Source organism: Drosophila subpulchrella, chromosome 2L, assembly GCF_014743375.2.
Source record: "Drosophila subpulchrella strain 33 F10 #4 breed RU33 chromosome 2L, RU_Dsub_v1.1 Primary Assembly, whole genome shotgun sequence".
Taxonomy (NCBI): Eukaryota; Metazoa; Arthropoda; class Insecta; order Diptera; family Drosophilidae; genus Drosophila; species Drosophila subpulchrella.
The window spans coordinates 11,913,903-12,392,351 of NC_050610.1; the positions used below are offsets into that span (position 1 = coordinate 11,913,903).

Genomic DNA, 478,449 nt, shown 5'->3' on the forward strand with positions numbered 1-478,449 from the left:
TATTATAAGCTTTGTTAAATAAAATTCCCATACAAATATTGTTACAAAATAATAACAAAATGTAAATTTAATGTTATTTCTGAAAGCCCTTTAGATATTCTTTGGTTAACTTACAGATCCTCAAGTATTCGTTACTCTGAGAACAGTCCTAAACTATCAAATCCCTTTGTATTGGGGACGATTTGCTCGGCTAGAAGGGACATTACAACTCTAATGAATGACTGGGCCAGGACATAGCCGACTGATTTTTATGTAAGCACTCGCATTTGTATGGGACCTTGGCATTCCCAAGTGGAGGACCAGGGTTCCATTCCCCCTAGAACTATTTTACCCTTACCGGCTTACTGTTAACTTTGCAGATTTCCCCGGCTGGCTGCTGCATTTGCTCCAAATTGAATCCTGCGAGAATGCGCGAGACAAACATCTAAATTGTCAACGTAATGCGACAAAATATTGAAGTCAGCAGGTAAAGCCACCTGACACATCCTGGCCAGCGCCCCAAGTTCCAAGTTCTGGGCTCTGGATACCAAGTTCCACCCTATCCCCAGTGCGACTCAATCTTGTTGCAAGGGAATGGGTATGGAAGCGGGAATGGGAACGGGAACGGGAACTGCCAGGCACGAATTCAATTTCGCGTCCACAGATGCCATTCACCTTCGGCACGTACGGATATCAACGTCAACAAGTTACCAGTGGGCGGATGAAGGCGTTGGGTGGTGGGTGGTGTTTGGCGGGTGGTCTTCTATGGTGGCTGGTGCTCGGATGGGCGTCAGTTGAGGGCGTGGCAAACTAAAGTGGAAAACAGCAGTCAGACAATACAATTGCTTCCTTGACTGCATCTGAGAGGCGACGACTTCCCGAGACATCTTCGTTGTCCTGGCCAACGCTCCCAGTGCTCCTGACATTTTATACTGAATTATTTATTTAGTTTCTCCTCTTCTTTACCGCCTGCCCTCATTATTCTCCTTTGTCCCGTTGACTTTTCCATTTTTATCACCGCCGTGACGAGTCAACAAGGTTGAAATTTAAGCCGTATCGTTTCCCGGTCCTCGAGCATCCCCAGTAATTAAGTGCATATACCCTGAACTCCGAACTCCGACCTTCGTATCATCTTTGATTACCTCCGAGATTTTTGGTTGGACCCTGGGCTGGCCAAAATTAAATATGACTGGGAAATATTTTCAATTTGTGGACACGAGAAAAAAAGTTTTGTTCGTCAAGATGCCCTGGCTACAGACACACACACAGATACATTTTGTTACTTTTCCGGTTTACCCGTGGGAAATTTGCTAACGGAAAATAAAAGTTTCTGGTCAAGTGAGTGCAAAAGTTTTAAGTGACGCACTTTTTCACCCCACTCGCCGCCTTTTCCTTTGTGGTGCTGGAGTTTGGAGATTACTTTTGTCGTTCGAATTTGGCAGAGTGGAATTTTATTAGGCTTGACTTATGGGCCATGTGTACTACATTTATATGGACATGTGTCCCCAACAAATTTGAGCTGCTCTTGATTAAATTCTTTATCTGAGAGCTAGGAGTTGGAAAAGAACATTAAGCTGGGGAATGATTGCATGTGGGATTCGGTATTAGGCTCTAAATTGCTCAGGGGTCCAAGAAGGATTTCAAAATTAATACATACAATATATGAAGATTTATATATAATACTTTTTTATAAAATAATATAAGACTGGATCATAAATAAAGATTAGCAAGGTTCGAAAATATGAAAGTTTCTTATCATGAGTGATATGGTGAAGTAAGCCCCCTAATTGCCATCTCGTAAATACAAAGGAAAAGGCTATTCAATAGGGCAAGCTTGGATTTCTATTGCCTTTTCTAGTGATAAGCCCAAAGGCCATTCCAACTTAACCTGCATTTCCTTTCAAATTGAATCTGATTTTGAATGAATTTTTTCACATGGCCCGTAATGTGGGGCATATCCATCCAAGCTGAGAAAGATAGATCTTCGAGTGTTGTGGCCAAGTGGCAAGTCGACGAGACGATTCAGAGCCATAAACAAATTCGTAATTGCCTTGTAATGCCTTGTGTTGACAGGACTCGACAACTAGATAAGGTCCTGGGCTCAGCCAGATGAAAGAGAGACAGGAACACTGGGCAAGGAAAAGAGATGGAAGGCTGAAATTAGCATAAAACTTCAATTTCGCTTTCGCACACTGCGTCCAATGCAGACAGAAAACCATATTTTCCAACGTACCCACAAATCGCAATAGATTGCCAACTATAAAACAGAGGCCTGAATTATGGGATGGATAAAAACCCCACCCCCACACATGGCCCAATATGGAGTACTCCTGCATTAATTAGTAATTTATTCCAACTTTTAGAGCTTTTTGGCTTTGGGCCGCACACAATGGATTCTGTAAGTATGGACAACCAAGCCTCGTACGTGGAGTGTAAATGAACTTTTGTTCATTTGACTAATTTAATTTTGAAAGTTCTGTCCGTTCAAATTTTATGAATATTTAAAAACTTCCCTCCCACTATGCTGATAAATGATTCGTTGCCGGGGGCTGTGTGAGAAGACAAAGCCTCCTTCAAATTGGGAATTCATCAAAAAAGTTGAACAGTTCGTAAAGTGGATAAAATATTCATGCATGCAAGTTTCTATTAGTCCTAAAAGTTGGATTGGCTAATAATTCACTAAAAAGCAATTAGCATCCCCTCACCATCACCCCACCGAAAACTTAAATGGCAATTGCATAGGCGCTTAAGACAGAGTTGTGAGGTAGTTTATAAGATGTTGATAGATTTATGACACCTTGAAAGCTATGAGAAATGTTATAAACTTACATTCTTATGTATAAGATTTATTTTACAAATTTTTGTTTCAAAAATTGTATATTATCTGATTATATCTGAGAAATCCCTGCTTAGTTAAGATAATATTTTTCAGTTGATATATCTTCTGACTGATATTTTGCTCTAAGAGTCTCCTCCTCGATTTCCTTCACATGGTTTCCGACGGTCTGGCAAAGGTGGGTGAACAGCAGGCACTTTTTGCAAAAGACTTTTGACTGTATAAGATCCATTTCCGGCGAGAGTTCTGGGCCAAAAATATAATGATTCTTCCTGAAGGCCTTGGCCAACTTGGCTTCGGTTTCGTCCATCGGTTCCGTGGTAGGAATCCTTCGCGCATACATCGATTTCCAGATTGGATCGGGTTCCATTAGGATTGGCGGTTGATTGAACTACTTTTGGGGACTTTAATAGTTTACTAATAAAGATTATAAACGTTGGATAGTCGTCACTTCGATTTCAGTCTATGAGTTTAATTGACAAGTCATGTTGGCCTACTCAGTGATGGGAGGGGTTTGGTATTTAGCTAGTATCCTTTAAGAGTTTATAGGATAGTATCGTATTTCTCTAGGTGTTGGGAAAGGTTCGCTGTGTTGACAGCTGGATTATCTAAAGTTTTTCAAAATTAAATTTAAATTTTTATAAAACTAAAATTTGATAAGACATAAAACCATTTCCCCCATATATTAAGAGTATTTAACTAGCCTAGTTTTAATCCCTGCCCAAAACCGAGTAGCTCAACCAGCAAAAAGAGTACATTGAAGGTAGTGCTAATTCAGGCGGCTCATAAATATGTATAAGCGACTGTTACAGTTGTTATATGCTAATTTGGGCCAGAAGTGGCGGCACAGTTACATCTTGAGCATCTGCTGGTGCGGTAAATAATATTTACATGGCTCGGCATTTGCATAGCTAACGACAAAAACTGCTCCTCGAGCACCACTAGTACAACCAGCACTCATTCAGATCCCGATCCAGATCCCTGCCATATCCAGCATATCCGCAGAGTAACCCCGAGCAGTTCCAACACCAGTTTACACAAATTAATGCGAACTCGCACGTGTTAATTCAAGGATGTGCGGCTGTTTCATCCCATTCCCAGGCATTCGCCATGAATTTGCATATTAGAAAAAGTTTTCTGCTTGTGAAATGTCAGTTTAATATGCGTGAAGTAGTTTTGCTACCGCCTCCACATCCTAGCCCATCCTTTTCGCCCTGTAAAATGCGCTTAAGAAAAACGAAGATAAAACTTTGCGCAATCTAACTTTCTGCTCAGACCCTCCCCTTAAACCAGCTAAAACTCAACCCATCCTCAAATCGTGGGCGGCATAAATAATTAGGGTTATACACTTATAAGAGCTGCGACAAAGATGAAAAGGCTCTTAGTTTGTCTGCTTCCCAGAGAATGTGTGTTTCATAATTAAATCATTGAACATTTAAGTAGTTTTATTTAGGGCTGAAAACTTCTTTGACTCATTTGGGAAATGAAAATGTGAAACTTATGGTTTGTTAAAAGTAAAGCTTTTCTTAATTTAATTATTTTATGAAAGCGGTTTATTATCTTTAAGTGTTCGCCCAGAAACTCTTATTAATGAAAAATATATTTTGGGACCTCTTCTGCTTATCCTTATCCAGCACTAGGCCTCGAACTCCTCTCAGCAAACATGAACTGTATGAGAATGACAAGATAAGTAACCACCGCTGCAAACATCTAAATGGGATTATATAGGTAACTATATAACTTTTCAGTATAGTACTTATACTTACACTACTTAGCAGATGCAGATTGAGACTAAAGAAATCCTTGGCGGTGACCACAAAACGTTGATGTAGTGTTTGCAGAGAAAATTCGCTCACCAAATCATTATAACGCTTGCTGCCCTGGGGTTTAACCAACTTCGATATAAGACAACCGATTTGACGGCCCTGAAACGATAGTTATGATATTTGTATATTGAAAGAAAATATAAATTATTTATAAGTTCCTCACTAGGTTATAACTTTGTTGGCAGTGCCAGCAGGCAGCCGACATCTGCAGGGCCACATTGAAAATAAAACCCAAGTTGAGGAGAATGGCGTAGAAACTCTCCGGACTTGTTCTTAAATCCACAAAAAGCCAATATGAATTGCACACAAAGAGTGCAAAGTATACTATGATGATGATTAGAAGGCTGCCCCCGAAACATCCATTGATCCGATCGAAAAGGTTATGAAGCCCATTATAACTTCTTTTAAGGTCTCGAATTCGATGGGTCTGCTGGTCCAGGAACTCTGGCCTCTGCTTACATTGTGGCCAACGACTGGATAGTTCCCTGGCCAAAAGCTGAAGCTGCTGCTTGGTCTGACGAACCCTAATGTTCGCCTTCATGACTTCCAGGATAAAGGAGATAATCTGCATCTGCAGAGCCAGGAAACTGGGTAGCATTCTCAGGTGATAGAACCTGACTCTATTGGCATATCCGGGCGCATTTGAACACACCAAATACTCGACTCCAAAAATGGGCATTAGCATTGCCAGCGCAGTGAAGGCCATCCAGGGATCAGAGTCCTCAAACACAACCACCTCATCCGTCTGGTCTCGTTGGGCTCTGAGCCCCTCAAGGAATGTGATGACCACAATGAAAGCATGCGATACTGACTGAAAAATTGTGAGCATATGACGCAGTATGCAGTCCATATTGCAGTCAAGTGATTGGGCAACAATCACACTTTGCGTCCAAATGAATGTATACCAGGCTGACCAGCTCAGAAACCGCAACCACAAGATCAATCGAGACAGTCTACTGAATCTCAGGGAAAATGCCACCAAAATATGGTGGAATATCTTGAGAACCACTCGTGAGATTACTTGCACTCTTGTCGGGGGAAACATTGTAACTAAAAGGGAATTGTTTCGATGGAAATTCAGTTAATATACTTGTCAGAATGCCAATGCATCATTGTCACTGTTAATTAGCTATGATTTGCCTTACTCGTATATAGAGCAGTCTTGATTGATGGTCTGCTAATTTATATGGGTTGTAAGTAGTTGAGAATGGTGGTTTGTCTTAAATGAATATATATTAACTCTATGTTATCAAATACAGTGAACTTACATTTTCAGATCCAGAATCGCCGTGCCAAAATAAAGTGGCAATGGGAGTACCGAAGTCGATTCCGGTGGCTCCATTGAAGATCATGCCACGTACGTCCTGTGCATAGTACAGACCCATGAGCGTCCAGTAGGCATTGGTCACAAACTGAAAACTAGACAGCAAGTGCAGACCCAGCATTCCCCATCCATAGCAGTCGCTGAACATTTCGTAGCACTCGAAGATCCTCTCATAGGTGGACCGAAGGGTCTGAAGTTGACGACACTCGTGAACTCCGTAGGGCTGCCAGAGATCATTCCCCGAAGCCAAGGACAAAAGGGATCTTCGCAACTGAAGAGATCGCTGATTGAGATCCATAACATGCTGCACCAGTTGAACATAGCGAAATCGAAAGAGCCACATTAACGGCAAGGATATAATGAAAACGGGCGAAACCATTTCTTCATTATTAATAAAAAATCTTATGAGATCACAAGTAAACTGGACCCCTATTAGGGGCAGAAGATAAACCGCCTGGCGACGTTTGCCAAACATTCCCAGTCTTTGCAGCTGCAACTCCGACTGGAAACGCAGATCCTCCAGCTGACTGTGGGTCCTCTGCTTCAGGACACTCTCTAAGAGGAGAAAAAGTCCCATCACTGTATTTCCTAAAAACAGCGCAGTGCCTACAACATTTCCCACACTTTCGACTGCCATCGATGAAAAGCCAATGGCAACTTTCAGTAAATACACAAAATATGAAATCCAACATAAGCGTAAAACCAGAGATATGAAAAGCCATCGCGACTGGGTGTTCGGTGGCAAAGGTATTAAACACAGTAGCCACAATATTATATTAAGAAAACGACGTGTAAAACACTCCAAAGACTTCATGTTGGACTTGTAAATTGGAACTGATTGGACCTGGCTTTGGCGCACTCCATTTAACTATCAATCAGCTATTACATTTAAGTGAACCATGACTATGGAGTTTTCCTTTATTTGGCTAGGACTTGACACATACTTAGCAGAATGACATTTGTAAAGAAAATGGAGTGAAACCAATTTAAGAAGAAATTACATTTCACAAATTACAAGTTATGTAACATCAATAAACCCATGTCTATGATATATCTCAAACTCACTTTGCAGTCGATAAGTCTATCGATTTTTTATCGATAATTCAAAAAGAATCACATTTACGGATGGGAATCTAACTTTAATTAATACTTTTTTACGGGGCGAACATTTTGCCACTATATGACGAAGAGCCAGTGAAACTTTGAGCAGGAAAATCAGAACTAGCGACTTATCTGGATGAAAGAGGTTATCCCACACTATGCGATGCATCTGAAGAACTCTATTAATAACGGTTGTGAAGAGACTATTGTAGGATGATCTATGGGTTAATAAAACCAGCCGAAAGGTGAATATAGTGGACATGACCAACTGCGACATCCAAATCACCCAGTAGTAGATACTGTTCTCAGACAGTTTTTGGAAGTCTCCCTTAAGGAAAAAGTAGATTGCAGAGTATAGCCATCTTTATGTATATAGCGAGGAGTTTCCATTGCCAGCAGGTGTGATGTTTTCAAAGTTTTCCCTTTTTTCCAACATATAGAAAGGATCCCAACACAAAGAAACAGCAGATGCCGTAGATACATATCGCACCACCCTTAATAAGCCACATATAAATATGCCCTTTCTGGTGGTATCGACTGGTCGACATTCTCTGAACTGAATTGGGGAACCTATAAGCCGTAGGCTTAGATATCGCGCATTCGCAATGTTAGCCAGTGCCGTAATTGAGCTAATTAACACATTAATAAATGAATAAAGTCAATAGATTAATGTAAATGCAAATTAGTTAGATGCGTTTGTGAATATATTTCAATATAATCAGGGGATTAGGACTCGCGTGTATTTTCCATTTACTAAATTATAGCAAAAGTGGATGCATTTTTTTGTATATTCTCCGTTTATTTTGGTCACGTTCTAGGCAAAAAACCCATAATTGGCACTAACCAATTTCTTTTGTTCACAACGAATCGTTTTCTACGCACAATATGTGACATCGAAAAGTTGTTCCAATTTAATTTGACTTTGATCGCCAGCTGACGCAAATGTCGGGCATGATGACATGTCCCCCATCGTTATCCGGATATCTACGGATATAACCCCCACAGCGGGGTGCAAATAAGCAACATTAGGGGGCGAACATGTCTCATTTTGTTTATGGATTTACATCAGGACAAGCTGTGACCAAACGGCCAGCGAATGCCATGTTATTGTAATTTAAATGCTTGATTTTTATGAAAAACTTTATTAACAGATGAACAGTTTTTATCTGCGGATCGACACTTTGGTTTATTTGCGAAAGAGAAAACTTTTCCGCTTTTTATAACCGGAAAAACACTGGTTCGCTCCATAAAGATTAGTGATTCATATTTATAGATTTTTATTTTCTGGCTCTCCAAATCTAGTCTTTAAAATCGGAATACTTATGAGGGGGCGGAGTGGGGCAAAAGTTTTGTATCGTGTCCATAGATGGCAGTGATGGGCTTCTGTGTTTTATTGCCCAAGGAGTCGAGCAGTAGCCGAGAACTTCATAAATCACAGAAGTTTGTTTTTGGCCATGAAAAGGCTTACGGGGGTTTATCAAAATGAAAATTTATTGGCGCTTGGAATTTCAGATTTATGTTTTTCCACCCTCTGCCGATTCTAAGAAATACGCATTTCATTGACAAGGGGTTAGAATATTTCGAAAAGTATTCCCTAAATTATTCTAAATATTTTTTAAGGGCTTTGCCAACTTTAAGGCGGTTTTGTATTGAAAAAAATCAAAATTCCGTTTCATTTACGTAGGTAAACCAATCCTTAAAATTACAATATTTACGTGTATGAAGAGAAACTCCATACGCAGTTATTCGTTTGCAGTTTCATTTTTCAAAGCAAACACATTTGCGGACTGGGCAGCCGCAGCTTCTGGTCTCGGATTAATTTTCATTTAAATTCAAGTTGGTTAAATATGCAAAAAGTCCTTCGGTGCAGCACAGGACCTGTAAGAAATGTGTGTGTGTGTGTGCGGCTAGTTAACGAACCAGTTTGCCACTTTGAGTAGTTATTAAAATTGCAAAAGTCCATTTGCGACACCTTTTCGAGAGTAAAATCTTTGCGGTTAACCGCAGACATGGAACTGGAAATGGGAAATGGGCAGGAGTTCCGGTGACAGAAGTTCCCACTGTTATTAAATGCTTATGAGAGTTGAGGTCTTCCTTCATTCCAAATTCAATACGGTTTTCTCCGCTTATGCAGTTTATGTTCACTTATAAATGCGAAAACAGTTACTGTGTGGACTCCCGGGAAAGTTGTCTAATCTTCAAAGGCAGAAGCCGCAACCCTTTTTCGTTAGCCGGGCGAGTGGATAATTTTTAGCTTTGGCTTTCAAGCCAAAAGTCCCTGGGCAAGAATGCATAATTCATAATCTCCAGCCCGCTCATCTCCTTTCTTAAACTTTGATGGTTCAACTTTTTAATCGGATTCCCCGGATTCCCTGGCTCGATTGCCACCGCATCATCGTATCGTATCGGTAGTTTTCCCTCTATTTTCTCTGCTTTCTGGTTTTTCCGAGCATATTTTTGGCCAAAAAGCGCTCGGGGGCACAGAAGTTTGCCTACCTCAACAGAAAATAGATAAATTGCGTATTATTTTGCTCCTCCATCGCAATTTCTTTTTGTCCAATTTCGATAACCTCTGGCACATTAGAGTTTCTTATATGTGCATATGATAACTTTTGTCGAACCTTTTTGGTATGGGCATAAAAGGGAAATAAAGATGCCAGCCAATAGATATTGCAAGGTATGTTCAAATTTAATGAACAAACTTTTATTGAAGACTTTGAAACACATGAAAAAGTTCCTAATGAGGAGATGGTGTTAAATAGTATCTACCTACCTTAAACAAGAGAGAACGCTATAGTCGAGTACCTCGACTATCAGATACCCGTTACTCAGCTCAAGAGACCAAAGGGAAATGGAGCTATGCAAGCAGCAAAGCGAGATTTAAATGCGCCACCTACCGGCGAAAGACAGATTTAAGCCTTGTGGGCGTTAGGGTAGGCGTGGCAAATTTTTTTTTGGGTCAATCGATAGGTATTGACGAGACCGATACAGTTCAGTTAAAATTTTGTATCTAGCATGAAAATTGTGGGCGCCACAGGCTTGGGCGGTTTGTGGGCATTAGAGTGGGCGTGGCAAAGTTTTTTTTAGATCGATCGATAGGTATTGACGAGACCAATACATTTCAGTTAAAATTTTTATTCTAGCATCAAAACTGTAGGAGCCACAGTTTTGGGCGGTTTGTGGGCGTAAAAGTGGGCGTGGCACTCTACTTGCGCTGCGTAAGAAGCTCAGGAATCTGCACGCCTAATCTCAATAGCCTAGCTCTTATAGTTTCCAAGATCTCAGCGTTCATCCGGACGGACAGACAGACGGACAGACGGACAGACGGACAGACGGACATGGCTAGATCGACTCGGCTAGTGATCCTGATCAAGAATATATATACTTTATGGGGTCGGAAACGCTTCCTTCTGCCTGTTACATACTTTCCGACGAATCTAGTATACCCTTTTACTCTACGAGTAACGGGTATAAAAAGTGTGTTAGAATATATTTAAAAACTTGATATATCAATCTATAATGCATATATAATAAATATATTAAAAACCTTTAAGGAGAAGGTTAAATTAACTAATTTTTTAATTTATCAATTATAAATGTATAAGAATTTTAAAATATATTGATATTTTATAATATAGATCTCTTATATATTTCCTTTAGGTTCCCCTACATTCCCACCTTACATTCCACCTGTGGTAATTACGTAAATGCGAAATGTACGACTTCCCGTAATATTTCCAACTAAAAAGTTCTGGAGAAAAAAGAGGTCCTGAGTCCGGGCACTTGGGAAGGTGCTGTAGCACGTCGGAAACGTGTTCAAGGCGGCCACTTGTTCCGCATAATGTGACATTTTCCCGGGAAAGTTGCGGCAAGTGTGCGAAAATGTTTCGTTATTTATGTATGCGCCTGTTGCAACTCGCAGTTGCAACTTCTTCGGTCATTTGTTTCTTGTTTTTGTTTTGCGACTGTTTGTTGAAACTTTGGCCCCGGGCCTAGGCCCTCACCCTATATACACCATCCATATACCATCCGACTAGTGGTAGTGGTTGGCCGGAGTGGAGTGTCACTGGTTGTTCGGTGGTCGCTCAGCAGCTGGCGTTCGAATAAATCACGTATTTAAACAAGTTGCCCAACTTTGCTGGCGAGTGTAAACAGGGCACGTGCAGAACTTTGGTTTATGACAAATGTTCCCAGCATTTCGCAGGACAATACAAAGCGATTACTGGATACTGGCTATCTCGGAATCTCTATTCCGATTAAAAGTGGATTTGGCTCAAATATACAACGGTAGGAAAAAGTTATAATATCAAGAGAGTAATAGAATAGAATTTTGCAATAGTGTTATATTTTTAAAGATCCTAACATTTTTGGTTTTCTTTTTAGACATAAAGAACTGATTATATTTGTATTTCATGCTTCTTGTAACAAGATTATATAAACATTTAAAAATTATTTCAAGAGTAGAGCAGCAGTCCCTCTTTGTCCTCCTCCAATCTCTTTTCCCACAACAACTTATAGGACAGATCACCCACCAACTTTCCCTCCCTTTCTGCATCCGTGGGATAGCCATTCTTGAATCTAGCCAGAATGGGCAGAAATGTAGATATGGCCTCACGGGTCTCACTGTGCCCGTTGGAATGAAGGACCAATACAAATCCCGTTGGAAAAACTGCAAATCGCACAGCCTCTTTTTCGTCAGTGTAGGTGATAAAGGGTCGCTTGCTCCAATTGTAGGTCACCTCCTCCGCATGGAGGCGGCTCATCAGCTCCAAATCGAGTTTAAAGGGCATGCTAAAGGAGGCATTCACGATGCTCTTGCCAAAGTTCTTAATATCAGTCTTGTAGTCGAGATCCTGCAGGACTCTGATTATCTTGAACAGGGCAATCCTGGCGGAATCCGAGTTTAAGGCAGTGGCCACAATCTTGCCAGAAGCATGGATCTTAACCTGGGCACTGGGATGGGTTATCTTCACAGACACAGTTGGATGACTAGCCGGATCGTATCGGGAATCGGCCATCAGCAGGCACAGTTCGTACATATTGAACCGGCAATTGAGGTCCATTTGGCAGATGAAGGGTCTGTAGAGCAATTGCAGTTGCTTTTCCACTTCGGTCAGCTTGCTTACGTCCTCGAACACATTTTCAAAATCAATTTCAAAGTCGGGTCCCATTGGATCCCCTGTCTCTCGCACCTTATCCCAAGGTATATCGGTGGGACTGTTGTTGAAGTAGTTCTTAAAAGGATAGTTATTGGAATTGCTAGTCTCCACCTTCAGTCGCTTGAGTAGGAAGTCTTCCCTTACATCATTTAGGTTAAGTTCTTTAAATAGTTTATCTAGATTGGATTGTTTAGCATCAGGTATTTTCTTATCCCTTAGGCAGTCAGCTTTTGTCTCTTTACTGTAAATGGTAAATTAAGAAAAATGGATCTTTGGGAAAAAGGTTAAGGACCCACTCTTCCCCATCGTCCAGATGCTTTAGGTCCTTGAGTTTATTTATCATAGAGTCCATTTACACTTATTTGTTCTATGATTTTTTCAGAAATTTGTTACTCAGAGTAATGAAGGAGATAAATCATTCTGAAAGCAAAGGCAAAACTGAAACTGAATCTACAACTCGTTGAGGTTTCAAAAAACAATATATTTTTTTTAACGATTTTAATCCCAACAACTTATACATAATCCCGCCATCAAGGTGTTTTATTGCCACTTATTTATCAATCAGCGTATGCATAAATAACAACAGATGAAATATTCCTTCATTTATTTTTATAATTCGCAATTATGAATGCAAATGAATCACTCTGATTGGCCAAAGCAAAACGTTAATCCTGTCTTTCACTCGACTGAGTAATTGCCTTGGCCATCTGATGCCTTTACAAAGCCCGCATATCAGTTAGTCATAAAATCTAGAGGGTTACAGCCCATTATAGCCCATTTGTTGCTGTAAGCACATGACAAACCATAACAAATTACCAGCAACAAAAGAGCTGAATGGAATAAAAAAAATAAAAAGCCGGACATTTCAGTCAACTTATGCGCTTGTCAAGCTTATATTTACACCCAGTTGACCATATTTTATGTCGATTCCGGTTATGAAATTTACAGAGCTGTCAGAAAGAGTTCGGCGACATTTTAGTAAATATTGAAATTTAATCAAGCAAAGTGCAGTGCACACACGCGCGTGTGTATACTGAATGTGTATATGTATATGTGTGGCAGGACGACAAGGATATGAACACGTCCACCCCCAGACACCTGTCACCATCGTCGCCTGCACTACCTTCCAATTGCAGGATGATGGTCCTGCTCCTGGTTCTCTGGTTCTGGTTCTGCCAGGGTTGTGCATGTGGAGGTGGATGTGTGTTTGTCGAAGTCAACAATCAATTGAATCGATTTCATTTTACAAATTGCGTTGAATTTTGTGGTGCAGCCACCACCACCAGCTGCAATTGACGGCGAAGCCAACGGCAACAATAACGAGCCCTGGGTGGTTTTCTCTCTATATATCAGACGTAACCACCAGCCACCCAACCATCGAACCACCCATCCACCCATCGACTCATTCACATCCACCCACACACTTGTGGGCATGCAGATTGGGGACCACTGTCTTGTCAGAGTGATTTTGATGGTCAATTGCTACGCGCAACTGCTTTTAATTGGAAGAGAACGTTGTGATGGATAACCAAATAACCAAGGATATACAGGCCAAGATACTGGGCGAATGGGAGAATATCGATTGGCTTTTCTCTTTGAGCAGAAAACAGGCAAAAATAGCTACTAAGCTAACTTGATTTAAATTTCATTGGCCTCGACCAACCAATTTTGCCAATTCAGTTAATACACTCATCGAAATATATTTGGTCTTAAAATTAAATTATAAAAGATTATTCATAAAAGGTAAAAATTATTTTTTTTTAATTTTACAAATAAACACATGAAATGTAAAAAGAAATTGCTACGGATTTAAAGTCAGGAGTAAGTCGTCCCACTGAAAGAACATGATTAACTTTAGATATCAAAAAAGTTCTTGCATACTTTTAGGCACCTATAAAATGATTGTAAAATAAAATCGTTAGATTTTTTTATTAGAGAGCAAGAAAAGTGTCTAATTTCCACACAGTACTTTTTCCAGTTGTGGTATATTTGCGAGTGTACTTACCAGAAACCCGAAAACCCATTTGTCATACACGAAATTGCAATTTAGACCCTAGCCCACATAATGCCCGTGCTTAAATCGATTATAGACCATTACAGGCGACGCCTACGCAGTGCGCAATTAATATGCTTTTTGGATTTGCCATTGCCACGGCCATTGGCTCTGGGGTCTCGGTTTGGGGATTTGGAATAGGTATACGAATAGGAATACGAATAGGAATAGGAATGGAATTGAAAGTGGGGCCTAGGGACCGGGTACCGCGGCAGTGCATCTGCAATTTTGCGCTGCTGTAATTAAAAGTTGTGGCGCCAACTGTGGCCAGGAATAAGGGTTTACCCCGGCATTGGGGGCGGTACCAGAACCAGAACCCAAACCCGAACTCGAACCCCAACCACCTCGCCAGGCGGCGGTGCCCACTCATTCTAATTCAAATTGAAGTGGCGTTTTTGTGTTGTGCAAGTAATTAGAACATAAAGTGGAATCGAAGCGCCGGCCAAGCCAAATTACATTTGCCGGAGTCAGTCGGCGGTTTCAGACCCCAAAAGCCCACCCGATGGACAATCGGAGATAAGTGCAGGCAGGCATGAAATATAGCAAATAAAGCTCCCGGTGGTGCGGGTGGTTTTCGGGTGGTTTTTGGGTGGTTGGTGGTGCACTCGAATAAAATGTCGCCGGCACGCAATGTTTTCATTTAGCTAATAGTCATTAGGCAAGCGACGGGTAACAATTCGAATAATTACAATTCCTTTTCGTTTGGGAATTGAAAGGGGACCTGGGAACGGGCCATGTAATCATTTTGTGGTTCCTAATGATTCCATTTTTGCTGGAAAATTGATTAAAACAAGCAAGGTAGCTGATAATGAGCTTAAGCCTTTGGCTCACACGAATTAGAAATGGCCAAAGATCAGTTATATCGATTGTATTCAGGCCACCATTAAGTGTATTTCTTTCTATTATCAAGAACGACAACCGAAGAACTAGCAAAAATAATTTCTTATAATTTGTCGCAACAAAAACCCGTAATCCTAACCACGGATCTCTTTCCGTCTAAAAACTTTATCGTTTTCCGTTGGCTTGGGAAAGTCTTCAATCCGATTGACACATTAATAAATGTGTTGCCAATGCCACTGACAGTTTTTCCTCGATTCCATCCTTCGAAACAGAGTGTTAAGTGCATTGAAAACTTTTCTCACTCCCCCTTTAGTTTTTCTTTTCCCTCGTTTCTTTTTAGTATTTTTATGGACTCTTTTCTTTTTCCTGTGTGCACTGCGAGCCACGCATGGTCATCATGGGGGAGTCCCCGCAACTTAAATTGAATCCCCCACCCCTCTCGAGGGAACTTGGCAACTTTGCTGGCTGTCGTTTCTGCTGAAGGTGTTCATGCGTGCCAAGAAATCAATAGAAAAAGTTTGAAATTACAAAATTGGAAAGAAAACAAACAGTGGGACGAACGAGCAAAATAAACAAACAAATAGACGGAGTCGGGCGGAGCAATTGGGGGCAGATATCCTTCGAGGCGAAGGAGCAGGCCCAGGATGCCGGCAGGATGTTGGCTTTGGCCAGCCCCAAAGGCAAACAAATCCTCTGACTCTGACAAATGCTGAAAAGTTTAACTGCAACTTTTTATGCGCCGTTCCCCCTCATTTTTTTTGTACCACTGCAGTGCGTGGAAGTACCCAAGCGGAGGGATTATCAACATGGATGTACTTGCAATGGATGCAGGAATGGGACTTCATCACATGGACACATGCGAACTTTTTCGCCGAACAATGGTCGAGCGAAAATGTTGGCTTACAACTGTCGCAAAGGATCGACGAAAAGAGGTGACATAATATTTGAGAATATATATATTTGCAGTTCAGGATTTTCAAGCAGAGGTAGTCTTCTCGAAAAGCATTGTATAAAGTAATTTCATCACGATGTCGAGAATGTGAGAAGAAAAAGTTCTCAAATCAAGAGCATTCGATCATGATTGTTCTCTTTTTTAATCTTACATTGTTTTTTGTATAATTAAACACACTAAAATTGAAAAAATAGAAAATCAGTGATGCGTTAAGATACTAAAAATCCCGTCCTCTTTAATTTCGCGATGGCAATCCATTAGGATCGGAAAGGTCGAGCCTGGAGGCCCGCATTAATGTCACGATGGTCACTGCTGATGTCACATCTGTCTCCGGGCATCGCGAGCCTGGAATCCGGCATTCCCATAAATTATGCAATCGTTGGTGTTTAATGCCGGGACATTTTGTTGCAGAAACAGCATCCTCACCCAATTTCCCGCCGTTTTCAGCCATCAGGAGTCGTGATTTATGCCCGTCGAGTGCAACGAAATAAAATTGGTTGCATAAGAGGCGAATATTGACGCGATCGCTGGCCAAGTGGGTGATTTATAGGCCGTTTATCGGTGACTGCACGCTACTGTAATGCAAGTTGTAATTTTGGCAGTGGGCTTATCCAATGGCTGGATGCATCCCATGAGAATAGAAATTTTATGGGACATTTTCAGACAACCATCAATAAAGGAAACCTTGAAATCTGCAGTTTGGACCGTAAACATTATTACCAAAAAAAATTTAAAACAACTTGTTTAGCCCCCACTTTAATTTTTTACCGTGTTCTTCGAGGGTTTTTTAATGATATAACTGGGTGCTATAAACTGCGTGCCCAAAGCAAAGCTATTGGAACGAATGTTTCCGTAAAACATTTATCTTTATCGCTAATTTCCCCAAGGCATTTCTCTTGCATAACTAAAACCTCCAACCATTCGAGTGCGTGTAGGTTGGTGGCTTGCGTAAAAAGTTTCCTTTTTTATTCGGTAATCCTGCGGCGATGGTGGTTGGGAAAAAAAGGTAAAAAGGATTGGCACAGCTCCTAATTGCAACTTTGGTTGTCAATTGTCGGGATCCGTGATGCGTCTCCTGGTGGCGACAACAATACCCAAGATGAGGTGATATAGACACACAAGGGGAAGCGATGCTCCCAATCCGAAATTGCGTATACGCAACGTTGTCTGATATCTGTCACTCAAATGGCTTATTCACGGTTCAGTACGGCTATTCTTGGCTTAAGCGGTAGATATTCCGTTTTCATACCTCAAGTGGCAAAGTGGCTGCGGCTTACCTTTTCGTACCGAAAACGGCCTGGCCTTTGCCCCAACAACTTCCAGATAAAAATGCATAATTAAACAGCCGAGGAACGAAAACGCAGCTGATGTCGACCGTACCGTTCCGTTATGGCATAAATTCGCAGCCACCGCATCATAATGTCCGCAAATCCTGGACCTTTGCAATTTTAATAAGCACTCGAGAATGAAAAGGAGTCACCTGGCCCACGGCGGCCCGGTCTTTAAGGAATTTTAATGGGCTTTGGCCGTTCGTTGGAAGGATGTAGCCGCAGTTTACCCTTTGCATATTTAATGCCTGAATTTTAATGAAAATTAAATCGAAATGCTTGTCGCCGGGCCACCGACACCTGTGCCACCGTCGTCTACGCATCTGTGATTTATATTTAATCCTTTCGGGCCGCTCCTCTGGCTCTGCTGCTCCTCCTGATCCTTCCCCCGGCTGCATATGCCTCTGGTTTTGGCCCCAAACAAATGGCAAATGGCCGCGGGCGGCAAATAAAACATGGCCCACTGATTGATGACTTTGACTTTTGGCCATAATTTATCATAGATACCAGCCAGTCAGCCAGCGGGCCATTGTTTGGCTCTTGTCAATGCCAGCGAGAAAAACAGCAGATTCAGCAACTACACTGAAAGAATAAGGGAGTTTTATAAGAAGAAAAAAAAATGTTGTTATTTCAGTTTCATTTTATTTTTGCAATTCTTCTGTCCCAAACATTGGTCCTTCGAGCCGGATAGTTAATGTATTTTTACCCTTCTGAGACATTCTAAAATTTTAAAATTATAAAAACATATTATTAAAATCTGTCTTTTAAATAAAAAATGGACTACAAATCATAGAAAAGATTTCGAACAACTCGGGGGTCAGAGAGAAAATAGTTTTTACAGATTTTCAAACTTAAATTTTATTGTTTGCAATTCTTGTATTCCAAAATGGGTCCTTCGAGCCGGATAGTTAAAGTATGTTTATCCTTTTGAGACATTTCGAAATTATATATTTTATTTATAACTTTTCTTGTATATTAAAAATGGATAATGATCCTAATTTAAAATCAATCATAATACAACCTTTTAAGTAGATAACGATTTGCGTAAAACCCTGTAGAATTTCCTTAAGTGGACCCTGCAAAACATTGCTGGCGGCAACAGATGACGCTCGTTCTGTTGAAAAATGTGGAGAAAGTGTCATAAGCGAAGAGGGCTGAGCAGACAGCAGTCGAGCAACCGAGGCCGAAAAACTAATTGCAGCAAATAATAAAAACTAATAGGCTGTCGAAAAAGGCAACTAACCCAGGCCACGGCCCCCGAGGCCATGAGAAATGACGGCGAGGAAAACTGCAAGGATCATCATCATGAATCATCATCAGAGTCGTCACAGCAAATAGCAAACAGCGAGACAGTCGGATGGAGCGACTCCGAAGATGCGAGAAAGTTAATGTCCTGTCAGGAAGTCGCTGCCTCGTTGCGCCCTTAAACGTCACAAATTGCCGGTCGGAATGGTCGTGTGGGGGTGGTAAATATGGGAGTGACTCGGGGGTTACATGCACATTATCTCACTCCCTCTTCCCCCTCCCAAAAAGTTATTTCTCTACAAGGATGTGAATATATTTCACAGCTTCAGGTGGGAGAAAAAAAAGGTGAGACTGAGACAGGTGTCCTGAGACAGGCGCGTTCATTTGAGACGCTCACATGTCAAAAGTTTTCTGCAAAAAAAGTTCCCACTGCCACGGGTAAACTTGAAAGAAATAACAAGGGATAGCCGTAAAAATAACTGATTATATTTGGTTGCTTTTCAGCTCATGAGTTTTTATTAGTTTTCACATAAATCAATTAAATTTCAATCAGCGTTATGCATGACAAGATTGATAAATATTATTGAACTTTGTTTTTTGACCATTACATAAATTGCTAATTAATTTCTAATGGCATGCATTTTACGTGCTAAGCATGTTAAGAGCTGCAGCACAAAAAAAAATAAAACAAATATTTAAATTGGTTTTCGAAATGGATACACAAATATATAAAGAGGATTTGCTTTGTCATAGTTAATAAATAATGCAAAAATAGTATTTAAATATACAGAGGATACAAATAATAGGATAAAGGGTATAAAATCGCATTTTTGGGTAGCAAATCGATTTATAAAATCTTTATGTGATATTTTCAGAAAGTAAGATTCGGTTTTAAAGTCTTTCTCATCTCAAATCAGGTATCCTCGACCGCTGCCTTTTCCTTTGTCATTGTTGACTTTTCACGGTTCCGATCACTGCAAGTGGGCATGCCACTCAATTGGCGATACTTTGTCATGTGCGGCCAATTAGCAATGGTAACTGCCACGGCTGGCAGACAAACAAAACCCGCTGACTGGCATAGAAAACCAGGAAAATGCCGTCAGGACAGCTCGAAAAACCCTCCACTCAGAGACCTCAACTAAGCAACGAACAATGCAGTGCATTTTTGCAGCAATCTGTGCTCATTTTTATGAGTTCTGCTGACGACTCCCCATCCCCATTCCCATCCCCACTCCTCAAAATCCCAACCAACGACATCCTGACGGACTGCTGTTCAAATGGGAAATAGAGACATGTTGGCTTTTCTGCTTCCGATTCGCAACCGTCCACATTTTATATATGTGAAGTGTACACTCGGAGAAAACTCAGAATCATTTTTTGAATTCCATTTACTATGGTTAAAATTTTAAATTGATAAAATAAAAGAAGCTTCAAAGTATTTTACAAACTAACAGCTAAGTTAAGAAAGAAACATAAAATTTACAAAAATTGTATTTCTTAAAAGAATTTTAAGCAAGAAACGCTTGCAGCTCCGCTTGACCTCTGCCGCAACACGTACAGTATAAAACAGATGTCGGGACACACTCATTGATTATGTTCCCGGTGCAAATTTAAACACATATACGTAAAATCAAAGCTTCATTGTGATTTTGAGCCATATCATGCATTGAAAATCATAGGTAACATATAAAATGCGGCGAATTTTTATTTGAACCAATAATACCTATGACAGCCATACGATAATTTTCAAAATCGAAAAAGATTAAAAGATTATATCTTGCCAGTTGCGGATCCAGAATTTTTTTGGTGGTATAAGGTACATTTTTTGTGGCATTCTTTTTGAATACTACAGTTCATTTTACCCGAATCGGGAAACCAGTCGTATAAGTGTGTACTAAACCTATGATTTTAATTAACAAAGGCTTAGAATTTTAAAATAATCCCTATTAGGATTTATATTCTTTCCAATAACATTTTTTTCGAGTGAAACTTTTGTCGTTGTTGCGCAAACAAACACAGAGCCACCCACATCCAGACAGATGGCTCCCATGGAGAACAAGAGCTGGCCACATATGCTAATACACGGAGGCAGTCGACCATGGCATGTAGCAGCCACCCGGCTAACCCAACCTACCCTCTTCCCGGCCACTCAAATCCAAACCGGGCACGTCGACTAATCCCTGGCAAATTGTTCGAGCATCGCAGCGAAAGTTTGCCGAAAAACCATCGGCACAATTATTAGGCATTAGAGGATGTTGTAAAGTACGAACAAGCTTTTCAATGTTTCCCACTCTACCAACTCAGGCTGATCGACTCCTTGCTCAGGGATCCCGGATTGATGGCCTCCATCTTGCGCATTCCCTTGGCATCCACAACGTACACCTCGAAGTTTCGCTGGTTGATGATCAGGCGCCTCTGGATCTCCAGGACGCACTTCCTCATCAGGGAGTAGGCATCCGCTTGGCTGATCTTCGAGTGCCAGAACCTCTGCAGGATGCTGCCGCAGAACATGCTGCCCCATCCATGTCCTGCATGATTGATGGACTGCGCTGCACCATAGGTGTCGATGTAGTGGAGGTCAGGACCTTCGGCGGCATCGTATCCTGCCAGCAGCATGGCCACCTGGTACCTGGTATTAGTCCTGATGTAATCCGCCAGCGTCTTCCGGGTGAAATGGGCCGTTGCCTTGGCACTTAGGTGATAGCCGTTGGAAATCTTGTACAGGTGAATGTTCTTTGAGATGAAGTCCGTGAACTGAATCGAATCGCCGCCATCGCCAACCATGGCCATCATGTTGAAATCCGAGAGGCGGTGTATTTTCGACTGATCTAAAGGTAAAGTGGCTTTAATACACATATTCTGAACAATACATAGTTGAGAATACATAAAATCTATATAATATTTAGGAATGTTTATATAAAATATATTCTTATTATCTGTCTTATGACTGTCAATCAAAGGTTTAAACTTATTTACCATCCTTCATGAAGATTAGCGATTTGGCCTGCATTGTATCCGAGGCTAGCATCACAAAGTCAGTTCCCTTGATCCCCAAAATAGTCTCCATCGCCATGGTAACAATAAATTTGATTTAACTGATAGTTCTACTAATGTGTATTGAGACTTTTCGTGTTCACAGTTATTATGTAAGTGATTGTGAGTAAAAACATATGGCTACTGTTACTCCGAATTTTTAGAACATCTGGTAGTTGGATATTTTAAAACCTTCTATGCATTTTGTGTAATTAGCCACGGCTAAATAAATCATAGTCATAGGGAAGAAGGTCGATCGTTTGCTACAAGAATTAAAAATAACCAACAAATTATAAAAGAAAAGGTGTCCTTGTTCCCAAGTTTTGCCAATGGTGCCCCAAGATAATGATTTAATTTGCCAATTTAAAACTCGTGGCTAATTGAGCAACTGGCATAGTAAGGTGCTATAAAATAGCCAACCACATGTGAAAACTCAGTCAGAGAAAGGACAGGAACCAGACAGGATGAAACTCAGCAAGATCTTCGGGATTGACTATTTTCGGTACCAGTTGCTGGCCTGGCGAGTTTGCGGAGCCTTGCATTTCAGCGAGGGTAACTATTGCAGTTGGGCGACGGTTGCTTGCATCGTTATGTTCCTGCCAGGGCCCATGTTATTGGGGGAACTGTTTAGCCACGATGACCCCTTGGAAACTAACTACAAATTCTGCACGACCATCACAACAATGTCAAATTTCGTAAAGTTTTCTTTGTACGTGACACAACTAACCAAGCTGCTCAATGTTCAGAAACTCATTGTCCAGCTGGACGCCCGGGTTTCTGGAAAGGATCAGGTACTCCGGCGTGAAAACATGTTCAAGCACACACAGAGGATTTCTAAGCTGTTTCTGATCACATATGTCGTTCTGTCTATTTTCGCTGGGGTTCCTTTTATCCTTGAAAGAGAGCGGAGCTTGCCTTTTCGCATGTGGTTTCCCTTTGACTGGAAAAAATCAAACATTGCCTTTATTGGAGCTTTGACTTTCCAAGAGATCGCTATTTTCTTTCAACTTCTGCAGAATTACCCAGGTGACTCCTTTCCGCCCCTAGCATTGTTTGTGGTTTCCGAGCAATGTCAGTTGCTAATCCTAAGGATCTCCAAAATTGGATATGGGTCAAGGAATCTAAAGAAGAATGAACAGGATCTTGTCGACTGCATCAAGGACCAAAACACACTCTACAGGTATGTCTCTAGCAGTTTCTGTATACTTTTAATAATTATAATTATTTTCAGCTTACTGGAATTGATCCACACCATGATATCCTTACCCATGATGATACAGTTCTTAGTTATTGGCATTAATTCCGCAGTGACCTTGTTTGGCTTGGTATTCTATGTGGAGTCCTTATCAGATCGTATCTTCTATGTGTTCTTTCTGTTGGGCCTCACATTGCAGACTTTTCCCCTTTGTTATTATGGAACCAAAGTGCAGGAGAGCTTTGAGGATCTCCACTATGCAGTATTCTGCAGCAACTGGGTGGACCAGAGCGCCACCTATCGGGGATATATGCTGATCATCTCGGAGCGCACCAAGCGACAGCAGATCCTCCTCGCCGGCAACCTGGTGCCCATCCACTTGAGCACCTTTGTGGCCTGTTGCAAGGGAGCCTACTCCTATTTCACCCTGATGGCCGACCGAGATGGCCAGGGTTCTTTTTTATAAACGGGACCATCCAACTCAAATTTCATTTTAATATATAAAATAGTATCCCTGCACCAGAACAGACCAATAAACACTCACAATTTCAATGTTGATTAAAAGACGTATTAAACTTTAATTTTCTGAATAAGTTCAAACGCTCCTTTGAAGCTCCTTAGGCATAAATATGGATTTCGGTTGACAACAACTTAATTACTTACTTGGATAAAAGTGATCTTAATTTGGATAAAAGTGATCCACCGATATCAGTGTTTTGTATCCAAGGCGATCATTTATTCCAATCTGTTATTTCTGCGTGAAATTAGTGTATGAAAATTATGAAATCAATTGGCTACGGTTTTTTGGTTGTTCAACTTTTAAATTAAATAGTTCTGGATCTAAAATTATTCTTTTAATTCCCTACATTTCAGTAAATTACACATCACTACCATAGTTCGATTAATTATAATGTGCCTATATAAGCTATTTGTGGGTTATTCTTGCTTTAAAGAAGTTTGGGGCTTAAGTCCTCCGGTTTTGGGAGCCCTGGCCCTTTCGTTCGGCCATCAAGGTGAAAAAGGAGTAGGCTCCCTTGCAACAGGCCACAAAGGTGCTCAAGTGGATGGGCACCAGGTTGCCGGCGAGGAGGATCTGCTGTCGTTTGGTGCGCTCCGAGATGATCAGCATATATCCCCGATAGGTGGCGCTCTGGTCCACCCAGTTGCTGCAGAATACGGCGTAGTGAAGCCCCGCAAAGCTCTCCTGCAGAATGCTACCATAATAACAAAGTGGAAAAGTCTGCAATGTGAGGGCCAACAGAAAGCACACATAGAAGATGCGATCTGATAGGGTCTCCACATAGAATATCAGGCCAAACATGGTCACTGCGATATTAACGCCAATAACTATGAACTGCACCATCATGGGATAGGAAATCATAGTTTGAATCAATTCCAGTAAGCTAAGAAGAATAAAAAGATATTATACGAATTATAAAAGTATACAAAAACTGGCAGAGACAATACCTGTAGAGCGTGTTTTGGTCCTCGATGCAGTTGACAAGATCCTGTTCATTCTTCTTCAGATTATTTGAACCATATCCAATTTTGCTGATCCTTAGGATCAGCAAATGACATTGCTCGGAAACCGAAAACAATACAAGGGGCGGAAAGGAGTCCCCAGAAAAATTATGCAGGATTTGAACAAAAAGTCCAACCAGCTGGAAGACCAAAGCTCCGATATAGGCTACCAGCGAATTTTTCCAGTCAAATGGAAACCACATGAGCAGCGGCAAGCTGCGCTCGCTTTTAAAAAGAAAGGATCCCGAAGTGTTGACGAACACTATGCCATAGGTGACCAGGAAAATCCTAGTTAGTCTATGCAAATGCCTGGACATTATCCTATGCCTGCGAACTTGATCCTCCCCAGAAACCCGGGACTCCAACTGGTCGATAATCGTCCGAAGTTCAACCAACTTAGTTAGCTGCGATAGGTACATCAAAAACTTAAGAAGAGTGGAAAGCGATGTGATCGCCAGGGTGAAGTTGAAGATGTTATCCATCGGATCTTCAAAGCTGAATATAGCTTTCAAAAGCATGGGCGTCTGCAGGAACGTGAAAATATTCAGGCCCATCGCCCAACTCCAGTAATTTCCCTTACACAGATCAAGGGCACCACAAATTTGCCATACTCGCAACTGGTAACGAATATAGTCAATCCCAAGGATCTTTCTGAGTTCCATCCTGTCTGGTTTTTTTTCTTTGACTGACTGAGTTTTGGCAGGTGGCTGGCTATTTTATAGCACCTTACTTTGGCAGTTGCTCTGTTAGCCACGTGTTATTAATTGGCAAATTATATCATTATCTTGGGGTAGAAAGAAGGTCGAATGATATACTATAAACGGCATCACTGCCAAAACTTGGGAAAAAGGACACCTTTACCTTTATAATTTTTTGTAAAAAGTTTTCCACTCATAATTTTTTGTAGCAAGTGGTGCTAGAAATATATTTGACCTTTAAACCTATGATAAAGATTTAATTTTCCATTGCTAATTACACAAACTTTTTTATCTATTAAAATGATACTTGATACTTGGATGGTCCCGTTTACTTAAAAAAACCCCTGCCATCTCGGTCGGCCATCAGGGTGAAAAAGGAGTAGGCTCCCTTGCAACAGGCCACAAAGGTGCTCAAGTGGATGGGCACCAGGTTGCCGGCGAGGAGGATCTGCTGTCGCTTGGTTCGCTCCGAGAGGATCAGCATATATCCCCGATAGGTGGCGCTCTGGTCCACCCAGTTGCTGCAGAATACGGCGTAGTGGAGCTCCTCAAAGCTCTCCTGCACTTTGCTTCCATAGTAGCACAATGGATATGTCTGCAGTGTGATGGCCAACAGAAAGCACACGTAGAAAACGCGATCCGACAAGGTATTCACATAGAATATCAGTCCAAACAAGGTCACTGCGATATTAACGCCAATAACTAAGATCTGTATCATCATGGGTAAGGATATCATGGTGTGGATCAATTCCAGTAAGCTGAAAAGAATTATAAATATTACAAGTATACAGAAACTGCTAGAGACATACCTGTAGAGTGTGTTTTGGTCCTTGATGCAGTCGACAAGATCCTGTTCATTCTTCTTTAGATTCCTTGACCCATATCCAATTTTGGAGATCCTTAGGATTAGCAACTGACATTGCTCGGAAACCACAAACAATGCTAGGGGCGGAAAGGAGTCACCTGGGTAATTCTGCACAAGTTGAGAGAAAATTGCAATCTCTTGGAAAGTCACAGCTCCAATAAAGGCAATGCTTGAATTTTTCCAATCAAAGGGAAACCACATGGGAAAGGGCAAGCTGCGCTCTCTTTCGAAGATAAAAAGGACCCCAGCGCAAAAAGACAGAATAGCATATGTGATTAGAAACAGCTGAGAAATCCTCTGTATGTGGTTGGACATGTTTTCCCGCCGGAGTACCTGATCCTTCCCAGAAACCCGGGCGTCCAGCTGGGCAATGAGTTTCTGAATATCGAGCAGCTTGGTTAGTTGTGTCACGTACAAAGAAAACTTTACGAAATTGGACATGGTTGTGATGGTCGTGCAGAAGTTGTAGTTAGTTTCCAAGGGATCGTCGTGGCTAAACAGTACTCCCAATAACATGGGCCCCGGCAGGAACAAAATGATGCAGGCAACCGTCGCCCAACTGCAGTAGTTACCCTCGCTGAGATGCAGGGCTCCACAAATTCGCCAGGCTAGCAACTGGCACCGAAAGTAGTCAATCCCGATGATCTTGCTGAGTTGCATCCTGTCTGGCTCCTGTCCCTTTACTGACTGGGTCTTCACAGATGGTTAGCCATTTTATAGCACCTTACTATGCCAGCTGCACAATTAGCCACGAGTTATTAGTTGGCAAATTAAATCATTAACTTGGGGTAGAAAGAAGGTCGGATGTTATTCTATTAACGGCCCCACGTAATCGCCAAAACTTGGGAAAAAAGACACCTTTCTTACATATGTTTTTGTTGCCCACTTTTAATTTTATGAACCGTACATCCCTTTTGAGGGGAGTCCAAGTAGTGACGAAGGGCACTAATAGATATGAGAAAGCTGGGTAGACTCTGTGATAGTGACAGATTTTTTGATTGGCTTGTAAAGGAACCGTTTATTTTTTTATATATTTACATATTCCACTTATTTTTCGTCATATTTATGATTTATATAAACATATTTATGATTTTTAATTTAATGAATTTAAGATACGTTGGAAAATATGTTGTTAGATATTTCACCACCAGTGATTTGACAACTGGTTTTAATAAAATTATCATATATCTACAGTACCGTGCTACAAAATGTTTTCACATATTATTAAAACATTTAACTAACGAGTTAAGTTAAATAATACTCCACTTTTACAAATTTATCAGCTTATGCCTTTAAATATTCCATCATTTTAATTATCATTTTGCAATAAAAATATATAAATCAAAATTCTGATTATTAAATTATCATTAAATGCTTCATTCCCTTGTCGGGGGGTTTGCAATCACTCGGGCTCTGAAGGACTGCTGGTTTATGGAATCCAGCTTGGTAATGCCCTCTCGATTTATCATGAACACATCGAAGTTGCGCAAATTTATAACGAATCGTTTTTGGATCTCGAAGACACATTTTTCCATTATATTGTATGCGGCTCGTTTATCCAACTGCGGATTGTAGAACTCCTCGAAAATGGGAGTGCAAAAATTGATGCCGGAGCCGTGGCCACCGTAGCGGATGGGAACCGAGTTGCCGAAGCTGTCGATGTAGGTCAACTCTGGACCGCTGGTATGATCGAATCCGCCGACTAGCAGGGCAACCATGTACTTCACGTTGCTCCGGAGATAGGCGGACAAATTGGTCCGGATGAAGTGCACCGCCCCGCGAACTGTCAAGTCATAGCCATTGGTCACCTTGTAAAGGTCCAGGTTCCGGAGAATGAAGTCCGAGAACTGCAGGCAATCGCCACCGTCGCCCACAGCCGACATCATGGAAAAGTTTGTCAGGCGATGGATTTTCGATTTGTCTAAAAATATTTCAGTCGTATAATATATCTTAGGAAACAAGAGTCTTCTCACCTTCATCCAACCACATCACGGCCTTTGCTTTCATGGTATCTGAGGCCAGGATGACGAAGTCAACTCCTCTAATGCCCAAAATCGTCTCCATTTTATGTTTTGTTCGGTTATGTATATATTGGGGGCAACTTAATTTGTATGAGTACGTTTGAGTCTTATATCGTAAGCCTTCTTTGTAACTTTAACAAACATCACTAAGATTTTAAAATTACTTACATGTCTAAAAGTATGCAGCTCGAAGTTCCTGAAAAATGTATATTGTTGGATACTTTCAAGCACCTCTTGTGGCATCCTAAATCATTTGTCTTTCTATAAGATCAGGCCTTAACGTATTAAGATACATTTTATAGTAATACTCAACATTTGTAATTTAACCGAAAATGTAAGAAACACAGGTGGCCTAAACATAATAAATTACTTAATTACCGATAATTCACATATAGCATCTGTCGCTTCTCATTGCATTTCGAAATGTTCAGGGGTCGTAAGTGTCCTGCGTGTCCTGTCACCAAGCCCTCCCATCTCTCCCCCAACCAAACACCCAACCAATCTCGTCTGCGTCCATTTCCGGTTTGTGCCACCGTCGGGGGCACTTAAAAAGCACTTAGTTGTGTTTCATTGAAATAATTTTCAGCATTTCCGCACTTGAACACGATTTTCATTATCCCGCTAGCTGCATTTTACTATCCCCCATTGTCTGCACTTTTAATGTGATGGAAATTCGCGCCATTCTGAATAATTATCGCATCTATTTGTGAAATGGAAATATTTCCGCAATTAAAAACATATTTTCTAGCACCCTTCAAGTAATGACGACCGTTCCATCCTCATCCAGATTCCCGTTCTCGTTGGCACATCCTTTGTGTTTGCCATTTCAGGCATTTATCCTGCAATTAAATGCGGGAGCTGCAAACAGCGAAGGAAGCGAAAGTTAATGGCCTTCGGTGCGATAATAAAATGGGTCGCCAGGAGCCAGTGTTTACCTTCTTATCAGGATCTTTGTGGAACTCAGGCCTCTTTTCTTATCAAAAACAAACAGGGTTTTGACCAAAACATCAAAGCTTCAGTTGACACTGATTTAAGTATAGTTAGTTTAGATCCACATATTTAATATTTAAAAAAAACATCTTGTGACAAAAAACAATAAAATAAAATAATAGCAGGATATAATATACGGTTATTTATTCATTTTTCTATTTATTTATTTATACGTTAAGTTATTATGACTGAACAATTTTTAAAAACGTAATAATATATCTAACAAAAGAAAAATCCATCAACGCAATTTCCCCTCTGGCCAATTCAACTATTTTATGAATACGAAGTGATAATTAATTTAGGCAGATGTACATACATATTTGAAAAGAGTATCAAAAAAACCGAGCCAACTGACATAAACAAACAATCGATATGAATTAAATTTGCAGTTAAATTTGTGATGACTGTGGGAGCATGATTTTCGCGGCTGGTGAAAATGTCATTTACGGTGACGAGCCAGAGTTTAATCCGATTTGAGAGTGCCAAGGAGGACGATGAATTGATGCGGACATTAATGTTTTTCAATGTCGATATTTCGGGGGAAGTGTGCTGTGGTCCCCGAAACGAGATTACGGCGCCAAGGACCTCGGTCTGCAATGGAAAGCGTGAGTTGATTAACGACATTCGACAAATGTCCACTAACTCGAACATATACTCGGTCACAAACACACAGGACGAACTCCCGGCGGAGGATTGAGCAATCCAATTACGGAGAGTGCGATGTCATTTGGGGCACCAAATAATTTCTACGCTCCCGGACATGCTGATTTCGATCATGGGAATTATAAGCGACGTGCTCCTGGCCATCTAAGAGATAACTCTGCCTATTCCGACAGTCCCCGTCACTTTCATTATAGAATGATTAAACCAGGACGGGGTCATGTCGAAACCGGCTTAGTTTCCCCATCACCATCGGTCGATTCTGCGGGCTATTTTGAGAGCAACAGGAGCTACAAACACTTTCCACGCTTTGAAACGGAAAGGACATACGAACATTATTATCCAGATGAATCACATGAAGGCGAGATATTTGAGCCCAGCAGTCCAATGGCCTTTTCCTCTGATTATTCTGAAGAAGGGGAGGATCCAAGGAGTAACCGAAATAGATATGCTTACACCGAATATAGGTATGATCAGCCGTATGATTACTACTCTAACGCTCCTAAGTCAGTTCGAAGACACTGTCAATTGCCTCGCAAACGTCACGAAAGATATTACAGTTACCCTGAAGAACCACCACAAGATGATTACAATCAAGATTATAGAGAATACCTGCCACGTGAGTTCGGGTTGAGAACTAATAGACCGTACAGGGACAACGAGTATAGACAAGCTTCGGGGTCTATGCCACCAGAATACGCTTCAAATTACTATATTCATAATTACAAGGATCATAAAAAGGAAAATGATTATGACGGACCCTATGAACCAGAGAAAAATTACGAGTACTACGAAGATCATTCTGATGAAAACAGCCAAAATCAACATGAAGAATTTCATCGATACTTTGATGCAGATTATAACAAACAAAGACGTAAGAAACCACCTCCAATACCTTTTCCAAAACCCGAACCCAAGTACTACAAAGTCAAATCTTCGTCTTACAAGGATATTACAGACCCTTCGAACTATCCTACAAGAGATAACAAAACTGTAAGAGATTATAAACTGAAAGATAGGAAAGCTCCGCTTTACGAGGAACCAAAAGATAGCTATAAAAAATATAAAAGATATAAGCGACACTACCAGCCAGAAAAAATGCCAACTAGAAAAAGTTGCAATCATATTAGAGAAACTAGAGAAGCTCCAAAAAAATACGATAAAATTTCAAAAGATATTTTACGTCTTGCTCCGCCAAAAAAATATGAAAGACATAAAAACTGTCAAGACGATAGATTGTATATGGACAAGAAGTCTCACAGAAATTCTGAGTACAGGTACAAAATACATAATAAGGTGGATCAGGCTATCCCAAGCTCTTATAAAAAATACATTAGTGAAGAAGTTCCTCCTAGAAATTATCACAAGAAGGTCAGTGACGATATGAAAGGATCGCAAGAAAATGTAAGATCAGAACCTCCTAGATCATCCAGAGAATATGAAAGTCACAAAAACAGGAGACGTTGTAAGTCCTTACCGGACCCGAAGAAGTCAGTTGACTTTGTTCGTTTTATGGACTTAAACGACGGCTCGGAAATACCGCACAAAATTCATGAAAGCAACCAAACCCCATCGTCAATATTTTTCACCATAGAGATTCCCTATAAGAAAAAGGAACGGAGGTGTGCGTATTCCCAAAAAAGTGAATACATACCAAAAAGATCGGACTCGGGTTGTGAAACGTTTGCTAGTAACTTAAACTGTGCCCTAAAGTCATTTAAGCCGCAAACATCATTTTATGATGTTCGAAAAGATCGGAGGCGTAAATCAATAAAGCAAAAAATTTCAGGATTTTTTAAAAAGTCAAAAATTTGTTTGACGAGGTCAAACATTTTTAGAAACAAATCAAAAGTACTGAGGAACTGCCAGCCAGGGCTACGACGCCTTAACTATGCTCACATTGATGGCAGAAATAATGGAAGCCAAAGCCCTCATTATATATCAAACTCCCCAAAAACTAGTAGCCACTCTTTGGAGGTTCTAAATAAGACGGTTCCTAATCGCAGTCCTTCCACAGAAAAGGCATCCGAAAAATATTGTACAAGGATGGTACAGGGATGTCATTATCCCACGGTTTACAGGGCAAAAGGCAACCAGCAAGCTGAAAATGATGATAAAATGTACCATGAGTACTCCATGTACAACATTTTGAGTTTAAACAATCACCGTTCGAAGGTAAATAAAGATGAGTATGAGCACTGCGATAAAGGATTAACTAAACGAAACAGTCAATATTTCAGACCCAATGCTGATCTGCGTAAGAAGGATCCCAAGCAAATATACAATCGTGTGTCCAGCGGAAATTGCAGCCTTTTTAGTGGAGATAAATGTGAAGATCCATCCATAGAGACAAGTCAAATAAATATCTGCCTTGAGATAAGGGCTACAGACGTAAGTTTGACAGGCAGCCCGAGGATTATTTCATCCAAAGTCGTGACAGGCCATGGGTTATCCACTAAAAGCTATTCCCACATGAGCAGGGAGCAAGTCAAAGAAATCGTTTCAAAACCACCCAATCTTTCAGTATCGAGACAGAATAGTGGTAATTCAATATGTGTCAGCAATTCAAGCGCTACTCAAGAAAACCAGTTTAGTAATGGTTCCTCTACAACAAACAGTTCCAAAGGCAGTTCATCTAGAACTGAAAGATCTGAGGATTTTACCAACAGAAAATGTATTGAAGAGTGTTCCAAGCCTCCAACTGTGATCAGTGGTAGACCACTAGAAAACCTTTGCCCCCGCCATCCGATCAGCACCAAATGGAGCTTAACCCGCCAATCGAAGTCTTGTAACTCTCAAAAAGAATTATGCAACAGCTGGACCCCCGATAGACTAGAAAACAATTTTTCAAGACCTACCCGTCCTGGATTGTTCCAACCAAACACTATTGAAATGTGTTCCAAACCACCGACTTTAATTCAATGCGATATAAACAAGCGGTCGAGCTTGAAAGGTGTAAATAACAACTTCGAAAGGTCAGCCCCCAAGAAGGTAATCTTGAAAACAAATAGCTCTTATAGTTTGGTTAGTGGTTCCGGTAGAAGTACACAATCGGATTGCTCATGCGAAAAACCGTATATGCAGAATACCCATCAAAGTGAATGCCACAGATCCCAGAGTCACAATTTTCAATTTGATGAAAAAAGAAAAATTGTAGTCAGCCCGAGAAGAACTAATAGTTTGCCAAGCCAATGGCCCAAAACCATTACCCCAGTCCCGATCAAAAATTTTTTTCCAAACCCGCTTCAAACCCAGGAATCTGCACTCAAAGTCCCATGTAAAAGTTCCGAATCGACTATAAGTAAATGCTCAAGTTGTTCTGGGAATATCAAAACAGTCCCAAAAAACATGCAGTTGGTTTCCTATCCTGATCCCATTCCAACATGCTCATGTGAACCTCAGAGTGAATATGCCAGCAGTTTCACGGCTATACCAAGTCAGGATATTACAGAAACCAGTGTTTTGGGGCATTTTAGTTGCCCGAAGTTAACAGACAGCTGGGATAAGGATTCCTACACCCGGAGTAGCATTGTGGAGGAACTGAAACGGGAGCTATTGCAAAGCTTCAGAGCCGATCGGCAATTGGAGTCCCAAGTGCCTTTTCTTCGACCCACACCACACATTATGATATTTCCCTGCGTTCCCGAAGCCATGTGCCAGTCTAATTCCAACCTAAATCCAAATCTATTCCGTAGACCGGAATCTGTTGTCTACTGGACACCCGGTCCTAAGCCACAGAACCCTTTCTGATGAATGGTATTTACTTCGGTTGGACTTAAACTGGAATTCGCTTTTAGGGATCAGCAGTTTTTATAAAGTTTTATTAAAATATATAGTCAGAATAACAAAATAATAAATGGGTAGAACAAACATAAAAGCAATGATAACAAATCTACTTGAGTAATTTCAAACGTAACCCTCAGATCATCTAATAGCGGTAATTATTGGAACAGATATGGTTAAATTCCCGCTAGCTGTCAAAATTGCCGTGACTTTAGACTTATCCACATTTTGGGGCAATAATATTTCTTGTTTCATAACCAAATTTTTCTTGAAGGCTCGAAGATACACGATCTTATCCCTGAGTTGAATTGCAATGTTCTCCACTGGGAAATCTCTCATATCGAACTCCCAGGATACAAATTTTTCTTTTTCACAGCCGTTCTTTGCTGATGAGCAGTTATTATTTAGTTCTTTAGTTTTCCGTACTTTATTCAGAATTTTACAGCACTCGTAAACATCTCTTTCCAATTGATTTACTCTAAGCTCGTACTCGGAACGCATTAATTTAAACTCCTGGGATTTGCTTAGGACCCGATTTTTTGCAGACATCTTTTTTATTTATGTTATTTGTTTTCCTTTTGTTACGTCAAGTTAAAGAAGAGTTTGACAACGATTTCTCAGATTTAGAGAAGGCATTTTGTTTTTAATGTTTAACTTTAAATTGTGAATAATTATGGCATTAAAAAAACGCGCTAAGTGTAAACATTTTACAAAAAGAACTGTGAACGCGGTATTATTTCTCAGAGTAGTTAAAAAAATGAATATATAAATATAAAAGTATTTAACCTCTATTGTTCCTACATGCAATTTTATTTTCAGATATTATTTTCAATCCAATTATCAAATCCCGTATTTCTATTTATCTTAAACTTTTTTGCATGAATACCTCAAGTCTTGATTGCGTAATAGGACCAAATCGTAAGTAAATCTATCGATAACAGTAGCCGCTGCAACCCTGGGCGTGAGAAAAAGTTAAGAAATTAAGTTGTTCTTATTAGTTTGGAGAAAACCATGGAATTGGAGGCAAGAAGTCTGGGAGACTACGATCTGGGCAGGAAGATGGGCGCCGGATCGTTTGGCGACATTTTTAAGGCCACACACTTGAGGTCGGGCCTACGAGTGGCCCTCAAGCTGGAGCGCCGCGATGTCACCAATCCACAGTTGCTTTTCGAGTACAATCTGTATAAAACCCTGCACCTTGGAGTGGGAATCCCGCAGGTCTACCACTACCACACTACGAATCTGTACAACGTGATGGTGATGGAGCTACTGGGGTCCTCGCTGGAGGAGATGTTCAACCTATGCCAGCGTCGCTTCTCCCTGAAGACGGTACTCATGCTGGCTGTGCAGATGATGGAGCGCCTGGAGTTCTTGCACTCGCATCGTTACCTGCACCGCGACATCAAGCCGGAGAACTTCGTGATGGGACGCGGTGAGACCAGTCACCGTCTCTACCTCATCGACTTTGGCCTGGCCATCAAGTACTGGGACATGGTGGAGGACGAGCATGTGCAGCCCACGTCGGGCACCCGACTCACCGGTACCGCCCGCTACGCCTCCATAAACGCCCTGCGTGGAGGCGGGCAGTCACGGCGGGACGATATCGAGTCCATGGGCTATGTCCTCATGTACTTCCTCAGGGGAAGTCTGCCCTGGCAGGGACTCGTGGCCACCAGTAAGCAGCAGAAGTACGAGAAGATCACCGAGATGAAGTTGTCCACCAAAGCGGAGGATTTGTGCGAAGGCTACCCGGCTCAGTTCTACCACTTTGTCGCCTACAGCCGGGACTTGGCCTTCGACGAGGAGCCGTACTATGCGAACATTCGGTACTCCTTTATAAAACTGATGAACGAGAACAAGTTCATCAACGACATGATCTACGACTGGGACATCCTCAAGAAGAGTATCCTCGAAGCCGTCAATTTGAAGGAAAAGGACAAGGAGCCAGAATCCAAAGTAGAAGTCGAATAGGACTGAAAACCATGTACATACATATGTTGAATAAAAACGTCCGACTTTTCCAGTGGCCCGTCACAAATGCCAATTTAAAATACACAAGCTGCCAGCTACCAAAATGAGTCCAATTAACAAAACTGGGATTTGTGCAACGTTTGCATTCTGGGCAGATTCGAGTTGCTAGATTCTGGAGCAGCTGGCAGAAATGTCCGTCAGAACGGATGGCAGCAAAAGTCAATGGAAACTGCCAGGGGTGCTGCACAGATTCATTCAGAGAGGGAGTTAGCAGGAGGGCTGGGCAACTTTCGAACAAATGAAAACGTAGCAAATGACAGCATCCAATTTACGTTTGCAATTAAACTGACACCGAACAGACACTTGATTTAGTCGGAGGGAAGCCTTTCGATTCGGATTTCGACTTGGCTTGAAGCCACCCACAAGTCACTTGGTTCTGGGAAATGTCGATTTATGGACGTGTGGCTAGTCGCACTACACCGGCCAGCAGATTTATGAATATGGAAACACACCAAATGGCTCTTTTATTTGCCTATTTATGTGGCAGCAATCTTGACCAGCAGGTATCATCCTTCTAGCAGGGTGCGTCCTCCTCGGTTAAGATTATCACTGCCTTGTGGCACCTGAACAGGTCGGTGTAGTCGGCCATTCTCGGATAGTTCCTTTGATTTAGCTGAGCTCTGGGCTGATTTGGTTGTTAGTTCTTCGAAAAAATATTAGAGTTCTGACCTGATTTATAGATCAATGGTGGAAAGATGGGATGTGATATTAAAGATAAAATGGTACAAAATATATAAAAATGTATGAGGACAAGTTACCTTAACCAATATTTTTAAGTTGTTTATAAGGTTTTTAATATTTATATATGATATTATCTTAGTTCAACATATTTTTTGGCATTCCTGTTAGAAACTCTTATTTATGAACCATTTGCGTACTACTTATCTTCAACACTAGGTGTGAAGTTAGAGGTGTTAATGAGCCTTTGGAGTCGCAGCCATATATCAGCGGACTGGACAAAACGGTGGGACCCAACGCAAGGGAAATATTAATGCCGGCTCCTTATCAAAAATGGCAGCAATCAGCACGCTCGCTTAGCACCTCGTTGGACGAGTGTGGGAATCCCCCGGCCGAGCACTTTCCCCCACCATTAATCCTGCGAAAGTGTGGAGCACCAGAGGCGCTTCGTCTGTTTTTTGGGGAGCGGAGTGCGGACCGGGCTAAAAGCCCCATCAAGGCCAAGTGGCGTGTCAATCGGCCATTAACATGGGTCAGGGGTCACTCTCTCTCTGTGCTGCCGATAAATAAAAACAAACACCTAGATCGCCCATCACCCACCACCCATTCACTCCCCCAATTACGCACTCCAAAAAGCCAGGCCAAAGGATAAAGAAATATGCCGGTCCTAAATGAAGCCGAAACTGATTGAAGAACTCAAAGGAAAAGTGGTCGAAGTGGAAATCTTTGCCGCCAGATTTTCCCACACTCTTGGATGGCTTTTTTTTTGTACAGCGGCTGAAAGAAATTCTTTCATTAAAAAATTAAATGCGGCAACACTTGGGAATTTGTGGGAAAATTGCTCATTAAAAGTTTTCACCTGGAGAGGCGCTCAAGGCGAATCTCGACACTAATTTTCTTTTCATGTAATTATGTGCAGCAACTGAAGAAACAGCTCACAAAAAAAGTCCTTCTTTCGTATTTTCCCCGGCAATTGTTCGTCTGCTTGCATTTTTCCTGCAAGTTTTCCCGCTCGACAAGGAGAACTTGAGGTTGTTAATGCAAAGGACAAAACTTTTTGCGATGTGTGGCAGAGCCATGGCCTTGTTTCAGCTTTTCCTCTCAGAGGTCGGCTGCCTGGCATTCATCCACTCATCGCCACGAATATTAGTCTTCTTCATTTGGCATTCGCTTTGCACTTGCCAACTGGCAAATTGAATTGATTTTCGTTTGCATTCCCCGGTGGACTCCAGTCGCCATCGACTGCATCCGCATCAAAGCTTAATATTGCAAAAAATAATGCGAACAAATTGAACTTATAAATAAATCAAATCAAACTATCCTGTATTACGACAGAAGGATACGAAGTGGTTCCCAAGCGCATATTGCGTTCGAAATTGAGTTACATTTAAATATTTTCCCATTTGCCATGGCAAACGCTCTCTGAAATGCATGTGGAGGTCCAAAGTTTCCCAATCCAAGTACCAGCTGCTACGACTATTGAATTCAGAGTACTTTTATCCCCATCGTTTGGGGTTGATTGTTTCCCTGCGATGGCCAGGGACTAGAAATACGAAAATATGTGCAAGTGTATACTTTATAAATGTGTTTACTTTACTTGAGAAATTTATTTTATTCTAAATCAATGGGAATTCCATTTGATTTGGTACACGAAGTTGATTTCCTAGTAGTTTTACATAACAAACAAAATTGCCAATGTGGAAAGAGTTGTAAGTCCAACCATAATCCATCAAAGTATTAAAGGCAACCGAAATATAATTTTTCTCCATCATAGCAACCGACATATTTAAATAATTATGCACTTGAACTGTGTTGTATAGCATTTAATACCTAATCCCTCATCGAGTTTAGCCAAATGCTTAATTGCATCAACTTATATCAAATAATTCCAATTTCCTTTCCTGCGTCGAGTGCCCAACAGGGCGTATAATTGATTTGACTTCCGCGAATGCCTCCGAAAATGGCGCCACCAATAAATCTCGGACAACACAATCCACCGGCTTTGGTATTGTGAAGTTAAAATTATACGGATAAGATCAGGAATAAATTTGCATGAAACTGCATTTACATTCGCCGCAAAACGAAATCTTCAATGGCAGGTGGAAGAGTTTCGCAATCCGCAAAACAGGAGCACCTGAACCGAATGCTCGCGGTGATTAATTATCTACATGAAAGCGTGCAATTTACAGCTTACCTTGAGCTCGCCTTCCGATTTGTCCCGCCCCGCGTTGTTGTATTTATGGAGTGTTTAGTTGTCTGGGCCCGATTTGAGCCCGGATAAACAGGGAAAGCTACGGCGAAACTGATTTCCATAGCGCACTTTATCTAAATTAAAATCAAAAACTCTGCCCGGCCAGGGCTGTTCATTCAGCACGAATATTGAGCCTCGGACGGGAAGTTTGTCGGGGTATATATGTGGATATATATGGTGCACAAGGATGTGGGGATATGCTCCACTTAACCAAAGTTGTTTAGAGGTAGACAGCAATGGTGCAGTTTTGTTATTTAATTTTCACATATTTTATATGCTTTGATCAGGAAAGAAAGATTAAAGTATACATACGTAAAATAGTAATGCAATTCTGGAATTTGTATACCAAATCTTAGGATCAAAAACTAAAATCAACATTTTAAAAATTCAAACTATCATAACCAATATAATTGTCACGCATATATTAGTTCATAAAGTAAATTAGAACATAGTATATTAAGAACAGTATTCTTAGTATTCATCTTATATATCTTATATCTTATTCTAGGGTATTTGACAAGTTAATCTCAATGAAAACCCTTCAGATCCCTAAAAATTGTATTTTTATTTCACTGAAGTTTAATTAACAAGATGATCGAATCTGATATTTTTAATGGAATTTGCTTCGGGGCCCTGACATCAGGGGATGTCGAAACGCCACAAGCTGTCCCAACTTTGACCCCAACAGTGACTCCAGGGCAGCGGGAGATGATGTCACGATCTGGAGCAGCCCCACTAAACCCAACTGCCCCATCCCATCTATCCATTCCATTTCCATTCCCATCTCCATTTCGCTTCCCAGTTTGTCAATGTCACCGGGAGTCAGCGGCTGTGCGTTGTTGTCTGCAGGTAAATGGTGTGTATTTCAATTTAGCTGCGAATAAATTGCCAACAATAAAGCGGAGGAAAATGTGTAATTTGTTTGGGTCGTTTGTTCCCAGTGTCATATCTCCAGGAATGTATCTCTGCAAATGTTTCTGTTTCTGCGGCTGAGCGATGAGATTCTTATTTTAATTTTGATTATGTGCTTTCTTCTTTTCCGCCCACGCATTCCCAGCAGATTTGTATCTGTTGGCTACATTTACAAATTGCTAAACGCATTTGTATTAATCCACCCCCAGGGATTGGATTCGAAAATTGAGCTGTATGGTACAGATTCAAGCCTTAGTTTCTTATGGTTATGTATGTTTAGCTTTTAGTATCTAATGGATACAAGAATATCTCAACATCCAGTGAAATTGCTGACCTCTTAGAAAAGCATTAAGAAAACATATTTGAGGCAATCGATCGATTTGTTTTTATGCAAACATCAAGTAATTTTCTCACATGAAGTCACTTTACATGGCTTATTATACGAGTTTTACAATTTTGGTAGGTATAATAACCAACCTTTTGTGGCCCAAGCCTAATAAGATCATTTGCCGGAATGCATTATGAGGGAATTCCCAAAGGATTCCCCACTCCGCATATACCTATGTACCTTTCCACACACAGGTTAATGTCCTAGGCAAACTGGGGCTGAGGACATCATCGCCAGGATGGTGAGCCGTAAGTCTTAGGTCGGCTTTACAATGGCCAACTTGTGGGCCATTAGCAAAAATGAAAACAAGGCCATCAGCCGCACACAAACACACAAAGGTGAGGCTGCGAAACGCTTATTAAAACGACACTTTAGCCCTCTGACAGGATGTGACGACACATCCTGGGGGGCGCCCAAGCTAAGGGTAATTTAGATTGCGTCTGCCGACGGGGTCATAACAGACCCAGACCCAGTTGACATGGAGGTTAAACGGATTAGGCTGGGATATCGCTTTCAGCCAAGTGGCGGGGGTTATGCACCTGCCCCACAAGTTTAGGCCAAGTAATTGCCAAATATTGGGAATGAGCACAGTTAACCGTTCCCAGTTCCTCTTCCGTTTCCGCTTTCGTCACGAAATTGAATTATTAATGCTGTTGTCATTGGGATTGGGCGCGTTGAAAGAGCGCCGCGAAAAATGGAACTTGTTTGCCTGCGAACCACAATTAAGTTGTCAGTCCAAAGTCGGGGTCAAAAGCCTGGGCGTTGACTTTTGACTTTGATTGCTGGCGAAGGTGTGGTTAGGATGTCCCCACAGGATATTTGCCACCTGGGCGTTGGTTTAATGGAGGTGACACCACTTAAAAGCCTTTCTTGTTTAGTTTTCCCTGAGACCATTGAACTCTATTACCTTTTATTTTATTTTGTAATTTTTTTCCGATTTAATGTACTAAGTACAGTGTACTTTGAATAGATTGCGTTACTTCCATTGTCATTTTATTAAAAATGCAAATTCTGAGAGAGTCGAAGGGCTCTAGAAGGGCGCGATTACGCAGTTCAAGTGCCCGGGCCTTTGTTATGCATCCTTGTGTTGTTGTAGCCAGAATGAAGTGCCTCTGCTCCTTGGCTGATCCTTGATCCTTGCCAGTGCCTGTGGGCCTGGCGGGGCGACAAAGTTGTCTTCAAGTGGATCCTTGACTGGATGTTGCCAAACAGCATCCGCCTGCACAAAGGTGAACGTGCCAAGTGGCAGGGGCCTCAAAACAGGCTCCACTTCGGAATGGAATGGAACCGGCACCTGCACCGCCGGGCAAACAATGGGGAAATATGTGTGTGGTATGACCAGCCCCAGGACTCTGCCACCCCAAATCCCCTGGGGAGGGTACTCGGCTTGATTTTGTATGCTCTGCACTCGGCTGCGTCTTGGAAATGCGATGTGTTTGAACTCCATGCTCGGAATGGCCATTAACTGCATGTCGGGCCGCAAATGCGTAATGCGTTAATTTCTGGTCCCCGAAAATTTCAAGAACACCGAAAACTATTTTGGTGATTTCAGTAGATTAGTTTTTACTTTAGAGAAATTAAGATGGTAACTAGCAGTAGAATTACTAGCGTTTTAAAATCATTTTCAAATGGTCTCTTAGGTGTCTAAAAGTAGGCAACAATATATTTCAAGCTCAGAAGCGACAAATTTACTACATACTTTTAGGCATCTATAAAAACATTAAAGATATTTTAAATCTTTAAATATTTGAGCCCATCCCCCCCATTTTAAATTTCGATATTTTGTGATTCAGGCATTTCAAATCGTTTATAACAGTGCTCTTAAAACGCTTTGCCTTCAGAATGAAGTAAGTATAATAAAACCTTCTACTTAAAAATATAGTGTTGCATACTTTTAGACAACTTTACCAAACAATTTTTTAACACCATCTAAAAAGAGTTTACATTTTTCAAGTAATGTCAACAATTATGCTTCTGATGGATCTTCTCTTAATAAAAAATGGCATTTTTCCTCTTGACTGCAAAGTAGGTAATTGCATAACCTCAAAGAAACACATTAGTGGGCACTCGTGAAAGTGTTCCAAAGGAGCTGCCATGGTGCACATACTTGTACGTTTATGGTCGGGGACGAGGACCTTCCCGTCACCGAGGCAAACTAATTACGCGCCCCTTTAAGGAATTAAATGCATTTTGGCCCCGCCTTGCCGGCAATTTGAGTGCCAGTTGCCCCACTCGGCGGCTGGGTGAGCACATAATTGCCACTTGTCGCGGCTCCTCGAGAAACGCTTCTTTCGCCTCCTCGCCAAAAAGGAGAAATGCGAAAATAACAACTGCCTCATGATGGCAGCGCAGAAATCAAAAGAGTTGACTCGCAATTAAAATAAATTAAATATTTCAAACGTGAAATGAGCTCCGGTTCGCGAGTGCTGCCATTATACATTTAAGAATGCGAATTTTCTGAAGCATATTTTGCTTGATTGAAAGTCCGAGAATTTCTTGTTGTTTCATAAATATTTGTTCACTACAAAGTTAAATATTTCAAAGATTTGATTAAAAATTTTTTTAATGTTTTTAACTTAAGAATGCGAATTTTCTGAAGCATATTTTGCTTGATTGAAAGTCCGAGAATTTCTTGTTGTTTCGAAAATATTTGTTCACAACAAAGTTAAATATTTCAAAGATTTGATTAAAAATCTTTTTAATGTCGAATGTCTACTTTATTTTTATTGGAGGATATTTAGGGAACCTCGAGTTTGCTGAATTGCTGAAAAGCAACTTTGTAACACTTAAGTATCACCAGTAAGCATTATTTACTTCAAAATCACTTTAAAAATTACATTTTAAGTTCTTCTTACGTTATTAATAATTTTCTAGCCACTTCCAAATCAATCGCAGTCATATTAACACACCAACTCCTCAAAAACTTTTTGATAATAAGGCCCGAAGTATTATACAAAATGCGAAAATACTTTAAGCGCTTTTATTTTCCAAGTGCACTTGCAGATATCCCAAACACTCTTCATATATACCACTATGCCACTTATGTCGCCTCTTTGGCTTTTCACTTATCAATTGTGGCAGCTTTTCGAGCGGATTATTAAGAATTTATGCCGGGTAAATATGGAAAATACAGCGGCATATTGGAATCGAACACGTACGGGGACGTGAGTTCTGTCCGGACTCCGGAGGAACCTACAACTGCCAGAAGCAGGAATCCGTATGGATATGGAAATGGAAATAGTTTCCACGCATACTCGGCATGTACGAGTATGACACATGTTCTATGGCTTATTTTATTAATCACATTTTTGCCACATTTCGGGGCAGCATTAAATATTAAACGGCCGGGAAGCAAATGCGGATTATGCCCAGGCTGTGGATGTGGCTGTGGATTTGGCTCGGTTTAGTTTCAGCTAGCCGGCATGCACAATAAATTGTATTTAAAATGAAACAGTCGCCCGGCATCTTCAGTCATTCCGGACACGTGCGAATTCATTCAGGACGTGTGGCGTTGGCTCTGATCTCTGACATGGCAGGTCGGCATCCTGGAGGAGAACTGGAAATAGCAGGCAGGACAGGACTCGATGTTTGCCTTTTGACGTTTACAAATTACCCACAGCTGGCGAGCAAAATGCCAGGCCATTGTGTGAGTGTGCCCCTGATCCTGGTTGCTTCTGGGTGCTATATTAAACGTACATATGTCTCGGGGCCCCCAAAAACTCCACCTCTAGAACTGGGCCGAAAAACAAGTACTCTTACATGTGGCTCAGTTAGTTTATTTTTTGCATGAATTATTCATCCGGCTTTGTCTCATCAAATTGAGCGACCTCGTTAGTCTCTAAAATGTCAAAATTTCTACTGCCAAACATTTGTTGTTTCAATTATTTAAATGTAATTTTCAAATTGCACTTTTCAAATTGTGGGCGAGTGTGCGTGCGTGGGGAAAAGGAAACTTTTCCAGCAGGTAAGTGTATTGTATTTTATTTACAAACACCATTTGCATATGTCATGAGTTTAGAAATGGCATTTCATTCCCAATTCATATAGATTTGATAATGGAAAAGCTGTTCAAAAACCCAAATGATATAAGAGGTTATATTTGATTATAATAAACGTCTTTTTTAATTTTAATTGAGTTATCTGAGGCAATCATTAATAATATTATTATTTAAATATCTGTTTTTATGTTACGCAATATGAATTTCACATTTTACATTTTGTTCCTCATGTCGTATACGTTATATTAAAAATATCCCCCAAAATAACTACATCAATTCATGAGTTGGGCTGGATTTTAAGCAGAGATTCTACCCTCAGGCGCGGTCCTGGCGTTTATGCGAAAAGTTTAATCAACAAACTAAATCGCTTAGCAGCGCGAACTGTAACTAATTTACTTTGCGGGCTACAACCGTGTGAAAAAGTTGCGACCGTTTGCGCATCATAATGATAAAAGTTGAATGTCCCTGCAGCTGTACTTATACAGGTGAACATCGGTTGCGGAATATGGAATAAATAATTACCAACCGAGCTGCAATTGATTGTTGCAGCAGAACAGTCCCAAATTGTACACTCTTATAAAATATGACAAGAATAAGAAATGTAAAACCTTTAATAATTCTTTGATTTTTTTGTATAATTCAAAAACCACTAGAATTATCAAATCTCTGCTTAAGGTGTCTATAAGTATGCAACAATATATTTTGAATCCAAAGTATGACTACGTTATTGCGCTGCATATTTTTGGGAGTCTCTAGAAATCACTTCCTTGTATTCCTTATTGAGGTGTCTATAAGTATGCAACAATGTAGTGAAAAACCAAGGAATGTCTATGTTTTAAGTGCTGCATACTTTTAGGCATCCCTATAAATAATTTTCGATATCTTCAATTCAAGAACTTATAGTTCCAAAGAGCAGAAAAGACACTTTTTTACCCACCAGTGCTCATCTCGTATTCATCCAATCCCCAATCGAGGGCAGGGAAAGGCACATAAAAATGCGAGTGAAGAAGCTAGTGAAGTGGGCTCTTGAATGGCAACATTGAATACGCATACGCTCGAGGAGTTCGTATGTTAATTAAATAGAAAGCACCGACGAGCAGGCCCCGATGCATTGCACTCGAAAGTCGAGTCAACTCGACTCGAGGACCTTGGCTTCGTCCTGGCGAAACGAGGCCATTCATATCAATTTGTTTGGCCTACGCATTGAATTGCGGTTTGTGGATAAGCCCTCGCTGTTGGGAATTCCTAGCCATATGCCGCTGCCCCCGACTCCTCTTATTCCGGTTGTGATCTCTTTGGCAGCGTCAAGTGCTACTCAAAATTTACAGAATTCATTTATGCAAATGAAGTGCCTTTTATGACGCCGAGAGATGAGATGCGGCTGAGCACTGAGTACTGAGGACCACGATGATGATGATGATGATGTGAAATACCGGGCAAAGTCAGCGAGAAGGAGAATGGATTGGAATAGAGACAAGACAGGGCGAGTAATGAATGAAAATTGTGCAAATTATTCAGTTCCTTTGGCGCAACAATTAAACAATTTACGTACATTTTCAAGCGCTCCAGCATTTTGCCAACTAATTAAGCAAACTGCTGGCTTAAGTCGAACCAGTATAACACAGCAGGCGATGACAAATCCCTACGGTTTTGAAATCTTTTTTTAATTTTATTTCAGGTGTCTAAAAGTATCCAGTGGATATGTGATAGTCGTTTATCAAAATGAAGTAATTCTACTTTTGAATTTGAAATATATTATTGCATACTTTTAGACACCTAAAATGGCGATTGGGTTATTATAAAGCAAAGCTGCTAGTATAATCCACACTGAAAGAAATCGTAGAACATTGAATAAAATATTCGTTCTTCAGTAAAATTATAATAAAAAAATTAACATCCTTGAAAATTTAATCATAGGTGTCTGAAAGTATGCAATACAAAATTACAGCTGTCCTGAATAAATTCATTGAGTTTCCGAGCTTAAAATATATTGTTGCATACTTTCAGACACCTTAAATCAGTCTTTGCTTATTCGAAAACCGAGTATCCAGAATCATAATTGAGTGATATCTTGGGAGAACATCTTCAACTTGTCTGGCGTCTGTCAGCCGAAACAACTTATTCACCCATACATTGAGGGCTGTTTATCTAGCCCGTCTGGCTATTCACTTGGCAGGCCATAAAGAACGCCGGCCAAGTCAATCTGGGCCCATCAATAAAACAATCAATAGACGCTGACAGCTGCAAATCCCGCTGCCCGGGTGAATGGATAACTTTCGCCGGGGTGCCCATTCATAAATTGACACATTATCGAAATTTATGGCAACGGCGGCAGATACAAAGGCGTGATTCGTTGGCAGGATGCAGGCAAATATCAGTACGAAATTAATGATGCGACACATTGGAAAAACAAAGGTCCTTGCCACACAGGACAGAAAACAGAGCACAGACAGCAGAAGCAACAGTTGCAAACAAGCAAAATCGGTGCAAGGGAGGAGTTAATGGGGAAATGGAAAGTGAAAAGCGAAAAGGGGAAGCCACCCCCTGGGTTGCACAATGCCAAAAGAAGGGGGATATTTTGGGGGTGAGAAAGAAATGGAAAAGAAAACCCTCCCTCAGGGGGTTTGGTCCAACTACCACAAAGGGTAGGCAAACAATTATAAATAGAGATGACAAAAATTCAGCAGTTCCGGCATTACTTATAAAGTTAATTCTTTCGGGGAGCGGTGAAACAATAATTTATTTAATTAATTAAAATCCAATCCATTCTTTTGACCTGCTGCTTAAATTTATGAGACAGTATTTGGTCAAAAAGTACTATTAATCCTTTTTCACTACTTTTTTTATTTATTATGATTGATGGTAATGCATTTGCATATTAAATTAAGCATTAAATATGTTATTTTCTACTGTTGATTTGTAGCAAAGCAATTATATCTAAGTTTTTTTTTTAAGTATTAAATACACAATATTGAAAAGGTCATCTAGTCCTGTCCACTTTTAATGCGATATTACATACTCTTTCCATCTCTAGTTTCAAATTTAGAGGGTTGTGATTTCATGCCTGGGGCTCTCAGTGCTGACATTTTTATTAAATTCCAGTAGCGTGCCATCCACTCCTCCTCCAAGTTGGACATTAAGTTCACAAATTTTTTAATAAACCGGCACTCAGTTATGAAACACAATGGAACTCCGCCCCCAAAAAAAGGTTCTGTCCAGCTTATTTTCCAGAGTTCTAGAAGGGATTTAAGTGCAATACGCACCACCCCCAAATGGAAATTACTTGTTTTGCTTTGTTGTGGTCTCTAAGAACGGGGAGTGGATTGCTGTTTGATGTATTAATTCGGAGAGCTCTACGGATAAGGATGAGGTCGAGGGTTGGGTATAAATTTCAAGTTGCTGCAAATAATTGTGACGTGAGCAAACTCCGAAAGGCACTTGGCAGACAGATGACGCCGGAGTGCGAAATGCCACTTCAATTGTCAGAAGAATGGAGCTGGAGACTTGAGCTGGGGTCTGGAGTCGGAGTCGGAGTCGTCTACAAATGTTGTTCACCTTTTTACACGTAGAGAGCATCAACGTCAACAACTTTTTAACAAAGGCGACGAGTCCTGAAGAAGAAGTCGTTGCAAGGACATAGCTGGCAGGGGGGGGGGGATTTTCCAGAGGGGCTTTTCCGGGCTTTCCCGGCGGGGCCAACTCGGCGGCCAGACAATGGCTGAGCTGACTTATTCATGCTGCAAAGTTCGTAATGCTCGCAGAGACATAGACATCGCAAGGACTTCCGCAGAAATCATCCTGACACAACGCTGTTTGACATTTCGGCCTGAATTATTTATTCGCTGCACTTTCCCGCTGCATTTTTCCCTCGTAGTTTTTTTGCTCCCAACTTTTCCGGCTGCCCAGGGAATCGATGAGAAATGTAAACTTTTTCAGTTTAGTTTTTTGTCCCTTCTATATTCTATATATGTATTTCATTTTTTAAGGATACTCTTTTATTTAATCAACAACTCGTGTGACAATGGGCGAAAACCCAGTAAATCCCCATTGGCCGGTACGTGAAATCCCCGTAGCTGCCACATCCATATTATTCCGTGGATTTGTTGCATTTATGTGCATCAGAGTGGAGCACAGGTTTTGGAAACCGAAAACTGATTGGGGAATTGGGAAATTGGGGGCCACAGGGCGTGGAAGAGCTGCGAGCTCTTTATTTCTCTCGATTTCCTGCTGACAAGCGGAAATCCTTATGGCCCGGCACTTAAGCAAATAGCAAAGAGGAAAATCGAAAAGGTTTCTTTATGTATATTGAAATTCGTTTGGTTGTGTAGTTTAGAAATCCATTAGGTGCATTTTCAAACGATTTTAATCAGGCTTTTTGATGCACTTTTATTCGTTTGTATTATTTAGGATTAACAAAGGTTTGTCACAAGTTTTAAAAATTGTTTTTAGGCTTGTTCTGTAAGCCCTTAAATCGTTGTAATTAATAATTTAAATAAATACTGACTGTTAATGACAAAATAGATATGTAAATGAAATACATTTTTTTATATTTATTGATATTTGTTTGGTTGTGTGGTTTAGAAATCCATTAGATGAATTTTCAAACGATTTTAATGATGATTTACTAATAAATTTTGCTACAAAGTTTAAATATAATTTTGAGCTAGGTATTATAGTCCCTAAAAATAATATTAAATCACAAACAGTGGTGATTAGTGCCTTTTGCGCTTTGTAATCAATAATTAAATTAAATACTGACATTTAATGACAGAATAGATGTTAATTAGCTGCGATTGGAAGTCATTCGTGCGCATTTATTTATAATATACATATTTAAATGATAGCCTATCGAATTATGATTGATTCTTAATTAAGCAAATTATTGTTTAACCCAAAGCCGAACTGTTTTTCCCCCCGTTTTGCGGCGGTGTGGTTTTAATCCGGGATTCCCCGGCGATGTTTGTCTAATTAAACCAATGCTTTTGGGGGCCAAAGTGGGCGGCGCTAATTAATGGATCTCAGCAATGTGGCAAGTCGGCGGGGATATGCCTACATATATAGGCATTTTCGCGAGTATTTCGACTAATCAAACTAATTAGGAAATTATTTCCATTTGTGTGCGTGTGTGCTGCACAAGTATTTGCATGTTTTTAGCAATTCAGATTGGCATATGTACAGTGTACACTGAATACATAAGGCCGCCCGTCTTGTCTGTGTAAAAATAAATTATGTATGATGTTTGTTTGGGGGTACTGGTATTGGTGGTGAGTGCTACATGTATTGGCCCCCAGCCGACGACCTGCTCGATTCCATTGAATTCGTTTGTAATTAGGGATTAAATAAGATTACAACCATCAATATCAATTATTGGAGCACGCATGTATTAGCTGTTCATTAGAATTTATGTGCAAGAAAGAAATGGGGGAAAAAACAATGATACTGAAACAATACATTACATAAATTAATGTTGATTTAATGAATGGAATGCATATTCATTAGACCGTGCCAAAACCGCTTTGGGCTGCCGTGTATTTAGTTAATTGCAATTGAACTAAGTCGGTGTGACTTTCGGGTGTGCAAATCGCCATCATCGATTTTCTTTCTGCTTGTTTTCCCCTAAGGAGATTACGGAAACAAACGAAAGATTTTGATTTTGAAGGGTAAATATTAATAGTGTTTTGGCATTTGAGTCTGCAATCTTACTGCCATCTTCTTGTATTAATATCAGTTAACTCATCATTTTGTAAGCAAAGTTAATCCATATTTATTTAATAATATTTAATAATATCTGTAATACTGAAATTATTATTTCACTTAAGTCAGTAAATATAATATCTAACTACTATGTGTTGTGGGCCACAACTTGTGACACTTCAATACAGATATAATTTGCTCACATTAAAATTGAAACTAATAGTAGTTGAATATATTAGAACAATGAAATTTAATAAGAATTGTATTTCATTGTATTATGTTGTGACATTAATACCTGAAATTAAAGCTTATTAAGTGGATGGAAATGTTATTTTCTGGCTGAATACAATTTCCTTAATTAGATAACAATAACATGATCCATTTTGTACAGCTTAAATCTGATTTCATTTAGTATTATATATATTTCAAATTTTTTCATACAATATTTAATCAAAAACTTAGTAAAATTAAAGTTCATAATGAATTCCTTATACATTTTGAAGCTGTTTTTCGATTCCTGGCCTTTTTCTGGAATGGGAAAATTACTCCTCAACGTTTTCCTTGGCTACTCCCTTTATTTTTGGCAAGTGCATGGAACGACTTAGTCACTTTTTTGGTCGTACCGCCCTCCAACGCCCCCTCATCCCTTACGGCGTGACATTGAAATATTACAATAACATGTATGCATGTGTGTGCCCATCGATTTTTTGGGTGCCATAGGCAGAAATTTTCCCCGGCGCAAAAAGTCAAATTTTCTGTGAATGTTTTTGTCACAAATGACTTTGCCGTTTTAATTGATTGCTGGCAATAAACCGAACAGGCGCCCATTGTGGATGGGTTTTCCACCCCCCCCACCCATGAAAAGTTTAAATGGAAAGCGTCAACGTCATGCGTGTGTGTGTGTGTGTGTGGGTGGGTGGTGGAAATTGGTGGATCGCCCTTTTCCGTTTTTGGGCTTTGTGGAAAATTCGCCGTTTTATTCTTAGAAATTCAGCGCGACAATTTCAACTTTTATTTGCACAACATGCAGGATGGGGAGGAAGGCAACTGGCACCCTCCATAAAATTCTCAATTACATTTATGATTTCTTGCGCGCTTTTCCATTTCCCCATTTTCCCCATTTCCCATCGCCAAGATATGTACATACGTACATGATACTGTTTGCTTTCCTTTTCGCATTGTTTTGGTTTTTATTTTTATGCCGCTTTTATTGCATTATTTTCAGCGCGGGGGATTCGTCGTTCTATGCATGTGTTTATTCTGGAATGGAATGTCCTGGAGAAATGGTGAAATGTAGAAATGTAGAAATGGAAGTGGAGCCATTTTTCCGTTGGCCTCGGAACGTGACCGAAACGCAATTTGCCGAGCTTAGTTTAATTTGCTCGTATTAAGCCCGTCCAAATGGCCAGCAATAAAGAATTGTCCCGCTTCTCCGAGGCATCCCGCTTTTCCAGCAAGTTTTCAATAATACGCATACGACCCGTCGTCTGTTTGATTTTTAACGCCGGCCATCTATTGACATGGGCATGGTTGGGAAATTTGTTCTTTCGATTCGGTTCCTTGGCCTCCGGGTGCCCCTCTTAATCCCTTTAATGGACTATTAAGCGCTTTTACGGCCACAAGAGACCGCTCGACCTCCCCGACCTCCATTCCCTGCCCAGCCAGCACTCTCCAGCCGTCTTTTCCTGTCCTCTAGGCCTGCTTTATGGTCCTGCTCGAGTTTACGATAATCTCATCATTTGATGTTGCAGCACGTTCGTCAATGCCCATTTTATGCGCTACAATATTTGCATTGTACACGGAGAGAAAACTAAGGCCGTAACTTTTCAAAGAACTTGTATGAAAATAAACTGATCGTCTGACCAAAGCCTTAGGATCTTTCGAAAAATAGGCCTACAGATATCTTTTGGATTTAACTTTCATCGGTAGGATTAGTGGAATGTTATATGATTTTATATGATTAAATAAATATTATATTCAGATATTTTGGTGTTGGCTATCTATTTATATTCAACAATCACAATTATTTTATAGTACTGCTCGTATTATATCATTAATCTCTTCTGCATATTAACTGGTTGGTTTACTAGTTTAAAAATGGATCAACATTTAAAATTTGATAAATCTTTAAGATCTTTTGTTTCCAATATTGTAATATATTTCCAAAAGTATCTACAATGTTGCACAATATTTTTTTAGAGTGTGTGTTGGAATAGGAGATGTAAATTTGAGGGGTCCAAGAACCTCCCCCACTTCCAAAATCGCCCTTTTCTGTCCCAGGCATTCCGAGAACTTGTCAGCAGCGGTGTGTAATAAATTGATTGTGCCAGCAGGAGGCGATCCCTGGGATCCAATCCCAATCCCCATCCCCATCCTGCTTCCCCCACCGGACTAGACTCGTTTCTTTTTGAAATTGATACCATTAATGGTGGAACCGGGTTCAGGGCTGGATGAGGATGTGGATGTGGATGAGGATGTGGATGTGTGCCGCCCTGATTGACATGTGAATGGGGCAAGACGCAGCCACTTTCAGTTAGCCGCCCAATTAAGAGCGCTTTCTGCCTTTTGTGCCGGCAAACAAAGCCAAACACAAAGGCGGTGGCCAAGCCCCGGATACGGGCCAGTGGACATTGGATCCGGACGAGGACGAGGATGTCGACTTGGTGGCGTGGCATGGCATGTCAGTCACGCAGTTTTTTAGACGGTCTGGGGTTTCGAACCCCTCCGAAAAGCCCCTGTAAAACCCCGGCGAACACCAGAGACACAGTCTCGTCTCCTTTTTCCCTCGGGGGGCGTGGCATTTGGTGACTTTGTTGCGTGATTACCTTAATTGATGGGCATTTCCGGCGGACAAATGAAGCCACTCAATTAACACCTTTCACGAGAATAAAAGCCGCACGTCAGCTGCCCCGAAAACCCAATCTCCTCGCCACTGAGTACTAGTTTATTTATTCAGTAACATTTATTTAAATTAAGAACTTTGGCAAGTAGTCTTTCATATTTCAGTGCCGCATGGGCGAAATGTATGCCCAAGGAAATACAACCTCACTTTCTGGGGTAATTAAGAAGTTCGGTGCAAAGTTTTCCCCATTGGCAGGGACACTAAAAAGAATTTCAAATTACATGTGTAATTATTTTGGCCACCAGCGACGATGAGGACGTGCCTGTCAAAAATTCGTTCGCAGCGCATATTATAATGCCATTTGCAATTCTCTTTCATTTTCCTTTCTAATTTAACGAAATTAGCAAATAAAAAAGTTTTTCCGCAAAATTACACAAATGTAATTCGGCAGCCACGGAACTGCAGAGGGCCACCCAAAATGTCCGCCCATCCAGGCCATTCATCCCACACCAAATGGCGCAAGTCAAACTGGCAAAGCGGCCAAAAGAACCCGTAAAATGAGTCTGGAGCAAAAGTGGGCCATAATGACTAAAAGGAGGGGTCTAAGGGGGGTCGAGGGTACTGGGAACTGGGAACTGGGCACTGGGGTCAGGTCAGCGCTCATTTCGGGCGAAACTTTGTGAAATTGTATGATAATTTAAATATACAAACAAATTGTGTGGCGCTTTCAATAAAACTTTTACCATTTCTTGGGCCCTGGCCCCGCACCACGTGGCCCCTGCCTTTGGGCCTTTGGGCAATTCCCAGGCAGCTGAGTTATTAGCGCATTAAGTGCCAGAATTTGTGCCCTCCGCGGTGACAGTCATAGACTGAAATTGTTTTCTTAGCCTACAGGGAAAATAAAAGGTTAGTTTTCTAAAAATTATAAAAGATCTTAGTTTTTTCCAGTTTTTCTACATTCTCCAAGCTATATTATTTTGATGTCTTAATTAAAATTTTAGGTATACAATTGAAGTCTTAGATAAAATCTACACTTAAGTTATACAATAAAAATCGTATTATTTTCAAATGATCCTAATCCTGTTCCATTTAAGTTTTAGTTTAAGTTTATAATAGATATTTCCCAACAGAGTAAATTTTATTATTATTATATGAACAAAAATTAAATACTTTTTCCATAAGTATTGTCTTGAAATACTAAAAAATAATATTACAAGGTAAAAAAGGGAACATATAAAATGTAAAATTAACTTAATTTCTTAAAGATTTCTTTTAAACTTTTCATTTATATAAATATTGCACAAAAAATTTAAAAAAAATTCGGTCAGTGTGTCATTTCTATCCGCGACCGATCCGTCGTCTGCGCTCCCGTTCAAGTGGCTGTCAGGCGTCCTTGATTGATGGATCTGACAATTGCGGCAGCATCCGTGCAACAATAAGTCGACTGACACTCACACTCACTAATACATACTCACACACGCACACACACACCCACGCCCCCGTATCCGCATCCGCATCCGAATCGGTATCCGCATCCGAATCGGTATCCGCATCCGAATCGGTATCCGCATCCGAATCGGTATCCGCATCCGAATCGGTATCCGCATCCGCAGTCGGTAGGACTATCCGTGCCCATGTCAATTCCTCAATCTAGATGTACGCTGCAATTTTCGAGGCCTGTCAACTTCAAAAACAGAAATGCCACATTTGCATGACAGCTCAATTCGTGAAATATTCACCAAAACTCACTCGCACACACTCGAAAGAGAGATATGTCCATTTTGGGGGAGTGAGTTAGTCGAAAAAACAGGAGACTTGCTTTCGTTCTGCAACTGTTTGGATGTTAGGGTATTATGGTATAGGTTATGGCATATCGAGGATAATTTGTGATTGAGAATGTTAAGATATATTTGGTTCTACACTATTTTAGAAAGGTAATTTATATAAATCGAATCCTACATTGCAATATTGCAATGTATTGGGACCTTCAAGAGATCAGTAAAAACTGTAGCATACTTTTTTGGGCTCTGCAATCCTCTATAGATAACTCTAAAAATATAATCATCATCATCATCTAATATAGTTTAAAAATTTTAAATAATTATTTTATTTATTATTTTAATTCAAGGAAATGTCCCAATATATATAGCTTAACATATTCCCGTTTTTTTTTAATTATTGCTTAAACTTAACCCGTAATATTACCAAATACAGAGTATAACAAAGTCGGTCAGACTGCAGTGAGTGCAGTATGTTGATTTATTTAACATTCTGCAGGTGTGGTGGCCAAAAAAGTCGGCTGTCTTTCATCCAGCGAATGAATGAATGTGCGTCTGTGGGTGTTCGTGAATATGGCCGTTTGTAATAAATATTTGACGCAGAGACTTTTTATGGCCTTAACGGGAATGAAAACAACGTCAAGCCGCACTTAAAATGGCAAATGGAAATTCTCACCATTGGCAACCACAATTAATACACCGTAGAGCTTTCAATCCGGAGGCGGGACTCCGTGGTCCGTAGTCTGTAGTCCGTATTTCGTAGTGCCGGAGTCCGGAGTCCATCTGTCCATCTGGTCGGTGTCCAGGGGAGTGGCCATGGCCATGGCGGTGCGGTTACTGCGTCATCATCTCGGGACTCCAGTTGGCCAATGCAATCAAAAGCGATTCGCATCCGCAATATCAGCGATGACCTCAAAATCAACATGGCAGTCGGTCCAGCCGGCCAGCCGGCCAACCAATTTATTTGTTGACCCGTGGGCAATGCAGTCAATTTTTCCAACTGCCAGACAGCCGACTATGGAATACGGACTATGGACCACGGACTTTCGACTACGGAGGCCCAATCTGTCCTGTCCTGCTCGGTTGTTTGTCCGTCGTGCTCCATGGATATAAACCTTTGAGTCGCAATTTTTACGTTCGACTGCGGAAGACCACAAAATAATGACAGGAAATTATCTCGCAGCAGACGGGTTGGCCGGCATCCAAAACAATTTCACTCCGTTGTGATTCCCCTTCCTATTTTTTGGTTGACCCCGTGACATCTGCAGGCAGATATGGCAGCTGCATTCCAACTAATTCCGGACTTATCCGAGCAAATAAGGCTGGGCTATGCTACATTCCGTAATTGAAAAATGAAACACAATTCTCGAAACGAGCCGCGGGGCCAAAGTTTTGGCCAACAAGTTTTTACACCTGAAAGGTGAGGTTCAAGAAAATCGCCGAAAAGTTTTATAATATTGTTAACATGAAATGGGGAGTACCTACGGGAAAAATAAGGAAACACATACATTTTGTGCGGCAGAGTGGAAAAGTTTCGCCTTTGGTTTCTTGTTATAAGGTTTTCCGGCTGCTTTTTTTGCTGATATTTATTTTTTTCATTATCAGGCAATTTGCAAAGTGCGATTAAGTTTTTGATAAAGCCTAGACGACATCAAAGGAAAACTTTAAAAATAATTTTCAGGGTGGAGGTCAGCGAAAAGGTAGAAACAGTGGGAGAACTTAGAATATAAATCGTTTTCCTAAAGCCTGTACATTGGTATAGCAACATTTCCTCTGAAGCCTATTTAAGGCCCAAAATGTATTCAACTAATTGCAGAGTTTTGAAGTCAGGACTATCAATAAATGCAAACGGAGCCCTAAGTGCATTTAACACTTCAAAGTGAGTCATTAACGAAAGCGTTGGCAAATACTTGGATTGATTCGACCGCCTCCTCCGAGTAATGGACATAGGACATTTTGGACGGACAGTGGCGAGTGTGTTTGCTCAATAAACTGAACACACACATGTTGTAATTTCTAAATCCAGAATAAACATTTCGATGCGATGGAATGGAATGGGGATGGCAGGCCAAATCAAATGTGCAGCTGCTAATATGAAATGTACACAGACGGAAGAGTTAATCCTTATCGACAATTTGACATCAGCAGTTTTCGATGCTTTTGCTTTCAAATAACGGAAGCCATTAAGTTGTCACATGCAGGCGGCGACCCCAGTGGCCATAAAAAAATAAATACGTATACGCCGGGTTGGCTGGTTGGGGCTCTGGGGGTCAGGGGGTCAGCTCCAAAGCACCATGGTGGTGCATTTGGGAAAAGCAAGCCACAAGTGGTCATTCAGACAAATGGCCAAATGGCGGGGCTCATGAATAATTCAGATTTTAAATTGCATTTATGCAAATGCGGATGCTCGCAGATTTTCGCCACTGGCTGTCGCGCCAGTCCGGGAAAAAGAGGCCCGGAGTTGGAACCCGGGGATTCCGGGGTATCCAGTGGATCCTGGGGAACCCGGCAGCCCGGGGCCAATGCATTTGCAACTTAATGCGCCGAAAGCTGCGAGTTTTTGCGCTAATGCACAATTTGTATGCGTCAACACTTTCGTCAGCCCAAAAAGGGGTTTCATTTTTATCAAGGCAAATATCAAAGACCCTATTGATAAGAAAGACCAACCCCACCCCCCACAAAAAAACCGAAATGGAGGCCAAGTGATTCAGTGACCTGCAAGACATAAACCTTAGCCAACCTGCTCTCCTCTGGGCCACCTGTTCCCCGGGCCAACTCTTTGGCAATTTGTGTGCATCGCCGACTGCAGATGTTTTTCCTCCACTCAGTTCGAGGTCTCGCTCCAGAAACTTGCAGATTTATTGCCCAGAAACTTTTATTGCCTGCAAGAATATGTACGGGCCGAGATAAAGATGCAATCTGGAACTTGTTTGGCGAGTGAAACACTTTGCCATCTGCCATCCGAAAGTGTGTGGGGTAATTGGAGTCACTCAGTCGAGGAGGTGGCACTTTTCCAGGTCGCATTTGTCTGTCTGCCTTTCGGATTCCAAAGATTTAGGCTGCGATTTATTCGGAAATAGAAAACCAATTAATACGAGTCCAGTAACTCATAGGGATTTTTTGTACAAAATCCCCAAGTGGGTTCCTTACAACGCCCCAAGAAAAACTGAATACTCTCAAGGTGAATGATATATTGTATTCCTGGCGTCCCACAAATGCAAAGTGGATCCCAAACATATGGAGTATTTAATATGCAAAAAATAAATAGAATAATGTATTCACAAAAAGGTTGCCTTTTGCATTGAATATCAGTTTACCTTTGGCCAGGTCCTAAGATGCTAACCATTTGGGACACACTAATGGGACCTCTTCAGGCGAAATCAATCTAATGGAAATAATAGACCCTTCGACAGCGACAACAGTGGCCCAACTAAATGATGCTAATCGGATTTGAAAACGAGTAGCAGAGGGTATCGCTTTCCCCTTGAACGAGCTGCAAGAAAAGACGGACCTGGACAAAAGTGGGTTTTGGACAACAGCCGAAGGGCCAGTGATGCCAATCAAAAAGGGGCTTATAGCGAAAATAAATATTGATAAGCACTACTTAAATATTAAAGAAATGTTAGTAATTGAACAACCATCTCTCAAGCATTAGGGAATTATTAACAATATACATACTTCCAATAAAGAAACTGACTGAAGAGCTATAGGCCTAAGATAAACACATTGAGTTATAACATATTTGTCTGGAAAAAGAATGAGTTGGCATCACTGTTATCCAAGGCTAGGATAAGCAAGCCACAACCACATGAAAATGGGCAGCACTCTCGGCCGTTCGAAAATGCTGCCTTGTGGCTCGTCATCGAAGGGGAATAAATTCGAAGCGATGCGACTCGATTGGATATTCATTTATGCGCCTCAAAGATAAGCACTAAATAAATAAATCCCCCCTTTTCCCCGGCTGAGGGTGAGAAAATGTAAATAAATGACTGCAAAAATATGGCAAAAATCGAAGTCAAACGCCGCTGGGCGATTCGTATGGAAATTAAATGGCAGTCCTTCGAGTCCTTTTTCCCCAGAAATGACAGGACTGTAAATTGTTCATGGGCTGCCTTAAATTACAACTGTCAATCGAATTGGGGAAAGGATAACACCACCATGACCATCTAGGGTTGGGGATTTCGTGTTTACGCACATATGGTGACTGAAATCAAAACATCATGAAATTGTTTTTCCAACATCATTTGCTCGGGGAAATTTCCATTCTGCTGGCTACGTATTTCCGTGCGTTTACAGAAGGGATATGAACAACATCCGGCGAATTCGGGCCATAATTTCTAACAGCATTTTACTACTCATTGCATTTGACCAAACACAGGGAGCCCAACCGTCAGAAATCCCAGCCATCATACCATCATCCCAGCCACCCATGCTAAACCGACCGATTTGGTTATTACAAACTCATATCTTGTGCGGCTCGCAACCAAAGTGACCGCAGGACTAAAGGATGTGGGGTTCGGTTTTGCGAGGTCCAACCAATTTCGGGTCGCTGCTAAAAATTGTTCAAAATTTGCATTTTATATTAACGGAAACAGTTGTTGCCTTTGAGCACACAAGCTCCCCCATCTGGAACCCACATCCATCCACATCCATCCACTTCCGCTCTTGTCCGGCCTGTTACACAATTCTAAAGCAAATTTGACGCGTTTATGCATGTAAATTAAACAAATTTGATTTTAAATATCTTCTGGCAGAGGCAAGCCAACGTGCCAAACGAATGGGATCCAAACAGGCCTTATGGCCAGGGACTGGGACTGGGATTCTCTGACCAGCATCATAAATAAAACAAATTCCTGGCCTGGGAAATATGGATTTGGAAGAGCTCAAGTCACCGTATTTCATGCGGTTGCTGAACTTGAGGTCCATAATGTTGGGCATATTGAAATGCAAAACCCTCAAGAGAACAACCACTTGTTACGCTCCATTGGATGCGTCTAATCTGGACATCAGGTCATTGTGTTCGGGGATTAGGCAACCGGAGATGGGGCCTCTGATTGTGGATACGTATATCGAAGTTTGCGTATCGATTTCTGGCAGCTCAAAATGGGCTCATTAAAGGCTAGATGCATTCGAAGTTTAAGCCACTCAAGGTATATACCTATTTAAATTTTTACCTAAGATATACAATCAAATAAAATTGCTTATTATCCAATGAATAGATTTATTTTGCAGTTTAAGTCTCTCAAAGTATAAATTTACTTACATTTTTAACTATGTAAAATAATTTAAAACATACCCGCTTTCAATATAATTTCCATTCCTTATTATCCAATAAATAAATTCATTTAAAACAATTAAAACCGCAATCATTAGTTAAATTAACCAACAATGCACCATTGTTCTAAAACTAAATAAATACAAGAGAAAATTCTGACTGGCTTTTAAGCTAGAACTTTGGACAACAGCCTACATTTTAATATAATTTTGTTTATTATTCAACAAGCAAGTAAAGATAAGTTAAACCATCTTCCAATTTAAACTATGTCCAAACTAATTTCAATGGCGACATTTGGGTCGCTTAAACAATCATTGAATTTCAATAAAACACAGTTTTGGCCCAAAACTTTAGTAGTTAGCCTGGCCAAGTGAAACAAGAGCGAGTGACGAAAAGTTCGCACGTGTTGGAGCATCGAGCCAAGGGATTATGGGCTAAATGTCGCAGAAGCATCGGCATCATCGGGATCAGCACCTCGAACCACAGGACACCCGCCCACTGGGGTGCAGGGAAGGGGGGGCGTGGTCGGAGGTCCTGGCCAAATGCACGGCAAAATCAAAGGAACATTGCAGCAGCAAGTCAGAGAACATTGTTGGCCGGCACTTAAAAGTCCATTAATGGCATTAAGTGGACATTGTGCGGAGCTCTCCGAAGCACATTTGCTGCACAATGTTTGCAAATCGAACGAGGGACTAAGCTAGTTTCCACTCAGCCCAAACCAATCGATGCTTAAATATATTTTTACCCAGGTTTTTGGGTAGCAGATTTTCCCATTTAAGAGTCAAACCAAACATAATTTTGATGGGCGGCTCACGTTGTGCCGGGGATTTGCATGACAGGCAACACCAAAATCTGACAATAGCTGCGAAATTTCAATGGCTGGAAAAGTCCCCAGCTTGGCGTCCCCGTTCCCTGTCCCCGTTCCCGGGATTGGGTTTGGTTGTTCGATTTTGTGCCGTCGGCTTTGAATTCACGGCTCTGGCCGGGAATAAAACGCACGAATGCCCCGCCATCGCAGCCGCGCGGCGCAAAACAAAAATGACAATGGCAGGCAACAAATTTTTGCAATTCCCAACAGCACTTCAACTTCCGGCTGCCATTTTTTCCGGCCACGCCCCCCTTTCCCAACCGCCTACGCCTCTGGCCGCCCACAAGTTGACAAAAGTTGTGCAGCAGCCATTGAAAATGTGACTCCATTTGAGATTTGCCAGGCCAAAACAACAATTGCAATGGATTGAAGTTGGAAGTTATGGACTTTTTGATACCCACGTTTTTTGAGTTAGCTAGTCTAATAAAAAATACATTTACAAGAACTTTATAAATAACAAATAGATATAAAAAAGTGTATATATTTTTAAAATTTCTAGAAAATATTTAATGTAAAATATCATACATATCATGTGAATATATCATTTATCATACTTCAAGAAATACATACATTTTGAGTTGTTTTCTAAAGAGTAAATTATTATATAAATTATTATAAATTATATTATAAATTAATTAATTATGTTATGATAATTACTTTTTTAAGAATTCTTTTTATTATATATTACTAACTTCTTAATGTTAAGATATGTTAAATTGCAAGCTTATATATTTTATGATGGCTGAACAGCAAATGTTACATGTTTTATGCATTTTCATGTGCACAGGGGATGGGACTGCAATATTTGTAAAATTTATATTACCAAAAAAGAAAATGAAGGGGAGATATTGCATATGAATGGAATACTTTCATTCCACCCTGTAAAATCTAACACCCTCTCAGTGCTGTGCATAAAAAACCGAAATTTATTTTATGTTTGAAACATTTTAGATCCCGTGGAGTAATGGCCGTTGCACTTTTAAAGCGCCTGAAAACTGTTAGATACCTCCAACCTCCGCAGCCACATCCGCACTCGCATCCGCATCGAGATCCGCATGTAGTGCCGCAATCAACTTGCAATCGAATGCAATCTGATGTGCTGATGTGTGGAGTGCAGTGGGTGGGGTTTTCGGGCGATGGCATTGAGTGACTTGTTCCCTGGAAAGCAGCCCCTTTCCTTCTCCTTGAATGACATCCGCATTGCATTTGCATTTCGCAGAGCTCTCAATCAAATGTCTGGAACAAAGTGCTGTGCTGTTGGGAAAAGTTGTTCAGCTCTCCCAAGTACCAAGTGCCGAGTACCCAATACCAAGTGCCCAAGAACCGAGTTCTGGGACTCCACCACTCGAATCGAAGACTTGATGGAGTTGCAGAGCCCGAATGGCGGCGCCCTAGATGGACACAAATTGGAACCAGAGCACGTCCAGCGTTTGACCATCAATCAAATCTTGATAAGGAGCAAATTCAATTTTGACAAATCACAAATAGGCTTTTGTAAACTCAAATTAATGGCAATTGCAGGCGACTGCCTGACGTAATTAAACACACAGAACAGAGCACAAATGTGCATTTCGACAGTACAATGTGTGCTTGTATTTAAACAGGGCTACTACTTAATTACTTTGGGACAAGTCATTTGCTTAGGGCCATATAAATGTGGACTAGGGAGTTCCTAATTTACAATACGAATATTCTTTAGGTACATGTACTATAAAGCATAGAAAATTCTAACTGAAACCTTAATTTGTGCTCTCATGCTCAAATAAAATATAAATACATATTGCATTATGGTAAACCAAATAGAAGAGAAAAAAATCATTGCGGCTTAATGCAAGGGTCCACGGCCATAAAAATATATGACTATAAATGCAAGTGCAATATTTGCTGGCTGTGTAAATATTTACTGCAATTTTCTTTTGATTTATTTGAGTGGAACTAATTGTGGGCGTTGAACTGCAAAAAAACCGAAATAAATCATAAATTTGCCACAGACCGATAAAGATTTGCGATAAAAAACAAGAACATGCGTGGGTTATATGTACGTATTTACATTGGCATTGTCATATTGAACTTTCGCTTTGTGCGACTGACACTGAGTGGAAATTATTTAATTAAACTATCATCAGATAAATTGAAACAGACAACTCGACCACCTCCAACTGAATGGCAAACTGACTGACCGAAAAGCGAGAGCTTCGTGTCTATGAAAAATTAATTTCGGTATTTGTTCGCTGGCAAGGAAGATACATTTGCGTGTTTGCGGGCAATTTGTTTTGGGGAAAACAAAGAAAGCGGCACAAATTTAACACTTACCAAAGTCACAAGAAACTCTTGCCAACTCGGAGATCCGATCCGGAAAAATGGGGTGAGAGGTCAACTATAATGGTATGGCAAGAATTAGAAAAGATTGTGTTCCCCTTGGAAGATCCCAAACCTAATTAACACATGCTATCGCACTTCCCCACAAATCCTCGCCCCAAGCCAGCGAAAAACAGTGGAAAATTGCAATTTAAAAAATAATTATGAAAATGTCTGCTGCGAAAATTGCTGGCAGGCAGCGGCATCGGCAGCTCCAAAAGGCGCTAAATGTTAATGAACATTATAAAAACAATTGCGAGTAATTATAATTTGAATGATAATAGCGAAACTTCTTAATCCCCGCAACGGTAATTTTTATCACTACCCCCATGCCCTTTTCCCCCTCGTTTTCCCCATTTACAAAAGACTCGGAGACAAAAGCGGAAAACGTGAAAAATGCATATTAAAGGCTGCCGTTCCAAAAGGAAAACGCCGAGCTGCCGTTGTAATTACGTTTTCAAAGCGAAATGAAACCTCAACAAGAAGCGCGAAAGCCGATCTGAATCAAAGGGAAAAAGAGCTGCGGCGGGAAATCCGCATAAATAATTCGGCGGGGAAAATAAGAAGCTCGGGAATGTCGGACGCTGCGGAAATGGATTATACTTAAGCCATATTCAGCTCATGAACCGAAGAGTACCGATACGAGAACAATGGCAGAGGTAGAGGATGGCAAAGGTAAACAAAAGAGGTAAACCGAAATAATATAAGGCTAGAGAGAAAAGCTGAAAATTGGATCCGACTAAAAGAAACACCAAATAATAGGTTTGGAATATGGGGAGTTAGATAGTTTCAGGTATTTCTTCTGTCTTAAATTGGATAATCGAATCAGTTATATAACTACAAATAATGTTTGAAAAGGTATTGGGAGTAGTTGGTTTACTACTTGTTATGTTTGGGGTAAAGTAAAAAGTATAAAAAAACGTATTTTTCAAATATATTGTTGCCTACTTTTAGACATCTTTCTCTAAAAACCTTGATAGTACTTATTTTTTTAGCCTATGTAACAGTTTTTACCTATAAAGATAATTACGTACCCACAAAAAATATATAACAAATTAATAAAAGTAGTTGGTATTAAAACTTTTTGTGTTAGTGGTGCCTTGCCTAAAAGTATGTAGTGAAAACATATTTTCAAATATACAGTTGCCTACTTTTAGACACCTTATTAAGTGATATAACCACGGAGTTTTCTGTAAAACCCTTGATAGTATTTGGTAATACACGGTAAAGAGGACTTAAAGCATCGCGTACTCATAACAATGCAAATGAGTGTGCATGTATAACACTGGTTCTCACCATACCCTCAACTAGTCCTTCTGCTCCTCGAACTCATCTGTTTATGCGTGAAACTGTCGAAGCATCATGAAAATTAATTCTAATTTGCAACTCCGCCCGGAATAACCACACGCCCACAGCCGGACGTGGAGCTCATCAAGCCTTCGCCGCCAGAGACTTGCCCACTTTGCAGCTAATTATTCAGATGAAATAACTCAGGGGAAGGGAAAACTCAACGCAACGTTGAGGGAAAAAAATCGAGGCCAAAGAAATTCGCTGCGAAAAATCAAACAACGAAATTGCTACTTGCAATTTCTCGTCACGTTCAAAACTTAATTAGTACATCAGACCATCAACGCGGCCGAGATGCGGCTAAAAGCTGGCTGGAAGGAAGAAGGGCCGAAAGTGAAGTCCTGCGGAGGCTGGGGCTGTCATAAGGACGTCATGTTTCTTAATTAGTTCTTTGTTATCATAACTTCGGACTTCTGGGTGGCTGGACGCTTCATTAACACGGACATTCGAAGCCCTGACTTCATGAAGAATAATCGATCGTCTTGAAATGGATAAATTCGTCTTGGGGTTGTCTCATCTATATATTAACCCTATATAATTCAAAACTACTTTTCTTAAACTATATAGTTCTTGACAAATTCTTTTTACTGTGCAAAATAAAAGATTCTCAAATATTTCCATAAGTTTTTAAAATTAAATGCATTACTATCGATAGTTTTTATAATATTAATTATATTTCCTTGAGAGGTTTTTATTTTTCATAAAATGACAATTTAATTTGTATAAAAATAATTTATAATGTATTTGTTCTTTCAAGTTAGTTCTTCCTTTTTACTATTTTTTTTTCTCAATGTATTCCCTTCCGCTTGAATATGTAACCTGCATAAAGGATGATTTCCAGACCAACCAGTTCACCTTGAGCCCGCCCCCATCTGGGATCAGTTTCGATGCGGATTGTCAGCGGGGTGGGGGACCAGGTCCCGAGGAGGTGGTCCAGGAAATCCCTGCCCGGGGGCACACCGCTCCACTCTGCACATATTCCGGCTCTTGGCATGCCGCACACGTAGAAGATTTCCGCACGAATTCGCAAAGCAACTCTTGATCCCTTTGACTCAACCGGCGACATGTTTTCTTTGCTATTCTCTTTGATGTTTACAAATTACACCGAAAGTTGGCAAACAAATTTTCTTATTCACTTTTTCCCGAGTGCACACAATGAAATGGGCAAGCCAAACCGAAACGAAACTAAACTAAACTAAACCAACGGATTGGCACTGGGCCGGGGGGATTGGATTGTTGGATTGCCGGATTGCTAGATTTCTACATTTCTGGCTTGGGGTAAACGTTGAGAAATGCCGGGCGAATGTGCCAAGTGAAATTGCGACCAAGAGACAATATTGTGTAAATACATTTACATTGCATTCTTGAGCGTTGGCCAAATACGAAAACTTTACGAAATTGATTTACCAATTGGATTTGCAGGCTATTATAATAGAAAAACGAACCCCTCCAAAGAGTTTCTATTTCTTTCAATAAATGTTTTGGACTATAAAATATATGTGTATGTAATTAAGATTTATAAAGAATATCAATCAAGGTGTCACTGAAATCACTAGAGCTATAAAATCACTAATAAAAATACCTTTAAGTATGCAATAATATATTTTATTCCGAAAAATAACGTCTTCTTTTTTACTGCATACCTTTGGGCACCCCACCTATATCACTAATTTCAAAATACCAGTAATTTTTCTGGCACCTTGCAATGTTCCTAATCTTAAACACCAATAAAAGTCTTATTCAAAATGAAAACTACTATTAACAAACAACATATTTTGAACAAAATTCGGTACTACAGAGCACTTTCTTACAGTGTATTCAATGAATAACACTGTTTTCGATTGGCCAGCTCTGCTAGCAGGAAATACTCTGTCTTTGATGCCGGATAAAGGGTCCTTTGACGGGAAAAGCCGGCAACTAAAACAAAAACTTTTTAAATTTCTCCAATTATATTTTTACGCTATGGAAAGTTTGATGCCGAACTGGCTTCGTATGCTGATCTGCATCAGGCCAAAACAAGCAAACACACTCACACACAAACACTACTCACAAAGCGTAAACTTTCACTACGAGAATGTGTGAGTGCGAGTGGGTGTGTGTGTGTGTGAGGGGAAAGAGATTCCATTTGTGCAAACAACAACGATAAAAACATCTTGAGGTCTAAGGATGAGCCAACTTTTTTGTTCACTCATTCATAAGTTTTTAATTAAATTGCCGTCACATTTCTTTTTTTATTCCCCCTTTTTGTTTGGCCCAAACAGAGATCCTTTCTTTTAATGAAGCCGACGTTGATGTCTGATAGGGTGTGTGAAAGGGTTTCAAAGGGAGTTTAATATTTAATAGGGGAAAACTAGATGGCAGATATCCCAGCTGAAAGGTGATGCAAAATGAGTGGAAAAATTCAGTTTGCTTATGAGAAAAAAAGACTATATCAATCTGAGATTGTTTACCTGACATTTGAAAACAAAATCAAAATCCTTTTTGAATCGGTTCACCAATCTTAATTGCTTGCTTTCGCGACTTTGGCTGATGACTTAATGTTTTTGATAAGCGTTTCGTTTTGTTCAATTGAATGGGATTTTTTTTTGGGGCAGCGGAAAAGAGGAAAATAATTGCACGCGATGTTTACACGAAAGGTGAAAGAAATTTAAGTGAAGGGGCTGCAAGGACAAGGGCAACGCGAGCAATTAAAAGCAAGGCAGTTTAGCAATGAACATAAACGTAAATGTTTTTGGCACCCGCTCGTGAAGAAGGCGTTAATAGTATTTACACAGCTGTTAGGATAAGGCCCATTGACTGCTCATAAAATGAATTTGTTCCTATAGATAAACTGCTAAAATGGTAGCAGCGAGCAAAAAAATTAGGGTTCTTTGGAAAGTAAGTATATTTACTATTTAGTGTTTAGTTTTTTTATAAGACTTAAGTTCATAGTAATATAACATATATTATTTTTTGTTCAAGGTTTTCGAAAAACACACACATTTCGGAACAGAAGAATCTGTAGATTTTGACTGGCTAAGAAACCGTTTAAAAAGGAAATACATACTTATACAAAATTGAAAATAGCAGTGCTGCATGTCAGAGGAATCCAAATTGATGGGATTAATAGTATAGGTTTTCTTCTGTGCACTTAATCGCGTAATTGAACTGCCACATTTGTCCAACTGCGGCTCGAGTTGACAGCGGGAAACGCATTTGGCTTGGGAAAATGTGGAAAAAAAATGGTAAAGTGGGTGGAAAACCGCCTTACCACCAAGCAACTGCATAGTACAGTATACCAGTACGTAAACCAGCTGAATCCAATCCGTTTGGCTGACGGCTCAATTGTCAGTGCCATCAATCACGTGATTGACATTTGGGTTAGCATTTTGAGAACTTGCAGTTCGATGTTGTAACCCAGGCTGAAATGCTGCTGAAATGCCCCCAGTAAGCCGGAGATCCGCAAGAGGAACTAGACTGGAGAGAAATTAGCAGCATAACCGGATTTCAAATTTTCCAAATGCAAAGTATTTTCGAATTCCAGCTGAAATCCTTAGCCTGATCCTGAAAGCCCCCCCCCCCCTGCCTGCCGATAGCCATGGGCTATTTCCGTGGCCCAGACAATGGACAAAGGCGAAAAGCCAAAAGAAAAGGCGGCCAACAAAAGAGGGTAAGGGAACCATGGCAAAAACCGTATGGCCAAAATGGATAAGCTTCCAGTGCCCGAGCCATTTTCGCAACCGGTCCACCCCAATCCACATCCTTCCTGGTCCTTGCTTTTGTGCAAAAAAAAAAGAGGAGCACAGAACAGAACTCACAGAAAAGCAAAGAAAAGGACGAGGGAGCAAAAAGTTTTGGGGGGGCCAGCGAGGCGCATCCTCTGGGGGTGACTTAAATAAAATTTGTTGATTTTATTGAAAAGTGATGATGTGTCAAATTTTTTATCGCATTACCAGAGCGCGCGGCTCTTATTTTGCTTTTAACCTTGCCATTTGCATAAAATTCGCATTGAATAGACACATTAGCATTCTTAATGGCGTGACCGCTGGAAGTCATTTGGTATCCCCTCGCCATCACCATCACGCCCTCCAAATTTATCAATGCCGAACACGTTTGGGTTGCGAAAGGTCCTGGACTGGACCCGGAACCCTGAGAATCCCCTACCTTTAGATTTCCCAGCCCCTAAGCCAAGGAAAAACCCAAGCCCAGACCCCCGTTCAAACTGAAGCGCATTCACTGAAGTGACAAGTGAGCAATATGTCTGGATCGCTTGTTGGGTTGGCTTTCTATAGTATAAGTATAAGTATAGGGGGAATCTTTGGGGTCTTGCACTGATTTTTAATACAAATTGAACAGCGTGTCAAATGGCCCGACTTGAGTTCAGTTTTTTGCTTGTTTAGTTTCTGGGTTGGTTGAATGAATTATGTGCTAAAGAAATTTATAGTTCATTGGTGACGCTTGATTTGTCGGTTATCTGTTGACCAAAGGAAAAGTGATTTTTTTAGGGGAAATGGGTCTTAAGGGACTTCAAAAGAAAAGCTAGATAATATGTATATGATATTCTACAATTAATTATTTTTTAAAATAAGTATATATCCAGATTTGGAGTTAAGTTCCCCTATAACCAATTTTAGTTGCAACAAATGGGATGCCCCAAACGAGGAACTCCTGACACCATTTGGTACTCAATTTCTCCCTTGGCGGTCATCTGGCCAAGGCCTAAATGAGGAGAAATGCTTTTGCATTAGAGCGCATCTCGGCCATAAATAACATGACGTTTCATTAGCCTGGCGAAATGAAAAGCTATGATCGCCTAGCCAGCTGCCAGAGACAATCAAGGGAGTTATTCGGGCCAACTCCTAGTTACTAATGCCCCACTGGCACAGCAAAGGGAAATGGTTTAGGAAATTAAAAAATTATTCGGTAAAAAGAATAAATAAATAATGTAAAAGGATGTATGCAATGTATGTAAGATCTTGAAAAAATCGTTTAAATATAAAATCATATTATTATTTTTTAAAGAATAAATAAAACCAATAATGTGTTGAGTATGAAAGATCCTAAACAAAATTTCTTTAAAAATAATATAATATATTTTAATGATATTTTAAAGACGGTGGTATATTTCGGTGAATCTTTTCAGATTCTTTGTAAGTACTATGCACTAATTTCTTGAGGACAGCTGTATGCGTGTGAGTTTTCCGGGCAGCTGTCGGCACAGGTGTTTTAATCACGGTGAGCTGGGAGTCCCATCCCTTCGTCCTGCGTCCTGCGTCCTTCGTCCCTCCTCCCACTTCCCCCGCCGCAGAGCGTATAAATTTTCATTTCCATTTTCATGGCTCAACGCTGTAAGGAGGCCCAGGACCACGGTTTGCCATTTGCCATTTGCCTTTGTCGCTTTTTATTGCCTGCACTTCATTTGCTACGCAATTCGGACCCGAGGCGAGGCTCTTCTGCTTCTGCGGATCCCAAAAAAGTACTCATAAAGCCAGTTTGGGTTAGACGACCGCAGAAAGTTAATTAGAATTAATGCGCCGGGCTGGCCCAGAATCGCATTTAAGTGCAGCGGCAGCCGGGGCCCTGGGTTTCTCTATATTATATGTTTACATTTAAATGCCAATGGGTTTCCGGTGGAGAGCAGCGGATGGACGGATGGCAGGATGGCAGGATGGTGGGACGAACCCGGCGCCATTTGCCAAAATGGTGTGCAATAATCATTTCGGTGTGTGCAAACAGGCTCACGTAGTCGTCATCGTGACGCTCTGGAGGGCCAAATAAGAGCCAAGTAAGGGCGAAATATTAAAATCTAACATTCACAAAGTCACGAAGCGCCAGCGACACCAGCAGCAGCCACAACAGCAATAATAACACAACACCACACCACACCAGCCAACAAAAACAGGAGCCGGAGAACTGCCACAACAATGCTAAGCAAATAGACAAAGTAATGAAAAAAATTCTCTTACTTGAAAACGCCTCGGGAGGGTTCGAATATTCAATACCGCAAAATAAGGTTAGGAAAAAACAATCTCGGAATCTAAATAGATTTAATACAATAAAGAAATATATGACATTCTAATATAAAGATAATTATTATAGATTTTAATTTGGGCATAGGTTTTTATTTAGTTTCGACTACTCAATACCGTAAAAAAAAGGTTAAGTCTTGAAACCATTAATTTTTTAATGGGATTAACAATTATGTGGAATTGTAAGAAAATATATTATTTTATTTTTTAAGTTAGGCTTATTCTAAGATTGGTTAACAACATTTTTTCTTTGATAACGTTTTTTATCATATAGACTTTGTAAAAATGTCAAAAAACATTTCTTAAACAGCTTGAAGATTTTTTTAAAACGTGTATTTATTGTTAATCTTAAGATATAATATGTATAAAAATTAATGTATTAGGTATTAATTAGGTTTTAAAATATTAGAAAAATAGTTTTGTCATCTTAGAAAGATTTAGATTTTGTGTTTTTCTTTTATTTGATTTTTGTTTTCAGTGTTAATAATTTTGAAAAACTAAAATATTATAATAAAGTCAAATATTACATACACGTAATGCATTTTATAGTGCCCCAAAAACGTAAACCCGGGGTATACAGAAAAAGCAAACACAGAAAGTTTTACTTGCCGGATGGAAGACACAAAAAAAGCGAAAAAAGGAAAAAACTCATCAGCCGGAATGGAGGTCGCCACGGGTGCAGTAAACGTGGCTAATGAATGCTTTTGGCCCACTGATGGTAGCTCTGTGTTTAATTTAATAACACGCACACACTCCCACACTCACACACACACAGACACACACTGGGAAAAAGACAACACACGGACATATGTAGGACTCCCCCATATACACATGTCGGCGTCTGTTTGTGTGTTTGTATATTGAACAAATAAATTTGAAATGTTGACAACATTTTGCTGTTTGTTCATAAACGAGGCCATCGTCACCTGTGGGAGTGCACGTGCCATCCAGAACCGCACACACAGAACTAGCCAGGGATCCACCCGGAACCACCCGAAACCACCCATATATCCAGGAGGAACCACCACAATCGCATCCCAGAACCAGAAACAGCCGTGGGGCAATAAAACTTGACGCCACCGACAGCAGCAGCTACAGCACTTCGCCCCATGGGTCCTGCAGACGCATAAAAAAGTAAAACTTTCCTATTACTGCCACATGACCATATAGCCATATATATATATGGCATATACAATATACCCGGCTCTCCCCCAAAAACATTTCCCCCCCTCCCCATACGCACTTACATTTCAAACCCATAAAGTGCCATGTAAAATCCCAGAAACTTTCATTTGCAATTTGCTTAAAGTTTATGCAATAGATGCGCCACAATAAAAAGTTCACCAAGGTGTATGGAGCATAATAAAACTGGAGTCGCAAACGAAGCAAAAAAGTCTTTTACCCACCATCGATGTTTCTGTGGAAAAACTTCAATAAATATAAAATTTGAAAACAAAAAGTTCTTTGAGTTATGTAGCATACCATTTCCAAAGAACACATAATAATGTCTGCTGAAGGTGAGACTTTTTGTAGCACATTGACGATTATCGGTAAAAGTATTCTTTTCCTAGCAAAAAATAATTTAAAGTACTTTGCCGGTATAAATGGTTATTGAATTGTAAGTAGCCTTTTTCGATACCGATTTTAAAAGCGGATTTTCAGCCATAACAAAAAAACTCTTTCAGCTTATTCAACTGTAGAAAGCTTTATGATGAATACACCATAAAAATTGCCAGCTTCCAATCAATTTCAAAGTCATTTGTTACAAATTTTAAGTGCAGGCCCAGTGTTAATCAAAATTAAGTCCCATAAAAAGAACAACGACAAAAAACTTCTTATCGCCGCCCGCCATGTACACAGTTAAAAACCGGAAGTGCTTTCGCTGGGGAAAGTGGCTCAGAAGGCAGAATAATGCGGGGTGGTAAATCAGCAATGAGCAAGAAGGTAATGTGCCTTCATATTTCAACGTCACAACGGCATCGTCATCATTTTTCTGCGGCCAACGCAACGGCGATGACATCAACAGTTCTGCATAAATTTGCACCCGATAAAAATTTCAAATGTTTTCATCAAATCATTTTTGGTGAGCAGTAGAAGAAATCCCCCCGAACATTTTTTGGGAGGGGTGAGATGATATGGGGTCTGGAATTCTGGGATCTGGGGTCTAGTCGTCATCCATCATTAATGGAGCGCACGGGGGCTGAAGGAGTTGAAGGAACCGCTGCGAAAAATGTGGGGCTTGTAGGATTCGGGGGGTTTTTGGGATCTGGCAACGGTGTCTCGAGCTGAGAAACGTTGACGATGACATTATTTTTTAATGACTTTGACTTTCTGCAGCAATTGGTGTGCGTCTGGCACTCTGAATACTGGAATACCCGTACTCGCTCCGCTTTTGTTTCGTTTTATGAGCCTCATTGAAGACTGGGCGTTCGCTCGGATTTTATACTTGCTTTTTATTTTTATTGGTTCGCTTTAAATTTGCTCCTCCTTTGTTGTGCTCAGATTTTTTTCGTGAGTTATATCAAGAGAAATAGGGAATACTTAAGACGAAATTTGTATAATAAATACCACTTTTAAAATTACCAGTTATGAAACAAAAATATTTGTATTTGCGTAGAACATCATAAAATACTGGGTAACTTTTAAAGATTTAAATTTTTACCAAAGCCGAGTTTTAAAACGTTTGAATAAAATCCAAAATGTTTCAATATATTTTCCAAACAAAGAGTAAATTTTATAGAAAAATTGTATGAATCACACTGGGCCTCCACAATTCAATACCTTTTTTAATCCGCCACACTTTCTACAGTACCTATTTTTTGCCAACATTTTATTTAATATTTTTCATAAAAGATATATTTCACAAATGAAACTTTTTATCAAACACTTAAAACCAAAATGAAAAGGGGTATTTCGTGGCCAAGGCTTTCCATTGCAATTAAAGTGTATTGCGAAGCGCTTAAAAATGTCGGCCAATTTTTTGTTGTAAGTTTTTGTTGATTTCGCACCATGCCACGCCCCCATTGTTCGTGGCACGCCCACTTTCAGCCCAAAAGACAGGGGCTTTTTTGAGTCACAGGCCGAAACCGCCGACGGCTGACGGCTGCCAATATTCATATAATATTTTCACTGTGAAATATTTTCTGCTCATAAAAGAAAATTGACTGCGAAAATTGTTTTTACCGAGGCGGCTGCAGCTCAACTACCTCCTCCCGTTTCCAGTTTTCCAAGCTTCAGTTTTGCGGGTGTACATAGTACGTATATGTGAATGTGCTTTGTTTTCCTTTTTTGCGTGTGCATTTTTACTTTTTTATGCGTTATTTTGCATGCATCAGCGCGTTATTAAATTCCGCGCCCCACAAGCAGCCAAGGAGCATCCGGGTATCCTTCGTCCTCCCACTGGCGTCTCATTTAACCGCAAGCTCCTTGCCATAAAAGCCACAAAAAATAACACAAGAAAGATATACAACCCGCCCCACACCCATCAAATTCGGCACATTGTTCCGCCTTGAATACGCAATTGCTCTGTTTGCTCGCTCGTATAAATTCGCAGCACTTCGCGGATTTTTGCATCCGCATCCCGAATGCAAGACACGCACTTTCTCCAGCGCACGCTTATGAACTTCGATACTTGTCACCTGATACTGGGAGCATATATCCAAGATGGCTTATACGGATTCCTAGTGACTAATCCCCAATGAGAAAGGCTTAGAGGAGATGCCGTCATTAAAGCGAACTCTAAAGGGTTGCATGAAAAGTTCATACCGGGTATCCTATAAAATACTTTATAAAAACTTTATTATTCACTCTAAGGATTTGTGGGCACTAAGATCCCCAAAGTCGGTTGAGAATTTAATTTTATAAAAATCTCTGTGAATTTGTTTATTTTCTTTGGCATACCACCGTAAAATATGATATGCTTTTTATGCTCTGGCGAATATATCCCTTAAAATGATTTTTAAAAGAAAAACCTCTGTATAAAGGTTCCCCTTTACACCATTTACTTCCAATCTGTGAAGTTTTTATAAAATATCAATATCCGTAAATCATTGTTAAACATGATCTGTATTCATGTCCAACACTTTCTGGCTTGTAAATAGAAAAACATTTTCTGTGCCGCTTTTTTTATTGCGAAAGTTTTTCAGCCATTGTCGGTTATATCTTGTTACATTTTTATAATTATAGTAAAACAAAAAAAAAATATTAAAATATACAAGTGCATTGATAGAGTGAAAATATTAAACAGGAAGGATATTTTATACTTTTTGCAGACTTCTTTTCCACAATGTTTTATTTTTGTGAGCAGAAGCTTAACATTTTGTTGACCGTTATTTCAAAGCAGTATGTTAACATAAGCTAACATAAGCATGTCCTTCTGACTACAGTGGAATGTTAACAGTCACCCCCCTGGCACTGTTAACCGTTAGCACAGTTTTCCCCATGTCCTTCTGTTTGCAGAATGTTAGGGGGTGGCTCTATGTTGTTTACAGGCCTTTGTACAGCTGTTAATTGGGCTGAACAAAATAGGGCGGAAAATAGTTATTGATTTAAATAAACACGAAATCTAGATATATAAAAAAATACATTTCAATAGTTATACTAGAAATATTTATCCGTCCAAATCCTAGTCAAAACATATTGTTATAATGTATCTAGTTCTTGAATTTTGCAAAAATAAATTTGTAACAGATAAGTTCGTACGAATTCATCTCAAAGCAAACCTTCATTAAATTTACTCTCTCAAGCCAAATCCATCAGCTTGTTACAATTTAATTGCATTCAATTTCCATTCAAGCCGAGATCAGGTGATGGATGCTCACCTTTAAACCTGCTCGGCAAATTTGCAATAAATACCTGTTTCAGTGTACCTCGATAAACACATGCAATGCAATTCATCATTCAGCCAAACACACACGGGGATGATCTGGTGGGGGCACGAGGCGTTTTCCGGGGGGGTTTTACAGGGCGGCGGTGAGATGGGATATTGGAATCTTTTGAAAGGACGAGGCCGCCGCCAAAACGTCCCATTAACAGGAGCTCAATGCACAAAAAGTCAGATCCTATGGCTGATGGCTGGAGCCAAAAAGCGAATGTCAACACTATCAATCATCGCTTTGACAGTTTGAGTGCTTGTTTTAGTATTTGTGCTTTTGATTATGTGACTCACACACTTGCAAAGCCAACACACACACACCCACACACATGCCGGCGCATCAATTGATACACTTACAACAAATTGTTTGTAGTGGAACACGTGGGCGTGGCCCTGCGGACAGGATTGGATCGGATCGGTCGGGGAATATGGGATATATGTATATGGAGGCATAGGTGGGTCGGGGGCAGGACCACTTGATTGATGGAGCCACCGACCTAAGCCATTTTAAATGAACAAATTGAATGTGCGGCAGCACACATGCACAGCCACAGCAGAGGTCATTTCGATAGGAAATGGTGATTAATTTAATTAAAAAGTCTGCTTTTTCTAAAAAAACACAGAGAATTCAGACATTCTCATCTGAGTTAAAAAAGTTCTTTAAAATAGAAGGAAATTTTTAAAGTTGTTCATCTTTTCGTTATCCTTGAATAGAATTTGCGGTACTTACATTGTATATCTCAACAACTAAACTATTAGTCTGACCAGTAGTGTATACTTATTAAAAAGTAGTAAAATAAACTCAATTTAACTTTTCTCTTCTCACCATTTCGTGGCAATATTAAGAACATTGATACCAAAATGTACTTACACTACCTTTTAAGAACGAATGTTCTGAATTCAAGAACAATGTTCTTGGATATTTCTTTCTGTGAAAGAAATGTTAAAGTAAAAAATACTATACAAAATTTATTAACATTTTGGTTACTACCTTTCATTCGGTTCTTAAGAACGAATGTTCTCTATTTAAGAACAATGTACTTGAATATTTCTTGTGCAAAAGAATGCAGTGGAATTCATTAGACATCCAAGTTGAAAATATATTGTTATATACTTTTGGACACCTTTTAAAGTGATTTCAAAACAGTACTTCATTTAGTAATTTATTTTCATATTGGTTACAATGCTATTACTTTACCCCCCATTGTTAGTTTGTGTCTGCGGTTGCCTGCTGGTGATTATAGTAATTTAATTTCTTCGAACAACAAAACAAATGTGCAACAAAAAATCGGGAGCAAATGAAATCCAAAAACGGAATGAAACAGAACGGGGAATCCCCCGGGTCAACGGGCGCTGAATGGGTTGGGTCGAGCCCGGAACATGGTTAGTTGTCGTTGCTTTTGGTAAGCTTCTCGTTCCGCCCGCTGGCGCTGCTCCTCCATTTCCCGTCGCTTCGACTCCTGCGCCTTGGTGTTCTGGACATTGAAGAGGCGACGCTGCTGGACACGCGACTCGGCGGACAGGTTGAAGGGCTCGACTTTCACTTTCACCTGCGAGACTCCGGACGGACGATTTGAGGGCTTCAAGGGCTGTCGGCTGCTCTGCGGAATGGGCTTGGCCCTTAGGAACTGCTTTCTGTAGAGTTTCGACTCCTCTTCCCGCTCCTTTTGCAGCTGCTCCACCCTCAAACGGCGCTTTTCCTCCATTTCACGCGAATTCTTCAGTACATTGGGCGTCATGGGACAGGTGATGCGATGCACTACGACCTTGCTGGCCTGGCGTTCGTGGGCATGCCGAAAATCTGGCATAGGTTGACTGTGGAACTCACGCAGCTTGCGCTCCTGCTCCTTGCACTCGCGGATCAGCCGATCCTTGCGAGTGGAGTAGATGTCCTTGAAGCAATAGGCCTAAGGGTAAGGGAAAATCAGCAAACAAGCTGTGATATTACCATAAAAACAACTTTGAGAATATTCTAATACAACACCATTCGGGGTGCCACAAAATCACACCTTTCATACCTAAAAGTATGCAAAAATATTTATCTTAAATAAGAAAGCTTATAAAATATACTATTATTATTCATTGCATACTTTTAGACACCTTAAATGACTAAGTATAAATAGTTTGTAACCTAAAATTACCAAATGGCGTTTTTTAAACCTGCTTCGAAATTAAATTCTAATTAGTAACTTTATGTTTAAAGTACTAAGAACTATAAAATGATTGATCTACTGACTAGCATGCCATATTATCAAAAACCCTACCTTGGGAGCCGTTATTTGCGGAGGAAACATGGGCTTCTCACAGCTGATTTTGAGGTTCTTGAACATATTCTCGACCAAAACCTTTGAGTTCTGCTGGGCCTGGCTGAGAATCAGGCTGCCACGTCGCTGGATCTGCTCCACCTGCTCCCGATGATGTTGGAGATTGGGGAACTCCTCACTGGCGGTGTGAAAGATGTCCCCCTTGCTCGACATCTCGGATGTTTCGGATGCAAAGCCGTCCAGCTGCTGCACACCCAAATCGCCCCAGTTGTACTCCACTTTCGAATCCGACATTGTTATTATGTAGATACTAACTAATTCCGGGATGTGCTTAGTGCTCACGTTGATGGCAGTTAATGTGGAATGGCTGGAATTTCAGTTACATTCAATTATCAGCCTACTCTGAGACCGGGTTTCGGGTGGAAAATGTTTTGGACATTAGTGTAGATTTCATTTGGACGTGCTGGTATGAATAATTTAGAGTATTCCGACTGTCACTTTGTCTGAATGGGGGGGGGGCTGTCTGCAGCTTCCGCTGCCCAACTGGATGCACTTCCGAATGGAGGAGGTGGCACCCCATCTCTCCGTCGATCCTGTCACTTTCCTGTCCAACTGTCTGTCCCCGTCTGTCCAGGACGTCTATGTGGTGTCAATTTGATTGCAAAGGTAATTCAAATAATCTCATCATACACAATCTAGCTGTGTATCCTGCCCGGCTCCTCAACACCCCATCTGAATCACAGTCGTCCTCCCTTCACTTCATTTCAACGACAACTTCAAAGCGAGCACAGCAAATAAATCAAATTAAATTTAACTTTTTTTTTTTACTTTGCCTTGCTGTGTGTGGGAGAAATTTAATTTGCAGGAACTGATTTCGTTGGATTTCATTAAAAAGGTTCTCTATAATTAAATTGATTAAGAGATGGAATATAAAAGTGCGAAATGTAAACATATATTTTAATCCTGGCCCAGCTAATGATTGCGAAATACCAGCTTTTCTCATTCAACCAAACAGTTTGAATAAAGTTCGTTAATTGATTTCGTTTGATGGGATTCGCATAGTTTTATAGAGTCAGTGCAGGGAGAAATATGTAATTCAGTAATCCAAACTTTAGTGCAAACAATCAAATAAATAAATATTCGATATAAGCTTTGACAATTATAGAGAAAACAGAAAATACATTTAGTAAATATCCTATCATGCCATTAAAATCCCAGAGTAATTTGTGAAAAGTGTGGCATCTAATGATGCCATTAAGAGTTATTTTTCTTATTTATCAATAGGGTTTTCGCACTCTACCATGGAGAGCTGTAAAAGTTGGCTAATCTAGCACGCGTTTTGATTAACCACAACAAGTTGTTCAGAAGTTTGTGGCCAGACATGTGCCATAATCCACTCGAGTTGACTGGGAAGCTCCCCGCAAATCACCCATCCTGATTAGAACTATGTAAATACAAGTGTTTGTAGGATCTGAGGGGGTAGGATACACATACCCCCAGCACATACATATGCTGGTAACTTTTTAAAAGCCCCGTCAGATAGCCGACATTGCTTACAAAATAAAAGTTTGGCCTTATATCTCTGATAGACATTAGTAAGGCGAAAAGTTAACAAAGGGGCGAGCGAGTTAGGAGTGCTGGGGAAAACTTACCGACTGATAATCGTGCCTCAAAAACAGAAATGGAGAGAGAGTGAGAGAGCAAAAGTTATACCAAAAACTTGCCGCAAAACAAAAACTCACTCTTCCTATCTCGGCGATAATTGCTCCTTTAACTAGGGATTTTTTTTCGCCTGCCCCCATTTCAGCAAACCCACTTCTGATTAGTTTGTAAGTATAGGGTTTTTGGGGGCCCCAGGTCTTTGTGTATTATCTTTCAGTTCGCAATTAGTGGCTCATTTGAAAGAGATTTGCAGCAGCGACTTTTGCTGATTGGATTGGGTCCGGTTTCGAGGCGGGTCAAAGGTCCCGGAATGATTGAAATTTGAGACGGGGGGCGGGTTGGTTTGTGGGCCGGAACAATGCCATCCATGCGAACAGGTTCGCATCCGTGGAAAACATTAAACGCTACGACTTTTCCCGTTGCCCACATTCTTCTCGAATCATTTAACCCGAGCGCCATTTTCATAAAACGAAATTATTAAAATTGTTTATTCGGGTCTGTCGTGTGTGGCCATGTGTGTCGCTGCTCCTCTCGGATGCGCACATTCCGCCGCACAAAAACATTATTATTGAGCAGTTAACTATACAGGAAAGCAAGTTTAAATTAAATGGAAGAGTGCCCCTCGAAATTGAAACAGAAAATGGTTATGCGGCTCTTAAACATTCATTTCAGTAGATAAAATCCTTTTTCGCCTCAAAGGAGAATGGGCTGCAAATGTTTATTTATAAAAAAATGTACAGTATATCTAACTAAGGTTTTATATATATTTATTTTACACATTTTGAATTTTAGGATTTAATTTTTATTTTAATGTGAATACTTAAAGTTGTTCATATTTTTGTATATAATCATTTTTCCATTAAAAATCCTTCTAACTCCTATTTCTAGACTTTATAACTTTTATGTTTATTTCCCTTTTTGCAGGATATTTTTTGGCCAGTTTTTAATCACTGCGGTTTATGTATTTTTCACATTATTTAGGCCACAAATCTTTTTTGGGCACTTTCAATTGGAGCCGTTTCCCGCCACACGCCATTTTACATGTCGGACAAAATGAATTGCGAATTTATTTATCGATATGTTTACGCCAGGCGGCGATCCAACAAAATCAGACAAACGCAATCCAATTGCGGACTTGGAGCACTGAAATGAAATGTGTCAGGCCATCAATTAATGAATATATGCGACAGCGACCGTATTGTCAATCATAATTATTGATTGTCCATTACGAGCTTAATTTATGCACAGCAGACGGAAAGTGTTCGTGCTGAAAGGCGGTAAAGAATCGATTAAAATGTTTGTTGGGGACATCAATTCCGCCAGAAATAGAATAGAAATATTGCCATAAAGTGGCACTCCCCCGAAAAGCTGATTCGTGAGGTGTTGACATTAGAGTATCCGTTTCGGATATTTATGATATTGCTCTGCCTGGATTATTTATGCCGATTCATAGGTCATAGGGCGTTGGTCAGCAGAATGCAAATTTAATTTGTTAACCGTGTGTCAGTGGCGGGAGAAGAAGGAGAACTGGCCAACTTACCGGGCTCAAAGCCAAGGGCCAAACAATGCGCGCTTTCTTATCGCATGTCAGCAGCAGCGGACGGGAATCCCTTTCACAGAAGGTCCCACCCATGTCCTGCCATAACACTTAACACTGAACACAGAACACATATCCCTGCCCCGAAGTCCAGCCGAAGCCAAAACTGAAAACTGAAGCCTTACTTGACGCAACAGCAGACCAATAAACAAAAGCATTAAACCCATAAAACAGGGAACATGGCACTCTCGAGAATTAACACTACATTATTCACAATGCAATTTCGAAACAAGTGAAATGGTGCAGGGAAATGGGTGTTCGAACGGGAGTTACCTAGTATTTTTGTTTGTTTTAACCCTAAATGTTTTCTGGGTTATGGAAAAGGAAGTTTGCACTTATAATAAACAAAGATTTTATGGTTATAGCTGTACAAATATTTAGTTTATACCATACCAAATACCATTCATCTTGGTTTGAATAAATGTTAATGTATATAATAACATGTAGTAGATATAAACATATAAACAGAAGTATCATAAAATATTCCAATGCTTATCATTTTTTATCTATCGCTTAGGATATTTTTTAGTCATCCCCAAATCCGATATACCCCTTCAAAGTTCGAACCCCTGGGTGAATTTTATAAAAAATGTTTCAACTCGAAACGGCAACGAATGCGAATGCATATGGATGTGCTGGAATCGGGATGAGTGGAGCTATGGAGTGGGTTTAATGGGGGTATGTCTGTCTGAGGGGAGGAGGAGGGGAGGGGCTGGTGACCCACATGGATGCCATTGTGGCCGCGCCACTTGCCTCCGGGCGGTCTTCGCGCTCCGTAGGTGTCTCTCTGTGGGCCACGTGGGTCGGAACTGGGATTGGTCTGCACCTTTAGCGTTCGTTGCTTTTTTCATTTGTTAAAAAATGTGAAAAATTAAAAATATTGTACGCGTGCACACACAACAATGTGTGAGCGGGTCTATATGTACATTTGCCGGTCCCGGTTCTGCTCTGTGTTTTCCCGTGATACTCTGCCGTGTTCCCTTTTTATGCATATTTCCCACAACACATTTTGGAGCCGAGGCATTCGGTTTTAAATCATCCAAAAGGGGGGCCATGGGGGTATACGAGTAATATATATATAGTTAGTTCGCGGCTGAAGTCGGGCTTATCCCATCAGCAGCATCAGAGGTGCCCCCCCCCCCCCCCCCCCTTTCCGCCCTTGATTTATGTTCGGAGTTTGCGTTCATTTATCATTACAGTTGAAAGCATTGCCGCTTTGTTCCTGTTCTGTTTCTTCCTTTTTATATTTTATTTTTCATTTTTTTATTAATGCACAATATGCACAGCAGCCGTGAAAGAATAATACTTTTAATATGAGTTATTTTTTGTGTTTTGCAGGTGCCAAATGTGGTGCTTATCACAGCAATGCTTTTACCATTTACATTTTAAATAACACCAATCGATGGCTTGCCAGGGGAATAAAACAATTGTTTGACTGTGCAATCCACTCATGCCAAAATATAAAAAATAACTATTAAAAATAAAGAGCTTCCCCATTCAGGACTCAATTTAAGCTCTTCAAATATAGAAAGCTGCAGACAACTAAATTTAAGCGACTTAAAATATTTGCTTTGTGGCAAAATCAAGCAAAATGGAGCTGCAATTCGGATTTTACCATGACTACGCTTAGTATTATAAATAAAATATTTATCCTTTTTTAAATGCATAAAACTACAATCCAAGTTCAGTAATAAATTAAGGACTAAGAGTAGTCATGACAAAATCCGAATTGCAACTCCATTTTGCTTGATTTTAGCATGGCTACCATAAATCTAAAAAATAAAATACTTATCCATTTTTAAATGCATTTAAATTAAATCCAAGTTAAGTAATAGGTTAAAGTTCTACCAGACAATGTTAAAGGCAACCAAGAAAAAATATTTGTAAATCTGTAAAATGAAGAGAAAAACTCAACAATGGAAGCAAAATAATTGGTTGGCCAAATCCGTAACTACAAATGTGCTTTAAAAATCCTTTTGTAAAAACGGAATGAAAACGTTGTGCTCTCTTTTTGCAATGCCGCTTAATTAAACTCCTTTGCCAGCAGGAATTTTTAATTCCATAAAAACAAATACCAGTGTTCACCAGGAGACAATCGTAAAGGTACAGTGGGCCCTCAGCAAACCACCGAACATCATCAGCAGTCGGTTGTGTTTGCGCAGCGGTGAGTAAAAAATTCTAAAAACATAAACGGAAATTACCACAAAATAGAAACCGCAACCGAAGTCGGAGGCACCACCACCACCAACCAGCCACCCAGAAACCACATTTTTGGTGGCTCCTCCTGCCCCACACATCCACCATATTCCAGGACCCCATTTGGGGCTGCAGTGTTCTCGTCCTTGTTCTCGTCCTGGATGTTGTTGTTATGCCGCAATCTAGCAGGACAATCTTTTGATTAACATTCTTGGCTTTTTTTGGGGGGAAATTAGTTTTTATGTTTATTACCTGAACCATTTAGGGGGCGCTGACAATGCTCTCTCCCAGCAGAGAGCGTTATATTTGGGAACATGATGATGATGATGACAGGATGTGAAAGAAGCCAGAGAAAAGAAACGATCCTAATCAATACTTCTGGTTTTAGGTTTCTGGTTTCTGGCTTTTGGCCAGCGGCAGGCACTTAATTAATGCAAATGGTGGCCATTCGTTGATTTTAATTTAGATTGGCGACTTATTATGTAAATCGAAATACGGAATTGGGAATACGACAGCTCGGAAAGCTCGTCCTTGCGGCTTCGTCCAGACCTGCCATCGTCAATTAAGCAATTAAATTCGGTGTCCTGACCAAATGTTGGCTCGAAATTAATAAATGTCCTGGGCAAGCCCAAAAGGCAAACAGTTCATTGCAACCGAAAGCTGACGTTTTAATTAACTAATCATTCTGCTGAAAATATTTCCTGTCCATTTGGCCCGCTTACTTTTGTCCCCGGCTCGAGGATTTCGCCCGCTCACATAAATTGAATTTTGGTCCTTTCAGGTAATTTCGTTGTTCGGCGTTCGGTGTTCGGCGTTCGGCAGTGAATGTCCTTTCACATCCTTTCAGTATCACCTGCAGTTGGCAGGCAGCAAAGCCTGCTGGGCATTTTGACGGTGTTTTGTGTGCGAACGCAGACCGTAAATCAGTTGGCATTATTTGTCACATGCACAGAGCTTACAAACTGATAACGAATATTAATTTTGCACCTGGCCAAAGGTAAGCAAGAATGCGAAATGAAAACTGCTGCAAGCAAACTTATAATGTCTCCCTGCGCATAATTCATCCGGAACTCCCTCTGTCCGTTGCGATGATGATGATAAATTCGATGCCAAGTCCGGAGACTTAAGTCGGGCAGGTAATTAAATCAAAAGATGTCAACTGCTAATGGAAAACAAATATTTTCCATGGTCCATTGAAAACTCTATGGTTTTTCGCATTGTAAGTGTGGGGGGAAAAGTGTGGAAATTGCTAAGCAAACACCTGAAGTATTTAATATGCCATTTAAGCCCTTTCAAATTGCTAATGATTCGGAGTAAGCATCTATTATTCGAAAATGCACTGTGTTTGCCATCAATTTTTTAGAGGATTAATTTTCCAATTTTATGACAAACCAATTTAGAAATAAAGTCTATTTTTCGTGAAATATTCCAACCGCAAATGAAAGTGTTTTAACAATTTCGCACATTTCCAAATGTTTGCGGTTGGCCAGAAAAATGTTTTTTTTTGTTCCGAAAAGAAATAGTAATTTAAAATATTGTGTATTAATTAAGGTGTGGCAGCCAAGTTAGAGAGCTGCAGTTGGAAATCAAGTTTATTTCCAAGAATGTCTCGGCCGAAACTTGTTTGAAATTTGATGCCCGAGGCATCAGGCCATGCAATTGCCCAGAATAGCAATTAAATTTTCGCCACAAATTGCACAAATTGACATCGAAAATAAATTCCCTGCCAGGAGCAGCAGCAGGAGCAACAAAAGACTGCAACTTGAACATTTTTAACGACTCTGGAGGAAGTCGCTTCCAGCTGCCAGAGCTTCCTTTTCCCCTGCCCTCTTTTTCCATGGGTCCAGTGCATCATTCTGTGACCTCGTTGGAGCTTCCTAAAAACCCCCTTTTCCAACATTTCCACCCCGACTTGCGGAGTGCCAGTAGAAGTTAGTGCTACCTGAAGTTTTAGACCAAGTTGTCGGCAGGCGCTTCTCGTGTTGCCTAAACAGATTAAGCTCCAAACACATGTGCTCTGCAATTTTACGCGTTGCCACCACCGCATTTGCCACCTTGCCCCCTCCTTGGAGATCCTAGATCCTGGTTCCAGGACTCGGGATTCCGGTTCCCAAGAGCCGAGGGGCCCGGCATAACCGCCGCATTAATTCCTAGTGCCAGACACCTTTCTCGTTAGCGGTTTCCCCAACTTATTTAATTTCACAGAGCCTCGACCACGACGCCTCAACTTTGCTTGCCTTGAATTTTGCGTGCGCGGAAAATCCCCGAGTTGGAAAAGCGGATGTTGGTCGGCAAAGTTAAATAGCTTTCCCCTGTGTGTTGTGTATATATACATATATGTTCATTCAAATTCCGAACCCAAATTGTCAACATCTTGTTTTGCCTTATTTAATTATCGAATGCATCAGCAACAGTTGCCACTTTTCATGGGCGACATTTAGCCAAAAAACCTCTCACGTTCATCGCGACCTGCGACCCGCAGGCACCCGCTTTTCACATTTTTCCCAACCATTTTCCGTGTATAATTTATGGTCTGCAACGGATTTGCACGGGGCCTTAGTTGAGGCTAACGAATGCGCATACGTGCGCCCACGTAGCGGAAAAGATAAGGGGACAAACTATACATATACCTTCGTATATATATTCTGGATGGATGATATCGGACCTGGCTGCAGATGCAGATACCTCAAGTGGAGGCCAGGACTAACATGTTAACAAGGGCTTTTTCGGACGGCCCTAAACGTTGGAATTTAAGCTGGGGAAAACTTTACGGTTTTTGTATAACTCTGTGTTATTTGAATGGTAAAATACATGATGGGTGCAAAAATATTAAAGCTTTAATAAAGCGGATCAGAAGAACATTGGTATATAATACCAATTTAAAAATCAAGTTTTTTTTAAGCAACTGAATGTTAAGCAACATTATGTTAAATAGCAATCACTTTATAGGGATTATGCCTTTTAATAATAAAATGTTAATGATTAATAACTAAAAAAAACAAGTTTAACTGGAAGATCTTTTAAGATTATTATGCCAACTATTTTTTTTTATCGATATCAATCACATTTATGGCCCTATGACTTAATAGTACATTTTCTCTTTATCACTTAAATTCTTTTTTTAACCAAGCTAAAAGTCGTGAAAACCGATGATGTTGAAATTACTTTTTTCCAAATAATTACATAGCTTAATGAATTTAATCACATTACTGGAATGTCATTAAAATCGTAAATATTCATTACAGCATTAACATAATTGAATTGCATGGCAAATGCCTCAGGTCCAAAATGCCATCCACATGGTTGTTGATTTTTCAAATTCGATTTAGTGAGTCTTCTGGCATTTGTTGTAATAATTTTATACATTTCATGCAAAGCTGAGCTCGGATAGAGTTCAAATTCCATTGTCGGATCTGAGGGCTTATGGCACTTACTGCTCGGGGCATAATTAAACGCTGTGGAATTTCATTATAAAATTCGCAGACATTTGCCAGATGCCAGAGTCTCTTTTTGGGGGATGAGAAGGAAATCGACTAGAGGTGTACCACTTTACTTAAAGAAAATTGTAGTCCTACGAAAATTAAAAAATGTTAAATATATTTCAGAATAATTAAATTAGCATAATAGTGGCTAGAGAAAATCGATAGATATTAATGCCTATCGATACTTTCACGACAAGCGCCCATCTCTTATTTGAACTCCTTAAGGCCTTTCATTTGGGAGTGAAACAAATTCGCAGGGTTATTTCTTTTCGCCTTTCTCGAATATTTTCCTGAAGTTTATTTTATATTGAAACTTGCTCGTTAAGCGGTAATTTTCCCTGCAAAGTCAGTTCTGGGGGGCAACCCACTCATACACTGGGTTGTGGCCCTTCGACCGAGTTGATTTTTCACAATTTCCGGTCAAGCGAAAGCTGCCCGGCACCAAATGGCGGAAACGTAATTTGGCTCTTGGCCATTATTTTCGGCTCTGACCGCAAAGCCAAAGCGAACTCATCGTCCTTCGTACGGCGGACTCCATGGAGTCCATCGCCTCATCATAATCGAAGCCACGAAATTGAAGGACTGCGGCACAATGCGGTTTCCGCTGCCAGCTGATTGGCTTCCGTTTCCGCTAATTTTCGGAAAAGTTGGCTTCTGCTTTTCCCCATGTGCCTTTGTCTCTGGCCCAGTTGTTATAGTTTCTGGCCAAAGAGGCATTTAAGGATCCCCGAAACAGTTGATTAGGTTCAAAGCTCATTTCGTTGTTACAGTTGAGGGGGATTTTTAGGTGGATAGGCATATATGCTCATATATGAGCATTCGAATTGTGCTCTCTGCCAGTTGGAAATGAAGTCGCCAGCGAAATTACTAGAGGTTTGAAATTACCCCTAAAAGTATTCAGTAAATAAAGAACAACCGTCTTTCTGAATGGGTTTGTTGTTGCCTACTTTTAGACACCTACAATGACATTTAAAAGTGATTTTAAAACCCTAAAGCCGAATATCTGTCATTAAACATTTGTATTTCATTTAAAGGATATAAAGGCTTACGAATATTATTTTCCCAATCAAGATGGCCAAAAAGGATTATGCATATATCAGCTTAAATGTGATTTTTGCATTGAAATCAGCGACTGCAGATCCTAAGAGAAAATCCTGCTGCAAGTAAAGCAATTCCAAATCCTTTCCGCTCCATCTTCATATCTCTCGTTGGATTCTTTTATTGCCCTGCACATTCGCTGTGTCTAAGCACATCAAATATGTATTCGGAATGGAAATTTAAAACCATATTACTGGCAGAGTGGAGAGCGAGGATATATAAATATTTTATGGCGAAAATATTGCAGCTCGGATAGGGACAATGTATGCACAACTGACCCGAGTCCTCGAGTCCTCTCGTCCTGGCAAGGACACACAACTCGACTCGGACTCGGACTCGGACTAAAATCTAAACGCCTTTCGCTGCTCCTCGTCCTTTATCCCATCCCTTTTTTTTTTAAATTGTGTAACAAATTGTTCCCCGGGGACGAATTTGGATTAAGTAAAAAAAGGGTTTATTTACGATGCCATACATAACGGCCATCCGACTGCCTTGGCCCTTTTTTTATTACGTGCCCAATACTCAATTTGGCCATATTTAAATTCATCGTCTATTCCAGCCAGCCGGCGGCCATTTCGCATGCACAGGAAGAAGGCAGCTGCGATGGCAAGTTCCCAGGAGTAGTCGGCAGATCTATTGAGTGGTTATTTGAATTGAACTTTGAGGTTGAATTCGCTTCATTTTTATGTTATTTATTATGCCCAAAGTTTGCCCCAAGGCACACACATACGAGCTGAGTGTTGAAGTAAAATGAAATACAACCCAAAAAAAATTAAAATAAAAACCCTCGAAATGCTTAGGCCAATGTGGGCCGGGTTGTAAATTTTCAGCCATAGGTGGGTAAAACTTGTTTACACAATTTTCTGCCGCTGTCTCTGTTTTTCTTGTCCACCAGGCGCCGCTGGGTCGAAAAATGGAGAAATGGAGGGAGATGAGCAGAAATTTGCAAACAATTTAGTTGCGACGCGACCAGCTGGCATCTTGATAATATTTCGATTTATGCCCCCAAATCCTGTTTACTCCATCGAGATGGTTGAGAAACAGAGGCATGGGCAGAGGGGGATTTTTTCAAGCTGCAAACAAAAGTCGTAGCTCTATTTCAAAAGTCATCAATCATGGGCTTAAAAAATAAAACAGACTTTCCATTTTTATTAATTTTCTTGACACACTTTAAATATTTATATAATTGATGTTTTAAAAAATATTATATTGACTTTTATAGTTACTAAATTAATTAAATTAATGACTTAATGAAAAAATAATACTAAAATAAGATCCAGTGTCTGAAATGAACTTATCAAGGTGTTTAAAAGTATGCAATGAAATAAAAACGAAGGCTTTTAAAGTAGTTTCTTCAAAATTTCGGATGAAAAATATATTGCTGCATACTGCATTTTCAAAAGTGATTTTAAATCTTGTAACTTCTGTGTCATCTAGACTTTAGCTCCCTGAAATCTTTTTATTGAGAGATACATAGAGTCATCCTTGAGGACTATGTTATGCACTAATTTAGATTTTCTTTTCTTCTGGGTGGAACAAAAATTCTTTTTTTTCCTTGTCTCCGCACTGAAAACTTTACGGTTGAACTTTTTTGCGGTGGTCCACCCACCGCCCCCAAAACCAAACCCCAGGCCTGTCACACACGGTAAACTTCAAACTGTAACGAGACGGAACTGATGTCACCTGAGCTGGATGCCAAGGCTTTTGCGCTCAATTTGACAGACAGCAGTGGGTTTGGGATTGGGATTGGGTTTCGGGTGTGGATTTGGGTTTGGGTTTGGTGGCCGGGCTGCGGATGAGCTCGTTACCAAGTTCGAAGCCCAGACATCTGTCCAGGTTGTCCTGGTTGTCCTGGCAGTCCTGATTGTCCTGCCAGACCGGAAACGTTGACAGCCAAACGAATTTGATGGATACGAATGCAATCCACTAACCTACTTGTCCTCCATTGCAATCAGATACAGTTGAGATGTTGTTTTCGTTATTGAGCCGTAAACATAGTACTATTTTATATCGGTAAGCTTGATGAAGAAGTTTTTACAATGCTTTCGAAAAGCAAAAAAAAAAGGTGTATAATTTATTTGGAATCTCAACGTAAACAATCTTCGGGGAAGAACTGAAAAAAATATAATCCGAGCTTTAGCGATAGGAAAGCCCCAGTGTTTCTTTGTTTGCCGCTTTGTATAAAAGCATCTTAGCTCAGTTGTTGCCGATCGATTGCTCTGTAAAGTAGTCATGCAGCTCTCAAGTTTATTTATAATTTTAATCATTAATACATTAGCCTGTATAAATGCTGAAAAAGTGTGTGAAATATCAACGATTTGCGGCAACGCAGCGTCCATTCGATCACAAATGATTGCAGTGCGGTTAGTCTATTTCATTAACAAATAAACTGCTTATTAAATAAATAATATAATATAATTTTAGAGTCGAGCAAGAGCGACAAGGGGAGTTACTAGAAGGCTTAACTGAGAAAGTCGACAGCTGTGTGTCCAAAATTGGAGTGGAAACAAATTTGTACGGAAAAAGTTGCGCCGAACCCTCGGTGCTCACCCAGCACAGTGAAATAAATGTGATCGTGGTGCCCGAGTACAGTAAACACCCATTTGTAGTGGCCTGCGATCAGCTAAGTCAAGGTGGTGGTGTGACCATTTTCCTACGTCGCACAGACGGCAGTGAGGAGTTCTTCCGAGATTGGAACGACTATAAAAACGGTTTCGGGAAGCTAGAAAATGAATTCTTCTTGGGCCTTGATAAGCTGCACGCCGTAACTTCATCGCAGACCCAAGAACTCTTGGTGCTACTCGAAGACAATGAGGGAGAACGGCGATATCAGATGTACGATAACTTCAAAATCGGTTCAGAGCAGCACGGCTTTAATCTGGAATCATTGGGCAATACTTCGGGAAATGCCGGCGATGCTTTGGCCACCCATTTGGGCCAGAAGTTTACCACCAAAGATCGCGACAATGACAAACATGCCACAGCCAATTGTGCCACAACTTACAGCAGTGCTTGGTGGTACACCGCCTGTCATCACAGGTAAATATTTATTGTTAATATTTGTAAAATACTAAACCTATTGTTTAATATGCTTTTACTATTCTTAGCAATTTGGCTGGCAAATATGGCGATAACACCCATGGAAAGGGCATCAACTGGTATCAGTGGAAGGGGCATACCTATTCGTTAAAACGTGCGCAAATGATGATAAGGCCGAAGAGGCAGTGCAATTAAAATAAGTTAGGAAATATATATAGGGTGGCAATTTTTTTTGAAACACCGAAATGTCTAATAAAAAATGTTTGATTAACTTATACTGATACTGATTTATTTCTGTATAGACTGATAACCTGAATATTATAAAACAAATTTCTTGTTAGCTTTATCAAAGTAATTAGACTCAATGCCCCATAAATAACATTATCAAGACTTAAACATTTATTTCAATGCAAGGCAGATGAATGAAACCAAGATAAGAAAATATATTCTATATTATTTTTGCTAAGAATATGTATACTCGATTTACCTATAAACACGTGCTCGCTTTGAATGCAATGTTTACAATAAACCTTTGAAAATTAATTTTTTTGATATTGTTGCAGGTCAAATTTTAAAATCTTCTTCAAAATATATATCTGTTTTATTTTTATAAAAAGTCATGAGGACATACTCCTTTTTATATAAACTTTTTTTTAAGCTATGGATCTGAGCTTTTCGGAATTTCTTTCTCGCTTTCATAGTATTCTTATCCTATAGATTACCCCATTTTTCATTCATTCAAAATCTAGGGGCTGTCCGCGGGGGTTGATGATTAAGTAATTAGCGAAACGCAGGCAAACGAGGCCAATTAGCTGAAGAACGGAAATTAAGCACACATCACATTAGCCAGCGATGCGATCAAGAGTTGTTCGAGGGCTCGAAGGGCTCGAAACGCTCGAAACGTTGGCTGCATTTCTTTTGCCGCTTTTTGTGTGGCAATTAGCACGCCCCGCCGCACTCGCCATCGCATCTGGGGACCTTGGCAGCCGCATTTTCCCGCCGGAGCGGAGGCGAATGGAAAATCCGGACCCCGGCAAGGAGCTGCATAAAGCGCACATTGAAAATTAATTGCGCCCAGCCCAGTGTGTGTATATCCGTGTGGCAGGTACATATCCTACGTGCGTGAGCTGCAAACCGCACGTTCTAGAGGATGGGGATGGAGGGCCCAGGACCAAGAGCAGGGGCAGGGGCAGAACCCCACTGCGGTGGCCGCGTGGTTCGCCTTTTATGAAAAATTAATTTGCCCTTTGTACCGCAATAATATTCCCCTTGATCCCGGCAAATACCCCTCCACTGTGCTGGCAACCGGAGCGTATGATTAATTTTTTGTCCTGCTCTGAACGTGAAAGTGGTGCCTCCAAGATTTTTCGGTCTTTGCCGCGCTTAAGTGGTCCATACTCACATGCCAATTAAACTTGCTCGATTTTTGAGAAAATTATTATTTATATCACATTTATTCGTATATTCTGATGAATGTAAATCGTTTTATAGCCAAAACATTCTCAACATTTGCCTTTATTTATTTTATTTTCATGGAATAAATTGATATTCTAAATTCAAAATTTGATTAAAGTTAAAACATACGATTTTTAAAAATATTATATTATTATAGTAAAAAACAAGGAAGAACGCTATAGTCGAGTACCTCGACTAATAGATACCCGTTACTCAGCTAAAGGGACCAAAGGGAAATGGAGATATGCAAGCAGCAAAGCGAGATTAAAAAGCGCCACCTATCGGCGGTAGACAGATTTAAGCGTTATGGGCGTTAGAGTGGGCGTGGCAAAATTTTTTTTGGGTCAATCGATAGGTATTGACGAGACCAATACAGTTTAGTTAAAATTTTGTATCTAGCATGAAAATTGTGGGCGCCACAGCCTTGGGCGGTTTGTGGGCGTTAGAAAGGGCGTGGCATATTTTCGTAACAAACTTGCGCTGCGCACAAAGCTACGGAATCTAAATCTGTGATCCCAATTCTCTATCCATGATAGTTTCCGAGATATCCACGTTCATACTTACAATTTTTTGAAGTTTGTGGGCGTACAAGTGGGCGTGGCAATTTTTTTTTAATCAATCGATAGGTATTGATGAGATCAATACATTTCATTTAAAATTTTTATTCTAGCATCAAAACTGTAGGAGCCACAGTTTTGGGCGGTTTGTGGGCGTTAGAGTGGGCGTGGCACTCTACTGAAACAAACTTGCGCTGCGTAAGAAGCTCAGGAATCTGCACGCCAAATCTCAATAGCCTAGCTCTCATAGTTTCCGAGATCTCAGCGTTCATCCGGACAGACAGACGGACAGACGGACAGACGGACAGACGGACATGGCTAGATCGACTCGGCTAGTGATCCTGATCAAGAATATATATACTTTATGGGGTCGGAAACGCTTCCTTCTGCCTGTTACATACTTTCCGACGAATCTAGTATACCCTTTTACTCTACGAGTAACGGGTATAAAAAGGTTAATAACTATTATTATTACTATTATTATGGTTTTATTTAATAGGCTTATGGTTACTATTTAATGGTACAACTACCATAAACTGTTAAGTCGAGTGTATTTTGTTGTTAGGAGAGTAACTATTTCATTGGTCAAATTGACAATTTGATGGGTTGGGACCACTTGATTATTGGTCAATTTTACCTAAAAGTTTGTAGTGTGTACTGATAAACGTAGAGTAATTGTAGACTTTATTTGAGTTCCCAAATTCAGAGATACTGCTAAAATGTATATATTTCAGAAGTAAAGAATCATGTGCTGGGTGCCAAACTTATTTTATATCACATGCCATTTTAAAGGGGAATGGGAATTCTGCACTCGAACGTGTAATTCCATAAAACTTCTTGCTCTGTTTAGTTCTTGGCACAAGTGCAGCAGCTTGGGCAACACTTTTGCCAGCCAGATAGAAATAGAAATAGAAACGACTATTTTGCACCACAGCAAACAATGCATATTTCGCAGCACCACAACAACAGTCCCGATGACAACGACGGAACTAGTTCCCCAGTAAGTTCTTGCAAAACTTTTCACAATGTCGAGCGGTTTCTTTTCTTTTTTTTTTTAGAATTTTCCCATCTTTTTTTTAGGGCTTTCCCACATTAGAGCTGGGAAACCGCAGAAAATTATGCAACACAATATGAAATGCATTTGAAAGACAAGTGAATCTTGTCAAGTGGCAGGGCAGAGCGCCAGGGAGCTCCGGCGAGCACTTGAGTCGGTGCTTTAATCAAAAGTCAAATATTTCATGCCAGCCGCCGGACAGGCTCTGGCTTTGGCTCTGGCTATGGCTATGGCTCTGGCTCCGGCTCTGGAAAATCCCCCAGTCCACATGGCACACCCACATCCACATCCACATCCTCGCCCACAACCCATTCCCCGGCTGGCTGAGCGGAGCATCTGCTGTCGGGATGCAAATGCAGCCGCTGCTAACCCGCACAATAGACACCGCCGTCAACGCCTCGTCTTCCCTACACGCCAGAAACTTCCTCGCCTACACAGTTTTACTGCCACCACTTGGATAAAAAATACACCCGAAAAAAAAATGAGGAATTTCCTTCAGAAATATCAAAACATTTTTACAAATAAACGCAAACTTTTTCCGGATTTAGCTTTTGAGTGTTTTTCTCAATTTTGATGTGCACTACTACAAATACTTTCATTGTCGGTTTTAAAAAATGTGTATATAAGCAATTATTTTTAAATTTGTAATACTTTACTTTCGAAATAAAACAGAGTTACAAATAGAATTTTTTTTAAATATTTGTACCAATATTTAATTTCTTCAAAATATTTCATTGGAATAATAAACTGAAATCTTATTCAAAACAATTGCTGATGAGATTAAGGTGACTTACAGAAATATAACTCATTTTTCGCGAAAAATAGAGATTAGGTTTTTGAAAAAATTCAGTTTCTTGACGTTTTTATGTCGTAATTTACTCAAAACGAAGCACACAGCTTAAAGACCCACTGTTTAGAGCATCTAAAAACATAGGCTAACAATCCCCACCCTTTTTCCGAAAATTTACTTTTTGACCAATTTGAAAATTTTTTGTACATCACCTTTTTTTGAAAAAATTGGTCAAAAATTAAAGTTTCCAGGTTTGAGCGCCAATCGATTGGGAATTTAATTACGAGCTCAACGAGGTATGGCATTCCTTATTCCAACCTTATTTCTCAGAACTATTGCCAAAATACCTATTTTTAGGGTCAAAAAATACGGAGTAGGGTTTTTACCAAAAATCACGAACTTCTTTGCAGTTTCTTAATCGTAACTTTGTCAAAACGAGGCAGATAGCTAAAAGAGTAGCTAACAACCTAGGCTAACGATCCCCATCACTCTTGGAAAACTCATCTTTTGACCAATTTTTTCATTTTTACATCATGAGATTTTGCGAAAAATGACAAAAAATGTATGTTTCCAGGTTTTAATGCTAATCAATTGGCAATTAAATTACGAGCTCAACGAGGTATGGCATTCCTTACTCTGAGCTTATTTCGCACAATGTCGGCCAAAATACTTCTTCCTTTTTTGCCAATACGAATTAAGATTTAGTACAACAATTTTTCTATACATTTTTCAGTTGTAATTTAGTCAGCTTGTATAATAATAAAAAGAATTTTTCAAAAAACCTTAAAAATGTCTAAAAAATAAGAAATTGGAACTAATAATTTGTAATTATTATTATTAGGCTCTTAAAGCCTAGATGTCTAAAGAATGCTGTTAAGATCCAGTTGACTTACAAAGGAAACAATGCAAATAAACTTCGTCAAAGGCAAACAGTCTTGAAAGTTTTTAAATGTACCACTTGTTTTGTTAAATAAATAGGAAATTTTATTTTTTTAATACATATAGTGTAGCACATGTGCAATGAACAATGTACACATATGAATTAAATTCCTTAATTATTTTTTTAAACATGGGTTACAAATCCAAGCCACTTCTTTTCTCCGACTGCAGCTGTTCTAGGATCACAGTGTAACTCAGGGCTTGGGGGAAGCTCCCGAATGCCTGCGCACTTGCAGCCACTTCGGATGACTCCGGCTTGGCTCATGACTCCGGCTCCAGGACCTCGTCCGCCTCCTCGTCCTCGGCCTCGTCCTCGCCCACATCCCGTAACTCGGCGACCTTCTCCTCCCCCGGAGCTGGCTGCTTTCATGGAAATTACATTTTTGCATTGCCGTCGTCGTTGTCGCTGCTGCTACTCAAGTAAATGCAAATATTTCTCATTTCTCTTACGAAAATTGTCAAATGTATTCAAAAATGTGCGCCGCATGCGAAATCTTTCTGAATATGTATGCGTCCGTCTCTGTCCCTGTTCTTTATTTGGATTCCGATGCAAATCAGAGATGCAGGGATTTTAGCTCTTAAAATTACATGGCCAAATCATATAAAATTGGCTTTAGTTTCGATGGGATTTTTTTTTTTAAACAAAGTTGTCCATGCAAATATTTATGCAAACATGTGCAGCCGTTTCCTCAGTGATGTATAAAGCCTTAAAATACTTACTCCTTTTCATAATACCCTTGCCAATTTTATTAATTAATTTGGTTGGTTTTGCCTCCTGCATTTAAAAATCAAAATTGTGGTTGTTTGCTTTCTAGCTTCAGCCACTTTTAATTAAAATTGTAATTAAACTAATTGCTAGGAAACCAGAGCCGCAATAATAATTTTAGTCAATTAAGAGTATACAAAAACTGTTCAAATATATAAAGCCAATTAGTTGTATTAATATAGGCTTGGAAATTCAAGGCAATGAGGTGTAGTGCAAACATTACAGAAATTAAAATATGGTGCCCACCTTGCGGATACGCAATCTTCTTTTAAAAAGGTTTTCACGTCAAGTTACGACTTGGGGGTTAATTCAATGATTAAATTTAACGTCTTTTCCGAACCCTTTTTTTTGAGGGCCTTTAACTCCATTAAATCTGTTGTTAAAAGGGTTTTCTTGTACGTGTCTGCATAATTAAAGTCATTAAAATTTTAACTCCACTTTTACGCAACTTAATTGCAATCCTTGTTTAAAAACCTTTCAATCTGTAGACTTCATTCATTATATGAGGGCTTAGCTTTAAAATTGTACGATTTATTTTCAGCTCAATTTATGATTATTTCCACATCATTACGTTTCCTAATTGATTTTCCATTCATTTTCAGCTTGTCATTGCAACAAAAGCAAATGGTAAAAATATACACATTGCATAATTTGATGATATTTTCATTCAGTTTGTTTTTCATTTTCAGGGAAACATAAACAGACACGAATCCACCATAATGGCAACTTTGCCAGCTGTTTAAAAATGAATGCAAATGGGTATGTAATTAAATAAATTAATTAAGCGACCGACAAAGAGACAAAAGAGATACTTAATGCCAAAACAGAGTGGGTAATTCCCACTCCGGCGAGTGAATTAAAGTTATTAAAGTCATACGTACAATCAGGCGAGTGAATGCAGACATGTAAGTGTAAATGTTTATTTTCTCAGCTTAAATGGAATAAAAATTGTATCCTTTTAAGCCTGGAATCTTACATATAAAGAAACCTTACGTATGTAACTTGTTTATATATAATTACTTTAAATCTGTATAAATAGCATTTATTAATCAATTTAATACAAAAGGCATTTGGTACCATAAACTCCAACTGTCATAAATTTTTGTGTATGGTAGTAGTAAAAAGATATGAAGATGTAAGTGAAATAAAATAAAATTTGAACTTGTTTTGTACCGAAAACTTGCCAAAACCCAAAATGAAAATTGTTTTATTTATGATACTCGATTTTGCATTATTTATTACATACATTTTTGTTGTTCCAGCGATTTTTCTAAAAGTGTCGAACAACTACGAAATGCGGCAACCAAAACCATAAAATATTTGCCTTCAGCATTTTGCAGCATCCTTTGCCAACGGATTGATACACATTTTTCATCTTTTCGCACTACTAGCTGCAATAAATACAATTTCAAAACAAATTCTTTTGGGGATTTTTCCGTTACGCTGGTATAAATCTCAGCTTTGACTTACTCGGTTGAATGTGTCTATGAAATCAATTACTTAAAAGGTATGATTTCAAAGGGGGAATATTTATGCAAAATGTATTTATTCGTTATTGTGTTTTTATTTTCTGACCTGTTCAGATTTTTCTGTTTATTTATTTTCATTTAATTTACTTTGAACTCTTATACAAAAGCCAAGGAACCACTTACATTCCACACGACTGCAAAACTACATCATTTTGTAGCTTTACTCGGGTTGGCGCTTGAAAGCTGAGTTGTGGCTGCTGATTCGGTGGTGAGTTTTAAATCAAATGGCTGAATTCCAGTGGAGACTTTGTTAACTGACTGCTGGTTTCAAGCAAATTATATATTTAATTATACAATTATTATATTTAAAAAAATAGGTACTAAATTTTAAATTAAGTTATACAAAATTATATTATGTATTCAAAAAAAAAATTTAATTAAAGGGAATACATTTTTGTTATTACTGGTTCAAACTAAAGTTATACAATTTTTTTGTAATTTTAGTTAAAACATAAATAAAAAATTTGAACTTAAAAAAATGTTTTAATTTTTTTGTATATGTTCTGTGGGATATTCACACTCTACTCCTAAGGCTTTATAACATTTGCTTACCAAACAAATTGTGTATTTAATTACAAAATAAATACACTCAAAATATATAACAATATATAGTTTATACAGAAAACAATTTTAAATTAAAGGAAGTAATTTGTACTACTGGTTGGAATAAAAATTTGGAAAATTGTTGTCTAATTCTAGCTAAAATATTTATTTTTACAAATTTTTTAACAGGATTATGAGCTTATATTCTGTGGTACTTCACACATTTCTTTTTAGGCTCCATAACTTATTGCTTTCCATTTATCTTGTTAAGAATTCGATTAAGAAAATTTGTTATCACAATGTTAAAGTCTTAGCATATGGAAATACCTTCCAATTAAAAATGATATTTGAATGACAAGCCACACTGTATATTGAACGAGACATTTTCCTTCTTCGACTCCGTCTGTCAATCAATGTGAAGGAAAAAGAGACATTTTTATTTGGCCAATTCTAGACATGTACTCCCCAGTCGGGGTTTGGGATTCCAGTGGAGTTGTGTTGTCCCCGGTGGAAACAAGGACTCAACTCGAGCTCCGGCTAGGCCTCCTCCTTCATCCGTCACGGTCCTCCGATCAAATTGAATTGACATGTGTGACTCGGTTTGCATTTGGACAGAGTCTGGGTCTGAGTCAGAATTTCGCAAATGCCCGGACTGCGGACTTTGCCCCAAAAACCCAGCCCAAAAATGAGCAAATGCCGGATTTTGAATGAGTCATGTAACCCGGAGCTTTAACTTGCCATGTGAACGAACTCCGGCCGCAATAAATTTCAAATGGAACCGCATCGAATCGAATAGAATCTCTCGAAATTCTGGGACGTGGCCACTGCACTTAAGTTTATTTCCCTCTGCAGAGTCAACACAATCAAATCAAGTGAATGTGTATGGGACTCCCCGGAGATTGTAAGTTCGATTGGAGTGCGTTTATTTGCGGAGACTCCGCTGCAAAAGTCAATTGACTCAATAAATTATTTTTAAGGCAATCAGAGGTACTTCTATGTACTTCGGCGACAAAAATGCAATCGAAAAGTTTGGTATTTTATGTCTTTGGAGAATTTTGCCCAGGCATATTTGAGAGTGAGTTACAAAATTTATTTCATCTGACCCTCATGTCTTTGCATTTTCAAAGTTTGTGATGGCACAGAGTAAATTAAAGAAAAGTTCACATATGTGGAAAATTAATTTGATTTCAGAAATGGTAACCTTTTTTTCGTTTTTTGGATATTTTTTAGATTTAGGCTGTGAAAAACTAAACGTCGAATTGTATTTTTGGGGCTTGTTTTAAGAATGAATATGCTGCGCTTTCTTGAATCAAAAACAAATCATTCTTAAAACCCAAAATGAACATGAAACAAGCCTTGGGTTTGGTTTCTTTCTGAGTGTATACAAACTTATAGTAATAAAACTGCCTTTATAAATTTGAAATAAATATGCCTCTTTGCCAATAAATCAATTTGACCCCTGGTCAAGGCATCTCAAAGCCCAGACAATTGACGAGATTATTAATTTTTCATTAATCCAGAAGTGGACTTCAAGCTTAAACATTCAAGAGCAAGAAACTCTCAATTAGTGCAAACCAATGCTGTCCGTACAGATGTCATTTGCGGCTGCATTGGGCAATTTGAAATATTTTCAATTATATTTGGCCTGGCTGGCTTGTGGGCCGTATTGAATTGGATGTCCTGGCCGACGGCTGCTCACAAGTGAAATTAGCCAAATTATTGGGGTAAACAGGGGCCGAGCCGACAAGTCGTCTTGTTTGCGCTTAAAATTTAATTTCACGCACAATTGAGTTCATGCATAATTTGGGTCCGGGGTGATAAATTATTGCTATTATTGCACATGGCGGCGGGGGCTTAATGGAGGTGTTTCTGATTCGTGGAGCCACAAGCTGACCAACAGGCCACAATGCATTGCAGCAGGGAAGGATCTGGAGGAGCAGGAGTAGCAGGAGCAGCAGGAGCTGGAGCTGGAGCAGGGACATGGGCAGAATAATGACCCTGCCCCACGTCCTTGTTACTGCCAGGCTCGTTGGCTGCGTTCATTAATTCGCTGCCATAAAACCCGGCCAGGGGCATACTTTGCCTAGCCTGAATTTGCATACTTTTAGCACTTGGCGAAATCAGGTACACCCACAAAACAGAATTAACGTTTTTCCTGAAGATGCGGGAATTTATATTGATAATAAGGTAGTGACTTGCGTATCTATAAAAATTATAAGACTCTAAAAGGGGTTTGACCATTTTTTCATCAAAATATTCTTCATATTTTGAATTTTTCAATTAACTTTAACTTATAATTATTACGTAGACTTGATTAATGCTATTTTAAAACATGTTACCTTTTAGATCAAAAACAATGTTTCCCAAAATGGTCTTTAAAGGGATGGTATATATAACACGGCTGTACAATATGTGAATATTCCTTATTTTCTGATTTAATAAGAAGTGTAAGTAATGTACCCATTTTAAATATATAAGGAGAACGTTATATGGAGAATGTAATATTATTAAAATATGTAAAATCTTAAAAAAGGTCATTGAGGCCCATTGACACATGCTTGATTTTGAACTTACTGACAGGATTTATTTTAAAAACTGGGCAACCTATGAAAAAAGATTAAATATTTTAAAAAGATTCTATGAATTTATATATTTAATATTGTTTAGGATGCCATGACTTAAAAAAATCTTGTCTGCGGGTCAACCATGTATTAAGTGTCATAAGGCCTTAGAGCTTACCTAAATGATCTGCATCAGTGATGGATTCAAAGATTTATAATAAAAACTTATACATAACTGCAAGAAGATATGATTTATTTGTAATGACCAGCTTTATTTTTTCAGGTGCACGGGTAGGCAATGAAGTAACAGGAGGCACCTGTTACCGCGCCGCAAGACTCGAGGCAGCCGGGCTGGGATCCTGGCCAAAACGCCTACAACACATGTCTGCTCATAATTAATGTGTAAATTGTAAAGCTCCGCTCGCCCATTTCCCCATATCCTCGTCGCCTCGTATCCTCACAGCCCACATACCCGTTTCCTGGGTTCCTCCGCCATGGCCAACTATTCCATTGTGGCCATGTTGAACAGCGAGGGCAACCAGCGCGACAACAACCAGGGTAACCGGTACACCGGGACTTGGGCCTTCGTGGGGTGTTCTGTCCTGTCCTGTGCCTCCCAGCCCAGTTAATACAAAAACAGCAACGTCAATAAACAAGGCAGCCCACCTCCAAATCCACGCCCCCACACAAAATGCGTTATGACGCCGAACAATCTTAATTGCATTCATGTAGTCCAGGTTCTACGTTCACCTGGCGACCGGGGTCTAAAATCCGCATCCGCTACAAACAAAGCTCGCTCTGATTCACATCCACTTATTTATGGCTTTCGATTGTTGGATTTTGCCAAACAATAGTTGGGGTTCATTTCAGGCAGCTCTAAAGTAATTTCCATTGGGGATTACCCATTATAAGATTGCCGTTGGCTATCGCAAGCCCACATAGTATTTTATTTGCTGCGTCATACCTTTAAATATATTACTACTCCTTGTCATCTTCACTTTATCAAATAACTCACGTATTTATTAAAATCTATTTCAAGAAAGTTATTTTTTATTAAATAAAACCTCTTAGTTAAGTAAAAGCTGGTTTTCATTTTATAAGCAAGTCTATTATTTTTACATTCGTAATTGTACAGCATTATCAAGCTATATATAGATTCTCTTTAGGTACTTGCTTAAGTCTAGTCAAGTTCATATGTAGCTATTTTTGTATGTAGAGCATATATGGATCCACGGGGGTAACCCCACTCGGGTTAAAAAGTATATGTAATATATATTATATTTCAAATTTTTGATCCCCCCTTACAATCAAATTCTGGATCCGCCACTGATATAGAGTATAAAATCAACTAGTTCCTAAAATCTTTGGAAATCAATCTCTCAATTCTCAACACTGAGGATTTCATAAGTGCGATCGTGTCGATTTTTATATAAATTACAGTAACCATTAAGAGCGAGAAGAGCATCTATAGAACTTGGCAGTTCAAAAACCAAACGATGTTTTCCGCGCTTCAAAACTCTTACGCTAGATACGAGTTCCGGAAGATTGAGTTCCTCAACTAGTACCCTCTTTAAGCTTTGCAGAGGATCTTCCAATTTCTTGTAGCTGATGAAAATCATACAAGCATTGCCTGTCGAGTTATCGATGTGTAGATCGGCGCACTTCTCCGGACTTTTATTATTGCCATTGTAGTCCCTAGATTCGGATGATTGATCTTCAGTGACCTGATCCCAAATGCGAGGTTTATGATCTTCCTCCGAGGGAAATACAAAGTCACTTACATAGGTACGCGGCTTGGCATCTAATAATAAAAAAAGATTATAATTAATCAATTATTATTAAAAAATGTAAGACTCACAAGTAAAACAACTGCCAATCATTATGAGAGCGGCAATCCAAAACATTTCTAGTATTTGTAGTTCCCGCATTGCGGCAGTAACCTGTTTACGATCCGAGGTTCCAAGTTGTACTGATATTATAATATTGATCTCAATTGTTCAAAGCAGGCAGTTAAGAGACCTTAGAAGCTTAACACTCTCTATTTTTCAACTTCATTACCATGTACTGTCAGTTACTCACTTCTTTATAAAGGTGTCAATTGGGTTATTGACATTCTGCTGTCAGTTTCTAAAGAATTGTTAATTGGTTATGAGTAATTATGATTTTTTTCCCCTCATTCAGATTTTTTAGTGTTATGATGTCTTAATTTTGTAAAACTGTGCACTTGCCTGCATCTTAACTCAACCTTTTTACACTAAGCTTTAATGCAAACAACAAGATATGGGCCTGCAGATGAGCATATCTTGTATATCTCTCATTGTATATGGAATCTTTATTCTTTTTGGGGAGGGGGGAGGAATTGAATTGTCGTGTGCAGCAAAAGGACCTTTGTGACATGAGCAGGAGGTCCTGGGCTTTTGTAGCCATCGACTTGAAACCGTGCCAGCCATTAGTGAGATTAAAACTATGACTAAAGCCGAGAGGCTGAAGGCTGAATGTCGCATGGCAGGCTTTGGATTTGGAATGGGTCTGGGGAATGGGTCTGGGTTCGGCTTTGTTTCAGCTCGAACAATGGGCGTATCTCTCGCAGTGACGCAATGCGTACATTGTCCTTCGCAGGACATTTGCCGGGAAGGCGGAGGGGCAAAAAGAAGCCAGCGGGGGCTGGGGAATTGAAAAGATATACCGCTCAGTAATGCAAGCATCCATAACAAACCAGTTGACACAAATGCAGCCCATCCATAGCCATGGAAACTATTCGTTCTAATCCACAACCATTGTCCGCTTGGCAGCCATTCACAATTCATTCCCGATGGCTTGCAGCGCAATTTGTTTAATGCCGCATCGAATAAAGGCTCCTCCGAAAGCCGCAGATATCTGATCAGCCCTGTAATTGACAGCTGATTATGCAAATCATTCGAGGTGGACTCATTTGATGCCAGCAAACTGCAATTAATCATTCCCGCAGTCGTGGACAGACAGAATTTAAGATACCGATAGCCTGATTCTATGATTGAGCAAACCTTTAATCCACCATGGAGTTAAATCATTTTGGAAATGTTTACACTTATAGCTTAATGGTGTTTTTTAGAACTTTTTGGTATTCTTATATTTTGTAAATAGATAATGTGATACTAAATTAGTGCCTTATTGATCTGGAAATCTTCCACAGACTTCTTCTCAACCTCAGCACTTGTAATTAAATTGAATGCTGAACTCTTTCACTTCACAACCAAAAAACTTATTTGAACTCGAGGCTCTTGAAAGACGCCTTTATTGTGGTGACGCAAAATGCTCTTTCAGTAAATATGAACAAGTACTAAACTACAGCGCAGGTCATCCAAATAGAAACACCTATTTTATTACTGATAAATGACTTAAATTTTTTTAAAAGAAATTTAATTTTATACACATTTTTTTTGGGTTAAAATAAAAATAATTTAAGGTAAGTGTATATGATATTTTAATATCATATAAATTTAAACTAAGATACTACATTTTGCTTTAAACATATTAATCAGTTGTAGAGTTTCTTAGGGGTATTATTTATAAAAATTTGTAGACCCTTTTGTGATGAATGCAGCTGTAATCTCAAGCCTTCTGTAAAATTCTAGGTTCTCTTTGTTGTGGTTTCCTCCCGAGATTGTTACTTACGTTTTTTACTTACAGGTTTCCAGTTTGATTTTGCGCATAGTCAAGCCAAAAGATGCTTATGAGTTATGCGGGAATATTCAAGTTTTGGATGGCTGGAATACTTGGCAATTTGGCAGCCACTCCTGAGTGTGTACAAAACAATCAAATGGCCCTCATATCTCAAGTCGAACCGTCAAACTCAGCGGAGAGCTACAATAAATTCTAGAGCAATAAGGGCCAAGGAAGGGGATTGGTTAGCTTGAAGCCTCCTGCTGGGGAAAAACTGGAACATTGTGCATTGTTTGCCCGGCAATATGGTCACAGCAGTTATATTAAATTCCTACAAAGGCTTCTACTTCATCCCTCTGCCCTCGTCGTCGCTCCGTGGAAGAAAGGCAATAAAAATCATTTAACAAAGTCAAACAACAATAAAAATTAAACTTTGCCGTCAACACAAGAAAAGAACGAGGCAGCAGTCGAGCGTAAAAATACGCCAAAGTACACAGAAGCGGGGCAAAATTAAATAATAAATATATATATAGCGCATAGAATGCGGAATGTGAAATGGAAGATTTGAGCAGGCGAAACTTTTCGCAAATTAATTTTCAAATCTGTGCGCTCGGCTCATGTGTGTCGGTGTCATTGTGCCAGGACCCATGATTCAGGACTCGGGATCCAGGACATGGCGATTTATTATGTCATGCCTCGTCAGCCAGGCAGGAGGTTTGCAGAATTGGAGAACGGGAAGAGGACTTTAGGAGGGCATCATCATAAATCAATCCATTTGACGAGCAACACTCGGGGAATGTGGGGCTGGGTGAATTTAATTACACTTAAGCAGCAGGACGAGAAAGGATCCAATCGGAATCGTCACACATCCGATTTGACCCCTTCCTCTGGCTGACAAATAATTCCCTTCGATTCGGATCTAACCACCTCGATTTGATTCCTATCCCGAGTTGCAATGCAATATTGCTAAGTGCTCCTCGGCCTTTCCGTGACTTTACAAAAGGTACGGAAACGTTTGCCTTTGTCGTTAGACCGATATTGGTTTTGATTTGAAAGGCCTCGACCTGATGCCAGTGTATTTAGAATTTACAGAAGCCCGTTTGTCTGTGGTCTTACGAGATGACTTTCCTGCTGCTCTACTTTGAGGTCTCGAATTAATTAATATCGGAAAACCACTGCAATACAATTAAGGTTTGTACTTTGACAAGAGAAATCTATACCGATACATAGAGAAGAAATATAGGTTGGTATTAGCATACAACTTTAAGATGTGTCAAATTTGGTAAGCAAAATTGTAAAAATAAATAAAATATAGTCATTTCTGATAAGTATATCTTCAAATAAACTTACATATCCTTTAACAGTCGGATATAAATATTATTATAATATTTTGAATTTTACCTAAGCTAAGAAATTAATTGTGTATTCTCAGACACAAATATAAATAATTAAATTGCAAGATATATAGAGTTTATATCTTAACAAACCCTTAACGTTGTTGTTTTGCAGGTATGTATGTCTATTTTACTATTTGCATTATTAACCAATTTGTACAAAAAACCCCTTTCCAACAATGCAAATATTTCTTTTTCGTCCACTCCAACACCATTTTCACATATTTGCAATCATTTTAGCGTAATCGCCGAGCCAATCAAGCAGCTAGGAACTCATTCGGTAGAAATGAAAATGGAAATTACCAAGTCCCCAGTAAAGCCACATGAACTATGTATTCCAGCTTTCTGCACCTGCAGATGAAACATGTAAAATGCAAACGAGTTTTTTATCACGCGCACATTTTCGGGGGCGCACTTCGTGCAATTACATTTTTTGGGGAAGTGAATACTCCGCCAAAGGAAGCAGTCACTTTCTGGGAATGGGGATGATGACGTCGATGTGAAAGCCCTAAGTTTGTCATGCGAAAATCATACAAACTTGGTTTTCGTGTGCTCGCGAAAGTAATTGAGGCGGAAATCCCTAATTGGCACCTTCAACTCGGCGACGACGACGAAAAAGAAATCATCAGAATCAGGAGCATCGTCAGATGAAGGAGAAGCAAAAGCTGGAAACTTGCATCCCCAAGATGGAGTCGGGCGTTTCTGGGGGCGTGGAATTGGCGGCACACGTAGTCCCATGCAAATGGGAAAACTTTGCTCATCAGCGCACACAAATTGAGTGAAATTATCAGTTCAAGTGAAATTTACACTTGCTTGTTGTCGCCTGGCAGCGGCACTCTCACAAAAAGTTGTAGAATTTATTAAGAAGTCCCTGAATCAGTAGAGTTTTGAAATCCCCTGCAAAGATGCTTAAAAGTATGCAACAGATTCATCCCAAAAATATACTTCTTTAATCACTAGAGTTTTGAAAACTCTTTTTAATGTGCCTTAAAGTAGGCAACAATATACTATAAACTAATAAACTAAAATTTTAAGTCCCTAAAATAGTTTTAAATTTTTTTTTTGATCCTTGAAGGTAAGACTCTGGAAAAATTCTTGGTTGTACTAAATTTTCAAAACTGAATATTTCTAATTTAAATTTTAAAACAAACAGTTAAAAAATGTTTTTTCTCGAGTCATAAATTTTTAAAAACATTTTTAACAACTTTGTATTTAATATAGAAAGTTTTTAAAATTTCCTGCTTTCTAGCAATTTGTAGATTTTTTTCGAGTGTCTTGTGGTTTCCCTACAAGATGCCACAGCTGGAATATGCAAATGAAACGCTCCACTTTTCCCCCGGAGCCTTCTAATTCCGCTTAGCTGCAAATCCAATTAAACATACGGCGAGAACATTGCCAAAAAAAATAAGTTTAAGGAAACATGTGTGCGATACTTTCGCACTTTTCGACGGCATCTGGCAGCCGCGTTCCCAGGCAGATTAATGGCCAAAGAGTTGGGTGCCAAAAGCGGCGACATCTGCTAAATGGTAGCCACATCCTGCCAAGATCCGGGGAGAGACCGAAAGAGCAACCAAGTGGCTGCACACATGGCCCTCGTATTTCAGGCCACTTGATAGACTCTGTTATGGCCACATTTGATAGCCCTTTAATGGGTTAAATAACGTCAATGGGTAGCGCGACATAAAATGTAGGTGGTATTTCTAGTACCATATTACTATAACCGAAAATTATGGGAAAATATGCTTGAGAAAAAATTGAATCAATACAAAAGCTTAGGAATATGTTTTATTGTTTTAATTTTAATATTGACATAATGATTTATACATTTTTTATTACTTTATAATTATATATATAATTGCTACAGGAGCTACGTGTTGTTTTTTTAGGTACCTCTCTTATTATTTAGATAGATTTATTTTAATTTTCTTATATCAGATTTTTTAAACTTCCTTCCTTTTTATCAAGCTTTTCTATGTGTTAAATGAAAATATACCTTAAAAACTAATAATATTGGAAACCAAATAAAATAACCCTCTTGAAACCACATCAATCAGCAATTATATCGCAAATTCCTCAGCTACAGCTCCTCAATTTCAGCACAGGTCACAGCATGTGAAACATTCATGGTTCCGGGGATGGTAAAGGGCAAAATCAAAGTTCATTATTGCTGCAGTTGTGGCAAGAACACTCGGGGGTGGAAACCCCACCCACATTTAGGGCTCTCCATCCATCCGTCGTCTCCACATGGCGTATACGCAATATAAATACGTAATTGCATGAAACACCATGGAAAACGGGCAGAGCCATTGATCAACTGGCAGTCAGCTGAAAGATGAAAGCCGAAAACCGAAAACCGAAGGCATCGTGGCACAAAAGGAGCAGGAGGACCAGGACCAGGACCAGGACGAGAGAAGCTCATCAACTAAATGCAAAGTTCTTCCAGGCAGTCTGTAGAACAAGAATAATTGACGACGACACGACGCTGGATAATGAGGGGAATCCCCATCCCCATGCCCATTCCCATACCCATTCCCACTTCCATCTCCGTCCTGTACACACGCAGGATATGACAGGGAAATGCAGACGACTCCTTGCAGCACTATAATCCTGCGGAAACACTTGAAAATGATGGATGAAAATTATCGTTTTCTGCAACGCATGCAAATGCGCAAAATTACTTTCACATGATTAATGCTCCACCGGGGCCAAAGCTGTTCCAACTCCATCACCACCATCATCATCATCATCATCATCATCATCATCGCCGTCGTTCTATAATTAATCCAGAAAAAGGAGCGCCAAGATGAGCAAAAGAATAACCCGCAGACAATTGTTGAACTTCATTTGAAATTCATATTTTAAATATTCGTCAGTCAATTAGAGAGCCAAGGACTCTGACACGAAATTTGCATTCAGCCGTAAAATTATCAAATTAATATTCCGCCCCATGGAAGGGGGGGGGGCGTGGCCCATTTTGGGCCCCGTCTTTCGCAATAACTGTCATCTCAAAAACTTTTCTACCCCGCACATTTCGGCAAGTTGTCAGGCCGAAAGATATACGAAAGTTCCCCGGTCCAACAATGCCAATTTGATGGGAGAAATTTTGAAATATTTATACACACCGACCCAGCAGAGGTGTGCTGGCAAAGTTGCTGGCCAAATTTGTTAATTGGAAGCCAAAAGTTTATCTATGAAAATGCAAAAGAAGCCCACTTGCCACGCACCAAAATGTATAATAATGAAGCAAAAAATGAGATTAGTCTGTACCAAAGTTGAATGATTTTGCTTTTAGGGGAGGAGGTTTTAGGCATTTTGGTAACTACTTTTTAAGTTTATATAAAACGTGTTTTTAAGCAAGCAAATTAAATACTTCACTGTTTTTTCGATTGAATGCTTTCCTTACATCCATCTAGTCGATAACCGGGAATTAAAAATTGTATTAAATTTGCATTGTTATTTCTATTAAAAGAAAGCCAAGAGTTCAGGAATTGCAATATCGTTTTTTTTCTGAGTGTAATATTTACAATACTCTGACCCATTTGAGCCAGGCCACTATCGAATTTTAATGGATTAAAAATATCCCAGTGAATTAAGGTTATCAGTAAATAACTAACTAACTAATCAACAGCCTAGAAATTAATAGAATTCGTTATAATATTTAAAAGAAAAACCTTTACCGAAATACAAACAATGTATCCAATTTAGGATAACCCGTGCTGTCAATTTCTAGATGGAAAAGGTGCCAGTAGAATTCCTCACTTTTTCACCGAACGTCGAACAGGCAAGTCATTATAACTTTTTGTGTGGGACAACTAACTACCAAAATGGACAAGTTTTTGTGGTCAGAAAATTGTGAACCGTCAACTTCTAAGAAAGCCCATGTAAATCAGGCAGAAGAAAGAAGTGCACGGACTCAGGAGCAAATCGAACGTAAGCTTAAGCAGACTTTGGTATTTTTGGAAGAGACCTGTTGTTCTTGAGAGGTTCCGGTAAAGATTCCGTACAAGTTGCAGTTGCAGAAGCGATGCGTTCACACTCCGGAGCCGCTGGTGCTGCTGGCTCTGCGTGTTCTGAATGACCGCTGTCGCAAGCGTCCGATGGAAGGCGACTCCCTTGGCGACAGCCCCAAGGACTTACCAAAAAAGCCCAAGAAATCAATGAAGAACGAACCAGAATTGTTCCCAAATTCATTGGACTTTAAGAATTCAGGCATCATGGCGGCTGGCCAGGATCGAGGGCGCCCTCGTGAAGGAAATGAGAATGGGCTGGATAGCCAGCATGAATTTTTAAGGCATACAATACCTTCCAGGATATATTCTAGTTAAATGCATTGATGAGAACTCCAAGAAGTGGCTGGAGTATGAGGAGCCGAAGATCTCGGAGGTAATTTGTATCAAACTGACTACCTGTCCCAGGAATCTCATCCAGGAATCTCGTCCTTGGGACAGGTAGTCAGTTTGATACCAATTGCCTCCGAGTTCTTCGGCACCACATACTCCCGCCGCTTCTTGGAGTTCTCAGGAATCTTATCCTTGGGATTTTCTCATAGATGAGAAAATGGTCGAGCATAGGAAAACCAACATATGACATTAAAGGCAAAAATTAGGGGTGAACTAAAGGTAAACGGTGATTTCAATTTATAAATAGTAATTCACTAGTCTTTCATTTTTCCCTAGACAATTGATTCGGGACAGCATTTGAAACTTAACCATCAACATTATTTATACCAACATATCTTAAGGTAAACGATTATTTTCAATTTATAAAAACTAATTTACTTAACTTTATTTTTCCGTAGACACTTGATGCGGGACGGCATTTGAAACTTAACCATCAAAATAACATATACCAACATATCTCATGGTAAACGATTATTTCCAATATGTAAATAGTAATTTACTTATCTTTCTTTTTGCGCTAGACAACTGATGCGGGACAACATTTGAAACCTTACCATTTACAAACATTAAACAAACCCACATTACCAGAAGGATGCTTTACGAACACTGCAAAATCAGCAATAAAACATACATAACTCCAACATAAGTCTGTATTATGATTTTCATTAAGAACTCTAGGTTTTGGGTTTTATAAAGTCTACAATTTTACTTTATACTATTAAAAAATTACTTATTAATCTTAAATTTTTTTTCTTTTGATGGCAATAAACTAAACTTTATAATTCCCTTATAGTATTATGTCAAAAATTTCTGTTTTTGTAGATTATTGTTCCTCTTACACAATACAATCGATATTTAAATCGTTCATAGGCCATTAAATAAATACGCCAGCATTAAAAAAATATATTAGATAACTCTTAATAGCTTTCATTGTCAGTTTCATTTGAAAGGAAGCCAAGGGGAGTTGGCACGGAACAATGCGAATTGTTATCAAATAGGACAGATGATGCAAACGTGAGTGGGGGAATACTATACCATTCTGGTCCATTTGTGCCAGGCCACTATCGAATTTTGAATGTTTAGTGTACCGGGCGACAAGCATCCTCGAACATCGAAATAAAACGATAAAAACGACAGATGAGCACGGCATTTTCACCCACAATGCATAGCAGGCAATCGATGTGGTTGCTTCGGGTCTTCCAAATCATATAACAACCCAACCACGCCCCCAATCACTATGCAAATCTCAAGCACTTGAGGCCGGGCCCCAGAATGTCCCTTTTCTACTCATTTTGTTTAGGCACGTGGTCTGACCACTTGGCTGCTTTTAGGTTTTGATATCCTTTTAAGGATATTACACTTTCGTAAGTTTAAGTCCAAAAATAAAAAAATGTATTCTTTTTTTATTTGAAAATAGGGCAGTGATAGAAATTAAACAGATTTCAGTCAATTTTTACTGGTCTAGAAGGGTATTTTGCCTTTCACAAAACACACTCAAACAAAACTTATGGCTTGTTTATCGAAAAAAAAGTAAAATAACGCCCTCCAATAGATATTGCTAATTCGAATACGGCGAAAATAGGAACCTGAATTTAATAATTCTGCTATTAATACGATGAAAAGACCTTCGCAGTTAAGCTGTATAACTTGAAAAGTTTCTCCCCAATATTTGAATATTTGCTTTGGCGGGCTGCAAAAGCTCAACAGTGAATGGAAGTGGCAACACCAAAGCTCAATTTGACAAAACCAAGAGGCACCAAAGACAAAAAAAAAAGTTTTAAAAATAATTTAAAAAAAAATGTAATAACATAAACAAATGTTTACAACATTTATTAAAAACCCAATAAAATAAAAATATCAAATATTAACATTTTTACCTATGCATAAGGTGGCAACACGCCGAGCCCTAATTCTAATGATGGCCGATAATGGCATTTTTAGAGCAGTCCCCCCTAAATTATTTTTCAGCGATGTGGCAGCCCCATCAGTAATCAGTAAAAATTCGCTGTGCAACACTGGCATATTGCAAAAATATTTTAGGTACTCGCGTCAACCAGAAAAACCCGCAAAGAACGGCATTAATGTGCGCGGATTAATCGCCAACCTAGTGGAACGCGATCTTAGGAACCCCAGCACACATCCCCAAACACGATGGAGGCTCTAATTCCGGTCATAAACAAGCTGCAGGACGTCTTCAACACGGTGGGGTCCGACTCGATACAGCTGCCCCAAATTGTTGTTCTCGGCAGTCAGGTAAGCAAATTGCAAAAAATCAGCCAACCAAAAAAAATAAATCAGCCAATTCCACGAAAGGAGAACTCCCCAAAAACCGGAATATTACGCACTTATCTTAGTCCACAACTCTTTCCATTTTCAAGTGCCCGCAAAATTATATAACTAAAAGCGTCTGCCGGCATTTTGATTGTGTTTTTAATCGATCCGTAGCTTGGATGGACCTTACTGTTTTTATTTTTGCCTCATGGTTTATATAATTATTTTCGGCAATGTTTGCCGCCCCCATGGAAAATCAATACCCCGCTGTAATGTTCAAAAAAAGAAAAACAGCTGCTGATGTGACACATTCCTTCACAAACACATCGCAAACAATCGTACACACATCGCCTTTAGTTTTGTTTGTATATTTCGATCGCGGCTTCAATTGCACTTTGATTTGCGCTCTGGAAAGAATTCCGTATGACTAAATGTGCTCATAAGTCATTGATACCAAGTACAGGAGAACCTCCATAACTACCATATATAGTCGGTAAATCTAAAAATAATATTTAATATATTTGCTTGATAATTTTCGTAAACCTTATGTTTTATTAATCCTAAAGTATAGATTTTAGTTAAAAGGACTAATATTTAAAATGTCTCCCTTAAAAATTTAAAATGTTATTCATTAACAAACAGTTTATTAAAAAAAAAAAAAACAACGTACAGATTATACAAAGTTCGATATTCTATCAAAACAATTTTGGTTTTTTAAATAAATATGAAAATTATTTTAGAACAAAGTAAATTATAAATTCGATTTATAGAATTCCGCCTGTTACCAGATAACGTTAGCTAATCTCGGGGTTTCCAAGTGTTTCCTTGTTGCAAATGCTTTTGGAGCTCTTCTTATCAGGTCATCGATGTTTATCAGTCACAGATTTAACTCCAAATAATGCGGTTTCCTCACCACCCTTTGTTTCCAGAGCTCCGGCAAGAGTTCAGTGATCGAGAGCGTCGTGGGACGCTCATTTTTGCCCCGAGGAACTGGGATTGTGACCCGTCGTCCACTGATTCTGCAGCTGATATACAGTCCCCTCGACGATCGCGAGAATCGCTCGGCGGAAAATGGTGAGTTGAAATCCAAGGACCCCAAAGTAACACTTTTCTAATCAAAAACAATCTCTTTAGGAACCTCTAATGCCGAGGAATGGGGCCGTTTCCTGCACACCAAGAAGTGTTTCACGGACTTTGACGAGATCCGGAAGGAGATCGAGAACGAAACGGAGCGTGCGGCGGGCAGCAACAAGGGCATCTGTCCGGAGCCCATCAACCTGAAGATATTCTCGACGCACGTGGTCAACCTGACGCTGGTGGATCTGCCCGGCATCACCAAGGTTCCAGTGGGCGATCAGCCGGAGGACATTGAGGCGCAGATCAAAGACTTGGTGCTCAAGTACATTGAGAACCCCAACTCCATTATATTGGCTGTGACGGCCGCCAACACGGACATGGCCACCAGTGAGGCGCTGAAGCTGGCCAAGGACGTGGATCCCGATGGCCGACGCACCCTGGCCGTAGTCACAAAACTGGATCTCATGGACGCCGGCACCGATGCCATTGATATCCTCTGCGGCCGGGTCATACCCGTCAAGCTGGGCATTATCGGTGTGATGAATCGCTCGCAGAAGGACATCATGGACCAAAAGCACATCGACGAGCAGATGAAAGACGAGGCGGCCTTCTTGCAGCGCAAGTATCCCACTCTGGCTACCAGGAATGGCACTCCCTACTTGGCAAAGACCCTTAACCGGCTGCTGATGCACCACATCCGCGACTGCCTTCCCGATCTTAAGGTGAGTCTTAACTTTCGAGTATTCAACTAAAATCGGTGCAACATATATATAACTTCTCAAGTACCTTTCGAAGGAATCAAACTATTCCGGTTTTAAAAAATCAAATTTCAACATTTTACTAAAATTACTATATCTGTCTTTTAGTACTTAAAGCCTTAAAAATTGTTTCAATATGTAGATGAACTATTATTCAAAATTTTAAAATTCCTGGAACCTCCCTTGTCATTCTACTAAGATTGAGCAACCTGTTTTAATCGATCTTTATATTTTCTATGATAAAGCAAGAGAAGATTAAAAGCAGATAAGAGTACAGAGGCATCCTGAATTAAAAGAATTAACTTCCCATATATTTACAGACTCGTGTCAATATCATGGCCACGCAATTCCAATCGCTGCTGAACTCCTACGGCGAGGATGTTTCCGACAAGAGCCAGACTCTGCTGCAGATCATCACGAAGTTCGCCAGCGCCTACTGCTCCACTATCGAGGGCACGGCCCGAAACATCGAGACCACGGAGCTGTGCGGCGGTGCCAGGATCTGCTACATTTTCCACGAGACCTTCGGCCGCACCCTGGACTCCATTCACCCGCTGGCGGGTCTGAGCAAAATGGACATACTCACGGCTATTCGGAATGCAACGGGCCCGCGCCCAGCTCTATTCGTTCCGGAGGTCTCATTCGAGCTGCTGGTGAAGCGCCAGATCCGCCGACTGGAGGAACCCTCTCTGCGATGCGTGGAACTCATTCACGAGGAGATGCAGCGCATAGTTCAGCACTGCGGTAACGAAGTGCAGCAGGAAATGTTGCGGTAAGTGGTCTAGAGAATATTACATAATACAAGTTATTACATTTTCCCCCCACAGCTTCCCCAAACTTCACGAGAAGATTGTGGATGTGGTCACACAGCTGCTACGCCGCCGACTGCCGCACACCAACGTGATGGTGGAGAACATTGTGGCCATCGAACTGGCCTACATCAACACCAAGCATCCCGATTTCCACAAGGATGCCGCCCTGGTGCCCAGTCTGCTGAAATCGGACAGCGATCCCTACTCACAGATTAATCTGGGTCAGCGGCGGGGCAACACACCGCGCAACCACATGTCGCCACAGGTCTCGGCGCACAGTGCAGCCTCACAGCAGCAGCAGCAACAGCAGCACCCGAATAGCCAACAGCAGCAGTATAGTGAAGCTCATGAGCAGGTGCCAGCATAATCAGTATTCGTATATGCACATTATTTGACCTATTTTCGTTGCACGTTCTAGAACCATGTCGGCGAGAACTCGACGTCTTCAATGGCCAGCACTTGGTTGTCAAACATTTTACCACCGGCACCAACACGTCCGGACAGCCTTGAAAACTCGGCCAGCAATACGCCGGTACACAATAACATGGTGAGCCCAGTGAAGCCAGTCAATCTGCTGCCCGATGTGCCGGCCAACCACAATCCACGTCGCTTGACTGACAAGGAGCAAAAGGATTGCGATGTCATCGGTGGGTTATTAGTACTTATCCATATATTTTAAAGAGTAAACTCAACGTGCTTTGTTTTCCAGAACGCCTGATCAAATCGTATTTCTACATTGTGCGCAAATCCATACAAGACTCGGTACCAAAGGCCATCATGCATTTCTTGGTTAACTACGTTAAGGACAACTTGCAGAGCGAACTGGTCACCCATCTCTACAAATCGGATAGAGCTGAAACACTGCTGAACGAGTCTGATCACATTGCAGTGCGCCGAAAAGAGGCGGCAGATATGTTGAAGGTGAGCTCCACTTAACTTATAACTTAGGAAAGTTATTAAAACGAAATACCATTTCAGGCACTGACGCGGGCGAACCACATCATCAGCGAAATCCGCGAGACCCACATGTGGTAGGCTGGTCAGGGATTGGAGCAACCCGTTTCGACTTAATAATCCCCACATATAAGCAACATAAAAACCTATTTATTGAAGACGCGTTTAAGCAGAACGAACTCCTTCTTTGTTAAATGTTTCCCCTTCCCGAGCACTGAAATATCATCAAATTGCATGCGAGCCTCTACTTTTGGGCCTTTCATTTTAGCGTACTCCTGCATTTCGATTCGCCTGGCATTTGTCTATCATCGAGCCTCGCCGCTTTTTAAATTTATAAGAAGTTGTAGATGCCGTGATTGATTCGATTAGGTTATCCAAAGCACTTATTACACATTGAATAGTCAAATAAAGCAGAAAAGGTTGATTCAAACAAAGTGAATGTGTTTGGTATGGCATTTGCATTTCAATCGGACTGAAGAAAAGGGAATGCCAGCTACAAAGTTGACAGATTTCGGTAACGTCACCTGTATTGATTAGCTTGAAGTTCGATTAGATAAGCCGATATGTTACGAGCCTATAATTTTTTAGTTCAAGGAATTAAAAAGGTAGTCCCAGCAATTCGGCGTGATATTATTGAATATTGTAGTATGGGAATACAAAGTTTGGAATTTTAATTTATAACCCTATATCCTATAATCCTCTTTAACACCAACAAAATAAACACCAAGGTTTTTCAAAATTATGCTACATTAGGTGTGGTTTAGGCGAGCTAGAAGTGAATCCCTTTAAATGAAATCACTGCCACTCACCTTTCGTAATAAAAACTTTAATACTTGGATACCAGTTAAAATCTAATTTGGAAAACGTCATTTGTATTGCGGCAAAGAAACAGAAGAGGGTTTCAGCTGGGGCGTGGCATATCCCGAAGAAGATGAGGATGTGGTGTCCAGTGCTCCATTCCTGCGTTGATTAAATGCTCCGCGATGCGTGTGAATCTGTGTGTTGTGGGCAGGGGACAGTTAAGATGGTGACTCTATGACCGCCTTTGGCTATGGTAATCTCCTCTAGGCGCGATTTGTGTCGGACATGACCCTCACAATGCATCCCACTCCTCCCTTGGCGAGGGCCTTCTCGTGCCACTGCAGCAGGTGGCCACTGGATCCCTCCGACGGGATCTCGAATCCTCTGTATATGTACTTCATCAGCACGTCGATCAGGTCGTTCTGGTCGAGGGTATCGATGGCCTGGTCCATTTGCGTTGACTTGATGGACAGCAGCACCCGCAATGTGATGTTCAGGGCGTGGTCCTGCAAATTACCGGGGGGATTAGAAGGATTAGTGGTGGTGGGTCTAATTAAGAAGAGGCACCCACCTTCACATTCTGGTTCTTGCAACGCAGTGGAGCATTTTGCAGGGCACTCAGGAGCGCCTCCACGGATTTTCCCTGGGTCAGCAGCGTTGTGATCTCGTTCTCATCCGGGCCCGCTGCCGCGCTATCCACGCCATCATCCTCCCGGAAGTTATCCTCGTTGTACTGGTCCACATCGATCTTGCGGAACGCATTGCTGGACGTGTTTTTGGCCATGTTTTTGCTCGTTTCCTAGCACTTTTCTTCCCAAAAATATGAATCACAAAGCCGATTCCGGTAAACAGATGATTGGCAGTACCGTACCTCGAAAAATACTAGTGGCAGAATATACCAAAAAAATAAACAGGGAGTCCAACTTATGACAAAATTTCCTAGTTTTAAAATTAACTTACTTCTTCTCGTAAACAAACAAAATATATTTTAATTAATTTAGAATATAATTTATTATTTATTGAAATCTTTAATTTTTAATCTATTATTTGTATTTTGCTTGATGTAATAATAAATAATTGGGGTATTCTCCATTTCTGTATTCGATAGTGTGACCAGTTTGAAATATCCCAAACATACCGATTTCCACGAACGGGCTACATTTCTTGCTCTTTTGGCGTGCAGTGCTGCGTGGATGTTGTTGCAAAAATATTAGTTTTCTCGCAACAAATAACAAGATAATACAAAATGGTGCGTGCCTGGCTGAGGATATCACAGCTACCCTCGATCTGCAGGGCTTTCCATGAACTTTCAACGATTTGCGGGGTGTGAAAGTCGTGTGGAAACTCCGGGCTAAACATAACCTTAAAAGCGGTCGAAATTGTTGCTAATAATGTTAATAATTTATTCTTTCCTTTCCAGCGTCCGCTGATGCTCCAGGGCCACGAGCGTTCTATAACGCAAATCAAGTACAACCGCGAGGGTGACCTGCTCTTCTCCTGCTCCAAGGATCAGAAGCCCAATGTTTGGTACTCGCTGAACGGCGAGCGTTTGGGCACCTACGATGGTCACCAGGGTGCGGTTTGGTGCTTGGACGTCGACTGGGAGAGCCGCAAGCTCATCACCGGCGCCGGTGACATGACCACCAAGATCTGGGACGTCGAGTACGGCACCATCATCGCCTCCATTCCCACCAAGTCGTCGGTGCGCACCAGCCACTTCAGCTTCTCGGGCAACCAGGCCGCCTACTCCACGGATAAAGCGATGGGACAGAACTGCGAGCTGTTCCTGATCGATGTGCGCAACGCCGACTCGTCGCTGTCGGAGCAGGAGCCCACGCTCCGCATCCCGATGACCGAGTCCAAGATCACCTCGATGCTGTGGGGTCCTCTGGATGAGACCATCATCACAGGTTGGCTAACCCCTTGTAATCCATCATAACATCTAACTCCTGGTTACTTCCAGGTCACGACAACGGCAACATTGCCATCTGGGACATCCGCAAGGGCCAGAAGGTGGTCGACTCTGGATCGGACCACACTGCCGGCATCAACGACATGCAGCTGAGCAAGGATGGCACCATGTTTGTCACCGCCTCCAAGGACACCACCGCCAAGCTGTTCGACTCCGAGTCCCTCATGTGCCTGAAGGCCTACAAGACAGAGCGACCTGTAAACTCGGCTGCCATCAGCCCCATCCTGGATCACGTGGTGCTGGGCGGCGGTCAGGATGCCATGGAGGTGACCACCACGTCCACGAAGGCCGGCAAGTTCGACTCGCGCTTCTTCCACCTGATCTACGAGGAGGAGTTCGCCCGACTCAAGGGCCATTTCGGCCCCATCAACAGTTTGGCCTTCCATCCGGACGGCAAGAGTTACGCCTCGGGCGGAGAAGATGGTTTCGTGCGTGTCCAGACATTCGATAGTACATACTTTGAGAACATCTTTGAGTAGTGTGCACACCCAGTAGTCAGTAGGAGGATCAAAGCCGGTCGACTGTAACCTAACCCTTTCACCGGCGCCATGTTCGTTTGTTTAGGGAATTTTCAAATATACGCGAGGACGAAACGAAACGGATCGCATCGTTTATTTTATAACATTTAAGGGGCCAACATAGTTATATTCGAGTAATTGGTGTCTGCCTGGTGTAATCTAGAAAAAGGAACGCTTCTTTTGCTTGAGGACCACGGGCTGGCCCTGCATGGCAGCCCACTGGGCCGGAGTGGGCAGGCAGCCAGGCGGTGGAGGCGGTATGACCACGTTTCCGGTGGCATTTGTCCTCACCTCGGCGCGCGAGTCCAAGTGGAGGACCTGTGCAGCAGCAGCTCCTGCTGACGTGCTGGGTCCAGCAAATCCGTAGCCATTGCCATGGTGCATCCCGTAGTTGGGCTGCTGTCCGTTGAAGGGCATCTGCTGCTGCTGGTGGCTGATCATCCCGTAGTACTGGTTCTGGCTGGGCGGAGCAGCTCCTCCTTGTGGATATCCATAACCAGCCCCAGTGCCGCCATTCCGCTGGCTTTCTTCGTAGGTTGGCGGAGGAGCTCTCTGAAAAACGGTCGATTTTAGGGGGATTTTTCATTACTTATCAATTTAGATTTATACCATGGCCATGGCATCGCCGGCATTGCGATAATCGTATGCAGGAGCACTTCCGTCACTTGGTGGACCCGATTTTGATGGCTTCGACATGATGTATGTATTTATATTTATTTTCGTCGCACTTTGTTTACTTGCAGTTTCTCTGATTCAGGAACAGGGTTGCCAGGCGCCTTAAATCAGTGCTGCCTTTCACTTTTCCCGTCAGATCTAGCTTTTTTCACACATCATTTTAGAAAAAAGGAGTTTCGTAATTTGTATTATATAAACTGTTTAAAGTAAAGCATTTTTATAAACCATATTTATTAATTTAGTAATCTAAAATGTTATATATTTTACATTATATTCTACAGTTTATTTTAATAAATCAATGCCATCCTTAAAGAAACAATTTGAATGCTGACTAAAAAACTCATAAATGGGAATCCAAATAAAAAATCAATTTTCAAAAACATCACATCTTTACAGTCATTATTAAAATAACAAAATAATTGAAGAATAATTAAATTGTTTTATAATTTTATAAAATACACATTTTAACTACTTTATAACAGCTTCAAAATGTTCTTATCATACATATGCTGTAATTCAACTGTTTCAAAAATTTAAATAGGATTTACGTTTCTAAAATGACAACCGCTGAATACTCTTATAAAAAATGTATTTGAATTTTCCGAATACAGTCCAATAAAGATCTACTGGGCTAAAAGGGAAGCCCACTGCTGTGACCTGGCTTTTTCGTGGCGATCCGCACCGACATCGGGGACTCGCAGCTGGGCTGCTTGTACTGGCGCCGCTTGATCAGGTCCCTCTGAATGGAGCTGCCCAGCTTGCGAACCGGAACCGCCGTAATCCCGTCGAGCAAATTCTCGTGGGCGTGCTGCAGCGTGCTCTCGATGAGCTGCTCCACGCCGATGGCTCGAGGATCCACCATCGGCTCACGCTCCAGTACGTCCACGATCATGCGTAGCGTCTCGTCGGATTGGAACTCCTCCAAGGGCAGAACCTCGATGAGCTCCTTGAACATGTGTGCCACGATGAAGTGGGTGCGGTTAACAACATCGGCATCGCCCAGGTGGATATGGGCACACAGTGAGTCCTTGGCGTGGTCAAAGATTCCGGAAATGAGTTCCTCGGTGTTCACATCGGAGCGTTCGTAGTCGAAGACGGCCACCACCTCATTGAAGAGCTTGCGGAGCTCCTCCCCGCTGATGTGAATGAAGTACTTCTTGGGCACAATCGTCTGCAGGTGCTCCGTGATGCACTCGGCAATGCGATCCGTATAGCGACCCTTAAAGATGGTTATTAGTGAGATAAAATAACCATGTTTTAGGGAATTCTAGTAACCTGGAAACTATAGGCGGCTTGGCACAAATAGAGTGAAGATCGCAGGGCAAACTTGCGCACATTCTCCGGAGTGGTGCTCTTCCCAAAGAAGCGATTAAAGCTCTTCTGAACGATCGTCTGAACGCGATCCATGATAAACTCATCGGGCATGGGCGGCAGCATATAGGCATCCACATTGAGGATGGCCGGGCACACCATCACATCATCGTTTGGCAAAATTTCGTTGGTCACCTGCGGCTGCGCATTGGGATCCAGCTCAAACTCGTAATTTATCTGGAGAGGCTTGGACTTTAGCCTCAGCGCACAGATTTCCCGCTCCAGGCACTGTTAAAGATACAAATTTAGAGATTTGGGAGGAAACAATCTAGAGAGTACCCACTTCAATCTGCTCCATCAAGGACTTCTCAATGCCCCGTAACTTCTCGATGTCATAAGACAAATTCAGTACATTCGGATTGCTCCACTTGGCATAGTTGCGGTTCTGAATGTCCAACAGAGTGCGCAGGATGTTGTTCTCCTCACGGAGCACAGTCATTATGTTAACCTTTTCGGTATTGTTTTGGGTCTCCAGAACCAGTTCCTCCTCGCAGCGGGAGAGTTCTTTCTATAACAATAGGTTAGGATACTATATTCCCAATAAATAATATCATATTTATAAAAACTATGTACCTGCTTCTCCAACAGTTCCTTTTCGAGGGCCATCAGCTCATCTTCAGCGTTGGTCTCCAGCTCAAAGATGTAGCGTCTAAGCACCTCCTCCTCCAACTCATCCAGATTGACTATGATGCCGAATTTCTTCATCATCGCCTGACGGATCTCCTCCTCCAGTCGCGTTATCTCGAATCGCATGAACTTAATGTCTGTGTTCATCCGCCTCAAGTGGATAAAGTTGATGCGATGCCAGCGCTTGGTGGCCAAAGTCTCCTCACTCAATTGATCCGCCCGTCGGCGCAGATCCACCAGCATATCCGCATCAAAGAGAATGGCTTTGGACAGATCCCGGTAGTCGTCGCCCTCGTAAAAATGCTGCAGTTGGTCCATACGCAGGATGGCGCTGATGTTGACCTTGTTGACTTCCTGCTGGCGATTGCGCTGAAAGAGGAAATACATACATAAGTAACTAGAATATAAATCCTCTGTAGAACTACCAACCCGAAACTGCAACAAGGCATTCTTCTCACGCTGGTACACTTCCTCGTGATACTTCATCTTGATTTGCATCTCGGCGATCTCCTTGCGCTTGTTCTCCACATCCCGCTGAAGATCCCGCACATTTCGCTCCAGCTCGTGGCGATCGGAGCGCATGGCGAAAGCCAGGTCGTAGAGGGATCGATCCAGGCCGGTGGGACACGTTGCCTCGTCCAGTCGGATGGTGGTCATGTCCAGTGAGTCGAGACTCTTGTTGTCCGCCTGTTGGTCCTCGCTGGAGGACGAAGACGAGGAGGAGGAGGAAGACGACTCGTCATCCCCCCTGGCCACCTTTGGTGGACGCCACTTCTTCTTGAAGATGCGTCGCAGGAAGTCGAAGAACTTGTGACCCTTGACCGTGGTCGAGAAGAGTACCTGGACTGCTATGATCTGCTCACCCAGCTTGTCTATGTTTCGCCTCAGCTCGTCCAACTGCCTATTGGTGGTATTGATGACCACCTGCAGCTCGTTCCGGGTGCTCATCGCCGTCTTGGCGTTCAAGAGCAGCTGCGTCTCTATCTCCTCGCTGTCGCGCAAGATATACAACTCCTGGTTCAGACTGTTCATGTAGGCGTTCATAAACTCGGCGTCCAGTTTAACATGGAAGCGTCGCACTTGGAGCTTTTCTAGAGCCTTATCGAATTGCCGCACTTCTTCGTCCACTTCCGTATGGATCTCAGACTGCTCCAGAAGGAGCTGGCGAAGCCATCGATGGCGAGTCTCCATCATGTAGGGTGCCTCGCCGTCCTCATTTGTCTCAAAGTAGGCCGGATCACTGATGGGCGGCAGTTTCAGCAGCTCCTCGGTAAGCTCGGCATTGGGAAGGCTTTTCTCTAGCATCGAGATCTGTAGCATGTTGAAGGCGGCGTATTCGTGCAATTCCGGCACATCTAATCCGTGCATGCTGAAGAGGCTCAGACTGATCATCGACTTCATCGGCGAACGCATGGCGATCACCTGAGAAAATTACAATATTGAATTATTATGATACAAATATGATATGATTATGATATAGTTATAATAAGATTATATGGTTATGATATTATGATACTGATTATGATGATAACGGTATGATTATGAAAACATGAAATCACTAAGATATGATTTTGATCTATAACCAACCTCGTCCACAGAGCGCTCCAGGGTGAGGATGTCGTCGATCTCCCCACCACAGCCGGGCGTATAGTGCTCGATAAGATTTAGTTCTGGGTACTCTAGGTCCATATCCGTTTCCTGCATCGGTTCCAAGGGCCGGCGATCTGACTCGGGCAGGTAGCTATGGATCACTTCCAAACGCTTTCTTTTTGCATTGATGAACTGTTCCAGTTCACTTTTCCGCTCGCGCAGATCCAGCACCATCTGGTTGAAGGCGTCCACCATCCCAAAGTACTGTTCGCGGCACTCCACGACCTCTATGTACTTCTGGGTAAGTGTTTCCGTGGACTTGGGCTCATAGTCTGATCCGATCTTGAGTTTGAAGTCACCCAGGTTGCGCTTGGCCTCCTCGATTTGGGCATCGTCATCCGGATGGTTGCGATTGGGGTCTGGCTTCTGGCGCTCCAGCTTGTCCCAGTCAAAGATGCGTCGCACCTCAAAAAGCTGACGTTTCCGGTAGCGAACCAGGAGGCGCATCATCTTCCTGCTAAAGCGCGGTTCGATGCTCTTGGGATCCCTGCCGAAGAAGAATGATTCCGGCGGGGGCTCTCCAATGGATTCGTCTGATCTTTCGGCCACCACAAGGTCATGTAGTCTGTGATATATGCAGTCAGTCATTAGTGGGTTTCAAAAGCTTGTTTAATAAATATTTTATATAAGGTATGAAGGATTTGTTAAAGACTAGTGTTCTAGTGTTTTAAAATATGGGTGCAGGTGCTCCAACGTTTCAAGGAATATATTTCTTACACTTCCGGCTGTTCTGGAACCCGATCCTCTCTGTAAAGGCTGCTTGTTGGGGATTCAAGAGTTTTGTATTTCGTGTGAGTTTCGATTGTATCAAGACGGGATCCCTAAAATGCCCCACTTACCCCATATCGTGCTCCTGTTTCAAACGCTCTTCTATGTCCCTCTTAATCTGCTCATGCTCCTCTCCCAGAGCCTGGAGACGAAATGTGGACACGCCCGGAACCTTGGCACTGCAACCACAGATGCTAATACTATTGATTAACAGGACTACATTCACTCACCGCAAGGGATTGACGGTAAAGGGGATTTGGACCAGCTCCTTGAGGAAATGGTTGTACAACTTTGAGTGTCCCACCTGGGCAAATTCCAGGTCGTAAGCCAGATCCTCCCGAACATCGTCCAACTCAGCCTGCAGTTCATCCCTAATCTGTCGTGTAATACGATCGTCCAGCAGCAAATCCGTGTCCTTGGCCCGCAGACCCGGAGGTAGCTCCTCGTTGTGCTTGATAATGTCGAAGTAGACGTTCTGCAGCAGTCCAATCTTGTTTAGGACATCGCGGTCATGCGCCTCAGCCGCCTCCTGCTGGCGCCGCAGCTCCGCGTTGATCTTCTCCTGCTCCAGGGATGGTGCCTCGTCTTCGATGTCCTGAACATGGCTAACTCCCTCCGGCAGGGGCGGCAGCTTATCTCGCCGCTTGTTCCTAATCATCTTCGGGCCTCTCCACTGGTGAAGGAACATGTTGCCATCGTAGCCAACAGTGAGAATGTGCTCTCCATTGTAACTAGTGTCGATTTTGGGAATAACGCCCTTCAGTGAATCGTGCAACGGATATACGCGGTACTCAGAGAGGTCTGTAAAGTTGTCCGGATTGATGCGATTTATTCGAAGGCGTCCGTTGACGAGGCCAAAGATGATGAAGTCATCGCTGGAGAAGAGGAAGTAAAAAGCATATAAGAATTTTGGATAACACAAGACAAATTATTTATATACATAATTAGTTCCTAGCAGAAGCCGATACGAAAGTAGATATATGTGGTATAAACTTTACTATTTTGGAGACAGATAACTTACATAATGCAGTAGGAGTGAATCTCGATATCATCCCCCTCCGCTATGATGGTGGCCCGAGTGGGCTCCGGCGCATCGAACTCCAGCTCATAGATGTACCCAGCATCGTAGCCCGCCATGGACACCCAAATGGTATCCCTTACTGTGTAGCGCAGCCAGATGATAGGGTTGGGCACGGCCGGTATATGAAGCGGCTCCTCCTCCTCATCCGGTTCGGAATCGGCTAGTGCCGACTCCATATCGATCTGCAGGCCGGGATTGGCCTTCTTCAGCTTTTCGACCTCGTTCATCTTGCGCTCCCGCTTACGTTCCTTGCGCTTCTTAATGTTCTCCCGATGGATTTCCCGACGGATACGGCTTTTGATGGAAACGAATTTCGTACTGCGCATGCGCGACTTCTCAGTGATGTTGTAAGACAGATAGGTCTCTTCCGCGGTGACCTCGGTGCGGATATTGTATTCGTACAACTCGCCACTCTTGCAACCCACAAGGACTACAGTGGGCTCGGTATCGTGCCAGTAGAAGCAGTTTGGAATCGCTGCAAACTGCACGAACCCCAGGGGATGCAAGTCCACTAGCTGATTCGTATCCCGGCTCAATTTGTAGATGAAAATGCTCTTGTCGGCGCTGCCGGTAAGGAGCAACGTGCTGTCTCGGTTCACGGTTAGTCTGGTAATGGGAGATGTGTGCGCCTTGATGGCTCTCACTCGGGTCATGGTGGGCCTTTCCGGATTACTGAGGTCCAGATACATCTGCCGCAGGATACCGTCCTTGAAGACAGCCACTATTTCGGTCCCCTTCACCGAGATCTGGGTATCTAGCCAGATCACATCGACCCCCTCCGCCGGGAACTGCTTCTCCAGAATAAGGCGCTGCTCCTCGTATTGATAAACAAACAGCTTACCGCTCTCTGACATGCAAAGAAAGTGCGGCGAGACCGGGGACATCTGCGCGGTAAGTACCTTGCCACCAATGCAGGAATAAAGCTTCCTCGGTTTCTGTGGAACATCGTAGGTGTTGATGTCGCAGAACCATATCCCACCGTTTCCATCCTGGGCATAGTGAGTAAAGTCCGACTCGTCAAATGGATTGATCTTCTGCATGCAACGCAGTTCCACGTCGGCAATCTTGAACTCGTAGATCGGATCGATCTCCACAAACAAATCATCCTCGGGGGGATCGGCCAAGTCAACCGTTTCCCAGTACCAAACGCGCACATAGCCATCCATGCCAACGGTGGTCACCTCACCGTTCTTCATGGTGATCCTGGTTATGGGTTTCGTATGGCAGGGCTTGCGACCCTTCCGGCAGATCTCAAACTTAATCAGTCCCGCCTGCCAGAGCAGCATGTTGCCCCAGTCGCTGCCAGAGATCACATTCTCATCCGCCAGCATGTACATGGCATAGATATCACTGAAGTCCGTCTTGCCGAAGCGTCCCAAATCCCCCTTCAGCTTCAAGCCCGTAAAGGTATTGGCCATCTTCCAGAACTTGATGTGGCTAAGACCCGAAGAGCAAAGCAGGATGGGGTTGTGTTCCGAGAAATGGACGAACAGGATGTCGCTCTGGAAGGACTTGGCGCGAAGGACGACCTCTGCCTTCTCCCAGCGCCAGATGGTTATTATGAAATCCGGATAGCCCGCCTGCGAGGCGAACAACTCCCCTGTCTTGTTATAAGACCCCGCCGTAAAACAAGCCTTGGCGGCATTCAAAAGCTTCACACGGACCTCACACGAGGGATACTCATAGATGAACACCGTGGGGGAAGGCCCGTTCTCGCCCACCGTAAAGAGGCCAGTGTAATCTGGATGTTCGTTTTTCTGAAAGTCCACAACAAATATAACAATGTTCTAGGGATAACCGAAACCGAAACTCACCGTGATAAACCCCACTCCACAGCCGTACACCGTTTCCTGGAAAGAAATCTCCTGACGCGAAATGCTGAAGTAGTTGAGGAAGTTTCCCGAGGCAAAGACCAGGGTATCCGCATTCACCAGTACCATGTTGAACAGCTTCTTGCAGTCGTAGCCGAATGAGTGTCTAGAACAGGAAACATCTAGCTTGAGCAATTCTTAAAAAAGTTCATACTCACTCTACGCTGATTATATCGCGGGGGAAGGATATATCGTGCTCATCTCCCAGCTCCTCCTCTTCGCCCAGTACATCAGATTCCAGCTGCGAGGTGTCCATTATATCTATCTTACAGTTTTAGAAAACGTAGCTTATCAGTGTATTTATTTATTTGATTCAAGTAAAAAGGTTTGCTTGAGTTTTTGTTTGCCTGTTGCCAGGGCACTAAAAACCGGATGCCTGGGAAGATTTGTTGACCAGTGGATCATGCGCAGATTGCGGTTGTAATCCTATTGTTAATATTACATTATCTTCAATATTCTTAACTTTAATTTATTTCAAGTAATTCACTAAACAATGCAAGATTTAATTGCTTATACTAAATATCTAAATTCATAAAAGCCTCATCATCATCATCGTTTAAAAAGGCCGCGATATCCGATTCAGCACTGTTTTCTTTGGCTTTTTCGATGTTATTATTCTGTTCACTGGGAGCTTTGACTGGAGCTGGAGAAAGGTAATGTTTAATGCTTCCCCTTTCGGGATAAGAAGGGGCAGGTTTGGCAGGCGAGAAGAACTCCTCGATTTTGTGAGACTTCAAAATAAGAAAGTTAGCAACAGATTTAGTTAATCAAGTCTTCAATATCGATCTTACCGAAGTGGGTGCCGCTGTGTGCGTAGCCTTTTGAAGATTCTCAGCAAAGATGCCCACTTTACTGAGCACCTCCTGCTTGTTTTTCAGCATGGTCCAGATGATATCGTCTGCCGTGTTATGGGCCATCAAATAGCGACAAATCACATTTTTTGTTTGGCCAATTCGATGGGCGCGACTCTCAGCCTGAGCCAAGGTCTAAAAGGTATATACAAATAAAATCAAAAGGATTTCCAGGTTATTATATGACCCAACCCACACTAGGATTCCAGTCCAGCTCAGCAAACACGATAATCTCCGCTGCAGTTAGTGTGATTCCTGAATTACAGGCTTTAAGGGAGAGCAGGGCCACTTTGCAACTTTTTTTCTTCTGGAATGTGTCGACGAAATCCGACCTGAGATCACTACGCGTCTGTCCATCGATGCGTATGTACTGAACTTTCATCGCACAGAGACAGTCACTTATGGCATCCATCATGACTCGGTGATGGGCAAATATTATAAACTTCTTCTGCTCCTTAACCAAGGTTTTTAGATAGGCGCTATAAATTTCGATAATCAGTTATAATATGTAATGTATCATAATGAAAGCTAAAGTTACCAAACAGCCTTGGCTTTCACTTCTGCAGTGCGTGCATAGAAACGTAGTAGAATCTCCTCCATGGCCCTGCCTTTGCAAGTTTTTAGCTCTTTGTTAAAGGCATCTAAGGTTTCCTTGGTCTCATCGTTGGTCCAGACTAAGGCGGGATCCAGGACCACCGTTTCACTGCAGATGAATAAAGAAATTTTACGATAAACTGCTATAATTTTAAAAGGGTTTCCAAAACCCACCGATTTTTTTCTGCAAGTTGAGGTAACACCTCATTTTTCGTTCGTCTCAGCATATATTTGAGAGTAAGTATAACCTTGAGCTCCTCTAGATTTGATTGGCCGTTGGCATCCCAGCCAAATGTGGACTGTTTGCCATCGCAGTAACGAGTGGCTGTAAAAATGTTTAGTTTTAAAAACTTGAATAAAAGAAAGAACATGTTTTACATACTGAACTCCATAAAACTCATGAATTTGCCATCCACCAACTGGAGTTGGGTGAAGAGTTCCAAAGGGCGGGAGAGTGCTGGAGTTCCGGATAGCAGAACCACCCGCTTGGCTTGATCCGTGAGCCTCTTGGCCGTCACTGTGCACTTGGCCTTGCTGTTCTTCAGCGTGTGCGACTCGTCGAAGATGATGAAGCCGTATTTGCGCTGCAGCAGCTTGTCCTCGTGACGCTCCATCATGTTGTAGCTGGTGATGAGCACCTGGGCTTCGCCCACATATTGTTGATTGTTATTAAGCACCTGGATGTAGTGGATGGGCACCTTGGGCAGCAGTTCCACGATGTGTTTCGCCCAACTGTCTCTTGTAGAGGCTGTGGTGCAGATGAGTAATGGCCAATCATCCTTGAAATAGTCGGCCACAGCCAATGCCTGATAGGTTTTGCCCAGACCCATTTCATCACAGATCATAATGCGGCCCTTTTGGGCAATGGAAAAGCTTGAAATTGGAAAAAACATAGTTAGTTACTGGTAGAGGTTCATAGAGGTCAATTAAAAGCCTACCACACTCCGTCCTGCTGGAAGGGCAACAGCTTATCAGCCAGCTTGGGTTCTATGGAAGCCAAAACACTTCTTTCCGAAACTATTGGTGGCTGCCGGCAGAGATCCTGCACCTTCTTTGGAATGCCAGCCATGTGGACATGTGGCTTTAGATCCGCTGCATGGGTGTGCAGGGATTGGTAGTCCGAGAGGTCGAAACTCCAGATGCGGGTCTGGGCTTCGTAGGATCTAGTGGGCATGTTCTTGAACACGGCTACGAGCTTCTCATGATATCCCGAGGTTTGGGCGGCAAACCGTTGCGTGCTGATCATGTAGAGATTGCAGGTGACGGAGTTGCCGAGTAGCATAGCCACTGGTTTCTCCTTTTCCGGAGCAAGTGCGAGAGTCGGCTTGTTTCGTCCATTTTCTCCATTTGGCCGCTGGTAAGGATGTGCGGCTCCTCGGGACAATTCCCTCGAAGATGTCTGTTTGATTGCCTTCAGAGCGTTCAGGAAGGCGGAGCTCTTATTGTCACCGGACGTGGTTGTGGTCCTGCTGATCTTCTCCTGCACTGCAGGCGGAGATCGATAGAAATTCAATGGGGATTTAGCCTGGGGTTGATTGGGTTTCGGCTTTCCATTCGGCACTTGTTGCTGCGCCCTTGTTGGAGTAAGGGCTGACTTTCCGGCGGATGCACTGGCCAGCAGCTGGGACTTCTTGGCCTGCAGCTTGGTCAGCGCAATGCGCTTTTTCTCAGCTATTTCGAAAGAACTGCAGGACATGCTGCCCGCTGGTTGGTTTCTCTCTCACTGCGCCGGGTTGCTTCGTTTATTTGTTTGTTCAGTGATCTTCAGTTTTACGTTAGAAAAACGTAAGTGTCGGCAAAACGTAAGGCAACGTAAGTGTCAGTAAAAAAGGGAGATAGCCTCAGCGTAAGTGTCAGTAAAAAAGGGAGATGCAAGATGGGACAGATATTGACGAAATTTGGCGGAATAACCAAACAAAAACAAATGCATGGCTCAGTGTGACCAGGCGCGTCGATACTAAAAATTTACTGCGTAAAGCCTAGTAATCAGATCGGCTAAGAGTTTCACTAGTCGAAATCTTATTCTTTGTAGTGTGACCGAAGTTTTCGAAATTCACCCGCAATGCATGTAGCATGGTCTTACTGACAAGCAGCTGGGTTTGTTGCCAAACGGAAAACAAAACAATTGGAGAAATTTAAAGAGGAGTCTGCTGGTACACAAAGAAATTAAATTAAAAACAGATGGAATGTTCAACGAATGTTTTTATTTATGTAAATTAGTTGTTTAAAACATCCTTTTCGTCCCACGGATGCTTCGCCATCTTTCCCGCGCCACCGCAGTCCAGCTCCGAGTCCCAACAGGCATATTGTACCTTGAGGAAATGGGAGCCGGAATGGGAACAGGGTTGATCCGCTGATGCTGCAGGAAGTCGCCCAGCATCCTGACAGTGGCTGGACATGGCTTCTCCAACTGTTCCCTAGCGGGCGCCCTATTTTCCTCCTCCCTGTAGAAGGCAGCGCGTCCTCCAGCTCCGCTTAAGCTGCCAAGTAGCTGGTGGTTATGGTGTACGGAGTCCTAATGGAGAGGTCTTCGGAGATCATATTACTGGTGGTTCTGCTGAAAAGATACTTCTATTAGTAAAACGCAACCAAATTATTTTGGCTAGATCTTACTTTCTTTGCCAGGACACGCCCGGCAGGATGTCCATGTAGAGAGCGAAGTCAAACTCGGCATGTTCCTTCCCACTGGGATTCTCTAGTGGATCTCCTCCAGCACTTCAACTATTCTGCGGATTTGCCCCTGTTGTGGTATTGCTTCCTGTCGGTCAAATCCCACAACAATGGGCAACAGCTTGGATTAGGCGTCCTTTTTCATCTGCACTGACCTCCTTTAACCGTTTTTGGGGTTTTTCTTCCATTTAAAATTTTTAAATTCCCCACCGCTTCTGCACGAACACCGCTAAAGATTAAATTTCTTATTCTTTGGGCCGCGGCTAACGGCGTTCATCGAAAATTCACTCCCGAAATCTGGTATTTCCTTAGCTCATCTGAGTACCACGCTGAAAAACAGACCCGACGAAAACCTTTAGCCGCCTGTATGCCTCTCGCTCACTCCTATGGTTAGCTCGCGGTTTTCGTCGATGTGAGTACTAGGCTTAAATACTAAAATGTAAGATACTGGGCGCGTAATTTAAAATATTGTTTTAGTCCCTCAAAGCTTGTTTGAATTTAATAATTACATTCATACTTAAAAATATTGTAAGTTAGATGGTAGTAGATAAGACAAGGAAGAACGCTATAGTCGAGTACCTCGACTATCAGATACCCGTTACTCAGCTAATGGGACCTAAGGGAGATGAAGATATGCAAGCATCAAAGCGAGATTGTAATTCGCCACCTAACCGCTATCTCAATATATGGTTATGTGGGCGGCAGACAGATTTAAGCGTTATGGGCGTTAAAATGGTCGTGGCAAATCGATTGGTATTGACGAGAATAATACAACACAGCTAAAATTTGTATTCTAGCATCAAAACTGTAGGAGCCACAGTTTTGGGCGGTTTGTGAGCCTTAGAGTGGGCGTGGCACCCTGCTGACACAAACTTGCGCTGCGCAAGAAGCTCAGGAATCTGCATGCTAAGTCCCAATAGCCTAGCTCTTATAGTTTCCGAGATCTTAGCGATCATACGGACAGACGGACGACGGACATGGCTAGATAGACTCGGCTGGTAATATATATACTTTATACTTTATGGGGTCGGAAACGCTTTCTTCTGCCTGTTACATACTTTCCGACGAATCTAGTATACTTTGTTAGTTTCCTGTTTCCTAAATAAATATTGTTACCAACTATATTTCTTTCTCACTTAGTCCTTATAAGGAAAAGGATCTCACCTCCCACCGTAATAAAGTTTTTGACTATGTGCTTTTGTAATGATCTATTTATTTAAGAAGTTTAGTAAGAGATGCCAGTGTGGTCGCGGATCCAGTCCAGGTGGTAGGTGACGCGCTGGAATCCAGCGGGAGCACCCGACTGGCAGCCGCTGGCGGAGACGAAGTTGCTGACTCCCACCAGCTTGTTGCCGTCGTGTGTGACCAGGGGACCGCCGGAGTCTCCTCCGCAGATGGACTTGCCGTCGACGGTGCGGGTGCAGATGGTGTTGTCGCCGACGCTGCCGTAGGTCCAGTTGCACTCGTCGTTGTGGACAATCTGGATGTCGACGCACTGAAGCCAGTCGGGCAGTGGGCTGCCGTCGTAGGTGCCGCCCCATCCGCAGGCCACGGCCCACCACTCGTTGTAGTCGTTGTAGCGGTCGTTGTAGCTGGGCAGCTCCACCTTGTTCACCATGTGCCAGAAGTCCACGTGGGGGATGCGGATCAGGGCGATGTCGGCGTTGGAGTGCTTGATGAAGTCGCCGTTGCCGACGGTGTGGGTGTACTGGGCGTTGGTGCGCCAGGTGGCTCCGAAGTAGACGATCACGGAGGCGGCATCTCCGATGCAGTGCTCGGCGGTCAGGACCCAGGTGTTGCCGATGATCGAGCCACCGCACCACCAGCCTCCGCTGAATCCAAGACCCACGGTGTAGGGAGCCTTGCCCTCGGGGGCGGCGTAGCCGTTGGTGATACGGCCCTCCATCTTGGTGGCCTTGGGCAGGTCCTTCACGAAGACCTTCTCTTCGAAGGCGGCGGCCGAAGCCACGGCCAGAGCCAGAATAGCTAGAAACACCTTCATGTCGATGATGATACTGAATTCTGCTCCCGGGGTCTCAGCTTTTATACACAGTCCTATCTGGAGCTTAAAGTGGTTCGTAAATATCCCCTGAGAGGCCCATAAATGATGTCAGTGATAAGGAACCAAGACAGGAACCAATTTCCGTGGTCCCCTTAAGTTCCATAAATCCGTACTATCTAAGCATATAAAATCATTAATTATTGGAAATGCAGATTATAAGTTAAACGTTGAAAAAATTTACAAATCGTTCATATTTATGATGAGCGCATTTGATTATAATGCACCGAAATGGGCACGATTTTTGAAAAGTGACTGTCATTTTCGATTAGATTATTTATCAACCTAGACTTCAGAGTCTTTACTGAATATTGATGGGGGTCCAGTGTGAATCTGTAAATTAAACGTTTTATTTTCTTTAAGTGTTTCTATCATGTAAACAATCTTATTGATTTATAAACATACATCAATCTATCGAACTTAATTTTCTAATTCAAGTCGATTGATTAGGAATTAAACGGAAGTTTCCAATTCAAAGGAACATCAGTAATTTAGATCATTACAATGTATTAAAACATGGCTTTAGCGGTTTTTTGAATCAGAGATATATTTATAAGTTGCCATACAAATTATGTATTTGCGATTATACGAATGGTTTGAATTGATAAAATGTTTAATTGATAAGAATATGGAAAGTTAAATATATGTAGCGCACTCAGGTTTTTTAAGTTAATATTTTGTTTTGCCACACGCGCCAAAACTTAATCTTATCGATATGTTCTAAAAGTAAACAAATCCCTCAGATTGAATTGGAAAGCAAAACTAAGATATTTATGGATAGGGAGTGCGCCAGATAAGGACTAATAAGAAATGAAAGTGAAACGGAAATTTTAGAAAACATTTAATTTTTATCAATGGAAAAACAAAGATTAAAAATATTTTATTTAACAATTTTAAAAACCTTAAGCAAACCGAAGAATTGTGTTCTAAGTGTCTAGGACATTTGTATATTAAAACCAAAAATAAGTATAACTATTGTTTCTGGAAGATTTTCAACAAAACGACGCTAAGAACTTGATCCTCAGACCTAAAAACCATATATGTTTCTAGACATTATAATTTTAAATATTATATAAGCCACAGCCGGAAATATCAACGTTACCCCAGTTAGAATCCCGAACCCGTTTTCAAGGATTATCCCTTACAAATAAATAAAACAACCTCTGGTTAAATGCAAGACAGTTTATTTCAAAAACGAAACGAAGCTGCTTAGTAGGAGATGCCGGTGTGGTCGCGGATCCAGTCCAGGTAGCTGGTGACGCGGGTGAAGCCATCGGGCAGGCCAGAGGTGCATCCGTTGGCGGCCACGAAGAAGGTGACACCGACCAGCTTGCTGCCGTCGTGGAGGACCAGTGGGCCGCCGGAGTCGCCGGCGCAGGTCGACTTGCCGCCGGGGGTGGAGGTGCAGATGACGTTGTCGGTGTCGAATCTAGTATACCCTTTTACACTACGAGTAACGGGTATAATTATTATCCTTTTAATTAATACTTATTAATATTATATATTTTTAATATATTCATTTATATTGTACAAGTAAATTTAATTTAAAGTGTTAAACTGTTAATCAACGAAAACTTAGTTTCAGGAATACAACGATTAATCTTATTTTTAATGCAAACCTAAATTTAGTTTGAAACCAATTTTGTACTAAGCCTAAATTTGATCGCTTAAAGGAGAGATTGTAAAGGAGATAACTTTTAAGCTTTAAAATGGAAGTCCTTTTTAACTTAATCCCTGCAAACTTTAAAACAGTCCAATAAAGTTATGTTAAAAGAGGAAAAACAATTGATCTCTTGTTTTTCGGATACACATATATCAGACGTGTTAATTCATAGGCATTCTGGTAAAATTGAAAATTTTTAATAATATTTCAGTAACACTATTATATTTTATTAATAAAGATCTCATATGTATATCATTAGGCCGCCTTAAGAAAGGTTAGTCAATCTAGGCATTAAATTTTGCATTGGTATATCTGCAGAGGTATAAGTATGAACTTTGGCTAACCTGGTTTTTCCATGGGTCCCCCGGCTAGAAATTAAAATATAACTTATCTATATAGATGTTCCTAGGTGAGTTATCAATTAATTTTCATGGGTATCAGTGATGGACCCTTACAGATAGTATAATGCCGAGTGAGTGCTACTCCAGACAGCGATAAGGGGTGAAATAAAAGCAGTGGGAAGTCTGGAAGAAATCACAAGTGATCCTTTCACCATGAAAGTGTTCGTTGTTCTAGCTCTGGCTCTGGCCGCCGTCTCCGCCGAGGTTGTCCAGCAGGTCCACCCCAAGGATCTGCCCAAGGACACCAAGATCAATGGCCGCATTGTGAACGGATATCCGGCCACCGAGGGTAAGGCTCCCTACACGGTGGGTCTGGGCTTCAGCGGCAATGGCGGCTGGTGGTGCGGTGGCTCCATCATCGCCAACGACTGGGTGCTCACTGCTGCCCACTGCACCAACGACGCCAGTCAGGTGACCATCTACTACGGAGCCACCTGGCGCACAAACGCCCAGTTCACCCACACCGTCGGCAGCGGCAACTTCATCCAGAACCACAACTGGCCCAACGAGAACGGCAACGACATCGCCCTGATCCGCACCCCCCACGTGGACTTCTGGCACATGGTCAACAAGGTGGAGCTGCCCAGCTTCAACGACCGCTACAACATGTACGACAACTGGTGGGCCGTCGCCTGCGGATGGGGTCTGACCACCGCCGGCTCCCAGCCCGATTGGATGGAGTGCGTCGACCTGCAGATCATCAGCAACTCCGAGTGCTCCCGCACCTATGGCAACCAACCCGATGGCATCCTCTGCGTTTCCACCTCCGGCGGCAAGTCCACCTGCTCCGGCGACTCTGGTGGCCCCCTGGTCCTCCACGACGGCGGTCGTCTGGTGGGAGTCACTTCCTGGGTCGCTGGCAACGGATGCACCGCTGGCCTGCCCTCCGGATTCACCCGTGTCACCAACCAGCTGGATTGGATCCGCGACAACTCCGGCGTTGCTTACTACTAAGCTCGATTATTCCATTTTTAAATAAATGAAATGCAAAAAAAATGATTGGCCATTTTTATTGTTTGGTTTTCATCCAGTTCAATAGGTCTTTAATTGCTACCTACATTTAGTCAATGTTTTTAAAGATATGAACAACTTGCCTGAAAAATGGGGTTATCTAATTGAAGGTTTTAAGCATCAAGAAATATAAGTGAACTTTAACACAAATCAGTGATGGAAAAACAATATCTATGAAGATTTCTGTTATAAAGATTGTTCTATAAGGGCAAGGACTTATTAAATAAGATAAAATTAAATTGTAAGTAAAAAGAATTATACTTTAAACTGGACTCCACAAAAACAATATGATGAATACATAAATCTTCCCTTAAAAAAGTTCATCCTCGATTTTAGAATTTTTTCTATAAACTAACAAAATTATCGACTTGTAAATAAGGTATTTGGTAATTTAATGTAAATTTACTAATTTAAATAAAATGTTTCTAAAATTAAAATGAAAATCGCCCTTAACTCATAGTTTAAAAGATTATAAGCGTCTAATAAGTTTAATTTATGTACCTGCGCATAAATTCTATATAGTCTTCTAATGACATTATGTTATAAAAAGTTACAATCTATGCCGTTTAATATGTATAATAATAAATATTTATTTTGGGTAATACTTTAATGGTTAAGCAATCCTAAAATTGTATAATTCTTGTATCTGTGCATGAATTCTATATAGTCTCCTTATGACTTTTTGGTAGTCCCAACTAATGGCAGTCAGTTTTAAATAATAATAGATATATTTTTTATGTAATATTTTAATGGTGAAGCTATCCTACTAATTAATGATTTCGAATCTTTGCCAACATTTTTTTTACAATATGTGGATATTGTCTTAAGATATATAGAATCATTTTTAAAATGGCACATCTATACTTCACTTTTAATAAATATAGTTCGATAGAATGTTTAATTTTTAATTTTAAACTTGTTATACCTTTGATTGTCTAAACTTCCTGTGAATTATTGGCCTTACAAAGGACTTAATCTTTCTGCGCTTCTGTTCGATTGGGTCATTTATGAATGGACGCTTATCGGGACTTATCAAAAGATCAGCTCTGAGTAGCCGCACGTCCATGTCGATAAGGTAGCGCAATCTTTTAATGAATGAGTGGCAAGTGAAGGAGTGGACGAGAGTACCCTGTAATGATAGTACCGATTGTTGGAGGCGTGCGAAATTCAGTTGATAAGATTGCCCCGGCCGAAGTGGACTGAACTTTCGAGTGGCGAGGAAGATCTCCATCTCCACCGATATGACTATCTCTAGTGGAATTGGGGGGTATATAAATCACTGCCAGTCAGCCGGAGAATCCAGTTGTACTCGAGTTAACAACATGAAGCTGTTCCTAACTGTCCTGGCCGTGGCCATCGCCTCTGCTGCCGCCCTTCCCCAGAAGGCGCAGCCTGTGCCCCTGAAGGATGCCGTCCTGGGATCCGGATCCGGTTCCATTGAGGGCCGTATCACCAACGGCTATGCCGCCTCCGAAGGCAAGGTGCCCTACATCGTGGGTCTGGGCTTCAGCAGCGGCAGCGGTGGCTGGTGGTGCGGTGGCTCGATCATCGGCAACACCTGGGTGGTGACCGCCGCCCATTGCACCCACGGTGCCGACTCCGTCACCATCTACTACGGTGCCCTGTGGCGCCTCCAGGCCCAGTACACCCACACCGTGGGCAGCGGTAACTTCCGTCAGCACTCGAACTACAACACCAACAACCTGAACAACGACATCTCGCTGATCAACACCCCGCACGTGGACTTCTGGCATCTGGTCAACAAGGTGGAGCTGCCCAATGGCAACGAGCGGTACAACAACTTCGCCAACTGGTGGGCTGTGGCCTCCGGATGGGGCAGGCCTTGCGATAGCTGCGGCGTGTCCGACTACCTGAACTGCGTGGACTCCCAGATCATCGACCGCAGCGAGTGCTCCAGTGTCTACGGCACCGATGTGGTCACCGAAAACGTCATCTGCACCTCCACCCCCGGCGGCAAGTCGACCTGCGCCGGCGACTCCGGCGGCCCACTGGTCCTCCACGACGGCAGCAAGCTGGTCGGTGTCACCTCCTTCGTGGCAGCCAACGGTTGCACATCGGGCCTGCCCGATGGCTTCACCCGCGTCACCAGCTACCTGGATTGGATCCGCGACCACACCGGCATCTCCTACTAAGCAGCTTCGTTTCGTTTTTGAAATAAACTGTCTTGCATTTAACCAGAGGTTGTTTTATTTATTTGTAAGGGATAATCCTTGAAAAGGGGTTCGGGATCCTAACTGGGGTAACGTTGATAATTCCGGCTGTGGCTTATATAATATTTAAAATTATAATGTCAAAAAACATAAATGGTTTTTAGGTCTGAGGATCAAGTTCGTTTTGGCCGTCGTTTTGTTGAAAATTTTCCAGAAACAATAGTTATCCTTCTTTTTGGTTTTAATATACAAATGTCCTAGGCACTTAGAACACAATTCTTCGATTTGCTTAAGATTTTTAAAAATGTTTGCTTTTAAGATAAAAAATATTTTTTGTCTTTGTTGGTTCTGGCGCTTAATAAATCCTATCCAGTTATTGCATACTCCATTGATAAAAAATAAATGTTTTCTAAAATTTCCGTTTCACTTTCATTTCTTATTAGTCCTTATCTGACCCATTCTCTACCCATAAATATCTTAATTATACCCGTTACTCGTAGAGTAAAAGGGTATACTAGATTTGTCGGAAAGTATGTAACAGGCAGAAGGAAGCGTTTCCGACCCCATAAAGTATATATATTCTTGATCAGGATCACTAGCCGAGTCGATCTAGCCATGTCCGTCTGTCCGTCTGTCCGTCTGTCCGTCTGTCCGTCTGTCCGTCTGTCCGTCTGTCCGTATGAACGCTGAGATCTTGGAAACTATAAGAGCTACAATACTGGGATTAGGCATGCAGATTCCTGAGATTCCTGCGCAGCGCAAGTTTGTTTCAAAAGAGTGCCACGCCCACTCTAACGCCCACAAACCGCCCAAAACTGTGGCTCCTACAGTTTTGATGCTAGAACAAAAATTTTAACTGAAATGTATTGTTCTCATCAATACCTACCGACTGACCTAAAAAAAAGTTCGCCACGCCCACTTTAACGCCCACAAACCGCCCACAAACTTCAAAAAATCGTAAATATGAACGCGGATATCTCGGAAAATATCAAAGATAGAGAAACGAGATTTCAGATTTAGATTCCGTAGGCTTGAGCGCAGCGCAAGTTTATTACGCGAATATGCCACGCCCACTCCAACGCCCACAAACCGCCCAAGTCTGTGGCGCCCACAATTTTCATGGTAGATAAAAAATTTAAACTGAAATGTATTGGTCTCGTCAATACCTATCGATTGATTTAAAAAAAACTTTGCCACGCCCACTCTAACGCCCACAACGCTTAAATCTGTCTACCGCCGGTAGGTGGCGCATTTGCTGCTTGCATATCTTCATTTTCCTTTGGTCCCTTTAGCTGAGTAACGGGTATCTGATAGTCGAGGTACTCGACTATAGCGTTCTTCCTTGTTTTGCTTTCCATTGATTCTGAGGGATTGGTTTACTTTTGGAACCTATTTTCGATAAGATTAAGTTTTGGCGCGTGTGGCAAAACAAAATATTAACTTAAAAAACCTGATTGCGCTACATATATAAAACTTTCCCTATTCTTATCAATTAAACATTTTATCAATTCAAACCATTCGTATAATCTCAAAAACATAATTTGTATGGCAACTGATAAATATATCTCTGATTCAAAAAACCGCTCAGGCAATGTTTTAATACATTGTTATAATCTAAACAAGGAAGAACGCTATAGTCGAGTACCTCGACTATCAGATACCCGTTACTCAGCTAAAGGGACCAAAGGAAAATGGAGATATGCAAGCAGCAAATGCGAAACCTACCGGCGGTAGACAGATTTAAGCGTTGTGGGCATTAGAGTGGGCGTGGCAAAGTTTTTTTTAAATCAATCGATAGGTATTGACGAGACCAATACATTTAAGTTAAAATTTTTTATCTAGCACGAAAATTGTGGGCGCCACAGGCTTGGGCGGTTTGTGGGCGTTAGAGTGGGCGTGGCAAACTTTTTTTTAAATCAATCGATAGGTATTGACGAGACCAATACATTTAAGTTAAAATTTTTTATCTAGCACGAAAATTGTGGGCGCCACAGGCTTGGGCGGTTTGTGGGCGTTGGAGTGGGCGTGGCATATTCGCGTAATAAGCTTGCGCTGCGCTCAAGCCTACGGAATCTAAATCTGATATCTCGTTTCTCTATCTTTGATATTTTCCGAGATATCCGCGTTCATATTTACGATTTTTTGAAGTTTGTGGGCGGTTTGTGGGCGTTAAAGTTGGCGTGGCAAACTTTTTTTTAGGTCAGTCGGTAGGTATTGATGAGAACAATACATTCCAGTTAAAATTTTTGTTCTAGCATCAAAACTGTAGGAGCCACAGTTTTGGGCGGTTTGTGGGCGTTAGAGTGGGCGTGGCACTCTTTTGAAACAAACTTGCGCTGCGCAGGAATCTCAGGAATCTGCATGCCTAATCCCAGTATTGTAGCTCTTATAGTTTCCAAGATCTCAGCGTTCATACGGACAGACGGACAGACGGACAGACGGACAGACGGACATGGCTAGATCAACTCGGCTAGTGATCCTGATCAAGAATATATATACTTTATGGGGTCGGAAACGCTTCCTTCTGCCTGTTACATACTTTACGACGAATCAAGTATACCCTTTTACTCTACGAGTAACGGGTATAATTACTGATGTTCCTTTGAATTGGAAACTTCCGTTTAAATCCTAATCAATCGACTTGAATTAGAAAATTAAATATGTTTATAAATCAATATGATAGTTTCCATGATAGAAACACTAAAACAAAATAGAACGTTTAATTTAGAGATTCGCAGTGGACCCCCATCAATGTTCATTAAAGACTCTAAAGTCTAGGTTGATAAATAATCTAATCGAAAATGACAGTCACTTTTCAAAAACCGTGCCATTTCGGTGCATTATAATCAAATGCGCTCATCATAAATATGAAAGATTTGTAAATTTTTTCAACGTTTAACTTATAATCTGCATTTCCAATAATTAATGATTTTATATGCTTAGATAGTACGGATTTATGGAACTTAAGGGGACCACGGAAATTGGTTCCTGTCTTGGTTCCTTATCACTGACATCATTTATGGGCCTCTCAGGGGATATTTACGAACCACTTTAAGCTCCAGATAGGACTGTGTATAAAAGCTGAGACCCCGGGAGCAGAATTCAGTATCATCATCGACATGAAGGTGTTCCTAGCTATCCTGGCTCTGGCCGTGGCTTCGGCCGCCGCCTTCGAAGAGAAGGTCTTCGTGAAGGACCTGCCCAAGGCCACCAAGATGGAGGGCCGTATCACCAACGGCTACGCCGCCCCCGAGGGCAAGGCTCCCTACACCGTGGGTCTTGGATTCAGCGGAGGCTGGTGGTGCGGTGGCTCGATCATCGGCAACACCTGGGTCCTGACCGCCGAGCACTGCATCGGAGATGCCGCCTCCGTGATCGTCTACTTCGGAGCCACCTGGCGCACCAACGCCCAGTACACCCACACCGTCGGCAACGGCGACTTCATCAAGCACTCCAACGCCGACATCGCCCTGATCCGCATCCCCCACGTGGACTTCTGGCACATGGTGAACAAGGTGGAGCTGCCCAGCTACAACGACCGCTACAACGACTACAACGAGTGGTGGGCCGTGGCCTGCGGATGGGGCGGCACCTACGACGGCAGCCCACTGCCCGACTGGCTTCAGTGCGTCGACATCCAGATTGTCCACAACGACGAGTGCAACTGGACCTACGGCAGCGTCGGCGACAACACCATCTGCACCCGCACCGTCGACGGCAAGTCCATCTGCGGAGGAGACTCCGGCGGTCCCCTGGTCACACACGACGGCAACAAGCTGGTGGGAGTCAGCAACTTCGTCTCCTCCAACGGCTGCCAGTCGGGTGCTCCCGCTGGATTCCAGCGCGTCACCTACCACCTGGACTGGATCCGCGACCACACTGGCATCTCTTACTAAACTTCTTAAATAAATAGATCATTACAAAAGCACATCCTCAAAAATTGTATTACGATGGGAGGAGAGATCCTTTTCCTTACATGGACTAAGTGAGAAATAAATATAGTAGGTAACAATATTTATTTAGGAAACAGGAAACTAACAAAGTTATACTTATAGGCATAGATTTTAGTTAAAAGGAGTTTAGTTAGAAGGATTCGGTGTCGCCATACAGAGTCTATCCGTGTGAAACAGGATTTGTCGATAACAGCGGAAGTGAACAGGATTTTTTGTTTTTAAATATAAAACAAGACAATACGCTATAGGCGATGGCCTCGACTATTGTGCTGCTGATCAAAAATATATATACTTTATGGGGTCGGAAACGCTTTCATATTCCTGGTAGAAATTAGAACTTAGAATACCCTTTTACTCTACAAGTAACGGGTATAACTATATTTACTGTTTCAAAAATTAACACAGACACCAAACTACTAAATCTAATGCGAACGAATTTTTCCCAATGTTCTAACTACTGTAGAAGATTAGCTCAGAAACTGATTTTTGGAGTATGCAACAGACGAAAAATCTACCATTACCGATCCTCTAAAAGTATACCATCATTTTTACAAATAGTTATATAACTCGAATGGCAGTTGGTGGGAGAATTATAGAAGTTTTAACGATTCTTACTATATTTAACTGTTGATTCTAAAAGGTCAAGACCTTCTGTAAGATAATGAGGTTAAAAAAATTTAATATTTGACGATTTACTAATAATAATAATAATTTACCCGTTACTCGTAGAGTAAAAGGGTATACTAAATGCCGAAAAGTATGTAACAGGCAGAAGGAAGCGTTTCCGACCCCATAAAGTATACACTGGTCGGCATATGTATTTTGACAAAACAAAAGTTAAATACACTCATAATTTGAATTTACTTCTTGTAAACTTATGGCATCAATGAAATGGTAATTTAAATGCCGTTTGAATGATACAATACATTTCTTAACCCATTCAGTATTTATTGAAAAGGACGATTTGTCTAAATCAACTTTAAATTTTTTTTTTAAATCTCTTTTCTTCGACTTGCAATCTTAAATTTTTATACCCGTTACTCGTAGAGTAAAAGGGTATACTAGATTCGTCGGAAAGTATGTAACAGGCAGAAGGAAGCGTTTCCGACCCCATAAAGTATATATATTCTTGATCAGGATCACTAGCCGAGTCGATCTAGCCATGTCCGTCTGTCCGTCCGTCCGTCTGTCCGTCTGTCCGTCTGTCCGGATGAACGCTGAGATCTTGGAAACTATGAGAGCTAGGCTATTGAGATTTGGCGAGCCGATTCCTGAGCTTCTTACGCAGCGCAAGTTTGTTTCAGTAGAGTGCCACGCCCACTCTAACGCCCACAAACCGCCCAAAACTGTGGCTTCTACAGTTTTGATGCTAGAGTAAAAATTAAACTGAAATGTATTGTTCTCATCAATACCTATCGATTGGCCCAAAAAAAAGTTTGCACGCCCACTTTAACGCCCACAAACCGCCCACAAACTTCAAAAAATCGTAAATATGAACGCGGATATCTCGGAAACTATCAAAGATAGAGTATTGGGATTTCAGATTTAGATTCCGTAGCCTTGTACGCAGCGCAAGTTTGTTATGCGAATATGCCACGCCCACTCTAACGCCCACAAGCCGCCCAAGCCTGTGGCGCCCACAATTTTTATGCTAGATTAAAAATTTTAACTGAAATGTATTGGTCTCGTCAATGCCTATCGATTGATCCAAAAAAAATTTGCCACGCCTACCCTAACGCCCACAATGCTTAAATCTGTCTTCCGCCGGTAGGTGGCGCATTTAAATCTCGCTTTGCTGCTTGCATATCTCCATTGCCCTTTGGTCCCTTAAGCTGAGTAACGGGTATCTGATAGTCGAGGTACTCGACTATAGCGTTCTTCCTTGTTTGATGTAAAAAGTTTCTTCAAACAAAAATAATAGTAACTGTAAAAAGAATTTTTCAAAAATCATTTTTTTACCCCTGCAGAGGGTATATTGATTTCAGTCAGAAGTTTGCAACGCAGTGAAGGAGACGTTTCCGACCCCATAAAGTATATATATTCTTGATCAGCATGACTAGACGAGTCGATTTAGCCATGTCCGTCTGTCCGTCTGTCCGTCTGTCCGTCCATTTCTACGCAAACTAGTCTCTCAGTTTTAAAGCTATCGGGCTGAAACTTTCCCAAAAGTCTTATATCTTTTGCAGGTAGTATATAAGTCGGAACCAGGCGGATCGGACAACTATATCTTATAGCTCCCATAGGAATAATCGGAAAAAAGAATGTTCTTAAAATTATATCTTTGGTGTTTTTTAGCATATAACCTCCTAAGCTTGGAAATAACATTTTTTAATTAGTTTTGAATTTCGAATTTAATTTTATCAAAATCGGACGACTATATCATATAGCTGCCATAGGAACGATCGGAAAATTGGTGGAAAAATAGTATGAAATAAATTATAGCTTCGGTGTTTTTCAACATATAACCTCCAACGCTTGGAAATAACATTTTTTAATTAGTTCTGAATTTCGAATTTAATTTTATCAAAATCGGACGACTATATCATATAGCTGCCATAGGAACGATCGGAAAATTGGTAGGAAAATAATATGAAACAAATTATAGCTTCGGTGTTTTTTGACATATTATCTTATACTATTTGGAATATCATTTTAAATTTAATAATTATAGCTGCAAGGGTATATACGCTTCGGCTTGCCGAAGCTAACTTCCTTTCTTGTTTTGCTTATATTTTTTATGATTTTTTGAAAATGTTTAAAAACATGAATTTGAGATTTTTGAAAAATTCTTTTTGCAGTTACTATTATTTTTGTTTGAAGAAACTTTTTGCATCAAAAAATTTAAGTTTTCAAGTCGAGGAAAAAAGTTTAAAAAGTAGATGCTTACACAAATTGGTCTTTTTCAATAAGTACTGAATGGGTTAAGAAATGTATTGTATCATTCAAACGGCATTTAAATTACCTTTCCATTGATGCCAAAGTTTACAAGAAGTAGGTTCAAATTATGAGTATATTTAACTTTTGTTTTGTCAAAATACTTATGCCGACCACTGTATTGTATTAGTCTCGTCCATACCTATCGATTGACCCAAAAAAAAGTTTGCCACGCCCATGACGCATAAATCTGTCATATATTAAGATGCGGGTAGGTGGCGCATTTCAATCTCTCTTTGCTGCTTGCGTATCTCCATCTCCCTTTGGTCCCTTTAGCTGAGTAACGGGTATCTGATATTCGAGATACTCAATAGCGTTCTTCCTTGTTTATAATTCGAAATGACGATTAAGGTTGGTTTTAAATCCCGTGTTTCGTTTTCGACATCATATTTAATGAAATTATAATTCATTTTTAACTTCGTTTTATATAAGTAATATTTTTCTACCTTCGGACAAGATATTTTGTAAGATTTAAGTCCTACAAATTAAACTGAACGAAAAATATATGATACAAAAATTTGACAGATATCTTTTTATCTAGAACATATCCATTTTTAATTAAGATTTTTTTTTGTAAAAATTGGACGACTATATCATATAGCTAATTAGGAACTAATGGTTTGTTTATAAACAAATCTTACGCAAATGTAGGGTTTATACTGTTTCTGTAATATGCGTATGATTTTCTTTGTAGATATGGTTTTAGCTGAACGTGTATAGAAGGTTTGGATTGCCGAAGATAGTTTCCTTTCTTTATAATAACAATGTACGGCTAGCTTTTAAAAATTGTTCCAAATCAGAATAAAACTGAAAAGTGGGTTAAGTGGGTCTCATAGTCTAGACACTGAACTTTACAGTGTTTTAGTTGTTTTTTATTGATTAATTGCTCTTACTATAACGTTTAATCAAATAACGAGATAAAAAAGACTTGAGAGGGAAATATGAAGAGGATTCTATATTTCCCCCTGGCAACACTCAATTTTCGATTTCTTCTCAGTGAATATTAATGGGAATCTCCATCTACGTGGGGTTATCCTTATCATGACAGTTAGCAAAAAAGCTCAAAAATTGCTTATGTATGAACAATTTCCAAAACTGATGATGCTATATGCATTATGTATAAGTCTTTTTATTTTTTTTTGACAAACAGGTTATATGAAAAATTATCCACGTCGAGGAACCATTGTAAATTTTAAAATTATTAAAATTACGATTAGATAAAATATTATGAAAGTGCTGACAAACATAGTTATAAATAAAAAAAAAAATTGAAGAGAAGGTAAAAACCCAAAATATTTTGTGAACCACGAATGAGGTTTGTTATTTACAATCATTTTTAGCTGACCGAATTTATTAATTACCATGATTTCAAGTACAGTAAATCTAAATATAAGGTAGGTATTACCCCACACAAAGCCATATTGATTTAAAGTTCTTCCGCTAAAGAAAGCTGAATGAAGTGGCTTTCCGCTCTTATCGAAGACATCGTGTTTGGGAATTTCGAGGAATATTTACAAGCCCCTTCAAGTTGGAGGTACGGATAGATGGAACTGAGTTCTGTATAGCAGTATAAAAGACTGCCCCTTGGGAGCAGAAGCCAGTATCATCATCGACATGAAGGTGTTTCTAGCTATTCTGGCTCTAGCCGTGGCTTCGGCCGTCGCCTTCGAAGAGAAGGTCTTCGTGAAGGACCTGCCCAAGGCCACCAAGATGGAGGGCCGTATCACCAACGGCTACGCCGCCCCCGAGGGCAAGGCTCCCTACACCGTGGGTCTTGGCTTCAGCGGAGGCTGGTGGTGCGGTGGCTCGATCATCGGCAACACCTGGGTCCTGACCGCCGAGCACTGCATCGGAGATGCTGCCTCCGTGATCGTCTACTTCGGAGCCACCTGGCGCACCAACGCCCAGTACACCCACACCGTCGGAAACGGCGACTTCATCAAGCACTCCAACGCCGACATCGCCCTGATCCGCATCCCCCACGTGGACTTCTGGCACATGGTCAACAAGGTGGAGCTGCCCAGCTACAACGACCGCTACAACGATTACAACGAGTGGTGGGCCGTGGCCTGCGGTTGGGGCGGCACCTACGACGGCAGCCCCTTTCCCGACTGGCTGCAGTGCGTCGACATCCAGATCGTTCACAACGACGAGTGCAACTGGACCTACGGCAGCGTGGGCGACAACACCATCTGCACCCGCTCCGTCGACGGCAAGTCCATCTGCGGAGGAGACTCCGGCGGTCCCCTGGTCACACACGACGGCAACAAGCTGGTGGGAGTCAGCAACTTCGTCTCCACCAGCGGCTGCCAGTCGGGTGCTCCCGCTGGATTCCAGCGCGTCACCTACCACCTGGACTGGATCCGCGACCACACTGGCATCTCTTACTAAAGTTCTTAAATAAATCGATCATTTAAAAAGCATACTTTTATAAGACCATGTTACGATCATTTATTTTAAAATTGTAAAATGGTTTTCAAGATTAATGGAAGCAATCAGACCAGAAAAGCCTAACTAACGACAAACTCGGGGTCACCTAACCGTTAAAATGTAAATTTAAAAGCATTTCTACATAACTTCTACACACATGAAAAATACTAATAGAAATACCGTAGACGAGTAAAATACTAAGATAAGAAGGGCCACTCTACAAAACTAGGCGCTCTGTTTTGTGTGAATGGCGAAAGCACAGCTGATTGCTTGCTAGTAAACAACACAACTGCGTTCTCGCCGAGCACCTGAGGATTGCGTTGGAGTGCTCCGTTGGTGGGCAGATCACGTAACCGGAGGCGGCAGCATGTGCACTCTGCATCCCGAGGAGGAGGCCCACCTGGCGGCCATGGCCAGCGGTGGCCCCCCACCGCGAACACCCAGCCCAAGGCCACTTTTTAGCTCGACCACTCCGGCTCCGAAGTCTCTGTTCGATGTCTGCTGGGACGACGTGCTTATCCCCCAGGTGGCCGTTTACCTGTCGCTCAAGGATCTCTTCAACCTGCGCTGCTGCTCGCGTACCGCGCAACGCTTCGTGGAGGCAGCTTTGGAAAAAAGGCAGGAGCTCCATCTCTCCGGGAACAACACAAGCAATATTGATGTGGGCTTTCGAGTGCTCGCCCGGTGCTGCCGACGGCTGGAGGTGCTCCACCTGGCCTGCTGCCGATGGCTGACGGATGAGCTGCTGCTGCCTCTGCTGGCCAACAACAAGAAACGCCTGTGGGCCGTCAACCTGAACGAGTGCGTCAATATCACGGCCCTTTCGCTGCAGCCGATCATCGTGGAGTGCAAGGGTCTGCGCGTCCTAAAGCTGTCCAAGTGCCAGTGGCTCACCACTGGAGCCGTGGACGCTCTGACGCTGCACCAGAGCAAGCTGGTGGAGTTCGACATCTCGTACTGTGGCGCTATTGGAGAGCGCTGCCTGATTATCTTTTTCCGGAAGCTGAACAAGCTCACCGTTCTTTCGCTCGCAAATACGCCCAGTGTTACCGACCAAGTACTCATCCAGATTGGAAACTATTGCCGCGAGCTGGAGCACATCAACCTGATCGGCTGTCCAGCCATCTCCGACTATGGAGTGCAGTAAGTAAATCCTGACCCTATTGTCATGTTGTCTGTAATCCTGTGAGTGCCTTGTGTCTGTGTGTTTCTGGGGAAACCAATCTGCATCTGCATCCGCATCTGCGTATCTTTCAGCGCTTTGTCAGTGCACTGTCCGCGCCTCCGGACCTTGCTCATCCGCCGCTGTCCGCGGGTTACGGAGCGCTCCTTGGCGCCGCTTCGTCAGCGGCGTCTATTCATCGATAGGCCGCAACAGGACGTGGGACACAACGCGTACAACCTGAACGACTTCTATCCCAGCGACTTTCTTGTTTACTAGCCTCCACTTCGTTTTCCCTCTTCTTCCGCAGCGCCCTCACCCAGAGTTGCCCGCTGCTGCAGTCTTTAATGGTGCAGCGCTGCCCACTGGTCACTGAACGAGTGCTTGCCCCACTCCGTGGACGTGTGCACATCGATCGGCCCGGCATGGGCTACATGCCTAGCTTGCACCACCACCGCCTGTTCCTGCAGGTGTGAGATTAACCCCGATTCCGGACCAATAAACTCAATGTACCAAGGAGGCTTTCGAGGCTATCCAAAATGTTTTTGCTGTAAATACATGCCTCAGCATGGGACGCTTTAATTTACCTTTAAGCTTAATCTTACACATTGTTAACATTAATTTAGGCTGTACAATAAACATATTTACTTATTCATCTCTCCTCCAAAAGCTCGAGCTTTTTGCATTAAAATACAGGTAAAAAAGCGTGGCTAAAATGCGACCAATATAAATACAATAGTGTGCTTTAACATTCCCCATGGACTTTGTGCTTATTCCCATCATTGTGCCGGAATCAATGGCGAGTTAGAGGTAGTCGTTGTGGTGGCTTTCTCCTCGCCACCTTTCGTTAGCTGCAGTTGCTGCTTGGCGGCGGAGCTCAGACCTAGGTCTGCATCGCCGCGACCATCTTCAGATCGCCACTGCTCGTGCAGGTGCTGCAGGTGAGCGTAGGCGGCCATGGACATGTTTAGACTGGGATTCACGGCACTCAGACCGGGTTCACCGGTGAAGGCCAGACCGCAGAGGCCTAGGTAAGTGTGAAATGGATCTGGAGTGGCCTGCGGCCACTTGGCAAAGCCGCCAATCAGCTTATCCTGCGTGCTTAAGATGAATTCCCGGTTCTTGGCGTAGTCGGTTAGCTCGAAGCTGTCCAGTATGCAGAGCGAAGCACCAATCCAAAAGGAGTAACAAGTGTCCACTGGCTTATTTGGGCGTCCCTGGAATCCATCCATCTGCCGGAAGATAAGCCATCGCTTCATACGCTCCACCGTTGCGGCATCCAGACGATGTAACTGACCACTGAGATGCAGTGCGGCCAAGGCACAAAATGTGGTGCCGCCATGGGCCTCGCCCTCCAGCTCCTGGCTGAAACCGTAATCGTACCGCAGGCTCCGGGTGATGAACTGAAACATGGCCTCCTTGTTCACATCGCCCCAATAGTCCAGCATGTAGCAGATGGTGGCGGCGCAGTACACGAAACGCATATCATCCTCGCTGCCATCGATGCAGGCGCTGAAGCTGCCCTCCGCCTTCTGCACGGCAGCCACTCCGTCCACAATGCTCTTGCGATCCAGGCGGGATAGATCATCGCCCAGGGTGACCAGCACTGCGAGACTCGTATACGTCATGGCCAGGTGGCCCCACTGGTACTTCCGCATGCACTCCAAGATTTCGGCGTCCTCGCTTTTCGGCACCATGGCGCGGCAGCCCTGCAAAGAGCCCAATTAATTGATCTATCTATCTGAAAGTGGTTTTGCATGTTGCTAGCTTCGCTGATAAAGCGTGGCGCGATAAAACCAAGGTGGCGGTGGGGTGGGGTTTGTTTCTTGGTAATCGAGCTGCTGCGCAAATGGAGGTCTCCCCTACAATTATGCATATTTGAACAGTAGAGGTCGTAATAATAGTGAATTGGCTTTTACTGGGAAGCAGATGAGTTGACTTTGTAATTAATAAGTGAGGTAAAAATATTTTTCTGCAATATAATTTACATTGTGACTTTGAATCAGTTGTTTTTAAATTCAAAAAATCCCATGACATGAATAATTATATGTTTAGTCTTGATAATAGGGGTGGCTGACCTCTAATAAAATACATATATTTAAACATGAGTAATTAAACTGCACTTAATAATTCTTCTAAATTATAACTGGCATATGTGGTGCTATTAATTCAACAGCTATTGTATGTGCAAGCAGGTAGATTTATATGGTGTGATGGGGATTAAACGTGGCGCCGTAAATAGAGTTTAAATGGGTTCTTGATCCTAACATACGAATTTCTTCGTTATTTATGATGAAATGTTTTGAGTAATGTGCTTGCTTCCGAGTATAAACATCGTGAAAGGTTTTCAGAGAAGAAAATACGAGTGCTCCCATATCAACTGGCTGGATAAACAACAAATATGTGGGGATGCGACAAGGTCTGCCGCAGTGTCTGCTGCCTGGCCACGTATGGAGATAAGGAATTCGAATGCGAGTGGATGTGGGAGTGGAAGGCGGTTCTGTTTGGCTTGTCGACTCGCTGTTTGTTCACCTGACAGACGCGAATTTATGCTCACCATGAAGCCGCCGCAGTTCTTCTCGTTGTCGCGTGGCACCACCAATCCTCCGTAGATCCAGTCAATGATGTCCTGCCGCAATTGTGGGGGCACCAGGTGCAGGGAGTTCAGTACATCCAGACCGCAGACGGCGAAGAATACAATGGTGCTCCTGGGGGATAGAAGATATGTAAGGTAACCAGATGGAAAGGATAATGTGGGGATCCACCTACCTGGTGTTATCATGCGAGGCCATGCGAGCAGGCAGGAGATTGAGGAACCGCAGCAGGTTCTTGGCGTGCTTGGAGAGCAGCACAGGCTCCGGATCGGCGTGGTCTTCCATATCTATGTGGTGAGACATATTGCTTGTTATTCTAAGAACTTATGGCTGGGCAGGAACTGGGCTATCAGGGTGTGAGTGCCGCGATATGGAAGTGACTATGTGACTAAGCGCTGAGAGGCCCCTTTTCGGGTGGATGGATGGTGCTGCTCAGGACAGACGTCTCCGTACGCGACCGCGTCTTTCAATGGAGCTGCACCCGCACGTGCCCACATTTATATAGTCTAGCGTTTACCTTTTTGTTTATAATAAGCCGGTTTGCATTGCAATTTAGGGCCGAGCGATAAAAAACCCAAGAGCAGCACAAATAACAGCTGCTTCTTCTTTGCGGATTTGACAGTTACGACGAACGGAGTTTACACGATGGTCACTTGGCTGTTCGCGAATTTATTAATCAGTATGAATATTATTATTAAATAATATTAACGAAATATTAATCAGTTTCCTTTAATGTTGAGAGAACTTAAAAATACCATAAGTTTTGATAAAAATAATGTAGCACATTTTGATTGTTATTTTACTTTAACGTCAATATTTATTAATTGTACCATTTAATTAATAGCAACAGTAACGCCATCGTATTTTATTATCATTAGTTTAGTAGTAGATTTTAAGCTTAAGTCAAATAAATAAATAAATATGTTAGTTCATGTTGCTTACCACCGCATAAACAGTTAACACAAGTAATGTAGCTACGTTTCGCTGTGACTGGCTCTTCTTCAGGTGCAAACAGCTGATTGCAAGCCGCATTTAGTTTCTTATTTTTTGATAATTGTTGAATTAAGCTTACAAAATGCGTATAACACAATATTTGGCCAGCAAATTGAAGAACTTCTCCAATTTGCCCAAGGAATACATCGAACGCAGCAAAAAGCAGGTAACAGGAAAATGCCTTTTTCATTGAACTTTTACAACGCGGCTCACGTAACAGATACATGTACTTCATGAAAAATGTATCTGCATAAATAAACCTTAATTATTATTAATTTCAAACAGGTGTACTGGCAAACGCCAAAGGAAATTAACTATTTGCCCCGCACAGTGGAGCGCAAGCGATTCCGCTACACCACAAATCGCTCATGGACAGGACACTTCCGTCAACAGAATATGCCCGGATCAGTGCGTCGCCATGTGCTGGTGGAACCAATTGGTGAGGAGATGATATACAAGTATCTGTTTTATCTTTCTTAAACCATTTTAATTATCCTTCCAGAGGACTGGAGCTTCTTCCGCGGCGATCGCATCGAAGTGCTGGTGGGCAAGGACAAGGGAAAGCAGGGCATCGTCACCCAGGTGATCCCCGAGCGCAACTGGGTCATTGTGGAGGGACTCAACTGGCACTACCGCAAGGTGGGCGGCGAGAAGGAGTTCCCCGGCATCATAATCAAGTCCGAGGCACCACTGCATGTTACCAAGGACATCCGTCTGGTGGATCCCTCGGATCTGCAGGGCACAGACTTTGAGTGGCGCTTCACGGAGGAGGGAGAGAAAGTGCGCGTTTCCCTGCGATCGGGCCGAATCATACCCGTTCCGGAGACAAACAACCAGACGCACGATTACAAGACCCCCAATGCCTATATCGAAAGGGAGAAGGATACACCAGGTATGCCTTCACTGAATATCATTAATCTTCGAAGTTTAACCATCCTTGCCATCCATTTCAGGCGCTGTTGTGGGCGAGATCACCTTCCAGCCCAAGCTATCCACCTTCGAGATGGACATCATGGAGGAAATGGGCATTAAGGAAGAACGAACGCCAGCTAAGAGTTATTGGTACTAACGTTATGCCTACTGTTTATTAAAGTAATGTACAAAAAACCCAGAATAATGAGCAAATTAGTTCCTTGTCATTTTTGTACTGTGCCAAAGACCTCCTCCCGATGATCCCGTAGCGTCTTGGACAGCTTGCACACGGTATCCTCCGCTTTATCGAAGTCGGGGCGCAGAGTGTTGTTGAAGGTCTCGTAGAGCCAAGTGCAAGTCTTGGACATGTTCGATTCGTAGCTGGTGAAGACGCGACTGGTGTGCTCGTACCTTAAAAGGATTTGTCTGGCATTGGAGAAGTTTCTCGAGAATAATGATAAATTTACTTACCTCGCCTTGTTGGCTATGTCCGTGATTAGGTAGGTATTACAGTGCTTGACGGCTAGGACTTGCCGATGACTCATGTACTTCAGTTCCACGTGCGGCAGAGCCATGTGAGCCGCTTCCAGTGAAACCATGGATGCATGTAGCAGACTTCGGCAGTCTAAGGCCCACTGCAGCTTCTGTTTGGGATCTCTATAACAGAATTACATATCAACCTATGCTACATTGTTCACTGTTTGTTACTCACATCATCCTGCCAAGCTGTCGCCACTGCTTCAATGCCTGCGTGGAGGAATTGGCAGCTGCTCTAAGCAATAATCCGCAGATACGCCACTGCTCCAGGGCGCTTCCCAGCTTATCTCTTGTATCTCTGGCCGCCTCCAGCTGCTCATCTATTCTCTCCTCCAGCCGGGTCATGTACGTTCCCCCACTTATGTACGCTATAATCCCATCTTGCTTCACGTACAGCTCGTTCAACTCTGCATAGCTTTCAACGAGGGTCTTCAGACGAACCTTGGTGTGTTCCAGCAGCTCTCCGTAGAAACGAATGCTGAGCAAATACAAAGCGGACTCACTCAGGTTGGCAAAGAAGTCCTCGTGCATGGAAGCCTTGCGGGCATCGCCAATTACGCCCAGGTTGTAGGCGAGCTAAAAACGGAAGTTAATAATATACTAAAGGAAACTTCATCACACTTGTAAATGGTAGGTCATTTACCTGGGCCAAGTCCTTTGTGGGCGTGTTGGCCACAATTGGGTCGCCCTGCCGGCCCATCGTGTAACCTGGTAGGGGCAGGGCCTCCTCCGTTTCCTGTTCCCTCTCCCGCAAAGGAGCCACTCCCATGCCCTCGAGTCCCAGCATCGCCTCGTGCTTGCTCTGCAGATGCTCCACCCAAGCCTCGGCGGTGGCCATTCGCGGACCAGGACAGGTGCCCTCCAGCTTGCTGATCTGTTCGTCCAGGCGTACATACTGCTCGACAATATTCTGATGACGAAATGGAAGGGGGTATTGATTAAGAAAGGAGGTGAAGGGACTGGCACAACTACCATTACTCCGGCGGCGCCATTCTGGCGAGGTTGCATTTCCGAGCTGACCTCCGTGACGACAGGATTCGTCTGCGTATCCATGGAGGAGCCGCAGCCCATCGCTCAGGTTGTCTGTCCGAAGTGCTGCACGAAGTTCGCCCGCTCTGCCGGCGTTGACATCTTCCGCCTTGAACCTTTTCAGCTCGCCTGTCCAGCGCTGAATGAGCTTTCGTTGGGTCAGTCATGTCCACTTATGAGGGAAAACACAATAACAAAATTATTTTTTGCGCGCTAGCCAGTGAGCAGGGCCAAACTAAATCCACCCCCGACCCATTTTGGGGGTTGTGGGTTGGGGTAAGCGATATCCCCCTTTGTTACCACGTGTGTGTGTCCTTTAGAGTGGACTTTTCTTGCTCAAATTAAGCAAACGCCATGTATTTCAAAGGTATATAAAATATATTTTTAAATCACTTTTTATTCATATACAGAAATACATTTGGTTGGGCGTCTAAAATATGTTAATTATGATCTTCATTTTAAACATATGTACTATATGTAGAACTTTTTTATTTCCAAGGTCCACTCAAAGGGCCTTCTTTGTGTAAACAACTGGTTATTTGCCTTGCTAGCTGTTTTTGTTAGTATGTCCACTATACTTTGTTGGATTTCTGAATTGGCACACCGTATATTTGTATTAACAAGTTAGCAACAAAAAAAAACAAAAAGAGAAAGGCAGCCATTAACATCTGCTCATTGTGTAAGAAATGTGCAAGCTCACCTGAACGAAGGACGAACTTTAATAGTCCCCCTTGAAATTGGGTACTAATCGACCCGAAACATAATCCATCAGCTGGATAATAATCTAGATTTTGATAAATTACCAGCAAATTATGGGTTGACTGGGTCGATAAAGAGTAGTGGGCTTGAAATACCCTGTAAAATGTATTTATACCCGTTACTCGTAGAGTAAGAGGGTATACTAGATTCGTCGAAAAGTATGTAACAGGCAGAAGGAAGCGTTTCCGACCCCATAAAGTATATATATTCTTGATCAGGATCACTAGCCGAGTCGATCTAGCCATGTCCGTCTGTCCGTCTGTCTGTCCGTCCGGATGAACGCTGAGATCTTGGAAACTATAAGAGCTAGGCTATTGAGATTAGGCGTGCAGATTCCTGAGCTTCTTACGCAGCGCAAGTTTGTTTCAGCAGAGTGCCACGCCCACTCTAACGCCCACAAACCGCCCAAAACTGAGGCTCCTACAGTTTTCATGCTAGAATAAAAATTTTAACTGAAATGTATTGTTCTGATCAATACCTAACGATTGACCCAAAAAAAAGTTTGCCACGCCCACTTGAACGCCCACAAACCGCCCACAAACTTCAAAAAATCGTAAATATGAACGCAGATATCTCGGAAAATATCAAAGATGGAGAAATGGGATTTCAGATTTAGATTCCGTAGGCTTGAGCGCAGCGCAAGTTTGTCACGCGAATATGCCACGCCCACTCTAACGCCCACAAACCGCCCAAGCCTGTGGCGCCCACAATATTCATGCTAGATAAAAAATTTTAACTGAAATGTATTGGTCTTGTCAATACCTATCGATTGATCCAAAAAAAACTTTGCCACGCCCACTCTAACGCCCACAACGCTTAAATCTGTCTACCGCCGGTAGGTGGCGCATTTCAACCTCGCTTTGCTCCATATCTCCATTTTCCTTTGGTCCTTTTAGCTGAGTAACGGGTATCTGATAGTCGAGGTACTCGACTATAGCGTTCTTCCTTGTTTTTTATTGTTTATGTTATATATTATATATTTAAAATCAATGAACATGTAGTATGCTTAATAATTTCACTGTAATTTTTTAAGAGGAACATTTTGGGAGGTGCTTTAGAATTCAAATACAGTGGTCGGCATAAGTATTTTGACAAAATAAAAGTTAAGTATACTCATAACTTGAATTTACTTCTTGTAAACTATAGGCATCAATGGAAAGGTAATTTCAATGCCGTTTGAATGATACAATACATTTCTTTACCCATTCAGTACTTATTGAAAAGGACGAATTTGTGTAAATCAACTTTGAAATTAAAAAAAAAAACTTTTTTCCTCGTCTTGAAAACTTAAATTTTTTGATGCAAAAAGTTTCTTCAAACAAAAACAATAGTAACTGCAAAAAGAATTTTTCAAAAATCATTTTTCTTATATTTTTTATGAATTTTTGAAAATGCTTAAAAACAGGCATTTGAGCCATATTTTTGTCTTTTTCATACAAATTTTTTCCGACATTGTCACTTTCAAAAAATCATAAAAAATATAAGCAAAATGATATTTGAAAAATTCTTTTTGCAGTTACTATTATTTTTGTTTGAAGAAACTTTTTGCATCAAAAAATTTAAGTTTTCAAGACGAGGAAAAAAGTTTTTTTTTTAAATTTCAAAGTTGATTTACACAAATTCGTCCTTTTCAATAAGTACTGAATGGGTAAAGAAATGTATTGTATCATTCAAACGGCATTGAAATTACCTTTCCATTGATGCCTATAGTTTACAAGAAGTAAATTCAAGTTATGAGTATACTTAACTTTTATTTTGTCAAAATACTTATGCCGACCACTGTATATAAAATCGAAACATTTTCCACACCTCAATCTACTTGTGCTCATCACCGAACTAATATTTTATGCCAATTCAAAGTGGAATGAGTTCCGTAATCCCCATGACAATTGGTCGTTAAACCTGTCCCAATTGTGGGGTCCAACTTATATTGGCTCTTGAGCAATCGCTTAGAAAACAAATATAAAGTGCGACCGACCACATGTCGCATGAGCAATGGAGTGCAACCAAACGCGATGGCGCTAGAATATAATGGGTCAAATCATTGCGTTTAAATAAGTAATAACCTAGTCAAGTGTCGATAAAGGGGGAGGACTGCAATTTGAAAACTTGTTGATGGATGGCGCCCAAGCTTTTGTGGGTGTGCGAACGAGTCGAACAAAACAAGAGAATCTAGAAGACCATATAGGCGCCTGCGCCATTCTGGAACTCAAAAAAGAAGGGCTAAGCTTGTCCAATATTGTTGCAGGATCCGGTAGCAAAGGCACATTGACCCATTTTTATAGCAAAGGTGTCATACATTTCTGTCTGTACAAATATCCCACACGTCTTAATTCAGTTAATTTATATAAAAATGTAAATATTAAAATCTTGTTTAAATTATATTCATATTTGCATGTTTAAACACTTGGTAACAATGTTTGTATTGTTTACTTTTGGATATTTTAAGCTTACAGTTTCACTATGACTACACAGAAAGAACAAGTGTGACTATCAATTAAATGTCAATTCATACTTATATTTTTTCTAAATTGCCATGATTAAAATCAGATCTAACTAAGTAACATTTTTCTAAAAATATATTTTGGTTGCAGGTCCAAAAAACCCGTCTAGATACCTTTCTTAAGTTTTAAGCCTTAAACATTTAAACAAAACTTTTTTTTAATATTATACATTTTATTTAAATAAAAAAACAGTTTAACAATTTCGTACCTAAATTAAATTATTTTATATTTTTCTTGAAGATTTATGGACGCGGACACAAACACCTTCTGATGAGATCCTCCTGATACTTTACTCCCTTTAATAGGTTTTCGCATATGTTTTCACAGTCGTTGGATTCAGGAATCACTACTGGTGGTCTTGGCCAAGGCCAGGGCCACTGAGGAGATGGCTGGGGCAGCTGATTACCTGGCCTTGGTGGCTGCGGCCACTGAGGATTTGGACCTCCTGGGAACTGCGGCCACTGAGGATTCGGAAATCCTGGGAACTGCGGCCACTGAGGATTTGGAAGTCCTGGGAACTGCGGCCACTGCGGGATAACTGGGTTTGGCTGCCAGGGCCACGCGGGATTGGGGTAAGTTGGGTAAGGATACCACCAAGACCACGGCGGAATCTGACTGGGAGGTAGTGGCCGGCAAGGACAAGGACGACGCGTCGTGGTTAACGGACGAACTGTTGTGCTTGTTGTCGTGGGAATAGTGATCGCTGGTGTTGTAGTGGACAAGCTCTGGGTTGTTGGAGAAGGAGATGTTGTTGTCTCAGTGGAAGTGGATGGAGCAATTGTTGACGTTGATACTGGGCATCGTGGGGTGGAAGTCGCAGGACTACTTGTGGAAGTTGTTGTCGCAGTGGTAGTGGTTGGAGCACTTGTGGACGTTGTAACTGGGCATCTTGCGGTAGAAGTAGTTGGAGTACTTGTGGTAGATGTTGTCGCAGTGGTAGTGGTTGAAGCAATTGTGGAAGTTGTTACTGGGCATCTTTGGGTAGATGTAGTAGGAACACTTGTGGAAGTTGTAGTCGTAGTGGAAGTGGTTGGAGCAATTGTTGACGTCGATACTGGGCATCGTGGGGTGGAAGTAGTAGGAGTACTTGTGGAAGTTGTAGACGCAGTGGTAGTGGTCGGAGCACTTGTGGGCGTTGTAACAGGGCATCTTGGGGTAGAAGTAGTAGGAGTACTTGTGACAGTTGTTGTCGCAGTGGAAGTGGTTGGAGCACTTGTGGGCGTTGTAACTGGGCATCTTGGGGTAGAAGTAGTTGGAGTACTTGTGGTAGATGTTGTCGCAGTGGAAGTGGTTGAAGCAATTGTGGAAGTTGTTACTGGGCATCTTTGGGTAGATGTAGTAGGAACACTTGTGGAAGTTGTTGTTGTAGTGGAAGTGGTTGGAGCAATTGTTGACGTCGATACTGGGCATCGAGGGGTGGAAGTAGTAGGAGTACTTGTGGCAGTTGTTGTCGCAGTGGAAGTGGTTGGAGCACTTGTGGGCGTTGTAACTGGGCATCTTGGGGTAGAAGTAGTTGGAGTACTTGTGGTAGATGTTGTCGCAGTGGAAGTGGTTGAAGCAATTGTGGAAGTTGTTACTGGGCATCTTTGGGTAGATGTAGTAGGAACACTTGTGGAAGTTGTTGTCGTAGTGGAAGTGGTTGGAGCAATTGTTGACGTCGATACTGGGCATCGAGGGGTGGAAGTAGTAGGAGTACTTGTGGCAGTTGTTGTCGCAGTGGAAGTGGTTGGAGCACTTGTGGGCGTTGTAACTGGGCATCTTGGGGTAGAAGTAGTTGGAGTACTTGTGGTAGATGTTGTCGCAGTGGAAGTGGTTGAAGGAATTGTGGAAGTTGTTACTGGGCATCTTTGGGTAGATGTAGTAGGAGCACTTGTGGAAGTTGTTGTTGTAGTGGAAGTGGTTGGAGCAATTGTTGACGTCGATACTGGGCATCGAGGGGTGGAAGTAGTAGGAGTACTTGTGGCAGTTGTTGTCGCAGTGGAAGTGGTTGGAGCAATTGTTGACGTTGATACTGGGCATCGTGGGGTGGAAGTAGTAGGAGTACTTGTGGAAGATGTTGTCGCCGTGGAAGTGGTTGGAGGAATTGTGGAAGTTGTTACTGGGCATCTTGGGGTAGATGTAGTAGGAACACTTGTGGAAGTTGTTGTCGCAGTGGAAGTGGTTGGAGCAATTGTTGACGGAGAAACTGGGCATCGTGGGGTGGAAGTCGCAGGACTACTTGTGGAAGTTGTTGTCGCAGTGGAAGTGGTTGGAGCAATTGTTGACGTAGAAACTGGGCATCGTGGGGTGGAAGTCGCAGGACTATTTGTGGAAGTTGTTGTCGCAGTGGTAGTGGTTAGAGCAATTGTGGACGTTGTTATTGGGCATCTTGGTGTAGAAGTAGTTGGAACACTTGTCGAAGCTGTGGTCGCAGTGGAAGTGGTTGGAGGAATTGTGGAAGTTGGTACTGGGCATCTTGGGGTAGATGTAGTAGGAACACTTGTGGAAGTTGATGTCGCAGTGGAAGTGGTTGGAGCAATTGTTGACGTAGAAACTGGGCATCGTGGGGTGGAAGTCGCAGGACTACTTGTGGAAGCTGTTGTCGCAGTGGTAGTGGTTGGAGCAATTGTGGACGTTGTTATTGGGCATCTTGGTGTAGAAGTAGTTGGAACACTTGTCGAAGCTGTGGTCGCAGTGGAAGTGGTTGGAGGAATTGTGGAAGTTGGTACTGGGCATCCTGGGGTAGAAGTAGTAAGAGTACTTGTGGCAGTTGTTGTCGCAGTGGAAGTGGTTGGAGCAATTGTTGACGTTGATACTGGGCATCGTGGGGTGGAAGTAGTAGGAGTACTTGTGGAAGATGTTGTCGCCGTGGAAGTGGTTGGAGGAATTGTGGAAGTTGTTACTGGGCATCTTGGGGTAGATGTAGTAGGAACACTTGTGGAAGTTGTTGTCGCAGTGGAAGTGGTTGGAGCAATTGTTGACGTTGATACTGGGCATCGTGGGGTGGATGTAGTAGGAGTACTTGTGGAAGATGTTGTCGCCGTGGAAGTGGTTGGAGGAATTGTGGAAGTTGTTACTGGGCATCTTGGGGTAGATGTAGTAGGAACACTTGTGGAAGTTGTCGTAGTGGAAGTGGTTGAAGCAATTGTTGACGTCGATACTGGGCATCGTGGGGTGGAAGTCGCAGGACTATTTGTGGAAGTTGTTGTCGCAGTGGTAGTGGTTAGAGCACTTGTGGACGTTGTTATTGGGCATCTTGGTGTAGAAGTAGTTGGAACACTTGTCGAAGCTGTGGTCGCAGTGGAAGTGGTTGAAGGAATAGTGGAAGTTGTTACTGGGCATCTTGGGGTAGAAGTAGTGGGAGTACTTGTGGCAGTTGTTGTCGCAGTGGAAGTGGTTGGAGCACTTGTGGGCGTTGTAACTGGGCATCTTGGGGTAGAAGTAGTAGGAGAACTTGTCGAAGATGTTGCCGCAGTGGAAGTGGTTGAAGGAATTGTGGAAGTTGTTACTGGGCATCTTGGGGTAGATGTAGTAGGAACACTTGTGGAAGTTGTTGTCGTAGTGGAAGTGGTTGGAGCAATTGTTGTCGTCGATACTGGGCATCGTGGGGTGGAAGTAGTAGGAGTACTTGTGGAAACTGTAGACGCAGTGGTAGTGGTCGGAGCACTTGTGGACGTTGTTACTGGGCATCTTGGGGTAGAAATAGTTGGAGTACTTGTTGTAGATGTTGTCGCAGTGGAAGTGGTTGAAGGAATTGTTGAAGTTGTTACTGGGCATCTTGGGGTAGATGTAGTAGGAATACTTGTGGAAGTTGTTGTCGCAGTGAAAGTGGTTTGAGCAATTGTTGACGTAGATACTGGGCATCGTGGGGTGGTAGTCGCAGGACTACTTGTGGAAGATGTTGTCGCAGTGGAAGTGGTTGAAGGAATTGTGGAAGTTGTTACTGGGCATCTTGGGGTAGATGTAGTAGGAACACTTGTGGAAGATGTTGTCGTAGTGGAAGTGGTTGGAGCAATTGTTGACGTTGATACTGGGCATCGTGGGGTGGAAGTAGTAGGAGTACTTGTGGAAACTGTAGACGCAGTGGTAGTGGTCGGAGCACTTGTGGACGTTGTTACTGGGCATCTTGGGGTAGAAGTAGTAGACGTACTTTTGGAAGTTATTGTCGCAGTGGAAGTGGTTGGAGCACTTGTGGAAGTTGTTATTGGGCATCGTGGGGTGGAACTAATCGGAGCACTTGTCGAAGTTGTTGTCGCAGTGGAAGTGGTTGGAGCACTTGTGGATGTTGTTACTGGGCATCTTGGGGTAGAAGTAGGAGGAGCACTTGTGGAAGTAGTTGTCGGTATGGTAGAAGTGGTTGTCGACGTTGTTGTGGTTTCTCGCCGACATGTGCAGGGAGGAATTGGGGTAGAAGTAACCTCGGTAGAGGTTCTACTTGGTGTGGTAGTATCAGTACACAATGGGGTTGTAGTCTCGGTGGTAGGCACTGTGGTAGACAATGTGGTAGGCACTGTGGTAGGTACTGTGGTAGGCACTGTTGTAGGCACTGTGGTAGGCACTGTGGTAGGCACTGTGGTAGGCACTGTAGTAGCCAATGTGGATGTGTCAGTAGATGTGTCGGTGGATGTATCGGGACTACTTGCAGTAGTTTGATCGGAACAACCGCTCGTTACTGCAGGGCAAGTGCACGATGCACCCGTGGTCGTTGTAGGCTCATCTGTTGTGTCCGGAGTGGTAGTTGGTTCTGTTGTGGTCCTTTTGCTGGTCCGTCTGGTGGTTGGTCTAGTGGTTGGTCTAGTGGTGGTTCGCCTGCGGGTGGTTCGTTCGGTAGTGGTAGTGGTACGCTTGGTTCTTCTTGGCCTTTCGGTTGTGGTCGGATTTTCTCCACACTCACAGGGCTCCATTGGTTCGGGGTTCCAGATTGTATCACCTCCATCTCCGGGAATTATTTCCTCGACGGGACCATCTCCAAGGTCTCCCCAATCGAAATCTGCTTTAACCTCTACAAACTGTATGAGCAGAATGCCCACTGCAAATAAAAAGCGTTGATTAAACTTACAAAGCGAGTGCGTATACTATTTACCAGTTATGTAGATCAGGGCTATTTTCATAATTTTTCTCCCTGCAATACGAGGTGATAGTGTTTCAGAAGGAGCCCTGTGACCGACTTTTATAGGCTTGGATTGTCCCAAAATTTCGTTGACTTAAACCCTTGCATGTGTGCAAATATTTCGCTTGTGAATTTAACTTTTTATAAATAGGGCAAAAGTTGTGTAAATAATTTAACCTATATGTTTGGGCAAGCTTACTGAAACAGCCGTTTTGGGCACGTTTCTTGTGAATGCATTTATGTTTAATCAACCCACAGTTTACAGCAGTTTTAGACTCTAAATTTGGAGATTGACAATAAAATTGGCAACGAAGTTCATTGTTTCTCTAGTATGATTTTAAAATAGTTGAGTCTTACAAAAATGATGTCTAGGTTATATTTATAAAAAATGAAAAAAAAAAATGGGATAAACAAAAATAAAAATAATTTTAATCAGATGGAATTTGTTAAAATATCATATTTCGGCGGTACGTTTTCACACCTCCTGTATGTTTCACCAATTTTATTTAATGTAATTCCCCTTCTTTGGCAGCCCAAAAAGTATGCTAAGCAAAGAATATTTAAACAAATAAATAACTACATTTTTAATAAGACAAATAAAAATACGACTTCCTTCCAAGAGTGTCATACTTCAATACGTGATTACAAATTTATCAGCTGTCGCTAAGAATAGGAATATACTCGTATATAAATAAATTCAAGCACCGAGAGTGTGCAATTGAGTGCATCTAAAAGCGGGGGTGTTGAAAATTTATAGGTCAAGTAAATGCATTTGAATAAGTCATAATGTGGCAAAGTGTGGAAATTCGTGGGAGAGTCAAAAGCAAACTTGTTGATGGGAATCGTAGACCCCGAATGAGGCGAGCAAAACATGGGAATCCACAACAATATTTCGGCGCGTGCGCCATCCTGGAAATCGGCGTCTATAAGCCCTCGTAGAAACGAAGGTCGGGGGGCGTTAAGGGGGCCTTTTCACTTTCAATATTGAAAGCAGCGCAGGTGGCTGAATGGAAACCGAAACCCCGCAACTGCTTCGCATTCGACTCGGATTTATACTCGGTCGCTGAAGATTCCGTTCAGTCGCATTGTGCCTCGCGTGCGGCAAAGATGTCCGCTACTGTACCTCGCTGACGTCCAATATACCACATTACAATCTCTGGGAAAAGCTCCCACGTTCTGCCACCCGATTTCCCGTACTACCTGTTTTTGATTCCCAAGACTATGGGTCTCCGGAATACAATTAGAAATCTGCGACCGGAAAGTCCCGGCATCGAGCTGCAGCACAGGAGTCCCAGGAGCGGTTGCCAGCACAACCAGGTGGCCGCCGTCCAGGTCACCGAACAGTCGCTACAGGTATGGCGCGCACTGCCCGCCGAAATACGCCACGATCCCAGCATGGCCAGTTTTCAAATGGAGAACGAACGCATCCATGGTGAGTTGAAGGGTTTCCCAGAAATCGAAAGTTTTGGTTGGTAATATCGGAAACATAAAATCCTATTCTTCCTCAGTAAATCAATAACCTGTCAAACATCCAAACAAATGTCAGCCCTTTCCCATGGCCATAAGCAAGCTCATTAATTATTTGAATGTCACCCACTTGTAGGTTCCTCCGCAGGAGCCACTGACGACGAGGATGAGGACGAATATGATGAGGTGGACATAAAGAATGTCAATCGAATTCAGGACGAGCCAGGATCTAGTTATGCTGGCTCCGACTTCCTGGATATCAAGACCCGTCCGGGTGATGAGAATGCCACCGATGACGAGGCCACCACCCATTCCGACCATGAACCGACCAATGGACCGGGCAATGCCAAGTCCCAGGCCCGCCGGATCCATCACAAATCCAAGCGCTCCAAGGAGCAGCGACAACGGGACAAATTGTGGAAACGGGGTGGCCTGCTCCTCTTCTGGTTGCTGGCTGCCGTGGTGCTGATCTCGGTGGGTGAGAAGCATCTGCTGGAGAAGACCATCGATGTGCCGCAGGGCGAGCAGGGAAAGTGTGAGTTGTACTATCATCTTTTAATAATTATAAATATTTATATTTATTATATTCTTTGTTCATTAGATTTTAGGCTGAACCAAAAACCCACGGGTGACTTTCGTTTGAAGATCCATGGGGCTTTTAGGGAGCTCTCCACGCTGGATGCCCCTGAAAATGAGACTTTGAGCTTTGGATTTCTGACTGTGCAGCCGCAGGTGTTTACTTACATTGGCGAGAATCGCAGCAAGGTGTTCCAGGTGGTTATTACCCAATCTTAGTGGACTAAACAAAATTTAAAAATTATTATTATTTTAGGATGTTCTTCCAGCTTGGCGTCTGCCTCTGCTCTCCGAAGAGGAGTTAGTTCGTTCTCCGGCCTCGGCCAGTAATCGCACCTACCAGATGACCCAGGAACTCAATGATATCCTGGACGAGAAGGACAGCGAGTTCCGTTTACATATCCACAGCGATGTGGATACGGATTTGGCGATTATTCTCAACTACAATCCCTTGATAGTAAATGCCAGGACGGGCAGTATCCTAGCTGGTCTGATCCTGCTGATTTTCTATGCCCTGCTGGTTTGGGAACTGTTTGAGAGAACCTTTGTGGCCATGGTCTGTTCGATTCTTTCGGTGACCGCTCTAGCCTGTTTTAATGGTGGGTTATTACATCACCTCTAAATATTTATTAATCTTTACTGTGCCAGATCGCCCTAATATGGATGAGATTATCCAATGGATGGACATGGAGCTACTGACTCTACTCTTTTGCATGATGCTGCTTATTTTAATACTGACGGAAACTGGCGTTTTCGACTACTTAGCTGTATTTTGCTTTGAGATTTCGGGTGGCAAGATTTGGCCCATGATATATAGTCTGTGTTTGGTCACCTGTTTGGTCTCCAGTGTGCTGGACAATATGACAACTGTCCTACTTCTAACCCCAGTGGCCATCCGTTTGTGCGAGGTGATGCAGTTGGATCCCTTGCCCGCGGTAATGGGCATTATAGTTCATGCCAATATAGGAGGAGCCCTAACGCCCATTGGAGATCCTATCAGTATTATAGTCAGCACTAATCACTTCATTGTGGATAATGTAGGTGTGATATAGGATTTCTGAAAGAGTTCATACGAATTTTTTTCCCTTTCTAGGATGTAACCTTCCCCACCTTTGTTGCCCACACTTTCCCCGGTGTCGTGCTTGCTGTTATCCAAAGTTGTGTATATCTACGCCTTTTCTATCATAATATTGATGCACTGCGTCTTAATGAGCCCAAGGAGATGAGTGAACTTAGAAGGGAGATGAAGGTGTGGCAGAGGGCCTTAAATGCAGTGGGCTCCTGTTCCAAGGATGCCCAGTTGGTAAGGGGAACGCTTCAGGGTAAAGTCAAGCAGCTCAAGAGGACTCTAAGAAGATTGCAAAAGGGTGTGGGATCCTCGGAGGTCTATACGAACACATTGGATGAACTCAAACAGAAGGTAAGCGTATTTACAAAGTAATCAACTAAGGATTTTCTGTAGCAAGAGAACTTTCATTTTCAGTACCCCATCAAAAACAAGACGCTGCTCTTGCAATCCGCTGGAGCCTTGATCTTCGTTATAATCTGCTTCTTTATCCAATCCGTGCCACATTGGAGGACCCTGCCCCTCGGCTGGGTGGCTCTGCTTGGGATGATCCTGCTGCTGATCATCCTGAATCGCGATGACATGGAGCACCTGATGCACCGCATCGAATGGACTACACTACTCTTCTTTGCAGCCATGTTCGTGATGATGGAGTGCGTGGAGCGGCTGGGCATCTTCTCGTGCATCGGTGAGCTCACCGAGCATGTGATTCTTTCGGTGGGCAAGAATCATCGCCTGGCCATGGCCATCTTTATGATACTGTGGATGTCGGCGCTGGCATCCTCTATATTGGATAGTATTCCGGTGGCCGCCATGATGGTGAAGTTGGTCACCTCACTGGTGGCCAAGCCTTCGCTGGGTTTGCCACTCCAGCCACTGGTTTGGGCTCTCACCCTGGGCGCTTCGATGGGTGGGAATGGAACGCTCTATGGAGCATCGGCCAATGTCATTGCAGCCGGAATTGCCGAGCAACACGGCTATAAGCTCTCATTCACCCGGTACTTGAGGACTGTTTTTCCCATGATGCTGGGACAGATCACCCTGATGACTGTCTATCTACTCGTGGCCCACGTTATATTTGAGTGGCATTGAAACTCCCTCCGTATTAAATACCCCCAGTCCCTATTTAAAATAATATATTATTATATCTAATGGAAAATGTTTTTTCACCTCGAATCTATGTGTATTTTGTGTGAGTTTTACTGTAGACGTGGTCCTTTTACATTCGCCTCTTGATGTGTTTAATGTATTTTGGAATATATTATAGGAATCTCTATATCTAAGCGTTTATTTGTGATTCGAAAAAGTATAAAAATATACAATAAATTTGGAAGTACATATGCATTTTCGTTCGCCTCTATGAGCTTTGGCTGGACAGATGGAAATTAAAAACATTTTTGAGGCCCCTCAAGGCTGTATCTGTAATGTCGTGTAATATGCTCTATTTATAGATTTTATTATCTGAGGACAAAGTTAGGAAATGGTATCGTATTGTTTTGATTTGGGAGTTTATTAAAAATAAATTTTTTATGATTTCTGAAAATTAGTGTAAAAAATCAAGTATCACTCATATAATAAATTTCATAATTTTCGTAGTTTCATAAAATAATTTTATTGCAATTCTGGAATGGCTATAAACCTACCAGATGGTATTGGATTGTAAAAAAAACCCATATAATGCAATCTATAAATTTCATAATTTTCGTAATTAGCCTAAATGCACCTTGGGAAAACATAAACAGCGATAAATAATTCTTGAGACTGACCATTGCCAAGTTCAATGTTGGCCAGAATATCCGCATATGAAAGTGTTTGTAGGTGTAGCTACCTATATAAAATCCAGTATATGGTATATAGAAAGACAAACGCTGGTCAATAAATGAAAACAAGACAGAAAAGAATAGCAACAAGGGATTTTCTCTGGTGGTTGTTGCTGTTTATTTGCTCTGCTGCTGCTGCTGCTGCTGCGCTTTCCACGCTTTCCACAGCGCTCGTTCCAAAGGTAAATTGTATTTTAAGTTCTCAAACAAATGGCCACGAGGGAATGGAAACGGAGGAGGTGGTGACCCGATGTGGCAGCCATGTGGAGAGGAGACTGCCAGCAGTTTTATGGCAGCCGCGAGAGGGAAAGTCCGCCCCAACCGACCAACGACTGACTGAATTTTAATTAATTTGCGTCAAGGAATAAAGTGAAAATTGGAAATTGGCTTAGACTTAGTCTGCCTTCTGATCCCCGCCCCGAAGGCCAATGAAAAAGATGTGACACGTGTACGAAATTTCGCGAATATTGTGTGTGTGCGTGTGTTTTTTTTAAGGTGAACCAAAATGACATCGCCTTATGGATATAGCAAGCCCACCTTCATGATAACCGACCACACTCAGGATCCGTACCATCTGCAGCCAGGTGATGAAGACGATGACCTGGATGAGGATGAGGAGCGGCAATCGAAGCTGCAGGAGATCATCAGTTGGTTGCATTTGAATGCCAAGCATCGGAGCAAATGGTAAGTTCTGCCCATCAAGTATACGTCACGGGTGGCGCTTACTTCCATATAATGTATACGCCCCGTGGCGCCGCCCACTCGAAGTTTATGCTTTTTATTTGTTTGCTTCCGTTTTCTCATTAGCCTGACATTTAATTGTGGTCGTGGAGATGCTGGTGGACCCAAAACTTTTCCTTTTAATGTCTCTCTAAGCTCCTTAATAGCGGTCCATTGGTTGCCCTTTGTTTGTTTGTTTTTGGAAAGAAATCAATTTGCGTACATTTTATGGAATTTAAGACACTGAGAGCCGCAACAGATGGTCCCCATTGAGATTGATTACGATGTGTTTGATTTTTAGTTGGCTGAATAGACACAATAATAATGGTCAGACTAAATAATGAAAGCAAGCTATTCAGCAGAGTGATGAATGTGAATTCTTGTAACTGGGTACTTCATTTTTTCCACAAATTCGGATTGAAATTCCCTCCTAATTAAAATTTATCTTGTTTTTGTTTTGTCGGGTAATTTTCCTGCCAGACTTGTGGTTATAAAAAATGCCTGAGGCATTCTCAATAAGTTTCTTAATGTCATTCAGCTATTGTTGATCTGGACACAGGCTTTTAGACTTTGTGTGAATAATTCTAAGAATACTTGGCATTTACACATTTCCAGCTTAAGCCAATCTTTTGTTTTAGCATTTCACTTCTGGGAACTATCACTCGATATTGCTTGTTGATAATCAATAATGTAATACCTTGGACACGTGTGAATTAGCCAAAGTACAAAGAGACTGAGAAACTATTATTAATAAACAATGGAGAATAAATATAGACTTGCATTGCATTATATTATTTATAGTACTTGATTTCCGTTGGCAAATACGTGATTCAGCAGCCTCTGCAACTGTTTGTGATACTATTTTCTCTTTCTCATCTGGTTCATAATTAATGGCTCTATAAACAAGTGTCGTATTCAAATTAATGCACCCACTCCCACACACAAATAGCTAAGCGTTATCAGTGGAGTGGAAACCCAGTGTAACTAGAATTACAAACACTGTAGGTCCACAATTAAAAGTTCCGCCTTGTTAATTATCAATTTAAGGGAACACTTGAGATTGTAAATCACTGAGTTCTCTGGTTTATAACGCAGTTATACTCGGTTGCAATTGAGAGGGTGTGCATAAATATAAAGGGTGTTTGAGGAGCTATCAATGAATAAACAAAAAGATTATATGTTTGTAGTAGAACTAATAATAATTATGGTTTTAATATATATATGAGTATAAATATAATGTCTTTTAAACATTTTTCTCTACTACCTATAGTTTTTTGCGCACCCTGTAACCTTATGACATGTTCTTGACAAACAAAGCCGAAGCAAACCCAATTATATAAGCACTTGTTATTTACATAATTATTTTTTATTAACTCACACTGGGCATTCGCTGTCTCCAGTGAGTCTTGATAGAATCTAGAATCCATAAATTAATTTATGCATATAACTTGTAATTAATTTACATTTTTGCATTGGCTGACGGCATTTAATTACGTAAAATAAATTGATAGGAGCCTTCGGCAAATGACTATACATAGTTGATGGTAATTAAATTATATGGGAATGGGAATGGAAGTGGATATACAGAAAGGATTATAAGTGAAAAGTTGAAGGCTGCTTATTGTCCTCGGCAGTGACAGCTAAGCACTTTGATGTGGCTGGCCATTAACTTTGACTTTCCCACTCACATTAGAAAAGTGGTTCGGTAGACGGTCGGACATATAGAGAACCACGTGATCCCGACAGGAACATCAAACCCAAGTTTGGTGGTGCCATTGATGACATGACATGGCTGTAAGTCGGTCTGCGGTGGGCCACATGTGTGTAGTTTGCGGAAACTTGTCGTGGTTTCCGGTGGTGAGAGGAGGTGCCAATACCTATCCATGTACATGAGGGTTTTCCGCAAACTGTATTTTCCGTCAAACTGTAAATACTTTTCAGTTGCCAAGGGATGAGCTTAGGGGCTGCATATACATATATGTGTGTCTATGTACCTCCACTTCTTTGGGGGCCAACCTTTCCAGCACAATTGAGTGGAAATGAATTATGTATAAGTTGTTATTATAAGATGGGATTTACTTGATAATAGTTTAGCGATGTATGGAATTTTAAAGTGGCTTTGGCAGAGAATTATTAAATTGTAACATTTATATTAATGAATTTTTATCCTTAAAGATAATAAGTACCTAAGTAAAGGGAAAGTCGATATCTCCAATAAGCATGTGATACTAATTAACCCATATAATTTCATATCGACTGCACCCTTACCCCTTATTATTCAGATGGATAAGCCATAGAGACCTTGAGTTAAGACACTATTTTTATTGGAAATAGCACCGAGCTCAAAAAGCACACACCTTTTGCGTCTTCACTTTGAATATATGACCGTTCATCAGCATTATTATTATTATCATCGTTCTATTGAATGTGGGTGAGGAAAATGAAAATTGCGAAATAAAAGAACGTAAATATAAAGCTTTAAAGCCGCTCAAATGTCAAACTGTTCGTGACGAGAACTAGCATACACGAGTTCACTTTGTGCTCCTTGGAGTGGGTTTTTTTTGGTTTTATTCGCCGTTTCATTGTCAGTGGCATGGTTTTGGGTTTTGGTTTTGGATACTGGGATTGCGAACCGAAATCGAGAAAATTGAGATGGGGCTGAGCCCCATTAGAAGCTGTTTGCATGGCCCCCGTTTGATAAATTCGCCTTTTGTCTGCCCATACTGAAAATACAGATGATACTGAAATGTGGCACACACAAACGCATGCAAATCGGACTGCGCGTGGTCGTCTATATTCTCGGAATTGGAAGCTTCGCTGGGATTTATCATCTTTGGCCTATAAATAAACAAGCAGTCGGCCTTAAATTTGATAAAGCTGAGTTTTTTTTATCATTTTGCAGATTTTACTTTCGTTTTGAGGAAGTCTTAAAAGCTTTCGGCGAGATTCTAGACTTTGCATAACTATTTTTAGGTTTTATGACAAGTGTTTTTAATTTGTACTAATTGCTGGACCTGTTGTTTGTGCTGTGATTTCGGACGTGCCTGAGGAACAATAAATCCGGTGATTAATTTGATTATATTCTGATGTATCAATTATCAAGCTTAAGTTGGAGTAAACAGTTGATTAGATAGGGGGAATTAAAGATTAAATGAATCACAGACAATTTATCAAGTTAGGAAAATATTAGAGGAGTGTATTTTTGGTGTTTACAATAAGCATTGTAGATAATTGCATTATATAATTGCATTATAGAACTAGTAAAAATATTATATAATATAATATATAATTATAAATATAATCCTTAGGGGCTTTATTCAGATTTTATTTTAAATTTTAGGGTCTTTTGCAACATGCTACTAAAATATTTTTATACGATTCGTGAGAACTCAATAATAAAATGTAATTAAATAATAATACTTTAGAAGGCAAAACAAGCGTAATTATCATTGGAACCCCAAAGAAAGTGGCCTTGATCCTAAGTAAATAGACAAATATAATTGTTTTTAGCCGCCTTTCAGTCCAAGCGGCCTAAAAGCCCCAAGTTCAAGTTGTTGGCCACTGGAAAACGACCAATTCCAGCGGGGGCATTCAACAGCTATTGAAAGCTTGGGGTTCCATTCAATTGCCGGGGGTGCTTTCAATGCTTTCAATGCGCCATTCAACCGAAAACAGCTGCGACATCGGCGACGCACGAAGCGGCAACATCAGTATCGGTATCAGAGGCTATATAGCATCGGCGGCGGCATCGGATCGGAATCGGAATCGTCAGTAACCGGCTGAAATAACTAGGAACGCGGCACCGAGCCCGCAGATTTATTCAGTTTACAACTTTCGCTTGAAACGGACGTGCGACTTGGACCGGCAATCGCGTTCGAGTGGCTAACAATAGAGATACAAATAAATAATAATCAAATAGCTGAGTGCACAAATAACGCGTGCATATACAAAAGAAAAATTAAAATATATTTAAACCCAAAGTGAGCTTATAACTAAATTAGAATTTCTTACAAATAAAAAAGGAAAACCCCTAAAAGTTCAGGGTTGTGGCTGCGGCAGGTCGAGATGTACAAGAGATAAGAGCACACTTAATTATGGAAATTTTTCCATTGTTCCACGGGCAGTCGGCCCTATCCTGTTTCCAGTTTCTTATTACCTCAAGATAATTTTGCTCATTACGGGGGACCCAAAAAGAGCAATTTCTTAGCATTAAGCGTAGGTAATTAGTCTGCTTCTGCTTCGGACTTTCTGAATAATTGTCTAGCGTCTGGTGACTGCCATTCCTTTACACATATATATTAATTAAAGGGTTCCCCAGGATTCAACCACATTTTATATGTGGGAAATGCCCCATCTGGTATTTACCAAACCATGATTAAACATTCAAACTTTCGATGTCATGTGAACAGGTCCTTGATGAAAAAGAGGGCTATCAGTGGCCTGCAAATATTTCATAATTTATGGATGGCATTCAGAGTCGCACCTTTCCGTCCAACCCAATCAATAATTGACCACCGACAGGCCACGCAAATAAGTAATATATTTAGCTGGACAAATTGATTCATCAGCATAACATCATCGAAGGGTAAAATGAAAATGAAAACGGAAACGGAAACAGAAAGTAGTTCCAAAGAGCGCCTCCCCCAAAAAAGTAGGCAACACAAATGTTAGGACCCCAACGTGTCTAGCTTTTATGTTAGTTTTTAAAGCTTTGCAAACTTTTCTCGACACTCATTTTAAATATTCCTCCTAGTCGGGATATGAGTGAATGTGTACCGGCAAAACAAAAACCATCCGTCACTTTCCCCTGCCTAAAACAACATTTATGAGCTGGAGCCAAAAAAATGGCTTTTAAGGCAAACTCAAATACATTTTAAGTGATTGCTAGAGGCTTCTGAAAGTCCCAAACTTTTGGGGCGTTAAATTGCCAAAGGATGCGAAAAGTTTTACTGTCAACACATTGAAAAGTCTGTGCATTAAACCGTCGGGTTGAATTTACTTTCGAGTTCTGAGAGCATAATTATACTTGATTAAAAGCAATTAGTAATTAAGCAAATGTGAAACATGTGTAAATTCAGTGAAATTCCTTTTTTATGTTACGAGATATATCAGCCTGACCCGAATTTCCCAGAATATTTATTTATATTCCAACCCCAAACATAGACATAGATGGCTTATCCTCCTTGTTGACACACTTATGTGTCAGCAAACATTTTTTTTGCGAAATATATATAAATATTTCGCCCCCAAAACGCTGACATATCTTTGAACGCAATTTCCGCTTAACGCACAGGATATTTTCGGCACCATTTTATAGAAATGAGTCCTTGCCACGTGTGTGTTATTTGCATTTGACCTTTTTTACTAAGTCCCCCCGGATGGCCTGCCATAATTTGAAATGTGTTTTCGGACAGGCTTTTTAATTAGGGGGTCCTTCTAAATTGTTTAATGTATGAAAGCCTATGCCGACTAATTAGCAGCAACCACCATAATTAAATAGAACTTAATACCCAGATATAGTATATGGTAAACACATCGGAAATCAGCCGATGGAACGTGCTCCCTGGACCGCAGACGATGACGTACGTGATCATCCCTAGTCCCCTTTGGATTTTTGATGTTCCAACTGATTTGGCTGATAGATGAAACGAGGCCAAACGAATATTGATTCCCAATTAGGACGAATTCGATGGGGCCTGTCTATCACAGCGCCTATTTTCGTCACTCTGGACCCTAAATAATTAATCCCTGCCACGCGTGACGCAACCATGAACTTTTTATTTTCGGGGAAAACCAGCTGTTTATTTGTGTTTATCAATTTATTTACTAGCCAAGGGCCAACACGGCGTATGCGTGATTCGTTTATATGAAGCGGAGGCACAAAACCCTATACTACATCAAGATGTACAAGAGAAAGGCCTAAAGCCCATTAATAAAACACTTGTGATTTGCGATAATAATTAGTTCTAATAGATAAGGGTTAAATTCTAATCGAAACCCAAAGGCTTAAGTCAAAAACGCGTCTAGACGTCAGCGGCCTAATTAATTAAAAACGCTCTCAATTCGGTCAAAATTGCGCCCATTCGGGTTCACGCTGCGCCCAGCCCACCGCCCACTGCCACCCACCACCCACTGCCACCCACCAGCAACAACAACAACTATAAAAACCTCCACAACAACAACAAGAACAGCAGCAAGACGACGGACTCCGGCACAGTGGGTCAAACTGCCGCCTCAGCCACGATATCGCGGCGCCACAGTGGGAGTGGCAGTGGGCGTGAGAGTGGGCGTGGCAGGGTGCCCAGCATCCACAAGAAGCGCAAGAACATCTGGCCATTCAAGATGCGGGTGAAGGTGACCAAGCGCCTGTGGTTCCACCGACAGGCGTCCACCAAGAGCGACAGGTTCCCACAGCCAAAGTAAGTCCAAAGAGCAAAGTTCATTTAATAAAATATTACAGAAAACTTAAATAACTAGCTCTTTCAAAAATTTAAATAAATTAATATTACATATTGCCAGGAAAGTAATTAAAGAAAAACTTAAGATAATGCATACCCAAATACTTTACAATGCAACAGTGGCGGATCTAGAAATTTTTAAAGAAGATATCAACAAATACATAGTACATACTTAATACTTACCCAAAGGTGGGAGGATCTGTACAATAAATCCCTTTGATAAATTACCAGACTAAATAATGCTTTTTAATGAAGTAAATGAAGTTATTATTAAATCATTCATTATTTATTAGGGCTTTTAACGTTGCCAAAAGCAACAAAGTCACAGTAGCTACCTGTATATTATTTGTAAGCTTATCAAAGTAAGCCAAAGAGCAATGATAATAAATTATTTTCAATGGAAATACAGCCAGCAATATTCGAAATTAATTTAATCCTTTCAAAGGCAATAAATTTGTATTGAAGTCAAAAGCCAAAATAATAAACATTAAAAGGCTTATAGAGAGAAGCAACAGTTAAGCAGCTTATAATTGGAGCTAATATAATCAATTATTGAAATAATTAATTGAAACATTTTAAAGCTGCAAAACTTTGAAACAAATTTCATTCAATTAAAGTGAATAAAAATATATTTTTCAGATTATCTTCTTCCTTAAAATTAAAGAGTCAGCATATATTTTAGATATTTAAAAGCAGTTAAACACAAAATATTATCTGCTTGTAGTTGTAGTAAAATAATATTATTTCAAGATCATTACTTGAATTTTTCCCTGCTTAAAGCCTATTAAAGCAGGCATTTGTGGTATGGCTATGAGCTGGTGTGAGTCTAACACCCCCTTGTCTAAGTAGAAGTTATCCTTTGAACCTTTGCCATTACAAGATTGCGAGTCTCGGGCAAAGATGCCAAAGTTCATGAGGCGAAACCTGTTTTGCCTCACATCTGCTAATGCAGAATTCCCATACTCGTTGGTTTATATGTTTATATGGGCTTCTTATGTCTCGGCCAAGGGCACGTGCCTGAAACTCCCCAGGAGAGTGGGCCGGATGGCAGGATAGGAGGCTTTTCCGGTGCCCGTCTCGACCACAACATAAACATAAACATGTAATCGTGTACGAGTCTAATTTTCCCTTGAATGGCAGCAACATGTGTCGACCCAAAACGAGAAAAACAAAAAGAAATTAATGTCAGACATTTAATTTCCGCTTGCCCAAAAAACAAGGGACAAATGTGCAGAGTCTCGTTTCCGTTGCCATTAATGTTTCAATATGAAACACTTCATTGAATTGGGAAAATAAATTCGTGGGCATATTTCATAGAATCAGGTATAGGCATTCAGAAGAACCCATCAATCGGTCTGCCAAGTGAGGCGTGCTATTGGGTCCTCAAAAAGTGTCCTGGAAACGTGCCTGAAATTTGTCGATACTTCATTTTTGGAATGAGGTATACAAAAAGAAGGCCCAAGACAAATACTAATTAATTTGTTAGGCCAAATGACCGTTGGGAAAATCAACAAAGTCCAAAAACATACCGAAAACTGACTTCATTTTGCTGCTAAATTATTCCGCAATTAATTTTCAATTTGTTTGCCTTGTTATTTGTTTTTTGGGAGCTGCAGGATCTAAGCCAACTCTGCGTGTGCTTGATAAAAGCAACCGCTCATTGCTCATCCGCCCTGTGTTTTGGCGGGTGTTTTTTAAGTAAGCCATAAACACCGCCACCCCTTCTTAAATGTGGGTCAGCCAAAAGTAAAAATTCTTTCGCGTAACGCCAACTGCGACGACGACGACCTCGTCCAGCCAGCCAAGGTCAAATTCCGGCCCAGTCTCAGTCCTCAGATTCTGCATTGTTCTAAGCTCATTCAAAATGTGATTATGAACCCGGCCAGGATGTGTGCTTCTGAGATGTGACGACAGCGAGGGCCATAAACATGGCACATGAATAATTAAAACATTTAATGCCTAAATTGGGTTAGGGCACTGAAGTTGACATTTGCCATGAACGACAAAGAAAAGGTCGGAGGGGGTAAAAATAAAAAACCAGAGACTACATGCCAAAGTACTTTAAAATAATTAAATTGTACACACCATTTAAAGCTTTGTAAAGAATAAATTATAAGATATCAATCAGACATGACCTCACAACACTATACAATTCCCATAAATAACCACTTCCCTAGAAAAGATTAAATAAAATATGCCATAACTGCAGTTTGATTTACTCAATTATCATAGAGTAAGCGCTAAGTATGTGGAAATTAAAAATGCAAATGAATACAAGCTGGAAGTTTTGCTATGCCAACAATTTGCATACGACACTTGGCTGCAAGCTGAATGTTTCCCTAGGAAACCCACTCCCTCCCCCACTTTTTCCAGCCCTAGAAACACCCAAACACCCACTATTTAACCCTGTCCTTGGCGAAATGGCCATTCTCAGTCACAGTTCGATTTATGGAGGCGTCGTCGAAACGTGTGACTATGAGCCCATTAGGAACGTGTGCCATTCGCCACTCTGCCAAGCAGTTGTACTCCTCCAAGGGCCTCCAACCACGTCGCCAACTGACGCTTTTTCAATTAATTAACTCACATTTTTCGCTGCGGAAAAATACTCGCACGGCCGGCGAAAGATTTAACTTGCTAATCGAGGCCTGCCACCCTCCTCTCCTTGATTTAAAAATAAGACTTTAAGTCGCTCACATGCGAATCGCAAAAAGCCAAACGAAATACGACAAAAAAAATGCCGAGTGCAGAGCGGTTTCATGCTTTCAATTTTCTGGAAATTAATGAAGCGTGTCGCATTGAAAGCGCCACATGAATGACATGCCCACTGGCGAAAAGGGAAAGGGAGGGGTTTCACTGAGCGAAAAGTTGACCAACTCAGAATCTCTGTATATAGTTATAGAAAGGATTAAATAAATTTAGCTCCGATTAAAAAAAACTCTATTTAAATCAGTTGAAAAAATAAAATCAAGCCAGCACATATAGAAATATCTTTGAATTTAAACTAGAATAAGTTTACGAGCTCTTTATATAGATTTATACTAAGACTTAGTTAAATCTATCCCATATTGAAATTTAACTATATTTTAATTAGTTGAAATAATAATATCGAGTTAACACATTTAACATATACTGTGTTTATGCTATGCCTATTTCATGAAATCAATTCATGAATTGAGCAAATTTGTGTGTGCATAAACACCGTTTCATGAATACGATAATACACGAAAGTTGACTATGAATTCAGTCCGAAGTTACGAAATGCTGAGGCACATACTGTGTTTATGCTATGAATTTCATGCATTCTCCAATGCATGAAATTATAATAGCCCCTGTTTATACAACACAGACAAACTCATGAAATGATATTAGTAAAGCTGTCAAATTTTTCGAATTTGATATAGAGCTCTATAGAGTAGTAGGCTGTGAAGTAGGCTGTGCCTCAGCATTTCGTAAGTTGGGACTGAATTCATAGTCAACTTTCGTGTGTTATCGAATTCATGAAACGGTGTTTATGCACACACGAATTTGCTCATTTCATGAATTGATTTCATGAAATAGGCATAGCATAAACACAGTAACAGCCTACTTAACAGCCTACTACTTTAAAGAGCTCTATATCAAATTCAAATAATTTGACAGCTTTACTAATATGATTTCATGAATTTGTCTGCGTTGTATAAACAGGGGCTTTTTTAATTTCATGAGTTGGAGAATGCATGAAATTCATAGCATAAACATAGTAATAGAAGTATCTATGGACTTACTCATTTAAAGCATGGTAAGATAGTACGTCAAAATGTTTAATTATAAAAAGTCTTTATATTCTTTTTAAATCAGTTGAAAAAATTAAATCAAGCTAGCACATATGATATAGAAATTGAAACTAGAATAAGTTTACGAACTCTTTATATAATTTATACTAAACTTAGTTATTGAAACTTAACTATATTTTAATTGGTTGAAATAATAATATCGAGCTATCACACATAACATAAAAGTATCTAAGGACTTACTTATTTAAAACATGGTATGCTAGTAGGACAAAATGTTAAATTTTAAAAAGTCTCTATTGCATAATAATGGCCAAGATAAATAGGGTTTTTTTTAATGTTATTTTATTTATTTTGTAGATTTAGTAGAAATTGTAATATAAATATTTTTACCTGTGCATATATAATTCGAGTATGAAGTGGAAAGCTAAAATGGGAAGGACCGACAGAATGACCGACTGGATGAAATTACGTTTTTTTCGGGTCTTTAATTTCGTTATCAACCCAGTCGCACAATGACCTATATATAGACCCATCTCTCTCGATGCTCGGCTCCACATAAGTGTGTGTGAGTACCCGTATCTGTGTGAGTGCGGCTTACTTAAGCAAGTTTGAGTTGATTTAATATATATCCCAACATAAGAGGAAAGCCGTTTGATGAGCGCGTGTTCATTTAATTTATCAAACGGAAGAAGTGCGTGTTCTTTCAATTGCTTCGCCACTCACCCGCCTGAAATTTAATATTCTACCGAAATATTTACAAATCGACAAGCTATTTTTATGAACCTTTATCTTTATCTTATCTTTGCTCAATTTGTTTGAGCAAAATTAGTTTAAAAAGATTTTTTTATTTAGTTTTTGTTACTTGGTCAAAGTTTGAACTGTCAGATTTTTTCTGTATTTGCTAATCATAATTGCAGTGAATTGACAAGTGAATGAATAAATTGGTAAGAAGTAATTGCCTTGTCATTTACATGGAAACCATAAGCTTATTCAGCTTGAAATTAACAGCAATTAACAAAGTACAGTGGAATAAAAACAGCAATCAAATAAAAAGCACTACAATAAAATCTATTTCTAAGTCATTATTAATTTTAGTCGTAATATATAAATATATTTTTGGCAAAAACACGACTCTAAACTCTGTCTTACTCCCGGTAAATAAGTTATTAATGGGCTAATTTCCTTAACTTACTGGCCACAAAATAAATGTATTTTTAGTGTAGAGGTAGCCCTGCCACCTGTCAAACGTATAGCGAATTAATCCAATTGTGGGATTGAATAGCACTCTCTGAAAAACAAAATCCAATCGGGCCCAGACGGGGCGTGCCCCATCGGCTATTAGCTTTTTTTGCGTTGGAAGTGCGCACATTGCGCTAAACGCTTCAGTTTTCCTTCGATTTATGCTTCTTTTTCGATTCGATTTCAAGGCCAGGGGCTCTGTTAACCTGAAACCACCGAGTTGGCACTCTCGTTTCAATTAAATTGCATTTCACTCGGCCACGGCAAACACTTGTGGCAGCTTGGTCAACACGGGTGCGATATAAAGTGGTTATGGTATGGTATAGTGCGCTCTATTCTTCATGCTTGGAGACCTTTTTCATTAGCCCCAGCTGCCAAATGGCTATCATTAGTTGGCTGGCGGTGTCAGATTGCAATTGTGGCCCTGGACTGGCTTGATTTTCTAATCTATAGAGGGAAAAGTATTACATTACCCCTGTCGCATTATGCAAACTTGGCAAGCCGAGCACACCTGTGACGTCAGTGAGTCAGCAGCAGCAGCAGCAGCAAGTGGATTCTGTTGAGTTGGCCAAAAAAAAAAGTACCTTAAGCTTAAAATACTTTCTGCTTATTCGACAGATACTTTTCGTTTCGTGTGATATGCGTCTGCCAAAAGTTTTGACAGGCGCCATCTCCCTCGGGTGCCTTTCAATTACTGGGATATACATTTTGCAAAAACGAATACGCTTTGAATTTTGCATCACGTGGGGGCGTACGGATTTGGCTCAATTTCACAAAATTCGCCCACGAAATTTGCATGCGAATTGAAGGCACCCTTGAACTCCAAGGCCTCGCGAAGCACCCGCTGAATACGCCTTCAATTTAGGCGGTCTACGGGTATTTCATAATTCGCAGAGCAGCTCCAGCTCCTTAACAGAATAATTGAACCTCGAGCAGCTGATTCCCCGCCAAATTGCAGAATAAACCTATAGTATACTATACAGTGTATGTACTGCAAACGACTCGGGTTCATAGCTCATCTCGTGTCATAAAATCGTTTAAAACGAGCGGAACAAATTGATGAAAATTGTATCGGGTTGCGGCTTAAAATAGAATTTATAATTGGAACTAAGTATATGAAGTGAGATTAAAGTGCCATATTTTCGGACTTATATTCTATATTTGTATAGTTTATAAATTGAATTTAATGTAAGAAAGATTACAAACCCGTATTTATATTAAATGTGTAGTATATTAAATTCATGTTGCCCTATAATAGGAATACATTTGTTGTATTAAATTTAACCCAAATGTAAGGAACCATTTTTATTTAAGATGCTTATGGAACATTGATATGATCATCTTAAGAAAGTACGTATCTTAAGCCTGGCTAAGGAATACTGCTTATCAGAAGATAAAGATCATGATCATCTGTGATAACTAATTAAAATGGGAACTAAAAAGGATTTCCATATGGTTTTAGTATACCAAGGTTCTTAACTCCCGAATAAACTATGCGTAGCGCAAAGCAAGATCAAAAGCATCGCAGAACAACTGTCAAATGTGATAAATCAAGTGTAATTGAAAGAAGTGCAAATAAGCCAACGCCAACAGCAATAACAACAATGACGGAAGAGAGCGGAAAAGTAAACACTGAGCGATAGAGAGGGTTCTCAGCGAGGCCGAAAATGAAGAACCCCCGCAGTGGGTGGCAGGGGTGAAGAGCCTATGCTCGGGTTAGGCTGCACACAAAAATTGCACTCAAAAAAAATCCAACAATAATAGCATCATTAAAATCATTAAATCATACATTTAGGAATGCATTTTTTATTAATTCTTAAAATTTTGCTTTTCTGATACTGCTTATTTTTGTCTTTAGATATTAAACGGTTGTAATCGAACTCGGGACCGTTGTGCTGGTGTTGAAAGTTAACATTTTGCTCTTTCTGATACTGCTTATTTGTGTCCTTAGATATTTAAGGGCTGTAATCGAACTCAGGACCTTTGTGCTGGAGTTTAAAGTTGACATTTTGCTCTTTCTGATACTGCTTATTCATGTCTTTAGATATTTATCGGCTGTAATCGAACTCGGGATCTTTGTGCTGGAGCTTAAAGTTGACATTTTGCTCTTTCTGATACTGCCTTTTTTTGTCTTTAGATATTTAACGGCTGTAATCGAACTCAGGGCCTTTGTGCAGGAGTTTAAAGTTTTACTTACTAAGCCAAGCAATTCAAGTAAACTTGATGAATATATTTTTTTTTAGTTCCCACCCATTTTTAGAAAATAATTTCTGAGAATTACATTTTAATTATTTAATTGATGAAAATTTTTTTATATTTATTTTTAAATATTTATGATTTTAAATTCTTTTGTTCTTTTTTCAAAAGAAACTATTTCTTGAATTAAATTTTTATTGTGAAACTGGTTAATTGAGGGGTCCATTTTTTGGAGTGTCGGAAAGATGGATCGGTCGAGTTAGCTGTTGGGTTTTGAGTGCACTTGCAGTGGCCGCAGAGAAAGCATAAATGCGAATAATGAGCAAAGCGCGGCCAGCGAGAGATAACTGATGATGATGATGGAAAGCGAATGTGAATATCAGGAAATTTTATTTTATTTGAGCTCTTCTTGTTTACCTTCTTTTTTGCCGCGCTGCTTCGCGGCTGCGACTGCGACGCCGCTGCGACTGCGACTGCATTAAAACCTACAAAATAGGGTAAAAAACTGGGGACGACAGTTAGTAACGCTTGAGCTTTCGACCGCATATATACGCCCGATCCGAGTCACGATCGGCGGCAACAAATAAAGCACCGAAAAGGGCACGCGACCATAAAGAGCGCAGTTCAGCAGTCACTCGAGCTGCAACAAGTGGTCAAGGCAACGCGATCCCGCTATTTAATTAAAGATCGGCTCTCTGCCTCGATTTTTCCCCATTATCCCAGCGTCGAAAAAAATATGCGATTAACAAAGGAAATTTCATATTTTCCCCGGCTTTTATATTAAAGCACTTCGCGAGTGCAATTTACGTAATAGAACGCTTTTTTTCGCGGATATACCTGTCGAGTGTCGAATTTCCCGAAACCCCTGAACTTTTTCTTTCGTTTCCCGTCTAAGTATGGCCTACAACTACAACAACAGCTCCGAGGACAACGCATACGAGGATGAGTATGTGTCCCGAGGGGGGATTAAAATGAATTGTGTTCTAGCCCTTAAGGAGCCTGTCATCGGTTTTGATGTGCTCACCTCCCTGCAGATAAAGAAATTTGCCATAAAAATACATCAAATTTGAATTCAAAATATTTAATATCCAATTTTTCGTTTTCTTAATAATAGAATTCGCTTGAATAGATACAGAATTACATTTTTCCGGATAATGTAGGCTCTTTCCCTTGCCAAGTGACTTAAAAATATTTGTTATACGTTTTCTATCTATGTATAATATAAAAGGAAAACCGACAAATTGTCGGGAACTTCAGTCGAGCGGAAAACTCATTTGGCTCCTGCTAATGATAGGAGGTCTATCCTATATACAGGATACCCGTGTTTGTGGGTGTCTCTTGGCTAAAAGTGAATCAATCTTTGACACGGACACTTGTCTTCACTTCAGCGGATGAAAGCCGTGACATAAAGTAGCTGTTCAGAGTATTAAGAGCCATCAACAAAATCATTTAATCATTGCGTTGAGGAGACGCCAATCTGCTTGAGGCCCTGCTCTTTGAGCTGGGTGAAAATTAATTTCGTGCTCTGAGAAAATTTCCACAAACATTACTTTATTAAACCTGAGAGCCCTTTTGGGGGGCTAAATGAGTTTCAAATCTGTTTGATTCCAGCTGTAAGCAACAAATTTTTTTAATAATCCATACCTCAAGTAATAATATATTACACAGCAGGTAAAAAGGGGTGCTTTTATAACATGGCATTGCATCCTAACAACTTAAACAGTGAAATATAACATTAGTAATTAGCAAAAACAACTGGTTAAGAACAGTTTTCAATTAGGGTTCCTAGAAATCCCTTCTTTGGCACACCCATCCACACATGCTTTCAGTTCACCTCATCACATGAGGCAATCAAAGATCTCATGACTTATGAACGAGCTGCGAAAACCAGAGCTGTCTAAGCTGAGTAACGCAATTGAGGCAAGTTCAAGCTGAAATGTCTGTTTTGCTATACTATATGGCTGCTATATAAAGTCGTATGTATATACTTATGTATGATAGTATGGGCTCGGTGCAGAAAATCAGTGTCAGCATTACTTTGGCGGTCTTGTCTTTGTTTCTGATTTTGTTTCTGTTTATGACATGACTACATCGCGTCCGTCCATCGCGAAAGCTAATTGAAATTTAAGTAAATATAATTTATGACTTATTTCGAGCACTTTTCATCGTTCTAACGCAGGCCTAAGTAAATTTAGTCAAGCCGACTGAATTAAGATTTGTGTGCCCACTTGAATCAAGTGCACAAATTGCATTTATTTAGCCCGCACACGTGATGCGATTCCCAATGCACTCCCACTGTATTTACGGAGAAACCTTCTCCAAATCGACTTGCCGGTCCTCAGCTGCTTGGATCCCAGTAATTATGGCAAAGAGTCATTAAACTCGCATTTCAAATGGAAATGGAACTCAGGCTGAAAACAATATTTTATTGCCAGTGGAAATAGACATCTTTCTTTGGTCTGATGGGTTTTCCTCTGATAACGACCTTAAAGCGCTTCTGACTTATAAAGCTTGTCGGATTGCCTGGCATTGCGCTTTAATTTAGCTCGGGTTCTGCGAGATTCTTTGACAAATCTAAAAATCTGTATTGAAGATAGCTTGACTTTGAACTCGGTCAGTTTGTGTGGAAATTAGAATAAGAATTGCTATCATTTTTAGTTATCTTGTGGACTATGTGACGTGCGGAACGTTGCTTTTGGGTGCCCCATTATAATATTTTTAGTAATAAAAACTAAATGACTTTAGAATGAATCATACATTCAGAAGTAGAAGCTTTGATATAAACATAAGAACATTCTTTATACCATAACTATCTCATCTCATAAGTCGTTGTCTTATCAATTGCTCTTCCCATTGAATGTAAAAGATTGAATAATCTTCTTAGCAAATGGGTTTTTCAAATCTTCTTAAACTCATTTGTGTCAACCAACTCGCCAAATAAATTTACTCAAATCTGATTTTATTGCAAGTTTCCTAAAAACCCTTTTACATTTGTTGTCAGTCACAATCCTGGCTAAGAAGATTTTCATTCACTTTCCTAACCACAAGTGAATTTCCACTTCATGTAGCACAAGCTGAGACCCTCGTGAAACCCCTTTTTGGGGTAAACAACTTCGATTTAAAGTCTTTATAAGAGTCAAATCAAATAAATACAAATTGTGGCACGCACGAGCTGAGGAAACAAAATCGTATAGGAGGAGAAAAATCAATATGGATGTGCTAAAGAATTTATTGAATGTTTTTTTGGGCAAGGCGGCGGAATGAGCCACGCCCCCTATACTGTTCCCTATACCTGAACAAACAAATTCCAAAACACAAGTCGTGGTAATCTTATTAAATCTTTATTCTCTGCTTATTTCTTCTCTCTTTTTCGGTGGTGCGTTTCATTGGTCCCTCATGGGTAACAAAAATCCTGCTCCTTCGCATCCTGCTCCTGGTTCTTCTGTATTTTCTGGTCCACATCCACATCCACACATGCAGCGAAGTAACAGAAGGTGCCTTACAAGTCTGGCGAACTCTGCCGGAGCGCATTCGTCAGGATCCCAGTCTAGCGTCCTTTCGCCAGGAGCACGAACGTCTACATGGCGGTAAGTTTGGTCTGGGCATCCTCATCCTGGCCCCCCGGATCACATAATTTCCCGTTTTTTATGCCTGGCTGTTGCTACCTTTTTATTGCCGTAATTATTGCTGAATTTTTTATTGCCATTTGCGTTGGCGTTGCCATTGACATTGGAAATTGTCCGGTCTTTTTTTGTTTTCCCTGATTTGCATACCAAAAACTTAAGTCCAAGCATATCTTCAATTGTTTTGATAGACCCACTATTCGGGGCTTAGAAAATTATGATAATGCCAGGGTTACAGTCTTTTTCCGGCATATGATGTCACTGCTCAAGTGGACATTATCCATGTTAGGTTCCTCAAATTAGAGGGCTCAGGGAAAGAAGATTGTTTTCTTCAAATAATCTACTACATTATTTTGCGCTTTTGGGTTATATTTCGTACCAAATTATACAGTAAATTTCCTTTTCATTTAAATAATTTTTGAGTAATGACAAGATAATTTCATAACATCAAAAATGGGAGTATTTACGTTATAACAGAAGGCAATCCCACATCAAAGCCTAAAGTAGTTCGTAATCCCAGGGGCTGAATTAGCTGTCCGGAACCTTCGAGTTCCTAATGCGTCCTTTTCCGCATCCTTGTCTCCAGCCATCAGTCAGTTGGCCAATGTGTCCCCCAGCTCTCTCATGGCCATTTATGGGTATTTATAGCCTCGACTGGGCCAATAAAATAATGCCATCACGTGGCAGGTGATGGCTGGGCCAAGTTAAGTTAATTCCCGACCAAAGTCGCCACAGTTGCCCGCCAGTTGTCCTTCCGCGTGGAGTGAATGAGTAAATTTTCGCACAAATATTTGCCAGTTCCAAGGCAGGGTTAGGTCATCCGAAACCAGAAAGGTCATCATTGAAAAACTATTTTTAATTAAATCCATACAGATGTGGATCCCTTGCAAGCGGAGGAGTCGGAGGTTCGGGTGCAGAATGGACACCACGAGGAGACGGCCCTGGCCAACCAGGCCTTCACACAGATCGGGATAAATGTGACGAACGAGGCGGGTCAGGTGCGAGTGCTCGACGGCAGGTTCGTAGTTCTGTGACCCTCGATTGTCAGTTACGTAATTAGTGCAACCAGTTTTCTGTGATTCCCCGTGCCCATTTGCAGGGACCTGGAGAACAACAATGACGATCAACATGACGAGGCCGAACCGCATGCCAAAAGTTTGGTGGGTATACCTATTAGTAACTACACAGAGAAACAAATCGATAAGATATGATGATAATTTTTATGATATTTAGTATCATTTCTATCTAAATACGAGGCGTATCACTTCGATATGTTCGCTATCTTGCTTTTTACTCTCTTTTTTCATTTCGGAGAGTTTTGAATGTTGCTGTCTCGTTCTTACAGAGAGTATTTTTAGACGCTTTCTCGCTCTTTTTTCTCTTTTTCGATTTGAGAGAATTTTCAAAGAGAGAAAACTTATATATAATACATTTATTATCGAATGTATAATATCCCTATATGGTAACTTTTCTTTGTATTAATATATTCATATAAATCGTATAATTTTATCTTCCAGATCCGAAAGTATCTCATCTGGTTCAAAATAGCCATTTTATTGGTGGTCTGGTGCGTCTTCACCGCCTTCCTAATGTCCAACAACGAGCATGTGGACCAGCTGAGCCTCATAAGTGTTCCTAGGAATAGCTCTCCAAGAGGTGAGTAAAACTCAGAGGTTATAAAAGGTCTTAGAAAACTAATAGGTACACCTCCTATCCCCCAGTATTTCCCATCACCACTTCCAGTCTGCAAAGGATCGGCTTGGGCCTACGAGGACCTTTCCGGCTGCAGGAGAACGAGCTGGCCATCAACGAGAGTGTTCCACTGCCCCTGCTCCAGGTGATGGTGATGCGCAGCTATTACGATGGAGATGGCATGGAGATCTACATCGAGAATGCCAGCCAAGTGTGGCAACTGGACGTGGTATACCCCGATCTGATCGATGCCACCAAGGATACGAAGAAGAAGCGCACCTTCGAGCTGAGTCCCATAGATCCCTTGTGGTTGGCCCAGGCTAATCGCACGGAGCTGAGCTTTGAGTTCACCAGCAGCATCGAGGGGGAACTACCGCTCCAGTTGAATGTGGATGAGTCCCCTATCTATAAGAGAGATGGTGTGATCTATGCAGCTGTGGTCCTCTGTGGTCTATATGTTATGATCATCTGGGAGATTGTGAATCGAACATTTGCTGCCATCATTGCGTCCACCCTATCAGTTGGAATACTGGCTGCACTGAACTCACGACCCTCGATGGCCACCATCATGGGTTGGATCGATGTGGAGACGCTGCTGCTGCTCTTCGGAATGATGATCCTGGTGGCCATTCTCTCGGAGACCGGCGTCTTTGACTATCTGGCTGTGTATGCCTACAAGATAACCAACGGACACGTCTGGCCATTGATCAACTGCCTGTGCCTGTTCACAGCAGTCCTATCGTCCTTCCTGGACAATGTGACCACTGTATTACTGATGACCCCGGTGACGATACGACTCTGCGAGGTCATGTGCCTCAATCCGGTGCCCATACTCATGTGCATGGTCATCTACTCGAACATCGGCGGTGCACTGACTCCCGTGGGGGATCCGCCCAATGTCATCATTGCCTCGAATAGCTACATATCCAAGAATGTAAGATATCTTTGGGGCTTATTATTATAGTAGGGATTCCGTATTACAATATCTTATTTCCCCAGGGCGTCAACTTCGCTGTCTTCACTCTGCACATGTTGCCCGGAGTTCTTCTGGTGATGGTGCAGACCTATATCCAGTTGCGCTTCAAATTCCGCAACATCAGTGATCTGCAGTTCAAGGACTCGCCGGAAGTGGAGGAACTGCGTCACGAGATCCACGTGTGGAAGCGAGCGGCAGCCAGTCTGTCTGCCTACTCAAAGGATGAGGAACTGGTGCGACAGACACTGATGAAAAAGGTCAACCGATTGAAGAGAAGCCTTAAGAAGCGCATGACGGCGGTCATAGAACCAGCACCCAATTACCAGCAAACTTTGGCCAATCTTCAAGCAAAGGTAGGGGGTTTCTACAACCAGAAAACTTTAGAACGAAAAAATTCGAAATCATATAGTTTACCTGCTATAAGAGATATAAGAGAGCGATTTAAGGCGATTTTTGAAGGCGTCCCCTCACTTTTTTGAGAGTAAAAGTTCTTGAAATCAAGACGAAAATGCTCTTGATTGTGTTGAGAATGAATCGAGCTTGGCTCACTTTTGAGTTCAAAGACCTTTTTTTTTCTTTTTCTGATTCAAATTTTTTTATTTTATATTTTTTCAGTACCCCATTCGCAACAAGCCGTTGCTGATCAAGTGCTCCGCTGCCTTGCTCTTTGTGATCAGTTTGTTCTTTTTGCACTCGGTTCCGGAACTGCAAAGGTTATCTTTGGGCTGGACCGCCCTGTTGGGTGCCATATTCCTGATAATTCTGGCGGATATCGAGGACATGGAGGCCATACTGGCTCGTGTGGAATGGTCGACGTTGCTCTTCTTCGCAGCTCTGTTCATCCTCATGGAGGCTCTGACGGAACTGGGTCTGATTGAGTGGATCGGCAACATGACGGAGGGCATTATCCTGGGAGTGGGCGAGGACCGGCGACTGATGGTGGCCATTTTGATAATACTTTGGGTGAGTTTTTAACGGATTTTCATTTTAATTTTATTATATAAATACTATATTATTTTTCTTAAGGTTTCTGCTGTGGCCTCGGCTTTTGTGGACAACATCCCGCTGACTACGATGATGGTAAAGATTACCATATCCTTGGCGCAGAACAGCACCTTGAATCTGCCGCTGCAGCCTTTGGTTTGGGCCCTGGCCCTGGGAGCCTGTTTAGGAGGTGGGTTGAGATGGTATATTGTAAAATATTTCAGATAATATAGGGATTTCTCTTTCCCAGGCAATGGCACTCTGATTGGAGCCTCGGCCAATGTGGTTTGTGCGGGAGTGGCCGAGCAGCATGGCTACAAGTTCACCTTCCTGCAGTTCTTCAAGTAGGTTTTGGAAGGTCCTCCGTAAAAAGGATTACCCATTAATTTAGTATGTTTTCTTGATCCCCCACAGAGTTGGCTTTCCCATCATGATCGGCAGCATTATAGTCACCACGGGCTATCTGCTCGTTTCGCACTCGCTGTTCGCGTGGCATTGATGAAGGGCCCCCATCTAGGAGTTGACTGTGTCGATTCGCAACAAGGCGCACTTTACCTCGTTACCTAACGGACAGAAACTGTTCCAGATGCCACACTCATCCGGTTTTCGAACCCATCAGAACAGCACCAAGCTGGAGAGGAATCAGCATCTTATGCGCTGGCCATAAGTGTTGGTTCTGAATGCCAACCAAAAAACCCACACAGAAAAACAGAAACGAAGAATATTACATAAAAATACATTTATTTTTACACATCGTTGTTAGTGTAGTGTGTAGTATGGATAACAAAACAAAGAACAACAATTAAGAGAATTAAAATAAATATAAATTAATTATTTACAATTAATAATGTCGCTGAACTGTGAAACAATTGTTAAATGTTAAATGTATGAATACGAATTAAATAAAAACGAAACAAATAAAATATTTATTAAATTTTTTATCAGGGGAGAAAACAGAAAATTTTATTTCAGGTTTATATTATAAATATTAAAAACAAGAAAGGAAGTTAGCTTCGGCAAGCCGAAGCTTATATACCCTTGCAGCTATAATTATTAAATTTAAAAACACAAAAAATGATATTCCCAATAGTATAAGATAATATGTCAAAAAACACCGAAGCTATAATTTGTTTCATATTATTTTCCTACCAATTTTCCGATCGTTCCTATGGCAGCTATATGATATAGTCGTCCGATTTTGATAAAATGAAATTCGAAATTCAGAACTAATTAAAAAATGTTATTTCCAAGCGTAGGAGGTTATATGTTAAAAAACACCGAAGCTATAATTTGTTTCATATTATTTTCCTACCAATTTTCCGATCGTTCCTATGGCAGCTATATGACATAGTCGTCCGATTTTGATAAAATTTAATTCGAAATTCAGAACTTATTAAAAAATGTTATTTCCAAGCGTTGGAGGTTATATGTTGAAAAACACCGAAGCTATAATTTTTTTCATATTATTTTTCCACAAATTTTCCGATCGTTCCTATGGCAGCTATATGATATAGTTGTCCGATTTCGATAAAATTTAATTCAAAATTCAAAATTATTTAAAAATTGTTATTTCCAAGCTTAGGAGTTTATATGCTAAAAAACACCAAAGATATAATTTTTTTTCATTTTTTTGTCCGATTATTCCTATGGGAGCTATAAGATATAGTTGTCCGATCCGGCTGGTTCCGACTTATATACTACCTGCAAAAGATATAAGACTTTTGGGAAAGTTTCAGCCCGATAGCTTTAAAACTGAGAGACTAGTTTGCGTAGAAACGGACGGACAGACGGACAGACGGACAGACGGACAGACGGACATGGCTAGATCGACTGGTCTAGTCATGCTGATCAAGAATATATATACTTTATGGGGTCGGAAACGTCTCCTTCACTGCGTTGCAAACTTCTGACTGAAATCAATATACCCTCTGCAAGGGTATAAAAATGTCGTGCCTTTTGGTTTAAAATTTAAGACACAAGTCAGCTTTATATGTTCTTGTCAAAAGTATTTATTGGCTGGATTTTATGCTTGCCTTATAAAAACGTAATAAATTCTCAATGTGTAGGAGGCAAATGTGTTTTAGCTAATGAGGCCAATGCTTTAAAGTGAATTCATAAATTTAACTACCTACATATATCTCAATGAAATTAAATTTTTTTTAAATGCCAAAAAGAATGCAACAAGATGTGTAATAACAGTAAAATATACTTTAAGCCAGCCCAGAAGCTTGCAATATTTAAATAAATATTATTAAATAAATATTATTTTTCAAAAAAACTATTACTTAATGTCTGCCAGTATGGAATACTCTTTAACTAAGCAAAGAAAAATACATCCCCTACTAATAACTCACGCTTATGAGCCATTCATTTAACGCTTGAAGACTTTTTGTTCATGTGTCAATACCATTTCCACTTTTCTTAGTTGACTTTTATGAATTTTTGCAGACTTACAATTGCAAAGCAAACAATTGAAAGAGAGGCGAGGGCCCAGACATTTCATTACTATGGCAATTATGCAGACGCAGTTTTCCAAACTATTTGCACTTCATGCATTGACCGCTTCAGCTTGTTTATTTTTCGAGAGGGCATAAGTTTTCGGCACTCTGAGAAAACGTTTTAAATGTTTGAGAATCATTTGATTTTATATTTAAGATTTACATGAAATATAAAAACCAAAATTGTATTATTAGATTTATTATTTCACTAACAATACTATTATTTTCATAAAATAATAAGTCTGAAATGATCTATATTTTCTATACTACGTAAATAATATTGTAAAATAAATCTGAAATGATCTATTTTTTCCGGTGCATCTATTTGTGTGGCAGGTAACGCCTATTACATAAATATTTCTTATTTTCTTAGCATGTCTGCATGTGTGTTGGATTTTATGCCTGGACAATTATACCAAATGTACGTACATAAAGTAACAACGTGCGTCTTAGTTAATTAGACTGTTGGTCGTTAAAGGGGCGTGTATATGTCAACCCGACCTGCGTTATGCAAAATATTCATAAGATATGGAATTCATATTATGGATGGGCAAACGATCGTCGGGGTTCACTGGGCACCATATTGAAGGTTTTTTCTCGCTATGCAAATAGGCATAGGCAGTTACTTAAGGTAATTAGGGGGTGCAATGAACCTGACAATTGGGTGAAAAATAAACATAGAGTTCAAACCTAAACAGTTAAATTCAAAATATTAAATCCATAAAGTATAACATATGTAAATTCGATATTATTAAGAGTGATACTCGATTTTGGATAATAATCCATAACGTTTCAATTGAAGTGTTTCACTTCAGATCTCTTCAACACTATCTCCACAGTAGGCGTTAACAAAGTGAATGAAATCCGCCCATGTACCATTACCATCTCAAGTAAATTCGGTTTTTTCATCTTTTTTTATGAAAAGCAAAGAAAAACAAAACGAGGCTGTGTCGCCCTGAAGCAACCTTTCACAATGCCGCAAAAATGTGCCAAAAAAAAAGAAATTACAAAAAAGCCAAACCCCAGAAGGCAAGACCCGGGTCCAAAGCAAAGTGCGCCAATTTGAAACAGAGATGACGTTAATGGAGCAGATGCCAACAGCCGGTCTCAGTTTCAGACTCAGTTTATTTTTCAAGCCTGGCTCAGTGGAAAGAGAGTAAGCAGCTACCGACCAAAGTTACGTGATTTACTGTACAGAGAAAAAAATTATGGAAAACAAATTTGTATCTTGTATAACCGAAGGTTTATTAGATGTAATACAATTTTTAAATAATTTTTATAAGTATTACTTTAATTAAATAAAAATACCTTTTAACATCAATCTTCAATAAAATCGTATGCTTAATAAAAAATTCAAAGAGACAGATACATTCCTTATAAATTAAAAGAAAAATGTTCCTTACAGCGTAGGATGTAACAAAATTCTTAAATATTTTTTAAGCCCATTTCTTTAATTACAAAAATTATTTTATATATCAATCTGTGCTAAAATTATATACTATACAAAATATTTGAAGAGACAGATAAATCTAGGTTGTTTGAAAATTCATTTAATGAAATAATAAATGTTCATTCTAAAATCACTGAATTTTGATAACCCCTTTAATAAATTCTTAATGGCTTTTAATACATTTTTCAAAAATTAAATGTCAGCTTAAACCAAGCTAGGGAATAGTTTTATTTGAATGTGCCCCTATACACAGTAAAGGCTTTAAAACAAAGTGTTTCTACAAACTTTACGCCAAGAAAATTTGCTAAAATTTGTTAAAAAGTTGGTTTAATTTTTTCCAGTGCATTTTTCAGCTTTCCGCAGAGAGCGAGACTGCGGCTGAATTTTAGCGCGTGTTGCACGGTCGAAAACACTCTCGATTTCAGCTCAGTTGCCTTGCAGACGCGGATCGGACAAGTTGTCGATTGAAAAACGGTGGGCACTCGCAGAGGATCTATTCGAATCCTATCGTATCGAATCGAACCGAAAAAATACGTTAGTTTAATTAGGCCATTCGTATGTGCGTAGTGTTGGTTGAATTGTCTTTGCCCTCAAGCCCAAATTACACTGCCGAAAATAGCAACAGACACTTTTTGAGACCACTAACTTTCATTTTTATGCGATCCGAAATTTCTGCGCGATGTTTGCCCAGTTTATTAACATCAATTTAGGAAGTTAGCGTGTAAATGAAATTTACAGCAGTAAAAAAACCGAAAGAAGCCAGAAATCAATCAAAGCCAAAATGAGACAAGGCCAAACTGTAAAGGAAAAACAAATATAAATAATAGACACCGAAATAAAAACCCAAACCAAATGAAGACAAGGCGAGCTACGTAGTTACCTTTAACAACCAAAAAACAAAAAACAGCAACAATACGAAGCTCATTGAACAAAAGTGAGAGTGATTTCCAAACCGCAGTGTTGCTGGATTTTTTTGTATTTACGCTTTTATTTAAGCCAGACCCAAAACACATTGGTATAGGTAGTCGTGTGTGTTTGCATATCGCATCGGAATCGAAATCGCGTAAACAAAAGCGGCTAACGAAAAACTTGGCAACCAAATATTTCAAATATTTATCCAAATGACGCACCTGCTTTCGGGCAACTGACCAACCTCAAGTCGCAATCGGGTTTTCGGAGTCTGTTGCGCAAACGCCTTAAAGTGGTTTAAAAAAAAATGTTGAAAAATTCTGCAAAAAATTGTAATCATATCTGGTATGGCATGAAGTAATCGACTGTGTAATTGCAGTTTCTGCGGCTCCACATAAATGCTGACGACTGGCCATGTCTTGGCCAAAACAATGGGGCTACGCTAGCCTCTGGCTGCCTTTGCTGATCGGCCTGCTGTACAGTAAGTTAATGCCTCCGAAATCGGTGGAATCTATATCGAGATCGGTTGCTTTACAACCGGTCCAACGACTTTAACCGATTCCGGCGACAGTCTCTCATGATCTCGAGTGGCTCTAAACCCAAACTCCACGACAAACGGCGGACTTTGGCCAAGTTAAGCACCCTGAGCTCTCCGACGAGCTCCAACTTGTTGCCGGTCTTTGTGTCAAGGTCGCCGGATCGCCGCAAATGTTGTTTGGCCTGTGGATCGTCTATGGGTCTCAATGTGATTTGTTTTTGGGTTTACTTTTATGGCGGTGTGGTTTAGAGTCACCTAATGGTTCTTGGAACAAATCGCTTGGGGATTAAAGTACAGGCCGTACAAGTCATTGAGCCTTTCTATTTTTTTACTACTAGATCATAAATCAAATATAACCCTGAGTCTTGATTGGATAGTTCTTAGGAAAAGATTACGACCCAACAACTAGCATAATTATTTTTTATAACATTTCATTCTTTTCATTCTGTTTCATTTATATTATTAATACAAATTACTAAACTATAATGAGATATTTTCTTGGTATATAAATAGATTTATATTTTTTGATTGGGCTGATCTTGATTTCTATTTTATTGCTTAAATATAAAAAAAATTATGTTATGTTATGAATTCCTTAATTACATATTCAAATATCATACTTTTGATATTATCAATATAAATTGTAGTATCTCCAGCTTTTCAAACGACCTTCAAAGTGAAACGAACCTGAAAGCCGTTAAAACCTTAAGCATACTTACGCATTGTTAGCCATCTGTAAATACGAAAACCGTAAACCATAAAACATCTTATATAACCCGCCCCGGATTTAACAGGCCTAAAATTTACATAAGTGCTGGGGATCGGCCGGCAGATGAGAGAGAGATAAAATCATTGGGCACACCAAGTTAATTAAATCTTGTATACTTTCAGCACAAAATGCATCAGCTTTCATTGTGCCAAGGGAACTACCGTCCATATTATCCATAGTTTACTCCAATATACCACCGATTAAAAAGGGTAAGATGTTATTGATTTACATTCCGAAGTTTGAACCATTATTTAAATGAGCTTGTTTCAGGAACTGATTCCCGTTTGGGCTTTGGTTTTCGCCTGGGCGAGCATGCGGACTTCCAAGTGATGGTGGAACTAGGTCCCCAGAAGGAGACTCGACCCATTGGCGATCCCAATCAGAATGATCAATCGTTCAATAAGCGCCAGGTGAGCCAAGGCGATCAGAAGGCCCTGGCACGTCTACTTTACCGCCAGCAGGTGAAAGAGGAAGCCCAGAGATTGATGACCTCCACGGAGAGAAATGGGGCCAGCTGGCTGGAGACCTGGTCGAATGGCATGAAACCGCAAAAGCCCAAAGGCCAAAAGGACCAGGCTAAAAGGCCGGTGGTGAAAGAAAGTTCCCAAGATCCCTCGAATGCCATGCAGCAGCTGCAGTTGCTCTACAAAATGGCCACCAGTTCCAGCACCACCAGTAGCACCACCACCACCGAGATTCCTCCTGTCTTCCAAGGAGGATCCCTCAATCTAGGTGGTCCCAGTGGCTTTAAGCTGCCACCACCTGCTCTCAGCCAGGATACAAACACGCTGAGCAATCCTGATCCCCCCAAGAGCCCAAGTGAGATCACCAAGGAGCTTATGAATGTCAGTCTGGAGACGGACACTTAGGTTGTGTACTTATCTAGTTACTAGTTAATGATCAGTGATCACTAATATACCTGTGCATATGGGTGCTTAGCAAATCTGTGTGTAGTATCGCTTAGCTATGTTTCTGTAAATAAACTTTAAACTTAACTTAAGTTAGCGAAATGATTGAGCTGCCTAAAAGTAGGCAATAAGAAATTGACAAAAGTAAATATCAAATTAAGATCATGTAAAATAAAACGTGTAGAATCGTTTAAATGTAAAATTATGTTGATGAATAAAACATGGTTAAAATTTAAGGTAAGAAAACTGGTAATATTGCATTTGCAAAAAAAAAATGTATTAAGTGGGTATATTTTGGGTTTCCAGAGTTGCTTAGGGTTTTTAGTAATATTTTGCTTAAGACCTTATGACATTTGCTTGAGTTCCAACTAACCAGCTTAGTTTTTTCTCAAAGGCATGACAACCCATAGGATATCTGTAATGACTTCCTATAAATAAATCCACTAAGTTAGTCTCATAGGCCCATATTTGCTTTTTGGGGACTTACGACTTTCGGTTTCAAAATGAAGATCAAGAAATATGTTCTTTCTGAGTTACGCTTTATTATGAACTTAGAAAATGTTTAAATTAATTACATAAATAATCAAGTATAGTACAAAGTTACGGTCTTTAATCAACTTAGCTACACTATCGGCATATCCGTAAGTATTTTCACTACTTGCATAAGTATTTTGTTCATCTAAGCTAGACAATAGTTAGGGCTACATTATAAATTAAACGAAACATATAGGGCACAGCAGCTGATCGACAGTTAGGATCGATCGACCTTAGGATAGGCTCCATCCACCAGCCAGCTGTGCGCTCTGTGGACATACAGAATACTATAAATCATTTAGGCTACATATATGCATACAGTTACAGGTGTACGCTTACATCTAGAAGTAAATATTACTTATGAATATAGTCAATTTCCATTTAGCAGACGGGTGCATCGGTGTACAGTGTTTTTTTTTGGGTTTTTTATATGATGGGTATGAGATGTTTGTGTGTGACCTTTTGTGCGAAGAAACTGTGTATGTATAAAAATAATGTCTTTCATATTATGTTTTTCTCCGTGTTGAGTGTCCGGTGTTTCTGTTCTGTCCCATTTTTTAAGTGATCAAGCGGTTGGCAAATGAAAACCACATAATCTCAAAGGTGCAGTAGCAACTACTATAACTTGTGCGGATGATCGATACTCTTTTCTCGATATCTCGAACTCTTGGCTTTCATTCCCTTCCCCTCAACTGGAACAGTAGAAGCACCGACTGAGGCTCACTGGCAAAACGAATTCACTTTCCGTACTTTAGGGGAACACCCTCCTCCTGGGTGACATCGCTGATCTTAACGCGCTCTGGGGGGTTGTTCCAGGACTGAAGTTTACCGGTGCCGAAAATGGCGAACACAATGGGTCCCGAGATATAGGTGGCAGCCAGAATCCAGAACACAATTTGCCACGAATGGAAGGATTCCTGTATTTAATAAAATTTATTTAATTATTAATTTATCTAATCTAAATATAAATTAAACTCACATCTTTGTAGGTGAGGGCTCCCACCATCCACGTAGAAAGGAATCCTCCGAAGGAAGACAGTGTGTTGGCCAGTCCAAAGATGGTTCCACTGAAGTTGGGTGCAATATCCAAGCCATTGCCGAGATATCCAGCGGTGACAGCACCATGGGCAAATAAGGCCAACGAGAAGATCGTCACGGACCAGGTGGCATCGTAGCCCAAGAACACCTGCACTATCATCAGCAGACCCGGAATAACCAAAGCTGTAAATAAGGAATACGTATATATAATAATAGTTTCATTAGGAAAAATAAATACAAAATGAATATTATCAGGAAAATCTATTTCGGTTGAACTTGTATTTTTGTAAACAATTTATTTATAGACTGGATAAAATGAATCTCTATTCCAAGAAGATATATGAAAGAAAACAAAACAATAAAAATTATTATTCTTGGGAAATCTCCCGACCTGTTCCCTATATAAATAACTATTTTTTCTCTAACCAATTCTCAATCTCAAAACGGAAATCTAGATTTATCTCCTAGGACAATATCAAGACTAATTGTATCTATATTTCAAGAACTCTTCTTCTTGAAACTCGATAACCTTTTTGTCTTGACTTCAGGAACGTTTCTTTTGAATAAGTGGGAGAAAAATTTCTCAAACTAAGAAAGTCTGATCTTTACTTATATTTGGTTTCAATAATTCTGGGTGTACATACCAAAAGTAGTGAACAGTTTCCTAGTAGCCGTCGTGCTCAAAGTACCCCTCTTGCGCAGGTAATCGGCAAGATAGGATGAGGCCACAGCCATTACGTATTTGCCCAGATAGGGAAGCGAAGAGAACAAGCCGTTCTGCAGGAGATGAAAAACTGTTAGTAGAGGTAAATCACCAGATATATCTTAGTTATGCAACCCACCTGCTTGATGTCAAAGTGCAGAATCTTGGACATGAAAGTGGGCAGTTGGTTGACCACCGTGAAGAAACCAAAGACGGCCAATCCATGGCAGATGATGATGGCCCAGACGGCGGGTGAGCAGAGCAGCTGGCCCCAGGGCACGTGGCTCGGACGCTTCTTGGAGGTGGTGGTGCCAATGGCCTCCTCAATCTCCCGCCTCTCTTCGGCAGAAATCCGGGGATGGGTGGCCGGGGTCTCGTAGACAAAGGTGAACCAGGCCAGGGACCACAACAGACCCACGGCTCCTGTCAGGTAGAAGACACTGGCCCAGCCGGCCACGGAGATCAGGAAGCCACAGATGGGCATGGTAATCGCAGCGCCAAGGGAAGAAGCTGTCGGATAAATAATAAATGCAGGTTAATATTGGGAAACCAGGGGAAATAACCAAGTCTTCAGTACTTTAAAGTTGATAAGATCATTTCAAAATGATTTATTATTAATCTTACAAACATTTAACTAATATCTTTTAAAGCCAATCTAAATAAATTCTACAATAAAATAAATATTTTAGTATAGTCAAGAAAAATATTTGGTACATTAAAAGTATAATTAAGAGATTTCAAAATAAAGTTACATAGAAATGTTCTGTATTTATTTAAAAGTGTATAGAATGATATTAACTTTACAAGATGAACCTCTCAAACTTTTTCCTAATATTTTCTAAAGTCAGTTTAAGGAAAACCTCCTAGAAAGATTCTTAAAGCTCTATTTAGACCCTCACTTACCCATCATATTAGACATGAACTTGGAGCGCTCCATGGGCGGAATCCAGACGGCGGCCACGGGGTGAATGGCTGGCCAGGAGGCGCCCAGCATGAAGCCGAGCACCACTCGCACCACGATGAGCACCACATAGTTGATGTGCGCCGCCAGCGGGGTGATGAGGGTGAGCAGACTGGCCCATAGCATGGAATGTCCAAAGACGCGGCGTCCACCGATCAGCTCGGCCAGACGACCACCAGGCAGTTCGGTGAGGATGTAGCCCCAGAAGAAGCAGCCCAGGACGAAGTTGGTCTGGTAGGTGTCCCACGAGAAGCGCTCCTCGTACACATCCACCCCGTCCGGAGATAGGGAACTACTGTTCCCAGACGTACTGTTCCCCGTTAAAGATGTGGCATTTCCCGCCAGGGTGGCATTTCCCGCTGGTGAGGTGACATTTGGTCGGACCATGTCCACAATGGCAATGGTGAGGTTCACTCGCAGGGCGTAGTTCAGCATGAAGCCGAGCATGGTCAGCAGGTTCAGCACTTGGCGACATGATAGGAAGTCTGGGGGGGAGAAAAGAACGGAGCTCGATTAATAATAGAATCCAATGCAAGACCGAACATTGATACTAGCAAAAAAGCGAAAAAGCCCAAGCTCCGTCGTCTGGGTCACCGAAAGGTTAGGCACTTAAAATTCAGCTCTGGAATATTCCCAGAAAGCGAAAGTCAGGCCATCAACGACTACAAAATAAAGCCCACCCAAAGACAGACACAATTTCTGATAACAAAACTTTACTTTATGTGAATTGAATGTTGTTTTATATCACAAAAGATTCATAAAAATATTTATAAGACTTAGAAATTTCAGGAAATATAATATAACGAAAATATATTATATAGCCAAGCCAGTTTTTAAACAATAGAAACCCAGGAGAAATAGTTTAAATTTGTATGTTATTAAAGAGATAATACTAAATTCTAGAAAAGTATAATAAAGAAAATAAGTTATGTGGCATTCGAATAATTACTTAGAAGACCACGAAAACCTCTTGTATTATAGTAAGAAATTCTAGGAAAGTATATTTAAAGAAAATAAGTTATGTGCTTCCTTGACTGAAACGTTTTCAGGACCATTTAGATAAAGGTTCGATTCAAATAGTAATATAATCGAACAACAATTAGGAAGGTTCTATAAGTCTATAAAAAGCTTACACGCGCTTCGTTTACACCGGTGTAAAGTGAATTGTTATCAACTCACCATATCCCGCCCACTATATTATCTGATGTAATCTGTTGTTTTCATTACACGATGCAGCCCAGATAAACGCATTAATTACCCATATTAATGAGCCAATAAAATCGCAATGATAAAACTTAACTGTCGTTGTCAGGTGACCTCAATAGCATACAGAATGGGCCATGAATTTGATTTGAGGATCGCCTGGCAGTGGGTGCAGCTTGAAAGTTAAGGAGAACCGAACCAGGCATTTATTTTTCATGTTTTGGAGTCGAAGATACACTTTCAAAGATCATTAAGTGGTGACCATAATCAACTCGGACTTCGCCTGTCATCTTTTTGGGTGGTTATTAAGTGGCAAAGTGCATTGTTCGAGGTTCGGGTTGAATTTCTCGCAAATCACATAAATAAATTTCGAGTGCCGTTGAACTCCATTGAACCCCTTTTTTTTTTGATTTGGGGAAATGTTCGCAAGTCTCGGTGTAAATGTATATAAACCGATTATTGATGCCGGTCGGCGGGCGGAGTGTTAAACTCGCTCCAAACGACTTTCCCATCAAAATAATGTTCGCTATCAGCTGCGGGGAAGCGACTATCGGGCCGGTCTATCAGTCTATCGGCTGTCTGGCCGGGACACGCCCACCCCGCTGATTATGGCCCCAATATCATGTTAATGTCATGCGAAAAAAATAACGCCACTCGATTTGTCTAGACATCGGCGAGCATCATCAAACGAGCGGCGCACAACAATAAACCGAGACACTCAACTTGTATTCAAATTAGCACTCGAAAATAACCGAAACTGAACCATCAAAAAAGCGTTAAAAAATAAAAATATCTAGTCGTGTTCGCTATAAATTCTCGATCCCATATAACCAGAAAAACGTGCCCGAAATACACGAAAAAGAAATAAACTCGAAATATATATCGGCAAGGTTTCGTCTTCAACCAGTTTCTCTTTTCAAATCGGAAAGGTTCGAATCGCATAGGATCGAATGGGATCAGAGCTATACCAAAATCCCGAAAGATATTGCGAATACGTCAATGGGAAAGTTTAAATCATTAGCAGGCTGGAATTTGTTAATCGAATTAATGTTAAAAAAGCGAGTGTCGCAAATTATATCGATAAGGATTGATTTATACAACTTCTACTTCCACTAAGGAAATAAATTATAATAAATGATTGTCATAAACTGGCTAGGCTTTTAATTTATACACCACTAAATTTTTTTTCTTATCTTAAACAGCAGCTAATAATAGATCGCAACTCAGTCTAGTTTCTATAAACTATTTTGTTTTTTTAGGAAACCGCTCAGTCACAGTTAAACTCTATTTTTAACCAAGAACAGGGCTCTACTTTACTACAATAAATTAATTAATCCAGTTATTCAACTTTATCAACTTAAATTCTCAGAAGGCATTAATTTTTGATGATAATTAAATGGAATAGAATTGGTATATGAGCTCTAATTTACCTAAATTAACTCATCAAGGGTTTTCTAACAGAGCTTACTCATCGAGTTGAAATTTGGAGTCTGTGACTCCTTCCGAGAATCTTAATGGTTGAAACTTGTTTGCCTCCGAGCAGAAGAGTTCTTCATTAATTATTGCTCTTTATTTGTTTTTTAAGGGGCCTTTTGTATACTATTTCTGTTTTTAAATTTTTTTGGCAATAAATTAACTGAAGGCCAAGCTTGATGTTTACAACCGAAAAAAAGAGGAGGACAGGCAAAAAACCGGCTAAAAAAGCTCAAAATTATTTGGGTTTCTCACTGCCGGGTCAACTGGATTTTGACAAACTCTTCTTAGAATTTCGGTTGTCTCGTGCATAAACGTATTTGATTTTGGTTTCTGTGTGATTTCGGTTACCCCTTCTTTTTTTCGCACTGATCTTTAGCCTTTATTGGCTTTCGTTGATGCTCTACTTGAGTCGAAACAAGTTCCCCAATCCGCCACTAACATAAAAAAACCATCAAAGAAAGGCAAAAACTTAAAAATAGCCGGCATACAAATAAAACGAAATGAATACTGGCAAACGTGATACTTAAATTACTGTTTTTATGATTGGAGCAACAAGTGAATCTGAGTTCGTTTTGCATTTGGGTTCATTGATTTCTCGGGAAAATTTATTGGGTTTACTCATTAAGTGGCACTTGAAGGGAAGATGAGTTCTTTTGCTTTTAAATAATATAATTTCGAAAGACGCATATCCGGCACTTTTGGATTGACGCAAAAGCAATTTCGAAAATCTCTTGTTTTCGCATAGTTCTAAGTCTCTTATGTTATTTTATCTATTATTTATTCCGTTTGCCTTTTCACTTTGGGATCTATTTATAGTGCCTCTCTATCGTTTCTATCGAATGCGGGCAGTGGGTACACACCCTCCGATGATATGGTCTCGGTTCTCTCTGCCGGTTCCTGACCTTCAAATTGGGATGGGGCTACAGGGTGGTGAAAGTTAACCGCCGATATCGTCATCAGCCTCGACCGACTGATTTATTTTCTCCTCGAATGGGTGTGAATTTGTTTCGAAATATAAGAGAGCGTGTGATCCGCTGGCGAAATTTCTTGCGGAATATCCTCAAAAACTGCGTGGGTGTTTTGGTCTGGCCAAAAATTTTCCATCATCTACGACTGACGTTCCTGTTATAATTCGTCTAAAAGACGGGCGAAGAAAAGCCCGCATCGACGTCACATTAATGCGCACTATTCTGTCAAGGTGCCAAATCATTTTTGTGTTTTTATTTTTTTTAGTCATGGGATCGTAGGGGCCGCAACGTGGCGTATGAGTTATGGCGAAGGCGCGCCAAACACGAGCCCACTTTTCAGATTCGATTGTAGCTATTACTCCCACACACACACACCCCCGATTCCGATTCCATATCACAACTGCTCTATGTGCGAACATATGTAGAGCACATATTACTTACAAGGGGAAATGCGAAAAAACTACTGTGTTGACCAGATAAATCGATTGTATGGGATCGTTCCACGTGATCACTTTTACAGTGATTGTCAGGACTGTTTTGTTCTCGATTTTTGTGTCAAGCGGAGTATCTTGCGAAACGATCACTAAGACCTTCAGCTGAATATACGGAAATTAATGCCACTAAGGCCATTTTTCGTATTCTGTCCATTTATAAATGTGATCGATTTTTTTGCACTGCGTATAAGGAAAAAGTCATAAGACTTTTTGTTGAAACTTTGTGAAATTTCTTAGAAAATAATATAAACATTTATGTGTCTTAAAGAAGATGGGTTTTGTTTCTAAGGTGTTGTATTTTATTTAAGACTCCTTTTACCTATGATTTTTTTAAGGTAATAGGATAGTAAGACAATTTTATTTAAAAAACATCAACATCATATAATATCGTTTTGTATATTTTATAAAGTGGTTCTATTGTATTCATTTCAAAACCCCGAAACACACTGTTCTCGTGGAAATACATCCACCATGTAGATATAGTATCTATATCTGTCGGTTGGATGACATTGCCGCTTCGCCTTCTAGTGGCAATTATTGGCTTTGTTATGCTGGCCAACTGCATTTCCGTTTCTAACTGATTTACGGAACTGGCCTCGTTCGCATCGAGTAAATTGTAATGCCAATAGCAAAATAGCAATGGCAGTGTCTCTCATGCCGACGACTTTGTTTATTTTTCGTGGAACTGGTTCTACTTCAACAATAAGCAATAAGCTAATGCTAATTAATTGCTGAATTATTGTGGCAATTGCTGTTTGTCAAAGGCATACACAGCCGCACTTATCACTTTTGTTGGACGATTGCATTGTGATTTATTGGTCTTATTAACGGCCATCTCCCGAGGGTCTTTCCCATCATTATTGTCCTAGATTTTGTTCCTTTCATTCTGTTTGGAAATCTTCCATGGAAATTTACAATTGGGGCCTGCACTTGTGGCGCTTGCCGTTCAAAGTGCAATCAGTCTTAAGTACGAGGAACTTGTATAGATTTACAACACAATCCAGACTGATAAGTCTATGGAATGGCATGGTATGGAATGTCTGGCAATTGTTTGATGGCTTTACAGCCGCACAAAGCAGGAAATCCAGAACTTTTATTGACTTAGGTGGGATCCAAAGTGCTGCATTCGGCCATAAAGTTGCCAAAGTAAACGTCATAAGAACCCCTTATCTGATTGCCAGTATCGGAACCACTTTAATCCAGCATAAGGTATGCCACTACAGCTGGTCAGCCATATATGTAACTTCAAGTTGTCATTTCCTCCGGCCATATCTCAACCATACACGTGCCGGCTAATGAAGAGCTACAGGTTGTAAACAAGTTGTCAGTTGGGTTCTCAGTCGCCATATGCATATGTATAGGTACATTTATAGCTGGCATTAAAAAATATACGCAAAAGGGGGCTCGTCGCCAAGCTTTCAGTAGCTTTAGAAAATATTATTTTGGAGCCATTAAAATTATCAAATTCTATTTCGCATATAGTTGAAAACTACTTTCTGAACTTTGTCGCTTGAGACCATAAAAACTGCGACACGCTTTGCCTTGGCAATAGACTTATGGTTATATATAGACGACAGATTAATTTAAAAATATTATTTCCGAAGACAACGCTCTTAAGTGCGATTTCAGAACCATCAATGGAGGCTTGCCTCACCATTTTCGATTATCGCTCAGACAACTGGATGATTAAAAGGTTCCTGGGGTCAAAGCCAGAATTTTCTACTGTCTGCGCTCGCTGGATTTGATTAATGTAGAAACTCATAATTGTCGGAGTACTAGAAATTTCTGGTTTTCAATTAAATAACAAAAACCACTATCAGGAAAGTGTGCCACGCGCAGCGGAAGTACTATGTAAAGCCTAAAATTATAAACAAATTCAGTTCTCATGCAACCAAAAAACTCTGAAAATTCCAAGAAATCAATTTAAAAATGTTGTTTTTACCCAAAAACTGGACTTAATTAATGCATATTAAGCACACGGGGTAGAACAATTGGGGAGTTCTTTCAATGGAGGGCCAATTATAACAGTCATCAATAAGCTGGAGGGTCTAGTAAACACATCGACATGAGGTGGCAAAAGTTTAATAACAATTTATCGTAAGCAAAATGATCCGAGCACATGTTCATTATTCATTACTTGTGGCGGGGCTTAGCTGTTTGATTAATTCCAGACGACGACCCGAAGTCTGTTGCCAAGGGTGAATAGCCGCCGGATTCAAATGTGGATTCAAACGAAAACTGGAATCACATTGCGAAGCGGTTCCTTAGGGGAATTTCACCAATGCAAAATTTTGATAAGCCGACCAAATTGTTTTTAAGGCAAGTTCTATTGTTTGCCAGTGGTTTCTAAGCTGAATAAAAATTTAATGATTTAAAAGCTTTTTCACTGGGCTAGCTGATTTCATTAAATGAAACATATATGTGTTTATAGTGATTTAGCTAACAAGACAATTTAAGTATTAAATATTCATTGTAAAATATCGGCGGAAGTAGTCCATCCCATTATATCCATTTATATATTTATCATTATTATCCAATTATATACTTTATTATACTTTTTCATTAATCATAATGCCTATGTATTTATAGCGACATAGCTTTGAGTTAAATATTACAAATGTTAATCAACTATTCAAATAAACATTTATCATGATTTAAAATGTACTTATTATTGAACCTTTAAGGCAAGTGCGTTTTTTTAATTTTACCTTTTTTATTGCACATGTAAGCACCTTGAATTTTTAAATAATACGCAATGTCAGTAAACAATGAAAACCTATAAAAATCGGCAATGAATCACACCTGCTTTGTATTATTATTGATGACTAGCTAAGGACAATATGTAGGCGTGGGTGAGAATTACACGAGTCTATAATAAACAATAATACCTTAATCGCTTTAATCGATAGGTATTCAATACTATTTTTAGTGTTAGATAATCTTGTAAGTGTCTGAAGGAAAAACGACTTCAATTAGCACATTCAAAGTTAGTCACAACTCCCCCTAATTAGAGGTTATAAGCTAGGGTAGTCGAAAATGCGGGTTTTGGATCATGAGACGTAGCTTATGATATGATATTTTCGTGCTAATTGGACGCTTTGACTTTTGGTTAGATCTCGAAGCTTATCTATCATTCATGTTTGCTCACGGGGTCGGCGAAATGTGCACTCGAGCATGCGATCACAGGCCCTCCTCCTCAACCTCCACCCAAAAATCCACCTCCCTGCTGTCTGTCTGATTGTCTGGCTCTGAAGTGCTAAACAGCTCCAAAAGTACGAATTAAATAGTAAACAGTCGGCTGACCGTCGCCGATGGGCTATTAAAAATTCGCCACAAAAACCACAATAACAACAACACCACGTCGTTCAATTAATTGCGAAATGTACTCAGATATTTAGTCCATGAACTAAACTTTCCATGCGGAATTCGAATTGTTTGACAGTTCAGATGGGGGTGGGGGGATAGACCAACTAACGTGTTTAGTTAGCGTGACTGTGCTAATTTGTTTGCATAGTTTAATGCGTGGTATTCCTAGGAAATGTCATAACAATGGCGTCATGAGGTCGCCCAACTACGCAGTCCAGCTGCCACAGGGCGTGGGCGACCATATCTATATCGATGACATCGAACTCGAGGAGTGTCGGTCCAAGGATGGATGGTATGGGACCTCCCGATGTCCATGATCGAGGAGTTGGCAAGTGTGTCGAGGGTGTTACGATTAAATATTTATTACATTCTGATTGACACAAACAGGTCAGGCTATCATTGCAAAAAATTAACACTTCAGAATGGGTTCGGCTTATCTCTTACTATTTATTTTCAGGATATTAACTATATTTTTTATGAAAGCGATTGACAAAAGTGGGTCAAGTTTAGGTTATCTTTCAAAATAGCTTCGATATGTGGCAAAAAAACCGTTAATATATTAGTATTTTAAACTTTTTAAATAAATTCTATAGAAAACAGCTATTAAAAATGTACAACAAATGCAAGGAAGAACATGAACAAAGGACCAGCGGACCAGAGGAACCGGAAAATCAATCAGCATTCAATTCAATCACAGAGGCCCAATTGATTTGTAACCTCAATACAACTTGTCTCGTTGACACCAATCAAACTGGATCGAGGAGGAGTCAAATCGATTTGTTTATTTTAACCGAGTTTCAATTCAATTGGCCGTCAGGCATAGGCATTTTTTTTTCAATTTACAAGCCGAGTGACCGTGGCGCGCCCCATTTTTAGTGGCGTCATGCGGTTTCTGGCCCTGTTATCGTTGCGCGTCTAGAAGCGCAAAAAAGGGGCTCGGCTGCGGGTTTACTGTTCTGGTACTTTCGACTGGATTACCAGCAGGTTCGAATTTATATTTTGTGGGTTAAACATAAAACGTAAAACTCCATCTGTCTCACATAAATATCAAATTATAAATATTATAATAAAACTTAAAACTGTATTGAACTTTAGTTTTTGTAATATTCAATAGACAAACTTTAAAAATGTTATTTAATAATAATGCAATTTTAATTTTTTAATTTTAAAAAACTAATTCGGAAATAGTTAAAAACTTCTGGCACTTCTCGCTATAAGTCGCTTCCTTTGGGTGGGAACTTAAGAACCGACTAGGGACTTTTCGGGGGTGATATCATATCATATCATTTTATCTACTTACTTCGCACTCTGTGCATTCCTCCTTTCTCCGTGTTGGACATGACGCCTCTCTGTGCCGCTCTGCAAATGGAAATGTACCAGAAGTTAGCAAAGGTCTTTAAATTAGAAACGAAATATCGCAAGGCGATACGATAAACATCTAAAGAAAACGTTATTAATAGTCTGCAAAGTTAATGAAACTTTTTCCGGAGTAACCCACCAATGGGTCTATTTCTTTTTGAATTTCTCACTATCTAATCTTATCGGTGGTGGTGTCTCGTGTTCGTACCTGAACGTGCCCACGAAAGGTAGGTATTTTCACCAGAGGAGGGCAATGTGGTGTCTGTCCCATGACTCAAGGCAATTATATCACCCAGTACCGCTTTGGCTCATTCATAACTATATCGGATTGTAACTCCCCCCTCCCTTCCCGGAATTCGCTCCTGGCCCGCTTATCGGGACGCCCCTTATCGTCCCTGTCTGCGTCTTCAAATGCCGCCGCCCAGAAATCAGAAATTCTAAATATAATGAGACGCGGACACTTGAGTGGCGTCCAAAAAAAAGACGCTAGCGTGGCTACTTTCACGTCAAATGGACTTAAATAGTATTCCTAAGATAATTAAATTTCCACAAGTCAGGAGTGTTGGTTTATTCTAGTGATTCACAAGTTAAATAGATTTTACTTTTAAGTATTTGGGGTAGCAAGCACGCCGGAAAGGATATCAGTTTGAAATAAACTTCAAGATCACTTTAAGTTTAGAGCAATAGATTAATTTATTTTACGTTTATATCTAGTTCGTTTTTGTAAGTTTTTAGTATTTTGTTAAAGAATGAAAAATCCTGGTGCTTTTATTAAAAATAAATAGAAATCACAGCATTATATAAGAACCACTAGAAATTTGTTTCAAATAATATAATCTTTTATAAGTACTTTTTCTACTGATATATTTGTTTACAGTTTAGGTTCCTTAAAAGGTTCCCCTGCAATGGCCTGTGGCTATCTTTCATTTGTTCAGTTCTACTGGCGCCGCGATAATTTATTGAAACGGTTGTGGAAATGGAATTGGAAGTGGAAATTCGTCAGCTATATGTGATTTGTTGCATGCTAATTATCGCCAGACACGTGCATGTGGCGCAAACAGGGTCTTAAGTCGGCTATTCAGCCCCTAGCAACATGTTAGACTTAGTCCAAACAATTAACTGTGAGTTTATATAGCGTTTGGTCAATTTGTGGTTCAAATATTTGCTCGCGTCCTGGCAACAACAACACAAAAGGAGACCTATACCCGCATGTAAGGATATATATATCCCAAATTATTGTCCTTGTGCCTGAGACATGTTGCCATGTTATTAACCCAATGAAAAGCGGCATCTGTCAGTTGGTATTTTGTGTGGGCAATGACTATATACGACTTCTATATGGTCACATGTTAGTACGTCATCTTCCGACAGCCCGTATAAATGGCAAAAACACTAGAAACGGCCACAACGCGCAACTTTTCTTGCAGGAGGTCAGCCTCATCAAGTATAAGCAATTACTCATTAAACAATATATTAGTCATAAGGAAAACTAGCCGTCAATGTTTATGTTTATGGGAGAAGTAATTTCCAAGCGCACTTTTGTTTACAATACACAATGGGTTTTTAATAACGTAAATCAACGATTAACATTTACATCACGTATAATTTAAGTGCTGAAACACGTAAAAATTAGATATTAAATCACTATTACATTTTTGTCAATATTGCTATAAAAAGCTATGTATTATGTGGCATATTTAATTTTTTTTGCGCCTTGAAAACAAATACATTTTTTTCTTTATCAGCCAGAACAGTTTTGAGGCTCTCGTATAACGATCTACATTAATTGAATCGCAGTATTAAGTTAATCACTAACATTAAATCACTATTAATATTAAATCACTATTTAAATGTTGTTAATATTGCTCTAACTAGCCCTAGATGAATTAGAACATATATTATTTTTCTCTTTTGTGTTGTTTCTTAGCCAGAACTTTTTTGAGGTTCTCGAATAACTATCTACTTTAGTTGAGCCGCAGCATTAAATCACAATTTAATTTATTCTTAAGCCGCCAGACTTATACGACTTATTATAATTATAACAAATATACTCCATCTTAGATCTAATTAAACGCCATTTGGCTATAAATAATTGTAATTATATCGCACTCGAAACGGATTGTTGGCAATATTTGCATTAGGAACTGAAACCCACCTTGCACTCGACGATAACTGCGGCGACAACTAACAAATGTTAGTTGCTTATGGCAAATTATATAATTTGCTCAGCACAAACCGATTAGCAAACAGTATTTGTATGATTGAGTTTACCCCGATTTGCATAAAACAACACACCCAGACGAAAACGGAAACCGCGTCAAGACCGCAAAGAAACCGCACGTGTGAGGTTTATTATTATCTTTTTTCCCCCGTTCTTTTTTTTTAATATATCAAAATAGTTTTCAGAGTTTTGAAGATCGGAAAACAAAGGGTCTAAAACACACGCTCCGGAAAAAGAACAGTTTTTTAGTTTAGACAGTGGGGGGGGACGGACAGCTGTTGATTATTTTTGAAACTAGAAAAACGAAGAGTTTTCTGGCGCAAGCGCAGGCAATTCTAGAATTCGAGCGGATTTCGAAATCGAAAATGAGGCGGTTTTGCTGTGTGTTCACTTCACTCGGAGCGTTGGAACTGAACTGAAAATGCGGCCGTTCGTCGGCGGCTTTTTCTTTCCTCCGGCCAAAGCGGTTCGCCGGCAGCGACGTCGGCGCCTCGGTCGCTGCCGCTGCCTCGGCCGCCGCTTCTGCCGCCGCTGACGCAAGTCGTTGTTGTTCGTGGGATGCAAAAATTCAAATTCTTGCGCCGCTTATTTTATTTTATTTTATTTTTATGCTCTACCTTATTTCTCGTCTTGTTTTCCGTTCCTCCTTTCTTTCTCTTTCCCCTACTTTCTCGACGCCTGTCAGTTCGATTGCCCAGCTGCCATTATCTTTATCCAGATGCGATCGAGCCAAATCGGAGCGGATAGGTAGGATAGTTAGCCACGCTACTCTATCAGTACAACACCATTTTAAAGGCGAAAAACTGCTGCCAAAGCAATGATTCTACAAAGTGAGTCTTAAGTCTTTTTAGTCTTCATCGACGGAAGCTATGTATTTGTTTTGACAGATATTTTGTTGATTAATAGCTTATGGGCGAGTGATTTGTTTGTTTCTAAAACAGCTGACATGTTAATAACAACAGAACGTTCTATATAGTACAGATATGACTGAGTGATGAAATAGATTTGCCGAAGCACACATTACTTTGTTTTTCGAATTTAAATAGGGCGGAGCTTTGGCAGTGTTACGAACATACCCACTTAATTGAACCCATAATATGGAAATATCTGAAACACACGTATATACATTGTAATAAAAGTATTTCTCTCTTGATTTTTGTATTTCTTTAAAATATGTTATACGAAATTGTTAGTTTAATACGCAGATAAATGTTTGTATTATTTCTTTTTTTATTTATCAGTCTTTCAGTCTTACACAGATCTTAATAATTGGAAACCCATTCAAATGAAATCCAAAGTATCATCTATATTAATTTGTATAGTTTCGTTAGGATCAACGATCCGAAATACAGACCATATAAAATAAAGGTTAATTAAGGGATTTAAAAGTACATCTTTATAACAGAAAAGCCATTCAAATGAAATCCAAAGTATCAGCTATATTAATTTGTATAGTATCGTTAGGATCAACGATCCGAAATACAGTCCATATAAAATAAAGGTTAATTTAAGGTTTTAAAGGTAGATCTTAATAATTGAAAGGCCATTCAAATGAAATCCAAAGTATCAGACATATTTATTTGTATAGTTTCGTTAGGATCAGCGATCCGAAATACAGCCCATATAAAATAAATACATTTATAGTATCCAGATGATCCGAATCAAATGGAGAAGCGGGTCCAGCGCTCCACGAGACTGGGACGCGGTGAGGCCCGGTAGCGCTCGTCGAAGATGGGGCAGAACTTCTCCGGGAAGCGCTGCTGCAGGCACCGGATGACGGTGCCCGTGAGGTAGTAGCGCGGTGGCCAGCGGCACTCGCAGGGCGGGATGCATACGGGGCACTGGGCCTGCATGGAGTTCCACTTGCTCATGGTGGTGGCCAGCAGGGGAGCCAGGCACTCCATTCGCCATGGCAGCCGGAGATCCCGTTCTGTCCAGTCGCAATCGCAGGGCGGGATGCAAGTCATGCACATGAGCTCCTCGAGTTCCATTTCCGGTGGCGACTGCTCCGGCTTCACCACCTCCGTATCGCACTTGTACATCTTGGCCCGCGGAACCATTCCGATTAGCTCCTTGTACTTGCGCTCCTGCTCCCTGCGCAACCACAGATATAGCAGATCCCAGTGATCTAAGTTGCGGGCCCTCTCCCGGAGGATCTGCATCCTTCGATAGAGATCCGACCTCCGCACCTCATCGTAGTTAACTCCAGTCTGCGTGTGGAACATCAAGTACAGCTCGTTGGGCTTCTCATCCGGCAGTGAAATACTGGAGGAGAACTTGGTCAGCTCGAAGTGGAACAGCATCCGAATAGCATAGGTTATATGCCGGATGTGATCGAAGTCCTTGATGTTCATGGCACACAGAGCAGTGGCGTCCAGCAGGAGCAGCTTTCGTCCCGTGATCATATTCACACGAAAGGTGTTCTGAAAGATACAGTGGACATGAATCGATTTCATAAAAAAAACTTCTTAAATATTACCCACCATATACTGAGGATAACCATATCCATTAATCCAACGCCTGATATCCATATCATCCCACTCGAAGATCGATGGTATTGGCAGCTTATCCACCACAATGGAACACAGCTCTACGAGAGAATCGGGAGATGTTCTGAACTGTATGGGTACGTCGTCCTTATCGTATTTGGGGCAACCCTTGAGGAAATCGTTCCGTCGAAACTTTGTGGGCGGCATCTCCGAACGGACCTTGACCTTCGTTTTCACCTTCTGGTGAAGGAACTTGGTGTCCGCTATTCCGTATAGATAAGGCATCTTGCATAAATTTGGTTCACAATCTTCGATCCTTTTTACTTGATAGTGTATTAAAATTGGACAACAAAAAAATAAGGAAAATATAGTGATTACTGGGTTTTTATTTTGATGATCTACCCATTTGTATATTATATGATCTTGCCTAACTTGAGCTCTATATACCTATTTTTAGCCAATTACGATTGCCAATTCCTGGGTTTTTCGAGCTGGCAATGCCGCGTTTGAAGGGCTTCGTATTACCATTTTGCTACCACGTTTTGTGTGTGACTTTCGTAAACAAGTCGACAGAATCTGGAGAAATCTGAACACAGCCAGAACCAGGTAGAGATGTACATATGTAGGTACCACCGATATCGGAACCCCTGTGGAAACATCTGTCCGTCAATCAGCACATGCCAAAAGTGAGTTATTACCCAGGTAGGGGCAATAGATCGATTGTTTCGGATAATGTTGTATCGGGATTGGGTTGTCCCGGCTCCTAACGGTCCTCTCTATCCCTCGTATCTGGCCATGTGGTAGTGTTGGTTGTCAAAACATGGTCAAGGGTAAACGCCTCCAGTTTACATACTCGTACATTCGTATACCCGACAGCGCATATGTTTGCGGTTTATTAATGAGTACCGCGAATATATATACATATGTATATGATTATATACTGAAATCGCTTTGGGGCGCATGGGTCGCTGACTCATCGCCGATCCGTTCCGATCGTCTCACGTGACGGACATTTTGGAGGTGATTTTTATGGAAACACGTTTTCGGCCATTTCGGACATTTGTTGTATTGTAACCGCTGCTCGTTCGGCAATCAAGCAAAAGCCTAATAAACCTCATCAGGTTCATTTTGGCGAACGCTTACCTTCATTAGCATGTGGCTGTCAATTTTTATTATTATTTTTGCAACAGTTTTGCGGCTTAAATTTTGATGACAATTCGAAAGGTTTTTTTTTGGAAACATCAATTAAGTCTGTTTGCGTATATGATTATCACAAGATTTCGTTTTATATTTTGCCCTAGAATAACGAAAATGGCATCGAAATGGGCGGGGGCGTAGTTGGCGACGAAGTGGGCGTGGCAGTGTGTCGGGTTTATAATTTACTTGGATCGTAGTGTCGTCCCTGGGGAAAGAAATTGGTCATTATATACTCGGCTAACCAATTAAAGGGGGGCAACCATACAGTAAATACTCCGAAGCGAGAAAAATCTTTAAATATTTAATAGTATTTACGAAACAAATTATTATTAGTTCCTAGAAACAATATAAGGGTTATTAGCTACTGAAGATTTAAGTTAAAATGTTTAATTTATTCGAACTGTGTGGGTGCATTTCCAAAGGTTTAACGACCCTATAAAAAAGAATCGTAAGACACTAAAATAAATTGTTACAAACTTTCGTTAGGCTACCATATATTAGCTGATTTTATGGTAGATTACAATAAACCAAAGTACTTCAAATTTTTGTACTCATTTGTCTACTGTACTTGAGAATACTGAACTCTAAGATATGAGACCACAAAAGATTTCACTTTCGCTTGAGAAGAGACGGGGCGTGCAGATGCGCCACCATGAAAAATGAAAATGATATGACCATGTAAGGGCAGCTACTGCCAACTACGATCGGCCGATGTAATGGTGGCAACAATAAATTAAGGTTCTATTTTTGTAGCTAACTTGAATTACATGCCCGCGTTCCACGGCAAACTGAAGCCGGTTGGCAGCGACTAGTTAACAAGTTAGACCTAAAATAGAAGATGCCGCTGTCCAAGTGTCCGAGTGTCCACAAGTCGACCATCGGAAGAGAAGAGGAGACGCCAGACTTGGCTTGACCAACTTGCAGACGTACACTAGGAAAAATGCTTTATAAATAGTGTTTTTATCTGAAAAAAATTCTTAATTTCGTTTGGAAATTTAAATTTTTTAAATCAATAATTAAGTAAGGTATATAACAATTTATTTAAGCTCTGTTAAGTTAGTAATATTGTATGTATTCTTAATAATGATTTGTGAATAACAAGGTTGATCCTTTAATAGTTATAATAAAATATTTCATTCATTAAAACCAAGAGGACAGTAATTATTGCTCTATAAATAATGAAAATAATATAAAGAAATAAGTTTCCTAATAAATATTAATCCAAGGTTGTCAAAAATAAATAATCCGTTAAAATAAATATTGTCTTTAAAAGAGTCTACGTTAATCACGTATGTAGAACTATTATGTTCGACCACCTCAAATGTAAACTTCTAAAAATTTAAAAAATTGTTTTTCAAATCTTAAAGATTTCTCTAAAAAAAGAAAGTATTCTTCCTTTTTATATTTTCAACCGTTTGTTCTTCAAAAGTATTTTTGGCGATCTACAAAAAATACATTTACTTTAATTTCAAAAAAATCCTTAATAGTTTCGAAAACCAAACTTTTCTCGGGGTGTAGTTCCAACATGAAAATTAATAATGCAAATAAATTGTTAACTTTAAACGCGCAAATTCCAGTCTGCGCACATCCCGTGTGTGCGAAAGTGTGTGCATGTTGGCGGGGAGGGTGGGGGGAGTAGGGTGTGCGGAGTGGGGAGTGGGGCGTGGGGATGGTCTGGCGGCAGCGACCACTTGAGGTCAGTTCGATCACGATCGCGTCGGCAGAGGCAGAGGCAGCGACTGAGGCAGAGGCAGCGACGTTGGCAGCGGCAGCGCAGCAGCCCCAAGATCACGACGAGCCTCCTTCGAAGTTTTCGGTCTCTGCCTCTTCCTCTTCGCACTGTCAAGTGGCGCGTGTGTGTGAGTGAGGGGATACACTGGGAGAAAATATCTAGAAAACAGGCTTGTATCCATAGGACAAGGCGCTATTTCAGGGAGTACCTTGTACTAAAATTGGTATGAAAATAGTATTTTAAACTTAAAGTCATATATGTACATATGTATATAAAAGATTTGTGGCTTTCGAAATTTTGAAAATGTATAATACCAATCAATCAATTATAATTGTTAAACCATTTCCACATAACTTCAATCGGTTTAAAAATAGGTAAAACATAGATGGATCGAAGGATTAAAGTTTTCTTTTAATCATACTATCGTTTAAAATGGAATACCAAAAAGTCGGTCTTGTCCTTAAAGTTTCAAACATGTTTTGAAAATGGTCTAACAAAATTTTGAAACTTTTAAAAATTGTATTAAGCTCCAATAATATTTAATACAATTTTTGAAAAAACAAAAATAAACCTAGTCGATTCATTTACAATAGATTTTTTCTCTGTGAGCCTAATTAATTTCATGCCTAGGTCAGCCCACTTTTTCACCCAAGAAGTGGGGACTGGACACTGATGTTCGGAATTCGAGCTGGAGCGCCTGATTACATGCCTGGCACATTTTAATTGATGATCCAAACGCAATGTCTGAGTTTATAGCTTTGTTTGGTATTTTTTCTCTCTCTTTCGCTTGCCTTTTTTGCACACTTCTTTTTGCCTGTCTTTATGATTATTGCTTTGACTTGTTATTCGCGATTTTTTATTTGTCCCGCAATGAAAGCTGGTTTCAAGTGCTCCACCAGTTTCGAAATACCCCTGAAATTCGTATAATTTCTAAGAAATCTCACAAGAGATATGAAACTTGACAGATCATTCGTGACTAATAACCTTTTTTTAGCAATATAACATCATTTTCAAATACTTTCAGATCTTCACAAAGGCTCCCGTATTTTTCTAAAATAATATTCCAGTTCTTGCTTTGACTTCTTATTCGCGATTTTTTATTTGTCCCACAATGAAAGCTGGTTTCAAGTGCTCCTCCAGTTTCGAAATACCCCTGAAATTCGTATAATTTCTAAGAAATCTCATAAGAGATAAGAAACTTAACAGATCATTCGTGACTAATAACCTTTTTTTTTTAGCAATATAACATCATTTTCAAATACTTTCAGATCTTCACAAAGGCTCCCGTATTTTTCTAAAAAAATTTTCCAGTTCTTACCAGTTTTTATTATTTCTTCAAAAATGGGTCTGAAAGAAATGAACCTAATATTTTTCCTAAGAAAAGATAGGCACTTGTTTCAGTTACATTGCTCATAAAAACAAACTTTCTATGAATTCGCAGAACCTTATCAATGAAGACCTAACCTGTCAATACAGATTTGTGTGGAAATATTTATAATTGCATTCTAATCGTCTATTTTTGCAGTGTGACTGCAAGAATATACCCATTTTTCAATTCCAAATGCGTATGACACATTTATTTCACAACAAAATTTTGGTTTTATTGGGGATAAGAAATAATCATACTAACGTATGTACAGATGGGTGTATATTCTTTTGTAGGCTTGTATATTTTTTACAATTCTGTGTCGGATGCTCCAACTCGTGTTTTTCGTGCGTCTATTTTCAACTTCTATCCCCACGCCACTTTGTTCGTCTTCGGAACCTCCTCTTCGCTTCCTTGCGTCACCATCGGTCGAAGTCGGGCCCCCCTTATAGCGTCTATGTGTGGGTCCCCAGTCTTACATATACCCGCTCTCATCGGCAGGCACAACATATATGTAAGTATAATTTCATGCATATAGCCACTCGTATCACAATTTCATGAGTCGCTAATAGAAGATGCTTTTTCAGATCTGCTGTTGCCAACGTCAAATGTGCTGCGTTCAATCAGAAATCAAAAATAAATAATATTTTCCATTTGCAAGCGCCGCAAATAAACAACAAGTATGCTGATGCTTGCAAAGAAAGTTCAATTTTGATTGACTGCTACACAACAAGATCCAAAGCGAATCACTTCAATTGAACTCAAATTGCAGATGAAGGTGACGGAAACGGAAATGCAGTGCCAACGGTTTTCGCTTTCGATAGCGATAACTTCTTATATCTTTTAAAATGCAACCATGTCTATTGATCCCAAAATTTTTTCTCAAAATTGAATTGATTAAATAAGTTTATAAAAAGACGAAAAGTAATCTATTACAGAAAGCTAAAATAGATTTCAGTTGTGAACACAATTTTCCCGATTTTGTAATAGGCTGGCTATTATTTCATCAAATCAGAGCAACTATAAAGTGGAATATATATTGTTAATAAATTCCCGTATTGATAAGGAAGGGTGATCCGAAACAGACTTTGAATCGCAAGCTCTACTGAACCTAGCACAAGCTATACCAAAATAATATACATATACGCACCGAACTGCCCGCAACTGGATTCTGACGTCACACTTGAACTGCTATATCCCCCAAAGTCCAACCTGCTAACGCATCCAGACTATACAGATCTAGTGCATATAGCTCCGACAAATCAACAATCCAGCGACGTGTGCACTGAGCATGGAAAGTCTGTACGTAATCATCTGATCGGGGATTCGATTGAAACGACAAATCTCCCAATTAATGGGGAAAACTGCGCACCAAATGAGTTCAATTGCCGGGTTAGCTGATTCGGAAGATGGGCGTGGCGCGTGTGGCCAGTGAGGCCTGACATTTGCATTAATCTTAATTGATTAATAACAATTCAAGATCAAGTCTATTAGCGGAAATATCCGTAGCAAGTAGAGTGCAACAAATGCAAAGTGGAGCGGGCGAAAAAAAAGAGATCTCTTACGGAAGACTCATTTTATAGATTTTGAAGGTTATTAAAGACGCCTTAGCATTTAACATTTGTCTTGTTCACCATGAAGATTAAGAGTATACATCATTATTGGCGGAAAACTAAACAACTTTATTCTTGTTACGAGGGAACTTTTATAGTCAAGAGCCTTGACTATCATCATAGTTTTTCCTTTGGAATTTTACAAATTCAAATAGAATCGCTGTGGCCAAAACCGTTAATATCAATTATAAACTAAACTAAAAAAAGGGGATAGACTTTTAAAGTTTCAATGCTTGGCAGTTTTGTTAACTTTTTCCTTGTCGTCATTATCGTTCTCGTTGCCATCGCTTTCCTGATCCTTATCCGTGTCGGTTTCATCATCGTTATTAGCCTGCGTTTGCTTGAGAGCCTTTTGGGACTCGCGATCCTTCTGAGACTTCTCCCAGGCCAGCTCAAAGGGGTACTCTAGGGGCTTCAGTTCGTCGGGGCACTCCTCCTGATTCGGAGCTGTTGCCTGGTTGATGGAAGCTCCACGCGTGTGGATCTGCTCCAACTGGGCGGCATTGTGGACCTCTGCGTTGAGACCTGTAATAAACTCAAATAGCTGCTCCTTGGTGTAGATGTTGGGCAGGCCGCGTCGTTCAAAGAAGTTCACGATGTTGCCGCAATCCCTCATCAAAAACTCCAAGGCGCTGGGATGCTTTGGCTCGACACTCTGGGCCACGTCTATAAACCAGCACTTGCCCTCGAACCAGAGTATGTTATATTCGCTCATATCGGCATGCACCAACTTTGCCTCGTTAAACAACTTGTGCATGGCGGCCACAATCTCCTCGTACGCACAACTTAGCTCCGCGGCACTCAGTCGAGCATCCTTCAACTTAGGGGCCGCATTATGATTGTCGCCTATGAACCGCATGACCAAAACGTGCTTTTTCAACACTACCACATCGGGAACGTTTAGTCCAATGGCCTGCATCCTCATCAGGTTATGCATCTCCTTCTCCGCCCACATGTTGATGATCACCCGATGGTTTTGCTTGCTAAAGCGATCCTTGAACCTATAGTCGTCCTTGATGTACCGATCGCGCTGCTTGAACTCGTTGAGCGTGGTCTTAAAGATCTTAATGGCACACTCCCGGGGCAACAGATGGGGTGGTACTAGCACACCACTCTGGTGGCCATGCTCATTGCTGCCTGTATAATTCGAATCAGAGTTGGCGTGCAAGATAACCGCCTCTTTGCCAGTGGAGATGATGCCGTTGATCTGCTCGAGCACTTGGTTGTTGATCAGCTTATACAGCAGCAGACGTGTGCCGGCATCCAAGCCCATCTCGGCGGTGGCCACTTTTTCATGTTTGTCAGAGCGACCACGTCGCGAGTGGGCCCTCAGTTGGTTGAACACCTAGAAGGTACATTTAGGTCTAGGTAACTCTGGGTAAATGGTTCTCTCTCTCACCTTGTTGGATAGCTTCATGTCGAAGCCGGCGGCATCGCCTGTGGGAAACTCCGGCGGAAAGGACATCACCCGCTGCGCATTGCGCACTGCGCACAGCTGCGGATCGTGCTTAGTGATCATCTCACCCTCCTTGTTAACTTTAAAACCACACCGTGGAATAGACTCCAGCTGTCGTTCGTTGTCCTCGAACCGATCCCAGTCGTGCTTCAGTTGCTCCAGCTCATCTTCCTCGTAATCCTCGTCGGCAGTGTCGTGCAAGAACTCTGCGTCGCCGTCGCGCAGGAACTTATTGAGGGTAACAGTGACCTTGGACTGCTTATTCTGCTGTCGCTCGATGCGACGCAGCTCCTCGTTGTACTCATGATCGAACTGGGACTGCAACAGCTGGGCAATAACTGCATCGCTGTCCTCCGGCAGCTCTATGTCCGCCGGTGGGATTCCGTCCTCGTTGAGAAGCGCCGAGTAATCCTCCCACTCCTCGTTATCGCTTTGGTTCCTCAGCGAACTGCCCGCCACATTCGAGTAACTGGCGGCAGGCGGGGATGAGGCTTCCGCGCCCCAAATGGATCCCATCTGTTGCTCTGGCTTGTTCACCCTCTCCGTGTGGCGCTGCACCTCCTTGTCGTGCAACTTGTGGGCATATTGCTCCGACATAATATCCGCCAGGTTGACCTGCTGCACTGGCTCGCTGCTCTTGACCCATGGTGACGACATTCTGCGCAATTGGATGGGAAATCAATATACATCGAAATTTGGACTGTGATTCGACAAACCTTTTGGCACTTGGGTTGACAAGATCGAAATCTATATCGGTGGTAATTGTGGCAGTTTGCGAGCCAATAAACAAACAAACCTCTGTCAAAATCCCGACCAGCAGTGGATTGCAGGTGGATTTGATGTGTCCCCGTTGGCGGACAGTTGATTCTTAAGGCGCAATCGAGGCGCAATTTACCAGGAAGGCAGTTGCAACTGTGTTGCAATTGTATTTCCTTGTTATTTCACCAAGAAATTCCTTTTTCCTGTGGTTGTGAAATTATTATTTCGTTAGAGGGACAATGTGCCGGCCACCGCCAAAAATACCAAAACGCCTCTAAAAAGTGGCCAGATAAGGCAGGCATTTCCGACGTTACGGCAGCTGGCCATACTAATGAGCCGCAAACAAGTTTTTACTTTAAATTCTTTGATTTTTCACTGTACAATTATTTATCTTCTGTACTGAAACAAATATAATTAGCTGAAAATGCGCGAAACCAAAGAAATTAATTTAAAATCTAAAATATGGCAGGGCTGCCAGATGCGGCATCAATCGGCGCTGCCACTTCAGGGCTGCCACATGCAAACTTTTAGAGCGGCGTTGCCATCCATCGTTTCGATGCCAGTACTCGATACTTTTTGTTGTAGTTGTACATTTTTCGCCAAAAATAATAATAAAAGTGAAAAATTTTTTTTGTTAATATACGTTTTTTTGTTGTACAAAGGAGAAAATGTTATTAAACTGATTGGCCGCCCCAGCGTTTTCGTGACCCCCGCTCCAAAAAGAAGAACAACAATAAACGGCCGCCAGCAACAACAAGGTGCAGTTAAATATTGAGTGCGCTGGTAAGAAAGATGGAAACAAAACGAGAGACCGAAAAAGCAATCAAAATAGAATTCCGAATTTAGAATATGACAGACAGAGAAAAAAAAAAATTTTCAATTCGAACGCATTGCCGCTGCTGCTGCTTGTGCTGCTTCTTCTTCTTGTTCTTGTCGTCTTCTTCCTCTTCTTCTTCCACAGCCGCTGTGGGGGGACATTGGGGGTCAAATGCAGAAGATCGGGGCGAAGATTTCGTGAATTTGTGATTTCCGATTTCGTTCTTGCTAAATTGCGATTGCCACCGAGACTCGAAGTCACCCACACCCGCACACCCGCACACACACACACACACACACCGCTTTTGGCCGCCTGTAATTATTAATTTTCATTACTCCTGCAGCGCCTCTCGCCTTCTTTAACCGCCAATTGCTCCTGCTCCTGCCCACTAACTCAAAAAAAGCAACATAAACAAGCAGCGAGGAAGTGAAATGATAAAGTCCACCACGAATCCACAGGAACAGCGTCTGCCACGCCCCGAGGATCAGCCGCCACCGCCGCCGCCCCCCTCCTCCTCCACCACCACCACCAGCAGCAGCACCGCCGCCCCTGCCACGCCCACACACCAAGTGGCAACCGTGATAGCCAACATGGACACCCTGAAGACCGCCTTTCTGCCCAATCTCAGCATGGACCCCAATGTGCACGTGTCGGCGCACTATTGTCCCATGTGCCATCAGCAGTTCGAGCGGGCCCAGCACGTCGCGGAACACATGCAGCTGTGCCACGGTATCACGCTGAATGCCCAGGGTGCCATCGCCACGCTGGAGGCACAGCATCCGCAGGCACAGGCACCACCACAGCACCACAAGCCCAGCCATCCCTGCTTCAATTGTGATGAGAAGTTTGGCAATGCCGTCGATCTGGACGAACACCAGAGGCTGGCCCATCAGACCTCCGCCTTCCTGGCCCGCTGCCTCATGTGCAGCATCTATGGCATCCACACGGCCACCCAGCAGCCCAACGAGTACAAGTGCACGCAGTGCGGAACCATTTGCACCACAGCCATGTTGGCCGCCGGGCAGCAGGGCTTCATGGAGCAGCAGGAGGCGGCGGTGACGCCCGACGACCAGCTGCCGGCGATGGCGCCACGTGATATGAGACTGACGCCCGAGGAGCAGCACCACCAGCAGCAGCAACTGCAGGCGGAGCACCACCACCAACAGCAGCAACAACAGCAGCAGCAGCAGGAACTGCTGGAGCAGCAACAACGAGAGATGCAGGAGCAGGCGCAACAGCAGCAGGTGCACCATCACCAACAGGATCAGGATCTCTCTGGCGATCAGGTGGCGTTGAAGGTGCCACCCCTCACCGTCAAGCTGAACAAGAACGCCAATGGCGGGGCCATTGTGGCCCATCCCCAGGTCATCATCAAGGAGGAGCCACTCAGCCTGAGCGACAGTGGCGATGTAGTGAACTCCGTGCCCGTGTATGCCATACAAGCGAATCCCGGTGTTCCCGCCACGGCCAGTTCCGGTGTGCTCGTCGGCACGCAAACGGTAGCCGCCGATCTGGCGCACAAGATCCGGCACAAATGCCCGGACTGCCCGAAGACCTTCAAGACGCCCGGCACGCTGGCCATGCACCGCAAGATCCACACAGGCGAAGCAGAGTAAATCCATTTTATATGCATCCTACTGACTGGGTACCCCGGCAATGTTAGCTTTTTATTTAGGGTTTTAAAAGATCTTATAAGGATATCCAATAGTTTATTGATTTAGGATAATCTACAAAGATATGTAGTCAATTTTTCAAGGATCTATTAATGTAAATTCAAGTAAGGAGTCTGTCCGATCATACTAAGCCAGGTTTCCTGGAAAGAAATGTGTTTTTTAGAGATATCAAATAACAAACATTCTTTTAAAGTAGATTTTTTAAAATTTAATGAAAATCTCAGTGATACAATGATAAACCAGTGATAAATCCAATCTTAAAAAGTTATAAGGCCCTCTTATTATTCCAAGAACTAACTTCTATTCGACATTAATGTTAAACTTAACTCTTAAAGATTATTAGTTATGTGGTTTTATAGCCCGACAGTTACAAAATCATTGGTGGAGTACCCGGTATTCATTCTAAGGCCTCTTCTGCTCCAGCTCAAAGGGAACCATCGACTATTTTTGGGTCTCCCTTTGGTGCTGTGGCGGGAAGATCGCCAAGCTAACCCTAATAATCTTACCACTTGTATATATATTATTTTTGTTTTCCTTCGGGGCCAGCTGGGCGCATGGGCGCGCCCTCGAAGCTTTTGGGACGAGGCCCATGCGTTCGTGTGTCGTTTGTTTTGCAACTTATTTTTATATCGAGTGTTACTAATAATATAATTCGAATTTCTTTCTTTTCTCCCGCGCCCGCTCTCTCTCTCTCTATCTTTCTCTCTTCTCCGTTTCTGCGCGTTATTTTGTGAATATGAATATGAATATAATTCTTAACTCTCGAATCTCCAATCGCAACTCCGACAGCGCCACGCCCAAAGAACGCCCCTACACGTGCTCCTACTGCGGCAAGTCCTTCACTCAATCGAATACACTAAAACAGCACACTCGCATACATACAGGTGAGAAACCATTTAGATGTGGCTATTGTGGCAGGGCGTTCACTGTTAAGGATTACCTGAACAAACATTTAACGACTCACACGGGTGAGAAGCAATATTTTTCAAATCAATTCAGTCAGTCAATCAGCTCTCAACTCAATCAACTCAACCAATCAATCAATCGACTCTTCAACCAATCAATCGATCAGATTATTATCACCTCCGGGTGATGATGAGCAAAAAAAGCAATACTCAAAAAAGAGAAACCTCTGTATGCAAGTCCATTTCCATTTGCCATACACAAACTCGCTCTCAATCTCTATCAGTCAATCTCAATCTATCAGTATCAATCCAATATCAATCTCTCACCTCTGCCAGCGCCGCTGCCGAAGCTCGATCACCTGACACGAGCCGCCGCAGCGCCTGCGCAGAAAAGCACGCTGAGAAAGACGGCGAAAATTGGCAAACCCAATAGCCTTGATCAGGATCTTGCTAGGGAGTCACTTGATAACACTAAGTTCTTGAAATTATAACTTGAAATAGGCAGAAATTCTTAAATACTTTGGTTGTAATTGGTACAGGGGCTACATGATGAAAAACCTTTAAAGTTCATTGTATTGTTATAATTTTCATGTTTAGAAGAGGTTCTTTTTAAGTATCCTGATTAAAAAAACATAATTTGAGAAATTTTAAAATTATATTTTAATAATTAAAATGAAAAAACTTACTAATACCCAATGAGTGATAATAAACCGGCATTATTACAAACAAATAAAAAATAATTAGTTTCGATTACAGCTGAAACTATAAAAAGATTTGCATTAAGATTGCCTCTTAAAAAAATGTTTATTTTAGATTATAATCAACAGACTAGCTTACAGTTTTAGTTTCTAATAACGCAATTGTTTGATTTCCAGCAAGTGACACTCAGGGCCTTGAATTTTTGCCATCTTCTCCGATTAGCAACAAATAACGAATCGTATGAGTCACTGTTTACATGCCCTCACAGAAATGAATACGAAAACCGCAACTATGATTTAGCAAGCTTTCTGTGAGGGTAGCAAAGCAATATGATAATCCAAATCCGTATCGCCCGCCGCCTCATCTCATTACGTAATAATATGTCTCGAATGCATTTTAACAAAACACCAACCAAATATATTTATACACACACATTTAATAATATAATCTTATATATAGTTTGATTACGTGCAAGACCTTATTTGATATGCATACATACATATCTACTGTATCCACACATCAACCACTCAATCAATCAATCAGTTCAAACCAAATCAAATCAATCAAACCTTTGGTACTGCACGCACCAAGCAAACTGGCGTTGTGCTAGCGACGAGTGCTAACCGAGTATCCCAACTTTCTTCGTCTCGCCAATCCTGTTGGCTGTTTTGCAGGAGAGAAGCCGTTCCATTGCGGGTACTGCGAGAAGTCCTTCAGCGTGAAGGACTACCTCACCAAGCACATACGGACGCACACCGGCGAGAAGCCGTACACCTGTCCGTACTGTGACAAGCGCTTCACGCAGCGCAGCGCCCTCACGGTGCACACGACCAAGCTGCATCCGCTCTAGGGCAGGCCAGGCGGTGGCCGCCAGATACTCGTTCCCGCCCCAGCCGCTCCTCCTCCTGCTCCTTCGGATGCCCCGCCATCGCACTTGTCGTTGTCGTCGTCGTCGTCCGCCGACTCGGATTCGGATCCAAAGAAGCCATCTACCACAGCGGCCGCGGCATCGGCATAGAGGGCATTGAGTTCTAGAGGAAACGGAAGCGGAAACGAGATGAGCAACCCAAAATGAAAGACCTTTTCAAAGACGAGACACACTCACTCACACACAGGGGAGTTAACTGAAGCGGATGCAACGCAACCAACGACTGGCAAATCTCTTCACAGTGCTGCTAGATTAAATTACTAAATTAGATACTTTCATTTCGGTTAACAAAGAAGGAGAAACAAAGTTGTACTAAATTAGCGTACAGTTCGTAGAATGTTTAAGTTATTGCAATCGATTTTTGATTTTTATTATTATTTGGTTATGTAGATGTTTTGCAATTTTATTTTTATACACCCCTATGTATATCGTATATAATATTTTGTTATTCTATGAGATTTTATATGGTGACTCCTTAGCGCACACTCACTTACGCGCGGCGCTATACACACAACACGACACACCACAAACACACATACACATTTATTATTTATAAAGAGAGAAAATATTTTTTACTCATATACTTTGTGGCAATATTATTATTACGACTTCCTAAAATTGTTTGTAAATGTTATCGAAAACAGCAAAACAAAGAATGGTAAACTCATGTCTACGCGCAAAACTTAAATTATTTCTTAAATTATAAATTTATTATATTCGAACTCAAAACAACACAAAATTATTTATTCTACATGCAAACCCTTTTCAAAATTTCAACTCATAGAGGAAATGGTGAAGAACCCATACGAAATTTAGTCATTTCTCAATTATCTGCACTCGAGCAGGATCTCGTTTGTTTTGGCTTTAAAAATTTATTTACTTTTAATTACTAAATGATTTAATCATTTTAGCTTGTTTTTATTGAAGAATGTTAACCATTGTTTTATTTTTAAAATTATTTAAGTTGAAAGCGCTGCTTTTGCTTGTTAAACTAAACTTAACAGTGAGATTGTATAAACAAAAAAGCATAACTAGAAATTAATTTTACAAAATTTGCATTTTTTAACGCAAGACAAAAAGTATTTAAGGCAAATCGAAATGAGAAATCTACGCTAAACGCAACACAGCTTTATGCGCCAAACTAGAAGATTAAACAAATTTAACATAACGATCTACATAATTGATACTTTTGATAAAAAAAAAACTAAAGTTGTTTTTGTAATATATATAAATATGGATTCAACATTTTTACGACAACTTAAAAGCGTTTTTTAAAACAGCAAATGGAAACATGCAAGAGTTGCACGTACTAAACCAACTAAAACTAAAACTGTAGCAAAACCAAAACCATGTACATTTTTATAACATAGTGTTATATAATTATAAAGTATACAAATATATAAACCTGTATCTAATATTAATGCATAATACACTCAAACAAATTGTCTACCTAATGGCACATAGCACAGCAACAAACGATGCGCAGCGCATGTAAAACCAAAATAAATTCTAAGTACTAAACTATTGTAATTCTTTAAGTTTTAAATAAACCGAGATGAGTTGACGATCAAAAGCAAACAGCAACAGCTAAATCTAAGCTTAACTAACCGCAAATTAACTCTGCTGTAAGTGACTACCAATGATTGAATGGCGTCATCACGAAACTAATCATGTTGAATACGATACGTACTAAATACCGACTAACTATTAGATCTTAGCCACGAATCCAAAAACGAAGCCAGACAACAGACACACAAACACGAACGTCAGCAAGTGAGTAAATAGAAATTAAATTGTAATTAAAATTTATTATTAAATATATAAATAGATATTACGACTATAAATGTATGTACTTGCAATCTAAATTTACGTGACAAAAACTAGCAAATATTCGAGCAATATTTCAATTTAAAATATATGAAAAGGAACTATATATACAAAATAAAGTCCAACCATGTAGAAAGATTATATATGAAAACGGAAGAGGGTCTTTTGGATGTGATTTTGTAGTGAAAAGGCCTCCCAGGAATAACGCAATTAAATAAGAACTCGTGTTTTGGTTATATGTTCTAAATTCTTCTTTTAATATTTTCTTGTTTTAAGTGCAACTTGTCCGTTATACGTCAAAATCAAAAGGGAAGAGAATCATGCAAGAGGAGATCTCAAATCGCTTTTAGTGTTACCAGCTTGCGGTTGGTCAAGAACTTGTTGCCTCTGAAATTATCAAATTGGTATTTTTTCATAGCTTCGTATTGGTAAATAATTAAGCCAGTTTATAAAATTAAATCGTAATAATGCTGGACATAGGATAGGTAAAGTTGGGCTCGCTGATTAAAAACTGTGTACTTACAATTTATTGTACGGTATCTTTTTAAAGGTCTACCTTTATTGTACGATTATTTTATTATTATTTATCTCCAGTTCTTATAAACAGGTGTCAGTCATGAAAATTATCAGATTTTAAATGCGACTGAAGAGGACTTAGACTCGCGTAAGGATCCCAACCTACACATACCAAAAAGTAAACGACTTGTTTGATCATTTAGTTTAGTTTATTTAGTTTTTGTTTTTCCTTTTAATTACAATGAACGAATATTATGAACACTATCACACTTTCAAAATGTATTCCGTTTCTTTTCAAATCGTTTTTTGTAGTTTCCTTTGCGCTGAGCCACTAATTTAGTTTGCCTCTCGGTTTTCTTTTATTGTAATGCTGATTACACTCATATATATGTATATATATTTATAAATAATTTAAGTTAGATATATGTTTATGTATATCCCATAAATATTTTTTTACACACACTTTTGATCAAACGCAACCAAAAGTTGGTTTTTTTTATTTTAATTATCATTTTGGGTTTTTCTTTTTTTTTTGTTTTAAATGCTCAATTTGTTGCATGCATGCTGTAAGTTTACCTAATTTAACCATTTGCCATGTTTTACTTGCTATATATTTGTTATAGTGTATATAGATATACTTTTTATAACCCTTATAAATGCCCATGTAACTGTACTATAGGTTTTCTATGGACTTGTTTTCCCCCATTTTTTTTTATAACGATCGCCTCCAAAATTTATTGCGTACATTTGAAATGTTTTCACTTTGTGTTTTTCAATACTCTAACACGAACTTTTTGTTTTGAGAATAACGAATTAAAGATGCTCTGGATACGGATCTGAACATTTTCGGAGGAAATCTATTAGTGTAATAATACTTGATAAAGAATTTGTTGGGCTAATGTCGTAAAAAAAATGTACTTAAGCCTCTATTAAGCATTGTCCTATGATTTTCACTCTCGATCGGGAACTCTGTGTCTTGAAAATGTAACAATTTGCTTTTCTCTCTGCACTTCGTCTCCGTACAGTGTGTATTTACAAAAAGTTTACCCCGTTCGGTTTTTGGATGGGAATGAGTGGGAATTACACGTATACAATATATAATACAAATTTATTTTAGTTGGTAAGATTAGTAAGACGTAAAACGTTCGATAGTAATGAGGGAATTACTAGTTTTAATGCCTATAAGCTCAAATTTACAACTGATTATTCACTGTTTTAAAAATGATTTTCGCTGTGTTTCCACTCATTCAATATCTCTAGTTATTGTAGAGATTTTGTAGATAGTGTTTGGATGGTTCGAAAACAATGGACAAATAAATTGAGTGTTAGTAACTATTGAGGAACTTAGTGGTAAACGAAAAACACGAGTATTAGGAATAGGACTATATTTCTTAACGTGTGTGGCTTTTGTTTTTACAGTTTTATCGTTACCTACACAGGTGGGCTCTGTTTTAACGCTCTACCGTTCGTACATTTTTGATCTATCAGTGATCCCTATCATCGAAATCAATCGAACTCAAGACTGAGAGAAAATCAACAAAGTAAAACCGTCTAAAAATTTATCAAAATTTTATAAAACTTGACTGCTTTCAAGGTTTTTCACTTTTCGTCTCATTAAAAATAAAGTAATGTTTGTTATTGTTTGTATTTTTTGTGTGTTGCCTCTTCTTTTTCATTTTCTTGCTGGTTTTTCTTTCATTGCGAAATTAAAGTAATTCTTTTATTGTTTGTATTGTTGCGCTATATAATAACTATTTCTCACATACATGTACATATTATCTACATATACCAACATGTATCGTACCGTTAAATACTTATATACAAATATCTTTGATCGCTGGAATATCGGCTAGCTTATCCTTAGAGATCCTGCAAATGGGTCTTTCCAGTTGGAGTTCCAGTTCCTGTTTCTTACTTTGAGTGCGAGACAACGGAGTGGGAGACCATCGAGTGGGAGAGCATTGAGTGGGATACGCCCGATATTTCCGCATAGGTGTCCGTGGGTCCTTCGGCACTGCAAACTGAGTCCTCGGGCGTTCGGGAAGGTTCCGCCTCGGTGATCTCAATGTCCTGATGATGCTTGTTGCTGCGGTGTTTGGCACTTAGAGCCTGCGGATTAAGCATATATTAGATTGGAATTTTATCAACTGGCTAACTGTAGTTTTTCGTAGTATCGTGTGCAATCTGTTTTTTTTTGATTAGACATGAAGTGCTTTCTATGGACGGACACATGCACACACGCAGACACACAAATTGGTTTCGGGTTTATCGGGGGACTTGGGGTCTAAGTTTATAGACAAACGTGCGAGAAGTTCTTTTTATTATTTCTTTTAGGGGATTATCTTACAATCACAACATAAATTATTTTTTATGGGGTTAGGTTTTTGGTTTATGCTAGGCCGACAGTTCTTACCTTATCCTTGCTGCCCTTTTTCTACATTGAACATTGGTGGTTAATGTTTTGTTTGGTTTGGTTGTGGTGGGATTCGAATATATTGTACATAGTCATGACAAGAACAATGATATTTATAGATGTATTAATATTAGTGGCAAACAATACTAAGAGTTCACATTGGAGGATCAAGAGAAATAGAGAGACGGAGACGGATAGAGAGACTGAGGAGAGAAAGATCTAGGGAGCTTGGGAGAGGCAGCAAAAGGTTTTGGTTTGAAGAGTTACAGCAATATCGATCTGGGTCGCTGAGTCCTACAGCCCGGTCCCCCATTTGGGCCTCTGCGATGTCATGTACAGTGAGCACTATGGCTGGTGGACTACACTGCGGATGTGGTGACCCCGACTCACCTGCAGGGAGAAGCGGCGGTGACCCGCCTTGCGTCCGCCGCGTCGCTTGCTGATGTGCGGATTATCCTGCCTGAGAGTCTTGTTCTTCATAATCTCCAGTTGCGTGTACAGTCTGCAATTGTCAAAATAAAGTTGTAGGCTCTATATATGAATGTTTGGAAAACCCCTGCAGATCCTCCAAATTAACATGATCACTAATTATAAGGGCTTTCGAAGGTTTTTGTAAATGTAATGCAACATCTAAGAATTTCTTAATACATTATTATTAATACATTATTACATTACCAAGTTTCTTAGTATGATAATGAACTTGATTCTTGTATACTATAAGCATTTGTTAAATTCATTTTACATTCTTTAATTATCATCTTACATGTTTATTTCTATGAAAACTTTATGATTAATAGGGGTATGCATTTTTCATTGTGATCCAGTTCGAAATAAAGGCACTTTATAGGAAATTCTAGATACACGTAATCTCTGCAAGGGTATACAAGCTATAAGGATTTATTTTTTACCTTTTGAGTTCGGCTCGTATGTCCTCGGGACTCATTTCGGATATGGTCAGCTCCCCGATGTCCGGATCGCCCAGACAGAGCCCGGCATATCCTCCGCCCAGCCGCTGGCCGGCGTCGTGTGACGTACCCTTGAAAGCATCCACAGGTAAACGTATTGATAGATCATACGCTAGCGAACGAACCTGCAAGCTATGAAGATGCAACAAACACCGCAAACCACACTCAGGAAGTCAAACGAAAAATGTAGAACGGAAACGGAAATGGAAATGGAAACGGAACTCAAGGTAAGAGAGAGCAAAGAACCGAATAGAATAGATCTGTGCTGGAGAGTATATATTTAATGTGTATATAGTATATAGTATGTCTGTAGTTTGTGGCTGGTGGGTGCTTATTGGTCGTGATTGTATCTGTTGTGGTGCTGGAAATGAAAAACAAAACAAAATAAATCAAAAAAGAAACTCAAAAGTACAGAAAGATGGACGTTAGCTATAAGAGGACTACTTAGACAGAGAATTTCAGTTAAAGATTATTCGGTTGAGCGACACAAAGACAGAGAAAGTTACAGTGAGGTAGAATTTTGGAAACACTAGTTTGGAATTTTTTCTGGTATGCATATTGGGAATTTTTGATAGGAAACCGATTTTTGTCATTAGTTTGTAGTTTGATGTGTTGTGTTGGAAAAGTCATGCAAAAATCAACGCTAAACATGCAAATAAAATAGCGTGCTAGTTAATCCAAGTTGAAGTGCAATACAATCAAGCAGAAATAATAAGAGCTAAAAACAGTAGAACATTCTTAGATAAAACGAGACACACTTGCAGCAACTTCATAGCTTGACTAAAGTTTCAATTCAATGTTAGCTTAATACTAAAATTATGTTAATTTTCTCGATGAAACCAGAACAGGAACTAAAGATAAACATAACCAAATGAAATAATCAATTGTTTTAGCAAAAGCAACAAAGCTTTTCGGTTGGGTTTCCCCATTTTTCTGTTTTTTTTTTATAATTTTGTGTTGGCTAGTTACTAACAAAAATCGTTTCCTCAACCAATGTCTATACCAAATGCGGATTTCGATGACAATAATGATGACCACGTCCGCGACAGACAGCACAAAGTGAACGGGATGGAATACTCTAAGCATATATATATATATTTGATGTCCAACTAGGACGCAACAGTTCCTAATTAAATCTCAATGTGTTCAACACAAAAGCGTACTCAAACCAAGGAAACCAAGGGAAAATAAGTAAATTAAAATGCTTCGAACTCGTATCGGTTACCTGCTTGTGCTGATACCACAACTTTGGCACAAATATCAGACCCAAGGCGAAGCTGTTCGTCAGTTGGGAGCGGATGAACAGGGCCAGCAAAATGGCGCTGGGACTCATTTCCGGCAGGTAGACAAAGCGCAGAAAGTAGAAGCTCGACGAGACCAGGAACTCCAGCGTCAGGGCGGTCACCAGAAATTGCCGTTCCTAAAGGGGGTCGAAAGGAAATAGCTGCTTAATTCTGTTGACCCATCTAGAGTTCCTTACACAATGTCTCTTAAATGTAGTTAATTATTTGAGACTACATTGAATATATTATTATTTTTCTTCCATCAAAGTCTCTTAAGATAAATACAAACTCTCAATTAAATCCAAATAATATCTTTAAAAATATATTTAATATCATCCAACTGATCAGGTCGATCTGATTATTAAGACTTTAAAATAAACCTTAGTATTTTCTTAGCAAAGAAAAATTAAGAATATAAAATAAAAATAAAAATAATTGTTGAATACATATATATATATTTTTTTTAACCTTTTAAACTATTTATGTAAACAAAAATATTTAACAAAACTGTATTTTTATAAAAACTGAATTTTACTTCCCTCGGCAAGTATAAAAAATACATTTTTCAAAATTGTTTAATCAATTTGATTATAAAGTCTTTATATTAAGTCTCAGCAGCTTTAAAGAAATACTATTGTAGTAAATTTATCAATGATAAAAATAATGATTTTAAAATGTTATAAATATAAATAAATTATGAAAATAAAATAAATTTTTCTAAATCGTTCAATCAATTTGATTATAAAGTCTTCATATTAAGTCTTAGCAGCTTTAAGAAGAGACTATTGTAGTAAATTTATCAATGATAAAAATAATGTTTTTAAAATGTTATGAAAAATATTTATAACATGAAACCCAATTATTCTGAGTCCTTAAGGGAACAGAACTCCATCTTACCCGGAACTGGGTGTTGGCATTCCGGCTGGCGATGGACAGGTGCAGTCCGAAGCACAGGATGAGCATCTCGCTGGTCTGCGTGACCAGCTCCCACTTGAGCGGATGGCAGGTGTTCGTGTCCGCCTCCCGGAGGCTCTCCAGCTGGGCGCTTTCCAGGAGGTCCAGCGACGAGGCCGTGAAGGCGGCCATGTAGCAGATGACAGCGAAGACCATGGTGCCCAGATACTTGAGCAGGTCCACGTCCCTCAGCACCCAGCGATGCGCCTTTCGAGTGCGGAAGTCCACCAGGTGGCGATACAGCTTCAGGATGATGGCGCCGTAGCAGGTGATGAAGCCCAGTTCCCGGAGCCACGGCTCCAGAAGGCAGCGCTCGGTGGAGGCGGGAAAGAAATGGACGGCAACCTAAAAGGGAATATGTTAGTAAAGAAAAGGGGTTATACTTCCTGAAGGACCACTCACAGATGCATAAAGTAAAACAATGCCCAGCAGTATCGTCTCCAGCACAGTCCACATGCCCGAGGCAATGGCCTGAAAGTATTAAAACATTATTTAACAAAGAAATATAAATTAAGAAACATCCTTTATTAGTTTTAGCAAACTAAAATATAATGTCTTCCTAATTGTTTAGAGCCATAGGGATTAGTAATAATGTTTTACGCTTTATAATAATAATATAATATGATATGATATAAATCTTTCTCATTGTTCAGAACGATCAGAATAAAGGGTACTATAATTTATATCTATGTGTAATAAGTTGTCTTAAGATTTGTTTAAAAACCCTTTAAAAACGGTTGATTTGTAGATTAAAACCATGTTATTTCTTTCATTGTAAGAAAAATAATATAGTTAATTCAGTGATACTTAATTGGCTTCAAACTTGTTTTATGAAATCCAATTAAAATTGAACCTTAATTATGTTATGTATAAAACCATAGCTTGGTTAACGTTAGGTTTAACTATTTTTAATCAGTCAAGAAACAATTATGGATTGAAAATTGACTTCTAGTGATATCCCATTAAAAAAAACCCTTTTAGGGATTAGTATACCTTGCACTTTCTCTGCCGGAAGACAATAACGCCGAGGACGACGCAGCAGAGGATGCAGGCACCCAGGACGATGGCCACCAGGAGGCGCAGGCAGGCGTCCACGTTGAGCACCTCCTCCTCCTGGAAGGTGAGGCAGACCCCGTTGTTATCGCAGTTGGAGCATCCACCGGGACACGGGATGCACGAGTAGTTGTCGTAGCCCTCGGACAGCTCCACCCGATCCCCTCGGAATCCCTGGAGAGTGGAGTTGGGCAGGTAGTAGGACTCCCGGCACAGGCAGGTGTACACATCCCTGGTGGCGGCGGGTTTGTTCTCGGTGAGCAGGCAGAAAGTCGTGTTCCGATCGCAGCTATAAGGATTTCATGATATTTACTGAGTTCAGATAGAGTTTCTTATATAATTTACCCATGACGACGACCGAAAACTTCCTCCAAGCCATCGTTGCACACATCCTCGTCGGCGGCAATAAAAGCAGCCGCCACAACTCTGAAAATATTAACAATAAATTACCAGTTCCAACATATGGTTTTATATATCGATTCGCGACTCACTTGATCCTGTGCTCGCTAAAGGATATGCGAAATGGCCAAAGCCAGCGACGCGTCAACAGGTTGCAGTCGCGGAAGGGAGCCCCCCATTCCTGGGTGCCGTCCGTGCTGTTCCAGGCCGCACTGTAGAAACAAACAAATAGCACAATTATGGGCAACTTTCCAAAATAATACGGCTTATGCATATGAGTACTGTGTGTATAAGTGGTCCATTTAAATTAAGCGATGGATATCTTTTAAGTAAGCTAAAAAGCTTATTGAATTAAACTGTCTGTTAAATTTTAGGAGCTTTAAATAATCTCTCTGCTTTTGTGTAGATGTTTAATGGGGATATCTTTTAGAGTAATTAATTAGTAGTGTAAATAAATTATTTAATTGCTCTTTTGGCTATAGATGACATAAAATTAGGCTTTAAAAGCCCATTAAAGTTTATTGTACATGTACAATGTATTCATTTTGAGAGGGCCTTTTAATAATTGTAATACCATTATGTAAAGAGTTATATGTATATTACATAAGGCATTTACATTGTGCATTTTAAAAGTAACTTTATTTTATAATGTAGGTGCATACTCTTAAGGGCCTACTCCGGGAATACTCCATAAGAACTAATGGCTTTTTCAATACAAAAAACTCACCCCAACTCCCGCCAGTAGGAACCCAAGTACGCCTTATTGTGCACCTGATCCGGTGGTATCTGCAAAAGGCAAACCCGATTAAGTTGGACCCATTATCCCTGATTAGCGAGTGCATACCGTAACGTTATCCCTGAATTTAACGACCACCGTGTGAATGCTGGGCGCTGCGATGGCGAAGGCCAGGAGATTGTCGTCCTCGTTGAGGGCGTAGCTGGCGATTCCATTCGCCCGGCGACTCACCTCCGCACGTGTCGCCTCATCGATGGTAATCGGAGTGTTGGCATTTGGGAATTTACTCGATAAAAATTCAATAAACTGGCGTGCGGCATCCTCGGCGATGTCTGTGTAGTCGTAAAACTGCAAAATTCATAAAACCAGATCACAATTAATTTCTGGGACATTATAAGTATATTTAAATGGATATCATAGCTTCCAGTCATACAGTATGCATTTATTGGTAGGCTATCAAATTTTAAACAATAAAATCAACAATTTGAACCATAATATTTAAAGGAAAACACAAGTACACCACCCAGATATTAAGACTTTATTTTTAGAAACTTGGAGTTAATGTCGAATTGGTCTTAGAACAAATTTCTTAATTTAGTAAATTTACTTAATTCGAAAAAAAATCGACTTTGGGAGTAGATACTATTTTTTATTTATAGGAAACATTGCAATTTAATCGCTTTGTATAATTCAGTGCGAATATTTTTTTTAAGTACAGAAAAAATGGGTATATCAACACATCACCAATAAATTATTACTCCACCATTCCAAATTTATTGCCATTAAAATATTCCAAACAATACTGCTTAAATAAGTAATTTAAACGAGAAAGCCAGCCTGCCGAAAACGTGGGATTTGTAAGTTAAAATGCGAAATTCCGAAAAATTGCGTATACGCATCGGTTGCCCAGTGATTTAAGTGACCAGGCGGCCATCTAGATGGACACTTCCCTTGACTTGGGACCATTAATTATTCACCTGGCGCACAGGACACGTTTCACACCGACACCTTTTCTGGACAAGGAGTACGAAAAGTTTTGTTGCGACTGGGAAATAATAGGATTTAATGCCCTCCCCGGGCTATAGATCTGTACAGAAATGTTTTTAATCCAAGTTTGTACAGCTCTTAGCCGACCAAATGTTTGTACATAATTTACACGCTACAAGAAGCTCTCGAGATCTACGCACAAAAGCTGAATGGGCTGTTGGAGGGGTATTTTCGATGACATCATTATGGCTTGGGGAAACAAAAGTAACCACAGGAACATGTGGTTGTCTACGGGTGAGTCATGTAGTTGGGCCGCCACCTTTTGGCTTTTAAAACAAATATTTCCCATTAGCAGGGCTCTCGGTGATGAGCGACCACATTGCGTATACGCTACCGAAGCCCCCAAATAAATTGCCAACAAGCGACGGCAATATACCAATGTTTCTGGATGTTCTCCAGTGTGTATATGTTTTTGCTTTCATATATATATTTTGTTTTTTCATACATGTATGCAAATCTACCGCCCAAATGAACATATCGAGGTAAAAGCCATCAGTGTATGGTACCCGGAGAAATGGCATGCGAGGGGTTCCTGATAAAGCTATGATGGAGTGCTCTAAACACTCGTATACATGCCGTGTGACTATAATCATAAACCTTTTGGTAAAAGAGTATGATTAAATGTGGGTATATATGTAAGGTAGTTTAGCATCTAACCTTATAAGAATTTTTTTATTACATTTTTTTTTTAATCTTTATATGCAATAAACCCCAGTTACTGAACAGAATTTTATTATTATTAATTTATTATACCCGCTACTCGTAGAGTAAATGGCTAAACTAGTTTCGTCGGAAAGTATTTAACAGGTAGAAGGGAGTGTTTCCGATCTGATTAGGTACAAACCATGTCCATCTGTCTCTCCATCCGTATAAGCGCTGAGATCTCGGTCTCAGTCTCAATGACTGTTTAATATTTATTTACACTTTTACAACTTTTGATTTGAGTGCTATAGATTTAGTTAACATTTCATTTAAGTAGTTTTTGGACGGATCATCATTGTTGCACGTCTAAGAAATTTTGAAGGTTTACCTAATGAATTCCAGTTCATGCCTCTTCCATATTGCCCTGCTAGATTGCTAAAATAATACGATTCGGTGTTAAAATACAAAAATATTGAAGTTATGCCTTATTACACTTAAGGATAAAAAATGGTGATAAATAGTACAATAGTTACAATTAATGATTTATGATGTTTAGGTAATTATGTAATTTCGACATTAATTAAGATGAGATCAATAAAATCCATTGACTTTTTATTTTTTGTTACCTCTTATGACACGACATGTACCACCAACCGCCAAAAAAACTTTGCGCACAATTCGCACTGGCTATGTCGTTATCGCGATCTTTAGTGGAAAACTTCATGCCCAAGTGGATGGTAAGTGAGTCGCCTGCGTCTCCAGAAGGAGTTCCCACACTTTCCAAGCTATAATCACTGCTCTCTGATCCAATTCTAAAGTTGCTGTACATTTCATATTCCTGCTTCCTTTCCCAATTTTCCATAACAACCAGGAGTTCCTGCTGCTGATAATTGGTCATGGCGTGCAGTTTGTCCAAGCCCAGGAAGTATTCATTGCTCAAATTTCCAAATCCATGCTTGTAATCAATCCAATCGCGGTAAAAATCCTCACTTCCATCCGTTCGGCGCAAAATAATGGTCCAACCTCCTCCCATTCTGAACTGATCGCAGGCCACTTCAAAGGGGTTATCACTGTACTCCGGCACAAGTATCGTGCGAATGGAACTGTTTTGTGTGCCCCTCGAAGCTTCATAACAGCTGGAGGGCAACGGATTGACTTTGTTTAGAAAAGTTTCAATTTTTCTGCCCAAGTCTTCCAAAAGATTTCCTAGGCGCATTTGCTCCATACTGTTGGTTTCAAAAGATTAGACTATATATATGGTAAAAAATCTTCGGTAAAATACATACCGTATAGGATACAGTTGTGAATCAATCGATTCAACATTGTTACAAACCGAGATTAGACTACACTCTTGTCTTGAAGCTTGGCTGGCCGACGCTTTTAAAATTAACAGCGTAAATATAATTCGCAGTAGCATCGTTCACGGAATTTTATAAAGACTAAGCAAATCTTTTTTAAATCTGACTATTTCTAGGCTTAAGAAATTGGTCTGATGTTTTGTCTGTTATTCTTATCACAAAAATACTGAATAACGTGTACTTATTTTTTTATTGTTTAGGTGATAAGACTGCTTCTATTGATGGCTTTGTTTAAATATAAACAAAAAATTGTACGATAAGGGTAAGGTCAGGTCAGATCCGTACAGTATATATTTGCAGAGATAATCGGTCTTGCTCCAATTTTCACTTTCCAAGATTTGCACGTACTCTAATTTCCCTCTGTCGTTAATCTGTTAGGTTCCAAGATTTGTCACAAAAACTTTCCGCCAAGCATTCGGATGGCAAATTTTAATTAATTGTATAAAAATACTTCGCGATATTTTATATTCACACAAAAATATTGTATGTGAAAAATTTAAAAATTCGAATAGTTACTTAACTGTTAAGTATAGTTCCGCGTATTTTCTTTTGTTACTATTTAACAGTAAAACTACCATAAAATTTTGAGTTGTGTGTATTTTGTTGTTGGGAGAGTAACTATTTTGTTGGTTAAATTAAAAGTATCATGAATCACCAACTATCAATTATTCACTCGGAAGTAAATTCGTTATCATTGTCGGATTTCCCTTTAACAATATATCCCTTACAGTAATTGTTTTTAATAATTTGTATTTTTATTTAATTATATTCAATATTATCTTTAAGTTAATTAATTGCTCTTAACTGCATGGCCATCATTTCATTTATTTTAAATATTTATTTTGTTTATCATAATTAAAAGTATTAAATACTTGAGAAGAATTAAATATTAAGAGAATATTTATTTAAATTAGGTAAAATGACTTTCTATATTATTTCAATAAAATTTAGTACAAGTCCTTTAAAATCCTTTACAAAATGGCTGCCAACACACACATACCCTGTCAGCTTACGCCCTTTTTTAGGGTATAAATGTATGTGGAAAACACTTGTAAATAGCGGCAGCAGCCACAAAACACACACCGAGTGTGTGTGCAATAAAACATGCATACTTATGCAAACACGGTGTGTGCGTGTGTGTGTGTGTGTGTGTGTGTTAGCAACTATGCCAAGAGTCTGGCCCAAACACACACATACAGAGTCCTGAATCCTGGCTGCCAAATGAAATCAGTAAAGCGCGTTTTACTGGCTTTTTAATGTCCATTTCCCGCCCTTTTTTCCCGCATTTCCATCTGCATTTTCCGGCATCGGCATGTACAAAATTCCTACTTATGACCATAAAAATATTTACATGGCGCAACTGTATGCTTCCTCATTGTCATTTGCATGTTTTTCCTTTTATTTTCTATGCTCGGCGCTTAATGAATAAAATATGTCAGACAGTGTTTTCCTTTTCCTTGGGGGTTTTCCTTCTGTCTTTTGGCTCAACTGCTGTTGACACTTTGAAAATCCAAGGGGCACACACACCCACGCCCGGTCGATTACCGGCAGGCTTCACTGTACTCCTGCATTCATTACATTATTCAGGAAGACAAGGCGAATGACATAAGCTGCTTGCCACGGAAGTTGGCAGTTGCCTTTCTGTTTGAACGTGTGTGCCACTGCTTTATTTATCGGATTAACATAAATGATTCTGCCGAGTGGCAATGGATTTTAAATTTATGTCTGTGTAAATAATAAAAGCCGAGCTTTACTGTTAACTAAATTCGTTGACAAGGTAATTGGTTGCGGCGAGAACAGGTAAAGTGGCAATTATAACAAACGAACTACTATTAATTGGTGAGATTTTAAGGCTTAAGCTAATTGCTTTTCTCCTCTTTTAATTATTATAATAATAGGCATGTTATTGAATTGCCAAACGGTTTTTTCAGATTTATTTCTGAGTCTCAGCCATTTTGATTTATATAAAAAAGTGACTAAGCTTCCTTAAAATCGTTTCAGTTCTAAAACAAAATTTAGAAACCCGTGTTAAAATTAAGAAAAATAAAATGTATATTCTAACTAGTTCTGTCCTAGAATTAAATAAGTGCTTTATTCTAGCTTGTTTAAAGTTGGCTGGTAAATACATTCTACATTTAATGATTTCACCCTTTTTGTGAGCTTCTAAAACAAGTAATTTAGGATGTTGAGATATAATAATCAGAACTTTAAATATGAATAATATTTTAAGTCTTCTTTTGCCTTGTGCCCTTAAAGTAAGAAATATTATTTCATTCTTCAAAGCTTTCCTTTTTTATATATTTGTACTTTTTTTTTAGAGTTTTTAAGACAGTAAATATTCCAAATATTTTAAAAGACCAGACTTTAAATATGAATGAAATGTACAGGAGTCTTAAAAATGTAGCCTTAAAGTACCTAAAAGTAGGCAACATTTTTCTTTAAAGCAGCAATATGCGTGCCAGTGAAATAAAATATATAAAACAATTATTAATAACTTTGCAGCTTCAACTTTGTTAGCAAAGCAGCACGCACATGAAGATAAAAATGCTAAGTGAAAGCGATGGGGGCGAGTGAAAAGGACAGGGAGACACACTCCAGCTGGAAGCGAGACAAGAGCAGCCGCCGGCGACAGCAGCAACATGGCAGCAGCAACAGCAGCAACAGCAACAGCAACAGCAGCAACATGAGCAGCAGGAGCGGCAACAGGAGCAACAATAATCCTTGACAGGCATTCGACAAGGCGCTCGCATTTGACCGCAGGGCACAGGAGCGAGACAGGACCACTGGGTGCGAGGGGGACGGACAATGGCCAGGATAATGCCCAAGTTGGCAGCTGTCAGCCAATGTTGTCGTTGCTGTTGCTCCTGTGCTGTGGGCACCACATTTATTTATTATTATTTTATCTGACCACGCTCGAGATTCAAATCGCTACGTGGATGCTACACAACATTTTTGTATTTTCATTTTCTTTTTATACCCTTGCAGAGGGTTTAATAATAAAGGTTTCCGACCCCATAAAGTATATATATTCTTGATCAGCATGACTAGACGAGTCGATTAGGCCATGTCCGTCTGTCCGTCTGTCCGTCCGTTTCTACGCAAACTAGTCTCTCAGTATTAAAGCTATCGTGCTGAAACTTTCCCAAAAGTCTTATATCTTTTGCAGGTAGTATATAAGTCGGAACCAGCCGGATCGGACAACTATATCTTATAACTCCCATAGGAATAATCGGAAAAAAAATTTAAAAATATTATATCTTTGGTGTATTTTAACATATAACCTTCTAAGCTAGGAAATAAAATTTTGTAATTAGTTTTGAATTTCGAATTAAATTTTGTCAACTTCGGACGACTATATCATAGAGCTGCTATAGGAACGATCGAAAAATTGGTGAAAAAATAATAAGAAACAAATTATGGCTTCGGTGATTTTTAACATATAACCACCTTATAACCACACTTATAATAAGTTCTGAATTTCGAATTTAATTTTATCAATATCGGTCGACTATATCATATAGCTGCCATAGGAAGGATCGAAAAATTGGTGAAAAAATAATAAGAAACAAATTATAGCTTCGGTGTTTTTTGACATATTATCTTATACTATTGGGAATATCTTTTTTTGTATTTTTAAATTTAATAATTATAACTGCAAGGGTATACAAACTTCGGCATGCCGAAGTTAACTTCCTTTCTTGTTATTATTATTTTTATAGCCTGCCCTCATCTCATTGTTTGTCTTCTAATTACACAAAGGTCCCGATTGCGTCAGAGGATACTTAGTTCTTGGTAATCGATTCGTGCACGTCATGTATTGGACTCTGTTTACACCGCCGACTCATTGAATATTTATACTCGATTCGCTTAGCGGACTAAAAATAGCATCCCAAGGAAACTGACGGGCAGACGGAGAAAAGCGGCAGACAATCCCGTGCTGAAAAGGACTGGCTTAAAGTCCTTGGCTGCAATTGTCATGCAAATTCAATTAAAATATTCTGATGCGAACACGCTAAGAAATAATATTATGTTATTTAAATATTTCCAGTTTTCAACGAGTGTGAGGATTTTGAGATCTAGTCTTAGACAGAGAAAAGCTGGATGTGTTTTGTGCTAGAAAACTGGACTGACTTATCTTTTTTTTTTAGAATTAAGAACACTACAAAGAGTGTTTTAAGAATTTATTTAACCTTAAGTTACCTAGCTTATACTCGTTCTCTAAGTTCGGTTGTTAAAATTTACTTTAAAAACTTTTTAGATTATTGTGTTATAAAAATATTACCAACAATAACCTTACTAAAATCTATAAATCGATCAATAAAATCGATCAATTAAAAGTTATATAAAGTTAGACTTTCAAAGAGATAAAAATATATTTATACCCGTTACTCGTAAAGTAAAAGGGTATATTAGATTCGTCGGAAAGTATGTAACAGGCAGAAGGAAGCGTTTCCGACCCCATAAAGTATATATATTCTTGATCAGGATCACTAGCCGAGTCGATTTAGCCATGTCCGTCTGTCCGTCTGTCCGTCTGTCCGTATGAACGCTGAGATCTCGGAAACTATAAGAGCTACAATACTGAGATTAGGCATGCAGATTCCTGAGATTCCTGCGCAGCGCAAGTTTGTTTCAGAAGAGTGCCACGCCCACTCTAACGCCCACAAACCGCCCAAAACTGTGGCTCCTACAGTTTTGATGCTAGAACAAAAATTTTAACTGAAATGTATTGTTCTTATCAATACCTACCGATTGACCTAAAAAAAATTTTCCACGCCCACTTTTACGCCTACAAACCGCCCACAAACTTCAAAAAATCGTAAATATGAACGCGGATATCTCGGAAAATATCAAAGATAGAGGAACGGGATTTCAGATTTAGATTCCGTAGGCTTGAGCGCAGCGTAAGTTTGTTACGCGAATATGCCACGCCCACTTTAACGCCCACAAACCGCCCAAATCTGTGACGCCCACAATTTTTATGCTAGATAAAAAATTTTAACTGAAATGTATTGGTCTCGTCAATACCTATAGATTGATTTAAAAAAAAGTTTGCCACGCCCACTCTAACGCCCACAAACCGCCCAAGCGTGTGGCGCCCACAATTTTCGTGCTAGATAAAAAATTTTAACTGAAATGTATTGGTCTCGTCAATACCTATCGATTGATTTAAAAAAACTTTGCCACGCCCACTCCAACGCCCACAATGCTTAAATCTGTCTACCGCCGGTAGGTGGCGCATTTGCTGCTTGCATATCTCCACTTTCCTTTGGTCCCTTTAGCTGAGTAACGGGTATCTGATAGTCGAGGTACTCGACTATAGCGTTCTTCCTTGTTTTTAAATTGAAATTCTACTAAAGATGATTGTTTTTTCTCAGTGCCTCAGGGTGCGTCGGTGTATGTTCTACTCACTTCATTAGCATCTCTTAATTAACTTGTACAAGAGTCAGCTTTATAAAGCAAGGGAGCTAGGAAGAGGGCCTCACACACATGAAATGCTGTCAAGACAGGCCGCAACTCTTTCCAAAATCCCGCGGTTTCTGTGTAACACACCGCCCCTTACCAGAATGAAACAAGGGAGAACGCTATAGTCGAGTACCTCGACTATCAGATACCCGTTACTCAGCTTAAGCGACCAAAGGGAAATGGAGATATGCAAGCAGCAAAGCGAGGTTTAAATGCGCCACCTACCGGCGGAAGACAGATTTAAGCGTTGTGTGCGTTAGGGTAGGCGTGACAAATTCATTGTTCAATAGAATAAGTTAGCCGCGCACTTTGCTCTCTCTGAGCGCCGGCAGTGCTTTTCTCTTTGCCGCTAGGTTCGGCCGGCAACTATTTACATACACACACATACACGCGTAAAAACATTTCGCACTGTCTGGCTCTGACGTCATAGCTTTTTTTCTTGGGAGGTTTGTAGGCGTTAGAGTGGGCGTAGAAAAATTTTTTTTGGGTCAATCGATAGGTATGGACAAGACTAATACATTTCAGTTAAAATTTTCTATCTAACATCAAAACTGTAGGAGCCACAGTTTTGGGCGGTTTGTGGGCGTTAGAGTGGGCGTGGCACTCTACTGAAACAAACTTGCGCTGCGTAAGAAGCTCAGGAATCTGCTCGCCAAATCTCAATAGCCTAGCTCTCATAGTTTCCGAGATCTCAGCGTTCATCCGGACAGACGGACAGACGGACAGACGGACAGACGGACAGACGGACAGACGGACAGACGGACAGACGGACATGGCTAGATCGACTCGGCTAGTGATCCTGATCAAGAATATATATACTTTATGGGGTCGGAAACGCTTCCTTCTGCCTGTTACATACTTTCCGACGAATCTAGTATACCCTTTTACTCTACGAGTAACGGGTATAAAAAGGGAAAACTTTCCTCCCACATCCACATGCGTCAGACATGTCGTATGCGTAATATTTTTACGACAATCAACAAGGTGGGGGGAGGTGAAAAAACGGGAATGGAGCTCACAGATTTGCGCAGAGATTTGTGTCAGCAGGAAAGAAGAGGATACCGAAAATGGTGTAACACCCAGAACACATTATATGGGTTGCTATCTCAGCAATTTTATTGATTATTCGCCAATAGCGAATCGCCGCGTTGGCAATTTTGTAAATTGTCGTTAATTGTCTCTACCTTGGATCGATGCAATGTGCAGGCTGCACTCGTTCTCACAGAATGTCCGTCAAAAGTTATGAAGGCAACCGGAAGGTGAATGTGAATGTGAATCCCCCTCCTTGCATTTCCTGCATTCCTCGCATTCCTCGCATTCCTTGCCATCCTTGCAATTTCTTTGATTGCTTCAAAAGTTGAGACACTAAATTGTACGCTTGCTTATTGCTACTGCTGCTTCTTGTCGGAATTGCTTTTGATCTAAGTAGTTCTCGTGACTAAGTGCAAAAAGCTGAAACTTTCACCCATCCTCTGCTGTGCAGCAAATTATTAGGTGGCATTCTGTAGTAGCAGTTTTAAAGTTTAACAAAATGTATACACTTTTCGAACTAGAAGCGGTCTCAATTGAAGAAGTTCTGTTTAATCTTGAGATATTCTTAATTTTGCCTTTGGAGTGTGGAGAAAAACTTAACAATATGGCTTAATAAATGAGGCTTATGTTGATTAACAGGCCTTGGCATATTGGTTTTATTTTTAAAAGGTTTTAAAAGTAGATGTTATCTTTATTTGATGATTTATTTCTAAGGATTTGGTTTTGTTATTATTTTTCAGGTATGTCAATTGTTTTACTAAGCTAAAAATGATAAATTCTAGATTTACAGACTTATAAATCTTGTTATGTCTTGTAAGAACGATCCCAAAATGTGTAGAGAAATCTTTCTAATATCTATGTTTATATGCGGGAACACTTGCAAATATTTTTTATTAAAAAAAGTTTGTTTATTGCTTTTTTGAGTAGAAAATAAGGTCATTAATATTAATAAACCTTCCCAAAAAAATAATAAATTGTGCAAAATTCAAGGTGAATATTTAATAATATTAAATTATAAAAATAATACACAAATTATATTTATTTATCAATAAAAATTAAATTTTTTTAGTTGCCATAAAAAAATGGTAAATACTATTAAATATAAATTTGTTAAAAATGTTTTCCTTAAAAAATATAAATTATAAAATATACAATAATGTCAGTAGGATTCCTCTAATAAATTATATGACATAAATGTTAATATAGTCGCTTTAAAAATATCAATTTTAAAAGGACACAAAATCCATAGATACTTTTGCCAGTAGATATCCATATATCCATAAGATAATAAAAAGCCATGCTGTACGACCAACTTACCGGCTCATCTGGCAGCATTTCCAGGACTCTTGGCTCGCATTTCTCCTCCGTTTTTTTGCCGCTGGCCGTCGCCGTCGTCGATGTTGCTGTTGCTGTTGCAGGTGCATGTGCAACTGGCGATGTTGCTGCTGCTGCCGCTGCAGTTGCTGGCGTTGTGGGCGTGGCACTGCGCTTACGCAATCGAAAGCGCTCCGCCCGACTGAGGACGGACACGCTGCTGGCGGTGGGCGTTAGCTCGTCAAAGTCAAGGCTGTTGGCATCGCGATGCAGGTGGAACTGGTGATTGTCCTGGTGCTCGTGCCCCGGGGAAATGTTGTTGGAAAAGCTGCGCTTGTAGTAGGCCAAAAGAGCATCGCGCCTGCTCTCGCGGGAAAAGGGGATGGCACCTGGGTGGGTGGGGTTGGCCCTAGCCGTAACGGCAACTGTGGCAAGGCCGACTATCAAAAGCACCAGCAGCGAATAGAGTGTGTTTAATTGTGTGCCTCTGCTGGGTCTCCTAATGTTTTTACTCTTGATGTTGCAAGTGCCGCTGCTGCTGCTGCTGCTGTTGATGTTGCAACTTGATGATGTTGCTGTTGCACTATTTGTTCGTTGGTCTTGTTGCTGCTTTGTCAGGTGGTCTCGATCTCGATCTCTGTGGCTGCTGCTGCAATTGCTTTGCTGAGTGCTCTGTACTTGAGTATTCGTTTGATTTTGGTGGCATTTCTTTTGATAGTAGTTGCTGCTGTTGCATTTACTTTGCTGCATTTGCTGCATTGAACTCGGAGCGGTTTCTTGTTGTTGTTGTTTTTTTGACTTTGTTGCTATGCACAGTTCCATATCACCGATGTGTGGTTGTTGTTCTTTTTTTGGTTTTTCCTCTTGTTGTGGGGCAAAAAGTGGTTTTTGGTATTGTTATGGTAGAAAAAGTTCCTCGTGGGAGTGGCAGCTTCGACAGGTGTAAACCAAAATTGTGGCACAGTGGCGTGCTCATCTGCAAAAATTAGAAAAGTTTTGGCTTTTGTTTAGTTGCGGCTTAGCAAGAAAATAATTAAAAGTTTTTAAGCACATATACGTAACGTGGTTGCGTTATAAAATATCACATAAAAATGCAGCATAGACCTCTATATTTCTGGGGTCTCTAGACATAGATTTAAAGCATCGGTCGTCATGGAAAACAAATATATTTTGTAGTTTATTTGTGTCAGTAGTTTACTGTTCTACGCTGTAAGTGTCCCGGCAGAGGCTAGGAAAATCTATTATGCGATGCTCCCAATTAAAAGTCAAGTTGTTTTAAAAGAATTATAAGCTTTTGTTAAATGAATATATCAGCACGATAGTAATAAAAACTTATTATTTATACAATACTTCAATTTCATATTTACCCGCCATTACAAAGTAAACACAATCAAATTGACTGTAAACGATTGCAATGACCGAATCGATTACTATTCAAATATTTGCGGTTAAATAATTTTTAAGTGGCCCCTGAATGTTATATTAATTTCGACTGCATGCGCTAAACCAATTTATTCCGATTGCCACTGCATCAATTAAAAGGCCCACAACTAAACTCTCGAATTAAAATCAGTAGCCCGAAAGTAAATTCCATACCGACATTTCCACAACCCCTCTGCCAAAATGACAGTTTTTATTGCAGCGCCAATTGGAATTTAATTGAGAATCCAGCACAAACAGCCGGTGATGACGTCCGCTAAATGTGGAAGACCAAAATGTAGATAATCGAGTCGTCTATAAAATAGACTATGGAGTACTCTTTACGGAAAATAAAATATATGAATTTGTTATAGTAATTAAAATGTTAAATACTTATAAATATATAAACCCCTTACTGAAATAAAAACTCCAAGAAAAATATCACAAATAAACTGAAAAATATAAGATAGGTAATATTTTCTATTCCTAATCATGGGAAAAATATACTATTCAAATTGCTGCCTTCACTTACCAATTATAATATATTTAAACTGCTACTGACTTAAAATCTGATTAAAAACTAATAAGTTAATTGATTTAAATGGTTCTGTAAAATTATTACAATCTACAGATTCTAGTAAAATTGGATTTGAATTACCGGATTGATATAGTTGCAGCTTATTTTAAATGTATAAGTATAAATTAAAAACCAATTATTTTCTGATTAACTGGCCATTAAACTAATTAGTCAATTTCTAATGCAATTAAAATTTATTCCCTATACAAAAATTGAATGAAAATAAATTAGTTTTGTAAACATAATTCCAATAATATTCAGTTGCAGCCAATTTTAAAGTAATTTATATTCCTCATTTATGGTAAAACTAAAACAGAGTTATGGTTTATAGGGCCATCCCTCGCTGCAGGATAAAGCGGCAATTAAATCGTTTTAAATTGCTTAGCTCAGACAAACTTGTGTGCAATTTTGTTCCACATTCCGAGGGGCACTCCCACGCCCCCGCCCACTTTTTTTTATCCACACCCCTGAAACCAGTGCAAAAAAGAATTTGCTTAGCAAGTTACGAGTTCCCAAGGGAATGGGCGTGGCATTTGCTGCACTCAAGTGTCGCCCGGCGGTATGCTATAGTTTTTTCCCCTTGTTAAGCTCCCCCTGCTGTTGCAATTTGCAATTCTGATTTATGAGTTTGCCAGGGGTGGGGGAAAAAGAGGGGATTTAGAGTGCGGCATTAGCCCATCAATGCGATGACAGGCCGCAAATTGGCCAAACGATTTGGAGGACGGCTACTGCCATGTGCTGGAAGGCAAACAGGTGTAAAAACAATTTCCGCTAATTGAAATTAATTTTCATGGCTATGGCTGCAACTGCACGGCGGAGGATGTAGGATGTAGGTCTCTATTTTTTTTGGAGGGTTCGGATTTGTGCGGGGCACTTGGGGAAGGTGAAAGTCGGGAATAGTTGGCACATGCGCCATAAACAAGTTGTGATTACGTGATTTGGCCAGATGCCAGCAGCCAAGGGAAGGAAAAAAGTTGTCTCCCATGTCCATTTAAGGTGGGATTCCTTTCCTTAATTTACAATTCTCCAAGGATTCTAGTGGGCGAAAATATTTCAAAAAATCTCAGCGATAGTAAGCCAAGAAATTTATACAAGACACACGTTTCGGAAACTCTTTTTAATTACTTTCTCTATGATTATAACAGAAATTTGTTTGTCAATATTTTATAATAGATCAATGTTATTAGAAGAATTAAAAGAGTACTTCATTTTTAAATTTCAAAAAAATTCTTGTTAGTTCGAATGGTGTTAAAAGTTTTTGAATTGAAATTAAAGCATGGTAATAATCCATATGTAATTACAAAATATGTACTAAAAGGGCAAGTAAAATGTCAAGTACCCAAGCATTTGTAATATTAGGGCATTTTATTTTTAGACCTACATTTTTTTTTATTAAGATCTTTTGATACTAAAAAAAAATAGGTAAGTCTTTTTACAAGAATCTATACTATTTAACAGTATCAAAACTATTAATAACTTTTAAGAATTACTGAAACAAATGGATGAAACCAATGAAAAACCCTCATATATCTTATAGAAAATACAATATTTCGTTGTATTTATTACTTTTAGTGTGGATGGGTACTAAATTCGTGTGCTGCCAAGTTTATTTTTCCGTTTCGCCCTGCTTTTGCTGCCTGTTTTCTGCCTGGCTGAATTCACCTGGCCTCACCTTGACACCCGCTCAACTGCAGCTAATGCGGCAAGGATGCGAGAATGTATCTCTGTCTCCACAGCCATCCGTATCTGAATCTCTATCTATATCTGAATCTGTCTGCGTCTGTGTGGGCCATTCTGTTTTTCAATTAACCAGATTTCGGGTGTACTTACTGGCGTGTTGTGTTCATGTTTGTGCCCCACCGACTGTCACCTGCTAGTTGCATGTTTGTAGTTTGCAGTTAGCAGTTTGCATTTACAACCCAATTGGCCACCTTGTTGGCCAACTGTCTTGACTTTGCTTTTGGGACTGCACCTTAATCAAAAATCACAAAACACAAATCACAAATCACTAACCATTGGCAGACATTTCAATCCCTAAATGGATTTGTTGAGGTTGCTGTCAGCCTCTTTATTTGTCTCCATTTGGCAACTTTGGTATGCAAATTTTATGGGCAAACAACAGAATGATATTTTGTCATATTCCCAGCTGTTGAATATTTATATTTTCTGGCAATTATTTTATTTCTGTGTGTGCAGAGCAATCAAAACCATATTTTGTGTTGAAACTGCCTTTGTAATTTGTGGAAAAACATGGGAAAAGCGGAATACGATGGCACTCTAAAAAGGATTGGAATTTATTAACAACTGTTGTGATGTATATGAATGTTGCAGTAGGTGGTTTAAATAATAAAGTTGGTTGAATTTCCAAGGATTTATTGAGTCCACAAATTCTGGTGTGGAATACATGTATTTTAAAATAAATAAATTTGGATACATATTTTATGCATCCAGGATCTAAAACTGGTTAAGGGAACTATTTAGTTTAAAGGATTAAGATTCAATTTCTCAATGCCATGTCAACTTTAGCTATTGAGTTTTATTGCTATATCATAGAAAATGGTTAGAAAATGTTAGCTCTTAGTTTAACAATAATTGTTAGCTTTCGATAAATAAATAAATAAATTTAACTGTAAGCTCTTAACTAGAGGATAGTTTCTGGTTAAATTGTTAAGCTTTGCCTATTCTTTTTTATATGTTTGTCAGAAAGTGCTTTTCCCTGAATTTGTCTTTCCTAAAATTAACATCACAATGAGAAAACGAATTTGTTATCCGAAAAATTTAACTTCATGTTAACTTTTTCCGATAGATCACAAGGTTACCTTAACATGACATTGAGAAATCGTTCCGTAGAATGTTTAAAAATTGTTGTTTCTTCGAACAAATTAACTTTCTGATATCTTTGTCTGAATGATCACAAACAGTAAGCTTAACATGACATTGAAAAATAGGTCCTAAGAATGCTAAAACATGTTTAGGCAAGGGAACTTCCCTTTTTTTACTGTAAGTAATTTATATTACTTTATAAAGTTCCAATTTATGCCATGAATTAGTTCAAAGTGGGCCAAAAATAAAGAAATTAAATCATTTTGGGGATTATGTTGTAAAACAAGACTCATAATAGGGAACCATGTGAGGATGAAATACATAAAATCCCGAGGCGTGTCTCAGGATGTAATGTCCTTTGGGCCATGGCAACATAATGAGCTAAAAATAGCAAAGACCTTAGCAGACGGGGAGCAAGCGAGACAGAGAGTGCTGTGGAAGGGAGACAGAAGACAGAAGACGAGAGACAAGCGAGACAAGGACGCTTTTCATTAGACAAATGTTATTTCGCACACACGCACAGAATGGGGCACAAAGCTGGGGCGTAAAACAACCAAACAATGCAACAAAGCCGCACAGCACACACACACACACACCCGCACACACACACACCCGCACACACACACACTAGTACACAAAATGGTTAACAATTAAACAATGAGAGAGCAACAAGCACAGCAATTGCAGAAGGAGCACCATGGCATTATAATAAGGAGTGCCGCTGACAGGCTCGAGGACAAATTGTTCGCCGGTCTCGAACTCTCAAACTCTTGCACCCGCAGCATTCCATTGTCAAAGTCCCGCTTTGCTTAAGTCAACGCAAGCAGCATAGAACATTCACCAAACAGCTCCCAAACGCCCCCTACTTCGCCGAATCCACTAACCCAGCAAAACCCCCAAAAAGCCAACAAATCAGACAGCATCGCTTGAAATCGCCTCCCTCGTGCCTATGTGGAAACATTTTCAGCTAAAAGCTTCGAGTGCCGGTCCCAAAACACTTTTCCAATTAGGCTTTTCTAGATAAATTCAGCCATTTATACATATAGATACAACATATAAATACAGTGGACTCTAGCAATTCTTATTTCAAAGATCTATTAGAATAGAAAAGAAACTAATGATATAAGTAAGACAAATAAATGATTTCTATAGAAATCTATTATAATAACAAATTAGCTAATGATATATGAAAGACAAATAAATTATTATAATAAACATTTCTGTTTATATTATAATATTAACTATTTAAATACATTACAAAAAAAAATTTAAAAATATATAGAGATTTTAACAATAATTTTATTAAAATTGTAGTGGGTCCACCTTAATAATACCTACCTATTAAAAATTATTTATTGTAAAGTATTTTCTGTCCTAACCACTAAATTCTTATACCTGAATAAATTACCAGTTAGTAAATAAAAAAGATTAACAAAAGTAGGGGAATTTCGCCAAACCTTTTCAGATCATTAAAAAACACTCTATTTTAAAATCACCAAAAAGGATACACATGCAAATTGTAATTTCCCAGACAACACTGTATAATGAGAAAGGAATAAAAAAAGTACAAAGAAGATACAGCACTGTAATGGCTGTGCTATTTTTTGGCAAAGGGGGCGGAGTGGGCGTGGGGTGCCTGCAAAACCCTTACAAGGACGCGGACATTGTTGTACAACAATCATTTTAATCACTTTTCAGGGTCTGGTGCCGCACTTTGTTGTTCTTTGGCTCTTTTGCCGCATGGCCCATTTCTTTTTTTGTGTTTACATGCACAATTTACTCAAGTGCTAGTGTTTATATCATTAAAAGCACGACCTTAGAATCTCGTTTTTGAATAGATGGTTGGATCGCTATCTAGCAATTTTATTGCTTTTTTGTTAAGATACAAATATAATGGTAAGAAAAGGAAAAAAGGCATAATTCCAAGGTCATTTTACTTTTTTAGTTCACTTTAATTAAATACTTAGGAATAGAAAGTATCAATTCCTTAAAAATACAGCTTTTAAAATATTAAGGCAAACAGAGCTTCCCTACCAAAACTTTAAATATATGTTATTATATTATATGGTATTTATTATATTATATTATTTGTATGAATCTGAAAAACTTTCATTTTACAAAATATATTTATAAGTGATTTTAATACCCTAATGAATTCTGTGTCACCCCCTCGATAAAGAAATTCCTCCTAAGACCTCCCCCAAAAGTATGCCACATAAAGCAAGGATCCAGCCGATTTGCTCATCTGTCTAATAATAAATAATGCCCAAAATTAGTAAATATAACCATATGGAGGATGCGCATACATTTTTCAAATTACGATTATTCATCATTCATTCCCTGGGCTTTTGGGGCTGTGCGTGGGCAGACTTATAGTATGGCATATGTATATATTTATAAGCATATATACAAATACAAGGATATGTATTATGCCTCCGTAGACAAGCGGCTCTTTGGCCGTAATCTACTTGGCCTACTTGGGCTAAGTGCGCTTTTAGATAAAGTCGCTACCGAGTCGGCTTGGCACGCACAAGCGGAAAAGGAAAAAGGGGGGCGGTTGGCTGGTGGGCGGGGCTAAGGTTCACTTCAAAATGTCGAAGGACCAAGACCAACTGTGTATGTGTGGGTGCGCCTAATGTTATGCTACGGCATAATTTGTTGCTTGAAGTGAAAAATTGTCAAGCACACTCAACGTTTATATACAGCAACAAAATTGAACTTTTCGAGGTCATAGCTTTTTATTAGCTTTGTTGTTGGCCTTAAGGAAAAGACTGGGTGATAAGAGGAAAATGGGGGATACGAATTAAAGGGCTTTTTCGATTTTAGATGAGTCTATTAGTTCATTCATTATATTATTACTTTTTTTTGGTTAATTAGATTAGGTAACAATAGAAAACTATTTTTATATTTTTTAGAAAGATCTGCAAATTATGAAACTGATTTTTATTTTATTTAAGATGCGTATTCCTTCATTCACCTATTTCTTTTTGTGGGATTAAACTAATAAAGGTAAGCGGTGTTAAATAAAATAATTACCTTGGAACTTTATCTATTATTAATCATTCTCATTTATATTTCCTAGCATATTTTAATAATCTCCACTGTACATAGGCTATAGAAGTGCTCCAATTTGGTCACATCAAATCCATAGTCGGCTTACATTTCCCTGTTTATTTCGCTTGGAAGAGCGTGAAAATGTGTCGCCTCGATTGCTGTTTCGATTGCTATTTACAAACAACGCCTTTTCCATTTTCGCTTTTCACACAAAAGTTCAAATTTCACTTGATTTTATTTCGATTCATTCTATTTGTGCAGCCTGTTTTCGCCCTGTCCCCCAGTCCCCCTAGTATTCCGTATCCGTCCCTCATCCTGTTCCATTTTCCCGGGCGGATCGGAGCTGTGTACAACATGCATCCAATATGTGTATCTAAAGTGCAGTCAAGCGGCAACAGAACATGGAAAACGAGTGGCAGGGGGGGCTGTCAGGGGGGTTGCCGGAAAAGTACGGGAAAATTCCCATTCTCAGCTGATGTCATTTGAGGCTGAGCCGTTGCCCATGGCAATGTCAAGTGGGCGCTGTGGCTGTGCATGTGGATGGCTCGACTTAAAGGCCACATTTAATTGCATAAGAAATTGCAGTTCATAAATATCTTGTGCAGAGGCGGTCTCCTAAATAAGACCTAAAGACCATTATTAGGCAGGACAATGGGGCCCAGATGATCCAATGATATCAATGACAATGCAGCCAGATTACCGAGGTGAATGGGTAAACAAGTTTGCCTGGCCTCAAGTGTTGGCCAAGCGTTTACGTTTTGTTTGAGTAGATTAAATTTATAGATTGTTCAACAAAGAGTAAGAGAGATAGTTCTGGTTAAGTGGGATAATAGTTTGATAACATTGTTGGCAGAAAGCAAAGGATAGGCTAAGGATGGATGGCTTGTTTATATATGTTACATATATATATGTTACATAGTTTCTTGAATATTAAATATATATTAAATTTTAGAAGGGCAAAGCTTATTAAATATAATACTTACATAATTTTATTTAAATAGTGTAGCAGCCAAATTTCTTTTAAGCCCTTTCAAGCTTTTAATTTTTCCCCTTGACCTATCCCAATGTTTTCACCTAGTATCTACCATTCCTTTTATTTTACGCTACTAAAAATGCAAGGCACTGCCCTACTCTAATTGCAATTTCTTCTTTAACCAACATTTTCTTTTCGGTCTGTAACCTTAACATCCATTACAATCTGCCAGATCCAAATTAAATCCATGCAATACCAACACATAAATTACAATCTCTGGCTAATTAGTTCTTTGCCCCAGCCAGACAGCCAAAGATTCCTTCGAGTTCTGCCAAACTTTTCTCCACCCTTCTAATCTCTTTTTCCCCGGCTTTTGTTTTAAGAAATCCACTTCCATGCCATTCTTAACATGCAACAGGCATGCCATTCCGCTCTCCATTCTTCCTGCTCCCTGACCCCAAATCCTGGGATGAATCCGATGGGGGCCAAGACAATAAAGTGGGTCCAAACAAAGCAACAGCGACGTGGCACCACATAAAAAGCGCCATAAAAAAAAAACAGCGGAATAAGGCGGAGAGACTACAGCACATAAAACCGAACAATTGCCAAAAATCAAATGTGACAACTTTTACCAAAATTAAAATCAGCAAAAGTGAAGCCAAAACAGTCGGTTGTTGGCCCAAAAGAGAGAAAGATAACAGGACATAAAGGAGGAAGGACATGGTATGTGGGTGGTGATGGTGGCGTACCAGGGATAGGGATGTGGTCTATAAAGTGGGAGGAGCGATGGCTCCGGTCCGAATCATTGATGCCAAACGGAAATGTGCGCACTTTCAAGAAGTGCACTAAAAATGGCGACGAGCACTTCCGTTGATGGTTCGTCGGGCCCTAGATGGGCACTGTTCTGCTCCCCAGCACACTGACTTTGAATTGGAATCTCACTTGGTCTCGGACTAGCTGGGGAAAAAGTCCCGGACAACTTCGTGGCGTCAATAAAAAGTGTCTGTAAACAAGGCATCTAATATCGATGGTTGAGTTGGGTGTCCTATGAAAGGTAAAGCTCTACCTTACTCACACAGCGAAAACTTTGTCTTTAACTATCAGCGGTGTTCAAAAACAACTTTACATATTTTATGTCTCTACACTTAGGGTGTAAAATGTGGCAAAAATACAGTTTAACTCTAGCTACAACTAAGTTCTTAATAAAAGAATTTTAATAATCTTAAATAAAGATGTATAAAATTGGTTACTTCATTTTTTCAATAGGATAGGAATAGTTTTTCAAATGTCTGTAGATGTTTTCTATGTTAAAAAAAATTCTAAAAAAATTAGTCATATATATTCACATAAATTCTACTTAAAAAAAAATTTGAAATATTTTATAAAATTTGTTATTTCTAAAGAGAGAATTAAAAATTTTATTTAATAATACTAATGATAATGTTAATTTAGTTTTAAAAATTATTACTAAAAATATTCAAGTTAGCTAAATAAAATTCGAATTAGAAATTGAAGATAACGGTACTAAAATATAAACATATATTTAAAGTTGTTTAATTTTTTCTATGGGCTAGGTCTTTGATTTTAAAAATATTGAAGTAAAATATATATGGAACTTAATTAAATTAAATTATTGATTTAAAGAACAACTACAACTGCTAAGAAATTCCAAGTATTTTAGATTTGACACATACATGCTCCTATTACTTTAAGAAAAGGCTTCTGAAAAACCTATTTTTTGAACCACTGTGAAATGGAAACTGAGACAGCGATTGACTGGCCTCTAGACTAGTGCCTCCTTCTGTTTTTCAGACACAAACCAAATAAAAGGAGAGTAAAAAATAGAGAAAAAGCTGAATGGGGAAAACAAATGTTCCCATGAATGTTGAATGATGGCTGCAAGCCAGGGCAGACGGAAAATCAGGAACGCAGCACGGCCACTAAAGAGGGATCGGAATTGCAGGCCACGTCCGAGTTTGAGTCCGTGTTTTCGCCCCAGAACTCGGGGATGGTGGGGAAATCCGAGTGCTATGGGGTATGTAAACAAGTGGCGTTTCACAAGTAATTCGAAATTGCATTTAAAGCGACTTAAACGCTTGACATCGGACAGCCCAAGGAGCCAGCTTCATTAGCCCGTCTTGTGCGCACAACATGGCGTATAATTAATATGGTACTACAGAACAGTAATGAACAACGCCTTGGCTTCATCGCATCCTTCCTGGACTTTCGGGGCGGCGGCTAATTGCATAACAGCCGAGCTTCGGAACCGGAACATTACGACCGGGTTCACTTGAGCAGAAACGAAGCGTTTGGCCTGGAAACAGGCAATAAAATTTGGTCAAAACGCCATGGCCAAGGCATACAGATAAGCGTCAAGCAGTTCACACATTTTCCTACCAATAGGAATAGGAATACTACCAGGAGCCACCACCCTTCGTTTTCCCGCCGCTGGAAATGCGCTCAAGCGTGAATATTAAACGTTTGCTTAGAAATGCGAGGCAACTGCCTACGAGTAATATTGCCCAATTTCATCCCCCGAAAACTTTTTTGTCCAGGCGACATGGTCCCACTGTTTGGCCAAACTTTTCTCCTGGCCCAAAGTTCGGGCCAAAGGCAAAAGTTTGCCAGCCGAAATGGAAATGGAAATGAATATAGAGCGCAGATATGTAAATAGTCGTGCATGTGCAAACGGGAAGTTGAAGATAGCTTCGGTTTGGTTGGGCAACCAGCTGGAAGATCGCTGCCCAGCAATTATACCAATTCGAGATTGGGGTTAAATTTAACTATATATAGAGAGTATATATCCGAAACCCCATAAATATGGAAAAAACATAACAGTTGATTCACAAGTTGTACTTTAGAAATTGATTTCTAAGACCTCATTTGTTGTCTGAATTTTCTATTTTTCTAATATGGTTAACATATCATATAATAAACATAGGTAAGAAACTTTAGTTTCCCGATACAATTTATAATGTGCAACAACCTTTTTTTGTTAAATAAATAATGTGTTAATGGCTGATTTAAAACAAACCACTTTCATTTCAATTATAAAACTATATTTTTTAGGTATTATGATTCATTTATCTTAAGAAAAACGTATATTTACATACTGATTTTCATATTATTGGTAAATAGATAAATAAATAATGAACTAAATAAATAAATAATATAATATATAAGAAAAAATCAAATATTTATCATCATATTCCTTGTTTTTCTAAATAAAAACTTGTTGATACATGATTTAAAATAAGTCCCATTAAAGTGTTGGCTGCTTCTGTTTATTTTCCATTTAAACAAACACACCCCATTAGTCATTTTAAAGATTAAAATCAAAGTCAACAATTAAATTACCAAGTAGAATTTTGCATAACAAATTGAATTGTAGTAGGCTTCTATTTAGTTTACTGAAGCTTAATTCAGATTAAATGAATTGCATACGAGAGGATATAAAATATAAGTCTTCATGCGCTTGTTTGGTTTTATTAGACAATTGCTGAACTGTAATACAATCTTGTATTTTCCGGATCTTCCTATCTATCCTTCCAGAAACCCAACGCCAAGGACAACTCTGCAGGGTGGTTATTCCGGTACATACATACATCTTTATATATACAAAATCCTCGCATATCCCTGCACACATTTGACTGCCCAAAATTGCTTTGCTTTGATATGAAAAGGTGAGCTTGGCAGTTCGCTGCCCTGGCAAACCGGTTTTGATCTTTGCAGCGTAATAATTCCCCTTTCGAAAGCCGTGCTAATCACAGAGCGTGTCCTTGAAAAGGACCTCGCCCCTTTTTCACCAGAAAAACAATATTAAGTCCTGTGATGGCTCTTTAAATCGTAAATTGAGCTGCCAACGGAATGCAGGACCGTTTTGTGCATTAATATGCAAAGCACGCGGCACGTCATTAGTGGAGGCTTGTGACGAAAGGGGGTGTTTCTGTGGCCAGGACTTTGGCCAGGATGTGGATGTGGATGTGGATGCGGCTGTGGGTGTTGGTGAGTCAACATAATGAATTATGCCACGCCTAACGAGTACACAGCAGCCAGCACGGCCCGGCACAGAAATCCAATAAAAATTCAATAAATTCCCCACAATACCAGGCACACAGCTGCGGTTAGCAAACTAGCTACCAAATGGGAAAATACATCGATTTAAAATGAATTAATGGAACTGGATTTAATATAATTTATACGCTACAACAGATTATTACTTAATAATTTTCTTTCCTTATACGTTATGATGTGTTGAGACTAATGTCTTCAAGGAAAACTTTATATGATTTTTAAAATTTCAAAAAATATGTAGCACATTAGAACATACAGAGAGAAAATTCTGACGTTCTCATCTGAGTTGAAAATGTTGTTAAAAATAGAACGACATTTTTAAGATGAAAATGTTTTAATTTTGCTCGAATCAAGTTGAATTGGCGGTATTTAAGTACAAACAAACAAATAGTTCAGTCCTTAGTGTATACTTAACAAAAAGTTGTTGAATAAACTCAATATAACTTTTCTCTTCTCACCATTTCGAGAACGAATGTTCTCAATTCATGAACAATGTTCTTAGATAGTTTTCTCTGTGTATAACTTCCACACCCAATATCTATAAAAAAAACCCTCCCTCTTAGGCTTTGAAGTTATAACCATGATATCTTGTAAAAAAACTCAATACCATCAGCACAACAGATGCCATGGAACTTTTAAAAATCATAAAATTAAGATACTGTAATTTTTATAAAAATATTTGGAATCCAGATTTACCCACTTTAATCGAATCAAACCCAATTTCCACTTAGGATATTACAAAATGTCTATAATTTGTACCGCACCTGTATGTCCTGTGTAAGACTACGATAAGGAGAAAAAGTATGAAAGATGGGGTTGGGCTGAGAGGTGTGTGGTTGCGTTGAGGAATTGCACGTGGAGCTCTGTGGGAAATAGTCCTGGCCTATTCCCTCACATGTGCTGACAAACAAAGCCGCCATAAGTCCGAGTGGAAAGAAAATACAAAAAAATACACATAATTTACTTTTCAATTTTCTTTGCATTGTGGGAGGCGATGAAGGATTGGAACCGGGAGTGCGAGTGGGCGTGGCAGGGTTTATGTGATGGTGACTGCGTGAGCGGCGCCTATAAATAGACAGTGGGAATGGCAAATGCCAACAGCGACAACCGGAAGTCGCAGGATCCGATGATATATGGTCTGGAGTTATGCGAGTGTGGGCAAAAAAGTGGGGGCTACATAAGAAAGCAACTACTGAAGTGGCCAACAAATTGAAAACAAACAAAATAAAATAAATGGCCAACCTTTTGGGCTCCCATTGAAATATTGCTCGCATTAAAATATGTTGTGTCTGACATAAATTCATGTTAAATTGTGGCCATATGAATGTCCTACTGGACGTATACTTATTTTTTTTAAGAATTAACCCGACATATATAAGAAAATATTTAATTGTTTTGATGATATACTGAGTATTTATAATAATATTTGTACCAAGTTTGTTAGTACTCTATCAATATTATTATTTAGATGCCCGTTAGCAAACAAAGTACTTAGCTTTGAACACTTTGATGCCTTGATGGATATTTAATGCGAAATAAAGGACACCCAGTACACTATCATAGACCCAAACTATTAAGATTATATCTTCATCCCCAAGCCATAAAGACCTTCTATCTTTTCCTTTTCGCTTTGACCGCTCAATATTAAATTTCATAAAAATTGTGCGTGCCTATTTCCGTACCCAACTTGTCCTCGGCCTCCTTCTCGTCTTTATTCTCGTTTACGTCCACGTCCCTCCATCTGCTGCTCGTAATTAATTTACGACAAAAATAGGGTTAATATCGCCCAGGACACTGGGATATATAGAGAAGCGATGGCCCGAGATGGCCCGACCTCCCGGTTCCATATCGAAGATTTCCCGCTCCTGTCAACACAGTCATCAACTGTCTGTCGCTCAAATTGCTGTCACTGCCGAGGACATGGACGCGGACGCGGACGCGGATGGGGTTGTGGATGTGGATGTGGATGAGGATGTGGATGTGGATGTGAAAGTGGAAGCGGGCAAGGATGCGGATGCGACGGCAAAGCGGTGGATGCGGTCGCGGACCTTTTTTCCCTCCTTTTGCGAGATGCCTTCAGGCAAATGATGCCTATTTGATCGGGGCCAAAGGATAAACAAAACGAGCGAACAACGCATCGCAGCAAAAAAAAAGAGAAATGTTACGTTTGATATTTAAAATACCCAGCATATAAGTCACATTTTTTACAGGACAGTTTTTATAATGATACTTAGTTAGATAAGACAAACTTTCTGCAGTATATTCCTGAAGATTTAAAGACCCAAAACTTTCCTAAGCTTTTAAACAAACTTACCATAATTGAAACTACATTTTTGATTCCATAATATATCTAAGCCGAAGGCTATTTTCACAAATATTTAATTATTTTCTAACGTTAAGATGTATTATTAATTTTTACATTATTAATAATCCTTGTATTATAACAAATTATTTCGGTTTCCGCTAGCAATCGTTAAATGCTTCAAAAAAATGTTAAAACCCAAAATCTTTAAAGCTCTAAAATAAAGAACCACTAGTTTAGTATACCCCAAAAATGCTACGAGTACTAGTACTGGGTACAAAAAAGAGACTCGAAATAAAATGAGAAAACGTTAAAGAAAAAGGAAGCTCAAAGGCAAATGGTCGCCCCATTCCGGGAGTCCAGATCCTAAGTCAGTAAGACAGCGACGACATACTAACCTAAAGTTATAGGGCCCGGGTCAGCAGTTGCCAGTTACGCCTTTTCCATGGTTAACCAATTCACTTTTGTCGCTCGCGTTTTTTTTTCTTTTCGGCTGGTTGTATTTTATATTTATTTTATGCCGCTTTCTATGTAAATTTTTATGAGCGCGCGCATCAAACAAAATTAATTCGAAAAATTGTTGTTGATTTTGTATCGCTTGTAGCTGGGTTATTTCGATGGTTGCAGTTGATTTTACGCGGGCTTTACGAAGAGGGTTTTTGGCTGGTAAATTAGATTATGTGCCGCACTCTTTTGATATTTTCATTTGTTGATTTTCAGTATTGATTTTGCTTTTGGCTTTCATCAGATGGCGAGTAGTTGTCAAGTTGAATCAGGAAAACTGTATTGAAATTAAAAAAATAATAATAGCACTTAGCACTTATCATAATGAAAAATCCCACCATATTTTATCTGTTCACTCAGAATTATTTATACACACAATGATGGCTTATAAGTAAACCACAAATATCCTGATTTGGTTTGAAAACACTCTGTGCTGACATAAATAAAAAGTAAGCTGCACGTTCCAGGGGTTAAGTCATGCAATCAATATCTAGATATTTTTTACTGCTGGTCCGCTGCTGAAAGTATGCAATCAAAAGTTTAAGGACTGCAATTTCTCTGAGAGTTTTGCGGAAACTTTTTATAACAACAATCAGAATCGGCAGAAGAAAAATAAAAGAGTTGATCAAGTTTGGCTCTGAGCTAATATTTCTGGTGTTGAAGAATTTATAATAATGGTGAAATACCATAATGTGATGAAGTTACAGAGTTATTGTTTTTATTCAGTTTAAACTTTTCGAAGCCCAAACTATTTTGTTTCTAAATTGCCTGTAAGGATGCAGAAATACTAACTCTGATTGTTTTATCTTTCCTGTTTACCATATTATTATATATGAAATACATATTATTAGCTGATTCAATACATGGTATTCTTGTGAAACATCTCTAGGTTTCATTAATTATTTCAATGTTTAAGGATTTTTTTTTTGATACAATACATGGTATTCTTGTGAAACATCTCTAAGCTGATACAATACATGGCATTCTTGTGAAACAGCTCTAAGTTTCATTAATTATTTCAATGTTTAAGGATTTTTTTTGTAAATTTATATATTTTGCAAAGTTTTATAGTCTTTTATTAATTAAAATAAACTTCTTCCTAGCCATTGTATTACTTTTTTATGATACAATATTATGTAGTTTTTATCTTCCTCCAACTTTCTTAAAACAGTTCTTTCTTGCCAATTTTTTTACGTTGCCAATTATGAAATTTGGCCAATTTCGCTGCACTCCGAAAAAGTTGATTAAAGCCCAAGTAGAAAAGGCCGAAAGAAGAGCCATAAAAAGTCCAAGGCGCTGAAACTTTTTCCGAGTTAAATAGAATCCATGGCTTGCACCTACTGCTGCTCCTGCTCCTTTTTTTTTATTCCTTCTTTCTGCTACACGCGCTGCTTTCAAAATAACTCTAGGATACACAAAAAGACATCCTGTGGCCTCGAATGTGTGTGTGTGTGTGTGTTTGTCTGTGCTTGTGGGAAAGGTGAAACTTTGGAACTCCTTGTTGTTGATAATTCAGGACTACGAATTTGGCTCGAAAGGCGAACGGCAAATTAACGAGGAATCGAAAACGAGGCGAATACGAAACGGGAATGCACGAGATGTGCGTATAAAAATAAATATATATTTTGCTCATAAATTAAACGATTTGCACAGTAAAAGCGGGTAGACCAACACGGGCGCAAAACTAACTCAGCGGCGTCTCGCATACACAGGCATATGTATATCCTGCCAGGATTTCGTCCTGTTTGTGTGTGTGTGTGTGTATTAATGCCGCCGCAGAGCTAAGCGCGCAAAAACCGACAGATACACGAGCATTTAACACCCAAAAAATGCGTGGCGCATGTTGAAAAGCTGCTCCTTTCGAGCCAGTTGAATACAAAAAAGGACTGCCCGTTACGCCAGTAATTTTCTTTTTTATACTCGTTTTTTCTTTGATTTCACCACCACGCTTTTTTTTTCCACATTTTTCACATACTTTTCGGTTTAAGCAATTATTTTTTTCAATTTCTTTTCGGCAGGCACTGGTTCAACTTGGTTTTCCCGTGGCAGCGCCCACAATCGAAGCGTGTGCGTTCGCGTTTGTGTCCTGTACTCAATTGTATCTCCGAGTATTCCGCCAGCACCTTCACATCATAATCCTTGCCGATGCGAGTGCGCGCGCTAAGTTGTTGATTCCGCAAAAGCTCGCTCTTTAAGAGTCCTTTGGTCCTCAAAATAGTGATGGGAAAAATAAAGTTGGGTGTCTGATATATCATGACTGGTTTCAGTCCGTGCTTAAAGGATGCCTTGGGCTAGTGGAGACTCAAACCATTCTTCAGGACCCTAAGTCTTTTTAGGGAGATCCTTGATTATTTTTCACTACTTTTAAGTGTAATATGCTTTGGACTTACCCTTAGACTACTTTACACAATGGTATATAATTGCTTTGATTAATTCAATTTAGTTCCTTGCAAATCAAACTATTAATATCCAAAATAATAAAAAAAACTGTCTCTAAAGTTTTAGAATTTACTTAGAGCTTTAAATTACAAATGTACATGCGTAATTATGGTATACAAGGATCAGTTAAACAGACGCCGTCACAACTGCAGCAGCACAACAACTTTGTCGTGAATTGGTTGGCAGAAGAGCAATATAAAAATAGTCATATATCTCACAATTCCCTAGAAATGCTCGGTACAGCTTAGAATGTGGCATGGTTACGTATGAAGTACACATCATACTCCTTCTCGATCCACTTGATCAGCTTGTCCACGTACTTGATCACGGTGGCCTTGTCCACCACCGGTTCGAAAACGGCGTACAGCTCGTAGGTGCCGGTGGCCCAGGCCAACACCACCTCGCGCTCCTTCACCTCGTAGATGAGCTTCAGCGGTCTTGAACTATTGTGGATGCGGTGCAGCAGGTCGCAGTAGATGGCCTCCAGTCGCTCCAGCTCCTCCGCTGACTTGTACGGATGCCTAAGCATGGGACACAGCAGTTGGGCCGTACTTTTCGGCTTGTACAAAAAGTGCCGCAGTTCGGGGATTCCCACGACCTGTTGGTATAATTTCGCATTGAACGGCTGATCCAGCTCTTCGTTGATGGCCTCTAAGCAATGGTTTTTCCTCAGCTTTTCTGTAATCTTGGCCTTAGCCTCGGCCAGCGTGAAGAAGGCATCTCTATCGACGGATAGCAGAAGCAAACACGCCTGACAATCATCCGCCAGGTAGGAAACATGCGCATGCAAGTACCCATTCATATCGAACTTGGGCAGGCAGATGGGCGACCAGTTCTCCGAGCTCTTAAACGACTCGGAGCACTCTACCAGGTTGAAGATCAGTCGCAGATCAGCGGGATGAATGGAGTACTTCTTCATGCGCACCAGAGCTATCAGCTTGTTGTTGGCTATCAGCACGGCAAACACCAGATTCTTGATCTTCGAGCAGTTGCTCTGGATGGCGCTGGTGATTTGCGTGCGTATCGTTGTGGACAGTGGGAAGACGCGTATTGAGTTGGTCAAAAACGTGAAGATGTTGTTGGACACTGCAAAATGAAAGAACAGGTCATAAAGATCCACATCTGGTTGTTTTCATCCTTACTCTTGGCACTACTGCTATCGTTCGCTAGAAGATTGTAGAACAATCGCTCGCTGCCGGAGAGCAGCCTCCTCAGATCAAAGTTTTTGCGCCTCTCGAAGATCTTAGTCATGTGTGAGTACGTCAATATCGACAGTATTTGATTGTAGACATCTCTGAGGAAGAATATGGAAACCGCATTAGTTGTAATTATTATCAACAGCTAGAAAAATGACTCACCCCAGTTGGAGTTGTAGCTGCTGGACACTCATGTTGCTCCTGGTGGCGGCCACCAAGATGAGCGAGCTGCGCTGCATGAAGGCGAACTTAATTCCGGCTGCATGAATGGAAGTAATGGCATCCTGGCCCATCTGGACGAAGCTCACCAGCGCCTGTATGACACCGAAAAGCGTGGCCAGCTTATCCTCGTTGCCGTGCAGCGAGAATATGGGTTTTCCCGCCTCGCTGAGTATGAAGATGTGCTTCTTTTGGCCCTGCCACAGACTGTCATTCTGGTAGTCGTACTCCTCCTCCAGTCCGCCAATGGAATCCTCTGTTTTGGCACTGGTCGAGGTGCTTATGGCCAGTGACTCCTCGGAGGCAGCCAGGCCTTTGTTCTGCTGTCCAGGCTCCGGACTCAGGGCACTGGTGTCACGTGGGCTGGACAGGCCATCCCTCAGCTCGGAGATAATACTATGGTTCTGCTGCTCCGCCTCCTGGTCGGGATCCGCCTCCTGATAGAGACTCGGCGACTCCGGCTCCCCCTCTGCATCCAGGTACTCGCACGTGGAGTTCGTGTCCGATCTGATAGACGTCTGCTCTACTTCCATATCGATTTTGCGGCTATTTCAGTCGTTGGAACATTGCAATTTGCCAATATTTCGCAAAAAGTACCAGTTTACAACGAAAGTTCCAGCTGGCTGTGGAGGGTTTTGCAGCACTGGAGATGAACAGATGATGAAATAGTAGGGTGTTCCTAAAAACTATATTTTAATCAGGCAAATAATTTTATTTTTTTTTAATTAACCTTTTGCGTTTAGGTATAAGTATTAGTGCTCATGTTTTATAAACATCTCCCAATTCGTTTTAGGACTTAATTTAAATTTCCAAACTTCAAATTTTAAAAAGTTTTTAAAACCGCCTGCATTTAAACATTTAAAACACCGCTAACCAACACTGCCCAACAGCTGGTCACAAAAATCAAAGAGAAGAAGAAGAACATAGGTTATGAAAACACGAGCCGCTCCAAAATGTTGAGAAAATCACTTACTAACCGTAAGTAATCAATAAAAATTGTAAAGAAAAGGATTCATAATTGCCTCCCCTTGACAGTGCCCCGTTTTGGCCAGATGTGCGGTCTGCCGCGACGCCTGCAGAGCACACAACCGGAGCAAGCGGCGGAAACGGAGCCGGAGGACATCGCCCTGGTGGAGCAGCGTATACTGAAGCATCCGGACTACTTCCAGGTGCACAACCTCTTCACCGTGCGCGACCTCTTCAACGCCCGCGTGCACTATGGCCACAAGGAGGGCTCCCTGGACGACCGGATGCGTCCATACTTGTTCGGCAGTCGACTGGGCCACCTGATCTTCGATCTGGACAAGACGGCGTCGCACCTGCGTGATGCCCTCAATTTTGCCGCCCACATTGCCTTCCGCGATGGCATCATCCTGTTCTTCAATCGCAACGCCATGAACTCTCATCTTGTGGAGCAAAAGGCCCAGGAGGCCGGGGAGTTTTCGCACACTCGCTTCTGGCGCGGCGGCATCTTCACCAATGCCAATGTGCAATTTGATGCGGTCACACGGCTGCCTGATCTCTGCATCTTCCTGAACACACAGAACAATGTGATGTCCCAGCACACGGCAGTGCGTGATGCCGCCAAGATGGCCATTCCCACGATCGGCATTGTGGACAGCAACTGCAATCCCAATTTGATCACCTACCCGGTGCCCGGCAACGATGACTCCCCGGCAGCGGTGGAGCTGTACTGTAACCTCTTCAAGGAGGCCATTCTGCGGGGCAAGCGGGAGCGACGCCAAATCCTTGGCCTTCCGCCCCTGGACGAAACCCAGCCGCGACGCAGTCGCAAGCAAAAGAAATAGTTTTAAGAGTGTCAAGTTGATGTTGTTACATTTATCTGAATACAAATACCGATGTACGTCGACCCACAATGAAGAGCAGACTGCTGACCTTGGATTGCAGATGTGTCAATTCGTTGCAGGTGCCTTGCAATTGAAGAATCGTTAAAACCCACGCCTTGGGTTAATATCTGGTAGCAGTTCTAGGGCGGCAGCAGAGATCCGCCCTTTACGAAGTTGTTGCTGTAGTGGCTGTAGTACGAGGGATTGGAATTGGAGCCCGTATTACTGACAGGGGTAGGCGGCCAGTAGTTGTTCGCCTGCGGAGGATTATCTGGCGGTGGCGGCGGAGGTGGCGCCAAAGTTCCAAGGGTGGAGAGATCGGCGCCGCCCTTAATGGCACGCCCGGGGCCAAAGAACTTATCCATCTGAACCTTCTTGAATTCATGCAACGAAGCATAGCCAGTGGTCGGTTGCTTATCCTTGGGCACCTCCCATGAGCCAATGTTGGGCGACTTGCGCACAAACACCTGACCCTTTTCGTTCTTGTTATCCTGCTGTACCCAGCGCTCTGCATGCTTCACCGTAAGCATCGCTTTGTGGGCGCCAATGTACTCCTCGGCCTTCATCAGTCGCTCCAGCTGCTGCTCGTCCAGCTGGTCACGCGGCAGCTTCCCCAAACGCTGAACAGTTCGCTTCCAGTTGTGAAACTCGCGATTCTTGAACGGCTTCATGGCCATGCGGTACTCCTTCCACTGACGCTGGCGCTCCTCCTTTGTACCCGTCGGAATATCATCCAGTGGCGGAGGTGCCTCCGGCTTCTGTATCCACTGGCCATTGATCTGGACAAAGGTGCCGGCGCGCTTGGGCTTCTTGGAAGGTTGAGCCTCTCCGTTCGACTGCGATTTGTTGCCATCGCTTGGCGGCGGTGGCGGAGGCATTAGCTTGGAATCTTTGGCATTGTTGCCCCGATTATTAGAGCTGAACTTCTTCTTGTTCTGATTCTGATTGTTGCGATCGTTGCCCTGTGCACGCTCCTTGGGCACCAGATTCCACAGGCTGGGGCACTTGGGCATGGGCGGTTGTATGGGCGGTGGTCGGTGCTGTGGCGACATCATGTCCTCCCAAAACGGAGGCGGCTGCAGCGGTCGCTGGTTTTGATTTCGTCGTGGACCGGGGCCACCACCAGGTCCTCCGAAGCCCATGGGTCCATTGGGTCCCATATTTCCCATGGGGCCATTGGGACCCATATTACCCATTGGACCATTGGGTCCCATATTTCCCATGGGTCCACACGGTCCACCAGGGCCCATTGGACCCATCGGGGGACCAGCTGGACCAAAGTTGCCTCCCGGACCCGGTCCGAAGTTGCCACCGAAGCCCATGTTCATCAGCTGCATCGGAAGTGGAGGGGGTCTGCTCAGTGGCGGATAGTTGTTCCTGTCCTGGAAGTTGTTCGGTCCTCCGCCTCCTTGGTAGTTGCCATTGTTATTGGGTCCCCACTGTTTACGTCCATTGTTGTTGTTGTTATTATTATTGTTATTATAATTGTTATTTGGACCATAATTGTTGGAATTGCGCTGGGGTGGTTCGGCTCTCGTGTCCGGTCTCAGCGCCTCCTTGCACTTTTTCCAATCTGCAAACGACATTTGCAGCGGCTTCGTGGGCGTTTCATCCTTGCCGGATTCTTCGCTGATCTCCGCAGAGTCCGCTGGTGCCGCCTCCACGGCCTCGTTTTCAGACATTTTTCAGCAGTGGCCTTAAATTGGGGAAAATATTGTGATAATCACAATTTTCCACAAATTCGTTCTACTCAGCTAGAGATGACAAAATAAATGCATTATTTCCGATTGACTGGGATATCGATTTTTTGTATAGTTAATTTGGGGAGTTTTCCCTCAGATATTTTGTGGTTTTCAAATTTATATTTAAGTGTATTTAATAAATTAACAATATAATAAAGTAAGTTTTGTGGTTTAATAATATAAAATACTTAATAAAAATTAATTTGGTAGTTTTAAAATGAAATACAGTTTTTGAAATGCAGTTTACTATATATTTTACTTGAATAAAAATATATATTCTCTATCTTATGTTTAAATATGTGATATAAATAAATAAATTTAACAATTTAATAATATGTATGGATGAAAAATAATAAGGAGCGTTCACTACAAGCTGAGTTCCTGCAAACGTGGTTGATAGGCTTTTAAAAAGTCTGCACACCGAAAAATAATTAAGAAAAAGAAGAGTGTACCAACTGTTCCTTTCTTCTTTTTTTGCCACACAATTCGTTATTATTTCATAAAAGTCGTTGCTGCAGATGTGTCTTTGTCTGAACAGTTTATTGCTTTACCGATAGCGATAGTGATAAACGTGTTCGACCAGGTGGCAACGCCTCGCGTTGAATGGCTTTTTGTGGCACGCTGGCAACATCATATTTTCATTCGCAGTCGAGTCGCAGAGATTTTGGTTTTGGTAAGCTTTTGCATTTTAATTGGAATTTCGGTGGAAAATACACCAAATAAACAAGCGTTCCGAGTGGAGGGCCCAACTAACTATATCTCAAAAGAGAGCTCAGCGCGAAAAGTGTAAGATCTTAAAAGCGAGTGGAAAGTCGGTCGCCAGCGAAACGCGCAGTTTGCTCAATTTAACGAAATGCTCGCCGTGCCTTCAAAATATTACTCAATTTCGCGGAGTTTTCAAGCCCAAAGGAGATTTAATTTATTAATAATTAAACGCCGTCGCCGAATTTAACTTTAATCGACTTGCATTTTTGTTCAACGCCCAACGGGAGCCAGCTGCGCTGCCTGCGTCGACGTCGGCAGAGGCCATTCTTGTTGTTGCTATTCTCGACATATGATTCAATAGAACGATCGCCTCTCTCTTTCTCTCGTCCCCCCCCTCTCCCTCCCTCCCACGGATAATTTCAGTTTTTTGTAATATTTCTGTTGCCTGTTTTTGTTGTTGCTGTTGCTGCTGCAGCGACTGTAAGTGATATTAAAAATATAAAAAAAATGTGTTCGCATGGAGCGAAAGTCGAACTAAAAACAACACAAATGGCCATACGTTTGTTGTTCTCATTTATGCAAACAATTTTCATTAATTATTTACATATTTCGCTTTTGGAACTTCGCACCACCGAAACGATTGAGTCAGCAATGGGTTAATTGGCCACTAAACTATAGATAAATCCAGGTGTTATCAGCTAAAGCCGCTTATCACACGCGCGAATCATCGTTAAGGCCAAAGATATACGAGAGCTGTGCGTCGCAATTCTCAAGATTCAGAAAGAAATGAGGCTATATCCATATCCTCAAGAACTAAAAGTCTTGGTTTTCAAAGCTTTCCTCAGAACTATCCAATTACTATCTTTAATTAAGCTGAACTAATTAGTTTTCTTTGGTTTATTCTCTGTAACTCGATGTTTGGTTTCTTACAAACTTTTCCTATGTTTAGTTCTCATTTTCATCGAATTCAATAGAATTTTACCAATCTAAACATAGAAAATTTAAGTTTTTACTATGTTGATTACCCTATATTAGTACGAATTGTTTACATAAATTATAATCAGAGTCTTTTGAATTTTTATATAGTTAAGAGTGGATCCCCAATTTCAACATTTTCAATAAAAATAAGAAGTAAAATGAATTTAATGCCCTTAGCCAACTACATTTTATTCTTTCAACAATATCGCCTGTTTGACATTTTCCACTTGTCATTTTTGCATAGGCTTTTTGGTTGAAGTATCTATAATTCAATTAAAATAAATTATCATTAACCTAAGAATCTTCAATTTAAATAACCCACTAAAATAATCTCCTTGTTCCTTTCAGGGGGAGGTGCGGAAAAAAGCTTCTACGATTTCTTTTTCACCAATTCTTCAGCAAACATTCAAACGAACGAACAAATAACCAGACCTTTTAGCTGAGCTCAGCGAAATCGGACGACAGGCAGGACAACATATAGACTTCATTGAGACACTATCGAATCCAACGAATACCGAAAATGGCCCACACACACCTGGGACGCGCCGTGAAAAACATTGAGGCGCCACGCCCACTGAAGACACAGTCGCGATCGTCGTTAAAGAACAGCTATCTGGTGATCGAGGAGCTCATCCAGTTGATAGACAACGTCGCCGTGGGCCTGCAGTCGTGCAACACCACGCCGGACTCGATCACGCTGCTGCTGCACAACCTGCGGGTGCACGGACCGCAGCTGGAGGCGGTGTCCAAGGACACACTGGATCGGGCCTTTGTCGTTTTCCGCAACGCTTCGCAGGACGAACGGCTGAACATAACGACGCGCCTCAAGCTGCTCGAGCTGATCGAGCTGCGCGCCAAGAGCTGGGACAATGACGACACAATCGCGTACTACAAGTCCAAGCAGCAGATCTCCAACGTGGAGGTGAGTCTGCCAAAGAAAGTCTTAAAATAACGTGTTAATTGCCTGATTTTAGAAAATTAACAAATAATTCTCATGTAATTAACACATTTTCTTCATATAATCTATCTTAATTGATTGTTGCGTGTTAAAAAATGGATTCTAATGACCAATCCTCTCTTCCAGCTGCCCACGGAATATCAGTACGATGCTGGCGTTCAGTCAGGCGCCTTCAGCACCTCCCCCACATTCGGCCTCAGCGGCGGTGTTGGCGGTGTCAATGTTGGAGCCGCAGCCGCCGCTGCAGCCGTCTTCAATGCGGCCTCTGCAGCCGCAGCCGCCCAAGCAGCGGCCATTGCGGCCGTGGGCTCACCCAACCAGCAGCACATGCTGCTGCCGCCCGGTGAGGTCATCCGTAACTCGGGCAAGTTCCCTAAACCGACCAAGATTCCCGGCAAGACGTATTGCAAGGATGAGGTCGTGATTCGCAACGCCGACTCCGGCAAAGGTGAGTTTTCCCCGGCCATCAAGTGTCCCGGAACACACTGATCTTTGAATATGAATTTCAAATAATGTATTCCCAAAAATCCCGTGGCCACAAAGTCATGGGCATCAAGGGGCGACGCGTGCACATGATCGAGGAACTTAGCGAAACCATAATATCGTTTCAAAGAGGTAACCCCCAGAAGGCTGGTTTTAATTATCCTCATTGCACCCGCATTTCATTTGGCACGCTTTTTGCACTCAATTATTGGCTGGTGGCTTGTACCAAAATTTCGCATGAGTCCATTTTATGATACCACTTAAACATATCGTTTACTACCATCAGTTATATTTTGTATACCATTTTATTTCCATGTTATAAATATTTATTACCAATTTTATTATTTCATTTTAATGTGTGTTACCTGGTGTTCGTGACATAATTTATTAATGCAATTTCTTTATTAGTCAACCCGGGCGCCAAGGAGCGTTTGGTACAGATTACTGGTCCAGCCGAGGAGAAAATTAAGTGAGTAATGTAAATGTATTTAAAAACATTTTATAAATGGGACAGCCTTGCTTTTTTTTTATCACAATACATAAATTAATATTTAATGTTTATTTAATATTTAATTGACAATTGCTTTTTTTGTTCATATGCTAGTTTCTGCTCTATCCTTACTTTAAATATTACCAAGCACGTATAACCTTTTCTGGCGTCCTTGTTAGTAATAAAGTTTTGTGGTATTTTTCAAGGATTATTATTATTGATATCTCAAGGAACTATTATTGCTGTATTTAACTGTGTGCTAAAGTTGCCATCTTAATAAAAATACTATCATAACACTAAGTTTAACCGTAAAAATCGTCAACGAATGGCAGTCCCAAACTCAGATTTCGACATATTCTTAGACGCGCTTATTCAAATATGATTTCTTTATACGACAGCTACGCCAAACAATTGATGGAGGACACTATCCGTCGCAACGCCTCGCCGGTCCGCCTGGAACCCGCTCCCGGCGCCGGAGGATCGTGCTCCTCGCTGAACTCGTCCAACTCGGACGACGCCATCGTGCAGCCGCGCACTCCAAGCGGAAGCAGTCTGGCCAACCGGCTGAGCTTCAACTCCGCCCAGAATTTCATGACCGCCACCGCTGCTGCACAGCAGATCTCGCAGCAGGTGCACCACCAAACGCACCACCAGCAACAGCAGCAGCAGCAGCAAGTTGCCGCAGTAGCAGCCGCAGCAGCAGCGGCGGCACATGCTCAGGCGACAGCCGCTGCCGGTAAAGTCTTGCGTCCCAATCAGCAGCTCCTTATGCACTCATATTCCACAAACGATGCTTCCGTAGGTGAATACAAGTTCACGGTCAACGTGGGCCAGCATCTGATCAAGATCACCGGCGACTGCTGCGAACTAGTGCGCGTAAGTGGAGTCATAATCATTTCCTTTGATCCCCTTATTAATATAATATAATCCTTACCAGGTGGCCAAGCTCGTCCTCGATGACTATTTCAGCAGCTCGGAGTTTCTGGCCTCCATTGAGGCTGGCGCCGCTTTCGACGGCACTTCTCTGGTGAGCCCTGTGACAACGCCATCGACTCCGCTACCCGGAGGCGGGCCACCGCAATTTTTGCTGCCTGGCACGGACAGCGGCATTGGACTGAACTACGCCGCCTCCTCGGCCACCAACAATAATGGCGAGGGCGACGACGAGGTGTTTACAGAGCCCACCAATGGTGGATCCTCGACTAACAATCAGAATGGCTTGGCCAGATCGCGTCGCAGCCACTTTTCGCGCAAGGAGTCCACGCCGGAGTCCAAGGGAGTTCGCGAGAAGTTGGATGTGGACGAACTGGCAGGCCTTAATCCTTTGAAAAGCAATGCATGTAAGATTGAATCCTTTAGTTCAGGGCTTTAAGTTTTATTTAACGAAGTACTATATATCTGATATGAATATTACCTTACTACAGCTCGCGTCTCTTACGATATTGAGCACTTGATCTACTACTCGAAGAGTCCACACGCCTGGGCCTTGCCCACCGACTGGCAAAAGATGCAGGAAACAACGCCCTCGATTCTGCGCAACAAGGTAAATCCGCCACTCGATGTCTCCGTCGACTGTATCGCTCACTCTTCGAACTCCCCCGACTTCATCAACACCACCATTGCACCTAACCCATCAGTAATAACAATTTCGACTGCGCCTACAGCTATAAATACAATAACCTCCACCCCAAACACCAACATCACAAGCACCACCGTTGGAGGAGCTGCTGTCGAGACGGCAGCAGCAGACAATCCCATAACCATCACTAACAAGCAATCAAAAGGGATCATCGTCGATCGCGAGACCCGTCGCCTTCCCAAGCCATCGGCCATGTCCGATCGAAACCTGTATAATAAGCAATTGCAAATCATAACCAACACGGTGGGTGGATCGCTTGCTCCACAGGGAAAGAATCGCCAGTCTAACTATCAAGCATCCCAGGTGAAGGCCATTTTCCAACGCTACTGCGAGGACGATGAATTCTCCATGGCCTTGTGCGAGCAAGAATCAAACAATAATCGTGTTTTCTTCTAATTTCGAATAATTTTTTTAAATCCCCCGATTACGTAGCCGGAATACGTATCGATCATGATTGAATCTCAGCCACAGATAGGCAATGCTTTTCATTTCGAGTCATCACAAAGCAGTATTCTTGCTCCTATAATTTCATATTACTAACCATTAACAAGCGTAAAGCATGAAGAATATGATAATGATTCGAATGAACACCATTTTTATTATCATCCAGTCATATACTTAAAGACATACCAACGAAACCAAACCAATTACAAAGTGAAACTATTCGCTAGTCTTAGACGTAACGATACATCTAATGCATTAAACTGAAAAGAAAAATGTAACTATAGGGAGAATCTGTGTTTTGGCTGTGAAACAGATTAAGTCTTCGCTAGAGATAAACTGAAAACGCGGTTCGAACCGTCTAACCATTAACAAACATTCTCGAATTCACCAAAACATTTGCAAAGCTGTAATTAATGTTTTAATAAGACTTATAACAAGTGTAACAAATCTAGATTTAAGCGTTTTATCCCCCAAACACACACATATTCAATACGATTTATAAAAAAAAATCTAATAAACATAAGGGCTTTCAAAGTCCGTAACAAAGCTTGGCTGGGTTTAACTGACACATCGCATACAGTGCATTGTAAATGTGTATTACCATTGAACTGCTAACTCATCCAAAGCACGCTCACCAAAAAGCACCCCAAAATGGCTAACTTAGGCATTAAATGTTCCAAATGTACATACATATGTTTGTCCAAGGTAAGCTCGGCCCTGTTATTGAGAAACCTAGTTCTTTTGAAAGTCATTATAAAGCTATTTCTTTTTTGACAACAGGACCTGCAGGATGAGAGCCAGCGCTTCGATGCCGAGAAGTATCTGGCCAGCATTAAGACTGCCGCCAAGCGAGACATTGTGGCCGCCGACGAGGTCGAGACCCTGGATGAATAACCCCGCCCATGGAGCGGTCCAAACTGACAATATAGATAATACGCATATGCTATATAAATGTCCGGGGTGACAGACAGAGCTAGACTATCGTTCAATGCTTTTGGCCCTAGCCTCATCTAACAAACGCAAAAACAAAACGACCAAAAAAAAAATATTCAAAAAATCAAGCAACTCATTGCTAAACTAACCTTAGAAATTACCAACGAAAAAATCAACAACTTTCATAATAACTAGAAAATTCAACGAAGCTCTTAGTTAAGTTCAAGCGAAACGGGAATCGGACTTCCCAATATTTACTAATTTACAAAATGCAGCTAACTGAAAAGGCTCGAAAAAGGCCTTAACTTTAATGGCCCACATTAAATGGAATGCATTTTTAGTAACTCAATAGAGAATGACACATTTTTAGTTTCAAATTCGTTTCTCATCCCTTTCCAACTTTGTTTCTCTCCCAACCAAATAATTCTCAAAACGAAAAAAAGAAATGTATTAATTCATCTATGTGTTTATTATTATTTTATAATTCTTTTGTGACTTGCTCTGAATATCATTTTTTAAGATTTGAAATTGTATTTTGTTTTCTCTAGTCTATGCATCATAGAAATTTTTATATTATTTTTGTTAAATTCATGTGGAAAATGTAAAACAAAACGATAACCACACCAAAATTCTTTGAATTTCTGTTTATGCTTTAGTTAATTTATTTTATTTATTTTGTACAAATACAATATATTCTTCAAAAAGATATTTGCAAGGAAAATAAAATGGAATCAAGATCGAACGCAGCATCTTTAACATCTACCAACTTTAACCCAGACACATTGGTTTCGTTATTTAATTTGGTGAATGTACATTTACATAAATTTATTCAACATATACAACAAAAAAGTATAAATATAACAATAGTTTACGGTTTGATATGTATCATAGAATATTGGCTAGGAGTTAGAACGATCGAACGACCACGACGATTGTGCGGTTAAAAGAATGTGCTCCGTGTTGCATAGTCAATTTTAGATAGAGGGATGGCATTAACATCACATTTGGTTATTGGTTAGTAACAGATAATCGATCTATTGCACTCGGTTGCCCAACAAAGGCCGCCTGTTCACGAATGGGCACTGCATCGCGCTTTTGGCATGTACACAAAGCAAATACATTTAGAAAGAGAATGTTAATTAGTCAGAGGCGGATGTGGAGGTGTGTCATCATAGGGGATTAGAACACAACATCAAGACATCAATAGCATGCTCAACTCGACTCAATATTCACGTACATCGAGGTGTGATATGTGGCCCGCTGGGCAGGTGACATGTTCAGGTTGCCCTGATGCTTACGGTTGTAGGCCCAAATCGCACAGGTGGCCAGCAGGGAGACTATAAAAATATAATCGGGTTAATTATAATGTTTATAAGATTGTAGTTTAGCCTTACTCAGCAGGAAGAACATGAAGAATATCTGCAGCCAGAAGTGACTGCCACCGCTGCTGTCCACAATAATGCCCGCTGCAATGGTGACCACCGCCAGTCCCAGATTCTGCACCGACTGACAGCTGAAAAGGTAACCATTAAGGACTTAAATCTATCCCAACATCGATCAGCAAATAAACTTACAAGCCATATGCCGTGCCCAGTTGATATTCGGGCACAATCAACGAAACCAGAGGCCACAGACTAGCCGCCAACATGGAATAGGACAAACCCATGATGCTCATCCCGATGTACGGATCCCAGTGGGTGAAGGTCAGCAGGAAGTGGGCCAGCAGCGTGGAGATGGTGGCACAAAACACCCAAGTCACATTCCTTCCAACCTTGTCGATTACGAAGCCAAACAGGGGCGATGCTATGGCGGAGATCAGGTAGACAATCGAGTTGACCGTGTTCGCCTCATCCGGGGTCATGTGGAAGTTGCTGACAAAGAAGGCCTGGCCCAAGGCGACAAAGGGAAAGATGGCCACATAATAGGCCACACAGACCACCGACACCATCCAAAAGTCCAGCTTAAAGGTGACGATGTCGCTGAGCTTGGCAATCTCCCCACCAGGATTATTATTACGCTTAAGAATCCTTTCCGCACGCTTGTCCATCCAACCTAAAAGGAGATATAATATTAAATTCTTATACAAATGATATCCTATAGATTAACATAATGATATTATAATAAGTTCTTAAAAAGGATATTGCAAAATGATATACTATATATTAATATAATGATATTATATTAAATTCTTATAAAGGATCTTGTAAAAAGATATCCTACCCAGAATCAAGGTGCAGATCAACGACATCACACACGTGGAAGAAGCCAGGAACAGGGCCACTCCCAGACCCTTGTATCCAGAGTACGATTTCGATACGTAGCCATATAGAGGTTGCATTATCCAAAAGTTGACGGTGCTGCCGAAGCGAGCCACCGACAATTGCAGTCCGAAGACCATGTTCAGCTCCTTGCCCTTGAACCACAGCACCGCGTAGCTGTTTTGGGCCACAGCCAGCGACTCAGCCCCGATGCCGAACACAAAGCGTCCCACGATCATCAACCAGAAGTGACCCAGCACTCCGCCGGTGGCGAAGATCAGCTGGCCAACGAGCACGATCAGCATGTAGATAATGGTGCCCAGACGGATTCCGAACACCCGGTCGATAAGGAAGCCGCCCACAAAGCAGAGCACGATGTTTGGCCACGAGTAGATGGAGTAGATCAGCGTGAACTCAGTGGAGCTGAGGTCGAGTTCCTTCTGGAATACGTCCTGCAGGGCACCGGGGTTATCGTAGCAAAAATAGGAACCTGTAAAAGAGATGAAAAGATTATATATTAAGCTTTTTGCTATTTATTTCGGATAAATATCTATTTGAAATTATATTTCGAAAACATATATTTCCGAGTCGATTTTCAGGACAGACACTCGGAAATATTTATCAAAAACCGATATTATTTAAAAATAGATGTATTTAATGGCAATATCTAAATAATAGTATTCATCATAGCCCAATATTATTCAATATTAGGTTCATTTAATTTTAACACTTAAATCAAAATAGATGGTTTTATTTAGATCAAAACAGTTCGAAAACAAGGTTTCCGAGCCGATTTCCAGGACAGACATATATCATATATCAAAAATCAATATTATATAATATCAGATTTATTTAATGGCAATATTTAAATAATAATATTCACCATAGCCCGATATTATTAAATAGTACGTTCATTTAACCTTATTACTTAAATCAAAATACATGGTTTTGTTTAGTTCAAAACAGTTCGAAAAGCCAATTCCAGGACAGACACTCGGAAATATTTATCAAAAACCGATATTATTTAAGATTAGATTCATTTAATTGCAATATTTAAATAATAATATTCATCATTATTATTAAATATTTGGTTCATTTAATTTTAAAACTTAAATAAAAATAGTTGGTTTTATTTAATTCAAACAATTTTTGATGAAATCTTTATAGAACCAAATAGTACATATGATATTTCCAGTTTTTCATAACTTAAGAAGATGAATTAATATTTCCCTACAGTAATATTACTTAAATACACTTATAAAGTATTCAATTTTTAAAAATGTATCAAAAACCGATATTATTTAAGATTAGATTCATTTAATGGCAATATTTAAATAATAACATTCATCATAGCCCGATATTATTAAATATAAGGTTCATTTCATTTTAAAACTTAAATCAAAATTTTTTTAAAAATTGTTGTCGAAATATTTGTTGAACCAGTAGCTACATATGGCATTTCTTATTTTTTATAAGTAAGGAAGTGGAACTTTTACGTATTTCCCTAAAGTAATAATACATTTTAAAATACTCATAAATGTATACAATTTTAAAAAATGTAGACTAGCAATTTAAATTTAATTGTTACTACAGTTTTAGACATTTAAATTACGAAATTTCTTTAAGTTAGGATCTTGACTATCCCATGGTTCTGAATAGGGTATATATTGACATCGACTTACCAAAACCCAGGAGGCACATGAAGAGCAGGGCCAGGAATCGGTGCGGCGTGCTCGAGGGATCGCAGCACCCTGCATCCTTCTGGGGACCAGCCAGCTCCGTGTCCCGGGTACTGCGTCGTCGCACCACCGGATGCACCTCATCATCGCCGCTGCTGGAACTGCTGCTGTTCGAGGTGTCCACGATGGGTTTGCGCTCCTCGCGTGACATTATTTCCACTTTCTGTCGCCCGGAATGATGGAGGAATGACAGGAAATTTGAGTTGTGCGATGGTAATTGCTTTTTGTGACTCCTCCTGTTGGAATTCCTGCTCGGGCGTCGGTGGGCGGTGGGCGGAGGGGGTGGGGCCGGGCTGTGGCCCTACTGTTGTTGCTTATCACTAGACCACACCATTATTTCTTGTTGTTTTTGCTTTTGTTGCCGCTGGCTCAGTATATGTGCAGTATTGATTATTCCCACACAGAGATGATGGAATAATGGAATGGCTGGATGGGGGGATGTTACGGTTAATCTGCAATGAAAAGCCAAGATTGAAAATTGCATTTCACGCAGTTTATTTTCCAGGCAGACACACACATCCACACACGCACACAAGCGTATGGAAAATGTCACGGGTGGGTGCCTGTGCATTTGTATGTGTTTGCTGGGTAAACACGACAGATCTTGTCGCCCGTTTGTTGACTAACGGTAAAATGGGTAATCAATTAAGCGCTTGCATGCGCATAACATTCGGTTGACACCTGATTTAAGGTTTTCCTTTACGTTATTTGCGTATTGAAAACGTCTTAATCCCACATATTTCGATACATACACAAATGTCAATAAACATGCATATGTAATTTCCGTATATCAACAAAAAAAGGGGGATTATAAACCAAATCCTCTGTTATCGAACTCAAAGAACAAAGTCACACACTAATTAATCACTAGTCCACGGTCTTATTTTGCATTATTTACGTTTTATATTTTTAAATTGCGATTGTGGCGGGCTTATGAGTCGACCAAAAACTTTACTCATTACTTCTTGAATTCTATTTTGATAATCAAAAATGTATTGTGATTAGCAAGACGAATTATGCCTACTATATATTCAACAAGTTGAGGACTTACGGTTTATTTCTGTCCCCTGTCAGGAGAAGAATGTTCGTTATACCTGATTTCCTTACCTGTAGCTGTAGGGATGGGACTGCCACATCGCAATTTAGTTATCGATATATCATATCGTTATCGAGTACCGTTATTATTCACTACGAACTTGTTGATGTGAGTACTAAAAAAATAATAATCATATATTATATGATTAGCGCAAAAGTTATCGAAAAGATAAAAACCATATTTTCTAAGAGCGACAAAATACAACCTGTTGTAGAATTATACAAAGGTAAGAACTTATAAAATATCTAGTTAAAATGGGAGTTTTTCAATGCATATAAACTTCGTTTAATTGAACAATTATTTAAATCATCTCAAAGTATTTTATTTAAATATTATAAGCACAAATCATTTCAACGATTGTCATCTCATAACGGTATATACTATCGATAGTTGGCAGCACTGCCCTCCCACGCATCACTGACCAGTGTTGCTAAACGCCCCTTGCGCATCAGGTGGCAACCGTGTGATTTTACACCAAGCAAAACAACTATTATTATTATTAAATTCAGCACAAAGTTCAATGGTTTTTAGGTCCTGCACACGCCCACAATTCAATCAACAACTAAAGGCACAGCGATAAGTATGTAAGTGAAAGTAGCAGAGAAGACAAATTCAGTTAGATCACCAGGGCACTCGCTATTTTGTGCAGTGTAAAGGCGCCAACGATGTTTTGTCTTCGTCTCGCACAGCACAACGCAAATTTATTCAAAGACCCACTGCCACATTTTGATACGCTCCCGAGTAGCTAAACACGTTTCGTATGCTTGCATGTCCATTTCGTAATGCCCCCGACCAGGAACTAAGGTCTGTCCACGCGAGATGGCGGCGATAAAGGTGAGATTCAGCTGCGATTCCCACAAACAATGGGGCCCTTTACTAAATGCGTTGTACATCTAACATAGAACATCACCCTGGGCATTCTGTACGGCCTGTGGGACAGCATACGTGGCATGACACTGGTCCTGCACATCGACGACGAGGTGAATCGCCAGAATGCCGAGCAGGAGCACCGCCACCAGATGCGTCGCACCGACAAGGATCGCTATGAACGAGCAAGGAGATCACCGTCACCAGTGCCCAGTTCCGCGGCAGCCATGATCCGCGAGGAGTACGCCAAGCAGGCGGAGGAGAACGCCGACGAGCGGACGCTGGAGAAGATCCTGGGCAAGAAGACCAACGCCCAGGAGCAGCAGCCTCAGGGGTAGGTGACAAACAAAGAACCAGCGCACTTATAAATACATTAATTGCGCATTTGATTTATAATCCCGCCACACGCATACAGGGAGAAAAAGATCGCTAAGAAGCTGTTCAAGTGCTGCATGCTCAACGGCGGCTTCACCTGGCTGAGCATCGTCCTGTTCGAGTCCGCCCTACTGCCCACACTCAAGTTCTGCCTCACCATCTTCTATGGAGCACAATCGGAAACCCTGCCCGTGGTCTGGGGCTGGCTGCATCCCATCCTGTCGCTGCTCTTCGGCATGATGTGGGTGCTGCCCATTTTCATGCTCTCCAAGATTGTGAGCTCTCTGTGGTTCGCGGACATAGCCAATGCCGCCTATCGCGTGAGGAAGGGTCGCCCGCAGCTGATTCCAGGGATTAGCAAACTGGTGGCCGACTTCCTGTTCAGTATGGTAGTGCAGATGCTGTTCCTGGTCCAGAGCATGCTGGTTAATCTGGTGCCCGTCAAGTATGTGGGCTCTGGGCTGTGCTTCGTGCATCTGTGCCTGCTCTATTCGCTGTACTCCTTCGAGTACAAGTGGTTCAACATGGGCTGGGAGCTGCATCGACGGCTCACCTACATCGAGAAGAATTGGCCCTACTTCTTCGGTTTCGGCATACCGCTCACCGTGCTGACGAACCTCTCCAGCTCGGTGATCGTCAGCAGCTGCATCTTCTCAATATTTTTCCCCCTGTTTATACTCAGCGGCAATGAGGCGAAGCCCATTGTGGACACTACGTAAGATATTTCGGTTTGGTAACACAGTCCAGCTCCACTAAGTCGAATTGGCCAAAGTAACACTTTAACTTTAGAGTGTCCTTAGCTAACATTTTAATCTTCAGATTGGTTCATTCTATTTATGTATATACCTTGAATGAAATCTAAACCACCCCTTTTCCTTTGTTACTAGTAAAAATTCGATTTAGAGAAGCTCTTCTGTACCCTAGCTATAAATATAAATAACTAAAAATTTGACTTCCGTCTAGTGAGATCTCGCTGCGTCTCTTCTCGCCGGTGGTCTTCATTTCGAACCTCTGCTTCGGCGGCAATCCGTGGAGCAAGGCCAACCGGCTGAGTGCCATGCAGCGGCAGCAATATGAGCTGCAGCAGCGCCAGCGACTGCTCCAGCGGGACGAGCAGCTCCTCAAGCAGCGCAAGCAGCAATATGTGCAGCAGCAACGACTGCATCAGGAGCAGCTGATGCGACGGGATCGCTCCCATTCGCGGTCACAGACGCCGCAACTGGGACACCCGCATCGCTATGCCCAGGCGCCTGTTTTCGATGCAGGGCGAGTGCGCGACTCCTCTGCCTCGTCCACGCACAGCTCGAACTCGCCGAGCATCAATAGCCACCGGCCACCGCCTTACTACGGGAGCTCGCTGCGCGGAGCAGCGCCCCTTGTGCCCACTCCTGTGCCCGGGGCACCGAGAGTGCCGCTCACCCCGCCCGTGATACGCCAGGAGTCGGGGCCCGATGACTGGAACTTGTGAGATTTATGCTTATACACGCAACGTAGGCTTTAGCTATACATATATATATATAATTCGATCTGTGTAATGTACGTATCATCTACCTATCTAACCATCGTGAACTGTGTAAGTTAAAGATAACTATAGGTCTACGCATAATGACAATGTTCGCTAGTCGACACCGCCACCAGCAACACAACGCCCCATTCGCATCGGGGCATGACTATATATATATAGGGAGAGAGTGGCTATATCTGAAATGCGGCTCGCGCAACTGCTGCAGAATCGTTTAGATGTTTATTTTAGGCGGCGTTTTTCTTTTTAATTTTTGCTCGTAGGGTGCATGCTCTACACTAGAAATTACGTCGGGCATAAAGTTCGTTTAATGTATAATTAATCAAAAATAAAAATAATTTTGTACTTTCGTCAAATGTTGTTGTTGCTGCGATTGTTTCAGCGTTATCAGTAGATTTGTCTGGGTTTGATTAGAAATAGTGTGAGTCAGAACTAATCAAAATGAAAGGGTACTATCAAATTCAGGTAATTAATTAAGAAACTTATAGTTTTTTATTATTTTTATTATATCAACTATCTAATATTTATCAGTTTTCAAATCAAAAACTCACAAATATTACCCGTTCTAACCCCATTTCCAGACTTCCCCCTTCACCGATTCCAATAATAATTTCATGTTGATTTGACAATATAACAAGCTCCTCAATACCTCATAATAACTCCCCCACCGACAGAATGCTCTTTCCGTAACCGCCACCAATTAACGCTTCAGTTCCAGCACGAACAATCGAACTAGGATATGTGTTCATGTTTAGTTTGGGATTGGGGTGATGGTGTTGTGGGCTTGTGGGCGATTACCCACCAAATTGATTATCACCAAGGTTACACCCATGTGTCCACACATTGTCGGTGTTGAAAGTGAAATTGTCGGAGGCCCTGTAGGTTGTATCCTTTTTTAAAAGCGTAATTTCCTGCCCAGTCGTATTTTGTTGTTCGTGCCGTGCGGTCAATGGTCAACTCCTGAAATCCTGAATTGAAAACCCCTATGTGAAAGTCAAAATGATTGTGGTGGACCTTAAAACTTCCAAAAATGTTTGGCTGCTTGGACTTTTATTTTTATTAGGCACCTTGAGTTGGGAGATCGCTGCACAAACTACTCAAAACATCAATGTGTGTAAGTTGAGAGTCGATCGATATGGATAAAGAAATATTGTGTGGGATATAAGTATTTAGGTAGTATGGACTTAGTTCCTAACATCTGAAAAGTTCGCTTGGACTACTTTCTAATATTACTAAAAAGAAGAATATTTCTACGTTTATATTATCTTCATATTCGTCAAAAGACGATCTGAGTATTCATCGTAAAATATATTTTATTATGCTGTTATTATGTTTGTTTGGCTAAGGTAAGAGATTTAAATAGTTTAATTTAGAATTTGTATGACTATGGATCAAAACGAAAGGTGCAAGACAGGTTTTACTTCAATTAAACAAGTATATCTCCAAGAATTTTTGAAATACATCCAAAAACTCAAAAGCACTCTTCGTTCAGTGCACTTTAAGTAAACTAATTAGATAAAACCTGCGGAGAAAGATATTGGTCGGGTGGATTAATGGGGTGGTGCCAGTCATAATGAGTTCTAGGGCAAGCAAACAAACGCAAAGCCACGTAATGCTTTCGACAAATGCAATTTAACTTATACAATGCGATCCTTTGGGATAGTGTTCATCAACGAGGTGGATAATGAACCGGCGGCCAAGGCGGTGGATGTGGCGATTACCTACTTGAAGAAGAACATCCGATATGGACTCTCGGTACAAATGGATTCCGTAGAGGCGAACAAATCGGATGCTAAAGTGCTACTGGAAACCAGTGAGTTTTGATTGGGACTATCACTGAATTTCTCTCTGATTTCATTCGTTCCCTAGTTTGTAATAAGTACGCAACAAGTATTGAGAAGAAACAGACGCCCCATTTGATCCTGGACACCACAAAATCGGGAATAGCCTCGGAAACGGTCAAAAGTTTCACTCAGGCCCTGGGATTGCCCACCATTAGTGCCTCCTACGGTCAGGAGGGGGATTTGAGGCAGTGGCGCGATTTGGACGAGGCAAAGCAAAAGTATCTGCTGCAGGTAATGCCGCCGGCAGATATCATTCCCGAGGTTATACGAAGTTTAGTGAGGCATCTCAATATTACAAATGGTAAGAGGATTTCCTAATTATTTCTGTTCCTTAAAAATATGTATAGTATTATGGATTATTAGAAATCTTCATATACCATATTATTGTTACATTACCTAACAGAAAATAAATTCTATATCTTGACCAGCTGCCATTCTGTACGATGACACCTTCATAATGGATCACAAGTACAAGTCCCTGCTGCAGAACATCCAAACTCGTCATGTCATCATTGCCATAGCCAAGGATGGAAAACGGGAGCGCGAAGAGCAGATCGAAAAGCTGAGGAATCTGGACATAAATAACTTCTTTATTCTGGGCAATCTGCAATCGATACGCTTGGTTCTGGAATCCGTAAAGCCGGCGTATTTCGAGCGTAATTTTGCCTGGCATGCCATCACTCAGAATGAAGGAGAGATTAGCAGTCAGCGGGATAATGCAACCATTATGTTCATGAAGCCCATAGCGTATACACAATATAGGGATCGCCTGGGACTGCTACGAACCACATATAATTTAAACGAGGAGCCCCAGTTGGCATCGGCTTTCTACTTTGACTTGGCTCTCAGGAGTTTCCTTACCATTAAGTGAAGTGATATATATATAACCCTTACTCTTTATTAAGTTATATTTATATTTCCAGAGAAATGTTACAATCAGGCGCCTGGCCGAAGGACATGGAGTACATTAATTGTGATGATTTCCAAGGTGGTAACACACCTCAGAGAAACGTGGATCTTCGGGAATACTTCACCAAGGTTGCTTTACCCACCTGTACAACAAATTGAGGTTGATTACTCACTTCTATGTATTTATTTTTACTACATAGATTAGCGAGCCGACATCCTACGGAACCTTCGATCTCGTCACGCTACCCGGACAGCCCTTCAACGGCTACAGCTATATGAAGTTCGAAATGGACATAAACGTGCTGCAGATTCGTGGTGGCAGTTCCGTGAACAGCAAATCGATTGGCACCTGGACAGCCGGTCTGGACTCACCCCTGGTCGTCAAGGATGAGGAACAGATGAGGAACCTAACTGCGGATACGGTCTATCGAATCTTTACTGTTTTGGTGGGTCAAGATAGGGGCTTACAACGAATGTTTTAGGAGTAGTTTAAAAGAAATAAGATAGGCTTTTTACATTTCCATCTAGCTTTGCTCTTTTCCTTGCTTATTTTAAAGGTTTTTATTGTGTTTTGCTTCTCGTTTTTTGGTCCAAACTTAATATTTGAGCTTGACAGTTTTGTAATACATTTTTAACGTTATAATAAAGGTAAAATCACTTATAATTATATCAGAGTATGTTGTTTTAGTAACAAAGTAAATATAATAATCCAAGTTTTTCGTAATAATTTCCGTATAAGTATCTTAAATATTAAAGTATTCCTTTTTATTTTACAGCAAGCTCCCTTTATAATGCGCGATGAGACGGCTCCGAAGGGATACAAAGGATACTGCATAGATCTAATCGATGAGATTGCTGGGATCGTTCACTTTGATTACACAATTCAGGAGGTAGAGGACGGCAAGTTTGGCAACATGGACGAAAAGGGCGAATGGAATGGCATTGTTAAGAAGTTGATAGACAAGCAGGCGGATATTGGCCTTGGCAGCATGTCTGTCATGGCCGAAAGAGAGATTGTGATAGATTTTACAGTTCCGTACTACGATCTGGTCGGTATCACCATCATGATGCAGCGACCTAGTTCTCCCAGTTCGCTTTTCAAGTTCCTCACCGTTTTGGAGACAAATGTCTGGCTTTGTATCCTGGCTGCCTACTTCTTCACCAGCTTTCTCATGTGGATCTTTGATCGCTGGAGTCCATATAGTTATCAGAATAATCGGGAAAAGTACAAGGATGATGAGGAGAAGCGGGAGTTTAATCTTAAGGAGTGCCTCTGGTTCTGCATGACTTCCTTGACACCTCAGGGAGGTGGCGAAGCTCCTAAAAATCTCTCTGGACGTCTAGTGGCTGCCACTTGGTGGTTGTTTGGGTGGGTTTTCTTTTTGTCCTTCTATAAACATGTATTATAATTAATTAACAATTTTTTATATCCCTAAGCTTCATCATTATTGCCTCTTACACGGCCAATTTGGCTGCCTTTTTGACTGTATCCCGTTTGGATACTCCTGTTGAAAGTTTGGATGACTTGGCCAAACAGTACAAGATCTTGTATGCTCCATTGAATGGTTCTTCGGCAATGACATATTTCGAGCGTATGGCCAACATAGAGCAGATGTTCTATGAGATTTGGAAGGATCTATCCCTGAACGACTCACTGACTCCTCTAGAGCGCTCCAAGCTGGCTGTTTGGGATTATCCAGTGAGTGATAAATACACCAAGATGTGGCAGGCCATGCAGGAGGCAGCTCTGCCAGCCACGCTCGATGAGGCAGTGGCTCGGGTCCGGAACTCAACGGCTGCCACAGGATTCGCCTTCCTGGGTGATGCCACCGATATTCGCTACCTGCAGTTGACCAACTGCGATCTCCAGGTGGTGGGTGAGGAATTTTCCAGGAAGCCCTATGCTATTGCGGTTCAGCAGGGGTCACATCTCAAGGATCAGTTCAATAATGCGTGAGTAAAAGTTACGCAATAATATACCTTAATATTATACCTATTCTTACTACCTCTTAGAATCTTGACCCTTCTTAACAAACGACAGCTGGAGAAGCTCAAGGAGAAGTGGTGGAAGAACGACGAAGCTCAGGCCAAGTGCGAGAAGCCCGAGGATCAATCGGATGGCATATCCATCCAGAACATCGGTGGCGTCTTCATTGTGATCTTTGTGGGCATTGGCATGGCCTGCGTTACACTGGTCTTTGAGTACTGGTGGTATAGATACCGCAAGAATCCCCGGATCATTGACGTGGCCGAGTTCACTGGGGAGCGATCGGATGTCAAGGATCAGCCGGGCAAAATGGCCGAAGGGGTTATTCTTGGCCATACGGGCGAGAAGTTCGAGAAATCCAATGCTGCACTGCGTCCGCGCTTTAACCAGTATCCGGCCACATTTAAGCCACGTTTCTAGAATAACTCTGATAGCAATCAATCGCATATTATAGTAAAACGTGCACTGGGATGTCTACGTCTAGTTTTTAAGGTATTTCAGACACTTTGTGCACTTTTATTCAAATCGTAATAAATGTTTTAACAAAGATACGGAGCTTTTTAATTTGCCTTTTACAAATGTAGTCTTAAAATTTTGGAAAAACCTTAAGCAAATGCGGTGTTGATATGGTTATGATTATATAAATGTAAAATATTATATCTTTTATTTCAATGTTGAAAGTAATAACTTTCATTTCCACTTATTTTTATTTCTTGGAGGAATTCTAAAACGGTTTTTGAATTGAATATTCCTATTATTTATTCTCATCGCTTCCGAAAAACAAAGCATATAGGAATTTTCGAGTAACTGAAGTAAAAACTTTTTTGCATTTATAGCGAAAATACAAAATCATGTACAAATAAATAGAAATACGGTTAGGCAGAATCCTAAGTTATAAATACAAAATAATAATGATACAAAAATGTACAAAAACTATAATTGTTCAGCGTGTTCCTTGAGATTATATTACAAATCTAATATTAACATACATTTAATGGTTTTTAAATTTGAATATCTGAGAAAGCGTTAAAAAGTGTGTTATTTGGTATAATTAATACTAAATTAGTTTAGTATTAAAATTCAACATTCGAATTTTCCAACACTGCTATACATCACAACACTGACGTTGCCAGCCCTGGTTTCCCCACTGCCCAAGAAATCAACATAAAATTCCACCTTCATCCACGCCCAACAGTTTTGTTTTCAATTAACCGCGATGGGGGACAGTTCGGATGAGGAATACCTGGGCACCGATTGGGTGCCGTACAGCGAACGTTCCGACTGGAAGGATGTGGAGCCCCTCGCCCAGGACGACGGCCCCAATCCGGTGGTATCCATTGCCTACAGCCAAAAGTGTGAGTAATGCAGGCGGCTTTATCTATGGAAGTAACTATGTCTGATTGTTATAACCATATATCCAATCCCCGCAGTTCGCGAGGTTTTCGACTATATGCGGGCCGTAATTGCACGCGGCGAGAAGAGCCAGCGCGCCCTGGACCTCACCACGGATGCACTGCGTCTTAATCCGGCCAACTACACGGTTTGGCAGTACAGACGCGACATCCTGCGCGAACTGAAGGCCGATCTGAACGCGGAACTGGACTATCTAAGCGAGGTGATTGGCCAGAACTCGAAGAACTACCAGGTGTGGCACCACCGACGCGTCATCGTCGAGATGCTCAACGATCCCAGCAACGAGCTGGAGCTCACGGAGAACGCCCTGGTCAACGATGGCGATGCCAAGAACTACCACGCCTGGCAGCATCGCCAGTGGGCCATTCGCAGCTTCAAGTGAGTGGGGAGTTAGGGGGTTACATTCCCTATAAGTTGTACCATGATATATGTTTAAAGATCTTCTTATTATTAGGAAATAAGCAAGCATTTAATCTATTTATAAGAGGTATTTCTTTACTTGTCTTGTTTGTTTTAACGAAATTCTTCCTAATATACTTTTAGACTCTACGACGACGAGCTGAACTTTGTGGATCGCCTAATTTGCGAGGATCAGCGCAACAATTCCGCCTGGAACCAGCGCTTCTTCGTGATCAAGCACTTGGGCTTCACACCGGATCTGATTCAGCGCGAACTGTCGTACACGATGAATCGCATTCGGATTATCAAGAACAACGAGAGTGCCTGGAACTACCTGGTGGGTGTGATGCGACAGGGCGACAGTGGAAATGCACGACTGAACAGCTACCCAGAGGTGGTGGCGTTCGTCGAGGAGCTCTACCAGGCCGGCAACCGATCGCCCTATCTGCTGGCCTTCCTCATCGATCTGTACCAGGAACAGGCACTCCAATTGAAGGCCAGCGATAACGAACAGCTGGCCCGTAAGGTCTACGGCCTGTGCGAGGACATGGCCAGCAAGCACGATGTGATTCGTCGAAAGTACTGGCAGTATGTGGCCAACCACCTAAAGAACCAGCTAAGCAAAGTTCAGGAGGAGGAGCAGTAGCTGCAGTAGAATCCAGGTCCGAAATTCTTTTTTGCTTAGTTTTAAACCACATACGACGTACTTAGGCCTTCTTTATACATAAATAAAATTAAATTTACCAGTCAAGCGATTGTCTAGAATGTTGCAAAGCGCAACCTAGTCATTGCCACATGTCATCATGGCCGGCCTGTCTTTTTTGTTTGCGGCATCTGTCCCACATTGTTTATCTAAGTGAGCCGTTGTGTTTGTACACGTAAATTTCATTAACAATGAGCAGATAATTTTAGCGCAGTGTGTACGCCAGCTGAGGCCATTCAGCGGTTAAAGTGAGCTCGTAAATGATTGAAGTAATTTAATGCTTTTAATGCTAGGTTTTAGGAAGAGCTTCTGTTTTGTGTGCAAATAGATGTGGGAATATTTGGACAGAAATGTGAGAAGCGTAGCAAATATTTTAATGTAAATGGCTTTTCTGGAGTAGAAACCTTTTTCCCTTTAGTTATCTTAGTAATCGTTATCTTTTTCGTCAGAGACCGGAAGAACCCTCAGTGTGCTGTTCTCAATATTGTTATTTATTTAAATTTGCTTCTTTTAGTTTTTTGTTTTCTCATTTGTTTTTAGTTCGAGTACATACAATATAGCAGTTGTAATATATAACTTTTTCATTAAATTTGATTTTCTTGCATATATATTGAGATTCTGTTTTTGCAGTTTTATAATAGAAAACCTCCAAAGATGACTACGATCTGGATCAAAATCATCTATGTGGGAGGAGTGGGGAATTGGGAATCGGGAGCATGTACTTAAAATGAAGCAGAAGACATCTTTGGCGTGTTTTTTATTTTGTTTCGGTTTTTAGTTCAGCTAAATAGGAGCAAAATCATTGAGTACTCGTTTGCATAGTTTGATAAAATTTCGTAATAATAAAATATATATTTATTTTGTATTTTTGTTTGGTTTTCGCTTCGTTTCGTATTCTTCTTCTTTTTTGGATTTGGGTATATATATAAATTTGAAAAAAGCCTATAAATCCAAATTTAGTTGGTACAAGACCATTTAAAATCAAAGCACTTCGTTTGGGTCATCGAAAGTATTCAATATTATTTGAAAAATATATATGTAGTATTCTGAAACGGTTTCGTTAAAAAGAGGAAAGTGTGCAAAGCTCTGTTCCATGGCCCAAGCGAGAGATTTGTTTGGTTTTCGGTAGCAAAGACCGTTGATTCGAGATTGTTATCCTGTTGAGATTGAGAGATTTTGCGTGGAGAGCCAGAAGAGAGAAGTAGTTTGTGTGTGTTGTTTGTTTAGTTCGTTTAACAATTTGATATATAGAGTTAATATATATAATAGTTTTAATAAATTGATGCGCTCTTCATATCTTTTTTTCTGTGAGCCATTCTGTTTGTGTTTCTTGTTCGTTCATGGAGTTCATTTTTGTAAAAGCATTTTTAGCAAAAAATTAAAAATTCTCTCTGTAATCGGTTCCCGTTTAAAATGTCTGACCTCAGCGCGCATTCTTGATCGATTAAATCCCCCTCAGTTAATGTTTAGTTCTTGTCATCGAATCCTAATCAATACCCATATAAAATAAATCCCTTGATTCTGGCCGAAAATTCGCGTACTCCGATCGACGACGCCGCGTTTCTGTGTGGAGGAAGCTTCATATACCATCTATAAATATACTCGTACAATTTCTTGGTTTACATTTTCTCGTTAATATTATATTGTTTAAAAAATCAACGCCACTTGATGTGTGCCATGTCCTGTCTGTCCTAAAGAGTCCTAAAAGGTGCTTACAGCTTTAAGCATAAGTTTAGCGTAGGCGTAGCGCTCCGATCGATCTGGTATCTCGTAACTGCCATCCCTAACCCAGCCTGGCCTACTTGTCCTCCCCGATGCCCTCGTCGGTCGTGGTCTTGCGCTCCCTCGCCTCGTCGCCGCTGATATCACATTTTTCAGCCAACATATCCTCGATGCCCTCGTCCACCGTCTGGCTCTCGCCGGGCACATGTTTGCGCCGCATCTTGGTCACCACCACGCACTCGCCCTGCGGCAGCGGCGGAAACTTTCCGTAGGACGTGTTGCCGATGGTTCCCACGGTGCTGTCCTCGTAGCAATCCGGTGTCATCCGCACCCGGCACGTCTCGAAGGCCTTCTCGTAGCCCAGCTTAGTGTACAGACTGCGGGACGCATCGTTCCCAGGACGTATCACAACGAAGGGCGTGTAGCCGCGCTCGATCACCAGTTGGGTCAGCGACTTGGCCAGACGGATTCCATAGCTGTGGGGTAAAAATATATTTTAGAACAAGGAAATCAATGGTTTAAGGCTCTCCTCCAATTTTTAAGCTAAAAAGATCTGAATATATTCGGAATAACTCAAAAACGATAATTATGTCGAAATTTATAGTTTCAAGTATTTTTTTTTCTCAAATCCCTTCTTTTTGGATTTGTAAAATTTAAAAAATTTGTTTTTAAAACACTTCCTATGTTTTGAATGTTTTACTAGGCTTTGAAAGTTTGGAGAAGTCTGAGCCTTAAGATAGGTTTTTAGCTTAGAATTCTGAAACACCCCCTTCATCGTAGCCCTACTAACCCCATGCGCCTGAAGTCTGGACGTGTTTGCATTGAGAACATGGCGCCGTAATATGAGTGGACCATCCAGGCCGCTAGTTCTCCGGTTTCCTTGCGAAAGATGCCCAAGCCAGGGAGCTTGCGCACGAGGATGTCAAACAGCTGGACGCACTCGATTTCGTTGGCAGGATATAGATCATGGATGCCCTGCACGTTGTCCAGGTTCAGCAGACGCATCTCCGCATCCTCCGGCAGCGGCTCCAGCTCCAAGTCGGTGTTCAGCTTGTTGCACACGTAGATATCACCACTGAGTCGTTCCATCACACCGAACTTGGAGTAGAAGTCATCCAGGCGATTCATAATGGCGATGTGCGTAAAATTCAGGTACATAGGCTTCTGCCAATCTATAAGTACATCTTCGGTGCGCATCATATCGACATGCTCGATGTGTGCGGATGGACAAAATATGCCAAGAGTTTGGTATATATTGTTGTGCGGCTGAGAAAATATTTCAAATTAATTTCAGTCTGTATAATATACCTTATAAATTCTTAACTCACCGCAAGCGTGCATCCTGGAAAATGGAGAATTATCGGTTTTTCGGGCCAATCTTTAGCAACATAAAACTTAAAATCCCAAATACGATCATTCAGGTACGTTTTTATGGTTTGATGAAACTGTAAGAGAAATGAATGTAATGGAGTTTATTAAAAGTTTAGTTTATATTTAATCTTTAGCAACATAAAACTTAAAATCCTGGTACGATATTATGATGTGATGAAACTGAAAATAGAAGGGAAGTACATTTTAACTAGGATTGTATTTATTTCAAACGGTTTACGTTCCGATTCTTGTAGTTTAGTAGGTAGTTGTGTTAAGATCATTTGTATTTTATCTGGTAGGTTATTAGAAGTAGAATTATAGTTTACACACAGCAAGAGATAAGATATTAATTATGTATTTGTAAAAAAAAGTAAGCGTTTAAATCGAATAAATATAAAATGCATTATTTAAGTTAGTTTACTTAAGTTTACTTCTTTAAGAACTCCCCATATTAAACAATTACAAAAGCTTTTTCCAGCAGTTGGCATCGCATTCCCAGAGCTGTTGGTAACCGCCCCGGAAAAAAGTTGCTCGCTAAAAATCGAAAAACTCCAGTGGTGGCCAAATCCTTGAGGCCGGTGCCAAGCCATAGATATAGCCAACAAAAGTACAAAAGCACGTGATGTTCGGGGCGGAATGGCATTAAAAATTGAACAAAAATACAAGTGTAAACAGTGAAAACAGGTCAACAAAAAAAATGCGAGCCCGGCTTTGAGGGTTTGGGATTGCATGACTTGTGGTCTCGGTCTCGGAATTTACAACGCCTTCTGAATAAAAAAAACCCTCTTTCTACCCAAACTACAGGTAATTGTTGGTAGATTATCTGAGAGAATTGGGCGTGGCAACTGTGGAATATCTTGGTGCCAAGTCGGGGATACAACGTTCAGGGGAAATAAAGATGCAAAAAAAATATAAACCAAGTAGTGTTAGCATTTTTTATACGCACCTTTAATGATTCCGGCAGAAAGCGCTCTAAAGTTACCAAAATTTCTGGAAGCTCTGATTCATGCACCAAACGAAAGTGTTTACCTTCAGGAATGATTTCCATTTCTGTAACGAAAATAAAGCCAGGTTAACCTTTTGTGTAATGTCCAATTACCTTCACGTATGTATGGGCAAATGTTTCTCTCGGTAATGTGTGTATTGTGTATTTTGAGTCCCTATACGTCCATCAAGGTCTCACGTTTGTGCCTCTTTCAAGGCCAAAGCTCAACAATGGAAAAGTTGGAAAAGCAAGAGTCACAAGAGTGGGAGTCCCAAGAAAACCGGGGCACACACGTCCGGATGTTGAGGATGCTCAGCCGCAAATGGTTCGACGGAATATGGATTGGCTTTCCATATCCATCGAATGCCATGGCCCCTAGCTACTTAGCCATTCAAATTGGTTGTGCATAGGAAGGACATCGGCAATTGAGCCAAATTAGCAGGAAAGTGCAATGCCAAAACAGGTAATCGCCATCAAAATTTGCCCAATAATCAATTTGATTCGATTAACTAAAATTTTGATCAATTACTGTCATTAGTTGATGGCATGATTGGACTACAGTTATTTGTTTTTTGATGGGCTTTAAAAAGGTTCAACTTTATAAATATTTAAGGTGATATTGGAAAAGCTTGTTCAACATTCTTAAATATTAAGCGACTACTTTAATTACTGAGCTCTGAACTAACAATAGCAATTTATAAAACTTATAGTAATTAATCTGATCTGAAAGTTTTGAATTTCGAACTAATATCTTAATCTGTTATGATAAAAACTTTTCTGTACACACATTTTTTTTTTTGTTAGTTCCGGAATACATATTTGCAACTTAATTTGTGTTTTCTTGTTTTTATCGCAAGATTGATGGCCGTTGTGATTGATTGACGAATGCGCCAAATATCATTATCCTTCACTGGTAAATGGCATGTGGCACTCCTCCTCTGCAGTAAGTTCCCATCCCCCAAGGGTTACTATGACTATTTATTGCAGTTATTTGTGTGCCCAAAACGAATGTGGTAATGGGGCACATGCTGGCTGGAATTAGTATTAGTCATGTTGTACGTACGTAGCCCAAGGTGGGAGGATAAGGATTCAGGGCGTGACAATGGAGGAGTACGAGGACTAGACTACTGGCCAAGATATGCCACGTATCCACATCACGTCTGAGTCGGCTCAGACGGTGCTAAACACTTGTGTCTCTTAGCAAAATCAATATCAGACTTGAGCATTTGCCATTCCTGTTGACAACAGCATTCCTCGTTCATAGAAAAAAAAGAACCCTAAGATGATACAGGAAAATCACTCTTAAAGGATCTTAAAGTATGATACAAAATAGTTTCAATATACATTTCTTATTCGCTTAAAATACAAAACTTAAGAGTTACTAAAACAAGATGATTGGTTCTCTCAAAATATGTTCTAGTACATTTTTATTCCAAGCTCTCTGTCGATTTAAAAATGTTTACCCTTTACTTAGTGTAATTTATTCAATTTAAATCCTTGAAGTTCTATAAAAACTGGTGGCCCAAGCGATTGAAGTTCAACTAATAATATTTTCCTTTGTAAACTTTCCGAGTTGCACCACAAAAAATAGTGAAGCAAGGTGGGTGCCTTAGAATGATGGGTCTAACATGACAGTTTTTGTTGATGTTAGGGATAAAAATACCGTTGACATTTCCCAGCGACACCACCGCGGGGTTCGAAAAGTAGACGCGACACCGCAGGTGCCGACATCGCCCCAAGAAATTCCCAGTCGTATTCGTATTCGCAGTCCAAATCCCGAGCCCTTTCCTGTCTATAAGTAGTACGGCCTACCCCACGTACCTCCGCCCACGCCTGCTCCTTTACCTGTGGCATGCTATCGCACTTGTCAGCCAATTTATTTCGGCTACGTTTGCATTTTCTTTTCGGCCTAATTATTGAGTTGCCATATAGCTGCGATGCGTTAAATTTTAATACCCTGGCCGGAAGGGCATCATGAATTGGTCATGAGTTGGCCTTCCCAAAATCCGGATGGTATGGCATCAGAATCTGGGTGAACCGCCCCGAAAGTGAAAGGAGCGGGGATGAATATGTGTGTACTTGGCACATTTTTGCCAATAAGGAATTTGCAACCAAAGGGGGATCGAAAAATAAGGCAAGAAGAGGATAACCTGAAGATTCTCTGAATAAATTGGAAGGTATTCAGTTAAAAATAGGTTAGAAGAAGTAATAGAAAAATATAGCATAAGAAGTAAAGGGATTAGAAGAAACTGTACGTAAATAAAATTATATGAGATACAATCCTGCGAAATGTAAGGATCAATGGGAGGTAAAATATTAAGTATTGGATTTATGTAGATGGGTAAAGTTTATTATATACCTATAAAAACAGGAGAGTGTACTGATAGTCCTATTTATCCTAGTAATAAAATAAATGTTAGAATTATCTCACAGGGTTTATACATTTCACAACCTAGATATTTGCATTTTAATTAATGATACGACAGGGGGTAATCCCATCAAAAAACTATAATCTATAAACCCTTGCCGGCTGATCACAGATGCGATTTCTTGGGGCGCATCTACGCTAATTGACATGCACATGTGCATTTTCAGGAATGGCGCACAGAAAAGTTAGCGACATGTTCTCAATTAAAATGAAAAAATCAGATAGCATACCAGGAAAATGTGCAATGGGGGGTTAGGGCACATTCCCCCACAAAAATCCCCACAATGTTTTCCTTATGAAGTGCACTTACAAAAAATATTAATTCCGTTGACCTTGTGTGAATTTGAGGCTGCCTTGGCTGGTGGTGCGGCTTCTGCTTTTGCTTTTTGGTGGTTGTGCTGCTGCTGCTTTTGCTTTTGCGGCTTTTTCGACTTTATCCTTGAGGCGTGTCAGCTTTGCGTGTGCGATATATATTTATATTTATTTTATACGCTCACCAAATTATTTGTGATTTATGTTTGGAAATTTATAAAATTAATTTGGTTTTTTTTTTTTTCAGTTATTTGTTGGTTTTGAAAAAGTGCAGTATGAAAATAATTGTTGTTTATAAATTTAAGTTTTTTTTATATGCAAATCACAGATGTCTTTATTAGAAAAATTTAGTTATTATTATTAGGCTGTTTAGTTGATAGTTTTGTTTTTTTTTGTTGGAAATTCTGGAAGTTCTTTTTTCGATTTCTTCTTGCTGCTTCTTTTGGTTAGGCCTTTTTTGAATGGAGATGTCGGCAGGCTGTGATTGATTTTTCTGTCGATTGATTTATGGAGTGGGCCTAACTCGATGGACGCGACTGTTGTGGGCTGCCTGCGCCTCTGAGTTCACAGTTAGTTCTCCGCAGTGCTCCTCACTTTTTGGTGCTCCTCTTTGCTCCTCGCCTTTAGCCCCCGTTGCACCTCCACCACTGATGGCCTAACCAGGCGGCGTCTCTTTTCGCTTTTTACCGTTAACGTCCAGGCGATTCTCGGTGTGTGTGTGGTGTGGCGTGTGTGTGTGTGTGTGCTACGCGCGTGAGTGTGTGTGCATGGCGTTTTGCGAAGGGGGGGCGGCGGGAAAAAGGGGGTCGGCTTTGGAGTTTTGCAACCGATTATTATTCTCGGTGATTCGCTCTTCGAGACGCGTCTATTCGTTGCAATTTGTGTATTTTAACAGAAAATTGATTTTCCTCTGTGGGCTGTCCTGATTTCAGCTTCCTCTCGTCCTGTGTGGATTGCTAAATCGAATCCTCAGTTTTGATTTACATCAGTTCAGTATTTTCTAATCCTTTTTTTTGGTTTCTGGTTTCTTTTGGCCACACACAACCAAGGACACTCACGCACACACACACCCCGACACACGCACCCACAACGGTACACACGCACAGTGGAATCGAATTTGAGTTCGAATAATTGGATTGCGTCTGGTGGCCTGGGAACTTTTGGCATCAACTGTGCCTGGACTTGGACTGCTTGCTGTTGCCTTGGATGGATTCGATTCTCCTCGGGCTGAGTTGGTTCTTCTGCCTTGATGTCCACTGCGAAAAACCGAACTGAACTGACTGACTGACGACAACGAACTGATTTCGGAGCAGCAAGGAGCAGCAGCTATGAAAGCTCCGCAGCAGCAGCAGCAGCAACAGCAGCAGAAGCAGATGTTGCTGTTGCTGTCGCTGACCTACAGTGGGCTAATATCTGCAATAATTTCAAGGTTCTAGAGAGGTCTCGACATTATTTATTATAATGTTATATTATATAATATTAGAATTTCTATTAACAAAAATATGTAAGCATAAAATTCTTATGCCTGATATAATTTATTCTACTAATTTAAATCATAACAGTTGGATTTTTTAGAAAATAAGAAGATCTTTTTCCAACATTTTACAATTTTTTTACAATTTGTTGATGCCTATATATATGTTCTGTTTCCGAAATTTACAAATTTACTTTTTGCTTATACGTAGTAAAGAATATATTTTTTAATACTTGTGTGTTTTAACAGTATATTATACAATTGAAAAAATATCTCTAAGCTAAAACAGGATTTTAATCGTTTTGCCAACCCAAACCACTGTGCATCGCTTGCAAATTCGAGAACGAAGGAAACTGCAACGTGGCAGCGACGTCGTCATTTTTCGCCTCGTGAATTTGCTCTCGCGCTCTAAGCTCCATTTCTCACCCTTTCTAATTCGCTCATTTCTCTCTCTCCGTTGCACTTGCAAAAATGTAAGTAATCTGCAGAAAAAAAGGTGCCCATAATCAATGCATTTCCGTTTATACTACAAAAAATATTTTTGAAAAATAATTGAATTTATTTAGAATTTAACAACTTTATCTTTAATACATAATTTATCTTGTATTTTACCATTTAAGCTAGCAGATATAAGTATCTTCCCTTAAAATAAAGAAAAACATTGGCCCCAGTAAGTATGCAATACTTATATAAAAAACATTTTGTAAGGACCTCTTGATGCTACTTGCTACACTTTTAAATTTATTAAATGTATTTCTTAACTTCAATGTAATAGCAAATATGTATGTAATTATAATTAAAAACTAATGTTTCCCTAATTTAATTTAACCACCTAGAGCAAGGTAGAATTTTATAATTTTACAACCTTTAGCGTTAAAAAATCTCTGTTGAAAAATTTGAATAAATATAAATAAACATGCCCCATGTTCGTAGTCCTTAATATTTCTCTCAGTGTGCCTGCTCTTCGGGTCCGCTCGTCCTCTTTTGCCATGCACCTCCCACTGCCGCCCTGCCAGTGTGTTGGTGCTCTCTCCTGTGTCGGTGTACCACATCCATCCCCATCGTTTTGAGCGAGAGCGAGCGAGAGAGCACGCGACCGAAAAGCCCACCATGCCATTTGACTCACTCCAACTCCTTGAAGAGTCGCATGAGGAGTTTGAGTTTGGCTTTTGTTTTGCACGTTGCCATTGCCATTGCCCAGCGGTAACTGTACACCGTGCCGGATTGGGATATGCGTTTTCAAAACACATTAGCGGCAACACAAAAGCAACAAGAACAAAAAAGAAGAAAAAAACCGCTGGAAAATGGCCACGGCGTCAGCGCAATACGTATACGCCACGTAGCGCCGCCACTTTTTGGAGCACGTGTCACCAAAGCCGGTCTTTCTCTCACTCTCTGTCAATATCTCTCTCTCTCACCCTCTCTCCTTTCGGCTGCCTGTTGTTTTTGTAAACAAACAAACAGCCGCTCAGCTGTGAGGACGAAAAACCGTTGTTGCCTCCTTGCCGAAAAAAATCCATTTTAATCGCCACCGTTTGGAGTGATATGCCAACCGAAATCCGGTCGACTTGACCGGAAAGCCTTACGGCGCATCAAGGTCGCGTGTGCAATTGACATTTTTATTGGCATTAAGTGGTGCAGGGACTAGTTTCGGTTTCAGTAGTTCTAGTAATTAAGGCAGACATGAAGACGCGCCAAAAAACAACGCCCGGAGTGCTAGGACTCTCAGGTACACTACAAAAATAGGTTCCTAAGGATTTTAAGACACTTACACAGCTGCTTACAATTTTAAATTATATATTTCCAAAGGATAATGATTCAAAAAATACATTATCTTTTTCGTAGCATAGTTTTAGGCCCGTTTCCTAGTGGTTTCAAATCAATGAAGATTGTCTTCAAATCCCTAGATATTTTAAGTCAATTACGAAGCTCTGCCAGATTAAAATATTTCAAATACAAAATTTCGGAGGATAAAGGTCCAAACAATTTTTTTAAATGATTAATTTCCAAAGGATAATGGCTCAAAGAATAAATTCTCTTTTTCGAAGCATACTTTTAGGCCCATTTCCGAGTGGTTTCAAATCAATGAGATATTTTGAGAAACTTACAAAGCTCTGCCAGATTAAAATAATTAATATACAAAATTTTGAAGGATAATGGTCAAAACAATATGTTACATTTTTTGTAGCATACTTTTAGACACTTTACCAAGTAATTTCATGTCGTTAGAGATGGAGTTTATTTTTTTTTTTCAAAAAGTTATCCTCCTTTTTACTCTCAGTGTAGTGTGTGTGTGCTGCATTCGAGTTGCGACTTTGCCGCCATGCCACATGCATCATGAATCACGCAAATTCGAGGCACGCAAAGACAATGACGCCAGCCCCCCGGCCGCCACGCCCCCTTTTTCGCACCACTCGCCTGGTGTCGAGGACGCATAACTCCGGCGTTTATAATCAGGGTCGTCATCGCGAAACTATAGTTATAATAGATACAAAAATGAACACTCGCTGGCATTTCCAAGGAAACTTTGCTCGTAAAAGCCGGAATAACAGTTAGCATTCATACAGCCCTTTAAGGTCTATGGCATTTAGTCAGGTGCCCCAAGACGGGGGGAGATTTGGAATTGGGATCCCGACAGCGAAGTGCCGACAGCCGGTTGACAGTAAAACTCTGGCCTTGGGGCATCTATTAAAATTTATATGCAACCCGAACCGAAACGGGATCTGGACAAGATACACACTGTACGGAAATGAGGGATCCCCATAACTATACGATGTAAACTAATATCCATTTAACTATTATTGCTCTCAAATGGCCTTAAAACGGAAGTTAAAATTTGTATCAAGTGACTAATCCATAAGCACAGAAAAAAAATAAGAACAATATCATTATGATAGTTTTTATTGTGCTTTATTAATGTTTTAAAAATTATATTTTTATAATCCTCGAATTTATATAGGTCAGAAACCTAGAAGTCAAAATTATTTAGCAAGCTTTTCGGCTTTTTTTTGTTATTTTATATTTTATAATTATATCTCATAAATATAATTATATTAAATTAAGTTTTAAAAGGAAAACAAAATAAGTTCTGAATTTATAAAATTATAATGTTCTAAAACAGCTTTTGGGAAATCATCAAGGTTAAAACTTTAATTAAATGGAAACTAAAACAATTTTTTCTCAGTGCTCTTTGGTTTAAGGGATTTTCGCGAACAGCGGTGTTGACAAACTGTTCGCAGAGTTTTTGGCTTCGTCGGCACTGCTTTCGCTTTGGCCTGGCGACTTGGCGCCTCGTCCTTGGCATGAAGTTCGTCGCTGGCCTTTAATTAGCTTTACTCGGATTACTCATACGCCATGGGGTCGGGGTCGGGGTCTGGGTGTGGGTCTGGGTCTGGTGAGGGGTCGGAATCCATTGTTTCAGCACTGGCATGCGGATGTGGTTGGTCAAACGTGCATGTCGGGCACGTGTTCGGTTCGGGTTAAAGTTAAAGCGAGCGGTCTTAATGTCAGGGTCAATGCAGAATGCAGGGGTCTTGCATGTGGGGCCGATTGGTTGTGTTACCCAGTCGTCCCCTCCACCCAATATTTGAGCCATATAATACCCACTGACGTTGCATAAATCAAAATATATATAAAAAACCAAGCGAAACAAAACAGTTGAGTTTACATTGTGTATTGTTTGTTGCTCGAGAGATACAATATTTATTCAAAAGCAATTGGCCGGGCGCTTCTGTTGCCGACAGCTGCACACTCGGGGGACACTTTTGACACACACACGTGGCCAAAACGACCGTATATATAGTACATAATGAGTACTATAGGGTATGCAGAGAATAAAGGTGGCCTTGCCACTGGCAATTAGAGTTATTTTCACTCGCTATAGGGGACATGTGCTGCAACGTGCCCGCAAATGGCCAAAAACATGTGCATAAATAATACAGGTGAATGTTATGGACATTAGAAATTTGTGGGGTGGCTGATAGGGTGGCTATGTGAAGCATTTCACACTAGAATTTTTTGTATGAATAATGTTGAGAAATACTTTAATTTGTTATACTTAGAACCGTTTGGAACATCATTATAGACCTTTTAGTAATTTATTTCTAAAAACAGATCATTTAGATCATTTCGATATATACACAAAATTGCAAAATTTGAACCTTTTTGCCTGTTAGCACGATAATCGTATCGCATTTTTAGTTCAAAAGATTGTTTTTTAGATTGTACATATTATTTTTATTGATGGCTATCGGCAATTGATATTTGAAATTGATTTTATTTCCCGCCAAAAAAGTGTGACCGTTGTTACAAAACAATTAAGAGGTTTGTAAGGCCTTTTGGTATATTTTTGTGACTGCATTAAAGCCGTCAGCTGTTTGTTTTTAATTTCAAAACTAACTTAAATTAAGTAAATTCAAAGAAAATGTCAACTTTTAAGCCGAAGTTCTTAAAACCAGAGACAGACGATGCAATTACAGATAGTGTGGGTGGTGACCAGCAATCCTCCGCCTTTGTATTCAATGCCCATCACAATCTTGGACTTGTGGAGCAGGTGAGTTTATAAAATGCGGCTTTATTAATTGTGATATTAACTTATAATATATAAATAATTACAGAGAGAACGCTTACCTATACGACAGTATCGGGATCAGATACTTTACTGCTTGGAAAAGCACCAGGTGGTGATTCTGGTGGGTGAAACAGGCAGGTTTGTATGGATTTTAGAAGTTCCCTGAGGAGTCTTCTATACTTAACCGATTTTCCTATGTTTTCCAGTGGCAAGAGCACCCAGGTGCCACAGTATCTGTACGAATACGGCTGGCACTCCAAGGGACTCATAGGCATCACCGAACCGCGGAGGGTTTCCACCGTAAGTAATCCCCAATTATCCATATAGAATCCCAAACTAAGAACATCCTTTTCAGGTTACCCTGGCAAATCGCGTGGCGCAAGAACGCGGCGAACTAGTGGGCGATACAGTGGGCTATGTGGTGCGCTTCCTCGAAAGGATCACCGCGGAGACCAAGATCAAGTTCATGACCGAGGGCATCTTGCTGCGCGAGCTCCTCGCCGATCCGCTGCTCACTCAGTATGGTGTTATCATCGTGGATGAAGCCCACGAGCGGAATATGCTCACCGACATGGTTTTGGGTCTGCTCAAGAAGATCCTTCGCAAGCGTAGCAGCCTCAAGCTCATCATCTCATCGGCCACCATAGATGCGGGCTTCTTTAGTGAGTTCTTTAGCTGGCCAGGATCAGGAGAAGTTAGCGTTAAGCTAACCATCGAAGGACGCATGCATGCTGTGAGTAATTTCTACCTCAACGAACCCTGCGCGGATTATGTCAAGGAAACGGTGGAGACGATCTGGAAGCTGCATCAAAAGGAGCCTCCCGGCGATATTTTGGCCTTCCTAACTGGGCAGGAGGAAGTCCTGGAGGCACTGGATCTCCTGCGCGAGTACATAGCCAGTTCGGAGCAGGAGAACCTCAAGGTACTGCCCATGTATGGCAGCATGTCCAGTACAGATCAGTTGGCGGTGTTTTTTACCCCACCCAAAGGAGTTCGCAAAGTGGTGCTGGCCACGAATATTGCAGAGACTTCCATCACCATACCGGGCATAGTTTATGTCATAGATTGCGGGTACGTGAAGGTGAAGTGGTACAATCCCAACACCAGTAGCGACAGTCTGGTGGTTGTGCCAGTCAGCAAGGCCTCAGCGATCCAGAGAGCAGGACGAGCGGGTCGTATGCGTCCAGGAAAAGTATACCGTTTGTACACCAAAGCAGACTTTGATGCACTTGCTCCGCGACAGCCCCCGGAGATGCGACGCAGTGAAATGAGCGGAGCTGTACTGCAGTTGAAAGCTCTGGGTATCGGGAACATACTACGCTTCGACTTTCCCTCTCCACCGCCGGCACAAAATCTTCTATCTGCACTGGAAGGACTCTTCGCCTTGGACGCCATCGATGAGCAGGGCAATTTGACCAAGCCCGTGGGTTATTTGCTTGCCGAACTGCCCTTTAGCGCAATGCTTTCGAAGATGCTCTACGTTTCCGGCCAGATGGGCTGCTCCGAGGAGATCATAACCATCATTGCAATGCTGCAAGTGCAATCGATATTCTCGCGACCAGTTTCGGCTGCTGCCCAACAAAGTGGACGCATAGCCCATCGGCACTTCGAGGTGGCGGAAGGTGACTTCATTACGCTCTTGAACGTTTATACCGGCTTCGTGGAGGAGGGCATGACCAAGGAGTTCTGTGGCCAGTACTACCTCATCTACAGAAACCTTAAAAGGGCCCACGAACTGAGGGAGCAGCTCATCACATTGGCCAGGAAGAAATACGGCATTCCAATCTTCTCGTGCAAGGGAGATGTGGAAACCTTGTGCAAGTGCATCACCGCCGGGTTCTTCACTCAGGTTGCCTATCTGCATCATTCCGGAGTTTATCGACAGATTAGCAGCGGCACCGAGCTGGCCATACATCCCAACTCTACGCTTTATACACTTCCGCAAGCGCAGTACGTGGTCTACGGAGAATTGCTACAGACGACAAAGCTGTTCATGAACCAAATCACGGTGATCAAGAGGGAGTGGCTGACGGAACTGGCTCCTCATTACTATCAGCAAACCACAGTGCGGGATTAGCACATAAAGTGGGTCAAATATTATGTTAATTTTATACGTTGATTAATTTAGTTTATTGTAACATTATAGATAAACGCCTCTTGAAAACAACTTAAGCTAAAAGGATGTAATCGATGTGATGATTCAATTCAATTTGGAGTCTAACCAGCGGCAACGCGTCCTCGACCCTGGAATAACATCATCGATTCGGGACCACGAATAACCCGCGACATCAGCTCCCAGCACATTTTGGCGGGCAAAAGACTGAAAATGAGAATGATTAACTCAGATATTAATATTTAAAATAATTTACCCACCATTTAAGAGGAGTAAGCAGACGAATAGAGTTGGGCAAGACGCACCAAACTTCATTACACCTGACGGCGTTTTCGATACGATCCGCAACATACTGTGGCTCCAGCATGGGCATCATCCGGGGGCGAACCCCTGAAAACATACCCGTATTGATGTAGTACGGGCAGATTAAACTCATCTGGATTTGATCAAAGCCATGGGCTTTTAGATCCGTGAGCAGACTTTCGTGGAAACCAATGCAAGCGTATTTGGTGGCCGCATAGTCGCTGCATCCGTAGGTGCCCAGCATTCCTGTAACCGAGCCCACGGTTACAATGTGGCCACGATTATTACGCATCATGTGCGGCAGAAATGCTTTCACGGTCCAGTAGTGCGATATGATGTTGATGTTGTACGTGTTTTGGATGACTCTATCGTGCAGCTCCCAGAAGGGTTTGCAGCACACAATTCCGGCATTGTTGATCAGTATATCCACTGGACCCACTTCCTCCGTGACCTGACTGGCCCGCTGGTAGATTTGCTCCCGATCCGAGATATCAACCACATAGCCCTTGCAGTTGTCATAACCATGTTTGGCCAACAAATCCACTGCTGTCTTGATGGCTGCGTGGAAAATTATTGTCATATATTGTTTAGCTAATCAAATTGTAAATGTAACAGCTTTCACTAGCTGCCGGGTTTTTTGACCCGCTCTGCAGAAGCTGTGACGGAGTAATTAGCACCTGAGTGCGATTTCCTGGCCCCCTACCTTCTTGATTTATATCCCAGATGACAATGCGGGCCTGAAGTCGAGCGAAGTTTAAGGCAATCAAGCGACCAACACCTCCGCCACCTCCTGTGATGAGCACCACCTGGCCTGAGACATCCTGTTGCAGATGGAAAGAATAATAATAAATTAATTATTCAGTAAGCATTGTAAAAATAAATTTGTACATATATTTATAGTTGGTATAAACATATAAAAGTTTTTAAAAACGCACTTAAATAGACCAATATTTTGTATTAAATGTCCCAATTTTGTGCATTTAAAGGAAACCCCTTGTAATATTTTCATAACACCATTTAATTGTAAAGATGGCGCTGCATAAATTATGTTATATAATTGTTCATAATATTTGCCATCCCTCGAATAACTGCGGTTGATTTTTAGTTCATTTTCATATATATGTAAGCAAACCTTTTTAGCATACGAAAAAGGTGCGACTGTCTTTAATATGACTTGGCCATTTTGCATAATTTACAATTTTTATTTTGGCCAACGACAGTCTTGCAACATATGCTTGAATCATAATATGAGTTACATGTCGCAAGTATGTCCCTAGCTTTTTTTGCCTTGGACCCACAACAAAAGTTCAATCAATTTTCGCAAAGTTCAATCCTCTACAGCAGAGCATATCAGTTTTGTCATGGTAGTGCAGAAAAGGAAGCTCTTTCGTGCTGTCTGCTAGGCAGATCTCAACTTTTCCTTTTGCATTGCTTGCCATTTATAGATACTTTTCTATGCAATTTGTTTTTTTTTTGTTTTAGTGTGCGTGGAGCGTGCACTTTGCAGCAACAATAATGACTAAGGAAAAGGCAAAGTTTTGGATGAGGAAAAACTTGTTGTCATACTAAGCTGGTTGGTTACTGCTTATTGAACTGTCAAGTCACGGATATTTTTGGACAAAAACTGAAGATGCGTTTGGGCATGGCAAATATTTAAGCCCAGCAAGTAAATAGCTTAATTTCAATGTCACCTTTAGGACTGGTTAATTGAAAACAAAGCTCCATAAAGCAAAGTATGCTGGCAAATGTTTAAAGAGTTCAGGTACTCTGCTTCATGGGTAAAGTGTGCAGAAGCCGAATATTTAAAATAGAGGCGGGTTCCATTCATGAATAGCCAGCAAAGCGTGTGAACAAAATTGTTTACCATCGAAGCGTATCAAAACAAAGCCAGAGGTTTGTTCAAACGTTTTTACGACAATTTTATAGGGCTTGCAAATGAGGAAATTGGAAAGTTTTAAGACTCCTCTATAAGACAAACAACCGAACTGTATACATTTTAATTTAACTAAATATTGCTGCTCTTTGTTTGATTTTAATGTTTCAGGTAAAGTGTATCATAAATTCGAGTTGAACACGCTTATTGTTTTTATAAAAGCGAGTATAATTTGTTTTTATTACCACAAAACTGCGCGTGGCTCATTAATGTTTGTGAAACTGCCAAAACTGACGGTCTGCAAAAAAAAAACCCAAGAGAAATGACTTGGAGGTAGCTCTACCTATGATTGATTTCAAGTGGTAAACTGGAAGCAGCTTTGAAAAAATATATTTTTTGCGGGTGTTGTTGTGCAATCAGTGTGGGCCCAGGGTCAATCAAGGAAAGAAAGTCTATTACATTTAGATTAAAGTATTTGCATTGTACCTTTAACTTTCTAAAACGTTGGGGCAGCAGGCTGTAGTATATTGATTCGAGTATGTAAAATATAGATTTAATGGTAAACACTATCAGATCAATAAAGAACTGATAGAAAGCCTTGAGTGGGTGTTCCATGTGCAGAAGACCCGGTGAAACAGTCATGATGATGGAGGGTTTATGTTTTAACGCCCTTGGCAATTAAATTGGATAGACAGGGTAGGGGTTACACGTGCGCGGGAGTTTCGATTTGGGTTCGGTTTTGATATTCCTTGCGCATGCGCGGCTTGAATGGCTGATTAGGGCTGTGGCACACCGCACAAATGGCACTCGGCATGCACAATTTGATCACTTTTGATGGCTAAAAGCCGTGCATGTTAATGATCCCGCACAAATGCAAATTCGCTGGAATTTCTCTGTCTTCCTTGCCGACCGTCTCGGATTGCGATTCGCACGATCAGTATTTCAAGCTGGCCTTAAGCACTCACGTCCGCCTAGGCTGAAGTCACAATCCCCACTGAACATCTCCGTCTGGCGAAAAACCGAAAACCAAACCTCAAACCAACGCTGTTTCTATTTTGTTGCCTTTTTCCATTATTCGAGCCGAATCTGAGCACTTTCTTAGCTTGGCTTTTGCTCTTTCTAGCCAAGCAGCTGGTGGCCCACTCGACTTGACCTGTTTCTTCACTCATTTTATTGTCCAAGTCGCTGAGTATTTGATTACATTTTATGTTGATTCCGTTTCTATTCGCAGGCTTCATTGGGTATTTGAGACGTTGAAAAACAGTCTAGACCAGATCTTTAAGATAATTTTGCTAAATCAATTCTCAGGTATTATTAAGTTATTTTTAAAAAATTATGTTTATATGGAAATTGCTTAGGACATTTAGAATATTCTATATTTAAATATCTACATATGTAATGATAAAATGTGTAAAGCAAATTTAAATATTTAATTTTTTTTATACTAGTTTTTAAATTTGTAACTGAGTTACTTGGGTCAAATGTTCTTAATTCAGAAAAAATGCAGAACCCATAGTATGATCTATCTCTCGAAAATATACAAAAGATTTAGTCCAAACGATCCCCAAAAATATAAACCCTGCACTATGGGGAATTTAAAAGTAAAGAGGTTTTCTTGCTTTAAACTATTATCATAATAAAGCAGAAATACATAGCTCTGTCATTGATTAAGTTAAGTGGTTTTTAGAGGCTGTAAAACAAAAGTACAAGAAGAACAAAAAGTTGAAAAAATGTATAGTAAATACGGTCCTAGGTTTTTTCTATAAAAACTTTAGGAAATGTTCATCCGATATGTACAAAACATTTAATATTGTATTGAAAACGTATATCATCGCTATTGTTAAAGTTATAAGCACTTATCTCGAAAATCAGCAAAGTTAAAGAGCATTTCTATAGCGGCTGTATGATCAAATCATAGTCAATATGGGTTTTAATAAAAAGCAACAAGTTCTTAAGTTTTACTTTGATATCCTTAAATTTGAGGGAGGAATTAATTTTGCCCAGAAGAAGTGGTCAAATTCCCCACTGTGCGATGCCCAAAAATATGCACACTGCTTTCATGTCAAACTTCATTCGATCTTTAAAAAAGCGCCTCAAAGTGGGCAGTGTCATCCGTAAAATTAACACATTCTAAGCAAGATTAAACTACAACATTTCGTTTCATCCTCACAAATAATCTTTATTGAAACGATACCTCGCCGAAATAGCAATAGAAGGAGAGTTAGATGATATGAACATATTATTATCTAGAATATCATGCATGACTATATGTATATCATGAACTATTATAAAAACCACCAACTAAGCAAGAAACACTTTCTTTGGTTCGAAGACATTTTTCTAAAGTTCCCATTAAACGTGAAAGTATTGTTTCGTTACAATTCTTTCTTAAGTATTAGGTTTGATCGCCAATGAAATCATTAGATTTACAGTTTTTATATTAAAAATGTATTTCTTCATTCAATAAAGTTAAGTTACACATTCTGGTCTCGGATAAATTTTTGTGACTTATGTGGCATAGGGAAATTGTCAGTCAAGTTCTTGTTCCATGTGTACAGTGTTATTATTCTCTATTCAACTCATAGAACAATTTAGAAAATATATAGCCACATTGTTTCAATGACTGCTGTTCTTATCGCCGGACTTTTTATTAGTACCTTAATTAGTACTTTGTGTAGCTCATAAATTTAGCTGATCTTCGGAGGGGACGTAGGATCATCACCTGCTTTATCGATACCGATTCCAATCAATTTCAGTCACGCGGCAATCGTCACGCGGCCAACAAAACTACCGATATTTTAGCCAGGCGCCCAGAAACCAAAAGACCAACGCACTGTGCCCTATCGATACGAGCAATCCGACGGATTTCAGGCACACACAGAGTGCCGGTCACAGATACAGATGCATAAATACACACCACACAGATACTCGGAGCGTTTTCGGTTTCTGCTTCTTTTATTCGTCGCAACTTTGGTGGGTGGTTTGGTGCCTGCCTGCAATTGCCGTACCGCTGGCCCCCGGAATCGTTGCTACAGTTTATTGGTCGGCAAGCGTTCGCCCAGTGCCTGCATTCGAATAGCGAGAAAATCTAGAAAAAAACTTCAAAATTTGTGTTGGTCGAATGACACAAACCGCACACCAGGCACTCAGGATCTCATAGATGGTGTTTGCCCTCATATAGTTGGATGGTGGCTCTTATTGGCTGCCGTCACAGCTGCTAACGCTCCGCATTTCGTGCGCACACACACAGCCGAACGAAGGTCTCATGGACGCTGTGTATTGTTTTTATACCCTTGCGGAGGGTGTTTCGATTTTGGGTCTGATATTTACCATCTCGAGTCGCCTGTACCTCTCTCTGTTTACAAGGTAACGAAATGAAACTCGGCCAATCGCCTTATTTTGCTATAATACCGGTTGGTGTGGAAAATTCTGGTGATCGGAGTACAATATCCCAAAGAAGACGTAGTTAGGATGGGTGTAATCTAGAATTAATTGGTGTTTTAATAGAATTTAAAAATGTACAGTATCTATCGTTTTTATTGAAAACTGAAAATATGATTTCTGATTTTTTGAGAATGTTTAAAGATTCCCCTTCCTGTTCCCTTAACTTGGAAAATGGTAACGTAATGGGGTTTTACTAAGGGTTTATCAACAAAACACTCAGAACCACCATTTTTTATGGAATTTTAACCTATTTAAATTGATTAACACCACAAAGAGTATGTAGAATGCGGCTCTTTGAGTTAATTTCCTTTAGTTTACTGATAGCGCCCGGCCGGCGTCAGCTGTTTACTGTGACTGGTGCGACAGGCGCAGACCAACCAGAAATGCTTTAAAGCGGGGATAAAGCCATTACAGGCCAAAGTGCCCAAGTGGCCCTTGGCCAGGCGAAAGAGCAGGGCAGGAACTGCAAACGATCTGATGATGCCATTCGATAAGCCCAAGAATCTGCAGAAGAACGAGCCGAAAAACGGGTTTCCCAGGCGAGAACCTTTAAATCCTGTTCCTCAATCTCAATTATGTGGGTGGAGTTCGTGTTTCATGTGGCATTGGCCATTGTTTGGCCATTGCATTCGATGATAGGTCCCGGGCCTATTGGCAATCACAATTGTAATTGGCCTCTCATCTGATTGACTCAACCGCCCTTTCTTCCCCCACCCTCCTGCTGCCCAACCCTTTTTAACCCCCGAAACCCATCGAACCCTTTGGCCGAGCGAGTTATAGGCTGATGGGTGCAACAGGTGATTATTAAGGTCTTTCAATGGGGCCCTGACTGGTGTTAGAAAAATGCGGCCAGCAGCAAAACGTTCTCGTTGGCTGGCATTAAAGTGACTTTTTTCACGTATAATTTTGTGTAGTGCGATTTGTTGTATCGCGCGTCCGTTAACAGGAGCCCAGAAAAATTAGTAGTACGATTCCCGACATTTTTGCAGCCCCTGTTTTCTTTGGCTCTCGTGGTCTAGAGCGGGACAACTATACTGCTGCCGGCATTTTTCCGATGCGCGAGAGCTGGATAGCAATAGTACGTATAAAAGCTATAGACCGGTTCGTGTCCCTGCTAAGCGATTTGGGTTCGGAATGCTTTTGTAAGCTCACTTTTTATAAGTAAAATAATGAGATCTAAAATTTAAAAATAAAGGATGAATTATATATATATTTATTTTTAAAGTTAGTTTGTTAATTTTTGTATTGTATTTGTATTAAGATACCTAAATAACTAAAATCGCAAAGTGAAACATCAAATTAATGGATCTAAAAATATAACATGTTTCTTTAGTATTTGTTATATTGCGATCCAAATTAATTTATGATAAGATACACGCTTTATCATCTTAAAAGACATAAGGTCAATTGGGATTATGGAAGTCTAACGGGTAAAAAGAGAATGGATATACGTCAGGAATATATATGACGTTTAAAATTTGTATTTTCATACGTATTTGCTAATTTTCTCAAGAACTATAAAAAGAAACGATGACGTTGGTTGACTAAAGAAAATTCGCAGAATCTCTAGGATACTCATATTCGATTATTCTAAGCTATTCACGCAACTTGTAATGATAGGATATGACGTAGTTTTTTATATGGGTTTACACACGCATAAGAAAACCCCCTTATATAGATCGTGTTCAGATCGAATATTTATGAATTGGGTAATAAATTATTTTAAAATTATAATTTTTAACCTAATTTAAGTCAAAGGGTTTTTTTACATTACCGATTTTTATAAACACACGCTTAAATCGACACACCCATGAATAAGTCTTTAGGCGTGAACTAAATATTTAATCAAGCTTCTCAAGAGGTTACGCGTATTAACAACTGCAAATATTTAACGCCCATCGAAATTGATTGACCAAAAAGTATAAACTGAAGCGTGGACCGAACCTTTTGATTTGTATGTGCTAAGGTCAGGCGGCACAGATGATAAATGATTCCATTAGCTATATTTTTATTATTTAAATAATCAGGGACACTTAAGCTTATATGGAGAGTCATTTGAATGGCCGAATGTGTTCTCGAATAATATTGTATCTCCCACATTACATACGAGCTGAAAAAAGGTACTATCGATCCCACTCAACTTTGACTAATTTAAGCTGACACAAACGCAAAGATTATAAGTTGAATTTTCAATAAATATTAATTTTGTATTATAAAAGATATTTATAGCTACATAAAAATATATATTTTCAGCCAGCAAAATATCGACGCTTCAAAATATCAAAGTGTGGAATTAATTTAATTTAAATCAGATTAAGCTTTTGCTTTGTGTTACCTTTGCATGCGATTACACATTTTTTTCGCCTTCGGTATTATAAATATTAATGAATTATTGCTTTGGCTATGCTTGATTCACTTGTGTCAAGTGTTTGAATTATAAACCGATGATGTTGGTTTCGTGTTCCCAACCAGTTCTGAAGATTTACACATGATCGAAATACGAAGATATATGTGGTGAGCTTAGATAATGAATAATGTGTCAGTCATAATATGATATGAGCAAAAGGTGCAATGAACTAGTGTGATAGCTAAAAATATTCCATATAAATATTTTTCATGTTGGATTTTATTGGTGGAACATTTGGCAAATGACCACTTTTTTTGAGAATGATTGATTAGGTCATTAAAAGTGTAGGAATATGTTTCTTGAGACTAATGAAGTGATATAAATCAACATTAGAGGAATGTTCGTTTTATATTTGCTTGTTTTTTATCTCATAAATAGCTTACCCATCAATGAATCTTAAGAGGTGAATCATGCTGATCATTCCTTGAGTGTTATTAAACCATTGATACCTTTTCCGTATCATACCATCCGCCTCTTGAGCGATTCGACTACTAGATATTATATTTTGTTCGGAATATTTGGGCTCGTAGCGGAACCAGTCACATGCTGCTTAACTTAATGGTTCTGTCACGTATTAAGATGAGGCTGCGGCAACGTCATCGAGTGGCCTATACATTCACTTTTTCGCATCCGCGTTATCGCCGCTCGACAACAACAAAGTTGCCGCGACTCAAGAAGTGCTCTTCATGGTACTGGTAACTCGTATCTTGTATCTCGTACCTCGCGTCTCGTATCTCGTACCTCGCGCTGGGTACGCAAATGTTGTTGTCGATCCGCTCAAGGTTGAGGCAAACTGGTATCATCATCCACATCCACATCCACTGTTGTTTTTTTGTTTTCTTGGCTTTTTTCGCCGGAGCCGCTAAACTGTTAAGAGCAGTTTGGCTGATGCGAGATTGTGGCCCAATGTGGTCGCCGCTTGGCACGAGTCGCCGTGGATTAATTAATATCCATGTCCATTTAGCCGCCGAAGATGTTCTTGGGGGTCGACAAAAAACAAAATAACTAGAAGCCTTTCCCTTGTCACATAAATCTAGATGGCAAGATTTGTGCACTTATAAAAAAACAAAGGCTAATTTACCATAATTTTGTCAACAATTCGGCATTTTCACTAACATTAATTTACGAACAAATTTAGAAATTAGAATAAAAATTAATGAAAATTGAAATTTCTGATAGGAAAATATGAACTAAGCATATAATATTAATTTTTTGATATTTGGAACTATAATTTTATTCAGATAAAAATTTACCGTAGCCAATCTTGTTTTTTGGGGTGAACTTTAATTTCTTTTTAAAAATATCAACATTTTAATTTTGGTTTAAAGGCAATTTAGAATATTGACAAAAAATTTGCATATTTTTTGTCTAATTTTTGTTGAGATATGGTTCTATTATTATTTATTGAAGTATTATTCTTAGATTATAAGTTAAATATTTAAATGTAGGGCTCAATTTTTATGAGTGTACTATTGGCCCTGAACCAATAACAAAATCGGGCATAGTTAATCCAAGAGGAATGTTAACTTAAATTTGAAACTTTTAAGATGCTCATTTTTTAAGATCAAATGGAACCTTCTTTTTAAGTTATATATCAAAAATTTGGGAATTTATTTACCCTTGAACTGTTTGATATCATCGGAGAGAGATCAAGTCTTAAAAAAATGTTTACTTTAATCATAGAAAAAAAAGAATACTATTTAACATAGTTAAAGTAAACCTTCTTTTGGCTTTAAGCTAAATATATATCCAGTTAGCACAATTTTTTTTAGTGTGCCATTATCCTTGAACTGGTGCCAAAATCGGGCAGATCAAAAGCCATACGCACATGGTTAATTCTGTGTGCGCTTAACATTATCTGTGTACATTATTGTAAACAATAAAAATATTGTTAATGACTTCGCGGAATGCACTTAGCACTTCTTCAACGTTTTACATTTCAAACTGGCTCGTTTCTCGGTCTCCCCATTGGTGTTTATGATTTATGAACAATTTCTAAAGTGCACTTGTTTGACCGCAGCCTAACAACAAGTTGGACAGGTGGTTGTTTTTCTGTTTTGTTTTTGATTTTTCAAAATGTAATAACAATTTGAGTTGACTTGGCACGCATCTCCAGCTTCTCACGGGAGGATGGGGAGCAGGAGATGGGGTGTTTTTCAAGTGGAGGTGGAGGGCAGTGCGTTGGCAGACATGTGACAAGATCTGACAAACGGCTGTGTTCCCGCTGCCGATGTTGCTTCTAATTCTGCTGACAGATGAGGTCGCCCCCAACGCAGTTGTGGCTTGTGTGTTGATGACTAAAGAAACAGCCAGCAAACGATCAGAAAAATTAAAAAAATTAAAAAAAAAAACCAGCCAACCCTGAAACTGTTAGGCGAACTGCACAGCCCCCCTCAAAAAAGCACAGCAGCCTCATCAGAAACATCAGCAACAAAATAACCGGCGACCCATGAACTTTACACAACGCAAGTTGCTTTTTGGCCCGTTGCTGGGGTTAGGTGGGGTGAGGTTGAGTTTGTGGCTGCAACAAGTGCGTTGCAACAGCCCGAGTTGCAGCACGAAAAAAGGTTCATCGGTTTGCATTATTTTTTCTTGGGCATGCCATGTTTTTGCCAGGGTTCAAATTGCATGATGCCCTTAATTGAAAACAAGAGTACCTGAAATTTTTTTGTGTGCTGAAATTCAATATCTTAAGCAATCAACCTTTAAACAGAATTAAATTTGTATAATAGTTTACAAAAAAACACAAATAATAAACAGTTAATTTTGTGTGTTCATGTTGCCAAACAGAATAGACTTAGAAAATAATTCCCAATTTTAAAGCTATCTCATTTTCTTATAAGAACCCATAAAACAAAAGATAAGGAATAAATCCCAAGCTTCAATCAGCTTTTCAAATGAATTCTCAACAAAAAAGCGCTTGAGTCATTTAAATTAACATATAATCGCTTTAGGGCGTCCATAAATGACTTAAAATCTCCAACAATGGAATCGTTAAATGGATGAATCGAATTCCACAATAAAGTCATTTGATTGCTGAACTAGTTGAGCATTTTTTAAAAGAATCATGTTGAAACACAATTGAGATACAATACAAGAGCTAAACGAAGGCTCACAATGGCGCAGCAAATTAAACCAATTGTAGATTACTAGGGAAAAGTTCGCGTTCGTTGCCTAAGAGTTTTGTTTTGGCGGTTCTCATCTGTTTCAGCGGCCAACCTGCGGAAAACTGTCTGACTAAGCGCTTCTGATTTATGACTACAGCATGCGCTGGCCGCTTGGAACATATGTTCAATTGATTTCATAAGCATGACACCCCGGCTGGCAAACAAAAATTAACTTTTGCCTTATAAATATGCAACTTCCTCCACGACGATTGAGGCACTCGGAAAAACAATTGCGCTAAATGGGAAGACATTGTGTTTAAATTTAAAATTTCGTTTACATTTAAAAAATACATTTTTGTACAAACATTTTTGAATGACAAATTCTAAATTGAAATTTATAATTACATTTTAAAAATATTTTTTTATATATAATTAATTTTAAGTGAAAACATTTTAGAATTTCAAATATAAATAACATGATAATAATAATAATTAAATTTAAAAAGTTATAAGCAAGGCTTTAATAAATGAAAATAAAAAAGAAAATGTATTTTTGTAACGATTGGAAACTAAAGTTTTTATGGAAAGTTAGCATTTTAGTAAGCTTTTAGGGTAAAATAAATATTTAAAAAATATTCCGAATTCCTGTGGCTTATGGTTGATATTTTTTCCAGTGCGCCTGCCAACGGACGGATACATAGGTGGATGATGATGTAAAAATTACAGCAAGAAAAAATATGAAAAACTGAATGTAAAACACACACACAAATTATGCAAAGTTGAGCTATTGCCATTGCATATTCACCGGCGATGGGAGGCGATGTTTAGCGATGGGATAGGATGGGGTGGAAATGGAAATGAAAATGGAAATTCTATGGAATCAGACATCCGCATCTGCCCCTGACTGTCTGGTCTGGGTTGACTATACCCAATGACTGCGACTATGATTCCGCACACACCCTCTTTTCAGCGTTTATATAATTTGTCAGATTTATGGCGCTGATTAGACAAATGGCGATTCTAAACGAACCACTGCAAGAGTCTGTCTGCCTCTTGTGCAATTAGCCCGCTGGTTGTTGTTTATGTTGCATTGTCTTCTTCTTCAGCGGCAGCAGTATTTAATATAACTAGATATGTGGGCGGAAGGGGCCGTTGGGGGGCGGGGCCCTGAACCGGAGACTCTCATTCATAAGATACAAAGATTCTTGGCAGTGTGTGCGCGAAATGTGTGTCAAAGTTTGCTGTACTGTGCCGTACTGTGAATTTTCGCAATCATCTCTTCGTTTCGTTTCGTTTCGTTTGTTTGCCGGTGTTTCTTCTTTAATTTTTCCTTTATTTTTTTCGCATATGGAAAATTTTTGTCACGTTTTCCGTGACGAATTTAAAATGCGCCCGGGCACTTAATTCTTTTGTGTCACAACGAACAGAGACCGTTTTTCGTCTTCACATTTTACACAGATGCGCTAAATTGCAGACATCAATCATTTTGATATTTTTTATGATTCGCTTATTGCGTAATCCATACTTTTTGGGGGTATGGGTATGGGGTATGGGGATTCGTTCTTCTTCTTAGTTTCACACTTAGTTTAGCGTTTGAATAAAAGGTTTCATGACTGCTTTGGATGCTGCTGTTGACTGAAGTTTTTAAAGTTGGCTCGAGACTTGGCAAGGTCTTGATTAATTTGTTGCCAATCACTTTTCGTGTGGTGCGACAAAAGCAGCCCCACTCTCGGCCAAAAACAGCCAACGCAAACACAGCATTTAAATTTCAACTAATGTGTAAATGAACAAGCTTCGGCCTCTTGGGGTCAAATTTGGCAACACTTCTCATCTGCCGATCGGGCAAAACCATTTAAAAAGTATTTTGTTCCATCGTTTATTTTTTTTCACTTTTTTTTTTTTTGATTTTGTACGATTTGCCGCGGCCAAGCTTCTTGGCCGTTAAAAAAAACAAGTTGCAATTACGCTTGGCAACCTTCACGCATTCCCCAGACGAGTTGGTTGATGCCCCAATGTTAATGATAGAATTTCTATGTGGCCAATCACAGATAACCGCAGGAAAACCATAGTTTAATTCAAAACAAAGTCCCAAATCCAATCGAATCCCATAATTCGAGCTAAGGTCACTCGACTGGCCATTCTTTGTTTCTGTTTGTCTAAATAGATGGATTATTTTTGTTCGCTATTTGAGCTGGCTGTGCCATTGTTGTTTCAACAATTTGCATCTTGATTGTGTGGATATATTGTTTGCTTTTCGCTCGGAACGCATCGCATTGAAGCGGAAGCTGCGCTGTATCTGTATCCGAAGCAGATTCAGATTTGGATTCAGATTCCAATGCGGATTGAGATCTGCTCGAGCTGTCGACGGGTGTGCTTCCGTGCTCAGGGCAATCTGAATTGGTTTAAAGTCTGGCTTTGTGTCGAACATCTTTTGATGTTTTTTTGCTATTTATTATGGAAATGCGGCAGGCAACATCTGGGCCCCTTGCCTATTGTAGTTGCAAAAGGTTTTATGTTTCAGCTCACCCACCGAAGGTCAAACATCGCATAAAACTGTCAATCTGATCGACGGGCTCACGCTGCGTATTAGCAATCTGCGTGAATAGCAAATCATCATCTAGCGATGATTAAGCCCATTTACCCAGAACAGTTTTTTTTTTTTTTGTAAGCCTGTCGATTGTCGGTTTACAGCGGCTTTTGAACCCCACAAGGTCAGTCGCAGGAAGTGCAGGCAACTGAAAACAGAAAAAACCCGAAATTCAAGGGCGAAAATGTGCAACAAGTGGAAAGGAAACAAGATCATCGACACAGCGGATGCAACAATGTCCAGGGCAAAAAACATCAACTGGGAACTGCGGATGTTGCAAGCATCTAGAAGCGTCGAGAACATAAAAGACTCGCCTTCAGAATATCAAACAATGAGGTGTTAAAATGTTTTTAGGGGAATATTTAAGAATATTTTGAATACTGATCCCACAGAAAGATAAGCAGTAATTAGAAGTGAAGTTTTAAATTTTATGTTTTTCTTTGTTATAAAATAAATTTTTATTATGCATCCGTTTATAAAACAAAATATTAAATTGTAGATAATACCCGTAGATGTTATTATTAACTCAACGAATATTTAACTATAATAAGTTCATATTTCAATGTTTATTTGTTTTAAAACTCCTAGTAGTTCAACTATATTTTTAAAGAATTAAACACAAGCCAATTTACTTATTATTAGGAATATAATTTTTAATAATATTTTTTGAGAAATAAACAACTAATTTAATTTAATTTTTATGATAATGTGTAATTTTAGTGTCAATTATTTTAATTTCTTCCTTAATAGCTTTGTTAATATTTGTTGTCACTTAAGGAAATAAACAATAAATTCGACTTGATAGCATCTCTAACCCATAACTTGCCACTTAAGTGCATTATGTTAATTGGCCAAAAGTCACATGACTTAAGACCATATTTCTTTGGAGACATCGCTGTTTTAGGCGGTCATAAAACTAATTAAATAACACTTCAGGTCCAAAATCATGTGACTCAACGTTTTGCCAACTTTGATCTTCTCGTGATCTCTTCGTGGAAAAGCCTTTTGCACTTCCTTAAAAAGCCACATCCTTGATCACCGTCAGCAACCTTCGTGTCAGTTCACCAACCGAAAGTTTCCCAATCAGACGGGTATTTTTTTGTACATTTTTTTTTGCAAGATGAACTTAGCACTGGCCAGCTAAATATGTAATTAATTTGATGCTAGTGTTAATCTGTTGGGCCAACACAATTCACGGCCCAAACCTTTTGCACATGGCGCCCCCAAGGCAAGTGACTGTGGCTCTATTAATAAGGCTAATTAAAATATGCAAGGGAGAGGAATTGGGGGGAAGTCCCATGCTGTGAGACAGAAGCGGGAATTGGAGCTCGACCACGCCTTTTGTAGGCCCCACCGCATTCGAATCCGCTTTCAAAATTAGTTCGCTATTAAACACAGCACTAAATGGCAAACAAAAGTGCCACCCAAACAAACGTCTCCAAAAAGCATCTTCATGGTCAATTAGCAGCCAACAGAAATATGACAGAGTGAAAAAAAAACCACAAGCCAAAAGAGCAGGCAGGTTAAACATTTGAGCTATACAAGAGTCAAAGAGGGCTTAAATCCAGTTGAAATGTCAAGTTGATGATGACAATTAAACAAGATTAGCGACTTGAACTTGCTCTCTTATCTAAAATGACGCATTTTAAAAGGTTTTATTTATTTTGTATCCAGAAAGAGGGTGAGGTGGGGGATTCACTCTCAAAGTCACACTAAATAAATTACATAATCAAGCAATCAATTTGCATATTTATGAGCGAAAATAAAAAGCAGACATAAAACTTTTTAAGAACAAACTCAGATCCGGCTGGCACCGTCAAGCACTCTATAGAATCTTTTTTGTTGTGTGGGGGTTGTTATTATATGTGATGGTCGATCCTTTCCCCCAATCGCCGCCAGTTCATTCACATGGCAATTAAAAATCAGAAACAGAAACAGAAACCGAGTTTGTAAATGGCAGAAGAAACGAAGAAAAACCCATCGAACCGCTTTTGGCTTTTGATTTTAACGCATGGAGCGCGGAAGCCAAATCATCGGCGGTCTTTAATGGCATTTCGAAAGGCTTTTCAAGATCAAGGCCTACAAAAAGAAGACAAACACTTCATCAAAAATTGATATATGAAGCTGGCCGGGGAGATGGATGCCAGCGCGGCGGTTCGAAAAGTGTTTGCATAAAAACATTTCGAAATAACAAAAAAATAAATAAAACAAAAAAAACACACAGACAAAATCTCGGAGCTCGAGTTTCTAGTGCCTGGCACTCGAACAACAACTACTTAATGGATCTGCGGCTATAAAAATTATCAAACTACAGTTTTAGACCGAACAATAGATTGAGAAGTTGCTTTAAATAAAAACTAAATAAATAAGAGGACTGGAAAAAGGTAGAAAAAACGAAAAAAACAGAAGAGAACGAGGGGCGCACATAAATATTTATAGACAAAAGTTGTCGTTGTCTAAAGATGTTCTGAGCAGCTCATCTCGTTGCTATTGGTTTTATTTTTGTTATATGGCTATATGGGATATATGGCTATATGGCTGCTGCTGCCAAAGCTTCGCTGCAGCAAAAGTTGCGGTCAACGTTGCCGCTGGCGTCGCAGTCGCAGCTTTTCAAAGCTGCAGAGAGCTGAACTTCGACTATAAAACAGTTTGCTGCTGCCAACTGACTTTTGTTTTCGTTTGCGTCTGGTCTCGTCTGGTTGTCTGCTTGGACAATTCGGCGACTACAGTATAGAAACCGTGCTGTGCAGTGTTATTCCAAATAGCGAAGCAAAGGTAAGCAGCAGAGCTCCGCGTCCAAGGATATATACAGTGTGCTATATTTGTGTGCGGACAATCGAAGGACTACCCCATAAAAGTGCAAAGCCATAATATGTGTCAAAAACCATAATCATAAATTGTACAACACAAAGAAAATATTGAGTGCTGTGAGCTGTTCAAGGATATGGAAACCTGAAAAATCCGAAATCCCATGGAAAATATACAAAAAAGTCCCGCTCAGAACTTGCAAGACCTGAATCGAAGAGAACTAAAGCGGATGGAGAGTCTTAGAAAACGAGTTCGTTGCCTAAGTCTTTCGTTGGAGATCTTACATAAAACAGTTCGTTGCTTAAGTCTTTCATTTAAGAACTTGCAAAGAAAAAGTTCTTTGCCTAAGTCTTTCGTTTGAGACTTTACTTAAAAAAAAAGTTTGCTGCCTAAGTCTTTCGTTCAAGAACTTGTAAAGAAAAAGTTCGTTGCTTAAGTCTTTCGTTCAAGAACTTGCAAAGAAAAAGTTCGTTGCCTAAGTCTTTCGTTTAAGAACTTCCATAGAAAAAGTTCGTTGCCTAAGTCTTTTAATTGTCACTCAGAAAGAGTTTTATGCCCAAGTCTTTTGTTCTGCGATTTTACATACGTCAAATATGTACCAAATTATTATAAAAAAAAATATTCCCACAAAATATTGTTTGCGCAATAGTGCCCAACAACTTTTCCATCACCCATAACCCCTTGAAAGAAAAACCCGAAAAGAGAAACAGTCGATAATGCACAAAGCCCACTTGGCCTGTAATTTGCCCGCTGGCATCAAAGGGCACTGAGCTCTCTGTAGGAGTATAATTAAATGCCTCATCAGCTCGTCGGCTGATTGATTAACATGCATGAAACAAGAAATGGACAAAAGCGCTGATGGACAAGTTACAAAACGCAGCAAATGAACAAACAAATATGATAAAGTAGCCACTGAAAACAGACATACATACGCTTGTTCATATTTCCCAATGCTTGAACTCTTCACTTTGGAAATGTCGCTGTCGAAAATGAAATCAATACTTCGAAATCCACTTTTCATTATGTATTGTTACCAAATTGGGCGCTGACCGCTGATAAGCGGTGGGTCTTTAATGATTTATAGTTGCCAAATCGGCGGACAGCAGGCGATCAAATAAATACTGGCGATAAACAACACACACACAGACACGCAATCGCCGCCCGGATCGAATCCAATTAATATGCAACAATTTCAAGCTGCGATCGGATTTAATCCGATCCGATGCGAATTGCATTAGCATAAGGAGGAAGAAATGAAAAAAAAAACGATATTGAAAACAGGCTTTAAACGCAAATTGAAATGCTAGCCGACGTGGAAGGTTCTAGCCGAAGACACGCAGTGTCTTATGGAAACACAGAAAAAAAAGCAGGCGATAAAAAGTCAATAAAACCAGTTAAGGTCAGGCCATGCTGCTTGTGTAATCAACATGTTTGCTGCAGATGCTAAATACAATTTTATTTATGAATAATGTGATGTGCTGACGCCAATGTTGATGCTAAAGCTGATGCCGATGCTGATCACGTTGCTGCTGCCATCGGCTGCGCCACAATAAAAATGAAAATGAAAATAATAAAGTCTCAAGTGTCGTCGATCGCTTCGATGGCATCGCTTTGGTAGTCACTGTGGCACTGTGTCAGTGGCCGCCGGGGGCAACCGGTTGCGCATCCTTGACATAAAAAGCGATCTCGATCTCGCACCATCGGCAGAGCGACCAGCTTACATCTTTGGCACGGCCACACATACGAAATTTATACGAAATTGCGTATACGCAATATGGGCCTGAGAAACGAGGTGGCGAACAAAAGGGCGCGCCGTCTTTATCGCCCGATAATCGTGTACAAATTTATGTTAATGACAACGTGTTAACAATTTGCATATCTATATTGGTGTACCTGTTACTTGCCAAATCGCATTGTGACTTATTAACAATTTTTGTTTTTCTTTTTCTTTTTTTTTTGGCTTCCAGATGAAAGTCACCCTGGCAATAGCGACTTTCTGCGTGGTGATGGCCTGCAGCCATGCGGCCAGAACCACCACAACCACAGCGACCAAGCCGGGTCGCTTCCTCTCACTGCCCGTGCCCGCCAAGTGCGCCAGCCGTAAGTATTCCTCATTTCCCATCAATTTGCATTATCCCCCCAAAACCCAAACTCAAACATAAACTCAAACCCATCCATTCCCCCAATGGCGAAAAGTAAAAGTGTGGAATGTGGCGAGAATATTAAGCGGTTGCTTCAACGCTGCGATTGCCAAGTTTGCACTTGAAATTGTTTGGCAACAAGACGTGTGGGTGTAACCACAACAGCCGAGGGGTTTTTTGCTGAAGGTCGCCGATGTGAACGCCAGTTTATGCTGGTTTATAATTTCAACTCACTTTCTTTGCTCGCCTTTTTCGTAAACAATTTCAAATAACTAAAAATATATTTTTCACATTTTTAAATCCACTATCAAAATCAAAAAGTATTAAAAAGAATTTCTGCAATTGTTAGATTTAAAGTCAGATTTCAAAATATTACAAAAGGTTTAATTTAGAAAGATTTTAACTTCTTTTTTTCAGTAGAAAATGTTTTTCAAATATTTTTTAAAAATAGCTAGATTTCCAAACTATTTAAGACCTGCTTTCCTTTTTTAAATAGAAAAAATTCAAAGTAGTCGAATCAAGATTCCCGAAAATTCCTTATATAAACTATATCAAAAACCTGGTTTTACGTCTTCAAAAATTCAAAAAAATTCAAAAAGGTCAGATCAAGAGGATTTTACAAAATGGTCATTTTTGTAAAGTTTATTTTTTATATCAGGCCCTTCATTAAATCCTTACAAAAGGTTTGTTTTTTAAATATTTAAATATAAATATAACCGAAAGAAGCCGCCTATTTTCTGCCTATATAATATTTGTCCTGTCAAAAACAATTATAATTCCTCTACTCAAACCAGAGTTAAGCTCTTAATTGCAAAATCAAAAGGGGTTAATCTGTAAATAGTCCAGTTGAAGTGGGTTTTCCTGATCGCTTCCACCGATGATTGCCGCTGCCAGTCATCGCCTGAGATTACGAACATTGCATCAGGGCCCAGGGTTCGGGTTAAAGCGGGTGAAACGCCTGAACAATAGCATCATCGCTGCATATCCGGTACACTAATGAACACTTTGCAGTTATTGCTAATTAGACAAACCCCAACTCACTCACACTGGCACGAATTTATACTTATGGCTAATACACACACTCTGCGACTAAGCCAAAGCCGTTAAACATGCAACTTAATTTTGGGGCGTCACCGAGAGTTGCATATCCAGTTTTTTTATTTTATTTTTTTTTTTTTTATTATTTTTGAGCCAGTGCCGTTGGCAGCGATTTAGATCTTTCATCTCTTAGAAATTTCCAGTTATACAAGCGCAACTTTTTTAGGTCTGTCTCCCAATAGTTAAGCCACCTGATTAACTATTCAGACTTAATTACCTTTTGTAGACAACTCTCCCAGGCGTGCAGTCGCCCGATAATTAACATTCGAAAACGGTTTGGTTTTTCTAAGTCACTGCTGAAAGATGCCAATCGCCAAGCTCGGGGAATGCAGCAGCAGCACCGCCGGGATAATTATGCAAGTTTTGGTTAGGAAAATATACAGACAAGATGGGTTTGTAGCTGGGGATATAAATATATATACTGATCGCCTTGACCCGCGCACAAAAGGGCCAGAAATGTGAGGAAATTGCAAGCCGACAGCTAAAGCGGCAGCAAAATAAATAATAATGTGCAAACAATGGCAAATAAGGCCATTATGTTGGGGACTTAAGCTGATTTGACGCGAAGTATTGGCGACGGGGGGCGTGGCAAGTGGGCAGTTGCAAAAGTGGCTTAAAGCGCGGCTAATGACGCGTGCCAACTGTGGCAACAGGCGGGTTTTTTTGTTTTTTCTGTTTTTTCAGGGCGTGTCCCGGTGGGCGGACATATCGCACATTGCGAAGACTTCCAAAGAGGCAGCTAATCAAATGGAAGCTGGCAGCTCGCTCAGGCGAAACAAGTTCGAGGATGATGGAGTTGAGTTGTCAGGCGGGGGGTTCCCATTGTTCCTCGACGGACAAACAAACAAGCCGACAAAAAATCACAAAAAAAATAGTAGCAAAAAATAAACAGAAAACCTTTTGACACCCAAGACAAAAGGAAAGCGGCAGGCGCAAAAAGAAGCATGCTGCATAAATTGCGCAGATTGCGTAACACGCTGCCACCGGGGAAGTTGTGTAAGGCCCGGGGCAGCTATATACACTCGTATATACAAATATCTCTTATTTTTGGCGCTACTTGCTTTCGGTTTCGTTTGTGCCCATCATGGGGCAGGCTCCGAGACATTGCACTGGGCCTCCAGCTGAAGATGAAGATGAGGCTGCAGCAGCGCGGAAAACCGGTTGCCACTGGCCACACCCACACAGAGAAAAATATATTGCAAAAACAAGTCATTAATCAGGAATTTTCGTTGGGAAAAAAATACTTGTGATTTTTAAATTTTGAAATTTGTTTAAATTAAATTAATGTAGTGAGTTTACTGGATGTGGATAAACAAGTGAATCTGTAGGTCTCAACCTGAAATTTTTTTTAAAAACAAAATTATTTTTAAAGAAGCCTTTAATTTAATATTACAAATTTCATAGCTTTTATAAAAAAGAAGTCGCATTTTGGGAAACTTTGGGTCGACTATTGTAGCAATTCAGCAATAGTAAACAACTTTAGATTAGTTTTAAACTTCGATTTTTTTTTTTAGATACCTACATATAATAACCGTTTTTTTTGACGGTTGACCCCATTTTGAAGGGCCACATTTTATAAATCGGCACAAATTAAATGCTTGGAATTCTTAATTCATGGGGACTTAATATTATTTTCATGTAGAACATCAAAAACACACCCAAATTTTTTCCAGTGCAACCCCCAAACCACACCCCCACTCACCGACTTTCTCTTTGTTGACCCACAGGTCCCAAGGAGTTCTCCTACCGCGGCAAAAACATGTTCCTAACCTCCCACGTGCCCGCCCTGGCCAACAAGAAGGTCGACTGGCTGGATGGCCGCAATCTGTGCCGCGAGTACTGCATGGACCTGGTTGCCCTGGAGACCCAAGAGAAGAACAACCTGATCTTCCGCGTCATCCAGCAGAACGATGTGCCGTACATCTGGACGGCCGGACGTATCTGTGACTTTGCCGGCTGCGAGAACCGTCCGGATCTGGAGCCCAAGACCGTCTATGGATGGTTCTGGTCCGCAACTCGCGAGAAGATCCAGGCCACCAACCGCATTCCACAGGGATGGGGCTACAACCCCTGGTCGCAGACCGGACACAAGAAGCGCCCACAGCCCGACAACGCCGAGTACGACATCAACCAGACCAAGGAGCAGTGTCTGTCCGTTCTGAACAACGTGTACAACGATGGCATCGCCTGGCACGATGTGGCCTGCTACCATGAGAAGCCCGTCATCTGCGAGGACAACGAGGAGCTGCTGCGCTACGTGGCGGCCACGAATCCTGGAATCCGTCTATAGAGCGGCTCGCTGGGCGTTCGCTGTGTTTGCCTAATTTTAAAGCTACTTATTATAATATTCCTTAAAACGAGTTTTTGTATAATTTTTGTTTGTATGTGTACGACGAAAACGGAAGAAAGCAAGACAAATAGACTTTAGAATTTACAATTTCCGATCTTACCTTACCACCTATAATACTGTCATCACAAAACCCCCACCAGCACTTTCACTTTCCACTTCTCGTTTCGAAACTGCCAATTTTACGCGTAGAATTCTATTCCGTTGTAATCAATTGAGTCGTTTTCAGATCGCACTTTAAATATTTATAAGCAATCTTAAATTGCTAGTGTATCTCTGACCCTCTGACTTTCATCCAAGCAAGAAATTCGGAATCTCTTTAGTATTTTGTTAGAGACACTCATGTTTTGCCCACAAAGAGATTGAATAAAATTTTGTAAAGATCCCATAAAAAAAAAAACTTAATTAATACCTTGGTTTTTATTGGCGATGAGGGTTTGTGGAGTTGTGATATCTATTTGATCTGTGATCGTCATAGGAGGAATCTGAGGAGCTGCGGTTTCTTTTAGAACCCTCATTACGATTTGATCGTTTTCTTGACCTGGAATGGTATTCCGACTGATGGTATTTGAGATCTTGTCTTTTGTTAGAGTTTTTAAAGCTGTTGCCCAAGTCTTTGGAGTTGGCCAGCTCCACTTCGGGGCTTTCTGACCAGCGCCAGTTCCTGCCACGCTCGTTCTGGTCATCCCAACTAAAATAGGGTTTTATTAATACAATGTTTAAAAGAAAATATGGTTTAAAGTACTACCTGGGCGTCTTGACCTTTGGAGTTTGGCTAGAGCGTCGATCGCCTTTCGGAGTCGATGTGTTCTCCAGTTCCGTGTTGAACAGGTTGTTTGGATTGCGAAACAAGTGCAGATATCCGCAGACGTTACCTTTGGGACATTTACGTGTTAAGGACAAACCTTTAAAAGCCACAGATTGTGATAAAGAAAATGGAATTAAAATAAATATATGGGTTTCTCAACTGAGTGAATTATGGTTTGTCAAAGGATACGGGTCTTCTTGGCATGCAGCTCACGTACCGCAGACTGCGCCACGCCAGGTCTTCAGGTTGGAGAACTCCACGTTCAGGCGCTTGGAAGCATAGTAGCGCCCCTGAAGATTGGTAAAAGCGCGTAGAGCGGATCTGAAATTATAAACAATTTAAAGATCTTGAAAATGTAATAATAATTTTAGCTTAATAAAAAAAGGTTACATCTTTTGATTAGTTATAAAAGATTTATAGGCCAAGTACTTACAAAGTAAGCAAAAAGTGTGAGCTTAAGACAATGAAGTATTTACAAATTGTTGAGAACGGGTAATACTTAAGTATATGATTTATATGACATTAATTAAATGCAAATGTTGGGAACTAGGCTTCATATAGAAAAAATGCAATGTTATAATTATTTGCATATAAACAACTGCAATTAACACTGCATAATTACTTAATTTAATAATAATGATAATTAAAATTCCCAGACAAACCGCTCATTCGTGTACTCCACGAAGACATGTCCCCTGAGGTGTTCCAGGGTATTGCGCACCGTTCGGAAGTTGACGATGGTGCCAAACTTCTCCAGCTCCTCGACGGCATCGTTAAAGAACTCATCGTAGTCGCTGCGCAGATCCTGCTCGGTCAGTTCCAGGTGCTCCTCCGCCGAGGAGTACTCGGTTTGCGGCAGTCGCCCCTGCAGCATGGAGTGACTGAAGAAGTGTCGGATGAGGAGGATCCTGGCCAGCATGGGTCGTCGGTGGTTGAAGGTGCAGGCGTGACCGTATCGGCAGAAATTGGTGCGGCTGAAGAATTCGCAGGGTCGTTCCTCCGGATGGGTTTCCATCACCCGTAGCAGGTGACTGGGGGGATTCTGCAGTCGCGGGTTGTTCAGGTACTCGTTCATGCTCTCCATCATGGCATCGAATTCGGCTGCAGCCTTGGCCGACTTTCTGATCTCCTCCTCGCGCTGTTTTCTCTGAGCTTCCTCCCGTTCTGCCCGTTCCTTGGCCTGTTCCCGCTGCAAACGCTCCACTTCCTCCTGCTCCTGGCGTCTTTTGGCCTCGTCTATTTGGAACTGTCGCTGGGCAATGGCCTCCCGCTTCTGCCAGGACTCCTCCGCATCCTGGCGCTCCCTTTCCTCGGCCAGGCGCTGAAATTCCTCCATTTCCCGCTGTTTTTGCAGCCATTTCTGGTACTCCGGCTGCAAAAGTCTCTGGTTTTCCGCCTCCTCCTCCAGTTTGTCGCGTTCCTTGGCCTGTTTCTGGCGACGCCTCTTCCTCTGTTGCTTCTTGGTTAACTTCCTTCGCGCTCTGTACATTAATAAACATCAATTTTTATATTATAATTAAGTAATTAATTAGTTATTTACCTTTTTCCCGGCATTTTTGCAAAATCAAAACATTGGATTTTAGAGAGCAGCTGGAACGCAATTGTGAGTTTCATAAACAAATACCGTACTTGATATATTAAAAAATACCAAAAATACCACATTTTAGAAAAAGGGTGGAGCTACCAAATTGAAATACATAAAAGAAAGCTTTTTGTTAATAAAGTACAAGTATTTTTAAAAATCAACAAAGGGATTGTTTTTTTTTTATATATATATTATTATTATATTATTATTATTATATTTTTTTATGATTTTTTGAAAATGTTTAGAAACATGTACATATTTGAGCCATATATTTCTTTTTTTCATACAAATTTTTTCCGACATTGTCACCTTCAAAAAATTATTAAAAAAATAAACAAAATGATTTTTGAAAATTTCTTTTTGCTGTTACTATTATTTTTATTTGAAGAAACTTATTGCATCAAAAAATTTAAGTTTTCAAGTCGAGGAAAAAAGTTTAAAAAGTAGATGTTTACACAAGTTCGTCCTTTTCAATAAGTACTGAATGGGTTAATGTATTGTATCATTCAAACGGCATTTAAATTACCTTTCCATTGATGCCAAAGTTAACAAGAAGTAAGTTCTAATTATGAGTATATTTAACTTTTGTTTTGTGAAAATACTTTTGACCACCCCTGTATATACTTTATGTATATTTGCATAATTTGTATGTTTTGCTGCAAGGTTATGGAAACTCCGACTCGTCAAAAAAATAATACAAAAGTATTTTAAGAACCAAACCCAATTTTCTTGTCGCAATATTCCTTCTAAACATTTTCTCTGAGTGATACAAATGTGAATTCGCCCCGAATTCGCTCCGCCTTGTTTGAATTCTCTTCGCCCCGTTCGATTTCGCCCTGCTATAGCGTGGTATAAAGCTTTCAAGGCTTGCAAAACATTTAAGCTTTTAAGCTACGTATAACATGCAATCTATAACGTTTTTCTATAATCTATTATACGTTATAAAACCAAGTTTCATGAGTTGCATTTTATTGTTATGGCATTCTGTAGTGTGGTGAGTTTATCCCGAGCTTTCACCACAAGCTTAAATTAAAGAGAAAGTATAGAGAATTTTCACCAGAGAATTTTCCCCTCTTTTCGAGCTGAGCTTTGTTGCTGCAACTTTGTATCCGCGAGTGCCGCGAAAAAAAATCAAATTCAGTGATAAAGTAAAATTCGTGCGCGTTGGTTCACCTACACTTCGTGTCCCCAGAGAAAGCCTCGCTTTCTGCTCTCTCCGGCCAAGCGGGTCTCGGAAACTCTCTGTTTTCGCACTCGGATCCGAGTCCGGAATTTGGACTCCGGCTCTGCCGCCGGATCGCCGTGCTCAACAAATATCCGTAACTGCAAAACTAAGTCAAAACAATTGATGTGGAATTCTCGTTCTCGCGGCACAATTTGATATTAGATAAATGAAATAATTCACGCCGCTGGCACTTTGAACGTGTAATCAGGTCACAGGAATTTCAACAAGGCCATTTGATAGTAATAATAGAATTTCATAGCCGTTGTGGTGTCCTCGCAATGCGACTAATTGGATTTATACTGAATTTGGCAGCACTAACAGGTGAGTGAGTCCCTACACAGGGAAAAATGGGAGGAAAAAAATATACGTCTTAAATACATTAAACGATAGATTAGACAACTTTGATAACCTTTTCGAAGGTCAAAAATAAGTAAACGATTTAATGTATTTACAGGTTTTTGAAATACTGTCTTCGCTTATCTATAATCAATCAAATACATATCTTAACAAGGTCAAAAACTAGTGACGATCGCTTTATCAAAATCGTACAGCTTTTTGTCTTTATAGGCATATAGTATTACGGTGAGCCAAATGACTAAAAATTATAGATTGTACTTATTTAGTAGATCATATAAATATATTTCCTTCAAATAAGATGACATTGGCACTTTTGATGTTAAAGGTGCGATCGTCACTAGTTTCTTTACCTCGCTAAGATGTGTTTTTGTATGACTTACACTGTCTTTAAACAAAGAAAGCGATCTATATGTTACGAATTAAGTGTAATGTTTAGAAAAATTACGATCTAATCTTTAAGTAAATGATTATAAAGTTTTAGAAAGTATATAATGTCGGAAGTAATTTGGCGATTCTGGAACATATTTATGGGCAAGTTATGGTTTTATTAGGTCAAAGCCTACACCTAAACTTAACTGAAAGTATGGAAAACCTTTAAATGACATATCCCAGGCTGGTTTAATTTTCTTTAATAAGAGTATTGACCCCATTTTTGGTTTCAGTATGACATTGGTTGAGGTAACACTAGGGTTTTTCCGAGGGGAATGTGAATGGGATTGGGGGGAAGGGGCGCCCTCTTCCGAGTTACGTTCTGCGTTTTATTTTCGGTCTCATGGACAGCGTTTTTTTTATTTTCTTGGCTTGCCGGCAGACAGTTACGAGCTTCAGTTTTATTCATAATGTGGTTGTTGTGGTTCTTCTGCCGTCCGGTCGTCGTCTTCCTCTTCATGTCGTTACGAATTTATCAATATTTGCTGTCGGTATTTAGTTTTCTAGCTCAAGTGTCTCGTGGCTAATAGAAAATCGATGGTGGCACATTGTTGCACATTTGGCTGGGCTTATAAGTATCTCGAAGATACGAAAGTATCTCGAAGCTCTGCAGCCCTTTTGCAGCTGCATTTTCTTCTATTTTTTGAAGTCGATGTCAGTCAACGATGTTTGCTCTTAGTCTTTCGATCAATTTCCACTGCCTAAAAGCCGTCTGAGGGGGTGTTAAGTCCCTCTTGAATAGCATTTCCATGGCCTGCCACATGGCTCTGATTCTGCTACTGCCTCTGATTTTCCCTGGGACCATTTGCCATTTGCCATGGTCCTTCTCTCCGGACGACACTTCAATCTGCATGCCCCACATTTATGTGGCGCTGCGTTTTTGGCTCTTCTGCTCCTCGACTTTCTTTGATTTCAACCCGGCCACTCTTTCGCCACGAGTCGTCCTTTTTCTCAGCCCTTTTCCGCACTTGGGCTAGGTCCTTGCAAATATTTAATTTAAGCCTGCTGACATCTCTCGCCGGAGGGTATCAACATTTTCTTGTCGCGCTATAATGGGGGCAACAACTTTAGTTATAAAAGTAAATAAATAATATTTATTTAAAATATTAGGACTGCTGTAGTTTCAGGAATCTAAAAATGTTTGGATTCTTTAACATAGAATATTTTAATATTTTCTATACGTTATTTTTGAATCACAACTAAACCTTCCTATCAAAATATCTAATATAGTTCTTTAATATAATAATTAGACGTCGAATCTTATGTGAAATCGATTTTTTATCGGATTTTCAGTTATACATTTTTAAACAATGCCAAAATTATATTTGGCCTAAAATAAAATAAATAAATAAATAAAATAAGACGTTTAATAAGAACATTTAACACTGGCACACTATTTATTTATACAATTAGGAATTATAAAATACAACGCTTTAAGCAATAATTTAAAAAAATCCTATATATTGGTTAAAGGAATCTCCACATAAGAAATTCCCAAGTGAGTGAATCCAAACTTCGTCATCTGGAATCCTTTCACTTTGCCTTTCTTTTGAGTATATACGCTGCATCTGCAGTTGCCTTTATCCCTGGTAACTGGATCCTTTTGCGCCGGACTCCGTTCATTTCTGTTGCTGTGCCCCACTTGCGGTTTTGTTTAATTACGCATATTACTCCGCCTTTCGCCGCCAGTGTCATTCCATCCCCGTCCCCATCCCCATACCCATCGCATATACCACATCCCATCTGATTCCGACCCACAGGCCGACACATCTCCATATTCCCAGTGCCCGTTGCTGTTTCTGTTGCTGCGGTCACTTACTGACGGGGGGACGAGTGTCTTTGGTCGGATCTCTTGAGGCTTGTCAACGGCAGGGGAGCATTTCCGGAGACGTTGGCTGGAGTCGAGTTGTTCTGCGGTTGCCTCGAACTCGGGCACTTCCGCCCCGGGGCTTGGGTTTCGGATTGTCAAGTGACCAACTGCCTCGATTTGACCAACTGGCTTTGAGGATGACACAGCTCGCAGCCAACCGATGCAAAATCGGGCCTGGTTAATTACTTTGCTAAGTGCTGCTGGTCTGGTCACATCTCCCCCAAACCGTAAAGAATCCTCCATCCGATCCCCTGGCCGTCTCGAATTCATCATATTTACGTAGTAAATTCCACAAATTAAAATCAATATGAAGCCTGCAGCAGCGGAGGCAATCATTAATTATACAAACGGCTGCTGACGCTGCCGCTAATGAGGTAAAGTGTCGACAGCAACGCCCCGGCTGAAAAAGCGTCCCATTACTTTTGGCCGGCACTGTGCGCCGCCCCCTGCGGGTGGGTGGGCACTTTTAATTGAGGGAAAGGTCAGCGTCGCATCGATTTTAATGCAAAACGAACCGACAACAAAACAGCGGACACTAGACCTACTCCACATAAAATGCCGGGGGAATTTATAACAATTATCTAATTTCGCTTGGCCATCTGTGGAGCAGGAAATTTATTATTTTCCGCTCTAGGGATCTGTTTATATAATTTAATATGCCAGTCCCAAGAGCTAAAAAATTGCATAAATCAGAGCAAAACAGAAACAACAAAATAGTATTTATAAAATATATGTTACTTGGTTTCCTGATATAAATATTCGTAATAATAATAATAAATAATAATTTCCGGAAAATGAAATGTAATCATTACTATTACCAAATTTAAATATAACGCAGCATACTTTCAGTAGGAAAATTATTTTTTCAGTCAAACTATTTATTATAGTAAATGTACTTTAAGTATAATTATACTATATTTTTCAAATAACAAACTAAATCAAAATCCTCTTGGATATCACTTTTAATCCAATGTGCAGGGGGCTGTGTGGATAAGAGTTAAGGGCTGAGGGGTGTTAGTTGTAGGCGTAGATACATGCCCACGCATGGTTCGGCGCTGGCGATTCAATTTAGTTTGCCACTTAACCCCAGAGTGCCCCACGCAGCGGTTTGGGCCGCCACCTTTAACTCTCGCGCTGCCCGGAGGGCGGTCTCACTGCATGATAAATTGCCACTTGACTTTGCATATTTGCGCTGTCAACGGATCGTGAAAAGGGTGATGAAAGAGATGGAGTTTGGGGCGAAAAACACGATACACCGAAAAAAAATTAAAACATTTCTGATAATAAATTAATCGAAAATCAAAAACATCAGGATTCTACTAGTCTCCCTTTTAAAAACCTTTTAGCATTTAAACCAAGCAATCAAGTTTTTCTATATTCTATATACATATTCGATTTTTAGAACTTTTAAAATATATGAAGTAAAAAATGTTAAAAAAAATTTCGGCAGTTTGTTTAAATGATTCACCTATAAAAATACTAATTCGAGATAGATATGAAAGATTTTTTTTAATATTCATGATTTTAAAGTAAAAGTTATAAAACCTTCACAACTATATCTTATGTTTTTGGTTATGAACGACCCTTTTTCCCTCATTTCTGATAATATATTAATCGAAAATCATAAGCATCAGCATCCAACTAGTCTCCCTTTTAAAAAGCATTTAGCGTTTAAATCAAGCAATCCAGTTTTTCTATTTTATTATCATTGTACATATTAGATTTTTAGAACTTTTAAAATAAATAAAGTAAAATATTTAATAAAAAAAAGTTTTATAAAATGATTTACCTATAAAAATACATATTCGAGATAGATATACAAGATGTTTTTTAATAATCATGATCTTATTTTAAAAGTAAAAATATCTTTATATCTGTATCTTGTGTTTTTAGTTAAAATCTACCTTATTTCTCCCAGTGCACCCCTCCATCATCGGCAGCCACAAAACGTTCTCAACTCACTTGCTCTCACTTCATTGTTGTCCATTGAATTTGTTCAACTTTTGCCGGCCATCCGAACTTTGACTTGTGCTGAAGTTTTCCGCTTTCCGAATTCCGTATTCCGTGTGTGTTTGAAGGAGGTGGAGAGATACAAACTCATCAGCCTTGACACCATTTAAGTTTTTGGGCACCCAGCGGGAACCACGAACCAGGAACTGCCCAAGCCCATTGTTATGTGGATCGGGTGTTCCATTTAACTGACACTTGCAAAAGTGTCCTGTCATCCTGCCCAGCTCCTTCAGCCCCCACAAAAAACCTCCACCCACTGCCATGTCATGCCCCCATTTTCATTTTTCGCCTTCATTTTGCATGCATGATTTTGGCCGTCTTCTTTTTTGTGTCACTTTCTGTACGCCATAAGTATTCGTTTTGTTATTATTTTTAAAATCCGACAAGCACTCCACGTAGAGTGGCTGTCAGGTGGTGTCGAGTCCTGCATTTTAGTGTGCCACTGACACCACGCTCCTGATTTCCCATCACTTCTTTTTTTGGGCGTGGAATTGCGGCATGAATAATTACAATGGCCAGTTTGCCTGGGGGTCGTAGTTGAACTCAATTTGTTAACACCCGAAATGTATTGGATCTGATTCAAATTCAGTGATTTTTCAAACTGGTTGCTGGGCAGTGAATTGAAGTTAATTGAGATTCCAATTGGTACAGCAGTTCTAGATATTTTGGGTTTTATTTGAGAAATTTATTTAAGAATTTTAAAAAAAATCTGAGTTTTATCAAAATAGGCCGCGAGATTTTAAATAATAATCTTAATTTGTGTCTTGGGAATTTGTAACTTTTTGATCTCCTATGGGATATCATTTCAAATGGAGCTGCAATCGTAGAGTTATTTTTGGAGTTTAGTTTTCCAATTTATTAAAATTTGTTTATAAATTTAATTTTTTTTGTGGAAGAGTTTAAAATGTTTTTCAAAACAGACCACAATATTTTTAAATATAATCTTAGCTTGTGTCTTGGAAATATCTAACTTTTTTGGATCCCAGTTAAACTGGATCAGCAGTTGTAGAGCTATTTTGAAAATTTAATTGCTAAATTTATTTTAGAAAAATTTTTCATTCTGAATTTTTAACTTTAATCTTAACTTCTTTTTTTGAAAATCCAAACTTGTTTGCTTTCCTATTATATTCAATTTAATTCGAAACAGCTGTTATAATTAAATTTTTTAAACAGTTCTTAAAAATATTAATCAATAATCAAAACAGACCATGTTATTTTCAACTAAAATCTTAACTTGTGGCTTAGAATGTTCTAGTTGTTTTGTTCTTCCATTATATCTAAGTCCCAAACTTATTAATGTCAAGAGGGTCATAAACTGCACCTTATCAATATCCACTCAAATATTTTTGGAGTGGTGGGAAATAAGACAAAGGAAAGAAGAATTTGTCTACCTTTTAGAAAATCAATTCTGGCTGCAGTTATAAAAATACCAGAGCAACCGCTGCAATTTGTGCAGACATTCGTTTTTCAACTGGCTCTGGTCTGGGTCTGGAATTCTGGGGTTGACAAATTCGAGTGCATCACACCGAGAGCGACGAGCACTTTGACATTCCAACAAATTGCTGTGGCAATTACAACGCACCGAGTCAAACGTCCAGAAATCATTGCACTTGCCACAGGGTAGAAGCGACAGAGACGGATAAATAAATGTATAACATTTGTTGGACGTTCAATTTGGATGGTGTCTCGCTGCTTTGTTTATGATTTAATCAATTGCTCATTAATTAAATGCCTTTCAGCCTTTGTTTCTCCATTTTTTTTCCACCCCACTCGGAAAGCCGCAGGAGAGGGCGACGATGATGTTTCAATTTATCATCAATTAACCTCTGACCCCTCCGGTCGGCAGAGTTAAACAATAGATATGATATGAATGGCAGTCAGTCAAGCTTGCTGGGGGTTGTAAGCTGCATAGCAAACAAAAAAAAATAGTTGGTGGGCGGAAAAGGGGGAAAACTGGGTAAATCCATTCGATGCAGACATTGTGCAACCTGGAGGCGTGGCCCACTGTGATATAATTTAATTAAATGCTGAAAAGATATGGGCTTTTACCTACCCATAAAACACATGGCGATTTACAGGCGAACTTAATTGATGTTTATGCATGGCCTCTATTGAAATGAATTGCCCAAACACACAATCGCTTTCGGTTTTGCAAGGCAGCAAAAAGTATTGGCAAAAAATCGTTAATAATAATCGATTTGTGTGTGTTTTCAATCAGTGCAAATAAATAAACAGGAAAATCGTGTGCAAGGGCATTCCACACGCATGCATTCGCCAGGGAATCCGCATTTTAATCGCTCTTTTATGGCTCTCAGTCCCGCATTGGTTTTCAATTTTATTTTTTTCCGGCCTTATACTTTAACACGGATTTATTTATTTAACAGTGGAAACGTTTATTGAAACACAAATGCTACCGAAAAAGCCGTAAACAAATTGCTGCGAAATGATCACTCTGTCAATATATTCTAAATATATATTGGTCAACGTTTCTGCTGTGGCCAAAATAGAAAAACTGTGGGATATGCATAAAATATAACTATTCAATTAAATTTTATAAAATATATAGGTAAATAAATACATTATTAAAAGATGTCTAAAGCTGTTCGTGGCCCAAAACAAATACGTTTATGAGTATAATTTAACAAACAGTTTCTACAAAAATTAAAAAATATAACTTTTGCTGTGGCCAAAATAGAAAAACTGTGGTATATGCATAAAATATAACAATTCAATTAAATTTTATAAAATATATAGGTAAATAAATATATTATTAAAAGATGTCTAAAGCTGTTCGTGGCCCAAAACAAATACATTTTTAAGTATAATTTAACAAACAGTTTCTACAAAAATAAAAAAACTGTGGCGTTTGCATAGAATATAACCATTCAATTAAATTTTATAAAATATATATTTACCTGTATATATTATTAAAAGATGTCCAAAGCCTTTTGTGGCCCAAAGCAAATACCCTTTTGAGTATAATTTACCAAACTGTTTCAGCGGCAGTTTCCACTTTGCATTTCCCGCTTTTCCTGTGCCTGGCAAAAAAAAGGCATTTTAAACTCTGCGGCCAATTTATGTGGCAACTGCGATTCGCCATGAATACAAAAAGCGCGGAGGCTGTACTTATGTGTATGCATATGTGATAAAAGGCAGAGCGACTCATAAAAAATGCACCACATAATGCCGCATGACCCGGCCGAGGCACGCCCACATCCTTATATATGGGTGTGTGGATATATATATAGTAGCCCCTGAACCCCCCAGAAAAAATACTGAATGAAATAAATGCGCGTATTGTCTGACAACAAGGAGAAAAAAAAGTATAACCAACGGAGGAAATAAAGCGCAAAAGAGGGCCAACAGCAACAGAAGCTGATGAAGAAAAACTCCAAACCGACCGACAGTTATTATAGCCAAGTCTGCCAGACAAGTGTGTGTGGGTGGCTAAGTGGGTGGCGGGACTGTGTGATGCTAACCTAGTTTATGACAGAGTTTAAATTATCCCTTTGTTTTTGCCACTGTGTTTTTTTCCGCTCCACAAACAAAGCCAAAACGCTCGACTTCGAGCCACAGCAACCGACCAGGAGAAAAAGAAAAAAAATGAAAAACACTAACAGTTCACGTGGTTGTGTGTGTGTGTTAGCGGTTTTCTTTTGCATGTGTGCGTTAATGGCGATTCTACCATCAAGAAATTGCATATTAATCAACTGAAGGCAGGCAGGACGCTAAATAATGCTTGGGTTTCAAGGTGTTAAGAGGCATTAATACCCCATAGTAAGAGGTTCTTTTTGGGCTTTTAAAGAAATATATAGTTTTGTAGATAAATATTTAACTATGCATTAATAAATATTACAATATAAGCAATCATTTGTTAAGTTTTCGTACTCAATTAATAATGTATTGATGGTATTTATTGAGATTTTCTATAAAAATATAAAGTATGATTTTTTTTATTTTATTGAAATTAATAACATTTATTTAAGATATTCATGAGAATTTTTACTAAGAATAATATGAATTTTTGATTTTACAATTTTTCATATATTTATTGAGATGGTATTTTATTTCTCTTAAAAATCTTCTAATAGGGAAAGGAAGATTTTGTTAAGTCTTTTGATAATGGTTATTAACACACCAATTTTTTTTCTTGATACAGTTAAATTATTGTTAATATCATTGTACCAAATTCATCCTTAAATATCGCTTATATACCCTTATGCCATAAGGAGCATCATCCTTCATGGAAAAAAACGTTATGTACCTTTAATGACACACCGAATCGTGTGGCGCATTTGTGGCTTCTGAGTGTGACTGAGTGGGAGTTCGTGTTTTTGGCTGGGTGGATTCTCTAATGGGGTCCTTAACGAAGGCCAAGGAGATTTCGCCACTGAAGTTGTTGCTCGCTCTCTCGGCCATATGACAGGTCTTTATGGCCACGCAATAAACACAAATTGCCTGTCATATGTGCGTTTTTGTGTAACGAGCTGGGAAAGTCGGGAAGCTCAGCCAACCAATTTGTTTCGCAGCAAGTGCGTCCATCGAAAAGCGGTCAGTGGGCCTATGGAGCGGGTACGAGTATCAGGAGACATACCATAAATCTACCGACCTCGGGGAGTGTTGGTGTTGGCCACAGGAGCAGAAAAGCAACTGCGCCATCCGCACCACTGACAATTGAATTTATTGAGCCGGAGTCTATCAATCAGTAAATACGAAGCCGCCTGAGTCCGCCATATTCCCATTTTCCATTTCCCATTTTCCATTCCCAGTCTTGTAATGACAGACCCGCAAGAAGTTTGCCATCGGCTGTTTTAAATTGCTATTGTTTTGCACTGTGAATGAATATACTTGCCTCAGCACTTGAATAAATATCTCAGATATATTTATAGGCAAGTTGCAACACAGCTGTCTTCTGGGATTTTTATTTGGATTTACAGTCATTTTTCAAATTGTAAGGTTTGCAAAAAGAAAGGGAAGCTCTTCTCTTATTTCTGATATTCTAAGTATACTTTGCATATTCTTATAATTTACATCCAATTACACACTAGTACAAACATTCAGTCTTAATAATTCAAGGTGTATGGGTTGACTAAGTCCAACGATTTACAATTTGCTTATTTAAAATTAATGATGTGCACAAAACTACCGAAAATGTACCTAATGATCGGCCTGCATAACTTAACCCCTGTGGAAATAACCAGAGCAAATGGCTTAAATAATAAATAAGAAACCTTAAGCATCCCAAAACACAAGATGTCCATCCAATTAGGGAACTATTGGTAGAGAATTACCCACTGTGCATAAGGGGATAATGGTTCGTGTGCGAAATCCAGTGAAAACTGAGCCAGAATAATGGCCAAAAGGGGCTCGTTTAAGGTGGAATCTCGTTAGGAAGCTGGCGAAATATTATGTCTTGCACCTTGCCCCCAAAACAAAAGCTAAGTTATGCAGAAAGGGTGTAGATCTTACAAAGTAAACCCAGGGGGGAAACCATTCGGGACTGGCCGACTCATAACTGGCAGTGCACTTGTTTGCTGCCAACAAAGTTTGTGGGCCAGGCATTAAATGTTTAATGAATTGCATTAGCCGGCGAGTGGACCGAAGTTTAGTCTAATTAAATGTGGTTCCCAACTTTGGCAACGACTCGAGGAGTGGAGTGTAGTGGAGTGGAGTGGAGGTGCCACGCCCCACTCCGGCAATTTGTCACTCTTAATGACTTGTCAGCGGGCGCCTGGACGAACATGTTGATGTTGCTGCACTGGGTCCTGCCATCCTTCTCCACCTCGAAACGCTCCTTCATCGACTTGAGAACCTAATGTAATTGAAAAGTTTCCAGGGCAGCCAAACACCCAAAGACCCAAACAGTTGGGGGTTTCAGGTTGCTGTTCTGCAGTTTGGCCAGCTGACTTCGGGCATCGTCAATGCAGCGCAAATGGAGCGTGGCCATGCCATGAAACAACAGCACGTCCTGGCCAAATTCAATTTGTCAGGAAGATGCTGTCACGGAGGAAATACTGAATGCTTGCTTAATTCCTTTGCCTCGGGCTGCAAACAACTGCTGGTGGGGTAAAATGCTGGGGGAAAATATCATTTGTTAGTTGCACGTGAACAGTTAATAAATGCCATGACAAATGCATCGAAGTCTGAAGGAGTGCGTGCTGCAATTACTGCACCCTGTGCCCCGCACTTTTTGCACTTTTTGCGGTCCTGCCATCATTATGACTCATTGTTGCCAGCGCGTGTTTACACGGCGTATGAGCAACGGAAATGAGCCGCATGGAAAGCGGAAGCAGTGGTGAAAAAAGTGATCCAGAAATCAATTTAGTCAATTGCAAGAATTCCCTCCTTAAAAAAACCCTTAATAATAGTTTTATTTTATTAATTGATCTTTAAGAACCAGCTTCTTAAAGTGCTTAATTAGAAATTTAAATAAAATGTGTCACAAGAAGTGAAAATTTGGTGTAATTTTACGTAAGCATCAAAACAAGTACCTCCAGAATTTCCCTTAAAGAGATTTCTGTGGCAATTACTATTATAACTGAAATGTTTTAAAATATTCGTTTTCGAACATAACAAACATAAAAGTATTTTGGTTTAAATAATAAACCACCTTTCTATAGTTCTCAAATGGCAATATTAAATTCTCTTGGCTTAAAACATTTAATTTATTATTTTCTTACAGTTTAAGGCGGTTAAACTCTTGCAACAAATCTTTAAAAAATAGTTAAATACAATAAACATTTTTTTATAACCATATCTAAATTTTTATTATATTTTATTTCAACGTTTCCATTATATCTATACCGAATTTTTAAATAAGTTGGTTGTTTCTAAACGATCATACTTATAATTTTTAACTAAAACGAAAAACATTTTAATATCGCACCGTAATGTCTGAGAGTTTTTATTTATTTATTAATTTAATAATAATAATAGTTAGTAATGCAATATTTTCTTTAAAAATAATACTTTTACCTTTAAAAATATGAGGTTTCTTTTTACACTTAGGGCTAAGTGCCCCACACCCACACAATATTCTCGCACCCACTGGATGCACTCGATTTATATGCCACTTGGCAGGTCCTTTCCCTAATAGCAGCTCGAGAAAGCAAAGCGGATTTTGATGGCTACACGTCGCCAGTTCGCTAGCTCGCACCACTAAAGATCAATTTCGCTGCAATTTAAAAATGCATTTAGCTCCGCCCCGCCAGCCCAAGGACCAAAGGACCCCAAATACCCAACCATTCCGGGCTCATAAAACTATTGAGGCGTCCCAGCAGAAGAACTCAAGTGAGTTACGCAACGCAGCAGCCCAAAACGAGTTGGGGATAAAAACCTTTCAAACTTCTTATGACTTTTGCGAGAAGCAGAAAAAACTTTTGGCTGTTGAATAACAATAAGCTGTGAAATGGGGAAACGCTACAGCCTGGTCTAGGAAGTTTCAGGATGTGGATTGGGATGGGTATGAGGAAGTGGAAGTGGGAGTCCTGGTAAATGGCTTGGCAGATAAGAGCAGGTAGCTCTGGAAATGGCAATGCGCTTATCTGGCCAGCTCCACACACACATCCACTTTCGTAGGGGAAAAGGATATTATAAGGTAGAAAGTGAAGGTGCGACCTGGCTATAAGTTATGCTCTCCGAGCAGGAAGACATATTATGAATTATAACTAGGGTGTAGATTGTCACTTTTCTGCTAATCTACGAGCAGGATGTGTGGAAAAGTAAATGGATATGGGATTAATTTGTATAAAAGGACATTAGCAAATTAACTTTTTTCCAAGAAGAATTGTTAAGGAAAGTTAAAAACCTCATAGTATATGGAGAATTGAGTAATCCAACATGAGGTAATAGTTATAAATAATTCAATCAATATTAAATTCCTTAAAGACATTTAAGCAATGACAATTGCAATTAAAATCAATAACCATCAATGGAACGAACTGCTCCAATTAAGCTTCGACCCATAAAAGTACAGCAATTTATTTTATTCACTCATTAAATTGCCAAAAACATTCTCCATAACGTTTAACTGCTGACTAGTTTATTTCAAAAGAAAAAGCCAGTGCCTGAAACAGACACAACTAAAATCAATGAAATCTAAAGCCTGCATTACCATAAAATTCTCCAATGATTTCTGTTTGCAAATCGTGTTGGTCAAGGTTGATTTTACCATTTGCCAAGGGATAACGGCTTTCGTATTATGGCTATGCTCGTAATTAGACAACTGCAAACAGAAAAGGAGAAAATGAAATTTACATTTCACTCTAATCCTTTGGCCCGCCTGTCATTTGCACTCACAGAATGGCCAAATGGCCGACGAATGGCCAAGGCACTGGGTTTTTGCCCTGGCATTGCATTCGTTTGTTCATTTGTGCGCTGTACATTTTCATTTTCAACACAAAGTTTTGTTTTATTACCCCGAGGACACGAACAAGACTTTGTAACTTACAAGCCAAATAACAAGTTGGCCCGGGCAAAGGAGCTGTGAGGTGGGGAGCCCAGGGGCCAGCCAGGGTTTGGTTGCAGTTGTTAAAGTTGGATTTGATAATAAAATTACTTTTGCTCTGCTCTGCTGGATCCTCTGGTAGTTGTTGTGCTCTGTTCTGGGTAAGACCATAAGTCCAGGCCCAAGTTCTGGCCCAGTTTGCATCGTGACTTTGTAATGAGTCTGCGCTGCGTGACTTCAACCAGTTAGCTACCTCCATCTAAATACAAAGCCTGGCCAGAAAATCAATCGAACTTGAGGTATACGAGCTCTCTAAATCAAACATGAAACATCAAGATATGCAATTAGTGGCATTATGTTTGAATCCCCAATGCACTGCCAGCTCCCACGCCTCACTTAATCTCGGCCATTATGCAAAGTGTGTGTGCCTGCCATTCGTCTAATGAACTGGCTACTTAACATGGGAGCCCCAGTTTCGCTACGGATCGAAATCCACTCGAGGTGCTCAAGGAGGCAGTGCTGATCTGTTAATGGATTCCCCGTCTGCGGACGGTCAAACCGTGTCGAGAACTCGTGGGGCTCCCAAGTAGCCTATCTACAGGGAGGAAAATAGGCAATCCCCTATGGTTAATAAATCAGTATTAGTTTTTTCTGAATTTTTTGCACTATAAATCCTGGGCTGAAATAATGGGTATGTTAATAAATAAGCAATAGTCATGCTTCACAATAATTTCAAAGCTAAAAAAATGTAATTTCTTTTTGTTCATATTTACCAAACAGAAACACCTCTTAACGAGGTAAAAAACTAGTGACGATCGCACCTTCAACATAGATAAGTTCTGATATTATCTCTTGTGATAAAAATGTATTATGCAATCTACTAAATAAATACACTTTCTTAATGATTCTCATTCGGCACGCTTTATAATCTTATAGCTAATTCCCTTCACATCCATATTTTATTTCTGCGTGCCGAATGAAAATTTTTTAGAAAGTGTATTTAATTACACGTAGTAGATCGTATAATACATTTTATTCCTAAAAGTTGATTTCAGAATATCGTCACAAGTTTTTATCATCGTTAAGAGGTGTCTTTGTTCGATATATTATAGTCTCCTCGCGCTTCGTCACTACGTGGACTGCCATCCACGGTGATAAATAGTTGACAAATAACCATTAATTATTGTGACTTATTAAAAGATGCAAAAAAAAATTATAAAATTGATATATAAATTTAAATGAAATAAATCTGATTATATTTAATCTTAATGTTATTATATATATATTTTGTTATATGTATATAATATATTATATGTACGTCATTATACAGTGATAGACCACAAACATAAATTACGATGTGACTTCCCTTACTTTTAATTTAACTAACAGATTGCTGATACTTCAGTTGGTTATGGCCACTATTTACTATTGAGAAATCTTTGTCGTTTAAAATAGTAGTCCCCAATGTTCGCCCATTAAAGATCGGAAATGTAATCATTTGCACCTTGTTGCCAACGTTTGCAACAAAGTTAATAATGACAAGAATGTTTTGCCTTTGCCAATTGTGGGCAAAACTGGGGACCAGGAAGCCATAACCGGATGCAAAGGACATTCGGACGCCTGTTCAATCAATAAGCGACTCTCCACAGGACAGCAAATGCGTTTAATGTGTCGAGCAGAAGTGGGCAGGACGTCCTTTTAGCATTTTTCGAAAAGGGGTCCGATGTGCCATCGATTGGTGAAGTGTTGCATGGGCTGGTGATTGAAGGGCTTGTTGCAGCAGTTGGACAATGGCGCAGTAGTCAGTCACCGGCTATTAGGCGCTGTCCTGAATATGTCCTGCATGTCCTGCACGTTCTTGGCTCATCGCAGGACCATCGGTGCGGGTCCTTTGCTTAGGCGAAGCGCATTGTTTGCCCAGCCAGAGGGTGACAACTCACTTAAAATCGCTCGGCAGGAGGGGTCCTGAACCTCATCCTAGTCCTTGTTCTAGTCCTTCCAATCTGGACACCATCTCTCGGCTTTTTTGTGACGCCGGGCATGCAGATGTCGCCTGCTTAATGCCCGGTGCTTTGTAAACCTGCTGCAACAGTGACGCAGTTGGTACCGAAAAAGAAGCAATCTTGCGGAAAGGAAATGGTGGAGTGCACTTAAAGTCTGGTCCTTTCATCCGCTTTAAGGGATGGCCTCCAGGACCCTGTACCCTGGACCCTGGACTCTGGATCCCAGACCCCCCGGTCCATTGTCTATGCATGCAATTTTCACTTTGCCCGAATGCGTGTGCCCGCTGTGAAATATGCACACGCTTAAATTGTTAATCATACGCAGCGTGGACCGTCGCAGCTTCCTGTCGCGCCCAACCAATTCCGCAGAGAGCTGCTCCGCAGTGCGATTGTGGGGCCAGCACTCGAAGAAATTATGGGTTCGAAAACAGACATTATTCTTGCCGTCCTTATGTGACAAACAAAGTATAAATATCTGAGTTTGAACTGCTTGCAGCTGCTTTTTAAGACAATGCAAAATATGAATTACATTCTTTTTCCGGTGCTTAAGTGAATACATCATGCTTAAAGAATAATCACATGAAATATTTATTTATTTATTCTCTCGTTATTGGTTGCTAATTTTCTGCTTATACATATATTATACGTACATTTTTAAATATTATTTTTAAATGTTTGGAAAAAAAAGCAAAAAATATTTTCTTTCCCAATATAATCTTTGAAGAGGTCCCTTTTCATTTATGAAATTTTTTTAATGTAATTTACTGTACAAAAAAAATAATCAAGGTTGTGTTTTAAAAGTAAAAATACTCTTAAATTAACCCCAACCCATTTTCATTTAAATATTTAGTTAACCCAGAGATGTTCTCCCTAAAAATCCATTAAAAACTTGATTGTCAAAATATATGAAATCGTAAATTTCTAGCCAAGTTTGAGCTGAATAATGACAGTAATCTAGCCCAATTATTAGCATTTTGTAAGCTGCTTTTCGGGCCGCTTTGATGTTTCAGCAAGTTATCGTGGCAAGTTTCATCCTGCGGCTAATGAGCTGCCATTGGGCAACTTGGTTCTGGTAGCTTTCCTGTGGCGCCACGCTGTCAAAGACCTGCTTAATGCCATTACCAAGCCTGATTACAGTAATTACTGGCCAAAGTGGCCCGTCAGAGTTCACTGGCCCGCAAATTGAGCGCTACGTTGGCTCATACTTGTCTAGACGGACAATGGCAAGTCAAATTAATTGTCAAACAAAGACGTTTATGTGTAAAGGAACAAAGGTCGTATCGATAATTTTATGATGGACATTGATTGAGTATAAATATTGGAGGATTCACCTTTTGAGAATAAGTAAACATTAAATATTGCCCCCTTTTAAAGCAGGTAATCCTCTTATGCGTCAACTCAAAATTAATTAAGTTTAACTTGAAAATCCCCTTTGGGTGGAAAGCGACGTCATTAATAATGCTGAGCCGTTTGTCATGTCCTGACATTTTCGCTGCTTTCAAGGCCTCGGGAGGACTATATTGAAGTTTCCAAATGATTTGATATTATCCTGCAATTATACACAACTTGCGTTGCCTAATTATTGGTAAATTACTACATGAACTCTAAGTACAGACAACCAGAACTGATGTTCTCCTGTAGAAGATTGATATCAAGCCATATCGAATTCACACTCTATTATGCATGGGTACCGCAAACCATGTTCAGAATTATCAAAAGGATTTGTTCATTTATGCTGATTTGCTTTGAGTTAGCTGCTCGTATTTAATTACATGTTGGTAGGCCTTCTAAACAGTTTAAGCAGTAGTGGTCTTTAAATTAAGTTTAATTGAGATTTGCTTAGTAGATAAATTCAGTAATTATGATTTGAGAGTTATTTAAATCCTCCATATTTAATCAGATTTTGTGGGTTTGATTTTATCCCCTTAATCATTGTGCTTATAAAATACATGTGCATTTAAAAGAGACTTAATAACTTTTTTCGTCATATAGTTTTATGGCTATTTAAATATTCCATTAGCACATTAACTATGTTGCGTAATCAAGGCATTTTTTTTGGTTGTTGATGTTAATGGTTAATAATTCATGAGGTGAGCCTGGTGAAAGCTTTATTTTGCGCCTAAGGTTCTGCTCTGCAATGCAAAAGAAATTGTTATGTAATTTTTTTTTGTTCGTTAAGCGCTTTTCTTAACTTTGTGTGTTAACTTTTTTGCACGGTCGGGTTTTTGTGGCGAATTTACACGCGCAGGTGTGAAATGTAAATGCGCCAAAGTTGAGTTGCGTTGAGTTGAGTTGAGTTCAGTTGAGTCGGCTGCCAGACACACGACATACATGTGGTATGGTATGGCTGCTATGGGGCTGCGCGAACTTTAATTACTTTGGCCAAAGTTAAAGGCGTGTGCAAGTTCTCGTATAACTTTTTAATTAGTTGCCTGCCATCGCATTTGCCTTCAAAGCAATCAACGCGTCAACAATCGGCACCAGCACGTCCTGAAGTCACGGAGTCACTGGGTCAGGGGTCAGGATTCGGGGATCAGGGGTTAAAGGGTGCCGTAGAACAGCTAAATGGTTGTCGTCCGCAGAACTGGCGGTTTACATGATGTTAACATGCAAACGAAAGTGCAGCAGCAAATAATAATAAAGCCTTTTGATGGCTGACAGCACTGGCATCCTAGAGCAGACACAATGGTAGAGTTTTTGTGTTGTAAATGGAAATTGACATCAGTTTTTTTAGTAAAAATAGTAGTAAAATAGTTAAATAAATTTTAACATCTGGTTTCTAGTAACACTTGATTGGTTTAAGACGTTTTACAAAATCCTACCAAATTTTGCTTTAATCCAATTATATGTATATTTAATTCGAGGATCGTGGAAAAAATTAAATATACAAAGTCTTTTTTTAAAATGATTGTATTTTATTATTTTTTACAACGAATTGGAGTGTTACTTATTTAAAAAATATATAGTTTTATTAGCCTGCATCATTAAGACAACCTTTTTTATTTTTTGGATGTATTTAAAAAAGTATTACAGACCTAAAATATTTTTTTAATGTACCTACCGTTACCAAAATTAAAACCTTAGAAAATTATTAACTCCGCCTCTTAAAAATTTTCTATATACTCCATACAAAAGCTGTTTTAAATGAATATATTATTTATTGATGTAAGAAATTGTACATTGATTTTGTAATGCCAAAAAATTGTATATAAACATGCCATTATTAATATGTTTCTTTAGAAAAGTCATATTAAATTCCGTTTGGAAATGATTGATTATTTTGATTATAAAAAATATTTGCCTGCTACATCTGTGCAAAATTGGCAAACATCTTTTTATATCTTAGTATTCATCGAAATATCCATACTTCCGAAAAACAAAAGAAAAACAGAGCTGTCAGCACTGCCGGAGAACGCCTCCATTCCCTAGGTGTCAATAAAACGAGGCACCGGCTCTTCAGAGTGGAGTGACATATGCATCAGGATGATGACATTGTGTGCGCCGATGGCGGCAATATGCCTGATTTATTTATACGGGGCTGACACTGACACAGCCAACCCGTTATGACCAGGCATCTTAATCAAGTTTGCGATATGCACAGCCCCCACTTGGCGCCCACTTCCTTGGCCTTAATCAGTTGCGGTTATGATCGCCGACGGGGCCTGATATGTAAACCCACCGAAAGCTGGCTAATTTGTAGCTGCTGTCTTTGTGGTGCATTATTGGATTACGGCCCCTAGGGGCGTGGCATGGGGGGTTGTGGGTGTGTCTGTAGTGAATATAAATAAGCCTTAACTCGCTTCCCATCCGGAGCACGAGCCACGCAATTGCGAATGTTTTATGCAATTCGGCGTAAAACAAATCACATACGCAGCACATGAAGCTCAATGGAAAAGCAATTGAGGGTTCCGGGAAAATTACGATTGCGATGGAGGTAAATACGCTTTTCAAACGGGGTTTAAGGAACTTAAGTATTCTAAAAGAAATGAAGGTATTTAAGGTGGCTAGAAAAAATGATTAATTATTCATTAGGTTAGTTAAAGGGTTCAGAAAATTTGTTAAATTCACTTACATAGAAAGCTAATATTAAACCGTTATTAAAGTATGCAACCTTATAAATTCCTGCCTTTAAAAACCTTAACCCAAACCATTTCATCTTTAAACGCATAGCTTCGATGTACAAACATTTCGATAACGAAAAAATGGCTAAAGAGTATCGCAATGATCGCCAAGTTTAGTTTACCAAGTGAATCCTGTGCGAGTGCGTACGTGTGAAAGGGCGAGTCAATCAATCAGCCATTCAAGCCATTTAGTCAGTCAATCAATCAGAGCGCCGGCATTGGACGTGAGCGTCATTCTAATCGAGGGCCATTTTTTAATGCGCCCCTTAAAATGTTTCCGAGCGTTGCACAGACCCTCAGGATCAATATTAAATAGCAAGTTCAACGAAACTATGCTTATGCAACCCACAAGTAAAAGTTGAGTGCCGAGAGAAGTCGGTTTTGCTAAACATAAAACAAGATGGCTGCTAAACTTAACCTAAGCTGCCAGGCTATGCGGTTAGTTTCCAAAACAATTATGAGAGTTTGGCTAACTATATTCCCATAATTACTCTTTTGTTTGCCGACCGCTTATATGAAATCTGAATTATACTTGCACCTGGTAAATTTTGCTGACCCCACCCGAGTGTTTCTTATCGCAAAACGGTAATGGTGAGCACTGTGAAATCTTCATGTTCAAATTATGAAGCAATTTGAAAGGCCCGTCCCCGAAGCGTAGCAAAGTCAAATCCTTGCCCGAAAACAGACTCCAGGCACTGGCTTTGGGCATCTTCTGGGGAATATTCCTGCCGCAAAGTGCCCGGCAAACATATAAAAGTGTCCCACAAACGAGATGTGCGATATGCACATTGCACAAGCCTCTGAATTGTTCCTTTGAAATAGAAAAAAATAATGGAAGAGCATTACCGGATTAGCCAAACGTTGCAGGGAAAATACTCTTAAGAGATTTTGCTTTCTCGTGTTTAAAAAGTGAAATAAAATAAATGGGTGGTGTTGCGATTTTCTTGAATATGTGATTCGTAGTTGGTTCTTTAAAATGTGTATGTGGCAATTTTTTGTTGTTTGAATAAAAAATGAAATTATTTAAAACTGTCATTATTAAAAAAAAGGATTACATTTTCCAATTTTTTAGAATATTTTAAAATATTTTTTTATTTACTCTAAAATTTTTTTTTGATAATGATGTGGTTCTACAATTTGTTTCTTGATTTGTGAAAGGTATATAAATTTTAGAATATGCAGGAACCGTACAAGTTCTACTTGAACTTCAAAAACATTTTTTAATCGTTATCTATCATCCTTTATCTATAATTAATTTAATAACGTCTACTTCTGATCGAATCAAAAGTACTGAAATTAAGTATAAATTGAATGAACGGATCTGAAGAATTCGCGTTTTTATTTTTTTGAAGAATTTTAGGGCTTAATACAATTAAAAGTCTAACATTTCTTTCTGAATTGAAGTCGTTTATTGCTTCCCAAAACCAACATGAAGGTGTTAACCAATTTAAATCGTTTCCTTTTATTGAATGCGAGTTTTCTTAGAAAGGGTATCGTTGGTGCGAAATAAGTTGGATGTCAGCAGCAGATCTGCGATGGTGAAAGGCCACAGAGCCACGGGATCGGCAGTGGTTGAGGGGAGGCAATTGAAATGGCATTAACATTTAGCAAACGGCAATGGCATTAGATAGGAAAATGCCAGAGACGCAGCTGCACTTGGCCAAAATCAAACAATTTCGTTGAGCGTCTGCGAAAATTGCACGTCTGCAGCAAGACGCATTGAACTGCAGTCGGGGGATCCAAAAACTCGGTTTAAATTCCAGTTTTAGTTGCCAGTCGAGAGTTCTGAGTTGAGAGTTGGGCGCACGTTTCGATTCGTTCCGTTGGATTTCATTTGATTTGCCGCCTCAATTGCGCACTTTTGTGCGGTCCAAGTCAAATAGTCAATGGCAATGGCAATGGCGATGGCGTTTGCTCAAACAATTCTTCTTTTTTTTTTTTCGTCCGTCACACCATCACTCGAATATTGAGTTTTAATTTCCGGCAGCATTCTGTCGACATCTGCCGCCGCAGGATATTAAAAATGAGTTGCATTTTTCTGCCTCCGCATCAGAATCCTTGCACTTCATTTGCATTTCTACGTTCAAGAGCAATTCTCGCCCCTCAAGTAACACTAATGAACTCAAAGAAACTCCAAGGCTCTACGGAATTTATTCAAGTTTATGTGCAGTAAATAACTGGCGCATTGCATTGCATTACCACTACAGACTGCAGGTAATGCCAAACTTCCAGACAGGACCACCTGCCATTCCTGCCATTTCGCAAGCCACTTCATTAAAATGGGGGTACCTACATATTTTTCCTGGAGTACCAAAGAGTCCGGAGAACCGGAAAGGGTTCGCAAAACCATCAAGCCTGTGGCCGGGCCAACTGACCGAAAACCATTATTAAAGTCGAGCAGCTTAAAAATATGCATGACAGGGCGGCAACCACAGCAAACAGCACACATCACAAAAACACAGAGCACAATGGGTGCTGCTTTGGGCCAACACTGCGTATACGTAACATATTGCTCTCCGGCCATTTAAATGTATTTATGCAAACAGCAGCCACAACAGCGGGGCGTTGACTGCCCGCATAGAAGAGCATTGCATTGCATTGCATAGGATGGCAGAACAGCAGACAACCCACTCAGCAAATTGTCAAAAGCTGCTTACTGTTTTCCATATTGCAAAAGAGCAGTCGCCGAAGGGACAGTCGGTTTAGCTGGATAAAATTTAGCAGGAAAGTGACTCTAAAGAGATTTAAGCCAAAGTAATTGGGGGAACTTAGCAATTTAATTAACCTTTTGGCTTTGGCAATCAACTTAATAGTTGGATAGAAGTCCCTAAACTTAATGTTTAAGAACAAACTTTTAACGTTTCTATTAAAAAGTATATTCGACACGTTGTATACTACACTTCATATATACAATTTTTTTTGGTTTTTTTTCAACTTGATACTGTATATTCCTCTGTATCAAGATATTTAACCAAAGATTTTGGTATTTCAAGATTTCTGGAAAACAAAAAACTATGATTAATATACATTTTTATAAATATTCTTTTTAAACTGTAACTCAAGTTCAGGTTTAATTAACTTAGTTTTAATGGTTTGAAAAATACATTTTACGGGTTTTCCCCTTAATTTCCCATGCATAAACGACTTAAAAAATATTTTTATAATACAATTTCTAATAATTAAATATACCAACAATTTAAAAAAAAAATTTGATACCCCCTATTTTTTGTAAACTGCATCTAAAATATTTAATATAAATAAACAATAAAATATTTTTCTGTGACAGAATGGCTTTAGAAATGTGTAAGTATGTAATGTGTATTTTTCAATATTTTGTTAAAAGTGCATCTTAAATATTAAGAAAACCAAGGCTCATAAATAACCAATGAAATAATTTACCTGACAGAATGGCTAATAAGATGCGATGAGCCGGGTTTCCAATGCAGCTGTATCTGCCACTTGGATCCTGGGTTAAGGGGCGATGGAGCGGAGTGGCATGGCCAATAAGGAGTAGCTGCTTAGTGAGCTCGAAAGTGTGCAACAGCTTGGAAATGGTTGCCCACCGCACACGCGGCGTATGCGCAACGCTTTGTCAACTTGTTGTTGAGTTGTCGCCGTCGTTCTGTGGCTAATGGCCTGTCCCTTACTGCCTTCTCCTTTCACCGATCCTGCCGCTTTCTCCTCCTCTGTTTTTCTCAGTGTCACTCCACTTCCGAGCCATCGCCTGCAACAAATGCTGCAAATGAGCTGACAGAGGTTATGATAGTGCACATACTGTCATAACTTGGGTCAAACTATCTCGTGACGGGCCCTCCTAACTGGGTGTGGTTACTTTGGCCCCTAACCCCAACCGCCCCCCCCCCCCTCCTCCCATTAACCAACAGTCATCCGGGGTTCAATTAAAGTGCCAGCCATTAGTGCAAGGACAGACATTTACATGATGGCTTCGCGCTCGCTTAATGGCTTATGCGTCGCCTTAGCACTCACTTCATTTTCATTTTCATTCCCATTTCCATTTCCGCTACCATTCGGCCCTGCATTCTCATTTAATTACGCAAAAACGCAGTGCACACCTACAGCTCGTGCATTATTAGACACTTCCCATTCGCACATTGTGTGCCCATAGACAAAGTTGAAAGAGTTACCCATTCATTTGCGTACAACAACGGAGCGAGAAAATATGCAGAGGCGTGTTTGCTAAAGTTACAAAAGTCATACATTGCCCCGGCTTGGAACAGTGGTTGTTGATTAAGGAAAGACATTAACAAGGTTATTATAAAAATTACATTTGGCCTTATCAGTAAGGTTTATATATTCCAAGCTGAATACCTCACTTAATATAGGAGCCTTTTAAATTTATTATGTTCAAAATCATATTTAAAAATTATAGAATGATTTATTTGTATTTTATAATCAGTACTTATGTTAACTCTATATCTATAATTGAACGTACTAGTTTAAATAGGCCCATTACAAAAAAACATCTGTGTTATTTTATAAATTATAAAAATTAAACTAAGCCATAGAATAAAAATTCATTATTTTCAGGTATCAATATCAATATCAATTTCTAGCAAAATCCATTCTATATAAATAAATCAGGGAGAGAAATTATTAATTATTTCTGATTTTATAAATCAGATTTTAATTTTTAAAAGACTACTGTTATTTTGTACTTATAAATGTGAAAAATATCAAAATTTTTACTCAAGTTTCCAAGGCGATATGCTTTATAACTTATAAATTAGACATATTGGAGAACATTTACCTTTCATTTATTTTTTAACATAGAGTCTAAATTTCAGCCAAATAGGAACAAATATTTTTTTAAAAAACCTAGGTCTATAAAAATAAAAATCCCAAATAATTAATATTTTGGATCTTTAAAATAAATCTATTATTATTTGAAATTTATAAAGAATTTGTGTACGATTTGCTTCTCTTGATCCACTGTTTAGAGGGCAAGGCTCTTGGGTTCCTTGTGTTATTGCTTTGTTTATGTTTTTTAAGCATCTGATATATTGGCGAAGTTTTCGCGTTGTCTCGAGTGCCGGCCCCGCCCATGGAAATGAAATGAAGCAACTTTGTGAACACTGCTCCATTGTGGCCACTCAGCTCGTCCCTTTTCCGCAAAGAATTTACCATTTCCCGGAAAACTGCACTTTGTCGCCGGATTCAACACCAGTGTGTTGTCCACTAATTGCCTAAAATATTTAAACTTGTAATGCCTCAACGTGCCGCCCGTCGTGTGTGCTGGCTATTTTAAATTTGATTGTACAGGTAAATATTTGCAGAACGAACTGCCTGGGGGCGAAAGCTTGTTGGTTGCTGCGGTTTTCACGGTTTTCCCGGTTTTCATGGTCTGTTTGTGCCCGTTGCTTTCGTTTTTATTGCATTTTACCGCTTGTAGGGCCATTGGAATTGCGCCTGCATGGTCGGCACAAAGTGGCTTAGCATTTGGTCCTAGCAACATTTTTGCCATTTGCAACAAATGCGTTTTAGGCTCTATCTCGGAAATGCAGCCGGGCAGAAACCGAAAAACGCATCTAAACAAAAAATCAATAAAATCAACAACCAAATATTTTGTGCACTTGCCAGCGGAAGGCAACTGAACAACGAAAATTAAATATGCAAAAGCCAACGAGGCGGCGTAAATGCGGTAGATTTATTTTTACTGAGGGCAACAAGCCGCAGCATAAAAAGCACAGGCTCAGGTGGGGCTATTCTGGCTAAAAATATGAATTCAGCAAAAGAACTTCCTGAATGAGTTTATGCCAGCGGATCAGGTAACCCACATACGGAAATAGAATTCTTAGGTTGGAACTTCTGGAATATAATTTTTGGAAAATCATATGTTCTTACTGTACAGTATTTTATAAATTTTGTAACAACTACAATTCTTATTATATCATAGTGTTTTGAAGAGTATTCTACTACACACACCTTCTAAAAAATCAAAGTGCATATACTACTCTTTTATTGTGCTTTGAACAATGAAAACAAAAATGAAAAATAAAAAACTTATAACAAACGCCTGCGGAAATAAAATATTTTCCCACATCCTAGCTAAAAGTTGCAATTGGTTTTATCAAAGCTAAAAATAACCACGCAGGGCACTAAAAAGTGTAAACAAAAAGGTATTTACACTATATAACTGGTTTATAAATACATTTACAAAATTTTTTAAAGGAGTATAAATGTATATTTTAGATTTATTTGTTTGGTCAATGAAATCATTTCATGATATTTTTAAGTCATATATTGTTAGGGTATTTTTTAAGAAAACATTTTCAATTTTCATGGGCCAGCATTTGCCGAGTTGTACCCTCAGTCCCTCATAGATATGCATGTTTGGATTTATTTATTTTATTTTCGCCATGTTTTCTGACTAAACGCGATTTTTACGGTCGAAACGGAGCGCAGTTAAATGGGCCAAGCGGCTTTTACCGCGTTTGATGTACGAGCAAATCGAATCCAGCATTGATAAAAATTTATGCGAGTTTTATCAAGTGTTTACGTGGCATGAAAAATACAGCTCCTCCTGCATGCAAATCCAAAATGCCTGCAAATGCCATGGCCTGCGTCATGTAGCACGTTACGTATACGCACCGGCTGTCCAATGAATTTAAATTTAAATTTAAGGGCTTGTCAGTTGGCTGTCGGGTTTGCTCAAGTGATGCCTTATTGTTTTTAAAACAAAAAACGCCCTCTCGAAAGCGGCTTATCAAATGTGTGTGTGAAGTGCGTAGAAGTATTTAAAAAAGGCTCTGGGCCTTGGGAAAATATACCTACATATATAACACATAGCTGAGGAGTCCAAGTCGGTAACTTTGGCAACTGACAGGGGCACAGTGGGCGGTTGTGAGGTGGAAAACTGGATGAATGTTGCACGTGTGTTTACTCCCAAAACTTTTGCTTAACTTTTCTGTGAGATCTCTCTCACTCAAGGCGTCAATTAAATGCTTATTAGGCCTCAACCGAGGCTAAAAGCTGCCGTTGGCTGACACACACACACCTTAATTATATAAAATGACTGAGAAACTTTTCTGCGATTAGCGTGCCATAAGTAATTTTGAAAACAAATCACAAATTACGCAACAATTTTAATGAATTTCCGCAGGAAAAACAGAAGGCCTTTGATCACTCTTTTGTCAGGCTAATTAAAGCCAACAAATGTGCGCAGGCCTTTTCGGTTTTTGCAACATTTTCGGAGTCCTGCGAGAATGAAAGGACGAAAGCGGTTCGTCCTGTTTGTTGTTTCACATGCTCGACTCCATTAACAATATGTTTTTCTTCAGAGAGGCACATGTCGCTCCAGTTTTGTGTCTGTGCATCGCTGATGTTGCTGCTGGGATGTTGCTGTTGGTGCTGTGATGTTGCTGTTGCCACAGTTGCTGCCGTGTTTTTGTGGTTGCCTGCAACACCAGGCGATCCGCCCAGAAAGCCTTCGAGCCACCGGCGACATGTGCCCAGCCAAGCAGCACCCTCAAAAAGTGTGTATTCGTTTGGAAAATTAAAAAAAAATTAAAAGTGTTTATATTTACGGCAGCCTCGCGCGGTAAGAGGGCCAACAGGCGCTCTCAGGCACATGAAATATGCAAAAATAATAATCTACATAACCTATTTTTTCCCGTTTTCGGGGTTAAATTATTTGGCAATTGAGGCTTTTAAAGAACTTGGTTGAATTTTTAAACAGCAATTCACAAATCTATTACTAAATGTTTGGCACATTTCGGCTGAATTTCAACGTACATTTATTAAAAGTGTGTAAACAAATAAAATAGTCCAACACCAAATATTCAATTTTTTTAAAATGTAACTAGTTTAAAAATGATAAAAAATTCAACAACCAAAAATAAAGTAAAGGGAGATAGTGAAAAAGTAGTGATAAAATAAATTAAAGGGTATGTTAATGTGCTTTAAATTGCTTTGATTGCGTAAAATTTATTTTCTGTCAGCCAAGTAATATTTGAAAAATCAAACTGAAATAAACTAATATATAAAGTTAAACTAAGCTACAAAATTAAGAAATACCAGCATAAAATATTACAAAAATAAAATGAAGAACACAAAAAATATTTTAGAGGATAGATTAAAAGTAACGGCCGTGTTCGTTCAAATGTTTTTTTAAACTGAAATTTAAGCTTCAAAAACCCACCTAAAAAATATTTTTAAAATCCAACCAAAACCCTATTTATTACTTGCTTATCCCCTTGAATTCATTGGCTTAGTTTCAGCCTAAGTGGCATCAGCCATGTATTTAGCAGTCCGAGGACATCGAATGGCTGCCATTTTCTGGCTCAACAGCCAATGGCTATTGGGCTAATTTAATGGGGCTCGTATGTATGTTGAGATTTCTGAGCCCGGCCAAAGAGGCCTTTGGCCATGTTTACTGTTGCTCTTGGCTGGTTGGATCTAGCGCCTGGCGCCTGGTAACAGGCTCTGGGCCCAGAAACGCAGAAACAGGACAACGCCGGCTTAAGGAGATAAGGCAAGGACCACAGCCCAGGCTCGATTTATGCAGCCTGAAAGCCAGAAAACCAGAGTTTCTGTTGCCAAGTGTTGGGAGCCACACTTTAAGGCCGCCCTGCTGATGCAGCGCCAAACTATATTGTTGTAAGAAGGCTGGGGCGAAGCCTTTTTCATTTAAATTTCCACTCATATATATTATTGCAAAATGCTTTTCGGCTGCTGCATGACTGCAATTACGCTCAAGTGCGTTTTGGGCCATTTTATTGCACTGGCAAATTTTCATTTTGGTTTACGATCCAAATATTTTTGTGGCCCTGTCAAAAGCGGCTTAACTAAGTGCGACCGAGTTTTGCTTAATGCGCTTTCAATATCGAACGAGAAATGCCTGCATGTGTGCCTGCCAGAGTGTTTCGGTTGCCAAGTTCTTGATAAGACGGAACCAGTATTCGGTTTCCCATGGAACTCCGCCCCTTTTTTTACCAGGAAGTGCGCCAGGGTAGCAATAAATTTTTCGCCCTTTTTTCTGCATAAATAGTACTTTTGTGCAGCTTTATGGCATGGCATGAGGAGGGAGTGGCTTGGGGATTTGAAATCAGGATGTGGCAAATGCGATTCAGCTCCAGGAAATTGCGTAACTCGAGTGCCGAGAGTTTTGTGCTCAAAACTTGACAGGGAATCGGGTTACGCAGTCCTCAGGGGAAAAGGAGTTCCATTTCGGTTGCATAATAATGGTAGAAGAATGTCTGAATTGAAAATTAATACAGCTTGGTTAGACAAATTATTCCATGTTTTCCCTGAACAACTCCTTTTGTTTTGCCATTGTGTTCTTTTGACTAATCGTTTTTAATTCCAAACTTGGCAGCAGCTTACAAATGCCAGATGACAGCCATCATAAAGTTTGCTCCAAATATAGAACACACAATTTGTAATTTTGCCAATATCCTAAACTATAATTGCATTCTTTTCTAGGACACTCCTAGAATGTGTGCTGTTTTAATTAGAGCTATTTTTCGACATTTCATTAAACAAGAAACAGCAACAGAGAAACAGAAGTTGAGAAAAATTGTCAACTCCGTTTGGCTGTTGGTGTAGGCAATGTGCCAAGTGCATTGCAAGTTTACTCCCCAGTCACAGCAGACACTAAAAAGTTAACTTTTGAGAACTTTTAACGAAGAGCCGATGGAAGAGCAGCTGGCAGCCCGAGCAGAAGGACACTGCGAAGGAGTTGGCTTAAACTGCAAAGGGATCCTTAAGTTCCCCGCACACCATATGCCATATACCATACACCATACACACACACACACGAACTGAAGTTTGTTGTGAAAAATGTTTAGCCATTTTCCCTTTTGAGCTTTTGTGATCAACCTAATTAAATTCATTAAACTAAAGCCAGCATCACGTATACGCCATGTCGAGCGTGCAATTAGTTTGTGCCATTAAAGATGATAGATTGCGAAAGTTTCGTGGGAACTAGATACTTACAAGCCGATATATTAACGCACTATTAGCCAGGCATAAACCAGAAAGCTGCTAATTTAAATATCCTGTGGTTTTGACTGACAACCGCAACAGAAAACAGCAGAAGCGTCGGAAGTCAACAAAATCAACCAACGATGGCAAAGTCTAATTAAAATACATAGTAGTTGCAAAGTTTTCTCCCTCCGGAGTTTTCACTCCACTTTTTTTTTTGTGTCTTTTGGGGTGTAAAATCAATAGACGGCGTTTAATCAAATTCTACTTGAAAGAAAACGAGCTGGTGAAACTGTTAAAAGCCGGAGAGGAAAAACCTGGGCGCAATCAAAGCCCCGAGCTTCTTGAGACCACGCCCCATCGCCTAGATCAGAGTAGCAATTTCGTTAATAAAACGGCAGAGGAGCAAACTCGAAGATGGCAATAAAATTGAAACTCTGAAAGCAAAAGGAAATCTGGTAAACGAGCTTTAGTCGCTTGTTATTTTGGTTAGCTGATTTCTTGTTGATGAGGCCTTGGAAAACCAATAAAAATCTACCTTCAAATAAAACCGATTAAGCCATAATATACAAATTAATTCTTGTAAAATGTACATATATATACAAAATATCACACATTAAACTCATTACAATGAACTTTAGATTGCTTAAAGTGCCCAATAAACGCACTTAATTGCATTGCCTACATGCATTTCATTTATCTTCCAAGCACATATCTCGATCTCACAAACATTGCAATTTACGAGTTTTTGAGGGCAAACGTTTTGAAAACGTTTGCTGAATTTGCCGGCAATTTCCCTATTGAAGTTGCATAGTTTTATGTTTGACAAATTGCCAGACGATTGGTTTAATAGCTGGCTGAGCAGGCGACAAAGATGCCAAAGTCGAGTGTGGCCATGCTAAAGGACTTGTTCTTTGGCTTTCCGTTTGGGCTTGCGTTTGGTTTTGGCTTGGGGACGTGTCTGTAATTGGGGTCACGAAGTGCATATCAACGGAGGACATTGTCGGGACGTCGCCATTTTGTCAGCAGCAACGTGGCGCGCATAAAGTTTTCGACAAGTTATGCGCCTCCAGAGAATGTGCAACAATGCCCCAGCAAAATCCCCAAGATCTACAGGGGCAAAAAATCTAAACAATATCATGGACATCTTTACTTTGTATTTCACTACATATATGCATTGGGAATGTTTGGTCTCGCAAAAAAAAACAGTAAGGATCTGATGAGTGTTGTCATATCATCCTTATTGTGACATATGTTACTGAAAGATTTTATTTGAAAATGTTTGTCTCAGGAACTTAAATAATAGAATAATTATTTGTAATAACTAATTTAATTTTAATTTAAATATTTTTAGGTGTCGAAAGACTATTATTTTCTTATTATTAAAATTGCCTACAGTTACAATTAATATAAATTATTTTTCAATGTACTTGAGAAAGATTTAATAAGCTAACTTTAATTATTTGATTTAATTTATATAATACATATTTTAGTTGGCAGCTTATTGTCATCCAAATTGAAATACCCCAAACTTTTTTGTTCTTCCAAAAATAATATTTGGATGACAATGATTACTAATATTAAAACAAGGAAGAACGCTATAGTCGAGTACCTCGACTATCAGATACCCGTTACTCAGCTAAAGGGACCAAAGGAAAATGGAGATATGCAAGCAGCAAATGCGCCACCTACCGGCGGTAGACAGATTTAAGCGTTGTGGGCGTTAGAGTGGGCGTGGCAAAGTTTTTTTTAAATCAATCGATAGGTATTGACGAGACCAATACAATTCAGTTTAAATTTTTTATCTAGCACGAAAATTGTGGGCGCCACAGGCTTGGGCGGTTTGTGGGCGTTAGAGTGGGCGTGGCAAACTTTTTTTAGATCAATCGATAGGTATTGACGAGACCAATACATTTCAGTTAACATTTTTTATCTAGCATAAAAATTGTGGGCGCCACAGATTTGGGCGGTTTGTGGGCGTTAGAGTGGGCGTGGCATATTCGCGTGACAAACTTGCGCTGCGCTTAAGCCTACGGAATCTAAATCTGAAATCACGTTTCTCTATCTTTGATATTTTCCGAGATATCCGCGTTCATATTTACGATTTTTTGAAGTTTGTGGGCGGTTTGTGGGCGTTATAGTGGGCGTGGTAAACTTTTTTTTGGGTCAATCGGTAGGTATTGATGAGAACAATACATTTCAGCTAAAATTTTTATTCTAGCATCAAAACTGTAGGATCCACAGTTTTGGGCGGTTTGTGGGCGTTAGAGTGGGCGTGGCACTCTTTTGAAATAAACTTGCGCTGCGCAGGAATCTCAGGAATCTGCATGCCAAATCCCAGTATTGTAGCTCTTATAGTTTTCGAGATCTCAGCGTTCATACGGACAGACGGACAGACGGACAGACGGACAGACGGACATGGCTAGATCGACTCGGCTAGTGATCCTGATCAAGAATATATATACTTTATGGGGTCGGAAACGCTTCCTTCTGCCTGTTACATACTTTCCGACGAATCTAGTATACCCTTTTACTCTACGAGTAACGGGTATAAAAATCATAACAGGAACTTACTTACAAAATTGATATCTTATATAAATCAAGATACTTAAAATCATAAACAGTTCATTAAAGTCGTTATAATTTATAAATATTAAAACAGTCTCTTAAAATTCAGAGAACAAGTATAAAACTTTTTGAGCTGACGATCAACTTGTGCATAATTTTTCTCGGTGTAGCCAAAGTCCACACCCGAAACCAAATCCTGAGCCGTTGTAATAAACTTTGTTTATAACGCGTCGCCCGCTGGATTGTGCAAACATGCAAACGTCGAGGGAAATGCATAGCTGAGATCGCCGAGCCAGTGGAGGCGGAAGGGCAGCTCGGCTGCCAAGGAAGCGGAAGTCGAATGCAATGCACACTATCGGGGCAGTTCACTGCCACGCCCACAATACCACTCCCATTCCGACCAATTTTTCCCACCCATTTGCCCATCTGGAATTTTCCCTTCCAGCTGCACGGGCGTCGAAATGCGCATTTTGTTGCGTTGGCTGCGCTTGCTTAACGCATTTTAACTTTGATTAACGACTGACGGGATGGAGCCAAGGATACTAGCAGGATTCCAGGATACCAGGATGCCAGGATGCAGCCGAAACGTTTGCTCTATATCCACAACCATGATTCGGGCTAACAAATTGAATTTCATTGAAGGTTTCAACATTTTGATATGCTAAAAGCATTTTCTACTTAAGTCACATCAAGTGATTTGCATGAATGGTGGGTAGGGGAGATATCTGTCTGCCTGATTTATACAAATGTGGGGGTTTTTATTTTTGACCCATAAAATCCATCTTAATCGATGGCTGAAGGCGTGATGACACTTTGAAATTGGCTTATTTATTACCACAATATATCATTTGTCATTGCGAAATTTATGGCTTTTTCTTTATCTGTTAAATAGCAAGTCCTTTTAATCCTTCTTGACATATTTTAATGGCATATTTTTTTAATTTCAAATTCCTAGGCAACCTACATTTTGTATTCCCTTTCATTAAGTCCCTTTTTAAAATCAAGATAAATTCTCTTGGGCTGAAATCATTTTCCCCATTCAACTCGTTGACCATCCCAAACATTCCCATTCGCATTGGTTTGCTGCCCCACTGTTTTCCGAGCAATTAATTTCATTATTTTTCATCTGGTTGCATAATTTTCATGAATGGCAAATCGAGTCGCCCGACGAGCAGCTATCAGCGGGATTTTCCCGCTTTTGAGCAGCGCAAGAATGAAAGAAGGAAAAACTGAGCGCGGCATGCTGTGCAAATTGTTAGCGCTGATTTATTATTTATTGCTTTGGTTTTGGTCCCTGATTTATCCCGGTCTGTGATAAAGGGAAAATGGGGAAAGGAATGGGACAGCTTAAAGCCTGTGCCCTTTTGTTTCGGTATTCCAGGGATCTTCTTTGTTTTTTTTCCTTAAATGTTTCACTATCAAAACATTGATTCGGGTCAGGAAATTAAATGATTTATAACATTATTTATAGTTCTGCTGCGGGAGATGTGCCCCAGGGGAAAAGGAGTGGATGTAAGGATGTGTCGCAATCATGTCGTAACTATCGCGATATGACAATAAAACCAAAAAATGTCAAATAGATTTAAATGATATTTAAAATTAAATTAAATATTTTATAGACCTGTATTTTAAATACGTAAAATAAATAAGATATAATGTGTAATGTTTTATATTACAAATTAATAGTTTTCCTTGATTCTATTAATATATTTTTTAAATTTTTTTTATATTTTTGAAATATTTTCATTATACCTATGATATATTATTTTGCCATCCCCAAGACAGGTCGAGCCAATCAATTTAAGCCTTTGGGCACTGCAATTTTGCTGTCATTTGTTCACGCTTGCTCGCTGCACAAATCGCGGCGGATTTGCATGGAACATGCAACAAAAGCTGTTTAAATAACTAATAATTATCTTGTCGGCTTTCACAGAGCCTCAATGTCATTTGATGCCATTTTGCTCGCTCTTTCATTCGCCATTTATATGCATAAGCCGCTTAGTTGAAATTAATTAACATTAACAGCCGCAAAAACAAGTGAAACAGCAACTAAGCATCGCCTAGCAGCCTGTTTGAATATTTATTGTACGCCTCCTCTGGTCGTGGTCGTTTATTTTTAATGACATTGTAAGCCCAATCAGTTATTTATTTATATTCCCTTTTTTAACGCATTGCATTATGTTTAACTCCAACCATAATCGGGTCATGCTGGTAAATGCAATAAGCACGGTATTTTGTAGCTATTTTATTTATTTAATCTAATTTGATAGGCTTAGTGCAAATATTTGTATTTAATCTGTCTGGATCGTTAATTAAATAAGCTCTCACTGTGGGCAATATAATGTTTTTTATGTGACATATGCAAATGCCTACTGCCCAAACAAAAAATACCTAATTGCATTATAGTGACAGGTGAACTACCAAATGTCATAAGCAACTAAGCCTGTTAGTATAAAAAGGCTTTTAAAGCGTTTTAGATGGCTTCATTATTAATTGAATTGTTTATGCAATTATGAGTTATTTTGTATTAATATAGGTACAATCGAAAGAGATCATAAAGCATTTTAAATAAGTGGCAAACGCTTTATTGCTAGCTACTAACAGTTGTACTTTATAGTAACAGTGAACACTCTAATAGAAACGTATATAAGTCATAAGAATTTACTTTCAGACTTTGAATATAATTGGAGAGAAACATGTTATTCACTTTGACTTAGAAATACTATGGAAAGATATTACATCTTTGTCTACAATGTACATAAAACCAGTACATAAAGAAAATAAATAAAAATATAATACATAAAGAAAATATAAATCTGAAATTTACAAGTTTTCAAAAGTTTTCCTAAGTTTTCATATTAGAAAAATAGCTAAGTCCACTCAGCAGCTTAGCAACTGTTTTCTCCATTCGCCACATCTCTCTCGTTTCACCCATCGCCCCTCAACTTTTAAAGTCCACTCGAAGAGCTTTTTCTTTTCGTTTGAACAGAACAATGTTCATATATATCCGTGAGAAGCACAAAGCATACTTGGGGAGCTATATTCGATGGCAAACTCGGGTCCCGACATTTCCGTACCGCCCGCAGACCAGAAAAATCACGAGAAGATGGAGGTGCCCGCGGTGCTGCGATGCTCCGCTTAATCAGCACTGGCTGATGGCACATAACTCAGATATATGTAGTACAACCGGAATGTGGCGTAGAAAGAACCGGGAAAAAGGCCACCCATGGTCCTCGCTTTCGTTTTGAAAAGGATAGTGTTATCCTGGCTGGAGACAAAAAGGAGTGCGCCCGCTGTTGCTTTTCTGCTGCTGTGCACTTTAATTTTAAAACAAATGCTGGCAAGCTCCACACGAAATTCGGCACAGTCACTCAAGCGAGAGGGAAAAGGAGATAGTTACACCAGAAAAATTTCCTTACATTAAAACAAATAAAATAAATAAAATGCCATTGAAATCATTGACGAAATCAGTAAAAGTTTTCAAATCACTTATATAAATGTCTAAAAGTATGCAGCGGAATGCTCTCAACTTTCCAATAGGAAATATTTTATTGCATACTTTTAGACATCTTTATAATTTTTTTTCCAAACTCTGGTCACTCTACTTCGAAATTTTAAATGTGTTGAAAAGTGGTTTTACTGGTTTAAAGAGTAATGTATTAGATCTACCTTAAGTGATTAAAGATTTTGCATTTGTGGTAAAGTTAAATTCGTCACCAATACCACAATCTAAAATGGTTTACGCCCGTTTGAAGATAGGATATCTTGAGAGTATTAAACTCATTAATGCAGAAAGTGCATCCCCATGTAATAAACGACTTCTCTTCTCGCTTAAGAGGTCATAGAAGAGCTATTGGGCAGCCAGGCGTGCCCAAATTACAGTTGCAATCAAATCTTCGAGCAACCGCAAGTGCAGGCCACACTTAGAGAGCTGTCTCTCACAAAATTAACCACAACAACTTGCACTGCTCACACACACTTCAACACAACCGCACACACACTCGCATGAATGAGGATTTTGTATTACAGGATAGTATCCTGCGGTTTGTTAGGCAACTTATTAGATTAGCAGGGGAACCCCTTTTCGGTGCTCGAGCGAATGCAACAGGCTATCCATTTGACCACCCGAGCTGACCGACCGCAAACAGCTGTCACTCAGGCCCATACGATGTCCTGTGTCCCATGTCCTTTGATAAATCTGATTAAAGTGTGCCCCCATCCCCATTGACAAATTTAAAGTACCCGCACTCAGGCTAATGACTTGGCTTGGTCAAAAAATCTGGGGGGATGGGGGGGATGTAAGTTGGGAATGATGGATGCTTATATAAAAACCACTCTTGGCCGGGGTTAACCCTGTCCAGCAATAGATGACGAATGGCGTTGCCCATGGACATCCGTATCCGTATGCGCATCTCTCGCTGCCAGCGCAAAAAAGCATGCTATGAAATTTTATTTATGCCACTTTTGGGGCTGCATGTCACATCTGCGCAAAGGACCATTGTCGGTTGCTGGCTACACGAAAAGCTAGTCACATAGATAATGACGGGGGTTCGACTAGATTGATACCTCGTATTTATTTGAATTTTTAAAATATTTTACTTCACATTTAAAGAGCGCTAACTAAACAACTAACTACGCAACAAATTCACTGTCAAGTTTAGGTTTAGATAAAATGATTCATTATGCAGACTTGCGGCTTTATATAATTGAAGTTTTTATACGAAAACAAAAATGTGGTTAACAAGAATTAGGCATTTTAATTGAATTATATTTTAAATACCTATAAAGCATAATACCATAATAAACACTTAACTGCTGAGAAAAAATATTTCCATATTCTTTTCAAGTGATTATACTACAAATTAAGAAAAAAACTGTTTAGGGGATTTATAACAATGCTAATATATTTTCAAGAATATAATATGTTACTAATAAATTAAAGATGACCTATAATTATGTGTAATACTAAATTTTATTTAAAATTTCTTTAATATTCATTTATTTTAAATTGCTTTAAGGCAAAACATACGAGCAATACCATATCAATTTTACTTCCGTTTAAGTCGAATCCCATATGCAGAAAAATACGTTACTAATTTGAAAGATGAATTAGATTTCCAGCATACGGAGATTTGCAGCTTTGCAGTTGTGCAGTCCGGGGAATAGGGGATCGGAGAACTATAAATTTCATTTGTCACAGCAAATCCCCAGAGCGGCTTACAATGAAGTTCATTTCACAGGCAACGAGGCGAAACGAGAAAGACATTTTTACGTAGTTTTGTGGCAAAGTCAAAAACAGCATAATGCATGTCGCACACTCGCCTGCTCGTGTGTATCTGTGTGTCTGGGTGGGACAGCTGACACAAAAGCCATGGAGAACAATTTAGATATTTTCTAAAGATTTAAGCGCTTCACAATCGCCTCACCCAGGACATGGGACGAGGGCAAAGGCTGTCGACAGCTTCGGTTACATATTTCTCTGGTCCTGGTCCTCTGGTTTGCATGTCTATTTGTTTGCCATTTAAATAAGCATACTTCCTTGGGAATAGCAATAGGGAAGAGAAAACTGAAAAAAGCGGAAATAAATATGTAAAAAAATAAGATACATTCATATTCATGTCACTAACCACAGAAGCTCGACATTATTACTTATGTTTATTTGTTGTTTGTCTCCTGCAGGTACGTAAGCCAAAAGGTGGAGGCATCCCAACCTGAGATGCTCCTAAGTGGCTCACTCCGGTATTTGCATACGAAGGCCGATGTATCTGTTGCTCGGTGCATGTGGTCTACACATATGTCCCATTCACACACACATGCGAACCAGCCCTTGAGTGTCTTAAGTTCCGGGTAAGTGGGAACTTTTTCAGAATTCCAGCAAGTGGTGCGTCGAGTGGTTGCCCCGGCCAAAAGGGTTTTTAAGGTATGAAATGTATTTTAGGTCCGCAGACGGATTCCTCACCCACAATTGTGACCTCAATTGGCGCCCGGCTTGTGGGTGAAAATAGAGCGGAAGCTCAAAGGTTTTCCCAGAGCACACACATCTCCGTATACAAATGTGTGAATAAATTTAATTTACGTCTTGGCTTTAAGGTGTTGCGGGTTGGCTTGGGATTATTCAAGTCAAATGGCTGGCACTCAGGCGAAAGAATGTCACAACAATTTTGAAGAGAACATAAAACTGGGTTTGCTTCCATATATAAATATTTATGTAACAGCTGGTCTGTAGAAAAGGGCACATACAAACTGCTTGATTTAATTTGAAAACATGAAAGAGAGATGTCTTAGAAAATCCGATGTAAAACGGGTAGTAAAATAACTCGAACACTGTTATTTTAAAATCACTTATAAAGGTGTCTAAAAGTATGCAATATAAAACAGAACGTAGTTTCTTAATTAATGATTGAAATTCCGAGTTAAAAAAGTAATGTTGCATACTTTTGGTCACCATAAAAAATTGATTTAGGGTAATTTAACTAATATATTGCTAGATGAAGTTGAATGACCAAAAAAATTGGAGTGTAATTCAAACCTTACAAATTAAATCACAGAGTTCAACTTTATTTAAAGGTGTCGACAAGTATGCAGCGTAAGTCAAAGCATAGTAACTGAAAAAATATGGTTGCATGTTTTTGGTCACCATTAAAAAAAATTTTACGAAATGGTAAAACAACACGTAGTTTCTTAGTAAATGATCAAAATTCCGAATTGAAAAAATGTTGTTGCATACTTTTGGTCACCATTTAAAATTAATTTAAGGAAATTTAACTAATATATTTGCTAGTATGATCTGTTAGATGAAGTTGAATAGTTCTAAGCCCGTTGATGACCAAAAAAATTGAAGTGTAATTCAAACCTTACAAATTAAATCACAGAATTCAACTTTATTTAAAGGTGTCGAAAAGTATGCCGCGTAAATCAAAACATAGCCACTGAAAAAATATGGTTGCATGCTTTTAGTCACCATTAAAAATAATTTTACGAAATGGTATATACGTATAAGACACATCTCGCTGAAATTATCCTAATGAGCCTAAAAAAATTGAATTGAAATGAGATATCTCAGACAATAAGCTAATTTCCGTGGCTGTGTGTACGCACCACGTACGTAATTAACCCACTTGCACGGCAGCTGCACCGCTGGCGAATTGCATACCACTATGGTGCGGCGTTGGCCACAAGAAAAGCGCCAAAAATCCGCAAACGGCGTGCAAAAATTTGCTTCGCTTTTAATGGCTCCCATGGACGAGTGTATATGTGTGTGAGTGCGTTCATAAGAGCCTTAACTGACCAGCACAAGCAAATACGCACCCACACTCACACACGCGCTCATGAAAGGATCGTCGTCCTGGCCAACGCTTTAAAAAGCCATTTCGGTTTGCTTTACCCATTCTGCATGTTTTTTACACTCTTTGCGGATTTCTGGTATCGTCCAGAATGGATGGCACATCGTTTAAAGCGGCCACAGCAGCTGGAAAAAATCGTTGGGCGGATTATAAAACACTTAAACGATTTTAAGCGCAATTATGTTGGCAGGAGCACCTAACCAGCAGCCTTTTCTGTTTAATTTTTGAGCACTTCCCCAAGGGCGTTTTCTCATTAGGTTTTCAATTTAAAGGTGCTCTATATTAGATAGAAAAAAAGTATATATATTCTTATAAAAACAAGAGGGTGCCGGAGAAAAGCCAGGGGGCAGATAACCTGAAACAACAGGAGTTGGAAACTGCAGTGCAACAATTAGAGCGCCAGCTTACCGGAAAAAAGTTTGCATTTCATTTATGCTCGTAGGGATTTATTTAAGAACAAAACCCCCCATAGAGAACTATAGTTCTTAAAGGACACCACCGGCTGGGGGATGGTATCCGCTGCCAAGTTCGCTCTATTGTTGCTACAATAAACTTCCGGTCCTAAATTTCAATTGCCTGCCCGTGTATAGGTGGACAACAAAATGGCAGACCGTTGGCCAAGTTAGCCCTGCAATGGCTCCCGACATTAATTAGCCCAAACATGTTGAAACAAAGCAGGGCAGAGCCACTCACCCCTCCCCTCCCGCCCCCTCTAAAAAGATAATGGCAACGGTAAAGTTTTTGGCCATCTGCAGGTGCATAATGGACCTGGCCCCGAGCATCCTTCTTCAAGGCTCCGCTGGCAGCGTGTTTATTATGCAATTTGTCGAAAGGCCGAAAGTGCCGAGTGCGGCTCCTTAAATTTGAGATTTCACATGATAAAAAGGTGTTATTCAAGATATTTAAAATCCTTGTTATAGAAGTGGTACTTGTATTAGATCATTACTTATTCCTCTGGAGATACCTGCTCGTTGATTTGATTTGGCTTAAGGATCGTTGCAGAACCACCTCTTCCAGAAGAGCCAGCTGTTACTACCTTCGGGCTTTGGATCTTCGGTGGATTGTTTCTTATCGGACCCTGGGATGTCAACGGTCTTCCCTTGACCAGTTTTCTTGGTGGCTGCAGCACGCTTCTTCTTCACAGCGACCTTGGTGTTGGGACGCTTCCTGCCCTTGGGTATTACGAGCTTGTTGTTCTTCACCGTGCGCTTGACCCTACGCACTCTGGGGACTTCGATCTCATCATCATCATCATCATAGTCATCATAAGCAGGCTCATCATTGTCCGGGCTAATCCTTCGCATTGGACCCCTAGGTCTGGGGAATTCTGGGCAGCTCGGAATGGGATCGAGCGTCTTCACTTTCTCCATTTTGCATAGATATTTTCTTGATGGTCCAGGTAGGCAATCATCCATTTTGGCGAATAAAGTTTTTCGGGAATGTAAAATTTTTAACAACTTTCAGTGCCGATATTTTGGAATGTAAATTTTGAACTTTATTTATTTACTCGAACTCGTATAAAAGTAGATGTTGTGTGTTTGAATGGTTTAGAAAAACTGAAAACTATAGGAGTTGAGTACAGAAATCACGATAAATATTTGACATTCATGGGACATGGCTAGTTTGATGATGAAAATTTAACTACAAGTTTATTAAGATTTAATATATTATATGATTCATCTGAAAATGACTTGCTTAATAAGTAAAAAGACAGATGTCCACTTATACACAATATATAAGCATTAGTTTGGCTTGACTCCTTCAAAATAAACTGGCAAATAAAATGTTTGCCAAGTGGTGTTTCTCCCCTTTGGCCGATTGCATTCATTTGCGGTCAAATGCTGGCAAATTTGACAGGAATTTCGCACGGCAATTTATGCCATGTGATTTTCGAGTTGCTTTTTGGCTCCGCACGAGTGCCGCTAACTTTATATAATGGCACAAAGTTCACACTTCCTTTGGCTGAACTTTGTCCACTGCCGCAGACAAACTGCAGTTGTGTTGTGTCTGCTGAACTTTTGTCCAAATAGAGCCGCTATTTGCTATTTGCACTTGCGCCAGTGCTAAATATTTCAAACAAAAGCCAAACAAACAGCTGACAACGAATGTCTGCCGGAAGGAAGTTCAACTTAAATAAGGGATATTGGCTTAAATAAACAATGGCGTTCGATGGCGGCTCTCCCTCTCTCTTTCTCGCTCCTTCTCTCTTTTGCGGGAGTATGCTGTGTGTGTGATATGGGCGTCGTAGACCGGAAGTCAGCAACCCACCATTTTGTTGGTTCTACGCCATTGTTGGTATTATCTGCTTGGTGTGCAACAGCTGAGTTTTGGAAACTTCTTCGGTGGCCCTAATTGCCACTTAATTAGCATAGTTTTATCTCTTGTTTATATCCCTCACGTGTTCCAATCTGGCCAAATAGCTTGGTTGTTTTTTCGCAATAAAAAGAAAAGGTAAATATCTCTGCCGTTGACATGTGTCCCTGGTTGTGACAGGCCATTGATGGAATTTAACAACTGTGCAAATATTTGACAACCGCATGGCTCGCAGCTTTCTGCCGTTTTTTTTTTTGGCCCTCCATGGGACCAATTCCCGAACGAATCGTTCACTGGAGCGTGAGAGGACGAAAATTGACTGGATTTCGGCGAGTGGCCATATACAATCGTACAGGAAAAATGTCAAACTTTTCGCCTTGCCTCCAGGTCGTCCAATATTAGTACAACATGCCCCATTTATCCTTGTGTACAATCAAGGGAAAAATTTGAAAAACGCCTAAAAAGTGCCTGGATTGATTTAATTAAACAGTGAAGAATTGTCCTAAAATATATTTTTGAAAAATGTAAGTAGTTTGGGCTCAGTTAAAATATTTTTTTAGTCAGCTTTTACTTTAACCGTATTTGGTAATTACATTTTCTAGGTATGAACAAATTAGAAAATATTAAAATTTGTTTACAAGATGTTAAAACACAATGACTAAATTTCATTTTTTTGCTTTCTAATATTTTTTAAATTTACCTCGAGTTAGCTCATTAATTTTTATTTCCTAATTCCATTATGCAGTTAATCTGGGGTATACCTGGAATATATACATACGATTTTTGTTTAAATATTAAATATTGTTATCTTTTGATAAATTTTAAAACGCAATATACAAACTTTTATCTAGTGGGAGTACCTTATTAAACGAGCAGTTACCTATTATTTGCCAACTTGCTTTCTAAGTATGCCTAGATAAACAAATACAAAACGGAACTTGAAAGTTGCTCCTGGGCAAAGGAAGTTAGCTACTTATAACGTAATTCCCAGCTCACTTCCGCTGTGAGCAAGTCGCAGAGAGCATTCAAATTATTTTTAAACCCAACGACTGCGATAGCGACAATGTTTGCACAGACCGGCAGAAAAAAAAATCCGAAATGGGTGTGAAAAAGTGTGTGGAGAGGAAGTATAGTGGAAAGAATAATGGAGGTGCTGAAGCCAGGAGGAAAAGGTTCAGTTGGGTTCGGTTTGGTGAGGTGAGGTGGTCTAAACGAATGCCCAACCGACGCTAAAAGGATAAGCGCATTAGGCCATTTACTTTGCAATTGCAATGCGAATCGGGCCGGGAATCAGGCCAGAGCGCATTAGTAGGGTGTACATACGTACAAATACATATCGGGAGTGGGGAGTCGGGAGTCGGGAGTGGAAGCCACTAGACATCCAACAAGGACATGCACATGTTCGTTGGAGGACCAGGACTCGACCAGAAGCTGTTGTTGCCGTCGACACAAAAGCGCAACAAACAAGCAACAGCCTCGGGCTGCCGGGCTTCAAATGCAACGACAAAGGACGAGCACATTGCACTTTGGACCCACTTAATCCTGCCCATTGTGTTAGCCTTATTATGACGCCCAACACACGAGAGTCCTCCGGCTGTTCTAAGTCCCCCTCCCCGTCCTGGTTACCAGACCCCGTTTAATTTAAAAAAAAAAATGGAAAAAAGAATTCTGGCAAAGCCTTGACGACAATTTTGTGCTTTATCAGCAGCGGCGTCGCCAACGCTGGGAAAACTTGTTTGTTTTTCCTACGCTTCGCCTCCTGTAATGAACGGCATTGTCTGTCCTTTGTTGGAAAACGGGGAAGGGGGTGGCACGGAAAAGGGGGTGGAAAAGTCCTTCGCCATTTCAGTTGCGTGTGTTAAGGTTACACTTTGTTCGCTCTACTCGCGACCAGACGGCGCCAGTCGACCCTCAAATGTTCCGAAGGCAGCAGCCACATCAACCTCTTGACATTGGCCATTTGCCGGAACGGAACATTTTTTGGCAACCATTCGGCAAATCGATAATATCGCCATGAAGTCATGCTGCTAAAATTAAAACATATTTAAGGCCAACTCAAGTGGGGGCATTGGTGTGGCCTCTGTATATGAATAAATCTTTACATTAAGGTTAAGAACCCGGAGGCGTGAAAATCATAAAAAAGTTGTTCCTTTAGAAACCATACTAGACAAGGGTCTGACACTTGCTCTTAAATACTTAAGATATATGTTCTATAATATGATTGATGAGTTAATATTCGGTTGGCAGCTGATACAAATTAGCTGAGCTCCAATATATGTTCTTTTTATTCAGCACTAACTCACAAAAATGATATTAAATTAAATCAAATATACAAATATATTTAAAACCCACCATATTAAGGAAGTGTATTATTATAGCTGCCATATTCAGTAATTAAATTAAATTTATTTAAGTAAACAAATATTTTTTAATCGCAAGTAAACAATCTTTAGAAAATGTAAAATAATAAATGCAAAATACAGCCAACTCAAAACCCTGAGCCGAAGGTCTTAACTCTTAACTTAACACTTATTGTTGGCCTTACATAAATAAATAAATAAATAAAATATTGAATAAAATGTAATCAAAAAATCAAATATTTCTAAAACCGATTGAATAAATCTTAAGAAGATTTAAGGTAACAAAAGCCAAACTTATGTTTAAACAAATTTTCTGCTTCTGTTAATAATAACCGACAATAACTCGATTTATTTACGAAAATTATTGAAAGTGCAATTGCTCTGGCGGCAATGTTTTAATAATATCACTTAATGCGAATGAAAGCCTGTTTGTGAATAGCTTAATGACTGATGCATCGATTACCTGGTGTGAAATTGCCTTTATCGGAATTAATTAAAAGTCCTTTTTCCGACTTAAATCAAAGATATGTATGCCAGGCAGTTCATTGCCATATAAATTGGCTCGAAACGAAAACTAATTAAATTATTAATATGGTGTGGCCAATGTCAGTTGGCTTTAATAAATGAGCTGGCAATCAACTGGACACTCAATCAATTTGTACAAACAAAACCTAATTATGGTGGGGCAAAAATTCAGCACCAATAAATCAATTGAATGTCGAAGAGCAGAACACGCACAGGGCCAAGTTAACAAGTCATTCGTTCATTTAAGTTTGGGGCAAACTTAAGATTTCTAGGTCACGTCCAGAGGGCGATATTTTTCCACATTTCCGCATTTTTTTTTTTTCTGGTAAGCTGCTTCCTATTTGGGCAGACAAATGGCGTCGCAGTTTGGTGGCGCCAGTTTTTGTTGTTGTTCCTGTTGTCATCACCGCCACCGCTGCCACATCCAGCACTTTGGGATTCTGGCTGCTGGATTCTGTATTCTGGATTCCAGATCCACCTCGAAACCCGGCTGCTTGTCAGTGCCAATTTTTACTGCAGCAATTCCTTTCGACCAGACCCTGAATGGGGATAAATCCAGCGGGCCGTTATCGGGTGTTTTGCTTCCCGGGGGGTTGGAAAGGAACCCCCGAATCCGCATCCTTATTGATTTGCCAATCCACCCAAGCCCCCATCTCCTTTTCAGGCATTAAAGTTGCAGTCGGCGAAAGCACCAGTGACATGGATAGTTATAGCCATGGTTATAGTTCTGTTTGCACTCCCCCAAATCCATCAACAGCTGTCAAATTGCTCTGGCCATTCATGGCTTTATGTTGGCCTGCAAACTTTTTATGGCCCACATTTTTTTACAGTTAGCTAGAGCTTAAAACTGATGCAGGAAATATGGAATTTAAAATTTTAAGAGCCCCTTGAAGAGTTGAGTTTATGGCAAGCTCAGGGAATGGGTTTTGCGCAATGAAAATGTTAACTAAAATGAATAAATTGAATTTACTAACTGTGGAGTTATTTATTTATTCTTTGCATTTATTTTTAAACACATTTACAGAAGAGATTTTTGAATAAAGTCTAAATCAACATTCTTTTTAACATATTTTTGTTTAAACAAGTAAAAGCAAAATGATTTCTTTAGATTGTTTATATTTGCTTTTATTGTTTTTAGTGCAGCAAGTGAAAGAAAAAGTATTTACTTGTTGTCCCAGCAATTAGGCAGGAAATGGTATAACTTTTTCATCTAAGAAAACTACATTTTTGTTTAAATAAGTAAAAGGAAATTGATTTCTTTAGATTGTTTATATTTTCCTTTAATGTTTTTTTGGGCAGCAAGTGAAAGAAAAAGTATTTACTTGTTGTCCCAGCAATTAGGCAGGAAATGGCATAACTTTTTCATCTAAGAAAACTACCTTTCGTTCACTTTCATTCTATATACATTTGGTAGTTTATTTTTATATCTGCCCTGAAGGCATTGTTTTGCCATTTTCCTTTGTAGCAAAATACACTTGGATGGCTTACGTAAGCCATTTGCTTGATTATATTTTATTAAGGCCATGATGTGTTTTACTTATACCCGTTTCTGTGATAATTTCACTGGGCCAACTGCTTTCAGTCCGTACAATTACCACCCGAGACAAGTGCATCCTTGGGCTGTCGGTTGTAGTTCTTCCCATCAATTGACATCTGGAGCCCGGTTATTGATGGCTTTTATTGCCATCGAGCGATTCATTTGTTGCGGATGCGGTGGCGGATGGTAGATGTTGGTCGGTCGTTGGAGAATCCTTTCATTTCGTGGCACATTGCACCGAGCCAAGTGCTCGACGTCAATCACACATTTCGCATTTCCTTTGTAGCAAATCCGCTGGCACAGCACATCGCTTGTCGATGGCATCGCCAGCAAGTCATGTTAAATTACGTGCAATTAAAATCTAATGCACACCAGGATGTGGAGATGGGAGATACTATCAGCTATCTGCTATCCTCTAGAACATTGACGGATGCCCCGGATTGCTGCTCCATTGGCTGCCGGGGGGCGCCATCCACATCGTTGCGGTAATTAATAAGCTGCGACCGACTACGGGTCGTATACTTTATGGGCCACAGCTGCAGCATGGGCTAAACTATTTATGCAGCAATTGAGTTTTCCCAAACAAATTTTCAATTTGCTGCGCGCGGCAAACTGGATTTTCCCAGGCTGGATTGCAGGCTGGATTGCAGGCTGGATGCCCCTCGACCCAAAAATTATAATGAGTTAATTTGACGCCCAGGGCGAGGGAGAATATGATGACATCTTTGTATCCAACCGAAAGTGCCTTTGAAAAAGCAATTTCAATTAGTGAGTGAGCGAACACCTCCCATTCCCCCCACCCCCTCCCTGCAGATTCAAAAATGTTGCCGTAAAACTGAAAATTTAATCACCAGCGAATGGCACTTGGATACATGCGGATGTCCTGGTTGCTGGCTGCTGGATCCTGGATCCTGAATGTCACACAAAAGCACACAATTAAGCCGGGGCTGAAACCAAAAATGCAAAACGAACTGCTAAGGCAACTAAAACGAAAATAGCAACTGAAACTGAAACATCAAGTGGATAAGCAAAACTCATTTACCTCCAAATGTTAACCATAAACGCAACTATTTTGGCATCTCATTTGCACTGTTTGTGTGTTTTGCTATATCAGTGAGTGTGTGTGTGTGTGTGTGTGTGTGTTTCAGGCTGTGTATGTGTGTGTGTGACAGGCGACAAACAGGCGACGACGCTGCAATGGCGGCAATGTCAGCGAGACAACCGGAAATACAACGGCAACTTCCGTGTCGACGACGCCGAGTTGATCTATATGCGAATATACTGTCACGAGTGCTACATTTTGTGCTTGTGTGGGTATCTGCTGTCGTATTGGTATCATCTGGGTGTGTGTGAGTGCGGTGAGGGTAGTACTTTATTTATGCGTTTCGTTTATTTGTCACACTGCTTAGTTTGTCTGCCAGAAGAGTCACTAAACAGCGGAGCCAGAATTTAGAATGGCAACTGTTTGATTTATCTTTGCTTTTTAACGAAATTAATATCACATGACTTGCAACTAAAATATTAACAAGGATAACATATTGTGCTCATCACATATATTGACATGAGCAAAGATATTAAAATAATATTATGTATATAACAAATATTTAAATGGCTTGTTCTAAATTTTAAAAAGTAATTTACTTTACAATTTCTAAAAAAATTTAATGTATCTTGAATAATTATATTTTTCTTAGTCGTTTTGTTAATTATTTAAAAATATTTTGAAATGAAGAACTAGCTTTTAAGTGATATGTTGGCATTATAAGTAATTTGAATTACCTTATAAAATGATTTCCATCAAAGTCCAAATATTCTAAAAATTCTTTCAAGTTGTTAAACAATTTAATTTACATTGAATTACTATGTACATGCTTTAAATTTACAATTCATAATAATAAATAGGTACTTAGGCACTTGAAAAAATATTTGGCAATATAACAGCACACGTGGCTACCCCAAAAATCCAATAACGAAATATTGCCTTTTCACCCATATAATGGATGACATTGGCAAATTGAACTTTAAAATGTTTTCCACGTGGAAATTATTAAGTCATAGACGCAATTTTGCTGAATTTATGGTAGAAGTCATTTTCATAAGTCATGGAGACTGCTAAGGCAGCTGCCAAGGACAAAGAGGATGCCACTCATATTGCGTTTAAGATGGAACACGTGCCTGTCTGCCAGCCAGCCATGCGGATATGGTTGCGGATGGGGATGCGGATGCGGATGTGGATGAGGATGCTCCGCCCTGGAGGCGTGACACACTCACACACACGTACAGACTCGCTTGGGAGCATTTTTTGGCTTGCAGCTCTGTCTGGCATATTGGTTGATTTATGTGGCAATAAGCAGATGCAACCTGCGCAGAAAAATGATGGCGGCAAGGGGCAGCAACTGAACGTGCAACGCGTAACTGATATGCAACGATTAGCACCCACACACACGCACACCACTCACACACACACACACACACAGAGGAACCAGAAATGCAATTGGTTTTGGACTTTTCGAGAATTACGGGCACAGTCTCGAAAGCTGTTGCAGTTTGTATTATTGATTTTCGGTGGTTACTAAGAAAACTACATATAACTCATTGCGGCACATGTTTGCCGGGGCAACTTTTTAGCCACAGCCATCCAGGATCCTTTCCTTTACGTCCTTGTCAATGTTTTCCTTTTTTTTTTGTTGGGTTCGGTTTGTATGAGAGGGGTACTAGTAGTACCAACTTATCCATTCACCGCAGCCCTTTGAACTTTTGCCTTGGCTGCACAAATACGTAAACTTTTGGTGGCAAAAACCGCATTCTGACATTTTGCCAAATTCGATGGTTTTTGCGGTTGCCCGTTATATATAAACAAACAGTTTGGTTGCCTTAAATGGCTGCGGCACATTGAGTTTTTTAGGGATGCTTCGAACTTTCATTTATTAAAAGCTTTACGAGGCACAATAATAAACTTTATCGAATTTTAAGGAAAGACTTAAAGGTACTATAGTTAAGCTAATATTTAATTTTCATAAACTAGAAACATTTTAAACTATGTACCTAATAGGTACTACCTAAATAAAAATGGAAAATTAATATTGAGAAATGAAAACAATTTTGCAGCCATATATTTCTACTCGATTTTCCAATCGTAGCTCCCTAAAATGTAAGGTAATATTTAATGTTTGGTATTGATTTGTAAGTCGTTTGGGGTCACTCATATATGAGTTCTAAATATGCCTTTATGTAAGGCCAGACATGCCTGTTTTTCCTAAGCTTAGGCAACATTTTCTACAATTGGCACTCTTCCAATGACCATCACATAATTATTATTTATTTTCATATTTACAGCGCCTTTTACTTAATAGCCAAACATATATAAGCCTGCTCCACGGGATGAATTAAATATAATATCGACCGATTGAAATGTCAATGTTAGGCATTTGACTTTGAAGTCGGCCAACAGCTAATAAATGTTAAAGTTGCTGCCAGCAACAGGAATGTCAATTGCTGAAATTGAGACAAAGTCGTTGGGTCTAGAGTAGGGATGGGAAAAAGTGATGGTATGGGGACGGGGGAAAACGGTAAGCAGCTTACCAAGGGTCGGAACTGGTTCGTCAAGCAGAACCATAACTATGTTGCAGCTGGTAATAATAGTAGGGCATAAAAAGGATTAGGCGGGACACATTGTTCCAGGCTGTGGATCACGGGGCCAGGAAGTCGTAGTAAGGTAATAGAGCGAGCAGCAAGTCCACAAAGCACAAAGGGCTTAGCCTCTGATGTTGGTTGTTAGTTGTTGGTTGTTGGTTGCTGGTTACTCGGTGGCTGGGGGTTCTGACAGGACGACTGATGCATGATGACAAATTCGCAAAAGTCAACAGAGCTATTCGCCTTTCCAAGGGAATTAGGCAGCACAAAGTTGGCAATGAACAGCAGAAAGCAGTAAAATCTTTTCATAACGAGATATTACATAGCTGAAAAGGTGATTATGTTCGTGGGACTTCTCAAGTTCAAGATGATAAAGAAATAGGAGGTCTTATTAAATTTAATGGCCACTAAAACACATAGGTACATTTATTTTCCTTACTTTTGTTTATGACCAGTTAGTTTAAGTTAAGCTTAAGGTTCGACTAATTGAATAGATTTGTATAAATGTTTTTAGATTTAATATACAATTTTTATAAAATATTGTTGGTCTGTAGATTTTTTTTGCCTCTAGCTTGCCACGACATTTAAAATTAAATCCAGTTAATCGAAAATCAAGCAAGTGACATATGGCCCAAATAACTCAGTTTCCAAGTTATAACGATTTTATAATATTTTTTTAAAACCGAATTCTATTCTAAAGCATACTTTTTTTTATTTTTACTAACACTCAACCGCTAAATTTATAATTTTAATAAAGGAAATAAAGTTTTTCTTCAGGTGTTATAAGTCCTATCCTAATATTCCACTAACGCCACACTGATTTGCCCCTAGGGCTAGTTTCCTAAATCTCGTTGGGCCCATTTGTAGGATAAGGATTTGAGCGGGTCAAGTGACCAGGTCTAAGTCAACCCCCAGCGGCTAAAAGATATGGCAAACGGTGGAAAAAAAATTGTGCAATTGCCGGAGCGAGGGCAAGCCAAAAGGCAAGAAAGCAGAGCTAAATAGCCCAACAAAGTTCGAGGCGAGCCAAGTGAAATGCGAAAGCTGATAACGGCATTAAGGGGTTAAGGGTTTAGCTGCCGCTGTTCCCAGTGCAAGTTCAAAGTTCGCCATCGGATGCATCCGAAGGCCCTGCCTTGGAATTTCCTATGAACTCCCCCTTTTTTTTCCCAGTGACGTTTGATGGTCATCAACGCTGAGGGCTTAGCTTTGATTTACTGCAACGCCTGGACTTCTCAAAAGTGTTGTCGTTCAAGGACTGAAAACTTTTCGCCATGATGCGACGATATGACGAGACCTCACTGGGAATGGGCCTCTTGATATCCTTGCCTACCAACACTTTCCCACAACATCCTCTTCTTCGATGCCGAGCACGTTCTCCAGCCTTTGATTAAAATTGATGGGCCCGGGGCTTTGTCCGAAAATTTCGCATGCCGTTTATAGTCAAACATAATTTGACCTAAGCCAAGGCATAAGCAAATGTGACAGGCTCCAGTCAGCCATAAAAGCCTCCTCAGCCCAAGCCCAGAACCCATGGACATTTTCATAGACATACCGGTTCGGGCTTGAGTCGGTAATTGAATGAAACAGCAAAAACGCACGCACACAGGAAAATGTTCATTTAAATGCATGGCATATGTGGACTGGGAGGACATTGCCAGGATGTCGAGTGGGCTCCGGCACGACACCAAGCCAAGCTGAGCACATAAAAAATTTAAACTCAAATAAAATTAAATCGAAATTAGCACAAGACCGCCAGGCATCTAACCAGCAAAAAGTGGCAAGAACAGTGGGGAGGACAGGGAATTTTTGGCATCATACTTGAAATTTATTGCATCTTTAACATTGTGGTCATTTAAAATTTATAAGTAGAATGTGAAATCAACTTTTAAGGATAAGATATGCAAGAATACCTTAATGATTTTGTTCATAAATCAAAATTGATTTTAAGCTTAATATAATTATGATTTTATTAAAACAATTTTCGGCGTATCTCTGAAAAACAGATGCTTAAAAATATTTTCTACGCAGAAAATCAAACCTTATATTATAAATATCAATTATTCATATAGAAAACCACTCGTTACTACAAATATCAATATCATATTAAATATTATATTATTGGAATTTCTTTTGGCACATAAATCTGTTATATAGAAAGTTAGAAACCTAATATTACATTAATATATCAAACCCTATTGATCATATTTTTTTGTGTGTAGCTGTAATTTTTAAAAATGGCAATAATAATACATAACAGAACGTTTATTGGAACTTGCTTAATTGTATTAGCACTAGTTTGAAGTGACTTTAAGGTTCTTAAAATTAATTTAAATTAAATAATTAACCAATCAGTGTTTTTTATAGTTTAAAGTTGCACAAAGAAACACTTCATCACGGTTATATTTATGCAATAATTAAATTTAAAAAATGTAATTTCCTTATTCAATTCTTCTTATAAATAACTGAATTTAGTCCACTGTTCCGTGGCATTTTTATGGCGCATAAAAGTTCGCACAACTGTCGCCGGGGCCACTAAACGTCATCATTGCAATGGATTAGCCTTAATGCGCGACTGTAATTTAGCACTGCACCCGTACTCGCAGGCGAGATCGTAAAAAACTGCATCTGCATCGGGCCATAAAGTCGCGACAAGTCGTGCCGAGGACTCATTTGCATATAGCCAGGCAGAAACGGAGGGTCCTGAATCGCGCCTCCTGCATTTGGCACACGGTCAAGGAAATGTCCTTTTTTCTCTACTTTTATTTTGCCGAGCTGAGCACGGGTCGTGAATTACTTTTAGCGCATTCGGGAGGGCTTTAACGGCAGACCAATTGCTGCCGAGTGCAGTGGCAACAGGAAGGCCACAAGGACATCCGCCCACCCAAGAGGAACAACCAAGGACAACAAGGACCAACAACTCGCTTGTTGACATTAGAAATTGAGCAACCAAAAATGTGTAAACAAGTTTGTTTGGCCCAAGTGTTACGCATTGGTCTGTTGGTTGAGGTCCTGCGAGGAGTGTCCTGGTCCTGAGTCCTGCGTCCTATATCGATGTCGGTGTCGTTTCTAGCCTGTTCTTGACAGCTCTCAACGCCCGACATTTGGCCAGTGTATGAAAAGTTTTCAGAAATTATTTTTGCACACACAAAACAAAATGGTGCTTTCTTTGTCCTCTCAGCTATTTCTGAGTATTTGCCAAAGGGCCACAACGTGCTTCAAATAAACTGGACAAATTGCCGAGCAGAAGGAAGCACATAAATCAGGGCATGGCAAGTGACCAATTAGTAAGCAACCGCAAAGAATAGTCCAAAGTTTAGGGCTTCTGGCAAAAACGGCAATCAATTATATGGCCATAACCAAAAAGGGGAAGAATATATCTTTAATTTGATTTACCTACATATGTAAATTAATATGAGCTACAGGAAAAAGTAAGCAAGTGTCGGCGTACATTTATTGCTGTTACTTCATGCTACTGAAATCAATATAAATTTCCAGAGGCATTTTACAGCAACGCACAAAAATGCTATTGGGCCAAATTGACCAATATAATAGTTAAATGGGCTTAACCCATCGAAATGTTAGTTTGACCTATTAAATAGTTCATTTCACAGCAAAAAAATATAGATAAGTTACATTTTTATGGTAGTTTAACTATTACAAAGTGACCAATGCATTAACGAAATATATATCTCTATTTCATTATAGTTAATTAGTATCCGTATTGGTAAATCTTACCCATAACTTTGTTTTTAAGTGTAGTTCTTTTAGTAGAATATTTCAGATGATACTTTTTTCCATCACTTTTTCAACTGTAGAGTTCAGCATTTTTTTTTGCACTCCTAGGTATGGATAGACTGCAGTTTTCTCTCTCTCTATCTTTATGATGTCACTCACTAACTTGGGCTGTGAAAGGAATTAGCCCGAACTGGCACAATGGCAAAACGGCATCGAGTTTTCGAATTGTGTCAAGTTGACGCTATGCGAATGGGAGAATGGTAACTGCCAGCAAACTGCAATTAGAAGCAGCAAGTTGTCGTGACAATTGCAGGCATCAGAGGAGCCATTTTCTGTTTCTCATGTACATGCATGCTCAATTTTGGGTTAACAGAAGGACAAAGTTTTTCAGCCCAAAAACTGTGACTAAGCGAAGGCCTTTCAAAACCTCTTTACCATGCCTGAAATTTAAGTTGTATATGTCAAACATGTTGCAAACATTAAATGTCCTGTCAAATGCCAATGGCCTTTCGCCTAGCGACATTATTCATAAGGCCCTAAACATTACGCATACGCCATGACGGCCCGCCTGACAGTTCAATTAGCGAATGCGGTGCACCACATACGTTGTTTACTCAAACAAATGTCACAGAAAGGACATCACAAGGGCCTCATGTTCCATGATTTATTTAAAATGTCAGCGCGATGATTATTTCTGTTTAGCAATTTGATTCGTCGACCAAAAGCGACATCATCGTCCTTCGATTTCGATGCCCAAAAACAGCCGCCAATTGATTATGAATGCAGCCCCAATCGAAATTGTAATTGCAAGCCAAATTTTATTTGGCCGATATGCACAACTAGGCGAAAGCATAATGCGCCCATCAAAAACAATTGCTAATTGAAAATGAAAACGCCAAAACAGGGTCATTCCTGAATATTCAGATGAATAAAAGTGAACAAAAGACAGATTGGGTTTCACTTCATCGTAATTTCATTCAATATTTCAGACTATAAAAACAAAGTAGCTTATATATTCTAGGCCCTCCATTCAAAGAAGGTGTCTTAAAAAGTGTTCTTATCACTCTTTTACAAACTCTGTGAAGCCACAAAAATTACTTTGACATCTCAAACGTTTTTAATTTAATTGACTCTTGAGTGCAAAGTCATGAATACAATAATTATAGCTTGTATCACTTTTCCTCCTTTGCTTGTTTGTTTGTGTGAAACAGAATTCCACATGTTGACACTGTAATTGGTGCCATTTGAGAGCTTTTCGCATTTGCATAGCTATTCAAAAGCAAAGCATCTGTTAATTAAAACTACTCTAAGTAAACCAACCTCAGTACGAACATGAGAGAAAATTTGTAAAGTGTCGATGCGTTGAAGTTTACTTTGGCAAAATTTTCCAGAGTGTGAGAACTAAATTTGTCAAGCTTAGGCAGAAAGTTTTGCTTTGAAAATCCCCAAAAAAGTTCAATGAAATTATTGAACTAAATAGTTTTAGGGCGAAAAAATTGCTCAGCACCTGGCTACAGAAAGTTTTACCCCCAACTTTCTCTTTCTAGCGGAATTCAATTAGCCGTGCGCTTATGCAATTTACTTCAAACATTTGCATAATCCAATCAATGCCACGAATCGAATCAAATAAAATGCAATTTGCACATAATTGCATTGACTTTTGTGTGCGCGCATTGACAGAATGTTGCAATTTATGTCAATTGAACTCGATTGAGAGCATTTTCGCCTGGCCAAGCTGATCGGACAAAAGGTTACTTAGATCGATGGTCGGCTGGCATAATAAATTCCATCCACGTAGACATTAGCATTACAGGCTCCAAAACTCCAAATATCACTACCCATAAACCTAAATCCTTTGTGGACAGGATTTTGGCCTGGCGACTTTGGCCTCGAGTCCCTCGCATAATTTGTGCCTGTCATGTTGCAAGTTGATTAACAATTGTTGGCCAGAATATCAGCCAGGTGACTTGTGATTTATGCCTGCACTCCTATCTATTGGTTGTATCTAAGCCTAAGCCAAAGCGGCTTGGCTTCTAATGGACCAAGTTTGCTCGCCCGCAAGTTGTGAATTCAATTTTCGCACACCAGCCAACAGCCACCTACGATATCAATCATACGCACTGTTTGCTGCAAAACGTTTAGCCATGAATCAGCCAAAATGCTGAGGGCAGCAGAACAAAGGGCCGCCGGCCAACATTTGCAGTAAACTAAATTGCTTTTACTGTTGCCACCGCCACATGCATGTTAATAAATGTTCGCACCTACCTATACAAGCATTCATAAATGCAGTGTGCAGTACATGCTGCATGTAGTGTGCAGTGTGCAGTATGCAGCATGTAGTTGCATGCCAAAAAGCACTTAGCACTCACTATTCGTGAGTGTGTTTGTGAGTCCTGTCCTGCTTTCGGAGTTGCACTTGTTGTGCTCCTGTTTCAGTCTCTGTCGCTTTGGCAACTGCCAGCTCAAACATTTTGCGTACGCCACTCAGCAAGTAATTACATAACAACAAACCCAGAAGAGAAACAATTTGCGGGGACCACACACTACTTAATACGCTGGGCGAGGGGGAATAGTGTTTAAAGTGATATTCTAATTTTCAGCTCTTTAAATAATGTTTTTTATATTTTTAAGGAAATTCCAGAAATTATTTAAAAACATGGAAATACTGTAGACGAGAGGGAATTGTTAAGTATGTTCTATGAAGAATATATATTTTAATCTTCAAGTACTTTATCTTTTTAATTTAATTATCTCTTTAAGAATTTTTCAGAGATCATTTAAAACAGGAAACATTTTCAGTAACTTTAAGTGCTTGTGTCATGTTACTCTTTCGAAAGAAGTACAAAATTACTAATGTAAAATCATAAAAAGCATTAAAAATTATATTGATATACCACAACTATAACAACATTCATTTTTCAAGTGAAATATAAAATCAGTAACATTTTGTACGTCTCTGAGAATATTTAGTTAATATAACTTCATTAAAAAATTTTAATTGTGAGGACCAATCACCAAAAATGTTAGGCAACTCCTATATTCACACTAAGTTTAAAAAAAAATATTTACTAAATATATAAACTATGATTATACTATCATTACTTTGAAATAATTTTAAATTTTAAAGACCAAACACCAAAAATGTTACCAACACTTTATGTTAACAATAAGTAACTTAAAAATATTAAAGTAGAGAGTGAAATTCCTTATTGAAAATAGAAAATAGACATTCAGTACTTAGATATATTTTTATATTTTAGAGACCCAATATTATAGTTATCATCCAAATAATGATATTAAATGTTAACTGAATATATAAAATATTGATGCATGAAAATTTAAACAGTACATTACCAACTCTATTGAAATGCATCCTTTCAGCTCTATGAACTCCCCATATAGATATTTTCGAAAAACCACAGAACAATGGAAATATGCCCTTTTAGAGGGAAGCAACCGACTACTTTGAATGGAAGAACATAGTGCGCTGTAATTACCAGACCCAGCTGCAGGAGCTTTTCCATTCGGGGGAAGATGAGAATCCACTGATGTCTGACTTTTCTAAGCTCTTTCTGCTGGGGAACAGCTTATGGGATCTTTTCAAGACCCGCGGAGTTGCAACATTTTACGTGGCGCATTTGCCGCTGCAACATTTTCGGACCGTGTTGCCGAATTGCAATTTTCGCCTGCTGCTGCTGCAATTGCATCTTCTGCGAAGGCACGGCTTTTAAGTTGATTAGAGGGAGTGCAGCAGGGCTACGCAAAAATATTTTACGTAATTAAAACTTGGCTGCTGCTGACGTTGCATGCGAATGGGTTTTGTGTTTTTCGTATTTCGTATTTCTTTTTTTGTTGCCTAACTACAGGCGCTGCAACAATTGGGGGACCGGGAAATCCGAGGCATGTGCTGTTGCTGTTGCTGTTTGTTGCTGTTGCGTAAGCAACATTTTTTGCAATGCTTTTTGCATTTTCGCATTGTCTGGGGCAAAACAAAGAGCGACCGCAAAACTAGCGTAACAAACAATAACCGGCGAATATTACATCACATCACAGGGAAACAAAAAGTGGACGGTGGCAACAAAAACACCCACCAGAAAACCAAAACACCGACCATATGCCACAGTCTGCGGTTTGTTTGTGTGTTTTGCTGCGTGTGTTGCAAACGACGCAAAACTACTAAAAACTTTGATGGCTTTTTGTGCGGCCAAAAACAGGTTTATTTGACCGGCTAATGTGGGCGGCGAGGACTTTAAAGTTATAATTTCGCAATGACATTTTAAATGCAAATGTTGCACAATTTATGTCGCATCATCTGGCAATTTGCATGCAAAAATGTGTATTTCACAATATACGGCCAAACACTTGCGGTTAATTTGTGTAGTTAATAAATCAAATTTTATAGTTTCCAGCATGCAAACTGAACACTGACCAATTGACATAATTGCATTTGAATGGGCCAGAAAAAGTTAGAAATTATGTAGTGGAAAGTATTAATTTCAGAATATAAAAAAGTTTGAAAAGGGATGCCATGCAGCTTATACTATAATCCCATAAGATGGGACTTAATTTAAGTAAATAAAACGATTTCCTTGTAGGTCTCGATTGCGTATATCAAATACCCCGGCCACGGAGCTCGTATCCGGTATCAACTTGTCTTCGACTTGGCCAACAATGGCACTTGGTGGCAACTGGGGACTTGGCCTTCTGCAACAGCGCTTTGAGAACAAAAGTTTTGGGTAGGCACTCGATCCACTCAGCCTAAAAACGAGTACTAAAACTCAAAACTCAGAGGCACAGGCAGAGGCACTGGCACTGGCTCTGGTGAAACTCAATAAAAGAAATATTTTTGTTAGCTCACATAAAGTACTTTCATAGTTGGATGAACTGAAACTCTTGCATGGCGCAGGCACTGGCCAAAGTTATAATAGTTTTTCAAGCAAAGCAAATGCAATTCCACTTTTGGGAAAAGTTCGCTCAATAGACCAGATTCCCGCCGCTTCAGTCGACGAGTGGACTTTGGCCAACAAACAAATGGAGAACATGCGGGTCTGGGGCTCCAACATCGAACAATCGGAATTCGAAAAGTGGCTCACACAAATTGCTGCGACACTGCTGATAAAACTTGCTTTCGATTCCCCGAAGACAAAACTTCTGTCAATATTTGAATACCCAAATGGGCGGCCAAGAGTTCCATGTCCATTCAAAAATATATATTTATATACATTTTAATTATACGATGGACAGCTAACCGCACAATTGTGTCCGCAATTCACAGCTTTGTGCAATTTAGAAATAAACTTTGACGGGAAATTGCAAGGCAACTATTTATTAAGCCACTTATAACTACTTGAATAGGCAAAAAACGAATTGGATAGGAAGTAAATTTTAATTTAAAATATAATTTTAACAGTTTAAGTTGTGTAAGCCTCATACTTATATTAAATCAGATTAAAGAAGAATAGCCACTTTAAATACCAGCTTATATCAAATTCCAAGGGCCTGCCACACGGCGTATACTTAATGTCGGCTCGCAGTTGCAAGCGATTTAAAAATAAGAATAAAACGCAGCATACTTTCCAGCGCTTACCTTCGTCAAACTTTTTCCCTTTCTTGTTGGGTTTTGCGTGTTCACTTGTATTTTTCTTAAATGCCAACACCTGCTACACTTTCAAGTGGATCATCAGAGGCTTACAAAGTTGGCTTACCTTTTTCCAGGGAGGCACAAACAAGTAAAAATAGCCCAGGGTCAGAGGACGAAGGACACTGCGCAGATTATGCGGCCTTGATTGCGTAACCGAAAACAATGCATCAAAGTTACGCTTTTGAGGGCCCGAGGCCACTGTTAAATTGTAATTAATCTTCTCATAAATACGCGGGTAATTATGACAGTGTGCGCGCTGTAATCAGTTGGCTTTTGTTTGGCATAAATTAAAAATAAACCCAATTAATTATGTAAATATTGTGACAGCAGTCTACCGACTCGACTCGTCGCGGTATTTTGCATTTTGCAGTTTGCTTATTTAATAGATTCCACCGTGGGCCCTTTAGGCAGCAATTCAAAAATTTATAGAAATGTGAAAAGCAACTGTCTCTGGTTGTCTTGTTTGCATTTTCCACTGCATAGGTCTGTGTGTGTGTATGACATTTTCCTTTGTCAGGTGATACGTGAATACGTGTGTATCTTACCTTCTGCTTACGCCATCTTTCTTGCTCAATTTGTAAAACAATTTTTGCATACAAATTGCAACAGCAGCCAACATGGAGCTTGACGTGCGGCACCCAAGTGGAGCGACCTGCCAGGATATTTTCTATAAAAATTCAACGCCAGCAGGGGAAAGCAGGGGAAAGTAAGGGAAAGCAAAGGAAAGCGTGGCAAACATGCATGACAATGCATGACTAAAGTAATGAATTACTTAAGTCCCTCGCCCACTGCACACAACAGGACATATGGCCCCCGATTCCAATCCGGATGCAGTTGTGGGTTGCATAAGTCACTCCCTTTTCCCCAAAAAAAAGAGGAAAAATGGAAAAAATGGAAAACAGGGAAAGCGGAAAAACACGAAAAAGGTCGTGCCGCTCGGTGATGAGATGTGAATTTGTGTGCATTTGTTTGCTCGATTTGAAATGAGCGACAAGCGTCTGCCTTTTAATGCAACTGCATCCTTTGCCTTCTTTGGGGGAAATGATTGAGAGAGTGCTGTGCATTTGCATTTTCAAATCAGAGACCATGATCAAGACGAATTGGTAGCAGTTTATTCGCAAAGTCATGCCATTCACGCTGTAAATCAGTGGAAAGTGAGTTCAGTGCATTTACTTTGCATTACACGAAGGGCAAATTCAATGCAGAAGTACTAATGGCAAGTGAATCAAGTAAAAGTTGGTTGGCAATCGTCGTTAGATACTTGATAAATAACTGCTGAGCAATGCAGTGCTATTTGCGAGGTGAACTAATGGAACAAATATTCAACTTGATTGGACTGCAAATTTTAGATGGGGAAAAAACCTAATAAAATGCAGAAAAAGTTTCTTCAAAGAGTTTATTACCAATTTAAATTCTAAGCTAAGTAACGAACCTTGTCTTTCTTTATTAAACAATTTTACTTTTACAACTTACCTACTTAAATTTCTTAGATTATCATTATTACTTATCATATAAGCATATATTTCTTTGTAAAATAGTATTACAATTATAACTTACTACAATATACATTAATTTTCTTCAATAAATATGGTTACTTGTCATTTAAACGGGCCTCAGCCTGATTTCAAGTGGCTTAAATGCAAATACCTTTGGTTAACCCTTTAATCACAACAGAAAACCAGTTAACTTTTCACCCCTTTTAAATCACCCAACAAAGCCAATAAGTTCCCATTACAAATAAGTCTGCTTAATCGATAATAATGACTCTTGTCCATCATTATACCCACATAAAAACGTTTAATTAAACTGCAATTTAATCACTGAATTTCCATGAAGATTAAATCTATAAAAATATATCTCGAAACTTGTTTTTGTTGAGAGGATTTCCCCTTGGGTAAATCATTTTTAATGGCTCTTTCGCAACGCCACTCACCTGGTAATAAATGCACTCATTATGGCGGCGTAATTAGCTGCAGCCTAAGTGCCAGGAAGGCCTTACCCAAGCAAATGAACCCCCAAAACCATCAAAGATATACTCCTTTCTTTTACCTTTTAGCGGCCCAGTAAGTTTTTGTTATGTATAGGTATACAAATACCAAAATGTGTGGATATCAGGAAAATTTCACGCTGCTTTCTGGGCCGCAAATTAAAGGATCACAGCGAACGCAATCTTTTCGCACCTGCGGTAATAATATTTCTGTCCGCTCATCTCACCTGAAGAGCCGGGCTTAACCGCCTAACTGAAACCCCTGCTGAGCTCACCTCATTGCCGGTTGGAAAATATTGTCGCATTTTTCAATATGCTCTCACGGCTTCCAGGCTCCCGTTTTTCACTTTCAACTTACCCCCTTTTCCGTTTTTAGTTTTCAGTTTTCAGTTGCCGCCGCTGCACAAAAACTTGTTAAGTGTGTGGTTAGCCATGGCTCGTATGCGTATGTGCGTGTGTGGAAGCTGGCTTAGTGTTGCGATGAAAAATTCAATTTGTTATACTCTTTATGTTGGCTTTAGCTGCTCATAACACACAAAGCACACGCCGTTAAAAGCTTAGACAGCACTGCGACTATATATACTGCATATATGTATCTATATGTAGTGAGTCGAGGCAGCAACATCCTGTTTTGGTTGAGATTCTAATAGTTTACAGCATAAATTAATGGAGCCGCATCCTGACAGTGAAACAAAGTTGACGGTGAAAGGTGGGCAACACTCTAATGGACAAAGGGAAACTTCCCTTGATAGGAAACTATCAAAAAAAAGAAATAACATTTTTAAATATTTTTAAAATACCATAAAATATAGTTCATCGATTTTTAGCCACATATATATAATTAAAATCTAATATTTTATCTATATATTTTTATTTATCTAAAATCTCTGTACCATCGGCGAAAGTAAACTCCATTTAATTAAGCCCCTCTCCTTCGGTTAAAATTTCATTAAAATAAAAGCCACTTCAAGCCTCTATCAGGCGATTTAAGTCCACAATTCCGAAATGGGGCTCAAGTTGACTAAACTATTTAAATGCCAGCACTGTGGATCTCATCCCTGCGAAAACCGCTTCTTACAAGTTAAAATACTTCGGTGAAATTTTGCAATTGCGAACGCGCACTTAAGTTTAATTAAAAGAGCATTAATTGTAGCCGGCAACTGGAGTTGCAGGGAATCCGCGGTTATAAATTGCTATATTGCAGCGGGGCCAGTCAGCTGGAGAGTTTTACCCTTTACCTGAGCTATCTGCACCCGCAAGTAACTTGGGTTCCGGGATACTGAGAGCTGAGAACTCGAAACTCGTAGAACAACTTGCGTGCCGCATGCACGCACCAGAATTTATAGCAACAGTATTGTTGTTACTCCGGATTAAGAGCGCCTCTTGCATGCTAATGAAATATGCAGCTAAGTGCCGCGGCTCAGTTTCCTAAGCGGGTTAATCGCCCATGAGTCGCGAAACTTGGCTTTAACTTCGAGGTGTATAAATTGAATGGACGAAAGGACGTATGGACGGTGCAAACAGGAAGTTTCGGCCTGGCCAAAAGGGAAATGGGCGTGTCCGAGTGTTTGCTCAAATTCAAATTAAATTAGCAACCTTGTTGTTGGACTAACTCGCGGTAATTGCCGGGAAATTACCGAAATTAGCTGTCCAAATTGAAAAGAAGGTCCAACGTATATATTTATTATCCTCAAACACAACATTTTAATTGAAAAGTAGAACTTTAAATTTTATGTAATTAAATACATACCCATATGCATTTCCATTTACAAAGTATAGTTCTTATAATTAATTAAATTGCGTTGGATCTATCGCTGTTTTTATTTTTTTTAAAGAGTTAGGATATTAAAGAATTTGACAAATAATTTATTTTTAAATAAAGATAATACCGCGATATATATATTTCTTAGGATATATGGTGACAGAAGGCATTGAGGATTTTCAGTCATTATTGTTAAACAATTTTTTATAAATATTATTTATATAAGATCCTGTTAAGGTTTCTTTCAAGTTACTATTCTTCGGTTATTATTTACATCTAAATGTTGTAATCGGCTGACTGCTGACATCATTGCATTTTTTATCCACAGTTGAGTCTTCGAACAGGGACGGTCGTAAAAATAGCAGTGCATTGGTATTCCGGTTCCTTTGCTTATTATGTTGGCATACCTCCGGGTTAAATCCCTTGTTGTCCGCACAAATGTCCCGCAATTTGTTGGCATAGCAAAAACAATTCGAGTGGATCGGAAAACTGACAAGTTTTTCACATGGGCCACTAAAAATGAAGACACTAAAGGCGCTGTAATGCGGCATGTGTGTGTTGGAATGGTAAGGGAATGGTAAGGGAATGGGAAGGGAATGGGAAGGGAAGAGGAAGGGAAGAGGAAGGGAAGAGGAAGGGAAGAGGAAGGGAAGAGGAAGGGAAGAGGAAGGGAAGAGGAAGGGAATGGGAAGGGATGTGGAAGGGGAAGGGAAGGCAAAGGGGAAACGTAGCACAATGGCATCAAGTAAGTAATACAATAGAAAAAGCAACTTGCGTACGCGTGTGTAAAACTTTATTTTTACGACAAAGTGCAAGCGGCAAAGTTGTTAGCAAAGGACTGAAAGGCAACAACCATGGCCGGAGCCATCGTTACGCAAGTTGTTGTCGCCCAGCAGTTGGATTTTAATTTTTAGCAGCGACATGAGACAAAGTTTTAACTAAAAATTGCATGCCAGCCAACTGCAGAGATGGCGGGGGGAAATTTGATCTTTATTTTTACAGCCACGAGACGACTCCTGTGGCACGTCGCACGCTGCGTATACGCAATGTGCGCCCAAAACAGTTTCAATTACAACTTCATGAGGTGCGCCAGAGCATAGCAATCCAATAAGAGTGGTTCAGCGTGGTGTTGCCCTGGCTGGGATGACGCTATCCTTGGCCAGGATAATTAGCAGCGACACTTGATGCCACGATTAATGCAATTTGATGGCCCATGATTAATGCGACGCCTGTCGTGTTGCAACTTTACGCGAAATTTGCCTAACAAATGGTCTAAGCCCTCTGCGAAACAGCATAAAAATAATGTATTCAAGTTTGTCATTGGGGGTGTCAAAGGAAAAATGAAAGCGAGACATTGGAGTGAAATGACAAAGAAAAGAAAATGTTTTGCTGATGACTGTTTAGATACGGGCCATGAATAATGACATAAATTATCAAGTTGTTATGAATTCTTGTTTGGTTCTTTAAGGAAATCATATCTTCTAGATGACAAAAGAAATAATAATAAAATTTTATATTCACCTGAACATTTTGGCAGCAACACAAAGTCCTTTTTTAACCCAGTTCTATTCTTAGAGCATATTTTGTATTCCGTTGACACAAATCCCAATCGCAACTGACAGTGAGCCACTGTTCGCAGATTTATCTATAAAATGTTTAAAATATTTAAGTAGCACTAACTTTTATGGAGCTTTGCAACAGCGTCAGTTTAAACTGGCTTCGTGTTCCTCCTCCCAAGTGGAAAGTAAAGTTTGTCAAAACTTTTGTTTCAAAAGTCAAAGGCGCACCATGCTGATGAATGAGTTGAAGGGCGAATCATGGGCTGGAGTGTCCTTTTCAGGATTGAAATAGTGGACGAAAGGACCAGAGAGCCACACCCGCATCCTTGGACACTGGGTTCTTATCGGCCGACAGTTGCAAATTTATATGCGCCAGCTTCCTCAAAGAGCCTGCGAGAATTATAAGCTGTCAGGCGTTTAAAAACGCATAAATGTATTTTCCGGCGCGCACTCACATAATGGAAAATTTATGAACTAGTTGGGGAGGCAGCAGGAAAAAAGAATTAATTGCCAAACTGAAAGAAGAGAGCATGGAAAGCCGAGTGTCAGCTGGAAAACTATTAAAAAGGCATCTCAAGGTGAAGCACCACTAAGTTTTTCTACCCACCTGCATTTCCACCGGAAAAACAGCAAGTGCAACTACATCTGCAGCTGGGAAAGCAGAACCGAAAAAGCCAACCTGACTTCCTGTTTTCCTGCTGGCCATGGCCAAGTTACCAAGAGCAAAACCAAGACGTGGCTCGTTCAGTTGGCCAAAATGCGGAAACGTCCATTTTATAGCGGAAATATATTCTTGTGCGGAGACGCGCTGATGATTTATGCATGTTTTGGCATTACGTGCTTTGTGTGCCATTGGAATTAAATTCCTGGCCAGCATATTCCAAAACGGTAATAATGGTTAGGTCAGGTTATTGCCCTGATGAGAAGTGGAGTAGTTACTTCCATAGTCTGTGTCTGGCTTTTGATAAAAAGTTAACCATCGCCAAACTTTTCTGGCCACGTACGGTATAAGCAAGAAAAAACCCTGACAGAAATGGGTTAAGCTCGTACAAATGCTACTTTTATTTTTCCGGGATTTTCCTTTAGGCCTGTGATGGGGAAAATCCGCGCATAATTCAGGTTAAGTGCGCTTCATATGCGTTTATGCTGACATTTAAACACATTGAATGGTGGAGCCTGGGACTTTTCACTGGCTGTTCCCTCTTTTCCCCTATTGCAACTGCAAAATTAAAACTTTTTCATTGAAGTTGAGAGCATGCGTGCGTACTGGGCTTACAAACAAAAAAAATTCAAAAAAAAAATAATAACAAACTTTTTTGCCAGAGTAAATGCAAAACAAAAATGTCGCACAAAGAGGAAAACTTGCAGCATTTCGAAGCAAATAAAATTCAGAAGCCGAGGACCCAGTCCTCCCATTAAGCATTGGAAAATAATTAAAAAGTTTTTTGTCGTGCTAATGGAAATTGAATTGCAGACCCGTCTTAAAAAACGGAAGGAAAATTTCATTAAAATTCCGGATGAATAAATTAAAAACAAATGAATAAATGTCTGCCATTTCACGTGAAATAGAAGCCTCAAGCAGCAATAAATGTCGGATGAAGTAAATGAGGTTTTCTTTAATATTTTAATATACGGTTATTACCTATTAAAAATAACTATTACCCTAATAAACGCATTTTAAGTGCCTTTGTCATAAACATAAAAAATATTGAGTCATGGTAGCTCACATAAATATTTTATGCCTTGTTCAGCCTTTAACTTGAAAGTTTATTTTGGTCAAGGCTTAATGGAAATATTTTAAATTCCATTTGTTTTTTTAAATTTGATAATTAAATAATTATAATTATGAAACAATGAACACGAGGAAAAAGGGAAAATCTGCGGGACTTTGTAAACGACCAATGCGGATATGGTGGCCGCAGAAATGCAGCTGAATAATGCATTTCATTTAACGGAATTTCCAGGTTAACACTTTGCCATATCCCAAAGCGCACACAGGACCTCATTCGCACTCCTGACAGGACCAGTTGGCATTGTACGTCAGTTCACAGGACGTCGCCCACGCGCTGCATGCTTGGTTGCATTTTTTGGCAGTTCGCACGTGTTACCGCTCAACATCTCAACTCCACCTACTATATGGCGCCCAAACACCCAACCACCCACCGCCAGCTGCAGTTTTTCCTCAGCTTTTTATTCCCTTTTTCCACACTTTTTTTTCCACAACTCACAGTGCACACGAGTGCACGGCATAATGCATTTATAAAGGCCGCCGAACAATGCCAACAGCCAGCCAGATAATTTCATTTCGCTCTTGTGGGAATGCCATTTCCGATTTACCACTAACCGTTTGTTTTTCTCACACTTGGCACTGCTTTACATTTACTTTTGCTTTGGCACATATTTATTTTATTTTTCCGTGACGCTGTCATTAAGCTCGCATGTGCTGCGACTTTGGTTGGCACATGAAATTTTATGAAATCCCACGTCCTTCTGGCCAAGATATCAGCAGCGCTGACAGGGAGCAGCAACAGGAGCCCCGGGATCTACACAGAAAAAAAATATTTTGTCTGAGTTAAAATTCAATTCAATATAATTATCTTTTTAAGGACTTGATTTAAGATCTAAAGGGCTTATCATTCTTATGTTCCTAAAAGCATATCAGTGCTAACATAATTTTAAAAGTCCCTAACGAAATGATTTTATTTAGAACATATAGAAATACGAAGTTTGCTTTCAAAAAGACCTTAATGTCTGAGCTAATATAACATTTTATTTTTTAAACTATCTTAAGGGATTATTTTCCAAAGTAGCTAGAAACATATCATTTCTAACTTATTTTCAAAAGACTCTTATAAATAGGTTTCCTTTTAAGCAATATTTCAAGCCGAACTTAATGTCTCTAAAGAGTAGATATAATATCATAGTATTATATAATAGCTTATTTTATAAAGAACGCTGTTAAAGTATTTAAATACCAATTTGGAATGGTATCATTACTTACATTCCCTTATAATATGTTTTTAATTTAAATATCTCAAGTCTCAAAGGATTTTTTGTAAAAGTTCCTTCTTAAATAGGACGTATTATTTCTTATAGAATACTTTTCTCGCTGTGTAACAAGTCACATAGTCATCCTCGCTTTTTGTAACAGACAGACGCAACAGAGACAGTGACGTTGGCGTCTGCAGGTGAGGGCAAACAATGCAAATATTTGTACGCTCCCATAACTATATAGAGCACATATAAGGACGGAAAGGGGGGGGCGTGTAAGTTGTGCCAAGAGCGCGATAAAAAGTAATATTCCCATTGTTTGGCAACTCTGGCTGATGTCGGCATTGATTCGTTAAGATATCAGAAAGTTCCCAAAGAAAGCAAGAGTAGAAGTACATAGAGAGGTGGCTTTAATGGAATATGACTTAATAAGGACTTACAAAAATATCTATGAGTTTTCAGAAACTGAGGTAGGAATATAACTCAAGTAATATAAAGCCAAAACTTTAAATCAAGCCCAAGAACTATTTTCAATTAAAAGAAACCAATTCAAAGAGCCAAGCTGAAATTTATTTGCCCACATTTTAAATCATTTCAATTCAAAGTTGAGCTGTGCTAATTAATTCTAGCAAAGTTTTCACTACCGAAACCTAATTGCGAACATCTTTGCCCTAGATGCATTGTTAATAATGTTCCACCGAGATGGCGCTTGCTCCTGGATCCTTGTACATGGCTCCTTTTTGTGTGAGACCCCCACCCCCCTCACAATATATATGCGGGTATTTCATTATGTAGTTGTATAATTTCAATATGTCCGTACTGCTGCCAATAAAATTTGCACAAGCAGAAAAAGGCAACGCAAAAGTTTTTGCCAACGAAATGAACGATGCAATCATGTGGCCCACACCCCATCATGTTTCGTAGTTCTTGTTTTTATTCCATCTTTGCCACTTTGGGCTGGGAAACAAACTTTATTAAAAAGTATGCAAGAAATTTTTGCATCTATATACATTGCCCGAATACCCAAAGGGCTGCTGAGGCATCCGCATCCCCATCCGCATCCGCATCCGGTTCTGGCTCAAGTTTTTGGACCTGCCAGCCTCATCCTGCCCCAAGTTTGCCTGCCGGCTCTCTGTTCCCTCTGCAGATTGACACGAATTGGCGAAATGAAATTGCAATTTCTTGTGATAAATTTCAATGAACATTTTGCCAAGGCGAGGCGCAAAACAAGAAGTGAAAGTCTGAGTTGCGGCAACGATTTCGCTTCGTTGAGTGCAGTTCGCTGTATGTTAGCAGCCGGTTTTGCAAATATAAATTGCCCACATAAATTGCGTGCCAACTGATTTATGCCAAATAAATAAAAATAAAATCACAAAAGCAGTCCTACGTATCTTTTGCACGTCTTTCAAAGATTGCGGTTAAATGTTCAATAATGTTTTTCAATTAGTGGTTGAGTATGGACATAACAAGCCTTACCTTTGTGGTCGGTTTATTGTTTTAAGAGTTGAACACTGGAGTAATTGAGAGGCTATTGTTAAAATAACCGAATTGAAAACATAATTTCCAGCATGTAAAATATTTTAAAATATATGTAGAGCTTTAAGGAATAATTCAACTAATTAATAAAAAAAAATACAGCACAGGTTTCTTAAACATTCCCCTTTTTTCATATTTTCCAAAGTTTCCTACAGAAGTATTATGATTAAAGTTGTAAAGTAAATAAAATGCACTGAGCAGCTTGCCTTGTTATGCAAATGCGATTGCACTGACACTCGCAGCAACTTGTTCTTAACTTTTCAGTTGACATTTCAAACGGGGAGGGCAATTAACGAGTCATTATATCGTATGGTACATATATCCCCAACCCTCTGTTTGCCATTGCAGCTGTCGCCTGGGCCAATCACCATGAGAGTCTGTCCCTCAGTCCGGCGGAGCACAGCGTGGTGCGGTATACAAACGAGTCCCTCATCGTCCAGTGCCGTAGTCCCGATCCAAAAGTGGTGCTGCATTGGAAATCGCCAAAAGGCGAAATTATACGCGAGCACAAAGGACGCATTCACATTGAGCAAACATCGGCAGGTAAGGATCGAATGGATGTGGGGGATACAGAGGGTTTGGGTTGGAATGAGCTAGATAAAACAGAAAGAAATACTGCAGGGGGAATGGATAGTTGGGGCAGGAGGTCAGGGGTCAGGGGTCGAGTGAATACAAGGCCACTGGCACAACAAACGCAATTAATTGCATTTCCCCAGCCACATTCTTTGCAGCTAAATACCCAGTAGGGGCAAAATTAAAAGAATAAATTGGACAGATGTTTAAATACAATTTTAAATTGTTTAAATTTAAAGAATTTTTTTTATTTGTTACTCCATAATAGAGCTCAATTAATCTGTTCCTTACTATTTTAAAAGTCATGAAAGGGGTTCAATATAATACAATTTTTGGGAGACCTTATAAATAATCATGTAATATATACCCAAACTTTAAATAATGGAATTCAATTAGACCAGCCTCTCTAGAATCGAATACTCATATACCTTGAACCGTACTTATGCGGTATCAACGCTTTGTTTTGCGAACCTCTTTTAACCTTTTCTATGTGTTCCTTACTCAATTTCCCATTTTCCATTTCTTTTTCACTCGACGTCGCGTTCGATTGTTTATTTTCCTTGCGCAGAACAATTGAAAATCGTTTTCGCCCACATCGCACTGGCCGACAAGGGCAATTGGTCCTGTGAAGCTGCTGATGGAAGTCTGCATAGTAAATCCTTCGATTTGATTGTGTACCGTAAGTGCTGGAATCGCCGTAGGCCATGGGTCAGTCATTAATATTGCATTGTTTTCCCGCACACGCCCAGAGAAAATTACATTCACGGAAAACGCCACCGTGATGACGGTAAAGGAGGGCGAGAAGGCCACCATTCTGTGCGAGGTGAAGGGCGAGCCCCAGCCGAATGTCACCTGGCACTTCAATGGACAGCCCATCAGTGCCGGCGGTAAGAGCCCCCAAGATAATGAGCATTTTGCATTCCTGCAAATCCCCTGCCCTCCAGGGGAATGTCGAGCCCAAAACCCAAAACTATGTATCTGCCCTTTTCCACTCCATTCCATGTGCAGCGGCCGACGACTCCAAGTTCCGCATCCTGGCCGATGGTTTGCTCATCAACAAGGTAACACAGAATGACACCGGCGAGTACGCGTGCCGGGCATACCAAGTCAACTCGATTGCTTCCGATATGCAGGAGCGCACCGTTTTGATGAAAATCGAACGTGAGTGTGATTTATGATTTCCGAAAATATACAAAAACAAGAAAGAACGCTATAGTCGAGTGCCTCGACTATCAGATACCCGTTACCCAGCTAAAGGGACCAAAGGGAAATGGAAATAAGCAAGCAGCAAAGCAAGACTGAAATGCGCCACCTACCGGCGGTAGACAGATTTAAGCGTTATGGGCGTTAGGGTGGGCGTGGCAAATTTTTTTTTGTGGTCAATCGATAGGTATTGACGAGATCGATACAGTTCAGTTAAAATTTTGTTTCTAGCATGAAAATTGTGGGCGCCACAGGCTTGGGCGGTTTGTGGGCGTTAGAGTGGGCGTGGCATATTCGCGTATCAAAATTGCGCTGCGTACAAAGCTACGGAATCTAAATCTGAAATCCTGATTCTATATCTTTGATAGTTTCCGAGATATCCACGTTCATATTTACGATTTTTTGAAGTTTGGGGGCGGTTTGTGGGCGATAAAGTGGGCGTGGCAAACTTTTTTTTGAATCAATCGATAGGTATTGATGAGAACAATACATTTCAGTTAAAATTTTTATTCTAGCATCAAAACTGTAGGAGCCACAGTTTTGGGCGGTTTGTGGGCGTAAAAGTGGGCGTGGCACTCTACTGAAACAAACTTGCGCTGCGTAAGAAGCTCAGGAATCTGCACGCCAAATCTCAATAGCCTAGCTCTCATAGTTTCCAAGATCTCAGCGTTCATCCGGACAGACAGACGGACAGACGGACAGACGGACAGACGGACAGACGGACAGACGGACAGACGGACAGACGGACAGACGGACATGGCTAGATCGACTCGGCTAGTGATCCTGATCAAGAATATATATACTTTATGGGGTCGGAAACGCTTCCTTCTGCCTGTTACATACTTTCCGACGAATCTAGTATACCCTTTTACTCTACGAGTAACGGGTATAAAAACAAATGCACATTGGGACAGGGATACTACTTTTTAGAGGAATTCTTACTATCATAAGAAAGCCCTACAAAAATAAAGACAAATGTAAGCCGCAGATACCTTTTAAAAATTTCCAAAAATTGTATATTTTTAAAAATGTTCTTAAAAATAATCGTAACATTAAATGTAATACCGATGTGTTTCATAAAATGTGCAATTGTTTTTTTCATTTTCAATCTAATTTTTTAGGTTCACAAAAACTAGCCTTAAACTTTTATTAATTTAATTAAAGAACTGTCATTCTACTTTTAAAAGATATATTTTATACAAGTTTGGTTAATTTGGGCCTTAAAGTTGTTTCTTAAAATGTAAATGCTTTATGTTAAAAATTTTTGATCTAACCTAGTTCCAATGTGCAATTCGGGGTGACCTGTCGAAATTACTTGAGCACCGTTTTGTTTTTTCCCATGAAAGGGGGCTTGAAATTTTGAGTTTGCGCTTAGTATGCGACGCACTGAGCGGTAAATAGTTTTTGAGCACGAAAAACGTTGGAATTACACTGGCGGCACAAGGACCGCTTTTGATGGATCCCGAGGTCGGCCGGTGTTCCTGATGTTCGGCCAGTGGGCGTGGCACACATGCAGCTAATGGCTTAACTTGGTCGGGACTGATTTATGGTTAGCGGACATGGTTTTTCCATTTCCATGGCATACCTTTGAGCGCCCCGCTTCGAGCTGTCATTTGCCAGTTGAGGATTGCGTTTTTGGCATTTTAGGCATTTTCAAGTTGATTTGCACAAACTACTCTATTTGTTTCTTGATTTAAATAAGAAAGTAGTAGTTATAATTTAGTGCCTTTTTGGTTTAATGGGAGTATTTCTTAGTTGATGCTTAATTCAAAATTTATTCCCTATACAGACAAGCCCACTTGGTCCAAGACGCCCTTTGTGAGCCTTAAGTACGCGTATATCAATGGCACTGCTACGCTTATGTGCGAGGCCCTGGCTGAACCGCCCGCCAACTTCACCTGGTACCGCAAACACAACAAGCTGCACAGCAACAACAGGACCTATACCATCGAGACGGACAGCTACTGGTCCCGCCTCACCATCCACGTGCTGAACACCAGCGCCTTCGATAATTACAGGTGTCGTGCCAAGAACGACCTGGGCTACATCGAGAGGATCACGCGACTGGAGCAGGGCGACAAGCCACCGGCTCCGTCCAACTTTGAGCTGCGCGGCTTCAATTCGAACACCTTCGACGTGGTCCTGAGTGCTCCTCGGGGTCCTCCGGACAGTCCCATGGGGGTCAATGGGTTCCGCATCGAGTACATGACCGAAATGGAGTTCAAGTCGGAGGCGGGCAAGTGGACCAATGCCAGGCGGAAGGACTATCCCTTTGAAGAGGGTGAGTTATGAAAACTAAAAAGATAGATTTAGATAAAATACATTTATTAAGTAATTATTTAACTAATTATTTAGTAAGTGATTAGTAAATAAAATGTATTTTATTAGAAAACATGAACTTGTGAATTTGCAAAGAGCTGTACTACATATAGTATTATAAAATTTAATAAGTTACATAAGTAAATTTAACGTCGTAGTTATACAGACAAAAACATTTTTTTAATCAAAAAGGGTTATTAAATAGTCATAAAAACAAGTCAAGAGCTCTTTTTCTTGAACTGAAACAAAATATTTTTAGGAGCAAGCATTCTAGACCTACAAATATGATATTGATTTTAAAATATTGTAGGTATTTTGATTTTATTGAATCTTAAAGATTGACAAGAATTTTTTCTTAAATTTACTTACATTTTAAATTTAAATCTTTCAGTGCTTAAAGTCCCATTCATCTTCTTTTCAGGTGCAACTTTCCTTCTTACGAATTTAGAACCAGATACAAACTACCTGGTGAGAGCAGCATCTCGAAACCTGGCCGGCTTCAGTGACTTCACCAGGGTGGAGAAGTATAAGACCCTGTCTCTTGAGCCTCGTGCCTCTTCGGGGATCCCCAGGCCCATTGCCCTTCTCTTGGGTCTTTTAACACTAATGGGCCTTATGCGGCCGAACCACGGATGAATCTGATTCTGCAGGCGGATGAATGATGACGGGTGATGCTCCTAGCGGAACCGGAAACCAGGACCTTAACCCCCATGTGCTTTGTATAGCTTTAAGCCGTGTCCACGGGGACACTTTCTGTCTGATTTGCTCGGTCTAAGAAAATGGGTTAACTCTTAAGTTCAGTGCGTTAAAATAACCCAAAACAATGTTAAGGTTAAGTTTAGTGAGAGTTACTTTTTGGCCTTGAATGCTTCGATTTGAAATATATTAATGGAGAACTTATAGGAAAACTTATATTATATTTAAACAAATCCTCATAGCGGTTAAAGAAAATCTATGGCTCCCCAAAACGTTGCAAATCAAAAGCTTTGCTCAACTTTCCTCTTTGTGAGAAAAATTTAAATTGTATAAGTAAATATTTTAACTCGAATTGGGAGTTTTCCTGCTGAGCTTAAGTCTTGCAACTTAAAAGAAGTTTTGTTGCCAAATCTTAAAGATATAATCAAACAGTTGCCAAATTAAAAAAAGAATATTTGTTATTTTACTCTGCAAGAGTACATACACAAGTATAAGCCTTTCTTCATTCGATATCCCTACACAACCCTTTCAACTCAACTACATATATACCATTTTCATTTAAAGCCTCGAGTAAAACATCAAACGCATCAAACAATAAATAACAATTTGAAAGAGCTTAACACCAGCATTTGAAATTTTTATATGACACATAATCTTTTTGATAGTCCGAAGCCAAAATAAACATTTTCACGTGTACATTTTCAGGGCTTAAATAAACGATACAAATTGTACGTAACAGTAAGAACAACCTTTTTGCCACAAAACAAAGGCAAAACGACCGTTGCCAAACCTAAACCAAAATATATATTTTACATAAATAGTTTATGCCCAATAAAATAAAATATATTTCCTCTATTAAAAGGTGTAAAATGTAAGCCATAAGACCTAGCCAAAGATTAAATATTCTGTGGTTTTCGTTTGCCACTTGTGTGTGAGCCAAAAATAAAAGTTATTATGAATACCAAAACCAGCATATTTTCTTCTCAGAGTTCTGTGGTTTAATCTATATTTTGGGTAAAGTTTTAAAAGGAAAGCTGAAATACGCAAAGACGGCTAAAAAATATTTTCAAGGGTTTCAGTAAGCCTGGTCATTAATGTTTATTTTCCCACAATTGACATTCATCTTTTTATATAAAATCCAAAAAATTCCAAAAACGAAAAATGTTGGGAAATGGGCAAATCACACCGATTTTATAGTCAGAATTCAAACCAACCACTAGCAGCAGATTTTAGTTTAGAAGAGCAGATGATTCCGCGTGTGCAGAGCAACTACCATTTTGGTACTAACTCGGGTAAGAAATGTTAGAAGTCACTAAGCATGCATCATTTTAAAATTTTTTTTTATTCACAGAATCCAATCGAGCCTATGTGCGGTACATGAGAACCCTGGTCCGAGTGCAAGGTTCCATACACAGAAGGTTCCATAACCGAAGTTCTCGAACTTCTCAGGCCCACCACAGTCGTATATCTGCTGGTGGCTCCGACAAAAACTCGGATAAATCTTCTCAGGAACTTAAAAGTAATTCTCAATGCTCTTTAAATAATAAGCCTGTGGAATCTTCCGGTCAGGCTTGTGATAAACCTTCAAAAAAATCTGAAAGCAGTTCCTGTTCAAAGCCGGAACCCGTTAAATCGCCATGCTGCGATGCACCTGAGAAGCAGCGCAAATGTTGTGTATCCTTCGAACAGCCCTTGGCCACAGAAATTCCGGTTTCCGATCCCCCCTTCCGGGACTGCCCACGTGCGGAGCCCGATGATAGCCATCTGCCTATTATAGGTGTTTGCTGCGGTCAGGAACCATTTAGGGAAATCCAAAAAACTTATACCGCTGAAACGGCTAAAGATTATCCACCTCAGAGGACAACGGAAAGGCGACGATGTTGCAGTAGACCCATAATTGTTGTGCCCACGGGAGAAGGAACTAGGAGAAAGGCACACCCTCAACCGAATTCGAAAGTTGTTACCCAGGATCACCCCAAATCTTCACCAACTTCTAAGCCAAATAGTCAAAATCAATCCAAGCCCCAGTCTCCTGATAAGTCCCATAATCCCCCACCATATACCGAAAAATCATCAGTGGAGCAACAGACAACATGTCCGATTTGCAATCAAAATTACCCTGCTCATTCCAAATGCCAGTGCTCGGTTAAGTTTGAAAATTCCCCTTCAGTGGAGAAACCCCATTGTTCTTCGGAACCACCGCCATGTAGCAACTGCCCAGCCATATCTGATATATCCAAGCAGTTAAGTGAGATGAATCGCCGATTGGAGGGTCTTCAGTGTCAGGAACTGTTCGACATTCGCAACCAGGTGGATAGCCTCAATGCCAGTGTTCAATCGTTGACCAGTAAGTGTGTCGAGACGAAGGGTCCCCCGAAAAAGCTGGAGAGGAAGCCCTCGAGCACCTGTCAGTTCTGCCGGGGACAGAGCTTGACCCAGCTTGATAGTTTCCATTGCCAGCTAATGGACTTGATTGGCAATCGCTGCCTTACCGATATCGTAATATCCATATTCCTGCGAGCAGATAATCTGTATCATGTGAATGTCAGGGATCTGAGCTCGGGATGTTCTCTGGGATGTTTCCTGGTCACCGATGCCGCCATCGAGGAGGCCATTGAGTTGGGCGTGTTCCAGGAAATACTCACCTTCAGTGTGATCGATGTGCGGAATACCATCAAGCCGAAGAGCTGCCCCTTGGGCATATCCTTTGAGTTCCATCACGCGGATCGCCAGAGCGGTGGTTGCGATCACAAAGCTCGTGGGGATTGCATGGTGGGTAAGGACTATGTGGCCAGGGTCTTGGGTCTTCCCCTAGAGCAGCTCAAGTATGTGTACTCCGTTCCCCAGGAACGCAGCGATAGTAAGTCCAAAAAATCCAGCAAACACTCAAGCAACATAGTCCCTGGCATTTCATCGCGTTCAACATCGAAACAGTCGAGATTCGAAGGCGAATCAAGGTCGAGCAGTAGGAATGCTGTCCAGGAAATCGCCACTATCGATGAACAATTAATTTCAACCGATGACGAAGACAAAAATCTATTGAGCGATTTGGAAACGTCCTCACTATCAGGGGTTGGTTTCCATGTGAAAAAATCTAAGAAAATATGTGACCTCCGAAAAATAGCGCCTACTAGAAACCAAAACTATTTTATTAACCAATTTCATAAAAAGAATATTACAAGACTAAAGATTTAGTGAGACCCATCCAAATTTTTTCTTTTTTAATATAATTTTTAATAAATTGCAATATATAAACATTTTGACTAAAAATAAATCTCTTTAATACATAAGTTTTAGGTTTTAATTAGCTTTTATTTTAGGCTTACTTTACAATATGTTATTTTTAGAACTCACACATATATCACCTTTTAGGCCTCCGTTTTCCCCGATTTTCGACTGGCTAAAAGTGTTATGCCTAAAACAATATTTGAATTAAGGTTAAAGGTAATCATGATTTTATAAAAAACAATCTAACCACTTTAGATCAATCTTAATCGAATGTTTTAAAATGGATACATACATTAAGTATAAACCGATATTACAATTATTTAACAGAAGTCGAGGCCTTTTAGCAGTGTCAAAACACAGCAAAATATTTAAATTCGTCTTGCTATAGGACATAGGCCAATTTGATTTGTTTCACTGAACCTAACCGTAACCTGTGCTTGGAATTTCAACCGGTGGGTCGCCGTCAAATTGTTCATTTGGGCAAAGAGTGCGGTTTGTCAATCAGGCCCGTCAACTGGGGCTCAGCTGAGGGCCCGCATATGCGAATTGGGGGGGATTTTGGGGGTATAGGTACCGGAGCAGTTCGCTGACAGCCGCATAAATCAGTTGAATGCCAAACGTCGGATACGGATGCGGATTTTCGCTGCGTCTGTGGTGCCGGGTGCCATATTGTGCGTAGTGACTTTTATGGCCCGACCACGCGTTAAATATTTTTCTGACTACGCACAGACATGGAGGCCCCTTCTCATTTCATCAGCGGACCCATTGACATTTGGCATTTGCCATTCGCATCACAATGAGCCATCAACATGGGCGTTATTTAGTGTGCAAACAGAACGGGCGCGGTTTGAAAACAATCAGCCCGTCTTTTAATTTCAAAAGCGGGAACCATTTCTCCGTGCATCAAATTATTCGGCATAGCGTGATTTCAAAGGGCTGGCAATTTCCCCATTGGCTTATGAAAGCCACCGGCTCCGAATATCAACACTTTGAGTCAACAGTTTGAGTCACGACAGCTGAACCAAAAAAATAAAACGAGGAAAATAATAAATGCCATGGCATTCGGCTATTTTAGGCCTGCAACCGCCAAAAAACCGGCAAGTGGGTCAGTTTCGCACGGGCTTTTAGACCAAATCAACGCTTGACCAAAGTTTATTTTTCCCCATCCTCCGGCGAAATCCTCTCGGAGGCATCTGCCATCGGACTCGATGGGGGGCAATGCAATTTCCATGTCAGTGCCGAGTTTTCCCCTTTTTCACGTATATGGTTGATTTTATTGCGCTTATCGAAAGACCAGCACTCAACATTTTTTACAGCTCACATGCGGGCCTGGCTTTAAAATGAAACCAAGCGTTTATTTTTTGTGGTGGCAAAGGAAAAGTGGCGGTGTCTTTTTATATATTTTGATTTATATAAAGGTAACTATATACAATAAGTATATATTTATTTATATAAAAGTATAAACATTTAAATAAACATACAAATGTTGCAACTTCTAAGACTTTCAAACAAGGATTTGGCTTACAACTCCTGCAATCTATTCCAAAATTGGTCAGCTCATGCAATCACATATCTTCACTGTTAAAATAAATCCTTTTCCATTACCAAGTAATCAGCATTAACAAAGGCAAGCAATGTTAAGATTTAACATCATTTACCTAGCCATAAATACACACTTAACACGTTTTGTAGTCAGGGGGGCTGGCTTGCATCATTAGGAATTCCATCAGTGCTACATTATCCCCCCTTTACCGAGAATGTTCCACATTTTCTCCACTTGGATTTCCGCGATTTTCCGCTCGTTGAAATTGCTTGCCCACGGGGCGGATGTGGATGCTTTTGCACCGACCGCACGCCGTGTCAATAAATGAGCGCAAAGCATTAAATTGTAATTTTTTAATTACACACAAAAGATTTAATGACTGCGGTGGTAATAACACACAACAGACGGCTGCCACGCCCCTTGTTGCCCCCCAGCCCTTAATTACATAAAGCTGAGATGAGAAGATGGAGTTTTTCACAGACGCAGAGAGATAATAAGAAAATGGTGAAAATTAAATTGTTCTTCTGTGCGCTCGCCAAGTGACCAATTAAAGCGAACAGCAAAGAGGAGTCCTGGTTCCTTGGGGCCCTCGGGGGTTATATCCTTTCCATGGAGCTCAGCGCTCCTTTTATTCTTATTAGCTACCGAGATTTTCTTGAAGTATTTGTCCCTGCCGCTTGCCTTTTCCGTTTGCTTAGCAATAAAAATCATTTTCCGCTTTCTAATGATGCCACAGAATTGCCAAGGCGGCCCACTAAATTAGCGCCGGCGGCCTTTCAACAGTCGCCAGTCAAGAGTCGGTCTATATATACGAGTATACACGGTCGTAAATAAAACTTGCTCCACGAAAACTAACTAATATGCCAGAGACGGCGGGGCCCACAAATCTTGTATAAAGTAAATGCATCGGTAGTGCCCTCGTCCCCAGTTTTTCAGCTGGTTTCACTTGCTGTTTTGCTGAATGTTTTCGTGTGTTTGCTGTTTGTTGCCAACACACTAATTACCGCAATTAATTATGCTGCCTGCGGTACCGAAGTCCGAAGGGGTCCAGAAAGGGGGTCCCGAAAACCCAAAGCGAAACCAGTACAATTCCCCCATTGTTGGCCTGCTTTTTGGCTGCAACTTTAACGCGGATTTCGGGCTTTTTGTGTGCCGCGGCACACATTTTAAGCGGTTTTCTGCCTTTGGCTCAAAGCGCATATCAAACGATATGGACCCAGCTCACAGGGACCAATTTAAATCGTTTAGTCAAGTGATTTTAGGAGCGTTACAGCAATAGCATACATATGTTGCTACTAAAATACAAAAAAACCTAAAGAGCTTACATTTAATAAAGCCCTTTATGGCAAACATTTAAAGCAGAGGGTGTCAAACAAAAAGCATGTGTTATGGATTAAAAATGTATCTATAAGGGGTGATAAAATAAATAATACATTGCCATTTAAATCTTAAAGCGTTAGCACTTTAAATCTATTTAAGACTATCATAATTCCACTTTAATTGAATTTATTTCTACAACAAAAAGACAAAATTTTCATGTTTATCAAAAAAACACAAATTGATTTAAATTTAAAAAAAAGCCTTCCATAGCAAATACCATCCATTCCATTGAAATATTCTTCATATTTTTCAGGAATTTTAATTCCTGACAGGCTGCCAGAAATAGCAATATTTGGAAAAGGCTTTACTTCTACTTGTATTTTTATAAACGCAGGATTTCTGTTCCGGTATTATGAAATAAAAATCCTTAAAAAAAAAATAGAGCAGAGACGTGCACTCTAAAGCTTGTATTGATACTTAAATTTTACTTGATGCAGAGTGTTTTTCAACTAAAAGGGATTTAAATAAAATGTACATTTTCGCAATGCCGAATCACCGGGCGGCCATTAAGCAAATCAAAAAATGTCACAGAGAAACAATTTCGCACTCCTCGAGCAAATGGCAAAACATGCATGAAAATTGAAAATTATGTTCGAAATGCACTCAGCAACAGATGGAGTTTACCAGGGGAGGGCGGACTACTGAATAAGGATTTGTAGGGGGAGTAATATTGGTGCCACGTTTGTTTCTGTCAACGCAATGAAGTGCAACATTTTGTATACACACGTTATGAGTTTGTGAGGCTGTGTGTTGCTTTATGCGAATGCTGTGGCAGCACACACACTAAACTATACCATATTGCACATATAAGCAAGCACCTTTGGCAGCAAGCTCAAGCCAGCCACTTCATATTGTAAATTTGGTAGAAAATATTTTTAGTGTCGCCAGGATTTCCTGTTTCCATCGTTGTCCTGGCAGGAACTGCCATTGTAGCTCCTCCTGGTGCTCCTCCTGCCCCTACCTCCTGCTCCTTCCTCATCCCAATCCGGAGCACTCAGCTCTTTGTGGCAGAAAGTGCTGCTCCTGCCCGCTTGTCACCTGTTTGCCCGACCACCTTTTGTGGTCCCCCGGTGTCCTGGAGTGCTTTTGTATGCATCCTAATGCAATCCCTGTGACTGCGTTTGTTTGATTGCTTCCGCACTTGGCCACAGTGTGCTGGCTCCGATTTGTTCGCCTTAATTAGTGCAAATTTGCAGGTCAGCCAGTAGTCAGTTGGTGAAGGATGATTCAGCCTAGCTCCTCAGGCAATCCGTCTACAGGATGGGGAATTTCTCTGGTATCCCAAACTTGCAGATATTTATAATGGTATACACAGAAATATATTTGCCCTGAATAATAGATATCTTAGGTTAATGACTGTGAATTAGGAAAAATATCAAACATTTCAAATTAAGTATATTTTCTTTTAAATAACAAAAATATAAATTGAACTTAAAATATTCTGTGAGAATATTTATATGAATGCAAAATATAATTTACCTTAAATTTGCACATCCAAACAATCTATAATAAAATTAAATTTATTTATTAAAAGTTATAATTCAAAGTGATTTTATTGGTATTTTTTAGGTTATTGGTATTTAATTTTGAGTAAAATATACTTAGTGATTTAATAAAAGGTAACTCTCATAATTTCTAAAATCAAAATACATAAACATTAAACATGATATCATAAGTTTTAACTGATAATAATTTTATTGGTATTTTGTAAGGTCCAAAAGTGAAACGTCGAATCAATGTTTCGCCATAAATCGCCATGAAAAATGTAGAAAAAGACGACTTACTTGCCCAGTTAATTTGACAAACTCGTATTGGCCTGTATTAAATTGCAGGATTTTGTGCGCCGGGCTTCCATTTAACTTGCGCACTCATGGCTCCATCCAAGCCCTATTTACACAGCACATAAACAAGCTGCAGGAACAGCTGCACTTGACTAAACAATACACAACTTATAGTCGAATATCCAGGGAGCTAAGGGACTCCAAATTCGATTTCGAGCCATTCCGCACTCCAAAAAGGGAAGTGCAGCGCCGAAGTTCGACGAGGATCCTGAATGGGATGGATTATATGTTTTCAGAGGCGAAAGGAGTCGACTGGGGGCAGCAACAATAAGCGAAAGTTACCAGGGAAATCCCCGCTCGGCTGCACATGATTTGGCCGAGTTGTCGCTCAAGCACGCAGCCAAAGCCAATCAATATCAATCGCAATTCAATTTCAATTTCAACTCGACGCCAGAAGTCAGCGGATCCGCATCCCAGATCCTGTCGCCTGGCTAGGGGCAATTCTGGATTTGAAAAATAGCCGAGTGCACTTTGCGCAGTTGCCAGTAAATTACTTTGGGGAGATTTGTGTGCCCGAACCGAGGAGCAACTGGCAAACATAATGAGCAGCTGCAGACCCTTAGAGTCTCATTCCCAGATTTCGAATCTGGCAGGCGCCAATGTTTGCTAGATTTTGCACAAGATTTGTTGCCATCAAACGAGCGTCTGAATACGCCCCTTATTAATGCCGAAAACGCATCTCAAAGGATGCCAAGGATCTCTCGATCCCCCTGCAGGTGCAGCAACAGGCAGCAACTGATTATTAATGGTCCTCGAAAGTCTTTTGCCAGACTGACATGCAAATTGCAAAACTTGCCTGAACTTTTGCCCCCGTCAACTGGAGGACTGTACAGGCAGTCGAACGCATAAAGACGACCCATAAAAACTACTACTTACCACCGCCAGGAAGTCAAACAAATAGCAAGAAAGGGTCCTTTCCTGCACGGCGAGGAGTTGAGCAAATAAACAAACAGAACGAGTGGAAACAAACTGCTGAGTAAACTAAGCAAATGGCAACAATGAAATGGAAGACAACTAGGGACTCAGTTCAGGTTCAAATTAGTCAGGGAAAGGAAGCTCAGGTCAATAAATTATACAAGTAAAAAAAGGAAATAAAATAATTTGTGCTTCTAAAAACATAACAAGTGCCTAAAATCAATATTAAAGATTGAAAATAGTTTCTTTTAAATTATTTAAAGGTTATATCATAATATCAGGTCTTATTAAATAAATGGAATTTCAATACTTTGACAAACTAGTTAGTTAAAAGCAGTTTTAGTCAATAATAAAGTATTATAAGTATAAAAACAAAATAAAATAATTTTTTCTTTTATAAGAATTAAATATCAATATTAAATCATTTTTAAATATATGTCAATAAAATTATTTAAAAGTTGTTTCAAAATACAATTAGGAACCATCAGCACTTGAAATATATTCTTTGCACATTTTTACTTGTTGCCTCGACCAATTATGAGGCACCTCAATTTCTCTATTCTCTTCAACTTTTCCAATATCAGTTCGAAACCAGCATAAACCAAATGGTTTCTACTCATCAGTCTCAACTGGCCACAAAAATAGTTTCCCCAGAAACATTTCAACAACTTTGGCCAGTTTTGCATTTCCTTGCAATTTTCGGTAAGGATATTTTTTGTTCTATTTTGGCATTTGTAGCTCTGCCGTTTCTTTATTTTTTCACCCTCTTGCCCGCAAAATTGTTGAAAAATGTTTTGCCATGCAAATATTTGTAAATCAAGCGGAAACAGAATTACGAGCAACTTCCTGGCCTTCCTGTTGGCCAACTCATAAAAAACGAGTTACTCAGGGGCGTGCTTAGGAGGGGATCACAATTAAAATAGCTATTAGGATCAAGGAATATTAATACATAAATTGTTTGATAGAATGGTAAATAAAAATATAGGGGAAAAAAAACCTTAAAGTAGGTTCTCGATTTAAAAATGGAATACTATTCTTTTCCTTTACTCCGCCCATGCTCTCATTGCGAATGGAAATGGACGTGTTGAATGGCCAAAGTTCATCTAGTCCCTCTGCTTTTCAGCCGCACCTAATTGAAAGGGGATCAGGAATAGGAATAGGAATAGGAACCTGCTGTTGGGGGTTAAAGGGGATCGGGAGGGGCATAGGCTGTGGGTTAATGTGCCGCATTGAAATGTTCGAGTTAGCATGTGCTCGTGCTGAGCCCAACGGGCAGAATGTTTTTCCTTTTTCGCAGTTTGACCCTCATTTGTTTGCTTGTTGCGGTTGCCGTGGCCGTTGATGTTTTGAACTTTAGCAGGTGTTTGAACTTAGGTGTATTTGCGTTTACGGCCGCAGGATGTACTGTTTATTCAGGGAACCTGTACCTGGAGCACCTGGCCATGCAAATATGAGGAGTATCCAGTGGTCAGACATACGAGCGACTGCCAACTCCAATCGAAATATGATTTCTAAATGTGCCAGTCGAAAGGTCGAAAAACGGTTTGGTTAGAAAAGGTTTAACTTTCCTCATTACTCTTTCAAGTAAGTTGCTTTTTGACTATCGTCCCAGTTTAGTCATCGTATTTTAAATATAAAAAACAAATAAAATAAATGTATTATATTATAAAGATAAAAGCTTTGCGAATACATTTTTTGCAGTAAAGCATACACCCGCTAAATTTTCTAAAAATATGATTTAATTGCATTCTATATCTTTTATATAATTCTCACAACTCGTATTTCTTATTGTGGGTTTTGAATAAAAAAATATGATTTCAATAACTTTTTTGCTCAATTTGGTATGTTAGGGTTTTGGATTTCGTTTGTATAAATTGTTTTTTTTATTGTGTTTAGTTTGTTGCATCAGTTTTGGAAGGTAAAACATTATTTGAAATTATATTCTGAATTGATTAACTAATTAATAAATAAACTGCCCGTAAAATGTGATTCATTTTAATTGGCGCCCAATGCAGAGCCCCCTCTAGCCGGATTTACTGAATGTGCTGCCAGACCGTCAAATAAATGTATTTTAGTTCTCCTGAAATTCGTCGAGTTCGCTTCGTCTACTTCGAAATCGTCCTGATCCTGGACTTGAACCACGAACATTTAAGCTGAGGTGAATTTTCAAAGCTTAAAGCTCTAACAGTACCCAGTCGGAAATGAATCAACTTTTTTCGGAAATGCGTTCTAGAACGGCTTTTTTTTGCAATGCGTTTTCGAACTTCCGACTATATATTATTTAAAACCTGTGCAATTCAAAAAATGTTTTCGGGAAACATCAAATAAATTATTGTTGACAAAAAACAATACGACTATAATTCGATTTCGTTTCGTGCGTACATTATTAAACTTTCAAGTTGATTCCAAGCAAATAGATTTCTCTTTCTGGCATTATTAAATAGTTAAATAAATAAATAGTTCAATTAAATAGTTAGACTAATTCTGAGTTGTTACCCAATCGAAAGTACAACCAAATCAACTCTAATCTGACCAATACGCTGAAATACCCTTTTGAAGGTTGTCACTATGACGGGGTTACTTGATTGACAGGACCTTCAAAGGGCATTCTACGGTTTAATTGCAATTGACATAATAATTGGGTTGACACCTTTACTCCACTGATAAAAAGTTAATACGGAATAATACTCATTTTGATGAATATTGTTTTTAGCCGCCTTCCGAGAAAGGCAATCAATAAAATGTCATTTTTCAATGTCAAAGTCATGTTCAAAGTCAAAAGACTTTCCTGACGTTATCAAGTGTGGAGTGTTGTGCGGTGGAAAGCGAGTTAGCCTATAGTGTGCACCAAAAAACATAGAGCCCGCTGCGCTTAACCACTAACCGGCTGAATTAAGTCGGTGGTTTTGCGGTTAAGTTACAAGTGCCTTAATTCAGTTTTAAAATTACAGACCAGCAGCAGGATGTGTGGGTTCTCCTTGGCTTTGACACTCGACACACGACTTGGAGACCCACAATTGAATTATAAAGTTTATCGCATCCAATTCGCACAAAAAAAAGGCAGCACGAATGCATTTTTAACAGGCATCCCGCTGCACATTCGCCCACTTTGTGCTGAAATTCCTTTGTGCATTTCTAAGCGAAAAAGCAAAACGAAGCTCAAACATTTTTGCCAGCAAAGGCGAAGTGGATTTTTCTTTTGCAAAATGATTCCCCGGCTGATGTGATGTAAAAATGGAGGATGGATGCCCACGACCTCATAGAAATAAAATCGAAATACTTGAGTTTGCTCAGCGAAACGCTTGCTTTAATTAAGGCCTTTAAGACTTTGCGTAATCAATGTACTTCAATGATTAGCCATTGCTATCGTTTTATTGCGCATACGCCACGTGTGCCGTTTAAGTACTTAAGGATGTATATACACAAAAAGCTTCTTAAATTTGTGCGTTGTCCTGTGACTTTAAGGACAAGGTCCTCCAAAAACAGAGCATCCGATAAGTTTCGGGACGAAAGACAAAACGACTTGAGGTCAGCGCTCGATTTCCATTTGAAGGCACATTTCAAGACACCAAGAGCAATTGCTGCCGTCTGCGAGGAATTTTGGCCGTGCTTATTTGTACAATAGCCCCGGCGTTTTGTCTTAAAGACCGCAGTTGGCAGGGGGGACAAACAAAAGCCGCACACTCAGCGCACCTCCACCCCCTTTTGATATCATCATTCCACCCGACTACGCTATTCAATTATGCAAAAGGCAGCAACAATGCGTACGGCAACATGAAAATTATGTTTTTAATTTTTTGACTACCCCAGAAAAACAGGGCAAGTGACTAAAACAACATTTTGGGTTCCCAAACAAAATTCACCGACAACGAAACGCATCAAACAACATTAAAAAGTCAGCACTGTGCTGCAGAAGCCAACACACTCACAAACAAACAGGGTAAAAACACTGAGGGTCGAACAGTGGGACAAATTTAAAAGGTATTTTTTCAATAATTTTAAAAAGAATATATATATATTTTTCCCAAAATCCAAAGTCAATACTTTTAAAAACCAGTAATGGTCAATATTGAATAATATATTATAGAAAACTTTCAGCAAATCCCTTTCTGGCTTATAACCAAATTTGAAGTTTGTCGCAAAGGCCACTAGTAACTACTTTGCTCCCATAAAATTCAATTTAATTCCTGTAAAGCTATTAAATCTATATAAAGGGTTATCCAGCACTATGCCATTGAACCGCCCCACTGTTCTTAGTGGGTATTGCTGGCCATCTAACCAGCATCAGCTGGCTAGTAAGTGCCCAGGACATTGGCCAGGACAACGATATAGAGAGACAGCAGAATCCGGGGCAGCGGCACATAATCAAGAGGACTTTTTGTGTGTGCCACGGATCCGGAGGACCAGCAGCGGGCAACGCACTAAATCGGATTACCCCAGAATTATCCTTGTTGGCATTTATTTTGGCTTTGGCTTTGACGCACCCATACCCCTACCCACATACACGAATAAATACCCAGTGGGAGTTGGGATCCTGTGGCAGTGGCAACTTGTTTGCTGGCCACTCAACTCCATTCCGCTTTCTAGTACCCCCAAAAAGAACCCAGCCCCCAAACACACACATCAAAAGAAAACACACAGGCAAACAAACAAAAAACAAATGGGAGAAAATAAAAATAATGTCAACTTCCGTTCTGTTTAGCCAACTTTTGACGCCATCCTCTCCTGTTGTTTTAACTTCTGGCTGCTGTTTTGCCCGCTTTTTTTGTTTACTTTGAATTGCAAATTTTCTGTTTGGCCTGTTATACTTTTTATTTTCGCTTCATTGCGGAGCATAATGAGCCGCGAGTGCTGCCACAGCCACGGCATGCGTGCCCCATTGTCATTTGGCAGTCTACAGGCAGGAAAATATTGAGAAAATTGGCTTAAATATGAAATGTGTGGAAAATTAGGATGAAAATAAAACAAGAAAAAAAGAAATTTCAATTTACTGATTATTAAATAAGATAGTTAACAGAGATTATTATAATTTAGACAACAGTGTGTGTGGCGGCAGAGCACCGGCAGAGACAAAATCCTATGCCCACGAGACAGGATGTGACTGCAAAATTTTATTTTCAAAATGTACTGTTCATTTATTCAGTCAGTTATTAAAGATCATTTTTATATACTGTTCGTGTGGCAGAAAAAGTCCCATGTCCACCAGTAGAGCTGTTATAATATATACAAATAATTATATTATCCTAGCATGTAAAAGTAATTATTTCCACCTAAACCACGATGACTTAAACCCGGACTGTAATCGCACTTTTTTCCTCTGCACCTGATGGAGTACGCACTTAAACGTGGCAAGGAGTACATGTACATTGCTCAACCAGAAGGCCCATGCCGCACGGGCGCCACGTAAATCTATTAACACCTCACGTCTGACTGGAGGATAAGCCCGCTATAGAAAGGCAGGGAAAGCAGGGAAAGTAGGGAAAGCCAGGCCAAAACCACAGCCAATGCCATCGAGCAAGGTGTCCAAGTGTGCGAACAGTGCGTGTAAGTGTGTGTGCGGTAAATGAAGCATTTTGGCCAAAACGGCACGTACTAGCAGAAGGCTTCAGCCCCTTTTAGCATCCCCCAGTTTTCCCCGTTTCCCCACATCAAAAGGCAATCGCTGCCGTAACTTTTCCAACTAATTTACATAGATTTCTACGTGACCATGCAATTTGCATTGGGCCCCTATGGTGGCTGCAACTTTTAAGCCAACTCCGTCCCGCTAACTCTAGGATAAGCTGGGTCTTTTCCCCTGTCAAATAGTGCGTTTAAAATAAACAAGCTGCCATCTTGCCACTTGGCATCAGGTTAAGATTGATTAAGACGTATCTATTGTCGAACACGTTGGCTGGTCCTGCATGCCGTGGCACGTAGAACGGCAGCTCCCGAAGTGCTTGAAGTAAACCATTTTATACAGCAGGGTTCTAGGGTATACAGAGTATATATAACCCGGATATGAAAAATTCTTAATAATTAATTATCAAAATGTCAACAAATTTTTTAATTTTTTGCGAAAATTAAACAAATTAATGTTTGAATGTTTTACAAAGGTTGTATCGTTGAAAGGGTCGAAAACATTCATATAAAAAAACCTAAGTAAATTAAAATGAAATATCTCTTAACAATAAATATAAAAGTCTTCAAAAATAAGTATTTTTAAATAGAAAATCCCTTAACAATAAACAGTTTTCATGAGCACTCATCCTCCTAGAGTATTTTCCAAGGTACCAACCCTTCGAGGATTCAATCGGCAGCAATCTTCCATCTTTATGTATCCCCACATACATATATTTCCTTGCTCGGGTGTTCGTGATAAAATCACATCTATAAACATTAATCGCTCTTTTATGAAGTGTAATAAATTCAGAGTTACGCTGTTGGACCTTTTTCCAAGCAGAAAAGCAGAAAACCTTCATTTCAAGAGCACGAAATAAACCCAAGACTTAAGTTTAGTTTCTCTAAAAATAGCTTTATTCATATTTGATTGGTACCCAGTTTGGTATTTAGTTTCGGTTTTTGGTTTTAGTTTCTTGTTGCTAGTGTGTGTGAGTTTTTGAGTTACTTCTCAGTGGCATTTAGTTTTTTAAACAACATGAACAAACATTTAAGAAATACATTCAGATAATTCTTATATGAATATCATATAACAATCACGGCTTGTTGATGGAATACCTATTTAAACGATCTAAGCAATATACATTCATATACAGGTAAATAATTATCAATATTATAAACATACTATTTAAGAACTAACTTCTCTAGAGACGTGTAAATTTGTTTGGTGTTTGATTTATGCCTAGAATCGAATAAAATAAATTAATAAATAATCTTTACTACAATTCGATATTAATGAGAGATTCTGTTTATATATATATAAATATTCTATTGGGCTCCAAGTATGTACAAATATTTGCCAGCTACTTGACCCATTGTATTTTGGGCATTCTAACAGAGTTTTTACATTTTCATTGTCATTTCAGCGGTCCAACAATTGTCGAGAGCCCAAGCATAGTTGATCAGCACTTACTTGTTTGCACAACAAATTGATTTACAATGTTAAACGAGTGTTCCGCTCACTTCCTGTCAGTTAAATTGGCAACAAAAAATATATTCTTCAATTAATTGCCATTAAATATGCAACACAACAGTATGTGCCCTCCAAATGAAAAATGCCCTCAATTGAAAAGTAGTTTTTCCCTTGAATACAAACCAACTTATGAATTTTCCATATGCTCGTCTGCAGCGGTTTAAAAGCATTTTTAATTTGTAAAAATAAAATTTGTGCAGTTTTAATGCGATTTCAATGGAACCGAAAACACAATAAGAACATAATTATTCATTTTGGCGGTGCTATAAATTTATTTGCCAATAATTGCTTTATATTCGGCAATATTCGACCTTACCAGCAAAAAAATGTTCGAATGGAAGGAGTATAAATGCTAACTTTAATAATTTAATTGTTACACTTTTGGTCTCACCTATTTCCTCTTAAATAAAAAAAGCCCATTATTTTTTAATTAGTTAGAAAAACTCTCATTGTGTTTAGATTCAACAACTATTTGAAAATAATCCTTTGTGCTGAAATAAATATTCATTGGCTGCTTAAATATTACACAAAGTTGGCTGATTGAAATTCTTTGTTGCCTCCCACTGAATTTATAATACTATTGTACCATTTAAGAATGGGATATTGATTTGCTATTAAACCTTGTTTTTTAAACAAATTGATTTAGTTTATTTGTATTTTTATTGGTCACACGTTGCTCGTTTGTTGTTCGATTATGATTATTTGTTCTGATTTTAGGTACTGTGCAGAGTTCACTTTGAAAACCGTGAAATGAACAAACGGAAACCTAGAGACACTTCAATTACACTTCTATTTGGTTAAATATATATATATATATATGTTCTGTTTTTGAGTAACATGTTTGTTATTGCTTTTGTTTAGCACTTGCCTGGCCAGGCTTTTAACCTAATTACGAAGGCTACATCGTTTTGAACTAGCACTTAACTGCCTTTTGCTCCCAGCACCCTACGCTATCCCTCAGCCTCTGTCTAATCTTAGTGTTAACTCAAGGGTTATACCATTTCCGGATAATGTATGTGTGTCTATACAGTGAATACATTTTAATGGCCTAACAAGTCTTAACTGGCTCCGTTCCATTAGTTAAACGTCTCTATATCGGTGTCTATATAGTAGATATTCATATCCGTATTGTGTAATTGGTTTTACATTAGTATTGTATATGCAGCATAATTAACATTGATTATACACATGTCTCTCTTGGGGAGGAGAAGAACCCTCCAGTGCCATCCTGTTCCTTCCGTTGACCTTTGATTATGTTACAATGCTAATTGAGTGTTCCGCTCCTCGGCTTAAGATCTAGAATTTCCTCTACGGGTATGCAGGCTCAACTTAGGCGCTAGTAATTGATATAAGTAGTGGTTGGGTGCGGATCTGGTCTCATCGGGATGCTAGTCCTAGTCCGTCTCGGACTACACACTATCCGCCTGCTCTCAAAGATAGTTGGGCCTGGAGACGCAGCAGAGCAGGCTCATGTTCTTGCAGATGTAGTTCTGGCGCCTCTTCGCCTGCCAGGGACCAGTTGTGTCCAGGGCCGCGTTGCGTTCTGCAAACACCATATGGAAGAGCAAACAATTGGCCTGATTAATTAATGAGTTCGGAGAAAAACTACTTTGTGAGCTGAGCACACAGGAAAAAATAAGAGAATTCATAGATTTTAAGAACAAAAAAAACTTAATCTAGTTATGTATTTTGTTTTAATTAGGAAATATTAAACTGAGCGGCTATTTTATTTATTTCTTTAAAATTGTTAATTTAAGGATTTTTAAATTTTATTTTTATATCGTATTTTTGCTCATTAAATAAAAAAGTTCTGAAATTATCTAATATTTTCTATTTTTATACAAATAGAAAAAGAAATATAATAGAAGAAGTGTGGCAACATGATAAAAATACTTATAAGAACCAGCTGTTGGGCCACATTTACGTTGCCTTATTGGTAAAACCGAAACGGCTGAATTTTGTGAGATCTTTATGAATTGTTAGTAAAAGCTTAGAAAACATTTAAAAAGTTTAAGTGTAAAAATAAATCATAACCATAATTAGGCTCAATTATCATAAAATCGTATACCTACAAAAAAGCTTATTAAATGATTTAATAAATTAATTACTACTAAATTTACTAGTACATTTATTTCAAGCCCATCACCCTACTTTTTAAATCCATTAGGTGGTAATAAATATTTTTTTTAGAAAAAATACCCATAAAGCTCTGCAGCTATGGACTTTAATAGCCTGCCAATTTGTAGTGCGCAGCTTTGCCCTTTTTTGTGTGCCATACAATTTTGTTTGCTCTACGGTCCTTGGCCAAATACCAAAGTGCACGGCAATGGAACTGCGGAACTGCAGTTCCTCCACCGAGGTAATGGGCTCGGAACCGGGAGCCTGCGCAGTCGGATGGAGGACCAAAACTCACCCAAGTACGCCTCGTGCTGCGGCATGTACTCCTGCATCTCGGAAAGGAGCACGGCGATGTCCTGGGAGTCTTTGGTGATGCTGCATAATTCCTCCTCGTTGAAGTCGGGCGTGAACTGTTTGCACAACAATATCTGGCTGATGACATTTCCCAGGTTCGAGGGCCCTGCTCGGTTCTCTGCAAAAAGAAAATCCAGGGGATAAATCAGAGTCAAGTAATAAGCCTCCTCTGAGCCGAGGTGCAGCAGGGTCAAGCTCTTTGGCCACCATTTCCCCATCGTGGCAATAAAATAAACCATTTTGTTTGACTTGGCCGCAGCCACATTTATTTGTTCCATTCATTTTTATGCAAACATTTTCCTTTGACGTTTGTATTCCCCGGCTTTTTATTTACTTCCGTTCTTTTGCTGCTTCATTAGCTTTTGCTGTTTTATTTTCAACGCGCTTTGATGTCTGACTAAACTTTGTTGGCCTTAACTTTTTTCAATTTAATGATCAGAAATTTAAAATTGTACAAAAAATCATGTTATAACTTTGGCAATGAGAAGAGAAGTTTTAATATTTTGGTATTACTATTATTTGAATTTAGCTTAGATGTTTGACCTTTGGTTGATTGATGCTGAAATCAATATCCGATCGCCCATCAATCTTCATCAGCCATAGTCAAATTAATTACTTGGTAAAACTTTCTGAGCTGCATGCCTCAATGAATTGCAATCTATTCGATCGTCCAATGCGGCGTATGCGCAATATTCATATTTCATCGCGTATGCGAACATGCATGACCAGCATTCAACGTTGGCCATTTTGTACAAGGTATCAGTCAAGTTAGAGAGCATATAATTTCATTACTAGCTTAAAAAACATTTTTAAATTAATTTTAAATTCAACATTTTACTATCTATGAATTGAATAACGACTTTCCTTGTTCAGTTTTCTTTTTATTTAAATTTTTAGATGGTATTGCATAGTTTTTACACCAAGCCGTCTAGCTGTTTTGATTTATACCCTGGAAGGCAATGAATTTTCGCTAGCGTGGCAATAATTAAAGGTCCACATCACCCATCATCACATACTATCTCACTGCCCTGTCAATTTTTGCGTACATTTTGGTTGGCAATTATAACAGCCAAACACGAAAAAAAAGTGTTTTCAATTTTTGAATTTTTTATTGCTTATTCTGCGTTGATGGCGTTTTCATGGCACTGCAGATATTTGTTTGGAAAACGCGGGTGCGTTGTAAATTTGCTGCATCCAAAGGCCCAAAGCCAGAAACTCTGCAAATATTTACTCCCCATTCCAAGCAAAATTTTCCCGGCCGCTTGTTGACAGTGAAAAAACCAGTGCCAGCACAGTGGTTGCAATTTAAAAATTTATGATCAGCAATTGGCATTTGGCATTTGCGTTCCCATTTGTATTCGCCGGCATTTTCCATGGCCAGCCTGGCGACAAATCAGTTCGAAGTTTGGCTCTGCATATTTTTGCGCTCGCACGTGCACATTAAACATGGCTAAAGAATGGCAATCACAGCCAGGACACCCAGCATCTGAATCAGAACCAGAATCAGAATCGCAACTGCAGTCCCTGGGAGTATGCCAAACAATTGTTGAACGTGTCTGTTCCTGAGTGAGGGAATGCTGCCCTGAATGGCAATGTCAAAGAAGCCATTTCCTCGTTAGGACCAGCTCGGAATGCAGGGAAATAGTTGAGCAGTCCGGTCATTAAAGTGCAGAGAGGTTTAAATTTATTCACGCAGACCACTTAAATTTTTAAAATTCATCATAAACTCGTGTTTTTTGTATGGCTATGTTTATTTTTCAGGTACTGAATTGTCGAGTTTTTTATAAATTCAATTAATAGCATAAAAATCAGTCAAATTGCTGAGCAAAATGCATAAGAAAATGTTTATTTTTCTGGTACTGAATTAAAGAGAAATTTAAGAACTCAATTAATAGCATAAAAATCAGCCAAATTGGTTTAGAAAATACATAAAAATACCAGTAGAAACTGGCATTTTCGGTGTATGGTTTATTAATTTTTAAAGTTGAGTCGGTATAATCATAAACATATTAATTTTGTGCATTGACACACATCGTCGATAACAATTAGCCAAATTGGTAAATGAAATATATAAAATTGCTAATGGAAACTCTCATTCAGTCAATATAACCATTATTTTATTAATGATCTACCTGGAGACACTTTGTATATATCATAACGACCAATTAAACAAAAACAATTCACCAAATTGGTAAAAAAAATACATAAAAATGCGAGTAGTTGTTTTAAAACTAGACAAATTGATACACAAATTTTATAAAAATATATTCCTAATAAAAATCTATAACTCGATTTTGCGGTTTCTAGTTTGCTTATTATGTAAAATGGGTCTGTATAATTGCAAATATTTAAGTTAACTGCATAGAAACAAATTTTAAATATCATAAAGAACGCACACTTTAAACAAATTGAGTCCTTCAAAATCAAACTCGATTTGCCAAAGTCTTTCGCTGACTTTCTGCTTTTGCTGGCATCAGCAAAATCCGCAATGACCCGCAATCCAAGTGGCGACAGCTGAAACATGGTCCCAGTTGGCCGGGGAATACGGAATCGTGCGTTGGTGTTGCATTAAACTTACCATAATAGCCGGACATATCCATTGGCACGACTTGTATGAGGCGATAGCTTTTCACAAGTTCACGTAGGAACAACTGGGCCATGTAGAACAGGAGCACCAAATGCGGGTTGTCGGTGAGGATGCCATCGGCCATGGCGCTGCAAAAAGAAAATAAAACAAAAATAATGAAAGGCTAAAAAACAATGGGAGCAATGCAAGGTAACATGAACATCGGGCACAGAGTTCCGAGTTCCGAGTGGGTGGAAAACTGGAATGCCGCATTGTGTGGGCCGCATTTGTGGCACGCCAAATTGCATACGGAAATTGTGAAATGAAATTTATATGATTTTATGACATTTCTCTGGGTCGAGAGTGGGAATCGTAAACTGGCGACAAACTAATTCATTTCCGGCAAAGTTTTAAAGGGCTTTATCGATTGTTGTATCTGTGTTCAGCTGCATTTGTCGAAGCAACGATTGAATTTTTTCGGAGACCGTATACCATATTTATTTGCAAAGCGTTGAATATATAAATTCATGAACTGACAGGAGCTGGTTGTAAAATTTTTAAAATAATAACCACACCGCTTAAAATCATATTTGGTATTTAACTATCCTTGACTAAAGTTTCTAAAAGAATGAAACAGTACTTAAATGTTAATTGCATTGCATCTAAAATTATTATTTCCGAAATTCAACGTAGATATTATCATTAGAAACTCCACAGCTGCAAATAAACATGGAAAACTAATATCTAATTCATGATCAGCATCAAAACGACATTTTAATTCAACGAAATTACCATTACAAAAATAATTTATACAATCTACGAACCACACCGCCTAAAATCATATTTGGTATTTAACTTTCCTTGCATAAAGTTTCTAAAAGATGTAAACAGTACTAAAATATTAATTGCATTATATCTAAAATTATTATTTCCGACATTCAACGTAGATATTATCATTAGAAACTCCACAGCTGCAAATAAACATGGAAAGCTAATTTCTAATTCCATGATCAGCATCAAAACGACATTTTATTTCAACGAAATTATCATTACGAAAATAATTTATTCAATCTACGAACCGCTCTGCAGCACATAATTCATTTAGAAAACACTCAGAGTTCACAGTTGGTACGCAAATTGCTACTTAGTTGACATTAATTTCAGTTTAAGCAGGACCAGGAACACAGACGGGGCAATTATCAGGGAACCCGGGGGGTCCCAACGAGTGGGACACAGATATAAATTGCCATAAACATATTTGCAGCTACACAGGAATAAATTCAATTTGTAAATTGCTTTTGCATTGCCTAAACTCTACGGAGCTGGAAATGAAAAATATGTATTTTAGCAGGGGAGCGAGGTCCTGAAAGTGTTGCCGTGTCTTCTGATTTCACCCTCCAACAACCGGCATTAAAGCAAATAAATTGCGAATTAATCTTTTCCAAGGTGTATCCGCAGCGGAGTTTAAGTGTGAGAAGACTTAAAGCGATTTAGATTTGGGCTCCTTGCTCGAGGATAATTTTAATGTTGAGGGGAGCTAAAGAGATTTTTTTATAGACTTTTATTACATATACATTTCTAAAGATAGACTTTATATCTAAATTGAACCACTCTTATGTACTGTAAAATGGTTTCTTAAAGCTTCAACTTAAAGATCTGCACAAATTGCAGACTCTCCCATAAGCCTGTACAAATTAGCCAGAATGTTAAATTCATAATCATCCGGTTATGACCTTGGCTAATACGCCCATTAATATTTTATCACCACCCATCAGCATTTATACAACATATTACCAGGCGAAGAGTGCGACTTTAATGCCTCAAATCGTAATCACATTAATGCTAAGCGATTCCCTTGAAAAACTGCAAGTTGTAAATGGCAGAGAGCAATGTTTTAATGACCTCCCCCGCCGTTTATCCCATCTTTTCCTGATTGTGGTGCGCGGACATTAACGTGGGTCATTTTCGCCACACCCAGAAAATCGCAATAATAAGTTTGGAGCAACGAAACAAAATCTGCAAAGCATCCTAAAACCCAGCAAAGAAACTCAGAAAAAATGGCGAATAAAGAGCGAAGGGCAGACCGAAGAAAAAATGGCCAGACCATTGTCAGCAGATGGTCTTGATTACAGCTCGGACGTTATATTCATTTATTGCAAATAACAGAGAAGTATTTTTTATTCCCCCGCTAGACCCAAGGAAATTATGGCTGGGAAAATTGTACAAAATGGTAAAGGACTTGCGTTCGTAAAACGCTTTTGCCCAGGGTCGCTGCTGCCCCAATCGAAGTTATTAACTGCAGCTGTATAAAGCTGTTAAAATTGCCACACTTTACGAGACAGTATTCCTTAAAGTATCCGGCGCTACGTGATGAGTTCTCCCTAATTGCGTAACTTTACCCACTTTTCCCTGCCAGCCAGCAGCGCCTGTCTTCAATAATTTGCTGTCATCTTCACAAACATGACCACAGAACATCGTCCTGTAAGCTGGGCATCCGCATCCGGGAACGGCGTCAAGTGTCGAAATAATGAACGAAGTAGCCGACAGCGACAATAAAACAATGCAGGCCAGCAAGGACAATGGAAAGCAAAGAATATTTTCAAAAATCCCTTAAGCCTTGTGTTTAAAATTCATAAAATTTATGGTAACTCAAATTAAGTAGCATTAAAACAATAATTTTAAGAGCAGTTCCATACTTGGGTATAATTTTTTATTTAGTTTGGGATGCGTAACGTGTTTAAAATAATAACAATTATAAGCAAAGTACTTTTTAAACATAAGTCAGCAACATAAAAATAAACAAAATATATATACTTGACAAATTTGTATTGGTATCCATTTAAATTTACATTTATTTAGTGATTTGACCATTTTTAAACCAAATATTTGAAGGTAATTTAAATTTAGCCCATGTATAAAAGCTCCTGCGACAGTTTTAAAATTCGATGAAAAACTAAAATTGATTAGAAATGAACTACTAGTTTAAAAACAGATGAATTCTTAACAATTTTAGACTTCTTATGTATGGTAACATTTTTTATATTTTAAATTATTTTTAGATAAGCAAAAATTGTAAAACTACCATAAATGGTATTTTGTTGGTCACATTGACACTTTTATAGGTAGTCCTACTTAACTACTATATTGGCCAATTTTACTAAAACGAATTCTGTGTGTATATTTGGTAATATTTTCCACAGTGCAGTGTGGCAAAAGCAGTTGCAGGAAACATAAAATTTGCGACACAGCCACAGACAACGCCATCGACGACGTCTATGGGATTGGACTGGATTGGATTGGCCATGGCTTTGATGGCGCTGTCCCCGGAGGTCAGAATCCTTGTGTTATGTTCTCCCTGCGGACTCTGGGCAATTGCCGGATTGTGTTATCCGTGCAGCAGCGCAGGACGAAGGCAGAAGTCCAAGTAATATTTGCAGCGGAAATGCGTTTAAGCCAACATGGCATGGCATGGGTATGGATTCCATGGCAATGGGACCAAGTCCAGCTCCCGAGGACGCTCTGTTGACTAACTTGGCTGTCAAAACGGGTGGAGCCGAGCAGCTAAAACAAAGGCAGCTCCAGTAATTTAGCAACAACAAACAACTGCACATAACTACAAGGCAAACAGCAGAACAAATGCGAAGTAAGCGCAGGCAAATAGACAGATGGATAGATAACATGAACACAAACGTAAACACGGCGAAATGGACCGAATGTCGCCTCCAAGGATATATGTGCTCCATAAGATGCACAGAAAGAAAATTAATTAGCTAAAAAGAACTAGATATAAGGGAGTTTCAGGGATAAAACCATGTAATTCCAGCGACATATCAAGGAAATTATTTAGAAAGAAATAGTTAATTTTAATCAGGCTATATTATTAATAAAGTAAGTAATTAAGTAAGGAGCTAAAAAAAGGAATATCAGGCAAAACTCAATTATCGAAGAAAATAAATAAAGGAATGCTTGTTTCCAATAATATGCCATCCTGTTCTATGTTAATATTATTGTTTCCCTTACTTCACACATGATTATCCTTTTGATATTGATTTTTTTCGAGTGCATCTTCAGTACATGTATAAGTGCGAGTTGGACAAACAAACAAACGGGCAAACAACTATCAGTCACTCAAGGCAGTTGGCAAAGTGCTGCCGCCTTCTGAGAACAGCAATGGAAATGGAAATGGAGGAAGAAATGAAAATGAAAATGGGCATGGGCATGACTAGAGGAAAGCGCCTCCAAGAGTCTCTATTCCAAGGTAGTCTGATAGGTCTGGGCTGATTTTTCATGGCGCCCCCTTTTCCAAGGGATTGGAAAAACCACTTGCTTGCCTTGGGTGTCCACAAGGTATCACAACTTTGTCGTCTTGTTTGGCCAACAAAACCACTAAAGTTGGGGCTACATGGTAACTATACTTGTTCTAAAAGGCAACTTGGCGGGTCATATTTGAGTTATTATTATGAATGTTTGGTTTGCGGTGATCAAACATACATAGCATCCGTACTTCCTTTTTTCATTACATATACAATACCCACAAGTAGTTTTAAATTAGTTCTTGTAGCCCACATCCCATGAATTGTAAGTTAGGATACTTAATTTCAAGCCAAGAATATATTAAAACTTTGTCATCAAGAGTTGTGCTCTATTTTGGTTTATTTGCAATTTTAATTTATTTTAAAAGTTCCTACTAATATTTTTTTACTTGTAGTTACATTTACTTCCTCTCACTTAGGATATGTCATATTCCTTATGGCAAAACAAGCAACTTAAAGAATTTATTTTCTTTTTGTATCCCTACTTTCTTTCCTTTCAACTTTCTACTTTCTCCTTGATGGCACATACAGTAATATCGAGTTGTTGTGACTTTGGTTGTCTCACATGGGTCATGCATGTGCTTACAAAACATAAAACAGCAGCAAACAACAAACAAAAACAGGGAAACACTGTCAGAAAGTTTGGCTCTGTCATTGTCAAGTTGAGCCCGAAGTTTTCCCCAACCCACCCATCGCTGTTCCATTTTCTTTTTTCATTTTCTGAGCATACTTTTTGCTTTATTGAACTTTTACTTTCCATTTAACTTTGAGGTCCTCGAGCAGTCTGCTTTTTGCAGCGCTAATTCATTGTCGTCACTCATACGCCATGTGCGCCTATTTGCAAATGCTTCGGATGAAGAAAAATAAACGAGAACGACTCGTTCATTTGTGTCAATAAAGCAAAAATTAATTGAAATCTCCCCGATGCTGTTTTGCTTTTTTCTCCGGTCTCCTGTCAGCCAATCATCAATTTAACTGTGTCTCTGGTTCCGCTTTCTCCTTTCTTTTGCACTTTTGCAGAATACACTCGCACACATATAGTTCGAATGGACAAAATGCTGATGCGGATGCTCGTCTCGTTATATTGACATTTCTCCACTCCAGAGTGACATTTAAAGCGTCTGCTCGATAATAAATCACATTGTCATATGCCAGCGTGGTGTGCTTAAAAAGTTCTTCTCGGCAAACAAAAATTTGACAGATGCCCCACACGTCTGAAATTACAAATATTGTATGTATTGTATAGAAATTCCCCCTCAAAATGTTTGTTGTTAAAAAACGGAAGATAGAAAGAAAGGAGGCCTTTTCGGGATGCGATAATGGCGGCACATGTGTTGTTTTCACAAGGGATTTCCTTTTTGAAACACTTTTGGGGGGCATAAATCAATAAATTGAAGACGGTAAACAGACAGGCTACAAAAGTCAACTGGGACCTTAAAGTTTGTATGTCTTTTCAGCTGACACGGTAGTGGGTTCTCCTGGGTAAATCCTATCACAATGATGGCTTCTTTTACCACCTCGTTCATTGCCAAACAAAATAATTTTCAACCACATTGGTGCAGTTTTCCTTTAATTTTTGCTTTGTTGTGTTTGGTTTTGTTAGCCCCAAACAAATGAGAAAAACAATTGCACACACACACACAGAGCTCCTTTCATCAGGTTTAATGAAAAAAAATTACCCAATATGCTGTGAGCCCCGAGGCAGCTCGAACAAAAAAATGTTATTAACTTTTGCCGTTTGAAAAAAAAGAGGAGAGGAAGTGAAGTGCTCTGATAAATTATGCAGCACTTTGAAATTGAATTTCAAACTCAGCCACTAACTCATTTTGGAGAGCATTCCAAGGGTCTTCAATCCGAGCCCAACAAATTGTTATTTATGTTATCCCATCCCCTTTCTCTTACCAATTCGATTGCAATTAGATTTGCATACATTTCCATAAAGAAGGGACGGACCCATAAAGGAAGTGCCCCAAATGTCACACACACGTTGCTGTTTATGTTTATGATAATGCTATCTATCCCTTTGGGGTCTTTCGCTTAGATACACTGAAGAAAACTAATGATATTTAAAAAATATTGAACATAGTTGTAGCCTATCACAGAAATATTATTCTTCGGGTTTCAGCTCATGAAGCAAAATACATATATTTTGGAGTAATCTTCCGTTTTAAAATATCAAAAAAAAGGTTTCGATTTTCGTATGATCTATTTAATTTTTCGAAAAAATGTTACCGTTTTCTTTCCATTCTGGAAAATGAGCTTGAATATTTTATTATAAGACATACGATATGATCTTTTAAGCCAGAATATAACAAAAAGCTTTTTTAATTAAAATATAGTATATGGTTATTATGAAAATGTAAAAAAAAAGAATATTTTTATGTTACGTTTCATAATTTTCTTAAAGCATCATCATTATTTAGCATCAAGATATTAGACGTTTTTTCAATTTTAAAATATGTGTATCTTGATATTTTTAAAAGACATACTATTTATATGATTTTGTACCAGAATGCATCGAAAATTATGTTTGATATTCAGATCATTTTCGATTAAACCTACGATTTTCCTCCGTGTACCTGTGCAAACGGAGTGAAAATGGTGCAAACTCACCTCTTGACCTGGGGCATCAGGATCTGGGCGGTGTGCTTGAGTGCCTCCACGCAGGTGCGTCGCAGCTTCCGGATCTTCTCCCTTAGCTCGGGGCAGTCCTTGGCCTGGCCCACGTGTATCAGCATATCGCGGAAGAGCGCCACATGGCTGTTGATCTCCACGATGAGCTGGAATCACAGGGAGAGGGGAAAGTTCGTATCAGGGTCATCGGCGGCAACGGATGCTTAATTTATGCGAAAGCTCTATTAGGCCGGGCACATAGCACCCAGCACACAGCACATTTTATACTTTAATTTATGCACAGCCCCATCCGAAGACCGCAGGCAGCCTAAGAATATATGTATATACACATTTGTTTGCCCAACTGGCTGGGTTTGCCCAGGAAAATTCTGGGAAATTCTCTGTCCAGATAAAACTGAGGCGGACTCTGTTTTGTTGTTGCTGCTGCTGCCGTTTACGGCTCATTGCCAAAATGGAGGGCGGCAAATGAATCGAGCAATCGAGACCTAATTTCTTTGCCGACGCCAACGCCATCGTCTTTTGCCTGCGGCCGAATCAGGCTCATAAAAATTAAAATGCCTGAAATGCAAAGGATTATTCGAGCTCATTTTTATGGCTTTCGGGTTGGCTAGCCCTTTTCCAGAGACAGGAAGAAGGGTCAAGCTGTTGCTGAAAAGTATTTTAAGCCAATTATTATTGACTGTTCTCCTTATTCTGGGCTTTGGGTTAATTTTATGGGCTTAAATATAAAACACATTTTGTGGGTTTATAAGAAGTGCTATAATGGGTAAATTACGATTGTAAAATAATGGCTAAGCTTAAAATTGAAGAATTTAACAATGAATCTCAGGTTAAACTTAATTAAATATTTTATTTAATTAATTTTATTTAGGTATTTTTCATGCTTGAGTATCTTGCTGAAGTCAAGAATTTATTTATTAACTTCAGGTGACATGGATTTTAATAATTTCACTCACTTAATTGAATCTAAAAATTTATTTTATTTTACTTTTAAAAACGTATCCAAGTAAAGTACATAAAGTTAGTTAAAAAAGTATAAGTCTAAGTAAATTATTTTCTGAAAATCGTCTTCTTGTTTAATGAAACTATTAATTATCATCTTTCATTTATAAAACATTTACAGTGAATAAAATCTATAAATAATTGATTTTAAATAATTTAGAATTGCCATTTTCCCATTCCCTCCCCATTTTTAATTAAAATTTGTTTATATTTTACCAGCTCCGCCAAGATAATTCTGCAGTCAGTTGGTAAGCTTCATTTTCCGGTTAATTCCCACGCAGAAACGAACCAATGCCACAAATCCAGCGCGAACACACATGCGAGCGGCACGTTTAAATATTAATGGTTGACTCTGGCAACCTCATTTCCCAACCGACCTCATTCCAAAGCCCCCAAAAATCCACGCCCCCATCTGGTCGCGCACTTCATTTAAAACGCGGCGTATGCGTAATTTTAATAATCCTCGAAAGTCTGAAACGCCCCCGGCGAATGCAAAGTGAATTCTGTGGCTTGACTCAATTTGGGCCGACAGCTGTGCGATGGAGAAGTCTTTGGGGAGGCAGGAAGATTTACAGCTTTATGAAATATATGCATGATTAGTCATATTGATGGCATCGGCTTGACAATGCCACACAGAGATAGGGGAACAAAAAAGGGGGGCGGAAGAGCAGCAGGGCGGGGCACTTAGCCAAATTGCTTATTGAATGTGCTGCGTGTACGAGAGAATCCCCCACCGAGAAACTTTTCCTCAAAAAACAGGGAGGGCCTGGGGGCGGTATCATGGTTTTGTAATCATTCCTCTTGGCCCGATTTTGCCTAGGCCAAACTTTTTCACCCATCAGCTGTTGCTGCCCCACTCTCGGTGGCAAATTTATTGGATTCATTGTTTTTGGAACCCAGCTTTGTTTGCCCGCTTGCTTGTGATATTGACAGGCAAAACAAGAGTCAGTCGATGCGGAATGTGGGTTCATTCCAAGCAAAAATATCGAATTTTGCCTTTTCAGAAGAAAGGCTTTCAGAAAGGGTTGGGTGAATGTAATTATATAATGCATTCTACAGGGGAGGCTTCCATGCGAATGGAACAGAGCTAAATAAATAAAAAGGATACAGTTTTCAGTCTTGATTAAATATTATTATTATTGTGAATGGTTAAGCCTACAAGCTTACAAGGGGATTTTAAGAAGCAGAAGGCCTTAAGCCCTTAAAAAATTATGTATTATTTGTTTAAAAATCTGTTATATGATCTTACAAAATAAAAGTAAGCACAAGATCCTTATTATTATTTATGTTATATTTGGTTAAATATAGATTAATTTCACATATAGTCTTAACCTTTATTTTTAGCTCACATCAAACCCTATCTCTTAGCTGCAAAAGTGTAGCCCTATATGACCTCAATCAAGATCCCTACAATGTTTCATTAAATACTTTAATAGGACACAGCTCATTGGGGAGCCCACAAAATCCTGTCTCCGTTGCTGCCTAATTATTTGGGGTTTTTTGGGTTTTTTCACCTGTCCGCCAAGGACGGAGACTCCCATAAAACACTACCGAGTGAGGCAGAGGTATAAGCTCATGAAAGCCACACGCATAAATTTTATATGACGCTCAAATCTCGGCAGATATAAAGAGACAAAGCAGGGCTTTTGGTGGGTAGAAGGGAGAATCAGGGTTTCTGGCCCAGTCGGAATGGCATTGCAGAAAGTTCATGCAGCTCATGCAAATCCCAAACGTAAACGCCTGGCGTCTTCGTCCTGCGGCAAAGGTCCTTGGGCTGGCATAAAAAGGGACAGCCGAGGGCAGTGCTAAGCCAGAGTCAAGTCCCTGTGCAAAAACAACAAATAATACAGATGAGAGAAAAAACCCGGGGCACATTTCTGAAATTACCTGACCACACACACCAACCTATATGAGCAAAAATTCATTTATATAAGACTGGGAATACTGTATATGTATTCAATTCCCCCGGCGCACTTGGCGCTCCATTTGGTCAGTAATGAGAACAGTGCCTTCTGATGGATAAAAAGTGTGCCACAAAAGATGTGCAGTGTAGAATAATAACAAGTTGGGGTGGTGTGTTTGGGGGAATTCCCCCTATTCCATATGAATATGCATATTCATGCGGAACTGGACTTTCCATGCTGTTTTATTATACTTCTGCTGGCAACCACTTTCAACTACTTTCGCGTCGACAGTTGAGGCGGAAAATTGAAAAACATCTGCTACGAGTATAATGCAACAAAAGCAAACGAATGCAAGAAATGCACGCGTGCTACGTGCCACAAGCCATATGCTAAATACACTGGAATAACATAGGTATCTTAAATGGCATTAAAACATGGGTAATTTTATAAATAAATATACGAAAGCATGACAAATATCATAAAAATCTATAAAGAAGTGAGTTTTTAAGCGAAGGTGCCCAAAAGTATGCAACAAAATAATGTAATATATTTCATTGCCTATTTTCAGGCACATTTAAAACAATATCAAGTCCCTAATGATATCTCTGGTTTCCTCCATTAGTATTAACATTTCATTTCGAACATAAGTAAAATGTAATATTTTCCTCAGTGCACATACGTGCTGTGGCTGCCGTAAGAAAACACAATTGCACTCCCGCTCTCGTTGGCCAAATGTGTAAATCAGCAAAAACGCAAATGCCACAACGCCAGGAACAAGACAAAGAAAGCCCGCGGGGAGATGATGAAATCAGATGGGTGGTTTGGGTGCGGGTGATACTTGCTATAGGGTGGTTGGGTGACAGGGGAAAGAGGAAAACTAACAAAACAAAAGAAAACGACGACGACAACTAAGACTGAATCTAGACAAAGTGAAAGCGGAAATTAAAATTGCAATACAAAAAGGAGGTACCAACAAAGACAAAGCCAGATAGCGTTGGTAATGAAGAGTGAGTGTATGGGCGTTGGAATATGTAAAACAGTGTTTTCATACATTTAAGAATGCATTTGCCCAGGGCCATGGTATGACAATGTCCAGTGTTTTTGAAACTAACTCTTCACAAATTAAGATTACAAAGAAGGCTTTCAACAAAGCTGAAAAATAAAAACTACAACGTTTTTAAAAAGATAAACAGAAACCCCAGTTTTGGTGGCAAAAAGTATGCAATGATATATTTTAAATCCCAATATTCATTTTCATTCAAATAAAGAATTTCTTTCCCGCATACTTTTGGCACCCTTTTCAATAAACAACTTAAACTTAATATATAAACTTAATAAACAATAACCAGCTTTACATTAGTATCATTTTAAAAGGACATTTTGAGTGTGGACATAAAACAATTATATTTTAGCTATCCAAATTACATTAGAAAACACCATTTAGCTTTTATGCTTGGACATTACAACAATATTTTCCGCCTTTGCACTCTACAATGTGTTTGTGTTAGGATGCAGAACCAGAAACGAACTGTTCTAGCTAAGATAATGGCCATTTCCTTTTTCATTTTGCGCAAACCAGCAGATGTACTCCTTTTGAGCAATAAATATCACGCACCATTTGCAACACTGGCTGCAAAAACTTTGATAACGCGCTGCTGCTAATGCGCTTTACACATCCACATCTGCTGATGTCCAGCAAGTGCCACGCCCACAGGGAACAATTACCAGTATACCGGGGCAAAACCAACAGAGTGCAGTGCCAAAACGCATTAGCCAGCGAACCAACAAGTTGAACTGTAGAATAATTACAATCGAACTGGCAGGGGATCGTAGGAGGGGTCTTCAGACAATCGCAGGAAGCAGCCAACTAGCCAACTGTCCATTCAGCAGTCGACCTTTGACCCAACACTCCACTTCCTCCTGTCGACTGCATCAACTTCCACCACCCATTTCAGCCAAACAAAGGTTCGTTACAGTGTATGAATGTCGGACATCGTTTTCAAATCGGCTTACAGAGAAAAAAATGTATAATGCAATTTAAGATTAAACAAAAGTGATGTAAAATTATAATCCTACTAAAAAATGATTTTTAAATTATATTAATAAATTCTGTGAACTCAACCATCTAAAAACAAAAAACAAAAACTAACATTTTAAAGATATACTTTATAAGTTTGTTAAAATTTTAGTAATGATACTTAGTCCTAACGTTAGGTGTATAAAAGTTTTGATTTTTAAATGTAATATTGCCTACTTTTAGACACCCAAAATTACTTTAAAAGAGATTTGTACCCCCGTGTATATTGTTTTGTTCCGACAGATAGGAATGGGATATATCATACTTTCGGAAATGAATTTCCGAATATTATTTTTAGCTTCGTTAGAAGGATTTTCCCTCTGTGTTCCACAGCTCGTCAGCAGCTTGCAACGGGGGGCGGCAGCCAAAACATCACAATGCCGCAGATGTGCAACACACACGGCCAATATCGAATGGACACATGTGAGCGATGTGAGGGATATGGGGGTTATGAGGGATGTGTGGCCACCCAGGGGTGTTGGTGTGAGCCACAAAGCCCCACTCGGCCAGGAGCAACAATAAAAGAGGAGAAGTGTCTAGAACAACCATCGAATCGCAGCTGCGGGAAAGTGACCCTGATGAGAGCTCCTAACCCCCTACCGCCTGATTCCCTGATCCCCTGACCCCTGTGAATTCGACTCCTGATGCCGCAGAAAGCAATTTGGATTGGACTGTCTGCCTCTGGTTAGATCACATGCAGTTCCCTGGAGGTTTTCCAATTGGTGGCCATCAAAATGGAATTCTTGAAAGGGGATCAATTTTTGTTAAACCCATCCTTTTTACAAATGATAGATATCTTTTACTTCTGATTTTAATCAATTCATTTTAAAATATTATTTAAATATTCAGGATCCAATTAAAGTCTAATTAAAGAATAAACTTCTTCAGGAATACTTTATAAAAACGTTAAGGACTGAGGCCTCAAGTATCCTTATTTAATAGCTGACCTATTTTGGTGTCACGCGTTTAAGCTTTAATCTTTAAGGACAGGCCTTAGATTTCTTTCCTTTTCATCCTCCAATAAACTAGAATTTCCATTTCGAAGGAAAACTCCCATCTAGGCGGGCATTGCATCGGCCATTCGGGTCATTTGAGTAAGTGATAACAAAAACTTGTAATCCGCAAAATCGATAAGATGCCAGCCCAGGACGAGACAGACTTTTATTTGCTTCTTGAAGAGGAGTGGGCCCATAGTGGTCTCAATGGCCGGCGATTACGACGATGGGATTCGGATTGGGATGGGGATAGGGAATGGGGTGGGTATAGGGATAGGGATTGGATGGCAGCGATGAGGAGGAGGTCCAAATGGTCTGAGTGTGTGCTGAGCTGCTCGGTTTACATTATCAATCAAGCAGACTGACAATCGACGGATACCTTTCGGCCATATTGAGAGTGACACAGGGCTGACGAGTCCTGTGTGCGAGGACCTTGAACACGATCCTTTGTTTAGGCAGGGCTTTTTATTGCGCAACTTCCTGGGGCAGTCCCGAATTTATTTGGCCTTCAAGCCCCACACACACACTCACCCTCTCACGCCGGAGAGACAAATGTTCTCCGCTAAAGTTAAGTACAAGTTTTCAGTTTTTATTGAGGTCCTGTGGTTCCAGGCCCCAAAAGCCAAGAGCCAAGAGCCAAACAGACAAGCCAGCAAGGCCAATGACAGGGTTTCGACTAAATGTCTACACAAACATGCCATACATTATTCCAAAATAAATGAAGACATATTGGAGGCTGTTGAGTGTGGGAGTGCTCTTTAATGAAAATTGGTTGTAGTTCTTTTTTGGCACGCACTTTTCCTGCCCCGCTGCTCCATGGAAAACTGCAGTGGCCAAACCCCAAATTATTATTTCCACTTTAGACCAAGGCAGGGAACCATTTTTCTTATACGAAAAAGGGGGGACCGTGAAGTCTTTTCTCATCAACGCCAGTCACTCTTCCCTTTCGTCGAGTGTTTTTTTTAGAGGAAAAACATGCTGACACACTGAAAAAAAATATTATACACAAGTTTTTGAACAATCCAAATTTAAATGAAATCGAAATAAGGGTTTTGAGTCTAGTGAAGTTTGACGAGATAATTTTTAAAAATTATTTTTATATATAAATTTGTAAACATTTTTATACCCGTTACTCGTAGAGTAAAAGGGTATACTAGATTCGTCGGAAAGTATGTAACAGGCAGAAGGAAGCGTTTCCGACCCCATAAAGTATATATATTCTTGATCGGGATCACTAGCCGAGTCGATCTAGCCATGTCCGTCTGTCCGTCTGTCCGTCTGTCCGTCTGTCTGTCCGTCCGGATGAACGCTGAGATCTTGGAAACTATAAGAGCTAGGCTATTGAGATTAGGAGTGCAGATTCCTGAGCTTCTTACGCAGCGCAAGTTTGTTTCAGCAGAGTGCCACGCCCACTCTAACGCCCACAAACCGCCCAGAACTGAGGCTCCTACAGTTTTCATGCTAGAATAAAAATTTTAATTGAAATGTATTGTTCTCATCAATACCTATCGATTGACCCAAAAAAAAGTTTGCCACGCCCACTTGAACGCCCACAAACCGCCCACAAACTTCAAAAAATCGTAAATATGAACGCAGATATCTCGGAAAATATCAAAGATAGAGAAATGGGAATTCAGATTTAGATTCCGTAGGCTTGAGCGCAGCGCAAGTTTGTCACGCGAATATGCCACGCCCACTCTAACGCCCACAAACCGCCCAAGCCTGTGGCGCCCACAATATTCATGCTAGATAAAAAATTTTATCTGAAATGTATTGGTCTTGTCAATACCTATCGATTGATCCAAAAAAAACTTTGCCACGCCCACTCTAACGCCCACAACGCTTAAATCTGTCTACCGCCGGTAGGTGGCGCATTTCAACCTCGCTTTGCTGCATATCTCCATTTTCCTTTGGTCATTTTAGCTGAGTAACGGGTATCTGATAGTCGAGGTACTCGACTATAGCGTTCTTCCTTGTTTTTAACTATAGGATGTTTTGTTGCCTAAAACTGTTAATTAAAAATAAAATAAATCATCGTTTTCTAACTATATATTATTTTTTTAATATTAATTAAATCAAACAATAATCTTGTTCTAAATAAATATATTTTCTTTTTCCCTTTAATACAAAATGATCTTTATAAATTAAATCGAACAGCAAGGGACTTCCATTAGGCATCCAAAAACTTAGATACCAGTATGGAGTAGCTTATAATATTTTTTCCCAGTGCAGAAGGCGTAATTTGAAGTGGGCGTGGCTCTGTGCGTGCCCTGTGAAAGGAGAGCTGCCTCGTATAAAAGTGCTTCATTACTTTGCGCAACAGCTCGCGAGAATATAATGAATGGCAATAAACGTGTTTCACATTTTCCTTTTCACAGCCACTCCGCCCAGCTTTTCCCCCCTTGTTATTTTACACAAACATTTTTCATTTTGCCGCTAGACAACTTTTGTGTATGGTCAAGAGAGAGCCACGCTCGCTTTTCCTCCCCACTTTCCACTCGCCACCTCCTCTAACTTTCACTTAATGCAATCCTTTCAATAATTTCCATCAGTTGTAAATGCAGTGTGGGTGGTCTGCTTTTAACAAACTTCCTTCACATGCATGCCATAAACTTGTTTTCCACTCAATCTTGTTATTATTATTCTGTACCGGATGCTGTCCCGAGTACTGCACTGTGAGAAATCGCATTTAGCTCTGCCTTAATTGAAGGCCACCTCAATTAGTCGATTTTCCCGCGATGCATTTACTGTGCCAGCTTAAGGTGGCTTTGCTTCCTCGCAATTTTCCGAGGGATTTAGCTGTGCATTTCGAATTGGGATTCATTAGTGCTTGTCCTTATTTGCCGAAAGGCAACTCGGCTCTTCTTGCAAAGGTCACGTGGTAAACTCTTGGAAATTGAAAGTGCAAACGAATTCCTTGCAAAAAAACGAATGCAATTTGGCAATCGTTTGAGGTTTGCAAGTTTGGGAACAAGCTAAATTGGTTTCAGTTTTTGCTTGAATTTATCCTTTCAAATGCAATGAAGCGTTTTAGCTTTGACTACGAAAACCAAAGTTATTGATGCCATCAGAAAAACTAGCTGGGTCTGTTAAATTTAAACCGATATTTACCTGCAGCCGAGATATTTTAGCTTATTTTGAGATTTAAAAATGATTTGTTGGGCCTTACAAAATTGTATGCTTGATATAAGTTAAAATATCGATTAGAATGCAATCGAATACCATTGTTTAGAAGGAAATATTTTAAAGCTTAATTCATGGATTGCTTGATAGTTCCATTATTGTTCCAGAAATTAAGAAATTTCTTTTAGAGAAGGGTTTATACATCCATAAAATCATATTAGACCAGGCTGATACTTGTATTATTTTAAGGCTTCATCAAAAAATGTTTAGTTACTTTTTTATTCGTTTATTTTTTAGTAAGGTGCTTAATGAATATTTTTGAATGAATGTTTAATGAATACTTTTGCGACTCACCGTATTCAGGTTGGTGATCTTGTCCAGTTCCACGGCCGTACTGCCGCGATGGTGGTGCAGGTGGTGCAGATGGTGAGTTGTCAACATGTTGTTCGTTGGTGTTGCTCTTGCCGGTGTTATTTTTGTCGCTGGTGTTGTTGCTGGTGTTGCCGCTGCTGCTTTTGATGCCACATTCAATCGAACATGGTTCACGGGTCACAGATACTCGCTATTTGTCCTCGAAATCGCGGCAAGCCATTAAGACGGCCGCTCAACTCGCAAATTGCAAATTGGCAAATGCAGATGGATGCACTTAGCTTCGCTTATTTCCAATCACATCACCTGGATTGCTGACCACCTGCGGAAGCCGGACAAATAACATAGAATTGAGATTGAGTGATTGAGTGGGATTGAGATCAAATTGCATATATGCAAAATCAAGCGACACTGGAACGCGTTTGCACGCCTTTCCGGAATCGCCGGAAATGTGAAAGGTGGTGAATTCTGCTGTGGCATCGCCGATATCCGGCACGTCACTTCACCATCGTCGCCACAATCGATTCAATCGGGGATTTTAGTTTTGCATTTTGAGTTCTTTTTGGGTCTTTTCTGCCATTCCATCGATTTTTGTTGGTGGCTTCGCTTTTTTATCCCTCAGGCATAAAACAACATCCACACCGAATGCGACAGTTGGCAACCGAACGCTCTTGGCTTTTTCGGCGTTAACACTTCATTTGGCTTTGAGTGGCGGAATTGGCTACTAGGTGGCCACAGGATTGTTTCCACTAAACCCCTGCCCTCCGCACCAATAAACAAGCAGTCAACAAAGGTCGAGCCCTAGTCAAGCGAAATGAAATTAAATTCAACTCTTGGTGCTGCAGAAATATGCAAGACAACAGTAGCTAGATCAACGCAAAGGGTGGCTACCGAAGTTCTGGAAGCCTTAAACATTATTATCTTTAATTGTAGATACTATCAAAAATTGATTTGATTTTTTTGGTCTGTTTCTTATCACAAGGAAACAACATTACATAAAGAATTGCTATAGCTTTACTAACCTGAACTGGGAATTGATTCTTAAAAGAAAAACGATAGCCTAAGATATATATATATATGTAATGCAGACTATTTAGCTTCTGGAATTGAGCTTAAAACTTACACATGATTCACCCATATATTTGAAATAAATGACTTTTTAACCAATTGCAATCCAATATTTATATAAATTAGTGGTGATTACCCAACCATTTTTAAATAAAAACCATGCATTTCGAAATTTTTGTTTATGTAATATCTCTATTTCCTCAGATACAAAATATTTAATAAATATATTTTTTAAAAGTATCAATATATTCTTGATAATATTTTAATTTATAAGAGTACTTAAATTCTCACCTTTTCCTTTTGAGATATTATTCAGTATTTCTACTATTATGATAGTTTCTTGGTTCTCTGGCGAACCCCGCTGCCATTCTGACCTTTGCCAGCACATCTTCCCCATAAAACGATGAAATTACATTAAAAGGAAAACAACTGAGCATAACTGAGCCAGCTGCATCAGCTGAAAGGTCTGAAAGCCAGCGCAGAAAAGCAAGGCAAACAAATAATGTAGGCTAAGACCCAAGGTAAATTGTTTGCGATGGCGAGGAGATGGATGCCGAGATGAGTGGAAGATGTCTGGCTGCCTGCAGTCCGTGTTTGATTTGTGCCAGTCAAGTCGCTCAATTTACCAACACAAACAGCTTTGAACAGGCCTTGGGCCAGGGTTTTGAATACATTTCACGGGGTTATCATTCGAGTGGGCATGAAAAGAGTGAGGCAGAGCCATAATTCAATTAGTTTTCATTAATTCCAATATATTTCTCACGGTTCGATGCACTTAAATCATCTTACTTATCGGAAATGAAGATGAGAAATATTAATGAAAACAGGACTTAAGCTATTTAAGCAATCTACTTAATTATCTACATTGAAATCGAAATATATATAAACATGCTATTATAATTAAAAACAAATGTTGATAAAATCCTTGAAAAATCAAAATCAATCCTTTCATTTATTTATTAATTTCCCACTCTTCCCGTCCAATTTTAAATTGTTTTGACAAGTTAATTTAGCCTGACAGGATGATTTTAGAACGGAAACGATATTAATTTCCTGTAGGAGAATTAAATTTTCACACTTTCTGGCCAACAAAGTGGGCTTTAGCCAACTAAATGCGAATACCCATTTATGCCAGGCCCACCGTAAATGCAACTGATAAGGCGTGTGTGTCCGTGGGCTTAGAGTCACACACTTTTCCCGGAAGGATCCGCATTGTTTGCCATCGAGCGTGGAAGGACGAGCTGCGTGCTCGGCATGGAAATGGAGATGGAAACGGGAATGGAAATGGAAATGCGCCTCATTAAGTCACGGCGCGTTGGAAAATATGCCGCGAAAGGATTAAGTGACGATGCTGGCGACAAAATGGCGCGCCGCCTATTAAAGGATTTCAGCTCATCCTCGTCTTGTGCTTATTTCCATTTCCATTTTCATTCCTGTTGCTGCTGCCGTGCTAAGTGTAATTAAAAACTTAAATGGGAAAAGAAATTAAAATGCGTTGCTTTTTGCATTTATGAAACATTAAGGCAAATCTGCAGATGCGGATCAAGTTCTGTTTAATTGTCTGTGTGCGCAGAGCCTGGCGCGATTTAAATCAATTCGGTGTATGCCACTGTGTCGTATACGCAATATACGTAATGATGACTAAGAATGCGAGGCAGTTGTTATTTGTATGTGGTATATCCCTAACAACAGAATGCCATAATCATCTGAAATAAAACCATTCTGCGAGTGCATGTTCTGTCTTTCGGCTGGCATATGAGTGGGAATTAGCCCCTCAGTCTCGACACTCTGCCAGACATGGCAGAAACTCATTAGCTTTATTACACAGACACATTCTCCGGAGAAAAGTGAGTGGGCGGAACTGGCTGAGGCCACCGCATTCGTATTAACTATTCATGTCGGCACACAGGCACAGTCATTCAGTCAGCCACACTTTCTCTCCGTGTGCCACAAAAGGCATTTGAATAATTTTGACAAATGTGTGATTAATTCAAACATTTTGGCAACTAAGGCTGTTATTTTTCATGCGAGTATGACAGCAAATTAGCACTTCATAAGCGTATCATTTGCGTTAAGTGTATGATGTGTTAACTTCTTACAGTACTTTAAGGAAGGTACAACTTTCGACTCTTTGTTGTCTTAAAAAAATTCTTAGTAATAGTATTTTATTTTAGAACCATAGATAAAAAAGAACCATTGGCAAAAATCCTAAGAGTTAATCAAATAACTTTTAATTTAAGTGCTAGAATGTGTGTAAGTTCCAATATATAATGTTCAATTTAAGAAATCGCAGATAGTTTTATACATATAAATAAAATCCTTAAATATTCCATAGAAACTTATAAATTCCACATAAGTATCAGGCACTTTTCCTTGTGTGTCCAACGACAGTTAACCTTTCCCAAGCAGCCAAGTTCCATGGAAGCCCCCACAATGAGTGCCTGATTGGGGCTTGGGCGATTAAAGACCCTGACAAAGTGAAATTTATGGCACTCGCCCCACTTAAAGCTAAACGTCGGCAGCTTTTTGCTCCCTGTGCATAAGGCCACCGAGCAAAATATGAAACAGAAATCAGGCAGAGGCAGCAACAATGAGCGGACAGGACTAGAAAAGTGCACATAGCAAATAAAAGCGGCGGTATAAAAAGAGTCGCATGCCGGAAACGGCAAACGACAGTCGGCAGGGGAAAGTGGAAAGGGGAAAGTGGAAAGCCTAATGCCAATGCCAAACACCGGATGCGGATGTGTGACACATGGCCAGGGGGTGACCCCGACCCCCGACCCCAGAACCATCTCCCCCTGCCGACTGGGAACATACGCACAATGTCATTCTCGCTCGCTTTAAGTAGGCGACTTTATTAAGCCGAGGACACCGAGGAGCACCTCCAAAGTGGCCAAATGGCACAGCATTTTGGAATGACAAAACTGGCTACTATGGGACTAGAATTATACAAAAAAATGCGAATATTTATAATAATTAATTCTTTTACAAACCCAAAGAGACTTAGGCAGAGCTGTCGCAGACAGAGGCAAATTTAAAGTACGATATAAAATAAAACACAGAGTATGTTTACTTTTTTGATAACACACCAAAATATGTATAGATAAAATCAACGAATATTTTGGTTGGTTTTCAAATTAACCATTCCCAAAACCGTGAGAGATTTCTGTAACTCCCAAAATTTTGAAGTTCCAAATATGCAACATATTACATTTTTCTTCAAACTGTCTATATTACGAGACTTGTTCTTCAATTTTGATACTTATAAAATGAGTTTTTCCAAAAACCGAATGCTTATTAATATTTTAAGTTATACTCTAAAATGAATTTTATTTTTTATAAGTTAATAGAATATTAATATTTTATTTTTTCTTTAAAGCTTGACTCTTAAGCATAAAATATATGAATGCAAGTCTCACATTAAAATCAGTTTAAAGCTCTAGCTTAAAGTCCAACTCGGCCAGCAACTCCCAAGGTGGCTCTAAATTTTGCGCGCTTCGCCCGAGTGAAATTCCCACTGTGCATTTGGCCGTGTGCGAAAAGAACAAGCGGCATAATAGGCCGGCAGGACACCTGGGCACGTGTGGGCTGTTGTTTTGACTGGCCTTGTTCCGACCCACCTGGCATAAAACTAAGCCACGACGACGACGACGTTTCTAAGTCTCGGTTTAGGCAAAGGTCGTTTATGGCACGGCCACAATTTGTTGCTTTTTGATATTTACTTAGACGCGGCGCTTGTGAAATGAAAAGCGCACAGTCGAGTTGGGACATAAATCAAAGGCACAAGACGGTGGAAAAACCGTGGAGGAAAAGCCGTAGCGAAAAGGAGAAACGCTGAGGCAACAATGTCGAACGTTCAGGTGCAGAGAGTGCGACTTAAACTGGTTATTTATGGCAGGTCCATGGGCGAAGAGTTGAGACTGGGTTTTCCCGCGTAGCAGGGTTTTCCAGATTCAAAGAGAACAAAAAAGTTACAATAACCAATGCTAAATGATAGTTTTTTTAATGAGTAAAGTTTTAAAAATCCTTTTTAAAACACCTAAAAGTATGCAACGCTTTTTGCTCTAGCTCCTTATGGTTCCCAACTAGTTCTGCTCACTTTCTCAACTATTTCTTGTGGCATAATCGAGGAAAAGCAAGAAATTAATTGAAGCATGGAGAGAAAGAACAAGGACTTCTGGTCCTTTGGTCGGAATGACGACGACAGCGATAAATCGTCCGGAAACGAGACTCCTTTCTCGACCAGGTCCTCGAGCAGCTCCAGCGAGAGCAGCAGCGATAGTTCCGACGAAAAGGCGCAGTCCAGCGAAATGGAGACCCTCTCCATCCAAGAAGGCAGCTATGATGTGAGTAACGACTTTCCCCATTAAGACGTACTAATCGAGCGGCTTTTCCACGAACAGATAATATCAAAGAGCCACCTGCAGCAGTTTGTGCAGAAAATCGACGGTAATTCCTCGCTGGATGATCAGGGCAGCGATATGATGGCCAAAATTGCCGATTCATTCGCTGATGACGTCTCTATGCGCATGGTCAAGTTGGCTCAGTTCCGAAAAAGCCGAGTGAGCCTACTGGATCTGAAGTTCATCCTCAAGCGCGAATACAACATGGAGTTCCCCAACGAATAAATAGAAATATATCATGTAAAATCCTTACATTTAAGGGGGAGAAATAAAAACTACATATTTCCTTTTAAAATCCTTTTTAATTTCGTATTTTTAATTAGATCTAAGAAACAGGTTTTAATGTATTTCTATGATTAAATAAAATAAAAACTATTAAGAAATGTTGAGGAGTTTCAAAAAAGAAAAGGAACAATTTTAAGGCCTGTTTCTATGATTGACTAAAATAAAACTTATTAAGTAATGTCAAAGTAAATATCAGAGGCAAGTAAAATCATTTTTCTATTATACTAAAAAACAATATGTTGTTGGATTAATAAAACCGAAAGCTAAGCAAAAAATGTATCCAGTAGATTTTCAATCAAAAACATTTTTCGACTGAACGAACATGAACGTAAGCCTCATCAAAGAACACATTCAGGTATTGATGAAAAGGGGTGTTGCACCTGATGAAAAATTGTAAACCGGATCATGATTAAGCAATTAATAAATTCAATAGCCGCCGTCGAGGGCCGAGACCGCACTCAATGGCCCCTACAAAACGGTCATCATGGTCTCGGCCACACTTGCCTGGGTCCTTGACTCTGGCCTTTCAGCCGGGAATTACTCAACATAAAGTTAAAGTGCCATAAAAATGCCAGGGCACATAATGCCGCACTCACACAGTTGCTGGAAAACACTCACATGCTCCCATTTACACACATGAACAAGCACAGGGTTCCTTTTCAGATCCTTTGCTAAAAAAAAAAATAAAAGGAGGCAGAAACTAAGGCTAAAAATTCGAGAATGGATTTTTTCCCTCATTTTTTCCGCCTGCGCCCGAAGAATAAAGAATACTTTTTCGCTGGCCATGGCCATGGGCACATTGTGGCAACGGAAAAAAGGCATAATTCTGAAGCTTTTCTCTCTGGCTCTTAAACAAACTTGTATTTATGTATTCAGCAGATGATCTGTATTTATTTAAATAATAACCATGGGACTTTATACTTTATCCACAGCATACTCAGTGGCAGCAATCCTTTATTTTTGCCCATTTATTATGTGCAGCTGAATTGAATATATTTTGGGTAATCAACAAATAAAATCGAATGGCGGGAAACTTTATATTGTATGTTAGCTACCCATATAATATAGATTGAAACTAAACATTCATGCAAATGCAATTTCTCTAATGGTGTTTATAAACTAACTTTATTATGATTTAATCAAATACAATTTAATCCATAAATCAAAAAGGCTGAAAGAAAAACTTTAAAGTTTTTGTAGACATGCAATATTTTTTTTTGACTTTACTTTAGATTATTTTGCAAACAAAATACATAGTCGAAATGAAATATTTAATTTAAAATGGACTGGCAAAGGATTTAATACGCATATAAACAAACGAAAGCTCTTGATTTATTATAGATAATATTTCTGTAAAGGACTTATGATAATTCTTGTTTAAAATATTTAATAAATATAAAATAAATAAGCTATAATAGTGCTAATGGATTGAAGTGAAAATGGGAGCTTGCAAATAAATAAAGTGCTTTAAATCCTAGACTAAACATTTTTTAAATTAAATTAAATGGATAAGTTCTTATAAGCTTTGGCAACCTATATCCCTACTTTTAATTTTCCCATAAATTTCCCGCTCGGCTACAGCCAAAAGTAGGAAATCTTTCATTACATTTGGAGCCGCCCTCGGGGCAGCCGCAAACGTTGGCAATCATAATCCACGAACGACACATTGGGGCGCATTTAAACTGATTTCATATTGGATCAGTGAGTGTTTTCGCTTGTGCGTGTGGGGGTGAGAGCTGCGCTTGTGTTTGTGCCACCAATACAACCGCAGGATGGCAGGAAATACGTTTGCCGTATGTCTTGGCACGCACGCAGGAAAATTCAAGTCGTCGAGGATTTTGGGCAGGCGAAATTATAATGAATTTGTCGTGCATACTAGTACATATATTCCCCGATGCGTGACTCTTTGTCCTTCCCCCCCAAAAATAAAACAGACACAATGTGCCACGCCCACTCCATTTCAGGGCGATTTGGCTTAGTTCCGAGGAGATAAGCAGCTAAGTGACTTTGTCCCGACATCATGGCCCATGGGCTGTTGACGGTTTGGAAATCGTGTGCCTGAAATAAATACGAATTCTCGATGGTGTTGCCGATGTGATGTTGTTTGTTGGTAGATACAAATTGAATTAAAGTGCAATCAGTCGCCGCTGGTCGTAATAAATTAATGAAAACGTAGCGTAGGCGTTGGAATAAAATATTAGGTAGCCAAATTGAGTTATCGACATAAATCGTAAAATCAGCAGACCTGACCGAACTTGTAAATTAATGTTTATCAACTGGGATAATGGGTAAATAGCTGCAGCAGCGCGGCAGCCTTTACAGCTTAAAAGTTTAGAGCACAAATTCTTTTTTAATTAAATTCAAGTGTGGGACGGACGACCTTTTTTGCATGTCAAACGCGAGCAAAGGAAACTTCTGCTTTTCCCTAGCCTTTGAGAGAGTCATTTTCAAAGAAATTCACAAGTTATTCATGGCAACTTTTCGGGGGGAAAACTTGACTTGAGTGATATGTTACCAAAGAGTTGTCGCAGGGCCTGGCCAAAAAAATATTCCTCTCTAGTTTTTGGCCAAGGTCAATGGTTTACTGCAATCCGAAGCTTTAATCGAGACGAGATTTCGGCACAGGATCAGGAAACACGGCAAAAAAGTAGCAATCAATGCCAGTTGATTACCATTTGTGGAGTTGTCCTAACTCACTTGCCGATGAATCACGTTAATGAACTAAGTGAATTGGAAAAGTTTTCAACTTTTCGAGTTCGACTTTAGGATGCGAGTATTTGACGTTATCCTTGACGGTTTGACTTTCGAAAGTTAAATACTTGGGCTTTAACTTTAATGCGTACTTAACTTGAATTTCAAAGTTTTGTTTATTTTAATTTAATATGATTTTAAAGTTGGCCGAAAGTTTCAAATTGCCCTCGCTTAAGTTAATAATAATGGAGCAATTAGCTCATCATTTCTAAATATTTAAAGTGTTTTTAAAATTATTTGGCAAAAATGGTGGGTTAAGAGAAAATACACTATTAAAAGGTTTTTAGCCCCCCTCGCTCCATTTACTACTTAAAAATCCCCTTTTGATATTCATCATAAAAAAGGAGCTTAAGCCAACATGTTTAAGCACTTTTCATAAGTTTGTCACGTTCAATTTCCTCTGCCACACCTTCGATGGCTTCGATGGGCAGTATTTAGTTTAATGTATTGCCATAAATTTAATGCATACCCAAATTACAGTTTAAATCAAAATCCAGCTCAATGGTGGCCAATCCGAGGCAATTTCGAAATTGTGTTTAAATCGGTTTTTATGACCTCGATGGCAAAGTCAACTTGATGGCTGAAACAACATCATCCCACTGCGGTCGTAAAGAAATCTTTTGCCAATTTATTTATGCGATTTACAAAGGACATTATAGCCCAGACTAACATGAATAAAATTATGATAAATACATATTTAATGGCGGCCAAATGTGATTTGGAAATTTATTAAATCTAATTGCACTGCAATGTGCAATTGTGGCAAATTGTCATCTGTCACGGAAATTGAAGTGTTTGCGTAGCAAATCAGGGACATTTTCAAAGCGAATGCGGCTCCTTGGCAGTAACCCCATTACCACTAAGTGCCATTGCAGGCGGGCCAAGAAAAATTACCTTACGAGGGGGGTTAGGACGTATGGGGAGCGGACAGGTGCGCACTGTGGGGTGTTTACCCTAAATTCCGGAGACTTCTCTCCATTTGTTTCGATTTATGGAAGCAATCAATCTTACGAAGCCATAGAGCTAGCTTATGAAAACAAACAGTGCGGATTAACCTTATACCAAATACACTAGACCAAATAAAAACATCCTCAATTTGGGGGTTCAGAAAAAACAGTTTTTTTTTTAATCAGTCGAAAAGGTAAATATTTGTCTTTAAAAAAATTTTTTTTAATCAACTACATACATTTTCTGTACCTTTTATGAATACTGAATTGATTAAACATTATTTAATTAATCATTTTTGATAAAAAAAAAGATATTTGCATATATTTTTTTGCAAATACACATTTTAATTGAATTACATATAAAATGCTTTTTTAAAAGGAAAGTAAGGTATTTAATTTTATTAAAAGTGTTTTTTATTAACACATCCTGAATTATATTTCAACCCAAAAAAATATTTATAATAGGTTTGGTGGCTAGCAAAATACTGTATACAATTTTAAGTTAATCCTTAGCCCATACTTGCCACCAGTTTGGGCTTATCCCGCCCATGGTACTTCATGGCCTGTGTTTGCATTTGCATTTCATTAAAACACAGGCAGGTAAACAAGTTGCCGCCCATGGCACTCACTCGCTCACTCAGCGCGGTTCAACCTCAGACTGAACCTGAACCCCGACCTCTGAACGCGGATGATGATGGTGCTACGAGGATGTTGAAGGCGATGACGAGGACTACGGACTACGGACTGCTGACTACTGACTAGTGACTGCGGATGGTGAGCCCCACCCAATTGCTGTTGTTACAGCCTTTGGCCCGAATGCAGCCTCAAAGTGCACTGCAATTGCAAACGAGTGGGTTTCAAGGCGCCCACTGATTGCACGTGGAACGTGACACGCCCACGGGCATTACAATAAGTATACGCCCCGTGTGTTTCAATTAGTTTGCGTTGCGGCCGAATAAACACGTTAAAGGTGCGTGTAAACAAGCGGTAGGGGGGACATGAAAATGCCAGAAGATAATGACGCCATGTCCGTGGGCAAACAATAAAAGCCTAGGTCAAATTAGGCCGCCATATCAGACGTTATTCGGCCGGCAAACAAACAAACCAAAAAACACTGTCACTTGTCACTGGTGCGACCCCTGGATTTTATTTTATTTTATTATTTATTTATTTTATTTTCTCCCGAAAAGGGGCGGCAGGGAAACCGGTCATCTGGTCAGATAATTTTCTTTGTTTCCTGCCAAATGTTTTCATTTTTTATCCGCTATTTTTTCGCCTATTTTATCACGTTTCGCGTCTTTTATATTTTTTATGGATCCCCATCCCCTGTTTACTTTTAACGCACGTTCTTTCGGGGGAGTTTGGGGAACTCAGACAGGTAGCTATATGCAAATCAAACAGAGGGGAAATGGCGCTGACAAACGCCGCAAAAAAAAGTTTATGAGAGCAGGAAGGGAATATGGCAAATCCATTGGCATGGAATCCACGTGCATCCCAAGTGCCCCGGGGAAATTCGAGCGGCACAAGAAAGAACTTCCCTAATGCAATCCGCCCTGAATTCCGGCTTATGACAGCTCGAATGTCGAACTACGTGGCGGCTCGTTTCGCTTCTGATGAAATTTAAATACGTCACCGTCCTGATCCGATTTGAATTTACATGATTTGCATTTATTTAGGCATCTCCGACTTTCCTTGGATTGTTTCAAAGGCCCTGGGCTCATATATTTATTTTATTTCACCTTGTTCATTATTTTATCTAATCATTTTGGTTAAGTGAAACACAGGGCTTATACTTTAAAAATTAAATGGGGTCATTTGGTTTGGGTTCTTCATATCAGTACAATTTTCTTTAAAAAACGGTTTTGTAATATAGACCTCGTTATATTAGCAATAATCGAAATGGCACAACTTGGAAATTAGTTTAACTTTCTAATATACAGTCTTCATTTAAACCGCATTTTAAGAGATTTCTGCCAATTTTAAAAGTTTTTAATGGCATAGAAATATATTAAATTTGTAGGTTTTTCTGTCGCAGGAATATATATTATATGTAATTATTATATATATGTATTATTATATGTAATATACAAATTCGACATACACTCTTGAAGACTTTTTAAATCACTAAAAAATCTTATTCAATGAAAATGAGTTACTTTCTCAATATATTTTAGATACTGCAATTCACTTTTACTAAATGTTTGTGCAAACTGTAGACATTTATATTAACTACCAACTCATTATAATTAGTAACCTCTATGGGGTACTCATTAGGCTTACATCGAAGTTCCTTCCCAGTTATTTTAAGGCTGTTCACATGCTGATCGAGCAATAGCGATTGCCCAGTCAGTCAATTATTGACACATTATCTGCCACTCGGCTCACGCACTACAGCCGCAGCACTGACCACTGACCATTATTGACTCAATACCCAATGCAGGCGCAGTGGCACGGACCGTATCGCGTATACGTCATGTGGCTCAAATCGAAAACCGAACGACGCAACTCGCAATTCGCCACTTGACATGCGCACGTCTTTTTGGCCGCGTGCTCTCGCCTCGACGTCTGTTGTTGGACTGAAAGCCAGAAAACTTGTCAGAGGCTGTGGCTGTTGGCCAACTGAAAGCGTTAACATGCGCTCGCCAGCAACAGCTGCTCTGTTAACCGGATTGAGTGCCTCACTGGCCATTCATTCATAATTGTTTTGAGTGAAATTGTGTGTCGGCCTGATGTTTATTTTTGCTTTGAGGGAATACAGAGAAAACAAATAGAGAAAAGGAATTTTATGCATATTAAAGTGTTTAGTTTTGAACAATTTTGGATGGGTAAATAGTTACTTTACTTTTTTACTTACTTGCTGTACTATTTAGCATTTATTTCAGTCAGTGAATCAAGTGTTTTTTTTTTAAATTTTAAAATTAATAAATATTATAAAAAATTTCAATTTTAAAAGGATAATATATAAATCATGATACACCAAATACTTTGACGAAAGCTAAAAATAATTTATACATTTAGTAGACTTTTAAGATATGATTAGCATTTACTAGGCCCTAATAAAATGTAGACTTTTAAATTATGACTAATATTTGCAAGGCTCTTATAAATTGTGGTTGATATTGTATAAATATATTTGCATTGCATAAATAACCCTCCATCTATATAAGCACTGAAATTGGCCAATATTCGGATAAGTTATGATCATAAAAGGCCTTGGATTAGAAATTGGAAAGCCAGAAAAGTCCATGCAAAACTGGGGATGGTAATGTAACTGATATGGTTATGTATTTTTTTTTGCTGTGCCAGATTGTTTGGCTCGCAGGACGGAAAATCAATTTGGCTAAGTCAAATGCGCCGCTGGGGAGCAACTGAGTTAGCGTCATTCCCGCCACGTGCCTCGCAAATGTTAATGAGCCTGCGTGCCATAGCCTTTATTTTTATTATGCCCCACTACGATTTCTATGAATACATGGCCCCACGCACTTATATATGCAAAAATAGCAAAAAAAAAGGGAATTGTTGACCTTTCCCGCGCTTTAATGCTGCTGGCCAGAAAAGCATAACAAACAAATGCGCGTGAAATGTCAAAATCACTGTCTGCCAGGCAGTGGAAAAGTGGAAAATGGGAAAAGCAAGTGGAAACTGCGAAAGAAAGATGACGACGCATAAGCGAAAAACAAGCAAAATGCTAAGGGCGAGGCAATCAAGAAAAATTCCTCCAACAAATGGCATGGCAAATACAAACAGCAGCAACAACCATAGAAAATTCAAGTGGTTGCATGTGGGGTTTTCCTGGGGTTTTCCAAGGGGTTTTCATTGGAGCCGGGGCACGAGTTGATGATGAGGTGGCCCATAAACACACACATGCTGCCCACCAGAAGTCTTAACAAGACTCAAGTGAATTATAAAAAATAAATGCTCCAACGAATCCGACTCTTTGATACCCGATATGCTTCTGTTTTTTTTAGCGCTGAAAATGTCTCTATATTAAAGATTGGATTTTGTTTTCCTACTTTGTCTTTACTTTAAAGAATCTATAAATGCTTTAAACAATTTATAAGAAGGAAAGCCTTAGATTTATCGAAATAAATATTTAGGTTTCTAATAAAAGAAAACTAGACTTCCAAGTAAACATTCCACAAATTGAGTTTTATTTTTAGATACCTGTAATGAACGATTTAAAATTTTTAATTTTAATTTGAACATTACAAGTAAATGTCTTATCAAAAATAATAAGGTTCCTAAGCAACCATGCCATAATTTTATTAAATATATATGTTTTGTATATATTTGTTATAAAGAAAATTCTTTTATCTTTTATTATAATTTCTTGGCACGCAGACATATAAATTCTCTGCACAGGTAGGATGCCATAAATTGATTGAATATTTATTTATATACAATATATATCTGTTATAAGTAGAAAAAATTATCTTTTATTGTAATTTCTTGGCACGCAAACATATAAATTCTTTGCACAGGTTAGGTTTATAACAGGTACTGCTAAAATTGAAAAACAATCAGCTTTCAAAAGTTTACGGCTTAAGTAAAGAGATTAAACTTAGCTTGAGTAAAGCTCATACGATCTGAAAAAAGTAACCCCATAAGTAAAGATTAAACCAGCCAAATGGTGTAAATGCTCTTTAAAAGTGAATAAAAAAGTTATTGATAGTAAACGCACGCACAGCTTAAACCCGGAGTGTTCTTTGGCTGGAGTCCAGTCGAGAAGTGGCTGAATGCTGTGTTTTTTAAACTGCAGCTCCCTGCAGTTCCTGGCCAACTGCTTGTGGGCTAGAACAGTGTGTTCAACATGCTTTTTTCCCTGCTCTATTTTTTATCTTCTGCAACCGCTGGTAACTTGTGTGCGGTTTTGTTTGGCCTTCGTTTTATCGTGTGTGGCCAACAGTCTGTGTGTGCTGACAATTTTGTGCATAACGCCGGGAAGCTAGATACCAAATGCCCGAGGCTTAGAGCAACAAACTCGGAATTAGCCGCAAGAATTAGACCTCCTGCTGTGCCACATGTGGCAAGGGAATTTGCTGCGACTTACAACTTGCAACTGTAGCCACAATATGCCAATTTGTAATCACCCCCAGCACACACAAAAAGTACACTTTCTAGCTGAAAAGTAATGTATAACCTTTGCGGTATTTTGTGCCATTAAGAGCTACTTTTTAATTAGTTAAAGTTTATCGGAAAATTTGCATGCGCAAACTTTTGGCTGGTGCAACGCTGCGTATGCTTAACATTTTCCGTATATATGTGAATTGCATTGTTTGTGCAGAAATCAATGAGATTTTTTTTTTAAAACGTAAAACAATGAAGTAAGAAAAAACCTTTTCGCTTGAAATAACAATGAAATAAAACGAAGGCTTAGCAAATGGCTGAAAGGCTGTCACAAGCCAGATATTTTTGTTATTTTTGCCACTGGAGTGCATCATTAAAAGGGGATCTATTTACGCAAGGACGCATAACAATGCAGCAGCCGAAATCTTTCTGTTTCAGCCAAAGTCCAAAATCCAAGTTAGCCTTGGCTTTTTGGCCATAAGTCCCAGTTAATTGCATGCAATTCGGCAAGTTAAATCCCCCGTTTCTTGAGATGCTTTGCATTTAGATGGGGAATATTCCTTATATATACACTGCTTATATGGGTGCTGCTAGATCCAAAAATGTAAATGCGATGCAGGCGACGAAAATACGCTCCACTGCTCTCCCTCTTCATTTTAGTTTCGGGGGTTTTATTTTATTTTCGCCTTTTTTTGGTCCAAAACACTAATGAGCATTTAAGCCTGCGGCTTGGGCAGAACCTCGTTTTAATATTTTTTTTCTCTACTACTACTGCTGCTGTTGCATTTGCATAAATTGAAATTTGCAAATAAAGTTGCGCTTTTTAATTTAATTGATTTGCATTTTAAATGAAATTTCCAACAAAATTATCTCTAATTTTTCGTGTAATACGCTTTTCATACATAGTTTTTATTTGGCAGCCAGTTCCAAACAAATCCCCCAGTGCTTTTGCTTTTGATTTTTTGATTAGTTTTTCATTGATTTATGGGGATGTTTTATTGATTTCACACCCACTCTTTAATCAGCTCCCTTCGTTTTTGCCAATTTTAGTCTTGTTTTTCTCTGTTTGCTTGTACATATCTCATTCTGGGTCATTTAATGCGTATACGCAATATCTGCTGGAATTTCTTGGTAGCCTGGTAGCCGCAACAACGGAAGCGGTAAACCAAACATAAAAACCAACAGCCCTCTTAATCGTGTGCATAAATGTTTATGCCCCAGAGTGTGTTGGCATAGTTTTATGTCTCAATCGAAGCGTTTGCCAGGCAAATAAAAATAATCAGCAAGTCAATATCCCGATGGGCAGCGGAAGAAACGCTTAAATCTTCAGCAAGTCTATTTTCGGGCCACTTCATTATCGAGTTTGTTTTCCTGATGATAATGAAGTGGTTCGCTTGGGGGAATAAATCCCATGAATGATCTATGATGGCTAAATAATGGAAAAGCGCTTAGTTAATTGTGCAGCATCACACTCGCACGGTAAACGTTTAATATTGATTGCGACACGTGCAGAAATCGAATTATGTCGACATATTTCACTCGATTATTTCTGTCTCTCAATCAATTACCAACCTACTAAGGTGTCAAATACGTTTTAATATTAAATATCATTGGTGTATTTCTAGGCCTTTTTCATGCAAAATGTTTTAAATGCTTTTTGTAGTTATTTATTGCAACATTATGTTCAATAGTTATTTTTGCCGTTTATAATGTTCCTTTCAAGAGCTCAATAAATAAATTTTGTTTTAGTTACCATTTTACTTGAATTGTATCCAATAATCAAGAAATATGCCATGGATATTAAAAATACTTATATATAAATATATTCGACACAAACTTTTAACTTTTACTAGACAACTTTTTCAACTTTATTAATTTTAAAATTTTTATTAAAATAACTATTAAATATGAGAGACTGGAAATTTGTTTTATTGAAATCTTCTTGAATACATAAAAAAACATTTGTTGATATTTTATATTTTTTCTTGCCACAACAAGTCATTTAAAATACATTTTTTGTGAATTCAGTTGATTGAGGAAATATATTCGACACAAACTAATATCTAATTATTTTTGTTGGGACTTTTGCTCCTTGTAATTAATATATACTTAAAAATCTAAAATAAAGTAAATTATTTGTTATTATTATTGTTATTATTTGTTACAAATTTACAATTTAAAAGCCTGAATCACTTTCCTAATAAGCAAAAATAGTTTCAGTTCCACTGTTCCATATTCAACGACTCAGTTTGTTTTGCGCTGATCTGGCAACGTCGAACGAGCCGCGTGCTTTTGTAGTTTCCTTATTTCCGCTTAAAAATTAATTAATATAACTAAAGTATTCAAGTTAATTTTTGTGTTTTTCCGTCTGTCCCAACCATGATGTCGGAAGTGCTTCAGCGATCCGTTTCCATTGGGAGTAAAGGTAAGTGATAAAATAACAAATGCCTTAAAAACGGTAGGGCTTACTTCCTACTTATTTGGAAGGAGCACCCGATCCGGTCGACCATTTCCTGGAGCGGCACCTTCTCTACCGGAAGCACATGGTAATGGACCCCTCGTGCTTGTTCCGCGTGATCGCCGAGCAGGTCTACGACAGCCAGATGCTGCACCACGAGGTCCGCATGGAGTGCGTTCGCTACATGTTCCGGAAGAGGCGCAGTTTCCGGCGATTTGTGAGTGGCGACTACGACGAGTACCTGTGGCAGCTGGAGCTGGCCAGGACGCCGGGCACCATGCTGGAGCTGCGCGCCCTGGCCCACCTGTACCGTCGGAACATCATTATTTACAAACCCTTCGATCTGGGCCGTCTGGTCATCGACCGCAAGGACTACCCGGAGACCCTGAGGATCTTTGTTAGCAACCGCGGGCACTTTGACTCCGTGCTTGAGAAGTCGGACATCGAGATGGCCGCCATTGCCCAGGCCGTGGCCTTCAAGATGCTCTACAAGCACTTTTTCCGCCTGCCGGACATCGATTTTGCCGTGGAATGGATGCTCTATCCGGAGACCTTCAGATGGGGGACCGACTTGGAGTTCGATCCGCTCGGCAATGTCATCCGATTGCTGTGCAGAAACGGTCGCAGTTTCAAGCTCGATCGCCCCGAGAACACCCGTTGTATCCTGGCCAACTACCGGGAGTGTCCGTTCCACAATCCCAACATAAAGCTCGGCCGTTATATGATGTCCTGCATGCGACGTTTTCTCGAGCGGAATCGCCCACCCATCTCCTATATGACAGCCAAGTCCCTGGATCCCTATATGTATCGAAACGTGGAGCTTAGTTGCCTGAACAAGGACATTCGCGAGGGTAATAATTCGAATGTCTATAAAGGCGACTATGACTTCAAGGTGGGAGCCAAGTGCCAGGTGGAGTTAGAGGCCAAACGGCAGCTAAGCGTTTGCCATATCCAGGCCATTAATGAAGATAAATCCTCCTGCCTGGTGTTTGTCGAGGGGCAGGGCAAATTTCAAGACGTGCCCTATAAGAATCTACATCCTCCGCCGCCAAGCGAATTTCAACCTTGGGACTGTCAGCCCAAGAAGCGGTTCAGCCGAAATCGACGCAACCAATTGAGACGCATAAAGAGGCAGAGGCAAAAAGAGCAGTGGCAACGACAAATGAATCAACGCCAAGACTTCAAAGAAACTGATCCAGGTCCCAAAAAGCAGTCTCAACCAACTCCGCCTGTTAAATGTCAAGTGGAATCTCGGCCTGACCAACAGATATCTACGGTTCCGTCTGTCCCTCAGTTCTCCACGCCTCCACCGCAGGCCATTCCCCGCCCGGTTTTTCTACCGGCTCCACCGCCCCTTTTTGGTCCTCCTGGAATAATGACACATCAACTGATGATACGTCCTCCCGGGCCAATCTTCTATGTCACACCACCACGAGTTGAAGCTCCGACAGGCCTGATGCCGCTTCCATTTGTTGTCCGCAACTCATCCGTGATGATCAATTCTGTTAATGAGCCCAAGCCGCCTCCTACATAGTTGCACCCAATTTTTTTTATAATGTTTGCATTTTTTTTCATCCCTCTAGAGTTATAAAACTGATAAATAACTAAGTTTAGTCTGTAAAAAATATCTTCTTTATTATAGTTCTTCAATAAAAAAATTGTAAACGCATATGTATTTTAGTGTTTATTTTTGAAATATTTTAAATATCCACTTATCTATTTCAAAGTCACAAAAATATTTATTTTACTTTGTGGTTGCAGCTCTTTGTAAATGTATGACTATTTGGATTATTAATAATGTAAACTATGTAAGTTTTAAACTTTGAAATCACTTAACTAGCTACACATAAATTAAATTTAAAATGTTTTTCAGTTTAATTCAGTTCGTCTCCGGATGTTGCCTCCACTGCGGAACGCAATTCTCCGGACAACCGACTCTGCAGATTCTTGTTGATATTGTCCACCATGTCGAAGGCATCTATGATCATCTGGGCCTCGCCCTGGGCCTTTTCGCTCATCTGCTCCAGACTTTTGCGCAGCTCCTTGTGCTCCCCAGTCGCATCCCGCTGCTCCGCCTTCTGATACAAGCTGGTGCGTGAGAAGAGGGCGGTGGAAGTGCCATGATCCGGCTGCTTCTCCAGTTCCTCGGGCAGGGGGAAATCAATTTCGAAAGAGAATCTTCTCAATTCCTCGAACTTGGCTTCCTGGACCTCTTTGTCTTGGCCATAGCTTATAACCACCGCCTGCAGGACAATGTCGCTGCCGGGTAGTTGCATGTAGGCAATCACATCCTTGAAGAGATTCTCCTTGCGCCACACGGTTTGGCGGTACTGCACCACCTGGTAGACCACCATCTCCGGCTCAGGACTGTATTGCACCAGCATCCAAGTGTCATCGGTCATGGCCTCCGTTTCGGTTCCCAAATTATCATCGAAAGCGAGATCAAAACTGCGTGCTTTCAGGTGCAGTAGAATCTTCTCCATGTAATCACGACTTTCGTAGGCATACAAGACATGGGCAATGCAGCCGGGAGCCAGGCTCACCAGGGGATTACCCTTCAGCTCGGGCTTTGTGCTTATCCACATCACATTGTTCGGGGAGACCAGTTTCTGGACCAGACGCTCGCCCGACTTCTCGTTGTCGGTGTACTGGACCAACAACTGCTGGGCACTGGCATCCTCGCGCTCCACCTTGCTCATGGAAAGCAGAGCAGCATCGACCAGGCGCCTCTCATCGGCGGCCAGGATGAGTTTGGCCTCCAGCACCATTCCATTGACCCGGAACTCCACGAAACGGGTCATGTACTTGTCTGATACATCCGATTCTAGCAGCTCCATGGAGTGGAGTACGCACAGGCGGGGCTGGCCATTTGGTTTACCATTCTTCATCGACCCGTCATCCACTTCGGCCAGGAACCAGGACAGCCGAGTGGCTGCCAAGGGAGCATGTGCGTTCACCACGGCGCCACTGTTTGCAGAGTCATCCAAACCACTGTCGTTGCTGATGTTGCTCATAGTGGCGGATATTTCTTTTGAATATGTATTCTCAAATTCTTTTAAAATATTATTTCTGTGTTTTTATTTTTAATATTTTTTTAAAAGTTTATCTTAAATAATTTCCAAGTTGTCTGAATAGTTAGATGTGTTGCTGACTGTAATGCTTTTGACAAACTGATGACTCCTTCATCGCTGAAAGATATTTTATAGGTTTAACTTAATATACCTGCATTTTTGAGGCCCAACATCTGGCAGGGATTAAACCGTAGTTCAGCTCAAGTTGGGATTATTCTAATTGTATATTACCTGCAAAGGTAGCTGATTGCGCGGATTTCCCCCAATACGCAGCTGCTAAATGGCAGTAAATGTGAATTGTACATTTGAAACTGTAGCAAAATCTACATTTCTACCTGTTTCCTTGCTGCTAATTTGATAAGTGCAAAATAATATGCATTACAAATCAAATTTAACTACTATAATCCATCAGATAAAACTAACTTCAATACCAAAACATTTTGATTATAAAAACCAAATATATATTTTAGAAAGTTACTTAGAAACTTACATATGAAACAAAATTTTAAAAACAGATTTTGAAAAGAGGATTACACTGTCAGCTGTTTGATAAATGTAAACACTTTTAGTTTTCACAAGCTAATGCGATTGGTACTCAACAACTTTAGATTCATCTTCTTGAACGTCATTATCCTGGCCAGAAACGATACGAAGGAACAAGCTGGATGTCTGAACCGGATCACACACATCCTTTAATGGTAAATGATCATCGCTACCCATGTAAACTAGTTCACCGGTGACTGCTCCTCGACCAAAACGACCTCTTTTTAGTAGATTATCTCGATGACGGATTAGCTTTGAAAAATCAAATCTGTGAAAGGGTGATTTCCTGGACAATTTTAGGGCGTTGGTCAGGGAGAAGAAGCGCCCGGCTTGTCCAGCGGGAACACCCAAAACTCGAGTGGAAAACTCGATGGCCCTTTCTGTGTCGACTTTTACATCCGGCACAATCTCACCGCCTCGCTCCCGTGGACAAAGAGCGTCGAATCCCAGTGGGCACGCCCTGGGATCATGCTCCCTGCGCCTGTCCAGCTCGCAGAATGTGTGGATGTCCTCAAATAACCCCAAGGCAATGGCTTCATTGATCGCGGTTCCATTGACCAGAATACAGCCCAGGACATTGCCCGTCGCCATCTCACGGACGTTGATATGGTAGATATTGCCCTCATTCCGGAGTATGGTCAGCACCACTTCGCTGAAAGATCTTGATCCAATCAGGTGAAGTAGTTCGCTTAGAAAGGTATCCAGCACTGGCTGTCTGCCATCGCCACAAAATTGGCAACCACATGGTAGTTGATCTCCTGGCTGGGTGTTCCTTATAGACAAATTGGAGGCGTACAGCTCGCTTATCGTAGATTTCCTTTGCAATTCACATGGTCTCTTATCCCGATCCCTAACATCCAGGTTCATATCCGACATTTTTATCTCAGATTGTGTTGCAGTGGATTTAACACTGCGCTGAACTTTCGAGCAACTGCATTTTGTCTTCTGTTCTGTTTCCAAAACCGTTTCCCCCTCCGATATGGTGACCTTTTTGGGTCTTTCGTCCTCCATTAGAGCACCTGGCTCCAGGCTTTTGGGCTTGTTAAATAGTTTTAATAGTTCTGCCAACATTCCGTCGAAAGAGTAACTCTCAGATTCTGAGTTGTGAGCTTGTTTATTCTCACACGTCTTGGTTTTTGAAAATAGATTGACGAATTGCTCAATCAATGACTTGTAGACTTCCTTTTCCTCCGTTTGGTTAGATTGTGATAGCTTTGAAATTTTATTTTTATCCAAACATGATGTGGAAGAAGCCTTTCTTGCATTTAAGGACTCGTCATTGGGTTTTGTTACTCGAACAACAAACTTATCAAGTAGATGATTAATCCCTTGTTGCTTCGAATTTTGTTTTGAAGGAATGGAAGAACAGCAAGGAGAAATGGGCTTCTGGATCTTATTGGTTTTACCACAAATCGTTTCCTCACTTTTGGACTTGGCAAAAACCCGATTGAATTGTTGCAGAAAATTATCAGCATCTTCTAAGCACTGAGTGTCTATTGACTTTTGATTATTCTTTCTAGAATCTCCAGCTTTATCATCATTACAACATTTTGGGAGACCTGATATTGATACACTTTTTCTACAATTTTCATTGTTATCCCTACTGCATTGCCGGGCAATGGGTTTTTGGATATTGTTTGGGGAACTCGCTTCGCATCCAGCATTTTTTGATTCGTTGGTTTGATGCGGAGATTCCGACTTTATAAAAATTTGAATAAATTCTTTGGATAAAGTTCTGTTGCACTCACAATCATCATCGCCTTTTTTCTGTATGGCCTGGTCACAGGTTTCTGGTTTTCTTGGTAACTGGCATTGTTTCGGTTGAGCCTGAAATATAATCTTACATTCGGAAGGTTTACTTTCCCGGGCTTTCCATGATTTTACAGAGCCTTGCAGATCTTTCAGGGATCGCTCTTGCCTCCTTAACTTTGTTTCTAGTTCCTCTACCCTATCTAGAATTTTGGAGCAAGTTGAAGGTCCAGAGGCATTATGATTCGATTGAATTACTTCTGATGTGCGTGGGTTTTCATATTGTGTCTCCTGATCTACTTTTTGCGAGGTAACTATTAATGGATGCGGTGGGTGCTCCGCTTTACCTTGATGCACTCTATTTGTAAATTCGGAAGGTATGAAAGACCCTCCATTTACCACGATAACTGGACGCCTAAAGAAACTTCTTCGCAATGAAGAATTTGATTTTTGAGGTTTTCCATCCTCATGTTCAGGATTATCTTTCTTGTGTGGTTCCGATTTAATAGCACTTTTTCTAGGTTCTTTAACAACAATCATTTCCGTTTGGGTTTGGGTGTTGTTTAGGTTTTTTGTCGAATCTGATACCGATTGTGTTTCTGCATCTTGCATATTTATTACAGATTGGGTGGATGCATCTTGGCTGAACTGGCAATCTAGAAAGTCAGGATCAATAGTATCCTTTTGGATACCCGTTTGAGTAGCCATCTCATGGGTGGACACGGTTTGGGTCGATTCCGAGATAATGGATAACGGGTGATGCTTAAAGCCGGCGGGCACCGAACGACCCGCAATGGAACGGCAGCTGCAAGCTCCTCCCGCAGGTAGGCGGCGACTATCCAACCCGTTGGTCACCAGATCGGCGGAGGAAGCATCTGCAAAATATAAGGGCAATAAACGGATTAGGTACTTTTTCTACCAGACTACCTGACAGACTTTTCGCGGTGATATATAAGCCAGTGACTTATAAGTATCAATTCAGTTTACAATTGGAACACCAAGCATATGTAACTATGGTGAGTCAGAATATTACGAACTAGAACTTGGAGAAACGGAAAGAACATTGAATTTTGAAATTGGAAATCGTAGTTTTCATTAAAGCTTATGGAAAAGAACAAGATATAATCTACCATCCCAACGTAAACGACTAAAATATATTTTGAAATATTTAAAATAAGACCCTCTTTTTAAAATGTTGACCAAATATATTCCCCTGCAGATCAATCGTCGCCAGCGTTTGGAATTCGCCCTGACCCTTTTGCCCTACGATCCCGAGACGGTTCAGCTTTCGGAGACGCAGAAAAAGGTGGAGCAGATCATCGCCCGCCTGCGCACAGATGACTCACTCACGGAGGAGGAGGGCGAGGATGGCAAGATGCGGCGTATCCAGGAAGCCAACGAATTTGCCGATTGTGCCATGCGTCACATCGAAATGTCGGATAATGGCAAGATGAGCACCCTGGAAACCCTGACCCTGGCTGCTGAGAAACTGCTGAGATCACAGCGATCGCCGCGTAATGAAGATGAGCCGGATCAGGATTTCGATGAGATTGTGCAGGATGTGGAGAACGCGCAGCTGATGAGGAGCACCATCCTGGCGGTCAATGAGGCACGCATGAAGCTCCTCCAGCAATGGGAGCGGAGCAAGCGCAAGGCCCTGGATCTCCTGACCGTCGAGATCGAGAAGGTGCAGGAAATGGACCGGGAGCAGGAGCAGGAACAAGAACAGGAGCCAGATCAGGAGCAGGAGGTTTCGGAGCCCTTTGATGTGTTTCGCGATGGCGCCGATGAGCACAACACCTCGACGCCAAGAACCAATGACGAGGACCTTGGTCTGGATGATGACGATGAGGATTATGTGCCCGGTGGCGGCGAGGAGCCGGTGTCCAACAAGAGGAAGCGCTCTAAGAAGCCGGTGACCTCCACGCCGAATGCGAAGCGTCGGTGTCCTGGCTTCGAATTCGACCAGGACAGCCAATCTCCGATGGTGATGATCGGTCCCAATGGCACCGAGGTATCCCGCGTCAGCCTGAGCGCCATCAACTGGGACATGACCGGACCCTCGATTACCAGGAAGCTGCTCTGCGAGATCTTCGACCGGGACACCCTGGCCCACCACACGCTCTCCGGAAAACCATCTCCGGCTTTCAAGGACTGTGCCCGCCCCAGCAAACAGCAGCTGGATCCACTCAAGGTGGCCGATCTGGTCTACCTGATGACCAATAGCCTGGACATGACTCCCCGGGAAGTGCGCACCGCCATCACCACGAAATGTGCGGATGAGAACAAGATGCTACGGTCGCGAATGCAGCGCAAATCGAAGTAGGGGACTCCCAAGGATCCCCAGGAGATTCTACTTTACAATTACTTTGGGAATTCTTTAGTTTCCAGAGCAATTCTCTGGAAAACGGAAAATTTATAAGTCTCCAGAAAATTTCTCTAGATTCTTTAAAGAATTTTCGGAAAAAAAAGGATTTTGTAGATATATCCTGGGAATTGTTTTGGAATGACCTTGCTTAATCTTTCTTATCATATCATACATAAGTCCTTAATAATTTCATGACGATACTATAGTAAACTTAGTCCCGGCACAGCCGAAAAAGCCAGTGCACCGATTGAATAAAGTTACCCATTTTCTTACCCAAAAATTTAGTGGATATGAAGTGAATGCGGGTCAGGGAATCATCGCTTTGCGTTTTTTTGGGAAAGTCCTCGCATCTGAAACACAAATTAAGATTGAGGATTTGAAAAACTTCTCGAGGAATCTCTCACGTCTTACCTTTCCAGTATATGAGTCAGGTTTTTATAAAGCCGCTGATGCACAAATTGCTGAGCAGCCAAACTCTTTTGGAATTGAATATTCGTGGCACTCATTTTTTTGTATTAAAATTTTACAGATAATTTGGAAAATGTACAGCTGAATTTGATTGTCAAAATATTTGATGCGTGTTGAAGCACTGGCAAGAAACCGTTTCCGTTTCTCTGAGTTCCGAAAACAACGGAATCCAATTTAAAACATGATAGGAACGCAGAAGTGAAACCACTAAATTTAAAATTAAAATTTTATTTTTTAATTTTGTACTGTCGTTATTATTATAATCAATAGTCATTTAGGAAGGGACAATATTTTCAATTAATATATTTCTTTGTAAGTGAGTGCAGTGGCTTTTTATTTTAAAGATATATTAAAGTAATATGGGTATTAAAATTTGTACATATATGGTGAATCAAATTTTTACAGCAAGTAGAACTATCCGGTCGAAAATTTTTTGAAAAGCATCGATAGATCCTACAATCGAAATTTTGACATCTCTACTTTTTCGATCTGTTTCGTGCCGTTGTCAGTCGAGCTTTGCGACTTATTTTCAAAAAGAAATAGTACTTGATATAACTTATAATCACCTTGATATAACTTGACAAACAATGGAGAACCAGAAGCCGATCTCTGTAAAGATGGAGTACGACTCCGTCCTAGTTGAGGATGAAGCCGCCGCGTCCCCGAATCGTGGAGGAATCTACAGGATGAAACGTGCCGACTTGATTTCTGAACTTCGCAGGGAGCAGATGCGGACGCAGTCCATGGTCAAGCGCAAGGACGAGCTGAAGGCCGCCTTGCTGAAGTGGAACAAGCTGCTGATGGACACCAAGCGCTCGTCGAAGGAGCTGGAGAAAAGGGTCCAGTTGCTTATGTGCCAAAACCGGGAACTGGCCAGCGAGAAGGATGGTCTGGCCACCGAGAGGGACGGACTGCTGCAGCAGCTTCAAGAGGAGTTCGCCAAATGCGAGGTTCTGCGCCAGCAAGTCCTGGAGCAGGACCAGTCGAAGAATGCCATCGTAGAGAGTATCCTTCAGGAGAACGCTGCCCAAACTGATAACTTACGCACGGAGATCAGTGACCTCTCCGACCAGCGGGACCTTTTCCACGAGAAACTGCACGAGGTGGGGGACAAACTTTGCTCGGTGGAGGAGAAGCTGGAGAGGATCCAGGACGAGAACAACTGTTCGATTTGTCTCACGCCCTGGGGAGCAGAGGGCTCTCATCGCATGGTGTCCCTGAAGTGCGGCCACCTGTTCGGGGACAGTTGCATCCGGCGGCACTTAAGGCGCGTGGGCGACTGCCCCTACTGCAAGCAGCCAGTTCAGGATCGGCATATCCGCTACATCTTCGGATGTCAGACCTTGCGGCCTGCCCAGCCTGCTCGTCCAGCTCAGGCTGCTCCTCGAGAACAGGATGCTCGTCAGGCACAGGCTGCTCGAGCTCAGGCTGCTCCTTCAGCTCAGGCACATCAACCACAGGCACAAACTCCTGAACAAGCACTGGCCGCTCATCAAGCTCAGGCTGTTCGTCAAGCCCAAGCTGCTATAGCACAGGCTGCTTATGAAGCAGCGTCTGCTGAACAAAATATGATTGCTCTTCAAGCTCCGGCTGCCCGTCCACCACAATGTGGTCCTCAAGACCAGGCTAACGCTCCTCTATATTGTGGTCGTCGAGCTCCGGCTCACCGTACACCACGACGTGATCGTCAAGCCCAGGCTAATCCTCCTTCACGTGATCCGGCTGTTCGTCCACCTGAGCCTCGTGAGGCTTCACGACATCGTGAGTCTCGAGACCAGGCATCACGACATCGTGAGCCTCAAGCTCATTCTTCGCGACATCGTGAGCTTCAAGCCCAGTCTTCACAACATCGTGATCCTCAGGCCCAGCATGCTGTTAACCCTGCCGTTCCTGGCTCACTATCTTACTATTATCGTGCTAATAATGTCGAAATCAACATTATCCGCTACCCCGATGGGTCTTAAGAGCAGGAACACCGTCATCATGATCATCACCATGAGCATCATTGGTAATAATTTAATTTGTTTATTTAGTTTTCAGTTTTAAATTGGTTTGTTATGTTGAATTGCTCGTTGTGTAATCGTATTTGAGTTCAGAGTATATGTAGTCCATTTTTACTAATTAAAAAATTTTAATTTGTATTTTATAATTTAATAAACTTTATATTTTTTCTCTTATTTTCATATTTTTAGAACCGTTCGAAGTTGCGACGTCATTAAATAAACATATAATTTTGAATACAAATGTATACTTCTGATTACCAATCAAAAACACTTAAAACATTTGTTAAAATAAATATTTCAATAATGAAGACCGCGATTACCAGACTGTATGTAAATGGTTGCCCCATCTATCTATCCAGAAGGGCTGGGGCTAGATTTCCTACCCAGACACAATGCATTATTTATCCGCCCTATCAACTAGTCAATACAACATACATGGAAGTTCACAACATTTAAGGTCCATTTTTCACACATGCACCCAAGACGACGAAATTGATGAGAATTTTTGCAGCGCAAGAAATTCGTGTCAGAAAATAAATGAAATAATCAATTTTCGGCTGTCGTTCTGACCAAATCGTGTCAATGTTTTCACCATTTGATTCTTCTTTGGTAAGTTTTTTTTTTCCTTCTGATTTACCACATTTTGATATGCAAATGCTTTGGGAAAAGGCAGACTGATTTAAATATATTTATGTGGGATGCCAGCCAGCATACCGATGTAAACATTCCATATATATATGCGTCTATATATAGTTCCAGTAGCAGAGGCAAAGTTTTTGGCAGCCGGGCCAGACCCTCCGCAAGGACCACAAAACCGCAAGGACAGGGGCTCAAGTAAACTCTGCTTTTCGAATTTGCGGCGGGGAAATTGTATAAAAATGTGATTCCCCCCACGAAGGATGGGAATAGGGATAGGAATAGGCTACCCAAAAGTATAATAAATAAACTCGGTGGCAATTCCTTGGAGCGTTCATCAAAGCAAAATTGATATCAATCATACGCACACAGACGCCCTCACAGCCGTATCTGTCTGTCTATGTGATGGCAAATTGAAACATTATATAAAATATCGGCCTGGCCAGCCCACAAACTACCCACTCGGCAAATTGCCCTTAAAAATAAAACACTGTTAGGGCGAGCCCCAAAAAAACATAGATTGTATAGTCTTAAATTTAAAGGAATTTTCACTAGCTATTTTTAGTCAAAGTCCGTTTGTTCAGGGCAAAAAAACTGAAAAGGGGAGGAAAACTTTCAATGGATTTTCTTCCCTTTGTGGCTTCAACTTTGGAGGTGAAGAAACAAAACAAAGGCAGGAAAATGAAAACAAAGCCGCCGCGGCCAGGCGTGACATTGCTGGAAATGTATGCGGCGGAAAATGAAGTCATTATTCCAAGGTAAGTCCCAGCCGAAAAGTGCCCCGCAAACCGAACCGAAAATCAAAGTCACACTCCACAGAGCCCGCAGCCTTGGCGACGCCGTCTACCCTTTCGGAAAACCCCGTAGTTTTTCCCTGGTTTTTCCGCTTTCCCCAACGTGTCAACGGCAGTCGTGCGTCTCCATCACCATCTCCAGCTCCGTGCCACAGCCACGCATCGCATCCCTTGGATGTCCTGTTCCTCCGACGATGACTCCACCCAACCGCTGTGTCGCACAATAAAAGAAGCAATAAGAAACACGAGTAACGATGATGCCGGGAGTTAGGATGCCAGGATAGAGACATGAATATCCTGCCAGACTCTGAAGATGAAAGTTTAACCGAAGGCAAGCCAACAATTATTATTTATTTCTTTACAATATCTGTTAAAAATATTTATTCTCATATTAAAAGGTTTTTGGATATGTTACTTTTACTGTTTTTAGAATATCTTGATTTATGTTAGGTTATTAGAAATTACATAATATTTAGGGAGCCACATACATATCTTCATCAGAGGCTGGGTTTTTTTTTAATATTTGAATTGATCAGAAAAACCTGTAATATTTGAATATAGGAACAACTTTATAGAATTTTAGAAAGTTTCGTTAATTACAAAAATGTTCAACATTTTATTTTCAAGGCTAACCCCTTTTTTCGGTATACCCCTTTAGTATAGGGTATGGGCAAAGGTCACAGGATGAACTCCCCCTGGACCACCCTCCGCCATCTGCCCTTCGATTTCGCCCAACCCAACCCGGCTGACAATGACATTTACACTTCAGCTGCTACTTTGCTTAAATTTCTTGCAGATGATGAATGAGCCAACGCAACGTTGACGCCCGTTGTGCTCGGTTAAGTCAAAGTTTTTCAGCATTTAGCTCATTAAGCATACAATAGTTATTATAGCCATTGGTTTGAGAGTGATTAAGGATGGAACTGGATAAGGTCTCTTTATGATTTGTAGCTTTAGACAAAGTAGAATTCAATTTGTACTTGCTGCACTCAGAGCAGCTAAAGATTTGGTTTATACCCCACAAAAGGTCAATTAGCCGGTTCCTTATTTTCCTGAAAAGCCGCCAAATGAAAATTTTAATAATGCAAATGTTTTGTTGTAGCCACGCTACTCTTGCGGCTTGTTGCATGCATTTAGTAACTGCAGCATATGCACTGTGACTAACAGTTTTCAGTAATTTATGATGAGATTTAACTGGAATTAAGTACAAAATAACCCAAATTATATCCAATTTTATTAAAACTAAATTTAATTGGATCAGATACAATCATTAAATCTATTTTCTTTACCCATAGTTTTGTATATCGCATTTATTTTTTATTTGACCAACTTGATTGACTTTTTGTATGATATATGGGTATTTCTCGAGGTGTACCTGCTCTTCCAGTGCCTTTGGCAATGTGCCATCATCGGCTTGTCGTCCTCAGTTATTTTAGCGTCGTCGGTGCCTGCTCCTTCACACAACAATGCCCCCAAAAACCGACCGACAACGAGCGCCGAGTTAATTGAATTGTGTTTACTCTATGGGACCAGGAGGACACAGGGCTCCGTGTTATTTCGGGACTCCTTTTTAGGCCGTGCAGCCTCAGAGGAAAGTCATTCCGGACGACTTGCTGCAAGCCAGCGAGTCAACTTTTCCATTTGAATCCGTCGCTGAGTGGCTGCTCACTGAAATATCGGACCAAATGCTCGGGACATGTGTTTCATTTCCAATCTGGAGAGTAAGCCAAGTCCACAAAGTATAAACTCAATTTGCAAATTTCCGTCCGAAGGCTCATTAAAAGTTTGGGCTTAAAACAAAAGAGATGATGAACTGAGTTTATGCAGAGGAAGTTCAGATTCTATAGATTTTTTTTCAAGTTCATTTTATTTTTATAAATATTCATTGAACTAGACAAGTAAAATGTGTATTTTAAATGGTAGTATAGATAATGAACTAAGAAGTTAAACCAAGTTAATGCAGCTGCAGTTCAGGTTTTAAAGAATTTTTGCAAGTTCTGCATCTCTTAAATATATATTATTCCTGATAATATTTTATATAAGTTTAATCTTGAGTATAAATGTATAATTTAATAACTAACACTCAAAACTCTCAATTCACAACATCGCACGGCATAACCCACGTCGACTTGTAACCAAGTTTTGAGTAGACTTTCTGAATAATAAATACGGCAATGCGAGTCCCAACAAAAGCGCAAAGTTAGCCAGCTAATTGTAATGATAATTAGCGTAATTGGCGGGCAGGTAAGCTGCTGTCCTCCCAAATCCGATCAGCTTCCCCGCCTAAAAAGACAATATAATCGCCCACTGGTTTGGTAAATAGAGTTTCCTCCTCTCCCCAAATAATGCTGGTTTCAATTACGGAATTTTATGATGTTTATGGCCACGATTGTAACGCTTTCGCAGTTCGCTAATGCGTCAAGTGGCCGCAGGACATTTCCCCGCCAGGACAAAGTAATTTCGAGCTCGTGCGAAATGCAAAAGTTTCGCCAAGTGCGCATTGCGCCGATAAAAAGTTTCGATTATAATAGAAATTTCGGGATGTCGGCAAAACGGGAAATGAGAAATGGTTGGTTTTGGGGCATGCTACATTTAATTTCAAAAGCCAAGAGGGAATTGTTTGAAATTGTTATTTAACAGCATTGAGATGTGGGTATAAGACAAAAGGCGTTCGAAAGTTGAGTCCAACAAATCTAGATTTAATCGGAGACAAGATGCAGGCAGAGCAAATAAATGGGCATTATTAAAATAAACTTATTTTATTGTCTTACAATTTTAAGATTTTATTTGAAGATTAAAAACCTTCTGCCTTATAATTTAAAGATTTTATTTGAAGATTAAATAGCTTCTGCCAGCTAAAATCACTCATACGCCACGTGTTCGCTAACAGAGCATACCACACACAGCTGTTTCATTCCACTCAATTTCCGCTGCCAACAACAGAGCCAAGTTAACATCACTCAAGGCCATTGCAGATGGATTCCTTGATGACTTAAACGTCTTTACCGTCTTTGACTTTATGTGTCAAACAAACGCTTTATATTATGACTGCATTGTTTGAGGACAAAGTTCCTTTTCTGCTTGGCTTTGTCTGCAAATGGAACGTGTTCATTAAGTTAACTACGTATTTACCCACAGCGAGGAACAATAAAAAATAGTTGTGAATACTTTGTGGACCTTTGATTTATGGCAATTGCAATTGCGTTGAGCCACCGACAATTTGCTCGCTGTAAATTAAAGCTCAATGGCAATTGGATTGCCGGGTCGCCAAGGAGATGTCTTTTTCCTTCCAAGGGGACACTACGTATAGCGAACACACATGAAGGGAACCCATTAACGACAGCGCTACTCAGCATAACGACAAAACTTTTACACGTGCAGAGGACAAAGTTTGGGCAATCATTTTAATTTTTACGATCTTCCGATGAAGGCACAAAAACTAAACCGTATACTATTCGGTTCATACAGAGGAAAATATCGTTGATTAATATAATTTTAATTTAAATAAAATAATATTAAATATTATTAGAAATAGTAAATATGAAGATTATAAAAGCGTTCTAGATAATACTATTCGGTTTATACAGAGGAAAATATTGTTGATCAATATAGTTTTGATTTAAATAACACAATATTAGAAATGTAAGAAATATAACGTATTAAGATTATAAAAGCATTCGAGATAATCCAGATAGAAAATAAATGCATCTTGTTAAGTACTTTAACACCTTTTAGATTTTTTCTCAGTACAATTTTGGGATGCTCCTTCTATAGCAGATCCTTTCTTTCCTTTTCCCGCTGATTGTCCTTTTTTTCTGTGTGTGTAAATAACATTTAGAGACTTACTTTTAAGGCCGCCCTGACAGGTTTATTGCTGTGTGTGTGAGTGTGTTCAATAGCCTGGGACACCGCATGATTATGCGAAAATTACGCATACGCCGCATATGCCACGTGCGATTGCTCACATTTGAAGTGCTAAGACCACTTTCGGTATCTGTAGGGAATGCTGCGAGAATTGAGCGCGACTTTATCAATATTTTTACATGTTTTCATGCATTATTAATGCATTTAATTTGTCTGAAAAGGCAAAAGTGCCGAAAACAGGCGACTAACGAGCACAGTGGGATAGATTGGTTAAATTCCTAGTCATAAATTATCTAAAGAAATTATTTAAAAAAAAAATGTATACTTTTAAAATATAAATATCCAAACAATTTTTGACAAACTTCGATATATTTTTAATCACACTTAATTAATATTTAATACAAATTTATTTATATTAATCCCATTGTCATTCTCAAATAAAAATGTTTACGAGGTACCCAGGACAAGATGTCCTATGAGGAATACACAATCATAAAAAACACATCAGAAACCAATTTTTATGAATACTTGCGTAAATGAAAATCAATAAAACACGCACATTTCGTGTATGTTTTTATATGTAAAACCGGTACACGAAAGACAACTTTTCCGAATCATCCAAAAAGTGTGGGGAATGCGAGTCTTGGGAAAACAAGACGGAAGCGGCATTTAAACACTTTCCGTACCCAAAAGCAGGCGATGTTAAATGAAGCGCATAATGGGCGCAACAATAAGTCCAAATGTGTCTCCGAATTGTTTGGCAATGTAATCAATAAAGGGCGACCTGACATATTTGAATATCGATAAAAGGCAGAAAGCCCAAAGACCCAAGGGGGTGTGCGCATACATATATAGGGGGCTATGACGAGGGAAAACGGGAACATTTGGGCCCGATGGAATGCAGTGATATGTGAAATGATTTGACGTTTGATTTGTAAATGAAATTAAACGGGCGGTGAAAATGCCAGTAAAATGCACAGGGGGATGGAAAGCTAACAGTGATAAATGAATGAATTTAAATAATTTATGCCTGCTTAAGTGACACATTTCCAAGCTAAACGTTTGATCTAAACGTAATTTATTGCGTTGACTTCTATAAAGTCATACAATCATTTGGTTGAATAATAAGAAGTAAGTGGCATTATATACATACATATATTATTAATTATCATCTGACTTAAAAATTATCTAAAAAACAGAACGACATCTTTGTAGTTGAAAATGTTTTAATTTTGCTCGAATCAAGTTGAATTGGCGGTATTTACATTGTATCCAGTGGCGGATCCAGAGACAATTCTTGGGGGGGAAATTGAACTTATTCTTCGATTTGGGGTTCAAACTTATTATTGCGAGAGAAATACAGTACAAATTATAGAAGAGTGTCACTGTTGTATTTTCATTTTTTTATTGCAGAGAATATTTTTCTAGCAAACAAGTAAAATTTTCAGGTTCTGTGGTTCCAAGGGGGGGGGAAATTTCCCTAATTTCCCCCCCCGTGGATCCGCCACTGTTGTATCACAACAAATAAACTATTCAGTCAGTAGTGTTACTTATCAAAAAGTTGGTAAATATACTCAA

At 40.1% G+C, this 478,449-nt stretch overlaps 60 protein-coding genes and 1 long non-coding RNA gene across 87 annotated transcripts; 30 read left to right on the forward strand and 31 right to left on the reverse strand.

The window, feature by feature from the left end:
* Window positions 1-4,421: 4,421 nt before the first annotated feature.
* LOC119548156 (gustatory receptor 23a) lies at window positions 4,422-6,779 on the reverse strand. 2 transcript variants are annotated; one of them, XM_037855259.1, is made up of 3 exons: window positions 5,910-6,779; window positions 4,582-4,740; window positions 4,422-4,525 (listed from the first exon to the last, which is right to left on the reverse strand). In XM_037855259.1, the coding sequence occupies exons 1-3, from the start codon at window positions 6,777-6,779 to the stop codon at window positions 4,442-4,444; spliced, it is 1,113 nt and encodes a 370-aa protein (XP_037711187.1). In that variant the 3' UTR covers window positions 4,422-4,441. The 2 variants fall into 2 exon arrangements, with proteins under 2 accessions (XP_037711187.1, XP_037711186.1); XM_037855258.1 differs by lacking the exon at window positions 5,910-6,779 and adding an exon at window positions 4,805-5,686.
* Window positions 6,780-11,437: 4,658 nt separating this feature from the next.
* On the reverse strand, window positions 11,438-12,653 carry LOC119547781 (TATA box-binding protein-like 2). The gene is made up of 2 exons (XM_037854792.1): window positions 12,522-12,653; window positions 11,438-12,466 (listed from the first exon to the last, which is right to left on the reverse strand). The coding sequence occupies exons 1-2, from the start codon at window positions 12,575-12,577 to the stop codon at window positions 11,521-11,523; spliced, it is 1,002 nt and encodes a 333-aa protein (XP_037710720.1). The 5' UTR covers window positions 12,578-12,653; the 3' UTR covers window positions 11,438-11,520.
* A 7,913-nt stretch (window positions 12,654-20,566) lies between these two features.
* On the reverse strand, window positions 20,567-21,799 carry LOC119547532 (probable proteasome subunit beta type-2). Its single transcript, XM_037854426.1, has 2 exons — window positions 21,620-21,799; window positions 20,567-21,471 (listed from the first exon to the last, which is right to left on the reverse strand). Exons 1-2 carry the CDS (start codon window positions 21,714-21,716, stop codon window positions 20,936-20,938), a joined length of 633 nt encoding a protein of 210 aa, XP_037710354.1. The 5' UTR covers window positions 21,717-21,799; the 3' UTR covers window positions 20,567-20,935.
* A 341-nt stretch (window positions 21,800-22,140) lies between these two features.
* LOC119546257 (odorant receptor 23a-like) lies at window positions 22,141-23,337 on the forward strand. The gene is made up of 2 exons (XM_037852416.1): window positions 22,141-22,856; window positions 22,908-23,337. Exons 1-2 carry the CDS (start codon window positions 22,141-22,143, stop codon window positions 23,335-23,337), a joined length of 1,146 nt encoding a protein of 381 aa, XP_037708344.1.
* A 498-nt stretch (window positions 23,338-23,835) lies between these two features.
* On the reverse strand, window positions 23,836-26,615 carry LOC119546258. Its single transcript, XM_037852417.1, has 4 exons — window positions 25,900-26,615; window positions 25,423-25,848; window positions 24,339-25,103; window positions 23,836-24,274 (listed from the first exon to the last, which is right to left on the reverse strand). Exons 1-4 carry the CDS (start codon window positions 26,613-26,615, stop codon window positions 23,836-23,838), a joined length of 2,346 nt encoding a protein of 781 aa, XP_037708345.1.
* Window positions 26,616-27,306: 691 nt separating this feature from the next.
* On the reverse strand, window positions 27,307-28,094 carry LOC119548293 (probable proteasome subunit beta type-2). Its single transcript, XM_037855460.1, has 2 exons — window positions 27,929-28,094; window positions 27,307-27,876 (listed from the first exon to the last, which is right to left on the reverse strand). The coding sequence occupies exons 1-2, from the start codon at window positions 28,017-28,019 to the stop codon at window positions 27,332-27,334; spliced, it is 636 nt and encodes a 211-aa protein (XP_037711388.1). The 5' UTR covers window positions 28,020-28,094; the 3' UTR covers window positions 27,307-27,331.
* Window positions 28,095-29,285: 1,191 nt separating this feature from the next.
* LOC119548292 lies at window positions 29,286-33,504 on the forward strand. Of its 2 annotated transcripts, XM_037855458.1 has the most exons (3): window positions 29,286-29,571; window positions 29,640-31,801; window positions 31,867-32,010. In XM_037855458.1, the coding sequence occupies exons 1-3, from the start codon at window positions 29,403-29,405 to the stop codon at window positions 31,876-31,878; spliced, it is 2,343 nt and encodes a 780-aa protein (XP_037711386.1). In that variant the 5' UTR covers window positions 29,286-29,402; the 3' UTR covers window positions 31,879-32,010. The 2 variants fall into 2 exon arrangements, with proteins under 2 accessions (XP_037711386.1, XP_037711385.1); XM_037855457.1 differs by having other exon boundaries at window positions 29,640-33,504.
* LOC119548294 lies at window positions 33,430-33,972 on the reverse strand. The gene has a single exon (XM_037855461.1). It carries the CDS (start codon window positions 33,956-33,958, stop codon window positions 33,551-33,553), a length of 408 nt encoding a protein of 135 aa, XP_037711389.1. The 5' UTR covers window positions 33,959-33,972; the 3' UTR covers window positions 33,430-33,550.
* Window positions 33,973-34,380: 408 nt separating this feature from the next.
* Window positions 34,381-35,436, forward strand: LOC119547296 (casein kinase I). The gene has a single exon (XM_037854085.1). It carries the CDS (start codon window positions 34,421-34,423, stop codon window positions 35,378-35,380), a length of 960 nt encoding a protein of 319 aa, XP_037710013.1. The 5' UTR covers window positions 34,381-34,420; the 3' UTR covers window positions 35,381-35,436.
* Window positions 35,437-75,909: 40,473 nt separating this feature from the next.
* On the reverse strand, window positions 75,910-79,011 carry LOC119547354 (inner centromere protein A). The gene is made up of 3 exons (XM_037854168.1): window positions 78,627-79,011; window positions 76,975-77,341; window positions 75,910-76,617 (listed from the first exon to the last, which is right to left on the reverse strand). The coding sequence occupies exons 2-3, from the start codon at window positions 77,266-77,268 to the stop codon at window positions 76,054-76,056; spliced, it is 858 nt and encodes a 285-aa protein (XP_037710096.1). The 5' UTR covers window positions 77,269-77,341; window positions 78,627-79,011; the 3' UTR covers window positions 75,910-76,053.
* A 10,198-nt stretch (window positions 79,012-89,209) lies between these two features.
* Window positions 89,210-90,325, forward strand: LOC119546867 (ryncolin-2-like). The gene is made up of 3 exons (XM_037853471.1): window positions 89,210-89,372; window positions 89,434-90,048; window positions 90,117-90,325. Exons 1-3 carry the CDS (start codon window positions 89,242-89,244, stop codon window positions 90,241-90,243), a joined length of 873 nt encoding a protein of 290 aa, XP_037709399.1. The 5' UTR covers window positions 89,210-89,241; the 3' UTR covers window positions 90,244-90,325.
* A 10,994-nt stretch (window positions 90,326-101,319) lies between these two features.
* On the reverse strand, window positions 101,320-102,229 carry LOC119547405. The gene is made up of 2 exons (XM_037854254.1): window positions 102,101-102,229; window positions 101,320-102,043 (listed from the first exon to the last, which is right to left on the reverse strand). The coding sequence occupies exons 1-2, from the start codon at window positions 102,168-102,170 to the stop codon at window positions 101,622-101,624; spliced, it is 492 nt and encodes a 163-aa protein (XP_037710182.1). The 5' UTR covers window positions 102,171-102,229; the 3' UTR covers window positions 101,320-101,621.
* Window positions 102,230-109,056: 6,827 nt separating this feature from the next.
* LOC119547964 lies at window positions 109,057-110,320 on the forward strand. Of its 2 annotated transcripts, none has more exons than XR_005219261.1 (6): window positions 109,057-109,208; window positions 109,286-109,661; window positions 109,828-109,897; window positions 109,955-110,019; window positions 110,077-110,141; window positions 110,200-110,320. It is a non-coding gene; the product is annotated as an uncharacterized LOC119547964 (long non-coding RNA). The 2 variants fall into 2 exon arrangements; XR_005219260.1 differs by having other exon boundaries at window positions 109,292-109,661.
* Window positions 110,321-111,676: 1,356 nt separating this feature from the next.
* On the forward strand, window positions 111,677-115,989 carry LOC119547915 (dynamin-1-like protein). 2 transcript variants are annotated; one of them, XM_037854953.1, is made up of 8 exons: window positions 111,677-111,931; window positions 112,879-113,023; window positions 113,084-113,748; window positions 114,105-114,556; window positions 114,612-114,951; window positions 115,015-115,243; window positions 115,306-115,517; window positions 115,575-115,989. In XM_037854953.1, exons 1-8 carry the CDS (start codon window positions 111,830-111,832, stop codon window positions 115,629-115,631), a joined length of 2,202 nt encoding a protein of 733 aa, XP_037710881.1. In that variant the 5' UTR covers window positions 111,677-111,829; the 3' UTR covers window positions 115,632-115,989. The 2 variants fall into 2 exon arrangements, with proteins under 2 accessions (XP_037710881.1, XP_037710883.1); XM_037854955.1 differs by lacking the exons at window positions 111,677-111,931; window positions 112,879-113,023; window positions 113,084-113,748 and adding an exon at window positions 113,900-114,045.
* Window positions 115,990-116,355: 366 nt separating this feature from the next.
* On the reverse strand, window positions 116,356-117,216 carry LOC119546883 (actin-related protein 2/3 complex subunit 5). The gene is made up of 2 exons (XM_037853497.1): window positions 116,923-117,216; window positions 116,356-116,857 (listed from the first exon to the last, which is right to left on the reverse strand). The coding sequence occupies exons 1-2, from the start codon at window positions 117,133-117,135 to the stop codon at window positions 116,615-116,617; spliced, it is 456 nt and encodes a 151-aa protein (XP_037709425.1). The 5' UTR covers window positions 117,136-117,216; the 3' UTR covers window positions 116,356-116,614.
* A 245-nt stretch (window positions 117,217-117,461) lies between these two features.
* Window positions 117,462-118,921, forward strand: LOC119548198 (eukaryotic translation initiation factor 3 subunit I). The gene is made up of 3 exons (XM_037855327.1): window positions 117,462-117,600; window positions 117,772-118,261; window positions 118,315-118,921. The coding sequence occupies exons 1-3, from the start codon at window positions 117,598-117,600 to the stop codon at window positions 118,800-118,802; spliced, it is 981 nt and encodes a 326-aa protein (XP_037711255.1). The 5' UTR covers window positions 117,462-117,597; the 3' UTR covers window positions 118,803-118,921.
* On the reverse strand, window positions 118,900-119,611 carry LOC119548199 (DAZ-associated protein 2). Its single transcript, XM_037855328.1, has 2 exons — window positions 119,451-119,611; window positions 118,900-119,393 (listed from the first exon to the last, which is right to left on the reverse strand). The coding sequence occupies exons 1-2, from the start codon at window positions 119,535-119,537 to the stop codon at window positions 119,001-119,003; spliced, it is 480 nt and encodes a 159-aa protein (XP_037711256.1). The 5' UTR covers window positions 119,538-119,611; the 3' UTR covers window positions 118,900-119,000.
* Window positions 119,612-120,040: 429 nt separating this feature from the next.
* Window positions 120,041-127,211, reverse strand: LOC119547748 (cilia- and flagella-associated protein 44). The gene is made up of 11 exons (XM_037854744.1): window positions 127,043-127,211; window positions 126,828-126,990; window positions 124,954-126,770; window positions 124,163-124,807; window positions 124,004-124,111; window positions 123,102-123,729; window positions 121,944-122,936; window positions 121,461-121,883; window positions 121,171-121,395; window positions 120,792-121,115; window positions 120,041-120,735 (listed from the first exon to the last, which is right to left on the reverse strand). The coding sequence occupies exons 1-11, from the start codon at window positions 127,138-127,140 to the stop codon at window positions 120,148-120,150; spliced, it is 6,012 nt and encodes a 2,003-aa protein (XP_037710672.1). The 5' UTR covers window positions 127,141-127,211; the 3' UTR covers window positions 120,041-120,147.
* A 173-nt stretch (window positions 127,212-127,384) lies between these two features.
* On the reverse strand, window positions 127,385-130,213 carry LOC119547749 (SWI/SNF-related matrix-associated actin-dependent regulator of chromatin subfamily A-like protein 1). The gene is made up of 7 exons (XM_037854745.1): window positions 129,268-130,213; window positions 128,712-129,202; window positions 128,504-128,654; window positions 128,274-128,438; window positions 127,932-128,214; window positions 127,676-127,870; window positions 127,385-127,615 (listed from the first exon to the last, which is right to left on the reverse strand). Exons 1-7 carry the CDS (start codon window positions 130,023-130,025, stop codon window positions 127,400-127,402), a joined length of 2,259 nt encoding a protein of 752 aa, XP_037710673.1. The 5' UTR covers window positions 130,026-130,213; the 3' UTR covers window positions 127,385-127,399.
* A 1,979-nt stretch (window positions 130,214-132,192) lies between these two features.
* Window positions 132,193-133,004, reverse strand: LOC119546800 (serine protease 1-like). The gene has a single exon (XM_037853377.1). The coding sequence runs from the start codon at window positions 132,999-133,001 to the stop codon at window positions 132,225-132,227; it is 777 nt and encodes a 258-aa protein (XP_037709305.1). The 5' UTR covers window positions 133,002-133,004; the 3' UTR covers window positions 132,193-132,224.
* Window positions 133,005-135,269: 2,265 nt separating this feature from the next.
* Window positions 135,270-136,121, forward strand: LOC119546891 (serine protease 1). The gene has a single exon (XM_037853511.1). The coding sequence runs from the start codon at window positions 135,276-135,278 to the stop codon at window positions 136,074-136,076; it is 801 nt and encodes a 266-aa protein (XP_037709439.1). The 5' UTR covers window positions 135,270-135,275; the 3' UTR covers window positions 136,077-136,121.
* A 1,322-nt stretch (window positions 136,122-137,443) lies between these two features.
* On the forward strand, window positions 137,444-138,328 carry LOC119546692 (serine protease 1). Its single transcript, XM_037853170.1, has one exon. The coding sequence runs from the start codon at window positions 137,456-137,458 to the stop codon at window positions 138,284-138,286; it is 831 nt and encodes a 276-aa protein (XP_037709098.1). The 5' UTR covers window positions 137,444-137,455; the 3' UTR covers window positions 138,287-138,328.
* Window positions 138,329-141,420: 3,092 nt separating this feature from the next.
* Window positions 141,421-142,215, forward strand: LOC119546829 (serine protease 1-like). The gene has a single exon (XM_037853419.1). The coding sequence runs from the start codon at window positions 141,424-141,426 to the stop codon at window positions 142,198-142,200; it is 777 nt and encodes a 258-aa protein (XP_037709347.1). The 5' UTR covers window positions 141,421-141,423; the 3' UTR covers window positions 142,201-142,215.
* Window positions 142,216-146,802: 4,587 nt separating this feature from the next.
* Window positions 146,803-147,582, forward strand: LOC119547162 (serine protease 1-like). The gene has a single exon (XM_037853888.1). The coding sequence runs from the start codon at window positions 146,806-146,808 to the stop codon at window positions 147,580-147,582; it is 777 nt and encodes a 258-aa protein (XP_037709816.1). The 5' UTR covers window positions 146,803-146,805.
* Window positions 147,583-147,876: 294 nt separating this feature from the next.
* LOC119547727 (F-box/LRR-repeat protein 15) lies at window positions 147,877-149,452 on the forward strand. 2 transcript variants are annotated; one of them, XM_037854710.1, is made up of 2 exons: window positions 147,877-148,764; window positions 148,879-149,086. In XM_037854710.1, exons 1-2 carry the CDS (start codon window positions 147,989-147,991, stop codon window positions 149,060-149,062), a joined length of 960 nt encoding a protein of 319 aa, XP_037710638.1. In that variant the 5' UTR covers window positions 147,877-147,988; the 3' UTR covers window positions 149,063-149,086. The 2 variants fall into 2 exon arrangements, with proteins under 2 accessions (XP_037710638.1, XP_037710640.1); XM_037854712.1 differs by lacking the exon at window positions 148,879-149,086 and adding an exon at window positions 149,094-149,452 and having other exon boundaries at window positions 147,880-148,764.
* On the reverse strand, window positions 149,405-151,997 carry LOC119547726 (geranylgeranyl transferase type-1 subunit beta). Of its 2 annotated transcripts, XM_037854709.1 has the most exons (4): window positions 151,895-151,997; window positions 151,553-151,664; window positions 151,341-151,491; window positions 149,405-150,492 (listed from the first exon to the last, which is right to left on the reverse strand). In XM_037854709.1, exons 2-4 carry the CDS (start codon window positions 151,660-151,662, stop codon window positions 149,563-149,565), a joined length of 1,191 nt encoding a protein of 396 aa, XP_037710637.1. In that variant the 5' UTR covers window positions 151,663-151,664; window positions 151,895-151,997; the 3' UTR covers window positions 149,405-149,562. The 2 variants fall into 2 exon arrangements, with proteins under 2 accessions (XP_037710637.1, XP_037710636.1); XM_037854708.1 differs by lacking the exon at window positions 151,895-151,997 and having other exon boundaries at window positions 151,553-151,845.
* Window positions 151,998-152,371: 374 nt separating this feature from the next.
* LOC119546733 (probable 39S ribosomal protein L24, mitochondrial) lies at window positions 152,372-153,495 on the forward strand. Its single transcript, XM_037853225.1, has 4 exons — window positions 152,372-152,536; window positions 152,656-152,809; window positions 152,873-153,262; window positions 153,324-153,495. The coding sequence occupies exons 1-4, from the start codon at window positions 152,453-152,455 to the stop codon at window positions 153,437-153,439; spliced, it is 744 nt and encodes a 247-aa protein (XP_037709153.1). The 5' UTR covers window positions 152,372-152,452; the 3' UTR covers window positions 153,440-153,495.
* Window positions 153,452-154,978, reverse strand: LOC119546732. 2 transcript variants are annotated; one of them, XM_037853224.1, is made up of 5 exons: window positions 154,798-154,978; window positions 154,463-154,729; window positions 153,995-154,395; window positions 153,754-153,939; window positions 153,452-153,693 (listed from the first exon to the last, which is right to left on the reverse strand). In XM_037853224.1, the coding sequence occupies exons 1-5, from the start codon at window positions 154,888-154,890 to the stop codon at window positions 153,507-153,509; spliced, it is 1,134 nt and encodes a 377-aa protein (XP_037709152.1). In that variant the 5' UTR covers window positions 154,891-154,978; the 3' UTR covers window positions 153,452-153,506. The 2 variants fall into 2 exon arrangements, with proteins under 2 accessions (XP_037709152.1, XP_037709151.1); XM_037853223.1 differs by having other exon boundaries at window positions 153,453-153,693; window positions 154,792-154,978.
* Window positions 154,979-158,933: 3,955 nt separating this feature from the next.
* LOC119546261 (homeobox protein 2-like) lies at window positions 158,934-160,304 on the reverse strand. Its single transcript, XM_037852421.1, has one exon. The coding sequence runs from the start codon at window positions 160,302-160,304 to the stop codon at window positions 158,934-158,936; it is 1,371 nt and encodes a 456-aa protein (XP_037708349.1).
* A 3,987-nt stretch (window positions 160,305-164,291) lies between these two features.
* LOC119548138 (P protein) lies at window positions 164,292-167,585 on the forward strand. The gene is made up of 7 exons (XM_037855236.1): window positions 164,292-164,632; window positions 164,804-165,202; window positions 165,269-165,441; window positions 165,500-165,842; window positions 165,892-166,280; window positions 166,337-166,663; window positions 166,727-167,585. Exons 1-7 carry the CDS (start codon window positions 164,422-164,424, stop codon window positions 167,399-167,401), a joined length of 2,517 nt encoding a protein of 838 aa, XP_037711164.1. The 5' UTR covers window positions 164,292-164,421; the 3' UTR covers window positions 167,402-167,585.
* Window positions 167,586-168,431: 846 nt separating this feature from the next.
* On the forward strand, window positions 168,432-190,583 carry LOC119546294 (P protein). Of its 3 annotated transcripts, XM_037852477.1 has the most exons (12): window positions 172,675-172,829; window positions 174,680-175,268; window positions 185,996-186,102; window positions 187,012-187,156; window positions 187,238-187,298; window positions 187,656-187,794; window positions 187,860-188,764; window positions 188,830-189,159; window positions 189,422-189,769; window positions 189,833-189,980; window positions 190,041-190,134; window positions 190,205-190,583. In XM_037852477.1, exons 2-12 carry the CDS (start codon window positions 175,192-175,194, stop codon window positions 190,287-190,289), a joined length of 2,439 nt encoding a protein of 812 aa, XP_037708405.1. In that variant the 5' UTR covers window positions 172,675-172,829; window positions 174,680-175,191; the 3' UTR covers window positions 190,290-190,583. The 3 variants fall into 3 exon arrangements, with proteins under 3 accessions (XP_037708403.1, XP_037708405.1, XP_037708406.1); XM_037852475.1 differs by lacking the exons at window positions 172,675-172,829; window positions 174,680-175,268 and adding an exon at window positions 168,432-168,813; XM_037852478.1 differs by lacking the exons at window positions 172,675-172,829; window positions 174,680-175,268 and adding an exon at window positions 183,050-183,461.
* Window positions 190,584-194,172: 3,589 nt separating this feature from the next.
* On the forward strand, window positions 194,173-197,115 carry LOC119546797. Of its 3 annotated transcripts, none has more exons than XM_037853372.1 (4): window positions 194,173-194,212; window positions 195,027-195,128; window positions 196,077-196,163; window positions 196,225-197,115. In XM_037853372.1, the coding sequence occupies exons 2-4, from the start codon at window positions 195,062-195,064 to the stop codon at window positions 196,821-196,823; spliced, it is 753 nt and encodes a 250-aa protein (XP_037709300.1). In that variant the 5' UTR covers window positions 194,173-194,212; window positions 195,027-195,061; the 3' UTR covers window positions 196,824-197,115. The 3 variants fall into 3 exon arrangements, with proteins under 3 accessions (XP_037709300.1, XP_037709299.1, XP_037709301.1); XM_037853373.1 differs by having other exon boundaries at window positions 194,193-194,272; XM_037853371.1 differs by having other exon boundaries at window positions 194,187-195,128.
* A 267-nt stretch (window positions 197,116-197,382) lies between these two features.
* Window positions 197,383-211,594, reverse strand: LOC119547415 (sialin). The gene is made up of 7 exons (XM_037854265.1): window positions 211,120-211,594; window positions 208,906-208,964; window positions 200,041-200,583; window positions 199,277-199,647; window positions 199,079-199,211; window positions 198,376-198,617; window positions 197,383-198,313 (listed from the first exon to the last, which is right to left on the reverse strand). Exons 2-7 carry the CDS (start codon window positions 208,943-208,945, stop codon window positions 198,134-198,136), a joined length of 1,509 nt encoding a protein of 502 aa, XP_037710193.1. The 5' UTR covers window positions 208,946-208,964; window positions 211,120-211,594; the 3' UTR covers window positions 197,383-198,133.
* Window positions 211,595-212,782: 1,188 nt separating this feature from the next.
* LOC119546913 lies at window positions 212,783-219,180 on the reverse strand. 2 transcript variants are annotated; one of them, XM_037853543.1, is made up of 3 exons: window positions 219,120-219,180; window positions 213,669-213,997; window positions 212,783-213,608 (listed from the first exon to the last, which is right to left on the reverse strand). In XM_037853543.1, the coding sequence occupies exons 2-3, from the start codon at window positions 213,957-213,959 to the stop codon at window positions 212,847-212,849; spliced, it is 1,053 nt and encodes a 350-aa protein (XP_037709471.1). In that variant the 5' UTR covers window positions 213,960-213,997; window positions 219,120-219,180; the 3' UTR covers window positions 212,783-212,846. The 2 variants fall into 2 exon arrangements, with proteins under 2 accessions (XP_037709471.1, XP_037709470.1); XM_037853542.1 differs by lacking the exon at window positions 219,120-219,180 and having other exon boundaries at window positions 213,669-214,079.
* A 447-nt stretch (window positions 219,181-219,627) lies between these two features.
* LOC119548042 (serine/threonine-protein kinase RIO3) lies at window positions 219,628-222,060 on the reverse strand. Its single transcript, XM_037855120.1, has 3 exons — window positions 221,755-222,060; window positions 220,982-221,696; window positions 219,628-220,927 (listed from the first exon to the last, which is right to left on the reverse strand). The coding sequence occupies exons 2-3, from the start codon at window positions 221,693-221,695 to the stop codon at window positions 219,809-219,811; spliced, it is 1,833 nt and encodes a 610-aa protein (XP_037711048.1). The 5' UTR covers window position 221,696; window positions 221,755-222,060; the 3' UTR covers window positions 219,628-219,808.
* Window positions 222,061-222,363: 303 nt separating this feature from the next.
* LOC119548713 (chorion transcription factor Cf2) lies at window positions 222,364-228,663 on the forward strand. 5 transcript variants are annotated; one of them, XM_037856182.1, is made up of 4 exons: window positions 222,364-222,580; window positions 222,958-224,226; window positions 225,077-225,255; window positions 226,566-228,663. In XM_037856182.1, exons 2-4 carry the CDS (start codon window positions 223,046-223,048, stop codon window positions 226,739-226,741), a joined length of 1,536 nt encoding a protein of 511 aa, XP_037712110.1. In that variant the 5' UTR covers window positions 222,364-222,580; window positions 222,958-223,045; the 3' UTR covers window positions 226,742-228,663. The 5 variants fall into 5 exon arrangements, with proteins under 5 accessions (XP_037712110.1, XP_037712112.1, XP_037712111.1 ...); XM_037856184.1 differs by having other exon boundaries at window positions 225,077-225,171; XM_037856183.1 differs by having other exon boundaries at window positions 222,364-222,555.
* Window positions 228,664-229,373: 710 nt separating this feature from the next.
* LOC119548712 (probable G-protein coupled receptor 158) lies at window positions 229,374-265,659 on the reverse strand. Of its 4 annotated transcripts, none has more exons than XM_037856177.1 (15): window positions 265,526-265,659; window positions 263,445-263,827; window positions 247,828-248,800; window positions 237,074-237,313; window positions 236,957-237,015; window positions 236,322-236,441; window positions 236,176-236,256; window positions 235,771-236,119; window positions 235,180-235,248; window positions 234,721-235,122; window positions 233,766-233,960; window positions 232,484-232,665; window positions 231,966-232,077; window positions 231,576-231,596; window positions 229,374-231,271 (listed from the first exon to the last, which is right to left on the reverse strand). In XM_037856177.1, the coding sequence occupies exons 3-15, from the start codon at window positions 248,644-248,646 to the stop codon at window positions 231,074-231,076; spliced, it is 2,847 nt and encodes a 948-aa protein (XP_037712105.1). In that variant the 5' UTR covers window positions 248,647-248,800; window positions 263,445-263,827; window positions 265,526-265,659; the 3' UTR covers window positions 229,374-231,073. The 4 variants fall into 4 exon arrangements, with proteins under 4 accessions (XP_037712105.1, XP_037712107.1, XP_037712109.1 ...); XM_037856179.1 differs by having other exon boundaries at window positions 229,375-231,271; window positions 232,484-232,611; XM_037856181.1 differs by lacking the exon at window positions 231,576-231,596 and having other exon boundaries at window positions 229,375-231,271; window positions 232,484-232,611.
* Window positions 238,897-240,100, reverse strand: LOC119548714 (ficolin-2-like). The gene is made up of 3 exons (XM_037856187.1): window positions 239,941-240,100; window positions 239,281-239,880; window positions 238,897-239,089 (listed from the first exon to the last, which is right to left on the reverse strand). Exons 1-3 carry the CDS (start codon window positions 240,069-240,071, stop codon window positions 238,984-238,986), a joined length of 837 nt encoding a protein of 278 aa, XP_037712115.1. The 5' UTR covers window positions 240,072-240,100; the 3' UTR covers window positions 238,897-238,983.
* A 385-nt stretch (window positions 265,660-266,044) lies between the features above and the next one.
* Window positions 266,045-268,048, reverse strand: LOC119548410 (vacuolar fusion protein MON1 homolog A). Its single transcript, XM_037855649.1, has 3 exons — window positions 267,348-268,048; window positions 267,132-267,283; window positions 266,045-267,075 (listed from the first exon to the last, which is right to left on the reverse strand). The coding sequence occupies exons 1-3, from the start codon at window positions 267,935-267,937 to the stop codon at window positions 266,234-266,236; spliced, it is 1,584 nt and encodes a 527-aa protein (XP_037711577.1). The 5' UTR covers window positions 267,938-268,048; the 3' UTR covers window positions 266,045-266,233.
* A 264-nt stretch (window positions 268,049-268,312) lies between these two features.
* LOC119547901 (28S ribosomal protein S2, mitochondrial) lies at window positions 268,313-269,285 on the forward strand. The gene is made up of 2 exons (XM_037854938.1): window positions 268,313-268,382; window positions 268,440-269,285. The coding sequence occupies exons 1-2, from the start codon at window positions 268,358-268,360 to the stop codon at window positions 269,210-269,212; spliced, it is 798 nt and encodes a 265-aa protein (XP_037710866.1). The 5' UTR covers window positions 268,313-268,357; the 3' UTR covers window positions 269,213-269,285.
* LOC119547900 (putative uncharacterized protein DDB_G0284695) lies at window positions 269,213-271,014 on the reverse strand. The gene has a single exon (XM_037854937.1). The coding sequence runs from the start codon at window positions 270,931-270,933 to the stop codon at window positions 269,392-269,394; it is 1,542 nt and encodes a 513-aa protein (XP_037710865.1). The 5' UTR covers window positions 270,934-271,014; the 3' UTR covers window positions 269,213-269,391.
* A 587-nt stretch (window positions 271,015-271,601) lies between these two features.
* Window positions 271,602-278,365, forward strand: LOC119546096 (eukaryotic translation initiation factor 4E-binding protein Mextli). 3 transcript variants are annotated; one of them, XM_037852178.1, is made up of 10 exons: window positions 271,602-271,666; window positions 273,025-273,598; window positions 273,761-274,082; window positions 274,178-274,249; window positions 274,526-274,586; window positions 275,006-275,343; window positions 275,410-275,483; window positions 275,545-275,947; window positions 276,032-276,150; window positions 277,471-278,365. In XM_037852178.1, the coding sequence occupies exons 2-10, from the start codon at window positions 273,197-273,199 to the stop codon at window positions 277,582-277,584; spliced, it is 1,905 nt and encodes a 634-aa protein (XP_037708106.1). In that variant the 5' UTR covers window positions 271,602-271,666; window positions 273,025-273,196; the 3' UTR covers window positions 277,585-278,365. The 3 variants fall into 3 exon arrangements, with proteins under 3 accessions (XP_037708106.1, XP_037708105.1, XP_037708107.1); XM_037852177.1 differs by having other exon boundaries at window positions 275,006-275,483; XM_037852179.1 differs by lacking the exon at window positions 274,178-274,249 and having other exon boundaries at window positions 275,006-275,483.
* Window positions 278,366-278,417: 52 nt separating this feature from the next.
* Window positions 278,418-282,726, reverse strand: LOC119546097 (major facilitator superfamily domain-containing protein 1). Its single transcript, XM_037852180.1, has 7 exons — window positions 282,672-282,726; window positions 281,564-282,072; window positions 279,844-280,371; window positions 279,198-279,675; window positions 279,018-279,136; window positions 278,861-278,960; window positions 278,418-278,715 (listed from the first exon to the last, which is right to left on the reverse strand). Exons 2-7 carry the CDS (start codon window positions 281,769-281,771, stop codon window positions 278,658-278,660), a joined length of 1,491 nt encoding a protein of 496 aa, XP_037708108.1. The 5' UTR covers window positions 281,772-282,072; window positions 282,672-282,726; the 3' UTR covers window positions 278,418-278,657.
* Window positions 282,727-283,155: 429 nt separating this feature from the next.
* LOC119548177 (etoposide-induced protein 2.4 homolog) lies at window positions 283,156-285,836 on the forward strand. 2 transcript variants are annotated; one of them, XM_037855292.1, is made up of 5 exons: window positions 283,156-283,300; window positions 283,513-283,550; window positions 283,619-283,917; window positions 283,999-284,673; window positions 284,922-285,836. In XM_037855292.1, exons 2-5 carry the CDS (start codon window positions 283,536-283,538, stop codon window positions 285,424-285,426), a joined length of 1,494 nt encoding a protein of 497 aa, XP_037711220.1. In that variant the 5' UTR covers window positions 283,156-283,300; window positions 283,513-283,535; the 3' UTR covers window positions 285,427-285,836. The 2 variants fall into 2 exon arrangements, with proteins under 2 accessions (XP_037711220.1, XP_037711219.1); XM_037855291.1 differs by having other exon boundaries at window positions 283,160-283,300; window positions 283,366-283,550.
* A 594-nt stretch (window positions 285,837-286,430) lies between these two features.
* Window positions 286,431-290,693, forward strand: LOC119546441 (ionotropic receptor 25a). Its single transcript, XM_037852716.1, has 9 exons — window positions 286,431-286,594; window positions 287,144-287,293; window positions 287,350-287,625; window positions 287,753-288,191; window positions 288,248-288,362; window positions 288,434-288,679; window positions 289,010-289,602; window positions 289,671-290,186; window positions 290,247-290,693. The coding sequence occupies exons 1-9, from the start codon at window positions 286,480-286,482 to the stop codon at window positions 290,638-290,640; spliced, it is 2,844 nt and encodes a 947-aa protein (XP_037708644.1). The 5' UTR covers window positions 286,431-286,479; the 3' UTR covers window positions 290,641-290,693.
* A 650-nt stretch (window positions 290,694-291,343) lies between these two features.
* LOC119546472 (protein farnesyltransferase/geranylgeranyltransferase type-1 subunit alpha) lies at window positions 291,344-292,833 on the forward strand. Its single transcript, XM_037852756.1, has 3 exons — window positions 291,344-291,575; window positions 291,651-292,011; window positions 292,177-292,833. Exons 1-3 carry the CDS (start codon window positions 291,437-291,439, stop codon window positions 292,676-292,678), a joined length of 1,002 nt encoding a protein of 333 aa, XP_037708684.1. The 5' UTR covers window positions 291,344-291,436; the 3' UTR covers window positions 292,679-292,833.
* A 372-nt stretch (window positions 292,834-293,205) lies between these two features.
* On the reverse strand, window positions 293,206-300,850 carry LOC119546471. The gene is made up of 5 exons (XM_037852755.1): window positions 299,552-300,850; window positions 296,775-296,878; window positions 295,786-295,902; window positions 295,248-295,723; window positions 293,206-294,933 (listed from the first exon to the last, which is right to left on the reverse strand). Exons 2-5 carry the CDS (start codon window positions 296,874-296,876, stop codon window positions 294,534-294,536), a joined length of 1,095 nt encoding a protein of 364 aa, XP_037708683.1. The 5' UTR covers window positions 296,877-296,878; window positions 299,552-300,850; the 3' UTR covers window positions 293,206-294,533.
* Window positions 300,851-305,074: 4,224 nt separating this feature from the next.
* Window positions 305,075-308,943, forward strand: LOC119547388 (probable ATP-dependent RNA helicase DHX35). Its single transcript, XM_037854236.1, has 6 exons — window positions 305,075-305,350; window positions 305,448-305,579; window positions 305,644-305,735; window positions 305,804-305,897; window positions 305,953-307,682; window positions 307,744-308,943. The coding sequence occupies exons 2-5, from the start codon at window positions 305,451-305,453 to the stop codon at window positions 307,672-307,674; spliced, it is 2,037 nt and encodes a 678-aa protein (XP_037710164.1). The 5' UTR covers window positions 305,075-305,350; window positions 305,448-305,450; the 3' UTR covers window positions 307,675-307,682; window positions 307,744-308,943.
* LOC119547389 (short-chain dehydrogenase/reductase family 16C member 6) lies at window positions 307,704-311,086 on the reverse strand. Its single transcript, XM_037854237.1, has 4 exons — window positions 310,373-311,086; window positions 308,717-308,834; window positions 307,971-308,571; window positions 307,704-307,917 (listed from the first exon to the last, which is right to left on the reverse strand). Exons 1-4 carry the CDS (start codon window positions 310,526-310,528, stop codon window positions 307,815-307,817), a joined length of 978 nt encoding a protein of 325 aa, XP_037710165.1. The 5' UTR covers window positions 310,529-311,086; the 3' UTR covers window positions 307,704-307,814.
* A 13,012-nt stretch (window positions 311,087-324,098) lies between these two features.
* Window positions 324,099-329,927, forward strand: LOC119546903. The gene is made up of 3 exons (XM_037853529.1): window positions 324,099-324,206; window positions 326,207-326,339; window positions 329,206-329,927. Exons 2-3 carry the CDS (start codon window positions 326,207-326,209, stop codon window positions 329,766-329,768), a joined length of 696 nt encoding a protein of 231 aa, XP_037709457.1. The 5' UTR covers window positions 324,099-324,206; the 3' UTR covers window positions 329,769-329,927.
* A 295-nt stretch (window positions 329,928-330,222) lies between these two features.
* LOC119546902 (U2 small nuclear ribonucleoprotein auxiliary factor 35 kDa subunit-related protein 2) lies at window positions 330,223-332,228 on the reverse strand. 3 transcript variants are annotated; one of them, XM_037853526.1, is made up of 5 exons: window positions 332,174-332,228; window positions 331,296-332,114; window positions 330,851-330,954; window positions 330,574-330,730; window positions 330,223-330,516 (listed from the first exon to the last, which is right to left on the reverse strand). In XM_037853526.1, exons 1-5 carry the CDS (start codon window positions 332,185-332,187, stop codon window positions 330,246-330,248), a joined length of 1,365 nt encoding a protein of 454 aa, XP_037709454.1. In that variant the 5' UTR covers window positions 332,188-332,228; the 3' UTR covers window positions 330,223-330,245. The 3 variants fall into 3 exon arrangements, with proteins under 3 accessions (XP_037709454.1, XP_037709455.1, XP_037709456.1); XM_037853527.1 differs by lacking the exon at window positions 330,223-330,516 and having other exon boundaries at window positions 330,574-330,700; window positions 330,823-330,954; XM_037853528.1 differs by lacking the exon at window positions 330,223-330,516 and having other exon boundaries at window positions 330,633-330,730; window positions 330,794-330,954.
* A 1,130-nt stretch (window positions 332,229-333,358) lies between these two features.
* Window positions 333,359-407,866, forward strand: LOC119547873 (neural cell adhesion molecule 2). Its single transcript, XM_037854909.1, has 7 exons — window positions 333,359-333,764; window positions 402,463-402,657; window positions 403,256-403,366; window positions 403,437-403,574; window positions 403,696-403,848; window positions 405,680-406,171; window positions 406,631-407,866. The coding sequence occupies exons 1-7, from the start codon at window positions 333,722-333,724 to the stop codon at window positions 406,843-406,845; spliced, it is 1,347 nt and encodes a 448-aa protein (XP_037710837.1). The 5' UTR covers window positions 333,359-333,721; the 3' UTR covers window positions 406,846-407,866.
* Window positions 373,266-374,094, reverse strand: LOC119547874. The gene has a single exon (XM_037854910.1). The coding sequence runs from the start codon at window positions 373,945-373,947 to the stop codon at window positions 373,519-373,521; it is 429 nt and encodes a 142-aa protein (XP_037710838.1). The 5' UTR covers window positions 373,948-374,094; the 3' UTR covers window positions 373,266-373,518.
* Window positions 407,867-407,999: 133 nt separating the features above from the next.
* LOC119547089 lies at window positions 408,000-410,115 on the forward strand. The gene is made up of 2 exons (XM_037853788.1): window positions 408,000-408,197; window positions 408,257-410,115. The coding sequence occupies exons 1-2, from the start codon at window positions 408,077-408,079 to the stop codon at window positions 410,098-410,100; spliced, it is 1,965 nt and encodes a 654-aa protein (XP_037709716.1). The 5' UTR covers window positions 408,000-408,076; the 3' UTR covers window positions 410,101-410,115.
* Window positions 410,116-422,327: 12,212 nt separating this feature from the next.
* LOC119548395 lies at window positions 422,328-456,417 on the reverse strand. Its single transcript, XM_037855621.1, has 6 exons — window positions 456,131-456,417; window positions 444,382-444,718; window positions 434,906-435,072; window positions 427,992-428,128; window positions 425,355-425,531; window positions 422,328-424,484 (listed from the first exon to the last, which is right to left on the reverse strand). Exons 2-6 carry the CDS (start codon window positions 444,466-444,468, stop codon window positions 424,372-424,374), a joined length of 681 nt encoding a protein of 226 aa, XP_037711549.1. The 5' UTR covers window positions 444,469-444,718; window positions 456,131-456,417; the 3' UTR covers window positions 422,328-424,371.
* Window positions 449,619-450,162, forward strand: LOC119546268 (suppressor protein SRP40). The gene is made up of 2 exons (XM_037852441.1): window positions 449,619-449,810; window positions 449,868-450,162. The coding sequence occupies exons 1-2, from the start codon at window positions 449,619-449,621 to the stop codon at window positions 450,090-450,092; spliced, it is 417 nt and encodes a 138-aa protein (XP_037708369.1). The 3' UTR covers window positions 450,093-450,162.
* Window positions 456,418-461,204: 4,787 nt separating the features above from the next.
* LOC119547630 (protein ovarian tumor locus) lies at window positions 461,205-462,949 on the forward strand. Of its 2 annotated transcripts, none has more exons than XM_037854561.1 (2): window positions 461,205-461,342; window positions 461,408-462,949. In XM_037854561.1, exons 1-2 carry the CDS (start codon window positions 461,297-461,299, stop codon window positions 462,907-462,909), a joined length of 1,548 nt encoding a protein of 515 aa, XP_037710489.1. In that variant the 5' UTR covers window positions 461,205-461,296; the 3' UTR covers window positions 462,910-462,949. The 2 variants fall into 2 exon arrangements, with proteins under 2 accessions (XP_037710489.1, XP_037710488.1); XM_037854560.1 differs by having other exon boundaries at window positions 461,215-461,342; window positions 461,405-462,949.
* A 92-nt stretch (window positions 462,950-463,041) lies between these two features.
* On the reverse strand, window positions 463,042-464,758 carry LOC119547451 (early boundary activity protein 3). Of its 2 annotated transcripts, none has more exons than XM_037854313.1 (2): window positions 464,678-464,758; window positions 463,042-464,619 (listed from the first exon to the last, which is right to left on the reverse strand). In XM_037854313.1, exon 2 carries the CDS (start codon window positions 464,387-464,389, stop codon window positions 463,250-463,252), a length of 1,140 nt encoding a protein of 379 aa, XP_037710241.1. In that variant the 5' UTR covers window positions 464,390-464,619; window positions 464,678-464,758; the 3' UTR covers window positions 463,042-463,249. The 2 variants fall into 2 exon arrangements, with proteins under 2 accessions (XP_037710241.1, XP_037710240.1); XM_037854312.1 differs by having other exon boundaries at window positions 463,042-464,563; window positions 464,678-464,749.
* Window positions 464,759-464,950: 192 nt separating this feature from the next.
* Window positions 464,951-469,355, forward strand: LOC119546670 (early boundary activity protein 1). Its single transcript, XM_037853129.1, has 2 exons — window positions 464,951-465,144; window positions 467,958-469,355. The coding sequence occupies exons 1-2, from the start codon at window positions 465,112-465,114 to the stop codon at window positions 469,062-469,064; spliced, it is 1,140 nt and encodes a 379-aa protein (XP_037709057.1). The 5' UTR covers window positions 464,951-465,111; the 3' UTR covers window positions 469,065-469,355.
* LOC119546669 lies at window positions 464,963-469,713 on the reverse strand. The gene is made up of 3 exons (XM_037853128.1): window positions 469,518-469,713; window positions 469,380-469,456; window positions 464,963-467,613 (listed from the first exon to the last, which is right to left on the reverse strand). Exons 1-3 carry the CDS (start codon window positions 469,610-469,612, stop codon window positions 465,026-465,028), a joined length of 2,760 nt encoding a protein of 919 aa, XP_037709056.1. The 5' UTR covers window positions 469,613-469,713; the 3' UTR covers window positions 464,963-465,025.
* Window positions 469,714-470,071: 358 nt separating this feature from the next.
* On the forward strand, window positions 470,072-471,838 carry LOC119547479. Its single transcript, XM_037854364.1, has 2 exons — window positions 470,072-471,582; window positions 471,767-471,838. The coding sequence occupies exon 1, from the start codon at window positions 470,162-470,164 to the stop codon at window positions 471,536-471,538; it is 1,377 nt and encodes a 458-aa protein (XP_037710292.1). The 5' UTR covers window positions 470,072-470,161; the 3' UTR covers window positions 471,539-471,582; window positions 471,767-471,838.
* The last annotated feature ends 6,611 nt before the right edge of the window (window positions 471,839-478,449 follow it).

Coding starts and splice junctions, on each gene's coding strand:
- LOC119547162 (XM_037853888.1), top strand. CDS start 146,806: ATGAAGGTGTTTCTAGCTATTCTGGCTCTAGCCGTGGCTTCGGCCGTC.
- LOC119546097 (XM_037852180.1), bottom strand. CDS start 281,771: ATGTCACGCGAGGAGCGCAAACCCATCGTGGACACCTCGAACAGCAGC. Junction 279,676..279,843: donor GATCTGCACCTTGATTCTGG/GTAGGATATCTT, acceptor ATCTCCTTTTAG/GTTGGATGGACAAGCGTGCG. Junction 278,961..279,017: donor CTTCATGTTCTTCCTGCTGA/GTAAGGCTAAAC, acceptor ATATTTTTATAG/TCTCCCTGCTGGCCACCTGT.
- LOC119546797 (XM_037853372.1), top strand. CDS start 195,062: ATGTCTTGGCCAAAACAATGGGGCTACGCTAGCCTCTGGCTGCCTTTG. Junction 195,129..196,076: donor GCTGATCGGCCTGCTGTACA/GTAAGTTAATGC, acceptor GTATACTTTCAG/CACAAAATGCATCAGCTTTC. Junction 196,164..196,224: donor TATACCACCGATTAAAAAGG/GTAAGATGTTAT, acceptor AGCTTGTTTCAG/GAACTGATTCCCGTTTGGGC.
- LOC119546472 (XM_037852756.1), top strand. CDS start 291,437: ATGGGGGACAGTTCGGATGAGGAATACCTGGGCACCGATTGGGTGCCG. Junction 291,576..291,650: donor CATTGCCTACAGCCAAAAGT/GTGAGTAATGCA, acceptor CAATCCCCGCAG/TTCGCGAGGTTTTCGACTAT. Junction 292,012..292,176: donor TGGGCCATTCGCAGCTTCAA/GTGAGTGGGGAG, acceptor ATATACTTTTAG/ACTCTACGACGACGAGCTGA.
- LOC119546903 (XM_037853529.1), top strand. CDS start 326,207: ATGAAAGTCACCCTGGCAATAGCGACTTTCTGCGTGGTGATGGCCTGC. Junction 326,340..329,205: donor GCCCGCCAAGTGCGCCAGCC/GTAAGTATTCCT, acceptor GTTGACCCACAG/GTCCCAAGGAGTTCTCCTAC.
- LOC119548177 (XM_037855292.1), top strand. Junction 283,918..283,998: donor CAGGAGCAGCAGCCTCAGGG/GTAGGTGACAAA, acceptor ACACGCATACAG/GGAGAAAAAGATCGCTAAGA. Junction 284,674..284,921: donor AAGCCCATTGTGGACACTAC/GTAAGATATTTC, acceptor ACTTCCGTCTAG/TGAGATCTCGCTGCGTCTCT.
- LOC119548713 (XM_037856182.1), top strand. CDS start 223,046: ATGATAAAGTCCACCACGAATCCACAGGAACAGCGTCTGCCACGCCCC. Junction 224,227..225,076: donor ATCCACACAGGCGAAGCAGA/GTAAATCCATTT, acceptor CAACTCCGACAG/CGCCACGCCCAAAGAACGCC. Junction 225,256..226,565: donor ACATTTAACGACTCACACGG/GTGAGAAGCAAT, acceptor GCTGTTTTGCAG/GAGAGAAGCCGTTCCATTGC.
- LOC119546670 (XM_037853129.1), top strand. CDS start 465,112: ATGTCTGAACCGGATCACACACATCCTTTAATG. Junction 465,145..467,957: donor ATCACACACATCCTTTAATG/GTAAATGATCAT, acceptor ATTCCCCTGCAG/ATCAATCGTCGCCAGCGTTT.
- LOC119546902 (XM_037853526.1), bottom strand. Junction 330,955..331,295: donor GTGGAGTACACGAATGAGCG/GTTTGTCTGGGA, acceptor TTATAATTTCAG/ATCCGCTCTACGCGCTTTTA. Junction 330,731..330,850: donor CTGGCGTGGCGCAGTCTGCG/GTACGTGAGCTG, acceptor TGGCTTTTAAAG/GTTTGTCCTTAACACGTAAA.
- LOC119547915 (XM_037854953.1), top strand. CDS start 111,830: ATGGAGGCTCTAATTCCGGTCATAAACAAGCTGCAGGACGTCTTCAAC. Junction 111,932..112,878: donor TTGTTGTTCTCGGCAGTCAG/GTAAGCAAATTG, acceptor CTTTGTTTCCAG/AGCTCCGGCAAGAGTTCAGT. Junction 113,024..113,083: donor GAATCGCTCGGCGGAAAATG/GTGAGTTGAAAT, acceptor CAATCTCTTTAG/GAACCTCTAATGCCGAGGAA.
- LOC119547781 (XM_037854792.1), bottom strand. CDS start 12,577: ATGGACTCTATGATAAATAAACTCAAGGACCTAAAGCATCTGGACGAT. Junction 12,467..12,521: donor CATCTGGACGATGGGGAAGA/GTGGGTCCTTAA, acceptor TACCATTTACAG/TAAAGAGACAAAAGCTGACT.
- LOC119547354 (XM_037854168.1), bottom strand. CDS start 77,268: ATGTCGGATTCGAAAGTGGAGTACAACTGGGGCGATTTGGGTGTGCAG. Junction 76,618..76,974: donor CGCAAATAACGGCTCCCAAG/GTAGGGTTTTTG, acceptor CCTTACCCTTAG/GCCTATTGCTTCAAGGACAT.
- LOC119548292 (XM_037855457.1), top strand. CDS start 29,403: ATGTCATTTACGGTGACGAGCCAGAGTTTAATCCGATTTGAGAGTGCC. Junction 29,572..29,639: donor CTCGGTCTGCAATGGAAAGC/GTGAGTTGATTA, acceptor ACAAACACACAG/GACGAACTCCCGGCGGAGGA.
- LOC119546829 (XM_037853419.1), top strand. CDS start 141,424: ATGAAGGTGTTCCTAGCTATCCTGGCTCTGGCCGTGGCTTCGGCCGCC.
- LOC119548042 (XM_037855120.1), bottom strand. CDS start 221,695: ATGTCGTCACCATGGGTCAAGAGCAGCGAGCCAGTGCAGCAGGTCAAC. Junction 220,928..220,981: donor ACATGAAGCTATCCAACAAG/GTGAGAGAGAGA, acceptor TGTACCTTCTAG/GTGTTCAACCAACTGAGGGC.
- LOC119547415 (XM_037854265.1), bottom strand. CDS start 208,945: ATGTCCAACACGGAGAAAGGAGGAATGCACAGAGTGCGAA. Junction 199,648..200,040: donor GTTCATGTCTAATATGATGG/GTAAGTGAGGGT, acceptor TTTATCCGACAG/CTTCTTCCCTTGGCGCTGCG. Junction 198,618..199,078: donor GAAACTGTTCACTACTTTTG/GTATGTACACCC, acceptor CCTTATTTACAG/CTTTGGTTATTCCGGGTCTG.
- LOC119548138 (XM_037855236.1), top strand. CDS start 164,422: ATGGGTCTCCGGAATACAATTAGAAATCTGCGACCGGAAAGTCCCGGC. Junction 165,442..165,499: donor ATCGCAGCAAGGTGTTCCAG/GTGGTTATTACC, acceptor TTATTATTTTAG/GATGTTCTTCCAGCTTGGCG. Junction 166,281..166,336: donor ATCACTTCATTGTGGATAAT/GTAGGTGTGATA, acceptor TTCCCTTTCTAG/GATGTAACCTTCCCCACCTT.
- LOC119547727 (XM_037854710.1), top strand. CDS start 147,989: ATGTGCACTCTGCATCCCGAGGAGGAGGCCCACCTGGCGGCCATGGCC. Junction 148,765..148,878: donor ATCTCCGACTATGGAGTGCA/GTAAGTAAATCC, acceptor CGTATCTTTCAG/CGCTTTGTCAGTGCACTGTC.
- LOC119547479 (XM_037854364.1), top strand. CDS start 470,162: ATGGAGAACCAGAAGCCGATCTCTGTAAAGATGGAGTACGACTCCGTC.
- LOC119546800 (XM_037853377.1), bottom strand. CDS start 133,001: ATGAAGGTGTTTCTAGCTATTCTGGCTCTGGCCGTGGCTTCGGCCGCC.
- LOC119548712 (XM_037856177.1), bottom strand. CDS start 248,646: ATGGAACTGTGCATAGCAACAAAGTCAAAAAAACAACAACAACAAGAA. Junction 235,249..235,770: donor TCCGGCAGAGAAAGTGCAAG/GTATACTAATCC, acceptor TAATACTTTCAG/GCCATTGCCTCGGGCATGTG. Junction 232,078..232,483: donor ATACGAGCCGAACTCAAAAG/GTAAAAAATAAA, acceptor TGACAATTGCAG/ACTGTACACGCAACTGGAGA.
- LOC119546669 (XM_037853128.1), bottom strand. CDS start 469,612: ATGAGTGCCACGAATATTCAATTCCAAAAGAGTTTGGCTGCTCAGCAA. Junction 469,457..469,517: donor CTGACTCATATACTGGAAAG/GTAAGACGTGAG, acceptor TTTGTGTTTCAG/ATGCGAGGACTTTCCCAAAA. Junction 467,614..469,379: donor CATATCCACTAAATTTTTGG/GTAAGAAAATGG, acceptor TATATTTTGCAG/ATGCTTCCTCCGCCGATCTG.
- LOC119546268 (XM_037852441.1), top strand. CDS start 449,619: ATGGAGAGAAAGAACAAGGACTTCTGGTCCTTTGGTCGGAATGACGAC. Junction 449,811..449,867: donor TCCAAGAAGGCAGCTATGAT/GTGAGTAACGAC, acceptor TTCCACGAACAG/ATAATATCAAAGAGCCACCT.
- LOC119546883 (XM_037853497.1), bottom strand. CDS start 117,135: ATGGCCAAAAACACGTCCAGCAATGCGTTCCGCAAGATCGATGTGGAC. Junction 116,858..116,922: donor GCAAGAACCAGAATGTGAAG/GTGGGTGCCTCT, acceptor GGTAATTTGCAG/GACCACGCCCTGAACATCAC.
- LOC119547089 (XM_037853788.1), top strand. CDS start 408,077: ATGGGCAAATCACACCGATTTTATAGTCAGAATTCAAACCAACCACTA. Junction 408,198..408,256: donor CCATTTTGGTACTAACTCGG/GTAAGAAATGTT, acceptor TTTTATTCACAG/AATCCAATCGAGCCTATGTG.
- LOC119548199 (XM_037855328.1), bottom strand. CDS start 119,537: ATGTCGAAGCCATCAAAATCGGGTCCACCAAGTGACGGAAGTGCTCCT. Junction 119,394..119,450: donor CCGGCGATGCCATGGCCATG/GTATAAATCTAA, acceptor ACCGTTTTTCAG/AGAGCTCCTCCGCCAACCTA.
- LOC119547630 (XM_037854560.1), top strand. CDS start 461,297: ATGATGTCGGAAGTGCTTCAGCGATCCGTTTCCATTGGGAGTAAAG. Junction 461,343..461,404: donor CGTTTCCATTGGGAGTAAAG/GTAAGTGATAAA, acceptor CTTATTTGGAAG/GAGCACCCGATCCGGTCGAC.
- LOC119546257 (XM_037852416.1), top strand. CDS start 22,141: ATGAAACTCAGCAAGATCTTCGGGATTGACTATTTTCGGTACCAGTTG. Junction 22,857..22,907: donor GACCAAAACACACTCTACAG/GTATGTCTCTAG, acceptor AATTATTTTCAG/CTTACTGGAATTGATCCACA.
- LOC119546913 (XM_037853543.1), bottom strand. CDS start 213,959: ATGCCTTATCTATACGGAATAGCGGACACCAAGTTCCTTCACCAGAAG. Junction 213,609..213,668: donor ATGGTTATCCTCAGTATATG/GTGGGTAATATT, acceptor TGTATCTTTCAG/AACACCTTTCGTGTGAATAT.
- LOC119546891 (XM_037853511.1), top strand. CDS start 135,276: ATGAAAGTGTTCGTTGTTCTAGCTCTGGCTCTGGCCGCCGTCTCCGCC.
- LOC119548714 (XM_037856187.1), bottom strand. CDS start 240,071: ATGCTACTGCGAATTATATTTACGCTGTTAATTTTAAAAGCGTCGGCC. Junction 239,881..239,940: donor TCACAACTGTATCCTATACG/GTATGTATTTTA, acceptor TGAAACCAACAG/TATGGAGCAAATGCGCCTAG. Junction 239,090..239,280: donor TACATGTCGTGTCATAAGAG/GTAACAAAAAAT, acceptor GTATTATTTTAG/CAATCTAGCAGGGCAATATG.
- LOC119546261 (XM_037852421.1), bottom strand. CDS start 160,304: ATGCCCAGTTTCTCCGTCAACAATTGCTCCAACCACTTCCACTGCGAC.
- LOC119547901 (XM_037854938.1), top strand. CDS start 268,358: ATGTTGAGAAAATCACTTACTAACC. Junction 268,383..268,439: donor GAGAAAATCACTTACTAACC/GTAAGTAATCAA, acceptor TCCCCTTGACAG/TGCCCCGTTTTGGCCAGATG.
- LOC119547451 (XM_037854313.1), bottom strand. CDS start 464,389: ATGAGCAACATCAGCAACGACAGTGGTTTGGATGACTCTGCAAACAGT.
- LOC119548198 (XM_037855327.1), top strand. Junction 118,262..118,314: donor GGATGAGACCATCATCACAG/GTTGGCTAACCC, acceptor GGTTACTTCCAG/GTCACGACAACGGCAACATT.
- LOC119547296 (XM_037854085.1), top strand. CDS start 34,421: ATGGAATTGGAGGCAAGAAGTCTGGGAGACTACGATCTGGGCAGGAAG.
- LOC119547726 (XM_037854708.1), bottom strand. CDS start 151,680: ATGTCTCACCACATAGATATGGAAGACCACGCCGATCCGGAGCCTGTG. Junction 151,492..151,552: donor GCCTCGCATGATAACACCAG/GTAGGTGGATCC, acceptor TCTATCCCCCAG/GAGCACCATTGTATTCTTCG. Junction 150,493..151,340: donor AGAACTGCGGCGGCTTCATG/GTGAGCATAAAT, acceptor GGCTCTTTGCAG/GGCTGCCGCGCCATGGTGCC.
- LOC119547405 (XM_037854254.1), bottom strand. CDS start 102,170: ATGCGGGAACTACAAATACTAGAAATGTTTTGGATTGCCGCTCTCATA. Junction 102,044..102,100: donor GATTGGCAGTTGTTTTACTT/GTGAGTCTTACA, acceptor TTTTATTATTAG/ATGCCAAGCCGCGTACCTAT.
- LOC119548293 (XM_037855460.1), bottom strand. CDS start 28,019: ATGGAGACGATTTTGGGCATTAGAGGAGTTGACTTCGTCATCCTGGCC. Junction 27,877..27,928: donor CGTGATGTGGTTGGATGAAG/GTGAGAAGACTC, acceptor AAATATTTTTAG/ACAAATCGAAAATCCATCGC.
- LOC119546733 (XM_037853225.1), top strand. CDS start 152,453: ATGCGTATAACACAATATTTGGCCAGCAAATTGAAGAACTTCTCCAAT. Junction 152,537..152,655: donor TCGAACGCAGCAAAAAGCAG/GTAACAGGAAAA, acceptor AATTTCAAACAG/GTGTACTGGCAAACGCCAAA. Junction 152,810..152,872: donor TGTGCTGGTGGAACCAATTG/GTGAGGAGATGA, acceptor TTATCCTTCCAG/AGGACTGGAGCTTCTTCCGC.
- LOC119547873 (XM_037854909.1), top strand. CDS start 333,722: ATGCGACTAATTGGATTTATACTGAATTTGGCAGCACTAACAG. Junction 333,765..402,462: donor GAATTTGGCAGCACTAACAG/GTGAGTGAGTCC, acceptor TTGCCATTGCAG/CTGTCGCCTGGGCCAATCAC. Junction 403,849..405,679: donor CGTTTTGATGAAAATCGAAC/GTGAGTGTGATT, acceptor TTCCCTATACAG/ACAAGCCCACTTGGTCCAAG.
- LOC119548410 (XM_037855649.1), bottom strand. CDS start 267,937: ATGGAAGTAGAGCAGACGTCTATCAGATCGGACACGAACTCCACGTGC. Junction 267,284..267,347: donor CAGCTACAACTCCAACTGGG/GTGAGTCATTTT, acceptor ATTCTTCCTCAG/AGATGTCTACAATCAAATAC. Junction 267,076..267,131: donor CGATAGCAGTAGTGCCAAGA/GTAAGGATGAAA, acceptor TTCATTTTGCAG/TGTCCAACAACATCTTCACG.
- LOC119547900 (XM_037854937.1), bottom strand. CDS start 270,933: ATGTCTGAAAACGAGGCCGTGGAGGCGGCACCAGCGGACTCTGCGGAG.
- LOC119546294 (XM_037852475.1), top strand. CDS start 168,635: ATGACATCGCCTTATGGATATAGCAAGCCCACCTTCATGATAACCGAC. Junction 189,770..189,832: donor CCATTTTGATAATACTTTGG/GTGAGTTTTTAA, acceptor ATTTTTCTTAAG/GTTTCTGCTGTGGCCTCGGC. Junction 189,981..190,040: donor CCTGGGAGCCTGTTTAGGAG/GTGGGTTGAGAT, acceptor TCTCTTTCCCAG/GCAATGGCACTCTGATTGGA.
- LOC119548156 (XM_037855258.1), bottom strand. CDS start 5,686: ATGTTTCCCCCGACAAGAGTGCAAGTAATCTCACGAGTGGTTCTCAAG. Junction 4,741..4,804: donor GCCAACAAAGTTATAACCTA/GTGAGGAACTTA, acceptor CTATCGTTTCAG/GGCCGTCAAATCGGTTGTCT. Junction 4,526..4,581: donor ATCTGCATCTGCTAAGTAGT/GTAAGTATAAGT, acceptor AATCCCATTTAG/ATGTTTGCAGCGGTGGTTAC.
- LOC119548294 (XM_037855461.1), bottom strand. CDS start 33,958: ATGTCTGCAAAAAATCGGGTCCTAAGCAAATCCCAGGAGTTTAAATTA.
- LOC119546441 (XM_037852716.1), top strand. CDS start 286,480: ATGATTGTGGTGGACCTTAAAACTTCCAAAAATGTTTGGCTGCTTGGA. Junction 286,595..287,143: donor TACTCAAAACATCAATGTGT/GTAAGTTGAGAG, acceptor CCTTTGGGATAG/TGTTCATCAACGAGGTGGAT. Junction 288,363..288,433: donor TTCGGGAATACTTCACCAAG/GTTGCTTTACCC, acceptor TTTACTACATAG/ATTAGCGAGCCGACATCCTA.
- LOC119546258 (XM_037852417.1), bottom strand. CDS start 26,615: ATGCAACTCAGCAAGATCATCGGGATTGACTACTTTCGGTGCCAGTTG. Junction 25,104..25,422: donor GATGGCAGGGGTTTTTTTAA/GTAAACGGGACC, acceptor GCTATAAAATAG/CCAGCCACCTGCCAAAACTC. Junction 24,275..24,338: donor GACCAAAACACGCTCTACAG/GTATTGTCTCTG, acceptor TATTCTTCTTAG/CTTACTGGAATTGATTCAAA.
- LOC119546867 (XM_037853471.1), top strand. CDS start 89,242: ATGCAGCTCTCAAGTTTATTTATAATTTTAATCATTAATACATTAGCC. Junction 89,373..89,433: donor TCACAAATGATTGCAGTGCG/GTTAGTCTATTT, acceptor ATATAATTTTAG/AGTCGAGCAAGAGCGACAAG. Junction 90,049..90,116: donor TACACCGCCTGTCATCACAG/GTAAATATTTAT, acceptor TACTATTCTTAG/CAATTTGGCTGGCAAATATG.
- LOC119546732 (XM_037853223.1), bottom strand. CDS start 154,890: ATGGGCTGCGGCTCCTCCATGGATACGCAGACGAATCCTGTCGTCACG. Junction 154,396..154,462: donor CCACAAAGGACTTGGCCCAG/GTAAATGACCTA, acceptor TTCCGTTTTTAG/CTCGCCTACAACCTGGGCGT. Junction 153,694..153,753: donor GACATAGCCAACAAGGCGAG/GTAAGTAAATTT, acceptor AATCCTTTTAAG/GTACGAGCACACCAGTCGCG.
- LOC119546096 (XM_037852177.1), top strand. CDS start 273,197: ATGGCCCACACACACCTGGGACGCGCCGTGAAAAACATTGAGGCGCCA. Junction 274,250..274,525: donor CATAATATCGTTTCAAAGAG/GTAACCCCCAGA, acceptor TTTCTTTATTAG/TCAACCCGGGCGCCAAGGAG. Junction 275,484..275,544: donor ACTGCTGCGAACTAGTGCGC/GTAAGTGGAGTC, acceptor AATCCTTACCAG/GTGGCCAAGCTCGTCCTCGA.
- LOC119547874 (XM_037854910.1), bottom strand. CDS start 373,947: ATGGATGATTGCCTACCTGGACCATCAAGAAAATATCTATGCAAAATG.
- LOC119547389 (XM_037854237.1), bottom strand. CDS start 310,528: ATGACTGTTTCACCGGGTCTTCTGCACATGGAACACCCACTCAAGGCT. Junction 308,835..310,372: donor AACGTTTTAGAAAGTTAAAG/GTACAATGCAAA, acceptor CATCTGCAACAG/GATGTCTCAGGCCAGGTGGT. Junction 308,572..308,716: donor CTGGGATATAAATCAAGAAG/GTAGGGGGCCAG, acceptor TTTTCCACGCAG/CCATCAAGACAGCAGTGGAT.
- LOC119547532 (XM_037854426.1), bottom strand. CDS start 21,716: ATGGCGATGGAGACTATTTTGGGGATCAAGGGAACTGACTTTGTGATG. Junction 21,472..21,619: donor GCTAATCTTCATGAAGGATG/GTAAATAAGTTT, acceptor CTTTACCTTTAG/ATCAGTCGAAAATACACCGC.
- LOC119546471 (XM_037852755.1), bottom strand. CDS start 296,876: ATGGAAATCATTCCTGAAGGTAAACACTTTCGTTTGGTGCATGAATCA. Junction 295,903..296,774: donor TTCTGCCGGAATCATTAAAG/GTGCGTATAAAA, acceptor TTTCTCTTACAG/TTTCATCAAACCATAAAAAC. Junction 294,934..295,247: donor CCAGACTTCAGGCGCATGGG/GTTAGTAGGGCT, acceptor TTTACCCCACAG/CTATGGAATCCGTCTGGCCA.
- LOC119547388 (XM_037854236.1), top strand. CDS start 305,451: ATGTCAACTTTTAAGCCGAAGTTCTTAAAACCAGAGACAGACGATGCA. Junction 305,580..305,643: donor ATCTTGGACTTGTGGAGCAG/GTGAGTTTATAA, acceptor AAATAATTACAG/AGAGAACGCTTACCTATACG. Junction 305,736..305,803: donor CTGGTGGGTGAAACAGGCAG/GTTTGTATGGAT, acceptor TATGTTTTCCAG/TGGCAAGAGCACCCAGGTGC.
- LOC119547749 (XM_037854745.1), bottom strand. CDS start 130,025: ATGTCCTGCAGTTCTTTCGAAATAGCTGAGAAAAAGCGCATTGCGCTG. Junction 128,215..128,273: donor GTGAAAGCCAAGGCTGTTTG/GTAACTTTAGCT, acceptor CGAAATTTATAG/CGCCTATCTAAAAACCTTGG. Junction 127,616..127,675: donor ACACAGCGGCACCCACTTCG/GTAAGATCGATA, acceptor CTTATTTTGAAG/TCTCACAAAATCGAGGAGTT.
- LOC119547748 (XM_037854744.1), bottom strand. CDS start 127,140: ATGGACACCTCGCAGCTGGAATCTGATGTACTGGGCGAAGAGGAGGAG. Junction 121,116..121,170: donor CCTTGATGGAGCAGATTGAA/GTGGGTACTCTC, acceptor TATCTTTAACAG/TGCCTGGAGCGGGAAATCTG. Junction 120,736..120,791: donor AAGCCGCCTATAGTTTCCAG/GTTACTAGAATT, acceptor ACCATCTTTAAG/GGTCGCTATACGGATCGCAT.
- LOC119548395 (XM_037855621.1), bottom strand. CDS start 444,468: ATGTTGACAACTCACCATCTGCACCACCTGCACCACCATCGCGGCAGT. Junction 425,532..427,991: donor GGATATGTCCGGCTATTATG/GTAAGTTTAATG, acceptor TTCTTTTTGCAG/AGAACCGAGCAGGGCCCTCG. Junction 424,485..425,354: donor GCAGCACGAGGCGTACTTGG/GTGAGTTTTGGT, acceptor TGGTGTTTGCAG/AACGCAACGCGGCCCTGGAC.
- LOC119546692 (XM_037853170.1), top strand. CDS start 137,456: ATGAAGCTGTTCCTAACTGTCCTGGCCGTGGCCATCGCCTCTGCTGCC.